The 420,032-nt window shown below is 34.9% G+C and overlaps 23 protein-coding genes, 1 long non-coding RNA gene and 2 other non-coding genes across 57 annotated transcripts; 12 read left to right on the forward strand and 14 right to left on the reverse strand.

The window, feature by feature from the left end:
- Positions 1–13,855: 13,855 nt before the first annotated feature.
- Positions 13,856–322,501, forward strand: LOC117230951 (RING finger protein 17). Of its 3 annotated transcripts, none has more exons than XM_033488932.1 (27): positions 13,856–14,702; positions 16,030–16,299; positions 16,380–16,462; positions 16,596–16,799; positions 16,881–16,961; positions 311,811–312,035; positions 313,382–313,506; positions 314,787–314,935; positions 315,306–315,374; positions 315,778–315,930; positions 316,153–316,432; positions 316,598–316,754; positions 316,826–316,939; positions 317,183–317,288; positions 317,584–317,753; positions 317,838–318,073; positions 318,334–318,937; positions 319,214–319,362; positions 319,461–319,816; positions 319,930–320,105; positions 320,185–320,304; positions 320,383–320,493; positions 320,668–321,159; positions 321,247–321,340; positions 321,498–321,648; positions 321,727–321,886; positions 321,957–322,501. In XM_033488932.1, exons 1-27 carry the CDS (start codon positions 14,669–14,671, stop codon positions 322,089–322,091), a joined length of 5,004 nt encoding a protein of 1,667 aa, XP_033344823.1. In that variant the 5' UTR covers positions 13,856–14,668; the 3' UTR covers positions 322,092–322,501. The 3 variants fall into 3 exon arrangements, with proteins under 3 accessions (XP_033344823.1, XP_033344814.1, XP_033344832.1); XM_033488923.1 differs by lacking the exon at positions 13,856–14,702 and adding an exon at positions 15,402–15,645; XM_033488941.1 differs by lacking the exons at positions 13,856–14,702; positions 16,030–16,299; positions 16,380–16,462; positions 16,596–16,799; positions 16,881–16,961 and adding an exon at positions 287,095–287,117.
- LOC117230962 lies at positions 17,331–84,020 on the reverse strand. The gene is made up of 3 exons (XM_033488954.1): positions 83,768–84,020; positions 18,623–20,136; positions 17,331–18,151 (listed from the first exon to the last, which is right to left on the reverse strand). Exons 1-3 carry the CDS (start codon positions 83,820–83,822, stop codon positions 17,789–17,791), a joined length of 1,932 nt encoding a protein of 643 aa, XP_033344845.1. The 5' UTR covers positions 83,823–84,020; the 3' UTR covers positions 17,331–17,788.
- On the reverse strand, positions 197,494–309,948 carry LOC117230980. Its single transcript, XM_033488989.1, has 3 exons — positions 309,340–309,948; positions 213,139–213,345; positions 197,494–199,133 (listed from the first exon to the last, which is right to left on the reverse strand). The coding sequence occupies exons 1-3, from the start codon at positions 309,398–309,400 to the stop codon at positions 198,787–198,789; spliced, it is 615 nt and encodes a 204-aa protein (XP_033344880.1). The 5' UTR covers positions 309,401–309,948; the 3' UTR covers positions 197,494–198,786.
- On the reverse strand, positions 322,222–324,340 carry LOC117230972 (cleavage stimulation factor subunit 2). 2 transcript variants are annotated; one of them, XM_033488966.1, is made up of 8 exons: positions 324,174–324,340; positions 324,010–324,088; positions 323,346–323,917; positions 323,095–323,266; positions 322,998–323,024; positions 322,828–322,925; positions 322,521–322,717; positions 322,222–322,398 (listed from the first exon to the last, which is right to left on the reverse strand). In XM_033488966.1, exons 1-8 carry the CDS (start codon positions 324,232–324,234, stop codon positions 322,279–322,281), a joined length of 1,326 nt encoding a protein of 441 aa, XP_033344857.1. In that variant the 5' UTR covers positions 324,235–324,340; the 3' UTR covers positions 322,222–322,278. The 2 variants fall into 2 exon arrangements, with proteins under 2 accessions (XP_033344857.1, XP_033344867.1); XM_033488976.1 differs by lacking the exon at positions 322,998–323,024.
- Positions 324,341–324,505: 165 nt separating this feature from the next.
- Positions 324,506–327,308, reverse strand: LOC117230612 (bifunctional purine biosynthesis protein PURH). The gene is made up of 7 exons (XM_033488224.1): positions 327,198–327,308; positions 326,663–326,866; positions 326,295–326,583; positions 325,725–326,216; positions 325,258–325,647; positions 324,905–325,169; positions 324,506–324,826 (listed from the first exon to the last, which is right to left on the reverse strand). The coding sequence occupies exons 1-7, from the start codon at positions 327,214–327,216 to the stop codon at positions 324,707–324,709; spliced, it is 1,779 nt and encodes a 592-aa protein (XP_033344115.1). The 5' UTR covers positions 327,217–327,308; the 3' UTR covers positions 324,506–324,706.
- Positions 327,309–328,375: 1,067 nt separating this feature from the next.
- LOC117230601 (egalitarian protein homolog) lies at positions 328,376–338,106 on the reverse strand. 2 transcript variants are annotated; one of them, XM_033488200.1, is made up of 9 exons: positions 338,015–338,106; positions 333,723–333,911; positions 333,366–333,542; positions 333,077–333,262; positions 331,377–332,861; positions 331,171–331,251; positions 330,823–331,067; positions 330,225–330,610; positions 328,376–330,146 (listed from the first exon to the last, which is right to left on the reverse strand). In XM_033488200.1, the coding sequence occupies exons 5-9, from the start codon at positions 332,781–332,783 to the stop codon at positions 329,785–329,787; spliced, it is 2,481 nt and encodes an 826-aa protein (XP_033344091.1). In that variant the 5' UTR covers positions 332,784–332,861; positions 333,077–333,262; positions 333,366–333,542; positions 333,723–333,911; positions 338,015–338,106; the 3' UTR covers positions 328,376–329,784. The 2 variants fall into 2 exon arrangements, with proteins under 2 accessions (XP_033344091.1, XP_033344101.1); XM_033488210.1 differs by lacking the exons at positions 333,723–333,911; positions 338,015–338,106 and adding an exon at positions 333,912–334,245.
- Positions 335,125–339,442, forward strand: LOC117230593 (putative leucine-rich repeat-containing protein DDB_G0290503). Its single transcript, XM_033488189.1, has 4 exons — positions 335,125–335,190; positions 335,504–337,731; positions 337,998–338,281; positions 338,362–339,442. The coding sequence occupies exons 1-4, from the start codon at positions 335,125–335,127 to the stop codon at positions 338,526–338,528; spliced, it is 2,745 nt and encodes a 914-aa protein (XP_033344080.1). The 3' UTR covers positions 338,529–339,442.
- Positions 339,244–341,093, reverse strand: LOC117230619 (protein unc-50 homolog). Of its 4 annotated transcripts, none has more exons than XM_033488236.1 (7): positions 341,014–341,071; positions 340,507–340,606; positions 340,281–340,432; positions 340,026–340,212; positions 339,738–339,871; positions 339,557–339,658; positions 339,244–339,419 (listed from the first exon to the last, which is right to left on the reverse strand). In XM_033488236.1, the coding sequence occupies exons 1-7, from the start codon at positions 341,069–341,071 to the stop codon at positions 339,283–339,285; spliced, it is 870 nt and encodes a 289-aa protein (XP_033344127.1). In that variant the 3' UTR covers positions 339,244–339,282. The 4 variants fall into 4 exon arrangements, with proteins under 4 accessions (XP_033344127.1, XP_033344131.1, XP_033344139.1 ...); XM_033488240.1 differs by having other exon boundaries at positions 339,283–339,419; positions 340,507–340,637; positions 340,950–341,093; XM_033488248.1 differs by having other exon boundaries at positions 339,283–339,419; positions 340,950–341,084.
- An 8,057-nt stretch (positions 341,094–349,150) lies between these two features.
- LOC117234328 (la-related protein Larp4B) lies at positions 349,151–358,983 on the reverse strand. 8 transcript variants are annotated; one of them, XR_004493502.1, is made up of 11 exons: positions 358,609–358,624; positions 356,788–357,154; positions 356,021–356,270; positions 355,756–355,896; positions 355,172–355,399; positions 354,769–354,908; positions 353,789–354,637; positions 350,359–350,560; positions 349,753–349,856; positions 349,336–349,621; positions 349,151–349,257 (listed from the first exon to the last, which is right to left on the reverse strand). XR_004493502.1 is itself a non-coding variant. In XM_033495437.1 (11 exons), exons 2-10 carry the CDS (start codon positions 358,622–358,624, stop codon positions 349,761–349,763), a joined length of 2,289 nt encoding a protein of 762 aa, XP_033351328.1. In that variant the 5' UTR covers positions 358,625–358,765; positions 358,861–358,974; the 3' UTR covers positions 349,296–349,621; positions 349,753–349,760. The 8 variants fall into 8 exon arrangements, 7 of the variants coding, with proteins under 7 accessions (XP_033351328.1, XP_033351356.1, XP_033351347.1 ...); XM_033495437.1 differs by lacking the exon at positions 349,151–349,257 and adding an exon at positions 358,861–358,974 and having other exon boundaries at positions 349,296–349,621; positions 358,609–358,765; XM_033495465.1 differs by lacking the exons at positions 349,151–349,257; positions 358,609–358,624 and adding an exon at positions 358,861–358,983 and having other exon boundaries at positions 349,296–349,621.
- Positions 358,984–359,701: 718 nt separating this feature from the next.
- LOC117234365 (eukaryotic translation initiation factor eIF1) lies at positions 359,702–361,789 on the reverse strand. Its single transcript, XM_033495491.1, has 3 exons — positions 361,590–361,789; positions 361,224–361,381; positions 359,702–360,555 (listed from the first exon to the last, which is right to left on the reverse strand). Exons 1-3 carry the CDS (start codon positions 361,615–361,617, stop codon positions 360,409–360,411), a joined length of 333 nt encoding a protein of 110 aa, XP_033351382.1. The 5' UTR covers positions 361,618–361,789; the 3' UTR covers positions 359,702–360,408.
- Positions 361,790–362,228: 439 nt separating this feature from the next.
- LOC117232114 (ADP-ribosylation factor GTPase-activating protein 1) lies at positions 362,229–365,220 on the forward strand. Of its 2 annotated transcripts, XM_033491281.1 has the most exons (8): positions 362,229–362,636; positions 362,702–362,983; positions 363,264–363,475; positions 363,621–363,735; positions 363,819–363,908; positions 364,134–364,193; positions 364,413–364,588; positions 364,699–365,220. In XM_033491281.1, the coding sequence occupies exons 1-8, from the start codon at positions 362,577–362,579 to the stop codon at positions 364,904–364,906; spliced, it is 1,203 nt and encodes a 400-aa protein (XP_033347172.1). In that variant the 5' UTR covers positions 362,229–362,576; the 3' UTR covers positions 364,907–365,220. The 2 variants fall into 2 exon arrangements, with proteins under 2 accessions (XP_033347172.1, XP_033347182.1); XM_033491291.1 differs by lacking the exon at positions 364,134–364,193.
- Positions 365,221–365,688: 468 nt separating this feature from the next.
- On the reverse strand, positions 365,689–367,043 carry LOC117232127. Its single transcript, XM_033491303.1, has 2 exons — positions 366,090–367,043; positions 365,689–365,978 (listed from the first exon to the last, which is right to left on the reverse strand). The coding sequence occupies exons 1-2, from the start codon at positions 366,503–366,505 to the stop codon at positions 365,756–365,758; spliced, it is 639 nt and encodes a 212-aa protein (XP_033347194.1). The 5' UTR covers positions 366,506–367,043; the 3' UTR covers positions 365,689–365,755.
- A 333-nt stretch (positions 367,044–367,376) lies between these two features.
- On the forward strand, positions 367,377–370,019 carry LOC117230918 (aspartate--tRNA ligase, mitochondrial). Its single transcript, XM_033488825.1, has 10 exons — positions 367,377–367,476; positions 367,569–367,817; positions 367,900–368,268; positions 368,338–368,514; positions 368,587–368,766; positions 368,834–368,941; positions 369,017–369,214; positions 369,310–369,522; positions 369,584–369,767; positions 369,841–370,019. Exons 1-10 carry the CDS (start codon positions 367,402–367,404, stop codon positions 369,999–370,001), a joined length of 1,914 nt encoding a protein of 637 aa, XP_033344716.1. The 5' UTR covers positions 367,377–367,401; the 3' UTR covers positions 370,002–370,019.
- A 1,512-nt stretch (positions 370,020–371,531) lies between these two features.
- Positions 371,532–372,061, forward strand: LOC117230947. The gene is made up of 2 exons (XR_004492890.1): positions 371,532–371,609; positions 371,708–372,061. It is a non-coding gene; the product is annotated as an uncharacterized LOC117230947 (long non-coding RNA).
- A 361-nt stretch (positions 372,062–372,422) lies between these two features.
- Positions 372,423–376,392, reverse strand: LOC117230905. 2 transcript variants are annotated; one of them, XM_033488804.1, is made up of 8 exons: positions 376,007–376,392; positions 375,758–375,921; positions 375,384–375,597; positions 374,991–375,206; positions 374,653–374,861; positions 374,220–374,554; positions 372,841–374,133; positions 372,554–372,753 (listed from the first exon to the last, which is right to left on the reverse strand). In XM_033488804.1, exons 3-8 carry the CDS (start codon positions 375,516–375,518, stop codon positions 372,554–372,556), a joined length of 2,388 nt encoding a protein of 795 aa, XP_033344695.1. In that variant the 5' UTR covers positions 375,519–375,597; positions 375,758–375,921; positions 376,007–376,392. The 2 variants fall into 2 exon arrangements, with proteins under 2 accessions (XP_033344702.1, XP_033344695.1); XM_033488811.1 differs by having other exon boundaries at positions 372,423–372,753; positions 375,758–376,392.
- A 65-nt stretch (positions 376,393–376,457) lies between these two features.
- On the forward strand, positions 376,458–378,559 carry LOC117230942 (V-type proton ATPase subunit F). 2 transcript variants are annotated; one of them, XM_033488900.1, is made up of 6 exons: positions 376,458–376,502; positions 376,738–376,797; positions 376,864–376,945; positions 377,125–377,207; positions 377,512–377,634; positions 378,053–378,559. In XM_033488900.1, the coding sequence occupies exons 2-6, from the start codon at positions 376,744–376,746 to the stop codon at positions 378,080–378,082; spliced, it is 372 nt and encodes a 123-aa protein (XP_033344791.1). In that variant the 5' UTR covers positions 376,458–376,502; positions 376,738–376,743; the 3' UTR covers positions 378,083–378,559. The 2 variants fall into 2 exon arrangements, with proteins under 2 accessions (XP_033344791.1, XP_033344781.1); XM_033488890.1 differs by lacking the exon at positions 376,458–376,502 and adding an exon at positions 376,558–376,647.
- A 225-nt stretch (positions 378,560–378,784) lies between these two features.
- Positions 378,785–383,238, reverse strand: LOC117230921 (Y+L amino acid transporter 2). 5 transcript variants are annotated; one of them, XM_033488866.1, is made up of 12 exons: positions 383,059–383,238; positions 382,732–382,891; positions 382,247–382,432; positions 381,870–382,092; positions 381,668–381,783; positions 381,306–381,431; positions 380,992–381,136; positions 380,800–380,923; positions 380,525–380,725; positions 379,998–380,147; positions 379,527–379,704; positions 379,329–379,406 (listed from the first exon to the last, which is right to left on the reverse strand). In XM_033488866.1, the coding sequence occupies exons 3-12, from the start codon at positions 382,425–382,427 to the stop codon at positions 379,345–379,347; spliced, it is 1,506 nt and encodes a 501-aa protein (XP_033344757.1). In that variant the 5' UTR covers positions 382,428–382,432; positions 382,732–382,891; positions 383,059–383,238; the 3' UTR covers positions 379,329–379,344. The 5 variants fall into 5 exon arrangements, with proteins under 5 accessions (XP_033344730.1, XP_033344757.1, XP_033344740.1 ...); XM_033488849.1 differs by lacking the exon at positions 383,059–383,238 and adding an exon at positions 382,958–383,053; XM_033488876.1 differs by lacking the exon at positions 383,059–383,238 and adding an exon at positions 382,958–383,037 and having other exon boundaries at positions 382,856–382,891.
- An 810-nt stretch (positions 383,239–384,048) lies between these two features.
- On the reverse strand, positions 384,049–385,299 carry LOC117232887. The gene is made up of 2 exons (XM_033492638.1): positions 384,955–385,299; positions 384,049–384,885 (listed from the first exon to the last, which is right to left on the reverse strand). The coding sequence occupies exons 1-2, from the start codon at positions 385,240–385,242 to the stop codon at positions 384,385–384,387; spliced, it is 789 nt and encodes a 262-aa protein (XP_033348529.1). The 5' UTR covers positions 385,243–385,299; the 3' UTR covers positions 384,049–384,384.
- A 1,387-nt stretch (positions 385,300–386,686) lies between these two features.
- Positions 386,687–386,758, forward strand: Trnad-guc. The gene has a single exon. It is a non-coding gene; the product is annotated as a tRNA-Asp (tRNA).
- Positions 386,759–387,744: 986 nt separating this feature from the next.
- Positions 387,745–387,816, forward strand: Trnad-guc. Its single transcript has one exon. It is a non-coding gene; the product is annotated as a tRNA-Asp (tRNA).
- A 2,584-nt stretch (positions 387,817–390,400) lies between these two features.
- LOC117232000 (PHD finger protein 14) lies at positions 390,401–396,092 on the forward strand. 7 transcript variants are annotated; one of them, XM_033491114.1, is made up of 14 exons: positions 390,402–390,698; positions 391,620–391,781; positions 391,872–392,114; positions 392,218–392,429; positions 392,509–392,663; positions 392,767–393,041; positions 393,112–393,567; positions 393,629–393,917; positions 394,010–394,247; positions 394,336–394,520; positions 394,584–394,722; positions 394,826–395,118; positions 395,199–395,307; positions 395,918–396,066. In XM_033491114.1, exons 1-14 carry the CDS (start codon positions 390,656–390,658, stop codon positions 395,936–395,938), a joined length of 2,820 nt encoding a protein of 939 aa, XP_033347005.1. In that variant the 5' UTR covers positions 390,402–390,655; the 3' UTR covers positions 395,939–396,066. The 7 variants fall into 7 exon arrangements, with proteins under 7 accessions (XP_033346958.1, XP_033346987.1, XP_033346977.1 ...); XM_033491122.1 differs by having other exon boundaries at positions 390,403–390,698; positions 395,594–396,044; XM_033491067.1 differs by having other exon boundaries at positions 390,401–390,698; positions 394,826–395,307; positions 395,918–396,092.
- On the reverse strand, positions 395,198–398,574 carry LOC117232030 (methionyl-tRNA formyltransferase, mitochondrial). 2 transcript variants are annotated; one of them, XM_033491139.1, is made up of 7 exons: positions 398,296–398,574; positions 397,980–398,177; positions 397,776–397,898; positions 397,486–397,664; positions 396,776–396,970; positions 396,576–396,665; positions 395,198–395,260 (listed from the first exon to the last, which is right to left on the reverse strand). In XM_033491139.1, the coding sequence occupies exons 1-7, from the start codon at positions 398,520–398,522 to the stop codon at positions 395,220–395,222; spliced, it is 1,053 nt and encodes a 350-aa protein (XP_033347030.1). In that variant the 5' UTR covers positions 398,523–398,574; the 3' UTR covers positions 395,198–395,219. The 2 variants fall into 2 exon arrangements, with proteins under 2 accessions (XP_033347030.1, XP_033347025.1); XM_033491134.1 differs by lacking the exon at positions 395,198–395,260 and having other exon boundaries at positions 396,474–396,665.
- Positions 398,575–398,781: 207 nt separating this feature from the next.
- LOC117230639 (DNA repair protein RAD50) lies at positions 398,782–404,985 on the forward strand. The gene is made up of 17 exons (XM_033488269.1): positions 398,782–399,172; positions 399,359–399,508; positions 399,672–400,113; positions 400,229–400,383; positions 400,459–400,657; positions 400,739–400,962; positions 401,032–401,397; positions 401,471–401,591; positions 401,676–402,054; positions 402,134–402,339; positions 402,404–402,741; positions 402,833–403,252; positions 403,427–403,552; positions 403,637–403,912; positions 403,993–404,126; positions 404,404–404,535; positions 404,610–404,985. The coding sequence occupies exons 1-17, from the start codon at positions 398,942–398,944 to the stop codon at positions 404,872–404,874; spliced, it is 4,164 nt and encodes a 1,387-aa protein (XP_033344160.1). The 5' UTR covers positions 398,782–398,941; the 3' UTR covers positions 404,875–404,985.
- A 152-nt stretch (positions 404,986–405,137) lies between these two features.
- LOC117230651 (ras-related protein Rab-7a) lies at positions 405,138–410,133 on the forward strand. 4 transcript variants are annotated; one of them, XM_033488305.1, is made up of 7 exons: positions 405,151–405,259; positions 405,342–405,448; positions 405,531–405,813; positions 406,196–406,381; positions 406,457–406,675; positions 407,742–407,879; positions 407,960–410,133. In XM_033488305.1, the coding sequence occupies exons 4-7, from the start codon at positions 406,202–406,204 to the stop codon at positions 408,044–408,046; spliced, it is 624 nt and encodes a 207-aa protein (XP_033344196.1). In that variant the 5' UTR covers positions 405,151–405,259; positions 405,342–405,448; positions 405,531–405,813; positions 406,196–406,201; the 3' UTR covers positions 408,047–410,133. The 4 variants fall into 4 exon arrangements, with proteins under 4 accessions (XP_033344186.1, XP_033344196.1, XP_033344204.1 ...); XM_033488313.1 differs by having other exon boundaries at positions 405,342–405,434; XM_033488322.1 differs by lacking the exon at positions 405,531–405,813 and having other exon boundaries at positions 405,342–405,434.
- A 202-nt stretch (positions 410,134–410,335) lies between these two features.
- Positions 410,336–414,230, reverse strand: LOC117230646. Its single transcript, XM_033488280.1, has 4 exons — positions 414,090–414,230; positions 411,905–412,102; positions 411,642–411,815; positions 410,336–411,492 (listed from the first exon to the last, which is right to left on the reverse strand). The coding sequence occupies exons 1-4, from the start codon at positions 414,141–414,143 to the stop codon at positions 411,211–411,213; spliced, it is 708 nt and encodes a 235-aa protein (XP_033344171.1). The 5' UTR covers positions 414,144–414,230; the 3' UTR covers positions 410,336–411,210.
- Positions 414,231–416,222: 1,992 nt separating this feature from the next.
- LOC117232998 (110 kDa antigen-like) lies at positions 416,223–417,735 on the forward strand. Its single transcript, XM_033492832.1, has one exon. The coding sequence runs from the start codon at positions 416,315–416,317 to the stop codon at positions 417,308–417,310; it is 996 nt and encodes a 331-aa protein (XP_033348723.1). The 5' UTR covers positions 416,223–416,314; the 3' UTR covers positions 417,311–417,735.
- Positions 417,736–420,032: the final 2,297 nt, after the last annotated feature.

The following is a 420,032-nucleotide window of genomic DNA, read 5'->3' on the forward strand; positions in this document are numbered from 1 at the left end:
AATGCAGTGGTAAGAAAGTTCGCATAAAATACGCTGTCTCGATAAAAGACGCACGCTGCTGCGCTCGGTCGTACGTTTTCTTAGCGACAATGCGGTGGTATGACTTAGAAGGAGAAGAAATAGCACGCTTTAAACGTGTAATTTTGAAAAGATCGAGACGTTTTGCTGCAGAAACTTCAGGGCCTTTATTAAACGTTCTTACGCGTTACACAAGTATTGCCGCTAGTACGAGACTATTGAAAGTCGTGGTTATGCCGCGAATTCATTTTCCTCTCTGTCTCTCTCTCCCTCTCTCTTTCTCACGCAACACATACTCCTTCGGTTTTCTGCGATCGAAGGATTCGATCGATATCGATGCGTCATCTTGCACGACGTCACGATACGTTCGAGAGACGTACGGTAAGAAAGAGACGCGAGAAATTGCTTTCTGTTCCCTCTCGTCGTCTTTTTCAGAAGGGTAAAGTGTAAACACATTGTTTGGCGTTGATTATGCTCGAACTTCCGACCAGTTCATTTTAATAGGAGTATCGTCTGCTGCATCAAGCTATAGAAAATGAACGATAACTGTTCATCGGTTTATGAAACGCGATCGGTTCATGGTACTTACTTTTCTTTACTTTTTCTCTCTTTTTTTTTTGCTAATTCTATTTTTATCTTATTTTTCTCTTAATCAACGCGTAAGTAACCCGATGCACGGAAAAACTACATGCGCGCATGATAAAATATGGTTCGTTTCCCACCGCTCATCGCGAAGGATTAAAAATTAATCTTGATATACCGTTACTGTAATATTTGTCCACCGAAGTGCACGATGTAAGGAGGGCATTCTGTATTTGCATAAGGAAAGAACGTTACCGGAGAAACATTGCGCAAATAATCCCGAGAAAATTCTAACGTAGCTACATGCGGCTCGTCTTTTTTATTTCGCTCGGTTTTATTTCTCTCAAATCCTATTTTTCGATTGTGAAACGACCAGTATATTTCTAGGAAATTTGCATGACAAACTTTCGTAAAAGCACGTGCCCGTAGGACGTCGTTTTTAAATTATATCTTAAGGAATGTTTCGTTTGTACGGGCCGAAGAACATTCCCGATTCAGAAATATTATTTCACGTATTTCGAATTCTGGATTCGAGGAAGAAATGAGTTTCTTTATTCCCTCTCTCCTTTCCTTTCTACCGCTGTCTCCTATGAAAAATTGCGAAATTTAATATTTATTACCTTACGCAACTACGTAAATTGCAATTTTAGATGTAAGCTACATAATGAGTAATTGCATAGTTGCGTATTTATTCGTCGCGCACTTCGGCTAATTACAAACCTTAAATTGAAGTATCTAGAAACTGAGAAACAACGTTTCTTCGTTTCAGTTGATATGTAATTTTTTCGACATGAAATACGATACGTACTATATTGCTAATTTTATGGTCTATCTTACGTACAATTTTGGATTTCCTTTATTTGCTACTATAAAGCTACGTATTTTAAAAAATAGATTTTTTTATCATTTTATTGAGCAAAAGTCAGTCTTCGCGCGTTTTAACTTGCATATTCGTTTCGCTTATTGAAATTTCATCGCTCGTAAATTTTTCTTGTTCTCACCTACAGCGTGAAGGAACATCTTTCGCCTGGTTTTACTGTTCGCGAAACAATGGAAACGATACGATGGTCACGAAATAGGCCACGCACGCGTTCGTTGGCGAATATATTTTCGAGAATCGACAATCGCGCTACCGCGTATTTTTGTCCGCGCTGAGCGAGTTTATGTTTCAATCGGACGGTAAACCAATAAATACAGTCTAGTTTACTGAGCATATTATCGAAATCCGCTAAACTATACAGTTTTCCGACCAGTTACGGAATTTAACAAGGGATTCTGATCCCCCGGTTTCGATACATCCCGCATATTTTCTACGTTGAACGGTACAACCATTTCCCTTATTTTCCTATCCGATTATCGACTCGTGTAAAAATAGAAAACGAACTGTCAAAACAGCGGATCAACGAACGAGCGAGGCTAGCGCGTCGATAAAAACTGGCCAAACAAATGCGTTTAAACGGTCGTGCGACAAGAAATATCAACGTCGTATTTGATCGGTGGTAGTTGAACGTTTTTGCCTCGACGTGGATTGCGTCTTAGTCTCTCGAAGGGAGATTGACAAAGTGAGAGAGAGAGGAACACGCGACGCATGCCTCTAGATCTCGCGATCGATGGGTCCGGTTCTGGTAGGTTGTTTGCGGGCCACGGAATAGGCGCGAATCCACAGCTGGCCTCCCCTCTAAGCGAACCACCGCGTGCAGCCAGAGGAAAGCCGAGCGCGCAAATTGAACGTATTCTCTCGATAGAGCTAACGACGCGAGGGTGTCGCGCGAATGAAAATCTGAAAATCGACGCGCCGATACCGTGAAGGCGGATTAGGCGCATCGTTACCTGGTTTACTGAAATTCGTGAACATGAAATCCTGTCGGCCTGGCGTGTAGCCGCACCATGCAGATTCAGAGGAAGGATCCCTTTTGATCCTCCTACGTGAAGATCTTCCGCGACGATCTTACGGGGACAATCCTTCCTGGTGACGAACGAAGACGATCCTCTTCACATTCACGGAAGGAACGATCAGCAGGAAGCTTCCTTTGCGTTTCACGATGGAACTGCGATCTCTGCCTTCTTCATGGACAGTACATTCGCGCACACGATAGTTACCAACGGAAAGAACGCACTCGTAATAATCGTTCGACACCGAGTAGATATTATACGGTATCTTCAACTCATGAAACGTTCGTCATTCATGATCGCAACCGCGTCAAATCGAACGAACGAAGAAACAAGGCAGGAAAGGAAGTTTCGATATGTAAAAACGAGAAACACAGACGGCGTAATCAGAGAGAGAGTGGTGTTAATAACGACCGTCGGTGATTACTTTTTCTCGTTGAATCGACGATCGACGGCAAGATCGAAACGAAATATTCTCGCGTAGCACGATTATCTCGCGACGCGACGTCGAAGACGTACAAATGCGGACGAAACTCCGAGAGGGAGAAACAACAAAGTGGCGTGTGTACCAAGTTGGCCGCGAAGCGCGACTGAGGCCAGGGGTGGCGCCGAGAGAGAGAGAGGGTGGCGTGGATGCAGGTCGACGTGTACGCTGCACGGACACATCCCCCCTAATGAATGCACCAGGCATGTGCGAGGGATTTTATGTTCGCCGCCGCCGCCGCCGCCGCCGCCACTACCGCCGCCACCTCTCTCTCCCCTTCAGCCTTCGCCACCAACCGAGAATCGGCCGCCACCCCCGTCGCCCAACCTCCGCCAGAGCTCACTCGTCCCCGCTAACCTCCTACCCCGACTCAACCCCTGCCACCCTTCTTCCTTCTCCACTGTCCTCCTCTTCCTCTTCCGTTCTTCACCCTTCCTCCTTCACGCATCCCTCTCTTTTTCTTCTCATCCCTGTCGCTCCTCGCGTACCTCCTTGTCTCGCGTACCTCCTTGTCTCGCGTTTTCTCTCCGACGAGTGAACAGCGGGCCACCACCCAACCGAGTCGCGTTGAAGCCCGTTTTCGCGCGCGGTACTCAATGCGTTGCACTCGTCGCAGCGCGAGCAGACGCGCGCCGGTCCCCAGGAAGCAGCGTGGGCGGTTTTGCCCCGTTCGCCGGGACCCTCCGCTCCTGGGGCTGTGCCCGGTTTTCGCCTCCTCCTGCGTGCCTGCGGACGTACCCTGCACCCGCGATTGGTACGCACAACTAACCCGCCCGTACGCGAATCCTCTCCTGCACCTGCCACGGTTCTCCCTCTCCCTATTAATCTATCTGTTTCTCTTCTATCTCGCTTCACGCGCCTGCCTCCCTCTTCTATCTTTCTCGCCTTCGACCCTCTCACCCTCTCACCCTATTCCCCTTTCTCTTTTCCTCTCGCTTTCTGTTTAACCCTCTCTTACCCTCTCCTTCTATTCCTCCGCTCGTCTATTTACCCCCATTCCGCCTGCGCGTATCCTGTTCATCTTCGTCCACAAGCTCTCGCTACTCTCCGAGCCACTGTCCTATCTGTGTTCGAAGTTGACCACTGAGAACGTCGCCGAGGTTCGACTGCGGTTTTCGCCCTCGAGTTCCTCGCACGCTCGTGGCCGAACGAAACGCAGCCGATATTATCGCTCGATCCATGTCTACCCTATCCATCGGTACCATGTTACACGATCACCACGGGAAAGAACCTGGATGTTACAACGGTCGGCTCCATGTATTTCTAGCGAAGCTTCTGAGATCCCTCTGTGCGTTACACGATTCGTAGGTATTGTCAACCGTAACGTAACCAATGTTCTGCGACTCGGTAATCCTATCGGTGCAATCATATGCGTTCCGTGTGCTCGAGCACGATAACCCTACGCATAAGAGAGAACTTATATGCGTTTCTAAAAATGTGTCGCTAATCCTAGTTGTAATGTTCCGATTGAATCGCAGTCACTCCGCGTGTTCTGGTCGACAAACGGTTCAAGTGCGAGTGTACGTCGTAAGTCTCGTAAGGACACGGCGCATCCTAAATGAGGATCTTCCACGGCGAGCAGCGGCGGCACGCGAATGGTAACTAACTACTAATAGCTGACAGCTCACGAGCCGCGTCGTTACTCTAATATTGACGCAGGGTTAGGAAGATGTTGAAAGCTCGTTAACAAACGATCCGCTGTTAAACGCGTCATCTTTCGTCGAAACATTCGTAGAACAAACGCTATGATCTTAAATCGCTTACGATTAGCGAATTATCGCATATACTTATCGTTACAAGTGAGTCTCGCGTGTTAACAGCTGAAAGGAATGTGAGTTTTGCGTGTCCTCGAAACGACAAGACCATTGGAAGTCGTAAGGTCACGTCGTGTCGGTGCAAGTTCGAGATCACACGCTGGACAACGGTTCCATGTCAACCGGGATGATCCGGTCGGACTCGCTCTAATTTGCAAAAAGAGACTGTATGTCCGAAGGGAAGTACAACGTTCGACGAGAGTTTAGAACGTAGCTTAGCTGGATTTGCGTGACCGGAGAAAGGAATTTGCGTATTATCCATTTTTGAGGGACCGTGGCCACGTGTACCATCTCTGCGTTTAATTTGTATTCAGGCCGGGTCCCGTGGCATCTTAAATTTCTTTTAGTCTTCGTGACGCTTATGCGCTGCTTCAACCACGTAACTCGTAACGTGCATTAATTTCAGATTACATCGAAAGCTATCAAGGCCGAGCGCGTCTCACGGCGTGCCTTGGATCGCATTGTACTGTTTCCAAGGATTCTCTCCCTCTCTCGCTCTGATCGTTAACTGCGTCAAGAGTGGATTAACGAATATAACGGTCGGTTTACATCTCCTCTGCAAAACATTCGCGGATCTTAAATGCACGTCTGTGAAGGGGTACTCTGTACTTCATTGAAAAGATTGCATTGTGACTACCCTTTTAGGTAAGAGACACGGGGCCTCTAAAGATTGAAATAAAGTATTTACTCCGGTTTCTCGGTGGGATTGTGCCTTCTTCCAAATGTTTCGGTAAAACCAGGCGACGTTGGATTTTCCTTATTCGAAGTATACGGTCGAAGTATACGGAGAGGAGACGGTCGTTAACTAACTGTATTACAACGATGTCCCCGGTTCGAGAGATAAAAATCGTGGACAAAAGACGAGTGGAAGAGGAGGAATTAAAAGAAGCAGAATACTGTAGACTTAGGTGGTACGCCGACTCGCGTATACTCAAATGAAACTTTTCGTTTGCCGTGCGCGTCAAGAGGCCAGGCCTTTAATAAACTTCCCGGGATTTTCACCGAGCCGTTGCGAATAACTGTTACCTATTACCTGTCACGCGCACGCTTACGAGTTTATCAAGACCAGCGAGTACGTGTAACGTGGAACTAGGTCCAAGATGCGGACGTAAGAACAAAGGCCACAGAGCGATCGCATGAAAGTTTCGTGTTGAACAAGAAAAATGGAAGAGGAAACTCGCGAAAGGGAATTCTCTGATCATTGTCACGTAGCCATATCTTTCCCATGCCGTTCTAAAGGAAAGGGAAATATTCATCTTCCCTTTTTTGGGGCAATTTCGAATCGCACGATTCCGCGGTACGGTTTGCTGGCAGCTTCGCATATTTGGCACTCGGACGACAATAAAGTGGAAAAACTCGACTAGAAGAAGGTAAAAGCTCGACGTATCGCAAGGGGAGAAAAAATAGCCGACGAACGAAGACGCTGCGGGGACGATTGTGACGCAAGTGTCTCTCCGGGGACGTCGCGATACACCGAGGGGGTCGGTGTCATTAACGAAGCGCGGTAGCATGAAGCGTCCTACAGTGTATCATCGACGTCGATGAACAATGGCCGGACCAGGCTCCGGAGTGTTATTCGAGCATCTAGTTATACACGGTTATTCAGAAAATTGTGCTTGAATGAAGTGTGCATCGCTGATTAAATAATACCGGACTGTGCAATAACGATTTCATCAATTTATTGCGCATCATCGATTGAACTTAACGCTGGCTCTATTAATTTACCGACATTGGGCCCAGAGGGCATCAATTTGTAGCCGTCGCGTCGGTTTGCTAACAGCACGTGCTATGCCAAATTGCGTGGCTGCGATGAATCGACGCCCCGGTCCGTGATACACGCGATCGCTCGTGTGCAATTTTCCATCTCAAAAATTGTAAATTCAATCAGGGCAAAGACGCAAAAAGATGTAAAAAAGAAAAGAACAAAAGTAAAGAAAAAGACTCTACACGCCGGCTATTGTTGCTCCTATTCTGTCTGAAGATTCGAACGATTCGCTATTTTATTCCAATCACGTTTTTTCAATGGAACGTCGTATCGAATCGAACATCTGAAGACCTTCCTCGGAACGGAGGAAATGAATTCGCGAGGACAACGTTCTGGCCACTGTGCTCCGCACCTCCTTCGCGAACGCAACACGATGCTATCGACGCAGCCGAACCGCGAAGGACTATCGAAATGCGAAATGTTTTCACTGCGTTCGACACGAAAAGCGTGCGTTAATAAATTTGGGAAATATCTGCAAATATTCGCTGATTGCCAAATCCAAACGTACAAACATCGCGCTCGCGGACAGAAAAAAAGGACTGAAAACAAACTCTGTCGAGAATTTGCTATCTTTCATTTTGGATTGTTTCGCGCTCGTACCATCGTATCGCGCTCAGACATGGCTGCTATACTGATTGGAATTATTTAGTACTGGATGAACAGTAATAATATAATAGGAGGAAATGTTCATGTAGCTCGTGCAAGCTTTCAAGTCTTACAACTATTCAACGTTTCATCGTTGAGAAAGCTTGATAAAAATGAGAATAAATGATCGTGATATTACGTTATATTCAGTGCGTGGGATGAATGGAGTTGAATATTCCAGTTAGCGTCCGATGACATCTTGTTATACCAATTTCAGTTTCCTCTTCGAGCCAGGAATAGCATTTGTTCTAAACTTAATATACGATATATTTAAATATTTATCGATGTACGACGTTCCTTCGTCAGAGCGTTGATTGGGTAGGCTGAGTTAGAGTGGCTCATTGTTTCAATGACTGAGAACAAATATACTCCTGCAAAGGGTCAAAGGGATTTTTCAATTTGCCCCACAGATATTTTGTTTCTAGGATGGAATAAAGAAAATATTAAAGCAGTTAGACAGTTTGAATCGTTTCGAGTGGATTGAAATGGTTCGAAATTCCAATTTAGCTGCTGTAAGCTTCTGCTTGTACGTCGCTGAAGCGAGAAATGGAGATTTTATTTTCTTCTTGTCGTTACACTCGTAATAATAAATTAAAGTTTTATGCAATATTTGAAGCGGCTTTTAGTGGAAGTTGCTTTCTACAACAAGCTTCCGCGGAATATATCAGAAATATTTCCTCAGGAAACGTTTCTCCTCGTATTTTCTTCGACTAATAACAAGATTTTATTAATAGCATGTTTTCTACCATCGCAAGCATTAAAAATCATGACTACGAAAGTGTCAGTACGAGTATCTACCGAGTATGATAGAAGGATAGAATTACTAAACGTGCTTTCGAGGGATCGTCAATTGCGAAATATCTGTAGACGTTGAAAAATGCTAGAATGCCAGAAGATCACGAATTATTCAAAACAGGATGTAACGATATACAGAATATTCAGATATAATGTCGTCTTCATTTCAAAACCGAAGTTATGATGAACGATGAAAGAAATGTAAGCAATTTGAGTGTAAAATCTGTATGGTAACGTTGCAAAATTAACATATGGATATTCCACGAAATGACTCACAAATCATATCAAAGAATTTTGAATATTTACACCGACGTAAGGGGGAGAATATGTATTTTACATCGATGAGATCTGCTTTAAACTTTATAGAATCGAATTTTACGATCATTCCCAAAGTACATCATAAAATTACGCAAGTTACTTGAAGATGAAAGGAATTATCTGTCAAAATAATATGGCAGACTTCGTCTTTATTAGAAGAAGATGATACAAATGACAGTAAATTCGCGATGACTTAAACTTCGCTGATAACATTAATTCATCGTGCGAGAAGGCTTAGATCTCTACCAAACAAAACTTCTTTCAACGTCCGGTCATTAAACCCATCTGTCGTCTAATTTACCGGTTTACCATAATTGAGAGATTTCATTGTTTAACGCTCTCGTCTATGCGAAGGACGTAGCCCATTTGGTCGTATTAGAAACGTAGAGGAACAGCGGCGGGAAAAAAGAAACTGAAAGAGAGCAGAGACGCGAAGGAGGAAAAACAAGTCGTCGTCATTGTTGCTTTCGACAATGTAGCTGTACGGTTGCATTGGAACACGTATCGCAACGAACTTGTATAGATGTTACGTTAAACTGCGAAGAAAGCGAAGCACGGGGCCGTCGTTCGCATGGAAACTGGAGTGAGTTCCGCGAAGGAGTAAGGAGAAGAGCTGAGGGGGATGAGGAAAACGGAATACTGGAAAGAGCGTCGTGCAACTATCGACCACTCTCATTTCGTCATCTTCTTCGTTGTGTGTATCGGGCATATCTTGGGTCTTTCGAGTAAATTCCATGCAATCATCTAGCCAGGACGAATCTGCCTGCCGAGTGGAGGCGAGAAGTCGCAATAAAATTGACGATCGAGGAAAAAGAGAAGTTGTTAATTTCCTTTTCCCCAGCGTTACTCCCCGTCCACGTTACGATGGATTCGATCTTGTCGTTAATCTATCGATGCCCCAGCGTTATTGTCCATCTTGTGCACGAGTTTTCAATAAAAAGGAAAAAAAAGAAGGAAAAAGGACAAAGAAAAGAGTAAAAAGGAGGAAATGACACCATGAAATATTAAAAGTTTCGCGCCAGTGTACCGCGATGACGGGCACGACGTTCGTTACTTGTTTCGATTACTCGACGAAGATTAATACGCGCCGGCTAATTAATACGTCAGCTATCTCCGTAAACTTTCTTCTTATCGCGGGATGTATCTTACAGTGTCGAGGACTGATGAAAAGCCTGCCGAGGTAAAGTAACGCTCATCACCGTTAGGCACGTCTTTATCGTATAAACTAAGGAAAACTGGATTCAATGAAGAGACCAGGATCACGATCGAGTAATTGTACGTGATAAAAGGGAAGATAAATCCGGTTTCTAAACGATCCATCGGCAGAGTTTATTATAATCAGCCATTGAGGGAGTTGGTCACAGCCACAGCTGTCTCATTGACTTTCCGCGACGCAGTCGGCTTTTACCCTCGAGGGACAAGATACTATCCGACCAGAACCGAGAAAGAAGAATCAGCTGTGCGTCGGCGTAGCAAAAGTAGAATGAGGACGTGGAAGAAGCCGAGTAGTCGCGTGCCAGACAAACGTCTGCTTCGTGCATCGGAAAACAGGAGTTCCACGTATAGTTGCAAGAGAATGGGATAGCTTTTACACGACCATGAACGTGCGCGCGTGCGTGCTCGTCGTCGAGTTCTCGATTCGCTGGAAAGTGAACAGAGCGGAGAAAATAGAGCAAGAAAAAATGGTGAAAGGGAGAAAGAGATACTGACGGTGGCGACGATGGTGGTAGTAGCGATACGTGTGAAAACGGCCTGAAAATAAAGGGCTGAAAGAGGGTTACGTAGCGTCGCAACCCGACCAAGCGATCGTCGCAGGAACGAGATAGTAGTCGCGCCTTCTTCCTTTTGCGAACACGAGCGAGAGAAAACGGTTCGGCCGGCCAGAGTAGAGCTACAAGTGGTGATAAACGAGGCCGAATCCTCGTTATTGCCTGTTGGGGAAGCCTCGAAAATTCCTGCGGAATTCAACCAGTTGATTCCAGCCTGAACTCGTCTGCTTTTATTATCGTTTCTTGTTTCGTGAACGCGCGGATTTCTAATACGAAGTTCACGCGTTCGCGCGTCCAGTATCGGTGTTCAAACGGAGAGTCAAATAACGGGGCGGCTTGATAAAAATTCTCTTTTACAGTCAGAAAAGCGAGGATGACCGAGCGTCGAGTCAGCTTGAATTAGATGAATATCATTGCTAGTACAATTCTATTTCTTATGAACAGTATGCGTAATGAATCGATCCGATGGTAAAACGAAGAACAGGCTGTTAGAATGTCCAAAGTATATCGTGTAATGTTATACCGCGTTCTTCGCTGGTTCAACGGGATGGAGAAATCTTATTATAGAAATACGTAGCCAGAATAATAAAAGCCGGCAGTTCATCATTATTTGGAAGCCAATTCCTGTTCCAAGAGACCAGACGGTTTGATAAACAACGTCGTATTCTCGCGTCGAGACGGTACATCGCTCACTTCGGTTTCTGAAACCATCTTCAGCCAACTATATTTTGCTTAAAGGAAACGCCTATCATCCTAGCTGGGTGCTCCGGTCTTAGTATAGAATATACTTGTTGCAAAGGAGGACAAGAGGAGCGGTGATCGTGCAAAACCGTTCATCGCGCGGCGAATTTCACTCGGAAGCATTCCGCCGGCTCTTTCTCCGAGAAATCTCCGGTCCTATGACGGAAAATGAAATCCGATATTGTAATTCCACGCGCTTGTGTAACGCGACCTGCCATTGGAAACGTCGAGAACGACATGTGCGTCGCCCTTTTTCAAACCCGACGCTGCTGCACTTCGTGAAATGAATTTAAAGCGTGGGCGGCACGGTGACGCGAACGTGAACGCCGCGATATTAAAACACAAAACGGCTGGATGTCAGACTGAAATTCACTAGAAACCACTGGCTACGCTTTATACGAGCTGCAGACACCTAATAATAACGTGACGCGACGCGGCCACGTGTGCTCGTTTAAATTCGACGTGTGAACGCCAAATATGAAATTAGCTATATCCCAAGTTATCTCTCCGCCGAGTTCGAACGTCGCGTCGCGTCAGAGGTACTCGACAGGATTAGCTCGAGACCTTTCGACGACGTAACCTCGCCTGCAATTTTCCATAACGTCCGAAAACCGTTCAATGTGTCGTCGCTCTTTCCTTCTTGCCATTTTAGTTTCTTTCGTCGTCGAACCACACGCCGTTCGCTTCTTCGTTCGTTTGCTCGCCAACCCGACTTATCTGCTTGTTCGTTCGTTATTCCGTGAATAAATAATTGAACGAACATGCGCGTGCGAAAGCACGATGAAAATTTCAATCGATGGCTTTTCGTCCGTTCACTACTTCAAAATTATTCATTGATCTCCTTTTTGCAGTCCGGTCTATTCCACTATTTCACACTCCCTTGTTCCGCTTCTCTTAATTTCTCTCTCTTTCTCCGTCTCTATTTCTCCCTGTGGGAGCGGCTACGAGTCCTGCGACAAGGAATTCTCTGCTCGCGCAGCATCCATATTAGCCTAATCGAAAATCTCGCTTCACCTTGCATTTATGCCACGCTGATGAGCGTTGCAGGATACGTTTCGCAATTGTAAAACATACGTCGATGTATCTGTTTCTTTCAACAGCGATATAGCTGGAGGGAAACGGGGAATGGCCTATGAATATCTGCCACTTCGACTAGCGTTTAATCTAGGTCAACGGAATTGAATGTAGGATCGAGTTGAGATACTGTGACTATGGAGTGTCAAGACCAAATACATTCGAAGCAGTACTGAAATTTGATAGAATAGATTCGAAATAAATAACAACGACGTTTAAGCCCGGAATCGTATTTTGTAAGAATTTCCATGGTTAAATATATCATACCGAAATGGAGTGTAAACGCACGCAAAGTGCTAGAGTAAATTTCATCCTGTTTCTAATGTTTCTTACCTATGAAAATCCCTCTTCTGAAGCACAATATATCGCTGCTTTGTTGACTACAAGTAATTCCCAGAAGCTGTGTCACGCTCAAAAGAAACATCTAGCGTCCTACTCCGCATTCCTTTTTGCCTTTGAGATAAAATAAACGAGAATAGATGAATGAGACATTGTCTATTATGCCGAACACTATATAGTTTATTTGTAATGAGATTTCTTACTCGTATGTTTGAGTCTTACACGTAATAAGCAATTTCGACATCCTAACAGCGTTTCATAAACAATTTAGTTGTTTTTACGCTACTGATATAAATCTAACGACTAATGCTCACGTAGCCAGTTCTTTAACATTCATAATGACGCATTGAACTTGACCCGCACACAATTACGGTTCGTTCGAACACGAGCAAACAGCTTCCAGAAAACTCTCTTTTATTCAACGCTACTACTTTATTCGTGCAAGTGTGCGAGGCAAAGGCGGGCTCGAATAATTCGTTCGCGCAAGCCTGAGGTTCCGTGTCTTCGCTACGCGGCTACTTACATTCTTCTTCTTTATCTAACTAACAAGTTAAGCGTAGCGATGGTACACGCATTTGACCTACGTATATGTATACGCGGATGTATGGGAAGGCAATGTAAATAAATGATTTCAAGCAACGCCATGCCACGCTACCGCTGCTAAATCATCCCGCGGATCAATCATACCTTTGTCGCGTATTACAACGGTGAATCCGGGAATGGGAAACGTCGAACATCAGCCAGGAAGTAATAGACGAGTGATAGAGTTGAGCACGGGGAATTTTTATGGGTAAATCGATGTTGCACGCGGAAAGGGCAAGACTGTGTGAGAGGGAAACGTCAGGCGACTCGTAGAGGGGCAAAGAGAAAGAGCGAGAAGGACAGCAAGAGGAAAATAGCAGGGAGAGAGAGAAGGCTCGATTGGTCGAGGAGAAGGGAGTAGCTGCGAAGGAGTGAGCGAGAGAGGAAAAGAGAGAGAGAAAGGTGAAATGTGTATACACGTACGATTGAGCGACAAAGAAGGTGAGAGGCAAAGGGCGCTAGAAATCTGGAGCGGGGATAGATCCAGGGGCTTTTGCGCTGTGCACGCGACCTTGAATGCCAGCCAGCCTAGACCTTGCCACAGCTCTTTCGCTCGGCTTGCCTAGTCCAGAGACCGCTCCGCCTCTACATACATACTGTTGTTTCGAGCGCCGCGCCGGCCTAAATCCGATATCTCGCTTCCTCTTTCTTCTTGCCTCACCTATCCTATGGCTTGCGGTGGGTTCAGGCCGCGCGCGATCGCACCGATTACGTAAAGATAAAAACTCGAATAATCGCTGGCTGGATCTCTGGTAATTTTACTTAGAGTCATATCGGTCGGTGCAATTATTTCTGAAATGCAATAATATTGCATTTTCTAGAGGAGCTTGGACCTAGAATCACATTTTGCTATGACTGAGCACTATCACATACTATGACTGTACAAACTGTAATTTAAAACTTGAATCTATACTTATGCTTCTTGTCACTGCGCTTGAAAATACGATATGAATTTTTACATAAATATATAATTTTCTATAATTAACATATTCGTATGCTCCTTAATGCGTATAATGTTCTTCTCGTTTCATTTTTAATTCTATGTTGAAAATTTTAAAGGAATAATTTAGGACGATCAAACTGGAAATCAACGAGGAGGAAATTCTACAGAATATCGCATATTTACCGTGCAAACATCGAAGGATACAAAGTCGTAGCTTAACTTTCTATTTATACTCTTCTAATGATGAACTTGTACATTCTTTTCTAAACAAAACTGATTTATCTGACCTTTATCGTAAATATACAAGCGTAGCAAACCTACGACTGAAAAGCAACAAAACAGATAGTATTTCTAAGATACGCATTTAGAAACATTCGTACTTACATCAGGCATTTTCATTTTTATGACATTATGCTCTTCCTATTTGTAAAAGGCAGACGAAGATATCGTTTCGCCTTATGATATACATGAATATTAGATACTTCACTGTAGGTTTGTGTCTACTGATCACGGAGCTTTTAAATTGAGGTTTATATTTCAAATCATACAAGAATAATACGTATCTGAAGTATAGCGTTCAAGGTTTACGATTCTGTTGCTCGCTGAAGCGTTCGCGCTAGATGGGATCATAACGGATCTTTGGACGCGACCGCGCCTAGAATCCAATGGGTCCAACACAACTCCGCGGTTTATCCACCTGACTTTTTATGTTTTTGCCAAATTGTGCACTTCTTAAGATTGCAGCGGCATCTGCCTTGAGAATCGCGAGGCGTTCGTAATCACGTGACTACAATTGCACCGGTTTTCTACTCAGATGTTACCGATCACATGATCTATTGAAGTTCGTGCCAAATTGCACCGATTCTTCATTTTCAATGGATAGTGAGCTTAAATTGATTTTGAAGAATTATGAAATTCGTTATTATACGTTTCCAAGTATTAGGTAATTTTATTATCTTTGTATTTTATGTTTCTTCTGAAGAATTGTAAATTATGAAGTAAGGAAAGCGAAGTATTCTTATGAACGATATAACACTTTTAATAAATATAGTAAAATATGTTATATTGTTATATATATATGTGTGTATCATTGCAAATAACTTTGTAAGTAATATATTTGTACTAAAAAACAGTATGATATATAGTACGATAATATGAAAGAAAAAAATGTAAGCAATGTGTATACATAAAATTCCACGAATGTAAGTAAATTCAAATATGGCTGAAGATATCACATGTGGTTTGCTATATATAATAAAACTTTTATAACTTATTCTATTATATTTAACATTTTACCAAACAATAATATAATATAAAAAAATGATTTTAAGTTCTAGCGTTCTTTATTTTAATACAAAATCAAAATATTATAAATTAAGGTACTATTTATCAAAAAATGTTTCGGAATTCTTTTGTTGTTTATAGATGTCATATCTAGCACCGATGTAGAATCGTAGTGCACAAAGTACGTAGTACATAAATTTGTAATTGTGCTAAATCTAATATAATATTCAATCAAAGTACACATTTTTACTACGTTTTGTCTGTCGGAATTAATTTGAATTTGCTTTATTAGGTTTGTAAGAGATATTTTACTCTATTATTTAAAAGGTGTATTGCGCGGGTACTCAAAGTCTTGTGCCGCCACTGGGACAGAATTCAAATGTGTGCCGCTTCGAGTTCCGCGTGCCGTACCGTGGCGTGTAACTAAAGAGGTTCGTTGATTCGATTAGTGAGTGTTTGAAATTGGTGATCGTACGAGTTATTCATTATGAATAAAATGAAGTTCAGAAAAAATTTCAAGTATATTCAAAATTACAATTTTCCACCTACAAAACTTCGAAATGTATTTTGTACACAATGTAAACACCAATTTTTTTTTGAAGGTAATCATTCATGTTCTCGAGTCATATACTTGCCGGTGTTTTATTCTTTCTATTATTTACATGTTGTACATATTAAATCTAAGCGAAATACTTATTTTTAACCTTTTGTAATGTGATTTCAACAATCGTATTGTAAAAATCTTTTGATCTACTTCCATGAACATATATTTTCGTTAATGACATTTTATAATAAGGAAAAACAGGAAATTTACACAAGAAGTATGCCTGCTACTTTCCTTTGTAATTCTAATATAAATGATATCCCAGAGGTTAGAATAATATATAAATTAAGGTTGATAGCATTGTTTAGATTTGTGTTACTCATGCCATTTGTAAAGTATGATTGGAAAAAATACTAAGAAAGCTTTATCTTGTTTGTTTCAGCATTTGTTCCTATGCGTGGTACAATACCTTTGTTATTAGACTGTGGACATATAATATGTGATAAATGTGCTAAATCATTTGTTAATCAACCTTGTCCTATATGCAATATAATCTCAGAGTGTGACAGTAATAATATACTTCAGTTACCTCTAAACATATATGCTTTGGGATTAATAGTCATGTCACATAATCGACCAATTAATACAGATGATCAAGATATTTCTTTTTGTAAACCTTCTACTTCTAAATCAAAGCAACAGAGCATACAAGGTCTGTATCATATTAGAGAAGGAGAAATTATATTTTTTAAACGATGCTTTAAGTTACAATGAAGTATCCTTCATTTTCAGGTTTATGTTCTGAATGTGGAATTCAAGCAACACTAAAGTGCCAACAATGTAACGTTCTCTTTTGTCATATTTGTTATTCCAAGGTATATTGCTTATTACAACTGCTTTTTATTACATTATTATTTGTTTGTTTTTGGGGATGTATCATTGATTGCATTTTCTATAAATTATAAGAGTATGTATGTCATAGTTAGTTTTATCTTTATGTTATATTAGATTCATGGGAAAGCGCTACAAAATCATTCAAAGGTCGTGCTAACGGAGGAAAATAATGAAAATTCCTTCATTTTAAAAAATACTTGCTCAGAACAGTGTCTTGAACGGATAGGATATTACTGTGAAAATTGTGATATAGCTGGATGTTCACATTGTATGATACAATTGCATAAACAACATAATTACTTTCCTTTAAGCCAACAGGTTTGTATTATAACCGATGTAAACAATTTATTAGTGTGACACTGAAAAGAAATAATATAGTTTTATTCGTGTGTTTATTAGAACAATAAACTGATGACTGAATTCCACGACGTGTTTGACCGTGTGAGTGAGAATCTCAAGAGGGTTCAGCAGGTGCAAAAGGTAAGTTTAAATTAATTTTTTATTCTTCTTATGGAAAAGTTATTAGATCTTAGAGCAGATTATTAAGAATTATAGTGCATGCATAATAAAGAAAAATATTCATGTTAAATGGTAAATAAATAATTTTATTATGTACTTGCAACAAAGTATTAAGTACAAATATTAATCATTATCGTAGAATCAATTTGTTGCAATATAATTAATTGTACAAACTGTTCTCTGAAGTAGCAGAAATTTTCAAATTAATTTATCGTCATACTTGTTTATAATTGAGTATAATATGTTGCATATATGATATATACCTAACATATAGAAGACTGTTATTTGTCTATGAAATGCATGTATAAATGCAAACGTTTTTTTATAAAGTAATAAAGAATATATGATGTCATAAATAATTACATAATACAAATATGACTAGAGGGAAGAAAAATACTTATTGACATTATCGGTTGTTCCATATGTGTCCAGTTCCTGCATTTCCAGTTGCTTTAAGTGCTTGAATAATTAGATTCTGCATATTAAATATTTCATTACAGTAATAATGTAGTAATTTGATTTCTTCAATCTAGAGATCTTATACCAAACTTTTCTTACAAAATACACTATATATATAAGAATAAATCACACACAAACCTATAATAAAAATATTGCACATTTTTGAGTTTCACAAAATTTCTCCACATCCAATGATGTGTAAGAGACACAACCTACAATCGTTCACTGCTATTTATAACAAATAATGGCAACAAGGTATATACGTTAAATACGTACTAGAGTTGAATCAGCAAAATTACAATAATTTAACTAGGATCTAGACATATCGATTATTCATTTTCTTTCTCCTGTGTTTGTTGTTTATCCTTGAGTTTTTCTTTTTGCTTCTCTTTCTCTTTCTCTTTCTCCTCCTGCTGTTTCTTCAGCTTTTTCTCCTTCAGTTTCGCCTCCATCTCTTTAAATTTGAGTTCTAAATACCGATCTACTTCCGGACCGGTGAAGTCCTCCGGGAACTTTGGCATTATCGGCAGAATGTACTTGTAGAGTCGTTCGTTTAACACGTATAATTGAGTTGTTGTTTCGCATTTCACGTTGAACCACCAGTCGCACGTCAACGCCACTTGACTGAATATAGTACCGTTCGGGCATAAAAACGATGATTTACCACCATTAAGATCGCAGTAATGCCATACCTGCGAGAACAACATTATTATCACTGTTAGAAATCGCAAGCAACTTTGAAATTTCTGTATACAAGGTGAACAAGAATAGGTGGTACAAGTATCACGCAAAGACAAATTTTTTCAATCATCGTTTTTCAATATTTGTATACGACAATAGGAGCGAGAGTTCCAATAATTCCTTAATTAATACAATTAATAGATTTATTAACGAAATTATCAACATTACTTATTACTTGATAACCTTTATGACATCATCCAGGCATTAGTCATGAGAATTTATTTGTTTATAGATCTTTCAAATTTTTACATATAACTCTACAACATATCTTTTTTCATAGTTTCGATTTATATCTATATAAGATATCGTCCTATGTTTAATTGTTCCACTCATTCTTGCCTAGTTTGTAATATAAGTCGTCACACAATCAATTTTATTATTAGAAATTTAATATTAGAAAATACAAAAAATAAAGATATTACCTGGCATCCAGTATCCGGATCGCCAAAGAATCCTTTGTAACGCTGCTCCTTACAATTGAAATTCGTACGAGGTATACTAGAATAGGCCGGATAGTCGACGTTAGCCTTTCCTCTGGTAGCACCATATTTTAGCGACGTCTGTGGGACAACTTCCGTGGTAACAGGTGGCAAAGGATATCGTTCCTGTTGCAATACATCGTCACTCAAATCCTCCGTGATAGCGTAGGAATGATCAGTCGGATCTTCGTTGGTTTGCGGTCTGATCGTCGGTAGGAACGGTTCTTTCTGTTTCGTTGGAATTTCTTGCACAATAGGAACATAATATTCCACCACGTTGTTGTTGGTCAAGCTGTTCGTGTTGTAATTCGACTGAGGTGGTGGTTTAGGTTTCGTTTCATCCTCGTACGACGTTATTTTGTAACGTTCAGGATCATCGGTCAAATATAGCGGATTTGGTGTAGCTTGAAATCGCGTCTCGGTTATTACCTTTGGCCTCGTTTGCGGTCTTACCCTGAAACTCGTTGGTTTCTCCGGTATCCTGGGTGGTAGAGGTGCCACCACTGGTGTTAAAGGAGACGCTTGGATTTGCGGGAATTCTTCCTTTTTCGTGCTGTGAAGGATATTCAATATCTCTACAAGTGTCTTTAGACTATTGTCTATGTTATCCTTGTTCAATGTTTCTGGTAAACGTTCACTTAGTTGAAAGCTTTCCACTATTTGTTGTAGGTTTACATTAGGATTTCGTGGTAGGGCGAGCATAGGAGATTGTTTACTCGCTGGTAGAGGTTCCAGCACGTTTGGATACACGTTAGGTAGTGGAATTTGTCGGTGATCTTGGAATTCCTTCGCAGGATAATTAACAGCAGTACTTGGTCTGACATTATAATCAAGCATGTACTCATCTCGTAGATTACTGTAAATAGGTTTAATGGGTTGTTTTCTAGGCAAGTGATCTCTGCCATTTGTTGTGTAAGGTCGTAATGGTCTCACGTTTGCATAGTATCTGTTCTCCTTACGGATAGCTTGGCTGGATACCGTAGTTATCTCGGGATACGCTACCTTTTGATCCCGATACAGTTGATACGGTATCGGGTACTCCTCATAATTGACCTTCGAACTGTGTCTCACGGGTGTGAAATAGTCGCTATCGGCTCCTACGTTTCGCGGATCGTATTGTATCGATGGAATGAATTTCTTGTCTTGATTCGGTACATTCGTGCGATAATTGTTCGTCCTTCGTGGCACGGTATTCACTCTGACGAACGATTGCGGGCTCTTTCTCACTCCTACCAGGCCACTTTGTATCTCTTTTCCAGGAGTGCCTTGTGACACCGGGTTTTGCCCGTTTACGTAGTTGTTTGCTACGTAGAACGTCATGTAGGGTATCAGTCTCCTGTACCTTTCTTTGAATTCCTCCAGCGTGATCTCTGGCAACGATTCGTCATCTTCTTCGTCGACTACGACTTTCGTCGAGTTTGAATCAGAAGATGCTGCGCTAGTCTTGGTGGTTAACACTGTAACAAAAAATTAAAATTAATTCGTACGAGGTTTTTTTCTATGTAGAATAGGTATTAAGTAAACACGTATATTTTATAGAGCATAGAGAATGCAAAAATTGTCGACCCAATAAAACTAGCCGGCATAAATAACGAAACGCAAAAAAAAGGCTATCCCGTTAACCAAGTAAATAGATCGATCTGCGCGCGAATCACAAGCTAGGAAACAACTTGCATAAAATACGCTTGAATGGTTTAACACAATTGAAGTACCGAAATGGTTAGAGGGTCGCGCATTTGACAAACGTATCGTACGAGTCCCTCTGAAATTTAAGTGTTTTCGAGTGTTGCGCGAGCGTGTCGATGAGAGAAGGACAATAATAATAGGAACGATCTGGCGAGTTCTAATTACTACGACGATCCTGGTGCGGGGAAGCTGATAAAAAGACCAAATGGAAATCGAGGGCGGAGGGGAAAACAGAAAATTGGAGGAAAGTATGTGAGACAAGAAGAAAGAGGGGAAAAAGAATCAATTCAACGCGATGACGCTGCCTCATAGCAACGCGTGAGACATCTTCTTAATCGGTCTTTTAAAAAGCTACCAGCGTGCATAGTTATACCTCAACGCGCCTATTTCTTCCCTCCCTGCCTTCTTATTCTTAATCTTTTCCCTCTTGCCGGGTTACGTGCGAAGTAATGCGTACGCTGCACTCCGGTCTGGTGAAATTAAATTAAGGGGAAAACGTTCGTAGAGCTGGCCAACGCTTTTGTACGTGCACCGAGATAGCAAGAATAAAGACCGTATCGGTGTGTACCTATATACGAACACGCATGCTGATATATTCGAAGCACTCAGTGCGCGAGCGCGTTTGTTCCCTTGCGTGTGTGTATGCAGTCGTGCAGGATATATTCGCCCTGGCACGTTCGAGTGCTGCAACCACTAAAAACATACCAATCCTCCGGCTCTGCTCTCCTCTGGCTTCGAACCTCAACCCTACGCGTGTACGACTACTTTTCCCCTTTATTCGCGTCTTGCTCGATCGTACAGAATGGTTCAATCTTTTGGTGTTGCTGCAGACGTATGTACGCTGCCTGGTTGAATCAAATATCCCTGGGAAATGGAGTCTGTTCGATCGATTCCGTTGCCAATTATTCCCGTGTTTAACAGCTAATTATGTTTTCTTCATTTTGCTGTTCTTTCATGCTTCTTCGTTGCAAGGTATTTGCGGCTCTTTTTTTGTTCGTACGTTTCGAACGGATTTATTAACTTTGATTAATAGGTCTTGGAAACGGAGGGTGGAACTATTTGTGCGGCGATTCTTTGTTCATTCCGAAGAAAGATACAGTTAACTCTAGTTGATAACATTTTGCTTGACTACGCGGACTTTGATCAATATAGCTACTGCACAGCGCAGCTAATTAAGAAGTTCTTCATGTAAAAATAGGAGAAGTTACTTTGTGTTATCGTTATTGCATTGATTTTCATCTTGTTTATTCTTCTTTTAATTAGAAACATTTCTTAACTTTGTATAAAGAATCGTTCGTTTATGGCGGATTTGAACCTACTTATTTCTATGCAAATAATTTCAACTAGAGGCATATAAATTAGGACTCAAACTAAAGATTACTTAACCTCTCCTTCCGAAACAGTGTTGATTTATCTTCGTGCATTCGTATCGATTTCTTTGTATGAATAGTTATATATATATATATATGTCTAGAACTGGAAGAGAATGTGCACAGATTTTCTACCATTCGATTTCATTTCTTTATTGCTTGAAAAGATTTTTATATGGAAAGTTGCGGAATATTCCTATCGGCTGAATTGAAAGCGATGAAAAAATTCATGTTTGCGAAGAGATAACTGTGGATGAAAGTTTCATGTTGTTGGAAAAAGTAAAAATTGAAATTTTGCTGGTTTAATCGACGTATACGATCGGTTAACGCTTAAAGAGTGATATTATAAAGGTGCTCGATTATATTTACCTTCAGTCAGTATTCAAACTTTCATCCTCAATCTATTTGTAATTTTTATACTTTTACAATCTCTATTCGTAACACCCGATATTACTCGTATAACGAACACGTGTTAATATTTCAAACAAAATCCTCCAATCCTCGATTCTCTTTCTCTAAACGAACGCCAGGAGGCCGTCTTCGCTATGCCTGATCCTGTTCGTCACAGAGATGGTCGTATTCGGTGCAAAGGAAAATGTGTGTGTGTGTGTGGCCATAAACCCGACGCTTCTCTGTATCCTGCATGAATTTTTATAAACCGATTATTTAGTGGCGATGTAACATAGTACGTGGCTAGGTGGTATCGTTTTCGCGTTATAGATAGACAGAGATAGAAGAAGCTCAACGGTATCCGAGCGTGGCACATCAAAGGGACCCAGTCTCTCTGTTGCATTGCACACAGATATACACCGACCCCGACCTGGAAATCCAATTCGATTCTGCATGAAATGAGTCTGGAAACTCTCCGCGTAGCGCGCGCCGCTTTATTAATCCTGTCAGTACGGAACGTGATTGAAAAATCCGCAAAGCGCGTGTGCCGCGAGTAACTCTCTCCGTTTGCCCTGTCTAAAGAGGTGCTTGCCCTGAAAATTTACAAAGCGCCGTTGCCTACGTCTGTATGTGCGTAAGGATGTGCACCTTCCTTCGGGATAACCGGACTCTTGACCTCTCCACCCTTTACTTTTGCATTTTCCCCTCTTGTTCGCGCGAACCCGATTCTGCTCGACAAGTTATGTTCACACTCGTGCTGGCCACATCACAGACACTTCGTTTCTCGTCGAAGAAAATTTTGGAAAAACGTTTGGAGTACGCTGAACTCGTACTTGAATGATATTGCTAGATAGCTATGTATCTTAGAGAATGGCGATCCTTCGCAGGTTTGATTTCTTTAGTCCGCGAATTTTCTATCGCGATGAGCGATCGGCGCTTTACCGAGGTAGGTTTGGGATTGTTGGTCGGTAAATTTGAGACATACAGGACTGTCAGGCTATAGGAAGGTTGTAAGGATACAAAAGCCTCAAGTTTTCTTGAAATTTATTTGTTTTACATATAAACTTGTGATAGTAACAGAGAAATACAAGTTAGGCACAGGTTTCTTCGTATCACAGTGACGTAGATACTTTTGCAGTTGATTTTAGAGTATGAAATCTTGACGAATAAAACCTAGATCTCAAAATCAATCAGTATTCGATTCCTTTGTACCGCAAAGCCAATCGTTATGCCAATTTCTAATAAATTTCATTACACACCTCGATAACCGTTGTACCGTTCTATCGATTCGTCACAAACATGCAGATTGTCGTTTGTTCAACCTAAAAATTCCGTGCCGAAAATTTACAATGTACAGCCACGTCCGACTCTGCTAATGAACGTTCTCCCTGTTCAATTTTTTATCATTTGATTACCTTGTTCTCGCAAATACCTTTTGTTTTCCCAAGCTTCAGATGCTCTTTTCTTTTTGTCTTTTTAATGCCGCTCGTGCACGGTATATTCACACTGAGGCGAGTATTAATTTCGTATGCGATTCACGCACGCGAGTTAATATTTCCGGCAAAGGCGTCGCGATAGTTTTTCACTCGTTAAGGAACTTTCGTTTTCCGCAGGCGGGAAAATGAGAAACGGGTTTATTTGGTCGGATGTTCGGAGCGCGTATTGCCTCGCTTTTTGACACGGCCCTTCGTCTCCTGGCCCATACAATAAATAAAACCGGCGGTCGCAGTAATTTTACCGGCTCGCGCGATTGGGAATATCGACGTTGCTCTGTTTTCCATAGGCGATATCAATTGTCCGCAGCAGTTGTTCTCTATTCTGTTGGTCTCGTGTCTCTGAATTACGATTGTAACGATAGGCTTGTATTACGCGAACTGGTGTCCATGGATTTTTGTTTATTTTATGCCGTCGAACCGCGAACAAGACAAAATAGACACCTGGCCGCGGCGGGATTTTTATTATCCAACGAGAGTGCGACCAACCAATGAATTTTTTTCTCGCCCCTTTTCTCACTGTGCTTCCTTTTTTTGTTTCTTTTTTTTTTCAATTGTAGATTCTATAATAAATTGCGTTGTATTTCACAGCGAATCCCGACTATTCGATTCTTCGGCGTCCGTCTCGAAACCCGGTGACATTTTATGTTATTGTTTATTCATTTTTATAGAGGGAATTAACAGCGTTCAAGGATTAAAAAATGTTAAGAGCGTCCGTCTGCTGGATTATACGCGTCCTTGTCAATTATGGAGGTTATACTAATTCGGTCGTACGTGGGGACGGAGGAAAGAGGTTGTTTTGTAAATTCGTAAATGCTCGCATTAAATTTATTATTGCCGTTGTAGATTGTAATATCTCGTCTCTGGCAATATAACTTTTATTCCATTTGAAATTAATTTGTAGCTTGTAGTTTAGAATAATTTACTAATCTTATACTTTCTCACTATCATAAACAGAATTTCTGTAGTCTTTGTTTTTAAAAGCATCGTTTTTGTGACCAGATTAATCTCCGAACTAAAACAACACAGAGTGAGTCTTTTTTTGGCCATGTTCGTCTCAAATGTCTTTGTTCTTTGTTTATATAAACATTGCCGTTTCGTTGACTACGCAGCTATACGTACACTTCACGCTCGTGTCACATTACATTGCTAATGGAACTTCAGAATGTTTTGTGTAACATATACGATATGACTAGGAGTCCAGATACTTTCGTGAGTCATGGTATGTTGCAATATTTCGGGTCTCGCCGCGGATTGATCACCGCGTCTGTTTCTCTTTACGCTGCACGGGTTTCTACATTTGTGCAACGTATCGTGGCGAGTGGCCACGACACGAAAACTCGACGTGTCCGGCAGAATGTCGTGCCGATTCATCGGTATCTCGATACGGAATATTAATTGACGGCTATTGGTCTCCCAGATTACGTTATTTCGAAGGCACGTGATCTGGAAGCGTGACAGACGAGGAGTCCCATTGCGAGACAACTACTCAGTAGACGCAAACGGAATTCAGAGGCTTTTCTCCACCTTTGGTGCCAAACCTCTCTTCAACCTCTCTTTCGAACCCGTGTCTCTTGCACAATGGGAAAACTAATTAAAATCGTGGCGAACAGGGGGTATCTTTCTCTGTCGTAAGGTTTCGAAACAGTTCGCCTGTTATCTCTAGGTCGGATACACGTGAGTCGAACGTGGAGAACGAAGTGTTTCCAATCAAGCTGAATACCTTTCTCGTTTCTTCATTTTTCTGTCTTGTTTCGTTTAAGATGAACGGTCTCTGTTTATTGTTTCCTTTATCGATGAAGTTTCATGGTATAGAGTGTTTTGGTACAGAGTTGGTTGTTAGGCAGTTTTCTTTTGTCCTTTTATTCTGTTTGGATGTTTTATTGAAAAGAAGAGAAGGAAATAGGTCGGAGAGGTTCTGCCGAATTATTTTAAATTATTCTGAATTAATAGCATCGGTTAATAGAATTGGTTTGGCGTGTAACAATTATACAGGGTGGTTGGTAACTGGTGGTACAAGCGGAAAGGGGGTGATTCTACGCGAAAAAAGAAGTCGAAAATATAGAATAAAAATTTTTAAAAAACTGTTTAAAAATTTTTAAAAATAACGACAATCGAGACAACGATCTACAGTGAGATCCGTTATAACGAGACGCGATAAAGTGCACGCGTACCGAGCGAAAATTCAAAGTCGATTTTTTGAAAAACAAAGTCTCAAACGAAAAATTTTTATTCTATATTTTCCACTTCTTTTTTCGCGTAGAATCACCCCCTTTCCACTTGTACCATCAATTACCAACCACTCTGTATAATTCGTAAGATTTTCGGTATTACGGATAGCTTTGAAAGAAGTTGTACGAATTTGACAAAGTTCTATATTTACGTGGCCATGTAAAATCCCAGCGTTAATCTACGATAAAAGTTGAATATTCTAGAGGATGATTAAGCTACTGACTTTCAATTTGCTAACGAAAATAAAATAAAAGTACGACGAAACAATGAATTTAATTGGCAACGTAATTTTAGCTGAAACCATCGAATTGAAATCTCTTTGAACGAATCAACGTTTGAACGTTCATCGAATACATGAAACGGTAAATAAATGAAACAGTCTTTTCAAGAGCGACGATTCTATGCACGATCCTGGACGCGCACGTGAAGTAGAACGACGGTGAGTTTCATAAAAATTGAAAGGGACCCAGGTTTGTAACCTGTATTCTGTCGCGTCGAGTGGATGTGTAATGACCCTTTCGCTTTCGTATCGCGTGCATGTAATTACCTTCGTTACGCGAGCGTACGACCGCATGAAACGGCGTATTTTCGCTTTTCCTTCGCATGTACGCGCACCGGCGTCAAGATGAGAGAATACGCGTTATAATTGCGCGTTATAAAAGCCTCCATTTAAAATTTCGGATTCGGTATATCGGAAAAAGGTGAGCCGACGACTGGCCGCCGAGAATAACGAGATTAGCACAGGCTAAATGAGGTTTTAATGATGATCGTTTTAGTAACGTTCCCGTTCAGCGTCATCGATAATTAATGATTGTTGTTCTTCCTTTCTCTCGTTTTACCGGGCCTGATTGCGTCTCTTTTTAAGGCTAAACCCCATGCCATCCGTATCGTTCTCATCGAGGATGTCCATTCCTATGAATACATCTGTTAGAACTCTCAATTAACAGGTGTTTTTCATACGGTAACAAGCTTCAGCGAGATTATATCACGTAAATTATTTTGTTTTACAGAAGTTAACGCAGATTTGCTTTATATCTGACACGGATCATCCCGCTGATAAAGACAGTCGAATTTTTTCGTAATTCGTATAATTCCTAAACTTTCCACGCCAGGGTTAATTTAATATAAAATTGTTTGGTCTGCTCGTACAGTTGGAAACATCGATAACGAATTTAAGCTAGACTCGTTGCACCGCTATTCCTGTTTTTACTGTTGCACACATGCAACGAATTGCTTTAATAAAAGTTTACCAACTGCTATTGTGCGGCTTATATGTTTTTTGGCGGGGCATCGATCCTCGTATTCGATAATAGATAATGAAGCATAATTTTCTAAGAGAGAAACGATAAAGCCGTAAATTATTTAGTAATGTAGTTTCAGGATGTAAAAGCGACAGTGTGATTCTTTTTATGATACTGCAACGTTGAATATGTTATTTCGTTTAAATTATTGAGAGATTTTCTTGCGTTACAGGTAGGAAAATATCTCCTTAAATTCCATACCACCTTGCGATTATAGCCGTAAGTTCATTCCAACAGGAAGTCCCGTGCATAATATACAGGGAGTTACATAAAGTCTGTTGCAACTGTATTCTTGCAAAAGATATCTTGATCTCTTATTATGGAGGTCTTGAATTCCATTCTCAGGTATTAAAGAGAAATACCGGACAATATATAATATATATATATATATTATACTGTATAGTTCAGTTACTAAATTTTCTGCTATTTCTCTGATAGCTAGAATTTCCAAATTAGATTTTCCATCGAATATATTGATGTTAGAATTTGTAATATTCCAGCAGAATCTATTTCGTCCATACTGTGTAGTGTATAGGACACGATATCCTGCTCGAATGTATGTAAACAAATTCCACAGTTTCTGGGAAGAAGAATTACAAACTATCAATCACAAAGCTTGAGGTTCCCTTGCAGAATGTTGTCAAACATCGACGAATGTTCAGGATACCTAAGACTAAAGTGAATGTCATATTAAAAAGTCCAGGAATAATTTCCCCCCAGAAATCAGAATCTATCGATCAAAGAAATTGCACGTAGAATGCAATTCCTTTACAGAATGTCAAACGACTACAAATTCTTCGATCAAATCGTCAAACCTAAAAGTGCGCCGGAATCCAACAAACCATGGAAAAATCTAACGGTAGCGCGTTAATACGCAGTCGGTTGACAGCACGAATTTCTGGTTTACCTTTGACCCGTCTGAGTACAGGTATCCGGGAAGCCAGAAACGCGACTCTGCGCCGCGCGTTTCGCACGTCATTTAATTAAAACCGGAAAACGAGCCGCGTAACGACACTCGTCCCAGCGGCGAGTCGCGCGAGACATCGGTGTGTGTGTGCGTTTCGAGTCTCGTGGACTCTCCTCGAGTAACCGAGAACGCTGGATCACCTGGTTGTCGGCTCGCGATCCTGTTCGCAGGATTCGTGTGTACCGTCGCGTTACGCGTCCCTTGTGACGAAACTGGTCCTTAAGGGAAATACAGAGCTGTGAAATTAGACGAAACAAGAACGGACTGTGTGTGTGTGTGTTTCCTAAGAAGTTGCTGCGAGCAACGTTGCGTCTTGTTACCGGAATGGCAAGCGACTCTGTTCTACAGGATTTGACACTGCTGTAATGGTCATTGCGTACAAGCGTCACGTAAGTTCATTTACTTGGCGATTCCAACGAATTTGTGTTACGATTGTTGTTTAACTTCGCTTCTTCTTCTCTGGTGCAAGAGGCAGGTGTTGATTTAGGATGTAGAAACGTTGATGATCTTTACGTGAGTTTTAGTTAAATTAATAATGGGTTGCTCTGGAAATTTATTGTTGGAGTTGGGTTGCACACAGTTGAATAAGATTATTTTGTTTCTGAGGATGAAATTCATTGTATATTGACCTGAACTTTTTGGGAAGAGAAAAATACCTAAGTTTCAAAGGGATAGATAGATGGTTCAATTTCTTTTTAGTGTCAAGGTGAAGGTTTCATTCCAAGGTAGAGAAAAATGTGTGATTTTGACTATTGGTGGTTTTTAAAAAGATGGAGATTTCATGAAATAACGTAAGATTTCTCATAATAAATAAAATAGAATAACATGAATTTTCTTCTTTTCTTTCACTTTGCCAAATTTGTAATCCGAAAGATTTTGTCCGCAATTCTAAATCGATTTAGTCGATTCGTAAAATATTTCCACTGATCCACATGTTACACTGGTTTTCATTACTCGATTGAACGTAATCTAATTCCTCGAAATCCTGCTTTATCTATAATACATCACTGGATACTAAAAACGTTGAAAGCAGCGCAACAACCAGAAACTTCTAATTAGAATGGAAGAATTCCAACTATTATAGAAGCACAACTAGAATTTTTCTACTCATTAAACGATTACATGATAGGATATTAATAGAAAATAGCAAACGAAGTTGGAATCGTTCGTTTGGAAAACAGGAAAAACTGGCGTTGTATCATAAAATTCGCATGGCTTCGCTCGATTTTGCCAGCGTACAATACGGTCTCGATTAAGCGACAAAAGGCAGGCAAACGAAAATTAATACAACGCTGTGGACGCGTGTATTCAATATTGCATGCATTTGCCCGTCCTCTCTGCTCCTTTGCCGGGTTCCTGCCAGACCATTATGCGTCTCGTTGCTCCGTTCCTCTTGTTAATTTCCTCGTTTAACACATGCAATCTGAACATTTAACAAGAAGAAATACTTTCGAATCGGGTTTAATCAGTTTCGATGTTTCTAACGGATAAGTGCAGAAACGACATGTTGACGTGTTGACGCGAGGGACATCGATGACTGTCAGTGGAATTGTTGATGAGAATCGAGGTTGATTGCGACGCTTGAATCGAATGAAAAGTAATATTTAGAAAATTTTGTGGAAGCGTTAGGATTTTTGTCGAAAGAATCTTTGAAATCGATAAAAGATTTGTACAAATGAAAGTATACGATTATTGGGACGCTATAGAAAATGAAATGAAAGTTCGAGTATGATTAGGAAATTATTAAGACGTTTTAATTGTTTGCTTGATTGGCATCTTACGTGAACGTAGAGATTATATTTCTTCTCGTTTATGTCCATTATACCTTTCGATCAATCTATTTGTTTTTCCTTAATTCTGAATATAATTCATAGAAATGTAATTTAGTAATTTTTGCATCGTTACCTCACATGCAAAATAGTGATTGATTACTTGTTTCCTTGATAATTTCAACTGATTACCGCATGCTATAAGAGAAATTAGACCTTTCCATGTGATTGATAATCTTTCTTCTCGTATATGAAAATTCATTACACAGATGCTGTTTGAATTAAAATATGAAATTCCACGGTTCTCTGGCTGTTCTATAGATTTATTTTTCATAAATTACCATCAGTTTCTCATAAATGTTTTATTAATCGTTATCAATTGCTCATAAATTACTATTAAACATCCAGACTAATTTTCCAAGGTAGAAGGACTTTGCTGATCGAAATTACCCAAACATTCGATAAATCCAGTACCTTATACGTCAGAATTATTTAGAATAAAGAAGATCATATGAAAAATAGAACGCGTATTGATTACGACAGTTTAAGTCTACAAACGCACAATAAAATATTCAAACTCTTTCATTTTACTATAAGATACGTGTTACACCTTGTCGCGATGCCACGATACGCAAAATTGATTCGATAGCGAACGTGTTGAAGTTTCACGTTCACTATGATTTCTTGTCGAATGATCTGTCCACGTTTTCGCAGTGGTTGCTCAATTAGTCAGACAAAATTAGGTAGTGGCGAATAGCGATTAAATAGAGACCCCGGGCAGGTCTTCCTATCGAGATATCGCGGTGGACAAACGATCGTGCTCGAACAGTTCGGCGGAAAGTGTGCACACGTCCGAATGTCAATAAATAATCGATTAGTTTGGATTCCGGTCGGTCGTAATGGATTGGTATATTTGTGATTCGAACGATAGCTCGTCGATACTGGAGGAGCATGTACGAACATCGATTCTGTTTAGAAAGTACTTATTTGTACAGAGTGTTGCACAATGAGTATCTTTTGTCTCAAGATGATCCTATATTCGAGGGATAGAGAGAATACGTAAAAGGAAGAGTTTATTTTACTTTTGCTTCATTTCCGCCCTATTTAAGAATTGACGTTGCGCGAATGCAATATTTCAATTACAATCTTGTTCTGTCAAATTTATATTGTTCAATTATATTTTTGAACATTGTGAATTCCAAGGATTTCCTTGATATTTATTTCGTCACAGTTTATTCTTCCACTTGGATAATATAATTTTACAAAATTTTCTGAAATTGAAGTATTTAAAGCACGCTATGACCAATTGTTCTTTCTTTCAAGTTGTACAGCGTACCGCGTGTTGTACCTATTTGTCGAATGAGATTCTACAAAGTATTGTTCCAGTAATATTCGTATATTTTAAGAAAACGATAAGTAATTTTATTTATATTTTTCTATCTACTCTTTAATGGAAAATTACGCTAAAAAGATATTAATCTTTCTTCGTTAAAATTTTATTTCAAAAGAATTGTTTCGTTTAAAATTCAAATAAAATATAAATAAAATAAAAATACGAAATATAATAAAAAATGATTTCCTTTGACATTATACATTTAATATTCTATCAAATTGTCGTTCACTACAAGTAACTCGATAAGAGTCCATATCACGAATCAAACCGCACGTGGCAGAAAGTTTTTGTACGATATCTTTTATTCGTTTCTATATGCAAAACCATTCCTTAGCCAGTGGTGGTACATCAGCGATAGCGAAACACCCTCTAGCAATTACCATCGACGAGGAGGTTTTATACTTTTTGCGTCAGGTGACGTTCGATCGCCGTTCGAACGTCGATTATGAGTCACAGTAAGCTGCGGCACAATGGAAAAAATCGTTCCTTTCAGATGGACAATCAGAATGGAGATTTATTGTGTTTTATATTTAATTACATTGGCGACGGGCCTCTTAATTTAAAATTAATTATTCCGCTTGCGAAACTGACGCTTTGTTCCCGTTTTTAGAAAAGTGAACGACTCGTAGGTACGTTCCGAATCTATTGAAACACATAATCGCGCCACAAATGCGCCGCTATTATTTGAATTTTCAACCGACTCGTTCATTTGCCCGAATAATTTCAACTATTCGGTCCAGGTACCCCGCAAATTTAAATCGATTCTATGCGACCCGATCTTATTGGCCCGCTCGTACTGGCCACACGTAATATAAAATTAGCGATGAAACGCTTTGATAATTGGGTATTAAAATCTTGCGATAATCGTGCTTTGTGCCCGGCCCCATCCACAATGCGTGTTCTTTCCTTTTGCAAATATTTATGCCCCCGCGAATTTCCCATCGTGCGCTACCCGTTGTTTCATGCACCGTTTCGTCAAATACGTTGTTGCTGCTGCTTGATGATGGCTAAATTAACCCCATTTTGTTGTAAATTGCCTGTTTGTGAAATTAACTAAACCGCGCTCTTCGAGTACAGTTTGTATTTCCTTCTCTACGTTATGCTGTTTCACGTCTAATTTTTGTTTACTATATAAACAATGATAAAACGTTGATTTTTATCAGTACTGGTAAAGGGAACTTTTCTGCTTCTTTATTTTTGGTATTTTAAGATACAGCAGATTATTACCATTGATACGAAATAAGATAATTAGTTTGCTTCTTTCACTGTTGACTGGTTGCGAGTTATGTGCAAATAGACAGATAAGTATTTGCGAGAATTTAAGTGAAATTATTTCTTGTTCACACGTTTCATGTTTTATCGAAACTTGTTTAGCTCTTCTATGTAGGAAGGTATTTTTATAAAAATAAATAATCGACAATGTGAGAAATAAATTTGTCATGTTACGTTATATGGGAATTTCATGCTTTATATTGCGCTCTTAAATTTTGAAAATTGCACGCGATAAAGAAAGTTGAAGTAATTGTGTAGGATGAATCCTTTCAAGCCACGCAATATTCGTTCGATCCAATCTTCCCTAACGCTAGTTATTCAACGAGTTATTCAGGTAGTTCCAGGGAAAAGTATGATAAACAAGATAATCCATTCTGGAACGACTTATAAAAGCGCCATGAAAAATATCGTACTTATCAGTACGGGAATAAAATTCTATTTTTTTTCCCTTACTTTAGAAACTTGTGCGAGTGCACACGTGTTGACACATATCTTTCAATACTTTTCTTCCTATAACCAGAATTATTTTACTTACGGAGATGGCGTTAAACTATACACATTAATTCTCTTCTTATAAAACCGCAATTATCAGAAGAGTAGCTTTAAACTTTTGACATAAGGTTTCTAAATAAAGTTTTTAAAGAAAAGTTTCCACTCGAAATGATAACTTTATTGCACTAAAAATTGTTTCTATCGCTACTTCTTCGACTATATGACAAGTTACCAAATATGTTACGTTTCTCATGAACTGATTAAACTTACTCGTCGCTTCTACATGCGTTTCATACGATACGTGCTACAGTCTTGAAAGTATTTTGCTAATTTTACAGACCATTTTCTCCAACTATATCTTAAATTTAGAAAAATCAATATCCTTCGAAGTATCTCGTTTTCGTCTATTCTTATCACGATTTTTTAGATTTGTCGGGTTGAACGGAAAGCACGTTACATTTTAATTTCCCTTTTCCATCAAACTGAAGTACGTGTTTTCTCCTTTACGCGTGTTGTTCTCCATCAATGAATTCCCTTCGATGACTTTTCGCCATCTTCGCGATAACTTGAAATAATTTATTCCTCTGAGAAAAAAAAAAAAGAAAACGTTCCAATCCGTCCCTGTAGTCTTCCAAAGAAGATAAGTCCTTATTGTCGAGGTAGTTCTGTGACGAGCGGAATAAATGGTAACCCGAGCATGCAAGAGCGGTAAAATGTGATAGACGAGATAGAAAATCCCATTCGAACTGCGCCAATTTTTGTCCTGATACGATTGGCACATGTGGCCTTGCGTTGCTTGCTGAACCTTGGTGAACCACGTTTGAACCTATGCCAGGCCAACAAAAGACAAGTATCTCCAAAAATGTTCCTGAATGAATGAAAAATGAAGTACCTCAATTAAATTGTTTAATCTCAGTTTCGTCTCGCTACGAAGAACCAAACGATCTGTCTGTTCAACCCAACATTTTTACCACGTTGTATGTCGTTAAACGTTCCACACACGCACGTCGTCTTTCGCAAATACCTGGCGCAGCTTCTTCGATTATGGCACAATACAGTTCTTCGTTAATATCTTCACAGCGACCAAACTATTCCCGATTGGTTGTCGTCGTGTTCCACAAAGAGAGGGCGCGAGTTCTTCAGCGAACGCGATATGGAGATGACTTCCAAATAGTTTCAAAGCATATTATTCTCCGGCTCAGTGCAAAGGGTATCACGGTCAAAGGATAGCAGAATCGCCGTTGCGATGCCGGAATCAACGAAGGTTCGAGAGTGGATACAAATTGGAAATATTCGCCGGAACGGAAAATGATACTCGAAGGTTTAATGCGATTTATACGAGCTCGATCGGAATTTTCATTTCGTTCTTATGAGGCTCGATCGGCTGATGACGTTAATTGAATAGAATATTGCTCGTTACAAGTAATCGTACCTGAAACGCGTATGTATCTCTCTGCTTTTAACGAAGACGATCCGGTGAAAGTGGCTGTCGATACGCGGTTAAATCCGTCATTTTCTCGGATCAATGAGATCTCCGAATTCTTTCTATTTCTAAAGGTAGTTTAAAAGGTTTAGTCGTGTAAAAATTTAAGCGTAGGCGTTTTATACGTTAAAACTAGTAAGAAGAAAAAAAAAAAGAAAAAAAGAGAAACGCTCAAACACACGTTTGTTTATCTTTAACGAGGAGCTCGTTTGCTCAATCACAAATTTCCAGCTTCAGTGGATATGGAGATACAGAGATACCCTTTCAGAAAACAACTTACCCTTTTTCATCTCTGCGAAGGTTGGGTTTCGAAAAACGCCTGTTTGTCTATTTTCAATGAGAAGCCCATATGTCGAATTTCGCGTCTCGAATTTTAGCAAAACGTGGAACACGAATATCCTTTAGAAAAAACGGATTCGTTCTTCAGGATTCGTATTTCCAAAATACCTTTCTTATCTGATATTTCGCGCTATAAAACAGGTATACTGTTACGTCCCGAGGCTTACTAAAGATCGTGTTCCTAACCGTCGCCCTTGGTCCTTCAATGTCGTAGACAGATCGTCTTACATGACCGCTGAGATATACACAATGTGGCGATAAGCGTATAGTTGTTGCCAAGCAGCGAATTCTAAAAAACATCGATTCGCCCTCCGTCCGTTATTTTACCAACACAAAAAAGGTGGCTTAGTGATCATAGGTCGTGAGACTTGAGCGTGGTGGGGGTCGTCTCCAAGAGAAGACAAAGGAAAAAATCGAAGGGCAATGAGTATCATACGAGGAGTCAAGCCGAATGCATCGGGAGGTTCAGAGAAATAAAATCAAGGTCGCTTAGTCAAACGAATACGTCGAGAAATACTATAAAGTCGAGTCGAATTATGATAACAAACTAGTTGTATCATCGTTCAATCATTTGTAACGTGTTAATTGTAATTTTAAATATTGTTAAAAATAGAAGCTTATGTTAATCCTGTTAATTCAGTGTTACAATCGTTTGAACTACCTCTGTTATTCTAATCGAAACAGAGCAACGACTGATTTGCGGCGTCGAATATCAAAATCGTAGCGAGAATTAAAGCCTCTCGTTGACGCGTTTCTTCGCGATCGCGTCTCTCCGCGAACGGTCGTAACACTGTCCAAGTTCTGCGTTTCTAGCGAAAATTCAAAGTCGATTTTCTCGAAAATAAAGCCTCAAGTGAAAAATTTTTATTCTATATTTTCGACTTCTTTTTTCACGTAGAATCACCCTCTTTCCGCTTGTACCATCAGTTACCAACCACCCTGTATATGTATAGATAAGAAAAGGTGTCTATAGCGTGTTTTAAAATTCATTCAAGATATAATTTTATTCAGCCATCGAAATTGTCAAATTTGTCTTTTTATTAAATTTGATTATGGGGTCCTCTTGAGATATATTTGCATTAAAAATATTAATTTCTCAACTCTTCCTAAAATACTATCTATTTCGAAAGAATTGATTATATTTTAGATACTAGGTACGTGGTTACTTTGCTCAGCATAAGCTTAAGTTGGCTGTATACGAAATTCTAGTTAAAAATGACAATCATGACAACCGTGTCTCACTGTCGTGTCGATGAAATTTCAAAAATGCTTCGTATAACATACAATGCCATTTACCATAAACGTTTTTTCTTGTTTCAACATATAAAACTTACACTCAAATTTTGGTTCAATCATTTTGAAAGATCCTGCGTAATTCTGTTTCTAAATTTTCCTACGGCTCATTAGACTCGACAGAAGTTAAAAACAAGCAAGTTTGCCGGCTATTTGTAATTTAATTGACTGTCATAAAAACGATATTATGGTAAGAACAGTAGCCGGAGAACAATTGTAGCGTTTTATCTTTTAATAACGAATACAAAACCAAGTATCACGGCCAGCATTCGGAGAGATGCGACTCACGTACAATATTAAAGGAAAGTTTCGGATGCACGAGCATGTTCTTTTGCCAGTTTAATTATTTTCATTCTGATCAATACTACATTCACAATTGCGCAGACGTTGGTATAAGGGAGTTTTCGAATTCGTTTTCCTCCAAGAGCCGCATGTGTTTACACTTTCTTTAGAAAATGGTTCAACATCGTCGACTGGAAATTCTGCTTAATTACGAGCCTGAATTTTCAAGTGGAATTCTTCTCAAAACTTCATATTCTGAAAACTACGGCCGCATAGTAGCACCTGTAAATATTTTACTTCGTTTAACGTAGCTTCTGATTATTTTCCTCGTATCCGAACACCGAAAATCCAACGAATAGTTCCGTTAAAAGTTCGAACGGCAAATTGCGACTTTTCATTTCCAACGAATTTGTCATAACGAAAATTCATTCGTGTGGAAAAATAGCAGCTTTCTTCGTTAATCCAGTTGAACGCTCTTTCTCGAGTAAAAACGATACTTTCGCCAATGCTTCGCCATTCTTATGCGCTCGTACACGTTTGCTTATTACGATACTTTCTCCGATTATTTAGCTGTGGGTGTTTCGTGTTGTCAAATATCAAATACATTCTTCACATACTACGAATACATAGCTATGAAGCTTGCTTGTGTCCAACGAATGAAGTATCGTTACTATTAACTTATCACTTTGCTAAACGCGTGTAGAACAAGCTGCGAACTATGCGTTCCTACATAATCAGCAATTACTCAAACACGCGCATATATATCTGACAAGTTTACAAATTCGATTTTCTCGGAAGCCCTAAAAGCCATAGAATTCGTCTGACTTCAATTATGCCAGGAATTTACGACCACGGTGTACATTTCCTTCTTTCAACCATAATTCGCGTATCTACTTGCTAAAACCGTGACGACAAAAATTAGCCTACGCGAGGATCCAGTTCTCCAGTCGAATTTAACGAGCACAGCTTTATTTGCATTAATCCTGTGTACACGACGCGTTTGATAATCGAATTGCTGGCAAAGTAACGCAAGGGGGAAGAAAGGCGCGTTCCCAACGGTGGGTGGCTGCACTCGTACACACACACAGTCGCATTCGCGTCGTATGTGTACACATCGAGAGACGAAAGAAGCTCGTGTGGATGAGTCACGATGTTGTATCGGTAGTCTAGCGACAAACTTGCACTCGAACGAACAATTTCCCACTCGACACCGAGAGCACGGCGAATACTGTCTTCGCTCGTTGAAATTACAAACGCGACGACGGCCTGTCCTCTGTCGTTACGATCTTCGTGACCAGTTCGTGCCACCTAGACACGTTGTGAAGTGGAACTTCGCGACGTGAACATCCGCGAGACGAAGCAAACCTGCCGAGTTACAAATAACGAAAAGTATTCTGTCTCACTCCCCTCTGTCTGCCAGACTTCGCTGTCTGTATTTCTCCCTCGACTGCTTCCATCCAACTTTTACATGCATTGGATGGAGAAACAAACGTACGAGAGAAATAGCACGAAGGCCGACCCTTTTATACCGACGAGCGTGCGAGTAAAGGGATACGAAGGGAAACGTTGATTGCTAGGAAGGAAAACCGACCGGATTTCTCAGTGATTATAAAGCCAGCACGATAGGTTGCTGGGCCATGATAATGTTATTCCGCAGTCATTTTTATTTCGATGTATATTGTGCCTTTCAGCATTGTTGTGGCAATAAAGTGGAGTAGAGACGAGGGTGGCTTTTTGTCAAGTACTCGTTTTACGATGGTTTAATTAACTTCTCGATGTAACGTGTTCTTGGTACGACGCAGCATTTCTTCGCGGAATTTCAGTCGCTTTAAATGAATTTAATCAGTAAGAGATTTGGCAAGAAGTTGCATTAGCTTGTAAATGAGTTATCGTATTATTTATTCGTTTGAAAATTGGAAACACCAGTACATAGTTTATCTTATTGGAAATGTATGGTTTTGCAACGAGATTGTGGTGATCTCTGAAAGGAAGCGATGTATGGTACAAAAACATCAGAAGATTCACAAGGTTCCATAAGATCTCTAACAGGAAGATTAGTTTTGTCTACAATGACTCGACGTAATACAGTGGATGTTAGAGTAATCACATTATAAAGAGATATTAACCATTAGAAAGTTTAAACTTTCACAATAGTGTAAAAATTCGTAAATTGTTAAAACACGCGAAACATTCTTATTGCATTACTATCGGCCTTACGAAGAACAACCTACTGTTATCGTACTCAATTTATTAGCTTCAGCGATGAAATGAAAAATGATAAGAATCCATTTCGCTACGTTTTGCATAACGAACTAAAACGCGCAATACGCATCAATTTTCGCTTGTCCTGTTTGTTCGAAAGGCTGCATCGGTGCACACGATGCTCACGATAAAAAATCGAATTTGGGAAATGACACTAAGGGAAGGGGTGAGCGAATGAGACACAGGGGTGAACGAATGAGACACAGGGGTGAGCGAATGAGACACAGGGGTGAGCTGCTAATGTCGCGGAAACGCGGCGATTCTTTGACACGGACGCCTCGTTGCATATCCTACGCACGTTACTTACGCGAGCTCGTGACGATACACAGGTTAAACGCTTTCTTGAAAATGCTCGTCCGTGACTCTAGCGCAGTTTCCGGAAGCGTGATTGCGAATTTATCGCAAGTGATCTTGAAATTTAGTCGGAAAGGGTAGTTGGGTCTATTGTTTAAAATTATCGCTTCAAACGATCGTTTCTAGCAGTTTTATTTTAGAAATAAGTTAGAAGTAAGAGAAAATTTGTTGCGACGAATGTGTAACGAATAAATGTCCAATGTTGGTGGTTACGCTTTAGATCTTTCTGAAGATTTCTTCTTTCGGAAGAAAGACCGGATAGAGTACAAAGAAAATATGCGAAATGGATATTAGACTTAGATATGACAACACCAAATTATATATTGATAGAAGAATGCAAGATAATAGAAATAAAAGAAAAAGCATTAAAAAGAGCAGCAAGGTATGAAGAGAAAGCCTTAGAATCAAAAAAGGAATTAGTAAAGGAGTGCATAAAGGAAAGAGAGAGAAACTGGGGAAATGGCCACGAAGGGAAAAGAGCAAGAAAGAGAAATAAGAGACTAGAAGAGATGAGAAAGGGAGGGACGTAGATAGAAGCAGGAGAGGAGCAAGAAAGGATGATAGCAGACCAAATTATAGAAGAAAGAAGAAAGAAGAAAGAGAGAAGCAGAAGAGAGGGGAAAAGATAAGGGAATCCAAATATAATATACACAACAGAAATATAGCTAAAGAAAAATTACCAAAGTACTTAGAAGGGAGGATGAAGTGGAAGGACAGAAGAATACTGGCAAGATTCAGGTGTGGAAACGAGACCAAAGCAAGGGAATACTGGAAAGAAGAGGGAGAAAAAAAAATGCAGACTATGTAGAAGGAAAGAAGAAGACCTGAGACATGTAATAGGAGAATGTGAAATAATGGGAGGACCAAAGGACATAGGAAAAACGCTAAATGAGGCTGGAGAAGGTTTAACAGAACTGAAAGCAATAGTAGAGAAGAGTAGGGCAAACGACAGGAAGGATGCACAGCAAGGAGGCTAAAGACCAAAGTTGCAATAGTTTTTAGTCATTAGTTGTTAATTTGTAGTTTCTAGTTTTAGTTTTTAGAGATAGAATAATTAAGGGAGTGCAATAGAATAGAGTGGAAAAGAGAGGAGATAGACATATAAGAAGAGAAATAGACATAAGAGATGTAAAACCGAAAGTTCGTCCAAAGCCGAAAGGCACAGACTAAGCAATAATAAAATAAATAAATTACAACAGTGCACTTTTATACAAACGCGAAACCAAGTCTGTGAAATGTTGCGGTGTTTATCTCAATAGAATAAAATGGATCGTACGTAATTCGACAAAATAATATAAAACAAAAACATTGTGCGTCTATTATTTCCTCATAAAACGAGAGAAACTTTTCGGATAACATAATATTTTAGTGCAAGTATCCGTAATCTACTTATGGTCGGCAATATGCATCATGTATATCTATGGCGATAGTGTTGATGTTGCTAATAGAAGAACAGCCGAGTAACACCAGTAACCGACTCTATGTGTATGGGTGCTTATCCCACGAACTAAGTTAGTCGATTCCCTATGGTCACTCGCCTATCGATTGGTCGAAACTCTGAGCTTTCGTTGTTCCGCGCTGTGGCTAAGCCTCCTGCTCCACGGGGGTTCGTTTCTGGTTTCGCCAACATCGCACCACCCCCCCATAACAAACTACGGATTGGTAACTAGTCGTTCTTCCACCGGTACCAGGGATTGTTCTATGGAAATGGAAATTGTTTTGTTCCTTTCTGCGACTGTTCTTGGCGAGCTAATGTACAAACGTGTTAGTTGCAATTCTTTGTTTAGGAAGTGAAGCTTTAATCCGTTTCTCGAGTCGTTAAGAAATAGAACGAATTCGGTTCTTCTTGGAGCCTATTTTCAGGATTAATAGTTCATTTTTTGACCATTAGCGTGTCAAAGTTTGCATGACTTAGATGGATTGGAAAATTAGGATGATTTAGTTTTCGTGGTTTTCACCGATTTTTCGTGTCAAGGGAGCACACGAGGTTTTAAAAACCCTCAGCACGTAGAATTCGACAAAGTTCTGATAGATTTGTAGCTCATAGACCAGAGTCTCGCGGAATAATGTCGCCACGGAATTTTAAATAGAGTTACAACAGTTACGCATACAGCTGAGAAGAATAGTAGTATCGTTATGCACTTATATTTGTTACAAGATATCATCGTAGACTGTATGATTGCGATTAATATGATAATTAGACACGATGGATGTTGGATCGTGTGATATTTTATACCACATGTAATACAAATACTCGGACCAGTTCTCGTCAAGTATTCTCTCCATTCTTGCACAAGGGTTGCAAATAACAAATTAAACAAAATTACTCCTAACTCAATTGTTCGCAAAAACTCACGTATTTCCTGATTACACCACCTCTTCGAATCGTCATGCATTCCACTACGTAGACCCGAACGTAAGAAGATCGCTCTCTGCATTTCCCTTTTCGAACGTTGTCGCTGTTTACGTAAACAATTGGAAGAAACCACAAGGAAAGGCCAGGATACAGAAAGAAATAAACGAAATAGAGTAATACTTATTTGGGACGAAAACGCGGTTTAACGCGCACAATGGCTGTTCCTTTCAAAATGCAGCTGGAAGTTCGAGTACAACGTTTCCAGAGAAACATTCTCCGGTGGATGGATCGCGGAAACGTGAACATTTGTTTTTCACGATAAAACGACCGCTACGGAAGAGAAGAAAAGGCCAACTTCCGCGCCACGACGGTTAAAAAGCGACGAAGACATTGTCGCGAATGAGTAGCAGCTCGTCGAGAAGGGGGATGAAAAGCGAAAGAATTGTGAGGGAGGAGGCAAGCGTTTTCTAATTGCATTATAAACTATCAAAGGCCCTGGCCATCATAATTGGCTTCCGGTTGCCGTGCAATTTGCATGGCTGTAGGCGCGCGCTTTGTGCTAATGATCGCATCGGCCATTGTGCACTCTTAGAAATCGAAGGCTACCTCTCTTATATTTGTGTCGCTTGTTTCCGCCCCGGTGAATTGATTCGCGCTAAAGGGTAGCAGCAACGGCGCGGTTCGTGGGCCACGTAGATCAGGCAAATGGAAAAGAGGAAAATATCTAATAGAGAGAGAGAGAGAGAGAGAGAAAGAGAGACAGCGGGGCAGCCGTCGAGCAAAACGATACGCCTCCGTCGCTTAATTAAAGATCGCTTCGAACTATTCGCTTCGAACCATTTGCTTCGAATGATTCCGACGTCAGTGACGATGCATCTGTTAAATTAAGACTCATCGATGATTTGTACATTCAGCGTCCTATTTTACGTTACAAATATATTCCATCCAATGTATATGTATTCCATTGTTCGCAAGCATTTGATTACTTTGATCGATTTTTCGATATTTTACTTCTATTTCTTTCTAGTCAATTTGAAATTCTTTTATGAATTCTATCAATTCACATTATGGGATTCTATTGAATTCATATCGCGATCACGAAGAGAAATAATTCGTTCAATAATTCGTTTCTTTCAGCTAGATCCTATAATTTTACGAAGTTCGAAGAAGATTAAGTATTTTATCGAACCATGACGAGCTATCTCTTTCGAATCGTGGTATTTGTTCTAGATTATATTCTATATTCGATTCGATTGCTCTAAATTATATTCTATAATTTATCTACTATCGTAATATATTTTTTTACTTTGTACTTTTAATCAGACTGAGTTCGTGCAATTATATCGCAGCTCGTTTCTTAATAAATCGACAATATTCGAAATTGAGCAAAAGTGTATAAATTATTGACGAATTAATGATTGAAAGTAGGGCTTACTATCTCTTTCCGAAGCGAATATTTCTTTGAATTAGTATCGTCCTTCGAGATTACACGCGATCGATGTTTCACCACGTAATACTCGCTTAATGTTAACAACGGGTGTAATCAAACTTATCGAGGCACATCGACATTTATCTCTTTATAACGCGGCTAAATCATGAAGTCGATGAGTTTCCATTTCGAAAGTCCGCGCTAATTGCTCTATTTTTTATTCTCCGGATAGTCGATACATTTAACTTGGAACCAGCAGTAATAATACGTACACTTAAAACTGTACTGTGTCACGCACAATGCACGTCGCTTCTTAGCAGCATTTTCATTCGAAATATTCGCATTAATTAAACCACTTTCTACGCCCAGAACCATCCAAATTATCATTCCGTTCCACAACAAGAACGTAGTATCAGTAACATCGACTACGCCATACAATGCTCGAAAGTTTAAATCGAAAGCCACTCTTAACTTCACATTCTTTTTCCGATTTAATATTATTTTCCTTGGCCTTCGTGTGCTTCGTGTGTTTACGAAATCTGTTAGAGAAATTTAACAACTGAAGGGATCAGCTACGATCTGATATTACAACATATTTTGTAATCCCTAATTGAACAAACGTCGAATAAAATGTGTAATGGGGTCATAGAAGTATAAAAAAAAGTATAATCAAAGTACAGAGAAATACAAAGTATAGAATGAAATATAAAATAGTACGTAATGTAGTATGTAATTTACTATGGAAATTTACGGTTAACATGGAGTATGGGATATATGAAACCAAATTATAGAAAATATCGAATACAAAGCATATAGAGTAAAACTATAGAAAATACCAAATATATAGTTGTACAAATAAAATTATAGAGAATGTAAAATATGAAATATGGAATACCAAATATAAAATATGCATTTTGTATTGTAGCCTACAGAATCTATTACTATACTCAAATATCAAGCACGAAATAAAATTGCGTTGTAGGTTCCTGCTTGAAATTTGATCGGTGATTCCATACTATCAGATTTACATCGAAATAGTATCACTGGAAAAGCAAGTATCAATTCGAGGACGTCACTTTTACGCATTACGGGGCATTCGTTAGCGCCGCTTTTGTTGTCGTCAACAAAGTCGCTACGATAATTCAGGACGAATTTAAAGGGTAGAAGATTAGTACGCGATCACGGGTGCTTATTAGCGCGCAGTCGTAATGCATAATTGTCCCGCTTGGCTGAAACAATGACGCGAACGAGATTCTCGCAGGCTTGTTCCTCTGCACGCTTTGGCACGAATCTTAGCAACAATAAGACGGCAGTTCAAATAGAATTTAAACGACGGGAACAAAGTGGATGTTGACTTGATGCGCCGAATAAAACGACAAGCCGCCGGTAAAAGGGTCCTCCGACTATTTACGTCGTTTCATCAACATTCTGTCAACACACCGCGTAACGAGCTACGAATTTTATGTTTGTGAGTGCTGGATTAATTTTCTTTTCTTTGAAACAGTCAACCATTCGATTTATAACATAACAAAAGTTATATTATTTCGGTAAATCCATTTTTGCAATAGCAACGGCGAACAGTGTTTCCAAACATCTCTTCATTTAGAATCACGTAAAAGCTGACGGTTTCTTGCTATTGTTATGTCATATAGGTCTTTATTGGAACAATAAATATTATTTTAATCGTATTCTTGGTTAGAAATTGCACGCGTCGTACATGGAAATTATCGCTGCCCCTCGAATAGTTGTTTTCTTGATATTAAATAATCAAATAACGCTTCTATGTTCAATATTTTCACGGACGTTGTAATTATTAACGAACGAAGACTACGTCGATCGAAAATTCAAGTGATAAGACATTCACAAAGAAATTGTCGTAGTCTGTGGCTATATTATTTACTGGCAAAATAGAAACGTTGAAGCCTCGAAAGAGTGCACCCGATTATCTTTGGAATAATGCAACTAGTTTGGAAGTTCAGCGCGTTCATTCACTCTTAATCGAGAATGATTAGCGGCAACGCGCTTTTTTTACTCAAGTTGGACTTTTTGGTGGATCGAGAAAGTCTTTATGGCAGCTCTTTATTATCGTATGGACGTAACAAGGGAGCCCGAGAGAAAGCGAACGAACGGGCCAGTTGGTCCGGTCTTGGTCCGCTGATTTTACGGTGTCCACGGTTGCTACGGTTTTACTTCCGACCGAGCTAGATTTTTCGTGCCTCTGCACGATCGATACTTTACGTGCTAAACGTGTCGAGAATGCCACGTTATGTAATTTCCGCGCGTTTTCCTTTTCGTCGTGTATCGGATTCGATCGTTTTACCAACCTGAAGTTGAAGTAGCAAGGGGACCATGGTGATACGTATCGTATGTTTGCTCGTGTTGCTTAAAACGAATCTGCCGGCAATCGCCTTAAAATCAATATCGCTATCATCGATTTTTATCGACGTTTCTATCGTTTCGATAAATAAGTAGATTTCCTCGAGAACGCAATTTATAGACATTTTTAACTTCGTGGCTTTAACTTCCCTGCGATCGTAATCCTCAATTATCTCGTTGCAAAACCTGCGTCGATGTAAAACAACTGAAAACAGTTCGGTTTGCTTTGATATTTTATCGTCGAATAATGTTCTTCTTCCATTTCTAGATTGCGTAAAACTGAACTTGGTCATTGATATAATTATTCAGATATTGGAAAATATCAAAATACAAGGTAACGTAACGCAGATTGTCCGCAACGAAGCAGAAAAACGTACAGTTCTGTTACTAAGAATAAAAGTAGTACGATGTAACGCTGAACGGTTGAAGAAATCTGACGAACGATGGAGAGTTAATTTTCCTCGAATAATTGTGTGCAAACTATTCTAGTATTGTACCTAAACAGTGTTATTTGATTCGGAATGGACGACAAGAATGTCTTAAATGTTCAAGTAATCGCTGTTAATGGCAGGAAAACGGGGAAACGAGTGTTTGCAGAAAATTAATCGGAAACAATACGCGGAACGAAATGTCTACGAAATATCGAACCGTTCTAACGAAGCTTCTAACTTCGTTAGGGTTTACAATATTCGTTAACCCGTTTTTTAACCGAAATTTTTTTTTTTTTAAATCGAAAGACGCGATATCTGTATCGCTCGCCCATAAAACGAAAACTCGTAGAAACATTATTTTAACACTGCCAATAAGAACAGCGTGCTTCGTTAAAAACAGTACGCCACGACGAGCAAACTCGTAAATGCAATTCAGCTTAGCAGAAGCGAGGATATTCTAGGCAATGGCGCCAATAAACAGCGAGATTTGCCTGAAAGACGGCGTTAGTTATGTAACAAACTTGTCAGATTGCAAACGAGCCAGATAGTCTGACCACGAACGCTACTAATTTCACTTGCGTCCCCGAGCATCGTGGAAACAGAGACACTCGCCTTTCCCTTGGCTGGAAACTCGGTTGTCGGCTGGACACCGACACCAAGGTCGAAATCGCGTCGACACAGTGCCTTGGGGAGGTCGTTGGAAAGCGCAGAGCTAGAGATGGCTGCAGTGGCAAAACGATGGACACTGATATACAAAAGCACGAGGGAGAAAGTGTGTCCGCGTATAACGTTGGACTTGGCGTGTTTCGGGTTAACGGCTGTCTTTATGCCGCGTTTCTACATACGTAGACGCGTGTACGACTGGGGATACATTATGCAAACACGTTGACAGAGGGTGAATGGGAATTCTCGAGGCGGCGTGATCGCAGTTTCTATCGTGGCTAAGAGGACAAACGTTACGAACGCTAGCCGACTGCGGTTTCTAAATGGCCAACTTCGTTCGGCTTGCCAATTAATAGTATCCACATTCCTGCGACGTGTCGCTAATTAACGCTTTCCGCTAAATCTTTCTTTCCTGCTCGGTAATTCTCTCTGTTCTCTGTCTGTCTCTTTCTCTCTTTTTCGTGCGCGCTTTCTCTCTCTTTCTCTGTCTGCCTCTTCTCACTTCGGCACCCATTGTCCCGACGGTGGAATAGCATCGTTATTATTTCCGCGACGCCTCGCGGAGGACAGGAATCACCAGGCTAGACTCTTTGTCGTCGCCTGCGAGTTTCTGGTCCAGCATCCTGACAATTCGTCGCGAAACATTTCCATTCCGATGACTCGGGCTCCGTAATTGCGTTACTCGACAGACAGACGACGAGTTCGAGTCTCCTTTGGCATCCAACGAGTGCTTGGCTTCTCGATACGCATTTTTATGCTGGATACGAGATATCGGAAGAGTGAGAGACAGGTAAGAAACGATCCGCATGAACGAGGATAATTATCGTACGATGCCGGGTTATTCGTGAAAGATTTATCGTCTCGAACGGTTGATTATGATGAAACGTAAGGTTAATGGAAATCCAATAGAGCCTGTTCAAAGTTTGAGAACAGATTCGTTATTGGATGTCATTGTTACGTTGAGAGTAACGCGTTTCCACTTTGTTTTTGTCTCGAAATTCTCGTAAGATTGTGCATTTGAATAAACAGAAAATATCTTCGTCGATCACGTGTATCGAGAACAACTTTTTCATGTATTCATCAGACACAAGACATTTTTGAACGACAGAATTCGAGAACAACACACGTATTAAGAATTATCGACGTGTTTTTTGTAATAATTTAGACGAAGAGTATATGTAATTTATTTTTTAAACTTTCATTTTAGAGGAGAAAATAAAAATCGTCTATCAACTCCTTTCCATACTAACAAAGCTTAGTGTCTAAAATGTCGCATCTTCCTTCTCTTGATTTCACTTCAACAATCAGCGTACGTGCAGCGCATAAAACTGTTCAGCAAATTCCCAATAACCAAACAGCGTGACAATAATTCCTGAAGATCAAAGTACCCACATTTCCTTCGATTCTTATTTTCGTTCTAGCCTCGTTATTCTGAATTTTCTGCCTTCGCGTTAGAAGCATCGTCGCCTCTCTATTTTCAGGTCAGATCCAACGTGCAAGGACCGCGTTTTCACGGTTCTTCGCCGCTCTAAACGGCTATTCCGCTTTTGCGCGTGGCGATACCGGGTTCCACAGCCCCTTCAGATTTTCCCTGTCGCATTGAAAAGGCTGTCGACGACGATGGTTAGACGCGGTGCGGATGTTTGCATGAGTCAGAGTCAGAGATCGATGGAGATACGTACACGTTCCTCGTTGCACTCAGCGAGACTCCAACGAACAGAAGCTAAGTTCTCGTTCTGGAAAATTTCAATTATTCGCATCGTCTCATCTCTGACTTTCGGTATCCACCTTTTCTCTTCTTCTAGAACGCCGACTATTTTCTTCTTTTCTATTCTTCCTGCTTTTCTTCTTTCTTCTTCGCCACGTTTCTCGTCTTTTCTTCCTTATCTTAGTCATAGTCGTCGTCGTCGTCGTCGTCGTCGTCGTCGTCGTCGTCGTCGTTGTATCATTCCTTTTTTCCTCGTCCGCGCCTCCCCTTTCATATCTGTCTATTTGTCGCGCGAGCACTCGTATTCCTCGACTGAAATAGATTTCCGCTCGTTTATACGGGGTGCGCAAGTGACTGAAGTTTCGCTAATTTTGATGCCGCTCGTTGCGCGACCCTCTGTCTCCCGACTTTGATGCGAACGCGCGCCAATGATCTCTCCTTAGGATGTTTCTTTACAGCTCTATGTGTCGTCAGTTGGAATTTTCGTGGAAATGGTAAAGGGGAACGCTAGTTATCTGTGGAATTCAGCCGAATAACAGGCTTCCGCGAGAACACGGCGCGGATGTTGTAAAATTTCGAAAGGGTTGAAACGCGATGAGAATTCGAATCGAAGGTAAAGGTCATTGCGGAAAATTCCACCGGAGAATTCGTCTGGAATCGTCTGGATTCTCCTACGGACTGTTAGAATCTGACGTAATAAGGTGATTTTTTCCGATGTAATTGCTTATCATGGAAATTACATGTTATTAAGGTTACTATTAGGCAAGATATAATTAAATAAATTATTAAAATTATATGGAATTTTCATACGAAGAAATTTGTTAATTATAGTTTGATATACAATTAGATGTTTAGATATCGATATTCGGGTTATATATTTTAGAATCTTGTTTAGATTAAACATAACTCAAGTAGAGCTAAATTTCGTACGATATAATATTTTGTAAGTGAAGCGAAGAAAAGTTATTGATATCGTCTGATAATAAGTAAATATATTAAGGAAGACATTGTAAAGGAAAAAAGAAAAGAGAAAAGAATACTTAAGATCAGATCCTTGAATTCTAAGCCGTCTTTTCTCCAAACATTTTTCTATACGACAGTAAATTGTTAACGATATCCAGTTAAGATAGAACACACCGAAACACTAAATACACCTACGAACGATCAACTGATAGATTAAAGTACGCGCGGCTACCAAATTGTTACATAAACTAAGGAACATAGACTTATTCCTGACACTGTCTCATACTTTGATTGATATCTTCTCTTCATCAGTCAGCCACTTTTACCCACCTTCTTACCACGGAACACTTTCATCTCAGTTATTCAGGAAAGTGCAAACGTGTACGGAGAAAAACAAATATTTGGCAACGTAGTATGGTAATGGCAAAAAACGAGCTCTGGTGCAGCTTTTTAAATAGGAACTTCTCCGTTAATCACCGCTGACGCTAAGTTTCTTCCTCGTAAACACCATTGTCATTCTGCCGAGGTTTTTATCGCGTCAGGAATTTCTCTGTCTAAGGTTGGAACGCTTCCAACCTTTACAAAACCGAGAAACCGCCCGGCGAAAGTCATTTCCTATAGTTCCCCATTGCAGACCTTATATCTTTCTTATCCACTCTCGTATCATTTTAAAAGAATTCCGCTCCGGAATATATAAAAGAGTATAAAAGAGTTATAATAGTAGGATTTTGCTCGGCAAGATTTATTACACGCTCGCCAAGATTTTTTAGCGAAGATCCTTAAGTATTAATTATCGTACTGCCCTCCTTAAGCGAAATGTCCTATCTGCTGCCACTTGGAAACCAAAGTTTTATTATTTTCCATATTTAAAATACGATGATTCATTATTTCGCAACAACCTGTACAATGTAACTTTACTCGTCTACGTATCTTGAATGACGAAGTCATTCTCGTCACAGTCTCGTCTTAATTGTAACATTAATTTAAACTTAATTGGCCTACAATATAGGTACACGTTAACCCTTTGCACTCTGAATTTTATTTCAATTTCGTTACCAGCAGCTCTCAACGCTTTTAAATGTCTTATTTGAAATTTACTTTAACTAAAAAATAAGACAATTTAAATAAATAAAGGAAGAAACAAATTCACTTAAATACCAGTTTTATTCACACTATTGTTGTATTTTGTGATTTTTAAGTGTATGATATATCTTGAAACAATTTCCAGGATGCAATCCTGGTTTTCTTTCGCACGTTTCACGAGAAAAAGTGGACATGAAAGAATGTCGAGTGGGACTCGACAAAGGAGCTCCTGAGATAAAAAGTGACGTCGAGTCACACTCGACATAGGAGTGCAAAGGGTTAAAGATAAATAATTTCAAGTATCAACTAAAGTTCGAGTCAGATCTTCCCTAACAGTAATACATATTAGCTTTATAGTCATTCTAACAATATTCGTCAAAACTTTCTGTCGCAAACAAAACACTAACGAACGAATAAAAAAATGAGAATAAGGCACAGAAACACGAAAAAAGGGACACTCGATCTAAAGCTACGGATACTAATCTGATTGTCGACAGATGATATGCCTTCAATCATGTTTCGTCTAATTCCCGTCCAAATTCCAGTTAGCAGCCTGTTAAAGTTTAATCCGCAAACGATTTGTTTGCCCATTATTGCGGTTAGAAATTGAATCGCTAACTATGCCGTATTGTTATGCATCTGGTTGTCGGAGGGTTGGAGAGATTTCAGCAGAGGGACGAAAGAGCAAGGGGTTGGAAAATAGAAATTTTCAGCGAGCGCAGCAACAACGCCGGTCTTTGTGATCACGCGATTCATACAGACGTTTGCGCGTGCGTACGTACTAGCGAAGCGTTGTCGGTTCTCCAGTTAGTGTGCGAGAAATTCCAAATATAAAGCCGTCGGTATAATTAATTGTTACCGTGTATAGTTTTAATATAATTGTACAAGGTAGCCAATGGTACTGCTAATTGCGAAAGTTTGCCGAGTTCGCGGCCATCTACTCTCCGTTCGACAATTAACGGAAGTCACGACCTAATTGCCCACCTTTTTATAAGTTTCGAGCGGGTAAAATCGCGCGCCAGATTGTTAACATCAATTTCAATTCGCTACCGGGCTGGCACAAGGCAGGTTTGAAACAGCAGGTAAGGTGGAAGTCTGATTGGTCGAAACTTGTTGATATTTACATTGCTTATACAGTTCGAAATGTATTTTGTGGTATACAACAGTTAGCGGAATGTTTAAATATGAGATTCAATTTGTATTTGCTTTTAAACTTTGTTCTCCGTGTTACATATAACTGAAACTCGCGTTATTATTAAAAAAGCGAAACGAATTTAGAAATCAATATGGAGAAGATTTATCTTTCTTGGGTTTCTAAAACTCGTCGAAAGTGTAACGAATTTTTCAATCGATATAGGAAAGGTTTGCTTCTAGTGAATTTCTGAAACTTCAGTCAGACATCTTCGTTATATCTCAATCTTTCGTGTTAAATTAACTTCTAGTTTTTGCGAGCTTCTAATGTTTTCAGTTTCCTGTCACGAAAGAAATGTTTTACAAAGATTAGAATGTGAACAGGGATACATTCTTAACAAATATCGACTACTTTTTATATAAATAATTCTGTTCAAACAATGTCAAATATATACTGCAACGGAGTGAGCTTCTCAAACAACCAAATGTTTCAATTTTATATTGACAAGCCAGCGAACGAATGAAATAACTGGTTCGTGCGATTGCACCAATTCAAATATCGTGTATTAAGTCAATCCTTTGATTGATCCTTTCTGCTAACGTTTGACATTTCATTTTAACTAATTCATACACGATGAACTACTTTCAAAACCTGTGCATAATTTCAACGAATATTTACATTTTCCTAATCAAAGGCACACCTATGTTTGTATACTTCTGCTAAATTCGTCTATAACGCTAAAGAGTACATTTTACGTATGAAAACTAAGAAGAATCGTATGAAATAGAATATCAAGTCTAGTTGGACATAGAGCCACAAAGAGCTGATGCATCCACTAGCTCTTTCCGTTACCTCACACAACTTCCAACCACGTACATTCACAAGTAACTCTGGATCAATAAGCTGTATCAACAAGCACTCGATCTCGAGAACAACTAAAAGCCGTATTAAACGTTACCATCGTTTAGTTTCACCAACTCAGCTCACAACGATCCGTCCAACTTACCCGCCTGATGTACGCTATCGATATCCAATATCGCACGGTACACCGAGTATACGGAAATGTCGTGGTTGTATGGAAACTCGTGACCCTCTGACATCGTCCCGGCAGGCTTTCTCGTGCGGGACGCCAAAAATCCGACCCTAAATCGACCGCGTGGTCTCTTTCTTTCACAATGACCTGCCTCCACCCTCTCGGGAACGGCCTCTTGAACGGCGCCGTAGTTTCACGCCGACGAGCGATTCGGCTCTCGTGCAACAGGTAGACCTGGCTACGGGCCAGCTGCTACCCCTATTATGCATAATTGCTCGAGAGGGAACGAGGAGTGGAAGACTCTTCTAGCAATCGAACACGCGTTCTCCCGTGCTTTGTCTCGCGCTTCTTCTCTTTCTTCTCTCCTTATTCCTCGTTCATCCCCTATCTTTCGTCTTCTACGATCGCTTATCATCCCCTTTGCAATAGGAATTTTCTTTCTGTTTTGCCTTGCCAGGTGATTGATGAGCTTTTATTGCTCAGCAGAGATGGATGGGCTCGCCATGTCTTGGATTTACATATTTTTTTAATTCCATAGAACAGGCTTGTTTGTGTCTTAACTTGGTCGATTTCTTTTCTGCTCGATGATAAATTACGAGTTACCAACGCTGCATCTTATACTAATGACGCCACGCTGTATGTACCGGTCTGTTTGTTACGTAGGACATAGTCGTCCAGGATGGTTATGCAAATTTTTGCGAAGTTAGAAGAACGTAAACGTAAACAAAGGAGTAGGAATTTGTTTTACTTACCAGATATTATAACATGTACTCGGTGTACTTTGAATATTTCTACGTATAAAGTGTATATACTACGTAAAAAGTATATTCCATATACTTTTGCATCTTTAAGTTGTTCATAAATGTACAAATATCCACTCTCTACGTATCGAAATAGAATTAGGGTTTGTTACGATTGTAATGGAAGTCCCCGGCCTTCTCGAAGTGAGATCAACTGTTAAGCACAGTTTCACGGCCGAGAGCGCGGATAAAGTTGTCCAATTTTTCAACTCTCCGTTAGAGCAATTCCCCACGCGAATTTTAAGTTGATTGTTAGCCGAAGTTAGGCGCATTTTCGGTGTTATCATGTTTTCGCAAGGAAAGTTTTATACTAACTGCGGTTATTATTACAAACTAGCTTTTCTTACCAACAATCTTTTATCCGTTTTCCTTGCTATCCGGATATACATTAGGATATCTTCCGACATCATGTGAATTGTGTCGATTGATTTAAATTATTAAGAAAACGATTAATCGACAATGATTTTGCATTTATGCGAGAATTTGTGAGAAGTGATATTTCACGATGAGATGATGATAAGTGATGAGATATTTCATGAATATATTATGTGTGTTACGTGGAACATTTTGAAATTTCATTAGCGCTGTTATGAGACTCTTATGAGTATATTGATAATCTTTGAAACAAATTATATGTATATACAGAAATTACAAGATATTTAATACAAGCGTATATTTCGTAGATCATACGAGTATTTAAACAATTAATCAGATTGTTTCCAAATTTTACCAATGTAGTCATGACAGCCGTGTCTCATTACAGTGCTGGTGAAATTTCGAAATGTTTTCTATAATATATTAGTAAAAAGTTTCTATAAGCGTCGAAATATTTTCGCGTGTTACTCCATCTATCTTTACATAAGCTTCAAACTTAATATAATAATATTTTCTATAATAATAAAAATATAATAATTCTTGAAGGTTTTAATAGCTTTCCTTCTATAATATATTAGCAAAAAGTTTCTATAAGCGTCAAAATATTTTCTTGTGTTACTCCATCTATCTTTATATAAACTTCAAACTTAATATAATAATTTTTATATAATAATAAAAATATAATAATTCTTGAAGGTTTTAATAGCTTTCCTTCTATAATATATTAGCAAAAAGTTTCTGTAAGCGTCAAAATATTTTCTTGTGTTACTCCATCTATCTTTATATAAGCTTCAAACTTAATATAATCATTTTTCTGTAATAATAAAAATATAATAATTCTTGGAGGTTCTAAGAGCTTCCCTAAGTTTAAGAGATTTTCTAATCGTTTCTGAGGATAATCTTGCTTTCTGTAAGTATACGTAAATATTCGTAACGCTTATAAACATTGCTAGCTTCCTTTTCGAAGCCATCAAGGAGAATTTCGATGGTGGATTGACCTCGCGCGCGCTTCAGTATGCCCTGTCGTCAATCAGAACCTTCGTCGATGGATTCTAGTGCGTTTGAAATATAATAATGCGTCTGTCGATCCGTCCAATGTGTCACGATTCCACCACGATATGAAATGATGTATATTTCCATCGAATATCCGCGGCCAACCCCGCTCGGTCGTCCGTCGTCATGTATTAACGATAGAATTACCAGTTCGTTCGAGAAATTGACGGCCTCTCTCTGTGCCTTTCTCTCGCGTAAATTTAAAGTGTAAAGATATTTTTACCTTAACCAGGAAACGTGATATCTTTGCGAGCATGTAAATTGCGAAAGGTGACGATACGCGGATGTAGTAAAATCTGAACGTAGATGAGCGATTGTCAGAGATTCCGTGATTTTTTATTCCTTAAGACGTTTCACAGGTGAAACTAAAGAAATGGAAAAACTATAGATTTCTATCAAGTCTAAATATAGAGATTTATGGTACGTTTTAAGTTTTAATACGAATCTATAGTTTGCTTCGAATGTTTTGTATATTTTCGGTTGTTATAGGTGTTCTGTATGCCTCTACGTAAATAGACTTTTTACAAATGCATAATCATTTATGGTCGATTGAAGATTGCTGATTGTAAAATTGGATTTATAACGTAGATTGATTACATTAGCGTTGCTACAATAAATAGCAATTTATCTTTTGAATTATCGAGCTTTTTCATCTAATTTGTACGACCAATTTGATTCTTCGTTAGCCGAGTCGTTATTCCCAAAAGGATTGAAATATCACGAGAATAGGATATTTGAATAAGAAGTAGTAACTTGCGTTAGAATAAACAGGTGCTACGAGAAGATCACTGTAATCAAACACGGTCGCAACTATATGCTTTGGATCTGATTGCTCAACATTGAACTCAAGCATGGTACTCTCCGAGTAATTGTGTAATAAAACTGAAATTACAGAAGCTTGGTTGCTTCAAACGCGGAAGATGAAATTGGTTAAACAAACATACATACAGACTAAATAAAAATAGATTGTGTCTGAAATATCTTGCAATTTATCTCATGCTTCATTATATATACATATTTTTTATCAACGGTTAATCCCAGAAAGTTATATATATATATAATAAATTTATTTAGCAAGGTTATTTACTGAAGTAATAAAATATGTGCATTCTTTATTTCTTCTCTCTGATAAATAGGAATTTATTCTTCCTGTTCCATCATCAAATTAGTCGGAACAGCAAGATTGAACTTTTTCTCAAAACTAACAAAAATCATAATTCAAATTTTACATTTTCTTTAATATTATTACGTTCTTCTAACTGCACAAAAAGTGCAAGCAGCAAAATATTATAGAAACATTATAAATTGCTGATGTAATCTCGCAGAATAATCAATCCTCTACTTTCTCAGTAGCCTACCTCTGACTAGTCAATTTTTAATGGAAATGCATCCCACGTACATAAAAATATATCTCTTCTAAATACTGATCTTAAATAAGAAACAGAGGAAAAAATCTATAATTCGCGAAGACAGAAGAATATTTTATCCATATACTTGTACAATATTTTACAAAAAGAAAAAAAAGAATACTCATTGCACATTTACAAAATTTTCATGAAAAACTCCAAACTAAGTATAAAATATAAAATTAAAATATATCGCTAATAAAACAAACCATCTATACTGGTAGCATTCAAATAAATGGCAAATTAATTCAAAACAAAAGAGCGAGATCGTAATTCGCATCCGCAGCGAAACGACGGGCAACGAATTCGACTCACGACGCAGGACGATCGTCGTGGCTTTGATCGATTTCCTATCAGCAATTTCCCCGCGTGTGCACGGTCGTTCGTAGCCGATACTCAACGCGTTTCTCGTCTACCTGCACCATGAGGGAAAAGGGAAAAGGGATAAACAGGGTGCGCTGCAGTTATCCCTAGCTGGTTTTACGAGCGGCACTCAACGCGTTCGAAACAGGCGCCTCTCCCTGTATGCAGGACCGTAAAACTTAATTGCCGTTGCAATCCGTACATACGTACGTCTATGTGCTTCAGCTCTATGTATCGTTGCCTCTATGTACACCTCTATTCATCATGATACTATGGTATATTCGTCATATACGACTCTTGTCTTTCCTCGCTGTCGTTGGAACCGTATTTAACGTTCTAGAATGTATAATGTGTCTTCTCGTTTATCATATATTTTTATTTTCCGTACCTTTGTCGGATTCTTTCTGCTTTTTGTTTCATTCTTGTCGAGATGACTTGTAAATTGCGGGTTTAGTTTACGTCATTTCTGTTTCTTGATTTTGCTTAAGTAACGTTGATTCTATGAAGTGAGGATTCTAGAATGAGAACGTACCTGGGTTACACTGTATCAACCATCGTACAATGATTGAACTTTAAGAGCAATCTTAACAAGAAACTACGAATCAGCCTGCTTTCTTGACGATTAGATTACGAGAACGAAATTCTACGATGGAGAAAAAGGCTGGAAAAGTGAAAAGATAGAAGCTAACGAATATGATACGACAGGGTATCTACTTACATAATTGCTTGGAATTGATATATTGATATATGCTATGAATAACAGTACGGTAGTCAGTCAGAATCTCTTTACAAAAAGCAGATATTTTGTTTCTGATGTGTAGTTCGAAGTATTAAATGGTCAATATTTTTGTCTGTTGAGGTTATCTAATATAGGAACGCGTGGATGAATTTTTAATAGAAATATATATCGAAGTATAAGTATAAGTATAGATATAATGTATGATGATCCAGATCTTCACTCTAGCAGTGTTACATTACAATAGGAAATGATAGGCAGTACGTTGATACATTTATAGCCAAAGACATTGCCAGAAAAATAACCTCGGTGTGTAACTCTAGTTGTAGGTTACAAGAAACATCAATAAAAGTCTACTTATAGCTCTTTTGTTTCTAGACCTTCTAACACAAAAACAACATTCATATTCAAGGACACAATAATATAGGCCTCTCCTTTTTTAATCTTTTGCTTCACTAAAGTGTAAATATTTTCTTCGTAACAGCGGTGTCCATGTCACGGGTATACAAAAGAAAAAAAAGATGTTCCTTGAAGTAATTACTTCAACATTGTCTATAAAATCTTACAAAGCAACTGATCATTCACAACTTATGTAGCTTCTATTTCAATGATTGAATACGTAAGTGGTAGATGTTTGTAACTTAATAAAACTGAAAATTCGATTAAGAAATGTAAATGAAAGACATATTTTTAAGTATTCTTGTCTTTGATGCATCTTTAACGTCTCCATGGCCTGTAAGTTCAAGCAAGGCTCGTCGAACGAAGAGGCAATTTCAAGTCTCTGTAATTTCTAAAAAGTTAAATGAATCTTTAAACTTTTCCTGATCTTCCTTGTATTTACCTCTTTTACATTGGAGAATGACAATGGGAGTGCTTTGTTCAGCGCGGTGTATCTTTCACGAAGTGTAATATCAGATTTTTTCTCGCGTCTATCGATTAAGTAAAGTACGTACATCTGAGTAGTTGAAAACTGTTCCAAATAACTGTCACTCTTCTGCTTAAAAATCTTCTGTCAGGCATCAGTCAGCGAATATATTCGATATGATTGATAAGGATTATTTCGCTATTTGCTATCTCTTCGTGACACCTCTATCACACGTACAGTCGGTGTTCTTCGTTGCTCGGAAACGTTTAATTTTCTCCGATCACTTGAACTGCGCTTTATTTCGACTGAGGAGTTATTTGGGATAATGAAAGGAAATATTTACAAATTAACTCATTTTGTTACGTGTTAAAATATAATCTTCAACAATTCCTTGTAATTTTATACCGTTAATTCTATACACATAGGAATTCTTATGGACAAAACGAATTCGCAATGCATTACACATTCGAAATCATTGACGTTATTAAGATTGGAAAATATAGATTTGAAAAAATAAATATTCATTGAAATGTATTAAGATGAGAATTGATGAAAATCTTTGCTGACATGTCGTAAAAGTTCAAATGTCTTCAGAAGTGGAAGATATTAAATCGAAAAAGGACGTTTTTTCTGAAATCTAGCTATTTAACATATTTGTATTCCAGTGAATTATCGCAGTATAACATTGGTAATTTACAAGAATATTTAGCAAAGTTCGTAAATCATTATATTGCGATTAATGGAAAAAGAGACGATTCCTAACGCTGCACAAAATCATTCTGAATTTTCTTACCTGTAATTTTGCAATTAAATCATATCGTATTAAATATAGGTCAGTGCTCAGATAGTTTTGTGCGATAGTGTGCACAATACAACGAAACGTTTAGACGCACTTCCCATTGTGGCGATGAGAGAGACGGTGTACGAAAGGCACGATTAATCAGGATGCTTGCAATTTCGGTTGCGAGCCTCTATGCTCTGTGTCGTTTCAATGAAGCAGAGAGCATGCAGCCTGGACCAGGTTCGTTTAATCAAATTCAGCGATTTGAAGCCGGAGGAATAGCAAACGACAAGGAGGTGGAATCGATTGGGACTGGTGATGCTAGTTGAAACAGCTACGTTTATCTCGTAAAATTTCGTGGTTGTTGCGCGTGGAACGCGTGTGTCGGAACTGGATGAACAAAAGGGAGAGTACAAGGTACAAACCTGGAAACGCTTATGAGGTGCAGAAGCGAGATCGTAAGGAAATAGAGGCAAAATCTTATTGCAGCAAACACGCTTGAACTATACGATTTTTAGTTCTAAAATCTCTAACAGCTGGATTCGATGAATGCACAAGTAGAAAAACGTTTAAATATTATTAGCATCGAAAGCAGTTTTCCTAACATAGTTTCGTTTGTTGTTACTAACATATTAATAACAGAAAAACAATCGTTTTTTTTCAACCATTATTATACATAGCTGTCATATCATTTGCTTTCATGGTAAATTTGATCAATATGCTGAAAATACAGCAATAAAAATACTAATTTAAAAAAATTAAATATTCACATTATACGTATAAGTTACTTAACGAGTAAATGATGTAACTTCGTAATTAACTCGACGGCCGATATTCTCAAACAAATATTGAAGAACATCGAACGACTGATTGTGAGTTTGTTAACCGACAGATTTGTTGTCAAACCTTTCTTCGAAGAAAGAAGTTCCTCAGATTCTTCGATCAGGATAAACACATTGGAAATCGTGGCACGTACGAGAATTTACGTCGATACTACTTCGTTGGTAATTCGGTTCTGTGAAATGAATGGAGGGAATCAAAGAGAGACCGTAACTGGAGGAAGGAAGGGAGAAACAAATATCCTGGCTACGACTCCCAGATAATGGAGAACCGTTTAATCATTGGACTCATTATAGAATGGAATTCTTGATCCGTGCCTCTTTGATTTCTGCGTGTACTTTATGGCGTAAAGAGGATTTCTTCTACCTTGATTAAAGAGAGTTTGAGGCGTAGTTCGAGTCGTTTGAGCTCTGTTTTGTGTATACAGATGTCCGATTGGTGGAATTTTTTAGGATATTTCCAATGTTATTTTAAATACTTGTTATCAGAGTGTTACAGCGAAGAAGATAAATGAGAGATTATTTGGAAACAAAATTTAATACAATATGTATTGTAAATTTGTTTCGTGTAACACACGTAATATATTCACAAAAGGTATCGATAAATGTAATCACAAATCGTATGTTAATGTCAGAAATTGGCAATCAATTACGCCGATGCCACAAGAGGATGCATAGCAGAATATATTATTTTTGATCATTAGTTTTCATTAATTCGTGCATTTGAATAACATTTATGTATTTTGTTATTAATATAAATCGACAGAAGTGTCCATATATTTATGGCTGCGACTCCCTGCGGTTTCCAGTTATCGCAGCCACGCAAAAGAAACTATTGTATTTTCAGAATCCACGGAATTCCGGCAAAGTTTCCGGTCTGCGTTTTATATCCGGTCAGTTGTTGGCGATTTATCGTTATAGACGATACGCTCGGTTCTATGCTGAGAATTTCTATTAATAATTTGCAACTATGCGTAACGAACTTCATCGTGTATCGCACACGCAGTTTTGCATCTTCCTTGCTTATTGCTGTACCGCGAGAACGAACTGGTATTAATAAACTGGTCATAGAATTCACGGTATTCGATATCGATGAGGATTCTTTGAGAGACGAACGAAAGTTTCACTTGGGAGTTTTATGCACGTTGGTTGATTTTTTATCTTAAACAGTTTCTGGTGTGCATGGTTTCTATAACGGAATGTAATTAGTTTGATAGGCTATTTTGTTAACTGGATTCTTCAACTGGAATGGAATCTTATGATTGTGAATTTTTTAATTACCAAAGACTGATACAAATTTTATCTGCTGCGAAATTCAAACTCGACTTTGTGACATTAATTTGTTAAAAGTAGAATAAAAGTCATTTTTTCTTTGTTTGTAATCTAGACTGAACTTCCATTGCTATCAGCCAGTTCTGGTCATTCATACCGAAGAATATTAGGCAGTGTAAAGATCGTAAAGTATAATAAGAATTACTTTTCAATTATTCTTTCGGAAGATTAAAAGGCTTTTACAAGAAATGAAATGGGTTAATAGGTTTTACGAAACTCTTATACCGCGTTGTTTCAGTGATTACATGTGTTAAGTCAGCTACCAGATATTTCAATGCCGGAACCACGGGAAGAAGGTAGAAATATTATACACAATTTACATTTCATAATTCTCAATTTCACAAATGAGAACTGAAATTAAACTTTACCACGAGTACAACCGGTGTTCATAACCTTCGGACCATAATCCCCTGCAGAAGCGTAACTCCACGTTATAATACAGAGTTAACATACTCCGCTACATATTCATTACATTCTTACTCTCAATAACGTAAAAAACCATTTAACGATCTATCTAAAAGTCTGCTAATTCTTCAAAGAAAATTCACATAAAACTCTCATCCCCATATTCTCTTTATCAGCCACATTTCAGCTGTAATCGTTTCTGAATTCAAACTTGAATTTTCGAGAGGTTCTCTTATACGTACAGTGTTAATAAAAAGTTCGTATTAGTATCTTTATAAGACAGTAATTTGTATCGAATTAACACGTTTGCTGCTAATCCGGCCATCATCGTTTATACTATACGGTAACAAGTAGTGTCTTACTTATTAATTGTTACAAAAGTGCTTTGATAGGACGCTGCATGGACGTCATAAAACTAAGTATATGCTGACTCGGATTTGGGACATACGTGCGCAGTGAACATAATAATTTTCATGAATAAATTGATAGATATTTACATGCACAGAATAACCATATACATATTATACCGCATTTACTGGTTGGTCCTAATGTACAAATTAAAAACCAATGTGTTTTCTCTTGTTGCTACGTGCATTTTTACGAACACTGCGACTTCTTCGGGATCGATGTAATTCAAAAATCCTGAGTATATTTTCGTTCTGTAACACCGACACTCGTATCCAACGCAACCAGCAAACTGTCTAAGCGATCTCCTTCTCTTGCTTTACTCTTACGTTACTCTTCACCGATTAAGAAAATCGTATCACGATTCACGGAAAATATCTTATATCCGGAAAGAAACTCGTATAAACTCGTCTAGCTACATTCTGGCGGTGTATTTTTCTCCGTGCACGGGGCGCAACGACAGCGATCAATCCCGGTTGGAGAGCAGCTTCGGGATTTCGAGTTAATTGCGCGCTCTAACACGTGTTAATGGGACTGGCAATAGGGCTGTCAGGTATTTTGTGCCCGCGAGGTAAGCAGGGACGCGCACGGTGAACGAGGGTGCGACAGGCGGTGGTGTCAGGACGCATACACGTCCGCCGATTGGGCGAACTACGTACGCTGGAACGAGATAACAGTTGACTAGGCGAAGAAAGGGAAACAAGAGAGAGAGAGAGAGAGAGAGGGAGAGAGAGAGAGAGAGATGGTTCGTATAGATAGAAGCAACGAGAGAAGAGGGGAGTTGCAATCTGTTCCCGATGGCTCCCGCACTGTGCTCTGTGGTTACCACTTTACAGTCCCTCGCCTGTAAAGCCATCCTTGCTAGCGTATCTATGTGTGCGTCACCAGGCCTCTCTGTGTGTCTGTCTTTCTCTTTTCATCCTCTATCCACCCTGTGACTCACCCTCTTCTCGTTCTACCCCTCCGTCTGGCCATCATTCTCTCTTCTCTGCTCCCACCCTGGAACCTATCAACGTCAGGGCAACCTCATCTGCCCGGCTGTCCGCAGGACATTAACCGAACTCAACGTTTGGTTTCCGTTTATCCGCGTCCACTTACGCACTGCCGCGCAGCGCGCGCTGCACATACCTCCGCGCCATCGGCTTGCATCCTTTGCGCTGTCATTTCGTTCGATATTCCAATTGAAGTTGGATCGGCCTGAGAAATTCGCTTCATCCCGCTACCATCGCCTGCTCTCTCTCTTTCTCTCGCTCTCACTCATTTTCCGCGGGATCTGTAACGTAATATGTGGACTCGTCTACGAACGATGTAAAGTAATTTCCATCGGTTTCTCGTTATTTTCGTTTAGCCTTTCCTCGCCAAGCTTTTTTCACTGGACCATCCCTTTGACCGGTCAGTACCTCTCACCAGGACCAGGATAGGCTAGTTAGCGTTCAAACAAGGGGTGAATTGTTAATTCTCGTTGATAGAGGACGAGTGAAGGGAATGGATATGATGTGTATGAATGTTTTAATTGAATATCCGGAGACAAGTTTTCGCTTTTCGACGGCGTAGACGCATTTTTGGAGGTGGGACAGGATCTGTGAGACTTTGATCGAGAGGACGTGAGCTTTTTCTCTGCTTCTAGTCGTGAGTCGCTCTCAAATTTTTTAGTTGTACGAAATTTTTGTTTTTTAGGTTTCTTTATAGCTCTGCTCTTTCTTTTTACCCGATTGCTGTTGATAGTTGGTTGATAACGTATCGAATTTTAATATTACTAGATAAAAGAGGGAGAATACGACTTGTAATTGCCTTACGGTGTTCGATTTTCTAATGAACTACACTAATGAAGTGTAACTTTCCTTCTTATGAGTAGCTTGTGGCTGTTTGCACGTTTATATCAAAATTGAAATCTGCAAAAATATACGGGATATCTGAAGTAAAATGATCGTTACAATATCTAGACGATAAAATATATCTATATATTTAATATGAAAATCCAGTAAAAGGGAAGAAACTGTTAACGTAAAATTCATTGACAACATGTCGAATTTTAATACAGTTTCCCTATAAAACATGAAAAATGTGACTTCTCACGTTTTTCTCCTGTGACCTACATATATTAAGCTCAACCTATTAGAAAATAATTTCCGAGAAGGAAGTATTCAAATTTCCTTCGGTGTTTCTATCTATCTCTACTCCAATTGAACGTGATTTATAGTTCACGATGGCGTGCATACGCGGCTGTAAGAAATTGTCGATGAGTATTTTTCATCGGCACCCGGTTACCACTAAAATCATAGCATGTAGACGGAAACGTTTTACGCACGGCGAGCATATTCGCGAGGTTCATAAAAGGCGGGCACCATGTGCCCCGTTCGACCGACAAATGGTCGTAAAAGTCCATCCCGCCGTTAGAAATTATAGTAATTCCGTGATATACGAGGAGTTTCGGTAACGATCTCTAAAGAGAGAACTGCGACCGTTTATATATCGAGTGTGCAAGACACGAGCAAAGACAACGACACACTGCGTATGGTCGGCCTAGCTACCGAAGTAATTGATATATCGAGCGATCGTTTGGAAAAGCCGCGATATTACAGCATTCAAGATGTTATGGCCTGTCTTATTTTCCATTCGACTACGAACAATAGTCGTTCCTATCGTATCGTACTTCTTGCCGACAGTTGTGTATATTTTTATATCTTCTCTCCGTTTAACCTTCCAATTCTCATAGTTCTGGTTATGATGCAATTCGAAGATATTATTAATTCCTGTTTCTCTTCGTACGGAACAATAACAAGTTGCGACAGTTTATTTTGTATTAGATATAAAATATCTTCTTCCTTCTTTCCCTTGCAAATTCAAAAGTCCACAATCGTCCATTTACCACATTTTCTCCTTTCTATTTTTATTTCTGTCCGCTTATAATATTCGTCAAAAATTTGCCAGAATCGTATCAACTCGATTGATTACACTACTCGTCCGCTCGACAAGAGTAATATTCAGCAACTCCGTGAAGCGGAGCATGAAAGCCTCCTCTCCCCCTATTATTTCGCTCACAGCGACGATGCAGCGGTAACGACGATGGATCGTCATCGGTTTCGCGAACCATCGTGTCCGCCTTTTCTATAAACGACGTGAATACGCGGCTGGATCGGGAACGTCGCGGCCGTCTTGCGCGTATTTGCTCGGCGTCGATTGGCCAGACCGTATAGCGTGGCGGTTTTACGAGCCGCGGTAAAATTTTCTATGCTACAAAGTTATGAATTCGTTCCTCACGAAACCGTCCTTTTCCCTCTGCGTTCTCTCGCTGGCGGCCTCTTCTCTTCATCTTTCGTCCTCTTATTCTTTTGCGTTTCTCATCCACCCCTCCACCCACCACCACATCCGCTACCTTTGTTTCTCTCGTCCGTTTCACGAGCGGCAGAGCCAGAGCTCGACGTCGCGTTGTCGACCTCCTCCTCCTCCTCCTCGTTTGACGACTACACCGCGCTTTATGACACGCGATATCCTTCATCCGAAATATTATGCCTTGCTGAACCCCGTTGGCCCTCGCTGTTCGTCCGATGCACGCGCCCAACCCTCTTTCCTCCCCCCGCGAGCTTGCAAATCCTGTACAGTCGGCCTGCAAACGGTCGTGCACACAGATGCACACGTACAGTGCGTACGTGCAGCAACGACCAAGAGATTATATTGAAACCGTAGTAAACTTTAATTTTGTCCGCCCCCGGCCCGAGGGGAATTTAAGAAGCAGAAACGCCGTTTGACAAAGAACGTGCATGTCAAAGGACCACGCGGAATCAGATCTGATGAAGAACTGCCGCTGCTACCGTTGTCGACCGACTATCGCGTTGCCAAGACACTCTTCGACTACTTACAGCGACGATATCGCCGAAACACGATGGTTTATTAGGCGTTTCATTCAATTTTCGGTAGCGTCATGTTTGCTGTGCGTGTGTGTGAGTTGGTTTTGAATGGTGTTATTAGAATGGTTGGAATAATTAATTCACAGTTTGCTCGTAGGAATTTTGTAAATTTATAACGATAGGTTTTTGAGAATTTAATGTATGTAATATAATATAATTTATGATTTTTGATAAAGCATATTTTGACGAGGGACGATGGTTTCTGGTCTTGGACTATTATCTTGATTTCTTTGATAGAAGTTTATATTAATTCGTAGTTTGTATTAGTTGTTCTGGCGTTATAGATACTGGAATATTTTCTGCGAGAATTATTCAAATTAGTAGTCGGTGATTTATTGGCACATCTTTCTTCTTTATATATTTTTTTTCTGAGGTCTGTTCTAATAGGTTTTAAAGTAACTTGTCTCCTATTGTGAGTGCCAAATTATGGTGCCGTACAAGCTTTCAAAACAAGTTTTTACTTTCTAGTTTATAAAACTTGTTTCTCTGTGTACTTAAAAGGATATACCGTAAAGAAGCGATATCGCCATTGACAAATTGGTAAATAGAGAAGTGGACAAGAAAACCTGAATGTATATATCGATCGTGAACTTGCTTTCTCTCCGTGTTTTTCGGGGAATGTAATTCAAATGAACAATTATGTTACTGGAAAATAATCGTTTAAAAAGCGAAAGATATAGTAGAAAAACTCTGCAAGTGTAAGCGCCTTTGAATTAGTTTCTGATGTTACGGAATTATTAAATCCTGCTGTTTAAGAATTTTTGTACGCTAATCTCGCTTTTGTTTCAATACACAAAGCGACTTTTAATGTTTCAAGAGACACTCCAGCGTAAAATTCTAACTAAAATATAAAATTAATAACGAACGATAAGTATAGAATTACAGGTATAGGCAAAGTATATCAACAATGGTTTTTAATGATTTTTTTTCAAATTAAAAAAATTTGTAAGGATAAAAAAATTCGACAATAGTGTTAAAAAAGAAAGACCAAAGAAAAGACTAGCGGAAGAATATTAGAAGATTATCGATACATTGGAATAATTCAAGATCTTATTACTCAAAAGGCCTGAAAGTTTCTTGGTAATAAATCAATTTCTCCAAGCTTGGTTCTTCTGGTGCCTGCAAATAGGGCCATTCTTATCCACCAACATCTTCCTCGAGAACTTTTACGAACGTAATAAGTTCGGGCATACGTTTCATAAATTTCAATGTACCAAACTTTTAACAAGGATCGAATATTCCATGATAAGATGATCACCGTTGCACTGACCCTGATATCCATTTTCTGCTATATGTATATTTATTTATTTATAAAGAACTTTATAGATTCTTAGATTATATCGAGTTTCATGCTATTGGAAGAAATGGATAAAAAATATTCAAATGCCCGTGTATATTTAATCGCAATTAAACATCACAGATGCTAATACAAGCAATATTTCTGCACAACGATGTTGTATATCCAATAGAAAATACTTCCTGCTGATATCCTAGTGTCTCAACATTTTCTCTCAATTCTATACAAATTTCATCAATGATAGTCTCAGCGCTGATCGTGAATTTTGTATCGATGAATCGTTTCAATTTACAGTTAGTTGGTTTTAGATTTTCGTATTCATTACGGTTGTTTTATTTTCGATAAGTATCATCGACCAAGCACAATCGATCAGCTAAGGAGCACTGTAACAAATTTTCTACACGGCAATTCATCTCTAATTGCAACGTCCAAGTATACGAGAAGAAGAGAAAAGAGATGAAAACCGTCAATTGGATGCAATCAATCATCAGAGAAATAATATAACAAATTTTCACTCGCCTTGCCAGTATAGATTTCTCGATAGCTTCAGTATCGGGGAAAATCATCAGTATTCCAGGCGAGAAACAAACGGACAACTAAATCAAATGCGTACACGTTCGGGTGAACGCGAGGCGCGTACTTTGTTTTTCGACACCTTTCCGAACAAGTTTATTTTCGAAAAGGTCCGGTAGAAATATCTCTTAGCGACACGGTGTCCGCGTTCCGGGCTGAAAAGCATTAACACGACCGGGAGCCATGCATATTCATCGCGAGCGTGCCAGAACAAATCTCAACAATTACAGGCATGCAGGATTGAACGTACAATGAAATTTTCACGAACCGGTTCTACCCGTTACGTGACTGCAGAATCACGTTGACGTTTTTTTTCAACGCGACACACGTCGTCCGTCGCTTCCTGCATCTGGTTTCTCGGTATCTCTTCGGGATAACTTTTGTCCGCGTAACTGACGCTGCACCGTGGATCCCGCGAACTGGAAGATCTTACCCAGAATTGGACTAACCTAGGTGGATTCCAGCGCTGTTATTCTCTCGAACTTTTTCTGTCTTCGAACGATTTTCTTCCCTTGTTTCTACTTTTTTGTTTTACGAACTTTGAAATTGCGATTAGAAAAGAATCCGCGTACAGTTGAATTAAATTACAATCACGTAGCTACATAGAGATAAAATATTCGCATAGTGGTAGAGTTTCGTTTGTATAAATTTGATTTATTTGAACGAAGTGTTAGCTAGTGATTGATTCAACGAACTTCTGTTAATTGAGTCTACTCGTTTGTATGTGAATTCGCTGTGTTATATGAAACGATATGTCGTAACAGGATAAGATTTCTTTATACAATATATATAATTTCATATAATCGTTGCATCATTGTACGATGGTTGACTGACGAATTAATTTCAATGATTTTAACTATAGTTTAATTACAAGACAGTCTTAAATAGTAACATGAGAAATTATAGTACGAGTTTTTCCATAAAAGATTCCGTGTTCATCGGTTGGTTTCAAGATTGACCTAAGTCGTGTACACAGTTGCTGATCCAATTCTTTGAGGCGTAAATTCAAGTATTCGCTTCATTAATTCCCATGCACCTCACACTTGCGAAGCAAAGTAACAAACATTGTCAACGACATCCCCGGTCCAATCTACGCGGCAGGAAACCCTGCAGGAAGCTTGGAACGCTGTGAAACTTAGCTTGAAACAACACACTCTCGGAGCCTCTCTTAAACTTACAAATTCTCTGGCCGAATGGTATCGCATCAAACGAAAACTTGCTACCCTTTCGTGGCCATCTTTTTTCCTAACCCTGGTTCGTTCGTCCGACGAAAGATAAAACGTTTATCCAAAGGCGTGTGCGCGCACGACACCGGCAATAAAAACTTGCTGCGCCAGGCTCTGTGATAAGTTAAGCAGAAAAGGTACCGGTTGCTGTCTATCCCCTATTTCCACGAGGAAAATCTATCCACTGGCGAGCACAGCTGCAAGCAGAATCTCCAAAGGAACGGGATGGATTCGACAAAAGTTATTTCTGGAAATCACTTTGGCTTTTGAGCCACGGACGTCGTGCTAATAGCGCGTATCGCTGAAAGGTAAAAATTCTCCTTGAAACGGGATGGATAGCGGGATTTTTGCGTGGATATTTGCGCGATGCACGGTCCGCTTTTTCGCTACAACCCCTTCTTCCCTCATCGTTCACCTTTCGCCCCTATTTTTATCTGCCACCAACCGATCTCTCTCTCTCTCTCTCTCTTTCAACCCCATCCGCATCCTCATCCCTCGTTCAGTATTTTATCGCCAAACGTAGCCGCGAGCTGTTTCCTTTTTGCTATCGATATCTCTTCCAGTCTCGACGAAATTAACGACGGTATAAACGACACCACTTTGAAGCTCGCCTCTCGATCACAACGTTCGTTCGGTTTGGCCGATGGATCGATCTGCAGCCGACCTTCGGGCTAAAGTAAGTCGTTGATCGTGGCATCCCTCCATTTTATCCATCGGCTAATTCGTTCTATCTGTTCGGTTTTCCCTCTCTGTCGCAACGTCCGGGGGAGGCAAAGAAACACGCGACCCTGAGCCACGGCGCTTTTACGCGTTGCGCTTGCCAAATATCCTCCTCTTTTCTATCTCTCGTTGTTGCAATATGCGTCGCTCAAAGAGAATATTTATGGGATACCGCGCGAACGTCGGCTGTTTCGCATGGCGATCGCGTTACGATTTTCGACGATTGTGAACGGTTTTCGTGCGATGAAATTCTGATCGTAGCCGTGTTGAAATCGCGAGGCTTAGTCGAATGGTAATTTGATGCGATGGAAATTGAAACGGACTCCCAAGTTTGCTTTCCATTTGATTTGCTCTTTTCCGACTTGGTTTCAGCGTGTTGTTCCTATGCATTTGACGTAATAGCATATTGCGTGAATCGTGCGTTAGGTAGATTGATCGGCGTTCAGATTCGTGATAACTGCAGAAACCGCGTTTTACTCTTCCATTGTTATAAAATGTTTTATTCTTCGAACATACAGAAACGATTTGTAACTTCGTTCGCTCGCTGCTGGCAACTCTGCGACCAACGATCTAAGAAAATAACGTACTCTGGAGTAAATTTCTATAGAATCATCGGAAATTCTCTAAAAGAAAGAATTGTCGATAGCAACTCGCTTATGGTGGAATAGTCGTCATTTAAATTGCACGGTATATATGGCAAAGTGATCGATTGTTTCTTAAAATCCGTTAATAGATCTAAATCGAGGATTGTAAACGTCAAATTTGAAATCTAACAGTGTCTTTGCAAGAATTTGCCAAAAGTGTTTGTCATCGAGATACACAAAATGCTCTCTGATACCTGGAACATCGTAAGTTGGATCGATCAATTTCAGCCACGTAGCATTTTCACCAGGATGACAGAGTTCTGCTCTCGGGATCTATCTCGAAACGTTTCCAAACTTTTCACTTATTTAAAGGCACGAACAAACGTTTTTGGACGGGCTCGAGCGAACGCACAGGGGTTGCGATGCAGGGGTTGGAGGCAACTAGTAAAAATGATTTTGATGGATATGGAAAGAAAGAGTCGAAAGTGCGACGGCAAACACACACGGTGTGTTCGCCCATACAAATATTATCGGGCCGATAGCTCGAAATCGAGGCGGCACTATCATCTGCCTGCTATCCCAATCGAACAGTACTTAATCCTCGCAAATATTGTCGGAATTCCAATGCATTGTTGCGCATACGACAGCCAGATTCGAATATCGCTACTGCGCACGTCCTACTAATCGCTCTGTCGTTCATCCATACGCCGATTAATTATCGGTCGACTGTGTAATCCCAACCTGCTCGAATCACACTCAGATTTGTCGTTCGCGTGTCCTCGAATTTTCACCCGGAATCCCCCGAAATCGATGCCAGTTTCCCACGCACTCGCTTCATTTTTTTAGCCACATATGTTACATTATGGATGAGCTATGAATAATTGAAGGAAACTGCGAACCTTTGGTATTCTTATTGCACAATTAAACGAAGCGTTAAAATGTTTAACTTGAGAAGGCACTGGTAGACTTTAATACTAAAATTAAAACACAAGAACCGATCTGTATAAACGTTGATTTTATATATCGTTTTGTTTTTAGAGATACACGGCATACGACAGTGTTTGTGGTTAAATTAATATACATTTTTCCGGGGATTGTATATTTTCATCATATTCATCGTTATGTTACTTCGTCTTACCATTGTAGTCGTTTACATATAATGTAATTAGGCACACGTTAGGTGTTGGTAGTTTTGTTGTTCATCACGATTAAAGAAAAATGTTCGTTATAACCATATTTCACGACGTACGTGTCACTGCCAATCGTCTATTGAGTTGTATTATTGATATAACGCATGACAGTACGTCGAAACGATGACAGTGTAATCAAATACAAAATTCCATATTTTACATAAATTTGACAAAAATTTTATAAAACTCTAAAACTTTCGTAAATAATTTGAACTTATATTTATATCTTCGAATAATTATAGAAACGTCCCACTCCATTTCCTCGAAAGTACAGTACACGTTACTCCTCGAATCGCAGATGAATCGATGCAATTTTTTCATGTTTCAGCGTTACTCTCTGAAATAAATTATCCTTTTCCGCCAATTATTAGCCGGTATCCGTAAAGAGAGTAAACATTTCACAGTCGAACGGGCACGTAATTCCTAATTAGGCACGCGTCTCTGCATGGTCAGCTTGATTAATACGTTCTTACGTGTAACGAAACTAGTTTAATCCTTTGCGGCTGACAACTGGCAAGATGATTATCTAGAACGCGTTCAATCGTCACATTCTCACGGCCTTCGGGCTAAAACCGTGATCGGTTGAGATTGTCGCTCTTCCGCTTCGTTGTACTTTATCCGCTCCCCTCGCCCTTCTCCGTGTCTTTTTTACTTTTCAAATAATACGCAGGATAATTAAGCATTCTGATAGGGTAATCGATAGAAACCAGTTTACCGTTTTAATGAGCAACTTTTTCCGTTGATTTCGGTATGCTTTCCATTCGGACGTCGATCTAAATTCACGAATGGCGGTGTTTTTTATTGCGCACGTCGGCAGCGATACGCGCAGCTCATAACATTTGTTACAATTACCGGTTGGCCCTGGTAGTAAAAAAGGCACGGAAAAAAAGCAGAATGAAAGAAAAGGCAAAAAGCAAAAAAAAAAAAAAGAAAAAAGAAGAGAAGAACGAGCGAACCGACAAAAAGGATGGAAAAGGAAGGATAGAGATACAAAAAAAAAAAAAACCAAAGGAAAAACAAACACAGGAACGAAAATTTGCTCCCAGTGTTTTACTGTCACCTGTCACTTTTTATCCCTGCGCGTAAAAAAGCGACGATGCGCCACGATGCATGTTGATTTCGCGTTTAAATATCCAGAGCGGTGACGTCGCGCGGGAGCGCGCGTGTCCGAGCGGGTCGGGCGGGAAAAAATATAAATGCAAATAATACCATAAATTTCGGCTTTAATTTATTTGGACGTTTTAAAAGTGCCTTTTTTCCCCATCGAAATATGACGTTATAAATGTTATTGGCCGCCGGGAAAAATGACACCCGACGCTTCTACTTGTCTCGTGCACGCGCGAAATTTTCTAATCATGCGTTCCGCTTTCCGCTTCGAGAATCGTCCTCGGAAAAAAGAGGTGAATTCATATCCCGTTGCTCTTTCCGGTGTCAACGTTCGTTGCGGTATTCGTGTTTGTTGTTTGCTTTTACGTTTCGCGGGAATTTATTCGAAACCATAATTAGGGGCTGTTCAGAGACAATTTTTTATCATTTCGGTGGTTCCCGCTCGAGTTTTCTTTTATTCTACTCCATTATACATATTATATATAAGAAAACGAGTCTTCAAACTTCGTATACTTGTTAATATTCGCGTTAATTCAATATATTTTATATCTTTACATTCGTGTTTTCCATGTTGCACTAAAATCTTCTCGTTTAAATTGTTTATCGTATTGGCCATTAACTTTTCTTCCAATTGGTAGACTTGGAACCTGATACCCCTGATAAATATAATATGCATTTTTACAAGAGAAAGGTCTCATGTCTTTGTTTGTACAAACGGATGCTACAACGAACAAGGTTTCAGAACCAATCGGTTGGTTCTGTCGGGTTGGCAACTAAGTGATTGCGGATTTTGTCAATACCACCGAATGACATAATCCGCAATCACTTAGTTGCCAACCCAATAACATTCCCCAGTGTATTTTCAACATCCACCGACGATTATGTCCGATCGATCTTCCGCCTTTTGCAATACCATTTACTTAGAGATATCGTGCTCTTCTATCAAGGTGGCGCCATAAAAATCTCCAAAACTTCCACATCTATCTGTCTCGTATGCATTCGGTACAGAGGTCCTTGCGTTTTACGGTGCTTTCGCTGTCGTCGAGTGAGAACAACGCGGTGATCAGAATTCGTTGATAGCGGCACATTTGCATGGGAAATCGATGCAGCGAGTGAATTGCGAAGGAAAGTGGGACCAGAGGGAAAATTATCCCCTAAGCCGGTGTTCACTTTCTCGAATCGATCTTGATAAGACGGAACGAGACGGTCCTGAGCACGAGCAGCGTCGTTATTTCGACTTGATCAAGTGCAGTAGCAGACGGACCGCAGTGCCGTTAAGTGAAAGCTAAAGAGCGGTGAATGAGAGGCGTATTAATTTGCATTGGACTTGTACGTATTTGTGCCTGAGACTTCGCTACGTATAATGCGTGTGGGAAAAAAAGCGAAAGTGTATATGCATGTTGTTTTATCGTTGTTAAACGATAGGCCTTTGAACAGCTTGCATTTAGAGTTTTACTGGTCGTTGGAGATCGGCGATATTTAGACCGTGAATGTACATACTTGTGGAAAATCAAAGCATGTAATCGTGTATTATGCGTTTAGGGGAAATATTAGAAACGCAAAAATAGACAGAACATGTATAGTGGCTTGGACATGATAAAAAAAATTGTACGTTCTTTCGCTTTCCAATTAAAAAGTTTTTTTTATCAGCTTTTACATTTCATTTTCTTAATATCAAATTTTTGTGGTCACGCGAAAGCACAGTGTGAAAGTGAAGAAACTTGAATCTAATTAATCAATATGTAAATGGCACGACAAATACACTGGCGTGTCTAATATCTTTTATAGCTACTGTAAAATAAGCAAATATATAAAATATCCAAGGTGTAGTACTTGTTACGATATTGGGTGAAACAAATCTCCGGTTAGGTTCCGTTCTTCTAATTGTGTCCAATGGAAATAACGAATTTTAAGATAAAATTGAAGTTTCAATTGCTTAAAATGAAAGTCTCTGTGAAACAAAATGTCTAGTTGTGAATGTAAATCGAGCATCATCATCTATCACCAAACTTATATTTCGCAGTTGCAAGATTTGTTTTCGCACTTTCTGCAAGTTACGTGTGTGCACGCAAAGCCTGACGTAGTACGTGTCAGAGGCGCGTGAAATACTTGAAACTGCGTTTGGCCAAAAGATTATGTGCACGCACGTTCAATTGAATTTATCTTCTTCGCTTGGAATCTCTGTAAAACACGTACTGCTGCAATTTTCAATGAGTCTTCATTTAAAAAGAAAACTAACAATATTTTATTTTCCACGTTCCATTTGAATAGTTGCTCGTTCAGTCTTCATATTTCTCTGACACAATTCTAAAATATTTTATTATATCTTCTAACTATCCTTGTTTCTAAAAAATGGCCAATTTTCATCTGTTAAAAGTTGCCGCTATCGTTTTTATTTCCATAGAAATGACAAATGATTTTTCCTCCACAATCATCCTTTTTCCCAAAAAATGACCAAACCCTACCGGCTAGAAAAATTTATCTGCTAGTTATTTTTACTTTACGTTATTTCTATGTTTACTCTACTTTGCAAATATTCACCAAAATCATCTTTATTTCCGAAAAATGCCAAACCATCGCGCTTTTACCAAAATTAATTCACCAAATATTCCCCGCCATCGGCGAAACGGATCCCATAGCCACGATCAACGTGTCACGCGTACGATATAATGCGTACCAGCTAAGAGATGCTCGAAAACCCGGCAAAGTGTAATAAGAATCGCCATCGGATAAAGCAAAGTTCATCGCTACATTTCGACTAATTTACAACGCGAGTAATCTAGCCGTATTCCGCTAAAAGAAGACGCTTTATCGCTGACATTTCTTTGCCTACGCTTCGTCCACCGTTTGCTCGTTTCCACGTTTTTAACGCGCCCACTGCCATAGTGGTCATCGACGACCCGTGCTTTTTACGTTGACATTTTAGAAATAAGATAAATTTTATAAACTAAAAATTTGTCAACAATTCCAATGACTTAGAGAATATCACACTCAGAGAAAAAGTGTATTTAGGAAAATTAAATGTTACGGCCGTATGGCTGGTGGCACGAAATATGCAAATTCACACGACGAGTGTTAACAGCAGGTTCCCATAAACTCGAAAAATTCAAGAACCACCGTGACCTGCGATGCTCGTCCGTTCTGTCTCTGTAGCGTTGGAAAGAACGTATGGATGATGCAGAAGAGAAGGGAGGGTGGTTAAAACAGGGAAAACAGAACGGGGTGGTGGCAGGTGACGGGAGAGACGCGCAGGAACGAGAAGAGACCGACGGTATGTATTCGATAATACAATTTACGGTGGCGTACGATGGCGTATAAATTTTCATGGTGATCAGGTAGTACACCGGTTGATATACCCATAGCCGACGTGTATGTATGCGCGCTGAATTGCGTGCGCGCTACGATTACGGGGGTGGCGGTATGCTGCTGCCCGCTCCGAACCAAACCTGTATAACGATCACCCTCTTCTCTACGTCGCTTCAATCGAACAAACAGTATATTGTCGCGTTTATGGAAACCTTGTTGTTGTCCTTTATCACCATCGTTCTTTTTATATTTTGTGTTCGAGGATATTTAGATGAGGGCGGATGAATGGTTAAAGATGCGAGTAAATTGTACAATAGATGTCTATGCATTACGTTCCTTAAAAATATGTATTACGATGCTGTACAGAATGCGCATAATACGTGCATCGAAGATATTGAAAGTATTTGTCACGATAGTTGGTGGATTGTATCTTGCAAATTTTATTCACAAGAATATGAATTTGCGTGAACGTGATCGGAGCGACGTTTGAAAAAGTCTGTTGGTTGATTGGGTTTCTGTAGATTCTTCGTTGGCTTTTTATTTTATCTTCTTTTCATTTTAGAAGAATACGAAGTGATGTTGATACAGGCATAGGGTGTATAAAATATAAGTTCGCGAATACCGTTAGATATCTTGATACACGACTTCGAATATCTTTAACCAGGAATATCTTTATTTTCAATTTGCACAATAATAATAATAAAAGACTACGTTTTGCTATAATTCTATGTATAATAAAGTGATTAAGTTGAAAGCTGCAGGACTATAAATCGATACAAACGCGAATCTGCACTGGTATAGGACGATTCAGTTTCAAAGCACCGAGCAAGTAACAAAGACGAGCGAGTTCAAAATTTATCGATTTCTCGAATCCATTCGAATCGTTACAGTTTTGGTCGTCGACTGATCGAATAATTGTGTCGGAAGACGTGTTTCAGCGTAAAAATCGCCCAGAGGAAAACGCATTTCACCGGAATACCTGTCGATTGATCGTCCAGCCGTAGATTTTCGTAGTTATCGAACGAGAACGTGGAGGAACAAACTATCGGAGACACAATAAAAGTGGCACGCATAGAAGAACACAATCGGTACTCTATGCATTGTATAGAGAAGATCGACGAAACTAGAAAGGCCATAAATTAACATCAAGATCAACAGAGTGGCCAAACTGACCGATTCGTCGCTTTTCATAGAAATTTTATAGATTTTCTAATTTTTTGAAATTCGAATCATGTGTAAACTTCGACTTAATCGAATCTTTTGTTTATGTTCCCCGCTTATTTCACTGCTTTCATACAGATATGAACTTGCATGAACATCCGCGGTCCGTTTATAACTATAGCCAAATCATGGACAGTTTTTCTATTTTACATAATAATTGCAAGTAAGATTAGAGTCACGATCAAACGTTCCACGTAGAATAACTTGGCCGTAAAGTATTTAACACTGGAACAACCACACCAGTCAAAATGACTGGTTCTACAATTTTAGAAATATGTCAATCCTCGTTTAGGGATCATGATCCCAGATGGATTAACAATACCAAAAATCTACTACGTAACATGGAATTCTTTTTGTTTAGAAAGTAATAAATCAATAAATATAAAAATATTCTATTATTACGTATTTTTTAAGGTCCAGTCATTTTGACTGGTTTCTTTAGTAGAAATAGCTTCGTGTTAACTATCGGCAGTTCTAGTGTTAAAGATCAAAGCAAAGTTGTAATCCAACGTTGTCATATAAGTCAGATCGTATTTTAGCGAGAGGAGGCTGCTTCCTGGAAATTGCGAAACGGCGGCAAAACGCGCGCTGGTACACTGAGACTTTTATTTCCGAATAAAAGATCGAATGGAGCGATTGTTATCGGTGGAAATATAATTCGCTCGAATCAATATCATTTGCATCATCCTCTGTGCCTTTCCTGTTACGCGTCAGTTTCCGTTTTGTCAGAACGCGACGTCAATGGCGACAACAACGAGGATGATTCGTTTTCGGTACGTTTCCCGCACGCACCGACAATAATCGCGTCGATAATAATGAAATTGAAGTAATGTGGCCGCGATACTCGCGATGTTTGGTCTACGGTTATTTATTGTGTCTCATGTTTCTTTCTTGCATCCGCGTTTCGTTCCAACGGTTATTCATTTTACCCGACGCTGCGGTAGTTGTAGCGCTAATCATCGGGAATTGAGTTTTCGCGAGAACGGTGTATCTATTATTTTAGTTTTCCATTCGATGTGTTGGTTCCTATCGAATTTAGCGCAATTTTGGGTATTTGTTTAATAGACTGTGGTCATTTTTTTTTATTTTCCTATTTAATTTTGTTATAGCGAGAACGGTTAGGTCTCGTTCGCGGTACAACGAGTTCAAAATTTTATAACTGCGTCAATTATATTAGGTAATTGACAATATCATTCACAATTATATGTAACACAATAATATGTAGCATACGATTCACAATATATGCAATGCAGTTTTAATTTGTTTTACAAGGGATCGTCTCTGGTTTTCTCTCAATCTATCAATTTCTATTAATTTTCTATTAATGGATGTTCCAATAACCGATTCTTTCGTATCCAGCGTCTATCGTATCCGATTCGTATCTTAAAGATAATTCTGGCTTAGTTTGCTGTTTTGTAATTTTGAAATTAAACTACTCTGATACGTAAGAACTACAGCACCTCGTAATAGCAAATAATAAAATAGCGTTGGAAACAATAGAAGTTGAAAGTGTTGGATCAGTGGCGTATACAGAATGATACGGAATTCTGTATAATTTGTTACGGTTCGAGACCAGAGGTGATTATGAAGCGAAGTGAGAGTAAGAGGAGCAAAGGGCAAAAGGTAAAATTTTAATAGAATCGAGAAGTTCAAGCGTACACAGACCGAAGTATGTGATAAGTTCAATTCAAAGCATCCTTTGTATCTTCAACTTAGAATTCGAAATTGAGTTTCTACTTATTACAGCAAAGAAATTTGCTTCCTCGTTTGTCGACTGTAACGTTCAAGATCTTCTTCTACCTGTAATTACTTTGCTTTCACCGATCGTTCTCATTTCGTTTACATATATTCTTTCTCCCATATATTCCACCTTGCTCGTTTATGAAAAAGATTGAAAATATGCATTCAATGTCTTAATTATCTACTAAAGAGATGCTAACAAAATCTCGCAGGTTTCTTAGACGAGAATTTCTTATCATACGAGATAACTGTGAAATATTTTAAGGAACATCTAACTCTATAAAAGATATTTCGCACGTATAAAGAGAAAAATATTTCGACCAATATTTTGACCAAGCGCCAACAAGTGTACGGCGTAAAATTTTCCAAACCTCTTGTCTCGTATTATCGAAACAAACCAAACAAACCGATTCTAAATTGCAAACCAATACTCTCCCAGCAATGTTACCTATTTCTTTGCAAACCTCTCGTACGAAACCTTCTTGCAGTTCGAAATATCGTACATAGAAGCTGGGTCGGTGGCGAGACACGGAATTAACGTCGTTACGTTTTATTGCCGCCTCGTCGGCAGAAACTGATTCGTTGTAAGGAGAAAAACGAGAGAAGACAGCACGTAACGCGACGAAACACCGTATCACGATTGCCAACGTGGGAGGGGATCGTTCGAACAGGAAACAGGGAGGATGGACAGGAGTGGAAGAGGCAAATAGAGCTTTTCGAGGACCTCTGTCAGCGTTTAGTACCGGGGACGATCGTAAGAATTTCGCGCCAGCGCAGCGTCGCGATGCACCGTGTCGTTTAATGGCCGTGCACGTGTTCCTGCTTCCACTAGCTCTATTTTTCTCTGTTTTTGACGTTTGCCCTCGTAAATTTTCCATTCGATCGATCGACCATCAAGGTTGATTCGTTACCAATATTCTTGTATCTTTTGAACGAATACAAACGCTTTCGTGATCGAATTTTTCGTTGGTATAGAGCGGTCGATTTATAATAATTTTTCGTTTTAGCTGGTTTTATCTTCCACATTTATGCTTTCGTTCCTCCGTATTTGGATGTCCGGGGTTATTGACCCAAGAAATTTTATGCGTAACCCACATGGATCATTTAACTGTAATGTAAAGATCGAGCGAACGCGAAGCGATCTTTATCAGTGCTAAAGATCGTTTTAGAAAGTTTCTAATGAATCTACTTAATCGTTCTCGGTCCAGGGAGTTATCGATATAAATAGATCCTACAAGATACAGCGAGTTGTAAGATTTTCTTCTACCATTTAGATTAGAACGTTGGATAGAACTTGAGAAATTTAGGAAAGTTTCGAAAATACATCCGCGATGCGATCAATTGTCAAATACTTTTAAACCCAGGCAAAATCCGAATATTAAACACTCTAAAGAATTAGTCGAACCTACGTATTTCTACACTAAACTCTTATCCATTTTGACTGTAATTTAATTGATAGATTTTTGTCTCGCGGTATCTTCGAAACGAAAGAAAATTATTCCGACACTTTGAACCTATCTTCTACCGTTCTTTGTCACACTTACGTTACGGAAGGCAGCTTATTTCTTTCCTCTACGATGTCACAGAAGACAGCCGACGATGGAAAAGGTACTTTAAATTCTCAAAAGCCTCTGAAACTTCGATAAGAGACATCGACTCCTCGATTATATATTATTGGTCTTCATTAACTTTACTTTTCATTCTATTTCCTATTACCTTAAAAATTTCCATGTCGGTACCTCCACACACATCCCAAACATTCTATACAAAATCAGAATAACAAGCAGGAAAACAAATAGCTGTGCAATCAACCTCTCGAAATCAGTCTCGTGCGGCCAAGAAGAATCGAACGTAGAAGAACAACGGTACGCCACCCTTACGCGGAAAACAAACGTCGGTCACACACGGATGTTGGAAATGAATGGAAAATCGGATCAGGCCGCGTTGGTTCGAAAATCTGCTCGCGGCTGGGAAATTCCGCGGGAAAATTCTCCTGTTCTTTAATTTGCATCTACTTGGTGACTTAATGATCGGAGACGCGAGTTGTTCCCGCGGAGTCGTAGGCGCCATGGGGCCGCGGCGTAATGAAATTCGAGAGGAAAATCAGCGCGAGCTGCGAGCCACGAACCGGGAGGCCGACGCGACGTTTCGAACGTGACATGCTCAGCCCCATCATTTTATGCAAATAAAACTGGAGAACGCTTGATTTCCCTTGGTGTTCGCCGACGACGACGACGTCCTCGACGTCGTTCAAGCGTGCCAGACGCTGACCGGAAACACAAACCGTATCCCGCTCTCACCTCTCTTTTTTTTTTAAGTTTCTTCCTTTTTTTTTTTTTTTAAATTATCCGTTCTCGATGAAGAGATACACTGGCAGGGACAAGTGGAAATTATGCGTTTCTTTTTGTCTTTGAAGGTGTTGCAACGTTGGAAATATTATACGTAAGAACAAGGGGTAGGTTAGATAGAAATGTGCGTGCTTGTTGATACGATTTAGGAAGTGATGATTTACTTGTTTACAGTATCCGCAGTTAAGAGCAGAAATTATAGAAATTTGGGAGTTTCATTGACGATAATCAAGCGAGTATATTTCTTTTTCTCCCTTTTTTGCAGCTTGAGCGTGTTGAGAGGAAAACGAAATTCGAAATATGTGAGAGGTTTGTAGCTTACGAGAGGGAAATTGTTTAGACGTAATTTACAGAGCGATTTATGGTATTTTATGGATCGTATTTATGGATTTATTGTAAATTAATCTAGAGCCTTCGATTGTACAAAATCATATAGAAATCGAAATTTTTTTTAAAGAAAGGCGCAATTTTATTCCAATTACGATTTAGTTTCAAATTTTTCGTACGATGGACGAGTATTTGAATAAAAAATTGATACGTTGTATCGTATGTAATCTTCCACATCAAAGATACTAATGTTCCTCTAAAAACGATACTTTACACGAACGATATCTCTGCTTTATTTTCACACCCACATTTTTACGGGGATTCGCCTTGTGGCATCGTGATGGTCTCTTCACGCGGAAACGGTACTCGCATCGATTCCCGTGGGAGCGGTGGCGTACGTGTCACGGAATACATGTTTACACCGTCCTGGGACTCGCTTAACGCCGACTTCACCCGCGCGTTCTGCATTCGAAACGCACAGCCTCGATCAGTTTACACCTGCGCGGCAATTTGCTTTTTCCTTCGACTTCCTGTTTTCGTTCGATACCGTTTGAACGTTACAGCTGGTGCGTTCTCTCTCTTTTTTTTTTTTTTTTCATCGAGTTACGCGGAACAGTGCCAATTCTTGCGTGTCGTTTAATAAAAAAGTAAACGAAGAATTGGATTTCTAGACCAGGTTGCGAAACACCGAACGATACACTCGTTACAGTGGTTTTTTTTTATATTTATTGCGTTTCCCGCGGATTTTTATGTATTTATAGGAAATTTGAAAATGGATAGCTGCGCGAAATGCACACAACATAAAAAAGTACATGAAATATTGAAGGTGCAGTGGCTTCGTATAATACTTGATACGTCAAACAATTTTCTACCGAATTTTCTCATTCCGCTAAGTATATCCTCAAAAATGTGAACTTGCATAAAAGTTCGCAGTTTAACTGCCACGCTAACGCATTTCTAATTGCTATTTTCTAATCGATATTTTCAGTCGAGGATAAATTCTCGAAGTTTGCTTTCATACTTTATTGTCATTGCCCACTTCGCGATATAACAAATATGATAAAATGAAGTCATGTTCGGAACGATTATTATTGGAAATTATTTATTATTTATTATTATTATTATTATTATTATATATATTTATTATTATTATTATTATTCGGGAATTATTGCAATATCTTTCTGTTATTGAAACTTTTAACGAAATTGAGGAAGAGGAAAACGAAAAGGGAAAGTTCCAAAATCAACTCCTATCGAAATAAATACAATTTGAAAAATATGGTTGCTGCTGAAAGCAACGATTTTGATAATTGCACGATGCTATACCACGAAAGCCCTAATCTCCGTTATTAAACTGGAAGTCCGTTATTACTGAACATTTAGTGAAAACGCAAGCCTGGAACATGCTGGTTCCCATAGCGATTGACGTATCATAAACCTGAAGATGTGTCGCAGCAATTAACAGACCCGCTAGCCTGGCTGAACACCTGGGGTCTGTTCCCCTGCGAGTCTTTCCGTAACCGACATTGTTCCCTGTAGACGATGGGCGGTGACTGATTATCCACGAAATTGTAACGATCGTTCAGCCCTTTGTTAACGCTACCCATCATTTGCTTTAATTATTTTCATATCCAAGACAAGTGCGAGCTTCGTCAAAGGATTCGAATGTTAGACATAAAAAATAAGACTCATAGTTAATGCTGTGATTTCAAGAGACGAACAACGACAGATTAGCTGTTTCTACAGACCGTGATATTCGCTTTAACTAACGAACAAAACAGTTTTCTTGGTAACGATGACTGCGTATCTTGTGGATGAACTTTGTAAAAAATGTATTCACTCGTATGGAAATAAACAGAATAGAAAAATCTAATTTTACAATAGTATACGGTTTAGAGTAGAAAAATTACATTAATCTAAATAAAATACGATTAAGTAACGGAGTAAGTAAAATTAACTACAAGTAATTACAATAATAATTAGTCCCGTTTTATCCATTTATGTAATAAACACAAAAACAGGACAAATCCACGTTACAATCTTATATTACGAGGACTACTCTACTTTTTGCATTCCGTATCCTATAAACACCTAAACATTCACAGCTTCTTCATCGGTACCATTCCTATCTAACTCCAAAATCTTGCATCTATCAAACCATAATTCCTCCTTGAAGACTGCTATCTCAAGAACCACCTCATCGCTCGCTGAACGACGTACACCTCGTTTAACGGACAATCAACATCCACCGATACTTTTCTATCTCGAGAACTTTGCTTCTTCGTATTTCCTTTAAATATACAGTAGGCGACAAAAATAAAGAGACAAATACCGAAAGTAGATATCAACGAAACATAATCCAACTCTACGATTAGCGTCGTATACTCAAGTTTTATTTATTACAAAGCCTGGAAGCACAAAGTTAAGCTAGTAAATAATCGAAATCGATATTCACATCTTCGTGTAAACCAGCCGTGTTTAACGAAGCTTCATTGATACCATTTCCATTGCACTGTTACTCGCACTTATTTTTATCGCCGACTGTAAATCCTTTGTATCCACACTGTCGTATCGCAAGCGTACGATGTGTCCCGTGATACACGCGCGAAAGACGAAGATTCTTACTCACCCAGGGCGCACAGTAGAACGTGAACGAAGCACACGGGGACACTGGGAGACCGCATTTTTCCGCCAGACGCACTTGTGCACAAAGCGAGGCGACGCGACACGACGCGATCGTGTGTGTATCAGGCCACGCGTGCAAAGAGGACGCGCGCGGATCGAGGCCTACCCGTTGCGGCGAAGTCCACGCGGAAACTGGCGGTTCTCGGTGACACACGGCCGCCTAGTATTGCCGGCTCGCTTCGACCAGAACGGAACGTTCGCCGACTTTTGCCTTTGCCAACGGTGTGCAGGCTGGCCTCTCTGCCGCCCAGAATCTCAGACCCAGTGGTGGGAAAGAAGGAAAGAAAGCGGCAGGCGGAGGCGCACTTACATCCTCTCGCAGAATCGCGAACGCCTTCGGGACGGCCGGTTCTCTGCTGCCTTTTTGGCTACTTGGTCGGATCGAAAGTTGCATGGACTGGGAGAATGTGTGAACGATGATCGAGATGTTTGGACAGAATGCATGGGATGATGGGATTGTCAGATTTTGTTCTTGTTGCACGTGTTTGAAAATTGTGAGATTTCGTGGATTGTTATCCGTCGAATGCTATGGAAAACGGGTTTGTTAATGTTTGACGAGGTATCTGAAAATGAGGTACTTTTTAAGATTCTCGGTGTCAGAGAATTAGTTGGAAGAAAATATTTCGAACGTATCATAAAGTTGCTTTTTATGAAAGTATATGTAATGTTTAAATATATGGTATCTTTTCGTTGTTTTGTTGCTGTAATAAACGTAATCACTTAATTAGTAATATTAATTTTAAGTGTTGTCTTTTCAGGCCCTTCTTTGTATAGAACGGAGAAATATAGTAAACAAGGCTGTGTTTATTAACATTATAGTTTTAATCCTTATCTAGTATGTTTATAGTAATTGGCAGAGAGCATAATTATTAAAGTTTAATGAACACGTTTAGAAACAAAGTACTGTTCCTGGAGAAAATCTCAGTCCTCTTCGTGAATTCAAGGATATAATTAAAAAACGAAAGAAACATTGTTCTTTCTTTGTGTTTTAATAGTGATAGGATTAAAATGTATACAAAATACATGTATGAAGTAATAGTAACAGAATGTTATCTTAATAGCAGATAAGAAAGTATGAAAGTTGCTGACAGGATAAGATATTGGATATTCAGATAGAGATTTTTCTTTTTACCGTTTCTAATTACCGTGAGATAGTTTAGAGTCCCTTAAACGTTATTCCAAATTGAAATACCATACAAAGCTGATAAATTAATCGTACTTTAAAAATAGTACAAAATATTTACTTCATCGTTGAATTGCGTATCACAAAGGGTATGCAAACTTGATGAAACAGTTATTGAAAGGATCGCATAAATTCTACGTTTTAAATAGGAAACACTTCGATTTTTATGGAAAAATTTTAAACGTTGTGCAAACGTTCTCTATGGTAAACTTGAAAGTTTCCAATTTTCTTAACCTAACGCTTTATTCATTGAAAATGGCAATGACGAAAAGTTCGTTAAAAGCACTTGTTGAAGCACTCGGATATCGTAAGATGTCCACAACTCACCGGGAGAATTCGCAGGATATCTTACAAGTGTGAAAATTGTATATTCATACTGGTGTTGGCATAGCGTTCCTTCGTTGAAACCCTGCCGATGCAGTTCCTTTGTTGCTTCTTTTTCGTGACGTAATTTTTCTGCTAGTAATAACTTTCGAACGTTGCATAAGTATAGGTGGTTCGAATTTCCATTCACATACTGATCAAGTAGAAAAATTCTGTCCGATGGAATATTAAAAATATTCATTGGAATTGCGCTCAATGTAATGTAACGCGTGTATATGATTGATCACTGTATAAGACTTTCTCTTATTGTTCAAGTTCAATTTCGTGATAATCGTTCAAAATTCCACATCGTACAGTCGATTTTACCATCTCACATTTTCACGTTGTTTCCACACTTTTTAAAGTTTAAAGTGTAAAGCTCTCATTCTTCTGTGATTTTAATCATAATCATTTAATACTCCATCGCGCTTGAAAAATCAGATTTTTCACTATAACTGTTTCTTCTAGTTTCTATTATTCTAGTGTCTATTCTTATTATTTTTAAAGACTGGAATTTTCTTGTATCTCGGTACTTTCCATCTTTTATCGAATACGCATATTTTTAAATAATATATAAACACAGTATTAATAAATTATCGATATGAATATTAATATGTATATTCACGGTCTGTATATTTATGTTTCAGGTACGTACGAAATATCAGAGTGTGCTAAATCATCAATTGTGAGTAATTTAAAATCATATTACCATTCATTAGCAACAGTAACTTTCCAATAATTACAAACTGCATCGTATATACTTTACGTCACATGCATTTTACGTAAAATTCCCCAGAATATCAATTACCTATTCCCACATTATCTTTTGCTTAAACAGGATCAACTTCCCATAAGAGCGACCGGTAAACGATTAAAAGCGAGCCGCGACTTACGCGCCCTGCTTTTTCTTTTTTTCGGTACTTGCTTGATTCGAAAGTGACTCGACCACTTTCCATCCAAGTTTTTCGCGTTAAAACTAATCCGTGATATTCCGCCCTAAAGGAAAACAGCGAAGCAAAAAAAAAAAAAAAAAGAGAAAAAAAGAAATAATCAGGTGACAAAATTAGGCAAAAAGATTGACATAGCAACTATCCTGTCGCTGCGTAGAATTATATTGCGTAGAATCGTGCATCTTCTTTCGTGTTTTCGCGTTAAACTTAATTCAAGAAAATAAATGCGTATAAAGAATTGCATAGAAGTTGGACTGAAATGTTGATGATTATCAAATTCAAGAATCTATAAGATATCTTATTTTCATACTTAGAAATATCGTATTTATTTTCATACTTATCTTAGACATATCGTATTTATTTTCATACTTATCACTTAATTTGCTTTCCGTGATATCCATTTACTTTATAATAACGTGAAACCATCTATGCAAAGCAGTAGAAATTGAATCGTTTCGATCGAGTTGATCGTTGCGTTGTTAAACAGAATTCAGTTCACGCGTCAAACGCAAAACATTAAATATAGTGAAACGAAAAACACATGACTCAAGCCACTTTCATAATCATCGGTTCGACTAGAGAAGGCAGAAAATTAGATTCTGGTCAAAAATTAGATAGACAATTGGTATACTTTGTCGTTTAAACTACGAAATTGTACAATTTGGACAATGTAAATCGCACTGGAACGTGATAACGTTATCAGAAAAAAGAAAAACATAATGTCTGATTAGCTTTCTAACGTTACATCGCATAATCGATTCGCTATAGCATTTCAATCTTCACGCGAGATACGCGATGTTTTTCTTTTTTTTTTAGAGAAATTTAATTGTCTGCCTTTTGGACGCGGAAGATTTATTTGCTTTTTCCAAATTAGCGGAAACGAATATTTTAAATTTATCTAGCGCAATGGTTATTAATGTTATCTAGAAGAAAAATTCACTGTTAATTTATCGAACGTGTATTTGAAAGATAGTATACGAAAAACACAAATTCCCAGGCCGAGAGTTAATAAATTTTCGTATCTATATATGTAGCTGAATTTCACGTATAAAAATAACCGTATGTCATATATTGAAATATGATATTACTAAAAGACTACGATACAGTAGAGATATTGAAGTAGATATTAAAATAATAACAGTCGCATTTCTAATAATCTCCAATACAAATATTCTTCTTACAATATCAAAATGTTCATTATACAAATACGTTGATTTTTTAGGAAACAAATGAAATCTTGGAGTGATATGCAAGAGTAGCTTTTTATTTTCAGAGCGATAAAACTAATTTGAAGAAAAAATGGAAAATAATTGAAAGAAATACATTTTAGAAAAGAAGACGAAAGCTACATATTCAGAATCTTTAAACCTTTTTTTCCATCAGAACGAAACTCATCGATCAACGATCTAATTAAATTTAGTTTCAGAACAGACAATAACCTAACGATAAAAAACATTGAAAAATCACCGAAAAGACAACGAAAGTTTAGAAAGATGAATCTATAAATCATTTATAGTATTTGTAACATAACTTGATCTCTGGCACAAAGTAAAAATAACCAACTATCAAATCACTGGAATTCAGTCTCTTCTCAAAAAGTTAAACGAAGTTACCGACAAAAAGAAAAGAAAAAAAAAGACGCCCAGAAAGAAATAAAAGGTAAAAGTAGTATTAAGAAATAAAATATTAAGCCATAGACCTTTAGGGAAGTTTCGTTGCTCTTTGAACCGCGCTAGTGTACAGATAAATAAATAAGCGAGGAAACAGAAGCGGGTGCCTAAGAATAAAGACAGAAGACACGGCAAAGAAAAGGGTATAACCGGTCTAATTAAAAGGGTGTAATTAGTCGTAATTATGCCAGTAGTTCTGCTTTCGAAAAGCGTGACGTTTCTAGCGAAACGCAGTTCAAAAAGCGAGCGAATCAACGCCGACAAGATATAAAGATGGCAAAATGGAAAAAAAAGCGTGCAAGACACTCGAGTGGCCCGTTCGTTTGTTAACATCGTGCGTTACCTCAATATCATATTACGTGTTAAATTAACGAATCCAACCGCGGAAGAAAATACTATTCGTATAATTCGCCGCGGCGACGGGATTATTGTTTTGTATCTTTTTTAATTAAGTTCTTTTTTTTCTCTCTTTTTGTTGCTTTTTCACTTAGCCATTAGGACCTGGTTTATTTTCCTCAAAATGATGTGCACTTTTATTTTATCATTCGTTTTATTCAGAATAATATCAGGTGTACGTACAGCGCTATATGCCGACGAATAATTTTCATGTAGAGCTGACTTCGCTACCGTAAAACGTTACATACGCACTTTCTATGCATTCTTATGGAAATTCGTTTCTAAAAACTTTAATACTTACGCGGTTTAATCGTCACTTTGTTGTTTCAACACTACGAGGCCAATCAGCACAAAATACACTGTTATCAATGTGGCAAATTTAACTCTTTCAATGAATTAAATACAATAAACAAAATACAATTTTACTTCAGTGGAATATAAATGTCTCTTTGTATTTGAAATAATAGCAAACTATTCTCTATGTAGAAAATTGCTTGATGACTGTTTACTGGGTACAACGAGTCTAAACTTAATAAAGTCAAACAAAACATTTCTAGCATTAATGAGTTTTATACATTTCTATAAATAATTCCTAAATGCCTGATATCGATGAATCTGGGTGCACGAAGATTCGAACAGATGTAAAATATTAATCATTGTTACACTTGCAATCAATATTTTCTTATAGAAAATAATTTCTGATAAATAATTTCACAATGTTCAATCAGGAAATTCGTAATGCAGCCGATGGGAATTACGAAGCGAACATTATACATGTTCGCAATCAATAGCGATTAACATCGTAAAGTATCGCGTGTAATTAGGTGTTACGTGATATATGAAAACGTTGCGTTTTCTTTGGCGTACGCGTTTCCATGTACTTTCGCGCGAGACGAACCGCTTGCCGGATCTTGTTTTAAGCAGATTAACCACTGCGAGTCTATTTGCATTTTGCATACAGCTTTCCTGCTGCTCGAATTCGCCCGATCGCGTTTTGCTGCAAATTTTATTTCGCCCTTGCTCCAATTAATTCAACGTTCGAATTTAACGCGCGTCCGATGAACATGACAAACGAAAATGCATAAATTATCGCTCTACTTATCTATATGAGTCGATAATTATTCGTAGACCGGCGGATTTTTCACTGACGCGTGTAGTAAATTAAAGATTTACTGAGATTTTTTCATTTTGTGATGCTACCACGCGCGAACCAAGTATCGCGATCTTGAAAGTTTATCGTTCAAGCTTCTTGAGGATTGTACAGGAATTTATAGAAATTATATTTATATTTATATTCGTGTATTACAATTACGCGATATGAAGGATATTTTGTTAGAAAGGATTCGAAGTGCGTGGGAGAGAAATGAAGAACATCGAAATATTCTTTTCAGGAAAAAGACAAACATAGGCAAAAATTGTTTTGTTTGCACGAAAAAGAATGCAATGAAGGAAAAAAGAACAAACTTGTAACCGCACATTTTACAAAAAGTTATTTAAATCCGTAAAACAGTACCACTGTGTGGCTACAAAAAATTCTATACAAACTTACGGGATGATCATTTCGAGCATTCTAGTAGTTTTAATGTAAAAGGAGGTTAATTTACTCGACCATAGGAAAATAAATACCATCGCACGCGGTACTATTTCATTAAGGCCAAAACAGGCTACAAAAACATACTGCATAGCTCGATGGACGAATAAAAGTACAAAAAGTAGCCGCAATAACGCGCGTACCATCTCGATATCTCCTGCAGCTGCGTAACGATTAAAGTTAATTATTCGATAATTCATTTGACATAGTTTTTAGGGGTGAATCGTCAATCGGCTGAACATCATACGGCGCGTATACGGCCACGTGTACACAACCATAGAAAACTCGACAGTGTCGTAGATTTCCGTGGGAATAGCCTGGTCGTAGCATTTGTATAATTCACAATATCGACGTCAAATAAATAATCTATACAACGAAACATAAATAGTCGTGGAGCAACGATTCGCTGTCGACCAGCCTCGCTCCATTCCCCGGCTCCTCGGCTCGTATTTTTTTGTGCTTTCATTACGAATGGAAATTTTCACGCTCGTGTTTCATCCGGGATATTCCTGGTGAAAAAATAGCGACGATAACGAACACATCAGCGGCCGTGGCCAGTAATTGTCCCGCGCGAAAAACTGTTGCACGACGACCGAGCGAAAAAAGCTTTTTCCCCGGTCGCTCGGCCCCCATTTTCCCACTAATTTCCGTTCTTCGTTGCAAGTCGATGCGAGATCGTCGACGTAGTGTGTCCTCGTCCTTGCTGGAACGTGGCACGAACGTAGGTCAGACGATACCTTGAGGAGTTCGACTTGCTTCGTCTAAGGTTTCGTTTAGGAAAGTTATTTGGTGATCGGTTTTTCAACAGATTTGATTTATGGGAATTGAGACGATGACTGTAATAACGATGCTATACCGTACAGTTAGGTTAGAATTGGGAATAGGTGTGTACAAATTTTGCGAATTTCTCTTTAACAGGTTGGTCCATAAACTCGCGCGATTTTCACTTCATATTGAATATTATCTCGTAACAATTGCCTATCATCTATGTCTTATACTTATGTTATTCGATAGCTCCTCGTTCCCTTTTTTTTATGCGGTCGTATATTCTTCCGTTCTCTGTCGATAGCAAAGCGATTAATTGTTCGAAAAATATGGAGGTTAACAAAAATTTCATTTCCCACCCGTTCGCAAATTTGATAAAAACGCGCTTGAAAATTGTGGATGAGAAGTTCTCTAACATCCACCCTGCTCGTCGAATCTCGTCCCAACGGATTATCAAGATTTTCGTTCCCTCCAACATGGTCAACATGATGTTTTCTTCCACGACGACGTGGAATTGCGAAAATGGCTGGCAGATTCGTTTGCTTGAAAAACTGCGGAGTTCTTCGAGCGAGGAATCCAAAAACTACTCGAACCTTTGGCAAGAATCTGTAAATAACGATGGACAATACACGGTGTAGACGAATTTGTAGTAAACATTCGAGAAAAGAGGCAGAACTTGTCGCGTTCAACAAGCCGCACAAACTTGTGGATCAGCTCGATATTAATTTAACGATAGGCAGGCTGTGGATGTTTATGCATTTTTGGAAAATCTCAAGATGGAAAAATGCGATAAATACGCGTGACAGGAGGAAATATACGCAGAATATCCGAAGAAAAGAGCGCGTCATAGCATCTAGCAGGTGAGACGAGGCTCCGTTTAGTTTGCACTTGTTTTATCATTTTGATAAAAATATGAATTTGAACAATTCGATTATCCGTACAGCGTGTGTCATGATCAATTCGTGCGATAGAGATTCTACTACGTTTCACTCCTAATTTCCATTTCGCGCGTCCTTTCGCGAGATATTCGCTTATGAAGAGACACGCGACGACGTTCTTGTCCTGTGACGTTGCTGCCAGCAAGGTTATTCGAACGTAGACGTTAATCCATCCTCGAGAACAAGTCGAGGGTGCTTCTTGTCTGGAAAACTCTTTCCGCCCGCGGAGCTCTTTGCACATCCCCGAAATCAAAGTCTCTCGAATTGCAGACGCGAGGATATATTATTAAGTATTCAGCGAGTGAAGACAAATTACTGAAGGCTGCCACGTAGAATTTCAAACTTTTCTCATGAAACAAGTTGGCGCGCGCAAATCGCAACGTTGGAACGACGAATCTTCGTCGCGGAATTTCGCAGATACTTCGCGTTCCTGAACGACTGTTAATTATCAACCTTTTTAGTTTCCACTCCACACAGATACGCACATTCGGAAATACCTAAAAACTTTTAGCAAAATTATCGCGTCCATTTTAAGGGGTTCGACTGGAAAAATAGGATTGTTTGTTGGAAGAATCTCTGATTGTAATCTACGAAAATAACAGTGACGAAAGGAAGAAAAATTGAGAAAAATTGTGTTCAGCTTGGAACAGAATGTTCGTAGAATTCTAAGAACACAGAAAAGATAGGAATTTTCGAATAAAAATGATCGATCCTGCTCTTTATTTCGTAGAGAGGGGTAGCTTTTCAGTCTTCTGAAAGATGTTTAAGCGACAGAAATTACCGATAAGACAAGCTAGCATCAACCAGACAGATTGTACAAAACTATTCGAGTCTTTCCAATTATTACAAAAACGCGTTATATAACTCTTTAACGTGAACCTAAATTCTTCGTGTACTTCGTTACACATACGAGTAGAAGCTTGTTTATCGTCCATCTCATTCTAGCAAATTAATTTTTTTTAATTTACACGTCGATCAATATCAATAATAACTAATACAAATTCGCAAAGTTCATTGGTCAATTTAACGTTGAATGCGTAAATAGCGGAAACCTATCTACCTAACATTTATTACACGACTACAGAAATTTGATTTTATAGGCCAAACTATAATCTATAAATTCGTCCTTTAAGAAGTCAAATATTTTATTCGCGATTCCGACGTTTTGCTTTATTTCTCTTCGCGGAAAATCCGGGGGAGGGAAATGTAGCGCAACGACCAGGGATTACGTTTTTACGCAATTCGAGCCAGAGGTCTGGATTACACGTGAGAAGTCTGGGATCTAACAAAGCCTGCTTGACGTAAGAAATTGCGAGCGCGTGTTGGCCCCGGGGCTTTGTGCTCTCCTAGAATGATGCATTGCGTTGTACGCGCTAATGAAACGAACTAGAACGATTAAAGAAGAATGCCAGGCTCGCTGTGGAACACCACTTGTTCATTCATTAGCCCGTGGATTTTTCTATTAAGAGAAAGATCATGAAGACGTACATGCTTGCGTTTGAACGAATTGCGTGATCCTGCACTCCAAGATTAATTGAATCATCCATCATTTTCGTCTAACGATTAATATTCCCTAGAATCTTTCGCCATTGTCTACAATGATCTATGGTTGTACCCATTTAAGATGATAATGATAAATTCATTTCACTGCGTCCAAGGAAAATTGTTTATACGTAGAACTTGGAGACGAACATTTTTCTTCCCATGATGAATATAATCATAGTAATAATAATACTAATAATGTAAGAATGGTATAATGATGTAACAATACGGATAGTGAAACACGCAAATTTGGAAAAAGTTAGATAGATATAATTTGCAAAATAAAATGTGTAGAAGTAGCTTCGTATTTATAATAGGCCTCGTTGGTATTAGGAAAATTATAATAAATATTTCTGGAAATTATCGGCGCTGATATTGCCTAGTAATAGGTAGGATAAATGCATTGAAAAATGTAGATTAATTGATATAAGAGATTCGTAATATAAATTAATAAATCAATAGATGTATATAATAAGAAGTGAAATGCTGTCAGAACAAATTACGCAAAATTAGTAACAGCTGGATGTAAATGATGGTGACTAGTGATATGATGTGTGCAGTACCGCTTTTTCAAATGAATGTATGATTCTCTATTACGAATGAGAGGGTGAAGCTAAATTATGTGGATTCTACAGAAATAAATAGTGAGTATTACCCCCATAATGTTTGATACATAATGTTTAACAAATAAATGATATATAATGACTTTTTAAAATATATTACGTAGGTTTCCGTGTTATCGTTAGTAGTATGAATATGTTACCAAACATAGAAAACATATTTACAGCAAAAAAAAATCTTGTATCGTTAAAACGAAATCATTTCGATGGGAAGATTATTCCGGAAATCATGAATGTCCTTTTCCATAAGGTTGTTTTGCATAGTCGTACGGTACTAGTTATATAATTGTAAAGAAATTCCGCGATGAAGTATTAGTTATAAAAAATCAAAATTTTAATAAAATACGTCGTTCATGCTTTTAATGTCCTATCTATGTGAAATCGTATACGTGGCCAAATTGTGCGTGTGTGTATGTGCGCGCGCTCGCCAATCGCGCGTATACCGGAAATTCCCTTGAAAACGAAGCAAAACCAGACGTCCACTCTGGGTTTCCCATTTATTTTCCCACCGAGTATCACACCTTTATGAAACGCGCGGTAGAACGAGTATTATAACGACCATATTGCCGCGAAGCTTGGAATATTCATTCAATCGAGGGGTAACACTGGAAAACACTGTTATAATATTGATAACGCGAAGAAAATGGCCGGTTCACGGCTAGTTTTTCTCTCGCTCCAATAAAGTTTTATCTTTCCCTCGTGGTGGGAGTTGAAAAAGAAAGAGAGACAGGAGAAAAGGGTGGAAAATATAAAGAGCGGGGGGAAAAAAAAGAATGGTAAAACCGTATAATCGCGACATAATCGGATCAAAACCGAGCATTCCGAAAGCCGATTACCGACTAATAGCATAATGAATTTTCATGCCGAAAAGAATCGGTGTAAAGTAAATTACTGCTCCACCAACGACTCGAATTCGCGAAATACTTCGGATCCTTTCATCTTGCTGAAGTATCGATATTTCGTCTTTGACGAATGGTGTGGGCTCAATGGTATCAAATCTTCTGTTTATTTTGTGCAATTTAAAGGTTGAGATCGGTGAATTTGATCTCTTTAAAACACGTAATATAATGAGCGAAAAGTTTCTTTGGTATTTTTATCGTTCTACGTTGGAAGACGAGATTACGTGCTCGATTTTGTATCTAAATTTAATTAGCGATTATTGTAGGAAGTTTAAGATGATTTAAATGGATCTTTTTAATTGAAATACGAAATTGTGTGATTTTTTAAAGGTCGAATAACGTTGAAATGTCTATTGGTGAATATAGGATAAACTGTAGGAAATAGAATGTTCTATATTACGAAAAGCTGGTTTGGATGGTAATATTTCCTAGAAAATAACTCAACAGCGGTATTTTTAATTAGTCGCTTTCCAATCACCTTATTAAGGATAGTTGATTGACGAATAAATAATTAATCAAGAAATTTTCAAATTGCTTTATAATACTTTATATTGCTTTTTAATATTGATTTATAATATAAAAGCAAAATACAAAATATAACGAGGAAAATTTAAGTTTCGAGGAACAATAGCCTGCAAAAATGTTTCTAGTGTGAGACATTTTTATGTCATGAGACTTTGGTTTTTATTAAAAATACATTGTCACCATTCTTTACTATAATTATAGTTTATTCCTTTCCAACGAGCAATATTTAGAATAATGTCGATCAAGCGAAATTGAAATATGATTGCATAATTATAATGTATAATTTTTTCTATTCTTTTTTGTTTGATAATTTTTATCGTGGAAAATCAATTCGTAATTTACTTCTCCGTTAGATTTCTTTCTCCTCGTACGAACAGTCGTTCTTAACATTAAGTTCGCTGATTAATACGCTGTTATCGGAAATATTACTGTATTCCTTGTTGACTGACATTGTTTATCGAGCAATTTTCCGCGATTATTACATTTACTCGACTGAATTATAAACAGTGCTTGCTTTCATAGAGTAGTAATCAAGAACTTGAAAGGCTGAACGTTTAAACGAATCAGGAGAATTGCAAACTCGATGCAATATGCATATTGATGTAAATATTGATGGAATCATTTCTGTTGTGCAACGTGACACGGCTTTCAACGTAAGAGAACAAAATAGAAAAATGAGGGGTCGAGTAATTGGCGAATTATCGATGCTAATATCACGATAGCTACTTAGGCAGTCGCATAATTCGAAACACAATGAAATCAACGTAGTCATAGTTCATCCTATTATCCTTGCGATACCAATCTACAGTTGCTACATTAAGCATAATACACACCGTTGTATTTACTACAGCATTTATATAACAGTTAATTAAATATACGAAATACATTAAGTTTCATATTATTTTCTGACTACACAGACATTTAATATTTATTATAAAAATGAAACGCGGAATCTGATTAAAAAAAGCTTGGTTAAAAAATAACAGTACGTGGAAATAATTTTTTCACCCACTATGCGTCAATGCGGAACTCCTTCCATATCCTATGACCAGTTTTACGTAACAAATGTAATAAGATCTCGCGATATAGGTGGCCGAAGACGTAACGAGTTTCGTGTGTTTCAAGCAATTTCATTGTTGCACTTATGATCCCTATTGAACCCGGTCATGGGAGAGTGTTTTCGCCTTTCGAAAGCAGGGATCCATTGTTCGATTCGACAACGGGACAATGTCCCAAAGGCTGGAGGAGTCAGCTTGCTGGAATATATCCAGTCGTTGAGAGAGTTTCAGCCGAATCGAGCTGATTTCCGTAGAAAGTCGTGGAATTCGGCTCCCTCGGATTCGTTCGTGTTCCGTCCTTGAAAACGATATAATTGGAATCCAAAGAACGGTGAAAGTAGCCCAATCTCTTACTAACCGGCGGATGGGCGAGTTTCCAACAAGTGAACTAACAGCAATTCTCATTGGCGATTTTATTCGCCACTTATGGAACGCGGTGAAGTGATTAGCATTATCTGATTATTCCAGAAATAGGTTCTACCGATTAAGCAAGTGTCAGAATAACGTAGTTCTTTTTCTTGTTACATATTTTAGGTGAAAATGAACAGCTATCTGGTTGTAATTAAGAGGCGATGTAAAGGGCGAACGTAACGTTTCGTTTGTAATGTTGATTTTGTTTATTTAAATTGTTTAATTCAGATTTATCTAATCGGGCAAGTCAATTGATGCCTTTTACTTTTCAGACGAAAGTAACAGCTATAATCGATTAGAATGTTTCACCTCGAAAACTATTATTAAGTCTCCATCATTCACTGATCCATTGATAGCGTGTCGTTAACTATTAAAATAATATTAATGAACACTACACTGCCTTCTCATTCTACTTTCTCAACAATACGTTTTCCTACGAAGCGTTCGTTCCAAAAGAAGAGAAAAAAGAATGGAAGGAAAAAACGTAGAAGCTTGGAGAAATGTAGCACGAAACCCCATGAAGATGGCGAAATCGCTGCGACTTGACCAATTTTCGCAGCGCACGAAGCCCGTTCAGGTTTCTTTCTTCACGGGAAATCCCGCGAGCGATCGGATACCACTAACGTGTACCGTTAACCGAGAAATCGTATCGGGACGTTTGCACTGGCGCACCAGGAAGTCGGAACACAGAGACATTTCTTATTCATCGTGGTGCTCCTTTGACACGGTACTGGAAAGACTAAATTTCGTACTGTCATTCCTGTCTGACTAGGTCTTTTTCATGATCATCGGATACTTTTTGCTGACGACAGGTGTTGCGAAGATTGTAAAAATTGTTACATAGATGTTTCATAAATAATGATAATTACGGATGTTGGTTGGAGGTAGACGTGGCACGATCTCAAAATAGAAAATATCACACGGGACAATCTCAAAGTAGAAGATATCGTATGCCACGATCTCCAAGTAGAAGATATCACAGTAATAGTAAAGGATGCTTTTTGTCAGAAAGAACATTTACTAAATAAAATTAATGTATTTTAGGCTCTACAATTGTATATGTTGCTATCGATGTTGGTTCGTACATACAACACACTGAAGGATACTTAGCGTATTATTTTTATAAATCGCTGAATATCGTGATTCGAATGTCAAAGTCACGTGTTTCATTCATAGGCTATCCGTCTATGTAGGACAACCAGATATGCAATTTCGAGGACATTATCCGATGCCTTAATTTCGAGAAACCGGTTCGTAATTCCACACGTTGACTCTGCATATTCGAAACTTAGCATTCACTCGAGCTCCACATAAACGTATCCGTGTCCACTATAGAAAGAAATTTCAGGGTTCCTTATCTTTGATTAAAACTCGAACGAACTGTCGTGGTAACATCTGCTTGCAATTACGTACAGCTCGAGTCGTAATTTAACGAGCACAAAGAATCTACGTTTTGATCTTGTAAAGTATTGAAATATCTCTTCCTTCGGAATTTCTAAAGTGTATCGCGTGTTTCGATCGTTTGCTCAAGGCTTCCGAAGGTGGAGAAACATATTTCGCGGTGAAGAAACTTGGATAATTCTTTAGAAAACTGGTGTTACTTGATTCTTTTTGTACAATGAATATGACGGTGCGTTGGCTGTAATTGGTTATGACGAAGATCATCGTAAAGCAATTAAAACAACGTTAAAATTTATTTGTATCCAAGACAAAGAGACTGAGAAAACATCATACAGCGTACAGATTAATCTTGTTGGTTATATATTAACATGGAATAGCGATTGAAGCGTTTCGTAAATAAACAGCGACAATTACTTCAAAGTTGCAGGATTCTCGATTAAATACTGAAACGATCTCGTAGCCAGTAAATCGTTGTTCCTTCTAATATGGTTCAGGTTAATTAGAAATCGATCTACTCGCTTTTCAATCTTTGTGTTTTTCGTTTTTTTTTTTTTTTGTATTTCAAAGTTTTATTGTAAGTGGAATTTACCTTCACTTGTCGTTTACTTCGTTTTGGATTAATTTCGGTCTGGTTAATTTGAACCACTATGACCAACGAATTATAACTTTCTAACTTGCGTTCTAAGCTTCGTACAAAATTGAAAAAGAAATAGGTCGAATTCTCCTTTCTGTGAATTACAACTTTCTAAGATACGATCTTTGAATGGTCTTCTTCAATTAGAGCTGAAAAGTGGTGGATGGATCTCTCCGTTTTATATCTTTTCTTATATATCTTTTATATCTTTTCTTCCGACTGTTAGTGACATATTTGAAACGTGATATTAGAACATAAGGCAATTGTAACTGATCGTTTGATTAAACTTTAGAAACGACATTATTAAGAAGTAAAACATTATTATTTGTGTTACAGGAACAGACTCGATCGGTCTTCCTAGCGTTAATCTCACTCTTTAATAACTAATAATACCACAATTAATTTTTTTAAATTGGAAGTAAAATGAAAACGATATTTTCTTCAGACTACACATTTGTTAATAGAAAGCACAAAAATTCAGTAAAATTTAACCAATGAAATAATATACCACAGAAATAAAAGTACGCTTTGGAACATAGTCTTCAATTAATAGTTAATATTAATAGTTAATATACATAATTATTATCATTTTTAAAAAATGTAAAAAAATTGTTAACCATACCCAACACGGTTTTATCAAATAATCGAAAAAAGATCGATGTTCTATTTGTAAAATCCAATTGCTCGAACTGTTCTTACTGAATCAATGTCTGTCAATAAAACATCCGTTTGCTATATACTTTTATTGAAAAGTTCGGATTAGAAAAGAGAAAGCACGCGTTCAAGAAGCCTGTTTGTTAGCTTGGACGTCTCGTTTGCCTGTCTCGTTCGACACCCGCGGTGCGATTGCTCGAATTATCGTCCTTCTCGTTTGAATATGCTTTATGCAGAGCTTCTTACTCGCGACAGGAATGAGAGTCATTTAGCTGCTGCTGCACGTGCACCGTTGCCTCGGTATCCGACGACAACGTGACGCGTGTATATTGTGCATGCGAATAAATTAACATCATTGTCCTGATTCGTCGCGAAAGCAATGCCATCGCAGCTCCGTGGCTCCTCTGCGTTTCTTCCTACCGATCAGAGTACCGATTTTGTGGATGAAAATCTGAAAAGGACTTAACTATCTTGTGTATCAGGTTGATCGAAGAGTTTTCTTGTCGAATTTTGTAACAGTGGTTTATGAAATTGGTCTAATACTCGTAGAAATCGATGGTGAATGTATCGTTTCTGTTACAGGGAACATTTTCTTCTTTTTTTTTTTATTTCAGGAACTTCAATGAAAGTTTACATATACATGTATGAGCTTAAGCTTTGCTATAGCCTGTATCATAGTGATTATCTAACAAGTGCAGTGCGTTTTTCTAAATTACATTCCTTTAGAGAAGCAAAAAAGTATATACAAACTACGATGTTAGGTTTGACAATTGACATTTTCGTATTTGTAGGAAAGTTGAAATTTTATCTTCTGTGAACTTTTATTAATTCAGTAGAATTAGCTGTACTCTTTGAGTATCGTACAGTTTATACGGCCAGATAATATGATTCATATCTTCGCTTTCATAGTAACATTTGCATTTTCCATCGCTTGCTGCATTTACGCGAGCAGGACAGGCTGCCAAATTATAATGTTCCGATCTTACTCGGTTTATTGCGAGAATGAAATCTCTGGGAAAATCGCAGTTCGATAAATCGAAAATCCCATTCACCGACACGTACGAAAAACACACACGAGAAAGAAACGGGGGCTAAATTGTGTACGCGGAATATGATTAAAGAACCTTGGTACTCATACGGGACATTTACATAATATCTGAGAAACGATCTTTCATTAACATACTATTCCATAGTGTACGTTCGATGTTGCATTTTGTACGAGTCAAAGATAAAACTTGCGGTGGAGACATTTTTCATGGTCAGATCTAATCTGTTTGAGGTAAATTGATAGTTTGTTTAGATTTGAAAAAATTTTTTGACACAATATTCTCCTTGTACCGAATTATTATATTACTATACATGTGAAAATTCTGTACGTCCGATAAAAGAAATTCGTGTTAATAATTTTCTCCCTCGATGACAACATACGCAGTGAATCGTCATATCAAAGCACGCGAATGATTACCATTTGATCCAGATATTATTGATACATAACGCATACCTGATTCCTTAGGTTCCTGGATCCTACCGACCGTTTCTTCCACCGAGAAAGTGAAAGGATGTCGAGATCCGATGTGTCTCCACGTGAAAGCAACACGCTGAAGCGACATGGTGGAGTAAAATTCCAAAGTTCCATAGAAAAGACGTGTATTCAATGAACAACCTTATTTTTTTTCCTTTGTAATAATTTTGTTTCATTTTTTTTTCAATTATAGTCGTCTTCTTCCCTCTGTTTCTTTTTAGGTGATTTTTTATAAAAGGTTTCATGAGATTTTTAATCGCGTTTTTGTTAGGTTATGAATCGAATAATGGAAAATTCTACCACTTGAAAGAAAATCGCGTTTAAAACACATCCGTAGATGGTATGCTGGATAAAATGTTTGGCGAAATATAAAGTTAATTAAATCTGTGTCTGCGTCTGTATCGACGCCAAATGAACGGTACCAAATTAATTAAAATGAAAATCGTGAAGTTTGCTCTAAAAATTGTCGGTGAAGGTTGAAATTCGTTCATCGTTCCCGATATTTTAACATTCTCGTTCTACATTCGAGAAACGTACCTTTAAATGTACAATAATCAGCCATTATTAAATACCGTACAATTTATCTCAAGTATTTGTAACAAATAACATTCGTGAATTAAATATAAAGTATTTAACTCGTAACTAAGAAACAATATCGAGAGATATCTAATTGATTTAATCTAAATTCTAAAAGAAACGTAACTAAATTAATCTAAATTCGATTATAAAGAATTCCGAATATAACGTATGAAAACTCGATTTAAATATATCGATTAACAATTCTGAAGAAAAATTGTACGATATAAGCTAAATCTTGAAAATCATTCACGAATTATAGTAGAAATGTATCTTGAATAGTGTGAATAGACACAATTATTCAATGCCAATTTATCAATCAATCACCGGAAAGGAAAATTGCTGGATTAGCAACGAATGATCACTTAGACTTAGAGGATTACTTATAAATCATCATATCCATAAAGTATCCAATTAGAATTTTCTAGTCAATTGTCACGAAGGAAAGTTATAGGCGAATAATAACTTTCAGAATCACTTGTGATAATAATGTAATTTCGAATAATAATATGATTACAAAGTATTCAGTCATCATAGAATTAATGAAAACAGGATAAAGGAAAATTGCCGTACAAATGGCGAATAATTATTTCGTAGATTATCCACAAGTCATAGTGTAATACTAGTTATTTTATTATCAGTTTATTATTTCACTCTGATCATGTATGAGCTATAATGTAAAATGTTAACACAGAAACTATCCACTTTTAAATGCGTGTTTAAATATGCTACACGTAATTTATTACAACTAAAACCATATGACGTGTAAACACAAATACATATACGTATTTCATATATATCCATGGTATAACAATATTTCTATCTCAATAAAACTGAATATTAATATCGTCAAAAATACCCTTCGTGTTTGTAATAATTAATAACAATAGTAATTTTAATAATTGTAGAATCAAAAATCCTTGTACTAAACGTGTTCCCATTGATTTCACAGTTCTGGTGTTAAATAAAATAAAATTTGTGCGAGTTTTTTCACAAGTCTATCCATTAGACGTTCTAACACTTGTGTTCACCAAAGTGTCTCGCAAAATACTAGTCTGTACGAATTACGAAGCAGTCGTTCGCTCAAGTCGCGAATAACAACGAACGTATTTATCATTTTTCTGGCGAAACCATGCGCCGAAACACGTTCGATTGGATGACGTCGAAATTATCAACGACAGGGGAGGGGAAGAGAATCAATCTGGCCTGGAGAACGCGGGCGCGGGCAGGCTGAATCTCGAATTTCGCGTCAACTATTTCGCAAATATTGATGGTTAATAACGTCGGTGGATACCGTTTAATGGAACGCTCAAAGTTGATCGAGAATTCGTTTCCCACCTGTTCACTTGTATCTTTCTCCCTTTCACCTCTCGTTTAGCGCTCATTACTCCCGTACGTTCGTATTATTACACACCGATGTCAGTATAATCTGATTATCCGCGCGCCGATGATCGGTCGCGGATTTTACTCGTTAAGAATGCGCGGCCCGCGTTCCTCCGGTTTTCGTTCTACCCGGTTTCGTTGTATTTCCCATAGCGGCGGAACACGAGCCCTGCATATTTCCGTTGAAATTTCTATGGCTAATACGAAGCCGATAATTTTATTCGTTTAGAGAAAACACGTGGGAATGAACATGTGTTGCCCATCGATATTCCGGATTAGGAAAATATTATTGTAGCGGAGGTTTGCAAACATTCTAGCTTTGTCTTCTGCAGGCGATTATTAGATCGGTCTGTATGAAATTCGTTCGAAGGATAGAATTTTCATCAGTCGTAGTTTCTTCAAAGTATCATATATTTCATCGATATAATAATTCTATACTCGGTTCTCTATTTTCATGTATTGTATACTTAATTCGTTGTACGTGTATACGTTGCATCGTCGATTTAATTAAAAGTAAGTCGCTTTTGTGAATTTTTCATTCCGTAGTGAGAACAGTTTTTACGTATGAAACAGTCTAGTTAACATTATTAAATCTTGTGTTTGCTGAAGCAAAACGATCAGACTGCAATTTATTCGTTATTGTAAGGGTTATAACGCATTAAATGATTGACATTGTTATAAGTATTTTGTGCGTCTTTTATAATATTATTTGTGTAACGATTGGACGATTTACATCGAATTTTACAGTTGTAGAATTAAAGTAAAATATACGGATACTTTTGTTATATTAGTTTTACTTAATTTTCTTATATTTTAAATTTATTTCTTTTTTGAGAGAAAACATTGTCCATCTAAATGCATATACGTGGGATAGTGTGACATCAGGGAAGGACGTGGCGTGAGGGGTAATTGTTTATTAGCGTTGTCAAGATATGTTGACATTGTCAAAGAGTGTTGTGGGCGTTACCAAGGTATATTTAGGAAAAAAGTGAGCATGGAAAACATTGTAACGAGAGTTGAAAAAGTCAGAGTTGAATTTATCGTTGTCGTGAAACAGGGTATTATATTCGATTTCGTGTGGGTGCAAACGATATTGTATAAATTATACTGTTACCTACAAACTAATAATATAACATTTCTACATATATATTTTGTTTACTCAAGAGAGATTATAATATCGTATTCGTAATCCTAATAAATGACCCACGTTTAAGTAAAGTAATAATAAATGTGATTTGTATGCAGTTAGAATAGAAGCTTGGTTATTTTATTAAAAAGTAAATCTCATACTTTCACATATTCATCAATATACCTGGATATATACAAATTATTCGCATCAACGTTAACGGACGAATAAAACTCACCACTCCCCAATCGTTAAGCTGCTAAAGGTTCGCATTATACTCTTAACATACATGCACATATAATATCAAAACCACAAGGAAACATATCGTGGTGTGGGTACGGTAAAACACGATTTTGCGATTATTATACACGGTATTCTCTTATGGTGTACGCAATTTCTCTGAAATTGGTGACCGCGATGTTATCCGTTCTTCTCGTAAAAGCTAAGTGGGATAACAGAATTGATAAAACTGAGGTTATACTGCTATCAATATTTGTAAATCCTGAACGCAAACAGGAGTACGAAACTTACGATTATTTGTCGTATTTCAGTAGGAGTATCGTTTTTTAGATTTTCCAAGCGTATATATTGTCGAAAATTAACGAGATTGTGAAAAACGTGCCGTTTATAAAACTGTACAATTTTCGTTAGAAATTATTAATTATAAAATTTATAAGTATACTCTGCTATCTTTAATATTGATCATTTTTAACAGAAACGAATTCTTCACAATCCGGATAGCAGTTTAGACGTCGGAAGGTGAAGTTACACTATTTAAAAAGCATAGCTGACAGTAACGTGTTGCGATGGATATCTTCTGAATGTTCATAGAAATAAAATTGGTTATGTTCTTACGAATGGCCATAAACGAGACCATTCATTATATTCACGGAGCTTGATCGTTTAACAATTATAATATTATTGGAAGATAGTACAAAGATTAATTCAGTATTATAAATTCTACATGTTGAATACCATTCTATCCATACTATATGCAATCCAATTAGAATTGTTGCACAATCGGATATGAAAGTTGACGAATGTAAGACGGATCGACCAGAGAAACGATGGTTAATGGGACATAAAGCAGTTTCGATGGTAACGAGTGTAGAATGGAGCTGCGGGGGTTGAAATTGTGGAAACTTGGAGCGCGAAACCGATTATGATAGCCATACGATCCGCTTTTAGCGGGATTCATGTAAATTTCAGCAAGATTTCCAGCCGAATATATCGCGTGGGGCGTATGACGCATCGCCGTTGCGAGAAAATCCTCTCGTCGCTGACGGATAATTCGCTGATGGCTAATGGCCGTCGAACCCAAACTGGTGTACGTGCAACGCGGATTTAATTCACTATACCTGAATATTGGTGCGCTCGAAGAGAAAGCACGTCGAGTCGCTTCTAAAAACCCTTTCCATCGAAAGAACAGTCCAACTTGGCGAATAGACGATAGTTCGTTCCTAAACAATGATAAAGACTATGAGTATTGTGAGATACGATCGCTCGAACTCTGATATCTTAAAATTCCATCTTGTACTTTGCATAGAATAATCAAACTCGTTGTATACTAACGAGACATCATTATCTTTAATATAATGAAGGAAGAATTAGAAAATATCGTGTTCGGTTGGAAAAAATATTGAAAACTAGGGAATAACTCTACGATAGGGTTGTATGAATCGGTAAGGATGTATTATACAAGATCTACTAAGATATAGAAGATCATTTCCAGGAATAAAGTAATATATACGTGATAGTGAATTATGATAATTGCAATTGAGGATGTTAATATCAATATTGATGAGTAAAGGCTAGGAAAGTATAGCTGTCAAACTGTGAATAGTATATTTCACTGTTTATTATGCAACCTATTAACGAGTTAAATAGTTTGTTTTCAAATGTAGGTGCCTCAAATATCGTTCATAATCGAATTTATTTAATTACAGAGAAAATTATTTACAATTAGTTTGATTTAAAAATCCCATTTTACTCTATGTAGAATTGGGAATAGGAATATTTGTACTAAACAAGTAATTTGTAATTTCTTGTATATTTTCAAATTGGTGTTAAACTTTACAAACGTAATCATGATAAGCGAGTCTCAGTGACAGCTTTTATGAAAATTCAAAGTGTTTCGTACAAGACACACGATATACTCGTAAAAAGTTTCCACAAATGTTCGGATATTTTGCTGAGTCTGCGTCTTAATGTTCAGCAGTTGCACGTACATCAACTCTGGTAATATTTCTAAACCAATACGAATTAAATATATTCAAAGTTCTATTTCTTTCAAAAATAAAGTCTTCGTAGTACACAAATCTCACGAATGAGAATATTTCACGCGTCACATGACGTGATCGGTTGTTCCTTTTTATTTAACCACGGAAACTTTCGAAGGATACAAACATTAACACTTTTTCCATGAGTCTGCTGATATTTGACGGATATAGTGGTCGAGCATAGAGCTTGCTGTGGCTGCTCGAAGAGGAGGAAACTTCGTTTTGCGATTCCTTCTGACGCGAGACGGAAATCGGTTTATGACGCATCTTAGGATTAACGAAATCCTCTTGAGCTGCCGCTTCACAGGCAGTGGCGTGGTTTGATGAAAATTTTACTGGCTCGTCGCCTGTTCGACCTGTTTGTTTTACTAATTCTCACACGTATACTTTGTACATCAATTCCTAACCTTCATAGATTTTAACTAATTTTAACGATAAATTACGATAGGTCGTTCGAAGCTATTGGACTGAAAATACGGTTAAAATAATAATTTACGTTACAATATCGTTAAAACTATTTATCGATTATCTTAATTTACATTTGATCAATGCCACGCTGATCTTTTCATCGAGACACGACTCTGCCCGAAAATTCCAGCTTCTGCAACCAACAATTTTCCATAACCGTCGTCAAAAGCGGATACAGTGGAAGTTAGGAATCGTTAGAAAAATGTTAAACGTAAATGTTTTAAAAACAAGGTCTGTGACTAGGAGAATGACAGCCGACCTGTGTGACGTCGATCAATAAAATCAGCTGCGCACAAATAGAAACGTACCTACTCCGTGGACGATAACTAAAACGACAGGACGTGAAACGAGAGGCCGCGAGGAGTGGGTGGCCGTCGGTGAATGGGTGCCCTCTCGGTGTCGGGACGCATTGCCAAAAGCAGTCTCTGTTATGGCGATCGTAAACTCTAAATTACAGGTGCACACCGTGAAAGCTTGCCTGTTTTGCATCCTACCGGCCGTTATTCCCTCGCTCTCTCGTTTTATCTCGTCCCTCTGCCTCTTTCTCTCCTCCCGTCTGCGTCCTCTGTTCTTCTTCATACCGCGTTATAATGCTTGTACGGTTGAAAAAAATGGGTGGCGAAACTTTCGGTCGTCTCGAATTAAAGCGATGCATAATTAATGACTGGGTAGTACGCGTGTGACGAAGAAAGCGATTTTCCAAGAGAACGATCTCGCGTTTCTTCGTTGCGAAATTTCACGCCATAACGTTGCTGTAGTAAAATTTTTGCCGATCGTTTTGATCTCGCTTCTTTCCATTTATTTCGCCGCGTATTCTTGCTTCGTCCAATCTGCCGGCATTATTTTTCTGCTTTTAGAGTTGTTGCCACGATCGCTACGAATCGATAGGCTACGTATAGTCAGCTGTCTTTAGACCGGGAGTTTATCGATTTTCTATTACACTGTTTTACGAGATGCTCGTCTTATAAATTCACAAGGTTTCGTTGATATTGTTACAAGATTCATAGGGTTCGAACGATACTGGTAGCGAAATGAGGTGGAAATTTGTTGATTCGATGTTTAGGAAATGAAGTGCAAGATGAAGGTGTATTATGCATTGATCACTGGTAAGTTGAATTTATTAATTTTTAACAGTCGATCGCATGGATTCTCGATTTTTTAAATTGCTGCCCGGTTATTTTTAATTTTCCCCTTGTCAAGATTTCCAATTAAGCTTGTGCATTGAATTATTAAGATGCAAATTTGAAATTTTTCGTGATATTAACGAAGAAATGCCACTGCTCCATTTTTTTTTTTTTTTTTTTTTAAGAGAGAATATAAAAATAAGGGATATATAGAAATATATTCCCATATATTTATGATTTTTACTTTGTCATTAATATTTCCGGAATGTCGTTGCACACTTGTCCGCCATTCGAAAGCGTTAGAATAATTCGCCGTTTTGTCCCTCATCCCCTACCCTTCAAACAACAAATACGCCACGTCGATAAAATGTCGACATTTTGTGTTTTACACGGAGGTAAAATGCACAAGTAATCGTGCAGCTGCACTTTCATATCGAATAATAAACGTCAGCCAGTGGAACCATTGGCCACGTAATACGACGTAACTAACCTTTGGCCGAGTAAAAAATTACAAACCTTAAAAGACGAAACACGTCTGCAAATACGTCGTTTACTCTTGTTTCTCTTCCAGACAGTTTACCGCGAGACGAGAAATAATTGAAATTTATTCAGCGAATTTTAAGCTGATACAGAGAAGCCAAATTCGTACGTCAACTGTAATTTCTCCATTCGAATTACAATTCTTCGAATCGCTCGAACGAATAGCTACGAACGCCGTAAATGCGAGTTATTTAATCAAGGTTGTTTTTAGCAAAATTAAGTTGCTGTTGGCATACTTCGATTATTATCCTTTAACATAATGAATATCCATAATCTCTTCGTCTCTCTTTCGAATGTCTATAATACGATATTTTATATGAAAATTTTGCCTTTACAAGGAAAGGGGGTTTGATCGTTCATTATAAATATTCAATAATTATGTATGCAGATTAAAATTTATGGCGTTCACTTCGATATTCGTTCATTAATTTATCAAGTGTTTTTCATTATATATGAATGGCATAGAAGCTGTAGCGATTAACTTGGTAAATTGAAACATACAGAAAAGTGACCATGTTATAAAGAATCATTTTTTATCATTCTCTTTGATATGAAAACTTATGCGAACGTTAATAAAGCAACGATAAAATAATCGAAATGCTCCAATAAATTACAGAAGATTTTCCAAAACACCAACACAAATTTCTTCACGCTTCGAATTTTAAAATACATCATATTATGTAAAAGATAAAATTTCCTATTTAAAAAATAGTATAAAATAATAAAATTCAGGTGATCGTACGTACAAAACGTCTGTAGAACATCAACAGACTTCTTTCTACATTCATCAAATTCTGCAATATTTTATGCATAATACTCGAAATTGTTCAACCTTGAGATTAGGCTGACGAGTCAGTTCCTTTGTGAAGATCATACAGGACTATCGGAAGTTCTTTACCTCGAGTTTAACGGTTTAACATCAAACAAATGCTTTACAGAAGAGGATCGAGAATCAATGAGCTGGACAATGACGGAAAGTAAAGCTCGCCGCAAAGGGACGCGAGTTCGTGGTCTCGTTATTACGTTTCGTGGTCGTCCGTGTCGGTTTGCTACGGATACTGTTGACGAAACATCGATGTACCGAGTCTGGACACAATGCACCGGCCGTTACGCGCAAATAATTGCTTTTGTCAACGAGTCTGGTCTTTTAAACGTTAACAAAATATGCTTTCTAATTATTTATCGCTGTTTGACATTTTCGATTTTGCGAAAATTGAAAGTCTTCCCATCTATCGTCATTCGATGGCCCTCGATGGAATTTTGTTTCATTTCCATTTTAACTTTGTTTTACACGGTTTTCTGTTCTTGACGTTACAACCACTGACAAGTAAAATATAAGAAAGGGAAATAAAACAAAAAATAAAGAACTATCTAGACACGAATTTCATTTTCACTTTATCTTTGTTTTACACGGCTTTTTATTTTTGACAAGTACAACCACTGACAAGTAAAATATAAAAAAAGAAAAAAAAATAAAGAACTATTTACACACGTATATAATACCACTACTTTGAGCAATGCTTTTATAAATATCGAGGGTAATTGTGTTTTAAAATTGAACTTGAAGTGGAAGTTTCTTTTGAAACCTTAACAGGCTCTTAACATTTATAGCGAGTGTGTACGTTAAATGTACCTACGTTAAAATGTATCACATCGTCGTCCAGCGAACTGACACAGCAATTGAACAGCTTTCAAAGGCTCCGAAGAAAGCCATTCGACAATTAAAAAATCCTCGCGAATCGTTGCTAAACAACAAGGCATTACGTGCGCGCGTTCGGACGAAACGCGTTCGCATCGCGAAAGCGGAAGCTCTCGTGCAAAATGCGCTTCCGAGCAACCGTCTATCCCTCTTTTTCTCTCTCTCAAGTGATTAAGCGCGTGGAAGACCGATGCACATCGAAACAAGCGAAAAGCGAGCAACGAGACAACAAAAAAATGGAGAGAGAGAGAGAGAGAGAGAAAAGGGAGACCTAAAAAAAAGGAGGGTAGAGGGTGGAAAGGAAGAAAAACAGAAAGCGAAAAAAGAAAAGGATGGGGCGGAGAAAAAAAAGCAAAACCACGGTACGGTTGCACAAACCGCTCGCTAATAAAAGTTTCAATCGTATTTCGCTCGCGAAACGCGATAATTTCCATACAGAGCTCTCTCGTTACCCTCCAGTGACGAAGACCGGATACTTGTTACACGCAAACGACGATTAAAAGAAAAAAGGAAAAGAAAGAAAAAAAGAAGCGACGCGAAGGAAGAAGGATAAAGGTGGAGAAAAAGAAGAAGCCAGTATATGGACCAGCTTGAAAGCTTTGTCGCAATAGAAGCCAGTCGTAACGGAACTTTTAATTATATTTATCTGTCGGAGATGACGCGACTCTACAGCGTGCTTTTGTCCTACAAAAACCGCGTTTTCCTCTCCTCCGCACCATCGTGTCTCTCGAGTACTCGATTCTCAATTACACGAATACATACGTGCCATTTATTTTCTCTCAGACGTAGTATCAAAAAAAGATTGAGCGAGGGTGCACATCGGAGGCGAACCTACATACGTATATTCCTCTCGCGTCGATGAAATTGTTTCAGTTACTTGTTCGAGTGATGTTTGAATGGAGTTTTGTTATTAGATTTTGATGGTATGCGTGGGGATGGGTTATTAAAAGAGCTGTGAAAACCGTAAGTCACAGGTTACAGTGGAAGATTCTTGAATACAACCCGTAGTGAATTGGCATCATTAAGAACTTTTAACATCTGTGGGTTTAAGAAGACACAGTTTTAAATATATTTAATTATAATTCTCGAACTGATGCATAAAATCCTTGCATAACGTTAACAAGTTTGCCAGCGAAAGAAATTCAATTTTGCAGGTAAATTATACTAATTGTACGGTTCTTATTTTATTCCACGAGAAATTATAAAATTGTAAGGAAACTTGTAACCTACAGCTCATAACTTGTCAAGTTACTGATATTAATAGTTGACAAAATATTGCGCAAGAAGGCACTGGCTTTGTCTCGCGGATATTTCTGATACAAATTTGAAAAAACAACAGAAGTTTCGTTTTATCAAAATTGTCTCCGATATCAGCGTTGAATTTTTCACTATCGATACCAGAAGATATTTCTGAGCTTCAAACGATTAAAGTACGCGTTCGAGAATCAAAAATCTCGACTTACCAACAATTTAATACTCGTAGCTATTAACAATTAAAAGGATATTATCTGTTTAAACGCGTCTGTACAAAATTCACCTTAAGACCATCTTCCGAAAAACTCTCTAGCAGAGACAAAAAGTGGAAAACTTTTTCCGCTCGTTGGCCACCTCCGCTCCGTAACTCCTATTCGTTTGGTTATTTCCTTGAGTTTCGTGGTAGACGTAGCGCGCGGCCCCGGACATTATTCAAATAGGAACAGACGCAATTTTTGCGCTGCTCGTGCCCAGACGATACTCATTTTTAATAACCGGTGCACTCGGACCCCTGTCACCCACTCTCCGCCGTTCTCACATGCAGCCGCGTGTACGTCCGTTTGCTCGTTTCGCGTGCATACGAACGACCGTTTACACAGAAACGGAGTCGCTCGCCCCGATCCCATGAAACTTAAATTTCCTTCGAAACGGCCACGGAGTTACGTTCTCTGCTGCGAGTGACGCTTCTGAAATTCCTAAGGCAGATATATCTCTCTTATTCCTCGTTCTCTTTCACATTCTCACACTACCCTTTCGCTCTTCGCACCGTCTGTCCTCGTTTATCTTCCACGTACACCCTTTCTCTAACTTTCGCGTGTTGGTTGCTCGGTTCACGGTGAAACTGCCGGAATTACTGGCATAAACCTGCGCGTATATATCGGATAACGTAAAACTCGCGCCACGGAACAGATGTTCGTACGACGAAGGAAGAACGAGAGAAAGAGAGGAAAGAGAGAGAGAGAAGAGCAGGACGAAGGTGAGTGTTAAGGTGCTAACAATATGCAGATAGTTTTAAGTCGGGTTTATGACGTGGGTGTGAGTTCTATGATATTTTTCACGTTTTACATCTTCGATACTTATTTTGATCAAAGTCTCGTTCTTTTCGAGAACGTCGAATTTTTGGAAGATCAACGGAGAAATCAGAGTTTCCTCCTGTACCTAGCATTTCACGTACAAATTCGCGAGGTCCTGAATCCTATGGGAGAAATTACTGCCGTTTACTTTGGATTCTCTTTAACTCGACTCACGTGTACGTCGTTTCGATATTTATTCGTGCGCGTTGCCAATGTTTTAGAAACTAAGTAATTCTGCATTGGCCGGTACTCAACTAACTGTCTACGCTTGTCCTGCCTTTCTTCTGATTTCATGGCCGAACCATACTCGAGGAACGTGACTTTAGTTCATTATTGCGTGCTTGTGTTAATGGAAATTGCATAGCGGCTGCCAAAACCAAACATACCAACTTTGTGCGCCAGTCAACGCGTTAATCGCGATACAGTATCAAACCATCTTCGTAATAATTTGCATAATCGCGCGTTACGCTAACCGACTTTGTTCTAGTCACGTAACTTTTACTAACAATACACACCAACTCCCCTTGGTTCCTGGCTGTTTTAAAAGTCACGAAGACCGAGTTACTCGCAACGTAACATCGATGCTTGTGCAACAAACGTAAAATAGAAAGAGGTGGATAAACGCGAAGGACAAAGAGGGCGAAGGAAGGAGGCGAGAAGGTTGGCGTTATGAATTTGGCGTTTAAAACTTCGCTACGGCCGCGCCACCCTCTGCCATCCTCCAACCCCTCCGTGTTGCACCCTCTACACACGCGATCCGCGAGCAGTGCCGCGAAATGGCGGCTGTTCATTCTCGACTGCGGCATAGATAGCTCTCCTCTTTGCATGCGTATCAGTGTACGTGTGTTTTCGCCGTACGTGCGCGCTGGTCAAACGGAGAAACACGAAGGATCGGATGGATGGGCGAGAAGGGGACAGAAAGAGAAAGAGGATGGAGGTGTGCGTTATTGAAATTTCGAAATCGATAGCCGATGACGCCTCCGGTACAATCGATGCAGCCTCCTGCTACGTGTAAGGGATTTCTCCGGGTTGTTCCGAGGATTTTTTCCATTCGACTGAAGGGCTCCTGGCTATTGGAAAGGCTTTGGAGAATTTTAGGGTGCAGCAGTTCGCGGATGAAACAGGGTTGCGTACGGACGTCGAGACTGGCTTAGGTCGAGGAATCTGCGCGTACATCGTCGTTCCTAAACATTAGGACACTTACTGGTTACATGGGGCAAGCGTAGGAAATTTTTATTCATTTAGAGTTTTATGTTATTAGATACACATGTTGCGAATGGAATAATAGGTTTGGAATAGGATGATTAGAATATGGAGAGAGAAGTAGCAGTTAACTCATTTACGAATCTCAGAGTACTATCTTTTTTTTTTTTTGTAATTTATGTGTTCTGTTTTACATATACTTTTTCATCGAAATCTTCGATCAGCAATTTCTGATCATTTTCCTACCTGTGGGGATTCACGAGGAATAAGAAAATTCTGCTATATAAATACATTTTATAATTATATATAAACATAGAAATTCTGTTGTATAAATACAAAGGTTTCAAACTTTCTACTAAAAACAAAAGCTCGTACAGAAAAGAAACAAATCTTTCCACGCCTCTCACACGTGTTTCACCGTTTCCCGACTTCATCGCAATTTCCCGCAACTCGCTATTTACTACTTCCATGCACGGTATACTAACTCAAAAACCTCAAAACGCACGAACCGTTCCGCGCTACCTCCAACTGAACTCTCGCTAGCATATCCAACCCTATTTCACAACCTCTAAAGAACGCTAGAAAAAATAAAAAGCAAAAAGAAAGAGCAAGAAGGAGAACCAAGAAAAATGAAAGAAAAGAAAAATAAAAGCAAAAGTTCGCCTTTTCACATCGATTAAACCCCTCCAAAATCTGATTCTCAAAAATTAATCGCGTTATTGAGTGGGTGTCAAGCGCATAAAGCTGCTATTTGAACTGCATCGCGTTACTTGTCGACGATTAGCTGCACGAGAGCGCGGGAATTTTCGTAGACCTGGCAGTGCGCGCCTTGTTCGTTTGCTCGAACAGAGGCTAAAGGGGAGAAGGGAAAAAAGAAATCCACGAAGAACAGCAGGCATCGTCGGCCTACGGTAATTGAAACCCAAACACCTTTGCCATCCAACTCTATTCTATTCTTTTTTTCTCTTCTTTTTCTATTTTACGCTTTCTTTTCCGTTGTACCTTTCATTCTGCACCACGATCGAGAAACAGAGAAAAAGAGAGAGAGGGAGAGGGAGAGAGAAAGATCGACGCAGCTTTCCCCGATTTAACAACCCTCCGCGATTTGAAATCGATCGCACAGCGACAAGACCTCGTCTCTTCTCGCGTTCTCCTTTCGTTCGAGACGAGGTCACGAAGCTCTCGAAAAATAGTAGAAAAGCGTCATTACACGTCTAGCGCGCAGGGACGACGATTCTTTCGTTTGCTAGGACTGGAAAATCGCTCGAAACAACGACGAAGGAGGAGTGAGCGAATCGGTAGTGCCAACAGCGACGCGTTCCCATAGAAATAAACGCTGTACCGTTGTTAATGACCTGCTATTATTGTCTTGGTTTTCGCGCTGTGCACTCGTGCCTGCAGTCCAATCAGCGCCGGGTTTATTGGCTTTTAATTGATTACAAATGACGGTTTGATTGGTCCTCTCTCTGTCTCTCCCGTCCTCACTTGGAATTCGCGTTTCCCACGTTCTCTCCTCCTCTGCCTCGAAACCCTTGTGTTCGATTCTCGCATCGCGTGAATTTCTCCAACGATCGTGTGCGCTCGCTTGCTTACTCGTTTCGTGTGTTCAACCCTCGTTTTCTTCGTTTCTCAGGGGCAGGGATTATCCTGGCTAATACTTTGTTGGTTGCACCGTGTACACCGGTGAAATTGGCGCGGTACATAGTGCGTGATCGGCAAACGTTCGGGTTCCTGGTTGTGGGTTTTCGTGCTACAGGAAAGGAGTGAAGAGATTGAGGACTTTGGGGTAGGTGATGGATGGTGTCGTGGAATTATCTGGTTGTTTTCAGACGAACGAGATTCGCGTATCGTATAATCAAGCGTTTAAATGTTCTTGTGATTCTTCGTGATTTCATATACTTGTACTAAATGAATCGTTCGTTGGTCATCGATTGATTGTATAAATTGAAAATGGAGAAAACTGACGTTACAAACGCTACTCTTTCTTTTTTTATTTACCTTGGAATTTACATTTATTTATTCCATTTGCTCGTAACAAGTAAACTTATGCAAGTAACCGTAATTTTCTTGAAAATCCAACACTAATTGCATTACGTAGGTAACGAAATTGAGAAACTTACAAAACCCGCAGTTGATCGATTTGACATCTACGATGTCCAGGTATCTTGTCATTTCTATATGTATTCTCAGATTTGTTTCCCACTGTACCAAGCTAATCAACGATAGCTAAGTGTCGTAACAACGTTAATGGAATTTCAAAATCTTCTATACGAGGAAAGTATCCTCGAGCATTCGAATACTCGAGCCTGTGTATTCATAAGAAATTTCTACAAGTGTTCCATACTTTCCTGAGCTACTGTATCTGTTCTCCATGTTTTCTCTGCCTATCCTCAAGCAAGCAATCGTTCGATTACCACACGTTATTTCGCGGGAGATAAAAGTAAACGCAAAGAGTTCAGTGGACAGCTGATATCCGATATTAAAAAGCTACCTTTCACTCGCGGCAATAATTTGAGTAAAAACCACGGAAACTCTTTTACAGTGGGAAAATCGCTCGAGTTGCACGCAGCGAGAAAGAGAGAAAGGGAGGGGTGGTTAGGGGTGCTTTTATGGGATTGCGTGTCGTTAGGATTCTACGTGTTATATCCGTCCGGTTTTGCCATCCGCTAATTACGATTTAACCCTTTGGCCGTTGTTGAGCGGCTGTCTCTCTCACAAAGCTAAAATTTACAATTCCGTTAATGCGACGCATTAAGCCGGAATCAATTATTCGAGTGATTTTATATTATATTTGATCGTGCCGGTTCTTTTCGCAAAGGGAATATATATCGAATAGATATTCCACTGACCAGCTTAAAAATACCCGCTTCATGTACGATATCCCATTTGAGATGCGATTATCGGGTTGCTTTTCAATGTTTTTCGAATGTACCGAATCTTGAGCTTTTTTTTATGCAAATCTTCCCAATGGAATTTTATTTTAATTCTTCTTTCTGTTCTGGTCAAATGAAAATTTAACGAGACGCGAAAATTTTAGAGAATACTTTTAACAGTGTTTTTTTTTTGTCGAGATCTCTTTTGTCGGGTTTTATTTAAATTTTATGATTCTCGGTGGAATGGAAGAGATATTTTGGAGAGTTTTTGCCGTTGTTGAGCTTCTTCCTTCGGCAGAATTTTTTTTTTATAATTTTTACTAAGATTAGTTGATACATTAACGAGTACTTTTTCACAGTTGACAACGAGATGAAAAGTACACGAAGTTAAATTATCGATGATATCTTTCCGAGGTATATTTTGTGCATCGCTAAGCGACTATTGACAATCCTTTTGTCTTATTATTGGGAAATTATAGCATAGGCATCGTTAGCTAAGCTATAAATCTTCTATCAAATACCAATAATAGAACTTTTAGTATAGTTTTGGTATTCCATAACAATTGATAAATTGTATCTGTTACGCCACGAGGCTTGCCACAGGCTGTGTTTTCTAACCGTCGCTCGCGGTCCTACAACGTCGCAGACGGATCGTCGCGGCTGCCCGGCAAACAAACATTGTAGTGGCAAGCGCATGGTTCATTAAGCAGGGCGACCTCCAGAAACGTCGACTCGTGGCCGTTATTTTACCTCGCGTAAAAGAATGTGGCGTGATCCGAACGTAGTGGGGGTCGCCTTCCAGAAAAGACGAAAATGACGAAAAGACGAGTCAAACGCGACACTTCGACATATCAGACCAATAGCAAACGAATTTATCTAGAGATCAAAGTCGATCCAAAATTCTGTAACATCTTCATCATATTATTTTAAAATATATTGTTCTATGTTAACCTGTTAATACAGTGTTACATTCATTAAACCACCTCTGTTATCCTAAACGAAACAGGGGAACGACTATTTTCGCGGCGTCGATTAACATGATCGTAGCGGGAACTTATAATTCTCGCTGACGCGTTCTCCTAGCGACCGCGTCTCTCCGCGAACGGTCGTAACAGTATCGTCATCTTGACGCGTGACTATAATCACTATACAACATTTATTGCGTATTGTAATCTACCTTAAGAAACGTCAATCATTTTATCATTTTATCATATCATCAAAAACGTTTTATCATTTATTGCACTCCATTCGTAATACACTAACCTAAGAAAATATTCTACAGTCTGTACATTCTACATTCTAATTTAGAGTAAAGTCACCAAACCAAAATTCATTGTACGATAGGATGTGACGATAGGAATTCGTGATAATTCAAGCAGAAAGGATCTCCGAAAGCACTTTGCTGAGATACTCCGATGCTGCAAAGATTAAGATGACGATTAAGGGCGCGTGATGGTCTTAACAGCAACCATCCACTGGGACAGAGCTGACGCAGAGCAATTTCATTCGTGACAATCCAGCTACTCGTATCAATTAACTTTTCGAAGCGAACTCCTCCTACGATTATCTCTTTGCTACATAATTCACCGGCTATTTACCGGCTCGTATCCTCGAATTACGAAGCTTGTGGCCAGACATCATTTTCTGCCTCGTTTTGCACGTGTTATGTCTCGAGGCAGTTTCAGAAGTTTTCTCGACGCCTGCTTGCTAACCGCACGTTCCATCTACCGAAATCGTAGCGTCTCAACGTTTGATGACTGAAACGTTCCACTGATTGGTTAATGCGAGTCTTTTACACCGCTTCTCTGTTATTTAAGAAGCGTGATTCCATTGTAACGTCCATGAATGGTGTTTCTGGAAGAACCTGAAATCTTCGGTTAACGCGAATTCGTTAGTTTCCAGCTGCTGTTGCTATTAATAGACGTGATTTTATATTGGATGATCGATAGTGGATTTAAATAGGAAGACTTTGAACATTATATTCTCTGTCTTCCTTTGCTTAGAATCTCTTGTTCTTTTATCGGCGAGATGAAATGATCTTTCCAAGATCTGGAAGCTTCAGAACGAGAAGCATTTAATCCTTATTAGAAATTGTGATAGTTTATTGAACTAGGCTTCCAAGCAACGCATAATATTAATCAGCGAATTATCGTGGAATATATACAATATTGAACAAGGCTATGTAAGGAGATCATTCGTATCTTCGATCTTTAATATCAGTCATAAGAGTGCAATGAAAAAATACTGATATATATTATGAAACACTAAGTATGTGCCATACAGATTAATACAGGTTGTCATTAAGTTCATAGAAGAATAATCAGAAACAATTTTCAACATACAAATCTTCTTCTTATCAATATTTAACAAATACGTAAAGTATTTACATATCTCTCGATATGAAGATTCTCTTCATTATGAATCTCCTCATTAAGTATCATCTCTTAAATCACTCTGAAAGACTACTCCAACGGAAAAGGAGATTACGCATTTGGAATAAACCAAGCCAAGAGTATGAATCGTAAAAGGCAAAAACTATTTCCTGTTATATCCAGCCAATGGTCCATACTTTCATCAAAATAATTATCCATCCTTGTTGGAATTACATATTTGCACTTTCTAAATACCAACGTCAACAGTTGTCTCCGTGTTCGCTGATCTTTTACGGAGAGACACTCGCGTGTAATTCGCAGGTATTTCTTTAGAATTCATAACCGTGACATATTAGGCTGGTCGTGGTTGACCTTCTCTATGGAAAGTTTAGCAACTCCACCTTTCTCACGATTCACCGTCGCAGAAGCAACTTACTATGCGATTACTATACATGAAACTCTGATTAGGCAAGAGGGTTATGTGTCTGCTCCAGGCTGGCATCAGTCAAATGCATACTAATTATACTAACGAACTTAACAGATAACAAATTACGTTCAAAGTGTAATTATCGTACATACTGGTAATCGTCTCCTTCGCTGATTGTTTTATTTTTATAAATGTACAGTAACAAATCGCTAGAAATCTTTGGATTGTGTCATTGTTGCTTTCTGAATGACAGCGACGATATATTGGATTATTTATTGAGTTAAGTTTAAAAAAATACAGGCTTTTATCGTCGAAGTTTGACGAAATTAAAGTAGACAGGTAACTTGGTAGAAAAAGATATAAAATTATCGTAAATTCATCGATCAGCGGGTTTCATTTTCATCTAGTATGCGAAAACAAATAATCATATTATTGCTGGAATGGCGATATCGTGTTTGAAAATTTCAATCAAATGATAGTGGATTTATCGAGGATTCTCTGGTAAAAACCTTTTGCTTCTTGTGTTTTCAATAATAGTATTTTTAATTGGATTTCTATGTTTATGGTAGTTTATTGTACGTATAAGTGTCTAGGAATTCAGTTAATTATCTCCCTTAGATTTTCGTTTTCAAGATCATTAGATATTCTATGTGTCTGAGATACAATCTTCAATTAAAATTTATAATCGTGGCTGTCAGGTTGGTTTCAATAATATCTTCGATTAAAATTTGCATTTTCTATAATAATAATTGATTCTGTAAATGATTTTACTGTTACGTGCGCCATTAACTTATAATATTGATGTAGAATTAAATTTCACGATGTTGGAAGTGTAATATTTTATGAGTTAGTTATTAATTGATAACGCAGTGTCAATAGAACGGCAATTATCAGTATAAATTTATGGAAGGTTTTGTGTATGTGGAACCATTTGTTCGTTGTTTTTGCAGCAATAGTGTTTTCGATTGGGATTCTATTTTATAAATGACCGATAATCAAATCGTCTTTGTCATGTGGATTATTGAGTGACGATGACAATATAATGTTGCATTTAGTGGAAGTACGTTATGAATAAATTATTGATTGATCATGCAATATAAGCTTAATGGAAATTGTCACCATGTATTTCCTACATTCAATATTACTTATTTCCCTGGAATCGAATCATTTTCGATGGATTTGACAAAATGGTTTCATTCCTGTAATATCGGAAAACATTCACAAACAAATTTAGTGTAATCATACATTTAAAAAATCTTCTTACGAAGATTACATTCTTTTTACAAAGGAATTGAAGGATATCTGAATATTTTTTCCGTTTCTCTTCTTTTGTCTTGTAAAAAGAATTTTTTAATTGTATTTCAAAATTTTATTTCGTACAGCTTCTATTTTTCGTATAACGCAACACACGTAGTGTAATAAGAACAAGAACGTAAATCCACGAACCTTAAATTCACTTTAAAGAAACTGCAAAATTCTGACGCGCAATAATCAGAGGAAAGTTCACCTAACGTGACGAAGATTGTTTCTTCTAATTGTAGCTTCGTATAACTTTATCATCAGAAAGTAGATTTCGCTGGATCCCAGTTAAAACAAATGCTTGGCCATATATTACATGGTAGATGAAACGATTGCAACACAGATCTTAAATCAAGGTTATTTATCGCGAAATAAATAGCTCAACTAATAATTACCTGCATAAAGTGAAGCACTGCTAATTGTTACCTTGAGTAGAATGTTTCAAGAGAAATCGATTTTACTTAATGAGGCACATCAAGTACTTCCGACTAATTCCTTTGTGAATTTTCTCGTTCTTTGAAGATTTCAAAGAAGAACTTCATTTTAATTACGAGTCTTTTTTTTTATTACAGTATACTTGCTTCATTATTTTTTTCTTTTTTTTCTATTCTTCTCTTCTTACAGTTTAACTTATTACACAAAGCAGATTGTTCGCATTTGTAAATGCTAAATAAATTAATCTCTCGCAATTAAATTTTCAATCCCAACGTTGTTAGTGGTAGCCATAGGTAACACAGTACGATTCGAGTTGGATTTAGAATAATTTATGTAGTTTCAACGTTATTACCCACCACGTACTTTAATACAATCTGTTAATATCCAATTTCATGTAAAATATAGAACAAGTAACAAATTTGTGTAAATATTTTTAAATTGATCTAAAATATTCTAACTTAAACTATACTAATTATCCATAATCCAAAAATATCAATGGAAGCTCAATTTTGAACTACGCTTTCTAGGAAATTTTTTTTTATTTAAAATGATCAAAAATAATACATTAAGTGCTCAACGGCATTGTTATTAAATAGTATAATCACTAGAATTATTCTATCCAAGAGAGTGGCTGGAAAACTCCTTTTCCTCGTGATGTAAGATAAAGCACGTAGAATTTCTAAGAGCGTGCGATTGACGGCTGAAAGGTTCTCAAAGTGAAAATCCAAGAAATAATAAGAAATACAAATTAAACAATTTTTTATATAAATTTTTATAAATCCCACTATGTTTGTCAAAGGTACATACTATTATAAAAATATTCCTGATTCCCCAATAAAACTGTTGAAATTTTCACTTCAGTTATACTTTGCTATGTTCATTAACAACACTCACTGCTTTAATAACATGTTATTACGAAACATCTCATTACATTCAGCATTCCGTCCACCAGACACACGATAAACTAATTTCCACTTTAACCACCAGGAAAGATAATTCAATCGCGTGTAGTCTCATCAGAAATGCTGATACCTTTAATAACACACTGTCGTTAAATTCTGTTCGTTACGGAAAATTCAATTTACAATATTCTTCTATTTTAGTTCTATATCTGTCTTACCTGTTTTCGCCTGAAATTATACGATCGAGATTAATTATACCTGGTAATAAACTCGGCAGTATTGTGTAAATACACCTACAAGTACAGTAAGCTCAGAAAGTTTCTGAAACTATCGCTGCTATGTGAGTTTTCGTAAGATGAAAAAGTATTTTTAGAAAATCAAATATATTCGTACTTTCTTCTTGATTTCTCCACCGAAATGAATTTTTTCACTTACTATCGACGATTTCTTTAAGTTTAATCCCGTGGCAATTTTAAACGTTACGATGTACTGGTTGCACGTAATGTACAGCTTTCTGTTCAACGTCAGTCAACGTCTGCCAACATCGACCAATAGTTCTCTTAAAAACTCCAATATACCACCATACCACACTCGCTAAAAATAACAATTACACAACAAATTAGAACTCAAACATCGCTGCACAATTGGTGCAACCAGCCCCAGCCACACGAACCTCTGTAACGCCTGATCTCAGAAGCAGCGCGTTTTCCTGTGCACTCCACAAAATGCGTCACGGTTATCGAAACTTTAGACACACACGGATAGCATAATTATAAAAACACACACGACAGATGAAAAGTCAAACAGCCAACTAGGTCTAACTACGCGAAGCTTCACGTGCAGCACGTCTGATCTCAAAGCGAACGAGTATTTCTATGCGCTCGGCAACATGCGCCACGGTTATCGAAACTTCGGATACACGCGGATAGCGTAATTATAAAAACAACAACACGGAACAGATCAAAAGTCAAACACCCAACTGGGTCTAACTACGCAAACAAACTCTACACACAACGCTTGATCTCAAAATCAACGAGTATTTCTATGCCCTGCACAAAATGCGCCAGAGTCATCCGAACGACGATCACGCGTGGATAGCGTAATTATCCGAACGAACGAAACACAGCGAAAAGGGGTTGGCTAGTTGGTGGTTACAACGAACACAAACGAGAGAGACAATGCGAGAGAGCGCAGGGCCGGTGAACGATGTGTTCGCAGCCACTTGTGGCGCATGGGACAAGCACGTGAGCGGGTGCAGGAGTCGCGTGTTGCATTCTATAGCGAGAAATGGGGTGAAGTGCGCGATTACACGAGTCGTGGCTATATAGAGGCCCGAAAGCGTGCTGCCAGCTCGCCAAGCAACAGTGTGCTCTCTCTCGTTCTCTTCCTGTCCTGTCTATACACCGGAACAGCCGTTTCCATCCGCGCGCGCGGCCACTTGCCTCGAAACTTTTCCCTTCTTTCCAGACGAGGACTTATTTATCTTTGTTCCTGCTGATTAAGAACATGAAAGAACTTCAAGGGCGGATACTTGACCGGTGCTTTTCAGAGATCGTGCATAATTTGTGCTACAATGGTTATTTCTTTTTTTGCGGGTAAATGACTGGTGATGGAGGCCAGGTGTGAATCTTAACAATAATCGAAGAATTTGGAATTTTTTGCATTGGTAGAATTATTCGTTGTTTTAGTAAATGGTTTGTGAATTTATATTTAATGATTTTAAACCCTCGTTTGTTTGTAAGTATAGATTACTATGATTTCTCGGCACGTTGTATTTTAAATATATAAGTAGTAGCTAATTACCTGAGAATAATTTTCTCGATGATGGTGAAAAGATCTGTGAGAAAAATCTATAGAGGATTTGAAATTGTCTCGTCTGGCTAATAAGATCGAATCTACTTGAAGATGCCTCCTTTCGAGCGATCTAAATTGATCGTAGTTCGTATTTCTGTTCAATATTACTAGTCATTACAAGTCTCAATCTACTCCTGTGTTATTATATCTGGTTAATATAACATACTACGTATTTAAATAACATATAATAATTCATAAAAAATGCTTATATTCAAAACATGCAATAGAAATAAATTTATGAAAAATATATATAGAAAATTTACAACCACACGTTTAAGTCTCTATTTAATATACACGTAGACTACTATCGTATCTAAAATTTTGAAATCTTCGAAAATCGATAAAGAATAAGCGCTAAAAACTGTGGATCTAACAAATTATTGAACCATACACGTGATTTCATACATGCGAACACATGTGCAGGTACAATCCACGGAGATGATTATAGTGAGGATAATGTTAATTTAATAAAGTTATGAGAGGAGAGCAGCACATTCATTCGGCTGCAATTTTGCGCATAGGTGGTGCACGTCATGTTGTATTAAATGCATAGGACACGTTGCTAAAAGTTTCATGAGAAATGCGTGTTTAAAGGTTTCCATTCCGCATATGCTGTACTCGTAACTGCCATTAACTTTCCCATTTTTACCGAATAAAACAAATTCACTGGGAAACCAACGCTAGACGCGTTTCGCCTTTGATTTTCATTTCGGTCCCATAAGTCAACAATTTCAAACGAGAATATTGCCTACTAGTTTTTTAGGTTTGTCTAACATTTCATAAAATTCTTCGCAATGAGAAACAGAAATTTAAAAATATGAATTTGCGTAAACATTCACAGGTTAATAATATTCATCTTGAATTTCCAAGCGGTGGAAGAAAATTCGATGGTAGAGGAACGAACGTGAATTATTCGCTATATAATGCAATTAATCGTATCGCTATATCAGCAAACTTACTCACTGACGCGTTACATCGTCGCGAACCAGCACGATGATCCGCTCACTACGCGAAATTGTGAAATTTGCGGCGGATTATAACGTAGGGTTGCGGGGGTTCGGTGAATTTACGATTAACGGGAATACGAAATGACAGTCGTTAGCCCTTTGATTAATATTGAATCTACAGGATATTGTAAATAATTGCACATAGTCGATTAACAACGCGCTCAAACGTACAAACGCGAGCGCTCCAAAAACCGGCCGCGTCGGGACTCGATTATGAATGCTGCAGGCTACGCCGTGAAACGTGGCTCGTCATTGCTCGAGTTAACTGCAATAGAAGTAGTTGACCCGAGGCTCTTGTCGCAAATCGGCGTGTTCGAGCTTCAGGAAATAATAGTCGTTCCTATTCGAGGTTAATCGTGTTAATTTCAGTCCTTTCAAATTGTATATTCACGGAGCTCTTGTAAAGTAATGTTCTTTTAAGTTAGTTTCTTTAGTTTCTAAGGAAGGAAGAATTAAGAGTTCGTTTTCTTCTTATTTCTTATTGACGTTTTCTAAATTTCATTTGTTATATCACCCTATTATGAAAATTAATTTCATACCGTGGAATTATCTTGTCTAACGATAGTCATCATCAATTGTCTCTGAGAGGAGACGGAAGTTTTATTTATTTCACTTTAGAAGCTGCAGCGTTTAACAATCTTCAATTGTATTTAAAAGATCTTAGTAGATACGTCAATTGCGGTCATATTATTCTAACTTTGAATATAAACAAAGAAAATTTCATTATATAATAAATTGTTTAGTATAGTATGTGCCTCCGATATTTTAATTTTAATAAAGGAATTTCATTAGAAGATTTTGAAAATAAAATAAACTTGAGTGTTATATTTGCCACACTGTCATACTGTCATACTGCAAATCAATGCAAATGTCACTCAAAAACTATCCTAATATTCTGCCAAAAGAAATCACCCTCCCTCTAAATCTTAACTGTACAAAATCTGCGTAAACTTGAACAATTAGAAATCCAAATGGAATTTAATCAAGCTGATCCAAGCGATTCCACGTGTCAGGCGGAAACGATTCTAAAAATCCTCGGAAAAGCCACGCTTTTGCTCGCTGTTGCGTCACACGCAAACATAATTATCCCCTAAAACTGCAGCAACTAAACAGAAATCCAAATTGAATCTAATCGGGCGGACCGAAGCAACTCTGTTCGTCTCTTCAGCCGGTCTCCGAGATATTTGCCGTGACCAGATCGTGTCGACGTTATCCTCGCCAAACAAACGTGCCACGTGGAAAGTGGAAAGACGGGAGAGAGCAAACCCGGCGAAACTTGAGAAACAGAGACGAAAGAGAGCGAAACGTGTGCTTGGCGGTGAAGAGGATCGAGTCGCGACGTGAACGAGATGGAAACGAGGATAAAACGTAGCCACACGCTCCAGGCTGAACGTTGAGCGGTTGCAACGAAAAGGGGCTATATCCGCGCGTAGGATTGGGGAGATGGAAACTCGCGCGGGGGTGGCCAGGGGTCGATTTGACATGGGGCTCCATATAATCAACCAGCTAGCGTATTTATGGTCGAGAGCCACCCACTATACTTGGTGTGTACCCATTCCTCATTTCTGCGTCCTGCTCGACACACAGGGCTATTAAATTTGGAAACTCTATATTCCTGGTTGCATGCATATACACTGTACACATGTACTGCGTGTATGCATGCACCGGCTCGAACCTACTGCGTTTTATAAGCGCATCAAAGTTAATGGCGGAGGCGCTCCCTGCAATTCCGTCTAAAGCGCATCCCCTGTTCTCCGTTTCCAACATCCCTCTACCTGTGTCGAAACACCGGGGGAGGGTGGTTTTTAATACGTGTGCCCCCCCTCGCGTGTATCACCGATGTGAAGATAAATTCGGCAGTTGGATGCGAAAGCTGGCGTAAACGTGCTGCGTTATAGGGTTGCTTGTAACTTGCAACGTATTAGGACGTTTATGGGAGCTGTATAGCGTATGGCGAGTGATTGTCTGTAGTAGTGAGCCTTCATGCACGAGTGTTTTATGCAGACAAGTGGAGGCTAAAGAACACAAACGTGGATCGATGTGCGCGTGCTTTTTATCTGGCTTAGGTTTGTACCTATGCTGCGCGAATCCACAGAATAGGAACGAGAGATCTGTTAATATCAATTACACATTTTATGGTGTAGTCCGTACGTACGTTGTATCGTTTGTTTATTTTTTAAATCGAGCGTAATCTATAGTAACTGACGATCGATTGATAAGTAAACTGTGGATGTTTATACTATGCACATTTATGGATTTGAAAGTAGAAAATGCAATAATGGAATGAATAAATACGTATGAATAAACGTAATCGTAGATTTATTGGTAATTGCGATTTTTCATTTTTATATGACACACAAAATCAACAATTTTTGTAGAACAGTATAATGAATGGAAAAGAGAGAGAGAGAGAGAATTATTATGTACTATAGGTAGATAATATAACATTTTTAATTTTCTTGTTTAAATTCTTCGTTCGAAATCGTAAACATATTTTCGTTTTCGATAGAAGCGCGATGTGTTGTAAACACAAAACTCGGTGGCAATAATAATTTCATACGATGCGCAGTCCTTGAGTCGAAAGTTTTTGCGGAGTTTCGTATCAACAGGTCACGTTCCAGCAGAACAGAGGGTTGGAATCTGGAAAATCGGCTCACATACGCTTCGACCATCGATCGGGTCGGGTGTGTCGCTTACGTGATAAACGTGGTTCGCGCGTGTAGTATCGGAAATATCCGGTTCGTAATTTGTAAATACGCAATTAGTGGCGTGTTCAAACAACAACGATACAACGTACATAGGTGTTTCTGATTCATGCTGCGTATAACGTAACGACTGTTTTATTTTATTCTTTTCTCTTCATTTGTTACAACAATTACAGTTTAATTTTTTGTTTGCCTAAATAACTTTTCTTCCTCTTCTTCTTTTTCTACCATACTTTTACACGTTATTATTTTGCAAGATTATTATATACGTTATTATATGCAAGACGTTAATAATTTGTATAATTGCTATAACGATATTTATAACGTGTAGACTGATTCACAAGTCCATGGTAATAGTTAAGAGTTAAACAAAAATTAGACAAATTTCGCTCTTCCATAGAAGAAAACTCTTTCAAACAAAATTCAATTTACATACGTTGCAAATTTTCCTTCTTACTCTTCGTTAAAGTGAAATTGTAGAAAACTGAAATTCGTTCTTTATCTACCGACTTTTAAATTCTTCGTCTAACAAGAAATATACCGTTATACTACACTGGTCGTTGAAAACGGGTGATTCTGCAGAAAGATTCTGCATCGGTTATGGCATAATGGAACGATCGTGAACGTTTCGAATACGGAAAGAAATTAAGTATGAGGCATTAAGAAACTGTGGCGGTGTAGTAGCGAACAGAAGCCGTTGCAGATGGTAAGATCGTATTTTTGTTTACAATCCTCGGTGAATCTGTAGCCAGGGAACGAGGCAGAATATGGCCTCGGTCCCGCCCCAAGAGTTTCCCCGGTAACGATACAGCTTCCATGCTATATCTCCGCCGCGACCGACGTATAAACGTGTCGCAATAAAAGATCGGTGTAATTTAGTTCGTTCTAGTTCTGGCAGTTTTTACTGCTCTTCGCGCTCGTCAAGGGAAAGGGATGTTTGCGTTTCAAATTTCCCACTCTTGCAGCTTTTTTCTTTTATATGGACATCGACCGCTGAGTACAATTTTTAATTAACTGTTATAGATTTGAAAGTTAACATCGTACGAAGTTGACTGCAAAATCAAATCACTTTTTTGTCCTTTTTAATGTTGGATAAAATACAGCAAAGATAAGAGAGAGAAAGAGATAGAGAGGGGGGGGGGGGGCAAAGAGTTTGGAGGAATTTTATAGCTTTTTTTATAGCTCGATCGAAATTTTATAGTTCTTTTGTGACGTATATCAAAACTTGACTATGGTACAACCATAAATTAAGTTCTCCGCACTTCCTTACCTTTTTGAACATTTTTATCTATAGAATGTCATTTTTAAAATATACATATGTATAATATATTCACAATCGTTAATTTATATTCGTAATATGAACTAACAGATTCAATTTCTCATTGTCGATATTAAAGATATTTTAGGTTCTTCCTTTTTATCCTTTCTATATTTCTTCCTATAATTTTTATCGAATCGTATTTTACAAGAAATTCAGTTCAGTTTAGTATCTTTGTTCTTTATCGTTAAATTCACACTGATTAATGTGAAAAATACAAACGTGTGGGGATGTTGCAACAAGTTCTCTCTGTCGCGGGTGAACGATTTGCGATCTGCAACGATGTGCCGAAGTCGTATAGTAGCAAGTGCACGCACGTGCAGGATATTGGATAGTGTAACACGAGCTATCTCGTAAAGTTAACCGCAATAATCGCGCCACATTGCACCCAGCCTAACGTCTATCTGCCACGCACATATTGCGGAACGAAACGTTCGCTATCGGTCGTTTTATCGTGAAACTACACTGATCTCGTTCGCCTAATAATTTTTCACAATTTATTTAATTTATTACAGTCAATCTACCGTGCTATTCGGTTAATTCTTTTAGTAATCGGAGCGTAGTTAACGAAGTTACGATTAACCAACGGTTCAGTCTTTAACTGAACGATACAAGTTATTTATTAAAAGATTTTATATTAGAATTAAGTTAGGACGCTTAAGTTAGTTATTAAGATTCGCGAGTGATAATTACATAATTATCGATTAAAGAATCATTAGGAAATAGATCATTACGATTGACAGTATTCTAATTTGAGAAATACATTTTCCGCAATTAAGCTTCTAATACCATTTGCGCGTTTTTCAAATTTATTCGCAACTATTCTCCTACCTTGTGGTCCTTAATCTTCATTTTTTATTATTGCGCTGAAGAAAAAAGATACTATCCACCTGGGAACAAAAATTTTTGGAAGCTATTTGTTCGTCATAGTATCAAAAGAGAAAGAAGAGAAATAAAATAATTTGGACTGTATATTATTTATCGTTATTGGACGAATATCAGAATGACAAAAGATTTACGAGCGCCATTGCATCATCGACGATGTATAGAAATACAAAACATCATTTTCTACACTCGTCGATGTTTTCTGGAGGTAACGAAGCGACGTTAACTCGCAAAGGAAATCTCTTTATACCGTTAAAAACGCTCGTGTCGCGATCATCGCTTTTTAATCAACCCTTTGCGCCACTTGAGAGAAATATAAACGCGTGTAAAATATGCAAAATGCAGGAGGGTGACGGGGTTGCTGTTTTCCGACAATATCGCGGTACCTAATTATGCAGCCCATTTACAGTCAACACAGAGTTTAATGTTCTTGCGACCAATACACGTTGGTTGGTGTCGTCAAAATGTTTCAATACAAATTCCACTGGCCATCCTGTTCTACATGGTGAAACGATTAATTCGAACGACGATGATTAAGCAATAATCGAGTGGAATAGCTATAATATGTACACTATTGTAGCCTCACTTACGACGGTATTCATGCACGAATTTGTTATGTGTGTAACGCGAAATATTTCGAAATTTCACTACTACTGCATTGAAATTTCTTTATCACGATTATATTGCGAAAGTTATAGAGAAATATGTAGAGAAATCATAAGGTATTTAGTATAAATATATATTTTATAGATATTAGAAAAATACTTAAGCTTCAGTACTCAGTGGGGCCATGTTTAACGTCTACAACAAGTTTGTCGTACTATAGCGTACATAACATAGCTACTCAGTTGTGTACTAATTTTTTTTTACTAAATATATGTATTTGCAGATTTTTTTAAGGGGGGAGGTAAGGTTAATTCGTACAAAAATAAAGTATGTTTTTGTGAATTATTCGTGATGACACAGTCAAAATCTCTTTATTAAAACCAATAGTACATTAAAGTATGACATTCGAAGAATATTGTATAAAATTTTCAAGGAGAAATATTAAAAAATACGGCACTGGCAGCAATTATTCGGATGTGTCTCGGGAAAAAAGGAAGAATTGCGGTGCCCCTGATAACTTGGTGCTGGATCATCTGAAATAAAAGAATCAAAGTTCATTCGTTAGGTAACAGTTTTCCCCAGGTAACACTGGGAGGGTTTTTCGAAATTTCAATTTTTCACTTTTTTGGAACACTTTGAAGGGAAAATTAGCCGCAAATTTTCTCAAAATCGGTAACCTTACCCCCCTCCCCTTAAACGAAACACTCGTCTCATTAAATTGAATTTATGTTCGTGACTAAAATATTCTTTACCAGATGTTTGTTCGACCAATCGCGGGGAGACGTAGTCGCGAGGAGAGACGTCAACGGGAGTCGTAAATTCCCGTTACGATTATAACAATCGACACCGCGAATTGATCGATCCCCCGATTTCCGTTGAGATAATAGGGGTGATTAAATTTGTATAACACTGTGATTCACAGAATTATAAATTATGTAATTCCAACACTTGGATTACACTGTTGAGCATAGATAAATAGATAATCACTTATCGCACGAAGATAAGATAGATATGTACGTTAGAGCAGGGCTCTTATAATTGGATTTAATGTATTAGTGGACGTAACACTATAATATATTTAGTAGAGGAAATGTATGCTCGACAATACCGAGAACCGACCCTAGCGTTATGCTTAGACTTAGTAGCTGACTTTTCCAACGATGTAGAAGAAGTGAAGTTGAGTGACGATGCTGTGTCGGAGGAAAACTAGTGATGGGTGTGTCTAGCGCACGGGACCATCGGATTTGTTCATGCCATTTTAGGTCAGGAACTCCAACGCTTTCAATCGAAAACGCTAAGATCCCTAATTGACGCACCTTGGTATGTAACCAATGAAACAATACACCGCGACCTCAAGATACCCACCGTCAAAGAGGAAATAGCAAAATATAGCGACAGATACAGCAAAAGAATCAACAAACACCGAAACCCCCTAATCACTGGACTACTCGATACGACGGACCAGATTCGCAGGCTGAAGAGGCACTACCCGCTAGATCTAAACGTTAGATTCATTTAATTACCCAAATTAAGCATATGCACTTACTTATAATACTTATAAATTATACCTATCTATAATAAGTATTAACTTATTGTAAATAAACAGCCATGTCACTGCGCCACGCCAGAAAAATTACTGAAAATTCTCAACGCGAGAATTGATTGTAATTTCAACAAATAAATAAAAAAAAAAAAAATTTTAGGTCAGGAAGTGAGGGCAGTATACATTGCTTCGGATTGGACAAACGAAGGTTGGTGGACTAGGAAGGGTCCTAACCGCCCTCGATAGAAAGTTGCTAGTGGGAAGCATCGTACGTGAGAAAAACTAACTTTTCCGTGTCAAGCCGAGTAAACAATAGTCTTTAGAAACTGATTTAGAAAAAGACATTTGTTGGATCTGAAGGACCTTACCAGGCAAGTTACTCGGGTTTATGACGGGCGCTTAAGGCTATTGAGGGTACGCCGTACGGAAGAGCGGACATCTGGTGTCCGTCTGGCCCGCGGTGTGTGACCTGGGCCAGGCAGAGAGTCGCCCGGCGTAACACCAGATGTACTCACGTTTAATGCTATGCATCAAGTGACAGTTACACGATAGGAATGCGCGTAAACGCGTATTGAAACAAGACTTCAAGATCGCCATTTATGTAAAAGAAGACACATAGAAAGGGAAAAGGAAAGGAGAAGCTGAGATTCTTAGTAAAATTGTAGAGAAATATTGAAATGAAACTTGAATGCGCGAGAGTGTTAGATTCGACGTGGTAAAAGCGATTAAAATATTCCAATTGGTGGACAACGTGGAGATTGAAATCCTCTTGCCTTCCGTGGAATCTGAATCTCTGGGACGCAGATGTTTACCGGCTTACAAAACGACCTTTTTTCGTTCTATTTGTTTCGATTAAAAAGCGAAACTTTTATAAAATGACAATATGACGTAAAAATAATGACTTGTCAGCTACAACCATCATTTCGCAGGGCGAAATGAAAGTAACTGAATAAAGTAAAACTAATGGGACAAATTCTCTTCGTTATTTTTCCTAGATATTACAAATTGCTTTCGTATTAACGTTCGTCGTATAATACTTGCAAATATATTTTAAAAAAACACACAATACTTTACATAATTTTCTATCCAATTTACCAGCAAATTTTTCCCTCGAAATTCCTTAAGCTTGCATAGAGAAAAGGAAACTTACAAATTTTCTTATCCAATTCATGCGTTTACTACGTGCGTCTGTCTAATTTCCTGTATTTCACAGCTCGAAAATCACGTCCTGCTTTTTAAGAACCACCAGCAACAAAATAACCGAGCAAAGTCTCCGACGGGCCACAATTAGATTTCTAACCTCGTCCTAGAGCGCGACAGTGGAAAAATAGGAATTATAATGTCGAAGCTTTTAAACGCTTCCCGGACGGACGACCGAAACTGACACCGACGAAATTTTCCGATATCAAACGGAATCGCGGTTTCAAAGCTTGCGGTCTGCTTACAAACGTCGCATTCTATTAGTAGATTTGGCCACTAAGTAAACTCGTCGGTTTGCCCATCCTATTCGCCGGTTAATCATCGTGTCGAGTTTGTTTTGTACGCTCAAAGTATTCTGCACGTCCCAGTCGGCGAACTACCACCAGCCCTGTCGAAGAAGCTTACAGGGCCGAAGGGATTATACCTTTGTCATCATCCGAATACACTTTGCTACTCTTCCGGGCGATTTAGCCCTTGTTTCTTCGTTTTTTATTCTTCTTGCAATTGTGTCGGCTACAGTTTACGTCGAGGGATAAAAGAGGTGATGACGCAACGAAAGATTATTTTTGAGGAAGAGATTTGTATGAAACTGTAATCGTTCAAAGTGAAGAATTAATTAAAGGGATAATAATTAAGAACAGATTAGGAAGAAACGATAGAGTTTTCGTTGATGTAACTCGCAATTTCGATATTTGTTCGATTCGTTCTACGATCGAGATCCTTCTGCTTTTTCCGAGAGACGAGACGAGTGAATGGTGTAACGAGGAATAATTTTGTATAGGAAAGAAGTTTATATGAGAGACTACATAATCATGGAATAAAAATTTCGTAATAATAATGTCACGGAAATGTTAAAAAAAAGCACCAGCTACTTAATTAACGTAAAATATATCTTAATTTTTCGTTGGAATTTTTTAATGTTCGAGTGTTTCGTGTCAAGCCACTCGATATCAATCTTCAACGACCAACTAACTTGGAATCTGCGCACAGTATCGGAGAATACGTACAATCACTGATAGTCAATCTCGCTCCCTTTTACTCCAAATAAAATTCTGTCCCTGTAACCGCTACGAAACAGATCGTTACATCACGATCGGCCCTGATCCTTTCTCACGGAGTGATGTATAGCTACGTAATAAATATTCCTGGCAAGCGTTGCAGAATCGGAATACAAGATCAGCGCAGAACTCTCGAAACATCATTGCGTAATGAATCTATTACGAGAGGTTTGCGTTATTAATTGCGAATGACCATAAACGACGTGAAAGAATAGCTTTGTACATACTCGCTACAAAATTTGAACACATATTACAAAATGCTTCGATGTAGACGTGTATGCGTGTATTATATTCTGTATTTTGAAATATCATTAACACTGTCGTAATTATATTGGTAAAATATTCATTTTTGTATTTTAGCTTGAAATATTTACTTTTTAATATTTTAGAAATCTTGAAATGTTCAATTATCGATCATCTGACTTTTGGAACCTGTAAACTTTGGAATTTTTAAGTTTGAAAGATTTTACATTTCGGTTTGAAATATGGACATTTTCCAAACTTTGAAACTTCGAAAATTGAACATTTCTCCGTGAACGTTCGTTTCTCAACAGTACCGAATTTTCATTCAACGAACGTTTGTTTCATTATTTTTACGACGAGACAATTTCAACGTTGGAGACAGAATTTAAAGCGCAGGTAGCGGCATTACACGCTGTCTGGTGAAGAAAGGCCGGTTAATAAGGTGAAAGAGAAAATACCATAATCATTGGCTTCTTCGTCAGCGATGGCACGTGTTCGTCGGCGACGTCACCATTCGATCGAGTTTTCAGCTAAAAATATTACAGGATTTTCGTGCGATACGACGTTCTTCTTCCTGTCTCTTGGCTTTAATTTCCATTTTCCTCAAGAAGAAAAATATAAAAATAGTAATTAGTAAATTAATTAGTTAAATTAATAGTAAGAATAGTAATAGTAAGAAGAGTAACATGTCTAAAAAAATGATTCATTTTGAAACAGCTGTGAAGATTAACTTTATAAGAGTGTAATCATTTTTACACGATGATATTATGCTACGTGACAAGCAGCGTGTCACGATTCAAAAACTGTTTTCACTCTTTCTTTTTCCATTAATTCCGCGTCATTAAATATTCTTATTCGAACAGATTTTTTCGATCTAGCAAAGAGTTGATAAATTGCTGTTTCGTATGCATCTCGAACCTTAAATTTACTCGTCCAACCGAGCGAACGAATTTAATCAACAAAGTTACAATTAACTTGTCCGTAACTTGAATTTCCTACTGTATAGCAACACGAAGCATGACGCTGTATCTTAATGAAAGTACAAAGCATTAGTCTACGAAAATTTAATGACTCTAACAGAGCGCTATGATCCATCCCTGTTATATATATTTGCCAGTAGAACGTTTCATTTTTCTAACAAATGTCTCGTAATTAACGTTTGTCATTTTATTAATTGTACAAAATTTGACAATTACAAACGTACAATTTTGTCACAATAAGTAGCCATAAAAATCATAAAGAAGAAGGTTATAGTTCGATTCGTCTGCAATCTCGTAATTAAAATTCGTCCTATTAAAAGTAATCAAATGTTGGAATACTTGTGAACGGTAACGCGACTATGATACTTCGTCACACTTCTCAATTTCCTCGCAAACGCGTGATTCGTTTCATCCCGTAATGAAACGCTAAAAACATCGACAAACACGTACAACAACGCGCAGAAATATAAGGGGATTTATCGGCGATGTTTCTAATTACCGCTTATAATGCTCCAGCTGATAAATTTCTCTATGTACGCGCACTTTATTCCATCCCGTGATAAAACACTAACAAAACACCAAACGGATAACGACATGAAAAACAAAAAGCAAGAAAATGGCCAGCATTTATCGGCGATTTTTCTATCGGTCGGGCATATTTCATCGTGAAAAACACGGCGGTATCGCGTCGATAAGTTTACAGAGGCGTAGCAGAATTTTCGATCGGGCAGCATGCGTCATTTGCGCGGCGATTAAAACGCGCGATCATAACCCCTGTCGGCCTGATGCCCGTTCGACTTTTAATAGAGCACCGTTCTATTTGATTTTCCTCTGGAGCGTGCCGCGCGCGTGTTTGCCGGTGCACGCGCGCTAGATGAACGCACGCGAGTAAACAAGCCAGAAACATGGATCGCTCTCTCTTTTTCCGGTTTTTATTATTCCATCTAGACGGAGATTCGCAGCCAATTCTCTTGGCGAGAGTTCGCCATCCGCTGCGACTATGTTTCAATTCGTCCTCGCACTTTGTATCCGCTTTTGTTTGGCGTGGTTCAACGATCCTTGATTTTTCATGGCACTCGTGCTTCACGGGGATGGCTGTTGTTCGGCGATGCAGAGTGAAATTGAGTCGTTTGTTTGTGTAATTCTTGCCGGCTCGGCTCCTTGTTCATGGAAATGACTATTTGGAAATTATACATATCGAATTGGCCTTCTGATTTTCTTTTTCTTTTTTTTTTTTGCAGATTGAGGAGACTGTTATGGTTTCAGAGATAGTTCGCTTCTACCGTGCAAACCTGCATCTTTCATAGCGTTTCGTGTGTTTTCGTAAAAATATGTCGTGGTTTGTCAAACATCTTGGAACTGTTTCGTTGTATAACAAACTCCTCGTCTTCGGGTTGTTTTTTTCTGAACTAAAGATTTCTTGTAGACAACTGAGACTGTAAGTGCGCGAATTGAACAATTTTTCTTTTGTTTCTTTCTTCTCGTACAAGTTTGACGTCACCAAGGCATACACTCTTACACACTCTCTCTCTCTTTCTCTCTTGCCCAGCACTCTTACGATTCTTAGTTTATACCTTAAATTTACAACTTATACTATCCCAAGAAAACTCGAACTTAAATATATGACAGACCGAGCGTATACCTCCTTTTTTTGATATTACATTTTTTTCTAAATAAAGAAATGCTTGAAGCTGCTAAATTTGACCGTAGTCTGTGACTTTGTAAAAATAAAAGATAATAAATACTGCTCATTTATTCCCTATCAATTCGTAGATTATAATCAAATTCGTATATACTATTACCATAAGTCCAGCAAAATATCCAGATAGCCACTTATGGACACATACGTAAGCACTATATTCGGTGAAGTATGAGAAACCTTCTAAGCTCTTAAGCTTATGTTTGACAGCGGTGATTTAAAGCATTACATATACTTTCAACCCTCTTGCGAACACATAACTCACCGTCAATTTACAACCACGTTACCCAAAGTTCCCTAAAGTACTTCGTAAATTAAGTTTACCCAAGACAATCGATAATCTAGCGATATCATTCAAACTCAACTCTAAAATATTCTCATCCAAGTATCGAACGAATTTTTGCTCCCATTCGGTCACCATTATCCACGTAATTACGTTTGACGTCGTTCGAACGTGCTAGATGAATTCGCTTATTAAATCGTCGCTTATAATCGCGACCGATAATTGAACCTCAGCCATCTTTATTTTCATTCTCTTTTCCCATCCTTTTCGTCGAGTTTCAACACTTTCCAATGAGATCTAAACTAGGAAGTCGTGCGATGGATAATACGTAATTCTGAACTCGTCGCGTTCTTCTGTTAATTCTCGAATGGCATTTACAAATTCCTAAGTTATCATGCTGCGTTAATACAAAATTCTGATCGTTCGATCATTTTCTCGATAACAGAAACAATTGTCACGTTTCTGGTAAAATGAGATCGATTTCATTTTCGATTACACGTCGTATTAAACCCCTGCTCTTTAATCAGCCAATGACGTTGAAGTCAGAAAATCAACAAGCGCATACACTAATCACGCTTTTCCGCTGCGATATTCGATTCATTACACAAACCCGCATCGCGACGATTTATGCAAACGTTACTGCACCGCCGGTGCTTTTGAATTACCTGTAGAGACATAAAAAAAAAAAAAACCTCTCCCAGGAGAAACTGGCGGTCGCGATAGCTTTGTAATTGAAGTGCGGTTTGAATGCTGCAATGGCGGGAAACGTATTAAAATTCAAACGACCGGCTCTCGGTGAAATTTCGCGCCGCGCGGCTTCTTTTTCGAAAGGTCGTGCAGCGTGAAACGTCGAAATGACGGCCCTGCGCGCCGATATAAAAGTCCCAGAGCGCGTTCATTTCCGCGCGAATATCACCCTCGATGAATTATGGAGAAACCCGTAGGAAAATAGCGGAGAGCGTTGTTCCCAACGCGTGGATCATCGAAACGCGCTTCGTTTTCAGTTGATTATACTGAGCAGCGTATGATTTTCATCGGTGGCCGTCACTCGTGTAATTGCCACGGGCATTTTCAAACGCGTGATTGATAATTTTTTTCGCCGTAATTGTTTTTTAAATACTCCTGTCGCGGATACCTTTTCCCTCGACGAGCACCCGTTGTTTTATTTCGTTGTTCGGTCCCAGAGGATAGTTTCGAACGCTTGTTACTTTGCTGTTGCCCGGTTTAATGGTTTTACTTTCCAACATTTTGATCCGCGAGCTTTAATAGTTTTTGATGGGCGATTGATGATAGCTGGTTGTGGAAAATGATGTGGCATGTTGGAAAGCATTGCATGAGGGAATTTAACCGGCCTTCCTTTCTCGACAATTCTGCCGGACAATTATTCGCTTCGTTATAGTTATAGCATAGTAAGATTTCAGAGCCGCGTATACACGTTGCTGTTTTTTATCTTCCGAAATTTTTAGATTTCGAGTGATCCTAATCTTAAAGTTTATGTCGCGTTTGACAAACGTTTTTATCCAATTCCTGAATATTTTTATGATCGCATGTATGTAATATTGTGTTTTATCAAGTTGTTAATTAACCAGATGATTTTTCTTCCGATAGAACTGGTCCTAGTTTCACTGTATCGTATCTTCTTTACAAAAACGTCAGAGAAAATGTCATTTTATTATTAATAATCGATAAGCAAAGAATTGATCGTAACCTGAAAGGACATTTTGAAGTCTCACTTTGAGTCTCCAAATTAGATTTCGATACGAAGACACTCGGTCCTGGGAACAACAGTTAAGCAACTATATCTACATAACATTTTAGTAAGTTACTTTATATAAAAATTTGCTCGAATCACGCGTGACAACCTTGACACCGAAAAACTTCCATTCTCTTCAACAAACCTAAAGAGACACGATCAGTTCCCAGGCGTGGAAGTACCATTTTATCAGCAAGCACATTTCGCCACCCTTCTAATCGGTTTGTCACGCTCTCTGAAAGTGGCTTAGATCACAGAAATCGGCTTCCTTTCCGTCGCGAAATCAGTCGATCGTTCCTTTCATTCGTTGAACAAAAGGCTGTCGGTTGATTTCGTTACTCCTGACCAAGATGCGATATCCCTTTTCCGGCCTCGCTCGATCCTTTCTCCCTTGCCTCTCGTCCATTTGCGCCACAAACTAGCTTAATCGCTCTCAGCTCGTGCACGCCACGTCGATCCGCCTCGTAAATAGAGCGGCCGCTTTCCACGACCACATTTGCGTCCGTCCCTCGAGCCTGGCCTCGGCGAATAGGAAAAGCCACGTAATAATCTCACCTGCCACGTGGGATGCCGTTCGACCCTGCAAAGAACTTGTATCCGATCGACTGTACCACGTGTGATCGATGATTCAACTGATTCGCAATTATCTTTATGGCGTTGGGGTGCGGCCTTAATTTTTTGAGGCGAACACAGTGTGAAGTATGGCGATAGTTTGTGGGTTGTTGGAAAGAGCGACGAACTAATGTGGTGGCTGGGAAAAATGTTTGCACGTGCCCTTGGTGTACTTAATAATTTTTATATATTTAAGTAAGTGAATTTTAATATAGCAAATTTTTGCATTAAATGATATGAAAGTTTGATATAATTGGGTAATTAATTTGTATCACGTGCTATAATAGGTACTGTGTGGCCATTGCAAATTGAATTACTTTTACACGGTGCAAGAGGAATCGAACAATTTGTTTCTTTTTAAATTTTGAAAATCTTTTGCATGGTATGTTAAGATATGCCCAGATATGTCCAAACTAATAGAGAGACACGGGTGTCTGGATAATTCAATTTTCGAATTACAAACATTTTTATATTGTTATATATATTTCATAAAACGACACTTTGATTTCTTTTACTCCTTGCATTTTAGTAAGCCTTTTTTGCTCATTAAAATATTAAAAACACGTCACAGTTTCCGGATTGTTGAAAAGAATGAGAAAAAAATAGATTATATGTGGAAAGAGTTGAAAAATTTGTAGTAATTGGTTTTTAAAATTTGAACGTTTTCAAATGGAATTTGTTAGCGATATGTTCTGGTTCTGCGAGAATTTTGATTGATCATGATAGATAACCGAGTGTTGTACAAGGTGTGCTATTAAAATCGATCCCTGAAACTAATCTTGACATCGATGAATGTTAGCAACTGAAATTGAACAATTTTAAATGGAACATAATTTCTCTGAAACACGTCAAGAATATGGATATATCAGCTTCTTTTTTTCAAACGGAATCGTATAATTACATATCTCTTAATGCATTAATCGATGACGTTCAGAACAGTACAAATTAATTGTAGCGAATATGTAGCAAAATTTTGAAGTAATATCGTCGAGATAGTCGGCAAAAATTATGATATTAAATAAAACGTACTCGTTTTCTTTCGTGTCTTGTGGCAGCTCGTACGATTAACTGTAATTAAAATAGTTATTAATGAGCGATTTACTTACGAAAGAGCAGTAAAAATAATTGCGGGTAATTAACTTGAACCTTTCTAAACCTAGTTCGCATAAATCCAGATGATCAAGATTACGTCGATGACTGAAAATATAACCTGCAAGTGAAAGTTTCATACTTTGAATGCCACTTGCTAATGGATTTACTCGACTCTATAAATCATTTTTATGATTGGTAGTTGCATCGCATACTTGATAAAAATATTGGCTAGCTTAGAGTAGACTGAATCGGAATTACATATAATTTAATCCGTTATGGAGTATATTTCTCGCGTAAAGGTCACGATTTAAAGATCACAAATTCCTTAACACGTTCGCTATCGAAAAAGTTGCAAGGAACAGTTGAAAACCTATAACGAAATATTGTCAAAATTTCGAATGAAAGGATACGATATAATTGTACACCGTTCAATGGAAAATCGAAATACCAGAAATTCATTAAACAAACGATATTTCTACCAAACTATTCACATTCTATCGCTTTTCACTCTGATTTCAAACATCATCTGTTACGTCACGAAACACGTTAGCGAATCAACTATACCAGACAATATACCAGTTTCTGCAACATAATCAGGTGACCGTAACTCACGTAACATTCACATGTGGAACCAGTGACTCTAATAACAGGTGTCATTTTTTTCCAAGATCATTCAAGCTCGGACAGCGTCTAATATCGAAGTAAAATTATGCTCGGTAATGACCAGGAATATCTGCTTCCTTTCCGGCGTAATATTAGCAACGATGCAATTCCACGGAAAAAATCTAAGTAAGAATCTAAGTAACTATCCCCCTATGGTTTCATGTAATTGGCTATCCATCTAAAGATGCACGCGAAAGATCGCTGCCTTCCTTCTCGTTGCGTAGTTCGCTCGAAATTGAGTTAACGAACGCGTACGATTTCTTGGAACTGCTTGGAATCGGCCGGTATCCATGGAAAGGGTATCAGCAATTTTCTTGTAACACGCTTCACTATGCTCCTTTTTCTCGTGGATGATAAAGTGGTAAATCAGACCTCCGGTAGAAACCAGGTTTCACAAGCAGGTATTATAAACGGTAGTTTCGTTTCGTTGTGTAATTAATCAGCAGTAGTTAATCTAATCGTCGTTGCTCTTTTATGCCAATAGAGATTCTGAGGATGATCGGTGAAATTGGTCGATTATGAGATCGGTCAAATGCAGGAGATTACGGTGAAGATTTGTATGCCGCGTTAAAAGCAGATGGGAATGTGCGAATAATTCTTTCGGTTAAAATCTTGAATCTTTGTGATTTGCATTGTTCTAATTGTCGAGAGAAATCTTCCGAATGCAAATTCTTAGATACTCAACGACTACTGCAGCATTTACAATTTTTTCTTTTGCGATAATTCCAAATTATATTAAAATACTGCACTCGTAATTAGATTGCAGATTGTTGTGCAATTGTGTAAATAAAACTGTGTGAAATAAAAATGTCCAAAACACTCATTATGATACTTAGCAGATAAGAAAAGATCCTATTTTTTCCAGTTGTGATGAAAAAGATTTGAGCCTATAACAGCTTAAAAATTTGTCGAAACGGCACCCGACGATATCAAACTTGTCGAAAGCAAATTGTAGCTACTCTATCGAAGCTATCGTATGTGTTACAACACCTACATTGCACAAAGTAACATCTACGATCGTCTAACCTTGCTCGACACTCGAGAATCGACTTCCATCGTGCTTAATCGCGTTCGAGTAGAAACGGTAAGAGGAAAGATCGATGCAGTTCCCTTGAATGTTACACCGCGAACCGGAAATAGGAAACGCGCGGTGATTCACGTAGATCGGCCGTATTTCGCGTCGATTAAATTAGATCTTGGTGCGAGTGGCGTGTTCTAGTCTGGTATCTTGCTCGCCCGGCTAAACTTCGTTCGCCACAGGGATGAAGTACCGTTGATTAGACGCGTACCGAGTATCTTATATAGCGTGCTCAGAAGTAAACTCGCAGTGGCGCACAACGTATTGGCGTTGATTCTAACAAAACTATATAGGATATATAATTTCTCTTATCGAGTCGGCGAGTGTTATGGACGTGGATTGTTTTAGGGGCGAGTTACGTTTTTGAGATATAACGAGAAGCTACACGCTGGCAAAATCGAGGTTGGTTGATTCGTTGGAGAGGGTAGAGGGTTAATCGTGTTGCGAAGTGAGATGAGAAACTGAGAGGTTCGAGTTGGAAATGGATAAGTATAATTCTTTGGCCATTCGACGATTTTATTTATCCATTTCGTTTATTGATAGGAACTGCTTAAACGAATAATAACGAACAATGATTTTAATATTGCACGAATGTGAAATTATATCTTCTCGATACTTCATCGATATCAGGTATTTTTACTGGAACGATGATTCTCTTCAAAAGTATATTTCCTAAATTATTTAACATGCCGATATGAAAATTTCTGCGTGTATTGTTACTTAACGTTATTCAAATAGTTACTATTCTAGTAGCTGTACATGTATGACCAGTTATTATTAAGCGATTCTTATAACGAGGCTGTATCATACATTCACAGTCCACGACCATGTCTCGCTTCTTTAAAATCTCTATCAATATTAACATCTGCCATAAAAATCTCGTATCAAACGGAAGATCTGTTAATTGTTAATGTCTCCAGCAACGCATGAAATTTCAACTGAACGAAAAAAAATCTTACAATTCCCTCAAACATTCCGCAAAGAAACACCCAGGAAAAATCCTCGCGGTTCTATCGAACGTAACGTTCTACATACATTCCAAAGCAAACGAGAGCAGACGATGGTTAAACGATCGCGAGGTGCGTTCGTGGGAAAGGAACTCGCTCTGTTTAAGCGAGATAAGCTGCTCACTCATCGAAGCTAGTTGTAGCGAACGTGCAAGCAAGTAAGCGACCAACCAACCAACCAACCAACCAACCAACCAACCAACCAGCCAACACTGGCAACGGCCTTACCTTTTCCACCTTGGACGGCCCTGCGGTGAGCAGTTTGATCGACTAAATTGCCGGCGGGCTGTCAGTAACACCGAGCGTGTTCTTTGCATCCTCTGCGCGCAACGCGCGAAAACCACCTCTCGAACAAGTCCGATTTCCACGGTTTCCTGGGTTTGAGATCTCGAACACGTCGAGGAGGGTTGGATGGTTTTGGTAACGCTGGCAGTTCCACTGCCTTCGAGATCTCGCGTTTCACTCCGGGTAACACTTGGGCCGTGTTGCGTTGAAATTCGGATTTGCCTGTTTCGAGGCCCCGGCGAACGTTCTCCATGAAACTCTATTTTCCTGCTTCAGCGAAACTCCTCTTCGCGTTTCAATCCGTGTGCCTGTTCCTGGCCTGTTGGTCCGCGAGAAATTAGTTTACAGACATTTCGACGCCCAGCGGTGTCACGGTGAACGTTTCCTGAACATTTTTTAACGGTAATTCGCACCGAATTCCGTTCGTTATATGCGCTCCCACAATGTTCGCTGTGAATACTCTTTACCGGTAATACCGCTGTTTCTGCGTACATGGTTTTGGGTAATAACCAGATAATGGTGGTCGCGGTGTTACGTTTGTCGTTTAACGTAGCGTAGGTCTCGTTTCTTCTTTGGTTTTTTATTGGGGAAGATTGTTTTTGTGGATTTTTCAAAGGACTGCTCGTGGAAATTGAATTATGTAGGTAAAAGTTGATGAAAGCTAGATGGGAATAATTGTTTCACGTTCTGAAGGTTACAACGAGGGCTGTATTTTATATATTCTTGTATATTTGTTTGGCTCTTTGCATTTTTACAGCTTCAAATTTCTCATAAATACATGGGAATTCACAGTTATGGTGAATATCTTTTTTCTTATTATATCAGGTGAAATTTATTGCATAACAATTATTACTGCTTGTACGTTGTTGCATGTACAATGTATCGTGTTTTAAGGAATTATTATTTAACTTGACGATAAACGTATTTGTCTTAGTTAAAAATGCTCTTGCTCGAAGTTTGATTTATACATGAAAGTTTTACGTATATGCAAAGTTAAGAGTTTTACTTACTAGTTCAGTGAAATAATGCTTTAATAATCTTCCTTAATGAGAGATAACATTTAATTACAAACACGATATTTCGAAGAAAATTTATAATTTATACGCTTCTGTTGAAATGCTGCTTACGACAAGCAGCAGTAGACTTCTTACTCCTATTAAAATGGCATTCAGCGCGCGCTTCAAGGAAGTGAAGAAACGTACCGGTTGCAAAAGTGATAATTTCTATTTCTCTGATTTATTCCGAAGCAAATATAGTCCCTTCGGAATATTTCATTTAGCGATACTAAATTACTCGATTTTCGAATTATTTAAATTATTTCACGTATACAAAGTAACAAGAAATATTCTTTATTAATTCTTATGTCATTCTCCTGCCAGTTTTCTGCTCTTTCCTTCTCTGTGTATTATCGTTGTATGTATACGCACGTGTACCTCGAGTCTCGAGCTTTCTTAGCCGAGATGAACTAAAGAGATTTTTGAAAAAGCTGCGAAATGCCAGAGACAGTGATACAATTTACTATCAGCAGCTTTGAACAGCTAAGACTTGCTACCTTTCTTTCAATTTTATCCTTGTTTTTGTAATTCGGTGGATAGAACCATCTTTTACACATTTCCTTCCTGCAACGTCACGTTTTTAATAAATATTAATAAATTGCGTTTGCTGTAATTTAGTATTTGCAAATCCATTTAACGATGATTGAGCAGTAACGAAATTTCGATTTCGACAGTTTCACTGTAATTTAATATATTTGTAAAATGATCCTAGAATAATTTAATTATAGTATAATATAGGCAAATAATGTGACGGATAAAGTAATATTAAATGGTAAATAAAAACTGTAAATGATATAAGAGAATACAATTACAATAACAGTAAAATACAATTTTAATTCCACCACAATTGAATTCATTAAAACTAAAACTATCTAGTTTGTAGATAATTTAATCGCAGTAAGATAACTAAATTTCAATTTCGGCATTTTCAACGTCATCTAATATTTATTTCCAGCTGCTGGAATATTGACAAACGTTCGTAACGTTGTACAATTAGTAACGTACATAGTAATTGCAATTTAATAAATAATACATTGAGTTTTTCACTTTTAACTGTACGTAAATTGTAAATCTCACGAGGTATAATAAGAAGAAAGCTATTCGTAAAACAATGGTAAAATCAGCAAACGTGGATTTCAACGCGATAGTGCAATTTAATTCAATTTATATAATGATAAAATAATGAAATTTGAATTTCATGGTTTTAACACAGCATCGTATATTTATTACACAAACATGAATGATTTATGTAAAGACATTTCGTTTACGTTTCGAAACGTGGAGATAGCGTGCAAATTTCTAACGTTTATCACCTGGCAGGGAAATTGAATCGCGTGAAAAACGTAAGGATTCTCGTTACATCGATACTGACTTAATTGAAATCGAGTATCTAAACGAATAATCTACATGGCAAAAATTGTTCAGCTTTTTCATTTCAAAGTGATCACATCGTACTGTGGCTGTTTTAATTTATACAAGAATCATAATTCTTCAATATTCCTGTCTACTCGCAGTAATTTGCACTTCGATGCGTCTTCACATTTCCTGAAATGCTTCTTAAAATTACATAAAAAGCGTCGTATTTCATTAGAACGTAGTAGTAATTTCAGGGCAAATATTCGTACAGTATAATTAGACGGATATTTTTCTTTTTATTACTGGAAAATTATTCAAATTACTACAGAATTTTTTATGCTAACATTAATCGTAAATTAATTGATAAAAATTTTTGCATATTTATCTGCTTGCCATTTTTTTTATACTATTAAGTTTTTTAAATTGTTTAGAAGTTTTATATCGAATAAAATTACATTGAAGGTTATATAATATTCCTATTTCTCTATTAAATTTCTCTTTTATGTTTTCCTTACATTCTTCTTTATTATCCTATATTTACGGTATATTTTCACGAACTTTCAATCACAAAGAGAATTTCCATATTTCTGATCGAAAGTAATTTACTTTTTTCCACGAACGGATATTATTTTTGTCACGTACACTACCATAGTTAGTCACAATTAAAATACGTACATTACTGTGCGAAAGTTCGAAATTACCTCTCGTTATGAACCAATGAATTTTTCGTTGGCGTTCGCGAGATGTATACATACGTTGCGAACGAAACTGTTTGCAGAATAGTGATGGATCTACATATGATTTGCATTTATTCAAACGTGCAACGTTTCATTTTTATCGCGCTCACTTCGCGTTTCTACGCTACCTTCTCAATTGCTTTCGAAATAGTATCGAGTTATGTGCATGCCATTCCTATAGCGTCAGTTTATCCAATTTTCTTACACGCCAGATTCTTTATTTACATAGATCTGCCTTTAAGTTTAAGCCGATGTTCTTAAATTTTTACTTAAATTGATATATTTTAGAATATTGACATGATAATTTAATATACATAATTAGACACAAATGCTCGTGAATCTTTGACATCTTTCACGGTTGAATTCCTGAAAATCGTAGCTGAAAAAGTTCGTGGAAAAAATACGTAGCATATGCGAATGTTATGCGATTTGAAATCTTCGAATAGATTTGCACAATTATATAGAATATTTTCGAAAGTCAGTGTATCGGCAGATAAATATAATACTTTTGCTCTTCATTGAATACTTTTACTAACGATATATGTATGCGATTTTTCATATCCTGTAGGTTACTGAAACTTTCACAGCTTTCAGGAATAAAACTTTCACTTTTTCTTTTACTGGTGGCTCGAGTATTGAATAAACAAAATTATGGAGTTTAATGATGTGAACGATGCAGTTAAGAAATTCACGTATACTGAGCTGTATAGATACGTTCTACGTACATCAACAACGTTGATAGTGAACAAATTTTTGCACGAACTCCGCCAGATACGCGATCGATTGGATCTGAATCGCACGAAAGTCTAACAAATCCAAAGTCTGGGTTTCAGGCGCGGCTATATCCAAGCCGAGTATGCACATAACTCGTACTTCAATTCACTCGAACGAGGATCCCTGTTGTGTCAGCAAAGGAACAGTTAGTCAGTCGCGAGGAATGCGCTATACTTGGATCGTAGACGCACACGCGAAGACGCTCGTTATCCACGCATCGTCTGCCTTGTCGTCGCAGTTCGCCGATCAATTAAAAGTTGTATCTTCGACGTGATCGGAACCTTTAGCTCCGATTGATGCTGTCGCGTTACGATGATCCGATGACAAGCGGGAAATTTTTCCCTCTCGCCGGAGAAGCAAACGACCCGACGATTTGACATGTTGTGACAGAAGACTTCGAAACGTATACGTTCGGACGAGCTGCGAATGGGAAAACAGTTTTCACGAATTTCAGCTGGCTTGTTAAACAATGAAATCGAGAGAGGTTGCTCTTCAAACTTTTCCCCTTTGTGTCTTTCTATTATTTTTAGATAGCCTTTCTTTTTTATTCGGCTATTTAGAGTCGCGTCGATAATTGTAACGGGTACACAGGATTTATGGGAAATCTGCAGGCTCAAAGATGCATGTGATGCGCATAATACGCAGATATGTATGAGATATCTAAGGCATAGCGTGTAATTGTTAAAAGTAAATGTGACATTCAGTGGGTAAAATAAATTTTCGTCCAAGTTCCACTTTTTTAAAATTTCATTTATAAAAATATGAATTTTGTACTCTAATCATTAGCCACTCGTAGCTAGAAAATGGTTTATACAGAAATTAAGGATAGCGTCTTTAAATTTAATGTTGTAACGATCGTTTGGAGAATATGCCATCCAACTACAGTGTTTAAGAGATAGAATTATTTTCAAGTGCAATCAGTACACTTTTTCTTAGAAAGCAACAATTTTTAAGGAATTATTTATATGTTTCATTCCATTTGATTAACCTGATTAGTGGAAAATACAATATTACGAATCTTAGGATTTCGTTTGAGAATTCCTATGCTTGAACCGAAACTCCCATTGCCGGACAATGATCAGAATATTGCAGTATCCTTTTCCCCATTTCTCTTTGTGTAACAGCGCTCTATTTTTGCTTGTTTTGCTTACACACTCTCGTCGAAAGTTAATGTGCCGTGACCAACTGGGATTCCGAGGTTGTATTTCGTGCAACAATTCGACTTCCTCCTCTCGATAAAACCTGCGCACTCTATGCAGCCGTACGAAAGTATCGTTATGTGAAACGATCACAAGGTTCCAATAAAAGTGTGTCTGTAAACCGTAACGGCAATGAAACCAACATCTTTTTCTCTTCTTACCTAACAATAAGCTACACGTAATCATGGAACTCAACCAATCTGTATAGCAACGCTTGTTAAATTTAAAAAGGTAAATTTTAAGAAAATAGCATTTTTATAAATTTGGAAATTTTAGAAAATATCGGTGTATTAGAAAAGAACGATTTTTAGAAATTTGCAAACTTCAAAGGATATATAGAAATGTCATGAAAAAATTATTACTAATAAGTGGACCAAACGTTTATGCAAATTTATATTTTTACCAAGACCACTAGAAAAATATAATTCAGATAGAAATTTGTTTCAGCTTCTAAATATTAGGTATACGTAATTTTACTTTGGATTAAACTTGTTATAAATGTGCAAACATTCGCAATCTGGTCATAAATTTCATTACAATTTTAATATCGGACTTTTGCAAAATTTAGATAGTATTTCTTTATGTAGGTTTAATCTATATAAAAAAAAAAAAAAAAAAAAAAACGGAGAAGATTAAGATCTAGCTATTAGAGATCCAACGTAACAAGATGGTAGAAAAAGATTCCAGTACTTTATTATGAGTTGCGCGTATGAGGTATGCAAATTTGTTTAATCATAGATTTAATAAATTTTGAGATTTTTTCCAGAAACGTAGCACATTGAATTTATCTCAAATATTTTGTTATCGATCCTCAAATCTTTAGATAAACATAGGAATGTATTTTAACGACTAGAGACATAATGATTTTAATATTAAAATTCAACCTTGATCGTCCATGATTTTCTCAAACTAAAGATTCTTCAAAACTACTTCAAAACTGCTAATTTAATATTTATCAATTCATCGATATCCTAGGTGGAATATTCTTTTCAAACGTAAAGATAATCGAAATAGAATTCCGTGTAAAAGGATGGAGGCACCAAGGATACGTCGAGACTTCCTCATACATTTTAAATATAGAAACGAATGTTCTTTAAATCTAATATGTATATTTTCTAATTTTTTAATCAAATTTCAAAACTCAAATTCCACTTTACTTTATTATACAGGGTGGTTGGTAACTGGTGGTACAAGGGGAAAGGGGGTGATTCTACGCGAAAAAAGAAGTCGAAAATATAGAATAAAAATTTTTCGTTTGAGGCTTTGTTTCCGAGAAAATCGACTTTGAATATTCGTTCGGTACGCGTACACTTTATCACGTCTCGTTATAACGGACCTCACTGTAGATCGTTGTCTCAATGGAAAAATTAAAAAAAAAAATTGTTTTATTCTATATTTTCGACTTCTTTTTTCGCGTAGAATCACCCCCTTTCCGCTTGTACCACCAGTTACCAACCACCCTGTATATCCTTTGTTGTCTTCGTCTATGAAATATTATTTTTGAAAATTATTTAACGCATCCAAATACGTACTGCTTTACACGCCACTTGCATTTTCTTTAATCTGATTCGTTGATTACGCAAATTCAAACGATCGTATGTCAACGATACTACAATAACTAATGAGTCTACAACAACGACGATGCTTCTTTGTCAAATATTTTTCAAGAAGATTAAGCTGCATCGAGGATTAGTATGAAACAATACCTGATAAGTATTCTGCATGTATCAAATTCGATGAGGTTACAATGCAACGACTTGTTATCATATTCATCGATTTTTTGTAAGGTAGAGGGGATTAAAAATTACCATACGATCGCATTTCATATTCGATTGATAGTGCGGCGATTTCACAGAATTTATTTCTTGAATTGTTTCATTTCTTAAAGTGGCGAAAGATAAGAATATCTATCTTGCGAAGTTGAAAACTACGACGCTTCATTGTTTATAATTGTTGTGATAATATTAAGTAAATAATTTTACTACACTAGAAGTGTCACTAATTCCGTAGTTCTTTAGCTTTTTGATGTCGAAACGGTTCAAACCGGTAGGTCCATCCCATAATAAGGTCCGTCGAAGTAGTTTCAGGCATTTAATTAAAGTCGTCCCTTAAAAGGGTTAGAAACCTTTGCTGTCACTGCATTATTCATACTCTTTTCTCATTGAACGTGTAAATTTCTCGTAAACTTCTTTATGAAGGAAAATTATGAAGTTTCTTGTTTTAGTACCATCATGAAGAAATACATGATCATCTGCGATTATAATATATTCCAATGGATATTAATATTGCTTCGCGTGAAATCATAAAGAAAATAATTTCCTATTATCTGAAAGTATGTGAAATATTTTCTGAAAGATATTGACAATGACATTTTACCATGACTTCTATTTGCTGTGTATATAATTATAATTTCAAGAAGATAATTCTTTTTTTTTGTGCAAATATATCTATTACATATTTTATAGAATATTAGAGAAAATTATATTAATTTAAAACTACATCTATTTTTTGTAACCAATTACACGAGTACATTTTATGGCATGTTTTTTCATTGAAAAATGTCGAGCATCGCGACAATTTCAATAAGCAATTTTTAACAAGTGATTCTGAATTAACAGGAATCAAATTAATTTAGTATACGGTGGAGGTACAGTATATCCTTTTTTAATATTTATGCGTTATTTTTATTTTATTTCTTTACATTATATTCTCTCGCGTTCGAACGTGTTCACAATATGTTGCAAAGGATTTTAACGAAACTTTACATTACATTTGCTATACAAATAAAATAACGCTAATTTTTCTCACGTCCAAACACGTCAACGATAAATTCTAGAGAATATTAATGAAATTTTATATTATATTTTGTTGTGAAAATTTTCAACGTTAATATTTTTTCGTTCCAATGTACAATATTTACGGTACATTCTAAAGGACGTTAAATTGAATTTTTACATTAGGTACATCAAGTAAAAAGCTAATTTTCCCTCGTTTTACGTATTTACAATCGCGTACCGCGGCGAATGTTACGTAATTTTTCATTTCCTTTGCTCCATAGTTTTAAAAAGCTAATTTTCTTTCGTATTGCTATAAGTCGGTTACACGGGAAGCGAACTGAATTTCACTTCGCAGCTTTTTCATACTAAATATTGATACACCTAAGGCATATATGCATTTTCGAGCCATTCGTTTCGATTTAAAAATCAAGAGAGGAGTGACTAAAATATTCACGTTTAATTAAAATATTCACGTCAAATATATTTTCCCAGATCGATCCTTCGCCATACGATCGTTTCTTTGATTTTATCGAAATTTCGGCTAAAAATTGGGGGGTCAAAGACCTTAGTTTTGTACGACTTCAGAGTTTACGTATGATCAATGGGAGAAGAATAAAGATCAATGTTGATAATTATTCGTATGAATTCAAAAAGTGATGGAATATTTCAAATGAATGTATTTATATCTTTGCATATTTCAAATATTTCAATTTCGTACAAATATGCACATTAAGCTGGCTAATCTCGTTGCCTAATAATTTCCAACAGTATCCTATATCTATTGCAATAAAATATTTTCCTTTTCTCTTTTCATTTCGAGAAACTAACTTCGAGAAACATTTCTAAGTGAAACCTTATGCACGTGCGTGCACATGCTAAAGCAAACTTCAAAATCTTCAAATCTGAATCTAAATCTCATCTACACGACCAAAGATTTTCAAACTGATTTACTTCGATCATTTTCTTATTGCACTCCGGGCGAGCGGTTTTTTAGGGCAAGTTTGCGTAATTACGAGGATTAATTGCTCGCGCGACAGAACCACTTGCTTCGGTCCCATTTTCGCGCGACTCCAGCCGAGAGAGCACTCTTCGGTTCAATAGCGCCTGTGTTTCGAAGGAATTTCTCGTCAACCCGTTTCCGACACCGTGAAAATATTCTGCGCGATTTCATAGTAAGCCTGCTCACATCTCCAACATTTCCAAGCCGAATAAATCGACTAAAAGGGAAAAGACCAGATTTCATCGAAAGACGTAGGAAAACAAAACATTTTCTAGGATTTTCGTCAGCTCGACGATAGTAAATAAAGTAACGTATTTATCGATATGTGTACGTGTATTTTGATAAACGATAGGTCAATCATGATTTATAGGAGAAGGATTTCGTTCGGTAGTTTTGAATAAGAAAAAGATTTGAATAAGATTCTGCACCCTTTGACTCGAAAGACCTACAAAGTACAGAGAGATTTTGTAAAGAGTATGGAAAGAATTCTTAAGGTCTGCGGAAGTTCTTGAAACGTCCAGAGGGAAATTCTCTTCTTAAAGCGTCCGAAAAGGAAATCCTTAAAAGCCCCGGGAACTTCGAAATCTTTACAGATCTGTGCTCCATACCTTGTGATATAGCGCTTGTATCGAATACATCCATCTTTGTTATTTATTACGCTCATACTTCTTACATTAGATATAGCAAATTTACAAAAAAATTCGAGATACAGAATTTCGATCGATGTACGTTTAAACCCTGAAATGCTAGAAGAGGCGAAAGTTTACTCTGTAGCGCATCGTTTTTCGAATTAAAAAATTAATAAAGTCGAACGAGGGAAATTAAATGTTTCGTTTAGTAGCCAATATCGGACCAAGAGTCGCTTAATATCGCGATGGTCAAAATTTCATCTATGATTGAATTTAAGGGTTGACAATATTAAATAATATATGGTGGCTCTTCATCGATAGTTCCTGATTGAAATGCATTTTCATTTAAATTCTTGTTTACAACAAACTTCATAATTTCACTTCATTGCATTTTATATTCTACCAACATACTTATGCAAGTATATATATATAGTATAATGCAAATACAAACTATCAATGTCTCGATGATTTCTTATTGTGTAATATTTTTATTATATTTTATATATAATTAATTCTTTTCCTTCTGTTTCAGGTATGTATCCTTTGACAGTGTTCTTCTAATTAACTGCAAGTTTGTGAAGGTTGTGAAGGCGATGTATGGTAAGAAGAATTTTTTTTTTAATTTGTAATTATATAATTTGCATGCTCTGAGAAACGTTCTTCGTTTAATCTTCTATTGTCACTGCGTTCTATTATGTACAAAATTATTTTACTCGCGTCAAAATATTTTTTTTTTTTTTTAAGAACTTTTGGGATACGTAAAGTACAATTAGTTTGAGTTACTCTGACGATGAGTATAGAAACTCGTATTATGTACAAGGGAGAATACATCTTAGAATTTCGTTGTTGATGTGTCGGCCATTTATCTGACGTCAATGAATTCAGAAGTTCGGTTGAAGTTAAGACATTGCGTCCGATTTCACTGACTCTGTGAATTTTAGGCGCAAATTATACTTGAGAATCTTGAGGAAAATTGTACAAGTTCGTACATTATTTTTTATCGGTCGATGTTCGGAATAGTAAAATCTACAAGGGAAGAAAATTCTAGAAATAGATTTTTATTAAATCTTTTAATTCTACGCTGAACGTTCACGAACGATGTAACGTCTTTGGACTTTCAAACATTCCACTCGATTTACAATGAATCTTTAAAAAATTCCCGAAAAATCTTTGTTTCGTGAATGTCGCAAAGAATCTGAGGTATCTGTGGTACAGAGCTAGAAAAGTCAAAGCGAAATTTTGCGATATTGAAACAACCCTATAAACCATGACCTTTCGAATTCTATGTAACTTTCATGGGCATAGTTATCCAAGCGTAGACCCAAAAGCGCGAAGAAAGTGGTAGAGCAGCTTCTTGCATAAACCATACGCACTATCGCTGATTAAGAGGAACATCTACCTTCCAAGCGCACTAGCAAATCGGTGTATAATGTACGAGACACAAAATGGATACGTGGTTTTCATTTACCGCAGGAAAAACAGTAAAAGAATTTAGAAAATCAAATTAGGTCCTTAAAATTCGTTGAGATATAATGCAATAAAAATTACATATATATTGTATAATATAATAAAAATAATACAACAAATATATTGTTTAGAGATAGTAAGTGAAAGTATATGCTTTTTTTTTTAAATTCAAATTTAGGAATTATAATTCCATTCTTTGCTTAACGATTTATATTTCCAAAATTCCAACGGAATCACGGAATTAGTTTCTGAGAAATTAATCTTTAATTAATCCTACTAAAAATATCTAAGGAAGCAACAATTCTTTTAGGAACGTTCCTATGTGACTTTAGAGACAGCCTTCTTTTTTTCAATTTCTACTTAAAGTTATAAGTCACTATAAAGTCGGAAAAAATTTGAAATTTTACTGGCAAAAAGTCGATTCAAGTAGATTCACGCTTAATCCAAAGGGGAGGAAATTCAATCTGGCAAACTAATTTCCTGCAACTCTCTCGTTTAATTAATTCTCGTATAAGTATCTGACTTTTACAACCCGATAAACATTTCCCGGTTCTTACAGTCGAGCAAGTATTTCAGTCGATGGATTGTAGTCGGTCAAAGTTTCGTACCGGATTAACGAATTCGCTTGTAAATTTCGACCGGCTTTGGAAAACTTTCCAACCCTTCCTGCCCGGTTTCGTGGCTTCTTCTTCTTCATCCAGCTACTCCTACCAACACGTTCAAATGTTCCGGAAGGAAATTGTGGATCTTCTTCCTTTCGATTCCAATATTTTCCGCTGTCTTTTAACTCCTGTGATTCACTTTTACGAGACAGTCTGTTCGTGTTATTCCGTCTGAAATACACGAAAAAGTCGCATCAAGTCTTCATCTGTGTATCATTTAGTATGATAATGAAGAAAGTTACTTTTAAGTTGGAATCTAAAAATATGAGATAGGCGAGATAATGAACAATATAAACATACTGTTTCGAATTTTGTAATGGCTTCTTTTCGGCATTCAATCCTTGTATTTTCATTGATATTTTCCGACCAAATATTGATATATTAAAATTAATACAAAGTCTCATACAAATTGTAGGAGTATGTTATTTGATTGGATTATTAGTCGTAAGATACTTTTAAGTGATAAATAAATTCATTTTGTCATAAATTCGTTACACAGTAAAAATACTTTGATTTGTTCGTTAGACTCTTACGATGTTTCGAAAATGATTCTAGTAGATGAAACGCGTAAACATTTATGAAAATCCATTTCATTAGACGATTTTTCAATATTCGGTTAAAGCATAGTCTAGAATTCAGACAGTATTAACGTTATTCATTTTTCATTTCAGTCTTTCTTCTGGATTTAAAAAATTATCTTTCTACCTTTTTTCACATCCGTGGCAAAATATTTGTTAAACATAAAGTGGATTAAAAATATAGTCGAAATGCTACATTTTTCGGAGATTAAATTCCGTATTTCGACTCTCTGTATAAAGGTAACTATAATATCGCAAAATATTTACCATTTTTGTGCCACATATTTCGTTCAAAAAAGAAAAAAAATACGGAATGTGTGTTTTGAAATGATAAAAGAAACTGATCGATTTTGATTAATTTTTGCGTGATTTTTTTTTTTTATAAATTATTAACAACAAGAAAAGGGATGAAAAATTCTACTTTTGAGAGCGAGAGCCCGACGAAACGATTAGGGGTGAAACGCGTGGATGATCGTTATTTTCCACGATCAATTGCCACTCGTAACTGCTTTTACTGGTTAAAAAAAGATATAAATCGAGTCCTCCACAAGGGAAAAATTCCAGCTTTTACATTCGAGCACGCGAGGGGGTTAAAGTATCGTAATAATTGCTTCAAGTGGAAATTTTACGCCAGCGGCGTACAATATCGTTTATCAGCGATCGAATTGCATTGGAATTCCAGGAAAATGCGAATTATATTCGCAAAGAACGTCATTTCTTCGTTATAATGTGAAATTGTAAGGTAATATTGTAATCTCGATTATTGAATTTTATTACTTTCATCTTTTTTAATCGTTGCCTGAATTTTATTTAGTTTTTTCGCGTAAATTTATTCTGCGTATGAAATAAATTCCCTTTTTTAATATTAAAAATATACGCGAAAGTTCGTTACGAGTTATTTTCATAGAGTATCTGTAGATTCTTCGCTGGACGAAATCGACGAATCTCGAACTCGTTCGATCGTATCCGCTGCTACGTCGTATTACCGTGGCAAGGTAAATCGGCTTTCGAAACTCGTGAAAATTATTAATGTTCTCCATTAGGCATTATCCTGCTCCTGGCGGGAGCGAAAAAAATTACCGTGTCTGAAAACATTTCAATAAATTCGATCCTCGCCGTATAACATTCGACGCTAAAACGAGATAAAAGGTAAGGAAGACTATTAAATAAAGCGTTGCATATACCATGATTGGACACATTCAGAATCATTGATCACACAAATAGGTTGCTTTAAATAAATTCAAAAAATTTGGAAGTTGAATAAGATAAGATATTTTTAGGAAAATATAAAGAATAGAAATTTTCATAAAATTCTGTTAGGAAAAAGGAATGAAATTTATCAGCTTCGAGAGAATAAAAAATTTAGTTTCGATATTAGACGAACGTTTTTATAGATGAATAAAAAGGTCGTAAAATATGAGAATAATAATGAAAATTAAAATGATCAATTCGGATGATGAAAACACAAAACAAATTATCTATTCATATATTCAAGAACAAGTGTCAATCAGTCATCTTCAAAAAATATTCTAAATATCCTAGAAAGGTATCTTTAACTAAATACAAGTAATTTAAACGTTTAGTACAGTGTTTGTACAACATGGTTTCCGTAACAGGATCTACGATTCGAAAAGGACTCTTCGTACACTTGCGACGTGTTTGGTCTTTATAATTCTGTCGTCATCGAAGATAGCGGCCGTTTAACCGCTAATTAGCCCAAGCACCCTGTGTAAAACGCAAAGTGCGAAGTTCGCTCGCGTGGAAACTCGAGAAGTGTCTCTTCATCGAGTTTCAAGAAGCGTGACAGTCCTTTACGAAATTCAGAAAATAGTTCATTTGCTCTCTCACCGCCGTTAAATTTTCATTAAATTTAAGGCAACATCTCTAACATTCACAGTGCTAGGAAACGTGTTATTTGAGGTATTTCTTCTTTCGTCCAGAGTAAGAAACTAAGAAAAATGGACAAATTTTAAGAAGATATAGAATCACAAATGAATCATAAACCTACTGTTTTATTGTACCACATGTTACATACAATGATTAAGTAATATGTATAAACTGTGTTCAATTACGTAAAATATTCTATTTATTTATTTACGTAAAATATTCTACATATTTAGTGTTATAAATATTCCATACCTTAATTTTCTCATGAAAATCTCACATGCCTATTTGTGGTTTTAATATGGCGCATGGATTAAAAACAAATAGACAATGAACACATGATCCGAGTTACTGGAATATGTTCTACCGAGTACGAAACAGTTTCATGTCGATATTTCCGCGGTCATATTTTCCCTCGGACTTATTAATTCGCGAATTCGGCCGCAGTTTGCCGAGCTTGGGCTTTTAATCTTCGCTCCATTAATTATTAAACCGGCTGCTAATTAAAGACTGGAAAAACAAACGCGCCGTTTCCCCGTCCCGAAGAAAGTAATTTAACAGCACCCATATTATTTCCCATTTTCTTCGCGTTCCCCTCGCCCATTTTTTCCAATATATCTTTTCTCTTCTTTGTTTATCGAAGCAAACGTCATATTCTTTCGCCCTCGTATCTTTACCAATAACCGGTCATCCGTATCGAGATGCAACAAATTTTAGCTATTCCTTTCTATTCGAGATTAATTCAACTACAGTGATTCATTCATAATTAACATCGCTTTCTCTCAGAGAAATGTTATATTTCCGAGATGGAAAGAGGAAAAGTTGCGTCATTCCGAATTACGAATAAAAATGTGTAACGATACAACCCTATCGAGTACATGAGACAAAAACGCCTTCGACTGGCACAAGGGGTTAATTACATTCATCCGCGAGCAGACTACATTCCAAGAGATTCATCCGGTTATATCCGCCGGAGAGCCGTTAAAACGACCGTGGAATCGTGCTCTCCGCCACTTCATATCGTTCCATCAACGACGCTCGAAAACTAATTATCCGGACAGCGATCGTTTCCGATTAATTACCCATAAAACACGCGCGCTCCATGGACATTTTTTATTACACTTTTCTGCTATTCGCTGGCAATTTCAAAACGACAACGTTCGCTCAATGGTAGAAGAAAAAAAAATGCCACCCCTTTGGTTTATCGTGTTTCTATTGGACAAAACATATAGTATGGTCACGGAGGAAAGAAAGAATCTGACGAGCACATTTTCCTTAGTTTTTTCTCATTTTAGTGCCAGCTTATGATGCGGAAAGAATATTTTAATATAAGATCGTTTGAAAAACTACCGTATATTAGTTTAAATCTTATCTTACCTTAAAAATATCTTCGTTTAAAAAGATTCTTAGGGTAGGGAATATATTTTTCATAGGAACGTTTTTTAAATTGTGAAATGGTTGGAGAAGATGCATGTTTAATCTCGAAATCAAGTAAAAGAAGGATTCTGGTAAGAGCAGATAAATCATGGTGAATTTAAAGATTGTTGCTCTGTAAAGAAAATGTCACATCGTGTACCTCAGCGCAGTTGTGAAACTTGACAAATCCGAGGATGTATTTAAAAATTTCGAGCTAAAAAATTAAAAGATTTCAACCTACCCGTAACTATCTTTGCGACTATATTTTTACTAAAAATTTAATATACGATACAAGTATTTACTTTTTTACATTTACCACTTTAAGCATACGATAAGAGTGAAATATGGCTGCAGTGTGAATATTTTCCAGTTCCTGTACTCGTTTTTTTCAGTTTGGTTTCAAATTTTATCCATATAATTACGATAATTCTGTCTCGTTACAGTGATAATGAAATTTCAAAATGTTTTATCCGTTAAATGTTTCGTGTGTAATTATCCAGATACTTTGAGTGTGAAAAATGAAAAAAATAGAGAAAAAGAAATTATAGAAAGAGGGTGAAAGAGAGAGAGAGAGAGAGAGGGATGAAAAGGGAAGAGGCAGCAGAAGAGGGTGGGCTTAGTGATCGCGTAGCAACGGATGATCCGTTAAAACTGCTACATGACAAGTCATAATTCTGACTGATTAAACATGCATGGCATTTACTATACACCACGATTTCGTGACGTGGCAATAACGTGGTTCGTACCACCCTCTCTCTGTCTCTCTCACTCTATACCTGACAATCCATTCTCAACCTACTCTGCCTATCGTATTTGCTTCAATTCGCTTGTTTATCCGCTAAATGCACGATAAACAATGGATCTACACCGGTCCGACCAATAATGGCGGCCTTAGCGGCCTGGCCAGGGCACGAACAATCGATTGCTGTTTAACTCTCGCGATTCCATGGCTGGCTCATTTCAGAACCAAATATTTTTAGAAAGATTAATTACCGAACGTATACACTGGCTGGACAAAGTATTCGCATACCACTGTATTTATTACAGCATTCGCGATATAGTAATTAATCAGATTCAAACATATTGAACTTCCTATGGTTCAGTAATTCTTTTATAATATGAGAAAATTTGATGCTACGAAGATGAAAGGTGGCAACATTTTCGAATTTTACGATTCTGATATTATAGATTCGAAGCTTTCGTATTACAGAGCGGCGATTTTAACGCTCCACAACTCTAAGATTTCCAATTTCCAAGCTCTGTACCTCGAAATCTTAGGATTTTTAAGTTGGAGATTCGAAACTTTTGAAATGCAAAAGAACTTTCGGCGGCTAAAAAGGGTATTTGGCACGCTCAGAGTCACGAGGCCTATCGTTCCGTGGAAAAGTAATCGGTCGATCGGTAATTGGATTCTCCGATGAGCAGCTGATTGTTGATAACTTGATGGATTCCTCGTGAAGCAGATTTTTCGGATGTAGCTTGATTGTTGAATGGGGTTGTTTTGTAATGGACGAGTTAATATCGCACAAGGATGAAATTGGTCGATGGTAATTGGATTCCGTGTTCAATCAAATGTGACGAGCTAGTTGTCGAGGAGTCGTTGGTCTTTGTGGCAAGGATTTTTTGATAGATGCTTCGTCGGCCAACGAGATGTTGAGCCGATGAAATTGTAAAATTGCTTCCGTCTTGAATCGAATGTAACAGATCAGTTATTACATATTAAACTCGTGGATCTTCCGAATTTCTTTTTTTTTTATTATTATTATTGTTAGTTAAGGAGGAAATTTTTGATAGATTGACATTTGTAAACCCTTGATAATTTAATTAGGAAAAAGAAGTTTGTCGAGAAACAGATTAAGCGAAAGCAAGGAAAACAAATATAAATTAACACCATAGTTAATTGAGAAAAATGCAAAAAATACATACAGCCTCTTACTATCTTGCGAAGCGAAACTTTTTATTTACATGAAATTGGAAAATTTCGTACTGTGGGAAAAAATGATAATACGATAAACGTTCTGTCTCCGGTGTAAAGATTGTCGCCACGATTTTCGTAAGTTGGATGTCGTCGTTTTGTTTCGACCGCATTCAGCCTCCGGTCTTTTAATTTCCATTTTTAATTAGTAAATCCACCGAACCGTTTACCTCGTCTGCCCTCTAGGCCTCTTCTCTCTCGTTCTCTCCCCCTTTTTTTTATCCTCCTCTCTTTCGATGTTCCGCGTTTTCGCAGTGGCAAAACACGTACTAGGCGCGAGCCTGTTTTCGAAAACCGGCTGTTTCTCCTCGATTGCTGTATCATTTAATCAAAAATCGAACCGAAAACCGAGAGGGGAAAAATGGTATTTCGCGTTTCGATTGGAACGTTTTGCGGTTTCCGCGAAAATTGAATTTTCTTCTTTGGTAACAATTTGTGTCGTTGAAACCTGCGCATTGTATACGCAATTTTTTTTTCTGTCTGCAGTTCATTGCTGCAACGTCAATTCGTTATCAACGATTTATTTATTATATGGATATACGCTGGCTAGACGATAGAAAGCTTTTATGTCTGTATCGTATATGTAATATACAGGGTGGTTGGTACCTGGTGGTAAAAGCGGAAAGGGGGTGATTCTACGCGAAAAAAGAAGTCGAAAATATAGAATAAAAATTTTTTTTTAATTTTTCCATCGAGACAACGATCTACAGTGAGATCCGTTATAACGAGACGTGATAAAGTGCACGCGTACCGAGCGAAAATTTAAAGTCGATTTTCTCGAAAACAAAGCCTCAAACGAAAAATTTTTATTCTATATTTTCGACTTATTTTTTCGCGTAGAATCACCCCCTTTCCGCTTGTACCACCAGTTACCAACCACCCTGTGGAACACGTTGAAATTTCATTAACAACGTAAAGGACAACTGTTATGATTCTACATCTTGTAATTTCTATATATATTCTTTGATCATATATTCTTAAATCTACTATAAAATATCAAAAGTAAAATAAATTCTGCATCATTTAAAAGATAAAATACGTTCTTGTCCAATGTTCGTTAGTATCCGTAAAAATATGAATTTACATGGAATACCTGCTGCCAAATTATTAGATATTATTTTAATTATCTAATATCTATATATTTTGCACGCGGAACCGATGTTTGATCAATTTTGAAAAACGTATTTCTTGAAGAAGTGAACAACGTATAGCTTCTAATCAGCGAATCAACGAGAAAAGAGGAGAAGACGGAAATTCACCGGTAAAATGAGACTTTCTTTGCCAGCTAAACACGTACAGTTAGACAAAATCCTGTGAATTCGTTGTTTATTCTAGAAGATACTGTAAACGTGCGAGGGGTGTCCACGGAATAAGATACAAAAAAAAAATATTCGATAGGATTATCGGCCCTTGCCTGAGTTTGAGATCGATCTGTGGAAGCTGCTTAAGGTAAGCTTACGTCAGTTTCGTTGTTTCTCGATTCTCTCTGGACCGATTTTACATTTTCCAAAGGATATTCGCTGCTGTGGCACGGATTTGGTGTGGATTGCAATTTACCGTCTATCGTTTACCTACATATTTATATAGTTTTGCTAAGTAGACGCGAAGCTTTTAATCAACGCATCGATTAAAATGGAAGGAAAGACGACGAACACAATTTTTTATTGTTCTACATAGTATTTTTTTCTTTTTTAAATCTGGGTTAAGTAAGAAGAGAAAGTATATGAGATTGCGTTATTCCATGGTTTTATGGTACTTAGGCATTTTTGAATACATTTTAGTTTGGTAAAAGGAAAATATCATCATCAAAAATCATAGTTGCGCGTAACATTTTAAGTCAAGTTTGAGTTAGGTAGAAGAAAATAGCAATATTGTGCTATGCTATGGTGGCGTCTTTCGATCAAGTAATTGGAAAACAATGATACTAAGAACTAAGGATAATGATACGAGTACTAAGAAGATATTGTCCATCGCTGTCACATATTACATTTTGTTCGAACACATCCAAGCAAATGGAAATAAAAATGATGCACTATCCTATGTTCTCATAGCATAGTATTTTTGCATAGTAGATTCGTGTTAAACAAAAAGAAAAGTGCAGCAGGATAGCAGCGACGCTATTATACTGGCAATAAGAGAAAGGAAGTATAGATTGAACGTTTCCCTTTATCTTGCGATGTTAGAAATGTTATGTTTAAGTTAAATTTGTATTAGGAGGAAGGAAAAATTCGGAAAAGACAATCATCGTACTTGTTGCGTCCAGGGTAAAACATAATTCTATCAAACTAGTTGTAAGTTGTCGAGTAGTTTTCCAAATCCCTTCGTGTCGAGGAAACCGATGGACCGTACTAAGAACTCGTGTTTAATCCACGGAGATTGCGGCCTTCGGACACAGCATGTATCCCCCCGAGGACCCTAGTTATGTAGATTTCAACATGGATGTTCTCTTAGCCGATTGGATAGGTCCGTTCTCGCGTAAACTTCAGGTATAAACTGCCATGCTGTCTGGACAGACGACGTTGCGATATTATCTCGATGCACGTTAGAAAAATTAGCAAATTTATTTCAAGATTTATGCAAATTGACATATCATTTAAGAAAGAGTAATTAATTAACTTATTATGCAAATAGATATCAAACTAAAAGTATTTGCAGCTGGACGAAGCTTAGCTGACGTATAAGGAAAAGTGTAAAACACCTCATTGGCTAAAAATGCGCATAATCTTTGGTGTTATATATACACAGGTAATTTTATTCTATTATTTGTACTATTATCTCCTCAGCCTCGTATGTATGTTGTATTCATTTCAATGAATGAATTTATTATGAATTTATTATATATTATAATGTATAATATAAATTTTGTTATTTCGTGAGCGCCAAACGATTTTTAGCGTTACATTATAATTTTATCGATAATTACGTCCGCTTTCGTGTACGTTACAAATAACAGACGCGTTAATTTCATTGCTTTAAGCTCGTTTTATCGAGGAAAATTATTATTCGATAGAATCGTACAAAGTCGGAAGACGTTCAACGCCGGTCACTAGAGTCTACATGCAAATGTGGATTTAAGATAAAATGAATCGCGTTAGAAGAGCGCGAATCTGCTGTTTGAAAAATCAGTTGAAGCGTGCGTTCATCGCGAGGAACAAATGATGGACAGTTAATTAAAGACTTTACCATCGTATCAAGTCTGAAGTTCTGACCGGGCTGGTCCATCTAGCCGGAGGCAACTCACCGTTATTGTTACAAGAACTGCGGCAGAGTCAAATACTTCCAGAACACTCGGTGTTTTTCTTCAGAGTAAAGTTTGACGAAACTCGTGGTTAGCTGTTCAGATCACGAGAAACTGAAATTATGATCATAATTTCAATTACGGTTAAATATAATGTAATAACGTCGTAAACATGCTTTTCTACGAATAATGGAAGAAACCTTGCGTTCTGAAAATTGTTGTCGCGATTCTGTCGACCAACGAATCTAACACAATTTTAAATTAAATCTTTAGAGGCCAGCAGTTTTATTTCAAAAGCAAACAGATTGCCAATTCTTGGAGACTCGTTGTAGCTTTCTGCGCCTTTCTTTCTCATAAACAGAAAATGTGATGGTTAAAATGTGTAAAATAATTTTACGAAAATATTGGTGTTAGTTTCATGACGTATAATCGACGTGTGTAACATTATTTCATTAGCGTCCTTACTGTTTGTCGTGCCCGTTAAAGCGAAAAAGCCCGTGTCCATGAAAGCTGGGAAGCAGATTAATTCAACTCGCTGGAAACCTTGTTTCAACCGTGTCTCCGACGTGGCGAAATTAGACAAAACTATGTTTGAACAAACATTTTAACGCTACGTTTTCCGTACTTTGGAGTGCGGGCAAAACTGTTAACCGATTCAATTGAATTCGGGATAATGACCATGTGCGTGAAGTATAATTTACATAGCATGAGATTACTGCTAAACAAGATCACTATCCCACCTCCGAATTATTTCATTAGTATTTGGCAAAAACTGTTTCATTGAAAATAAAAGATTATATATTCGTTTCGTGGACTTCTGCTTGCAGATTAGTACAATTTGTAAATTTTGAGTATGAAACATCATATTGAAATTTAATACAGAGAATAAGAAAAATGAGATTTCCTTTGCAAGCAGATTTATAGATAAATATATATTTTTGTATGTACTTTCGTAAGCAAACTGCGTCATTTATATCCAAATTGAATTTTTTTTTACTGTTCTAAGATTAAAAAAAAAAAAAACATACTGTAAATTATAAAAGGATCGACCACGAAGTCTTAGATTTTATTATTTGTTCATCATTCTTCGTAAACAGTAGTATCTTCGGATAATAAATAAATGGAAAAATCATTATAGCTTATGAAATATTTAAAAGTTCCTAAAAGCTTCCTAACTTGCTGCAAGCAATTACTTCTGGGATTCAGTCTCATAAATATTGAAGTCTCGGTTTTCAATGTTGCCAGGGATAAATGAGCTCGTGACAAACGTTTTAGCGCTACTTCTAAGAACTTCATGTTATCACGCCGGAAATTCGCTTGCTGGAGATACAGAGGCTGAGTGAAAGCAGAACTTGTTACTCTTCTTTAATCTTTTATGCGCACTCGCGCTCGGTTTCAAATTCTTTCCTTTTTTTTTTTTTTTTGTTTTTCTTTTTATTACTTTTCCCTCTCGTTTTTTCACTTTTTTTTGTTTTTGGGTAGCTAGCATGCGTTTCAGACTGCGTCACGCTGTCTTTCCCACGTTCATTTTGCTCGCAGAAGAAGTTAATTGAACGGTATGTGGCGGCGCGAATAAATCGAAAACGGAAATTCGACGAGGCGCGGAAGTGAAACGGTTAGATACGTATTGCATTGAACACCCGTTGAAATACGTTTGTCACCTTGCCGCTCACGCTGATAATTCTTATTCGAGTTCCTGTGACTCGTGTTACCCTAAATTTCCCCACATTAATTATTTCCTCGTCGGGTCTAAGTTAAATATTAACTTATTCTCAAGCTATCAACTTCAACAACCGGCCAACAAAACTCGGAATTTTCTCGAGTAATTCCTCATAAGATCCCCTAAGCATTTTAACGAATTACGAGTCATGAAGTATTTATGAACAGTAACAGTAATAATCGAATCATATTTCAACGATTTTGTAAGATAAATCATGGAGTGATTTTTAGCTTTTCGAATCTCTTCCATGTTCTTTACAGTTTCTTCTAAATTTTGATTTATTTATTTATTCTTTGCCTATTTATTTTCGCTTCGTCTATTGTTTAAACGTTCGTTGTTTTATTGGAAGAAGGGTGTCATTTAGATTCCTCGTCAAAGATCTTCGTTAGCATCTGTACATTTTTGTACGTGTTACACGTAACATTCTAATTGTATATCACAGCGTAAATTATGTTATCAAACTTCTTGCCATCATACGACAGAATTAAGGATATCGAAATTTTGAAAATCGTAACGATACTACTCATTTTTCACTTTTTCACTTTTATTAAACATTCGAAGATACAAAAATGCACAGAACTCGTACAATACGCGAAAGCACATAAAGCACGCAAAATACAGCGCCCTATATATGTAACAGAAAAAACAACTTTGCATCTATGTACCATTCCGTAAATCATATTCGCGAAATCACGAATTCCCATGAATATCCGTAGTCTAATCACGACTTGTAAATTTCTGATTTAATCTTAAGATTCTAATAGTGTCAGATATTTCAATCGCATACAAGGATCTTCCACCGTTAATTTCTCCTATAAAATACCCAGTCGACATTGCGCTAACACGTTTCGTACTCTAGCTATCGTGCTCGATAAACCATAAGCTTCTCGGGTAATTCCGTGTCTGGATATTTTATCGCAAAAGGCTTAAACTTCCTCGAGCAACGGCTTAAAGACCGCCCACGTGTGTTTCACACCCACACTATGGCGACAGGTTTACGTGAAAAGCATCGGGGAAAATGACGTGTCGCTTGTGCACATGAAAGAATAACAGGTCTAAGAACTTCTGCACCTAATCGTTAATGTAATAACCCGTGGATATATTATTAATAGACTCGAAAGCGCGTGTCTTCCCCCGGTGATCGAGGGCTGATGCGATAAAAATTACCCCTTGCACAATCTAAATGTCACTCCCTTTCTCCCGAACCCTTTGCCATTATTTTATTCTCAGGATATTTTTTCTACGGTCTAATCGTGTGCAAGGTATTTTTTCCGCTGGAACCACGTTCTTTTTTTCTTGGTTTTTTTCGGGAAGAAATTACGACGCGTGCATCCGCGGCTATAGCCGAGGGTAGTCGCGGTGGACTACTCGTTTATTTTCTTTTTTTAAGTGCAGTTTGCGGTCTCATCGCAGGGAAAAGGTTAATGACGTGGAACTGTGGCAACCGCAACGTCGTGTTTATTATTAGGAGGATTGCGCGCAAGAATACGGGGAGTGGAGAAGTTGTCAACTGCTCTTCTCGCTATCTAAACATTGCACGACACCAAAAGCATGTTTTATGTTTGAATTTACCAAAGTTGCGTGGGCGAGTTGAAGTTTCTTTCTGTATAACGTGAGAACTATTAGGTGTGACTATTTAATATTAGTGAAAGTGTCGATGATATGGCAACAGGATGTGTTAGTAAATGTAGCGAAATTGTTGCAAAGAGTAACTTGCACCTTTTTTTTTTTTTTTTTAGATGTCGGAACTTTCTGAAATGGAATATATTTTTGCTGTCGTTTGAGAAATTTTGTTTAACAAGCGCCTATTTAGAAATTTATATTTCTTTTGATTCTGAAATAATTCTAAGCTATAATACACAATAAACATAAAAGAAAGATCATAGTAAAGTAATGAAATTCGACGACGTAGTTGAAGCGTATTCGTCTATTGTGTAGAGGATGTCCGTCAATTACATTTTTTAATTAATTTTTTGTAAAGAATAGCCTAGTATAATATCGTGTTTACAGAGTAGGAAAGCTCATTCAGTATTTTTGTAGCTTTTTTACGGGGAACATTGTTCAAGGAAAAAGTATAATTCTAAAAGGGAAACAGTGACTGGAAGGGAAAAATTTATCGGAGATCGTTTTATTTCGAGACCACAAAGCTGTTGTAATCTTTTCTAATTTTCCCTGATTTTTCCTATCCTATACTTCCTCCCTCCTTTTTTGTAACATGTCATTCAGGTATATAATTGAATATTTAACTTGAGAAAAATATAAATTGCGAAAGGAAATTTAAAATCCATCGCTATTTAAAATTGCAGATAAAACCGTTAACTTTAACAAAAAAAAAACCCGCATGAAAGTAACAAAATCGTATCTGCCATAAATATCGTATCTCGATTCGCAGCTCAAGTAATTTTTTTACCGAATTCCTCCATATCGAGCATATTTCCAAAGATACGCGGAACATACAATGAAATATTTAAATTGAGAAGGATATAAATGGCAAAAGAAAATTTGCAATCCATCACGTTTGAAAATCGTAGACAGAGAATTGAAATAACCTGCCGTTGCTACAAACGCTCTTAATTGATACCATAAAAAAATGAAAATAACGAAATCACATCTGCCATAAATATCGTATCTCGAGTCACCGGTCAAGTGATCTTTTACTATACTTTTGCCGTGTCGCGCATATTTTCAAAGATACAGGAATATCAGCGCGCAGTGAAATTGTTCTTCTCTTATTTCAATAGCAGCGATAAGCGTACACTGGCTATGCATCCCGAAATAATAATTGGCGAAAGAGTTCGAAATTTCGCGTTATCTAGTCTTGCAAAGCGTTTAACGTGGTCGGCATCGCGGAGCAAAAATATTTTATATCAATCGCAGACCACCTGGCCCGGGGGTTATTCGATTTAATGTACGATCCTTGCCGGTTATTATTTGTCAATGTTGCCTGCGCGTGTAATAAACTTTAAACACCGGGCCAGCTTATCGCTGACGTGCCGTTTTCACGTTATTTTTTACGGTTTATGTCGGCGCGCATTGCGCATCGATCTGGCTTCAGGTGCCGCCGTATTTTCTACGCTAATACTGCGATCGATCGATGGAACCGAAAATTCGAACTGACAGTGGACGCGCGTTTGTGAATTTTAAAACGCGCGAACGGTGGCAAAAGGGAGCACAGATTGAAAACTGCAAGGCTAAGTTGGAAAGGATTTCTATGTGAAAGCTAAGAAAATCTTTCTCCTCTTTCCACTTTGATATTTTATATTCATCTCTTACATTCGTCCAGCTCGTCAATTGTTATATTAAGTACGCCACTGCAAATTCGATTATGCAACTACTTGGTTATTGGTTTGAAAAAATAATCGAAATAATGGACAAAGCAGAGTACGATTTGTAATTTGTAGTACAGATAACTGTAATTGTGTTTATATGTTCTGCTATCACTATGGAAATAATTTTTCCTATCAAAATTCAGTCCAACAGCTTATGCTCTAAATTAATCATTTTTAATACCTGAGAATGTAAGTACAATATATTGAGTTGGCAACTAAGTCATTGGCACTAAGTCAACATAGTTGCCGACCCAATAATTCTTTGCGTAACGAGTTCAGAGAAAAGCACAAAACGAAAGTAGAATATTTCTAAATACAAAAATTATTATGTTCAATTATTACTGACAATCTCAGTGACTAATTAACTGATTGAATGCAATGAGAAGATAAATATTTAAAAAAATAGTTTTTTTATTAGAAAGGTTAGTTTCGCAAGTTTGTGTAAGAGTGTCAGTATATTCGGAACTACTATATACTAACAACTTCCCCTTAGCCGATCACTGGCCTTGTATACTGCTCACTCTGTGGCCAGTTAGTGGTCGTTAGTGGTCACTTTCTCCCAAATCATTTGTGGCGATTACCTGACTGCTGTAGGCGTTTCTGAGGGTTGTCTTCCGGTTTCTGCCACTTGCGGGATAGTGACCTGTATCACTATGTATAAACCATAGAAACATATATAATATCTGGTGGGCTCTTTTTCGGCAATACTTTTCTAAGATAATTTATCTAGTATGTTAAAAGTGAAATTTTTAAAATTTTTGCATACGATCAAAGATAAATGCAGTCTTAAATAATATAAAGTAGAGAAACTCTTATCTAATTTGTATAATAATGAAAAAAAGGAAGACAAAAAGATATTACAGTAGAATTTCTAACAGTGAGGATATATAGCGTAAAATCGTCAGAAAGGAAATTTCTGTAATAAAGAAGAAAAAACAATGCAAGAAAATAAAAAAAGCAACTCGAATAGTAAAAGTAATAGCGCGAGATTAGTAAAACAGAAATTTCTCTAATAAAAAAGGAATGAGGCAAGGATACTAAAAAAGGAATTCTAGCAATAAAAGAAATACAATACAGCGAAAGCAAAATAGCAAAAGTAGAGAAAGCATACAAAAAAAGAAGGAATTGCAGGAATGACAAGAGAAGTCTGAGAATTAGAAAAAGGAGAGATCGTAGCCACAAAGGTTGCAACGTAGAAACACGAAAATGCGATAAAGTTCAATAATAAAAGAAATTAATACGGGCAGCAAGGAAGTAACAAATGAAAACAAAAACTAGGAAATTATAACCTAACAATTTGAGAAGGACGACGTACCTGTAATTAAAAAGAGAAAAGAAATCTCCTAGCATATGTTTTAAATCTTCAAGGAACAGGTGTGTTCCCTATATAAAAATGTGATACGCGCGATGCGTATATCCGAGCGCACACAGCTTGACATGTCCTTTTTCACTTTTACGAGGAAATCTGTATTTATGTCCGTATTTTTTGACGGATATAAATTGCCTTATGTTCCTCGAACCTTATTGTTAGTTACGTTTTTACGATTTTTATACCATTTTCACTGTATCCTATCTAAAGGTAAACTTGTCGCTTTCACAAACTGAATGAGCATGTAACCCATAAATCCAGTCGGAAATTTCCCAAAAATTAAACGATGGTGACAAATGTAGAAGACACGAGAGATAAATAGCATACTTGCAATGAATTTCTAACTTTTGAAAATTTTGAAAAATTTCAGAGATTAATTTTCAGAGAAATTTTTATAAAATATCAGATTGTACGATAATGAACAATATTAAAACTATTCCACATAGCATAGTGGAAGCGTAAGAAATGGGAAGATTCTGCAGTTTCGAAGAATAATTTTCATCGTTTGGAACATCGTAGTGGTAACTTTTTAATTTTACAGAATATTTTACGCTTTGAATTTCTAAAGCAAACAATTTGAAATACGTATTTGGCGATAAAAAAGGTGAGGAAATAGCATACAACGATAAATAGTAACGAATTGGAAATGAATTTTATTTAATCGGTAGCAATGCCGAGCAGTTTTATTCCAGCACGAAATGATGAATTACTCGTGAAATGATCTAATAAACCGTATCAATCAACGGAAAATAATCCAACGAATGGATTATCGAATTAATTCTCTGGAAACCTCTAACACCGAATATTCGCAAACAGGCGTAAACCAGTTTTACACAAATTTTCCCCATCATAAACCAATAATCCTTCGTGTATCCGAAATTCTACATCAGTGAACTATTTTAACCAGAAATTCGCACGAATTGAATGGCCGGTATACAAAGTTTCTGGTAGCCATCGGTGTCGACCAATTAATTCCAGGCTGATCCTCGGACTCCGTGGCCAAAGCGGCTTATCGTGGCCATTAATGCCGCGAAACCTTTGACCAGCGATGAAACAACGTTATAAACATCGACGAGGAGAAAAGTCGGGCAAGGTAAAAGAAGGAAAAACCGAACGAAACGCCCCGTATGGTGGCAGATGTTATTATACCCGTTGTTGGTTAAATAACGTTTTAATCGCGGACAGCAAAGAGGTGGTTGCGTCTCTTTCATGATAAGAGGATTTTATTCGACCGATACGTAATTCCTCGTGTACACCGTTGAAACGTGTAGAGGATCCAACACGAAAGATCATCGTGTATCGAGGATGAAATCTTTCCCAAGGTACGTGATGTTGCTCGTCGTTCATCGGCTTACACATTCTTACTCGATTGACTTTGGAAATTTTCATAAGCGAGAATGCGAATCTTGGTTGGACGTTGTGAAGAAACCGAGGATTTCGAAGGAAGTTCGTTTTTATTTTAGAAAGAAAATTTCCAAGGATCTGTTGCTTGTGAATAGCCGATACGTGAATTGAATTTTCTTTTGATAATTTGATTTTCAAGGATCTGTTTCTTGTTAGCAGTAGGCCGATCCATAATTCTTTCTCCTCGAAAAACAAAAGGAACTTGGCGAATAACGATCCATCTCGGTAATTTGTATTTTTTTTTATTGGTTGCGTCCAATCTTAAGACAAGAAGAACATTGTCGAAATTTTCAGTCATATTAAATTATCTTCTAATTATCTTTCCGTCTAATTAACTTACGTCGTCTGTCAACTACTGTAACCACCATCATTTGTTATTTCATAACGAACTATTATATGTAATCATAATAATAGTAAATATAAGAATAATATCACGCGTTGCACGTAATAATAAATTCACTAAGTGTTCCTAAAAAATAGAACAGAATTTTACCTAACGATATTCCGTCTCAGCGATTTCTACTCGGCTGGAAAATTATCCGCGTTCTTGAACAATGATCACAATCCTCTTTCCATCGAAATAACAGCCGACACTCGTCGCTAATAAGGTAATCAGTATATTAATTAACGCAGCTAACGAATCCATCGGAATTGTCAGTTTACACCGAGTTTGGCACAAAATTGATACCTGTCCCGATCGCGATAAACTAGTGCCTGTAAATTATCGTGAAACGTATGCCAGTAAATTATATGGTACACGAAAGACACAATACGGAAAATCGTGGAAACTTTTGTCGTTGTAGGCGTCTCGATGTTGTACCTGATAGAGTCCGAGCTGGAGGAAGTTTTCAATTGGTCGCGAACCGCGTGTCGAATGAAACGACACCAGCGTTGGAACAAAAAAAAGGAGAAAAAAAGGACAGAGAGAAAGATTAAAAAGGAAATATGGTGAGAACGGTGTACTACGTCAAACTTGGCAATCGAGGCTGCTTCCCTATGCACGATGCATGCTTGCACGTCCATCGATGAACAGTGTTGTAGTGTTCCGCGAACGTGTCCCGTTTAATAGCGTGACGAATGGTCTGAATGAAATGGACTTGGAGAGAGTGTTTTGTGGAACAGACTGTTGGTAACAGATATTTCACTCGACCTGTCATTGCAATTACATCGGTTTTACAATTTGTAACGATATATAAAAATATCAGGGTGGACCAGATTTTCGAGTCTGAAGTTTAGATAAATCATAATGCATTATCATTAAGCAGCTACGCTAAAGATAAATGATAGAAAATATGCGCGCATAACGAACTGAGATATAGAATATCAGCACGGACCAAATCCTTCGGGAAGAAACTTTCGAGTCTGAAGCTTAGATACGTCGTAATTCATTATCATTAAGTAGCCGCGATAAAGGTAAATGATAAAAAGTTTACACGTATGATGAACCGTTTTTAATTCCTGTACTGTACGTAAAATCTCTGTTACTGTAAGGTGAATGGTACAAATTATTTTGCGATTGATGTAGAATCAGAAAGCTGATCTAAATAGTAGAAGACGTAGTATAGAAATGCTATTAATCATTTTAACAAAATATCATCTACGTAGGATATTGTAAATAACTGTTTGTATATACCGATCTTCGTCCTTTTTTATTTTTAAAATGCGATATTACTGGTTTTATCAAAAAATATTTATCTAAAAATATGTCGTCGTATCTAACCTGTGAACGTTGAGAGAGTAAACCGATAGATCGCTGTCAAGGCAAAACGTTTCGAACACGTACATCGAGAAGGATGTCAACCACGTAGCGACATTTATCCGCGACATTCCCGTTCTGTAAACAATCAGGGAAATTGCAATTAATGACGCCGTTATGTCATCGGATGTCGGTTTGAAAAATTGATGGGCAGCACACATTTTTCGAAATCGTTGTTTAATCCTCCCATTTTCACCAAATTCCATTTAGGTTAATCTCTTAATATATTTTTTACCATTCAGAAAGTTGAACGATTTTCAACCGCATTTGCGATAGATGCTGTTTAATTCCTGTGCTCGCAGATAAAGAAACTCTGAAATCATTGTCAGACAGAACAAGTAATTGCAAAATTAAAATATACAAAGTGGAGTTATAACGAAGTTTCGTTATAACGAAAATTTGATAGTGAACACGAATTTCTATTTGAATTTTATTTCTTTGATCGCGCGTGTAAAAAATTTGAATTTGCATAGAGGCTCGCTACTCTGAATATCACTTGCATCTGCGATTCTATTCTAATTGTCATATTCATAATTAAAATCGTACGAGAATAGGGAAAAGAGCCGAAAACACGGGAAACTAAACAAGTTAATGGGAGAATATGGTGCGAGGAAAATGATATTCAACGTAGTGTCGCAGGTCCGTAAACGAGAGGCGCGTGTAATTTGGCTGAAAATGGATTTGCTTTTCATCGACACGCGGACGGACGGGAGGCAGGCGGACGCTGTCCGTCGCGTATCGTGTGTCATATGAAGCGTAAAACGAAACAAAAAGAAGAAGAAGGGAGGGCGGGGGACGATAAAAAAAATCGTCGGAATTACAATGGTATTTGTTTTCTAGCGTTTCGCAAGCGCCGATAATACGAAACCCACGCACGCGACAAAAGGCTGCGTGTCGAAACTTTTCTACCCCTGTCTCTCTTTCTCTCTTTCTACCCATAATCATTTCGAAACCGTCTGTGTCCGCTCGATCTTGATGCGATACGGGATACCATTGCACAGCCGTTGAACGAGATATCGTTTTAATAACGAGACTCAATGCGAAGCATCGAAGAAATGGTTTCGGAATAGGAAATTGAATCGCGTTGAATGTTAGTTTTTATCTTGCGGAGTACATATTTACGAGATTCTGCGTATCACGAGTTACAGTTTACGATTCTTTTTACTAAATTCTGTTTCATAATATTAACGAACGTAGAGAGATTTAATTGAAATATTAATTAAATTTACAAGCGTTCATCGGACCTACCCTCTGAAAGGGACAAATTACAAGCTGTAATTTTTAATAGTAAATGGAATATCGTTGAATTTAACAAACTTTTATCGATCTCATTTCTTTGAACGTCGCGAATCACAGACTACAATTCATAGTAAATTCTATTGGATAATAGCGACAGTAAAAATATTGAATTGCAATGTTGATAAAATTTTACAACACAAATTCTTATCGAGCTCACTTCCTGAATTAGTTTCCATTACATTCCATCGTCTTATCTATATATAATACGCAAAGTATGTGAAATATTCAAAATAGAGTACTGGTTGTAAACTATACAGTAAATAAGACAATTTTCGTATAGTTTTTACAAAACCATAGTATTCGATCTTCCGATGTTTCGTTCATCTGAACGATAATTCGTCAGAACGCGATAACCATATTTACAAATCTACCATAATCCTAAATAACCATAGCCTGATTATAACGTGAGCTAACGTTGATAACGTGATGCTTAATAATTTGACTATTAACCGGAATTTCAAAACACCGCTCTTTTTGCGAAAATTGGCGACACTGTGGCTTTGACAGCCGTGTATAACGCGCTTTCGCTTCCGAAAATTCTGGTAATTCCTGCGTTTTTTCCTAACCGATGAAACCGCTACAAATATTCTCTTTCTCTGCGTATACGCGACCAGTGCATGGCTCTTTTTTTTTTCTTTTGATTTTTCGTCGTTCGTTCTACCCTTAGACCGGTTTCACACGGAGCTACTGAATGTACGTGTACACCAATAGAGGCGTTCACACGACGATTCTCGTGAGTCGTAGCCAACTATATTTTCATACTACTTTTTCCTACTTATGTCTTTCGTATTATACTTTTCGTACAGAGGCAACAGTCAAAACGTTAAGACAAATGGCGACATTCAAAGGATATGCTTCTCGCGATACAGGTATCGCGATACGTGTATCACGATACGCGTATCTTCGTGTGAAATCGACCTAATCTTTTTCCCGGATTTCACGACTGTTTCTTTCCTTTTTTTTTCTTTTTTTTTTTTATTTGTTTAACCCGGTCGTTTTGCGTGCACGCACGGAGACAATCGAAAACGCACGGAAAATTAATATCTCGCGTGACAACCGGTCTGTATTTGTATCGTTTACAGACTAAGCCAGTGGCGCGGAAGCTCGCGTCGAAACGATCCCTTTGGGCGTGCATTGTGAATGCACCGTGTGCCAATTTAGCCAAGCGACGTCTGTTTGAGCGGATGCATTAATCGATTAAGGGCTAGATTTTTATTTAACGCTGCAGCTACCGACGAGCAAATATGAACCTTGCGCGGCAAAGCTGTACACATCTGTATATTTCAGATTCTGGGTTTATATCTTTCGTATTTGTGGAACAAATTCTATAATCAAAATTATATTTATGAGATGTGTAGTATCGTGAACTATTATAATTAGTTTATTAATAATAAATGGATTAAACAGATGTTGATTAAATATTATTATAATTAAGACAACTAGATAATTAATTAGCAACTCTCGCCACCACGGATTTAACTCTGTCTCAACAACGCTAGCAACACTATCTCGACAACGCAATCCGCACTCTCTGGCTTCTCAACTCATACTCCTGTTAATTCGTTTATGTCCCTTAGCAACCCCTTGTCTTTTGTCTTAGCCTCATATCTTTTGTCTTAGCCCCACCACGCACATGCTCGTTTGTTTGTAAAATAACAAAAATAGGATTCAAAAGTTCAAACGTAGTGTTGAGATGAACGCTAAAAGGAAATTCTATTTATCTTTATTTAATACGATTCGATATTGTAAGACGAGGGGTTAAGGTTTTCATCGAGATATAATTTATTATACGTTGGTTAAGCATAGTCGAGAGTATTGTCTTGTAACAAAAAATGGTTACACAAAGTTTATGTTGCGATTATGTAAAATTTGTGCATAAAAAAAGTATCGATTGGTCGGACATATTTTTAGATAATCTACATTTTTACGCTCTCTTTTGTTAAGCTTGGAACGACCTAAAAATAGTGGTATAATGGAAAAAGGATTACTTGCTTCAAGGAATATAAATTCGGATTGTAGGATAAAGCATTTTCACGTGAAATTCCATTTTTCATAGAAATACCCTTAAAAATATGTTCCCGCGACGTCGTCTCAGCACGAGTTCATCCATTCAGACAGAATGTTGTGAATCACTGGTGTCGTACATTAAAAAGCTACAATATTTTTTTTTTTTTTTTGAATGGATACTTCGGTAATCCGGCAACTGTTTCACCAACAACGTAAAGCAATATTTACTCGTTTTATTTAAAACTGCACTATATCATTTACCTCAACAAAATTCATATCATAGATGCAACTGCATATTTCAAGAATTCATCCCATAAAGATTTAAAATCCTGCAAAATAAATAACACAAGTCTCTCCTTAAAACAGACAAAGGAACAATACACTAAGCTAAAATAAAACGAAATCTTTCTTCAAACTTTGGAACTTTTTTATAGAAATCGTAAATCGTGCTTGTCGTGTATTAAACGCCCGCGTATTTATTTTCCATTGAATAATGTTTTAATAATTAAACAATTACTTCGACATCCAATGCAATAGCACATTTGAATCCATATTATACTGTTTATCTATAAACTTACAAAAACTTTCCACGAACTTACTAATCCGCGAAAATCTTCTGAAATTGAGCTTCATAAAATCTCAAGAAACAAAGAACCGTGTAAACTGAAATCCATATTCAATATACTAAACCTTCTGAAAAAGTTATTAACTATCAAGAATTAGATATTAAAACAGCTAAATAAATGTTGAAAGCTTTAAATGTTAAAGTAGTACACATATTTTTACGTAAAATCCACGTTGAATTCGGTTTCAAGAATTTAAAAAATCTGTCACCCCGTATAACAATCTTAAAAAAGGAAAGACAAGACAAAATCTACTCAAACTACTGTGAAAAACAAGAACGTGGAAAAAACGTAACAAGGATAGTCAGTCGCTGACGTAATCGCGTTTAGACGGCCACGAACGCGATTCGAGCTGTTTCCGTGTTCCCGTGAAACACGTGCTCCTTTGATTCCATTGGACGTGTTACCACCGTGTTTCGCCCTCGCATCCACGCTGTGTGCTCTAAGATTCAGCGATACAAACACAGAAAGTTGTACACTATATATATGCGCATACAGTCTTATCCAAAAATGTTGGATCCTTTGCAGAAAATAAGATAAGATGCATTGCGGATCTGTAAGAAGCTCGAAAGCTCAAAATTGTACGAAATGCGTATAATACGAAAAAATACATGCAATATCAAAGTATACTGCTTTTTATTATGCTCGGTATATAAAGCGATTCTCCATCGAGATTCTACATTATTTTAATTATATTCGAGAGATTCACGCGAATCTCGTAAATCGTAAAAAAATGGACCTAATGGGAGTGTACGCGTGCTGAGTGGAAAACCGACTGGAAACCTTTGTATTCGTATGCTCCGCGTACGCGAACCGAGGGCAGACAGAGAAGCAGCCTGTTCTGGATCGCTGGATCGTTGGATCGCCTGCTCGCCAAAGGATAGTCAATCGCATTGCTGTCTCTTCGCTCGATCACTCCTCTTCTGTTCGTGCTCTGTGTTACTGTTTCTCCGTCCTGTTCCTTCAACGAAACGAACCACCGCCGTGCATCGATGCGGCCGCTAATTGTTACTCCATGCCCCTGGTTATCGATTTCTAGAGTTTCTCTGGTCCAAAGTTACGTTGCTCGCATAATTATAATAGTACTTTGTGATCGATCTTACATACCATGTCGTGTAACTGGCATATTGTACATACAGTGGCTGATGGAAGTATTAGCAGTGAAAATTTGTACAGATACTGCTGAAAATTTCAAATCAACAAGGTTTTGGATGCTTCCTTTAAGAAAGAAAATAAGGGTAATAAATAGACGTCACACGGCAATTTATTATGTATCAATACGTATATACCAAGTTACACCTAATAGGAAGTGAAAGTTAGATACTTGGAGAATGGTGAATGTATAAATAAGGAAATGTTCACTGGTAAGGTCGATTAATCGTATTATGAAAAATTCTATTTGTACTTTTTCCTGCAATTTAACATTTTAAAATATATCCTCTGTGCTTTAAGTCGCTATAAACATCCAATGACTTACACATTTTTCCAACTAAATTAAGTTTTATTTAATACAAAAACCTTTCCTATTTACGTACTCGCCTCTGTGTAACAACATGAATTATTATGATACGTGGAGAAATATAAATTCCACAATAGCCAGCACGTACACACGCTAAATGTCTTTGCCAAAGTAATCGTTCAAATCTTCACCGACTCATTCGTCACTGTCCATTTATATAAGCATTCTTTCCACTCTTTACAAGTAGTTTGTTAAGCGGTAGCATTTGACGATCATCGATGTGTCTCTTTTGCTTTTCAATCTTCCATCTCCGAGTGTCTATACCGTCGAACATGCGTGCTACAACTTCGTAAATCACACTAAGTCGTCTGTCATAATTCTCGATGCGTGATACGGTATTGAACGATCCGTTTTCACGTAAATTAGGAGACGACGTGGAACGCGTTATCAGGCGCTTTCACCGCGGATCAGTTCCGACAATACTCGATGAATGGTCGAGGACACGGACGACGAATTCATGTCACGAAAGAACAGGTTAATATCGGTCAATGTCAAAGCCCAGTCGTCAGGCTTTCTCCGCGAGATACTGGAAGATTCGAAAATGCGAGTCTCCTCCATCGAGGTCGTTTCCTATTCTTTTCACTCATAAATCTTCCGCCATGGTCATTGACGTAGCGTATCGATTGTTTTCGAAGCGATTCCTGTCGCGAATTTACGTTTGCTTGTTATTATGTATTTTTAACAACAAATTCCATGTAATGTAATTACATTTTAATGGTCGTGTCCTGATATTTTAATATTTTATATCTTAATGGTCATATTTCGTAGCAATTGTTATTTCAAGAAGTTGAGAAATAAAGTAAATTGTAAATAAAATTTGAAGTTGAAGAAAATTGAAGTTGAGAAATAAAGTAAAATGAGAAGTAATAAATAAAGTAAGAAAAACATTGATATTCGTAAAAGAAAATTTTTTTTAAATAAAGAAACACGCCAAAAATTTGTTTATCTTTGAAATACAAAATTCAGAGGTAACACGTACACATGTGATTTAGAATTTTATTTAATATAATAATATAACTGATAAAATATTTGCTTGACTTCCTTGGCTCTGCATTTCAAACATATTTTATTTCCTTGCTAGTACTTTAACGATGCTACAAATCAAATTCAACGATTGCGAAACTTTCGAGCTGTAAGTTATTGCGACAAGCATTAGACGGGGGACTCAAACGCCTGGTAGCAGAGATTCACTTCCGGCGTGCGGTCGGGCGTCGAAATCTCCATATCGAGGACGTTCGTTTCTATTTGTTTCCCTCTCCTACTGTAAATGATCGTAATATTTTTCTAACTTTCCATGGTTTATTTCCATTCAATAAATTAGCGTTTCACTTTTTAACAAATTCCACTTCGAATATGATAAATATAATACGTAGCTTAATTTTATTTATTATTTTTAATTTATCAATATACAAGTTACTAAATACAGTAAATAATTCAAAGAAATTTCTTCTCTGCTTAATTCCCACAATCTCTCAAGCAATTTATTACAAATTACGTAAATACTTCAATTTAGCATTTTAAATATCATTTTTCAACAGAATCGAGAAACGAAAATAATGCCAAATATCCAAATATACGACTTAGCCAAGTTAAATTCGACGAAATAAGGAAAATATCGCCCTATCGACGACCAATTTACCATCGAAATCGATACAATCCCTGTTTAATTCTCGGCCTTGCTTTTTACGATACGCGTGAAAGTCACAACCGAGTCCACGAAGAGCCATATTCGAGAGAAAATAAAAATGACCCCCATTCGAGGGACCAGTTTACGTGTTTTCTCGAGCATTCGAAACGAACCACGTGAAACAGGAGAAACCAGGCTCTGTATTACGTTCGTATTAACGGGCTTTCGATTGATCATGAAATCATTAATCGGTCGTAGAAACAGGTAATACATCTACGTTTCTCAACGAGTTGAACATTCTACATGCTCTCGATTTTTTTTTTCTTTTTACGAAGATAGCACTCGTTCTTAGTGTTGAAGTCGAAACAGACTTCGTTCATGTGAAATTCTTTTGATGTTTCAATGCTCAACTGGAATCTTTCTTATGGAGAATTTTTAACGCGTTTGAGGAAGGAGTTTTATTTCAATTAACGAATATGTTAATATCAATTAATTCACGTATATAGATTGTGTGATGAGTGCAACGTAACGTATTAAGATGTAATACGTGTAATTGATATAACGTGAATAATCACGCGCTATAATACGAGATATACGAATGTCTTATTTCTTTTAGAAATATGTATATTTTCTTACCGTATAGATTTAAACAAATCTTCGTGAAATAACAACTTAATAAAAATAGTTTAATACGACCATTAAAACAATACTGCGACATAAAAAATATCTTTAAACTCGTTGAAATTTCTTCGATATCTTTTAATGCAACCCGTAATTCTTTCTGTGTCTTTCTATGTCTTTCTTCTTCCACTGAAGTGGAACCGAAAAGTAAATGGGAAATAATCTTAACTGTATCGTTCTATGACTTTCTGTGTTCTAACTTCGCTATCGACACTTCCGAAATTCAAAATTTCGAAATTCCTATCACACAATCGCGCTTCTATTATTAGCGAAAAAATTGATAAATTGTAACAGTAACAAACTTCCTAGAAGAAAATTTATATAAATTACAAGCTATTTAACTTATTAATTTAATTATAATTTGGAATTATAAAACGGATATTATTAATCAACAAGTTACTGGGCATATTTCGCTTATGATCATCGTTTCCCTTCGCGCGATAGTACGTAATTTTCTTTTGAAGACGAACTGCATATTTACCTAACCTCGAATATTGCGATTTTATCCATCGATGGTCATCGATCGGCTAGATCTTTCGACCACCGTAGGGAAGCGAGGGTATAGCGAGTTCGTTGAATCGAGAAATTTTCAGCCGCGTTGCGCCGGTCGCCGCGAAATATTATCGACGTCTGTTGCCCGCGGGCCTACCGCGTCATTGGTTGCCGAAAATTAACATGCGAACGAGCCAGGAAATATCGGACGAATTAAAAAACCGAGCGAAATGGGCGAAAAAAGGAAAGAGAATACGAGTTCGACGGGGATTGGAGAGAAAGTTCATTCGAAATAAAAAAAAAAAAAAAGGAGAAAAATATATGGGTGGAAAAAAATAAATATCGAAGGAGCTCCAGGCGACTTCTCCCCTTCCCTCTGTGTACTCGTGCAACCTCCACAACCCCTTCGTTGTATCCGTGTTTTTCTCACTCACCCTGCGCGACCCTTTGTCGTTTGTCTCTGTTCCGCCCTCCTCGAAATCCTGTCGATCATCCGCACCTTTTGGCAAGCGTGCAACAACTGGTTGCGCGACAGGGAGATGTGCAACTCGGAAAATAGAGCCGCGTTTAGGCTGCTGGAATACGGCTTTGTGCGTGGGGTTGTGGACTCGTGTGCAACAGGCAAGAGCTGATACTCGTGCTGCGAAGTTGAAGTTGAGAAGCTACAGGGGTGAACCGGATGGTTGTAGTTTATCGTGATCGAATAATTTATTCATTGCTGTTTTCATTATATTTCTTTCCTTTTCTTTCTTTTCGCGGCTTTGTTAGCGTTTTTAGAAGTTTTGCTCCATAATGTTTCTTCAGATGTTTTATAATTTTGTTTTTTATTATTCTTATTTATTGTCATCTACGTCGTGTTTTGATTTAATTTACATTTCTGTATTTCTATATCCTTCTATTTTTTTCTTTGTCTCTGTCCTTTGTTAAGTGAATATTTTGGATATGTTGAATAGATTGTAGATCTTTTTTGTAGATTTAATGTTACATTTACGCTTTTTATGTCATTTTCATTGACCATTCTCTGTGCTACGTTTTACTTTCGTTTAATTTGGCAAGTTCTTCTACGGATGTTCCCTTTTCTGTCTTTTTTACTTTGTTTCGAACGTTCTCGTTTCTAACGATCTTATTTCCTTTTTTTTTGTCTGTTTGTTTCAGGTAAGACATGAACTCTTTTCCTCCAATACGAGCCTGGTGAGTCCAAAGACAGCAAAGTCTAACAGTGAGTCGAAAATAGACTTTCCTTTCCGCTATTATTCTTTTTCATTATGGAACAACATAATAATTCCTGAGAAATTCTATAAAAGAACGATAATACGATTAATCTTAGATGTTTCATAAATGAAATTTGAATTTTATCGAAAAGGGCAACAAATTAATTTACGCAGTTAATAAATCAAAGTTTACTAAAAATTCTTATACAACATATATCACTTTAATCTCGTTAGTTCATTCCTTAATTAACACTTACGTAACACTTCACGCTTAATAATTACAATTAATATAATTAACTTTCGGAAGCATGTTTCAAGAAATAAATTCTTCAACTGTAAAATACTCTGCACGCTAACGAAACATTACTTTAAGCGTAAAAACCATTTAATAACGAATATACCAGTAACATCAAATTCTTCAGATATCTTTGAACAAACGCATTTCAATTAATCCAAAATTGCATTCGAAACACAGTGACGTAACCAACATGTGGCAATGTGGCATAATAAGCGGTTAAATACTGTTAACGATCCACCAACAGAAAATTGTATCCTCAACCACGTAACGATCACTTTTACTGGCCTGTGTTGGCGCACAAACTCGGCACACAAACCTATTAATTCCAGTGGACTGTCATTCGTGATGTATTAGCGTGTAAACTCATATTAATTCGAGCATTTCCTCGTTACGAAATCGTTACGACCCACGGTTTTTTCTTTCTCGTGCTATGCATCTAGACTTTCACCCATACACAAATCATAATCAACCCTTTGCAACAAAAAATTATGGAACAGTTATGTTCGTTTTATTAAATTTAAAAAAAGTTATCGATGAATCGTCGGATTCGAGATTGCAACAAGTATTGTACCGATAATGATATCGTTATTATCATACTTTATTATACGTTATTATCATACTTTGTCGTATCATACTTTACGGTAAAGTTAGATAGTTTTCACGAGCTTTGCACAGCCGTGAAAACTATTCGAAGTGATTATCGGAAAAGAGGAGAAATTTGTGAACGAAATTGTAGTGAAGTTACGAATGACAAAAAATCTACCTCCAGTCACGTCTTTGTTAAATTCACTCGGAACTTTTCCAATAATATGTTATAAGAATGCATTTAACTCGATACTTCGTATGTGCCGGTAATGTATCAACAATTTTATTAAAAATTGCATACAATTTCAAATTTATTATCTACGCCAAATATGAAAAGCTTCGTTGAACGTAGGTGCGCCAACACTTTTAAGCGGGAATGTACGAGCAAAGTTTTCATTATTTAGTCGACAAGGGCTCATACCAACCACGTTACGCCACCATTATCTGCGTTTTCCCTTGCGTCACCCCATGTCTGCCTGCCGTGCTTCACTCAAAACAATCGTCCCTGGATCACCCTCTTTCTCGCGAACACTTTTTCCCTCTCATATTTATTTTTTTTTAGCTATTAATTCCTAATATTAATTCCTCGATTTTAACTTGCTACTTGTGGTTCGTTGCAGCATCGAATAAAGGAATTTACGATTATCGTTTTTGGTTAGTTTATACTGTGAAATCAACCCCTGTCGAAATTTTCAACGGTGTGGCTCAATTTTACATTGGAAAGTTCTTCGATTGTGTACGATTGCTTTTTCAATATGATGTTTCCTTGTTTCTCTAATTTGATAGCTGAATTTTAGAACAGAGGAAGAGGCAGGGAAGCTTGGAATAATTCGGCCAGTTTGGGCTGCATTGCTTATTAAAATCGTCGCTTAGAAATTCGATTTTCATATCGAGAATTTCTTCAATATTTTTTCACATAATAATTCCTCCAAGTTTCGTTATTCCATATTACTGAAATTCACTGTTTCTGTCCACGATGTTTTAGATATTCAATTATTTCCCGTAAATACTTCCTCTGCTATTCGCTGCACGAAAATCCACCAAACTCAATAAAAACCCACTAGCAAAACCCACAAATCAAATGCATTCTTACCTCGAAGCACCCAATCGACACCAGAGCTAGCCAGCCGCGAGCACGCCTTTTTATCCTTCCGTGATGACCGAACCCGCGAAAAATGGAAAAGCACGGGAATACAGCCCCGTGGGAAAAAGATAGAGAGAGATAGCTCTGCTCGCCAGCGAATTATTTTCGTTCGCATAAACAAAGTCACGACTTGAAAGGGGAGTTTAAATTGTTCGCTAGTTTTACGTGCCCGCGGCTCTCTGTACCACCCTACCTTTCTCCACCCCTTTTTCACCCAACCAGGCTCAGTCTATCTTGCTCCCACCGTTTCGTCCAACCGATCTGCTCATCCTCGTCGCTCTCACCGCGCGAGACTAGCATCCCGGCGTTGTTACCGGTGCTGTTGCCGCTGTCCATCAGGAAAGATCCCGGGATACGAGCCTGCGCTTGAAGCCCATTGATTAACCGTTGTCTGCTGCATGTTGCGAGCGTTCGTAGCGAGTAACAGACGGAGAGGGTTGGACCAGCTGGACCAGCAAGCAGAAGAGGATAGAGGATGCACGCGGATGGATGGCGGGATGAAGAGAGAGGAAGCGAGTGGTGACCACGAGCAACGTTTATGAAAACTTTCTGCATCGACTGCACCACAGCCACGAATAAAATAACGCCGTGGATTATTCCAACCCTCTACCCAGGCCACTTCCCTCCGAACAACCCCAGTCAGCGGATGAACGGATCCTTCCTTCCTTCTGGCGAGCTGAGTGTTGTGGCCCAGGCTTACAGAGTAGGAGTCAAGTATTGTACAGGCTGATTCACAAATACAACGCTTCAAGGGGTGAACGTACACATCGAACTGAATAAAACACACGTATTTTATTATATGGATATCGGTGTGCGAGTTACGGATAATTGAAGAAAATGTTCTAAGTGTAGAGAGTGTTGAATAATTAAGAGATAATGGTCGTAATCGATGTCTTGCAGTTGTATTATCCTGAGGTTCATTTAGGATTGGTATATAGTAGGTCGTAGTCTAAGGTATTATTTATTTATATGTATTAGTATTGATACAAGCGAAGTAGGCAAACTGTATCTTGGAATCTGAAGTTGTTATTGAACAATTGAACATTTTTTTATAATCTACTGGTACAAGTATATCAAGAGAAGTGTGCTCATAAAACTAGTAACAAATAATAAAAATATATGTGATAAACAGGATACAGTTGTTGGATATATTTATTTCAATATGAATTAAAGTGTTAAGAAGATATGGCTGATTATTTAAACTAACAGCAGACTAATATGTAGTAATAGTAATATATGTCTTGAATTATAAGATGGGTATACTTAAGAGTATTAGGAAACTTCATTCGACTTTTGAAATTATCACGTCAGAATATGTAAAATGTAAATTAAGTGAGACTATGAATTATTGCTTTAACTGGTACTGAAGTGGAAAGTCTGATGTCTATATTGTTGCTTCCAACTACAACGAGTCTAGTGCACGAGTTGTTTATGCGGAGGTCAGTGACTGTTTAATGCATCTTCGTGATTCGACCAACGCTTGTTAGAGTATTCTTCGCCTCGAAGACGACTCTTGAGTGTTGCGTTGCATAGTGGAGCCAGTGGAAAGTGGAGCTAACGAGTTGAAGTGAGTTGATTGTAATGATCATCCTATTAGCGACCAGCTTTGTACGTGGTGGGTCTGTAGAAATTTTCTGGTTTCTTATATTCTGATTTATACACGTGGTATACAGGTTTCTGCTTTCTTATGTCCTAATTCTGGTCGCGTTTAATGAAAATTGTCTGCCTTTCGTAGAGAAACAGAATAATTGAAATTTTGCATTTTGTAAATCGTCATAGAAAAGTGGAATAAGTGTAATTTGCAATTGCATTTTCAGATGTTTTTATTAAAATATAGAATAACTATATATTGTTTGAAATATATGCTTCATTGTTTCTTCTACTCTTTTTAAATGTCAGAATAACAAAGTAAAATTTTACTGGCAGATTCGGATATTAAAATAGTAGATTACGTGATGTCGTGTTTATTATGCATTTGAATATTGTGATAAACATAAAACGGAAATGGAACGCTTAAAATTCATTCGTGTTTCATTCGAAAATTAACATTCCACTTTTGTAGATAAATAACACGATCGATACGGTCATACAATATCATTGGGAAAAAATGGCTGTTACTTTATTCTTTCGAACGATCATAAACGGTAACAAAAATTAACGCGTTCGACAATCGAAGTTTTCATTAGTTTAATCGGCAAAGTTTTGTATCTATTTGTCTTATCTCAAACCGGAACTTCAAAAATTCAATTTATAAGCAAGAATCTCGTCGACGATAAACTTCACCTGTGTGTAAGAAGAGATCGAAATCATCCATTATTAGAAATATTTTTCATATACGCGAAACATACAATTATCTGTTACAAAGAGCTCGAGAAAGATTGGAGAATTCTATTCTAAAAAACAGAGAAACACCATAAAGGGAAGGAAAACCTGACGATACAAGTCATCCACTCCGCGGATATCTTTCGTGCGCGTCGGTAGCTGCGGATTGGCACGATCTTCTGGCCCAACTATACAATCGGTAACGAAGCCAGCAAGGACATCGGAGTGTCTTTCGCGCCTGTTCACCTCGAGAAAGTTAAGGCCGGCATCGCAGTCTGCCGGTCTCACCGACAACTAAAGAGAATTACTTTCGAACTCTCGTAGACCGATAAAACAGGCCCTCTCGTTCGGCGTGCACGCCAGCCTCTGCCGAACCTAAAAACTTTCCGCGCTCGTAAATGAGTCGGCCTGTCGGAGCCAGCGAGTTTTATGAGCCATTTGCATCCGGCTTTAAAAGTGCCGCGAGTCCTGCAATTAAAGGCGCGCCCGCTGCATCCTGGATCCACGTCCTGGTATTCGACCCTCAGCGTTTTTTGACGCTCACCCCCTTTCGCTCGCCGCTTTCCACAATTTCAGACTTTACGCTCTCCCCCGCCTCTGGGAAAACCACTCGCGCATGGAACGACCGAATGGAACCCTCCTGCGGATCCTGGAGACAGGATTGCCTCTCTTTTAGTTCTCTTCCTTCGTACTCGCCTTCTTTAGCTCTCTTTCGAGACGAGTCGATGCTACTTTATTGTCTTGGTTTGATGAGGTTAGGTTCGTATCATAGGATGGTCAGAAACGAGGACGAAGGAGGTGGTTTGTGTAAGTTGATCATTGCTTGAGTCTTGGTGAAGCAGCATTGGATCGAACAGAAGCAAAGAGCGGTTAGAAGAGACGAGTTTTGTGCAGGACGAAGAACAGAGAATTATTTTTCTCAAACAGGAACAATATTCTTTTAGCGTACAATTACTTTCTAAGCCTTAAAGACGTTCTCACAGTAAAAGATCTTAAGGGATACGCGAAAGTATCAAATGACACCGTATACAATCTTCAAACTGATGATGCTGATTAAAAGATGTATCTCGTAGTGAAAATATTAATTAACGTCACATAGGACCTTCAGGCTCGTGATCTATGGGCCCTGAGCCTGTAACAAACGCTAAATCGGTTGATGAATTCAAATAGAACAAGAGACAGAGTGTCGGACGAAATGTTTAATCATTCGAAAGCCGTTACAAGCTACATCCGCGAATATTCTTCCATAATCTTCGAGCCTATTTACCTACGATCTTCTTACTATTCTCATGAAAAAAAAAAAGAGATTCACGCGTGCGCGAATAGAAACAGAAACGATGGAAATGAAAAGGAGCGAAGCATATCAACGGGGCTGGCTAGGGTAAAAATGCCAGACGAGATTGGATTCTTGAAAGTGGCTCGTGCGAGCCCCAGCAGATTACCAGTTTCGTTGATGGATTCTTAGGCCAACCCTCTGCCCTCTCGCGCTCGACAGTTTCGCCAATCCACGTCCGCCAAATCTGCGACAATCGTCGTTCCTCGCTGTGTGCTACTGCTCTGATTTTATGACCATTTTGGATAAACGATTCTGGTATTTGTGTGCGCATAATATTGGCAGATCGGCTGGGCTCATGGACCAATCGCAGTTCTACACGCACCTGAGCTACCCCAATCGTAGATACTTTACGATCGCTTGGAAACCGGGATGACTTTCTTGGGAATTTTGTCCCTTGGGTCAGCGTAACGAAAGCTGAGCTTGATTTACATAGCTGAAATTGATGTATCGTGACGATGAATCATTGTGATGGAAATCGTTCGTTGTAAAGACGAGTTTCTTTGGATATTATCGGTGATTCAAAGCAGGCTCGAATGATTAACGCGTTTTCTAAATATAATTTTTCAAGCAGGAGATATATACAGTCTCAGAAAATCTTTTGTTTTTAGCAGAACGTTGATATTCATATAAATTGCAGGCAATTTTCAGTAGAATTGATAATAGCTGTAAGAGGTGCGACACGTATGTTGTTTTCATCGTGTAAATACTAGTAGTTGTGGTATTAATAAGAATATATCTTGTTGCTGATCATGATTGCTATTCTGTCATCGAAAATGTACAATAACCGCTTGATCAACCGTCACAGAAATAATTGAACAACGGAACAAAAAATATATCGCTATAATACGCGAGCGTGGATAGTCCGGCGCAATGGAACGCGTCGTCTTCGTTAAATTCTCGGGAATGAAACTACAAAGAGTCAGTTTTATTTCAGCCCCGGTTGCGTTTGACACGGAGCGGAAATGTGGGATATTTATCTCCATGGTAAATAATATGTTCCGTATACTCGTTGGCGAATTTTCGCGATTCGAATCAGCATAATTTCAACGCGTCCAGCGCATCCATGTATTTAATTAGCAGCAAAAACTGGTCGATCGATGAAACGACGTCAAAGTAACAGGAAAATTATTAAAAATCGAGGGACACTACGCTCGCGATTGCACGGTCCATCCCCTGCTGTTCCATCCCCTCGAATTTCCTGCTATTCGGATTGTCAAATGAGCCGGAAGCTGTGAACCGCCCAATAATTCGCGCGTCTCGCACTCTGCGTCATTTTAAACGCGTTGAAGACTTAAGTCTCTTTTCAAATATTCTCTCACTAAAACCAATTTTTCTCCTTCTCGATTTTTATACGTTTATGAAAAACCTCAAACTGCAAAAATACACAGAATGCATATAATACAGAAAGATATACAAAATGCGCGAAGTACGGCACTCGAACGAAACAAATCTCTGCTTAGATTTTGTTTCTTCAAGGAGCATTCAGACGATCCATATTATTGTCAATATTATTTTCAACATGTATGCTTGTCAACATTATATTGGCAATATACGTATATTGATCGCTTGGAGTCTAAAAGGTCTTTTACGTACGATAATCTCGAGAATCTTAAATATCGTTAATAATGTCAGAATGCTTCTTCATATACGTTTGATAAAAATTCCAATTTACATAAACCTTGGCATTCTAATGGGTGAAATTTCGTTGATTTTCTGATTTTGTTACTCGCTTCGCTGGAAATTCTACACTGGCAGAATATTTCTCTGTTAATTTCTCACAGTCAGTATTTAGCTCGTCCTTTGAATTAAGGACAATAAGAAGCAGAGGTTCAAACTTCGTTTGTTCATTCCTTACTTTACCTCGTCTGTCTTTACCACCCTTCTGTTTTAAAGTTCGAATCCTTTATTCGTTCTTTGTGATCAGTTTTCTTCGCTGGTGTATCGAAAGGCGATGGAGAAGATAAAATTCTAGCGTTAGGAGAAAGACAGATTTCACGAGTTTAATGGACGTTCGTTATTTTTTTCCAGGATGGCGCGTGCCAACCGGGGGAATCGCGCAATTTTCAACAAAAGCAACTTTTAATTATTCAGCAATTTTCTTCGTTAACCGTTCCTCATTAGCGAATGGCTACTAAAGGGCGGTCATCCCCCTCTTCTCTAGCCCCGCATCTCTTTCTCTCTCATTAAAGATACATTTCATCGAGAACTTTTGAAACTAATTCACTTTAATTTCGCGTAAGGTCTATCGTTCTATTATATTAAACTGCCGAGTTCCGTTGCGTTGGTAACCGGCCGGCAGAATTGTTGGCAGCAATCGACGCAAACAATTTTCGCCTTTTTTATTGTTGGGACGTTGCATTCTTCCAGAAAAGTAGCGATCAATATCACCGTACCAATACAGACCGGTATTTTCTGATATTCTAATTGCAATTCTTACAATTTTTAATCCCAATCGTTACGATTTTAATTACGATTGTAGTCATTGTGTTTCTTTTTAATTGCAAACACGTGTAATCTGAATAATTTTAATTTTTTTTTCAAACACCACTGTTCTTTATTCTTGTTTGAAATAGCAAGGCGAACGTCATGAATCTCTAAACTTCAACTTGAGCAGAATTCTTGAAAAATATATTTCTTGCGTCGATCGTACAAATATATGAGAAATGAAACTAATCTCTCAGTTTATACTCAAATTATACCGAAATAGAAGAACTCAGCAATCATCATTGTTATTGTAATTTAAAAATTCTCTTCGACGAGTACTTAGTAGAACATTATATGTATAAATTGTTAAGACGTTAAATAGAATATTATAAATATCAATACATATTGGATGAAATATTATAAATATTAATAGACATGGAATAAAATATTATAACAAGAAATTTATACCTGTGTACAAGATATGTGTTCGAACATTTTTGCGAGGCAATGTAGATCTCTTTAGGAATGAGAAATCTTAGGATGTAAAAGAATAACGTCAGGTGATAACGACAAGAGTAAAAGTTAGATTAAACGCGTAACACGAAAAGTGTAATCAAGTATACGGTAATTTGTCGCTCGTACCATAATGAAAGATCATTCGAAACACGTCGAAAGCGATACGTGCCCAGACTCGCAGCTACGCCATAAATTAAAACGGGAGAGTTCGATGAGTTGATCATACGTCGCTTACATCAAAGGTTTCCAGCCATGTGAGGAAAATAAGGACGCGTATCTTAATCAGGTTTGTCTAATTCGGAAGAACGTGTCTTGCAATTCGTGTCACTCGTTACTCGCTGGGACCTTTTTTCCTTCTTCTTTCCTAACACTCGTAGCATTTATGCTTAGGAGTACTTGCACCCTAAATACACGTGTATACGTTAGAATTAAAATGAATTATTTAGTGTCACGTGGCTAATTTTATTGAACTACGAAGTATAATTTGGTCTACGAAAAAGGCTATTAATTATCGTTGCTGAGTTTGTTATTTCTGGTTGTTTGACCAAAATAAAATTTAAAATACAAAATGCAAAAAATAATTTAAAATACAATCTGGCCAAAGGAGTTTTCTCGTGAGAACATTACCAGTATCCTCAAAGTTAGAGCAAAAGAGACAAAATCTTCATAGTATTAAAACAAGAAAAGCAAAGGACATACAATATATCTGTTAAAAAATTGTTCGGCAGATAATTAATTTCGCTAAAACACGATCTCGTTTGCGAAAAATCATAATGTAAACTCGATTCTTCCATCTCGACATTCGATTAGGACTCCTGGAAAATATAATACGCTAATCATGCTCACGCATACAGTTTATTTCCAGAATTCTTAATTACGTTTACATTTCCTGTCAAATTATTTCGTTACAGTCGCGATGATTCGTTCGCTTAACTATATAGCACGGTATACACAGTCCTTGTCGCATGGCTACTTATCAGTTCGACTAAATCGTATTTATATTATGTACACAGAAAATATTTTTTCATTGGGTGGTGCACGCAAAAAAGAAAAAGAATATGTTTTTCTCCTCTCCATTTTTTTAATTATAAAAATCACGGAAGATCTATCTAAAAATAAAAAAAAAAAACTATACATTAATACGTACTTGCAGCTTTAGCAGCCATTTCAATAATGCCCCGATTTTATCGAAAAATAAATTCGATTTAAGTAATAACCTGATGATAATGTGTTATATGGCAATCTCTGCTCTCCAATTTTATATCTACATACTCATTTCTGTGTTGCTTTTTTATAAAAAATATTCAGACTGATAATAATTTTTGTCCAATTCGTGGTTCGCTGCGTTAGGTTTGATTCGGTTAGTGGTAGGAAAAGAAGGTTAAGTAGATAAATGTACCTGCTCGATCGTTTCTAGTCGATTATTCGTCGATGTTTAATCGAAATTGAATTTTTATAAACTCATTAACAGACTGTGGATTTTTATGCATTTCACTATAGGAAATTTAGGACTACAAAAATGTACATAATGCAAAAATATACAAAATATCGAAAGTACAGTACACAACATAATATTCAGTGGCTGAAATAAATTTTCACTCACATTCAGATAATTTGTCTAATCATTCAGGTTTAGGAAAATACGAATTTGCATAAAACTCTATAGCCTGCTCGTTGCTGTTTTCTTCCCTTTTCGTTGTAACAATGTAACCAACTTTTTTTCAAAATCTTTATTTCGTACAATAAATGTAAATCCATATCAGCTGAAATTTGCACGAGAATTTCCCCTATGCGTATCTGCTTATCACCGTACATACAGCTACAAACTGTCCTTTTTTTCTTCGCAAATAAGTTCGAACTTTTCATAAATAAACCATTTTGTCGTGATCATCGTCTCTCTAAGAAGAGAGATCAGCATGATCGTTAATATCGTCTCACTATTACAATGAGCCAGACACAAGTACGATCGATCGGAGTCGAAACGACGGAGTCGATGAAACGAGAAATGCGCGACGATGGTTTTCAGGAGACAAACCGTGGACACAAACGAACGACACGTTATTATTAATTGCCAGCAAACTTGCTGTTGTCGTATTTCGTTCGGCTCGCGGTGCGTGCACAATTCTATTAGCGGATATCGATTCTTGAAAGCGTTGACTTTTGGCCATACCGCCGCGCGAACAATGTTGCTTCGCCTTTGTTTCTTTTCTCTCCTCTTTTCTCATTCGTTCCGCCGTCTATCAGTAGCCTATTGTGATTTAAGTGCATCGACGATGAAACGTTATGATCGACGATTGACAGACAATCATGGTAAATTAACTGTTTGTCTCGTAACGATATATCTTATTTTCTTTCTTCTTCCTTTTTTTTTTCTTTTTCTTTTCCAACTTCGATTAACTCGGTTAATTCATCGTGGAAGAACGAGGCATTCAGAAGCCAAAGTAATTAACTCTAATTTTTGGAAGTTCGTTAATTTTGGAACTTCAATATTTTGTATTGATATCGAACCTTTTAGAAATCAGACGATATCGTGTGGAATATATCGAGGAATTATTTATTAGGAAAATTTATTATACGTACACGTAATTTTCGTTTGTAATGTTAGAACATTTACAGGTGAATTTACAGTTCTTCTTGTATTAGTTTCTGGGGTCTATAATATTGGACGCTTTAACAATTCTCTACTACAAAAAGAACTATCATTCTTGCAAATTCGACGAACGTAGACGATCAGGAGTGAGAGCTCCATGAAACTTACTCTCTTCGATCATTTAATGAGGCTTGTACAACTCGACGATTCTTTCGTAAAGGAGTTAACACTTTTGGAACTATAATTTTTCCTGCAAATTCATTGACTAAAAAATCGCCAGAGATCGAGCGAAAGAGGATCAAGAAACAAATCTTCGTAAAAATACTACCCTTTTCAATTTTTCAATAACCTGCGTTACTCAATAATCATTATAAATCAAAAAGTTCATAGAGAAGGAAGCATAACTTTTCCAAAGCAAAGTCAATTCCCCGGAAAAGTGACTATGAACCAATCGAGGAAGAGTGGAAAAACAAGAGGATCAAAAAATACCACTGTGAAAACCATCCCCTTTGACCATATCGCAGCCCTGTGTTTGCTTGTTCGGTAACGTTTTCACGATAACGCAGAGCCGCGTCGAGTTGTTTGCCGTGGCACAACAATTTCCCGGGTCCATTATCGCGCGTATAATCGCGATCGTTCCACGTGTAATCGCAATTGTTGCACGTATGACCGATCGTCAATTGGTTCGTTGCTAAGCGAAGCGTCAGGCCTTGGGGCGAACGCGATGCAATTACGCAGTAGCCGCGCGCGATTGTAAGACATAAGCTGATCGAATGGATGCGCGCGCGTGGTTCGTTGTTTAAGCGAATAATCACCATGGATTCGACGGAGTTCACAACTCTGGGGAAACAGTTCGATATAGCCTGACGTTCTTTGTGGGATTTAACAGATTCACCGCCATTACGGTCGCTGGTGATTAACAGATGGAAACTTTCGTGTCTATATGTTGAAATCGTACAATACGTGATTATGATTTTATTATACGCCAGCGAATATCGTTTGGAACGGATAGCCATTTGTCGAGAACTAGTTAGAAATAATATAAAAATTTCATCGATACGTTTATTTTACACTGCAAATAAAGCGAAGAGAGTGTAATGGAAAAAAATATGAAAAACAATTTCCACATACTTGCGGCAATTTTATTTCATATGATTTTATTATACGCTAGCCAATATCGTTTGGAACGAATAGCCATTTGTCGGGAATTAATTAGGAGTAACGCAAAAATTTCATTAATGCGTTCATTTTAAACTACAAACGAAGAAAAACGAATATAAACTCGAGAAATATAGAAAAACAATTACTATACATCCAGAGCGATAATGTTCCCAAAATTACGACCATCTGTTTCATATTATAAGTTTACACGGACCACTGTAAACTTTTTCCTCCGTCAGAGTTGTCCGTTCTCTAACGTCAACAGAAACGATGAAACACGTAAAATAATAAGAAATTCCTAAATCGAGCCGCTAGTGCATCCATGAAGATCAACAATTTCACCGACTATTTAACTCGTCTCTACCAAGTTGTCAAGTTAAAAATCCCAAATCGTGAAAGTCTAGTCATCCGTTGCCAATCGAAGAACAGCTCAGAGCGTATCCACGGCTTAAGCACACGTGTATAACGAAGTTCTCTGTTTACGATGCGAAGTATCGCGGGGAGTCTCGATCCAAGATGGATCGAACAGCGCTGTTCGTTGAATCCCCGTACAGGTGAGCTCGTCTCGCGTATTATTACCTGACCGGGGAAAACTCGACTACCTCCGCCGTAAAGATCGACCAGTGCACTGGCATCGCTCTTTATTTTCATGACGTAGAGAGAACGAAGGAGGGATGTACCTCGTCCCAAATGCGATCTCATCAACGATTAAGAACCGCACCGAGGATTGAAGCGCCGTCTTCTTCCGCGTCGAGTTAGTGGAAGGGAAGAAAGATCGCGAGCGATCGTCCTTCTTCAAGACTCTTCGCTTTTACTGACGCAGCGGTGCTCATCGAGCCTTTCTTTCTTTCATTCTTTTCGTCTTTCGTCGTTTATATTTACGAGTGAAGTACGTTTTGATTTTGTCTCGGCTCGAGTACATCGTCTCCGATGGAATTTAATCCAATAAGAATGTTGCGATTGGAGTTACGGTTTGTCTGTCTTCAGATTGTTTCGGTGAATTTGTACAGAAGGAATGGAATGGTACGGGTAGTTAAAAGTGTGATTGCGTTTGCATGCGAAGATATTCGAGTTTTGGAAAGGTGGAGTGTTCGACGATGGATTTCTTGAGTTTGAGGAACAGGAACCGCAATTGTCTGAGCGCGTACGTCTGGTTTTATGACCTCGGCGTTTTTTAAATGGATGTCGTTTCTTGTACCAATGACATAGAGTTTGCGTGCACATCACTCAAAGATCGTTCCTATTGTTGAAGATAATCCATTAGATCGAAGCAACCAAACAGATTTCCGAAGCGAACGATTTTACTGATCGACTGATTTGCGTGTTTCACAACTTGTAATATGCTCTTATCCAGAGTGTCCTTGTTTAAAATCTCGTATACTCTTCTGGGATGCTAGCTTGCAAATCTTAGTTACTACAGGTAGCAATTACTTGACTATTGAGTAGCTCAATTACTACAGTGAAGTAATTTTATCGACTTTTTGTGTAACATATGAAATGTCTTTTATTAGTTTTCTTTTTTCGTTTATTATTTCAGATATCTTTGCCGATAAAACTTCATTTATCTGAACAATCGATGTAACCATAATTCTAAGTAATTATGATTTTTATTCAGATAATACGACTTTACGTCCAGGTGTACTAGGAGCTTGAAATTTCGTTCCAACTAAATGATACGAAATAATTCCGTTATAATTCGTTGAATATTACATATGTTACTATATTATCATTAATAACACATATCACGGATTTAATTTATAACTTGAAAATTATCAAATGATCTCGCTTAATAATTCACATATTAAAACGTGAATCTGCGTGCTATCATCCTACGAAACAGGACGAAATTCGAAATCAGACACCGCGGTATGTCCTGTCGAATTCGTGGCACTTAAACTGTCCATCGTTTCCTCTAGTTTTTAAACAAACTCCGCCTCATTCTTCATCGAACAGCTTATCCTATAAACCAACCTAGTGGCACTTCGAACAAATTCTATCGTATCCTTTTTAATCTTACTTCGACTATTCGTCTCTATATTAATTACATCCGCGATTGCTATATCGATATTCTACGCTAACATTCACCGTCATTCACTCATACAATGTTACATAGGTAGATCAAAAAGAAATACAGGACTGCCTTGTTATAATTGGGAAAGTGATGCTACATGACCCGACTTGTACACGTGACGAAGGATCGTCAATAACGAAAGTTCGTGTGCTCTATCTGTATGAAAGTGTGAAAGAATGTGCACTTATTCATACATTTTATTTTAGCTCTATGAATACATAGAACTATATACAACTAATTAACTTCGACGTGATAGTTTTCTGAATTTATACTGGATAGAAAGAAACAATTGCATATACTCATTGTAAGAATTGCGCGTTTCCAAGTTACGTTCGACTATATTTGGGATAACAGAGGCACACGTACAAGTTCGTGCATCTTCTAAAGAAATTCTAAAGAAATCCTATCGTTCTTAGGATTTCCTGTAAAACTATTATCCTGGTTAACTGGCCAGATATGATCTCGAACCCCAATCAGCTAACAAGGCATTTCTGTGTATCCACTGCTCCCCAGTTCCAACTATTCGCAAAACGGTCGACACAATCGTCTTATCTACCAAGAAAATACAAGTCTATCCAGACAGGTTCTCCGTCAATGAAACAAATCCTTGGAGCAGCCTCTTCCTTCCTTTTTGCCAGACGAATTAGTGATGCGACCGATCAGTCACGTCGGCAATAGACGAGAACGCAGCCTCCGCTTCTTAGCTTCATTTCCGCCTAACGAAGATATTTTCAAGAAGCTCCTTAGTGATGAGTCTATGTGGTCTCGTTGGACTCTCCGTGGGTCTGCCATAAAGACGGCTGTTGATGGCGTACAACTTGGGACTGAGTTCACATCTGACGTTGAACCACCAATCGCAGACGAACACTGCTTGACTGAATTGTGTACCATTTGGGCAAAGAAAGGTCGCCTGGCGGCCGTCTATGTCGCAGTAATGCCACGCTTGGCATCTTGTTTCCACGTCCGCGAAGAAGCCTGGGTATGGCTGGTCGTCGCAGTAGAAATTCGTGTAGGGAACTTTGCCAAGCACTGGATAATCCGTGCCTGCTCGACCTGTAAGTTTACCAGAGAGTTTGGTTAGTTGATGCTTCTTCAATGGGTCGTTGATATTTTTCTTGTTCAATAGAGAGAAGAATAGATGGTTCATTTTGTTATTGGGAACGGCAAGAAAGGAAGTGCAAGAGAACTGGTGAGAAGATGGTTGTAAGATGCCATCTTTTAGGATGATTTGTTGAGACGTTCGAGATCTTGTCGCGTCTTAATTTGATTTGAATTGATTTTTGCTTTTTTAGGAAAAATTTCTGGACTTCATACGCCTATATATATAACATGGATATAATTAAACATATGACATAATTCAGTTTCAATTTGATGTGACAATACAATCAGATCATGCGATCTTCGGGTTTCAGTCAGGACAGACCTGAAACTGTTTCAAGCTCGAACCAACGAACTGCAACGTCCACGAAACTTCGAAACGAAATCTGAAACACAACTCTTCCTCCTTTACTATTTTAAAAGTCGCACACTGCAAAACTGCAGTAACAATCATCTTCATCTTCAAGGACGATTCCTAAAATCCACCCGTCCAAACATTATTCTTCGGTTCAAGGTGATTATCCTGCGAAGGCGGTAAACGACGAACGTCTACCGTGTTTTATCCGAAAATCTCATTAACCGACATAACAAGATACAGAACGATTCCGAGGGACGATAGCTAGCGAATAGAAGGAGGAAACAGAGAGAAGAGGATCTTTCCCCTCGAACCGATCGCGGAAATCACGAGACGGCGAGCGGATCGAGCAAAGCTCTCTCTGCGAGAGGCCTGCGCTTTCGATTGTATCCTCGATTAATTGGTGGAAATGCCGCGAGGTCGAGATGCACCGCGCGTGTTCGGCCCAGCTGACACGTGTATTACCTGTACAAAGCAGCCACCTGTATTACCTGCACAAAGCAGTCACCTCGCCAGGTATCGACGTGTGCACGTCGACGGCAGCCAAATCCCCGATCTGCCGACGCGTCTACTGCTTAACGATGCATGCAACATGCTTCCCCCGACCTGTTTACACCATGGCGAGTAGAGATCCCCCACCGTTTAATCCATCGGATTATCGTGGATCTGTTTGACCATCCTCGAAGATGATTCTGTTTGCTAGGATCCTGGGGTGGAGGAGGTATTGTTACAGATATCGCGGAATTGCGGTGAATTTAGGGGCGAAAGAAGAAACGAAATTGTTGGAAAGTTTGGAAGTGACGTTGTATAATTTTAGATAATTAACATTTCGAGAGTATACTAAACTGATGGAGAATCCAGGGTGGAGGATTTGAGAAGTAATTGCCTCTTTGTTAGGATTTAATAAGGAGAAGATTTTTCAGAGTATTATGAAGATTCTCGGCTTGTGTTATAATAACTTTAAGCTCCCTTGATAGTAGTATATTAACGTGCAAGGTTAGCGCTTTGAAGATGATAGTATACCTCGTAATGATAGTAGTAAATTCATAAAGTTAATTAATAGAGGTATTCAGGCTTCGACAACTGGGATTTTCGCTTGTTTCCTTAAAGTATTTAGTCTTTTACATTAGAGCCTGGAATTTTAAGAAACTTGAATTTCAAATCGAATAATAAAAATTCCATTGTTTATTTTTCAACGATCAATAGAATAGAATATTTAGTTGCTTATGTAGTAACAAATTTCTATGTCGAATTTCTACGAATTTACGATTTCGATTGTGCTTTCGGGCCTTTATTTGCTCATATTCGTGGCAATTCGATTATTCTGTCACGCGATACGTATTTGATCACAACCTTGTTATATCATGGTCCGTATATTCCACGCGTTATTTATATAATAATAATGGAGATAGCTATTAGCACGGTGAACAAAGAGAGGAAAAAAGCTTGATCTGGGTAACGCAGTAGATTGGGACAAGCATCTGAAGAGCGAATTGTCTCTGGATCAAACCTTAATCCAGTAAACCGGCCGGCTGATCCTTTTTCCTCCCTACAATTTGTATTCTCAAGGGAAACTGCGATTTGCATTCATAGAGTTCTCCACGCTTTCCTCGAGTCCAGCTCACAGTTCCAAAGAACTGTCCTTTTATTTCTATAAAGAAGGCGATTATCGAAGGTGCTACTTATTTACGTCGTTGCAAATAACACTTTGTATTTTACTATCGGATAGTGATATGTAATATTTATAAATACTGTAGTATCGTAAACTATTATAATTAGTTTATTAATAATAAATGGATTAAGCAGAAAACAATGGTTATTTAACATGGACTAATCGTAACAAGGTATTATAATCAAGACAACTAGATAATTAATTAACAATTCTTGTCAAGACAAATTCAACTCTCTCTTAACAACGCTAACAACACTATTTCGACAACGTAATCCGCACTCTCTGACTTCTCAACTCATACTGCTGTTAATTCTTTTATTGTCCCCTAGCAACCCCTTGTCTTTTGTCTTAGCCTCACTACGCACATGCTCAGCAACCGCTTTTTTATAATTCACACCTCAGCAACCGCTTGTTTACAATCCGCACGACACCCCCAGGCCCCTCGTCCACGATACTACAATACCATAAACTTTGAAAAAATATTTCCATGTAAAGCTATTTCTCTGCTATTGAATGCTTCTGAAACTTGGACAGTTCCGTTCATTTCCACAAGTAACCGTATCGTCGTCGTCAGTTAGCATTTCTTAGCTATATATCCAAGCGAAAATTCCGAAACCCCTGCGAAATATCACAAACAGATCCAGAAAGAAATATATAGACCCCTTACGAATTTAGCGATGTTTAACGATGATAATTAAAATCTGAAGAATGCGCGGCGAATTATAAAGACGTCGTTCCACGGAACAACTAGAACGCAAGAAGCACGGGATGGTAGCTAAGGTGTGGGGTGGAAGGCGGCAGAGGCGGGATGGAAACGGAAGGAAGCATCGGCAAATATTTCATGAACACAACGAGTGACCCGCATAAAGAAGGAAATTGCTCTAAGAATCTTCAGTCTCGAATTGCTGGGCTGGAATAAATAAGCAAAACTCGTGGTGCACGCGAATCAAAGCGCGCGCGTTTTCCTGGCGCGGCTGCTTCTCTCTCTCTTCCTCCCTCCCTCTTTCACTGTCGCTTTGTCCAGCGTCCGTTTCCTTTCCTCGTCGAACAAATTCCTCCTAACGAGGGAGTCTCGTCGATAATAGACACCTTTTGCCTCTTTAGTCTGTCTGGATCTTCTCGGACAATTGTGAACTCGCATGGAAATATACGCGAGCCTCTTTTTCTTCTCATACCACTTTACTTTATTATCATCGCCCTCTTTTTACCTACACTTGCTCGCGAAAGTGCGCGAATTTTTATCACAGAAAATTTGTATGTATGTTCGTGTTCGTGTAGCTCGTGTTATATGGACGTTATAAAATATTTATTGGAAACGTATGTTCAGTAAAAATTTAGTATACAGCATGAATACCTATCTATCTAAAACATATAATAAGTATTTTGTATTAAATGTGTCTCAATCGAATATCAAGGCTTATTAATATAACAAATAACTGTGTGTTTAAATACTTTTGTAATCTCTGTGAAATATGTACTTACTCTATATACAGGGTACCTCAGTTAAACGAGATCACACAATTACTTTCCTTATTTACGATTGCATAAAAAAGCTTCTCAGTATAAAGTATTGCATATATAACAACGAAAAGAATTTTTTCTCAAATTCATTCTTTTTAGAAGATTTCGATATGTACGTGTATTTGCAGATTTGCTTGATGCTTTACCAATATGCATAGTGATGACAGTCGGGTGAATGAAAAAATGTTTCGTATTCATAAAAGGTGTCTACAAGTGTTGGAATACTTTCGTAAGCCTCTATACGTTTCCCTCCGTTTGCTTCTGTCAGTTTCTCTTTTTATATGCATTGGCCTTTTTTGCTTTGTATCGCGTTCGAACATATCCTACGAAGGGAAAACTCTGTTTTCTTTGCGTCATCTTATCGCTTCGACGAGGATCATATTTTATGGAAATAGTGTAATACGACTGCCAATAACGTTTCCAACGTTACCAGAGGCATTCATTAACGAATAATACGTACGGGATTTCATCGATTCGACGAACATAATGGGACATCAATCGTTCTCGGGACCAGATGTTGCGACAACGCGAGACTTTGAGGCTCTCATTCCGTCTCGCTGACGATGCCTCTAAATCGTCTGTCGACATGTTCCTCTTCTACCCCCATCTTCAGGACAAGTTAATAGCCGTGTACACTCGTCGCCTGTTAACAATTTATTGAATCAGCCCTGGAATGCTTATAATGCTATCAGCGCGGAAGCATTTAACGATTTGCTCGATCGCAACGATATTTTTCGAGAAATTCGAGATATAGTGGAGACTCTTGTTTTTTCTTCGTTTTATATCTCGTTAGACTACCAGATGGTGACTTCATCAGAGAAATTTTACTAATCGTTTGCTGATCGATATGCGTGTCTTTGTCTCGTTTACGAGACTCGAAGAATATTGCAATAATTTCAAATATGAGTTATAATGTAAAAATACGATTGCATCGAAAATGGCCTTAAAAACACAACGTTATTGATGTCGTACCTTACGATAACGATGATTTTAAAGAAAAACAAAGAAGAAACGACTATGTGAAAAACGAGTCGCGTATCAGCATCGTTCGAAGCAGCTATGTGTTGTCTGTAAAAAGACCGATAATAACAAACCATAACTATACACATGAAAACTGCACGCAACACGGTTATAGAACGTGAAACCGAATTGCGATGGCCAGGTGCGCGATGGCAAAGCTTCTTAGCGAATTATAACCACTCGTGCGAGCCTTTCTTCCTCTCTGTTGTCCGTCTAAACAACTTTGCGTCACTACTAGGAAGCCATAGCCGTTCTCCATCCCCTCCATTCTCTCCCACCCCCTATTTCTACCACCCCGTAGCTATTCGAATCTCATTCGACGAGCAGCATAGTTTCAGGTGGCACATCTCGCCGATCTCTCGCTCAGCCCCAAGAATACGCTCGTTGTTGCCTCAAACAGAGGCGGATAGAGAGCAAGCTGACAGACACGATACAAACGAAACATCAGACAGGGAAATACTTGTATTCAGACAGAGACAGATTATACACAGGTGTAGAAGTAGAAAGAGACGTGGATACGTGACTATAGAGACAGAACGTGCACTTTCCAACATGGTTGGAAACTCGTCCGTATCGCAGTGACATCCATACGAAATTCGCACCTTCCATCGCTTGTCCGACCTGTTTTGTCACCGGAAGAGATTTCGTGTACCCGCACGAAATAAACGTCCTCCTCTCTCTTTCTACCAGCTCGGATCCTCCCTTCTCGATCACCACCTTTGTTCTCGTCCTCTTTTCCACTACCCATCCACCCCCTTCCCTCTGCTCTTGCTACCCCCTTTCGTTTCTGTATTCGATTCGGTACTCTCTGTTCAACTTCGACTGTCTCTTCGTTGATGATACTAGCGTTCTCCCGACGCAAGCACGCCCGCTTCGTCCAGGTAATTATAACTTCGCCTGGCTTCACGCGGAAACGTATTCTCGTCCTCCGGCTTTTCATCCCTTGCACCGGCTCGCGACGCGAGACGATCGTTCTAATTATTTCGTTCCTTCGACGCGCAACGTAGCGGATTGTTTCCTAGTCGAATGTTACGCGAGAGGAGTTTCCGCGGATGAAATGTTTTTTTTCGACGAGAGGCCGGAGGAAGGCAGAGGTTTTTTAAACGTGGAATAGTGTGTCGGTGTTGTGAATTTGACGCGTTGTATCGAGGAATTCCCGGAGGAATTATTCGTAGATTTAAGGCGTTTGTTGCGAGGAAAAGATGATTGAAAGGTTGTTCGTATCCTGGGCATCCAATCGTGAGCGGATTTGGAATAAGGGGTAGTTTTTGGAGTATGAAACTGCAAGTGTAATTATTAATTATATAGTGGCTCCTTGTTACGTTAGGCAATTTTTGCCTAGGAAGAAGAGATGTTTGTGGGGTAGTTTGTATTTTAGATCGTCAATTGTACGTCGAGTTTGAAGCGTGGGGTAATTTTTGCAACGAGGAACTGGAATTATCACTACGAATTTGAATACAGAGCTTGTTATTACTAAAATAATATTTCTACAACAAAAATTGTTTACTTGTAACACACAGTTTTCTTAAATTCGTTGAAGGTATGACACGTTGGAAAATTTTGTATAACTTGAAGCAGGATAAAGTCTAGTCTAGAGGAAAGTTCAAAACATATTCGCGATATTCGCATCAATATTTCAAAACAGCCAGTCGGAAACGAGACATTACGATTCGAGATCCTTCGCGTTCCTTTTCACAAATCCAGCTTTTAAAGCTATTCTTATTCTCGAGGAAGGGATAGTGGCACCTCCGAAGATGGCTTGACGGAACAGTAGAATTGTAACCAGCTGCTTCATCGTCAGGAATCTTTCATACGTGGCTAAAGTGTGAAATAAAAAACCCGTGTAAAGTATCGTAGCATGGAACGAAGAGTTGCCGTCCTTTTAAAAATCGCCACAGCTTTCGTCTAAAAAGGGTGCGCCATTTGCTGAGAATTCGCCATCTTGAGGGGAGTTTCGCTATTTGAATAGCAAATTCTGTGTATTCTATCGTATAATGAAAGCAAATTTTACTTTGTAACGTAAAACGGCACGATATTCTACGCGGCCGTTTAAGATGCATCAAAATATTTTATTCCCAAGCTCCTTCTGCTGTAGAAAAATTACGTTGTATGTATTTCCTGTTGAAAGAGGAGGTTAATAGAGAAGATATAGTAGACTTTTGGATATTTATTACAATTAATCACTCGCTTAGAAATGTAATTGACAGGCGTGCGATCTTCTTAATCTTGCTATTTAATATTTCATTAGCTGTAGGACAACATTTTTAACAGAGAGATATTCGTTGCGTTGCTATCATTCCAACACGCCATAAACAAGTAAAAAATTAAGCAAGTTTGGTACTGTATAATACATATACACTTTTGTCAATAAATTGCGAAACACTTGCTAATTCCAAACGTAAATTTTAACAAAATCTTCACAACATAGCATAATAAGATTCTGTCTGTACGCGACACGACACATCTTCACCTTTCATCTGACACTTCAATCGCGTGCGAAACTATTTTTCGACGTTGCGTCGAGCAAGTAAAAATTTCATAGGATTCGCATTCTATGGTTGTTGAATTAACGTTGAAATCATTGTTTATACGATTATATATCAGCAATCGAGCATATCTGCGGCAGTATTATCTATTTAATCACCTGCTGATCGATGGATTAATAGTAATACCTGCTCCATTATCCTACTAGTCAATAGCGCTAGATATTCACACTGTTGACTTATCTTGAATTTGTATGGTATGATCAGAACTGGTGACATTCACATTGTTTATTTCATGCCAGGTTTCATGTGCTTAGAATATCTTTATCCTTCAGATGTCCCTTGCCCTCTATCATTTGCTTTTTAGCTAAAGTTTCCTTATTGCTAATTACTTGTTCCTAGAACACACTACGCAGGAACAACGTGTTTTCAAGAATTTGCTTTTTATATTTTACTATTTTTATGTAAGAATTGTCCGTGCAAGAGAGACTTTGTTACAAGAGAAAATGAAATTCATGCTTCGGCAAATTATAATAATCTTCTATATACTTAAAACAATAGACGTTGCGTTATACTTCTTTAAAAACACCTCTATTTATTTCCAACAATTACAATGATTTTAATTAATACAATATAATAATATTCGTAATGAAACTGACAGTTGAAATACAAAAATTAGATTCTCCCACAAAAGAAACATGCAAGAAACCGCTGTTGAATAACCAAAGGGTTAATATTTTCATAGAAGCCCAACCCCCACGTCTCTCTCGAACATCTTCATCTTCTCCGGTTAAACTTACAGCGTATCAGTTCAAACACAGACCACATCCTGCTCCGCTTGGCAAATCGGTGCAAATTAAAAATTACAAATTCACGACGTATTCAACGACGAACTGTCACGAATCGATTCCCAGTTCCGTCGCAGCGTTTCGTTTGTCTTCAGCGTCCCTTCAGCTCTTGGAATCTCGCCAGGCCGTCTCGTCGAGGTCAGAGAAGAAGAACGCGGCCAAGCAAAAAGGGATCATACTTGCTCGAGGCGAGAATCTCTTTGCCTCTTTCTCTTGCTAAACCAAGGGAACGCGAACCGTAGAAAACAGCCGTAAGCCTGGAGAAAGAAAATCGCGTACCGATCCGCAATTGTTTCTGTTTCTCATTGAAGGAGGAAAATCTATCCTACTGTTTGGCAAATGAAGGACAAACGCCTGGGAAATGCATCAGTCTCAGAGGTTCTGTCTGTTCTTCCCCTCTTTCTCTCTTTTATATCCTTCCGGTGGCAGCCATCGTCATAAAGTCAGTCAGCCGAACAGTACGAGGTTTGTCGCAACCCCCTATCCCCCCCTCCAACTAGTATCATTTCGCCTCTTTTTCCCACCCTTCTGTCTTCTCCTTCGACTTATCTCTTTTTCTTTCAGCCTCTCCCATCTCGACGCATCTCCTCTCGTCTCCTCGCGCTCGCGCGTGCTCGTACATTCCCGTTCAGAAGTATCACAGCACATCCTGGTTTTATATAGAAGACACTGTGATTAGTGGAAATTGTCGATTGAACGACTAATCGATGAAAATTTTGGATACAAATTCGTTTCGTGGAACACGGAATTTCTGACCTTTTTATGGTGTATAATAGTTTGCTAGGAATAGAGTCTAAAGATACTAATTTCAAGACGCGCAGATCAAATTTTTAGAGTTTGACGTATATCAATTTTATGCAAGTCGTAGAGATTCGTATGAATTGACAACTGTTTAGCTTAGGTTTACTTAGTGTTATTTAGAAAGGCATGTTGCCATTGGATAGGCAAGGTAAATTGTCCTATAGACTTTACGTTTGCACAATTCATCAAATTGTGGTCCCCACGTTTGAGAACTGCGATTTTTATGCCAAAAATTACACATACGTATAATCAACATTGCTTTCTTGTCATCGATAATCATTATCGACGAATTTGCTTGCTTTCGGCCATCGTTCATTTTTAAAAACGTTTTTATAAGTAACCAAAAACAATACCGATTACTAGTAACAGAAAACAAAGAAGAAGGTTTGACTTTTCGTAATCAAAAACAATTTTCTTCGTCGATAATGTTTATCAGTGGCCAAAAAGAATTTTTTACCAAAATTGTTTCAATTCAAATGCTAATTCTTATGTTATATATATATATATATATATGTTTTTTTTTAATTACGTGCAATAACCGTTATGATCCCTGGACTTAGTATACTTATGAACGGGGGTGTACGTCGTGAAACGCACGAGAAAACGTAGTAAACCGCGTTTAGAGGTTCAACCGAGAAAGGAAAGGAGAAAGGCGATCAGACGAGATGGTAGGTTAAAGAAGGATAGAAATGCTTGGATCCGTCTCTTTTGCACCCTTGTTCTCTCGTGATTCCACAGCCCCCGGAATGCTCCTGCAGAATCTACCGCCTTTGGTTAGTGCAGAGGTCGCGTTCCGGGCTCGGCTATTTCATTATCCTATCCCAGAGTACGATGGGGAGACAGAGAGAAAAAGAGAGAGCTAGAGAGAGAGAGAGAGAGAGAAAGTAAGTGGAGAAGGATAAACGTGGAGGTAGGTCGGTTCCATCGTATAACCGACCCTTCGCGAGATTGAGTGGAACGTTAAGTCAATGAGATAACTTTACGCTGTGCCATATTGATTTTGCTCACGTTTTTCACATCTTTTCCGTGCTGGTGGATTTTTCTGTTGCCTGTGTTTAAGGGTGAGTCTTGGGTGTGTTGAGATTGAACGATGGTTTCTTCATAATTTCCATACGATGTCTTTTTAATACACATTCCTGCTTGTTCTTTATAGACAATAGAGAAAAAAAATAGAAATTTGTGGTTCGTGGTTTATGGTTGTATGGCTTTTTCTCTTGCCGGTGGGTCTTTTTATTGCACGAGTTTAAGGGTGAGTGTTGGGTGCGTCGAGGTTGAAAAGTGGTTTTTTTGATAGTATCAATATGATGATTTTTTAGTATGGATTCCTGGTTGTTTTTTATTATAAAAACTTGCGGTATCTGATTTATGGTTGTGTTCTTCCTCGTGCGGAAGTTCACGATTATAGAAATTTAAAGACTAGCGTGATAAATAACTTGGAACTTGTGTATTAATTTGTTGAAGCCTTTTCTAGCCTATGTAACTAAGAAAAGAAAAATTCTCGAAAGTAGAACGTTCATACGTAACCAAAAAATTCGCCGTGTCGTAACAAACACACTGTAAAATAACAAAGGGATTACAGCCACCGTTAGAATCGGTTTTCTTTGGCATAGAAATTACGGAAAACGTTCTACAATAACATCCACCGCGTGACGATGGGCGTTACGTGTTTCGGTAAACGCTGTGGTGATTTGCGGTGGCACTGGCAACACGCGGAAATACCCTCATTGTCACAGAATTCGCGATCGATAATCGACATAACGCGAGACTTGCCACGCGGTCAAGCAAATCGTCAAAATCCTTAAGCTGATTTCGAAATGAGAGGCCAATCGTATCGGAGAAAAAAATAATTATAATTAACAATTAAACGACGTTTAAAAGATTCATTATTATCCAACAATGTCAAATAACTTCTAACGATTATTCTATCCAAAATCGTGACTTTATTTTCAAAATTTAAAGGATCAACCATTGAACAACGTCGTTAAACAATTTTCAACTAAATCGAAACTTAACCCCTGAAATTACGATGTAATTAATTTTAATAAAACGACCACAAGGATGGCTGTTCTAGTCAAAACATCAGTTTTTCGCCTGAAATTTAAACAGTTTACTATTAAACAGTGCCAGCAAACAACTTTCACCTATCGTTCTATCCAAAACCAAAAACTCCTGCAATTTGAAGCATATATCAATTGCACGATATTCTGAAATAATGCTCAGCAAGAACAACTATAACCATCCTAACGAAAACTTTGATTTTTCGCAAAATATTTGAAGAATGTACATGTAACAACTCCATTAAATCTTTCAATGTTCCAACGCCTAAACTGTTTAACCAAAAACCGAAACTTCACGTTTTGGAAGAAGCCAACAACGTTGCACATTATTCACCCATGAATCGTCTACGGATTTCTTCTCGTGGCTGCATCGACTTACCCTCTGCCCCATGTTCGAACAACCATGCAAAATATACCCTTGGTAGCGTGTTAACCGCATTCTCTGCCGCTATCTTCGCGGTACACTTTAGCGGAGGCTGGTATCAGCTACTCGCCAGAAGAAAGGCGTGTCTTTTCCACTGAATATCATTTAATTTAACGCGTACATTTTATAATCGGCTGTTACACGCGTGTTCGCGTAAATCCATTTCACGACGGTCTTCCCTGCTTCTTCGTGGTTGTGAAGCAACGTCGCCACGTGTATGTGTGTCAGTGTATACGGTTTGGAATAGGGTAGAGAATGTCAGAGAGAACCCTCGCAGCAGCAGACCGCGCTATAGAAATTTTCCGCCGGTACGTGCAGACTGGAGGATATTTTACGACCGATCGATTATCGAGGAGTGAGAGGGTGTGTACGCACAAAGGGCTGGAAGAAAAGTCGAAGGGGAGCCGAGCCCTGCATACTGTCAGGTCAGTGAAAAATCTTCAAAGAAGCTGCACCAGGGTACCAGACTAACGTGGCTTGGATCTCAAGCGCCTGTGTATTAATAATCTGATCGATTTGGTGTTTTTACCTCGTTCTTGAAGTTGATCCAAGATTTTGTTATTAATATTTCCGAATTTCATAATGATTCATAAAGTACGACGTGTTGCTCGTACAACGTTATTGGTTTTCTTATCAGTCGCGCGCTTCTTGCTTTCGTTCAAGTTTATTGATCGTGTTGCGTGCAAATTTTTTTTTAGTAAAAACTTTTTAAGTTTTTAATTTTTTTTTTAAATTTTAGATGGCGAATATTTTACTATTCTATGAAAATTATTGCGTAATATAAAATATCATCGTGTTATCCGAAAGTTATTTGCGTTAAAAGATCAGTTTATTAAATAAGTGGTATCCTTTTTTACGAAAGTGTTTTACATTGACGCTTCCTTAATAAAACGATGAAAATTGATTTCGTTGTTCATATTTTGATAATGTATAGCATTAAAAGTAACATGATACCAATAATGATACCAAATATACCAATTTAATGACGTTACATAGTAAAAGCTTTGGAAAAGAGATAACGTTCCGATAGTTGAATTTGAGAAAATTTCAACTGCGTTTATCATCAAGATATTCTTCAAACGCAAGCTACGAGCTTTGGAAATGGTTGAAAAAAAGAGAGGAAAAAATCGAGAAGACAAACCTAACCGGGGGTCTAATAAACGCCCTTAAACGCGATCTCGAGACGCTCCGGAGGTCGGAATAAAAACGTTTTCCGGTTGAAGAGCAGCGAGACAATACGCTGGCATACCTCGGCGAGCAATAACTGTCTATGTATTTATTTCTTGCCTTTCATTCCGCATCTCCACAATCGCATAAAGCGGCCGCTTAAACCTGGAGGAACTTGTCGGAAGATCCGAAGCTCTCTACTATTCCCCTCCGTAGAAAAGAAGAAGGGACCGGAAGAAACGAATTTAAATACGACGTTTCTCGTGAACGACCAATTTTCATAGTTCTCCTTTCCATAGTTCCTCTGCAATTGCCCGAAACGTTTCCTCGCTTATTCTTCCTTCAACATCCCATCAGATATTAAATTTTGAAAAAGAAACCTGTTTAGAAAATATGGACAGTGTGTAGCCTTTTCGACGTTCGATAATTTTTTTATTTAAACGTCCTATTGTTCGAATAAAGGATCGTGGCAATATAGCATGTGGATAAGATGATTATTCATGGATCAATCATGCGAGAGTATGGAATAATTATTCCGATCGTCGAATGTTGGTTTATTGAAATTAATAGTTTGGTGTATTATATCGCGATCTGTGCAATTAACATAGCGAAATTTTATAGATATTTCAAGGAATGAAGCATTTCATAAAATAAAATTTGCAATGAAATTGACGTGACTGCTGTTTGAAACATTTTCCATAATGTTAGAGAGAGAGAGAGAGAGATTTAATTTGTACAGATAACAAGGTAGACTATTAGAGTATGAATTAGCAGTATTTCATACGGAAATTGCCACACTTCTTATTTAGATATCCAACTATAACTCCGTTTCAAAATGTTCAGCGGTTCTATCGATGCAAGAATATCATTACTCGTTGAAATTAGAGTTGTGGAGGTATTTGGTACCTTCTGGCTACTAATAGATTTGAAATATACCTGATCTATCAATACTTTGTATCATAACAACGCGCATTTCGTATATCGTTTCTTTTTTTCTTAACAATTCTTTAACAATTTTTCCAGTGAAATATATTTATATAATACTCTTTTCTAATCTTGACCTATAAAATATACCGATAATTGATAGGGAAAAAACTGGAACAGCCTGTATAATAATATTAAAACAAATACACAAAATATGTAACGTTATATTATTGCCTCGTAATTGTCAACGAATAATGACCGGTTGATAATTGAATTAATTGAATCGCTTGCCTAAGTGAATGCTTAAACCGTATCTCAAGCTCTACGCTCTATTCTGCTTCCAATGAAACCTTCACCTCCATCTATAAAATACGCGATAAGACTAATTCCTCTGCAAATAGTCATCCCAGTAGTTCTCCCCTTCTATTCTCTCACAGTGCTTTCTCGTGTTCAGACTCAATTGTAAAAGAATTTTAACACCTGCTGAAAAGAGCTTGAAGAACGCGAAAACAAATGAAACTCGCGATGAGAAAAAAGTTGGAGTCAGACGAAAGAACGAGACGAACAGATGAGAGAAGAAACGGAGGAAATAAAATTCTTAGAAAGAAGAGAAGGATCAAAGAAGAGACGAAGCAGCAACTTTGATCGCGAACAGGAAATGTTTCGCAAGACGATCTTGTTTACGTACCGGGTATCGATTTCCCGAGATCGAGATACTCGCGAACAGAGGGGCTGAGAAATCCAGGAGGTACAACCGGTGCCTCGTTCGTTGGATTATTTCTTTCTTCCACGTCCTCGTAGTAGTAGTCCTCGTTGTCGCGGCTGTCCTCCGCGTCTGGGTCCACTGGTTTCGCCCTCTTCGACACTTTGCCGCTTTCGCTGTCCCGTACACTCTCTGCAACACGAATAATACACAGTCGATCACAAAAGTATTCGAGCACCTTGTATAATTTGATTTTAATTCTTTGTATAATATTAACGTGAAACATAGAGCACAGAACATCGGCCGTACAACCTGCTGTACCTTGGATTATTCTAATAAGTCTGTATCTTCGTTTAGAGAGGAGACTTCGCTCTTCGGGTCCATGGTAATTTCAATCATAAAAAAGTTTCTCAATATCTGGAGGGACGTTTGTAAACTTTGAAAAGAAAAGACGTCTTTACTTTGCCACCCGTTACATGATGTAAAAACCATCTTTGAAGAAAATGAGTTGAGAATTGTGAAAGTTGTGGCTTGAAACGAGCTCAGACGAATTCTTATACGATTTGTTTCTTCTACGAAGTTTTAATTACAATAGTTTCGATATCGACAAATTTTTATCGAAAACTTAGACTCTGTCTCCTAACAGGTAACAGGGAGATAATAAAGGATGGTGTTACTTAACTTTTCCAATTACAAATTCATCGCCGATTTATACACTTTGCAATAATTTATATACCGTTCTTCTAATTCGATCAAAGTATCCCGATGTTTATAAACGACAATAACGCGAATAACAATGGAAACTTCGAATACCTGTCCCTTTTGAAAAACAGAAATAAAGGGAACACGCCACGGTACGATGAAAGAAACGTTATGCTGGAGTGTGAACAGAGCAAATGTTTGTAAGTCTCGCACACGATCGACGTAGCCTGTACACGAATTAATCCGTTGCATTTAGACGCATAAAGTTCGGCTGGTCGATGAGCTGTTAATTAGCTTCCACGTCACGGACGCACCGGCATCAAATGGGATGAACGCGGGATTGTATCCACCTTTCCTCGCGAAGTAACACGTACACGACAATGTGCGCAAACAATACACTATAGCGAGAATTCCGCGATCCAGATTCTAGATGCGTGTACGATCGGCCAGCTGTCACTGGAATTTGAAATATTTCGAAAATTACTGTTTGTTTCTCTTCTACATACGTAACGTGCCTCTGCGAAGGATGATTATGTTAACTCCATCCAGAGTAGTGGCTCATAACTCTGTGTTATTTGCTGCAGTATATACGAAATTAATAGAGTTCCGTGTTTGCTGGTTGTGTCGTTATCGTCATGTATAGGGTGATCCTATTTCCGATGCTTTGATAGTTTTAATTGTTCGAAGTTATACTCCTGCAACTATGATGCGACAACGTGTACGGTATAAGGTGACGATCGAAGAGTTTCGAAAAAATTGTCGGACAGATTTTTGGTTTGATAAACGCTAATCTTGTTCTCGGATTGCGGATTTTTATGCGAATTTATATTTTTATAGACACAAGCGATACAACGTAGAACGTAAATAGAGCTTCGTTTCGCCTATCGAAGGTATTAACGAATATTCCAGTTTGCATATTTTATATATTTTTCCATATCGTACACGCTCTGTTGCATCTCTGTGTTTTTTAATTTGAAGGTGCAGAATGAATATGTAAGATATCGAAAGCGGAGTATGCTCGTCGTAATCTTTGCGTATGTTCCATTGCTTACGAAACTTTTACATACGTCGTATCTCTTTACCTCTGTTTATAAAAGTACGAAGCCGCATGAGAATCCGATGTCTGCTTATAGCCGGCAGCGTTGAAATCGACTTACTGGGCGTATCAATTCACCAGAAGCTTCATTTCATTTTCTCTCGATAATTAACTGTATTGTGGCCGCGAGATGAATCGATCGTGCGAGATTATAGACTCTCGCGGCTCAACAGTTTACACGAGTAACCCTAACGATTTCGGGAATTTTGAATATTTCACAGAAGGGGAAACGCAATCACCGGCCTGTCCAACAGAGGAAATGTTTAACGACAATGGTATACACAAGGCTGAAATTAATTAGCTGCCGACTTTCCGAACCTGGTGTTTCGCTTCTCGATGAAGTGGCGTCCGGCTTCGTGAAATCGATCGCGTGTGCACGAATCTAGCCTGAATAACGCAACAACTACGTACGAACCTGTGGTTCGCGTAATCGTGGCGACATGGCCGCAAAACTTTCACCTCTATAACCCCTTCTACGAGGCTTTTAATGCACTCACTCACTCTCTCTCTCTCTCTTTTGTTTGGCCCATAGTTTCTCCCTTGTCCGAGAGAGAACTTAGCTTCAACGTCCCCTAAATTACAGTCAACTCCTGCAACCCCCTATTTCTCTCCCTGTCTCTTTGGTGGAAACTGGGTCAAGTCTAGAGGGCCTGTGGCTTTTGCCAATGGAAATATCGAGGAAACAAGAGGTCAGGACCATTGACACTTCCAGCTGGGCTTAGTATTTTCGATATGAAATTTGGGGGATTAGCGATTACTTCCTTTTGTTGGAATTTTTGCATATTTTAACGATGGAGATGTTTGTCTTTTTCTTCAGTTTGTCGAATCGTTGATGGATATTTTCGACGTAGAGTTTGGAAGACTGACGACGAGTTCCTCTCGTTTTGGGCTTTTTCTGAATTTTAAAAGTGGAGGTGTTCGTGTTTTATTTATCTAGGTGAATTTGAGGTAAATAGTTAACCCATCGATGCATCGTGGCATCTACCATTCTGCTTGATTTGAAACATTTTTTTAGTGTCCATTCGCTCCTCCGAATTTTGGAATATTTATTTGGATAATTTATTTTGGACAGCAAGGAAAAAGGGGAAGTTTGCTAAAATCGAAGCAAATCCTCCTCGCTAATTATATGTATGACAAGTAATTCGATAAATTGAAATAAGGATATACGTAAAAGTTAGAAAGGTCCAAATATGTAAATTATGATAAAAACAAACCCCGTTGATCTTTCGCTGCAAAACAATTCCAGTAACCTACCCATAAATGTTTTTATGGCAAACATTCGCATATTTTCGTAAGTTACACTAAATAATGAATTATAAATTAAATATAATTAACAACTGGAGATTTATTAAATCATAAAAATTTGAAATTAACTTTGTACACTTTTCGAGCAATTTGCCGGAGGAGATTAAAATGAATCATCCTCTGTATTTCATCATTTTTCACTAGATTCGTGACTTGTTACTTAACAATAAAACAAACAAATCCTATGTCTAAAAGCAGCTTGTTGCTCGATCTGTAACTTAGGTTGCGATTGATATTACTCGAACTTACATCATCGGATACCTGATTTTTGCCGCTCGATGAATTCCACGGACAAGATGTTCAGTGTTACGTAACCCAAAGCCTCGACCTGGCCTTATTGTTAAGATTTCGTTCCTCTATGTATATCCTGGTTACGTCATACTACGAATAAAACCATTGTTATATTCGTTCATCACTTATACATTTCGATGTTATCTACTTTGTCATCGTGGAATATGCATTACGCTCATAAATATTCGGACAGTGCATGAATGTATAAATTAATGATTGAACGCGGCGCTTCTATTCTCTTATAGGCTTAACAGATTATAAATTTAAATTATTTGAAAAAGTTTATCAATAGTGCATTAAAACGATACACGCGATTTACATATTGCCGCAGTGAATTAATCGCTACGTGGTATTTCTGCTCGTTTAAGAGCTAACTCTTTTTACCTGATACATAGTTTAGGAATTGGATAACTAGACGACAACGAAATTTTGATATCAACTGATATTTACTTATTTCTTCAATCGATCGTTTACGATCGTTGTACTGGATTATTAGGAAATATCCGAAATATTATTTTACTGTATGCTTCTGCCACCATTTCCTGATATGTAAAGCATTATCTTGGTAACTGTACCTCTTTGATTATCTACGTACCCTTGTTTGCGAATTTACGACACGTCTACCACTGTTCGCCACGCAACTAGCATCCAGTGTTGAGTTAACAGGATATGTGGCTCACGGAAATACAGTTTCTACGTGCATAGAGCAATTTCTAGGTCTCGATCTTTGGCTCGAACGAGTAATTGGCACACTGGAAATTTAATAAATTTCTTTAGAAACAGAATTGTCAGGCAGTCGTGTCGTAAATCTAACCGCCTTAGTATTATTATTATTATTCTTTATGAGAATGAAAATAAGAAAAAAATGTTACACAAACATAGATACGTACATATAGTGGTAAATTCTGATGAAGAACTTGATTTCGTTAAGAATTGTTATTGTTGAGAATTTTGGATCTTAAAAGCCGAAATAATGGTATAGAAACACTAAATTTACACTTAGAATTCATATTAGAATAGTTCTATATTTATTTGATAAGCGATGTCAAAGATATTCATCGATACACACTTGCACGCGTATCAACACTTTCTTCCATACACGACTGTTAACCCACTGAACAGTTTGCATTCATTTGTTTTCGAGACGCCGCGCACACACGTACTTCCACACACTGATATTCACATACAAGTATTACCACTACGCAGCTAACCTAGTCTAGCATATAAAATTATGCATATCTCAATAGTTATTAATTAATTCTTCTTTAACACGTTGACTGCCACGCGTTCTTTCAAAGAAATCTCCGTCAGGCCACGCGTACAGCAGTACCAAGCGTTCTTTGCTAGATGCTCCCATCGATATTTTAGTAATGCGAGTCGCTCAAGTGGTGGTCTCAAGAATGATCTTTCGTTTCATTTGTTCGCAACATTAAAACCATTAGCTGTTGTTGAATATAATGAAGGAAAGTGTGGTATAGATTATTCCGACCAAATGGTTTCTTATGCCACCACAATTAGAAAAGGAATCAAATGGTACAGAAAACTTGGCATTCAATTCCTTCTGGGAATTTCTGTTGTAAACGCTTCGAGGGTTTATAAAATTGCAACAAGAAAAAATATAAATATTAGAGTATTTAGACAATTATTAATTGCAAAATTATTAGGATTGTCTGAAAGTACAAACTATGTTATGCAAATAAAAGACGTCGAATGGACCGAACAAGGACACAAAAGAATTTGAAGAAAACAACGACTTATTGTCCAAATAGTCCCGACCAACCTCAGCTATGTATAGAATGCTTTAAAGTTTTACATTCTAAATAATTTTTTTAATAAACCATTTTCGTATTTTTATTTTATAACAATTTTATTATTATGGAATATCTTTTCAAATACCTACGACGATCCTTCGCAAGTAGTCAAATAAGCGACAACCGAATGTGGGTTACGTGGCCTGACCAGAAACTTTGCTGACACTCGAATACGGGTGTCGTGGCAGTCAACGTGTTAAGAATCTTTATTTATTTAACGTCTTCTGCTATTCGTAACATTGTCTAATATCTAAGAGACGATTCCATGATTTGATAAATATCGATTCCCAGGAAAATCCTTCGACGAGGATCGCATCTAACCCCTTTAATTCCAAAAGAAAACAGCTTGCGACAGATTGATGGCAGCAACCTCTCAAAAACGGCGTTTCAACATGTCGTTTGATTATTTCCTTGTTCACAAATGTTTGCTATGTACCGTGTCGACAATTGATAGGCCAGCGAAAACATTCCATCACCGCTCGTTTTCATCGCAGTCGACGCTTGCCAGCCATTCTCGCGTATTCGCAAAGTAAGCCGGGAATACGGTCACGCGTTTCTTTGTTAATTAACGATCGTTTAATTACCCGGCGTGGAATTGGGCGACCGTCACCGGCCTCGCTGCTAGAACTCGTACATTTGCCCAATTTTTCCCCAACTCTGCTCCCACTCGAATATCACGATAATTAGGCCAGCGATGGAGAATAAATTAACGAATTCGTAAATTCGTCGATTGTTAATTAACCATTCGTCGACGAACGGGTCAATCGATAAAAACACTTGCAGCCTCGAGCGTCGCCGAAAACGCACGATAGTTTTCCATCCTGTTGCATTTGCTGTTTTTTTTTTTTTTATTTTCTCTACATTTTATTTCGCATTTCTTTCTCTGTGTGTATGTGTGTTTTTTTTTTTCAATTTCGGAGGCTAAACGTCCTCGGGCGATTCGTCGATCGATGCCGCGGAATTCGTTTGTTATTACACGCAACCGCGTTAATTTAGTTCCGGCCGGGCTAGCGCGATACTTTCGCCCGGGAAAACGCTCTCGCGAAACATTGATAATTATTTGATATTCGCTTGGCTGCCGAATAATTACACCTGTTTGTTCGTGGCATTTAATACAGCAAGTATTATTTGATTTCGCGTCCCTACTTACTCGCGCGTGTTTTATGAAATTTGGCCGACCAAGCGCGACGAAATTGGCCCCGGCCTGATAGAGAACCCAGCCACCCAGCAGCCAGTCGACCAATCGGCCCACGATGCTTTCGTAAAAAGCGCGTCGTTCCGCTGAATCAAACGGTCGAACGAAATAACGAGAAAAAAGAAAAACACGAACACCTGGGAAAATAGTTAAAATACATGTCCTATCGAGGTTTTATCTTTGCACCGCGACCGTGGTTTTTCGCGGTGTTAATTGTCCGCGAAAGTGAGTCGATCTGTTGCTATACATATGTACATACGGTCGTTTATGAAACGTTGTCAGGCATTGGAAAACTATTTCAGATGTACTGTAATATAATCTGTACAACGTGCATGATTTAATTTATATTATGCTTTAAACTGTTCAATTCATGCATCTCTGTACATGTGTTAACGCAGTAATCAATTACAAGAAGTTGAAAGTTCCATTTCTGTGTTGGTGCTGCGTTGATTCGAATCAGATTAGAATTTTAATGTTTCGATGTTTAGAAATATAGAGAATATGCTCGTACATAAGCAATTATGTTGTAATATTTGTAAAACATATTTACGTTATATACGTATACGTATAATTAATTTTCAGCTTGCAAAAAAGAAAGGTAAATGTTGAAAAGACTTATTATTTCTAAGAAAAGTATATTCGTTAACGAGCTGGACATTTTTGTGCATCTGTAAGAAGGTTAAAGTTGAGAATATAAAATATCATAGGCAAATGAGAATATTTAGCATGGAAAACAAACGTCTACCCAAATTCAATTTTTTCACTTTCCCTCCCATTCACTGTGACGTCTAAACGCGTCAAGAAACTTCGTAGTTTGAATCTTGCAAATTGTTCCTAATTTTTTACTCTTGAATCTTGAATTTCCAGAATGATCTCGAAAAGCAAACCTATCTTATTTTCCAACACTATTCTTTCTTCGTCTTCTACAAACCACTGCCGTCATAGGTCAAATTATTCCTCCAATTTTCCACGTTTCGCGTCGATCAACTGGGAAATACGCTTCGATTCACCTTATGGTACGCGTTCCTCTTTAATATCCTGTCGGGATCACTAGAAAAACTTGGAAGACGAAAGCGACACAGCCATGTGAGATTCGATCCTCCGTGTTCGTTTCTTTGAGTTTCCAGCCCTAACTTGATCTTTGGTTCGGATTAAAACTCTTATTACACTGGGTGTCTCGAAAACTTGGGGAAATCGTAGGGGACCGATAAACTAAGGAAAATAAGATTTCTTTGCGTATCTGCTGAGCTTCGCTGCGTTTTGAAGAAAAATTGTTCGCGGGAACAGAAAGAAGAAAAAAGCGTGTTATCTACTCGACGAAGATATTGTTGAAAATATTAGCCTCTTGCAGCAGTTCAAGCATTGTATCTAACAATGGCCACTCTAACTGCAACTAGACATTGCTCCGGTGATATTTGATGCACTGCAGCTACGATTCAGTTTTCATCTTCGTTGAATAGATGATATCACGAATGAGAAAGTTTAAATGGCTAAGTATAATAACAAAGACATCTCTTCGTTTCTCTTTTCGTAATTTTCCCTAAACTGGAGCGAAAACGAGTAAATCCTTAAGGGAGACTTTCTTTTTTCTTCGTTCATTGGTCCCCTGCACGCTGCAGAAATTTTGACATTTAACTTAGAAACACCCTGTATAAGACAGAGGGTGGTAGACACTCGCGTGTGCACCACAAGGTGGAAGGTTAAAATTCGAAGCTGACTCTGCTAACAAGATGTGTCTCGTCGTGGTGGAGAACACATAATTCGAGGAGGTCGAATTTTCGGACGTTCGCGAAGAAATTCTTGCCGGATACACGCGGAAGTTCGTTTCGTCTAGCGAAGAAGAACGATACCGGGAGAAAGACAGAAAGAGATATGTTGTATATATCTATCACGAGGAAGAGAGGATAACGCAGAGTGAAATGAAGGAGAACGAACGAGAGACAATAATCCGACGGAAAGTTTGAAAAAGGAGGAGCGAATTTTGCGGAAAAAGTAGCCGGGAGCGAATGAAACGCGAAATACCGCTTTCTCTACGTAACGTGACTATTCCCTTTTCTCTCTTCTCTTACTTTCTCCTGTTATTTATTTCTTTTTCTCTGCTCTGGGCCTCCTTGAAATATTAGCGTCTTATTTTTCTACGGACGGACCGGTTGCAGAAGCAAAGCTCGAAATTTCCTTCGAATAATTTTTCAACCCTCCGGCTACGATTATTTTCTTCTCTTCCTAGATTTCGACGGGATACAGCAGATTTTGTTTCTCCTTTTCCTTCATTTCGAGCGGATAGATACGGTTTCGCTAGGCTTCCACGGCTCTTCCGTGTTTGTTGCTAATCGCGTGTAGGTAATTAATTTTTGATGGTGAATTTTAAATATTAGAGAGAGTTGGCGTATGTTGCGCGGTAGTTTTGGATAATATCGTTTTATCGAAAATTGGTTTTATTGGGGTTTGAGTTCCTTTTTTTTCGTTCTTGTGATTGACGTCGTGTGGATTAAAAATTATCGATTATTGTAAATTACTTGTTACGTAAAATTGGAGTTTTACTATCTTACGAATAATTAATTTCAATTACTGTTATTTCATTTTGTAATCTTTAGCCGGGTCTCCTGCTTCAGGTAAAATATGTTCTCCGGTATACTTTTCCGGTTTACTCCGGTAAAACTAATTTGATATAATTCGATGTACCAACTATTATTACATCAATTTAAATAAAATGATATCACATAATATCACGCTCTTCATCTCTAATAGCTACTATTCTACTATTTTCCAAATTAAATAGTAAAACGTAACACTCGTGTAAAGATTGGCAAATGAAAAACGAATGTACCTAAATAAAATTAATTAGTTCTTAATTATTTCTCCTGCAGGGCATTATTAAAATAAAGTTAATGAAATTCCTGTAGTCGACTGACAAATTCAAATTTTAATTAACTCCATTGAGCGATGTAATCTTTCTCTGTATTTATTCCATTTCTGTCCGGATTGTATGCTGTATTATTTAATTAAGAAATTTCAATCGTTGCACGCAAGAGTTAAAAAGAAAGAGATTAACGGTAGGAACGGTAGGGTCGAGGATGAAAAAAGGTGGTAACGAGAGAATCTTTTCACCCAAGGTAGTCAGCAAGCCATCTTTAACAGCAAAGAACGATCCTGATTCCTTTGTGTTTCTCGCTTGGTCGACTCCTTACAGAAGGATCCATTTAACGGGTGCATCCCTTTGTCTTCGTCCCGCTTCACTAGCGATGGACTCGCCGGACCATTTGAAATTAGATGTTGCTCAACACTCACGGAATCTCCAACTTTTTAATCAATTTTATTTTTCTATGTTATTGATCTTAGTTTTTATTAATACTAAGTTTTCTCTGGTTCATATATTAATAGGTACATTGCGGATATTTATACATTTACAGAGAAATTGAAACGTATAGAAGAACGTATAATATAGAAAATATGCCAAGTATTTGTCACAATATTTAAAAATGAACTAAATCTCCGTTTAAATTCTATCTCGTTGGTTGCGTTCAGAAAAATCTTACGAAGATTTCGCAGTTCAACGATTGTTTCTATTACTACAACTTATATATTTGAAACGAGCTTTGCACGAACTTTCGAATTCGTAATAGAAAAGAACGTTCTATAGTTCGACAACAGGTCTGTAGGAAGAGGTCTGTAGAGATAACAAGTTAATTACTTCCTAACCTTGACAAGTTCTTCCCTGAAGAATTTCCCTATCAATCCCGGTTAACCCACGTTAACACAATCCCCGTTTCTTCCGCGAATCTCACTAACCCCTACCTATCTGCAACCCTCTAAAATCGCGTACATTCGTACGTGCTCGTGGATCGCGAGTTTTCTCATCAAAGGCAAACTAATTACGCGGCTATCCTGGCCGCCCCTCGCCGCGCGATCGCTGTTACGATTCCTCCTGTTCACGATGAAATTTCAGACCGAACCGAGCGGCTCGCTGCCATCCGCGAATACGCGGATGAAAAGAGAAAGGCAGCAACGCCTAGCGAATACGCGGATAGAAAGGGAAAGAAGACACAGAAGAGAGGTTTGGCTGGTGGTCGCTTAACGTAGGTGAGCTGGATGCGCAACGGATGAAAATACAGACGGAAACAGACGGACGTTGCTTCGGGGCTAAACAGTGGCGCGGCGACGAGGATGAGCAAGAGCGAGGGGGTAAGGGCGGCCGGTTGACGGGGCCAATGTGGGCGGCGCAGGCTGCTGAGAGCTTCGTTAAATAATTAATCGATCCATATCTGCTCCGACTGTCGAGCAACTACCCTGGTATTCTACCCTGGTTCGCACACATGTTGCGTTTTCTCGGCTTATCCGTACCCCTAGCGCCCCATGAATCACTGCCTCGAAGGTGAATGACGGAAGAGAGAAGTGAGGCAGAAAGAGAGAGTCGATGGAGAATAGGACGTTGGTTTATTCTCCTCGTTGGTCTCGCCGAGCAACGTGGTGATGGAATATTTGGAGTGCAGCGACGAGAGATTTTCAGAGGAGATTTTTGGAGTTTCGTTGCTTCTAATTGTTTTGTTCGTCAAGCATCAGATTTTATAGGGAATTTGTCGGTGTTTTGTTGCGCTATTAAAATTGGAATATTAATTGACGAGATGATAACAACATTTGTGAAATCTTTAGACTCCGTTCGCATCAAGTAATGGATTGTGCGATAAGTTCGTTCGTCTTTTATTGTACCATTAATATTGGATTGTTGATTGACAGTGTCATAATGGAGAAACCATTCCAAATGTTCAGACTGTGTGTTCGTCTTTCTTATTGTACTATTAGTATTGAATTATTTATTGAGAAGGTCGTAGTAAGAAGGAACTTTATTATTACAAATTACGTATTATGAATAATGTATTCTATTATGGTGGAATCGTTGTTATAAAAGACGATCTGTATGTTGACTCATTGGTGAAGGAAGGTTAACCGGTTCCAGGGGATTCGTGATTTCATGATTTGATTAGATACGGTTCTTCTGAGATGTAATTATAGATACACTTACAGGATTTATATTACACGATGAATTTTTACTTGGAAAAATTGAAATGAGCAGAAACTATATACAAGATAATAGTAATAAAATATTAAGTTTTACAAAGTGTCCCATTTTCTTCCGCAAAGTTAATTTAACTCATAGAATATGTTAGCATCGTTTTACGAATAACTGATGTAATTTGTGTTTACGACTTTATTTCACAGATTTCTAAAGATTTTCGCCTTATGCATATTTAGCGGACAGCTACTTTTTTATATTACACCAATGAAAAATAATATTTTGTTACTCTACATTTTAAACTAACGCATACTTTTCTCTGTTTTGTTCCAGGTACGTATCCTTTAACAGTGTTCTGGTAATTTAGAAATAATCTACCATCAAGATTTGACGAGGTATGATAACGACGATTATTGTAATCAAGTAATTTGCATGCTACATACATAGATCATTTTTCATTGAATTTTTTAGTTTTCCATATTCCACGTACCGTAATAAGATAATTCAACTTTGATCAATACTATTAACAAGCAAAAAATGTTAGTTTCGATAACATCAATGAACGTCGTACGAAACTTAGCTTTTTAACATTTTGAAAATTAATCGTTCAAATCTGTGATGTTTATAATAAATTACTTAACAGTAGCAAAGTTATATGGTAAAAGTAAGCTCGATTAATTCTAATAAACACGTGAGCTCACAGATTGAATCTTCTAACATAATTTCTGATCGAAATATCTGATATCTTCGTCTAATTGTAAATAAAGTTGACAATAATCTAAACGCCAGCAAAAATGTTGCAAAATGTAAAATAAGGAAACGATACGTTTTCTGGTCGATTACGAAGATTCTGAATCCACTTATGGCACACATAATATCTACCTTACGATCTTTGTGGACTGTGGCTTCGTCCCCTTCTACTTTCAAGTGTATCAAGATAACCGAAAAGGTTTCTAAATTACCAAACTTCCTCGATTAGTTTTCTTCATTCCGTTGAATCCTCTGCAGCAAGAACATCCGAACTATGATTGCCACATCAAACGTTTAATCTACTTCGTCGAAAACCACCATCGAAGTATAATAAACCTATGCTTCCTAAACTCCCATACTTTCGCAACTTCCAATTAACTTCTTCGAGTTTCTTCGAATTCTCAAATATTTACAGCCTAATTTACACCTTAAAACGAACGAGATTAAATTGAAAAATTTATAAGATTTTATATAAAGGAAGGTGAAAGAGGAACTTTCGAACGATAAATTTTCGAGCAGTTAACGATTTCTATAAGAAGTGACTTTGAAAAATTCGAAAATTCGTTCAATTCAAACCACAGAGAGAAAAGGAACGATAAAGAAGAAGAAGAGAGGAGAACGTTCGAGTGATAAACTGAGCAATTGGCACTTTGCACTTGCACCGTGCAGAAAATAAATCTAAAAAATCCTAAAGTTCGATCGAGTCATTCAAACCGTATAAAAGGAAAAGAAAGAGAAAATAAGAGAAAAACTTTGGAATGACGAACTCGTGAACACAACTACGTAGAAACACACGGACAAACTCGTTTCTTTCCGCTCGCAACCTCTAAGTAGGCTGGAACACTGCCCTTTAAATACCGCGATTAATTCCGCGCAACGTAATAAAGCGCAACCACGAAGAATGAAAATATTGTAATAACTCGCGGCGCATAATGAGCGAAAACCACGGAACGTGCCTGGCTGCGTTATTCGCGATACAACGCTCTCGTAGCCCGCGTGATCGTTTAACACGACCCCGAATCGCTACTATCGGAACGTTGCTATTAATAGGTCGAAATTTGGAATTCATTAACGTCAGATTCCCAAACTGTCTCCCCCAGCCTCTAAACTAAACCGTAAATTAAGTGTAATACAAAGCTGTTCGAAGGTTTCCTGTGATTTCTGGCCATTCTCACTGGCATAATACGCTGTTTTCTATCGTTTTCATGGAACGTTTCCCGTTTATTGTAGCTCTGTCAAATCTTCCGACAGATTTAACATACGTCAAAGGAAATTTTTTAAATGAAACGTTTTCAATCTAATTTGAATAACGACTTATAATGTGTTTGTAACGAGAAGTTGTGATTTTGCGCTTTTTGCTTGCAAGTTCTATGATAAAAGATAATTTCTATTTAAGATGTACACGATATAGTAAAAAATAGAAAATCTACGACTGTTCTCGGTATGAATTATAATTTTAACCTTGGTAAGGTTCATCGCACGCTGCCAATGTACGAAGAGTACGTGGCAAAATATCTTCCAGCAAGATCGTTGGATCGCTATAATTTTTCTGACATCGCTGAGACCTATTGGAATATAGTATCCTATGATAAATTCCGCAAGAGGAAAGAATAAATATCACAATATGATATCGTCGGTCGCAAATACGTTATCTCCAAGCAAACAAACGTCGATTGTCAACTCGAGTCACGTACATGCAAATCATCCTCGTACCCGAGCTCCGTTCATCACTGAAGAATCATCGTTTCTTCTAAGCACAACGCTCATTGCGCTCATAACTCTCATAAATTTCCATAGCCATCTGTAGTCTCGTACAATTTTTTACAACGAGGTCTCGCTCGATTACCCTTCGAAATGACGTTTCTTTACGCGTGTCTATTTACGCACGTGCCTGCCGTATTATTTCGTCTAAAATGAAGCGCGATAGAAGAGGAATCACTCGACTATCGCGCTAACGTGTTCCGTAAAACATCGGTATAAAACGATGGTCTCGGTGCTCAGAAGTAGCTGTTTTGTTTCGAACTCCTGACGCGTGTCTTCTTTTTGCCCGGGTCGACCCGTGAAACCGAGCAAAAAGACACGCCGAAGAAAAAGCGTCGCGCAGTTATTTCCTGCGTTTCGCGACGCGCAAATATCCCAGGGAAACGGCACTTTAATATCGCAGCACCGCATGAAAATTCACCGTGAGAGAGGAGAGTCGGTTACGAGAAAAAGGAAAGGGGGAAAAGGGTGAAGGAGGGTGTTCTAGTGGTACAGTGGCTACAAAAAGTGTCAGCACACCATTGTATCGGATATTTAATAGTACGTGATTAATTAGGTGCAAATAAGTTATTTACTGTAGCATAGTAATTACTTGGAGACGAATATATTAAATTCCGTATGATTTAGTAGTATTTCCATACGATTATAAAAATTTGATACTACGAAGATCAAAGATCTTCGTATGTTTAACAGAGTTATCACTTTTCTAATAGAATTAATTCTAATAGAATTTAATTAGATTCTAATAGAATCAATAAAGAATGTTATCTGTGATTAAAAAACGATTACAAGATCGTAATTACTTTAGGCGATCATGGCGGTAGCATTTTGTTGTATTTGCTTTCGACTGCTGGAAGACACACGCGACGAACGTTTCATTTAGCAATTTTCGTCGGCAGGGTATCCCTTTCAAAAAGGGAGGAACAGGAATTTATCGCCAGAAAACGTCAATCTTTTCCCGGCATCAAATAATTAACTGATGTTCCGCAACGGTCTGCTCCAGACACGAAGCTTCGCTGCTCATCTTCTATGATCCTGCTATATTTTTTTCTTCCGCGTTATTTTCACCAATTATGCGGAGGACAGGCATGAAAAAGTCGTCGGTTAAAGTTTTCGCCAACATCGAAATACCTTGAACCTCTCCTATCTCAGAATTTGAAATATGCAGCTGAAAACGAGCAACTTATTTACACTAACGATGAAAGACAACATGATATCGAAATAATATTCTCATCATATTGCAAAACATTCTGTTATTATACCGAACGTGTTATTACAATTTTTTAATATTTATTTCTGTTTTATTTTTATAATCGAGCCGAAAATAGTCGGAAGAACAAACATAACACGATAATCGTTAATTGGAATTAAAATAAAGTAGCGTGAAATTGCTCGATCTAAGCTTTTCTTCAATGGAAAAATTATTCAAATTTGAAGTTTCCTAAATGTTTTCGTACGATTTATACCATTTCTGGCAAACTTTTTGGTTATTCGAACTTGCTCCAACTTAGATTCCTTTTCAGACGAGTCAGCTTTCTCGCCGGGTTTATCGCGCGCGATTGAATCGCGACTTTACGCGTCGAATTTTCGCACTGGCCAACCGTCGCACCTGTCACGAGGAAACGTTCTCTAGGAAAAAAAAGAAACGCTGCGCGAGAAGTTTAGGCGACGCGAGTTTCAATCGTAAAATGGAGATGCGAAACTAATTTTCCCCCTTACAATAGCTACTCGATCGTCAAAGCTAGTTGCCTGGCCGAACTTTCGCGAAAAATCGTTTATCTGGATAGCGTGATCGCTGGATTGTGGATTTTTATGCAAATCTATATATTTTTCCGAACACAATTAATCGATCGATTCCCTCAAATATGACAAAACACTTTGAAATCTGTTTGATGTTTTGGAAAATCATAGAGAAATGATTTTAGAAACCTGTCTCACTTTTCTGTATCTTTCTGTTTGAAAGAACAAGCTATAGCGTATGTAGGAAAAACTGATTTAATTAAAATTCAAATTTAAATTAGATTAAAGTGGATTAAGTGTATGAATTTTAATGAATTATATTAATTTAGGAGATACATAATACGATGATTACGTCTCTTATCGAAAGTATTTTATGATAGTAATAATTCCTGCAAAAAGTATTTTCTCGTTAAAAGTTCACGATTTTCAATCTTCGTTTTTTCAAGAGTCGGCAATTAAAATGAAGTCACGGAAATAGCCTCCAAAATATATAATAATTATTTTTCAACAAATATTCAGTTTAAGAGATGAAAGAAACTATATGAGGTACACAGAATTGGGCAAAATTTTTAATTATAAATGAGACATCGTTTTCATTAACTCCCTGAATTACACTATTTCAAAGATAAAAGTTTCGAAACGTACGTAGGCGTTTACTCACGTGGACTGGAAACACTTTTAATACACCGGCAACTATATTCGAGAATGAGCCGAGGTCCTATTATATTACAGGCCGAAAACAAATGGATAGAATGAAATTTTAGCAGTTTTTAATCAAACGCTTTCGCGGTCGTTCATTGTAGCTGCTCGCGCGTAAAAATTTCACGAATCGGACACGGTTAATTTTCTGGAATGACGAACAGACGGAAGAAACGTCGAAACTAAAATTACCCTGCTACGTCGATCGGAGCTGGCCAAGTAAAAACAATTGTCAGCTTCGTTATACTAGCCATTCTTTTTTATTTCCTTTTTGCTCCAAAATAAAAGTAATACTTTTTTTTCAATGGAAAACACTATTAAATCGAAGGCTGAAAACTTTACTTGTTAGAATACTGGGATTGAATGAATTAAATTGGAACAAATTTTATGCGTATATTAATTTCGTTGTGTTTATTAAACTATATTTTTTATTGAGTTTCCCCTCATTAAGTTGTTCTACTTTTTTAGTAAATCAATAAATACGATGAAAATGGAATTGATTCCTACGTATCTTTCTTATTGAGAACGAATAATCATATGTAATGAGTAACAATATTTATTGTTTCATATCGAAAGAGGAAATAATTTTTTCTCTTAATTAAACGAGACACAGATGAGTAAATATATAAAGATCCTTTCCATTTACATGCAAAATATATAAATATATGCAAAAGCGCTCGATATATCTATCACAATTTTTGTCGCGTTAGCAGGATCCTCGTCTGGCCACATACGATCCGTTTTCACTTGCCTCTTCTCTTCTTACGTATCATGAATAAACTCTAAAATTATAAATATTTTATTCATACATCTTTATATTCTCTTGTCATATGAATTAACTATTGAAACATGCATTGCTTCAGTTCTAAGCAACATGTATAATTATATATTTTTCTATGTCCTTTTAATAAACCAGCAAAAAGAAAATTCATCAAAACAACTGATAACGCTTATACGAACAAAAATTCTTACGTGTCTCGAGATATTCCATGCTAAAGGGCTAATAAAAAAAACGTACTAAAAGATATTTTAACTGTTATTTCTTGAAACTCATCATCAGATTACTCGATCTTAATTCTCACCTCTTTGTAGTAAATTCCACTTCACACAGTGAAACATCTCGATCCACCAACGAAAATATATTCCATACACGAGAAGGATAATCCTAGACTATAAAAACGTACAAAATATCAAACAAAAGACGATTATTGGGAAATGAGGGTTTCTTGCACGGTTATTACTGCTCGCACTTTGTTTATGATTTTCACGGGAAAGAACAGAGAGTCTAAGCGCGCAGAAATAGAAAGCCAAGTAGTTGAACGAATAAGGGCGAATAAATCGTTTGACGTAGAAATCAATAAAGCAGAGTTTAAACGAAACAATAAAAAAAAATGAGAGATTGGAAAAAAGGAGAGGATACAACAGCGGAGTCTGGCGAAAATAAAAGAAACGAAGTGGCTGATTTACATTGACAGAGACAGGTTATCTCGCCGGTGGATCGTACAAAGCCTTCGTCCGCCTCTTGCAACGGATCTTCCGCATCCCGTCATTTTTTTCCCCTGATAACTTTCAGCCCACCCGCCGTTTGACGTAATATCTAATTATGGGGCTGATGAACGCGTCTTCCGCAAATGGTTGCACGAAACTTTCATCCCTTTTTTGGTGTACTATATTATCGACGTGTATAGCCGCGGTATCTTAAGCTGTTACATCGTTTGGAAACGTTGTTTGTCAAGTTTATTCCTATGGAAGAATTATGTTTTTATCGGCAATAATAGCTTCGTTTAGTCGGTTACCGTATTTTTAGAATTACAAGCTCTTACGTCCTTTGAAAACTTTATTCGCGGAATTTATTTCTATCGAAGAATTTTTATTAGATATACGACATAAATTATTTCCAAGCTATTCCTGAAACAGCATATCAACTAGAAATAATAGCATCACTAGTCTGACTTCGAACATTCTGACTCTACTTAAAACTCATTCTCTACTATCGGAGAGCGCTATTTATTTCTCAATATCTTCGCTACATTTACCGTTTACGATGGATTACGACTTAACGATCGGCTATTATAATTTCTGCCACTTTGCGCTAAAACAATTTTCAAAATTAACAAAAAAGTCTGCCAACGTGATTCATCGAGTTACAGTCTTACGTGATGATATGACACGTTAAAAGTCACAAACGAAACAACGAAACTGAAAAATACGTTTGTTCATATATTTATATATATCATCGTAAAAATTGCCTCGCAATTCTTGGCAACGCGTTAGCAACAGTACTTTACTCGATTCAGCTTCGGAGCGTCGACCGAGGGTAATTTCGTGACGAGTTAAGTAATGTTGATTAAAGCCAGCGTCCATTACGAGATTACACTGTGTTTAACTATTATATTTTCCGCAGCGGTGCACATAGCTCACTAATAACCATCATTAATAGATCCAACGCGACATCTTGAAATTATCATCGGCGAGCGTTTTCGCCTCGCGTGAACCAATCATTCGCGTGATTCTTCCTCGTTTCTCTTTACAATTGCTGCAATTCCTACGATCATTAGTAGACCGTGAAAAGAAGAAATCTATGGCTGCCAAAACGCACGAAACGCGTATAATATACGAAAATATGTGAAATATCCAAAGTACAGTACGTATTCTTATATCTAGTAGCTAAGATAAATTTCTGTCTAGGTTGCGCTTCTTTCATTTTATTTATAAAAATATGAATCCGCGTCCGCAGTCCAGCCATTAGATTTCTCTGGAATTATTTACGACTGCACGATAAAGGATTCTTATAAATGTACTGTACGTATTATACGAAACTCTTTGGAGTATCATTGCAACGAATCGCATTAATATGACGTTTAGAAAATTTGTGACGAACGTTTAGAAACATTTGAAGGGGATGTACTTCCATGGAATTAGCATCTTGAAAAATATTCCTTCGAATAAATTTTGCAAAATCGCGATGAATAATAATGAGATTGTAACTATACATATTCAGTGAGTAGTAAATGGGATCAAGATGAACGTTCCAGTTCGGATTCGAAATTTATTGCTCTTCGCGAATACATAGGATACAAAATTGCCTGGCTGGAAAAAGGAACTCTGCAGCTTATTAACAAATTTTGTACATTTTTCTTTATTCCTCTTTAATATCCAACTATCAAAAGCATTTGATTATTTAATAGAGGTTCATAGTAAAAACGCTCTAGACAAGCCTGTACGAATCAATAGAGCCTGTCATTTATTTCGTAAATAACAATCGGCAAAGTATAAAACCAAATTAAACTCGCTGCTAGTGATAAATCGTTTCGACGTGCATCATATCAGGAACATCGTCGCGCTGCGCAATCGCTGCATTGTATCGGTAGCGATCGTGAAAGCGCATTTACAACGGTTACCTCATACTGCTCGTGTGGCACGTGTTAATCATGACAATCACATTTTCGACGCCTTCGTCCATCGATTTTCGTTGTCTGGTTCTCTGCCTCTCTCAAGGTTCTCACCTCGTTTTCACTCTCGTTCCTCGCCACTCGTGTTAGCATGCGAGCCACGCTTTAGAAAGGTGATGTACAAGCGTAGGATGACTTTAGAATGTTCGCTAGGTGTGCCAGCCGATCGTTTCCGACACCTTACCTGCTATTGTGACCCGATTCAATCCGATTATCGATCGAACAAAGCACAGAATCTCGCACACGAATCTTCGGCCGCGTTTATTTTCCATTGTGTTCCTCGGTGATTCAATTTTTAGTGCCACTCGTAAACGGCGCGTTATTCTTGTAAAGAGTCGTCGTTCAGTGAGGATGGAAACGTTGTAAAATATTTTTATCTGGGATTGATTTTAGATAGTTTTAGCATAAATTTGAAAATCCACGCTCCGCGTTAACTCTTTCACACTCAGTATCACGTATCGAGTAAGTTGTTAATTAAACGAACAATAAACGTATTTATTTTCGACAAAAAGATCTTAAAGTTTTCTGTATTCTTCTTTACCAAACCTTTTCTCGAGAAAATTATGTAACAACGAAAAGTTTATCAATATTCCAGTAATAAATATTTCTATAATTTTCTTCTCAACTAACAAATAACATAAGAGCGTGTCACGATCAATAATCTTCATACAGGTTGAATTCTAACTCGTAAGCTCTTCATAAAGATACTTGTCAGAACACGCTAAACGTATTTTCATTTCGATCGAGGATCAGAATTAAGAACGATGTAACGATTAATCGATTGTCTTTGGTTTTAATATTTCTGACACTTTTGCACGACCAAAAGACCGGCGAATTGGCACCTGTTCAGGGAATGGCTTCGCTTGAAAAGCTTCTTTCTTCGCGCGAAAATTTCATTGGGTGACTGGCGGCAAAAAAGCTTGTCAGTTCGTCGACATGCTCTGTCGTCCGGCTAGCACGACGTTCGTTGTAACAGTCTCGCAAGAAGCGGTTGCGTTTCTGCTTCTTTCACGCTTGACACTACGTGTCGTTTCCATCGGATACCCGTTTCGCTTCACGTATTTACGGCTTCAACTATTATTACCTGGTTCACGCGAATATTGCGCGCTGCAACTGTCACAGATCCAATTTACACCCTTAAACGCGCGATGGAAATATTTTTCTCTCATTTTTACAAATTTTTTCTTACAATTTATGTGAAATATTTAGCAGATTTAGGAGTCGGCTCGATGTGTATGCATTAGGTCGTCCGAAAAGTTTCTTTCGTTTTATAATTGATGCACAACATTTTTCGTTTTATATTATTTTATCGAATAATTATGATCCATTTTGTTCTATCAAAATAAAGATCGCAATGTTCGACAGATTAGGTTTCACGTTTGTATAAAGATGCATCGTTGTAAAAGACGCGTCTGTAAAAGAAAGACACTTTTCGGACAACCTAATATATTATTATGCTCACCTGAGTGCGCATTTAGTAGAATTTCGTTTGCTTTTTAACGTGTTACCTACATCTATATCGCTGTGTTTCCAATGTAGTTTTTGTATACTCAATGTGAAATTACTATATCATAATATATTTGTATTTTGAATTACCATTATTTATTGTATATATTATTAACTATGTATTATGTATTGTAAACTATGGTATGTACTCTACATCACAGTATACTTAATGTCTAAATATACCTAATATTAAGATATATATCAGTACCAGGATATATCGTATTATTTTCGCTAGTTTGTGGTTTCTTTGGTTCTTTGACTTCTTTGGAACTACTGATATTGCATTTGGATTTACTCTTTCAGGCATATTGCCTTTAGTTTCGTACTTGCTTTTATGAAGCTTGTCGGCTCCCATACTTGTTCCTCGATGCTGACTCACTTCGATATTGAGATTAGGTAAATTTAATTTATATTTATGAGCATCACTGAAAAAATAGATTCTATATAGAAATTTGTACCATTTATTAAATTTCATAATAAATCCTCTGGTGTATATGTATTTTTACATATTGCGCGCATTTTGTAGAATTTTAGAATCATAAATATCACGATAATGCATCAACTTCCTCAATCTATTTGTCAAACATCGAATTTGTTAATTTGTTTCACAGATACTCGATATAAAAGTATTAAAATATTCAATTTGCTAAAAATAGCTTAAAAAATGGTTGTAATTATAATAAGAAAAAGAAGATTATCAGAATCGATTGACAAAATTATCTCAAATTGCACGAAATCGATGAAAAGACAAGAAAATTGTTATGTCATGGAACACAGCGAGATTGACTTGGAAGTCGAAACTTTCTGACTCCTGTTCCGTGCTACGACGTCAACCGAACCATGGTAAAGCTATGTAACTAGCACGCTGGCAAGTGATTCTTAACTAACTCTGTAATTAACTGAGAACTAACACGATTAACGATCAACGTAGCCACGGTAGCAAACATGTTCTTAAATCATGCTACGTATATGGGACAAGCTCAACATCAACCTGAACCTTTTCATATACAAAATTTCGCGTACATTTCCAGACATTAATCATTTTCCGATATGGAACCTAAATTGTTTTACATCAATAATCGCTTATACTCGAATAACGAAACTAATCAAAGTTTAATTGTAATATTAATTTTTAATATAGAACGTCACAGAACAAACGTAACAATATATTCGTTTCAGACAATATATTCAACGTTTCCAGACAATATATTCTCAAGACTTGGATTAATTATCGGTCTAAAATTTAATTTCTGTCTTAATTAAATTACAAATTTAATACACTTTGAATATTAAAATATCGATGCTGCAACAAAATAATTAGATAATTCTATAAATATTAATTCGCATAGAAAGTCACGTATATAAGTCACAAAGTACATATTTATTTCCTACCAAAGGAACATAATTTATTTTGCATGACGAAGTCGCTAGCAAATGGAGTTTAAACGCCATATAATGCAAAGAAGACGCGATTTATCCTTTTAAAACGCGGCCAGGTCGGCGATAAATGAACCGTTCCCTCCTAACAAATATTTAACTGGAAGTGGAAAATGATGCGTGATCCGGAATTTATGGGATTTCGGACGCGCAAGTTGTTGCAACTAAAATTAATGGTGCAGTTGCGAATAAATGTTGATTTTTCCACGATTCTGAATAATACATTTTATAATTAAACTTTGCTCAATCCTCGATAGTTAATTGCACTATTCTACAATATCGTTTTTGACAAATAAATCGAAATCCATATATGTCCCTTCCAACCTATATCTGCAAGGATGCTTTTTTCTCAGTTGATGAAAAATTATTACGTTAAATCTCAATTTATTTAATTAGTTTCTAAAAGAAAATGCAGTACAAATTTCCAATGGCAATATCGTAGTGATATTTCTTTGGTATATCCTTGTGCATTATAAAGCATCCCGTATTTATAACGTCTCCATCTGCAAGGAAATTTTCTACTTAACCAGCTTGCTCAGCTTTTTCACACGCCGCTAGCCAATTACAGAGCATGATTTTAATGAACAAAAATTCAACTCCATTATAGGATGATTGCTTTCTTCTTCCAGGACATTCATCTTCGAAAATTGGGGAAACGTGAAGTGGAAACACTGTTTTAGGTATGCACTTATTTGAAGTAACATGCATGGCTGTTGCATTAGCTCGGATAAATTCAAAAATCTTTCCTGGTTAAGTCTCTTATTCACTCGCAACACATTCATGTAATGCATGATCGTTCAAAATCGTTCAAAATCAATCGTACAATTATCTGAAAAATAAAATTTATCATCAGGAAGATCCTTTTTATTATTTTCAAATTTATCCACAATCTCGCCGCTCTTCTACGCTTTTCTCACGTTCGATCAATTTCGTGGATCGGTCGCTCGGCAAAACCACGCGAGCAATTAAAAGAATCGGTCGGCTGGGATAAAATATCCTCGAAGGAAAAAGGAATCCTGGTTGTTAATAATACACAGCTGGGAGAAAAAAGAAGGTAGAATCGGCGGTGGCGAAACGGTGAATTTCGCGGTTACCGTGAACTACTTTCATAAATTCCGGGCGACGCGTCTCTATTCCGATAATAAAGCGGTCAACAAGTGCGGCCGGTGGATAAAGAGCGCCGCGAAATTGGACTGCAGTCAGGCTCAATGGAATCCTTTGCATGCATTAATGCACTCCTGTGCAAGCAGAATGCCAGAACGCGCTGGAAATGAGAATACACATTGCAACCATTGCGGCTACATTCGGTTCCATGCTATGTACACACATATTCCCTTCTTCCTCTCTAGATTTCCTCTCCGTTTCGCTATCTATTCGCTTGCATGTGCCTATGTGCGTGCGTGTGTCTGTGTATTTGGGGGTATACCATAGTCGTGGGTGATCAGTGTCAGGGATACGTGCGTGCATTTTGCGACCTGGCGCGCACACACACACACACACTCGGATCCTATGGACTGGTGTCGAACGGACGAATCAATAATCCAACGTTTACCTGTTACGCGAAGCGTGCCACGACACTTGTCTCTGGGTTACGATATCTGGAAGAGGAGACGGAGACCGATTTCCTGCTTTGAAATGGAAATTATGGCGAACGTTGTTGTGCAAGATGGGGTGATTGGTGGTTTATTTGGAAAGGATTCGAGTAGACATGTTGTAACTGTGGAAAGTGCTGGTTTGAAGGATCGTGGAACCGAAGCTGTTGTTCGATGTGTTAGTGTTATTTATCGCAATTATCTGGTGTTTCGATTAGCCTTGAATTGCAAGGAATTTAAATGGTAAGTGGATTGGTCGACGAGTTACGCTGTTATTCTACTTTTTCATTACTATGGCAGGTTGCTGTTCAGCGTGTTCGATATAGCTTCGTGATGTTTCTGAAAGGTCTTTATTAGATTCGAAGCAAGGATGGATCGTTCGCTAATTTCCTCTGGAAGAATCCAATCTTGTTCTAACTTCGAAGGACTGATGAAATGAAGAGCATGGATCATTATGCCGAGTACTGTTCGATAGGTTCTCGCTTCGTTATTTGAACTTTGACATTCTAGTGCTGCATCGGCGATTCATCGAGACAAATTCAGCCACGAAATATCTTCAGATACTTCCAGAAACCATTCGATCTCAAAATGCATGTTCTCGACGATGCTGGTGCGTCGAAAATATACATAATAAATAAGCGTTCAAAATTCATGCGAGTTTATGTGATTCCTGCGGAGGAATCTTCACGAGTCTCGAAGATCTTGCGCACCTTCCTGCACACGACCGTCGATATTTCAATATGTTGCGACGAAAGGAAGATCCAGCTAGAACGTTATTTTGTCTCGTGACTCAAAGCACGCGTGACTGCTCCGCTCGCCATCCGCGATCATTCCTAGACCTTTTCTGCAGAGAAAGAAGGCGAAGAAAAAAGAAGGAAAAAGGAAAAAGCATTCGAATCTGTCGCATCTTCCTTTCGTATTTCTTACTCCGTCCAATTGCATATTACGATTTCGTTGCATATGGAACTTTTGATTACGACGATTCAGTTAGTTATTGCAGACAGAGAAGAACCATAAGTTGTATATTGCAAACGTAGGATTTCATTAAGTAACGAAATGAAATCATAAAGTAAAATAATATTAGCAAATTGATTGGTGACATTTTTCAGATTATAATGGATTAGACTGTTGTATTAGGTTGTCCGGAAAGTGTCTTTCTTTCGCAAACGTGATTTTTACAACAACGCACCTTCATACAAACGTGAAATCAAGTCTGTGAAACGTCACGGTGTTTATCTCAACAGAACAAAATAGATCGTACGTAATTCGACAAAATAATATAAAACGAAAAAACATTGTGCGTCTATTATTTCCTCATAAAACGAAAGAAACTTTTCGGACAACCTATACAAACGATTTCTATAATTTTACGAAGTACAAAGTAACAATCAGGTTGTTTGTGATTTATAAAATTCACCTGTAGAGTCATACGACTGTTTTCCAGAAAATAATATTCCAGACGAGATTTTGTATAGCTTCGTCGTGTTATAACATATTGTTAATGTATTTCCGCTACAGGTTCGCATAGCCATCGTTCTACGTCGTTCTTTAACTCGCCGTTTCTTGCGAAGTGTTATTCATCCAAGAACTCTTTAATTTTGCAAAAACGACGATAATCTAGCTTCTTTGATGCGTCGATCATTTGCAATGAAATTTCAGATACGTTTCTCGAGGTGTTCCGTAATGAGAGACGAGTGACCAAAACGTTTTACGATCAAACGCAGTTTCTTTTCCTGTACTGAATACTCACATCAGCTGTCTTACGAGTGATTCAATAGGCTTATTACCGTAAAGTGCTGTAATTCGACGATGCACTTGTATTGGATAAACTTCGACCATTGGGCGAATGTTTTCAGAATTTAAAGAGCGTAAAATTGCGTATAACGTTTCGTCTCTTTGGAGGAATTTTCAATTCGCATCGTTATGAGGCGTATGTATTGTCCGTGATAATTATAGAGCTGCTAGTCGTAGATGTCGTTGATGGGGTATACTGCCATTTTTCTTCTAATTTAGATACGTGGAAGAAAAATCGGAGAACTCCGGTCGCCGGGATTCGAACCCGGGTCCCGAACGTTCATAACCTAAGGCGCTAATCACTGCGCTGCCGTCGTCCAACTCTAGTTAGTGTCGAGTGGTGGTATTTGCTGTTGAGTGCCGCCACAGTTATCTTAACTCTTTGCGAACGAATATCGCCAAATAGCCGCTCAAGTCTTTTTACCGTTGCGGACGCGTGTCGGCATATAGCCACCCGAATCTCTTCACAGTTCCGGACACTTATTTTGAAGTGCCTGGCGTACGTCTATTTTTCTGAGCGATGATCTTATGCGTATTTACGTATGGGTATAATAAACTAAACGATTTTTGCGATTTAAAGTTGTTTATTGAGCCCAAGAATACAGTTTTAGGTACATATTCACAATAAACGGTGAATTTTCGTAATGATATGTTAGGCAAAGGTACCGATACGCGACGGCACGACATAGCCATGCTGTATTATGTGTCGGCGCTTTACATTTTTCGTTGTATAATACAATTTTTGGGTTTAAGCCGCTGGGGAGCGGAGCTTCTTTATGTATTTTTCTTTTTTTTATTTTTTTTCTGTCCTGAAAACTTGGTCGCAAAACAGGACGCTTCGGTAGTCTGCTTGTAGCAGCGCAGTAGGCAGCGCGTAAGTCTCATAATAAACTAAACAGTACTATGTTTTTGATGAAAGTGTTGCGAATTCTCGACTAAAGTGCAACTGGTCAGGTCAAACCGATCGCTCGATATCGCGTACCTCGAATGACTTAACGCTCAAGGTGGAGGAAGTGTAATAGATCGAGTCTTAGAGTAATCTAGCCCTGTATTTGTATAAAAGTAAAGTGTGATGTTATGAACACGGCGGTGGTAAGATCTTGTTGCGAGTGAGAAGGATTTCACCCGCATGGTACAATGTCTGACGATGAATTGCTGATTCTCCCCACCAGCCATTGGGTCTCGTCCGTCCAACGTGCCTTCCCAGCTGGAGTTTTTCCCGGGGTTTTTTACCGGACCTCGGAGTCATTAGGTTTACAGCTCAGGGAGTACATGTAATTCGGAATTTCCTAAAGAAGCCATAAACGGACGGCCACTCAAAATTCCGAACAGAAAGAAAATTATAGATCTTTAGAAATCTTATCTTCCGTTTAACGTACACCCGCGATGTAGGATGACGGTCGAGTCAGAACGAATTTCTGTCTTTCAGTGGCATTACCAGACGAATTAGCAAGCTTTTTATATATTCTATATATTTTTTACAATACCTTATACACGATGCCTAAAAGATCCTGAATGTACATGTTCGATAGTGATAGTAGTGATGACAAATATTATTTTGAACCTGACGAGATAGAAAACAACGACAGTGCTTCAGACAGTGGAAACGAAGTGCATTCAACAAGGAATCGGCTCAGACATTTTAAACAAACGAAACTTCAACGGTATTGGTCATTTAAATACGAAATATGGTATGATTTATGTCAATATGCGAATAAAGGTAGACGATCTTCTGTAAGCAGATCACATCGCTCGATATGACTTCTATACGTAAACGGGTATCACTTTCTGAACGTTTGTATGCAAATTGTTTATTAAATCTTTTATTACGATGCGAGAGAATTTCTGTTATAACATAGAAGGGTATAAAAAAATAAAAAGCAAAATCGTAGGATTACAAAGATTTATCAATTTTCCGAGGAAAATACGCTCGCCTTTTCGATATCTCTCAGTGACTGTCACGGTTCACATCTCGTTCATGCTTCATTCACCTTTTTTTCTTCTTTACGATCCTTTTGCCACGCACTCTATGGATTCTTCTGCGTAAAGAATTCGAGAAGAGAGTTACGAGACGATAAATATTTAAATGTAAAAGTTCGGAATATTATGTTTACATAAGTGTTATTAATTTTAGAAAATTTCAAATTCCAAAAGAGAGTATTTTATCCAAATTTATTCAGGATTTTTCCAACGCCGGTAAATCCAAACTGTTTATTCTGCATTTCAATTAATAGATTTGTCTGTGTTAGTTATCATTTATACATTATATCTGTTTCATTATATCTGAATCTTTTAATTTTGGTTTCGATAGCGCGCATTTACGAGGAGCTTGAAGATACCTCGCGTCGTATGTAGTTGCATATAATTGTAATATCACAGTACAGAGATTCCTTAACACGAAGCTCGCGCAAAACACAAATACGCCGATCCACTGTTCTTTAATTGACGAATAAAATTCCCATTTTGTTCCCATCCACTTATCCATCCCGATGTGCGAATGGGGTTCCACGGCACTCGAAAAAAACGTTGAAAGATTAAAAAATTAAAATCAAAGGAAAACAGAGCTGCACCGGAAGCTGCGAGGTGGCGTGAGTGAGAAAAAACCGCGAAGGAACGGTTCGAAAATCGGTGTACCCTGGCCATTGTATTATCGTTATTTTACGTTAGCTGGTGACGAAATTAATGGTTCATCGGAACAAAAGCGCATAAAAGTCTCCGCATGAGGGAGGGGTCGACTCGACGAAAGGGGTTGCGATGAAAGGCCAACGCGGTGACAAAAGCAACCATTGGAAATATATTCCGGTTTTGTACTTGTTCCGTAAGTAGAGAAACGACTCCCTTTCTCGTCGATATACATCGCGCAATTTATTATTATTGATCCATGTACACAGTACAAATCTCCTAAGATTTAATGTAATGGTTTAAAATTATCAATTATTAAAAATATATTTAATATTAGTTCAATAGTTAAATGGATTCTTCGGTATATTTTGATATTTACTTTGGTGTGTTTAGTCTTTTATTCGAGGCCCATATCTACTTAGTGTTTATAGTACGTAATTGCTGTAAGACTTGATTTTTTCAGTTTAAAATAATTATTAAGAAATATACTGATATCAGACATATTCTCTTTGGTATATCCTTATTCAAAGTCCAGTTAATTTTTGTAGTACTATAAATTCTACATATCAAGCGTCATCGTCATCTTGCCTGTGCATTTCTCAACAAATATTTCTATTCCAATGCTGAGATTGCATTACTGTATGGTAAGTTCGGCTTCTCTGACACAATCATAATGACAAAGCACACTTGATCGAGTCGAACAATTCAAAGTAGATAAGAACTTCGCTCGACAGGCAAGTGTACATATATGTAAAACGAGAAATTAAATTTATGTTGATGAAGTATACTAAGGATGATATTATATGATATATACAGAGCGTTTGCCAGGGATTGCATGCAACACGCTAGACAACCAAATGTAAGCGAATTCGATTCGATTACGAACATCGAATCTTTAATCGTGACATTGCAAAGTGTACGTTTGATATCGAGGCTTTGAAATTTATACTCGCACGTGGACTGCCCCGTATTAACTTTAAAATCGCTTATCAAATGGTAATAAAAATGACAAAAGAATAATCAGTTTTGCGTTTAAAAGTTACACAGCTTTGATCCATATACGTCTGTGTGGGTTCGTGGTTGTGGTTGCTGTTGTATGGACAAAAAGCGAAGAGCGTTGCGTGAGTTATGCGTATTCGTTTTACGGTTTATAAACGGATCGGACGAGTAAAAATTGTTGTTTAATAAAAGTCACGCACGGTGGTTAATCGTTGCATAAAGCGAGCCGAAATCGTTAAACGAAAAACGCGTACACGTGTCGTCGCAACGATGAGTAAAAAATTCGATTCGACCACTGATCGGATATCGCCTGATCGTGTTTTCTTTTTTTTTTTATTTTTGCTTAGTACAGTTTTGACTCTCGTAACGTCTTGTCTCTTTTCTTTTCTCTTTTCTCTTCTGTACACACAGAGATTTTACTTTTGATACTTTGGTTCGCTATCTTTCAATAGCAGCACATGACGCACGATAGTTTAAATTAAATTATTTAGCTTTTATTATCAGTTTCAAAAACACCTTTATTATCTAGCAATTTCAATTTATATTATTACTTGGTTTCTTACGAGAAAAATCGTCAGTAGCTGTGTTTCAATTAAACTACACTTGTGTCTTAGATTATATTATACATTAACGTAATAATGCAATACATTCCTCTTATACAAAAAATTTGTTTATAAATTATGCTGTATGTCGTATTTACTTGAATATTAGTTCCTTTTCTATAGAAGATAGTTTAAAAGTTAGATAATTTAAAAAAAAATCACACTATTATATATAATCGATAATTCCAATTAAAAATCACAATTAACTCGTCATAATGATGATATAATTATAAACAATCAATTAAGAAGGAATGAGTTCGCTTGTAATTAAAAGCACGATCTGCTTTCACGCCACGCTTTTTCCTTTAGAATTTCACGTTTCGTTGTGCTAGTAACAGCGTTTCTGTTGTTTTGAGGAAAATTAGTAAACGATGAATTAATGATTGATGTGTTGAAGCAAGGCAAACTTGGAAGATTAGGTTCTTGCGAGAGTTTTGTTGTAGCTTGACTGTAACTTACGGTCAAGTAATACATTTACTTTACACGGCTCTGTTATAGTTTGTAGCGACTAAATAAATGTATACGTCATGATGCTTGTGAATATGTAAATAAGGTACCTATACACGTAACTTAATATTTATAAACTAAATTTCCAAATAAACAATTTTGCTGTGTTTTAAACTCATACAAACCTACATCATCACAGCTTTATCCCTCGTACTAAATAATAATCAACAAAAATCTGCTGCAATATTAAAATGGAGATTTTTCAAAGGAATCTTTTCAACATGAAAATTAAATATTTCTATGATTAATTCTAAAATTACTGTGTAAGACCATCGGGTTGAAATAGATACAATGCGGTACAATACGATGTTTAATGCCGAAATTAAAACGCTGCCATAAATGAAACTAAAAAACCATCTAACGAAAATCAACATGAAAATCCCAAGAAGAAAATGTTACAATATCATTCGCGATCAACGACCCTCGTACGAAATAAATAAAAAACCGTTGCAAGCTTTTAAAAATTCGTCGCGAGAAAAATATATTCGACTGGATTTGCAGACTTGACTAGATCCGTGAAATTATTATATCGTATCTTCGATCGCCACTTGTCCCGGCGTGCATTGGTCTGCGCCGGCCGCTAATCATATTTTTCTCGCGTCGACACGGCACACACAAAGAGCTCTCGCTCTGCCGATATTTGGCCGGGACTGTTCTGTAATGTTTTTTCGCGAATTACGCTTCGACGGTATGTCAGCTTTTCGCGTGCAGGCGTGCCACGAAATACGATATCGAAACAAACAATAGTGTTAAACAATGTGCAGGCGCGCGCGACAAGCCTAGAAATCGGACGATTCGACTCACTGGCCTGCCGTCGATAAAAATAAAAAGTGTCAACAAAGTACAAGTGGACAGAGAACATGTGCACATGGGGGGCACAACTGTTTGTAGATCTTTTTACATTTTTTTATTTTTTATTCTTTTTTTGTTTTTTCTGTGGAATGGAAACGCGAGTCTGAAGCATCGAACGCGTAAATCTGGCTTAGCGATATTAAATAATTCGTTTTCAGAATTTTCGAAAATGGAGGTTTTTTTAGTTGAAAAGTGATTTGCGATCTTTTCCTTGCGGTTTTAACGAGGATATATGATTCTTGTTTGGTAAAAGTTATCGTTAGAATAGCGTCACAGAGGTACGTTTTTCCCTTTCGTTCTTTCTGTAAACGCGAAGGTTTTAATCCCGGAAAATTAATTAGTTCGGGAAGTTAACACTGCGTGTTACATTCCCGTAATTTCTTTCGGTTAATTTATATTGTCGACTTGCGTTTTTCTGTTTTTTTTATTTGTTTAATACTTTCTTTTCGTTGCCTTGCAACACCTTGCAACACCATTTTTGAACAAATTGAAATGTATCGCTCTGATGATAATAATAATAATAATAAATGTTATTTATATTTTACGTCCATAGCCTATTACAAGAAGATTGTTGGGTTCTCATTTCTAATTTCTTACGTTATACTACATTCTTATATGGATCTCTTGATTATTATACTATATTGTTATTACTATAGTTTGTATATTGCTTAGCTCTTTCTCATTGATCTTATTTACTTATTTATCCTAATGTGTACAGTACAGTGTTGTATATGTATATGTATATATAGCTATATTTACATCTATATTTCTGTGTAAAGGTATATTCTTTTAATTGTAGTTTATTATTCTTCTAAGTGTAGTCTCCTGGTCTACACGGCTAATTGCACGTAATTGAACATGTCTTTTTCCTCTTCTCTACTCTCAATGATTAATATCTGGAGGAAATCTTTTCTTCTCTCTATATAAATGTATCACTATTATATAAACTATATTTCTTTTTCAAAACGCGGAAGACTCTGATTGTGTATAAGTCTTTATGTATGTGAAATCACTGATTTCTATTCTGCGTTCGAGCTCATCTTAAGAACAAGAACCGCTGTACTTTTGGTTACAGTGCGACAAAGATTTATCTCGTTCAATTTCAACGTTACGTGTATCATTCACTTCCTCGTCTTCTATACAGGGTGTTCTATATAAAGCATGAAGTATTATTAAGCAGATTTATCATCTGTAGATTCGTTCTTCTAATTAAAATTGCGTACAATTGGAAAATAGAGCATGTGTTAATGCCTAATGTTAGCTACGAAAGAAAAAACAGGTATCAGATATCTTACTGTTAATTTTTCCTTTATTCTTACAAAATTGAAAATATCAAATACGTACATAGATAATTCATTGCTGTTAAAAATTAAACATGCTCAAAAAAAAAAAATATATATATATATACATTAGGTTGTCCTAAAAGTCTCTTTCGTTTTATAGGAAAATAGAACAATTTTGTTCGAGTAGAAGAAAATGGATCAGATATAATTCAATAAAATAATATAAAACAAAAGAAACCTTTGAGACATCCTAATATATACATATACATGTATACGGAAGAGTCGGAAATTTCAAGATCCCCATCGAAATTTCTTTTCCATCTGGAACGTCGAAGCAAACATGAATAATTGGAAATAAAAGTTCGTTCCTCGCCTAGATAGGGGAACATCTGTCCATGGTGGACGCATTTAGTGGAAACGGCACGACTTCCGAGCAATTCCCATCTCGGCCTCACCTGATTACCGAGCATCGTCGCAATTTCTCCGAAAACCTCTGGGAAAAGCTGGCCAGTCGACTGTTAAGACCGATTTACAAGTCGCTAGAAACGCGAAAGACGGATGAGTCGGTTTATTGAGAGGAATCGTGCCCCGGCTGACGCTTACGTAAACCTTCGTTGTTACGTAACGCGCATCCACGATAGATCGAGAGTTAAGAGACGATATCCTCGTCGATGTCGCCGTCTTTGTAACGCGTTCAAATCTCGGATCTTCCAGCCAGAGATTCTTACCCTCGAGGATTATATCGTGGCGGTGATGCTTCGCTGAACGTGACGCTTCATCGAGAATTTTCTCGAGAATTTTTCGTCTCCACCGTAGAACTTTTTGTAGCTGGATGTTTTCGCTGTGTTCAGATACTGTCAAGCTACGTGTTACTGTCGATTATATATTTCAAATGAGTTTCAGATGTAATATCTATTGTTCGTTCTGCGTATAATCTTTTTTAGCGGATCGAAGTCGTTCGTTGTTTCAGATAGCATTGAACGAAGCGTTTGAAATATACAAAACTGCACGACCAATGAATTTTATATATTTGATACATACGTACGTGTGTCTCTTTTGAATTTAGATCAATGGAAATATCATATCTTGAAAAAAGGTGTTGAAGGAAAAATATTAATATTACAGAAGACTATATTTTCAGGACCAGTTCAACGGTGCATTTTTTATTTCTCTTATATTTCTAAACGGGAATATATATCTTTTTATTTAATTGATGTTTCATTAGTATTTTAAAGTACTTTATACTCTAACGTTTCACTAGTCACGAATAGTCATTCACAGAGATTTGTTCGCTCGGTGACAGCATATGATTATCTTTCATCAAAGCAATCCTCTATTTCTTTCTTGAATTGCTTCCTTAATTATTAGAATCAAAATTCACGTGCTTTTTAAACGACAGTTGAAAAATAATTGACGCGTATGGTAACCAGCGTGACTGGTTTTTTCGATTGGATACTACTGCGGTGAAAGGGTATATAGTAAGGGTAATAATAGCGATAAGAGAGAAAAGAGAAGTACAAGTCTCTTCACACGACTTTCCACCGATCAGTTTTCCTTTGTTCGTCGCGTGTTCACTCGCGCTTATACTGTGCTCGCGTGTGTGCTAATTAAGGCCCGTGCAATTCCCCCATTTACGTAGAGTGTTTGGTAAAAAGCGGTTCTGCGCGATAAAACGAGTGAAAAATATGGGAGAAAGTTTTTTCGCGGGAGACACGTAGGAAAAATGTTCATTTTGGAAACTAATACACACAGGATGGGAATATTCCCGAAATAGTTGGCATACGACTATTTTTATAACTGCAACGATTATACGATTATAATTGTACTTTGTTTATTATCGTAATTCGACATTTTGTGTATCGTTACCGTAAGGGAAATAAAAGTATAAATAAGTTATATAATACGTACGCGATATAAAGTTAGAAACATCGAATTTTACTCCTAATGTGACAGAAGACATTTTAGTAAACGAATTCTATACTAAGTTCGTCGAGTCTTATATCCTCTGAATTCTAGCAATAGTAGTAATTCCAAAAATCCTACAACTCTAATTTTTGAACAACTGCAAACTGAAAAATATTCTTCTTCCCAGCAAACTCGTCGAAAACGCTACGACTCCGCGTCCAAATAATCCTGATTTTTTTAAACAATCCTCCGTTAAATATATTTGATCCCTCAACGGATCTCTCTCCAAGAAACTGTATATCTTAAACAACCCTCAATTAGATCTATTTCTTTCCTCGACAAATCCATCAAGAGCACTATAACTGCGTAATTCTAATTTTTAAACAACTCTGAACCAAAAGTACTCTTTTTCACAAAAATAAACCCACCAAGAAACTGTTCCAAAAACTCGCTGCAAACTCTCCGCTATCAATCTCTATATCTAAAAAAGCTCACCCCCGTAGGACGATTGAACCGTCCTCGTCCCGAAGACGCTTCAATCTTCATACAGAACGAAGTGCATATTCCCATGACTCGCAATTCGAGTCCGATCATGCTCGAGAGAGGGAAGAAGCAATATCTCGAGCGACGTCGCTCGATCCCAGATACAGCCTGGTCGATTGTCATTCGCGTTAGGTCAGCCTCGTATTCTCCGTGTCTTTCGAGAATGACGACGACCTCCATGCTGCGGCATAGGAAAACGGTAATCACAGAGTAACTCGCAAGGAACCGAGGTGAGGACTCGAGAGAAGATGCTGGATCGAGTTGACTGTAGTGTAATACGGGCCGCAATGCATACAAATGTCATTCCCACCTCGAGAGGACCCCCTTCCTTTTCTCACCTCCTCCTTCCCTTCCTTCCTTCCTCCCTTCCTTCCTTCCTTCCTCCCTTCCTTCCTTCCTTCCTTCCTTCCTTCCTTGCTGTGTATAGGATATTTCGTAGCCACGTGGCTCACGCGCATACATGGTGGTTCTGATAACTTCGTTAGGAGAAATGTTTAGAGGAAGCAAGCCAAACGTATGTTCTTAGGATTAGAGCGTCGATGATTTTGATACGGTGTGATGGATTAGTTCAGCGATTTTCAACCTTTCTTACCTTACTTATTTATACTTGTGCAAATTTATATTTTTATGGCAATAATTGAAGAGTTAGAACCTGGCCAGGGATTTGTTTCGCTTGTTATGTATTATAATGATTACTGCGTTTTGGATATTTTTCATGTACTGGCGTACTATGCGCATTTGTGCATTTTTCAGTTTCCTATAAATGCGTAAGATTTCGATAATTGCGGAGATTCTACAGCACGCTGTGATATATGTTACATGTGCATTTGACTCCAGACAGGGAACAGCCACCCTGTATATGCGTTTGCAGCTTCTCCTTTCACTCAATCATGCTCCTCACCGAGGAGTCATCTTCGAAACCTCCCTATGCGTGTCTATCGGATCCACTAACAATGAGAGCTAATATCGAATTATGCAGCTCCTCCTGTGCACAAACCAAGCGGCTCCACCCGCTAAACGCCCCCTTTTCAATCCCTCGCCCATCCTGCTTTTTCTGCTCCACAGCCGAACAGCTTGGCAGAATAATCGAGCTAGCTCGTTACCGCGAAATCGAAACAAGCGAATTTCTCCCATCGACAGTCAACTACGTGAACACGCGATACAAAACGTGAGAGAATGAGAATAGATTGAATGGACAGAGGACTGGTTCAAGTACAGTTAAAGAAAAGCGGATTTGATTCGATGAGCGCTCAGTATGTTTTGATCTTATAATAATGATGGTTCGAAGAGATAGCGTAAGAAATTTCACGTCTGACTTTTATCGAAGTGAAACTGTTAAACGACCAATTTTCATACCACAAACACACACACACGTACTTACATATACAAAAAGACATACATATTAAAAAGAATTTTATTCTATACATTGTTATACGTATATAACCTCCGCATATTTTCTACGCGTTCACCTACGAAAAAGACTAATCATGTGAGATCACGTCGTCATCAAAGACAAGCGAGATATTCCAGGATATTCCAGGATATTTATTCCATAAAGTTAGGTAGTCCACCCTGTATATATGAACACGTATGTAACACGTGTACAAGGAATTCGAATAAGTGAAGAAGCAACAGTACAAAGTAATATTAATAAGATAGGAAGAAAGTTGTTAAGAAGCAGAGAATATAACAGTGAAAATAAGAGATTTGAGCGAATAGGAGAAGCGAAAAGTTACGATAAAATTGCGAGCCAAGGATTTTGTAAACCAGATACGTTCCTTAATCGTGAGACAGAAAATAATATTATTATTACACGTTGTTACCTTTATTGTAATCCGAACGAAGAAACGATTACGCGATTTGGAGGAAACAGAGCTGAACCAACGACAAGACGACTGAAGAATTTTCCTGGCGCATGAGATGAAAAGCTTTGGATTCGCTGCATCGAAATGAACGTCGTGAAATTTCTAGGCGAGCGACCAACGTCGCTGCTTTTCTTTCGTGTCGTAAAAACACCGTATAAACGCGGTTTAAAGACAAACGCGCATCGTAACAGAATCGCATTTAACCAGTCAGTTGCCTTCCTTTTTATATGCGCCGGAGATGGCATAACGGATGTTAGGAAAAGGTAATACGAGCGTTTATACCGCGACGTTGCCGGAGAAAAAGGCGAACTCTTGGCTCTTGTATCACGATGTTCATGCGATATCACACGATATTTGCCCTCGAGAAACGCCGTGTTTCGCCCTGCGTATCTTTGCTCACTTTCACGATGTTCTAAAGTATATGTATGTACAGAGTAAATGACAGGGTGATTCTTTGCGAACGAACGAACAGATGTTGCGTCGAGTAATGATTTTTTTTTTTTGTGGAAAATAATATTTTTCGAGAATTTTTGAAAATTAATTTTCAAGCATCCCAGGGTTCGTGTGCGTGCCTTTTTTTAATTTAGTCGAGTTTGAAGGATCGTTTCTATGAATTTATTAAATAGGAAAATTAATAGGAAATATAGAAATATATATAATATATATATAATTCTTCCTAAAATATTCACATTATTCCGTCGTATCTTTTAATCATACAATTTTTCCTTCTAAATCAAACCACGATAAATCAAAAGCAAATCATTTTTATGCAAAATACATATGATATGATTGTCAACTCTTCCGGTATATATCTTCGGCGAACGAACACGAAAGCTAGTTAAAATCAATTCCTGAAAACTCTGCAAATTATCTCTATATTACACATTCATGAATATGAATATTACATAGCCGAAACGAAATGAAACTAATGTCTGATCAAACTACATTACTTACACTCGCTTTTAACGTAGCTCGTTAACGAGTCGTCGCGGAATTATTTTAGTCGTGTGCCGGTGCCGTCGAAAAATTAGCGAAATATATATAAAACGGGTACGTCACTTGTCAACGTTAATCATGGTTTCATCAGGATATTTCGATACACCGCCGTTGTATTTTACAAGAACCATAAGTCGATACGAAGTGAAAACAGGAAATAGAAATTACGACAAGTGAAACGATCCACGTGGTCGCTCCTCTTCCTGTCAGATTATTCCCTTGCTCTTTCAATAATCCTCGTCTCGTTTATAATTGATCACATTCTCTGCTTCCATACACGTAGATTATTAATCTCGTGAATCGCTTACAAAAGATTTGTGTCGTAAATTTACGCGGTTGTTATTATTATTATATCGTTAATAATGTATCGATAACAGTATAATAATAATTGCGATGCGAAATTCAGTTGATACTCCTCTTCTCACAGAACCCTGTACTTTCGTATCAGCATTGAAATCAAAAATATTTAACATTGTCAAAGCCAGCAGAATTCTTGACGTGGAGAATCAGAAACGAACGTCAGAGCGTCGATACGATAGGATCAACAGAACTTCTCCATTTAATAATTTACGCGTGTCAGTCTTTCGACGACACATAGCACCGTAAACGCTCTCTTACAGGGATAATCGATACATCGAGTCAATTAAAATGTCGTGACAAACAAAAAGATCATCAGCCGTAACAATCGAGCGAGTGATTAAGCTTGCTCACGAAATTATATGTCCGCCGCTATACCACGCTGTTAACTCAATGGCTAACACTTCAATCTCTGCTGAATAGACTGTTTAGGTGAGTAAGTTGATTGATTAATTTGCGAAAAATTAATTAAGAAAGTCTGGTATTGTTTCTTTATTTTTGAAGTATGTATAGGTATTGACACGATTGATGAAGACTTTAAGCAAGAATTATGTGGTATTATTCATGTGGAATTGTGGTAATGGATAATTGAGAATTTATTTTAAATATCGTTTAGAGAATTCTTTGATAATGTAAGGAATTCTAATTGTTTTTAACTTGAGAAATATCTAAATGTTTATCAACTAATAATAAATATTAACTACAAATTAATGTCTCTAAATAATTATAGATATTCACAAATGTTTATAATCTTGTTCTTTTCGAAACAAGATCTTTTGATTTGAAAAGGTCTGGTAAAGGTATACTACAGTTGTGCTGATGAAATTATAAAACTTTTCATAACGTAAGGTGTTAATCTTTAATTATAATTACGGATATATTCAATGGTAATCGTATAAATGAGCGTAATTTTCTTACGAATAAACTTCCATTTTAATCTTGCAGTTTAATTCTATTTCCTTCTGTAATATCGAGCGTTCCTTTTTTTCATTTAGCCAGGGGAAAATCTCGAAGAGGAAAGTTTATTTCGGACGATAACTCATGCTTGTTTAGTGCCTAGCATTGCAAAATATTACAGTTATTATCTTAACATCGTTGTGCAGCGAGGCTCTAACGATGAAGAATCGCCTGTAAAATTACGATAAGTAATGAAGCTCGGGAAAGAGGGAAACTGAATTTATGTAGGAATAAAGATCTATCTTTAGAGAAAGGAGAATTAATTCGAACGAGTATGAATTTTAATTCCGTCGTTCGGTCGGACGCTTTTAAGTCACGATTTTGCGAATTCAGATGCGCTCTCGTCGCGAAATCTTCTCTGCTGTTCAGGCGACTTCATATTACGAAGAATTGAGATTATTATCGGGAATTCTTTAAATGACGCCTGATAAATCGTCCGTACTTGGAATCGAATTAGATTTAATATTTACTCTTTTAAATTTTCCTTGAACGAAACGAAGAATTCTTTGTACGAAATTAAAGCATAAACGAAATATAGATAGAATTACAAAATATATTCTAATTTAATTGTCAATGTTTCATTACTGTGGTTATTACTGTTTTCATCGAAAATTCGATTTTCTCGCATTGTTTTTAAAACAGTTTCACTTGCGCAGTGCTCTTTAAATGTTTAAGCTTAATTTTTTTTCATTTAGTAATTGTTTTAAATTCCTTAATTAGATTTATCAAACATTGAGTAAATTACATAAGGAACTGCGTATAGGAATTATACATTTACTAGTTTGTTATATCATTATCAATGTCGCAGTGACAGAATATAAAAGGTCAAGATTTTGTGAGATTTGAAATTCAGATAAGAAATTTTACAGATTAAATACAACTGGCTCACTTGCTAGGAATATTTTTTATTTCATTTTCACTAATACTACTTTAATGAAAATGTAAATTAGTATAAACAGAAAACGGAGCGTTTCTATCTTACGACTCTGCAAGTGCAGGATGGTTTTCATTTTTGACGTTCTTAATAATATTTTTCTTCCATCTCGAAAGATACTCCTCAACGCCATGGTGTATTTTCTATAAAAAAGAGACTGCTGTTTTACGAGCGTTAACAATATTTCGACGTGGTCTCTTTCTCTCTCTCTCTCTCTCTCTCTCTCTCTCTCTCTCTCTTGCTCTCGCGAACGTTTATATAAAATACAATGTGTTACAACGTGTCGCATAAAGTTTAAATTGACTCACGCCAATTACAACTTTATTAATAACGTAACAAGGAAAATCTATAATACAACGCGAATTTTCCTAGTTCAATTTAATTTTAACGTGTTGTTAAATTTCCAAGAAATAAGAAAACTCGAAGCAATTATCTTTTAACTGATAATTTTGTAAACTCAACTCGTCTAATATTTGATAAATCTATTTTAAAAATATCTAAAAACTTTCAACGCGAAGGAGGATGTTCATACGAACCATTTCGAAATGTATAACAGAAAATTATTCGACGATTGCAAGCTAATTGTAATATTAGACTTGTGTTTTCTATTCTTCTTTTATATTTAGTTCGTTGTCGATTAAACTCGTGTTAGAAACATTCTTCCTTTACCTACTTTGCTGGGGATTAAATATGTATTTTTACTTTACTTGTTTGAACATTTAAAAAATATTGAGTGCCATAACATTCGTTCGTAAACTAATTAACTAATAATTTCAAATTAATCAATTTACAATATTATTTTTGCTATTAATTAACTATACAATATAACTTGTTGCAAGATCTATAAAGAGTTCGATAAGAAATTAATGGGAACCTCAGTTCCCACTGTCATTTTCTCTGACTTTGGTTAAAGCCACGCGTAAATCAGATCTTTAACATTATTCGATAAAAAGGGAAATTCATTTTTTATCAAACAATATAGATACAATAAATCACACAAGGATTTATGGTTCCTTTCATATTTACTTTAGTATTAAACAGTGTTTCAGTGATTAATCAGGTATTAACAGTTAATTTCCCTAAATTGATGACTCTTTAAATGTATAAAATTCCTAACATACGATAATATCTTATGAGATCGTTTTATATTTATATCGTAAACCAAATAAACATAATAAATCATAATAATAGTCGCCTATTGCGACTCTGTCCTGGTAACTACACAGATTTTTCTTCTGTGTCGCTCTTATATTCTAAGCATCCTTAAGTCTATTCGTTCAAGCAGATGACTTTTATCTCTAACATTGTTTGTATAAAATAATATATTGCTTTTGCTCGTTCTTCATTCGTAGTATCTCGGGCAATTCCATTGTAACATGGAATTTGCACGTCGAGTACTGCAGTATGAATTTTTACAGTATATATGGTTTTCAAGTTCGTAATTATCGCACATCCTACATTGCATCGTTTCCCTAATGCTATGGAACATATTATTTCTGTTAGTCAAATTAACTTCTTCTTTCTCGGTCAGTCTGAGCTACCCTATATTCCTTGCCAGTTTTAATGTATTATAAAAGCGCATATGTATGTATTTCATCGTAAAATACTAACTTATTCTTTCTATAAATTACGCTTACCTCGTTTTATAAGTTACGCATAAATATACTCTGCGATGTAAATGTACACAAAGATAATGTGCGGTCTCTGCGAACCTTTCGTTTCGACCGTGTGCAATTATATCAGTCGATTACGTTTAGATTATTTCGTGTCCATAAACGGAAAGCTTCTGCAGATATAACATCTCCAGAAGAAGCAAAATTGCCGTGGGTAGGGTTAATCGCGGCAGTTAGCTTTAATTGTCCGCGACGGGGAGGAAAAACAACAAACGGTCGTAAAGCAACTCGCGAAAGATATCTCGAGGCTGAAACACGCTTAACGGAGAAACTACATTGGCTGACGAAAGTATCTGAACATCTACCATAGAAATCTTTTCTGTTCATATCGTATGTGTTGCATTATGAAAAATGTTGAAATTTCACTAGCACTGTAACGAGACGCAATTGTCATGATTATATTTTTTCGAATGTGAAACCATTCCGGAAACGTATGTACAAGTTACAAGATATTTGCTGCAAACGCATATGTGCAGTAAAAAATTTGTAGACGACAAGAACAGCTATTTTAAATATACAGGATGGATGGTAACTGATGGTACAAGCTGAAAGGGGGTGATTCTACGCGAAAAAAGAAGTCGAAAATATAGAATACAATTTTTTTTATATATATATATTTTTAATTTTTAATTTTTTAATTTTTTTTTTTTTTTTTTTGATAAAGTGCACGCGTACCGAGCGAAAATTCAAAGTCGATTTTCTCGAAAACAAAGCCTCAAACGAAAAATTTTTATTCTATATTTTCGACTTATTTTTTCGCAGAGAATCACCCCCTTTCCGCTTGTACCGCCAGTTACCAACCACCCTGTATACGTGATACGAATTAAAAATAATCTTCACTGAATATCGAGGCCAATATATCGAATATTATTGAGACTATATATCGAATATTATACGTGGTATGGTATGTCTATGGTAATATGTATATAGTAGTCGTGTGTCCGGTATCCCGTGTTCTTTCCCATGAGAAACCCCTCTTGGTGAAGGATAAATATGGCACTAACGCGAGAAACTAGTCAAAGTTGGTAATCGCACATGTTATGGTCATCGTTCGAACGATCGGCTATTCTGAGGTGCTGCTGTGTGTACACTTAGGTTGTTCGTCTCAAGTGTTTTTTCGTTAGATTGTTCATATATTTACGGAAATTTCACGTTTCTTATGAAAGAGCAATTTTAAAATAATATATTTGATTTTCTTTTTATAAAAAGATATAACAATCTTTATTGGACTTTTGCGTTAAATTTATATTTTTCTTTTTTTTTTTTCTTTGTGCCCATCTTAACGCTCCAAAGAAATATCCTGGATTTCGCTCGTAGAAACTTTACGGATTTGTCGCGGTGCATTTTTAGAGTCTCGAATGACTTCATCTTAAGTTCTCATCTTTCGTTTCATCTCGTTCTTTCGATTTGATTTTTGTGAAGCGTTTGGATGAACGTATATATCTTATTAAAATTTACGTAAATGGAAACGTTCGATAGAAGTAAAGTTTCTCAATGAAAGCGAATACAAGTCGACAACTAGCAAAGCTGTATCATTGTTTCAAGATGAAAGTCACGTCGAAGAGGTTGCTAGGCCGCAGAAGCTTCATGAAAAGTTAAAACATTGTTCTCTAACTTTTCTTGCCTCCGTTTAATTCCCCCCTTCGTTATCTCGTTAAACCTTAACTTTATAATTGACTTTTCTGTCTTTGGAAAACCTGTTTCGATTAGCTGATTACAACGACAGATCATATACATACAAGACAGATTAGCAGAACGTACTTGCTGATATTTGACGATTTTGTTATTAAACGAGCATAAAATTCGCCTTTTTTATTTTAGAACACTTTACTTTACTTTAGAACACACAGTTAAATAATTATAATTAAACGCAACAAATTACCAAGAACATACTTTTATCACGTTTTCCTTCTGCGATCTTCAGTTATATTGATTCTTAAAACAGCCTATTTCCTTTTAATTTATTTTCAAAAATTTCGTAATGATTCAACTATTTTACTAAAAAATACACTTACTCACTCACAAGATGAGTGAGTAACAACAATACACTCATCTTACACACAATACACTCACAAGAAAGAGAGAAAGAATTTATGAAAAGGAAAAATGTATGTGTAAAATCTGCCCTATGTGCCACCTCCTAGTTATAGAGAAAACTCAATGCATAATTCATTCAAATAGATGGCGTAGACAAAGGTCAAGAAACAATTAACTAATGTCTACCAGCATTTATATTTCTCTCTACAGAGACGACGTACTACCATCGTTAATAATTATTGAAAAAATAGAACTGCCTTTACACAACAAGGAGGCTAAAGACCAAAGTTGCAATAGTTTTTAGCCATTAGTTGATAATTTATAGTTCCTAATGCTTAGTTTTTAGAGGCAAAATAGGCAAGGTAGTGCAATAGAATAGAGTGGATAAGAGGGGAGGTAAACATATAAGAAGAGAATTAGATGTAAGAGGTGTAAAACCGAAAGTTCGTCCAGAGCCGAAAGGCACGGACTTAAACAATAATAAATAATAATAATAATAATAATAGAACTGTCTTTAAATTCTACATTTAAACATTTTCAATTTTCGCACCTACAGTGTTTGCTACGGTGTGTTCAAGCGCTATTCGATTAGCCGAACTTCTTCGCGTTTCGTTTCACTCGTTTCCATATAAAACCTAGAGAACATAAACGAAAGACCATAAGTGACGGGCCCGAAGGCAGAACAAAGCGGTGTAAAGACACGCGAAACTGCAACGGCGGTATGGCTGAAACGTAGGAAAATAAGCAATGAAATATTCAAAGCAAATATTAACGCGACGCCGTGCCAGTAAAGCTGGCGTAGCTGGTATCTCTACGGCTTTCGTTACGAATTCCTCTTCGCCATTGAATGTGGGCGGGAATCTTTCCCGTTCCACAGGCGAATGAATAAATGATTAAACGTTAAACGCGTTCTGTTCGGTCCAGAAAATGTTCGGATGGCTCCAAAGTAATCCGAAACGCGATAAAACATGTATCGAAGCCAGCACCGGCGGCAGCCGCCGCTGTTGCTTCAGCTATAAAGCGCTCGAATTGCAAGGAAACGCTAACAAATCCTGAGTAAACACGTCCGCACGATGCGTTTCCGAGTAATATGCTCGTTATTAAACGTCTTCGCCATGAAATCATGGAACGAACGAAGGTGGACCGAGAACCAGCCGTCAGCATATAACATTCGTAATGATGGGCAACTTCTTCAAGACACGTTTCTTCGCGAGAAAGATAGCTTTAAGACTCTCGGTGTGGAAAATTTGATTTGCAACAGGAGAAGTTTGGAAGGTTGTATTTTATTATATATTCGTTTTCAATATTCGTTGCGGTTCTTAATTTATGCTTGAATTTGTTTGAAAAGCGAATTTTATCTGGTGAAATTATGGTATCTAGTAAGAACGAAAATAGTATAAATTAATGAATATAGAAATTTTTAAGAAACAATGTATCTACATAAGCAATATTTTATTAGAAGCGTACAAGGTGTTAGATATTATTGTTGATTATGATATTTAATGTAAATATTACTGTGTAACTCTATTACTAAATTTTAATATAAGCAAATAACTGAAATATAATAAACTTTGAAAAATTAGTGAACGTATGAAAATTTACAAAATTGAGAAATTAATATAACAATGAAAATGAAACAATTAATAAATCAATTAAATATCAGCCTTCAAGGTAAGTTTTATTATTATTATTATTATTTTGTTTAAACTCGTATCAACCATTTGTTATGATCATTTCTTTGGGAAAGAAACTGAGATTATCATTTAAAGTGTAATAAAATTAGAAGCCTTCCATGTTTACTAGTAACTCGAAACATGCACGAGGATCGATTAATCATCTAAAAAGTCATTAATCATGAAGCAGGAACACAGTTGCATGTACAAGGACGATCGTGGTCTCGAGAGAAGTATTTTAATCATTTCGTCGCGTCGCGCCTATTTGCCTGTTCAGACTTGAAACCACACCGGTGACGTAATAACAGTTAATTGCGACTGATTGTTAATACGAAGCTTTCCAGCAAAACGAGGAAGAGGCAACACGGAAACAATGGCTTTCAATTAAATTCCTCTCTTATCCGAAGTGTCTATCTTGCGATTGAAGTGCCGGAACTGAAACGTTCTCCCGTATTCCTCGCGTCCCCGATTCCGCCTGTACTTTTAAGGACACCCGTTATACAATCGATCGAACGTAAAGCAGTTGTTGAGGAATTTACTTAATTCTAACGTGCAACGTCCGAGCTTTACTCGGTGGATTGTAGTAACATCATGATGCGGCCGATTTACATAAGTCGAATACGTTTAGAAAGTTATGGTCATTACGCAGGGAAAATTGTGTTTTCGAGGCAATGTGATTATGAAATTGACTGTGTTACATTATAATGAGTTTGAAGCGTTAGAAGTTAGAGGTGCAGGAAGAAAGGAATTAAGATGTGAAAGAAAAGTGTCTGGCTACTCGACATTTTAGTTACTCGTGACTTCCCATGTATCCTGGGAAATTCCACGTAATTTATTTACACTGAACGAGAGCATATAAAATTAATTATATAATATATTGCACAATATAACGCATTGTGCAGAAGATCGGTGCATGTATTACTAGCAATTTGCTAGGACTGAAATCGCCAGTTACTGCGTGTAGTAAAATTGTCATGCGTCGAATTGCCCGTTATAGATCGTTTTATTTTCAAACAATTAAAATCCATCACCGAGCAATGATAATAACCATTCGTGCAAAATAGATTTTCAATTATTGTTCTCTTCTTTGCTGATTTATCATTGTACGTAAAAGCATACGAAATACATCGAGTACAAATAAGTACTTTCTTCCAACCAACTATAATTACATTTAAGAACTATTTTATGGAAAATAATTGTATGCTCGAGGTAATCGCCAGATAAAATTGAGATGGAGAATTGTTTCGTGTTGCCGATTTACTTTATTTCCTACACGAATTATATCCGTTCATACGTTTAAAGTTTATAATACATTCATACTTTTATATAAATTCGCAAACTCCCGACCCCTCTATCATACCACAAATAGCTCATAACTAAAATTCCTCGACAATTAAACTGGGAATGGTCAAAATACGATAAACACTGTACCAAACGGGATTGATGGGATGATTTATTCGCAACATTCAACCAACAGCACTGGCGGTAATTTCCTGAGAAATAATCGAGCAATTTATAACGACACAGGTGCTGGTACGCGGTGTAAAAATTGATTCCAGAAGTTGGCTATATAATCGATTACTTGGCCAATTATTAACCGTATTATAACTTCTTCGGTCCATTAAAGAACAGAGACGTTGAAAGATTTTATTGGTTATACGAGAGCCTGCAATCCGGAAGCTTATTTGTCTTTATCGATTTTTGCTCGACGCGAGTTATTACGCTGGCTGCGACGGATACGGTGGCTCACAAGAATATTTGAACGCTTACCATAGGAAATTTTTATACAGAAGTTTCATAATAACATTTTATATTTTATTGTGGAAATTGTTATACCAATCTCTCAGAAGCCACACTGATCAATCCGCTTTTTCTATTAACTTCGTTGGAGCAATTTTTGTATTTGATTTCGTGTATGTTCGATATAATTTGATAAAATTGATTGGAATAGTAAGAACTGAAGCTAGTGGTGATTCGATTAGGACGGGGATCGAGAAGCGAAATTTGGAATAAATTCAAAGATCAAATTTCAACAGCTGGTATCCGAATTCAAGTGAAATTTGAATTAAAGTCCACATTTTTTTGGGAATCAAATTTGACAGGAATGTAATTTTTTATGGGATTCAACTTTGAATTAGAATTTATATTTCCCATAAATGCACGGAAAGTTGGCAGTTCAAATATTACATTTTTATAGATCCCTATAAAGATGGAAATATGCAAAGATGTACGAGGACAAAGGTAAACTCAAAGAACATATTATACGATATTATAGAAGAAAATAAGACGTACTTTCCTTCAATTTCTTATTCAATCTCATTATTCGTCAAAATTTACAACAAATCTATTCTAAACGCACGTTGAAAAATCCTGCGTGCAAAATCATGATCACTTAATCGAATAAAGAAACGTAACAGTTGTAAGATTTTCTACAGAATATTCTCTCGTTTAACATTGTCCTCCATCGATTAATTCCTCGCCATAAAAATACTACATAATTCTTCCATTTTACGATGAAATATAATCCCATTTCCTTCCTCTGCTTTGTCGATATGTTTTCTTTTTTAACTGCTAGCGAGGTATTGCGAAAGATTCGTACAACGGCTATAAAGAAATCTCATTAAGTGGCGAGAATAACATGGATTCCTGCCGATAAAGGCGACACACGCCCATCTCGCGATTTCGCAACGGTGCCACAAGGATTCTTCGTGTTCCTCTCTTTCTGTCGCACTCTGTCTGCGTGGCAGATGTGTTAACCGAGCGTTTCTTTTTTCCGCGAGGAAAGGCGTTGCCCAGCCAAAGAATTATGACCGAATGTTCGCCTCGATGGTATAAAAGATTCCTTGAGACAATTGGTAACGTAGCTACGTTTCTTTCGAACGAACCAACCTTGCAACACTGCAATATCCGAGTGTTGATTACGCTTGCTCGCCACGTTTGGCCCGAGTTTTTCTGCTGAGAACTCAGTGTCGACCCATGTATGGAGAAGATTGAGTCAATCTTCGACTCGCGGGAATTTTCAGATCATATTTCACGTAGATACACAGCGAATTATTTAGACTTTTTTTTTTTTTGTTAAAGACAGTGAAGAAGAAATTGATGTTCGAGTCGTGTGGAATATTTTGAATTATAATTTTGTTTGTGTTTTATATGCTTCGTAAAAGTTTCTCTTTGGTTTTGTAATTAGCAATCTTTCTTGTGTAATCATCGGCATTAATAGTTTGCAGAAATGCAAATCAAACACACATGTCATCGTGTCTCCAACTTAATTAATTGAACAATTTTTCAGACTTAAGTTACAGTCTCTCGAACACAAATATATAATTATATCTCAATGGGAAATCAATTAAGAAGGAAGCGATTCTCGACATAAAATCATAGAATGAAATATCTAAGAAAGAAACGCTTAAAAGAGGTAAATAATATTTATGAAAAAGAATTTCCATTATACGAAAGAAATACGAGTCAAACACCCATAATCGCGTCTTCAAATTAACCGTTCGAATGATTTTTCGCGTTACCCTTCAAACATCATCCAACTTGTATACAATATATCTATACATATCGAATTTTCAAGCAATAATAACATACAAAGTACTATTCGATATGCAACTCAGACATCGATCACACAATTTCTCAAACATTATTCAACCTATACACAATACATCGTTCAAAGTAATATTATTCGATTCTCTAAAAAAAAAAAAAAAGACGTGTAACCAGAGAAGCAGAGAAAGCAAAAGAGACGACTGTTATCCAGTTTCTCGAGCAAATGCAAGCCAGGCGACTGATCGTTGGTATTTTTTACTCGCGATCAAGACAAATGAACGTAATTTCCGCGCAGTGAGCACGGGGCTGTTATAAGCACAATACGGAATTCCATTTAATGGGTTTTTCAAACAAAAATCTCGCTGCGATATCGCAGCCCCGGTCCATTTCGTTCCGACATCGTATCCATTGGAAGCCGACTGGAATTTGCATTCCCGTTGAGTAATTATTTGAGCGAGTTTTAATGAAATAATCGTCAGAAATAATATGTAGTACAAATGTTAGCGGCAGAGAGGGCTGTATCGACCGATACGATGTACGAGCGACGATATTCAATCGCCAACAGCGGATTTTACGCACGTTTAAATGCCATTCGATCAGACAATGACGTACGTTCTTCTGAACAACGTTAAATAATTCTTTTTACGCAACATCTTGTTATGGAAGTTTGTACATTGATCCTCTCGCACGCTGAATCATACTTATTCAAATAATTCTCTAACCTTCGGACATAATCTGTCGAACGTATACGAGCCTCCCAGAAACCAAACCGATTAGTTCTATTTTTTATGCACTTTTTAATTTTACACTATCCAGACATAACATTCAACATCTCAGAGAAGGAATCCTATGTTCATAAAATTTATCACCGAGACAAGCAAAATTATCTTTATGCTTTTACAAGGATAATACGCGTATTTGGCTTAATCGCTACACAAAAGATCCTCCTTCTTCGGGAAGGGAAACAACTTCCATCGTTACCATCTTCAAGTTTACGCCTCGTCTATAAGATCGATAGATACTCGATGGCACGAAGATTTACACGAAGACCTGAATAACGCCAACTGTGAATCGACCAATACATCTTCTAGAGCTCGTGAATGAACAGGGCAGCCGATTTCGCGGTCCTTTCTCTCCAGAATCTGCCTCTTTCTCCCTTAGGATGCATTATGCTGGCCTGACAGGTACGAAGGTCGAGCCGTGCAACGGTATACAAAACAAATGCAAGGGGACGTCGACGACGACAACAGCGGCCAAAACGACCACGACGACGAGGAACAAGAGTACGTGTAGGACGAGGATATTTCCCTCTAGAGAAGCCGCTCTGTAACCTGTTGCTCCGTTCTTGAATATGTCTGGGTTAAGCCTCTTTGCCGTTCCACTCGACGCGTACAAGTTCCTTACTAATTCATCGCCACGAATTCGGAAATCACGGACCGAAAATCCGATTAGCGGCCGTCGTCTTCGGCTTTCTCCCGCTGACGATTCTTTCGCGTTTCATGGCTCTTCTTGTCGCTTCTTCTTTGACGATAGGCTCTTTTGGTTTGCGAAACATCGTTGTAGCAGATTTTAGTATAGCTAGATTATAGTAGATCTTTATATACGGGGTGATCTTTCTAAGGCCAATAGAGTTTTTTTCGATCCCCATGATTTTTTAGGCTCTGTCGATGGTCGGGCAAAGAGATGCTTCGAGCAAAGGTCCATCAGCTTTCAATTAACTACAAATTTATAATATAAACCCTTTGCACTCGAGAGGCGACTTTCAGTCACCACGGCATTCCGTGCTGCAACTCCATTGGCGAGCGAGAGGCGATAGTCCCTGTTTATGCTAGATTTCCACATCTCCAATTGATGAGTACTCGACCATCTTTTAAATTTATAGATTTATATAGTCATTTGGATAGCAGATCACGTAGTTGGTTTAGTATTGATTCAGTACGTAAGCAGAATACTACAAATTCCTAAGCGTGATTTATTACCATGACAGTGAACTACAGTATTGATGCTTTTCTAAAAGTTTCACCCTTTCACTTTCGATAGTGATTCAGTTGTCACGACTTGAACAGTGACATGGTATGCAAGTTAATTGACGATAATAGAAGTGCATTCACTGAATATGAAGTACAGTCATAAAAATCCATGGAATGCATTTCTTATTAACTGCATAAGACACTTTCAATTTTACCTGACACTGTACTTTTATACGCATCTTTACTCAGGCAAGTTGCCATAATCAAACAACTCGTTTAACTTGTACTTTGGAATTTAATATAATACATCGATGTAAATGATATTTTTTAAACAATATCTCGAAGATTCAGGAAACAGAATATTCTAATTAAAACGTCATATTAATATCTTCACACAAAACAAATGTTTCGAAAACAGAGGAATAGGTTTTGTAAAATTACGAAGAAAATACCCTTTTTTTCTTTAATAAGCCCATATGTTTCTTTCTTTTTTTTTCAAAAAAAAGTACAAATGTAAATATTACGAATTTTTAAATTTCCTAAGAAATACTGCTACTATATATACTTTCCTTTTTTCATTCCACGTTAAATGTTACAAAACGGGTGTATATTTTTTACCTGTAATTTTAATTGATCGTCCTTTCAATAAATTTCATTTTAATTACGATCATAGGTTATACAGTTTTAAGATTCGAATAAAAATTGTGGATATATTCGTGCAAAGGGAAACGAAGAAATGACACCAAAATATTTCACAGTGATATAAAATCACAGTGAGCTAAGTGTTTTCTCTAAAGGATTACGTTCACTCTTTCACGACGACAACCAGTCTCTTTTTCCTGTCTCTCGTCATCGTTGTCTCATCCACCTGGAGAATCACCCTTTTGCTCTACCTTATTCCCAGGCCAGTGTATTTGTCTCCATTTCTGTTCCATCTTTATCACAGCATCTCAAGAGAAAAACGGACGAAATACGTAGTAATAACTCCGATCTTTACGTACTAATATTTAAGATTCCAGATTTCTAATTATTTTATATATAAATTTTCGTTAGTGAACGTAGAATTCGTCCCTGAAATTAATTGGAGCTCTCTGGAAAATATTGCAACTAAGAGGATTGATGTTAAAAGAAGATATCAAATGTGTACAAATTCTCTCTCAATTTTAATTACGTTAACATATTAGGAAATAAAGAAAGCAAATGAACATTGACAAGAAGGAAGGTGAAAATTGGGGAAAAAGTTATACTTGTTCTTGCAATATACACGACGACAATTGAAGAAGAACGAAGTTGCTGGAAAACTGGATTCTAAAATTGGACATGAATTTCTTATCAGGATATGAAACAGGAAAACATATTTTACATGGCCGAGCGAGTGGAATGGAAGCTCGGAACCTCTGAGAAAGTAGTTTCTAGCGAGGAAAAAAGTGTGATGTCCCTTGTAAGGTTCTTACGTGACTCGTTGCAACCGTATGCTTCGTTTGTGCGCCGTTTAATCCACGTGAATTAACTTTCTCCTGCTCTTCGTCCCGCGCCCACTGTGAAAACTCGATTATCCGAATGTTTCATCGTAAGTAGAACTCGGTTCTTAAAAGGTTTTACGGCTCATCCAATTAACACGTGTCATTGAATTCTCTGTAGCTTCTCTCTTTCAATTGCTTGGCTCCAATTGCTTCAAATTAAAGAATTCCAATAAAGGGTTGAATAACATAAGAGCATACAGTGTCTGTTATTCGTCGATTCTTTAGAATTCTGTGTAGCTGAAATAATACAAACTGCGTTTCAAAAATAACTGTTCTATATATATGTATTGTCCTAGATTTTTCCATCACTTTTTATCTTATTACAATTATTATAATTACATTTTCCTAAAATTCGAAGATATCTTCGCGTAGTTTGGACAAAGTATGAGAAAAGTCTTAGTATTAGAATTACACGTTCTTTTTATTTGCTAAGTAGGAGAGTAAGATTAAATTATATTTTTTAAATTAGGATTAAATTCTATTTTTATTCTTAATTGTATACTATCTTATATATAAATTAATACTTATTGAATCAACTAAAATTGTTTTCCTCCATTATTACGAAATGTTTCTCGTTCTGCATCGCAAGCTGTGCAGTGGATTAATTAGCCTAAAGGTCTTCGTCCAACGAAGAGATAGAAATCCCCATTGTTCCGCAGTGTCCAAATGTAAAATTGTATTTCAACGAGGAGCTGCTCGTTTAAGGGCGAGAATTGCCACACCAGTTTGTTCATAACACGGATGAATAAAACAAAATTATAAAACCGGTTTTGCACGTGTGGTAAACTTGTCTGAAAATTACTGAATCAGAAAACTATTGAATGGAAGTAGTAGTAAATTAAATATCAACTTCTTCGCACATTTCTTCGTCGATTAAATTTCCATTGTTCATTCATTGTATGCTAACGAATGTAATGTTCGTAGAAAATTCTACTTGCTGAATTTCTTGCAGAGTATTTTTCATATAATTTTATGTTACTAAGTTTTATACGTGTGTTTTATGTGATCTATTGTAAAAATGTTTCTCATAATCTTACGATTTTTAATTTGCCTCATCCATCCGATGGATATCGTAAAATTTTTAACGAAGAAGAAACAAGTGTCGATTAATTTTTAACAAAATTACAAATGCTTTGTAAATGCAGCTTTGTCGATTTTCCACGTAAACATGGACTGTGTGTCGACTGTAACGGGACCACGCGAACGATCAAACGTAACTGAACTGAATACATGAGGACGATCAATTAACCAGATACCTCGTAGAGTGGTTGTTATATCCGCGCAGAAAACATTCGAGTCCGCATTACACGCTGGTTCAACGCTCGCCTCGATGTTATGGGAACGATGGAATCTATATCGTACATCAGCCTCGAACTTTCACTTTCGCATGTGCGACTGACAACGCGACATGTATACATATATATGCACACATACACGTGCAGACCATTCATGCACACATATACGTTCCTCTCGAAACACGATTCGAGTACACCACCAGGATTTGCGATATTTGTGCTATACCTGGACATTCAGTGATTAATTCGAATTCAAGATTCTTCTTCTTTTTATAATTTTTTATTCAGAAGTTTCTTTGAAAATTATTATAATTTATTTATCTAAAGTCCGTATATTCATTTGTACAACGTCATCTTAGATATTGTTTCGTTGTATTGTGTATCGCGTAAGTTTTATGAAATTCCATTTAAAAATTATCTACTAATGTTGTGCAAATCTTTAGTGACTAAGATATATGATGGTACGTGGCACTAATACTATTAATAACAGAATGAATATATTATATCATCTTCGACGAAACCGGTTCTAGCTCGTTTCTAATAGTCTCAGACATAACGCCACAACCGATCAATTGGTTAAATTCTATTAAGCGATTGATTCGAAATTCCTTCCTCAGAAAATAACTTGCAATTATATTACAATACTCGCTTTTAATTCAAACCGAACTGCTCTTAAAGAAAACCCCAAGTTTCTATCAGTCACCTACCTGTCAGCAACCTCGAGTCCTTTTAGTCCAGATCAAACTATTCCCGATGAAAATTCCAAATTAATCAACCAGCTATCCATCAAGAACAAATTCACCGAACTCCAAAGTATTCAAAATATTCTTTAAGTTATCATAAATAAAACAAACTGTCAACAGCAAATCGCACCAGACTCCAAAATAACATCGGAATATTCTCTAAGTTTTTCATTAACTCCTCAAGTACAAATACATTGTCATAAATCAACAACTACAATGCAGCTATCGATAGACGATCGTCGCTCATCGACGACGGTCGCGTTCCACGAAATATTCGTTTTCTATCGGCGGTGGCCGTGTTTAAAGGGTTAAACACTAAATCCCAGTCAGCACACGAAGCCTTAACACTCAACTTGAAACGCGTTGACCCGGATCCGCTCCTTTTACGAGTCCATTGTTCAGTCAGCTCACCGAATAATCCTGTTGCACGCAGAGAACGGTCCACGCTCGGTGTATCTGGTGTTGCTTGGTGTGTGTAGCGTGACGATTCACAGATCGAGCAACTATTCGGCAACGGGGTCAATGTCGTGCGAGCGTTTTCACGTTTCTTTCAGCTGGAGAGCTGTCGCGTCGTTGGCCATTATGCAAGCGCCGGCCAACAGGATAATGCCGAGCGTATAATAGAAGCCAACTGTCCGGAGACAAACACGAACTCGAGCCATTGACCCATACTCGCGAGCTTCGACTCGATGGAGCTCAATAAATCCGCGTTTTTCACGCTATTCCGCTCACCCCTGCAGTCTCTCTTTGTCCGCAACTCGGTTTTATTTAACAGCTCGGTGATCTTACTTGTTTGATTAGATCTGAAACGGATCTGGTAAAACGTGGACAAGCGGTGTAAAATGTTTGTTAAGTGTTTTGCGATGAATAAACTGCGGATTTTTATACAGCTGTATATCTTTGTGCAGAGAAGTAGATAAATGGAACTTATTTTATTTATTTATTTATTTGAGTCTTGGTTTTCGGTTTTGAATGACTTCCAGCTATCAGTCTCATAATCGTACGTAATCTCCATACAGTACAACAATACTAAAATGGAACTTACATAGTAATTTGTTTCGCCTATTCAATATTATAACGAATACTTTGTTATTTTTATATGTTATATGTATTGTGTGTTATTTGTATTCTGTAGATATTGGCGTATTGGAATTTATCGTAAAATGTGTAAAAATCCGCATTCTGTGCAAGCTCGTATTTTTATAAACTTAACTGAACGAATAGGACTAAAATAGAAATTTGTTGCGAGTTACGAATAAGTAATGAATATTAATAATCAAGCGCTCTACTTCAAATGTTTTGCATATTTTTGCATATCGTGTGATGTTCTCTATATTTTTTGCATCTTTAAGTTTTCCATAAATACATGAGCATCCGTAGTCGGTAAATCAGATACCGAATGATAAATGTATTAAAAATCGCAGTGAAATGTAAGGAAGTGTGATTCTGATTAATAGGTCAGGAAATCAGAAGTTGAAGTAGATAAGGGAAAATGGATCGTCTGTGGTCAGACACGTTGCGCAGCCAACCTGCTTACTGATATATGTATCCTATATCGAGAAGTGCAACATTTTACTTACAAGTATCATCACGATTATTTTTACTCAAAGATTTTTAACATTCAACATGACATTGTTATATGTATATGTTATCATATAACAAATGGATTGTTAACGAGTAGTTAACGAGCTGAAATCTCGAAGTAGATTCAACATTACATTAGAAAGTTCAACGATACACCAACTGTCAGCATGAACAGCCCTAATAACAACCTGTAAGCCAGCAATCCTGTCCAGACGATCTATTACATAAACCCTTTCAGTTTTCCTTGGTTTCGATTTCCAACTTCCAATGTTTAATCTCATCTCCTCAAGGAAATTACCTTTGTTTCGACAATCTCTAATAATTCCAAACGAATCTTCACCTTTCATATGCAACCTAAGTTATAAAGTCCTCGTACACTCGATAAGAAGTCTATTCTTATTAGAATAAAATAGTACAAAATTTTTGCTCATATTCAAACGTTTTTCAATGAATCATTTCTTAAAATTTTGACGAAAATAATGTATCAAAAACAAGTCACTACAAAGTTAGTTCCGTGACATGATTAAAAATTATTATATGTTAAAAAATATGTACATACATATTACATATATACAGTATCTTACAGTATCCTAAATCACCTAAAAAAGAAGAACTGCAAATCGTCAGATTCGCGCAAGGTTGATCCTCGACATCAGAATTCCCCCGTCCAACATCTAAATTTTTATTCTCCAAATGGAATCCTTCATTAAAATACAAAAGTCGTAAGAAAAAATACTACGGACGTAGTGCACTGAAGGTAGTAAAAATTAAACGAATCTCCCTCCTCGATCTGCCGATTTGTTCCGGTCTTCTCTTCTTCCTCGAAATTCCCTGATTGAATTCCATAAGTCAATGAACCGACGTTACTTATTACTCAAGGGAGAAGAAGGGCGAACTTTTGAAAGGATAAAAAAAACGCGGAAGAGAGAGAAAAGGGAAGACGAGACGCTGATGGAAAAAGCTTGAAGCTAGAAGAGAACGCTTGGACCAAGGAGACACTGGAAATGGGAGGTTGGAAAGGTTGAGGGGCAGGGACGAGCTGACGGCAGTAACTCAGGGCTCTAAAACTAAAGCGGCAGCTCTGACAATTTCGATTTTACTGTCGCGCGTCCCCCTGATCCCTCTCGTCACTGGAAAAAGCCCGGGCTGCTAGCCGACATCAGGGATACTCACGTCCCTGGCTGGCCCATTCGCATTCAATCGCTCCATGGCTACGTACAACTAAATGTACAGGGTGATACGAGAAACTGGCCAGCGATTTTGCTCGGACATCGTTCGCAAGTGCTCGTTTCGGAGTTTTAGATGGCAGTTCGCGTCGGATTTTGGGTGCTGCGGGTTTTCGAAGGCTTTTGTTCCATTGGAAGGATATGAACGAGTGAAGGGAACATGTATGGACCGTGGATTTTTATGTATTTAATAGGAGATTTGAAAGTGCGAAATTGCACAGAATGCACATTGTATGAAAGCAGATATGACAGGTATTCAAAGTGTTGTGGTGTTTTGTATAGTATTTGGCAGGTAAAATAATTTTCTACCGAGGTTCCACTGTTCTTAGTTACATTCTTAAAAATATTAATTTGCATCTGGCGACGTGAGTCGGTTTAGTATGATTTGATAATGTTAATTTTGCCATGTTAAGATACTGATTATTGATAGAATGTATGACAAAAATGAATATTGATTATCGATGTGCGCAATTTGTACAAATACTTGTAAGAAATTTTCCTCTTTTTGACTGTACTGATGATATGGCAAATAACCCGAGTTTTGACAATTTTATTGTCGAAAATGAACTCTATCTAGGACTAATCATGTTTGTGAAGATGTATCAAATTATATAACGCTCGCAGGAGAGATAGCACAGTTGAAATAAAATCTAAAAGCACATATGAATCAAATTATTTGACAAAATTCGTAAAATGTTACTTTTGCAGTAGCCAATATTTTACTCGGTAATATATGATACAATTTGTCTCGTGGAATTTATTGAATTTTTCTCTTAATTGTGTTGCATTTGAATAACTTATGTCATAAAAAAGGACTTTAAATCATCAACATAGTAAAAAAAAACTCGTGTATGACAATATAGTTTATCGTGTGGAAAACGTATTGAACATAAATTCATAATTCGATGAAATTAATCTCTTATATCATAATTTCATTCCTGGAACATTGAGTCGAACAGATAAGCTGTTAAAAATCGATGCGGACCTTCTCGATGCGTTCCTCCTTTCTCGGACAAGATTCATTATCCTCCAATAAATTCACTTACGTATATTTTCACTCATCCTTGAATTTTACCACCCGCCAATTTTATTTCTCCAATAAATCATACTTATTTTTCCAAATGTATTACTCTGAAATCGTCTTTAATCAAACAACAAAACCATTTTAACATTTTCCGTTCTACTCTATCACTTCTACGTTTCGTTATTTCTCCCAGTATCTTCTTCGATTATTAAGCAGAATGCTGTTGAAAAATTACATAGCATTATTTATTTATATTACTTTTCGCCATTACAGCCTTTACAATTGTTATTATTCGTCTTCTTTCCGATTCAAACATTGACGTGAAAAATTCACCCTCTTCGCGATCTCTATTTGACATATTCATCGATCTTTCTAGAATTTATAACAGTGCTCATCAACCCAAAAATTGCACAAAAAATTCCTTCCCAGAGTAGCTTTAGTCAGTCGCTATAGAAAAGGATTATATAAATTTGCATCCATCCAAATCAATTTTTACAAAATTTTTATCTCCATTTGGCCAATTAATTTCTTTAGTTTCCTTTCTTTATCTAATTTTATTTTTGTCTTTTTTTTGTCAGTGTCTCCATAATGGAAGAAAGCATCTCCATACACGAAAAATCATAGAGAATTGAACGGTGTGAACAAAATTTGATAAAAATTATCAAAGCGAGAAAGACAGGATAATCAAATCAGTCGATCGCGGTTAGAATGGTTTTCTTTCGTGCCACCCTTTAGGTAGAATCGCGGCTGTACCTGCCGAAAGCTCTATAGTTTACAGAGACTCTTGCAATTTCAGTTAATACCATAAAACCTTCGGTACACGTACGACGCCCTGATCGTCGACGACAGAGGGCAAGAGAGAGAGTCAGATGCAACGTCGTGCTTGCGCAAACTACACGTCTCTCGACTCGTCCACACTTGTCGATAGGAAGCTTCGCTTTATAGCTTTTCGTTCGCGGAGACGCAACCAGGCTACGCCAATATGGGAACCAGATATTTCTTTCCTGAAACTATTTTCGACCCTTCGATCACCGTTATATCGCGAAAAATACTATACATTACGCGTATGTAGTAGTGTATATCTTCTTTTTATATTCCTTAAAACATAAAACCTATAATCATTGTGAAGAAAAGCGTTCTAATTACTATCTTTTGTTTATAAAAATTGCATCAAGAAATACGAAAGCGACATAAAGCTTTAAAATTTTGTAAAATCTCATACAAAATTTAACGTGATCCTAATGCTGCTTAAATTTTCGTTACAAGATAGAAGAAAAGCTGTGCAAAGCGACCCGTACCATTTTCATCGCCACTGCTACAAATTTCAATTTTCTGGAAATCTCATCGTCTAATAAACCAGTCTATTTAGCTTCTCGCAAAAGCTCGAGTCGATTGACCGAATTTTAAAAAAGTTATTCCGTTTCAAGGGGACTGTGCGGAGACCTTTTTATCCGGCTGTATATCCGAATTATCGATACCCGAAGAAACCTCGCTGACTTTTGTCGACAAACGATAAGAATCTACCGAAGCTTCTCTTTAATTACCCGTTTACACCTGCAATCAATCACACCAAAGGAACCGACAAATCCGAACGAAAAACATTCTTTGCCAAGATATCTAGATACACCGATGGAAGAAGCACGGTTATCGAATGAGTTAACATACAAAGGAGTACAAATAGCAATCCGCTCGAAGCAAGTGAAATGGAAGAGCCGAGAACAGGTCCGAATCGAGGGATTCGTTTTTCAAAGCAAATAAAGCGTTTTTCGCTGAAAGACCGAAACGATATCAGAACGTCAGTTCGATATCCATCGAGAAACGCTCATCGATTCTGGTTTACGCAAACTCGTCATTACCGTTGCGTACATCCAGATCCGCTTTGGAAAAGAGAGAGAGAGAAAAGACGATATCGTCAAATAAGGGAGGCGTTTGAGGAAAAATGAACGGCAGTGTGCCGCGTCTCGTGCGCGCACGCTCTCCTGTATCCGGAGATCTAAATTCATTCTCGAAACGGACACTTTCTATTCAATGTACACGGTAACGTTCACCATTTTCTCGTAGCCTGAGACCTTTTAGAGCGCGTTACGACTGCTCCAGAGACGTGTGACAGAACTGTATACGACGTTAACCGGACGTTATAGAATCACAAACGAACGAGTTCGCTGTTAAGGCAGCTCTCGTGGATAGGATTTGCGGGATGAACGTGAATCGTAGCGTTCGAGATTGAAAAGTTATTCGCCATTATTCGGAATCTGTGACTGTAGATGGTCTTTCGAGCCTTATTTCGTCGGTTCTTTGTCCTATTGATTTTATCCTGTTCTTTTGGTGATTTCCGGTATAATCGTATTATTTTAACGTTGAGGAGTACCTCGTGTTTGGATAAAATATAAAGAAAGGAAAGTTTTGACGGTGGTACGTACGATTCCTTGTTTTAATTTTCGTGATTCGAAACGTGATTTTCACATATTGCAAATTGTTTTTGTATGTCAGAACGAGAGCAAGAGAGAGATATACAAATTCGAGGGTCCCTGCAGGATTTATTTGTATTCAATGGGGAAAAATTGGGTAAATTACCGTGGAAATTTAAGTTGTATAATAATTAGTTTCTACCTAGTCTTACCGCGTCAATTCTTCGTTTCATTCATTTGATCCACATTAAGCGAAAAAATGATTATTGTGTAAAATTGTTGTTTAAATTAAGGATATTTTCCATATGGAATATACGCAAAATTTTAATTGTATAACTCGAAATTTAAATGATTAAACGTACCATCTAAATGATAAAATATTCCTTCATCTTTGTAAAGTGTATATGTATAAAACTAAAACATAGAAACAAAAATTCTGGCACCATTAAAATTTGGTAAGAGGATTACATTAAATGATTAAAATCGCGATTCAGTTTATTAATTCGTTAATATTCATGGGGAAGCTTGGAAGGAAAAAGACGATTAGGAAAAATTAGGAAGATGCTGTGCTCGTCGGGCTGTAAATAAAATGCAAGATGATTATTTGATTTACGATTGTGAATGACGTTTTCTGTACGATTTAACGATTTTCTGCGCTAGCTACGAACAGCAAAACGCGAACAAAAAGAATAGAAGGGATGGGAGTCAGAAAGGAAAAAGGCCAGAGGCGGCGTATAAAGGAAAAGAAGGCGCAGAAAAGGAAATAAACGAGAAACGATGAAATGAATGCGACTTTGTATCTGCTCGTTTTATTCTGAACAGGCATCGCGACGCACCTGCAAACAGAAGTATTGAAATGCACGTGTACCTTTATTCTGGAAAATGTCAGAACATCATATTTTTATCGTACGATTCTCGGAACGACGCGCTATCATTATCAATTCTTTATAATCACGTTCGATACTTAAGAAAATACAAAGCTTCTAAACTCTTCGAGAACACTTTCTTCGTAACTTAACATTAATTATTTTTCCTTAGAAACTTCTAAAGTGTATCGAGAATATTCTTTGTTTCCTTAATAAAACCTTCCTAGAAAAAATTCTGTCGATTATATTCGTAATGACACGAGCCTTCGTGAACCTCCGCCGTAAAATAATTAAACATAACGCGCTTGACAATCCCGTGATATAATTAATATCTCGCAACAAAAAGGTACAAATCTATCGAACGAGGCGCAAAGACGTTAAACTGTCTTCTTACTCGCACCAGGAAAAGACGAAGATCGACAAGGATCTCTTTCTATCGCAAAATCCTACAATTTACAAATACAGAAAACAGCTCGATACGAACAACGACAGGAATTTGGGGAAATAAAATCACTGCAAATTTCCATACAAAACAATGACAAAGCAAGGGCTAAAGAAAGACGAAAAACGATTAATAAGGATAATCGTAATCGTACAATTGGAAACGTCGAGCTTCGCCATTTTGGAAAATACAAGAAACAGCCGTATAATCCAGCGTACGATTTATAAAATCCTTTTCATCGAACGTTACAATGGCTTTCGATATGGCGAACGCGTCGAAAAACAGATGAACGCGAGAAGAGCAGAATTTTAAACACAATCGTTTCTCGATACATTATTAAAGGTATTCGTTAGTGTGCTGCTGTGCTGAATGTGTCCCCGCGTCCCTCCGTCTCCCCCTCCGCGCGGAAAATTCGCGTTTTCGAATGAATAAAACCGTCCCATTTCGACTAGTGAATGCGAAATATCATTTCGCCTGCCTCGTCGATATAGGATCGGACCGTAAAAAGGACAATGATAAACGCGATGGGGACATCGAATTATTCTACGCCGAATCGCGAGCTACAATGATTTCCAGCTGCCTGGTCGACCGAAAGTTTCGCGCTACCGATGATCGTTTCAATTTCTTGCGTTTGAATACGACCGTCTTACAGGTAGTTGCTGGATGCTGAAAACATGCGAATTTATTTCCATGATTTTAGTTACGATTCTGGTTGTTCAAGTTGTTTCCTTCATTCGAGTTTATTTATATAGACATGCAAAAGAATAATTTGATATCGTAGAGAGCGATTATAGTATTAATTATGGAGATTAATTAAGGTTGAAAGATTGTCGCCTCGTATATAATACAGTACAATACAGTGTGTGAACGATGTATTCGACGGATTCAATTCGAAGGAAACGCGCGAAATCACTTGACTCACCTTTACCAACTTAACTTTAAAGATACAATTGAGTGTTGCAAAATGAGTGTATGTGCGTGATTGAAGAATCATCGAGAGGAAGTTTTATTAGATTTTATTAGATATCAAAAAATGCACGAATTCTTGCACTGCGTCTGATACAAAAGCTTCTTTTCGTTTTGAATGGTGATACGGTAAAACAAGGAACGAGATCATCCCTTAATCAGAAACTTCTACAACCACAGAATCACCAATTAATAAAAACGAATCAGTTTCAGTCTTTGCAAATACGATATGCATAATTTTGATCAAAGATGAATCCAATATTAATCTAATTAAACAAATTTATTAAACGTTGGAAAATAAAGAATCTCTGAATAAAGATACCATCATGTCTAAGAAAGCAACGGTTTCAACGTCGGAGTTAACTTTTCGTCTTCTCCGATTAACAGGTCCATCATCGCCAAAAGTTCTCAAAACTTTCGATCCTCTTCTCTTATAATATTTGCGAAGTTTTTAACTTTTACCGAGGAATCAGTGTTCCGCTATGAAAATTTCATATCGCTGGCAATTCGCGATATCCGCTCCCGTGTTACGTATCAACGGACCTAGCTGCTGTGCATCTGGAAGTCCAATTGGTTGGAAACGCGTGTACACTGTACACAAGCGAATTTTCAACGCGTTTCAGCGACTACGAAGCCAAAGTTTGCGGCGTGTCGAGCGGAAACCGTGAACGAATCACGTTAGCTGGGAAATATTCTGGTTTTATATGGGCGGAACGACGTTTCTGCGTTTCGCCAGGACGAAAGGAAACGAAATGAAAAAGAGGAACGATCGTCGTTTCGTTGGAAAACAAGATTTTCCCTCCGCGCTTTGGTTCAACCCCCTTGCTTTATCATTTTTTTCATCCGGAATATGTCTAGCAGAGACGATTACAGAGTTCGAATTAATATGAAGGATATTAAAATACTACATACGATTTCGATTAAGCAAGCGCTGTTCAACGTTAAACGTTGAAACGCAATTTCAGATTGCTATCGAAGTTTTTTTCGAGATTTCACTTGCAACAAACTTTTACTGTCAAAAAGTTTATTGCTGTTTCCAGGAGATGCTTGGAGAGTTATTACTCTCAGAAGCGAGCTAACTTTTCTACAAAACTTTGATGTTTTTGTTAATTATGAAAAATTCGTAATTTTTATAGCTTTCTTTATTAAGGAGCTCCTGCTATAAATTTAAAAGAATAGTTAGTTTCGTGATTCTTAGCCAATTTGGAAAGTAGTTCGTTGTTTATAAAATCTGACATTTCTTCGAGATTTATTAATTTTTCTTTAGATTTCTTCCGGTAATTCTGCTAGGAAAAATTCTTAATAATAACAATCAATAGATAGCAACCATATAAAAATGTAGCAATTTCTTTCGGTAATTCTCCTGAATAAGAAATTTTCCAAAGTGTTCAAGTTATGACGTTAACGATTGAACATTAAAAGATATAATTTATTTTAATAAATCTACTAAAAAAAAAATTCTCTTAAAATAACTAACGTTCGATTAGCCGGAGTAGATGTCATCGCTTATAAATTGTCCGTCTCTTTTTACCCGGCATTTTACAGATATCTCGTTCTCCCGATATTCTGTTTCGCTAGGCCGATCCAATTAAGCTCTTGCAGCTAGTTAATGATGCTCTCTTATTAATCCTATAAAAGTGAAGCACGTGTAATGAGCAGGCGCCAACTCCGCGAAATTAATATTACTGACGACTGGCCGCAATAAATCAACTTTTACGACAGAACTCAAATAAACGTCCCGAGGAGAACTTTAAATTAAAACTTGCACCGCCTCGCAAGCTCTCTTCAGCTGCTTCTTTCCGCCTCTGTGTCCGTTTTACCTGTCCCTCGTAAATCGAGCAGAGCCACTCGACTATCGAGAAAGAGAGTATCATCGAGATGAGGAAACGGTGTGATATTCAAATGTTTGGGGTTGTGACGGTATAGGGATGAAAGTTTGTTCATTTTCTTCATTTTGGATTCTGTTAGGCAATGCGGAGAATAATTTGATCGGTTGAAAGATATTTTTATTCGATATACGATTATTAAGCGTTTGATGTTCATACAAATTTATATCTTTTTGGTTGATATATTACTATTAATTTTTAGAAACTCTCCATGAAAGTAAATAATATTTGAGAAGGCTACGAATATAATATAAAATACTGATCAGAAATTATAATACACACGAATATTACAAAATCGAAAGGTGATATAAAATCTGATTTACTTGGCAGTAGATTAAGAATGATCGGTTCAGACAGCTTATGCTTAAAGATAATAAAAAGAAAACTACGAAAAGCAGGTGAAATTCTAATAAAACCAAAGCCCATTTGGCTTAATGTACACTTTCAGAAGGTTTTAAAATGCATTGGGAATGTAGAAAGTACAGAAATATTATTTCAAAGTACATACTTACTAATGAATCGAAGAAAAGAAGAACCTTTCACTTTTCTCGAAGAGACCATTTAAATAGTCGTTTGGTTTCCTAAAGGAAACTAATAATACTGGCAAATTTTAAGCTTTCATTATTAACATCCATTTATACACTTTCATTAATGTAAATTCATCAACATCAATTTCAGAATGAGAACTATTTTTGACTAGCTGACATTTCTTTTCGAACGAAAATGGAATAAAATTTATTGCCTACGATATATTATTGCTTCTTGGACAATTATTTGCATATTAACCTACTTAATATAGATTGAATATTAGAAATTTAGGATTGCAATATTAATCCTTTAAGAAACTGCTAATTACCTTTATGTATTTGTTATAAATTAGTATAATCTACGCTATATACAGGGTGGTTGGTAACTCGTGATACAAGCGGAAAGGGGGCGATTCTACGCGAAAAAAGAAGTGGAAAATATAGAATAAAAATTTTTCGTTTGAGGCTTTGTTTTCGAGAAAATCGACTTTGAATTTCCGCTCGGTACGCGTACACTTCATCACGTCTCGTTATAACGGATCTCATTGTAGATCGTTGTCTCGATGGAAAAGTTAAAAAAAAATTTTTTTATTCTATATTTTCGACTTCTGTTTTCGCGTGAATCACCCTCTTTCCGCTTGTACCACCAGTTACCAACCACCCTGTATATAAGAAGATTAGCCAAAATCTACAACGTTTCTATGTTACGTTCTTATGTAACTCGTAATCGTTTGTATAATTTCATATTATAACGTAAGACGAAACTAAAGGTACAACAAACAAAAATTTTCTTCTTTGTGATGAAAAATATATATTCCATGTTAATTTCGTTACCTTTTCATTCAACATTTAGTGGATTTTCCTTTATTCTTAATTATCTCTGTTAATTCGTTGGGTACACTATCCACCAACTTATTTAAAATTTCGCTACGAACATTCGCCCAAGCGAATTTTATTCTTTTTTAAGTTTAACGATATTTTCTACAGGTGGGTTCTCCCGATCGTAAACTTTTCTTGTTAGAATTCTCCGCAAGTTCTCGATCGCGTTCAGATCGGAACTCGATGCTGGCTATGATAATAATTCTATTCTGAAATCTTGAAACCACTTTTCTGTGCTAGCGAATGTATGAATAAAAGCATTGTCTTGTTGAAAAATTGTCTTCTTGTGTTCTACTTCGGCCATGAGAGGCAATAATTCACCATGCAACATTCCCTAAAATTTGTAACATCCTATAACGTTCGATTTTCCCTTTTACGAAAACAATTTCACTTGACAAGGTATCTTGGAAATGTTAGAGAAATAACACAAAACATGAGTCTATAATTATTCACAGCATCGTATAAACTAAAATGTTACGCGTTCGTTAATCTCATTTCGTTCAGTCTTTTTCAAATTCCGACAGCTTCCAACTCGCTTGGAGCCGATCGTATCAAAAAATCTGTCCAGCAAACGAAAGTTATTTCTGCCTTGTGGATTTTTCACATCATTTCTCTCGACAATCTGAAATACTCTAATGCTCCAATAGCTAATAACCAGCCTCAGACTCATCTACATCTAGAGACAATGTCAAGCTTTTAAAAAGCTGTTGTCCAAAAATAATATTTCGTATAATACACATAGTATATTCGCAAATGGCTGTTCCAAGTGTTCAAATACTTTCGTCAGCAACTGTACGTGCGTCTTAGAAATCTGGAAATCGCCAAATCCATCGATTCCTCTCGTACACGTTTATCAGAACCCCTGCAAGGTATTTTCGGCACGGTTCTCGATTCTCAACAGTTCGCACGTGTTTACATTCCCCTGAGAAGGCGAGTGACGGCAAGTATCTCGGTGCTACGCGTGCTCGTGCACTCAAATCCAACTACACCCATTGTGTCGAGGTTGCGGAAAGCCGTGTTATCTCGAATAATACGATTACACGGAATAATCGCGTATACCAGACGAGGCCAGCGTACACCAGCAGCTCCATTACATTTATTTCGTCCCACTGTGTTCTGGTCGGACCGGGTCCGATCTATGGGGAGATTGATACACTCGACGGTAGCGAGTGGCGCGTGACTGGAAATCTATCAGATTTTCACGAGAGACACGCTGTGTGCCTCTTCGAAATGTAACTTGTTTCTCGCTTGATGGTTCCAGTTTCTGGCTTGTCGATATCTTTTACTAGTTTTATCGATATACTCTATTAGAGCAAAGAAAAAAAGGTAAGATCGTAGATAATAAAAATTGCAGAAACTCCGTACATTTTTCGACAATACAAATATATTTCATACAGGTGTAATTGTATAAAGGTTGATTTTCTTTTTTCGTTTATTATGTTCTTGTTATTGTTTGTTATCTTACGCGTCACTTATCATTAGCTGCGTCAACGGATGGAAATTATAACGATGTCGATATATTGAAATATTCAAAATTTTGTATCGCTGTTTCGAAATATCCGCAACTCGCGATTAAATATGTCATAATAATAATCTTGAATTTACAAACACACTTGATGAAATTAGACAGAAGATAATAAATTACCAAAGTTAGAATCGTATGGAAGAATTATAATATTTAGACAAATTATTTGCATAACGAATACATAATAAGAATTACGTCAGCTATTTTGCTTACCAAAAGCCTCGATAGCCATTTTAGTCGATGCCCGTGGACATGTGTGTACTTAAGTACACGTTTCAGAATTCCACCATCGAATACTTAAGTCCATTTACGACAAGTTACAAGAATCTTGATCTCTTAAACGATCTTACAAACCCGATCCATTGTCGAGTTTTATTAACTTGTTAATAAACCTCTCTATTCAATTATCTCCAATGCGATGACTTAGCAATCACTCGCTAATTACTCGTCGGTAGATAACGTCTGCTTTTCAAAAGAAATCGTCGCCGAGAATCGTTCCACTTAATCACGCGACCCGTTCACTTAAATATTCGATCAGTTAAGATTTCGCAACGATCCGTTTCATCTAAAAAGAGGGAAGAGGAGTGAAGTGGAAAAGAGGGTTAAACGTTGATTGTGCTCGTACGGAATAACAAATGGTATAAATTAATTGTATAAATTGTGTCAGTCGTGAGATAAGTCGATTAATTTCGTCTTATTTTGGCAATCCTCGTGATGCAATACTCGTGTCCCTCGATTAAACAGGTTGTCAAGATGCCATCATGTTTTACTTTTTTAATTCTCCAAGATGAAAAAAGGAACATTTATTCGCTGCCTCTTTGTAATTTGTTCTGACGTTCTGTAATTTCTGATGCTTTCGAAATTATTTCTTTAACGACTTAAACTGTAATTAGAGTAAAAAATACAAAGATACACTGGCCATGCGTATGCACCGTACCTTATTTTCCTCGAGAATTTCAAGACATTTATTAACATCGTCAGTCAGTGATTTAATATTTTAAAACGTATTGGAAAGTTACAAACAATTATCTTTTTCTGGTACTAACAAATTCGATCTTAAAGCGATTAAAGTTCTTCGGGATGATAATCTCTGAAACCGAGAGAAATTACGTTCCATCCTGATCGACGAAATGGTATCTTCTTATATTCAAAAGCATGTTGTTTTGCATTTTAAAGGAATTGTTATTCGTAAAAAAAATTCTTTCCCATTCGTGTCACTCTCGCGCTAAGAGTACCTACGACATTATGGTTGCTACGAAAGAAAAGGAAACCATTCGATCATCGATCCATTGCTACAACCCCTCGGTCGTAACTTTTCATCCCCCCTCGTTGTATCTATACTGTTGGCCGGCTCGACGAGCAAACTATAACTGGAAATTGAATTAACGTTCGTTATCAGAATTTGTATGTATAACCACCTAAAGACAGAAACTAATACATTGCGTTGTTACCAGCCAATTATCGAGTTCGAGTGTCGTACGATAATACCCGTTCGTATTGCGAACTCTCGGGACGCCACGCACCTATATACAATGCTCACGCTAAACTCTAGCTCTGCGACTCTGTAGCCGAAGACTTGGAAATTCCAGACGAGAAATTACAATTCCCTTACTAACTAAAGGTCTATCCGACCGAACGAGCATTACCCAATTTCGTAACATGTACCTGCTATCCGCCAAACTCGCTACGCTTTGTTTTATCATCGATCCTTGCAATCAGATGTACCTTGTACGGTAAAAGTGTGTGTATCCAAAAATTCTCTGTTTGATTGGTTTAATTTTTGTTTAATTTTTATTAATTGGTAGATCGCGTGCGCTGCTGTTAATGACGAGCAGAGTACGATTTTTCATGCAGATTCTCATTTTGACGAACCTGTTGATGAAATCATTCGCTAAGCGAACAAAGTTTCTATAATCATGAAATTATATGTTAGTGAAAGACAGGTGAATCTTTCGAATGGATTTCAAACGAATTTAATAGAACTATCGAAATAGATGAGACTAGAGTGTTATAGATATTTGAGGATATAAGCGATTTATAAATAAGGAAATTGTTTAATATTTTAGTTAAATCTCTGTGAATGAGTAAATAGTCGAAGAAATACGATAATATAACAAATAGATAACTAAATGAAATAAATAACTAATTAGATATGGTGGTGGTTTTCATATAATATACAGAGTAAGACTTTCGTAAATAACTGAATTTCAATTTGTTTGATGTTCTTGATGTTCAAATTATTGGAATCAGTGTGTGTCGAAGGTATCGGAATTATTGCAAATGCATAAACATTTGAAGAAATATAACAAGTCATAATCAAATGTACAACAAATAAACAATTAAAATTAATAACTGAAATTAACAAGTATTTTACTTATTATTAGATATTATTTTATTATCAAATATTTCGAGAAAACTAGAATTCACATGCTGCAGTTTCAGATCTTTCATAAATATCTCTCATGTTATACAACAAATAAAACCAATATTTACCTGAACCAATATTAAAGTATATCATTTAATATACTAATTATCGTGTATCTAATTATATTCTGTTAACGAAAGCACAAAAATTACAATTTATTTTCCGCGCTTCTGACCGGTCTTTATCTGGTCGTCGTTCAGTTTATTTAATTGTAGAGAAAGTAACAACAGTGGAAAAGAAGAAGAAGAAGAAGGCCACGAAGAAAAAATCGGGGGCGAGTTATTAACGCGCTTTTTAAGTATCCTTCGCGCTCACACGAAGGAGCGTTCCTGAGAATAATTAAGAAGGCTGAAAGGTAAATTGAGCGCAATTATTATTATTACGCGGCGAGAACACGTTAATTTACAGCTGGTAGCTGCACGAACTTCTTCCAGACGAGCCGCTCCGACAGGTGTTATTTAATAGATCAATTAGAGCCGACTAATTAAAGCGCTTTATGTTAATCGATAATCGCTTTCCTTTGATTAACGCGTCCCTGCGATCATCGCTTTCATCCCCCGAGCGAGATTCTCGATTTATTTCGAAGTTGGCGCGAAAGCGAGAAAAAAAGGAGGAAAAAACGGAAGATGAAGGAGCATCCAATTGAAAACACAGTCTTTAATTTCTGTTAAAACCTTCAAACCCGACTTTATTCTCCACCCTTCGTTTATATAATTAATATCGCTCGCGTTAATTGCGATGAAATCTTCAAAGTGGCCGCTTTTACAAATGTTACGCGATATTTATTTTCTTTAACGCGTTGAGCTTGTTCGTTTTTTCAATACAATTTGTTGTAAACCTATATTTATTATACCAAAAAATTCCTCTAACTTTTAATTTCATCTACTTTCTATCGACTACGTTCAAGGAAGATCGTTTAATTGAAATACGTGATAAATTAAATTCTACAAGATTCGAAATAGATCTATGCAAATTGCATAGTCAAAATACATAGTGAAAATATAAATCTGCGAAAAAGTAGGATATTGATACCTCTTTTTTTTCAAGGACGATATAAGCATAGAAGAAGATAAGCGTAGAAGAAGATACATACACGCAATTAAATTGTAATTGAAAGTGTTTTTCACTGTGGAGTAGAAATCCGTTAGTCTTCTAATCTAATAAATGCCGCAACTGTGTAAAATTCCGAGCATTTCGATTAACAGACAGACAGAAAGACAGAGAAAAATGCTGTGAAACATTCTTTTTCAGAGAGGATAATCCTGTTCGTTTGCGAGTATCTAACAGGGCGAATTTATCGCAGCGCTGCCAAACGTCATTAACTACCAATTTCGTGCAAAACGGGTTAAATAGTTCGGCGAGATTCTCTGAAAGCACCTTTCACAACGCGCACATTTCATTTACTGCAATTTACTACGAAATCCGTATGAAAATAATTTTCAAACGTCGCTAAATGTAGTTTACGATAATACAGGGCCCGCACGCCGACAAAAGTTATCAAACAGCATTAACGTCTTCTATATACCGATTTCATATCGCCTGCGCAATTTTACGAGTGAGTGAGCAAGAGAGAAAGAGAGAGAGAGAGAACATTTTCGACATTTTCGGGTAAAGATGAAAAAATGAAATGGCCAAACCGTAAATAGGTAATGGAGAAAACCCATTCGTAAAGAATGGAATAGGATGAAGATGAAGAAATAGGTGTATTTCCCATGTGGCAAAAGTATTGTTGTTCGTCCATATACGCTAGCGGAAGAATTTATTGCGTCAGAAAAATATTCATTATTTTTTAAAGGTAGAAACTTCCGAATAATTACACTTTCTATCGACTGTAACAATTTCTGTCTATTCTTTGACGAATAAAAATTGATTGTTCTAGTGTTAATAATCAAAGTATTTCAGAGTATACTTAAGACAAATACCAGAAAAGGAAATTTTGCATATATCTATTTAAAATTTATGATATCGACTATTCTTGAAAATAGTAGAAAAAGATTGTATCAGGTTTACGATGCAAAGGGTCATCCTCATTCGCTATTTATAGCTATCATTATAGAACATCATTGTTCAATCGTCTATTACGTTTAAATATATCATCGTAGGATGAAGGAAATAGAAACTTCACATTTCGTATCGTCGCCACAAAACAAAGAGATACTCGATAAGACTTCTGCTTTTCGAAAGATCAAATAAAAGATGAACGGATCAGAGGATGTCGATGTTAGCCAAGAATATTCGAAAACCAAGTTATGGAACCTGCGTCAAATTATCAGACGTCTGTTTCTCGATCATTAGTTTTGGCTGTTCCCGAACTATACGCGGCTGTTCGTATCGCCTGCACGTGACTTTGGTCTCGTGCAAGGTCTGCTGGGTCCATACAAGGCACTGTTATAAAGGACTATGCCTTGAGACGATAAAAACAAGCACAAGCAACGGCGGGCCATGCATTTCTCGAAATAACGTTAACTCCGACGCCGTCCGGCCAGTCACGCGCACCATCAGAGCCTTTTAAATTCGACGTTTCTTCGCGCTTTATCCCCATGACAAGGCAAAATCGCGCAAACACCTTCACTCGTCTCGAGATATGCGTTTCGTACGTTTCTTGCTGGCGTTTCCGTTCCGGACTTATACGTTTCAGGGTATTCTTTTTGTATACTCTGACGTGGTTATACATTTAGTTATACCATTTTACGTCATACCATAAATGTTGGATCGCGATTTTTAAAAAATCAATTTTAAGTTTGTCGTAAGGTGGATTTAATACCATTGTCGGAAAAGATAAAAAGAGAAACGTAAAGCCTGTAGAAGACTTTTGAATTTTGGAACAGGGAAAGTTAAAATAACAATTGTGTTGCTATTAAGATATGTTTATCTGTTAACAAATATGTAATTTTTCGTTGTTTTAAAATATCCTTATTCCCATGCCTATTTGTAAAAGTATATCTTCATCGCCAGATAAATGTTTAATTATTAAAATAACGAAACAAATCATGTTCGTAGGTAATGTTTCCATTTTAATAATAATTTCGTCTCTTTCTTCTGTTTCAGGTAAGACATCATTTAACGAGTCACTAAAAACTCATAAATTACCGGTGAATATAAATAGCTGCTATCAGTAGCTGCTTCGTTCCGCGTTTACCTCGCGAAATATATAACTTCATTAACTCCTACGTAATCACGTAAGTTTGTCGCATTCCTAATTTATTCTTCCAAATGATCTCTCATAAACTGTCGCTGATGCGTAACGCTTTGAGAGCTTATCTTTAATTACTTGCACACACACACACACACACACACACACACACATTTAGCCGTAGTTGCTTATAGACCAAGTTACATACAAAGTTCATAGTTCGTTGCGAGATATAATCCTAAAGATGCATTTCCATTAGCACTTTGAATGATTAAATATCATTGACTCGTGATCTTGCTTTCAAGAAGCACATACAGAAAGCAAGATGTTTTCTTTCGAGATATTTAGTTTATTAAAAATTTGAACTTTTACGAAAGCTTCGAGATAGTTGGGAGATGAACAAGTTTCGTCGTGATAATTTAGAGTTTTAATATTTTTTATATTTCTAGATATTCATTCATCTCTGAAACAAATGCTCGAAAATAAATTTTCTAATTTTAAAACGATAATATCCACAGTTCGTAAATTTCAAACATAAATCTTCTAACGTCTTAACAAAATTTCCATCGTAAATCAAATTAAGAACGATCAGTGTATTAGAAGTTGCAATGGTAAACATATGAAAGTATGATTTTGAGTAATAGATCAGGAAACCAGACGCAAATGCATACTTAAGTAGATAAGGAGAAACAGATCGTCTTTGGTCAGACACGTTGCACAACCAACTCGCCTACTAATATTCGCCACTCTTTGGATCTTCGCTATTAACTTTATTGTTACTTTGTTATTAATCGTTTAATAATATCCTTCGCTTCGATGAAACTTTTTATTAACAAACTTTTTAAAATAGTAGAATTCTGAGGTAAATTTTTCCTTGAATTTTTCTCTTTTAGGGAACACGTCGTGATTGCAAACTTTTGACCAGAGATATATAATGATTTTATAATTTTCATACAAAAGATAGTTCGAAAATTCTACATATTTTCGTCGTGAATTATTATGAAAAACTTTCTTGTTTAATTTCGAGATTCTTTTATTCGTATGCCGTATAAAGAAGAATTGTTTTGGCGGCAGCAGAGACAAGGTAAAACGTGTAAAACCTGAAAGGGAAGTTGCGTAGATTATCGCAACGTGCACGTACATCGTCGAACAATGAACAATGACTACTGAGAGCGAGTCATTAGTTGACTCGTGAGTTGCTTGCAAAAAGAATGTAACGTTGCCTTTTCGCGCGCGTGTTTCCTGTTGGAGAAAACGTAAGAAAACGAAACTATTTCTTCTTGTTTATTCTATGTCAAATGACATTCTATTCTCGGTGGACTGAAACAATCTTTTTGAGAAGAAATACACATCTGGAAGAACAAATCTATCTTTAAATAATAGAAAATTGTATAGGTATTCCATTTGAGAAAAAATTAAGGGTGAAAGTGTTTGTACTATTAGAAGTCAACCCTGTAAAGATCGAACGCATTCGAAATGATTAATTTCTCATTGAATTTAATGTTAAAGTTATCAGAATAGTCAAAACGACCAGTTAGTAATTTATCATGGATGCATTTTTAGAGATTCTTTTTGCTAAGAGCTTGTCTTTCTCTTTCCATTTTCTCATATACCTTTTATTTCCCTATCTTTGGTAACAAGTTCTTCTTACTATGTTTTAGCCTTCGCTAAATCATTGCCAGTGCTGAATAAAGAACACAGAAATAAATTAGATATGATTACCTTATACTCGAATACTTGAAATCTTCGTATTATAAAATTTCTAGATTTCCCAACAATTTCGAATAATTATCTTTATATTTCGAAAAACCTTTCCAAGTACCTGCCTAATGTTACGTTCTTCCAAATGTTTCCGGAAATTCTACCTGTTTGATTACCATTACATGCAAAGAATTTAGCAACTCACTTATACTATCTCAATTCATCACCAGAAATTACTCCAATGTAAAAATGGATCTCAACTCGGGAACAAGGTCAAACGAGACACGTTTATAAGAACGTTCTTCATTGTCTTTATATTCCCATTGTCTTTATATCCATTACTAAAGTACAAACTACTATATGTTACACGTATTACGAAACAGCCTGTATGACCACGAATTCTCTCCAAAGCCCATGGAACCGTCGTTATGTACTTTCATTCATAAACCATCGTTCATTATTCGACAGTTACTCGACAATGTATCATCGATCGATCTTCCCTTTCCGCGTGACGTAGTGTCAGAATCTCTCTCGAACGTGTTTAACAGTGATAAAGGATAAATTAAGAAGCAATCACGTTAAAGAAACTGAATTAGTTGAAACTGCCGCGAGGACTAGAATCGAGACGTACAGTCCTCGTAGGTTCATTTAGTTCGCAGCCTAGTAATTCGCAATCTGCCTTTCGCCTGTTAAACCACCGGCTCCGAGATAAACTTTCAATGAGAGAAAACGCCTAGCCGCAACCTCTTTCTACAGGGTGTCGCTAAGTTTAATATTTGGGCCGTTGATTTTTATATGTTTATAAGAAATTTGAAAGTACGGAGGAAATGATTAGTATCTCCGATTTTTCTCGAACTACAATATGTCGAAAAAGGATATTTGAAAAGGTAACATATCGATAAAGGAAAGAGTCGCGGACAATTTTCTGTACTTTTAATTTTCTATCAAAACTAAACCTAATCTAAGATTCGCGTGAAATTTTTATTGAATTCTATGATTTTTTTCATATTTATTTCTCAATTGATCAATATCTTTCGCAAAGAATTGTTAGTTCTTCGAGCCTTGACGTTTTAATTTTGTAATTGTCGCATAATTTTGAAAACACGAAGAAGGGAACGCACAAATCGTTATTAAAACGCGAGAGAAATGGGAATTTGATGAAAGGGACGTGTTTGAAATGATGTCACTAGATGGAAAGGGCTGATATATTATGGCGTGAACGTATTTCTACGCTGCTCTCGGAAGATTTTGCAATCAATTTTCGTCACATAGTGTTTGAAACACGCTTTATAGGAAAATATTATATTTACCACCAGACTTGTTTATTAAATGGAAAATTAATTAATGTAAACAGGAAACATAATTTATAATCAATAAAATTTTAGCTTAATATTTTTGTTACTTATTTATTGATATTTATTTATACTTTTTGATTTACTTGATTATTTACATTACATCAAAGCAAACTTTTAAAGTATGATATTAATTAATCTACGTATTAGAAAACCAGAAATAAATAGAAATGGATAAGGAGAAACGGATCGCCTGTGGTTAGACACGTTTCTTAACCAACTTACCCACTAACATATGTCTTCTCTATAACATAGCAATGATATTTTACTTTGAAAATAATTTACGAAACATATATCAATTTATTACATGTTAACTGAAGGACTATTTAAGATGCCAAAGTTATTAAATAATAGTACAAAAATATTCATTTCACAAAAGTGTTCATAAAAATATAAAATTGCAAACACAAACGTAAAATAGCCCACAAAGGACATTCTGTCACGAAACATTTCGTCTACAAACACAAAAGCCTCGACATCGCACGATTATATCAACCAATAATCAAATATCTTCTATGGCACGATTTAACTAAATCCAACATGATCAAACATTTCCAGTAGTAACTTAATCTCAATTCCACTCGATAAATAGAATCGTCAGACTTTTTTTCAACATTTTCCACTTGCTAGTCGTCGCGCCGTTGGCTCACGGGCCTCCGTATGAAACAACGCCACCAGGGACCTGTAATGAACGTAATTTAAAGTCGATCTCGCGGACGTGTTCCACGAGTGATGGCGGGGATGGGCACACACAGGTCGTTTGCCGTCTTAGAAACTTCGTTACGTTGGGATGAATATCTCGATTCAACGGGTACGTCGGCAAGTTTCCACGTCGTGACGAAAACTCGCGAAAGTTCTGACATAATACACGCAGCACGCGTAATATGATTTCGGATGAAATTATTGTTTGCGCGAAGACATCCGTCTACCGTCTGTTCAACAGGCATCTCTCCCTCTCTTGACCTCGTTCTATCGTCACAATTCCTTTGAAAATTCGTCTGGTCGACACTGAACTTCCTCTGACGGCAAATATTTTCCTCTTTTTGTACGAGAAGAGACAAAAGGGACTCGTGAACAAATATCAATAAGTTTGTTACAGCGAGATGGATGAATGAATTTTTTGTTTGAAACTGATATTGGAAAGAATTGAATAAGGATGTAGGAAAAGCGAAAGAAATATCAAAAGAATTGAAAGAATATTTTGCGAAGAAATTTTGAAGGAATTGGAGATATATTCGAAAGGAACTTAGAGGGAATTTATGGAGAATTCGAATGGAATTATGGAGGAATTCAAAGAGTACTTGAAGTAAGGTTCAAAGGAATTAGAATCCTGCTTCGAAAGAATCTCGAGAATATCTGAAAGAAACTTCGAAGGAATTCGAAAGAAATTTTAAGATAATTTCCAAAGTATTGGTAAAATCATAGAAATGTGGTAAAAATTGGGCAGGGAAAATTTTAAAAGATCCCTAAAGAAATTTTAAAGGAGTTGGAAAAATATTTCAATGGAATTTCAATATTATTTTAACTGAATTTCGAAAGAATCGAAAGAATAATCGAAAAGTTTCAAAGAAACTGTACGTGAAGTAGATACATTGATATAAGCGTACAAAGGAAAAAGGGTTCGTTTGTGGTCAGACACCTCGTGTAATTAACTCATTTAGAAATATGAATAAAAAAAACAAATTCTTTTACAAATACGAAATAAATGCGAATAACAAAGAACTGAGTTAAAGCTAAAATAAAGATGATGAAAATAAAGACTTATTTCATGGTCAAATTTCTCGTCAAAAGGATGATATAGTAATTTCGATCTCGAGCGTGTCGAACCTGTTATCCTTCAACACTTTTGTACTTTTTCGTTTAGTAACCTTCGCAGTACGTTCGCAAAGCCAGAAGTACGATAGGTTGGGAAGAGAAACGGGATGCAGGAAATAAATCGAAGAGTCGAAAGATCCCAGTACACCGTGAACACTTCCAGTTTCAGAAACTGGAAATCCTTGCCCGCCACCTTGGTCGATCCAGGTTTATGATCGTGTAACCTTGCCTCGATCGAGGAAACGGTTTCGTCAGTGACCTTGCTAGTCAGTTTTCCGCCGAGCGTGTCGGAAATTTGCATTGGAAAACGTTTAGTTCGCCGAGCAGATTTTCCATTCTCTTCAACGACCATCCACTTCGTTATCGATGCAAGAACTAAGACTATTTTAGGATTTACGTAAGTTACAAGAAAGAAGAAGATAAACGAAGTCTTCTTGTATTCTTGGAATTTCTAAACATTCGAGAGATGGTGTTTTCAATCCGTGAAGATCGCAATGCTTCGAAATAAAAACGAGCTGTTAGTATCTTTTCGTTAGTTAGAATCGGGACATAAGTTCTAGTTGTCAAAAGGAAAGTTCATTCAACCGATGCTAATTAATATTCTCAATTGTAATTATTATAGTCCAGTAGTGCCTGTATATCGCTTTATTTCTGGAAATTATTTTATTGTCTGTTCGAGACAAATATCTTTCCTTGCTGAACCTGAAATGTACGATATTCTCTCGTTGTCTAATTATTATATTAAAGAGTAATCCTGTCTCATAATATATAACAAGTTTCATCATTCTGTGCAAAATTCAAGTTTGAGATTTTAATATGTTGAAGCTTAGGTGACTCGGACTATTCTATTTTGATATATTCGTGGTATTCGAATAATTGAGGCTGGCTATCGTACAATCATATAAAAGTCGCGTATCGAAACTATTGTAACGAGCGATCTACGCGGGAAAATCGTATGAAAAAGCACGTGATAGAAGGACAGGCTGACCATCGATCGATTAAACGATTCAACGGGGAGGCACGCGATAAAGCGTATGATAACGAAATTAACATTCCACGCCGATCAACTAGCCTAGATTATTCGCAATCTCTTACTGCTATGCGTAACCAGCCTTCGAATTTCCAGATCCTCAACCTACTCGCCACGGATGAACGCGTGTTAACACTGCGAGAATTCGCCGTAGGTATACACAGTCATTCAGAATGCGGACGCTTACGCATCTGGTGAAAGGAAAAACAAGCCGCGTGGCCGCGATCGTACGCGATCAAAGATGTACCGACGCGGTACGATGATCTGATAAATAGATTTCTAGAGCTTACAGTTAATCTTCTATAATGGAAACTTTAACAATAGATATCTATTCACTTATTGATGTAATTGGGTGAACCCCATTAGTGTGCATAAGATGAATAGCGTGCGGAATTAGACAGTCAGTAAGATTGGTACGATTTACGAAAGCTCGAGTACTGAAATATTAAAAGTGTTCACAGATCCGATAAAAAAATTGAACGATATACAAAACTCATTAGCACCGACAGAGATTCGGTTAACGAAGTCGGTGGCAGCACGCTCATAAATATACATAAGTAGTAGAAATGCTTGCGTAAACCTGAATAATCTCGAGGGTGCGTAAATGTTATTAACTGCAAGAGTTGCGAGCGACGTATAAAGCCAATTTTGTTTGACGTATGACTTACGAGTAAACCGCAGATTTTTATGAAAATTTATATTTTTATAAACGCAATTAAAAACGTGAAAGTAAAGATTTTGTTTCTTCCCTAAGTACTATAATATTTTTTCTATGCGTTCTGTACGTTTTCACATTTTTCTAAATCTCCTGCAAATACATGAAAATCTACAGTCCGCTTGTAAGTTAATATCCCAAACAAAATTTCCATTTCACGACCTAGATTCTGGAAGTTCCAGAATAATCGTAATAAATTACGAAGCAAAATTTCACCTGACGAATTCCAATATCTCCAAAGTTTAACGCAAACTCTCGCTCTTCCTATTTCCCCTTGCACGTTAAGACCAAAGTATACCACCTCCTGTGCACAATGAAATGGACTTCCTCTGCACTCAATATATTCTCCTCGGTCCTTTCTTTCGTATATCCCCCGTATCAGCAGTGTTCTCCTCATGAGAGGAGAGATCGACTACGTGCTCTGAATTTGCGGCTACAAACGAAGAATAATGCTGCTTGACTTTTGTGGATATCTTAATTCGATGCAGAGCTTGTCCAACTCGAGCGAAGGAAAATAGGAAATACACTGCTGACCATAACTTATTAGGATTCCTACCGATATTTAATACAAATTGAACGATTCTCGATGCTTTTAGTTTCTAGCTATTTTGTCGTAAATCTGTTGCTTCATTCGTCTCGTCGTGTGTCTCGTGCGGACGTTGATGCAATTTTATATTTTGATCAATTTGACTGAAGAAATAAAAGTACACGAAATAGAACTAAATGGAAACTTGTCTCACCTACTAAAAATGATCGTTTTAATCCAAGTATTTTACATATGTTTGCACATTATATAAATTCTGTACATACGTTTGCGCTTTTAAATTTCTCACCAATGCATAAATATTTGCAGCCTACCTACCAAGTAAAATACTAGATAAAGATAAAAACTTGTTGCTGTTTCTCAATAAGTTTAACGAGCAAGTGTCTCGATATTTTTATATCTAGTATTCGCTGTATTTGTCATTTTAAACGAACAACGATGTCACTTGAATTTTGCCAGTATCTTAATTTCGTGTGGAGTTGAACGTATCTCGATATTTCTGTAGACACAGTTCCACAGGAAGGAGAGTGATATCGAGAAGGGGAAACATGTGACACAAGGAGAGGGAGGTGGATCACATATTCTCTATGAGAGAATTGCATAAGCGATGAGTCACGCGCTGTTCGCACAAGCATTAACGTTGCAAAGTATTTTTTGCGAAATTTTAATTGGAACGCGACTGGATATGTGATACGATTAATTGGATTCGACGGGGATCCTACGTCGCGCGTTATAGCGCACGATTTATTAAAATAATTTATGCATCGCTCGCGCAGCCAGAGAGGGGAGGGCCACGAGCAGAGAAGAATTAATACCCATGCGAGCGAATTTCCCTTTTATCGCGGTCGATTAATGCCGTTTCGAAGGCAATTTCGGCAGTTGTCGATGATCCGGATTCCGATTGCGTCCAGACGTTCTCTATCCTTCATCTTCCGCCGAAAACTCGCGATAGGAAACTCTGTAATGCTCTTTTTCTATTTCTACCTTTTTTCATATATATATTCATTTTTTGTGGAAGCTTGGATTTAAAGTTATCGAACCTTTGCAATTATTAACCGTTTGTAAATATAACATTGCAAATTTTAGAGAATCTGAAGGGTAAAGAAAATTATTTTCGAAATTGTTCATCGTGAGTTAGTTCTTCGTCGTGTTATTACGCTGTCCAAGAATTAACCTTAGAAATTAATATCCTTTGAATCATCCACGAGTCAACCTTGTTTCTCTGTAATTGAAATAATTTACACATGATGAAATTTCTATTACCAGAAGTAAGAATACTGTTTGTACGTTTAAATAATATAACTCTATGATGTTTTTATTTTTAGTGGAAAATATTTTTAAACAACATATCATTTCTTACAACAAAATTGTCAAAGAATGATTGAATCCTGTTGGCAAAAAATGCTACCTTATAGTTGTATAGAGCCGTGAGTTGACTTTTTTAAAGCAGAGAAAAAGATTTATACATAGAAAATGTTGGAATTTGTTAATTTTTTCGGGATTTTCGAATCTATAACGCGGTTAAAATATTATCATACAATATGAGGTCCGTTTTCGATGAGAACGATGTCGTGTGGCAATGAACGCATTTATAGATTAAAAAATGGTAATTATGAATTCTGAATGAATTATTAGCGCCAATAATTAAAAGGAGCATTGCCTATTATAATTAAAGACCAATTATTGATAATAATTATCATGAATATTCTCTGCATTCGATCGATTTGTATTCGTGGCCCGATACGGATGACTCAACTGAAATATGTTTATTGCAAGAACGAACTGCAAATGAATAATCTCCCATTCTCGGGGCTATGCTTTGAAAATCATGCATCGTGTTATACATGCAGTTATGTGAAAAAGGTTTTCAAACTTCCCTTCATGTTGCGATAGATAAAGAAATATACATAATACATATATCGTGAACTGTGAACCTTTTTGACTATAATATCTGCTCTAGATTGTAGTATTTTACCTCTTTTTTTATGAGAAATTACTAAAGAAAGAATATTCGTATTCGTATTTTTTTCCATTCTTCGCCATGTTAAGCATACTTCGTATTTTCTCAATAATAACAACGAGAATGATTTAATTTGTACGTCCACCGTATGATAGAAAATCAACCTGCGTCAAAAGTCGAATAGAACTGAGCTACCCGCCAATATGGCAACGTTCTCCGAAAATTTTATCGCACTTTGTTAACGAGCAATTATTTGATACTTCTCTTGAAATTGTTAAAAAATAGAATACCTTTTATAATGAGATATATTTAGTACTTAATAATTGACAGAATCGTGAAAAAATCCTCTACAGGTCAAAATGTTATTTTATTTCTTTATTTGTAGCAATATATAAAGAGAAGCTCGGAAAATTTTTTCACACCACTGTATGTTAATCTATACGATTTGTACATTTTCAAAGGTATATTTAAAATCTTATTCTTTTTTTTTTTAGCTTTATCCTTTTTTTTTATTTTTTAACGTTTATGGTAAATGCAACGGTTCGACGCTTCGATTTCTCCCATAAGCACGAACAGTGGCAAATTTATAATTTTACTTTGAAACTGCAGTGTGCAGTCCATTACAGTTGGTTAATTAATACGTTTGTTCCCGGCCACTCTCAATCGAATTATTTTCACAAGGAATGAATTATTAACGCGCAACATATTGATACGCTAATATTTACATAATAAATTTACGCCCGTAGAAGAATAAAAGAAACGGAACGTGTACCGCGTGGATAATTATTGAAATTTGATTAAATCAGCTTGTTCCCCGGAATGCACGCCGAAGAACGCAAACACTCAATAATTATTTTTCCCTTTGCCAAACTGCGCGAGCTACCGCGATCAGTCATTTTGCAAAATGTTAAACATCAAAAGACGAAGAATTGCCGATAATTACCTCAACGAGTGATTGTAAATAAATTATCTAAAGGAATTATCTTATTACGATGAAGCGATGAAGCTGGATGATAAAGAATCTGAGTGAAATAAATATAATTTATATATAAATCAAGTTATACGATCCAATTTCAGATCAAGAAACGATCTCACGGAATAATTATAAAAAGTAATTAAAAATATAAATTACTTTTATGGAACGCGATATAAAATTCTAGAAAGCAAAAATTAACGATAACGCAAGGCTGAAACTCGTAATAGTCTGACCTGTATCTTCTAAAATTAGAAAATACAGGATTTTTATTTGAAAAAAAAAAAAAAAGGAAAAGAAATAACAGAGGACGCGAACGATTTCCAAATGATTTCCATTGTAATCAGGCGACGTTGTCCCACGATCTGCTTCGAGAAACCAACAGGCATCTGCAATTCTACCGGAATCTATATCTAAGCGTTTCACAAGGCTGTAATTCCGAATCGTGAAAGCAGTAAGACGATTTGCGTTCGGTTCAACTACCTTGTCGAATCGTAACGAAACGTTTTAATATTTCTGTGTAACGCAATGAGTTTACGGTCACCAGTGAACAGAGTTGGTACGTAATTGGTGATTTACACGCGGTCGTAGCTAGTGGCGGAAATCGTTAGCGATGTATAATCCTCCGCTGTAACCTATTTTCCTGAAGAATAATTCAACTTTAGGATGTCTGACCTGATTTTGACAGAACGTAAATCAGCGACGCCTCTGTCAGCGAGAATTGTAATAAGAAATAAATCAGAATAAAATTAGTGAAATTATAGAGTATTGTTTTTTGTTAATTTGTTACTCGTATTCGTATAATTTTGTAATTGTAATTTCATAGAGGATTTTTAACCAGCTAAACACATACGATGTATACTGAATAAATTTTCTTGTAAAGAGTTTCATAAAGAACGAATACACATACATGTGTGTATATATATATGAATATATAAAAAAAAGTTTTACACTAGGAAAAATTTGTTCCTCATACACGTAAAGTAATAATTCGTGCAGTCTAGTGCGTTTATCGTTGCATTTACGACGACTGGTAGCATCGACAAGCAATTTTCGATAGCATTTTCTCATTTTCACGTTTAATGCTTCATTTCACACGATTGTCAGTATCGTTTATATCTTTATCTCTGTTGCCATGTGCAATATTCATCGTATATTTTCTAAACTGTAAACAAGTCTGGCAATACTGTCGTAAAGGCAATTACGAATATACTTTTTCCTTTCAAATAAATATTTCGAACGTTGTGTGACATTATAAAAGGACTATAAAAGAATATATTTGAAAACACGGGAAGATATAAGTGCTGAATCGCAGATAAAAAAATATTACGACTGAAAAATATTAAAAATTGTTATTTCATAGCGACGCTAATTTTAACCAATTTTACCGATCTCTGTCAACTTGCTTAAGTTTAGGAAAAATGTGAAAATCGCCGGAGGCAAGATCCGGGCTATGAGCTACGGAATAATATACAGATAATCGAAAACCTCTCACCCAAAATTGCCCAAACGAAGCTCGATTTTTACTCATTGGATTATCCTCGTATTTGATCATTCACGATCCATTGAAATACGCTATACCTAAGTAAAAAAGTAATATATACGTAAGAAGAGCTTCGGAATATCGAAGCTCGACTATCATTGAATTATGAACGCAGAAAAGAATAATAAGCAGAAAATACTCGGATTTATTTAATTCTTTATTAAAATCACCGAGGATTTTGACTTAATCTATCGGTTAGAAATGATACTCGAAGTGCAATTAGTCATAACAACTGAAGAATGTATCTAATGAAAGCCATTCCGAACCAACCAACGGTAATAATAGAGAGCTTTTCATTCCAAAAGCATATAAAAATGGTGCAAAAGGTAATGCGCAAGGGGAGAGACAATAAGCTTATGATCCTCTAAAAGAAAAAGAAAGAAAAAAGGAGAGAGTAGGAAGACAAGGGCATTCGAAAGGATGACTACAAAAGGGACACCCCGTATATGTCACGCAGGACGAAGTGCCATGTCTATGAATCGTCGCGGTTTGTTCACACGGGATATACACGAGTATCGGTTTGTCGGTGTATTCACGCGACTCGCGTACAACTCGTGGATTATGCGCCTATGCATTATTGTCACCGCTGATTTGGCCGCGCGACGTCGAAATGAAATTTACCGTGGCAGGCCTCGAACGACAACGAGTCACGCGTCGCACTCTCCAACAGATTTATTTGCTCCTGGGCCAAAGGGGGAACCTAGCCAACGTTTCAAATAAATCGCGTAATATAACGTAAATCGACATTCTGCACGATGGCGTTCCAATTTTATGGATTTCCACTAAGTTCGTCCGAATACCGACGCGAAAGAGAAGGTAACGACGATGGTTTAACGATGGGAAAGCTTTGCGTCTGTTGCTGCTGTTTGGAGAGTAAATGAGCTTTTATTTGGTCTGCCCGGATTAGTTTTCCATATGGATCATAATGGCGTGGCATAGCAAGTTGAAGTAAAATTTTTAGATTTTCTCCATGGAAAAGAATTTCGACGTTGAACGAATTTATGTTCATTGATGGATTTCGTCTGACACGTTCTGCACATGGACAGTCTTGCACGAAACTTGTATCACGCCGTTTTATCGAATAGGATGATCGAATAATTTATGTTGTAAAATTCTGTTTCATTATTTTCCGTTTCATTACGAAGCTATTGTTAATTAATAAACCAGGATATTGATTGATCATATAGAATGTCACAAGTTGTTAGAATTCTTGCAAGTTTTACTCGTGCGTGTCTAACTATTTTATTTCGTGCAGAATGGAAAAGAATTACAAGTAACAATTTTTATTATAATATCAAAATTCCAAATTTCTGTTTATCTGTATTTTGTAGAATTCTTCGAGCTTCGCATAAACTTGCCTCAATCAAATTGCAATTAATTTCTTCAGATACAAAACCAAGGAAGATTCTAACATTATATCTAATTTTTCTTTTTCATATCTTGCGTTTAAGAAACACAGGTTTATTATCTTTTTACAGAAACACCTATATTTACGATATAGCTTTTAGATCATCGTACAATTGTGAAATAGAAATGACATAAAAATTGTACGATCGAAGTCCTTCCTATTCTTGTTTCTCAATCTTTCTTTGCAAGAGTCCGTCTACACATTTTGCATTAATCAGGTGTTCCAATAATCATTTCGCTACTTAAGGTCTGCGGTGCACTGCGTCATTCTACTTCGTACATTGACGTGACTGTGTCGCTTATCTTAATCCCGTTGATACGACTACCTCTTAACTAAATTCTGTCAAATAAATCTAAAGCTCAACTGATTAACGAACCATAACCCGTTATTTCTGAAACATCCTGTATGCCATATACCAGCGCCACAACTTTACATCAGGATCGCTTGCGTTTCGCCAACCATAATCTTAGACCAAGATTTTATAACAGCAATTTCCCGTACAAAACCCTAACACGTATCCCTCGTTCGATACGCGGTTCTCGTTAACGCCGCTAATAAATCCCTCGCCGTGATATCAACACCGTGGAATTTCCTCGAATCTATCACGTCCTTGTATCGCTCTATCTTCTCGTTCGTGAACGCGTTTGAACGCACGGACGAATGATAAAACGTTGAAATGGATATCCAACCGCGTCGAGGTGAGCCTGTTTCCGGTCCGCCGGATTTTTCGTTCCCCGGCCACAATGGCCATCGAATAAAGAGATCAGACTCGTTGATTTTCATTGCGAAGGAATTGCGGTTGCACACATCGCGAAAATGTTTGCTCGAGAGGATGCTGTATCTTGGCCGATATTTTGTCTTTGTACGATATTTTGCCCATGTTTGGTCCACGAAAGAAATTTCGATCGTCGTTCGATCGTAAGTTGTTGTTTCGCTGCTGGCAAACAGGGAGAAACGTTGATACGCGTTTCTTCTGCTTTTCCTCTCGTCTTTTCTTTTCTGTTGCCATTGCCTCTGCTGTGTCTGTCGGTAAGATGTTGGAAAAGCGACGATGGAAAGGATACAGTGAAAAGGGATAGAAGAAGAGGTATTCGTGTTACTTTGTGTTTTGGAGATTTCGAGTAATTTAATCGTAATAGGGTTTTTGGTATTTTTTCATTAAGTCTCGTGCAAAAATCTTGCGTCGTTTCGATATATTAAACAATACTAAAATCAAATATTGTTGAAATATAAATACAGAAAATAAATGTTGAAAATAACAAAAGGAAATCTTCGAAAGTTTCTTTGAACAGATTTCCTACGTACCTTGCTATCGACAGAAATGTCACAAAAAAATTTTTTTTACGTTCAATGTACCACACTTTGCATCGAATTTCGCTATTCGGAAGCATTGTTTTAGAAACAATTCAAATAAGCGGCACTGCGCTGCGATTAAATCACTGAGCCAACACTGACGTTCTCCTTATTGTTATTGCTGTTTCTTATCACGCCACAGATATTTGAGGAAATCGAGGAAATCGTGCCTAGAATACACGGTTTCGAAAGCACGCTATATATCGATTGGTGTCTAACACAAACCAATGCAACATGATCCAATAAATGTTGCCGGTCTAGTGCGTTAAAATTATATAATGCAGTATTTTCAACCAGTAACAAAAATTATCAATTGTCTCTTATAAAATTATCTTCATCAAATTTTCAAAGTTACGAATTTTGTATTAACATGACATCACCAAAACAAAAAAATTTGAAGTTACAAATTTTATATTTAGAACATGTGTAATTAATTATTTTTACTATTATTACGTCAGATATGAAATTTTACATTAAATCTGTCGGAATAATTAAAATTACCAATTTATAGTTGTTCATAAAAATTTCATAGATTTGTAACAATTTCAAACATTCGAATGATTTTCTATGGTATAAAAATGAAAGCTTATTTTTCTCCTTTCATTTCGGCATTCTTCATATTCGTATTATACCTTAATTGTCGGCAGTTCTAGCGTTAATTTTTTAGCCTCTCGTCAATAGCAAGTAGACTGTTCTCTACATGATGCCTTTTATAAATTGAAAAAAGGGAAAAAAATAAAAAATGAAGAAGAAAAGCAGAAGAGAAGAATTCATTCACAAGTTTTACATGTTATCGCCTTCATACACACGGTAATAAGTTCTAATTATAACGAGTCGAACACCAGTGCGGAAGTACGTACAGTGTTTTATACGATCTATAATGAGGCATATTAAATGAGCACGATTTTGCCATTAAACCACCCCCTTCCCCTATATGTTACGTTTGCTTGAACCATCGTCAAGGTGTTGCGACATCATTAAATTTAATTGAAGAAATCGTTTTACAGCGGCTCCTTGTCTCTTTAAATTGCCTTGTGAACGATCGATCGTGATTCAGGAAATTTGTCCAAGTGTAAATGGCAAGAAATCGGCAGTGAACACGAGGATGCTTGAAAAGTGTGTTCGTTACACGTGGCATTTACACTCCGACGTTATCACGGATCAGAGATAAAAATTAAGCGCAAATGATGCTCGTTCGTTAGTAGTGGTTAGTTCTCGAGTGTCGAAAATGTTTAAGAGAAACGAGAGACGTTTTGATGAGATGAAGATTCAACTTATTACTTGATATTTCGAGCTTTAGATTTTGATTGGAAGCTACGAAAGCTACATTTAAATAAGATTTATCGATGTAACTTAGATATTTCTGAATTTTTGTCATTGATAGCGAACGGATGGAATAACAATTCTTTTTACCAAACTTCTACATTGGTTTTTATTAAACTTTTAAAATACGAAATTTTAAGGTCTTCGTGTCTTTTATTAAAATATACAGCGTTATTCTTTGTCGTTTACTATTATCGACCTCTACCAATTCTGTCACTTCGTACGTTCTGTCAATTCTTAGTAAAATATACTTCGTCGTTCATGAATTTCTTTTAGGAACAAAATCATTCCCAACTGTTAATTTCTTAGTATCTTCCATATAACAATATTTAGATAAATATTCACACAAATATTAATTTTTGCTAAAGTCTATACCCCACACTAAAATCACTCACACCATCAATTTTATTTAAAATCCAAATCATTCTTTACTCTTTCCCACTGCTAGCTTCACATATGCTTCTATCAACCAAACTTTACAACATAATTCACCATCCTTTACCATTCTCTACTATCATCCTATGTTCCCATCACTTTCACCTAAAATGGCGATTTAAGATGATCCCATCGAGCGTAAACCTCTTTGGAGATCGGTCTGTTCGGAAATAAAGAAAGGAAGGAAGAAGACGATGGCGGAAATCGAACGGAGTTACGCCGTATAAGACGGCGATGGGCACTCGCGCGAGCTTACTACGTCTCTCCACTATAAGTATTTATCTACCGATCTTGCCGCATTCGAAATGCAAATTGGGCGGCGTCGCTTTCGCGAAGCGGCCCGCCACTCGAGCTAGCCGCGTTTTACCGCTTTATCGAGTTTTCAGAGTCACGCGCACACGGGCCAAGAACAAACGAGATATTTTCTCTTTCTTCGTTCAAGCGCCGCTTGTCGATCGAACGATTCGAAAGGCGTTCCACTTGGAACCGTTTGCTCGGTCTAGATCGAGAAATAATTTTCATTCAAGGATCGCTCTCTCAGCCTCGCTCTCTTTACGCTGAACCAGACCGGAAAGCGTATAAATAACACCAAAGCGGAGCGTCCGCCCGCTTATCGTTCACAGTGTCCATCATAGCGATGCGTCGGCAAAAATCCCTATCTTTCGACCAAACTCGTCAAGATTTTGTCACCTTGCATATAACTAACATCCGACTCGCGACGGAACTCATTTTTGCTGCAACTATCGTAACGTGAGAATTGAAAAAAGCTTTTATTTACTTAACAATGATTTAATTATTAATTTATAACATTTAAGCCATTGATTTATAACATTTAAATAATTCATCTATAATATTTGAACTAGGATGCTTTATAGCGTTTTAATTTAATTGTATTACAATCAGGAAAATCGTTTGGTTTGGTAAAATAAACAAGAAAATGGAATATAAAAATTCGAAGATTCTCAATCTCTAAAGAAAAATGTAGAATTCGCCCGTAAAATGTAATTTCGGTTGACCGGCGAAAATTGCTCACGAAGACCACGGTATCTAAACCAGGCCATAAATGTGTATCGTGTCACGAACTTAACATATTCTCCATGATATATGATCCGTTTCACTATGATTTTCCCTCGAATAATTTTCTTCTAACATCGAACTATGTTTTATCTAGTAAAATCGCTTTCCCATATTCTCGTAAAAACACGATCCCTCGTAGTTTGAGTACGTTTCTCAACTTTCAGCTGGTGATTTAAAAGTAGATAAAATGAAAATAAAAGATATTTAAATTCGATGATCGCATTTAATAATTTGTCTACCTTGGAAATTATTTATTATTTAAAACGACGAAAATACCAGATTGATAAGCAAGTAATTAACCAAAGAAACTAATAGGTAGACAAAATTCAAAATTTACTTTCGCATTTGGTTGTTGGTGTGTTGTGGGAATACCTTGTTATTCAAAATTAAGCAATTACCGGATTAATAGACAGACTCTGTTAATAGACGCCCGGACAGACGCATCATTCGATCGCTTTAAACACGTTTATCCGAGGGTAGCCATAAAAATACGTGATTTTCAGACGTAATGCTCCATGGGTATCGCTCTGTCAATTTATCATGCGAAAGATCGTCGAGTCATAGACGTTGCGCATAATGATGATGGATGCTTTTAGATTCGCGAAAAACGTTCCCCAGCGAGATTATCGATTGCGTGGCTACAACCTCGTCTAGTCGAGATGTCCGAAAAATGTCGTTTTCCATGCGATATTTTTTAAATTTCGTTCCCATTTCCCGTTTAACGCACCTCGCACCTGTTCGTTTCCTTGCGCGATCGCGTGTGCACGAGCGCACCACTTTTCCACTGCTACATAAATCTTTCTGCATGGTTAAGTTCCTATCTGTTTTATCGAAAGCAATTGCTTTTTGTAACGAAATAATAGAAAGTAAACAAAATATTATGATACGATTTTTATTTTGTAAATAATGTTGCTATATTATCTGACAGTTTTGGGTAGAACGTAATCCTTTAATGGGTTTTGGGGTTCGCGTTATTCATAGTCGAATTTATTCAATAATTTACTAAACGAGGAATAGATAATTATCTGTTTATTTTTCTTAAAACAGAAAATAATGAATCTCGTATTATGAATATTTCTAGATAGTTAAATTGTTATTTATTTCCCTATTAAAAAGAAAGATTAGATTATTTAGATTAGATTATTTTTTCATATCGAAATATTAGAAAATAGATAAAAGATTCTTAGACAATCAACGAGGATTTTTATTTCACCAATAAAATCGCTATGTTCTCCAAAAGAAAAGTTATAGAAATAGAATAGACATTAAAATAGATAAAATAAGTAAAAGAATGGGATGCTATTACTTTAAATTTTTGAAAGTGAATGATAATAGAGCGTCATTTTTTTATATTTTTGATATCTATGTAATCCTTTGGAAGTCCCCATTTTTAATAAGAATTAAATGCAAATTGGAAACAAGTTTGTCATCAATTTAATAGAATCAATATCTCAGCATTTTACGATTATCATCGGCTATTATTATAACCAAAGTTGCAGCAATTTATTATTTACTACGAATTTCGTTATTTGTTTATTATACTCAAAACACGCTATTCGAAAGCTTTTACACCTACAGACGTATAAATATCGTTTTAAATGAAACGAACGTTTCCTCTAATCGCACACGTTTCATTCACGTTGAAGCAGATAAAAAGGAACAGCAAAAATACTAATTATCCGATAATAATCAATAAATAATAAAAATACAACATATTACGATTGGAAATTTTAACCAAAAGCTTTACATCATAAAATTAAACAGAGAATTATATAAACATGGACGTGTTTCGACCAATGGAACTCCGTGATAAATTTAGATTTGCAATCTCGTAACAAATTCATGGCTACACGAGTTACACGAACATCTACGTATTGAATAATGATCTGAGTAACCAAGAACAACTTACTATTTATACGTGACATAGTATCGCAATTTAAAAAGCAATATTTTTGTGACTATAATTCAATGGCTGTATAGAACTCGTTATAATATTTAATGGCTGTAACAAATCTCTACTCGGGTTACATTTCTTTAGTTGTATCTATAGAAAAATAAATTTGCATAGATATTCGCCTAATCATCGCGTAATTTACATTACAATGAAGAAGTCTGAAACGTCTGAAAGCAAAAAACTTGCAAACTTTCCATCTTCCATCCACTCGCGAATAATATTCCACGATACACGTCCGTAATCTCGATGTCACGTTTTTTCTTTCTTTTTTTTTTTCTACAATCACTTAATACGACTTACGACACGAGAAGAACGTTTAAAATAAGAGCCTTTCCTTGGAACGTAACGATCCACGTAAATACGAACTCGTTTGAAGAACCATCGAGAAAGGTTGGGAAGATTGCATCAGCTCCAGCGATCCCAATGCTCCGTTGGTATTCGTGTCGTCGTCGGACAAACTGCTCGTCATTAATAATAGCCGTGGATACGTATACATTTGCACGATCAAGTGAGATCGCGTTTACATGGGCAAAGAAGGGCATGGGTGAATTAACGAGACTTCTGTCTTCGTTCGTTGGAACGCGTTCGCCCAGCTAAATCAACACGGATGGTTCAAACAGCCGATCTGTCGATCTCTCGATCGAGTATGCGCGATTAAGTATCATGAAATAAATTCCGGACCTCCTGGTTAATCGTCTCCGTGTTTTATACGGATCTCGATCAATCTAACGCTAATTAAACGTCAACGACGAGCCAACTGTTTGGTCTCTCTCTCTCTCTCTCTTTCTCTCTTTCTCAAAAGAGATCGTTGTCTCTTTCCTCATAAGAGACTGTCCTCTCTCTCTCTCTCTCTGTTTCTCTTTCTGTCTCTCTGTCTCTCTCCTTCTCTGTGAGAAGGTGATCCAGGAGAAGATGGATATATCGACCACGAGTAAGAAGGCAAAGAGTGGCTGGAACGAAACTTGAATCGCGAGGCGAGGATGAACTTAATTTTCGTATCCAGCAAGATCTTGCCACGACCTCCTCCACCCGTTTCGCCTCCTTCGGGGACTCCCTTTGACTGTTTACGTAGTATAATTAACGCTCCGCACCGCGAACACGTTAAAGTGGATTCTCTGCGGCTGATTCAGCAGGGCAAACGAGATTGCAGCGGCCCCTTCTCTCTCTCACACACACTTTCTCTCTCTCTCTCTTTCCTTGTCACATTTTCGTTGCTGGAAGACGAAACAAGGAAGATGGACGAAGACGAAAGCGATAATAATTGTACTTTGTACTTTGTACAATTCTTAGCGTAGTTTGTTGTTTGATATATGATCGGGAGGATCATAATTTTTGTGTTTAAGTTCGGAAGAAAGAAACAAATCTTTCGAGCTACTAAAGTCGTTGTTGTTCTTTTAGAGCTATAGGTCCTGCGATCACAACACCAAACTTCTAGCTACGAAATATTGCGCTTCAGAGTCGAACATCCAACATCCAGCATCGAGCTTCGAATTTCAAACTAGACATTCGAGACCATCGCGTCGATATAGAAAGAGAGTCACACATTTTTTCGCTATAAGAAAACATCGTACGAGGTGAACCAAATCGAAAATTTCCCCTGTTCCAATCGACGCGTTCACATCACTTTCCATCATCAACACCTAACTCCGCTCATTTACACGAGCACTCGAGTCACCTGCTTCGAGAACGATCCGCAGCTCCTCGTTCCTCGTTAGAAGGGGAATGGTAATTGATTTTTCGCGGTTTACGTGTCGGAGGAACGATCATAGCGTAGTTGTGGGCGCGAAATTAATCGACGAGTTCGGCATTGGCAAGAGGCTAAAAGGAATGGAGAAAGCGTGGCATTAGTTGTCCATATTAGGACTCGGCCATCGACTGTTTAACGCTCGTGAGAATTTGTTACATATCAGGCTTAGAAATAGGTCTATGCGGCCGTTTACTGTGCGGCGAGGCAGAAGGCAATCAGAATGCCGGGCTCTGGAGACAATGGACTTGCATCACTAATATTTCGCGGTACTTTCCTTTCTCGAAGCGCAACTCCGCCACGCGTAATTTCTACCTCGAGACGCTTGAATTTACGCGAGAAATTTCTTTGAATTTTCCTCCGTTCGTTCAGTGTCTGTAATGTTTTAATCACTTCGATTACTTCACGCTATATGACATTATGTTTTAATATCCAGGGGAATTTTATAGATGATGGAACAAATACGATAGGATCTTGATTATTCGAACTAATATCATGGATTTCATAAATGTTTCCGACTGCATTTGTTTTACTTTCCTATTTCAATTTCCATGGCATACAATGTTGTAACTCTGCTTCGCTTATTCTCGTTTTCTAATCCTTCTGTTTAAACAGAGAATATTACGCCAGGTATATCAGATGTTGTATTTAGTCGAAACAAGAAACACTATTTGAAATGTATGCTGCAGCAATTGTTCGTGCAATATCTGATAAGCCAGACAATATAATAATATTTATACAATACAGAGATGAACATTTATTAGTATTATTAAATAAAATTATGTATTAATTATGACACAATAAGGAGGTTACCTGTGGTTATTACTTGCAACATCGTTTTAAACATCAGATATAACACCTCACATTTATATAAATTTAATTTAATAAGTTCACATAAATTTAATGAAGAGCACTAATCATCCACGATAGGAACCAGAGATAACATTAGCCGAAAAAAAGATAGGTATCTTTCACATTCGCATATTTTCAACAAAATAAATAAAATATGAATCGATTATCCTCCTAATTATCGAATTCAACGTTTTCTTAAAAATTCTCATTTACATTATGACGAATTGCTATTTGCCAATAAACGAATCGAAAGCTAAATTATAGTAGACTGTATATCGTAAGAAATATGTGACTTCAATAATTGCAAGGGTAATACTTTCGTAACTCGTCGCATATCGTCAGTGGCATCTAACGCTAGAACACGAAACGACGTAAAGTCGTTGACATTCACACCGCTATCAACACTATTAGATAACATTACTCATGAAACTGTCCAACACATAAACCACCAAGAAACATCGAGAATCATCATCATGAAAAGAGACTCACCGATAAGCAACAAAAGGAACGCGATGTATCCCAGCGCGCAGAGGTTGTCGAACACCCGCATGGTACTTCCGGTTTGCTCTTGGTCCCCAAAACCCTCCAACAGGCTCTAGAAACTAAGACCCAACGGTTCGACGAGGAACCAACCTCATCCTCAACACCGTCAACAAGAGTCACAGGAAACAACCGATCACGAATAATGAAACACGGAACACGAGGCCGACAACGGAGTCAACGATGGTAACCGGTCCTCGAGACATGAAAGACTGGGGAAAGGCGCGTTTGTTCGGTCGTTGGTTCGACGTTAAACACCGACACACTGTGACCACCTCTTCTGTTCCTTTACTCCCTGCCATTCCGATCTGTGCCGCTCTCCCTTCACGACAGATAAGTCTTCTCCCTTCACGGATCATCCTCTAGAAAGTCGCTCGAACGACCTTCTAGTTCACGGCGAAACGACGACACGACGCCGATGTCATCGTAGTGTGTTGTTGATATTCTGGTCCCATCCGGAGGCGAACCAGGGCTTGTCGTTAACGAAGGTTAACAGTTATGGATCCTTCGATCTTTACAGCTACGATTAATCTTTTAAGACGTCTCTCGGTTTCGTGCAGAAACTCGAACGACTATAGTAGAATTCCATTTATCTGAATTAGTCGGCAGACTGACAGTTTATGTAATTGCAGTTCATATATAATCGGAGCTCACCAATTATTCTCACTGCCCGTTACTTTTCATTCGCATAATAGGAGCTCACGTGTCAGCATAAGCGAATTCAAGCAGCAAAAGTTAATTGACCATTATCTTAAATTTCGTACAGATAAATGAAGTTCTACTGTGCCGAGGAAATTAATGGACGTTACTTCTACTGCGATCTTCGAAGCATATTTCGACTCTTGCGCTCTCATTTTAGCAAACAATACGGATTTCTCGTAATACCTTAAGGATATGTATAACGTAAAATTATATTTTTTTTTAAATTATATTTAAAATTATATTTTAACAAACTTGAGATATCTTTCACTTCTAGAAAAACACAAATTTATCGAAAGCGACTGAAGGTATGCAAAAAAGTTAGCCCTCTGTAGTTGTTAACGTCGTCTATAACTGTGACACGGACAAGAATTTAAATCGCCTATTTTTATTTTTAGAAACGTTTGGTGATTTTGCAAGTTTCGTCAGATTTATATAAAAAATCTGACACGAAATTACAAACGAATACTATGTTAAATACGTTCAGACTTTCAGACGCTGAAAGTCGAATTTATCGATATTAATAATCCTGTTACATGTAACACTTAAAATGCGAGATTTATATTTGAATGTGAATCGACTGGAAATTCTACTCTTCAATAGAAGAAGCTAACACAATTTATCTTTAAGAGTGTCATTCTTGTACATACTCCAGACGTCTAAAATTAAAAAATTCTCAGCATCAGCGTACTCGAGCACCGTTTCACTCGGTAGTCATTGCTAAAGACGCCTCGATTTCTTAAGATGCGACCCGAACGACCGGTCGAATATCAATCAGCGTATTGCATCAGCTTCCTCTGGTTACGTGTAATTTCACGTGAACGTCTTATGAAGCGATTTCTCTATTTTTATTTCGACTATCATCGAGCGTTCACCGGGACATGACGTTTTATCGAATTCCTCGCTATGATCCGGTGACAGTGGTCCATTTAAATCGTAGAGTTCTTTGTATTGGCATATCTCAGACATTAGCTTCAGCCTTTGCCAACATGCCAGATGCTGACATACTCGAAACCTTTAATACCGTCGAATTTAATGGCAAGGTTTTGGACATTTTTACGGCAGTCGGTTTATCGAGGATCTTCATCATAGTGGTTCAGTGAGAAAAATTCTTAAGGAAGACATTTTCAAGCTGGAACTTGGTCACGATGTTGGCACTTGGCCTGGATTTTGAAACTTGGTCTCGATGTTGGAACTTTGATGTTCGATTTGTACGCTTCCTTCTTTGTAAGAGTTTGACGATTCACGGTGATGTTTTTCGGCAATGAAGGTCTTTCGCTTTCGATTCGCGGACCTTAAATCTACTCTTTGTTCGAACCTTAATGTCGAAGGACGTGTACGTGGAGAATTATTCATGGTTCGCTTATCACCGAAAGCATTTCGTTTAACAACGAAACTCATCGAACAGTCAGTGTGATAAGGCTAGGAAGAAACGTATCGAAAGAATGAAAGAAACCTAGATTTAGTATTTGATTAAATTAAGACACTGATTTTTAACGTTTGATGTTTGACGAATGCAAATTCTTGAAATTTCCTTCCACAATCGCAATGTTGGAAAAGAAAATTGTATAACATAGATTGATTGAAAGAAAATTTGTGAGTGGATTAATACAGGTCATTAGGTTGATTCTTGGTGGAATAATTTCTATTCCGTACATACATTTCCTTTTCCAATATAACGTTAACATTGATTTTTACGTATTTTTGCGTTTGCATTTCAGAAACTGATGTCTGTATCCTCCACCTCGATAGAAGAAATACAGAACATCGCCAGTATAAAGGCGACCGTGACACAGCATTTCGCCTATTTGCATGGTGTTCTTCAAAATACAGAGCAACAGATCATTGATGCGTTACAGGAGTATACAAATTTGCAGAACAAGAATATCAACGAGATTTTCACGCAGCTGAAGAAGTACGAAGAACGACTTCAATCTGCCATTCTGGTAAGTACCCGATTTGAAACTTTTACATGTACTACTTAATCCTTTAGTAGTGTTTATAATTTATTCATTAATTAAACAATATTTGTTTTCGGTGAAACTGGTCTCAAAATTTAGTACAGTCGATCTTCTTTGCTAAACCATCCGAAGAAATGTGTTTCTATTATTAATTATTAATAAAAAATAATCTCTCTTACAGGCTAAAAAAAGGTTGGTCCTGAATGAATTGAGGAAAATGTTTTAGAATTATCAAAAATTTCGAATTTTCTTTTTTTCTTTTGCAATTTAAGGATTTGTGAAGTTACCTATTTTAATGCAAAAATATATTTTTTTTTAGCATCTCAGTATTAGTATAGTAGTGACAAATATCTGGCTAAACGTTTTCTTTGATTGTTTTTTTTCTTTTTTAAGAAGCAGATACCGAGCAAATTTTAATTGATTTATGGTAAAACTAAACTAAAATTGATCTATATACATTTGTTACAAGTAATAATGAATGAAATGTAAAGTATTCCTCCGTTTTCTCATTTTCAACATCTAAATTATTTTGTTACTATGTTACAATCTCTTATTTGTTTGTATGTTCATGTGTTGTTCAGTAAATCAGTAACGAGCCTTTTTATCACAAATATTCGAATTTGTCGTGTAATTTATAATATATGTGTTATAAATCATGTTATATATAAATCATGTATTTATACGATACGTTAAACGATTTATCAAATATTCAAATTTCAATTTGCTACAAGTATCTCCTATTTTTCAGTTTAGAATCGACATCACGTTTCACGTGCTCTATTTCGTTGGCTAAATTATATCTACATATGTTTTTATACAAAGCATTATTGCATCCACAATTTCAACTTGATTGGTATAATTATTAGGTCCGCGGGGAAGTTTTATCGCTTTTATTCACCCAATGCTTGACCTGTACGCAACAAACGAGAATACCTGCACTCGTAACGAGATTTTCCTCGATTAGTCTATAGAGTTTCGGCTACGAAATTTTTGTAATATAAGCGAAAATCATTAAAAATGTTCCCCGCGACGTTTTTCGAGAATTTTCTAGGACAAAAATATGATATCTATAATAATAAAATTGTAGGCACAGAGTTCTTTTTTATGTTTGCTAAATTTTTATATCCAGCGATTTAAATACACGATTTGCAAACATTATCGAATATTAATGAAGATTTGTTATTTATTATTATCGAGGGAAATAACACGCCTAATTATCTTGTTCCACAAAGTCCATAAAAATCAGGGTGATATTAAATATGTGGATAAATGTTAAAAGGCTACTGTAAAAGATTAGACGATCGATTGGCGCACTAAAAAATCTGTTTCAGATATCGACATCGGTCAAAAACAACCTCGACCACATAGACATTCAGCAGGTGATAAAAAAATTGGAACCGATGGCCAACATTCCATGCTATCTGATTCAAAACACTGATAAAGATAATAAAATCGAGTAAGTGATATTTCATTTTCGTGCAATATTTTTCTCTTCTTTAACTTTCGTTTCTTTAACTTACTCCTCGTTTCCTTTCTCCGAACTTCTTTTACTTCCGACTGCGAGAAACGAGAAAATAATTTTTACCTTCAACTTCGATAACAGCTAAAGATTAAAAACAAACATACGATTTAAAGAAACTAGAAAATATAACATTCCTAATCTCTTCGTTCTATCCTTTGATGGAATGACGAACCAATGCTTTTAAAAATAAAGTAAAATAATGAAATTTCTGAAAGTAAAGTGAAACAGTGAAATAAAATTTTAATAAAATGATAGAATTTTATCGAGGATATATCTGTCGCATAATTATCATCAGTTGCCTCAAATATCTGCTTCCATTCGTCTCGGTTACCATTGTCTCAAAAACAATTGATAAAACGAAATAAGAAAACAACGAACGAGGAATAAAATTTATTAACACGTTTTAATATTGTTTGAATAGGTGATCGATGTCGATCCAGCACGATATTTATCTCGATTCCAACATTAAAACGGTCGAACAACAAAATCATATTCCTTAACGTTCTTGCAGCTCTCGTACGGTACACAGAGATTTTCCGACACAGTGAAAAATCTAGAGCTTTTGATAAATCAAAATCTCCGGTGCATATTGAACGATTTATTTTCCTCGACACCGACGATGGTGCAGAGTCAGACAAATCCTCTGTCGTTTATATTCGTAAGCAGCTTATAGATGTCCGAACGAAAAGAGAATGAAAGACAGAAAAAGAAACTGGTGGGAATGGAGAGAGCACTCGAGGTGTAAGAGTAATTAATTAAAGCGTAATGTATCTACGGTTGCGTTTTAAAGCGGCTTCGGTATATTCCTCCTTTTCTTTTCTTTTTTTTTTTAACCAGCAGAACGAACGTTATTTTCTCCCCGAGATTTCGACTAATTAAAACAAATCTGTTTTTTTTTCTTTTCGATGCTTGTATGCGATAATTCGAATGCAATCGAGACTTTAATATTCTATTGGATCGATAGATTTTTTATGAAATTTGCACATCTGGAAATAACACCAATACCAATACATAGAGTAATTAACAATGAAAAAGAACTTATAGATTTGTAATAAAATTATTTATGTTTACGAGCCACTGTAATATTACTTGAATTTTAAATCATTATATTGCGATTAAGTGTAACTTGGTCATCGAAGCAGCTGTTATTTCTTAATTAAACGACACATCCTCTAACATATTTTCTTAAGAAGAATGAACGCTTCTTTTCGCAGATTTGACATCAATAATAACGTCATTAAGACCATAGAAGAACACTGCTGCGTGTACATACCGAAAACGCCAATTTACAGTCTGCAACAAAAGGATTTGCTACCAAAGGATTACGAGATAGAACCATTGGTCGAAGAGATTGTTACTTCGCGTAATATTAATTTTCTTCATTATCAATTTTCAAAATGGAAAGAATTGAATGGTGAGGCAGCTCCACTTTCCAATAATTTGAATAAACCAACAACGACCAACTCAAAACCAGAATACTTTATCAAACATGCTATAAATTCATTATCAGCTAACACTTGGTGTAATAAACTTTCGCACTTTTAAATATGAAACCTAAATCTTTCTTTCCCTTCGAATAAATACAATTTAAATATTGGAGCTGCCCTCCTTATTGTTGCAAACTTTTTGATTTTAAGAGTAGACTATATTATTATGAAACGAATAATTGATAATTTTATTAATTTAATTTTATTAGTTGAAAATTTTCTCATAATGAAAATCGTTTATTTTAGTAGAAAATGAGGAAACATCCCCGAAGACTAAACCTAACATCATAACGGACGATAGTCTTACTAGTATTGGTACGTAGCTACAACTTTTTCTTAATAACGAGTATCACTTAGGACGTTCTTTGCAAGTTTATGCAAAGATCGCAATTTACGTAATATTTTCGTCAGAAATAATTTGTCGAAAATTATCCAAATAATTGTAATCGTTAAAATACGCCGTTCTTCTATAACTCTTGTAGATACTTGTTTAAGTTTCTATCAACTTTCATTATACGATCCGGATCGTTAGTTTGCGACGATACAAAATTCTAATCGATCAATTGTTTTCTTGATTGATCGACGTCAAATATTGTATTTTGGGCAGTACCAGTGGATGTTCTGATACTTCTAAATGATATGTGGATACATGGGCATATAACTTCTAAGTTATATAATATTATATATGGAGGATTAATTTATTCTCTTTTGTTTCAAGGATCCTCGGAGATGGTCAACGTCACCCACATCGTGGACCCCTCTTGCTTTTACGTTCAGGTAGTACAAAATCAACAGAAAATATCGGATCTTAGCAAAGGACTGGCTACACTGGCAACTACTACAGGAGTAATACCAACGGAAGTAACTTTAAGTACGATAACTCCACTTGCTTCAAGTTTGAACTTTCCCATTTCTTTGGTCGTATTTTTCCTAAAATTTTTATTAAACACAATACCCTTTCCGTAACTTTTGTATAATGAAATGACCGCTTAGTAGGATTCGATTTATCTGAACTACTAAATGCAACATTATGATCGCTTTTTACAATTTTTCAAGCTTCCTGCTTTTAAAAAGGATATATCTCTGTTTCTAGATGCGCTGTACATCGCGCAGTGCTCTAAACACAATGTTTGGTACCGTGCACGTGTCATAGAGAAGAAAACGGATATGAACAATGACGAAAGATATAGCCTGTTCTTTATTGATTATGGCATGAAAGAGGAAAATGTGCCTTTGAGTAGAATAAGAAATATCATACCACAATATGCAATGTTACCGGTGATGGCCCTTAGGTGCACTTTGTTCGATATTGTTCCTAATAATGGTAAATGGCATCCCGATGCCACCCGAGTTTTTAAAAAACTAGTTTGCACGTAAGTATAACCAAACTATACTTGTTATTGTTACTGTATTATCGTAACTATATTTGTTATTGTTATTATTTATTATATTATTTAGAATTTTTATTAATAATCATATTTACTTTTAATTATTGTATCAATAATATTTTACATTATTATTATATTGTATATTTTTAGAAATTCTGTAGTATCGATGTGCATCAAGATGATAACCGGTGATACCTATTACGTCGATCTGTGCGTGATATCATCAAAAGACTCGGGTTTAATATCTGTGAAAGACTCCTTAACGTATATGAAATACGGCACTTGCATTTCGCCAAACACATTAATGGTAATTGCGAACCGTCCATAAACGTTTCAATTTTACTCTGCATGATTTGATCATCGATCTCTTGTTTACAGAGAATGAATCCTGACTCAACAAGGAAGTATTTTAAGGAAATGTTAGACCTAGAAACCTATTCGGATGTTCAAATCCTATTCGTCGAATCTCCTAGTTGTATATATGTTCAAAGGGTACGTAATTTGTTAATATTTACTTTCTTCAGTTATCAGTAAATTATTAAATAGTTGATAGTAGATTAATATTTAATTTACTATTACTATTACTAATATAAATTAATACATAGTAAATGAATAGCTTTAATAGATAGTGAACTAATAGATATTATTTACGGTCAGTTATTAATAATCAGTTTTCCGTTTAATAAATAAATGAATAAAAACGTAGGAATTAATAAATTAATATTTATGTTACAGACACACGCAAATAGATATACCTTTCACAAAATGCAACAAGAAATGATGAATGATTACGAAAAAAATATATCTGCCACTGATTATATTATCTTTGCACCTTGTAAAGGTAGATTTCCTAAAGTACTCTTATTAAATATTTAATGATAATAGTAAATATTATAAAATATAAAATACCAGAGTGTACTACCACGCTATTAAATATTATACAGTAAAGTATACAACTATATATTTTAGAATTGAGATCTTACAAAAGTTCTTTTTATAATTCACAAAATATGTAGCCTAATAGATTCTTAACATAGAAGCTACCTAGAAATTACCTTCTAAAATGCCCAATCGTATTGCGCGGCGAAATATTCCTTTGATTGAATAATTAATTACGCGTGTCCTTCTTTACACAGATTTACCGTGTGCTGCACGAGGAGTCGATGGATATTGGCACAGAGGGCTCATACGCGAAGTTGCCGAGAACACTATAAAAGTTTTCTACGTGGACTTAGGATATACATTGATATTAAGTTACGATGCCATCAGAGCTCTTCCAAGAAAATACATGTCCTGCAGAACACAAGTAATTTATTGATATGTATCTTTAGTTCTAATTCTCTTATATATAATTCTCTTCTGAAGCAAAATATCGTTTATTCACCGTCAGGCTGTAAGAATTTCATTAAGAAACATAAAGCCACGATTTAACAATAAAAACCAATGGGAGCCGGAAACTAAGGAATTCATAAAGAAATTTCTAATGGATATGAAGTCAAATTTCAAAGTTATCCCTTATAATCAATTCGGAGATACATACAACGTTGCCATGTTTACACATGATGACAGTATTAATGTCGCTGACTTACTAGTACAAAAGTGCCTAGCAACATACATCATTTCTAGGTAAATAATTGAACAACTAACAACGCTTTTAAAACATTAATTATCATCCCTTCTCTCTCTCTCTCTCTCTCTCTTTCTTATTTTTCATTTTTATATTATCGATATTGTTTTTGAAATCTAAAATCTTAAATCTAAAATCAATTTATTAAAAATAATCAGAAAAATATTAAAAATATAATTATTATATTTAATATAAATATTAAACGTATTATACAAATGTTATGATAATAAATATATGTTTCTTTTATTTTATGACATAGCCCGCACAATACAACAATGGCTACATTCGATTTAAAAACGAAAAAAAAGAAGGATGTTAGTTATTTAGAATTATCTGATCAATATTACAATAATCCAATAAACGAAAACATGAAGAAAGTCATAGAAGAAAATGAAGATCCTTTCAAAATAAAAGTTCAAATACACCAAGTGCAGTCTCCAGACAACATTTACGTTTCTGACGCCGCGTGCGATCAGAGCGACGTGGAACTAATGATAAAACAGATGCAAGAATTTTATAGCAAGTATCGTCCCGAAAAACGAGATACTTGGACCAAGGGTGCTACTTGTGCAGTTTATTTTACAAGAAATGGCATGTATTATCGTGGCCGAATCGTTGATATTAAATCAAACGATACAGTAGTCGCATTTTTATATGACATAGGAGTCGAAGAAACTGTATCGACAAATGAGATACAACCGTTGTATCCCCTGTTCTCTAAGATATCAACGTACGTTTTTAAGATAAAGCTAACGGGTATATTGCCCTGCGGAGGATCCACCACGTGGCCATCGTTGTCTTGTGAGAAATTGCGCGAAATCATAGATAACAATCAGACTTCCAAATTCTACATATCTAAATTGGTAAACATTAATCACAAATAAGTGAAAAAAAATATATTAGTTAAGAAAAACACTGAATTTTTTTATATCTATCTTATTTAAATAGTATCGCATATAATATTTTTTATCTTGTTCGTAAAACAAAAGTTTTACTTCTACTGACCATTATAATGCATGATACGAACAGATTAAGTACTATTATATAGATTGTACATTATAAATTTGTTTGTTATTTATTTTACATCTTCGTAATGTGATTACCTTTTAATGCCATGTATTTCCTCCGCCATTTTATAGGAAGACGAAGATATGGAAGATTCTGCAATACCGGTTGAATTATGGATTAAAGAAGTAAAAATGGACGGGCCATTGGCACCAACAAGATATGAAATTAATTCTATCAATAGAATGTTGGTTGAAAAAGGAGTAGCATTACCCGTGAAGGAGTACGTCATCGCTTCAAATATTCTCTAAAATAATAGTATTCTCCTACCTAATTTTTTCCTCTTAAAAAGTTGATTTACACACGCTTAAAAATGTCCAGGTATGCGAAAAAAAGAGATAAAATTTTAGCAATTGAATTGAAACGACAATTAATGAAGAAATTTGAAAGATTAACGAAATATGAATCAAGCGTGAAGTGGCTTGAAATTAATAATTGCTCCAATGAGCCCACGGAGATAACAGCTACTACAGCGACATCGAAGCCAATATTGTATCATTTAACTTCTGATTTCAATAATCAAATTTATGAGAACATGGAAGAAATACTTGGTAACGTTCCGAAACTTTTATCGTCAGCTTGGTTACCAGTAGAACCAATAAATGAAGATACATTTATTGCTATACCGACATACTTAGATCATAGCGGCTTTCTTTATCTTCATTCCAAAACGGGTAGTACGTATATACTTTTTAAATTAACTCTATTAAAAGATACAACGTAATAAATTTAATAGTAAACATATAATATACTTCATTCTTATATTCTTATTATATTCCTCTTTTCTTAGGTAGTAAAATATTAGAATATATAGAAATGAAATTAGAAAAAATATACAGTAATCGTTCAATTGAACTTTATGATACTGTATGGGCTGTGGGAGATCCATGTATTGCACAGTATCATTTAAATAAAAAATGGTACCGAGGAAAAGTAGTGGGGATTCAAGGAAATGACATAATTAATGTAAAAGTTTATTCCCATCATCTGTTCAATTACAAAGTATATATGTGTTGTAATACTTTACGAAATATATTTATTATAGGTAGAATTTGTAGACTATGGAAACATAGAGCAATGTACAACTGAAGATTTAAAGAAAGAAGTTATCTTAGAAGATATTCCAATTCAATGCACAAAATGTTTGATCGAAGGTTTAAATCCGGTAAATAATTTAAATGATTCCATATATTATCTATTAATCAATATGTTCTAAAATTATTGATTAAATTTACTTTAATAGGGGACTGAGAGTGGAATCTGGGCAACAGAAGATTTAGATAGAATACATAAGCTTCTCATTGAACAGGAATGCGAAGTCACAATCACTTATAGAAGTGAAAATTACCTCAATGTGAGTAATGTTGCAAAAAACAAACTTCATTCAACAATAAAATTAATATAATTTGACAATGCTTATAAAATAGGAAAAACGTTTACAATGTTTAAAATTTGATAAAATAATTAAGTCTCAGTTTTATTTATTTATTCATATCTTTTTTAATTTAGTACGCCTACAATGTTTCAGATTTCTTTAAAGATCTTACCAAACAAATACTGCAAAAAGAAAACTGATTTAATCACATTTCTTATCAATGAATTGGAAATGAACATTAAACCTAATATTGAGGCCATTACATCTCAAAATAGAGTAACTACAAATGTTACTACAGATGTTACTTCAGATGTAGTTATAGAAAACCCGAGATCATTTTCTTTAGGCGATGACGTGATAAAAGATCCAGTTATTACTGGAAATTCTGTGTTGCTTCCAGATAATGATACAGATACTGTACATAATATTGACAATGATACTGTAACTGACGTTGAAAATGTATCATGGTTTAAATTAGAGACAACAATTACTTCAACTCCTAATATTGCTTCACAAGAAGATCTTTCAATGCATTATAAACTTATAAATATACCAAACGACATAGACTATATTGAGATAGAAATGTGTTGCTGTATTACTCCTACTATCTTCTATGCTCAATTAAAAGAAAATATTCATTGTACGGTATGTTATGAAACTATCATCTCATGCCTCGTTTTCTCATCTTATTTTAAATATTTACAATGTAAGTAAATATTTCCTCCATTTTAGATTTTAAATGCATATTATACACAGTATGAGCTTTTAATGAAGGACTTGCAAGAAAATGCGGACAAACAACCATTGATTACAAAGTTTACTGTTAGTAAGTATTACTCAACTAAAAGTAATAATTATTTAGAAGAAAGGGCTTGCTATGAATTTTAATCAAAGTGATTATGAAAGAATTAAATATAACAAATAATTCTATATACTTTCACCTTTATGTATCTTATGAACTGGAATGAATTTATTATTTGTAGATACTCCATGCTGCGCGAAATTCAATGATAATCTTTGGTATCGATGTCTAATAACGGAATCTGAACCTATTATAAATTCAGATAATATTGAAATTAAACTGCTTTATGTAGATTACGGTAACGACGAATATAGAAAAGTAAATTCACAACAGTAAGTCACATTTATCTGGTTTATATTAATATGTTATTGCAACTTAATATAAAGACCATTCGTTTATTTACATAACAGGTGTGAATTGTACACTTTAAAAAAAGAATGGATGGAGATACCTACTATTGCAATGAAATGTAAATTGTGGAATGTAGAAGTTGTTTCTATATTCGATCATGATAAGCTACTCTCTCAATTAGAAAAAATGTACAATAAACGTGTTATAGCTAAAATTAAAGTAAGTAATTATGTACTGATTAATCATACATTTAATAATAGATGATAAATAATGAAATTAATTGTTTTAGGAAACTGATGAAGAGTTTATGAGCGTTGAACTGTATGAAGACGAAAAATGTGGGAAAGTTATATACAATACTTTAATTGAAGAAGGTTTATTCGAAGTTAGATCAAAAAAGATCGACGATCTACATTATCCTTAAATAGTAACACATATTTATTTCTATCATTTACAACGATAAGTTGGTATAAAATTATTAAATACCAGAATGAGATTTTATGTTAAAAACTTATTAACCATACGAACTAAGTTTATATGTTAAACTATTACAGTTTTTAGGCAAATTTAGATGTTTATTGTTATAAAAGGAAAAAGTTACTAGAAGTATATTAACGTTGAGCACTTTTAGCAATCTGTTCTTTAAGTAATAAAATACTTTGCCTTTGTTCAGGTGGTAACATAGCGATTTGTTCATCAGATAATTGTAGTACTTGCATTATTAAAGCCGCCTACAATGAAATTAGTAATTATTTTTACATTTTGTCATCTACTATATAACTGAATAATATAAGATTTTATATATTTTTATATAAAAATAAATGACATCTATATGTAATTTGTTTTTAAATACCTTCTCCTGGTCAGACGCACCGCTCGGTATATTTCCCGCTGGAGACATGCCTGCCATAAGCCTCGACGTTGCAGATGTCGTTGACGTGGTCAATGCAGTAACTGGAGTTGCTACACTAGCTGTAGCAACATTCGAAGATGGACCAGTAGGTGCTGCAACAGGTCTTGGCACCACTGGTAGTGCAACTGGCACTGGTGCTAAAGGATAAAATTAACAAAAAATAGATACAATTATAAAGAAGTAATTAAATTTCTTATTTTGAATTTCTCATTATTATAATAAATAAGAAATATTTTGAAAAACTTACGATTAGCTTTTGTAATTCTTGGATCAATAGGCATTCTTGGATCTCTAGGATCCCTTGGATCTCTACCAAATCTATCTGTTCTTGGATCACGACAGAAACTGAAAAAAATCATACTCTTTTAGAATGTTTTAAATACTTTGATTTTAAATTATCTATGATAATTGTAGAACCTCTCAACTCCTTCAACAGGAAGTGTGCTGTAAAAAAGAACACATTCTTAAAATATATTAATTTAAGAGATTTGTTTAACATGAAAGAAATACTAACTTGTCCGAAATATTGAATGTACTAAGTGCTCTAGGATCTGTATTGGCAGGTACAGCTGGAGATGCACTGACAGGTGTTGGTTGTACTTGTTGTGGTCCTCTTAAATCTTGATCCATTCTAGCTAGACGTGGATCCATTTGTCTGTCCAATGTACGTAAATCAACATCTTGACCTGTCATAAAATTTTGTTATCTAAACATTAAAGGATATCTAAATTTAGACAAATAAAATTAAAATTTCACTGTTCTCACCAGCAAAAATTGGTGCTGGAGGATTAGTAACTGCTGCTGGACGCGTAGGAGCCCATGGTTCTTCTATTCGGGGTACAACTGGATGTACAGCTGGCTTATCAGAAGGTGTTAATACACCTGGGATTGGATTTGCTTTATGTAACATATTAACTGCTGTATGAGGGTCCACTATTCTCATTACTACCTGAGCTTGTAGCAAGGCATATGCCAGTTGAGGATTTTGGAGCAACATTTGACGTGCCTCATTTGGATTGTTTTGTACACAAAGCTTCATTTGTTTCATAAGTTCAAACATTTGCTCAGGTGGTAAGGATGCAACAGCTTTACTTATAGCTTCTGGAGCTTTATCCGATTGTACTGCTTCTCCATATGGATTCTCAGTATTCTGCCCTTGTAAAAGACTTTGCATTTCCATTCGACTCTTTTCTGTACATGCATTATCAACCCGCAATGTTCTTCCACCAATTTCATAACCATTCAAGTTTCTCATAGCACTAAGAGCTGTCTCTTGATCTTTGTACTCACAAAATCCATATCCCTTTGGCTTGCCTGTCTCCCGATCGAACACTAATCTAATTAAATTACAAATTTTTGTAAGTAATATAAAGATCTACAATAACAATTTATTATTAATTAATAATATTTAAATTCAAAATGAACTTACTTAAATGAAAGCACTGGTCCAACTTCGCTAAAAATATCCTTTAAATTCTCCTCTGTGGCTTCGTACGGGATATTCCCGACTATTCAAAAAGATCATACATATTTGAAGGTTATGCGGTATCATTATTAATAAAAAATAATCTAATATCAAACAATGTTTCTTACCGAAAACACTCCGCATAGACTTGTCCATGAGCGATTGATCAGAAATAGTTGAATTACTCATTTTTGCAATTTATTCGCTTTTGTTTATTATTCGAAGTTTGAACACAGCACTAGTTCGCTGTTACTAGAAAAACACAAACGAAAACCAATTCACATTGATACATGGCTAATCGATAATATCACATTATTTTATGTATTTTTATTTTTTTTATTACACCATTTATATTATTCTGCCATAAATCGCATAAATTATATATCTCTCATCTATTAATTGATCTTCTAAATGGATAATTTAAATTCAAAAGTAAACAAAAATAAATTAAGAAATAACATATTTTTTGTCAGTTTATTTTATTTCATATAAAAGTACATTTTCAATATTACAATCAACCATACATTAGCTCTTGATAAATTTATGATGTAAAACTATTTCTTCATTACTATAATAGACTATAGACAATATGATTTTCATAATGTATAATGCTTTGATATAATTAAACAAGAAAGCAATCGTTGAATCATATCTTTTTTACTTAATGGTGGAACAATCTCAAATTAGTATGAATCAATACCATTTTATGTTCATCACAAGCTTGTATTACTGTCTTATCATTTACAGAACCAGAAGGGCTTGCAATATATTTGACGCCGCTCTGTAATTAAATAATTACCTTTTAAAATTTCAAAAAAAGATATGGCAAGATAATACAATAAATAACTAAACTATATACCAATTTAGCTCTATCCACATTATCTCTGAATGGGAAAAAAGCATCGCTACTTAAAACAACATTGTCCGCTTTGTTTATCCATTCTGTTTTATCACTTTCTGAGAGTTTCTGTGGAACTTCCTCGTACATTTCCGCCCAAGTAGCCTCATCCATATCTTTTCCAATAGATCCGTTTACATAATTGTCAATAGCATTCGAAATTTCTGCTCGTTTTACACTTTTCTTAAACTTCATACCAGTAACTTTGGGATGCTGTCGAAGCCACCTGAAAAACGTTCATTATAACGTTGACAATAATAGATCGATTATTACGATATATGCAACAGATACTAGATATTAAGAACACAATATACCAGTTATCAGCTTTATCACCAGCAAGTCTTGTACAATGAATCCTTGATTGTTGTCCTGCACCTATTCCAATTACTTGCCCATCTTTTGCATAACAAACTGAATTACTTTGGGTATACTTTAAAGCAATAGTAGCAACAATTAAATCTCTCATAGCACTATCAGAAATGGTCAAATTTTTAGTTACTACATTGGAAAATGTATTTTTATCAATAACTGCATCATTACGTTTCTGTTCCATAGTTAAACCAAAAAGAACTCTACGCTCCATTTGAGATGGTACATAATTTGGATCAATTTGAAGAATACAATATGCACCATTTTTTTTCTTCCTTAAAATTTTAAGGGCATCCTCTGAATAGCCAGGTGCAATAATACCATCAGAGACCTCTCTAAAATATGAATAATAATAAAAAATAATTAATAGTTTCTTGACTTCAATTTTTAATTTGTTTATGCCATACATTACCTAGATATGATTTTAGCAGTAACTTCATCACATATGTCAGATAATGCAATAAAATCTCCAAAGCTTGACATTCTATCTGCTCCTCGTGCACGTGCATAAGCAGTTGCTAGTGGTGTAAGTTGGTGTAATAAGTCATCTACTTGACATAACTTTGCTTCTACAGCGTCCAGTGGTACACTAACTGCTGCACCAGCTGGACTAACATGTTTAAAAGATGTTGCAGCTGGCAAATTTAAAGCTGCCTTTAACTCCTTCACCAACTGATATCCATTTAATGCATCACAAAGATTAATAAAACCTGGGGAACCATTTACTACTGTCAGTGGTAATTTATCTAAAGTTGTAAAAATTTGTGCTGGTTTCTGATGTGGATTCATTCCATATCTTAATGTCAATTGAGAAACCCCACTACTATATTGTTTACGGAAATAATCTGAAATAGCATTATCATACTCTGCTGTATGAGTGAATGCTTTAAGTGCTAATACTTGTCTAAAAATTTAAAAAAAAATGCAATATTTTAAAGTATAAAACTATTTTCTCTAATATCTATTTTAATAGAATATATACCTAGTTTCCAACGAAGTATCTTTGTTAATAGATGATTCTAATTCCTTCCCAACTTTTTCATAATCACTAGGATCACAAATAACTGTTACTCTACTATGATTTTTAGCAGCAGCTCGTAACAAAGTTACTCCACCAATATCTACATTTTCTACTGCATCTTCAATTGTCACACCTGGTTTAGCAACTGTGTTCACAAATGGATACAAATTGCATACCACAAGCTGAATGAGCTGATAATTTTGTTTATGAAGATCTTGCTGATCTGAGTCTGTGAGTCTAGCTAGTATACCTACATAAATAAACTTTCTATATAGTATGTATGGCATAAGTAAAATAAAAAATAAATTCAAATATATGAATCTCTTTACCAGCATGAACAGCAGGATGAAGAGTCTTGACTCTTCCATTAAGCATTTCAGGTGCACCAGTGATATTAGATACATCTTTCACTGGAAGACCAGCATCTCTCAAAGATTTTGCTGTTCCACCAGATGCGACTAAAGACAAACCTAGTTCATGTAACTTTTTAGCAAATGGTAAAAGATTTGTTTTATCGGATACACTCAATAATGCTAGAAATAGAATAACAAAATAAAATAAGTTAATTTTATGACATAAATATACTAGTTACTTTATTTGGCAAAGTTTATTGAATAAAAAAAATTTATAAACAATATCTTTATAATATATAACATTACAAAATATTCATAATTGCAACAATACTAGCAATTATAATCGCATAAGCAATAAATTAATAATATATCAATAACTAATATTTAAATCAATTATAGATATTAATAAATTCTAATCATAAGTATTCCAGGTCTGGAAAATTTGATTTTTCACTCATTTATTCTCATTTATTTTTCTTAATTTTTCCTTAATAATTACAAATATACTTACCTAAATTTCCAGCAGACATGGTTTTATTTCTTCTAAAAATATTACTGTGAAAAGAAATCAGTCTGAACGAAATTCAACGCTTACGGGTATTGCAAGCACAATGGGAGAGATTCAACAAGTGTGCAACTCTGAAATTATCTTATCCCCCATTATAATCCGTACTGTGTATACATATATGTATATAAATATGTATAGGTAACTAAATACTACACACGTGTTCACGAATGTGTATACGAAATAGCATCGAATATTATAACTTCAAAATATTTTGCAATTTGCGGGGGTCTTAAAGATCAAATGTTATCACATTAGATAAAATATCTTATAATAAACTGCAAGTATTGACTTAAAAAATTGATACAACTTGCAAAATATATTTTCATCGTTGAAATATTTTGATACACTTTTTATATTATTGTAAGTTATGCTAAAGTCATAATACATTGTACATTATACATAATTGTATATATTATATATAAATACAGAGTTCTATTTAAAGAACTACTAATGGCCTTGACATGCTTTAAAAAAGTCTATTTTTGAGATATTTTTTCATACAACAATAAATAAGGCAGATATTTAGGTGATCTTATTTAACTGGGTTACCCTATATATTGACATAAAAATATATTAACTGTATATATGTATGTATACATATATTATTATATACATATTATTATTATTATTATTATATATATATAATTTATATATTATAGTAATAATATAAAATTAAATAAAATTACTCAAATTTTATACATTAAGGATACTTCAGAATGTTTATAAAATTCATACAATCTACAAAAGTAACTTTTATGACGTAAATAGCTCACTGTTGCCATAAAAGTTTCACCGATATGATAAATCACATGTAACAAAACAAGCAAACATCATTTGAGAGTTTGAACGAAATAGAATAATAATCTTTAAATTATTCTATGATTTATTTGTTATTAATGCAACTTATCAATTATTTATTATTGAATTAATAATATACAGAGGAAGAAGGGCAGGAATATTTTTTGCTGATAATGATATAAAGAAATTGCTTTAATTTATTTCAAGAAATTTATTATGCACATTTTTCAAATGTTTAATGTAATAAATTAATCACTGTTAATAACAATAGTAACAGCCTACTATTTTAGATAAAATAATTCTGTTATTTTTTAGATTTAGGATACATTTTTAGTTAAACGATTTAAATACATTAGTACAAATAAGGCACCTGAATCTAATTTACCGTTAATATCATATTGATCAATGTTATATTCAAGGCAAAAAAGATGTTACATACATCAGTATGTGTGGTAATAAATATAATGTTAACAGGCATATTTCGGTTAAAGAACATACTGTAGAATAAAAATTGATATTATTTAAAATCATTTCATGATAATGTTATAACTTAAAATATATTGTAATTATAGCCTGTCTTACAAAGTTTATATAGTTTTCTATTCATAAAGAACTAGCTACTCAAAGAAAAAGAATAACGTAAAAGAATTGATAACATTACCATTATCTAAATATTTCAAAAATAACAATTTCAATGTTGCACATTGCATATTTTAAACAAGCATTTTCACAAACAATTTTATATATTTGCAATTTATAAGAATAACAAGATTCTAAATGAATGTCTAAAATCAAAAAATATACCAATATACAGTTAAAAATTAAAAACAAACACTATATTCTTGAAAAGTATTGCATTAAAAGTTGCTGAATCTTAACATTATCACATTTGTATTGTTTTTGTGATTATTGCAGTTAATTTTCTTTAAATATAGTTATCCTTAAATTCTTTATTATAAGACTGTTCTTAAATCTCATTCATCATTATCAAAAAAGAAAACATGCAAAGACTTTCATCCTGTTTCATTAATTATAAACAGTATATTAGAACTTAGCACAAATATGACTATTTTACATATTTATATTTATTTTACTAATCAATTTTGTATACTTCCATAAACATTTATTAAAAGTGAATATTATCAAAAATATTTTCCAATAAAACTGTAATGTAAGATAGCGATTTTAATGCAGCACTTAACATGGAAAATTATTCTTTTCTACATATAATATAATTCTATACTTCTATAGTAATATAAAAATGAATAAAATTTTGTTTTAAAGTATCATTAAAACATGTATATGTTTATATTTTTTTTACAGAGGAACAACATTAATGTTTTAATCCTGAGGAGCAACGTAAATTATTCTAAAAAATATTTTATCAAATATTCTTGTTAGTAAATACATAATTCGATTATTCCTTCTTGTATCTAGTAAAGAAAGATAATCATCTATGAAAATGAAATATTTCACAATACTGAATTTTTGTCATTAAAAAACAAATTTTTCCTAAATTCTGATTACTACAGCATCAGAGTTGGAAAAAAAATTGTATCGAATATTAATGTGCCTGATTGTTGTAGTTTAAAATTACAATTTTGTTAAACTACATAAAATATATCAATTTTTACCTAGATTGTTTTATTTCTCATCACCTATTCGTCTTTTTCGTAAAAATCTAACAATGGCAACTTCCTTCCTTACCACTTTCACAATAACTATGACATATCTACTTTTTTGGCGAATTCAGTAAATCTATACGTTCCTTTTCTTCTTCCGTGAGAAATATTTTGGTAATTACTATATCACCTGTACTATACGTTTGGCAAGCCACACTAGTTACGGTATTATAATCTGGTCGTGGACTTTTATTTTTATCTTGACACGAGCATACACACTTTGTCGGAGATACATCTGCACTGCTTGAGGAAAACTGATCAGCTGTAGAACCAGTAACAGCTGAAAGAATAGCTTCTAATTTTTCAATCTTTTCAAATCTATCCATTCGTCCATCAGAAAGAATTTCATCTACCATTTGCATTGATTCTGTGAGGCTTAGAGTATCAGAATTCTGTGATGACACTAGACCACCTATAAAAATAAATATATAAATATATGTAACCATATGGATATCACTAAATAATGCAAATTATTAACTGTAAAATGTACCAGAATGTGAATTTTCAGAAGTATAACTTTCTATACTATGATACTGCAAATCTTCAATCTTATCATCCTCATCATCATCACTACTTTCACCTTTATCTTGACCCATGTTTTCAAGTTTTTCTAATTTTCTTGCAACTTTATAACTACCTTTCAGTTTCTCCTTCTCATCTTCAGTAAGATCAAGATAACGCAAAAGGCGTATTTCACGATTGCTTAAAACAATATTTTTGGTAGTTGCTTCTTCCATTCTTTTTTTCAAATCTGCAACTTCTGTTTCCACTTTCCGTTGTTTCTTTCGCGTTTTTACTTCTGCAGGTTTAATATGTAATTGAATTTGCTCCTCACACAGCTCATTAAAAAGACCTTGTACTTCTGGTTTTATAAGTCTGATAATATCATAAGCAAAGAAAACAATTATAATTAACAAAGGGCACCTAAGATGCAATTATCATCTACATAAAATTAAAGAAATACTGTTTTGGTTATTCATTCGTTAAGTCATTTGTAAATAAATTTGTAAATGTAAAATAATGAACTACTAAATTAAATATGCATAGGATAAATCAATCAATAAACAAAAAATAATTAAATACTACACCTAGACATGGAGACATATATTTGTGGAACCAAACTCAGAACATCACTGCTAGCATAAATGAGCATATCTCGTGTTAATGGACGCCTACACCAGTATCTTTGATTATTACGATAGATATTTTTCAATTGTTCTTTTAATGGATTACTTGGAGCACCATAATGATCACATAGTGTATTCAAATTAACATTCTTAACTTTATATACAGGTTTACCAGTTTCTTGAAATTGCAATACAGCATGAGCTGCCTAGAAATATAAACACAATTTATTCTTTAAGCATCATATACTTTTAGTATTTTATATTCTAAAAAATATTTAAAAAACTTTAATAATTGTGAATCTTAAATACCTGTGTATCAAAAACATTATTCAACATAATTTTAAATTGTCTGTACAAATTGACACTGTCATTTCTACAATCATGAATCACCTAAAACAATCCATACAATTAATAATCAAAATAAAACCATGAAAGCATAAATAAATCTACAAAGTGTAATAAAATTTCAAGTTTTAATTCTACTTTAATATCAAGTTTTAAATATTGTTCCTTACTTTAATAACATCTTTATGTTCTAGAAGCTTTTGAAGGCCTCCAGCTTGTACAAGATTAGGACAAGCAAATAAATCGAACACATATGCTTGTCCAGACATAGTTCCAATTTGTACAAGTGTCAGTTGTCCTTTAACTCCTAAATTTATTCCTTCACAGTCAAACGAAACAACTATTTTACCATTTGGAGGAGGCTTACGAGGATTTATTATATCTTCTATAATTTGAAGACTCTCCCTGGGATTTACTATTATTTTAGTTTGTTGCAATATCTTTAATTTCCAAGCATCTCCCATTTGCATGGTTTGTAAACTTCTATCCTTTTCTGTATTATCTGCTAAAGTCTTCATTACAAGCATATTTATTCTTTGTTTCAAAGTTTGTTGTTGCAAGCTTACTGGAGGAGAGCTATTATTACTTTCAATAGATGGAGAATGAGAGTTTTGTACAGAATTAATCTGACTTGTAACATTGGTACTAATAGATTCTGAATTAACTGTTTGCACGGATGCTTGAGTATTGTTTGGTTGAATAACTTGATTTATATTTGCTTTGTCTGAAGTATTATTTTGATTTCTTGTAGAATTTGGAAATCTCGTTTTTGCTTTTCCTTCTATAGGGGAAGATTTTGGTCTTCCAATTAATGTTACTAAATTACTTTGAACGTGAAATGCATCTGGGAACATTTTAACAAATGTACACAAATCCTGCGGTGTCTTAAATATTGAGGTCCAATTTTCATAAGAAAATTTATCATTAACTATGTTGAACATTTGATCTACAAGGATTGGACCCTTTTGTTCAATACACTCACACAGAAAATCTAATAACTTTGCAGTAATCTCTGGGTCTATAGGTATATCAGGTTCTAACTCCACGAAAGGTTCTGCCTTCATGCCTTCATATTGCTTTAACATTACATTATCTTCCGTAACTACAAAAGCATCAGGATATTTTATAAGAAAGTCTCTAAACTCCTTATAATGTTGACCAGAAATATGTCTAACTTCTGGAGAAGCCTGAGACCGATGTCCCAAAAGACTTTTTATCGGTACTTCTGTACCAACGCCATATTGCATTAATTTATTTGTAAAATATTCTACAGCCTCTCGAGCATAATCGCGTTTCCCTCCTAATTTACACCCATTTTCTTCTTCTACAACTTGTTGAAATGTATTCACTGATACGTAATCACCATTAATAAGAAAAAGCATTGGATATTGAGCTAAAAACTTTTTAAGGCCACTCTGTGATCCACCAGCTATTTGGCGCATTTCTTTTGTAAATCCCTTAGCTCCAAACTGACAGCTTAAATCATGTAATGTTCGTGGACCACCTTTATCCACAAGAAGCTCCAAAAAAAATAAAAGTGTCATATTTCGTACAGTCTCATACTCTGAGCTATCCATCTTTTTATTTTATTTATTGCTTCCAGAAAATATACCTCTTATTGATTATAATATCCACAGAATCATGTCATGATATATCTAAATACAATAATTTAAGTAATTAAATTTAATTAGTTTTAACAAATAACCACAATATAAGTATTATTTTTTATTTAAAATATTAACAACGTTTATTTTATATTAAGTAATTGTAATGTAATTTCTTAATAAATTAAGCATATATATAAAACTAAACTATTATATCTATCTTATTAATATAAAAATATAAATGAAAGCAATATGTATGTATTTACCATTATAACTATCAAATACTAAGGATATGAGCACAAAAATAAATTATTGCCATTTTTTAATATGTACTCTTACAAGTAACTCATTGGCAAGACTTTTATATAAAAAGATGCACTTGTTTTAAGATTAATTAAATGCCAATGACTAAATAATTGCACAGTCACCATCACAGGGAGAGAAAGCTAGATCTAAAAACCCATTAATATACATAGCTAAATATGAAATATTTTATCAGACTAATTTGTATCTTCGGTAATTATCAACACTTATATTATACTTTTTTATACAAACCTTGTATTATGAATAACTAGGCTTCCTATAGGTATAATTTCTTCTTTGCTAATGCAGTGTGTGTTGTATAAAATATGAACATTATAAAATTTTCGTTTCTCTCCATAAATTACTTCAGACTATTAATAATAATTTACTTGGAAAAAATATGGATTATAATATGATACTTATGTTAACCTGTTAAATATAAACATTGATTATACTACATATATATGTTTATTCAATCACTAAGGATCAGTGGCAAAAATTTAATATTGAATAATAAAATATCTCTATATACCAATGAATCTTTAATAGATTAAAAAGAAAAAATTATGCAAAATGTCTATAGAACATAAGTAGAAAAAAGCTGCCCACCTATAACACACATAAATATTTATGAATTCCTACATTTTTTTGCATTGCAAATCGAAGCATTAAAGGTGTATTTCACAATTTGTTAATGTATCACAGTCCATATCACGTACAAGACATATGTCCGTATATTAATTCACTATATTACTATATAGTATTGTATAATTTGACATTGAAGAATATGATAATTACCTATAACAAATAAAACTTCGCTGAACTTCGAAACACATCAGATCAGAGATTTTAGAATCGACGATATCTAAATTCTAAGATATCACAGGTCAAACAACTCTGACATAGATTTAAAATACCACGCCACACTAATGTTCTCGATATGTGTTTCTATATTATTTGTCAAACATTTTCGAACTTGTTCTTCTCTCAAGTAACAATGATAGTTATAGTTTATCAGAAACTTGTTTTTTTTTATCTTGCCTAATATTATATGGTAAAATTTCAGTCATTTGCCAATGTGGTGCACTGTGCAATATATCATCCTATACATACTGATATACACATATCCAATTAATCCTCACCTGGTAAAACAGGCACAAGAGGGAGTATCAAAAGAAGAAAATAATTTCTATAATATCCGAAAATATTCATTTAATACTCATCTAGATTTCAAATAATAAAATTATTTTAAAATAGATTTGCATTTAATTTTATTTGTAATATATACACATCAATTGAAATTATACACACTATACAGAATAAGTCATTCGTTTATCTACTAATTCTTTGTAGAAAAGAACATACTTCAAAGATATGTATATATCAAATACATAAGTGATACAACAAAAATTTATAATAAGCAAATTTTTAAGAAAGATATACGTATAGTAAATATATATGTATAATTATATAATATAACTATATACCAACATGTATATATGTATATTACGAGTAGTAAAATATATGTAACATAATATCAGAATTGTTGATTTGGAAAGAAATTCGAAAAGTAGTAAATCTAGTAAAATTACATCTAATTAAAGCATTAAAAAGATATTCTTTTTGGTTATGAAGAACAGTGAAAAATTCGAAATGAATCAAAGTTTAGAATATTTTCTTGGTTTAAAAAGATACTAAAACGATATACATATGTATATTTTATTCACCAGACTTTGCTATTTATGTTGGCTGCATTTTTATTTCGAATCATTTGTCACATAATTTGTTTGAAATAAGTTTCCAGTGAAGTAAAAGTATTTTAAGCAAAACCTATTGCAAGAAATAGTATAAATTAAAAAATAAATAAAACAGGGGTTTTATAAAACATTTTTGAAAGTTTTAAATTAATTGCAAGATAATATTGATAATTTACTAATTATAACATATATGTGTGAAAATTAATGAATATAACGAATGTGTATAAATTACAATTATTAATTTAAAGTGAAATATGTTTTGCGGTAATGAAGATGAATTTGAACCGAGAATAACACCAAGACCTGCATCTAAACTTGATGTAAGTTTTTCTTCAAGATGTAAATTAATATATATATATAATAAAAAAAATAAAATATATTAATCTTGAGATTTCTCATAATATTAATAAGCTTAAAATAATAGCGAAATATTAATTTTTTTTCCATCTTTGTAAAGATTTTATTAGAAGCAATAAAAATTTAATATTGATTTACATGCAGTAAGAAATACAAGCCAATAAATAAATTGAAGATTTAGTGATTACTGACTATTGGTAGTTAATTTAAATTTAAAAATTAGTAAGAATAATATATTTTAATCAAAAAATTATTTTTTAATTATTCTAATTTCAGTGTTTTGCAGTACCATGTGTGCCTGAAGTTTCTTTAATATTTGACAAACCTGTAAGTTGTAAGAGTACAGAACATGCACATTTTTGTTCACCATCTGAGGAATCTAAAGGTTTAAGAAGTAAAAGTAGTCATTCTTCTCCATTAAATGTTAATGGATCATATGCAGCCTGGAAAGAACAGAACTATTTAGGGAAACCCCTATCTTCTAAAGTTAATGATTGTATAGCTCCTTTAAAAGAACAGCCTAATCAAAATTATATTTTACACTCGTATTTAACAGAAGGTAATATTACAAATACTTTAAATGAATCCAAACGAAAGAACTATGCTTTAAGGGATGATATTTATAATTCTTCACACTGCAAGCAAAAATCAAGTAGAGAAAACAATGATTCTCCTCGTAAATATAATTATGAAGGGTCTGAAAGTAATACATTGCATACTGATAAAGAACAAAATACAAAGATACAATGTAACAATAAAATAAGACATATAGATTCGTTGTCTGCTATATCACAAGTCATTAAGCCTCGTATAAATGCTGATAATTACAAAGTTAAAGAAGATGAATATTCTTCACTATTATATGAAAGACAATTAGCAGCTCATAATTCTAACCAACAGAAAGTATATAATGATTCAGTTCCTGAATCAAATGTACAAAATGTACCTACTAATCCAGGTACATTGCAACGAAATGAACTTCAATTACCACATTATTTAGGACAACAATATCCTTATTTTAACATGAATGCATATCCATTTCCTCAACTCCATCCTTATCCTACTAACAATACAGATAATCAAGAAACAGTAAAGAATTTATTACAAATTATAAATAGTCAAAATGAGCAAATTAAATCTTTACAGATACAAGTGGATAGATTGTTGAAAATACAAGAAGAAAATTTAAAAGAAAGAAAAAAATGCTCTTGTTCCTTTCAATTACAAACACAAAGTGATCAATTCCATACAAACTCTAATAATGTTTTAGGTACTTCTAATTATGTTACTGTGCCTGAAAACACAAAAAGAAGTGTCTATCGGAGAGATTCTTCTCAAGTTAGAAAAAAAGAGAATTGTAACAAAAATGAAAATATAAATCAAAATGAATTGATATTAACAGATGCACAGTCAAAAAAAGCATTTATGCAACAGAAAGTTTCAATTGGTGTAATGACAAGTTTTGAATTCACTGTACAAAATAATCCTTTTACAATGGATATTGAAAATTATGAAAAAAAAGATGGTCAACAAAAGCAAGAAAATTTAAAGATGTGTAACAGTGTTGGTTCTCATGATACTAATGAATCATTAAGAAGATATAAAAACTCCTTTACTCGAATGCCTGGTGCACAATTAGAAAACATAGTTGAAGACTCAGAGAGTTACATGTCATCTAGTCAACAACAAAGTAGTAACTTAAATGCAACTACTTCTACAAAGGATTTAGAGAAACAAGCTTATGTAGATATTCGAAGAGAAACAGATACTCATAGATCTGAATCTCCAAAATTATGTAAAGATGAAACAACAAAATCAAATGAAACTGAAAATAGAATAAAAAAACATTTAGAAAACTGTACAGTGAAAACAAGAAATTACGAAAATATAAAAACACCAATGATTCAAAGAAATCATGTATGTGTGGGTACTGTAGGTACTGAATGTACTGCCCAAAAAAATACAAAATTTATAGCAAATACCTTTACTAATGTAGATCAAGATAAAGAAGCAAATATACAACGAGATAATAGTTCTGTAAAAACAAATAATTTTGTAAATAATTCTCGTTATCACAATGATTATCAACAAGAAGGGCAGCCTTCTGGATTGAAGCAAAATTCAAATTGCATTGAAGACAGTCTAATTTTAAACAGTGATGATTTGAAAATAAATGAAAGGCCACTTAGTCCAGAACCTAGTATCCATATTGAAATGCAGGAGTATTCTAGTGATGATGATAGTGAAAATGTTAAACGAAGTTCAAAAGTGGGCTGGACATTTTACAATGATGTTCTTGGACAAGTAAATCAATTATTACAGAACTCTTGTATTATAGATGATCAACAACAAAAACAAACAAAAGTAAATCAAAATGAACGAGATGAAACTGATAATAGAGCAGTATTAGATACTGTAAAAGTAGCTACATTACAGCAGCTTAAAAAATTCGGAATTAGTTTAAGTGAAAATTCCGAAGCTAAAGAATTGAACAACAGCAACAAGTATGTTTTGTTATCTATTAAAAGTTTGTACATAACGAAAATCTTGATTATCTATATTTTGTTAATCTAAGTAATTACGTAATTTAATCAAGGTAACTTTTATTACAATCTATTTATTATAGTTCTTACTATATAAAATACATTATTCAAATTTTATATTGCAAAACAAATGATTAACATTACTCTAGATAATTAAGTATTATATAATTGAGTTAAATCATATCTGTATTATATATAATGAATAATTCTAATAATTTATTTAAAAGAATGGCATTTGACTTACCATTTTATCCACGTTTGGATTATCAAACAAACATGACACAAGCTACAAGTGCTGTAAATGAAACAAATACAAGTATGCATATGAAGGCATTAGCTTTAAAGTATCTAACTGACGAACAACTTGCTGAATTAGCAGTACAAAGGCAAGGTGCTTCAGTTAATCATCTCATGGTTAGCAATTTACAAGGAACAAATATGTCTTTTGCCACAATGCGTTATTTACAAAGATATCAATTAGTTCCAGGAAAAAATAATATTCAAACAGAAGGTAAAAATATAAATTAAAACAACTTTTAATCAGTGTGTACACAACATACTTTTAATTAAATTAGGTTATTTATTTTACAGATATTAATGCACTACAAAATGAAATGTCTCCAACGGCAGACTTAAAGGTTACAAATCCAAGAAATAGTCCAAAACAACGTCTTCCATTTAGTCAAACACCGCGAACAACCTGTCCCAGTAAGATTTTAGACATTTCAGCTTTAAAACAGCAACCTAAACTCTTATAAACAATTAACAAATTAAAATTATAATTTTAGTAGTCCTTAAAATTTTTAACTTTTTGATTGTTAATCCCTATGCTTTAATCACTACTATTAAAAGTTTATAATTATATCTGTTAATTATATTTCTTGATCAACTAAAAATATATGTTTGTGAATACAACTAAACACTTTACTATTTGTAAGCAATCAAAGGGTTAAAAATATTCGTATTCAAGAGAGGATATCTTTACAGTATACTTTACATTATTTATTTCTTATTTTTATAATAAATATAAGACAATTTTTTAAAATGAAATATTTTAAGAACTATTTGACAATATAAAAGTATTATATACAATATTTATACAAATAATTCGTACGATATAACAATTTGTCGTAAGACTATCTCTCACATGAACAATATAAATAAAAAAAGTAACATTTCTAACTAATAATGTACACAAATTTTTTGCATCTTTAGAAAATTAAATACAAATAGTTTTGTCATTTAAAAATATGACGTTTACGAATGATATTTTATATTAGAAATGTATAATTATTAAAAAAAAATTTGTTAATATCTTTTTTATATATTTTGTTTTAAAAAGAAATAAATACCTAGAACTTTCTATTAAACATGTTGATCATTTTTCCAGACTATATATAAATATTTTCCATTGGTACACACACAGCAATTATAATTCATTCAGTTTTAATGCATAAACACTTGTATCAAAAATTAATTTGAAATGAACTTTTGTAATAAAATAAGCTTTATTCAAACAACTCGATAATGATAAAATTCCATAACTAAATGACTAATATTGATGCCTGCACATAATGTCATAATATACATTAGTAATATTATTGGTAATGTTGATAATATTATATGTGTTTTGTGAAGTATTTCCATACCTGAAATAAATGCAAAGAATTTATTAACTTTTATTTTCCAAATTATAATAGCCAGGCTTTTTTTAATTTTTTAGTTTTACGAAACGTAATTATTTAATTGATGTTCAAATGATATAATACTAAATTTGTGTACTTACTTGTGTAACCCAAGAATGTTATGTAAATATAGTAACTAATAGCTATTAACCAGATTGTGTTTCCAACAAATCGTGATGAAAATGTATCATAGTTTATAAGACCTATAATAATAAATACAAGAAGAAAGATATTAATAAAAGAACAAATTGCAAAATATTAATAGGAGACAAGTAAATTTACCATTGTACAAAAACAACTGTACGATATGGAGTATGATTAAAGGTGGAAAAAATGCATTTAAGTGTATGTCAAATGCATAACCCCATTCTACATCCTGGGTTTTGTCAATTCTTAGATAACGATTTGTTATAATCCTGCAATTAGTAGAAATTATTTGCTTTATAATATTTTATTCATCATACACACACACACACACACACGCACGCGCGCGCGCGCGCGTATTTTTATATATATATATAAAATGTATACCATATAGTGCAATTTTAATAGCGTTAACATATAATTTACCAAAATACTGTTGCTACTATTAAGCCAGCTGCAAGGTAATCAATAAATATCATATAAAATAGTAGCTTTATAAATTGAAGAAATCCTAATCCCAAAACAATGGTAAAACCAATGGAAGATATACATAGACAACACATTAATAGTACCAAAAATGCAGGATCATCCCTTGCAAATTGTGACTTTGTCTCTAGAAAAAATTTAATTTTTCATAGTGATAATACATTGTGATATCATTTTATATATAAAATAACTTACGTTTTCTACTTTGAAAATTTCTATATACTTTTTGTGGCGATATAAATAAAAAGATCATTTGCCATAATGCAAATTCAAAGTCCATTTGTTCAAATTTTAATAATTTCCTCAGATACTTGTAACATTTTGTTGCAGCACCCATACAATCTTGCCTAAAATACATTTGTAAAAATATTCAAGTTTATTAAACTAATAATAAATTTAAATATTTTGATTGATCTTATACCTGTAAGTTACTGGCATAGGTAAATTTGAACCTGTTTCAACTGGACCTGGTGAATTACATCTGCTTACTGGTGGTGATGTGGAATATTTCATTTTGGAATCTATTCAACACAAACCGTTCATTCTGTAAATCTTAAATAAATCATTAGAAATATATTATAATATATAGTATATATAAGCATTATAATTTCTTTTGGATATTTTATTACACAACTATCATTGTACTTAAAGTATAACAATAATAGTATAGTCTTTTATCAGGACCATCACTAACATTTATTTACTATTTTTTTATTATAAAAAATATCTAATATTGTCAGTTATATAGATATATCTTTATTATTATTATAGGTTATGTTTATGTGTTATAAATGACAAAAAATACAGTATATAATAGTCTTTTTCGACTATTCAATAATTACACAATGCTACGTAATTATTTACATTAATAATATTCAGGTAAATATATATGTAGAATATAACTTTATATTTTCAAAGTCAAGATTACTTGAAACACGACAGTTATTGGTCAGATTCCATTCAATCTGATTCAATTTTACATTCATTTTATTCCATCACCGTTAAATATCTACAAATATTTCAATATCAATTATGATACATGAAATAGCTTAAAATTTCTATTAAAAATTAAGTTTTTAGAAATAACAAATATAAGTAAATGACAAAATTATTGGTATTTATTAAAATATATTTATTATTTTTACAATTCAATTTCAAGATAAGGAGCAACTTCCATTTAATTTGGAAATGTTAACACTTTTTAAATATTTGCATTATCCAACATTTTACTTATTTGATTCATAAAAGTTTTAAAAGCTACCATAATATTAAAATCGAATTATTGCTTTACTTAAAATTGTTAATTACTTTATTCTTTATCGCTTATATGAAGTGCACATAAATTCAAATGATAAATACGTAAAATATAAAAATTGTTGAAAAATAGTAGAAGCATTAAAAGGTAATATCAAATTTTAGTTGTTAGAAAATAAATATGATTTACATACGTTGGGATTAGTAAATCCTAATATATTATATATATATATATATATATATATATAAATGCTTACTTTCCAAAGTTTTTTATATGTCTTTATTTATTCATTTATTGTTTATTTATATTATGTACAAAGTAATTTCTAAACATATAATGGACGCAACAAAGAAACCTATTATATACAAATATATATGCGGTTACAGATATAGTGAAAACTTCACACGTCAAACATAAAATTATATATGTATGTAATTGAATTTTGTTTTATACATTGCGCCACGAGATAATATTTAAAGCTAATATAGGTTGTATCCTAACTTCCTGTCTTCTTTTCCATATTTTTCTTTATAAGATACAATTATATGCGCGTATGGATACCATTTTTGTCGTATATTCTTACATATCTTCTATACATTTTTGTATGTATATATTTATATTATATATATATTTATATATTTATTTACTTATTTATATAGCAAACCATCGCATCAATACCGAAATTTATAAAAATATACATGTACTTTTAAAAATTATGCACTTTAAATTAAGCACACTAATGCTAAATTATATATGTTTGTAGGTATGTATGTATACGTAAATACTCGATTTAAATTTGGCTTATTTTATATTTACGTATAATAAGCCAACATTCAATTAAGTTTCATACTTCTTTTATATCATCCTCTGTTTCGATCGGCAGGGAATATAAGAGCTGTTTCGACAGATTATTTTGTATAGTGCGAACTCCTTTCACGTGGAAATTGGAAGATATTGATAAATATAAAAGGATCAATTGGGACTTTTACATACATATGAATATATGTAAAAAGGCACTGAACGTACAACGAGTTCGTCCGCAATATAACTGATGATATTAGGACGTATTATAGGTATTACAGGAGCAACGGTGTAATTAACAAGAACATTTCCATTATTTTGCGATTTGACAATGACAAGAAAATATCGATATTTTAATTATAACTTAATAAATTTATAATTGGCCGATACAAATCAACGAGCCAAATGAAAGTATCATCGCATTATTTTTTAATGTTGTTCCTAAATAATTGAAAAATAATTATTAAATTAACTCTTAAATTTTTCAATTAAAGTTTATTTATCTAATCAAACGGTTAGCTACTAAAAAAAATGTTTAGATTGTATCACTCATATCTTTATAAGAAATGTTATAAACAATTTGGACCCAAATGTACAAATTAATTCTGTTACTATAAAATATATCGCAAATATATAAAATTTTTGCGTATAATTCGAGTAATACTTAACACGATCTTTGTTGCAATGTAAATTTTCCACTTGAAAGATAAGTTTTGTTGTATGCATAGAATATGTAAATCCCAACGCTTTATTAAAAGTATTGCATGTGTAATTGTGTATATTTGTTATCTGAAATTGCACGAAGCACATCAGAAAATCCTGACCAACAATCAATAAGTATTAAGGTGTATAAGAAACGATTTCTCTTTCGATTTCATATTACCATATTCTAACGTTTGCTCAATGATCATTTTGATCAAATTTTATTTAATGTCACTTGTAATATGATATATTGTAATTAATTAATCTTTCTCATTTGAGCACGACAAATTACATTTATTGCAATATTTTCTGTTTAAATTTAAACAAATTTGATTTCTTATTGTAGAATGGCTCTGTATACGAGTTTACATATAAAGGCACATATAATGTGCGATATTAATTATAAAAATTTCGCATGTAGACTTCCTCGTTATACAAGTCGTGCCACATATGCAAGAAAATTAAATATTTATAATATACCAATAAAAATACATTAGCACAAAATAATTGCATATACTTTCTAAGAAATTTGTTAATTTAATTACTTTAGATATTGTAGTCCAGTGCCTAGTATGATAAATAAATCTTATTTACAAATTGTAATTTCCTCATCATACATAATATGTTATCTGTGAAGTACTGACAAACGTAGATCTTGTTCAGGAATGTTTACCAAATTAATTTATAAGTAGTATGTAACAAAGTATTTGTTCGTATTTTAATATGGTTTTAATATGTATATTATGATGTATTCTTACGCATCGCTAATATTCCAAACACTAAATGTTTAATTCATTATGTTATTTCACTTGTATTTAATCGTAACATCCTTTAGTCATTTGTAAAAATGGTCATTATAGTAGTTACAAATATTTTAAGAAAATTTTCGTATTATCGTATTATTGTTCTTCTATACTTTCTTCGAAATCATTAAGAAAGTCATTGAAGTCGCAAATGTACGATAAAAAATGCAGCATTATTTAAAAGCTTCAACTTGAAACGTTTTAATGTAACATATTCAGCACAATGTATATGATGTAAATTACTTTCTGTTTCTTAGATCATTGTTTCAAGAACAAAATAATTGTATCTTCCTTCAAGAACGTGTCTGAGTTTAATATCTGTAAATAATTATTTTTAATATAGACAGTGATTAATAACTTTGGTTATTTAATGTTATCTCTATATTTTGAGAAGTATGAGGAAACTTTATTTATAAAAATTATATGATATTAAGAGAGTCATAACATACCAATATTAATTTTTTTTGAAGTTGAAGACTTTTAGAGATTTCGAAGTTACTTCTATCTTTTTTCAACAGTATACACTATACTTTTTTATACTTAGAAAAATAGCGAATTCAAGCGATTTTAAGGATCTTTAATACAAATTCATTCGAGAATAAATAAAGAGATAAAAGGAATTTTATATCACCTTTTTATATTGGAAATGATGTTCCTTTGCATCGACGTAATATTAAAGTAGCCGAATTATTGAAGCCCTTATACTTGTTGAAATTTTTAAATTGATTATAACACATATAACAGTGATTAATATTTATTTCGTATCTTCTAACGTTATTGGATTTTTAGGATACAGAGATGGTTCATGATTCAATGTGATTCCATGAATTGTTCTCGATGTGAAAGATTCATGAATATTAATGGAAGGAAGTCTCAAACAGATTTAACAATGTCAGTTGTTATTTACATTTCTTATTATTCTGTACTATTTACATTTCTTACTACTCCTATGGTTTTTTGTAGGTTGAAAATACCCACATATAACGATCAACCCAGACAGCTCAAGTATGAAGAGAAGACTCATTGCATGAAATGTATGAGTTTTGCAATTTCATAATTCCAATGTTGATGCAAACAAACACTACTTCCAATATTTCCCATAATATAAGACTCGTTTTACTCTTTTATTTAATGTCAAATATCCGTTATTTTATTAGAAATAAAAAAGTATAGTATGCCCTTTAAAAGAATATAGAGGTGGATTTTGAAATCCTTAAAGTTCCTTCATTTTATTAATTATTAGTGATATATCATGAACCCGCTCGTACAAGTCTTGTAAATAAAGTCTATTTATATTTCACAGGATAATAAAGACATTTAAGGTAGTCAAAGTTTATCCATTATTCGCATTTTGATCAATATGAAAACTTAAATTCTAGGGAAAGTACAATTCACTTATTCTAATTAAACAGTCACGTTGAAATTTTGCAATCCCTCTGTTTTAAAGAATCTTGTAAAAACAACATAAAACAATTAAATGCAAAATGAATAAATACTACAAAATATATATATAATTTTTACATATCAGGAATTATATTCTTAGACAAAATAAATGTTGTTATATTCTATATTCTGCTACAAACATATCTTAAATAATGAAAACGGAAACCTAATATAATTGACGTTAATTGCTATCAATATATATAATATAAGAAATATTAATACAAGATAATAAAGGAAGACAATAAAGTTTTATGTGATTACGCAATGTGATTGTACATCATTAACTATCATCGATGTCATATTTCGTAAAAATAATAACTTTCAAATCCTGCTTTCCAGCAAATATTAACAATGACTCGAACTTATTTCTTGCAATTTTCTCACATTCAGTTATGCATCCAGCAAAATATGTATGATATTTTGTAATTTTCAAATCATGTAACTACTATTCACTTAATTTTGAAGTATGTTCATAGTAAGATAATGATTGATATATCTCAATTATGTAATCAATAAGTAATGTTAAATATATATAATGATATAATATAATTTGATTCCTTATAATGTACAAAGCGTTTAATTTCAGCTTTGTGTACTGTGACAAATAATTGTTGTCTTTTGTAAAATAATATTTAAGAGATCACGTAATTTTAATCAAATCTGCATCTTGAGTAAAGATACTGTCAGTCTCTTGTTTCAAAGATAGTGGCAGTTTCCTTATGCCCTGAATAAAATTACATGCAGAAGTAGTTGCCACCATATTTACTGGAATACCTCAGTTTTCTCTATTCTTATTCATAACTCTAGGCCATACTTCATCTAAACTGTATCTATACAATGTTTAACAAATAAAATACATGTAACGTAATGTGAGATTTTAAAGTAAAAGTAAAACCAATAACAGTAATTAATGTTTAATTTTGAAATTTGTCACTTTACATAGTAATAAACAAACGTCATAGATCATATTATAATACACAAGTTTTCATAGTTAAAAAATCAGACTTTCTAGGCCTGTAGCCTATGAAACGGAGTACATTATACATTGTATTTCTGTTGGACTTCAATCTAATCACAGTTTATTCTGATGGATGAGTTAACGTAAGTTTATCAGCCACGATTTTGTGACGAGCTTATTAAAAAAAGAACCGAGTTCTAATATACTTTTTTTTCCATACATTCCAATCACAATTTTATCCCAATATGCCACCCTTACCCTGGACCATTCAAACGATATTAACTTGAAATCATTATATATCTTATTTCTTAATTACAGTGCCAGCATAAAAACTTTTTCTATACCAGTCCTTCTTATGTGAAGCTTAAAATGTCCCACCTTGTGCATTTGACTTTACAAAATAATTGTTTTACGTAACTCTATGATTTGTTATTGTTGACAGAATAAGCGATCATTACGATCCAAGGTATTGGTGCGTCTATTTCTTACGTTATATTATACAGGTATATAATATATACCAACAGTTTAGCATTTCTTACATTAAATTCCATACATTTAGTAAAGACAATGTATAGAGAGGAATCAACTTTCAAATTTTTTTACATATAATCCGTAGCGATAATTAAAACGAATATTCAAAGCATACACATAATTAGCTATACATAATTTATGGGGTAACGCATAAAGTAAGACAAATCACTTTAACATTGTTTATGTTTTCTAAAACTCCATTATCAAGAAATGTTAATGCTTATCCAATTTTATATATATATATATATATATATATATATATATATATATATATGTACATATATAAACATATATATACATATACGTATATATACATATATTTATTTATTTATATATAAGTGTGTATATCTTTTGTATTTATATTAATCTTTTTATCAGTAAATTCACGCTAATATACATTATATATAAACTAAGCAAATTAATTGACGAATTACTATACCATTTAACTATTAATTATTCCTCTTTTATTTTTATTCGATAGTAAGATATTAAAATACATATAACATTAAACAATATCAATCTTATTTGGAATAAAAATACTGTGCACGCGATGTACCGTTGATGAAACGATTTATCTTTTATATAACTGCAGAAAATAAACTTTATTATTAACTGATGTAACTAAAAATTGATATTGATGTCCTGCTGCATGTATATTGAAATATTACATGGTATAAGTTAAAAGAAAACTAATAAAAATGTTTTGCAATCAAAATCAGTTTCATTTTTCTTTTAAATAGCCAAATTTAGTGTATATTTCCCTTACTTATATCATGCTCTGTCAAAACAAAAATAAAAATGAAAACAGAAAAAAGTAAACGAAAAAAGAAACAATATGACATATTTACATCAAATAAAAGTAAAAATAACTTCGTGAATATTAATCTGCGAATTAGTGAATTTACTAATGAAAAGATATTTATGTGTGTATATTAAATATACTGTACTTGTTTCTTGATGTAATCAACTGAATTATATTAAATGTTGAAGGTATCATTGAGATACAATTAATATAAGTTGTGCTACAAGACTGAGACTAAAGCAAAGTGTTTACAGCACCACGATTTAAACTGAAACAATTAATATCTTGATGCATTTACAGTTGACAATAAATTTTTCTGTATATCCAACATTGCGACTAATCACTTCAGATATAAAAAAATTAAAAGGCAGTATTATAAATGTAAAGTATAATTATACATGTTGGTAATTGTTTTATAGTTCAGGAGATTGGTTTTCCTTTAATATTCATTATTTCAATTTCTGTACGCATATCAGTAACAAATATATCATATGCGTTATTCACTATAATGTATAGGTACATGTAATTATATAACATCTAAAGCCAAGCTCCTGTAATATACACAACATTTTGAGGCACTTAAACGTGTGCTCAAAGACCATGTTTCTGACAACTCTTATATTACTTGCCAAAGCATAATTCTAAATTGTATGTTATCTCATGTAACGGTAATATTAAAAAGAAAAGTCAGTGCCGTAAATAGGTGCCTAAACATGTCATAACAACTTTTTTCTCATTTGAGATGAATACAAAACTAAAATCTATTTAATATTATTTCCAGAATATTAATAACAGTAGATAACTTATTATTATTTCTGATTTACTCGGAATAAAAATTTTAAAGCTTCTAGTAGAGACTAGAATGTACCTGAGGCAACGTGGAATGTTATATTTTCTAAAGTCAAAGAGGAAGAAAGAGAGAAATATACTAATGTTCTAATTTAATTTTCTTGTGTTATATTATTTTCTTTGCTTGTATGTGTATTATGTCTTAAAAACTATTAATAATTTTATCAATAAATATACCGAATTTATATTTCTGTCTTATAATATAAAGGTTACAGTATCGTAAGGCAAGACAATTTTTTAGTATTTTATAATATTCTGGATAAATATGAAAGATTAAGTTTTTTTATTAATAATAATCTGTTTTTAAAAATATTAATTATTAAGCACGTATAAAACATAATAATGAAAATATAACAAACCAGTGTCAATTTTAGTTCGTATACAAAACCATATAATTCTAGTTTAAACGGATTTCGTTACTTAAGAGATAATTATAAAGTGTTTTAATATTTTTTTAATAATAATTACAATAGAATAAAGCTTTACTAGTGTGATCTTGCGATAGATTTAATAGCTTTAATAAATTTTATTGGTTTTTATGTTTTTCTCATTAGAATGCTTTAATACATATCACTGTAGGCAATGATAGTGAGACCACAGATACTTTATATCTCACCAATAAAGCATTTCCTTGTTTCGTTTTCATTTTGAATTTTCAAACACTTTCCAAATACTTCCCAAAATTTTCAAAAACTCAGATGATACGGTAAATATTTCATTTGTACATTAATTATTTATATTTTAACGTCATCTATTACAATTGTCATTAATATTCTGGAAAAATGCAGATCTTATTTATAAATAATGTAAATGAAATATAGAAAATTACAAGAAAACAGAAATTAATTTTTTCAAATTAAGCATCCTTATGATTTATCTGCTTTGAAAGTTACATTCTTTTTTTCGTTTTTTTAATCAGAATTCTGTATTTACTGAATAAGTTTCGTTGCACTCTGAACATTCATTAAGCTGTACGCACATAGCAAGGTTTGGCACAAAGATAAACATTTCCCAGTTACGGCCCTGTGCTATGAAAGGGGAGAGGAGAAAGGAATTAAAAGATTAATACCTTAGTTTAACATTTTTACAAGCTAACAAATATGTACCTCCAAAATCACAGAACCAAAGCATTAACAATACTCTTCTACACAATGTATTATCCTGCCAGCAAACGTATTTTTTTTTTAAATATGCAGCGAATTAGAGTTTCTTCGAACAATTTTTGTATGATAGTTAATTGATACCACATTCATTGTAGGCGAAGTCACTGTACAATGTAAAAAGTTTTCTTCATACCCACTATATCCAGTATAGGATAAAAGCAGTGGTACATAATCCATATAATCCAGATGAAGAATAACAGCTAAATATTGAAATTCACTGCGGTAGTATCTGCAAAGGTACTTCCTTTACTACATCTTTAACTATACATGTTATTTAAAATCTTAATTAAATTTGTGGGTATATGTATGTAAACAAACATTATAGATAACTAATAATATAAAAAAAATAAGTTTACTCACATATTGATTTACATATTTCCATCCCTTTCATCTGTCTTATGTTTTGTACAAGGTAATTCGCGACAGTGTTGTGCTACTTGAGCATAACTCGGTCTTGTAAGATCCTATAATAAAACGTATTAATGTAGCAAATACAATTAATAAGATGTTTAAAAGTTATTTATTAAAAAACATTCTTATTTATAAAATTTATATTTAATAACATTAATGATGTGGCTTTAAAAGTTAATTTTTATTAAATCTTATAACTTGTTTGTAACCATATAACAAAAACATTTTGTAAGTTATATTAATATCAAAATTATCACAAAATTTATAATAAATAAGATAATACTAGTACTTTCCACAAAATCTATTTCGTTCATTAAAACGTTCATTAGTTATAGCCAGATTTTTTATGATATGATATGTATATATCAACATTGCATTACATAATTAAATATTTCAATAATAATATTTTTCTACATAACTTTAATAAGACATTTTTATAATTTTTAGGCTTTCATTATTATTCTTTCAAATATAATACTATATGAGTATATTAACATAAAGTTAATATTGTAAAAGGAGGAGTACAAATTATATATAAAAAAAGGATATACTTACTACAGGGAAAGTAGAAGTTCCTCCCACTTGTGACTGGGAATTTTGTGAGGCAGTAGGGATATTACATTCACACCTAGATACTTGTTCAGAATCTTCCACTGTGTGTGCATTTGAAACAGCCTCGTCCACTCCATTCACCATGTTTGAATCGTCAGTCTTTACAGATCTGTCAGCGGTGCATTTCAATAATAAAGGACTAAACCTGAACGTGCATATATATAAGTATAATAGATACATATTCAATACATATTAAATAATTACAACTGTGCACCTTAAAATACCATGCACGAATATAAGACAGCCATTATTATATACATTTCATTCAAAAAAAAGAAAAATAAAACAAAGGGGGGAAATAAAGAAAAATATTATTACTACATAGTTAAGGGAATGGGTCTTGCAAGATTGCAACACTTATTTAACAAACCAGTATACACATCATTTATTTACTTTCACTGACAATGAATCTATAGTCATCCATTAATAATGAACCATGCGTTTTATTATATTCTTATGTGCCGAATATTACAGCTTAACTTTATATTAAAAATTAAGAATTTAATTGAAATGTCTTTAAGAATAACTTGAAAATGAACAATTAATAATTGTAATATAATATAATATAATATACTAATACAGTATAACATAACATAATATTATAATAATGGATAATAATAATAATAATAATAATAATAATAATAGTAGTAGTAGTAGTAGTAGTAGTAGCAGTAGTAGTAGTAGTAGTGGTGGTGGTAGTAGTAGTAGTAGTAATAGTAGTAGTAGTAGTAGTAGTAGTAGTAGTAGGAGTAGTATTAGTAGTAATAATAATAATAATAATAGTAGTAGTAGTAGTAGTAGTAGTAGTAGTAGTAGTAGTAGTAGTAGTAGTAGTAGTAGTAGTAGAAGTAGTAGTAGTAGTAGTAGTAGTAGTAGTAGTAGTAGTAGTAGTAGGAGGAGTAGTATTAGTAGTATTAGTTGTAGGAGTAGTAGTAGGAGTAGTGGTAGTAATAGTAGTGGTAGTAGTAGTAATAGTTGTTATAATAGTAATAGTAGTAGTAATGGGAGTAATGGTAGTAATAGTAGTTGTAGGAGTAGTAGTAGTAATGGTAGCAGCAGTAGTAGTACTAATAGTAATAGAGTAGCAGTAGCAGTAGAAATAGTAGTAGTAGCAGTAGTAGTAGTAATGAATAATAATAATAGTAATAATAATGAATGATAATAACAATGTTCATCATAATAATGGTAATGATACTGGTAATTTCATAACAGTGATCATAAACACCATGAGAGAGAAGAGAGACAATTTTGATAATAATAATAATAAATAAAGAAGTGGTACCAATATTAATAACAATAGCAGTAATGATAATAGCAATAACAATGACAATGATAATAATAATAACAGTGATAATAGTTATAGAGAAGATAGTACTACAGAAAATACATATTACATGACTAATAGCAATATCAACAGTAATCATTGATAACAATGATAATTGTTATGATATCAGAAAAATAATCATAATAATGAATTATGATTATAAAACAGGAAGAGAAAAAGATATAGAGAAAATGATAATAGTGATGGATACCAAAGAAATGATTTACTAAAAATAATATTGATATTAATAATTATAACTTTAATAGTCACAGAGCAAAAAATAATAATAGTATTAGAAGTTACATTAGCAGTATTAATAGTAGCAGTAATAATAATATTAGTAATAAGAACAAAGATGTTTATAGTGACAATGGTGCTATCAATAATGGTACAAATAATAATAATAGTGAAAATGATGATATCAATGAAGATGATGAAAGTGGTAAAATAATAATAGTAATAATAATAATAATAATAAAATAATGATAATAATAATAATAAAATAATAACAAACTCATGTATTAAAGAACCCTGAATAATATAATAATTCATATGTATTGTTCATTTGCCGCAGTAATACAGGCAAGAAATATAAATTGTGCTACCACAGATTACTGCATACATTCTTGCATACATACACATTGCAACATTGTGTCATATTTAATCACCATAGAAGACTGGTAAAACTTCTGACTACCTAGTATCAAATGAATACCTCGATTTTGAGCATTTTATGCTTTAAAATTAAAGTTTGCTTTTTCATCGAGTGGAGCACCAGCTCTTATTTGAAAAAGAACCATACTAGCGAGGCATTCCAAGCAATATTAAACAACTTATCACTCGATGGAGAAAAAGATGTGGCAATGAATAGAAATAAATGGCAAATTGGTATAACTGAGCACATCTACAAAATTAACCACCATAGAGAGTAAAATAATGGTAAATTCAGGAAAAATACACCTACTCCTTACTGCTCTATGTATGAGTATAACATAATTAAGAAAGGGAAAGTTTAAAAATTATAGTACAATAAACAAACTTTTTACATAATTTCAAAATTGTTATGTGTGGACATATGCTAATAACATTAAAGGTAAATTTACTTTTGAGGAAATTAAAAAACAATTAGCTGCAATTGTTTTTGTAATTGTGTTAAGAAATTTCATAAGACATCACTAAAAATAAAATACAATAATTGCAAAATATTTTGGTATCTTTTATTAATTATTGACAAATTAAAATATAATACATGGACTACTTATTATTAACATAATGTAAAGTCAGTTTCCAAAAATAAAATATATATTTTAGTATTTATTATTCTTACTTATTTTGTCAGAGTAATTAATTTACTACTTTTATCCATTCTATTTATGAATTAGTAAATAAGCAGAAACTTCAACATTATTACAGTATCATATTAACAGAATATAACTTATACTGAAAGTAACAAACTACCAAGAACAAAGCTACTTTCCCTTTCCTTCTTATATAGGTGATATGAAAATATAGGTGGACTATATAACTTTCACTAATACACATCCACCATACAGAGCATAGCACGCATATAATGCAGCCAACACTATCAAACACAGCTTAGCAATCTTTTCAGGCTCTATGTGACTGCCTGTATATGAGTCATTCTGATGTATATGTGTGTATGTGCGCGCATGTTTATATGTATGTATATATCTGTGTGTATATCTATACATATATACATAATATATGCAATGTATCATTAAAAGCAATTGAAGAACTTTAACAATAATTTATAATAAGCAATACTTTAGAAATGTAATTAAACAACTACCTGCTTTTACAATAAACGAAGAATATATCTTCTATTACACACATGCACATACACAGATTATGTATGCACATATACAAGCATATATATGTATTATGTATTTTATACATGTGTCATACATATACAAATACATAAATGTATGTATGTATGCATGTTAAATGTACTTGTGTACGTAATTACGTATGTGTGTGTCTGTATATGTACGTTGTACATATGTGTGTATAAGAAGAAAGCACACTCACTTATCAGGAGATGACGGGGGAGTGAGAGTGATGGTGCTGAGAGCGATGTCTGTGGAGTCATTGTTGCTAGCAGAAGCATTAGAGCTGACATTTGTAGATGCAGCGGAAGTAGTTGTTGATGTACTGCTAGAACCAGTTGGAGCTTCTAGCAAACCAGCATGACCACCAGCACTTGACCCTGGACTTGCAGACCTACTGCTGTTACTTGTTGGTTGTTGATGGTATTGTTGTGAAGTTCCTGTAGGTTCTTTTTCTTTGACGCTTTTCAATTTTGCAGTACCTTTAACTACATCTGAAAGCCTATTCTGCGATTGCGTACAATCTGTACCAACAGTTTCTACTGAAGCATTATGGGATTTTGCAAGATCAGCATCTAGACCAGGAAGAGGAGGGAAAGCAGAAGCTTCCAAATCGAATTGTACCCCTCGGTTGCATTGTGTGTTATTATTACTGGCCGGGGTAGATTCTCTGATTGACGGTAAAGGGCTACTATTAGCCTTTGATAATGACTCTTGGTCTTTGGTCCTACGATGCATACGGTGACGCGGAAATTGTACTCCAGAATCCAGAGTTTGCGCGTCATTTTCTTGGGATCCTTTCGAATGACTGCTATTATAATGGGCCTCTCCAGTTGCTACGGTTGTATGTGAGGAATGGAATTTTGTGCCGGTCTGGTAGGAAGAAGAAGTTGGCTTCACCGTAGGCAAGCTCGAAGTAAAAGTTGGAACTGTTGCTCCTAAAGATATTGGTGCCCCACTTATAGGCGGATGTGAAGTACGTCCCATTGGCACCATATTACCACCACCATCCATTAAGCCTGGCCTTTCAGATCCATTTCTTTGCTTATTTCTGCATCACACACATATATATATATATGTATATATATAAAGTAATTTTTTGTAAATATTACTTGTAAAGAAATCATTTTTTTAAAACACTATCACATTTACGTTGTTAAAAATAATTATTAATGTCAATACCTGTGACGAGGGTTGTATCTGTTATGTGGTTTAAACGTGTTATGTGGTGTAATACCATTCATAAAAACACCTGACATATCAAAGTAAGCGGGACTCGCAGGTCCCCAAGGCATCATTCCAGGAGGATAAAATGGTTGATGCTACAAAGAGTATACAAAATTATTCAAATCTAAATACCTAATGCAGTACGAAACATTTAAACATAAGAACACTTTAATATTTAATAATACTTAAGTACTATTAAGCAATATTTAATTGAAGACTAAAAAAAGAGAAATATATATATTAATATATGTAAATATTAAAATACAAATGACAATACATTCAAAATATTAAGTAAATTATTTTTTAAATATATGTAATTGTATAACTTGGAACTTTTTATATAACATTGTCTACTTACATATACATGAACCTGATTGGCATATGGCGGCATTGTAGTTTGTGGCATAGTAGTACCATTTGTATAAAGGAAGCGTTGCTGTCCAGCTGTATAGCTATTTGGATCATAAACAGGCGGTGGTGGTGGTGTTGTTCTATAACCATTTTTAATACCACCCACACTAGCAACTGCCGGGATTGGTAGCCTATTCATTGGTTTAGCTTTGATTCTAGCCATTATTGGCTTTCCCTACATTATATATAATAATATTAACATTAAATATTATAAAACAAAAGAACTTTGAATAGAACTTACATATATTTCTAATGTATTTTGTTTATAAGCAATTAATACAAGCAAATAATCATTATAATTATTAATTGTTCCAAACTAAAATAACATCTTGAAAATATTTTTCTTTAATTCGGTTTATATTATTGATTATATATTATATAATATATACTGCAATTTATTGAAACATAAAATGAAGGTATATAGACACAAGTAGTAGATAACTACAATTTTGTATGATTATGTAATATGTTTTAATGCCTTTTATAATTTTTATTAAATTAAAAATAAATTATTTCTTTACTGAATAGTACCTGAAACTCCCGAACTTCCTCACGTAAAAACCTGTAGGCCTTTTGAGCATCTTCATCAGATTCAAAAGTTACGTACCAAGAACTATTATGGGCGAACTCACATGATATAAACCTTGGACATCCTTCCCCAGAGAATAAATTCTGTAATCAAAAACATTATTTCATTGATGATCTGTGATTAGAAAGGAACACCTGTTAATCAAATGTTATATCAATGTCTGCTTTCCATACATAACAAAAAAAATAATATGTATATCTGTTTCACCTTTACATCTTCTAATGGTGTATTATCTGGTATTTCACGAAGAATTACAATACATCGTTTGTGGTTAGGTCTTACTTTCTGCCCCTCTTCATCAACTTGTACATTTGGAGATTCTCTGAGAACTTCTGTTATAAGTTTTATATCTTTTGTCAATTTCTTTACTTGGTTGAAATTTGCTACTGTCCATATTGGTACATATTGATCATTATCCATTTGTGATAATAAATATGTATCATTAGCTAAGTTTTCTCTAGAAAGACAATAAAATACAATAGAATATATATTTACTGAATACAAATGATATATAAATATTGTTGAATGTTCTATAATAATTGATGTTCATTGTATATGTTATTAACTGTTGTATGATAAAACAAAATATAATATATCTTGTACTATTGTTGTATAATAAATAAATAAAAAAATAAGAAAAATAATAACTATATCAAACATTACTCATTAGTGTCCTCTAATGCTATTCTTTATTTCTTTTGTTCTTTTATTCTCTACTAATTCTTTATTCTTATATTCTTTTATTTTAAAATTTGAATTGTGATCAAATTTTAAAATACTTTACACAGATAAAAAATAAATATACATAATAAAAAGGGAGATATAATATAAAGAATACGTGATAATTCTATATTGTTTATAAAAGTTTGCAAAAAACTAAAATCATATTATAATCATAATATGTCATTAAATTAGTAGTAATCAATAGAATTCTATACAATGTTATAATAAGTTTCACGAGATTAAGAGCTTACCTGGAGAAATAATATTCAAGTTGTGAAGAGAGCATTTGTTTAAGTTGTTCCAACGGTATACCAGGGGCAGATATGTCACCCATTGGAGCAGGTTGATTTGGCACATCACCTAAGGGAGCAACGTCTACTGGACCGTAACCTGCTGCACCCCCTATACCAATAGCGTGTTGCAATGTAGGTTCCAAATTACCAACAGCTGCCTCCAATATTAATTCATTTCCACTTGGAACTCCATTCATGATGTTATATTCCAGATTGGATGCAGTACTTCCAATTGCACCCCCAACAGAACCCAAAGGTTCAGGGGTGGCTGGATAGACCGCCCCTGGTGGGAGCTTCCCGATGTCCCCATTCATGTACACGTACCCTATGAAAAATACAAAATGTAATTAGTAACAAAAATATATAACATATTGTTATATATTATAAGAACAACTAACGCCCAGTACATGATATACTTACATATTATAACATGGAATATAAAATTTAATTAATTAGTGATTTTAACTTTATTTATAAAGACCATTACTTTTAATTATATCTTAATTTTAAGAAACCAAAAATAGATTTGTATCAATCAACAACCATAATGAAAAATATATATCATTAATACAATTAATACATTAATAATGAAATTGTATCAGATCATTTTAGATAAATAACTGTAATATGAATACAATAATACCAGAAAAATATATCTTCTACTATTTTTATACCCCAATTAATACTAGATTCATATTTCATAAACAAGCAAACAAATCAATAACCTTGAAAAGTGACCTTTTGATCTTTTACACTTGAAAAATTAGCTGATATAGTATTTATTTACATTATTAAGCATGTGCATATCAAGTCATTTTGCAATCATATTAAATAATTACAGCAATTTCTTAAAAAAACAATTTTAAATGAGATTTTCAATAATTTTCCTAAACTACACAATTGCAAAATGTAATATTAAAATTTTAACTATTAAAATATTTTGTTATAGAGAGAAATACTTTCCATAAATGTAATTAAAACTATGTAATATGCATAATACACTAGTCTGATGTAATACATTTATAGTACCTATATGTATATATATTTGTACACATACATACATGAATCCATATATACACAGACATGGGTGTATATGTGCATGTCCCCACGTATGATGCGCGCGCGCGTGCTTATGTTCAATAGCACATAGTCGTGTTCATGATGTGTACATGTCTGCGCGTATGTGCGTGTATGATGTGTGTGTGCGTGCGCGCGCGCGCGCGGGCGTGTATGTGCATATCTAAATGCACATATATAGACGAATTCAAATTATACAAAATTTATTTACATGAAATCTCGGCGAACCATAAAGGAACGATAAATATAAAAATAGAGAAGAGACTCCAGATTTTTTGATGTTCACGTAAAACAACTGTTTTCGAACAATTACTTTTTGATTCTATATGTAAAATGAGAAATACCGTGGAGCATGTTTTAAAATCATAATTCTAATAAGAAATTTTTCACTGATTTTGTTGAAAGTAAAAATTGAATGTTGATCGTACAAACCGTGCCACATGCTAAGATTTGATCTTGTTCAGTATCAATGTGCAATCGTCAAGCATTAACACTTAAACGTCACATTGTATCCTTCTGATATAGTTCTTTGGGAAAGGTTACGGCATGAAAAGTAAAAATTTTGAAAAGGCAAGATATGCAATATGTTGGATGCGATTAGCCAAATATAGAGCGAGACGTTGGCCGGGCCAACACGTTCACGCACGCAGATATGGTGACAACCACTTGGACAGTACACTTATGCGTATCGTATATCGTTACCGAAATCACCATTCATCCCGAAACAATCCCAGATTCCATGTGCCTTTATCAATAGGTGTTCTCAGCAGCTTCGTTTACTGGCTCGTTCTTCGGGTGTAAGTACCGTGAGCGCACACGGTTGTGCGCAAAAAACGCAACCTTATTCCTCGTTCTCAAGCTATGAATAGTTAGCCATAAGCATCTGCCCTCAATCCTCTACATCATTTGGATCAATGTGAGTCGCGCCGTTTTAGAATTTTATAAAATTCTTACCGAGAAGATGAATCAACTCAACACAATTTCTCAAGGAAACTACAAAATGGCCGACACAGAAAGGCACATGCCGTAGCTCGGTGCATTGTGGGTCGTAAGTATGTAGCTCGACTATAGTGATATCTGGTGGTTAGATTGCCATGACTTGCATCAGCCCGGTAAATTTAAATCTTTAAAAGTATTTTGCAGGACTGTCCTATTCATTTATATCACTTGAAAAATTCTATATTATTTTATATTAATATACTTTATAAGTTATAGATTTATATAAAAACTGTCTTGTTAGATAATTATAATTATCTTATTTTTTATTACCAATATCTAATTAAATATGCAGATATGAACTTAACCTAAATTTAATATGTATAAAACTATTGCACTCACTGACGCGCCCATATAATTAAAAAGAAATATATATAGATCTATACTTGTATATGCATGTATAGGCATCCAGAGCTAATTATATACGTACACACAATCTACAAGTATAAATATTATTTCCCATCTATGATATTGATATAATTTTTTATATGTTTTTATTAATATATTTTCAAATCTCTGTATTATACGATAAATTCTTAATGTAAATATTAAGAAAGTCATTTTCTAATATAATGATAACATTAATTAAATATAATTATGACTGTAATTCAATTTCTATCAATGTAATCTTATCTAAAATGTTATCAAGAATTTAATAAAGAAATTTCTGAAATAATACGTAATTTTTATATTCATTCTTAATTTCAAGATGTATATTTTATGAAGTAATATTCATTTTATGATTCGAAGTTGTGTTAGCAATAAAATTACATGGAAAGGAAATAGGAAAAAGTCCAAATAGCGGTGAATTACCATTTATTTAGAACAGCCACATTCTTATCTAAAACAATTGCTTTCATGTTGTCAATACTGTTTCAAAAAAAGAAAAAATTGGCAATTCTCCCTCAAAATAAATCCATTACAATTAAAGATGATCCTTTCAATAAATAATACAATCAATATGGAATTAAAGGCACAAAACTTGGAAACGACAATGTAAAAACCAGGCCTGTTACCTTACTGTATAAACAAAACAAAGCATTCAGCATTACACACAATAAGCCAATCTAGGGTCTAAAATAATTTTTTTATATATATATCTCTCTCCCTCTCCTATCCTCTCTGAACACATCTATAGCGCCGAGATACATACTACCTAATCCCAAAAAGAAGATCCATCCGTTGCTATTTGTATCTATTCCTTGTATAAGTATTTTCTCAAATCACTAATTAGTTATCACTACTACTTTAAAACGTGATGAGTTTAGTGGATTACACCTAACATAAGGCTGTAAAATATTGCTTCCTACAATCTTACAAATGTCTGATTAGAATATTGTGCCTATATCGTTACTGTTATATATTTTTTATTGAAATATATATGTGTATATAATAGGATATCTCACGATGTATCAACAAGTATTAGTGACTGATACAGATAATTTAAGATGATAAGGTGTTGATGAAGGTGGAGTGTTCTTAGATAGTGGCATGGATGTTTGTTGGTTAAAAACCATGGACTTTAAGCTGGTCAGGTTTGGCCAGACCTGACTTTGTTAGCCACTGGCATATATTTTCTCGCTGGTCCCCCTGCAGCTGCAACACCTCTCCGTACTCCGGGTGTTCGATTACTGTCCCATTGCAGGCGAACTCCTAAAAATAACAATATTATTTTGCCCTCTTTTCTTACTTTATTTCAAATATTTATTTTTTATTAATAAATAATTTAATTTTATTAATAAATTAAATTGAATATTCTAATTTGATTATATATTTTATTAGTAAGTAAATTTATATTTGAGATTATGAAGTAATATCTGAATCAGCTTGATAGAAACTTTTCATTGCATGCATGCAAGCAGACATTTAAGATAAGAGAAATATAATTAAATTACTATTACTAAAAACTTTAATTTTATGCAAATAATAAGATATATAAACAATTTTGTATTATTTATAATCGTTTGCAAAACAATTATTTTTTTAATTTTGTGAATTAAAATGTTATTTTATATAATATGCGCGAAAAGCTACTAAAAGATGAATTTAAAAATCATATTTATTAAATACAGATGTAATATGTAGAATATGCTAATATTTTATTTTGTATAAAAAATTTAAGCAAAAAATACGATAATGAAATAATGTTAAATAAATTTTCTAGAAAAATTTCACACGTACTACAGATACATGTTTATGATGTATGCAATTACATTTTAACTCTGGACAGTTGTTTGCATCAGTTCTATTTTTAGCATGGTATCTGACACTGACAAAAGATTGAATTATCGAAAATCATATAGTAAATATGGTTTTGTTACCTTTTTACATGCTCTCACTATTTTCTTCAAGTCATATTCAGATGAAAGTCCTTGTACTGTTGTTAAGGTCTTACGACCATTCCGTTGCTGGATCCTTATATGCACGAGACCGTCCTGGACATCATCATCTGAACCCTTGATTGCATCTGCAAAGGGGTCTGCAAAAGAAAGCAAATATTATGTTAAATATTAAGAAATTTTTCATTTAACTGATAAATCTTCATCTGAAACAAACAACTTTCAAAAGGAAAACGACAGAAACGTTAATTGCGTACTATGATGCAAGCAAAAGACGCCATCGCCATTTTGATAAAACTATCTTCTACAATATGATCAGTACTACAAAATAGAAAATATTATATTTACCGAATGTGTTAAGATTCTGGATGGACATACGACAAACAAAATATATCCCCGGGAGATATAGAACTGCAAAGTGCAAATGCAGCTGTGAAAAATTACGGATGACGCAGGATAACAGAAGCACCACGCAAGAATACTGCTAAACCCAAAAAACCTTGTGCAGAAGCTGAAGTCAACCGGAAGTAAAAGTTGCATTTGTCATGAACAGTGGGTGGGGTTGCGCATGCGCTCTTTCAACAAGTAAGCGTCGTTTACATGAAATAAATGTTGCATTATTTGATTGGTAAAACTAGATGATATATTGCATAACATTTCATGTGTATAAGTTTAATCATTTCTTCTATAGGAGCAGGGATAATCCAAATTGTTATAATTTATAATTTATTTTACATATTTCGTAATAAAATAAAAAATAATTATAAGTTTGTTATCGTGTAATTTGTACATTTTACTATCTACATTTTTCCGGATTTACACGAACATGAACAATATACGTTAATTAAAAATAATAATATTTAATAGATGCAGAAACGGTTTTTTGGTCGATAAAAATACCTTTATCTCACTTTACCATTATTTTTGAATATAAAAGAATGTGGTTGGTACAAAGCGCTCTATAGTGGTTGTGGCATATTTTAGAAACACGCGTACTTGAATTTTTAGTCATTGCCCATTGCTTTGTTGGTACTCTCCTCTCATATGAGATGAAATATCCAATGAAATGATCAGTTCCATAAACTTTATGACATTATGTTCAATTTGGTTGTATATAAATGATATATTTATTATTTTACTCATATGATAAAATTTAAAATACATATCAAGTAATTGATATATATCGGAATTGGTTTTTTTATTCGCTTATTCGTCTATGACAAATTGGGATTACTACCGTCAAGGGATTAACGACAAGTATAGTATGGTGGACTTTTAATTTAAAAATTAAATATTGGATTCGATTTTTTATTTGAGTTTCAGAGACTGGAGATAATGGCTAGTCCACGAACTCGAAGAATCCTAAGTGGGCTTAAGCCAAAAGATGAGAACAATGTAATTCATTAATTTTATTTTCTTCATAATATCCCATATGTTAATTGAATTTTATTATTTTGCAGAAATGCTTTGAATGTGGAACTCACAATCCTCAATGGGTTTCTGTCACATATGGTATATGGATTTGTCTAGAATGTTCAGGCAAACACAGAGGACTTGGTGTTCATTTGTCATTTGTCAGATCCATTTCCATGGATAAGTGGAAAGACTCAGAGTTAGAAAAAATGAGAATTGGTGGAAACAAGAATGCTCGTGAATTTTTTGAATCACAACCGGATTGGAACGATAATATGTCAATAACACAAAAGTATAATACTAAAGCAGCAGCATTATATAGAGATAAGGTAAATATATTGCTTTTAATCATAACATTTTGTGCTTTCTACTATAATGCATGAACAATTCTTTTCTTAAACTTTTCCAAACTTTTCTTAATTACATTATGTATAATTAGGTGTTATGTATAATTTTATATCTTTGAAATAATTATTTAAATTAGTCTATACATTATTTAAGTAAATGTGATGGTATGTGAAACATAACTTTACTCATGTTTAATCTTTTTAATCTTAATCTTTTTAAAAAAATAAACAACATAGAATATTATGTTACATAAATAATTAGGTTGCAACATTGGCACGTGGAGAAAGCTGGAATCCAACTACCTCCACAGCTAAGGATTTTCAATCTTCAATGTGTTCAGAAAATCAACAAGAGTATTCCTCATATCAAAGTGATACATTAAATTCTTATCAAAATTTTAATTCAAATAGTTGTAAGTCTCAGACAGAAGCCTTTTTTGCAAGAAAACAAAATGAAAATGCTAATCGTCCAGAGTAAGTTTTACTTTTTATATCAATATTATTATTATTATTATTTTATTTTATTATTTTTAGTTTTATAACTATAATAAAATATGTAATACAGTAATTAATATATATAAAATATAAATAATATAAAAGTTAATGAATATTTTTAAAGTAATATTCCACCTAGTCAAGGTGGTAAATATGGAGGGTTTGGTTATCAAATGAATCCACCACCCAGGAGTTCATCGCAAGAATTTTTTGACAGTGCAGTATCCTCTTTAGCAAGTGTAATTATGCTTAAGATAACTAATTATAATTAACATGTACAGTTGGTATATATAAAATCTGCAGTAAACATTCACTTTTCTAGGGCTGGTCAATACTTTCTTCATCAGCATCAAAAATAGCAAGTAAAGCTACAGAAAATGCCATTAGAACTGGAGAGTTAGCCATACAAAAGGTATTTATATCTATTTATTTACATTTGCATATAGATATATGCATACTTATATTTGTATTTGTCTTATGTTTCTTATTGTAAAAGAAATTATTAAATTATAATTTAGTGACAAAAGAAAGTTAATAATGATCATTTATTTTGTATTTAGTATTATGTTTATGTATAGTGAAATATATATTACTTTCAGTTAAATTTTTCGTTTCCGTCTTATTTTGCTTGTGCTAGGTACGCGATGGTACTTTTTGGGAAGAAGTTGGAACTCAAGCTAATAGTATAGCTGCTAAGGTACATAGCTGTATATTAAAATGATGATTAATAGTACTTATTAACTAGATAATTTAATTCTTGGTTGATATGTTATTGTAATTGTAATTAATATTGTATTAGAACAAGCAAATTTTTATTTTTTCTTTAAATAATTAAATTCCTTTAAGCCAATTAAGTAATTAAACAATAAATCCATAAACTAATTAATTATTAAACTTCCTAAATATCTTTCAATAGGTTGGAGATTTAGGGAGAAGAGGATGGGGTGATATTGGAGGAACAAATTCAGTTGAACAGAATCAATATAGCTCAAAGGAACATTATCAAAGTTCTTCCACTACTTATCAAAATAGTGATATAACCCAGCACCATTCTACTGAAAAAACATCTTTAATGAAAACATCGCAGTCCAAGTAAGTTAATTGTAGTTCTAGTGAAACTATTATAAAACATAAGCATTTTAAATTTAAATGATTATAATCAATGCAATTTCATAAATTAATTGTACTTTAAATTATTTTAGAACCAATGTATCAACTGCAAATTCTTCCAATTGTGAATGGGATTGGGGTAATGAGACAAAACAAACTAACCAAATAACAGATCCTAAACCAGTTGCAAGAAAATCAAAAGATAAAGACGAAGTATTAATCAACTTTAGTACGGACCATTATGCATCTAACTGGGATTCAAAACTTGAAGATGATGCATGGGAAATATTAAAAAATTAATTATTATTTATTAATTAGGAAATTTTTATCAAAGTTCAAAATCTTCAAATATCTTGCCCATCCTAAAGATTTTGAACTTGTATAAAGCAGTGTAACAGCAATTATTAAAATGAAATTATTTTTATTCTGTATTTTACCTCTCTAATGTTACGAATATATGTAGATACATATAAAAGAGTAATCATTTACGATTAGTGTATACGTGCAAGCGTGTATACATTGTACGCTTTAGAAAGCGTAAATAAATATCACATATTGCAAGTTAATGTACTTCAAACTTTGCTTTATGATTAATGCATATTAAGGTGCAAAGATATGTTGTTATTGTGTGTTGTTCACTTTATTCGATTAATTTTCATTTATTATGCATTTATATTTTTCACAAATAATGTATATGATATTGTTTAATGTACTATATCATCATTCTTATGTAATTTATACATTCATTGAGCTAAAAATAGATGGAAAAGAACTTCTCTTCAAAAAGATACAAAACAATTATTTTATATTATGATATGTATTAGATGAATGTATATTATTACATTGGGTTATAATTATTTACAATACAAAATAACATCTCTTAAAATAAACATTTATTTTATTCTATATATATAACTTACATGAGGTAATCTTTAATACATTTTTAAGACAATAGATTTCTGTCACATAAAATAAATCAATTTACTCTATTGGATAAAAATTTGTACTTGCTTATGTTATATATAAATAAAGAAAATTTTTTTCTATCACAGCAGAAAATGTATCCAAACTTCAAGCACCTCCACATTATTAATATTTATTAAATATTATCATTACACATGAATGTATAAAAAAACTATAACTATGATATTATAAAAGTTGACCTGGGACCCTTTTTCCTGGATATACTTTTTTAATATGTCTTTTATTGTAAGTATTACCAACATATTCCCAGATATCTTTCTCACATTTTGGCCATATCTTGCGTTCTAGTCTTGATAGCAAAATACACAGTAAATCTCTATCTTTTGGTGATAGATCAAAGTATGATACTGGTCCCAGGCAGGAGCGATAAAGAAAATTATATATTGCTCTACAATAATTACGTACAATTATCAATAAACAGAGTTTATTAATATTATATATAAACTGTTATAAAGTAGTCAATAACTTATTATCAATAAATAAAACTATTCATATATACCTGAAATTAAAACCTTCTGCTTCTGAAGGAGATGGATGCTTTTCAAATAAATGTATAAATAATAATGCTTCTGGGATGAGACTATCCCCAGGTTCAAACATTCCACAATTCATCCAGTTGTTTATTAGTTCATGTTCATATAAATATTCTGCCATTTCAGAATATTCAGCTATTTTCCATTTAATATCTTCAAAAGACATGTTTGGCAACATTTTTGATATAGCTTCAACATTTTCGGCCCCATATTTTTTTAAACCTTCTAACAATATTTTTTTATCATTATTAGTCCACAGTTTATTTGATTTCGCTTTTTGTTGGTTTACTGTTATCATCTTGCTACTTGTTGCTTTACTTTCATTATTCTTTTGCTTTATAGTTTTTGCTGCTGTAGCTTTTCTTTCTTTAGGATTATTCATTTTTATATTTAATTAAAATATTGCTTGAAAACGTAAGTACAGACTTTAATGTATTGTAATTGTCTTAATATATCCAAACACTGATTGATGATGAAAACAATGTTTCTAGGGAAAGATGGCTAGATAAATAGTGCAAGTCTAATTGGTTACTTCTGATCACGCTGAAGGTCGCCACGTATCCATAGATCGAACAAATTTTTATTAGTAAAAAAAACTAATTAAGGGTATTAATTTATGAACTTCTATAATTATATCTTTCCTAATTATATCCTTTATATCTTTTTAGTTCCTCAGCTTTCTTTCTACTAGATTTCCTACTACCTATTCCTTTTAACCTATCCTACGAATAAATAGATACTTTCCTCTTTTGCTCATCGTCGCACATTGCTGTATGATTTTATTTGATTGTAGGTGTGAAACAAGTGTGTTTATTTTATATGTATGTATAAATAAGTAATTGTATTGAGTCTATCAAAAACACAGTCATATAGATGTAAGATGTAAAGCTTTTAATGTCGTAAGTTGTAAGGTAGCCTTTACAAATCGGTCGTTTGCTACTCACTAACTCGGTATTTGTTACGCTATTGTCACTAGCCATAGAACGCTGTGATCTAGCAGATACTTTCTGTAAATCTTTAACTCTATGTTTCATATATTTCATAGGCTATTTTACTATCTGCTTTCTTTACTAACTTTCTTCTGATAAACGCAAAAGGCATAGTATTTTTATGAAAACTATGTATATTCAATAATTAATTTTCAGATATAAAACAACAAAAACTAATATTTATATGGATATGTAACAATAAAAATAAAGTAGAAAAAGTTTAGAAAAAAAAATATTTTTCATTACAATATATATATTTATAAACCGCATATTTTTGTTTATTATAAAAATGCTTCGTAATTGTATCGTATCAAAAATGCCATTTTTTAACTTTTTATTTATGAATCGTCTATATCATCAAAAAGTGAGTGCAAATATTTATTAAGTTCATAGAATATATTTTAATTTATATAAAAATGAAAATATTTATAAATATTTTAATATAAAATTTTTTAGCTTATAACAAAACATTCTTTAATGTGTATAAATTATACACATAATTTAGCTGGTAAACAACAAAGAATAAAAGAAAATGTGCAACCAGTTAATAAATTTGTTTCAAGATCTCATACATGTGGTGAACTAAGACTACAAAATGTAGGAGAGAATGTTCAATTATGTGGGTGGTTAGAATTTTTAAGAGCTGACAAATTTTTGGTATTGAGAGATTCTTATGGTTCTACTCAATTTATTATACCTACACATGTGAGTTAAAGGATATAAATTCCAATAAAGTATACTATATGTATATATATTGATATTAAAAATAAACTATCTGTTATGTTAGAGAAAGGACTTACAAGAAATGGCTAGGAATTTGACCTTTGAAAGTATATTGAGCATAGAAGGTAGAGTATTAAAAAGACCAGAGGGTCAAAAGAATAAGTGCATGGGAACTGGAGATATTGAAGTAGAAATAAAATCCTTGAAAGTTTTAAACATAGCAAGTTTAAATATTCCATTTATTATTAGAGACTATAATAAGGCAAATGAAAACGTACAAATGAAGTATAGATACATATCATTAAGATATCCTGAATTACAAAAGAATTTAAGATTACGTTCAGAAGTGATAATGAAGATGAGAGAATACCTAATTAAAGAATGCAATTTTGTCGATATTGAAACTCCAACATTATTTAAAAATACTCCTGAAGTATGTATATCAGAATGGTACTAAAAACATTATGGCCAAGATATTTAAACCTTCTTTTTTTTAACATAGGGAGCACATGAATTTATAGTCCCAACAAAACTCTTGGATCAATTTTATTCATTAGTACAGAGTCCCCAACAATTTAAACAATTATTAATGGTTGGTGGCTTTGATAGATATTTTCAAGTTGCAAGATGTTACAGGAATGAAAAGCCTAGACATGATAGACAACCTGAATTTACACAGGTATAATTTTTGACTTGCAGATATATATCCTATATAAAATCATTTAGTACTCATAGATATGTTATTACACAGCTGGATATTGAAATGTCATTCGTTGATTGTGAAGGAATAATGATGTTAATTGAAAACTTATTAGCATATTCTTGGCCTCAAGAATCAGGAGAATTAACTATTCCTTTTAAACACTTAAAATACGAGGATGCAATGGAATTATATGGTACAGACAAACCAGATTTACGAATACCACAACAAGTAAGATTTAAATATGCTTCTAATTTAAATTCGAAGAATAATTTCAAAAATAGTATTAATATTTCAGCTTTGTAGACTGACGGAATTAATTGATCATTCAGTATTAGAACAAAGTTTAAAAATGGAACAAAATGAACACCGTGAAGTTTATGCTCTAGTTTTTTCCCAAAAACATGTATGTTTACAAGTTATTTATATTTTCCTTGATTTTTGGTATTTTTATATTTATAACATATTTTGTATACCCTAGGATTTTCTTACAAAATCTATCAAAGATACTATATCTGAACTACAGTGTACTTATTTCCCTTCTGTGAAATTAATACAAACAAAGATACCTAACAAATCGCCAGTAATAACAAATATTATTGATGGAAATGTACAACAAAAGTTAAATTTAAAAAAAGGAGATGTACTGTTTTTAGCTTGTGGAGAAAAAGTAAACACGGTAAATATTAATCTGTTAATTATATTTTCTACATTTATTAATGATACATTAACATCAGGCAGTTATATATATTAATATCAAACTTAAAATTACAGCAATCACTATTAGGAAAAGTACGTCTTGAATTTACAAAGTTTTTAGAAAGTGAAGATCAAGAAATCTTTACTAGTAGGAATGAATTATTATGGATCACTGATTTCCCTTTATTTTCGTTTAATACTGAAACAAATTCATTAGAAACTATGCATCATCCATTCACGCAACCTCATCCAGATGATATGCAATATCTTATGAACAATCCACTGAAGGTACCCATGTTAATTAATTAATAAGCGTAATCGTATTTTAATAAGTGAAATACTTTTATAGGTTAGAGGATTGCATTATGATTTGGTTATGAATGGTTTCGAGATCGCAGGAGGATCGATACGAATCCATGACTCAAAATTACAAAAACAACTATTTAAGATGCTAAATATAGATGAAACACACTTAATGCATGTACTTGATGCTTTAGAATCTGGTGCTCCACCTCATGGTGGAATTGCTATAGGTATTTTACTTTTAGTTCAAATATTAACTATATCCGACAATGGAGTATCATAACAAATAAATTGGATTTTTAGGATTGGACCGTTTAATGTGTTTGCTCTGTAACACAAAAAATATAAAAGATGTGATAGCATTTCCAAAAACTACTACAGGTCGAGATTTAATGTCAGGAGCTCCGGTTCCCATTTCTGAGGAAATAAAAAGATTCTATAACATACAGACGGTAGACAAATAAAACAATATTCAAGAAGTATCTTTTGTATTTTTTACTCTATTGTAAAAATATTTATAAGAGGCTAGCTGGTCATATTCACTTCAAAAAGTATTATTCAATAATTTTTGTATATTTTATAAAATATATCCGATATTTTTATTTGTTTAAAAATCGTTATACTTATAAAATCTATGTCATTACAGCAGAAGTGAAAAGGGAGAACACTAATGTAATATTAACAAAGTCAATCAAACAATGTGAACTAAGGATAAGGGCCTCTAGTGGTCAGTGCCCGAACTATATGCACATTTCTTTTCCGATGCTCTGGGTGAAAGAAATGTGCATATGTACGACGAGAAGGGAAATTCGTATTGACGATCGGCGAAGGATAAGAGTAAAAAAATATAAAAATTACTTGAAGACTTAATGAAATATTAGAAGTAAATTCCTTTCCTTTGTATTGTAGAAATAACAATAAGGATACTAAGGATACAACTGGCAACAACGATTATTAGAAATGATTATACAGTACAATAAAAAATGAGATTATTTGTTGTAAGATAATTATATGAATGTATTTAGAAATAGTTTCAATAAATCAGACCGTAGTTTAACAACATTTTACAATCTTGTTGTTTGTCCTTGTCACTCTCCAATTCCATAAAAACAAAAAATCAAAAAATGCAATCGGGAAATATTTAAGAACGCGTGGAACTTTAAGAGGTATAGTATAACAAACGACCGCGAAATAGTTTTCAAAAATTCCGAGATGTGATGTCAAATTCCAAGTATTATTGAAATAGTGCTGCCTCTTATAATATTATATTCTCCTGTTATAAAATCGAGATTTTGATGAAATATTTTTTCAAGAACCCAAAAATATAATCTAAAAAATTTCTGGAATGTAATGTTATTTTCGAATTGTACCACTTCCTATTACCATGTTTTCCTGATACAAAATCGCTATTTTAGCCGATAAATTTTTTATTCTCATATGTCCTTAGAAAATTACCTGTTTTCAAGAATTTGAAAAGATTCGAAATACCTCTTATGTTGTTTTATTCTCTTAATATTTATCAAAACTTATCAATTTTCTCAAACTCTTTCGTCGTTTTTTATAACTTGTTCGTTAAACTTTTGGAAACTTATTGGAAAGGATTTGAGGATTTTATTCATTTGCAAAATAAAATTATTTTATTCAATTCAATCTGTAAGTTTATAAGAATTGTATAATTCTACAATGAGTTCGTAATTTTCTGTATAACAATTTGTGTAATCGCGTACTTTTATAATAATTTCATTCCGTTAATTAATCGATAGATCTAAAACAATTCCTCTCATACGAAAATTGAAAATGACGATCAAAACCTATAAGAGCATTGATTCATCGGTGATAAGAGTTCGCAATAGAGCGTATTTTTGGTCAGTTCCGTACGATCTGATACTAACATACATTTTCACCTCTTGCTATGCATACGCACATTCCTCCCGTCAAAAACATCGTAGGAAGAACTGTGCATATAGTTCGATCGTTTGATCACTAGAGGTGATAATTTGTGAAGCGTATTTTTGGCTAAATTCCTCCCATACTCATCAGTGATCTTCGTATTATAATAATTCCTACTTAATGTTCGCTTTTTTTGCCATATTTTGGACATATTCTTATATTCACTCACTTATATTTTACCTCGATTAATGTTCTTGTAATCACCTTCATCAATTCTTAGGACTGCTTCTCCAAAGCGAGTATGTTCATTTGCCGTAAATATGTCTCACTCTCGCTCCCAATGCAAACTGAGCTGAACGTACTGAAAAAAGCAATTCCTGGGATACACCTTTCTAGATAATATTCACCACGTGAACCCAACCAACGTACATTAAGCGGGTAGTAGTGTATATGAACATTTATATGTATATTACTTTATGACATTAATTTTATAAGAAAATCTCATACGTTTCATTCATCTGTAATCAAAGTAAATACTCAAACTTTGGTATTCTGCTTTTCTTAAGGTTAAAAAAATGTATAAACATGTTTACTCTATTCGAGTCTATGATCCAAATAAAATTGAATATATATACTTTCAATACAGTTATTTTATTTACAGTAATCAATAATATTGTTTAAATATGATAAATCATCCTTGGTTAAATTTGTAAAGAAAAACTGACCTATGTAATTTAGTTTAAGCATTTTATTCATATAATAATATATGTTTCAACATTTTGCTTAAATTTAATTAATTTTCGGCACTTGATGTTTCTTAAAGAGTTGCATAATCAAAAAAACTGGGTAAAATCAATCTTTTAGTCAATGTAAAAGTTAAGCTGCAAATGTTATAATATATAGTTAAATTATACATAATATACATGGTATATCTAAATGATATATACATTTAACTAGGTATCTAATGTAATTGTAAGATATTTCTTTAATGAACATATAAATATTTCCAATTTTTATTGGAAGTATGAACATATTATTATACATATTTCACATTAGAAGAAATAGCAACAGTATCTGTCATATATCACCAATTTCTACAAATTTCATGTGTTGATATTTGAAGAGATCAAAGTTTTCGTGAACGTCCCCGTTTTCTGAGTGCAGTAATTTTACTTGTCACTGACCTAGTTGTGTGTAACTTCTTTTGAATATTCGGTACGGATTTTATATTTTTTTGTAAATTTCTATGTTTCTTCAAATGTTGTACAAAAAGTAATCTAGATCTAATTAATTTCTTACATATCTGACATCTGCGTATTTGTTGTTCTGTAATAAATATTTTTCAGTTATTTAATGTTCTCATAATGAATTATTATACATATATCAATAAAATAATTATTAAAAATAACATACCAGATTTTTTTGTTCCATGTTGTAAACAATGTGCTCTTAATAAAGCAGCACTGGGAAACCACCTTCCACAATCAGAACAACTTAATTTTTTTACCTCCCAGGTGCATTTTGGTCTTTGATTTCTTTTCCTTTTAATCTTTTTAATTATAGTCTGTTTTTTTGGCTCAATGTGTTCCTTCTTTTCTTTAATTTCTATGGATGGTCGTTCGACTGATAGTTTACTAAATCTACGTTTTTTTCTTTGAGAATGTTCTGAACGTACATGACGGGCTAACGCTACCACTACATCGAATTTTTGTTGACATATTTTACAAGCGTATTGTTTTTTAACAGTATCTTCAGTCGTTCCATTTGCATGTTTCAATTTCTGTTCATTAAACCGTATTGTATTAGAGGGTGATTTCGAACAAACTCGCAAATGAGTTTCTAGAGCTCTTTGTTGTCTAAAATTTCTTAAACAATGTTGACATTGTAATAAAATTGCTTTTGAATTGGATTGTTGAGATTCGTCATCGGAATCTCCAACCATTATAATTTCATTTTCTTTATCGCTAGAATATTTATCTTTACTATCATCTATAGTTATTTCAACAACATCCCGTTCTGACTGCAGGATACTTTCTTCTTCATCAATATCAATTTCAATAATTTCAACTTCTTTTCGCTTGACCTTTTTCATTCTTTTCGAGTCGGTATTTCTTTGACGATATCTAGAATGAGCTACTCTTTTATTTCGTCTTACTCTTTTTCTAACATTATTGTCTTCTTCAGTTACAAGAGATGCTGGTTGTATAATAATTTCAGAATCTTCGCGATTTACAGAAATTAATTGTTGTTTCCGGGATCGCTTAGTTTTGTACTGTATTTGTGACGACTCGGGTGACGTATATTCAATCGAACCATTTGATATATCTAAATTTGTACTACTTGGCATTAAATCTGCTGATGAATTTGCTAATGTCTCCAATAATTCCTGTTGACTATCTAACAGATTGAATTTTCTCTTTGTTAAACTATTAGACATCTTATTAGACACATTAGAATTTTGATACACTGAAGTTTCATATTCCGTTTCTTTGAGATTTCCAAAGTTATTTTGATCTCTGTTAATGATCTTTTTATTCATTTGCTTTTTTGCTGCATTTGCTTTCAAATTTTGAAGAGTTTTGTGAATTTCATCGAATGTTAGTTCAGAATCAGATTGATCACCTTCGAATAAGATGTATTGCACAGTTGATTGTTCTACAAGTTCACTATCACTTTTATCATCTTCCTGATATTCTTCAGAATTATCTGTTAAAAATTTAGATATTTTTGTAATATTTGAAATTTCATTATATCAAGATATTATTTAATAATTACCAGTTTTAGATACATACCCATATTTGCAGAACAATCATCCATCATTAAATATGTTACATCTGGTTGTTTTTCATCTGTTGCATATATAATGTTAGAAACTCGTTTTGTACCTAAATTTAAGTTAGAATGTTTCATTAAATTTGAATTTTCTTCCAATATATATTCTTTTTCTTGTATCCTTTCATTTTCATTTGACATGATTTTATTTTCATTATCCATTGACATATCATTTATCGGTTCACTTTTAGGAAAAAATATTGGTGACTCAGTAGTCAATAATTGTCTTTTTATCTGTGTTGGTTTTTTAACAGTTCTAACTGCGCCTTCTCCTATTAATCTTTCAACATCTGATCTGTAAATATGATCATTTTATTATTTTCACATGTAATTATTGAATTACGTCTGTTATTAACTGTATCTGATATGTAATATATGCATAAATATACATACTTCATGAGAAATTGAAAATTTGTTGGTGGTTCACCAGATTCATCATAAACTGCTACAGCAAAAATTTCATCTGAATCTTCAACCGCATATAATGCTAATTGTTGACCAGCGGCAGTTACAAATGTGGCTATTGTTTCTTCATCTCCATCTTGATCATCAATTATTACTTTATTATATGTTTCTGCTTCACTTTCCTCTGATTCTGAAAGCTATCACATCGTATTAATTAACAAAACATACTAAAATAAAAGAAGAATTTACCGATTTCATTATTTTGCTTTTATCACTTCAATGTATTCTGATCTTTTATCATAAAATTTTAAACATTTAATATTTACCAACAATTCTTCCTTATTGACATCATTTGAAAGCCACTTTTGTCTAGGTGTATTTTCTCCAGATAATGATATAGCATCTTCCGCATATTCAACAGACATTGTTGTATTCATACTTTCTTCAAAATATTCAGAAGTATCTTTCTGTTTACAAATTACTTCCTCTGACATTTGATTAATATCTATGTTTTCATCTACAATTATTTCCTCACCAACAATCTATACATAATATTGATAATTAATAATAAAATAAATTGAAAATATGTAAGATATATATATATATATATAAGATGTAGTACGTAGAAAAGTATATAAAAATATACAAAGTATAAAATAGACAAAGAATATGTAATAATATAAGATATATATTTGTTGAAATATTAATTATTTTATTACCAATGTTTCTTCCGAGTGTTCACATTTGGGTAGAACCATAAATTCTGCTGAAGTTTCATTTATAGTACATGGTTTTTGTATGATCTCTTGAGAAACCATTTTTTTGTAGATATTAACATCATTCACAAATGACATTTTTTTTTACCGTTTTGTATATTAACTGGTAATTATACTATCTCAGCTAACAAGTACATATGTTAAGAAAATGTAATTCCTAAAATACAATATTGAAAATACATATTAAAAAATATATTTATGCTACTTAATTAAGGATCAAATATTATAGAAGTCATTTCATGCATAAGAAAACACGTCTAAATTATCAATACAGATATTTACTTAGGGTTATGCTCATTGTAATAATCATGACTTACAAGTTAGAGATTTTATTAACAGCAAACGATAATTAGCCAGCACACTCCTTTTTACATTTAACACAAACTGATATATATATTATGAGTTTGCATATTTATCGTTGTGTTCAATAACGAAAATACACAACTATTTAACGACTTTATAAGTTCCATAACATAATAACCTAAATAACATAATTAGTAATAATAATGGTGGAGTCGTATATCGAGTTTTGTAGAAATGTCTTTAATGATAACTTGTTTTCGTACTTCTACATATTTAATACAACGAAAAACAATGCATAAAACTATACAATTTAATACAATTTCCCGTCTTTCAATTTACATATATAATTAGTATCAAATACACATAGCACTAATGTGTGCTCTAACACATACAGAAACATAACCCTAGACATTACGCGTTGCGCGCATAGAGAAACTATCTAACTAAAGTTGTCATATGTTTCGGTTGAATTTTTTATCAATATATTCTTCTAATTTCATTTTAATAAATTTATATGTTTTTATCCTCGTACGCTAGTGAATGAAATGGTAAAAAGAACCATTTTACTGAAAACTTAGCTTGATAAGTAGAAAAGTTTGATATATGTAAAACAGTATCTTATAAGTTTGCACGTTTAGAAATTATCTTTCAGTGCATACTATCTACTATCATGTATTACATTTACATCCTTTTTCGATCGATAACGTAGGAAAGACATAAAGGAATGATGGATATCTGGCTACACTGGTACGTACATATGTAGGTATATAGTATGCCAAATGCCAACCTATTTCAGAATTTGCTGTTTTTAAAGTTGATCAGTACTCCTCCCTCCCTTCCATTTACTGTACTATTTCGATTGGACAAGTTTGACACGTGATATTCTAGTACATAGCTTAAGCACGTAGGTGTGACTTGTCAGCTGATGTATCGTCAAGATTTGTTAAATTAACAATTATTCTTTTAAATTTGCTCTGTTATTCTTCATTTATCGATAATAATGGCTTTACATTCAGCGGGGAAAGGGAAACTTCTTGCTGTGATCGGAGACGAGGTAATTGAAATGTATATTTAAGTTTATTTCATATACAAAGTATATATATAAAAGTTTCATTTTTAGGATACTTGTGTTGGATTTCTTTTGGGCGGGGTTGGTGAAATTAATAAACATCGACAACCCAATTTTATGGTCGTAGATAAAAGTATGTATGTAACCAAATTTCAATTAAAAAAAAATCAAATATGGAAATCTATATTTTTCTGTGCTTGTATTCAAATATTGTACTCAAATATTCTATACTTCGTATTAAAATGTTTATCAAGCGAATTGTTATTATTTAAAAGTTTCTTAAATCTGTAGCATTTACATATTTCTTTACAGATACAGCTGTAAGTGACATAGAAGATACGTTTAAACGTTTCATTAAACGAGATGATATTGATATTATACTTATAAATCAAAATGTAAGTATTATATCTATCCTTAAAATAACAATAAGATTCTAAAAAATAAATGTGGTGTATTTTAATAATGTAAATAGGAGTGATATTTTTATATACTCTTTATATAAAATAAAGAATAAGAAAAAATATTCTTTGAAAAATAAAGTTTTAATAAATACAATTTATTAATAAGATTATCTATGCTTTGTAATTAATAGAATTAAAATTTTGTTGTATATAATATTCAACTAAAGTCATATTTATTAGTAAATTATTATTAAATAACATGATTATATTGATATATCTTTGATAATGTATTTTTAAGGTTGCTGAAATGATTCGTCACGTAATTGATAGCCACACACAACCCATACCTTCAGTATTAGAAATTCCAAGTAAAGACCATCCATATGATGCCAGTAAGGATTCTATTTTAAGGCGTGCTAAGGTAAGATTGTAGTACTTATAATTATTAGTATAAAAATAATCATCACATTTATTTATTTTTTATCAATTCTTCATACACTGTATATAATTATGGATAATGATCGTAATATTTTATTTTTATACTAATATTATGAAAAAATATATGTATTTTAACATTATATGTATTAAACATTATACATAAAGTAAACTTATTTAAAGAGAAACTATCAATTTGCTATAACTTTGTAATTATATATTTGATTATTTATAAATAGTATTTTATTCTATAAATAGTCTAACTATAGATCAATAAATTGATCTATAAATAGTATTTTATTGCAAAAATTTTGTTTTATGTTAAAAACAATATCCATATAAACCACTTACCATACCTACTTTAAATTTACCAATTAATTAGATATTCTAATTTTACTTTACAGGGAATGTTTAATCCAGAAGATATACATTAATCTGTGTATAAAAAAGATTTGACGACCTCTTTGGTATTTGTTAATATCTGTATGTAATGGCTGTTCTGACATTATAGATTACATAGAAAAAATAGAAATATGTATAACATTCCATTATTTACATCTCAAAAATTTACCAATTTTTCAATTTCTTTATACAATGTGTGTATAAATCTTGTTCTGTGCAGACATCTGGTAATATTTAAATTTTAAATCATTGTTAAACAAAAGAAGCATATTCTACTAAGACGTTGCTTATATGAATTTTTTGATTATGTAAATAAATATAATAAACAACAATGTATTTAAAGCTCATTACAAGACAGCAAAAATATCAGTTTCATTAATGTATGTAATAGAAAATTAATGTGCATGAATGTATATTATTTACTAATAAGTTGTTATTTCATGTATTTAATGAATATTTAAACAGATAAATGACAGGAGATACAAAATTAGAATATATGTATTTGAATGTGTTGAAATTTTGTCCTTCTCTAACAGACAGAAAATTTTATTGTCATATTATTTTTTTACTAATTCCAATTAAAAACAATGATATCAGCTTTTATCTATATAATTTATTTTTGAAATTATTTTATCACAATACTATAAAAACTTTGATCAAACTTTTTATTATGGATTATCTGTATCATGGAAGCTATGATTAATATTATTATATATCATATTTTACTTTGAAAGTATTGAAAAATATCATATTATTATTACTTTAAAATTATTTAATAAAATCTTAACATGTATGTTTACATTGCTATACATTGCAGTGTAATAATAATATGCTTAATATCTTCAACACAATTATTTAAATTTAATGATTAACTCATACAAATAATGTTTATTTTTTTAATTTATTAAATAAAGATTAGAAAATATGTATATTAATACTCGTAAAAATAGATCATCACTCCTAGATAGATTTTGTAGCAATATTCGCATATAATACTATGCGATTATTAGAAGACCAAAATTATTATTCTATATGTAAGAGATTAAAATGGTTAAGATTTTCTCAAAATAAATAATAATTGTTAATTATACAATGTAAATAACACATATAAATAATTAATCTTACACTCTAGAGAGCAATTTCGCGTTTATCTTACATATACACTGTAAACTTCTGTTTACCAAGAACACAGTTATGTGGTGTTAGCAATATGCAAATTAGTACCATGTATATTAAAGCAAAATGTCAAAATTCAATGCAACACCAAACTGTTTTAATATTCGTACTATGTAAATCAATGATCCCGTTCCTCGGTGGCAGATATGAATAATTTTTGAACGGTATAAGTAATTTCAACTGTAAAAGCAAATGTCATAAAATTATTGAAATGCAAGAAAGTTAACATTACATTATAATTAAAAATGTGTCTGTGGAAGATTTATAACATGATAAATATATTATATGGATATTACGTACGAATAAGTTGTTGAAACCATAGTGGCTTATTTTTCCATCTAACACCAATAAAATAAGCTGGAATTCCAGATAAAGTTATTAAGGCACCTATTCCAACTTCATATGGTCTTTGGTAGGAAGGAAAAAATACTAAAAATGCACATATGCATACAAACGTGATAGGAATCCATAAAGGCATCTAAAAAATATATTTATAATTTTAATCAAAATATTTCTGGAGAGTTTGAAGTAATATCTATTTATTAGGTTGTCCGAAAAGTGTCTTTCTTTTGCAGACACGTCTTTTACAATAACGCATCTTTATACAAACATGAATCCTAATCTGTCGAACGTTGTGATCTTTATTTTGATAGAACAAAATGGATTATACGTAATTCGATAAAATAATATAAAACGAAAAATGTTGTGCATCCATTATTTCTTTATAAAACGAAAGAAACTTTTTTGACAACCTAATATCTAATTACTTACTTTAATGGGTCGACTCATATTGGGCTGTTTATAACGAAGCCATAAAACACCAGATACTGATAACATTATAAAAAATGATTCGACTATGCTGCAGTATGTAATCAATACAAAAATATCACTTGTGCACAGCATTACTAAAGATAATATACACTAAAAATAAAAAAGGAAATATTTATATTTCAATGAACATTAATTTGGATATGTAATACAATATATATTTCATATACAGGGTGGTTGGTAACTGGTGGAAAGCTAAGCGGAAAGGGGGTGATTCTACGCGAAAAAAAGAAGTTGAAAATATAGAATAAAAATTTTTCGTTTGAGGCTTTGTTTTCGAGAAAATCGACTTTGAATTTTCGCTCGGTACGCGTGCGGTACGTTATAACGGATCTCACTGTAGATCGTTATCTCGATGGAAAAATTAAAAAAAGAAAATTTTTATTCTATATTTTCGACTTCTTTTTTCGCGTAGAATCACCCCTTTTCCGCTTGTACCACCAGTTACTAACCACCCTGTATATACATACAAGAAAAACTAAGGCCGGTGTAGGTGTAAATCTCGAAATATTGATATGACTTAACATTGAAGGAAAATGTCCGTTCCTAGCACCAACAAAACACATTCGAGACGATGTCATAATATGAACACTTAATCCTCCAAATGCACATATAGCTACCATTACAGGTATTGTCCATGCCATCACACCAAGAAGTTGATCTCCAAAAGTCTAATAAAAATTTGTCTCAATAGTTAAATTATACATCTTTTCAATAAAATCACCATATAGAAAATAATACTAACCACAGCAATTGCATGAGAGGCAATCATTGCAGTTGGTGTTAAAACTGATAAATAAGCTACATTTGCCAACACATAAATGAAAGTAACTAAAGGTAGTGATATGTATATAGCTCGTGGTAAATTTCTGTAAAATAAAATTATTTATTCACTATTGAAAAAAAAAATGATCCTATATTACTTTATACTACATACACATAAGGATCTTTCAATTCTTCAGTCATAAAATTTAAGTAATTCCATCCAGAATATGAAAATATACCAGAACAAAAGGCAACTGCGATTTTGCTAGGATCGGTGATTGTATTTTCAAAGGCATTTTCAAAATTTTCTGTATGTCCTGAAACAAATTATTAATACATACATATAGCTAATTATTAAAAGAAGAATTTTAAGAAGAGCAAAGTTATTTAAATTGAGTCCATAATAAAAAAATTTATATTCTGTTTGGTTCCTTTTTGAAGATTTAATAATACTAATACCTAGCCGTATATTAAAATTATACTTACCTAACATTATCCAAACCAACCCAGCAATAATTATAATTATTAATGCACCAACTTTAGCAAATATGAATACATTTTGCATTTTAGATGTTTCTTTAACATCATAACAATTTGCGAATGTAAGTAAACCTGTTAAAACATTGAAATTATAGAAATGATAAATCAATCATATTGCTTCATAAAAATATTATAGAAACAATATTCTTTGAGCAAAGATAATGATGATACAGAGCTACAAATATCTATGAATGATTAAATAAAATTAGAATTAAAAATTTAACAAAAAGCCTATAGTATAAATGAATGATATGATATGACTGAAGAAACAAATAGCTGCATTTTATGTGCAAAGAAAAACATCTTACAAATAGTAACTGCTGCCAGTAGACGTACGCTATTATCTGGAATAGAACAATTGGGAAAAAATGGTTTTAAAACATATTCAGCAAAAGTTAATCCCATGATAGCATTTGTAGTTGGTCTGAAATTGCAGAAATAACATTATTTCTTCTCCACTCCCCCTGTGGCAATAAATAACACTGATAAAATTTTATGCATGTAACTTACACAAAAATTAAGTTAGCTGCCCATAAATATAGAAAAGCAGGTAAATCACCAAAAGCCTCATAAATATAAGCATAATCTCCACCACTACGAGGTATGCAAGTACCCAATTCAGCATAGCATAATGCTCCCACCATGGAAAGTAAACCGCATAAAACCCAAACAATTAAAGAAACTCCAACACTTCCTACTTCTATGATTACACCTTTTGGAGAAATGAAAATACCTACGAGCAGAATAATTAATTCTATTAATAATTTATAGTTATAGTTTGTAAAGTTTTGTAACTACAAATTAGACAAAGATATAAGAAATTAATTTTAGAAAATTATTAGACATTTGGAACGTACTATAATATATAAATCACAATAAATTCATACCTGAACCACATATAATTCCTAAAATAATTGCAACTCCTTCTAAAAGGCCAAGCTGTTTTTTCATTTGTACTTTATTAGTACCACCAACTTGTTTATTAGTTGGTATATGAGTCTGAGATTCATCATCTGAATTAACTAATTGCATTCCTTTTGGAGATTCATCAAATATTTGAGAAACCATTTTACCTATATGAAACAAATGTAATAAGCAAAATATTAAGAATAATATGCACATATGTGTTAAAAAATTAATATCAATCTATCATACATATAATGAATTATATTTTGCTCTAATTTAATATTTATATAGGTAAAATATTACCGAAATATTATTTTTATATTTCTAACAATATTTAATGCTGAATGTTTGTATTGTAAACTAGTAACAAATACGTAAAGATTGTTAAAACAACAGATTAAGAAAATACTTTTTTTTTAATTCATGAAATTGTTATTTTCAATGTTATTAGTATAAACTAGTATACCTTTATGAAAGTTAAATTTTTGAAGTTAAGTAAAATAAAGTACTAAAATTTCTGCTTCTAATATAAGAAAACTGATAAATCAATGTGCAATATAAAATGTAAACTTTAATTATTATCTGTATACATCAATTTTCTGAATTCCTTTCTGGACGAGCATGATCTAAAAGTAAAAATGTTTGTTAATTTTATTTATAAAAATATATGATAATTAATTTTAACACAATACAGCATTAATTGCTTATCCGAAAAATTTCGTTTTAATATCTGTTAATTGAACCAAAAGTACATATAGGTTATTTATTGAAGAGAACACGTGTTTTACAGTACCTTAAAGGTTGATTTGCAAGATTCGTGTAATTTTATGTTTAAATTTTCTGAATAAGATAAATATTATAAAAGTATTTAAGTAAAAATTGAATTGTTATTTAACATGACTGATATATTAACAGCTGTAGAATTTGTACTCTGCGTGTTACATACATATTTCAATAGCAATCAATACGGGATATCTGATGCAATTTGTTTTAAAATCACATAATATTAACATAATTGTATAACGTTTACAATTTAATTTTTCATATTTATTGCTAAATCATTATGACAAAAAGAAAATGATGTATTAACATAACAAATTCCGTTGTTATTAGGTAACCGGCATAATCATAACTATAGTAATGTGCTGTTGAATGCATTTATTTAAATATATACCTATGTACGTTCATAATTACAAATTGTAATCAAAAATAATTTCGAGCAATATTTCATATTCATCCTTTAATATAATTTCTGTTCTTTTTTCTAAATAGATTAAGTAGATATTTGTATTGTTATTTTAATAAAATTTGTGCTGTTTTGTTATCACAACAATTCAAATTTCAAATTTTAAGTCCTACATTCATAATTGTTATAATTATTAGTAATTTATACCATATTTTTACGAATGTATTTTGTGGAACATATTTTTCGAATATCATTAATAAAAGCTTTTATATCATCTGGTTCTGGGAATAGATGTGTTTGATGTAAAGATTTCATCGTTAATGATAGATTCATCAATCCTAATTTCCTTATAACATTTGACTGAATTGTTGCTTTCGTTTTACCAATATATAAAATGCACTTGCGAAGTTGCATTTCTAAGGATTCGCTTTAAACAAAATAAACGTGTTTAATATAATGTAGTGAAAATTTATCTATTACCTCATAAAAATTCTGAATGAAAAGTAAATTAAAGAAAGATAATCAAATACGAAAGTAACATAAAATTTTCGAAATAATTTCATAAACAAGCATACGTTAATTTTTTTTTACCTCAATTTAATATGAATAATTCCGCCTAAAAGTATGAAATCTTCATAAAGTCGTGTAAAAAATACATAACTGCTATTATAATAAATGCATTTATGTTGAATTGGGAGTTTCTTCACCTTTTCCCAAATTTTTAACAAGTATCCGTTTGACAAGCCTTCCAAAAAAATGTAGGATTTTTCACAATTTTCTATAGCGAAACCCGTTAAAATATGCTTCAACATACCCTGTGTCTGTATCATAAATAACATCAAAAAATCATATCAACTAACTAAAACTGATAAGTATGTATGACAATAGAAGAATATATAAAGAGTGGTAAGAAAATCAAACTACAATTATACTTCAAAATTTTACTTTTAAATTATTGTCTTCTATTGAAGATTCGTAAATGGTCAGTAAGTTGGAATTATGAAGAGATACATCTTTCAAAATATCATTAGCTAATTTCAAATCGTTCAAATTGAAAAATATTCTATTGAATATATTTTCATGTCGAATGATCTTCTTTTGAATTATTCGCAAATCACACGTTGCACGAATTTTAATTTTCATCGATGTACTGTACGATGTAAAAGTATCTGAAGTAAGAGGTGAATTCTTCCACAAAATTTTCTTTCTCTCATCATCTGTATAGTCAATATTGGTAGCAAATATGTTGCAAGGATGAATCAAGTCATTTGTCAATTTTACTTCCCAAAATCCTCTCAAAAGATCAGATACATCAAATTTAGCAATTCCTAGTAAAAATTCCTCTTTCGTGACTGCTTTAGATGATTTTGATACCGATTTATCATGGTCAGGTCGGTCAGAAATTGAGGGTTCAATAATTCGTACGCCAATTACCTAATTACAAAAGTTGATACGTTCTTAAATTATTTCGCTCATTATACATATGAACAAGATTCTAATCACCTGGACAGTAAGAAATTTTGTTGTAAGAAAATTAACCAATTCTTTCGGTTGAAATTCCTCACAGAGGAAGCACTTAACAAATTCGAAATACATGATTCTATTTGGAATATAGCATGGTGTGACAATCGTATGATCTACGAAAAGAATTTTCATATATATACACTTGAAACCGTTTTCAATCACTATATTGGCCGGGAAATTCGATAACTGTTCCAATTTGATCGATATAGGATTCAAATTCATGCGTAATTGCTTGTTCGTTAAAATATTTTGACACTGTGCGTACATCAAGATCGATGAAATACATGGTAGTTGTGGTGTTCGGTTGTAATTGGTAATTGTACCCATATCTGAAAATAAAACTATTATTTTTTATTCGGAACTAGTGTAAAATTATTATTTCAATTTATACGGAAGATACAATTATAGATTATAGGTCTTTTAAATAGCATAATATTTAATTCTCTATGATATTCTGGAAACTGAATATTATTTTTATATTTTAATTTGGTGATAAGTAAGGTTTTTTCTATAGAACAAATTATATAAATTGTAAATTGCATATTGGTGATTTTAAGCGTCGATGTGTAATGCAAAAAAATTTCACTTTCGAACAATTACAATAAGAACTTACAAATATGCTGCGTGTGACCAGTAAAAGTAAGTACATATGTATACGAATAACAATACATGTATATATATATATAATTAAACAGCGACTTGAAATTATTTGGAAAAAAATAGTAGAAATTTTAGGGATAACGACAATGACGAGAAACCAGACATTGGATTGACTTTAAATAAATCTGATCCCAGGAGAGAAGAAGGTGAAAGATCTTTCTAGTAAAATAATTGTAAGGAAAAGCACAACAGTTATGCTAGAACTTCGTAGTTGAATTTATGTTTAAATTTGCCCATAAAAGGACAAGGATTTCAGCCAAAACATGATAATATTTAATATGTAATACAATTATAGATTATAAAAATTAGACGAAAAATGAATCAAATAGTTATAGCGTGAAAAATTATCAGTGTAAGTGTAAAAGAACGTGAAACTTTAAACGTTTCAAACGAAGCCAAAAGTTGAAACAGTCTTTAGTTTTCAGTATTATGGAACTTTATAAGAGTAAGTGGCAGACATTTGAGGGTGTCACAAATTACTACACTGTGTCGTGAATCAGAGGGCGCAGAGAAGGAATATTCTCCATAAAGTCATCAATGAAGACGTTCAAAAACTGTAAATGCATTGTATATTAAATTAAATTTTGCTAAACATTAATTTTACATTAGATTACATACGATAAATATAGTATCTATAATTACAATATATATATAAAAATCACGCATAATAGAAATATAATAAGCAATAAAAAATTTACAATAATGAGCGTGGTTCACTAAATATATTCTACCAGGAACTTTCATCTATTTAGATAGTCAAGGTTACATTTACAGCAAAGACAATACGTATCACATTACGAAACAAGCAAACGAAAAAGCAATTCTTTATAGAATTAACGTAAACTATGTGAACAATAATTGGAAATATAATTACAAACTATTTAAGATAGATCAAAGTGACTCGCACCGGCGTGACATAAAAAGATGTCAGCCGTACGAATGATTGTTAAAAAGAAAACTACGCTACATATTATTAATAAATAACTAAATAAAATACGCATACTAAGTTACGCTATATATTCTCGAAAAATAAGGACGCGAGACGTAAAAATCCTCGTTAGTACAGTGGTCAGTATCCCCGCCTGTCACGCGGGAGACCGGGGTTCGATTCCCCGACGGGGAGTTTCCAACTTTTGCTCATACTTTCTTTTTTTTTATAATCCTATTTTATTTTAAAAATAAGTTACTTCATATTCTATTTGGATATACTTCAAAGTATTGTGCAAACTACAAATCAAAGACAAAAATAACTACCTCATGTATAAATGCATTTCTTATATTCTATTATATAAAGTATAAGTTAATATACGGATTTTATGTACAGTTAACTTATAATTAGTCATTTTAGACCTAATAAATCAACTGTAGTCGACAAGTTTTACATTACTCCAGTATATGAACTAGAAATTTGATTATATATTTCCTGTGTCACATTCTACAAACAAAAGAAGTCATAGACTAAGTAAAATGCTCCTTTAATGCCTAAAATTACCCTGTAAACTCCTTTATTGTTTAAAACCCTTCTAAATACTGTATTAATTCCGATACAATAAACATTCGTTTTCAGAAAAGAGTGGTCAGTATCGCAAGTACACATCGAAAAGCTGAGGATCTTAGAGCAGGTGTAACGAAGCAGCACGACGTGCAAACCAAATATGGTCCGTGCACCCTCTTGCGAGGGAGAGAATAAGCGAATTAATTAGAGCCAACTATCATAAGGTCTAGTAATTCGCCGTTCGCGAGCCCTATGTTACTCGTGAAGACGAAAAATGGTTCAGATAGATGATTGGTAGATTTTCGCGAGAACCAAATAAAAATACGGTCGCGGATCAAGTCACGAGATTGCAAAAGCAAGATATTTTATTAGGGTTTTTCCCAACATTCCGGACGGGAAATCCCGCTGTTCTTCCATCTCCGACATATATATATATATATAAATAGATAGATATATACTTTGCAAGAAGAATTTCGTAAATTTATGTGTGCACTAAGTGATACTAAGTTATTTTTATAATATAGATATTTTTGAAAAGTACAAAATTATAAAAATTTTCATCAGTATATTAGTCAGTAAAAGAATTACAATTTAAATGAAGTACAATCGCAAGGTCCTCGGTAGTATAGTGGTCAGTATCCCCGCCTGTCACGCGGGAGACCGGGGTTCGATTCCCCGCCGGGGAGAACATTTTTTTTTTCTTAGCCATAATATTTCTTAAACAAGCCATTTATTATTCCTATACAAAAATTAGTATGTGATCTCAACTTAATGTAATATATATCCCATCTCAATCCTTTTCTTTCTTTGCTATGTTACTGACACCGAGTTTATAGTATTTTTTTTGCCATTTTTCTATACAAAAATCATGACTAAGGTATAAACGATTGCGTTTACTATAACATAAATATTGTAACATTAAGTGCAATATATAATAGACAAATATATAAATAATGCAAATAAACCTCTTCTAATCTATAATTTTCTGTTACGTTAGCTGTTATACTTTCTGACAAGTTTATTGCTGACCTTGTAAATATAATTATTGGGAATAACAATTAATAGCATTAATTACGTATATAAGTACATAAATTACGTTTAGTTCCTACATTATAGAGCCTTTAATCTGCTGGAAAATAAATCTAACAATTATAAATTATAAACTACGTATAAAATGTAAAAATTACCAGAAAACAAGGCTTCGGCGGGTAAACATATCTCATATGTATCTATTCTGTGTTTTTGATTTTCCTTCTCATTTTTTTTAATTTGGTTCTGTCGAGTAGATCTTTTAGTTTGTTTTGGCGACGATTTCCTTTCATTCTCAATCGAATTTGTGGCAATAAATTCAAGCTTTAAAGATTCAGGTGGAAAACGTCCTTTTCTCAACATTTTCCGAAATATATATTCATGTATACTATCTAATGAATTTTTTTTTTAAATATGAATAATATTAATACAAATTTTTTAATTTTTATTTTGTTATGAATCTTTCCTTTTAAAATTCTTATTTATACAGTATTCTACAAGTTATTTCTTTATATAAAAATTGTATTTTTTCAATATGTACCTGGTATTACATCAAGATATGTAGTAATACTAAAATCACCATAAATTTCATCTGTAATTATTATGGGTTGTGGAAGTGGAGGAGTTGAAGGTTTAACAGAATTGGAATGATACAAATTAAGAGGATATATTTCAAGAAATTCTTCCTGCCCCACATTAATGGATTTATCATCCATATAAAATCCTTTTACTTGATCTTTTTTAGCTCTATGAAATAAATATAGGAAATGAAGAAGCTAAAACAATAATAGTATGTTGTACAACTAAATATATTATTGCATGATTAATTTAATGACAACCCAATGTAAGCATTCTTTAGCATCTTTAATTAAATAGTACAAAATTGTTGGAAATATATAAAAAGTCACTAAAAGAAACTATATAATTATCATGATATAATTAAAAATGTAATTTCATAACTATTAAACACATGTATTGGAATATTATTGATTTGAAATATTGTATTTCAATTAACTGTTACTTTAAAATTTGCGTACATACATCGAGTGTGACTTACCTTTCAAAAAATTTGTGTTTTCCACAAAATATATGACAATTAATTACATAGTTAAAAAAGTTTTTTAATTGCATTTCATTTAAGTGAACTAAATGATGAATAGAAAATATGACCCAACATGTATCTTTATTTATTGGACATGGTATTGATCTTAAACAAAAATCATCGTTTTCAGTATAGATCTATAAAGAAAGATAAAGAAAGCTATATTATGTTTGAATTTTAACGTTGGATTCTAGTATTTATAGCAAAGGAAACATTTGTAAATTGTAATAGATGAATTTTCTATTTATAAATAAAGTTATTGTTAATGACTACTAATTTATTATAAGAATTACTCAAAATTTTTAATAGCGCAAAAAAGTAATTTCTCTAGTATTGTATATATATTGTAAAGTAAAATTTATTGAAATGTCTACATACAGGACTTGTTTATTAAAATATTAAAGAGTTCGACATATATATATTGTATATATATAAATTTTTATAATATTTCTCTATATATTAAAAGAAAATGATGTACCTTCGTTGCTTTTTCCCAACAACGACAATCAAATTTAAAATTATAATTTGGGAAAAGTTCATATTCCACGTGTATTTCGGCTAATATTTGACCTACATATATAACATTCTTCGAAGATTCTGTAATCTCAGATGTATCCTTACTTATTTCCTTTTCTTTACGTTGACGTATTATTTTCTTTTTAACCTTATCTTTAATTACATTTTTATCATTTTCAATATTTGAATTGGGTTTAGTAGAAATTGAGAATCCAAATGTTAGTATAAGATGCATTACAATTTGGTATTAATTATTTTATTACTATCATTCATTAATACGCTGTACTCTTTAGTTTATTTTAATTTAAGCTTCTCTCAGTATCAATATTCCTCTTTAAATGACAGATTTCGGTGAGTTCTATGTATAATATGCACTTGTAAATTCCTCTTATTATATTAAATATTTCTTATTATTGATATAATTATATTTGTCCATATTGTTTTAATTATTATATAGTTTTTATTTGAAATAAAATAAAAAATAAAATTTTATCTATAAGATTAACATCTAATTATTGAATATATCCAACAATGATCATTATAAATAAATAATTACTTAAATAGATTAATTGTAGTTCCCGCTGAAGGATTTCGGGATTCAATATGGCGATTGGATTCTGATTCGGGTAGAAACATAGCGTCGGAAGGATAACATTATCGAAGGAAGTTTCTTTATAATTTTGTACAGTAGTTAAATAATTCACTAAGAGACTTCAAAATATAAATATGAAATAGCATGTACACTATTATGATATATAATTATCATGTATATCATAAACTTTTAATTTTTATATGTTAATAGTAATATATTTAAAGATTATTAAATTTTATATATGTATATACATATAACTAAAAAGTGAAGAAAACTTGTGCCAAGAATGTCTCAGGAGGACGATGTAGGATTTTTATATAAAACAATGAGTAAGTTGAGGAAACAATTTGTTAAAATATTTAATATTATAAACAAACATAAATAATCGTTTTTTTATAACACATATTATTGAAATTTTTGTTCCAATTTTTTTTTTTAAGTTTCTAAATAATTTTAACTGTAATCTTTTCTTTCTTCTTCCTATTTCACAATATTAATTTAGAATCTAAACAAAATCAATTAAAGATATAATGCTATACAAAACATGTTTACATTTTAATTCTATGTATGCATTCTGTTTAAACATACATGCTTAATTGAAATAAATATAAAAATCTAGTTTAATTAATAAGTAAATTAAATTTGAAATAATAAATTGCACAATTTTATTAATTTTACAATATAAATATATTATAAGCTTACGTTAACACACATTTTTCTCTCTAAAATATTATGATATTTCCTTTTTTTAATTTTTTATTTAAAAAATAATTAATGCTTTAATAATAGCTTATTTAAAACGATGAACAAAAATAAAAGAATACATAAAATAGTTATCGTAATCGTAATACACGAAACCGGCGTCGTATATTACGCATACGTCAGTATTTTACATTGACGATTTGATGAATTCGATGCATAGTGGAAGACATTTAAAAACTATATAGCGGTATATGAATGTGTCAGAATCTTTAAAAGAAATATTAAGTTTGTGTGAAAAAAAGTATGAAATTTTACCATTGAAATTAAACAAAAGTGTTGCTTTAAGAGTAATATGACTAGCATTTGTACGTATTTACCGTGAATTAAGTACATAACCTAAAATTAATTTTTTATACCTTTTTGGGAGTGCATATCCCTCGGATTAAGTATGTTGTTGATAGAAAAATGTTTATTGTTGTATTTTATTCCGTTTGATGAAACATTTAACAAATAAGTAACAAATTATTATATAAAATAATTCTTTTTAGTTGAAAGGGATCCAAAAAAGAGGAGGGTTAAGCCTGTAGGATCAGCACAATCTTTACTTGATTTTGATTTAGGTGAAAGCTCTGATGATAGTGATTTCAGAATTGAGGATCACTGTGAAGAATCTGATGACGATTCCGTGGATTCTAATGATATTGGAAAAGGTAAAATATACTGATGATGATCTTTAAACATAATATTATGAACATTTGTTTTGAAATTAACTAATATAAATTTGTTTACATTTATGAAAGAGGAAGAAGATGTATCGGAGCAATCTGATGACTCTTTGGAAGATCCATTACTGAAAAAAAGAGAAAATCCTAACTTGACTGTTGGAGATGTAATTGAACAAGCTAGACAACAAGCATTAAAAGGAGGTTCACTTGAAGATAAATTAAATAAAATGTTAATTTGTTGTGGTTGCTTAGGAGACAGAAGTGATGATGTTAATGAAATTGTTGAATGTGATGGATGTGGTGTTAGTGTGCATGAAGGTAAAAATTTTTAACATTTTAATTTGTAATTTAAATTTTATTTATAATCATAAATATTGATAAGTAGCTGGTAAAAATAATGTTTAAATTAAATTTATTTAAGGATGTTATGGTGTATCTGATGTAGAAAGCTTTTCAAGTACTGATTCTTTATGTCAGTCAGCACCATGGTTTTGTGAAGCTTGTAGTGCAGGAATTGAAGATCCATCCTGTGAACTTTGTCCTAATAAAGGTGGAATTTTTAAAGAGACTGATGTAGGTAAATGGGTACATTTAGTATGTGCACTTTATGTACCTGGTGTTGCTTTTGGGGAGGTACACAAACCTTTAATTTTTGTTAAATATGGGCTAAGATTATTTCTAGGTATACATATACATATATATGTTTATTTAGGTTGATCGCTTATCAAGTGTAACACTGTTTGAAATGGCTTATAGTAAATGGGGAGCAAAACAATGTTCTTTATGTGAAGATGCACGTTTTGCCCGTACTGGTGTGTGCATAGAATGTGATGCAGGGATGTGTCATACATATTTTCATGTCACTTGGTAAGAATCAGTTGTAAATACAATTAAACTATTCAATATAAATAAAAACACAGTACACCAAGTTTGGAATCAACATAAAAGACATATTGTTATGTTTTTGTAGTGCGCAAAGAGAAGGACTGTTATCTGAAGCCCATAGTGAAGAAGTTGATCAAGCTGACCCATTTTATGCACATTGTAAACTTCATTCTGATAAAACACTTGTTCGTAGACGTAGACGCAATTGGTTGGCGTTACAACTACGAGCGCAATATCGACAACAATTATTAAAACAACCTAATCATTTAGATACTGAAGAACAGCGTAGAATACAAAGAAAATTAGCAAAACATAGACATAAATACTTGGCTCATAAAGCCTCTAGGCCACCACCATGGGGTATGTTAATTAACTACATACGTTAATTAAGCATAAAATATTACATAAAATACTTATGTATTATTTCCAGTGCCAACACAAAAAATGCCTCGATTATTAACTACTTCAGCTTCGGCTTGCCGGCAGCTAGCAAGAAAAGCTGAACTTATGGGTGTTGATACTGCTGCATTGGAAGCTCAAGAAGCACAACTTGTAGCTTTGGTTGATGTTAGGAAGAAGTGGCATATTCCACCTGCTTTTAGTGTAGAATTCATTGGTTATTATTTAGATCGCAATTTGCGAGTCACATCTATGAAAAGGCGACTACAAGAACTCCTTGATATTAATTCTCAATTGCTTAACGAACAACAAAGATTAGATAGAAGATATGACGAAGTAATGAAAGATAATGAAGAACAGATCCGAATAAATGTAACAATAAAAGAAAAGATAGAAATGTATCACCAAGTGCTTCAGAGTAGTGGTTATGTGAAACCTCTTCCACAAATAACTGATTTAGCAAAACCAAGAATAGCGCCAACTTTAGGTAAGTTAGATCTTAAATATACTGTACAAAAAGAAACAGATATATCATGATTTTTAAATAGGTACAGGTTTAGGTGTACCTACTGCAGCGGCTTTGAAAATGGGTGTTGGTTTTCCTTTACCTGTTGGTAAAGGAACAGAAGGAGTACGCGAAGGTAGAGTGTTAAGCAGTCAAGCACAAGATCAAAATCATAAGGGCGAACTGACATTAAGGCATCAATGTGGAATATGCAGGAGATCTACAAATCAACATCTACTTGCAAAGTGTGACACATGTCATCTTCATTACCATTTATCATGTCTTAGTCCACCTTTATCACGTATGCCGAAAAAAACGAAACTTATGGGATGGTATGTATATTATGTCTATATAAATAATGATGTATTCTATTTATTAATTATTTACTATATAAATACAATGTATACAATATTTTCCAATGTAGGCAATGTTCTGAATGTGACAAAGAATCTTCTGGGTCAGAAGTTGAACGTGTTGATACCTCAGCCCCACGTAAATTAAGGCATTGTAAAGATGATTTGAATTTAACATCAACACCAACACCACTACAAGAAGTACAATTACCTACAACGCCAACAACGCCTAGTACATCCAAAAATTCTTCCGACAATCTTAATAGTATAACGAATGCAACCACACCTGACACACCTACAACACCAAAAGTAAATACATATTGTTAAATGTTCTTTCCGCAATCCGCAATCACTTAGTTGCCAAACCAATATATATATTCTGTTGTCTAATATATAGGTAACTATAAAACCAGTTGGACCACAACCTCCGTCTTCAACTCCCATTCAATCAAGTGAGCCAATATATAATCAACAACCTATTAATAATGTGACAATAACAAGAGAAGGTTCGCCTGAATATATGGTAGCTTCAGCAGATGGTACAGAATCTGTTTCACAGAGAAGCGCAAAAAAAAGAAGAAGGTATGTAAAATATGTATATCTTCATATAAATATGAACCATAACATTTTTTCAAATTTTATTAGGGAGAAACATAAAAGATATACGCCTGATCCAATTACGGGTATAAAGCAAAGGAAACGCAAACATAAGAGAAAAAGTCTTGATGTGGAAAATCCTGAAGGACAAAGTCAACCAGAAATTCATAGAAGAATTACAATAAAGGTATTCATTTTGTAGCTATTCATAAACTTTAGTGCTGTAATATGTGTATGTACATATATATATGTATGTATGTATATCACCTCATAATTATTTTATTAAATAGATAAAACCAATTCCAAGACCAGAAGGAGATGTAGCATCAGAATCAAGTCCACAAATGTTTGTTGCCACATCTACTAGTACTGAAATTACATCACCACCGCCATTACCTAAACTACCACCACCTCCACCTGTTCCACCTTTACCTTCAAATACTGTTCCTGTAACAGCAAATGTATCTACTAATAATACAAATAGTAGAACATCTACAGGAAATGGAAAAAGAGGAAAAGATACAGACCTTTTAACACATTGCAATGTCTGTGATATGTCTGGTACCAGTCAAAATCTCGTCATGTTAGTTTACATAAATACATCAAATATTTATTTCTTAAATATATGCTGGACATATGAATTCATCATTTTTCGTACCTCAGGTGTGATGAATGTAAAAAATGCTACCACTTCACCTGTCTTGATCCACCAGTTAAAAAATCACCCAAAAGAAGAGGCTATTCGTGGCATTGTGCGGACTGCGATCCTAGTGTAAGTTAATCAAGTTTTGTTGTTTACATTTATTGCAACATTAACCCAAAATATACTGTTAAGGTACTTTTTATTTAGTCAACACAAGAAAAAATAAACCAAAGATCGATTTATAGATAGTGAATCATAATTCATAGAATATCTAGATACTACTAGTATGTGACAAAATATGAAGTACTTTAATATAAAATTTATGTGAATTATGAATTCTCTCAATAATTTTAAAATAAATAGAACAAACAGTCTTATTAATAACTAGTTGCTAACATTAACTAATTATTTTCAGTAAAAGCTGTGCCATCTTTATTTATTGAATAATCAAATACAACGTTCCATTTACGAAATATCGAATGGCAATTAGTTATTAATACGAAAAAAAAACTTAAAATCTCACTTTTGTAAGAAAATGGGAACAATTCTTCATAAAAGATGGATAATACACCTACACTTCGTATAATTTCGAAGCAGCCAAAGCAACAAATTAGGCTAAAACTTATTTATGGATACTTTTATCTTTGATCTAAAATTGTCACTAGGAATATATCTTGAAGCTAATTTAATTCAATAAAAGAAAGAATCTGTAATAGTAAAAATATTTCTTTCATTTCAGGCCTCTGAATCTGAGACTTAATATCAACAATTTTATGTCTGCAGCTATAATTCTACGTTCAAACAAATTAAGACATTGAATATTGTTTTTTGTAAAAATACAGAATATAGATAAAATTTTCCTCTAATCATAAAAATCTCTTGAAAATACATACTGCAAATTTCACTGTTAAATATACATTAAAATTTCTGCATATATTTAGTGAAGTTTTTAGTATTTATTTTCAATGGGTTATTCTGCCTAATTTTAAATTTTTATTTCTAAATATGCATATATGTGTATATATATTTTTGTTTCTACATATGTACATATATACGTGTGTGTGTGTGTACTTAATATTCATCAAGAATCCTACATACACATATATTTTCGAAGGTAAGAAACAGTTAAAAAATCATACAATTTTAGAACCTCTTTTGATACTTATGATAAGATTTAGTAATTATTAATATAAGTTCTACAAAACATATTAAGACAAATTTGATTTTCAATTATATATATGTATAATATTTTTTTATATTACAAATTACATTACATTTATATTAAAAATAAATTAACATTAATTTCGAAAGTTACATTGAAGTAAATAATATTTTCGTCCTATTTCTTCCAGATATATAACCATTACAAAAATTAAGAGCACTCATAATACGTTTACCTTGTACAGTTACTTGCTTTGCAGAAACATAAGTGTTTTCTTTACATTTTATAATCAATGCATTATTCTTTTTACTATATATCACGGTTCCTATAAACACAAAATATTGATAAATATATATATTCACTAATAATCTAATATTTTAAATACTTTATTTAATATTCTAATATCAAAAAGTATACATAAAATTACAAATTTACCTGGTTCTGCTCCTTCGAGGTTTGTTACTATTGATTCTGATTCAATTTTTTGAACGTCAAATAACTTTATTTTTGCGTTTTGAAATGAAGTAGTTAAAGGGTATAAACCCACAAGCGCACGATGTAAGTTATAAACATTTGTTGCAGACATTTTATTCCAATTAACTAAAGATATTTTTGACGTTATTTTTGGTGCTGAAAATTATATTGATCTATACTTTATAATGCATGCATCATTATAATCCGATAATTTATCCATGATAAAATATACAAGATGATTTATGTAAAGCTGTTAAAAACTATTTTCTTTGGTACCAACATTACAGATATATTTGCTTTCCTTTGTGTGTAACATTTAATAAAATGGCTCTCAATGTAGAATATGCTTACATTTGCTAAATTTAAATTCTTTGTGGCTGGTAACTTTTGTAACTTTTCAACTGTGTAAAAAGTAATGAAAAAATAAATAAAAAAGAATATTTCAATCAAATATTATTAAATCCAACAATAGCTAGCTATATATGATAAAATATTAATGTCATCCTATTTGAAAAAAATGAGAGCTGAGAATTCTCCTTTTGCAAAAGCTGTTATGCCTAAAATAATTAGTCCTCTGTTCCATTTTAATTAAAAAGAAAAATAAGCCAGAACTTGCAATAATTTTTAAGAAAACAGCTTGTAATACTTTATGACTCATTTTGTATATTTACCATATGTTACATTTTCTTCATCTTGAGGTCTTGCAGATTTTAATAATTCTAATAAATTTTCAAACGTTTCTTCTAAAAGATTTGCACCAAGTTTTGCTAATTTTGTATATAATTCTGGCAGAGTTTCATGTTCATTAATATCTATTGCCTTTTGCAATATTATTTCTCCTATATCAAATCTAAAATAATATTTAATTCAAATAATATTAAATATGTTAGAATATTCTCTTTTTTATACTTGTACAATACAACTTTCTAAATGTATAAAAATAAATAACAGTGAATTTTACTTTTTTGGCATTATTTTCATTATTGTGACACCAGTTTTTGAATCTCCATTTATTAACGCGTAAATTATTGGAGCTGCTCCTCTCCATCTTGGTAATAAACTACTATGTACATTCAACATGCCTCTATAAAAGAACAATAAATATATGTCAATACGTGAAACATTGATACATAAATAAATTGAAAATTCCAAGAAGATAACTTACAGTGGAAATGCATTTATGATCTTGGATGGTATTAATTGACCAAATGAAACAACTATTCCTATATGAAACTCTGATTTATTAATTTCAACTGGCCATTTATTTACAATAATTTTATTTTCTTTTGCATATTTTGTGACAGAATTTTCCCTTTTTTGATTGACAGTAACAATTTCTAGTCGTTCCACTTCTTTAGATCTACTATACACAAAGATATGTGTATTAAATTTTCAAATTTATAAATATAAATATAAGGTATTTATAAATATAAGGTATAAATGAAAGGCTTATAATATAAAGGTAACAGTATTATTCTTACTATTTGCTATATAAGACTTTCAAACTTTCGACAGCAAATTCATCTGTGCCAAAAAATAATACTTTCCATGCACCACTTTGCTGTTTTTCATGTGATTGACTATAACAAGTATAATGTTTATTATATATTTTTGAATTAAAAGTTAGAAGAAATATTTTAGTTACTTCTTTTAATGAATATAAAAATGGTGCTGTGTTATACACTGCACGGTTGAAAATTAAATACATGGTTATGTTTTCACAATTTATTGGACACCTTTTTAATCACGGAAACATATATATGCTATCTAATCCAAATATGTTACTGTATTTCAAATAAGATAAAATAATATAATATATACACATATGATATATTCTAATTTAATATTTAATGATTTAATTTAATTAATTTAATAATTAAATTATAGCATCAAAATTGTAACATTTTTCTTTGTATCTTTAAGATTGAACTTCCTCATCTTAACTATATTTTACTCTATGTTACGAGTGCTATGTTAGTTTATTACGCGCGAATTCGAAGTCGCACGATCTTTTCAATTCATTGTTCACTGGCTAAGAGTAAATTGACGTGCAGTTCGATCTATTGTTTCCGTTTACTGTATTACATTATTCCGTAATAAACAAGCTAAATTCGTATATTCTGAACAATGTCACGAATAAGAAGACTTTCTATTCGTGGTATTCGTAATTTTGGCGATCTGAATGATGAAGCTAAGATTCGATTTTCTCGTCCTTTGACACTTATTCTTGGTCCAAATGGTACTGGAAAAACGACAATTATCGAAGCTCTAAAATTTGCTACTTGCGGTGAATTTCCACCTGGTTCAGATCGAGGAAAATTCTTTATTCATGATCCAACTCTATCGGCGGCACCATCGGTATAATATAATATCCATTACACATTACATTATGCATAACTATTTTCATATATTTAATTAGTATAAGTTAAAAGTTTTAAAAATAAACCTAGGTTGTTAAGTTTACAGATATTCTCTTAAAATAATTCTTTTTAAACTTTCTCTTTTTACGCTTTCTCTATGTAATTAATTTATTTTTTTGCATAGATCCGAGGTGTTGTAAAAGCTGAAATAATTGATGCAGCAGGTAATATGTACATAATATGTAGAACGATAGAGTCAACAAAAGGAAATGTGTCAGTGAAATTTAAAACTCTCGATAATGCTTTAAGCAGAATAATGAAAGGTCAAAATAAGGTATGCTCTTTGTAAATATAAATTATATTAATAGAATTAGTAATATACATTAGATATATATTATATAGATTATATTATATATAGAGTATATATTATTTGTATTAAGTATATATTATAAATTATAGGTGTTTTTAATGATGTTTATGATCTTTTGTTTATATAGCCAGTATCAATATCTAATAAATGTGCTAATGTTGATGCAGAACTTACATTAGCAATGGGAGTTTCAAAACCCATTTTGGATTATGTGATCTTTTGTCACCAAGAAGACCTTAATTGGCCTTTCCAAGATGGTAAAAAATTAAAAGAAAAATTTGATGAGATTTTTGATAGTGCTAGATTTAATAAAGCTCTTGAAAACATTATGAAATATATCAAAGATATGAATCAAAAGATGCATATATTGAAAGAACAAAAACAAAATTGCCAACTTATTGTTAATGAAGTAGTAGATAAAGAAGCAAAGTTTGAAGATAATAAAAAACGATTGGAAGATTCCAAAGCCAAAATTGAGGAATTTGATAAAGAATTAGAACCTGTGCAGCAGAAAATTAAAAAATTTGAAAAATTAGATGCTGATTACAAAAATCTGCAAAACGAAGAAAGTAATGTTTTGATAAATATTAATAACAATTTATTTCATAATTAATTTTTTTATATATAAATATAGTTATAGTTATAATTTATAATTTTTGTTTTTATATATATGGTTTCTTTTAGAAAGAAAAAAAGCAGAATATGACATGTTCAAACAACAACTGAATAGATTAGAAGAAGATTTACAATATGTGTTTGAAGGGACTAAAGAAGAATTATTAAAGCAGATAGAATCGCATGATGAAGAATTAATAAGACAAACTGACAAAATAGAAGAGGTATTATTAATATCTATTATTAAACAAAAAAGATGTGGTGAATGTTGATTGAACTTTTCTTTGTAAAATATTTAGCTTGAAAAAAGATTAAAAAATATTGCTGGAAAAGAGTCTAGCATATCAAGTGATTTATCTAATGAAAGAGTATCCAATGGTTCTTTAAGACAACAAATTAAAGATCAAGAAAGGAAGGTTAATCTTCGCAATGCAATATTAAATGAAATATTATCTTCTTGGAATCTTGATAACATTGATGCAAATGTATCAGAATTAGGTTTGAATCTAAAAAGATATTAAAAAACAATTTTATGTTTGAACTGACATATATGATCATGTAAAATTAAAAATTTTTTAGAAATAATGGCCCTTACTAGCCGGCTGACTGAAAAGATGGAAGAACTACGGCATTGCGTAGAACAGAAAAGATTGAAAAGAGAAGAAGAAGAAAATGCATTACACAGAGCAATTGATTCTTTACGTAGCAAACATTCAAAAGTAGAATCAGAAAAAAATCTTAAAGAAAGTGAAGTAACACAAACAAAAGAAGAAATTAATAAAATAAAATTGGATATTGTGCAGGTTGTATATTTTTTTCTTCAAAATATTGTCATTTTTATTTTAAATTTGCTTAAGATTTTTTATTTCTAGCTTGGCGCAGCAGCAAGTAAACTAAGTTCCATTGAGTTAAGAATACAAGAAGTACAGAAAAAAGTTCAGGAATTAAATGAAGCAATGGATGTGAATGTTATAAAAAAAGAAGTTGCTAACAAAATTAAGATTCGGAACGAAATGGAAACACTTTTAAATACAGTTGATGAAGAAATAACTTTATTATCGAAACAGAGTATGCAGCAAGCTGAATTAGATTTACATAAATCTACATTGCATTCTAAAGAAAAAGAAATAGAAGAATTAAAGAACAAACGTGAAAAAGAAATAATGACTTTGTTTGATATTAAAGAACTATCCCAAACTAAATTAAAAACTAATCTAGATGTGGTTCAAAAACAATTGGTATTTAAAGATAGTCATTAAATTTACAACCAGAAAGTTTGTGAATTTAGTTGCATAATTCTATTAATTCTAGGCGAATGAAGTGGAATCTATTAACCAAGAAATTCAGGCAGAAGAACGTCGAATAACTACATTAGAAACAACAATATCACATATTGAACATGAGCTTCAAAATAAAAAAAGAGAAATAAATTGTGAGCTTAAAATTAAATAACTAAAAATTATATTTATATACCAATCTTTAAACTTATCATTGACAATACATCTTTCTATTTTAGCGGATAAAGAAAAAGTTTCATCAGTTTGTCACTACAAAAGTTTTGATGAGACTTTATTATTACAATCGAAAAAAGTAAAAGATCTTCAAGACAAAAGGGGAATGTATGCTCATCAAAGTGTAGCTTATAAAGAGTATATGAAACAATTAAGAGAAACAAATCCTTCTTGTCCTCTATGCCATAGAGATTTTGACGAACGTGAAAATGTTGTAACTTTATTAAAAGAAATGGAAAGTGAAATGGAAAATCATCCAAATCGCTTGAAGGAATGTGAAAGAGAATTGAAAACACAACAGGAAAAATATGATAAAATGTTGCAATTAAAACCGGTCGTTGAAAAAATAATACAATTAGAAGAGAGTGAATTAGAAAAATTAATGTAAATTTTTTATTGTTTATGTATTTATCTTACTATTTTGTTATAAAATTTATAACGCTACATACAAACAATATTTTAGGAATAGTTTAGAAAAATCAAAAAATAAGTTGAGTATATCTCGAACAACTGTAATGGAATTAGAAACGAAAAAATCTTGTCCTAAAAAAAAATTAGCAATATGCAAAGATATCGTAGGTGATATTATGTTATGGGATACATACATTGATGACATTTTCAAACTGAAACAAACAATTGATAACTTACAGATTCGTATGACTGCTGCAGGTATATTAGAAAAAATTAATTTTTTATCACATTTATAAAGAAATTTATTTATTTATTTCTATAGGCATTAAGACCAAACGTAGCCTTGAGGAAGCTCAAAGTCAAAGAGAAGAGTTGAAAATGTCTTTAAAAAATATTCGCGATAATATTGAAGAATTACAATCTAAAATAAATATGCATAATGAAAAATTAAATAATGCTCGACAAGAACAAAATACATTACAGGAGGAGCAATTAAGGATCCAATCAGATATACAAAAAGTAAAAGAATTGAAGGAAAAACTGGAAACCTTGTACTCAAAAGAAATTTCTCTTTGGAAATCAATTAATATGTTGAAGAAACAAGTAACTATAGCAGAAACCGAATTAAATTCAGAGCTTGAGAAATTAGAAGAAAAGAGGGTATATTTTTAAATTACTTTTTGTATAAGAATATTAGTGCACTTTCATTAAATTTATAATATAAAAAATGTGCAATATATTTCTATTTTAGAAAGATAATTCGGCGAAACTGGAATGTGATAGAAAATTGGTAACAGATGCAGTTAGACGTTTATCTGAATTACAAAGAATACAGGATGAGGTTGATATTTCCATATACAGTAATGTTCCCGAATCTTTAGAAAGCTCTGAAAAGAAAATAAAAGATTATGAAAAGTTGCTTAATGAACTGCTTTGTGAAAAAAGTGATATAGAAACAACGATTAATAAATTAAAGGAAAATGTTACTCGTCAAGAAGTTCGAAAAAGGGAGTTGTCAGATAATCTTGCACTGCTACAAGTTCAGGAAACAATCAAAAATTTACAACAACAATATTTAAGAATAAAGGAGAAATTAAATGCTATAAATCATTCTCAAGTACTTAACGACTGGAAGAATGTACAAAGTAGAGAACAAACTATACTCCGTCAGGTAAAGCATTTTATAATTGAAATTTTACATGATCACATATATAATATTTCTTCACACTTCGTATAATTTATGTATTTACCTTTTTTATACTTTAATTGTTTACGAATGCTCTGAAAAATCATTTATTTGCAATATATTTTTATAAATTTATATATTTTTCTAAATTATTTTTAGCAAAATATAATTAAGGGAAATCAAGAAGAATTGGAAAGAACACTGCAGCAATATACGCAAGAACTAAAAAAAGATATATATAGACAAGCTCGTAAAAATTATAAAAGCAAATGCATCGAATTAACGGTAATATACAATACAGAACTTTCAGTTCTTATATTTTATTCGATATTAATAACGTAAATCTTAAATAATTTTTCTTTGTTCTAGGTTATAGAAGAAGCTATATTAAACTTAAAAGCATATAGCAAAGCATTGGATGTGGCTATGATACAATATCATGAAGAGCGTATGGCCACAGTTAATAGAATCATTAAACAGATGTGGAAACTTGTATATACTGGAAAAGATACAACATCAATAGAAATTCATACAGACGCAACCGAAGGGATAGGTAGCACAAGAAGAACATATAATTACAAATTAGTTCAAATGAAACATGGTCATGAAATAGATATGAAAGGTCGTTGTAGTGCTGGTCAAAAAGTAATTTTTAATTTACAGTAATGAAGATAGTAAAATAATGTATTTTATTATTTGTGTACGATCCCACATTTAATTAACAGGTTCTAGCGTCGATAATTATAAGACTCGCTTTAGCAGAAACATTTTGTAAAGATTGCGGGATTCTTGCATTGGATGAACCAACAACAAATTTGGATCAAGAAAATGCTGATAGTCTAGCAGAAGCATTGGCTACGTATGTTGTAATGAATACTTATTAAAATCATTTTTAATGTATAATTATAATATATAATTTATAATTATATAATATATAATATTATTTATAATATTATATATTATATTATATTATTATATATATTATATATTATATATTATATATTATATATTATATATTTTATATATTATATATTATATATTATATATTATATAATATAATATATAATATATACAATAATATAATGTATAATTTAATGTATAATTCGAAACTTTAATGTATTATTTTCATGTTAAAGGGTTGTCAAATTGCGATCACAACATCAGAAAAATTTTCAGTTAATTGTAATTAGTCACGATGAGAAATTTTTATTCAAATTAGCTGAATTAAACAGTAATAAAGGATTTTATCAACTTTACCGTAAGCAAACGTATGTCTATAACAAATACGTATATGTACACATACTATATTTTGCTTGTTCAATTGTAATTTATATATTTTTAGCGGTTACACAGCAATTAGACATTGTCTAGTGAACAGTCAAGATTGTATTGCGTCAGATCCTGTAAAACAAGAATCTGATGAAGAGGAATCGTCTAATGAAGAAAGTGAAGAACGTTTCATCTTACAAGATAAATTACATGAAACAACTTCGCAAAGAAAAGCGCCTAACGAGCAAACACATAAGAAAAGAAGACATATTTCGGATGATGATGCTGATCCTCCTACTGAAAGCGCAACATCAAAAAAAAGATATATATTTCAATAAATTGCTCTTGTATAACTTAAATAAAATATAAATTACTATTTGCATAACTAAAACATAGAATTAAAGATTATTTTTTTTATAAATAGAATTTCTCTTATATGTACATTACGATTTTGAAGAAATAGTCTATCCATACTTAAATTTCTGTTCTTTGTATAGTGTCATATCGTTTTTCAAATATTGCCGCATTTTTAATCAAACGTAAGTAAATGTATCGAGTATTGAATCGATTTTAACAATCGAGTTTTGATTGTACTCGGTCGATAAAAGAGACGAAGAACAGGTGACGACATCGTTGTCATACTCGTGATTTCATAACACGCCATTTTCTTTGTGTGAAGCTGACCGAGAGAAATTTCACTTACTGTTTTCTAACTAATTCGAGGTAACGTAATTTATAATTGATATTTTAGTATATTGTTGATTGTCATTCGCATTTATCAATGAACGTCATGTACATTTTTTAGGGCACTTGTTTAATCTTTGATGCTAAATCTCAATTGTCGAAATCGCGTGTTGACAGGTTTTCAAGCATCGCAGTTAAACGGATTCTATTTTGTGTCTGTCTAATTACGTATATTTTCATTTTATCATATTTACTTTTATATTGAAGCGGTGTTTTGAACTTTTATCATAATATAATTCAAACATTGTAGACATTAACCGCCAAAAACAACGTATTTGGAACGTCTCCGAGCAATGATTTTTTTCAAGTAATGTACATACGTCATTGCAAGGGGAGTACTTTTCCCATTCACGTTCAATGATTCACTAAAAAAAAGTCATCTACCCGTGACATTCGGACCAGTGTTTTGCGTTCGCATCGTTTTATAGTGCGATTTCACGTTCGTAGACTGTTGCATGCTAATAGGATATTTATTTAAGATCAAGAAATAACTGTCTAACAAAATATTCAGTTTATAATTCTAATTGTAAAAGGTATTGTAAGATTTTTTTACATATCAGTTTCAAGTAATTAAGCTTCATACTTATTCATGTTAAAAGAGGATTAAGTATATTTTCATCTAGCTGATAATTCATTCAAATTCCAATTTCATTATTTGTATTTCATTCTTATCTAAGTTGTTCGTACATATGACACATGTATGTTTGATTACGAATGTTTTGACTCTGATTCATAACTAATATATTTTAATATTATCTTCGTAGAATATTTCTCAAATAAAACACTGATGATATGATTTAGCTTTAATTTATCATATTTTTAAGTGGCATTCTAAATATCATTAATAAAATTTATGTCTTCTAATTAAATTTACTAACAAAACTCATAGTAAACATGATTTTTTTTTGTTTTTAGTTCACAATGGCTTCTCATAAGAAATTATTGCTTAAGGTCATTATCCTTGGAGATTCAGGAGTTGGTAAAACTTCTCTTATGAATCAGTATGTAAGCAAGAAATTTAGCAATCAATATAAAGCTACTATAGGTGCAGATTTTCTTACCAAAGAAGTAATGGTAGACGATAGGATAGTTACTATGCAGGTAAATATATGTTAAATAAAATAATATTCATACAATACTATACCTTCTTTTATCTCATCTTTTATTTTTAAATAGATTTGGGATACAGCTGGTCAAGAAAGGTTTCAATCTTTAGGTGTTGCTTTCTACAGGGGTGCTGATTGTTGTGTACTCGTATTTGATGTTTCAGCACCTAGTAGCTTTAAATCTTTAGACTCCTGGAGAGATGAATTCTTGATTCAAGCTTCTCCTCGTGATCCAGATAATTTTCCATTTGTAGTACTTGGAAATAAAGTTGATTTAGAATCCAAAGTGGTAAGAGCATTTTAAATACATTTTAGATTATTTAGAGAACAAAGACATTTTCAATTTTAGTCAGCCTTCGATCTCTTTACATTTGCATTATATTTTACGAATCTAAATATATAGCTTCCACGAAAATTCGTACACAAGTGTATATCCGATGCTGTACAAAATGTTTCTGGAAATTTTCCAAAACCTAATCCAAACCTAAACTTAACTCATTAATGATAATCGTTTTTAATATCGATAGAACAAAATGATTAATGGCTTACAGCCTCGCATATGCGGTTATGCACGAGGCTTTCGTCCGAAAGATCCATGAAATACCCAAGCTCGCCCAACCTCCATTTATGTAAACTATAAACTAGAAATAAGAAGTAGGTTCAGGTTATCCTTTGTTTTATTTACTGATGCATATGCTACCACAATTATAGGCAGAATTCATTGTAATGGTACCCACAGTGTTTTGCAAATATCTTAAAAGCTAAGGCAATCTGATGGTTATATATATAGGAAATAATTGTAAAAGATGTTGATTTTTACAACATATTTAACCCCCTGGCCTACACGCTATCTGCCGATCGCGCGAGCCATAGTAAGCAAGAAGTTCGGTCACGCGCCGTGCCATTTATCTGTTTAGCCGTGTGCCCGAACTGGCGCAAAATGTATACTTCTTATGACATATATTTAGGGGCTACAAAAGGAATTGTGAACTAATAAACAACGTTTGAGGACAAATAGTGTTTTTAAGATGTTTAGGGCGTAATCATGATCAATTGATCAGTTAACAAAAACAATTTATTATTTCAAAGTGAATAATAAATCACTAACAATTTGTAAATTACGACGAGTCAGACTCGCGGGTTCCATTTATGGCACATATTCTTTACCACGAGTCTGACTCGTGATTTTCGCTTATGACTCAAATCCCTTACCACGAGTTAAAAATCATCGAAGTCGAAAACGCGTCCGCTTTCTAAATAATTAGCTTGTCATTCTTTTTATTTAAAGATCTATATTTATTTTGATTGTTTTAAGTTTCAAATAATTTGTAGCCTTATTAATAAATACATTTCAGATTCATGGTAAGAAAGCACAGCAGTGGTGTCAATCTAAAAACAATATTCCATATTTTGAAACTAGTGCTAAAGAAGCCATCAATGTTGAACAAGCCTTCCAAACGATAGCGAAGAATGCTTTAGCTCAAGAAAGTGAGGTACGTCATACTCTTTTTTTGTATTTATCTGTTTATAATTAGCAAATATTAAAATATAACAAATAACGCTATTATTTTAGGTGGAATTATATAATGAATTCCCAGACCAAATTAAATTGACCAATGACCAAAGAAACAATGGCAAGGGTGATTCTTGTGCTTGCTAGGTCTTGGAGTGGTGAAAATTTTGGACAAGCACATAGATGCACAGGTCAGATCGTACATTCGCGTACCTGCGCATTTTAGGAAATACTACATCGAGCTTGACGTGTTTTGGAAGTCTTAAGCATGCACCTTGGTTTCTTTTACTTAGATTTCATCCAAAATATTTTTAAAGCATATTTACAACTTCGAAAAATTGTTTTCATTGGAATTATGTGAAGTATTGAAAAAAATAAAGATATATGTATATATGTATAAGGAAATTTATAAGCAATGCATTTTAAACAATAAAATTAGACAAATTTTGTACCAAGGAGCATCCATTTGGCTTCGTTACATGAAAGACTATGTTGTATTTTATATCGTGTGTTTGTGTTGATACTTGGCTCGTCCAGCAATACGTTCAACACATTATTTCCGAAAATTGTAATGCTCTCTTATTAGGTATGGCGAACAGTATGAGCTGCCCTTTTTAATTGCATCTTTACAGCTCATTGTCGATGTCCTTCATTGTGGGGTAACACTACAATGTTTTTGAATCACATAGATATAACTTATGTTGGGAGGAAAATTCACGGGTCGGGAACACACTTAGCATAACAATTAGATCATCACAAGTTTGCTCATAATTCATTAAGTACAATCGCATTTATTGAGGAGCTCTAGAAAAATTTTTGTGGGTATATTCGTTTGATCATTTCTCAAATCTAACTTCCTGTCAAATTAAATAGAAATTTATGTATTTTTTAACATCATTGATACATATAGTGTAAATAATTTGATGCAGTGGGATTTTTATTGAAACTTTGCGATTATTTAACTACCTCTGAATTTTTCTAGCAATGCAAACCTTGCTAATTGTTATGTCACTCGAGATATTGCAGTTTTCCAAGAACATTACATACATTGTTCGCATAAATTTAAATAACTGTGAATTTGTTTAATAACATCACAATGTATGTGTGATGGTATTGCACGATCATCTCAATCTCAAAAGGCTAGTGCGTTTTCGAGGAAAAATTCCCTTTTTAAAAACAACTCAATAATTGGATAATTTGTTATTTGGTACACTCAATATGCCCACAATACTTGCATATTAGTATTTTCGTGTATCTTTAAATTCCTCCCTAAAGTGAGAGTCCTGAGCCGCGCTGCAGTGATTTTTAAACGTTTTAATTCTATGGAAACTATTCAGATGTAATCATAAATTTTATCAAATATTGTTTAAAAAGACATTTTTATATTAAACATATCATGCAGTGTATAGTAGATATTTGATGAATTATTTTTAAAAGTTATAAATTTTTGCTTTTATTTTTCTTACATTCAATGTTATTGCATGCATTATATTTTCAAGATTATTTAGTTTGTCCAAAAGAATTCATTAATAGTCAAAGGGTAACTTTATTGTCATGTGTGAATAATTTTTTTTTAGAATCAAACTTTTTCAATGAAAAGACATTTGTTGTACAGCAACTATATTCTGTTGAATTAATACGTTTATATAAAAAAAAAGAAAAGAAGAATTTATAAAAGTGATATTATTATTTGATATAATTGTGCAAAAATTATGCGATGCGGTGCCGACGATCACTTTCATATTTAAAAAAAAATATAATTTTAGATGTAAGTCACCATCCTGAGAAATTTAGAGCAGAAGATTGCGTGAGCTGAATTGATACATACATATAAGATTTCTTATGAGAAGGTTTAGCACGTGTAATATATGCGTACTTCTATGATAATAGTCTTGCACATTGAAACGTGCGTAATCATACATGTATGCATATACACGTAATATATATGTATATAAATGATGATGGTCATGACGATTACAATTATAATTATTAATATAATTTTATCGAAATATGTTAATGATAGTTATTAAAAATATTATCATTATTGCTGCTGCTGCTGCTATAAAACTACTATTGCTACTCTTAGTTTTAAGTGAACTAAAAAAAAAAAAAGAAGAAATACATTTATTGCAACAAAATCATGAGCTGGTCGAATTAATTCGCTGATATATCTGTGCCACGGATAATCATCGTGTGACCTGAAACAAAATATAAGACTATCATTATCCCTATTATGACTCGATGTCTATGTTGTTATTATGGAGATGAATGTCTGTTGAGATAGATAGTAAATCTAGCAAACCCTGTACGAAATAGCGTATAAGATTAAAATATAATTCAACATAACATTAATTTAATAATTGAAAGATAATGGCAAGAAATGGCTGTTTTCAAGTAAAAGAATAGCCTATAACACAGTGTAGTTTTATTCGAAAGTTTTAACATGTTATGTTTCAACCGATGTAAATTAAATATTTACCCCTTGTACGATTGTAAAAAAGTATTCGTTTTTATATAATGCAATTTTATCTTTCCTTTGAACCAACTATTTATTTAAGTGAAGTCTACAAAAGTATACATATGATGCACGTATGTGTATATATTATACGAATATATATGAATGTTGAACCAAGGATATCTATGATTAGATTATAAAATGCGTATAGACTATTTTATATTAATGTCATGTATGATATCACACGGCCTTTGTTAAGTTTTAAACAAATTTTTACGATTAATGTCAAATATACACATACATACATACATACATATATACACACGACTTTATAGAGAATAAATTACATTCATTTACAGATAAAATATAATATGAAATAGAGATGTCTCTTTTGAGAATTGGAAAATAATTTTATTCTTATCACTAAATTTAATGTAAGCCTCTATATAATATTATAAATTCGGAAACTTACGAGATTTGTCGATATATACGTATATAACATACATAAAAAGAATTGCAAACAGTGAGTAGTGGGTAATTGCACGTATTAATAAAAAAATTCAGTTATTAAGGTGATTCATTTAGCTTTGAAACCATATCGAATCATATAAATTTGTGAGATAAGTAGAGATACAAAAGAGGGTTGATATAAAGAAGTAGAGATACATAGGGTGTCTCCAGTGCCATTGGTTAACAATATCTCAGACGTATTCTAGCATGAGCAAAGCAAATGATAGGATAGTTCATTACGATGTCATAGAGGTGTAGGCGTTAATTTATGGGTTTTATTTTATAATCGACAAATTTAATTTTCAATTCAACATTCTATGGATTTAAAGTTTAAGACCTATTCGTTTTAGTTTTTAAGACAATCAGCTGCAGCATATATGGCTTTAGTAGATGCATTTTGAACTATGGAGATGGCATCACTATTGCAAGATCTTTGTTGCAAAGTAATTGCATTTTTATTCCTTTCTGTATTCGTGTTCAGTTGTGAAGCTCTTTGTTGGTATTGACGAATCTCCTGATTGATGGCTCCTACTTTCATAAGTATACAACTTGCGACTTGTACAGAATTAGAAGAACCCATGCATCCCAAGGCAACCTGATCTAATTGATTTTTTAATCTCTGTCCATTCTGAAAGTTAAAATGTATATACCAATATAAGTGTGTATAATATATTAATTATATATAATATAATTAATAAAATATTTAAAGCATAAGCGTAAGTATTAGCTACTTGACCTGGTCAAATTTAACAATTAATATAAAAATATGATACATACTGCTTGCTCGTTGTCAAATGCTTGCAGTTCTGTGTCCAAATTTTTATTTGCTATGTTTTTGCAGTTATCGAGTTGATTATACCCTGTTTGACCGGCGTCCTTCAAATTCTTTGTGACGGCATTAAAACAGTCTTCAGCATTCTTACCTGACTCCTTTGCTTCTTGTGACTTTTCCTAATGACCGGCATTTATAATGTTAATCATTTAATTACTCGTCTTAAATCATTGTGAAGCAAATGTTATTTCGTGAGACTGTGACTTACCTTGATATAATCAAGACGAGTTTTTAGAATTGAGTTGATGTTCTGACTAGCTTGAATATAAAGGTTGCTAATTTCATTTTTTCCGTTTAAGTCAATGTTCCTCTGAGAGTGTTTCAAATCTAACATGACACTGTCAACCGAGCTTTTAGCATTTTTTATAGCATTCATTGCCTGATTTAATATGTCGTTGGGGAATCTCTAAAATCAAAACATTTAATCAAACGTGCAGACATTATAACCGATAAGTAAATGTGTCAAAAATTTGTCGATTAATTTGTCAATTGCCGGCCTCATTCTAGATCAATTTCTAACAAAGAATTTATTAAGTTAACGAGTATTATTTAAATAGATTATTAAATTAGATAATTAAATTGAGTTATTGAAGTTTGTGTTGTGTATTCAACGAATTAATAATATATTTCAATATTTATAACGTTTGTTACGTCCTGTGACCCAAGCTTATATTCTAATCCATTCTTCGGCCAAGATAGGCAACAACTATGCAAACATATTTGCTGGACCCCGCAATAATATCAAGGAACCGTCAATCCCCATCCTCAGATTTAGATTTTTTTCTTACTGTCGAGGCCCTTAATTTATACAATGCATTCTTTAAATCGAGATTCCTTGGTAATTTTACCGCTCATTATGGTAAAATACAGGATAAGCGGGTGTTTCGACCGTTCGCGGAGAGACGCGATCTCGAAAAACCGCGTCAACGGGTGTCGTAAATTCCCATTTCGATTCCAATAATCGACGCCACGAATAGATCGATTCCTTATTTCGATTAAGATAATAAGGATGGTTGAGTGAGTATAACGCTGATTTTAACAGGTATATATATATTTCCAACAATTAAATAACTTCAATATTGGATACAATTGTGTGTATGTTGATTTCCAAACTACGAGTGAGTACGGCCTGAGACTCTTTTCGTGTTGGCGACTGCGTTTTGACTTTGACTGTTGTCGAGATTTGACTCTGACTGCTGAGATTTGACTTTTGTCGCTTCACTGTTTGTTACTGTTACTTCGCTCTCGTGTCATTACGGAAAAAAGCTCGGTGTGAGTGTATTTTAGGTACGAAAAAAGCGGATTTGTTTATCACACTTTTCGTTAGGAAAGTGAGGCTAACGATCCGCGATGCCCATTGGTTATGACCAACGTTAATGAATGAGAATAGGTGGATGAAGCCTCCTACCAATGTGGCTCGTGTGTGACATTGTTCACGCGAAAACCTGCTTTTTCCATAATTTGTAAGAACGCACAATAAACCTAAGGACTGTTCTAAGGACCATCCATAACCCAAAAATACTTGCAGGATTAGAGATTCCTGCAAGTTAATAAGATTAAGTTATAAAGATGACGTTAAAAAGATTATGTTTATGGTGGCTCCTTAGGTTCATTGAGGGTCTGAATAACGGTGTGTGGGCCTTTGGCGGCCAGACAACGAGGGATGGCGTGCGAATTGTCTCACGCGACGTAACAGCGGATTTTTCCATGCAAACACTCGAAGGCCGATTTCTCCCGCGAGCTACCTTTGGTAAGGGGCAGCCAGCACCTATCACTAGTTTTCCTCGTCAATATCTCCGTCACAGAACTTCATTATTATATTTATTTATTATTTTAACTTTATGCTAATCTACTTCTCATAACATAAAAATTTTCTTGACTGTTGAAACGAAGACGAGAGTAATGCAATTAGGATCGTAGCGCGATTAATTGCGATACAGCTATTCATTCGATAATTTAAATTTGTAGTCTATTGATTTCATAAATAGTTAATGGCGCTTCTGGTCATTAATTTGTACACATTTTCATCATTTAAAATTGGTCATCCCAAATATTACAATGAATCGAGCAAAGCATTCAGATATTTATGAACAGTTTGTATAAAACCTATGCAAAGAGTAATGTTTACAATCGAAGTAAAACATTGTAAGTCTCTTTTAAAGTTTAACAAATTGATCCAGATGCCGGACAATTGACTACTAAATTTCGCCAATTAATCATATCAGACTGTGGGATACTTATGTATTCTGAGAACAATTAAGAAAAGATGGAGTCTAAACAGCGAATTGTGAGTTGAGGTCCTTTACTTTGGATATGTGTGTCCTATACATTTTTGCGTATTTCAAATTCCTATAGATCTATAAATATCCATATTTTATTAAACAGACTCTTACCTGTGCAGAACAGACAGTCACAAACAATAGGCAAAGAAAAACGAACGTCTTCATGTTTCTGAATAAGAAGGAAAAGTATCGATCCACTTGGTATATCACGTCTTGGCGTACTGATAATGATGAATGAGCACACTTGCCCTTTTGTAGCAAATCAGTTATTCGCTAAACGTGAATTATCTGGGTAAATGAATGATATGAATGAATGATAACACGTTCAGGTATATCTGATCATGTATCTATCAGTCTGTAATTGAACGTATATATATGTTGCACATGATTCAATTTTCGATAAAGTAGCTATTCTATTATTATCCTATTTAGCACCCGCATGTATTCTTCTATCCGTGTTGAAATTCAGTTTGTGGTAACTTTTAGTTAAAAAGAAATCATTTCGTGTTAAATATTCTAAAATATGGAAATATAGGTGTCCAACTATCGATGTAAATTGTTTATGCAATAACCTCTTTTGTATCTCTAGATTCAAGTTACTCGCTTTAAATACTCGAGCAAAAAGATTATTTTTAATAAATAAAGAAAATAGTCTGAATAATAAATATGTTTTTCTCTGGTGGAGAGATTTATTTTGGAACATAGAAAAATTGATTTTTCATTGATGAAAATTCTGTTTGACAATTTTCTACAGTAAATACATATACTTTGTGATGATTAAACATTCAGTCGAAGATGTCGAAGAAATTCACATGATTTGCAAGTTGTTTACAGAATTCTCATACTCTACATGTCGATAACAACTCTAACAAAAATAAGCACGGTTAATGTTATTGCGTTGCTTGTTATAATGGTCATAAATAATTATCTCCTTGTGAAATTTCCTGAAGAGATTCCTTATCTGGGTATTGTAAACATTTCTCAATCTTTTCCGCGTAAGATAGTCTAATAAGATCAAAACACTTAATCACGTCATTTATCATACAAGTGATAAAAATACGAGTTAAATAGAAATAGAGTGGTTTATATAAAAATCTAATGATAATTTGACACTTCAAATTAGATTGCATATCTTTGTTACCAGAATTACCAGAGTTTTCAAATAAGATTACCGTTTCCGGTATAAAATATAGGAAATGAATATTTTTATTCAAAATGTAAGCGTTTATTTCACATACTTTAAATTTCTTCTTGAAATATATTAATACATTCAGCAAATTTACACATGCTGTTGATATGTTTGTATACATGATTTTGTGGCAAATATAAATTAAATGCATCCAACATATCTGGAAGCAACAAAAAGGGGCTTCATTTGTCTTTTTTATGTGAATCTCTTTTATTTCGTAGTAAAAATAGAGATCATTAAGTGCAATTCATTTGTTCGTACTGATCTAACGCGCGTTTTATAACCATAAAGATATATATAATGATAGAGTGCGTGAGTGAATTGAAAAGGCAATCCGTACAGGAATAGAAAGAAAACGTTACATAGAGGCCCGTTGTATCCTTATTTAATAACGCATACACATTCAACAGTAAATAAACATATTAATAATAATAAAAAAAGTAAATAACATAAAACAGTTTGGGTTGCTCCGGCTCAGTACAAATAGCAAAGAAGTGGAGAAAGCAGAGATATTGACGTCTAAAATGGTGATGGACTCTACACGTGACTGGCATTGTATTAGATAATACAAAATTTGGGTGACTAAAACGACTAAAAATATTCAAAAACAATCAAAACAAATAAGCTTTTTACATTTTTTTTTAAACGGTTCAGTAAAAAGATCTTGTAAAACTCTTTACTACTATTTTTTTTTACTCTTCCCTTTTTAATCAATTTTTTATGAAAAGTTTACAATTTCGTTATACTTTGACTAGAACTTAAATTATGAATAAAGACGCTTTTGAAAGTTTCGAAACCAATTTCGAAACAAAGAATTCAAGGTTAAAAATTGGATATAACATAATTACTTAAGGTAGGTAGATTATTTCAAACACCTTAAAGTTTTAATTCGGCAATGACTGACTATAGAATTTACTATTTGAAGGAGTAATGATACATATTAATTTATTTACATAATACGTAGTATATACATTATCGTACATATTATTAGATATTATGTACGATACTTACGATACTTACGGGAGTTGAATCTTATTCGTAGCCCTCTAGCAGCAGCGTCAGGAAGTATTGCTGTAAGGTTTGAGTTATACTGTGATTTGGGTTAGTTTAAGCGAGGTAGTTAGCAAACTAGTAACTAAGAGTGTATATGATCGTTTATTCGAAAATGAATGTAGTTAGCAGTGCAGAAAGTAATAACAAAGATGATAAAATTGAAACGATTCTTAATATGCTAAGGAACCAAGTAGATCAGTATAATACTGTGAAAGAGGATAACCCATCGGAACCCAAATTAACGACGGATCAAAGGATCCAACAACTGGTGATGGAAGAGAAGCAATTGTCAACACAGTTCCAAAAGGTTAGAAAGGAACTAAGATTTTATGAGCGGAAATATGAAAAGATGTTGAAGAAGAGAGTGAGGCACATAAAGATACAGATTAAAGAGGATCTTAAGAAATTAAAAGAAATAAAAGAAAAATATTTTGAACTACACTCTCAGCTAGAAACAGAATCCTCTACATTGGAGAAAGCGGAAGAGAAGGAATCAGAGGAAGCAAGTAACCCTTTGAATGTAAATACGCTGTCATCTCAGCTTAAGCAAAATGATATACCGCTTAGTAGCAAGATTAAAATTAGCATTAAAAAAAATGAAAACTCATGCAGCAGTGAGATACATTTCGTTCACGATATCAATGGACAAAATGCGTTTACAAATCTAGTTGAAATTGTAAAACCTGTGGCCCTGAACACTCGAGAATGTAAAATTATCTTGCAAAAATTAACAGAAGAGCAAATTAACAAGTATATTGATCAGAAGAGGTTAGGTCAACCGCAAATACAATACAAAGAAATAACGCAAGATTGTTTACAAGAAATCAATAAAAGTATTGTTTGCCCAAAGTGGCACATAAAAATTCCAAGATCCGTATTTGAAGAAAGTCAGAAGGAAAGTAGAAAATCCATATCTGAAGAAAGTCAGAAGGAAAGTAGAAAATCCATATCTGAAGAAAGTCAGAAGGAAAGTAGAAAATCCATAACTGAAGAAAGTCAGAAGGAAAGTAGAAAATCCATATCCGAAGAAAGTCAGAAGGAAAGTAGACAATCCGATTTGAATGTAGCTTCTTGCTCAGAAGTCATTTAATTAGATTGATACAATTGACCATTAGTAGTAGTATTTATGTTATATGTTAACCAGAAAATGTTGTATATGTCAATATCTTCCCAAATTTTTGTTACTACATGACAATACAGATTAGTTGCAGAAATAGTTTAAATAAGAAAATATATTAAAAAGATATTGTGTAATAAAACACCAAGCAAAAGTGTTGCCACATTGATCTTGCATTAGTGATGACACCTATGCAGTGTTTCACTTAAGGTACATTCAGTGTAATTGACCATTAGAAGAAAAAAAGGAATCATATTTTGATGTCATTTATTTTCATTTCATATATTGCTTTTAGGATAAACCAAACAAAGACACAACATTTCATGAATATCATATTACTCATAGAATAAAGTAATCAATGTTGTATACTCAGTTTTATCTAAAAATTTGTTTGAAATCATTTGTTCTTTTATTTTATTTCATTAATTTCAGCAGTATTAGTACAAAGATATGATATTAAGTTTTTCTTTTATATTTATTAAAAAAAACCTTAAGTATCTTTTTTTTTCATTTCCATTTCATTGGTAATAATAATTTCATCTTTTATATAAAATTTTAATTTTGTTAGAAAATATATTTATAAATTTCATAATCTTTTTATGCATTCATTTTATTGGCTTTCAAATTGTAAAAGAATTATAGATTTAATTGTTACAAGGTTATATTTTTAGTAACCTTAAAAATATTACATTGTTTGAAATGTAATATAACATTTTATTCATATGTATTTGCGTGTACCATCGCAGTAAATTATGGTACCATTTTATTGTCAACATATAATTTTAACAAATAGAGTTCAACCTTCTGGTGTGCTTTTTTAATATGTATAATATTAATATGTCTTTCTAAAAGATATATTAATATGTCTATTAATATATCTTTTTAATATGTATAAATGTGAAGTTAAAAATGTTAATAATTAAATATTCAAAATAAAAGCACTTACTACACATATAATTATCGCAATGTGAAGAACTTGATTTCAGTATTAAAATATAAATATACAAGTTAATAAATAAGATCAATCTAGGATGTTTTCCTTTAATAATAACAATAATAATAATTATTAAAGTGCTTCTTCTATGAATAGTTATATTATATGAATAGTTTTTATGGCATAAAATGTCAATTAATATATAAATAACAATATTTTGGTCTAACCAATTTATTGTGTAGAATGTATGTTGCTATAAAAGGTATATATACATATTCATATACATATACATATAAAATATACTTTGTACTATCATAAAATGGTTGTAAAAGTAGAAAAATATTTATAAATTATTATAAAAAAGTACTTTAATGTAAGTACTACTAAAAGTACTTTTATTTTAAGATATTTTAATTTGTGAAAAATACATGTAACAATAATTTATAATAATAACATACTCATATAATTCTTAAATGTTTATATTTATTATTTCATGAACAAGTAATTTGTTATATCTTTATCATTGATAGATATGTAAGAATGGATTAAGCTTAAGTCAATGAAGTTTAATCTTTACAGTAAATGAGGTAAGTAACGATAAGAATTGTAATATAAGTGTTTTAAAATTTATTTTTTCAGTGCTACTGGAAATTGATTCGATACCATATGTGTAATAGATGCATTTTCTGATCATGATAAGTGTTTTGGCCAGTGTTTCTATTAAGTACATCTTTAAAGAATTCTTGAAGATAAACAATTTTATAGCTAATATGAAATATGAAGTATAAGAAGTGTGTTACTGAACATATGAACTTTGAGTTTTGAGATTAGAGATTATGATTTGAATTAGTAACTAATAAAAATAGATCTCTATATAAATATATAGTGTATAATTTCAATCTTTAATGTTGTTATCAATTTTCCATAATCATTTGAAAATCATGATAATGTAACATAGAAATTACTGTAAGGTAGAAATTACTAAACTCAAATTGTTTAATTAACGTAAGATATAGTACTCTAATTATTTTTATTAAGACATGAACATTAATGATGTAAAATTTGGAAGGATCATTGTACAGTAGATTTTATACATACCAATCAAGTATAGTGAGTCTTATTAAGAGCTATTCCATCGTAGCTCACTATTGAACCTTCTGTAGAAATATAACTCCCTTTTCCATATAAATCATAATTAGTGATATATATATAAGCATCAAATAATAGTCATTTCACTATGACCAAAAATTTATTCTCATCATAAGTGAAACAATGATATTCTATGATATTTATGGGATGTAAAGGATATAGGGGCCGATTTCTTTCCATCTGATAAATTATTCAGACTACTTCAGTTTGAAATAGTAAATCTATTTTAGACTATTAAATCATATTATCACAATTGAGTACACTCTGGCATGATATTTTCATAATGTTAATGTGTAAAAAGATAATTTTTATTTCATCTAAATTTTTAACTTTTTTATATGATAAAGAGGACCTTCAAATGAATGTAGAACATTCTTATTGGTGAATCTAATATATTTAAATAATTGCCGTACACTGGTACTAATCATTTCTACAATAAGCTACACATTAATGATATTAAACGAAATACGTACTAATAAATTATTATTAAACGAAACTGTACAATATCGTTTCGCCGTGCTAGCGCTTAGAACAATTACTTATTCTATTTTCGTGGATAGGCAAAGAAGGGAAAGTTAAATCAACCATGGATTCCGAGATCGCATATTCGAT

The sequence above is a fragment of the Bombus vosnesenskii genome, unplaced genomic scaffold, assembly GCF_011952255.1.
Source record: "Bombus vosnesenskii isolate JDL3184/JDL3185 unplaced genomic scaffold, Bvos_JDL3184-5_v1.1 scf7180000013263, whole genome shotgun sequence".
Taxonomy (NCBI): Eukaryota; Metazoa; Arthropoda; class Insecta; order Hymenoptera; family Apidae; genus Bombus; species Bombus vosnesenskii.

Excerpts from the sequence above, each read along its gene's own strand:
- LOC117230951 (XM_033488923.1), top strand. The coding sequence starts at position 15,531 with ATGAATAAAATGAAGTTCAGAAAAAATTTCAAGTATATTCAAAATTAC. Across the intron at positions 312,036-313,381 it reads GACTTCAATCTGCCATTCTG|ATATCGACATCGGTCAAAAA; the intron begins GTAAGTACCCGA and ends AATCTGTTTCAG. Across the intron at positions 315,375-315,777 it reads CGATAGTCTTACTAGTATTG|GATCCTCGGAGATGGTCAAC; the intron begins GTACGTAGCTAC and ends TTTTGTTTCAAG.
- LOC117230962 (XM_033488954.1), bottom strand. The coding sequence starts at position 83,822 with ATGCGGTCTCCCAGTGTCCCCGTGTGCTTCGTTCACGTTCTACTGTGC. Across the intron at positions 20,137-83,767 it reads CGTTCTACTGTGCGCCCTGG|TGTTAACCACCAAGACTAGC; the intron begins GTGAGTAAGAAT and ends TTTTTGTTACAG. Across the intron at positions 18,152-18,622 it reads ATCCGGATACTGGATGCCAG|GTATGGCATTACTGCGATCT; the intron begins GTAATATCTTTA and ends TTGTTCTCGCAG.
- LOC117230980 (XM_033488989.1), bottom strand. The coding sequence starts at position 309,400 with ATGCGGGTGTTCGACAACCTCTGCGCGCTGGGATACATCGCGTTCCTT. Across the intron at positions 213,346-309,339 it reads GTTCCTTTTGTTGCTTATCG|AGAGTGTACGGGACAGCGAA; the intron begins GTGAGTCTCTTT and ends TTCGTGTTGCAG. Across the intron at positions 199,134-213,138 it reads TCTCGGGAAATCGATACCCG|GTCGAGCAGGCACGGATTAT; the intron begins GTACGTAAACAA and ends GTAAACTTACAG.
- LOC117230972 (XM_033488966.1), bottom strand. The coding sequence starts at position 324,234 with ATGAGTAATTCAACTATTTCTGATCAATCGCTCATGGACAAGTCTATG. Across the intron at positions 323,918-324,009 it reads GGACCAGTGCTTTCATTTAA|ATTAGTGTTCGATCGGGAGA; the intron begins GTAAGTTCATTT and ends TAATTTAATTAG. Across the intron at positions 322,399-322,520 it reads GTGCGTCTGACCAGGAGAAG|GCGGCTTTAATAATGCAAGT; the intron begins GTATTTAAAAAC and ends ATTTCATTGTAG.
- LOC117230612 (XM_033488224.1), bottom strand. Across the intron at positions 326,584-326,662 it reads TCATCCTGCTGTTCATGCTG|GTATACTAGCTAGACTCACA; the intron begins GTAAAGAGATTC and ends TTATTTATGTAG. Across the intron at positions 325,170-325,257 it reads GGTGATAAAGCTGATAACTG|GTGGCTTCGACAGCATCCCA; the intron begins GTATATTGTGTT and ends AACGTTTTTCAG.
- LOC117230601 (XM_033488200.1), bottom strand. The coding sequence starts at position 332,783 with ATGGATAGCTCAGAGTATGAGACTGTACGAAATATGACACTTTTATTT. Across the intron at positions 331,252-331,376 it reads AACATAAAGATGTTATTAAA|GTGATTCATGATTGTAGAAA; the intron begins GTAAGGAACAAT and ends GGATTGTTTTAG. Across the intron at positions 330,611-330,822 it reads ATATATGTCTCCATGTCTAG|ACTTATAAAACCAGAAGTAC; the intron begins GTGTAGTATTTA and ends TGATATTATCAG.
- LOC117230593 (XM_033488189.1), top strand. The coding sequence starts at position 335,125 with ATGTTTTGCGGTAATGAAGATGAATTTGAACCGAGAATAACACCAAGA. Across the intron at positions 335,191-335,503 it reads GACCTGCATCTAAACTTGAT|TGTTTTGCAGTACCATGTGT; the intron begins GTAAGTTTTTCT and ends TTCTAATTTCAG. Across the intron at positions 338,282-338,361 it reads AAATAATATTCAAACAGAAG|ATATTAATGCACTACAAAAT; the intron begins GTAAAAATATAA and ends TTTATTTTACAG.
- LOC117230619 (XM_033488236.1), bottom strand. The coding sequence starts at position 341,071 with ATGAATGTAAAATTGAATCAGATTGAATGGAATCTGACCAATAACTGT. Across the intron at positions 340,607-341,013 it reads CAATAACTGTCGTGTTTCAA|ATTCCAAAATGAAATATTCC; the intron begins GTAATCTTGACT and ends TGTGTTGAATAG. Across the intron at positions 340,213-340,280 it reads AAATTTTCAAAGTAGAAAAC|AGACAAAGTCACAATTTGCA; the intron begins GTAAGTTATTTT and ends AATTTTTTCTAG.
- LOC117234328 (XM_033495437.1), bottom strand. Across the intron at positions 355,400-355,755 it reads AGGAAGTTCGGGAGTTTCAG|GGAAAGCCAATAATGGCTAG; the intron begins GTACTATTCAGT and ends TATATAATGTAG. Across the intron at positions 350,561-353,788 it reads CCCCCGTCATCTCCTGATAA|GTTTAGTCCTTTATTATTGA; the intron begins GTGAGTGTGCTT and ends ATGCACGTTCAG.
- LOC117234365 (XM_033495491.1), bottom strand. The coding sequence starts at position 361,617 with ATGTCCATCCAGAATCTTAACACATTCG. Across the intron at positions 361,382-361,589 it reads CCAGAATCTTAACACATTCG|ACCCCTTTGCAGATGCAATC; the intron begins GTAAATATAATA and ends TTTCTTTTGCAG. Across the intron at positions 360,556-361,223 it reads TAGTGAGAGCATGTAAAAAG|GAGTTCGCCTGCAATGGGAC; the intron begins GTAACAAAACCA and ends TGTTATTTTTAG.
- LOC117232114 (XM_033491281.1), top strand. The coding sequence starts at position 362,577 with ATGGCTAGTCCACGAACTCGAAGAATCCTAAGTGGGCTTAAGCCAAAA. Across the intron at positions 362,637-362,701 it reads AGCCAAAAGATGAGAACAAT|AAATGCTTTGAATGTGGAAC; the intron begins GTAATTCATTAA and ends ATTATTTTGCAG. Across the intron at positions 362,984-363,263 it reads CAGCATTATATAGAGATAAG|GTTGCAACATTGGCACGTGG; the intron begins GTAAATATATTG and ends ATAAATAATTAG.
- LOC117232127 (XM_033491303.1), bottom strand. The coding sequence starts at position 366,505 with ATGAATAATCCTAAAGAAAGAAAAGCTACAGCAGCAAAAACTATAAAG. Across the intron at positions 365,979-366,089 it reads GCAGAAGGTTTTAATTTCAG|AGCAATATATAATTTTCTTT; the intron begins GTATATATGAAT and ends TAATTATTGTAG.
- LOC117230918 (XM_033488825.1), top strand. The coding sequence starts at position 367,402 with ATGCTTCGTAATTGTATCGTATCAAAAATGCCATTTTTTAACTTTTTA. Across the intron at positions 367,477-367,568 it reads ATCGTCTATATCATCAAAAA|CTTATAACAAAACATTCTTT; the intron begins GTGAGTGCAAAT and ends AAAATTTTTTAG. Across the intron at positions 369,523-369,583 it reads TTATGAACAATCCACTGAAG|GTTAGAGGATTGCATTATGA; the intron begins GTACCCATGTTA and ends ATACTTTTATAG.
- LOC117230905 (XM_033488811.1), bottom strand. The coding sequence starts at position 375,518 with ATGTCATTTGTGAATGATGTTAATATCTACAAAAAAATGGTTTCTCAA. Across the intron at positions 374,862-374,990 it reads TCAATAAGGAAGAATTGTTG|CTTTCAGAATCAGAGGAAAG; the intron begins GTAAATATTAAA and ends ACGATGTGATAG. Across the intron at positions 374,555-374,652 it reads AATTTTCAATTTCTCATGAA|ATCAGATGTTGAAAGATTAA; the intron begins GTATGTATATTT and ends TCATATTTACAG.
- LOC117230942 (XM_033488900.1), top strand. The coding sequence starts at position 376,744 with ATGGCTTTACATTCAGCGGGGAAAGGGAAACTTCTTGCTGTGATCGGA. Across the intron at positions 376,798-376,863 it reads TTGCTGTGATCGGAGACGAG|GATACTTGTGTTGGATTTCT; the intron begins GTAATTGAAATG and ends TTTCATTTTTAG. Across the intron at positions 376,946-377,124 it reads TTTTATGGTCGTAGATAAAA|ATACAGCTGTAAGTGACATA; the intron begins GTATGTATGTAA and ends ATTTCTTTACAG.
- LOC117230921 (XM_033488839.1), bottom strand. The coding sequence starts at position 382,427 with ATGGTTTCTCAAATATTTGATGAATCTCCAAAAGGAATGCAATTAGTT. Across the intron at positions 381,432-381,667 it reads ACTGGCAGCAGTTACTATTT|GTTTACTTACATTCGCAAAT; the intron begins GTAAGATGTTTT and ends ATGTTTTAACAG. Across the intron at positions 380,726-380,799 it reads CCTCTCATGCAATTGCTGTG|ACTTTTGGAGATCAACTTCT; the intron begins GTTAGTATTATT and ends AATTTTTATTAG.
- LOC117232887 (XM_033492638.1), bottom strand. The coding sequence starts at position 385,242 with ATGTACGCACAGTGTCAAAATATTTTAACGAACAAGCAATTACGCATG. Across the intron at positions 384,886-384,954 it reads CAAAATTTCTTACTGTCCAG|GTAATTGGCGTACGAATTAT; the intron begins GTGATTAGAATC and ends TTTTGTAATTAG.
- LOC117232000 (XM_033491067.1), top strand. The coding sequence starts at position 390,656 with ATGTCTCAGGAGGACGATGTAGGATTTTTATATAAAACAATGA. Across the intron at positions 392,664-392,766 it reads ACATATTTTCATGTCACTTG|TGCGCAAAGAGAAGGACTGT; the intron begins GTAAGAATCAGT and ends ATGTTTTTGTAG. Across the intron at positions 394,248-394,335 it reads ACACACCTACAACACCAAAA|GTAACTATAAAACCAGTTGG; the intron begins GTAAATACATAT and ends TCTAATATATAG.
- LOC117232030 (XM_033491134.1), bottom strand. The coding sequence starts at position 398,522 with ATGTATTTAATTTTCAACCGTGCAGTGTATAACACAGCACCATTTTTA. Across the intron at positions 398,178-398,295 it reads AAAGTCTTATATAGCAAATA|TAGATCTAAAGAAGTGGAAC; the intron begins GTAAGAATAATA and ends CTTTGTGTATAG. Across the intron at positions 396,666-396,775 it reads CCTCGAAGGAGCAGAACCAG|GAACCGTGATATATAGTAAA; the intron begins GTAAATTTGTAA and ends TTGTGTTTATAG.
- LOC117230639 (XM_033488269.1), top strand. The coding sequence starts at position 398,942 with ATGTCACGAATAAGAAGACTTTCTATTCGTGGTATTCGTAATTTTGGC. Across the intron at positions 399,173-399,358 it reads CTCTATCGGCGGCACCATCG|ATCCGAGGTGTTGTAAAAGC; the intron begins GTATAATATAAT and ends TTTTTTGCATAG. Across the intron at positions 402,055-402,133 it reads AGTGAATTAGAAAAATTAAT|GAATAGTTTAGAAAAATCAA; the intron begins GTAAATTTTTTA and ends ACAATATTTTAG.
- LOC117230651 (XM_033488295.1), top strand. The coding sequence starts at position 406,202 with ATGGCTTCTCATAAGAAATTATTGCTTAAGGTCATTATCCTTGGAGAT. Across the intron at positions 406,676-407,741 it reads TTGATTTAGAATCCAAAGTG|ATTCATGGTAAGAAAGCACA; the intron begins GTAAGAGCATTT and ends AATACATTTCAG. Across the intron at positions 407,880-407,959 it reads CTTTAGCTCAAGAAAGTGAG|GTGGAATTATATAATGAATT; the intron begins GTACGTCATACT and ends CTATTATTTTAG.
- LOC117230646 (XM_033488280.1), bottom strand. The coding sequence starts at position 414,143 with ATGAAGACGTTCGTTTTTCTTTGCCTATTGTTTGTGACTGTCTGTTCT. Across the intron at positions 412,103-414,089 it reads TGACTGTCTGTTCTGCACAG|AGATTCCCCAACGACATATT; the intron begins GTAAGAGTCTGT and ends TTTTGATTTTAG. Across the intron at positions 411,493-411,641 it reads CATTTGACAACGAGCAAGCA|AATGGACAGAGATTAAAAAA; the intron begins GTATGTATCATA and ends TTTAACTTTCAG.
- LOC117232998 (XM_033492832.1), top strand. The coding sequence starts at position 416,315 with ATGATCGTTTATTCGAAAATGAATGTAGTTAGCAGTGCAGAAAGTAAT.